The sequence below is a fragment of the Rhineura floridana genome, chromosome 4 (assembly GCF_030035675.1).
Source record: "Rhineura floridana isolate rRhiFlo1 chromosome 4, rRhiFlo1.hap2, whole genome shotgun sequence".
NCBI classification, from domain to species: Eukaryota; Metazoa; Chordata; class Lepidosauria; order Squamata; family Rhineuridae; genus Rhineura; species Rhineura floridana.
Window position 1 is genome coordinate 139627388 of NC_084483.1, and position 486659 is coordinate 140114046.

A 486659-nucleotide genomic window follows, 5' to 3' on the forward strand; every position below is an offset into this window, starting at 1 on the left:
AAGAAAAAGGGGGGCATGCGCACAAGTAGAAAACACCTGCATGGATGCAGAACAGTTGAAAGATTGACGACCACATTAAGGGAGGGGTGGCAATTATCAAGGAATGCACATTGGGATAATGCATAACCACTTGTTCCACCCACTGGTGTGTACTCAGATTCACTACAGTCCAACCAGAATAAAAGCAAATCAAATTGTAAAGGTTTGTTTCAAATTACAGACTCACAACTTTTCAAGCAACTAGTATGCATATACCCTTGGATGTAATGCTAAGTCAAACCATAGCTTAGCTCTGGGCAGTGCAGTAGAAGTGGGACTCAGAGAGGAGTGAAGTGGCTGCAATTTTTCACTTTGGGTACCCATACTGCTTCCATATTTGGCTTAGCATCATGTGCAAACCATGTCTTGTATATGACAACTTTAATGGACAACAAAATGGCAAAAGCATTTCAGTGTAAATGAGTGTTAAGTGATGTACTTTTGGGCAAAACATCTTAATTTCACATACACGCTCATAGGGTCTGAACTAGCAAGGACTGACCAGCAACGAGACCTTGGGGTCATACTGGATAGTTTGATAAAGATGTCAACACAGTGTGGCAGCTTTGAAAAAGGCAACTTCCATTCTAGGGATCATTAAGGAAGGAACAGAAATTGAAACTGCCACTATCATACTACTATTATATAAATCTATAGTGCAGCCATGTATGGAATACTGTGTATAGTTCTGGTCATCTCACTTCAAAAAATATATTGTAGAATTGGAAAAGATTTGGAAAAAGGCAACTAAAATGATCAAGGGGATGGAGCAACTCTTCTATGAGTAAAGGTTACAACATTGGGAGCTTTTTGGTTTAGCAAAAAGGTGTGTGAGAGGTATGATAGAATAAGAGATATGATAGAGGTATTATAGAAGTCTATAAAATTATAAAAAAATCCTTGTGCCTACTGGCCTGATCCAGTAGGCTCTTCTTATGTTCATAACTTTAAAATCTGTATACAACAACAGTACCAGGGAGGCTGCATTTTGGAGAATAGAAAGTAATTTCTGCTAACTTGAACTGGTTTGTTGTCAATGATACCATTTCTTAAAATCGAGCTTAGAATTAGCCCCAGCAATTAAAGAACTTTCATTTCATTGCCTTCCACAATGACTTCTTACACAGCTTCCTGTAAACATTTAAACAATTAAGTCTGACTAAATTTTAATGACTAGATAAAATACAGGTTGGAACTTGGCTCAAAGTCCCAGGCTGTTCAGTCTACCTTGTGCAAAGATAAATAGGAAAACTACTCATTCCAGTTCAACATATTTGCCCTTGAAATTACTTTGTTTTGATCAATGCAGTTCTGGTTTCTTGTAATTATAAAGGGAAGCTTGAGTAAATAAATACTGGGAGAGTTGCAGATGGGTAAGGCAGCTTGTTCCTTCTCAACTTTGATTTCTTGCGTTTTTCTAGTGTATAAAAATCTAAGTGGTTTACATAAAATCAATAAAAGTACAAACAACATTAAATAAAATTTCCTAAAAACTAAACAAAACAGAAAAAACTATATATAACAGATAAAACTGAGCAGTGTACAAAACAAAATAAAAATTAAGAATCGGAATCTAAGAAGCTTGGGTAAACATAAGTTTAAGAGGTATTTAAAGGTCATTGCTGGTTTTGCCACATGAATTACCTGAGGAAAGGCATTCCAGAGGGTAGGTGCTATCACTCAGAAGGCCCCCTGCCATGTTGTCATAAGCTGACAATTCATTGGTCATGGAATGACCAGCAGAGTCTCCTCAGAATGGCTTGGTCTGTACCAGGGAAAGTGGTATAGCAGGTGTCTGATCCTAAGTTGTTTAGGGCTTTGAATGTCAGTGACAAAACCTTGAACTTGACTTGGTAACTAATAGTGCAGATCTTTCAACACTAGTATAATATATGTAAGCTGGGTGTTCCACTAAGCACCCAGTAGCTGCATTTTGCACTAGCTGTGGCTTCCAAACCAGGTGAAAGGGTTACCCCACATACAGCCCCACATAATCACGAGGTCACCCATTCATGTACCACCATAGCATGGCTACTATACCTGTTCAGCTGCAGACATATTTGGTGCACTATCTGAAGTTGATAATTGGCACACCTAGGCCCCTAGTGACAGCCGTGGATTATGTAATAGGCTTTTGCTGTTCATGAGTTTGTGGGTATAGTACCATATAGCTCTCCAAGTGCGATGCCAGAGATAGTGTTACAGATGCTGTATAGTATAATCTAGAGTTCTCTGTAGTCTTGTAGTACATGGCAGCTGTATAAATCTTTCTGTCAAGTTCCCTTAAGGGCTTTTCTCTTCTGGACTGACTTATTGAGAGCATTTGTTAAAAAGAAGCCAGGTCTGAGCTACAAGTCTGTTTTCTACAGAAGCAGATATTCCAGCATATCTTTAGTCAGCCTTAACCAGTGGCCGTGAGTAGTCATTGAGCTTTGTGGGGTGGAGGACAGGGTAGCTAATAATAGGTGGAATTAGGCTGTGGGCTGAGAATTACAAGGCTGCAATCCTATGCACAGTCGCATGAGGATAAGCCCCACTGAAGACAGGGGGACTCTTTTCTGAGTTAAATGCATGAACTTTTAGTAATCACAGCTAAGTCATACTTCATCAGTATAATTTTTATAGCGGTTACACCACTTCTGTAGAAAAACCAGTTATTACCTTCAAGAACAAAGTTATTTTATCCACGTGGAGCCCAATCCAGTCTGTTTCATTGGAAGTAAGTGCATACTGAATTGCACTCTTAGATGCCTCCACTTTTTTTACTAGTTTCATTCTGGTGCCTTTAACAGCATCCTGGCATGCAGAAAGTAAACAGGTGAAGCTCTTCATGGCATGGCTGTATAAGTGGTGAGTAAAGCACCTTCCCTGAGCACCTGCATTTATTCTTAAAGTGGGCTTACTACTAAGTGCATAGGATTTGTTTGTTTTCAAATATGTTTTAAAAATGTTTTATACATGTTTTTAGTGTGTTATTGCCTGTTTGCCTCCCTGGGCTCCTTTTGGGAAAAAAGGTAGGGTATAAATTAGACAAATAAGTGCATAGCCTTCATCAGGGATTTTTTTTTTTTTTTGCATATAGGGCAGACGACTGCTGAACTCAGAGGAGTAGAGTCAGTATACAACAACAATAACAACAAAAACACTGTCAATTCTACTGCCATCATACAGTCTGCAAAGATGCCTCAGGTTGTACATTTGCAGGAAATAAGTAGGATTTCTACCATTTCTCCTCATGGGGTTCCTGTGCCTTTTCAAAGCTGCTAGCGATTCAACATATTTCCCAAGAATGGAGATTCCACATTTTTGGGGAAGTCTGTTCTAGTCATCAAAATGAAAATTAATCAAATTGTCATTGGTGACAAATAGTGGTGAAGCCCTATTTGGAGCAGGAAAGGGAGATGGACCCAGACACCAGCAACCAAGACATACAGCATATACAAAGTCAAGCCAAAATTAGTTGCAACCCCCCACTTCATTATTAAGACACAAAGACCTCATCCCCCACTCCCAAAGCAAGCAAAATTACAGCAATTGTGCCTGCATTAAGAACACCTGCAACATGGGAAGGTAAAACTCCCTTGCTGCTGTTGGCCTGGCTCTGAATGCTCTCCACAGGAGAGGTTACTGCTGCTTTCAATGACCTGCATTCTGAAAGTGACCTATGGGAATCTCGTTACCTGAAATTGATATGGTTGTGAGCAGGAATAACAAAACACTCTTTATGCAAATAACTGTTTCTTGATTGGCTAGATATTGCCAATCACAAAGAATGGAGGCTATATGGAGGGTTTGCAAGTCTTGTCACCCTCCCAGGAGGCTATTCTTCAGTGGGAATTGCTTGAATGGAATTTTTCTGCAGAGTTACAAAGCTGGGCCAGACCACAGTGATATAGATATAGCAGAAACCAGAGAGTGGGTGGTTAGTGAAGGGGAAGTGGAGAGGAAGAGTGGTTTAGGGTCTGAACTGGAGTAGCTCTGAGGTGCAGAGGCTGGGGCTCTGGGATGTTGCGTATGGTAGGGCACTGCCTTATTTGCTCTTAAGTGACAGTCTTGTCTGGTAACTGCTGTAAGTTAGTTCTGTACCTATCAAATATAAGAACTACAGTTTGATTGCAGTGAGGGAGTCTGGGTTTGGTCATGAGAGTGTGAAGGGGGACAGAAAGTGCCTTAAAGTTCCTTAATAATTAGTGGACAGGTGTGCCACTCACATCTTTTTGTTAAGGATTTACAGGTAAATGGCCAAAGAAATAGCTGGAAAATATCTGAAGACATGCCTAGAAGGCAAGAGACATTTTGGCAAAGGTGACTCCTTTCCCCTCAAGCTAAAGGGAGGGGGCAAGATGAAGTGTGTGTGAGTGTGTGTGAGTGAGAGACCAAGCACAAAAACAAACAGAAGAGAGAGTGCATTTCAGTTGTGCGATAACTGAGATGTACACTGAAAACATCTGGGAGTCCTGGGGATGCCTCTGGGCATCTGATGTGAAGCAGTGTGTTGCTGCTTGAAGGGTTGCCTTGCTGTTTGCCTTCATCTGTGACTAAATTGTACATTGTACATAAATCCTAATATTACAAAAGTGTCATAATCTCCTTCCAAGTAAGCCAAGCCCAGGTTGGTGCTGTCCTAGAACTCCTCACTGCTTAGTGGGGGTGTATATCATAGTACTCATGCAGCAGGCAACGACTCCTGAGGTTTTGACTGGACTGAGGTGGTGTTCCTATAGATTTTAGTAATTACATTTATAATCTTCTAATCAATATTATATTTTGAGGATATCTCTCATTGGTATACAATTTTAAAATGCCAGTAAAGTGTATTCTTGCTTTGAAATGGTATATCCACCAGTGGAATGACAATTAACAGTATAGCAGGGAAATGTGTTAGTGAAGGCAAAAATCCTACAATGATATGGAAGTGATTAAACTATCATGAAGGACATTAATATTTATACACTACAAAAGCACAAGTGCTTCACATAAGATAGAATTTGCTTTGCCCCCAGGGTCACAATCTAAAAAACAGTCTGCCTCTCCACCATGCATGTTACATGCATTAAATGCTTGTCTGTAAATTACACTTAACTAGCAATGCCTTGCCTGAGTAGTAAAGTGAGTCTTCCTGTTATACCAGCTAACCTTTTGTTACTACTTATTGGCAGTTCTGATGCTTTCAGTTAATAGAAGGTAGGTTTGGATTGAACGATTCTTCTATCTTTAAAAAAAGACTAATGAGTCAAATAGTATGAGTGAAAGGCTTTTGTTAAAACATCCTCATAATATAATAGGCTTAATTATGTGATGACATATACATCTACTTCAAAGCGTTCAGTCAGTCACTGTTTGTAAATTTCTAATTTTTTAAAAAGAACCCAAAATGAAATGTGTATTATGGCATAAAAAACATAAAACATATAAAAAGGGTAGATGACCTTTATGTCAAGGTGAAACACAAACTAGGAATCTCTGTGCTGAATGGTTATGTTCAATGAGGATGGCAAAATCAAAAAAGATGACAAAGGAAAGGCAGAAGTGCTCATTTTTTACTTTGGCTCAGTCTTCTCCCCAAAAAAAGATATGTGACCCTCCTGGTAAAAGTGAAGTACAAGTTGAAGGGGCAGGATTGCAGCTTGAGATTTACAGACAAATGGTCAAAGAACCTAATTACTTTGAATGAGTTCATATTCCCAGGGCCTGATGAACTGCATCCTAGAGTAATGAAGGAAATGGATGAAGAACTCTTGGAAACACTATCTGCAAAATCATGGAGGATGGGTGAAGGGCCAGATGACTGAAGGAGGGCTAATGTTGTCCCTATTTTCAAAAGGGAAAAAAGGAGGAACTGGGAACTACATCCCAATCAGTCTGACATCAATCCCTGGGAAAATTCTGGAGCATATTATAAAGCAGTCAGTCTGTAAGCATCTTGAAACCAATGCAGTGATTACAGAAACTAACATGAATTTGTCAAAAAACAAATCCTGCCAGACTAATCTTATCTCAGTTTTTGATCGGGTAACCTTCCTGGTATATTGTGGGAATTTATTTATTTATTTATTTATTTAATTACATTTCTAGACCGCCCTATAGCAGAAAGCTCTCAGGGCGGTGTACAACAAATGCTGTGGACATAATATATCTTGACTTCAGCAAAGCTTTTGACAAACTGCCCCATGATATTCTCATTAGCAAGCTAGTTAAATGTGGTCTGGGCGAAACAACTGTAGGTGGATCCACAGTTGGCTACAGAATCATATTCAAAGAGTTATCAATGATTCCTTCACAAACTCAGGGGAGGTAACCTACGGGATACTGCAGGGCTCAGTCCTCGGTCAAAGCTCTTCAACATTTTTTAATGACTTGGTTGAGGAGGTGCAGGGAATGCTTATCAAATTTGCAGATGATACAAAACTGGGAGGCATAGTTAAAACCCTGGAAGAAAGAAACAAATTCAAAGTAGTCTTGATAGGGTGGAGCATTGGGCTGAAAACAACAGAATGAGATTTAACAGCGATAAGTGCAATATTCTACACCTAGGAAAAGGAAACCAAATACATATTTATAGGATAGGGGATACTTGGCTCAGCAATACTACATGCAAGAAGGATCTTGGAATTGTTGTTGGTCACAATCTGTATATGAGCCAACAGTGTGATGTGACTGCAAAAAAGGCAAATGCTAAAGCCTGCATTAACAGAAGTATAGTTTCCAAAATGTGTGAAGTACTAATTTCTCTCTTTTCATCATTGGTTAAGCCTCATCTTGAATATTGTATCCAGTTCTGGACACTGTACTTTAAGAAGGATGCAGACAAATTGGAACAGGTTCAGAGAAGGGCAACAAGGACGATCACTGGACTAGAAACAAAGCCCTGTGAGGAGAGATTGAAAGGACTGGGCATGTTTAGCCTTGAGAAGAGGAGACTGAAGGGAGATATGATATTACATTTCAGGTACTTGAAAGGCTGTCACACAGGAGGATCAGGATCTCTTCTCGATCATCCCAGAGTGCAGAACGAGGAAGTTGCAGGAAGCCAGATTTTGACTGAACATCAGGAAAAACTTCTTAACATTAGAGCAGTATGGCAATGGAACCAATTACCTAAGGAGATGGTGAGCTCTCCAACACTGGAGGCATTCAAGAGGCAGCTGGGCAGCTACCCATTGAGTATGATTTAAGTTCAATTCCTGCATTGAGCAGGGGGTTGGACTCGCTGGCTTTATAGGCCCCTTCCAACTCTACTATTCCATGATTCTGTGGGCTCTGAGGGTAAAGAGAGTGTCTTTTCTCATTTCTCCTCTTTTTCCATAGGCAGAAGCTATGCAGCATGTGGGATTAACAACAGATCTTTATGGTACTTTTGAGTTTGGAAAAAGAAGTAGAAGTCTTGAACAGTCAGATTCTGTGAATGCTGAGTTGTATGAGTGGGCCTGATCATAGGTAGTCTGGTAGCATATAGCTGATTTGTGCTTGAGGATAGCAACTTATTAACAGGCTTGGCTCGGTTTTCTTTAGGAGATAGGAGTCACCTCTCCCAGGTGCTGGTCCTGCTGCCCAATAGGGTTCAAGAGCTGCCATCAGAGGAAATTGGTCTGTTAAAGAATGGTAGTAGGTAAGAGTAGCACTGGGTCCAGTAGAAGATAGAAAGGTGCCCCTGAGCTGGACCTATCCAGGATAGCATACTGGATTGGTCCAGCTCAGTGTCTCCTTTCTATCTTCTAGAGTCTAGACCTATCTAGGATAGCATACTGGATATGACTGCTCCTGGCTACTCAGTTTGTGCAGCAGCATTGTCGAAAGCATGATGGCAATAAATAAAGTAAAGAACAAAAATGTCCAGCAGGTGTATGGTCCATTAACTCTGGGTGAAAGCCTATTAATGAGACTTCTCTTTGCTTATGGTGATTAAAGTTTATGATGAACAGTCACATAGCGTACCAGGGTATTTGCTCAGAAAGAAAAGGTGTAAATTCTTAGAGTCTTATGACTATGGTTAAGCAGGTTACAGTATGTGGCTGTCTTCCACTTCTGTATTGCAGGAGCCCTACTATCTTGGGTGGAATTCAGAAAAGGTATAACCTTGGCAATGCTAGGAAGAAAATCAAGAGGGACAGAAAAGCAACTACACTTGGTATCTGTCTGGAGATCATGAACCCTATTTTCTACAGTTTGAAACTGAAATATTTTAAGGTAACTGACTTAAACAAAGGTTGAACTTGGCTGACTGGCTGGCACTGAAAATCTTTTGTTTTTAGGAAAACACCAGATGTGTTGGAAACAAAAGAGGCTAATCCTTTACTTTTTTCCATATCTTTTTTATCAAACAAACAGTGCTAAGATGGTTAGAAATTAGACATTAAAGAGTGTATAGAAAGTAGTGAATATTAATTTGATCAGTTGTATTTTAAAAATTGCTATAAAATGAGCCACTTCTGTGATATTCTGAAGTCGTTGGCTGGTTGGCTGTGGGGCATCTTAATTGGAGAAAAATGTGTGTTTTGTATATATTTATGAGTAGATGATTGTTGTTGTTATGTGCCTTCAAGTTGATTACGACTTATGGTGACCCTATGAATCAGTGACCTCCAGGAGCATCTGTCGTGAACCACCCTGTTCAGATCTTGTAAGTTCAGGTCTGTGGCTTCCTTTATGGAATCAATCCATCTCTTGTTTGGCCTTACTCTTTTTCTACTCCCTTCTGTTCTTCCAAGCATTATTGTCTTTTCTAGTGAATCATGTCTTCTCATGATGTGTCCAAAGTATGATAACCTCAGTTTCATCGTTTTAGCTTCTAGTGATAGTTCTGGTTTGATTTGTTCTAACACACAATTATTTGTCTTTTTCACAGTCCATAGTATGCACAAAGCTGTCCTCCAACACCACATGTCAAAGGAGTTGATTTTTCTCTTATCTGCTTTTTTCACTGTCCAACTTTCACATCCATACATAGAGATGGGGAATACCATGGTCTGAATGATCCTGACTTTAGTGTTCAGTGATACATCTTTGCATTTGAGGACCTTTTCTAGTTCTCTCATAGCTGCCCTCCCCAGTCATAGCCTTCTTCTGATTTCTTGACTATTGTCTCCATTTTGGTTAATGACTGTGCCAAGGTACTGATAATCCTTGACAAGTTCAATGTCCTCATTGTCAACTTTAAAGTTACATAAATCTTCTGTTGTCATTACTTTAGTCTTCTTGATGTTCAGCTATAGTCCTGCTTTTGTGCTTCCCTCTTTAACTTTTATCAGCCTTCATTTCAAATCATTGTTTTCTCATTATGTGTCCAAAGTATGATAGCCTCAGTTCCATCATTTTAATGACTCTGATATTGATATTGTGTATTGATAGTCCTTGACAAGTTCAATGTCCTCGTTGTGAACTTTAACATTACATAAATCTTCTGTTGTCATTACTTTAGTCTTCTTGACATTCAGCTGTAGTCCTGCTTTTGTGCTTTCCTCTTTAACTTTCATCAGCCATTAACTTGAAATCATTACTGGTTTCTGCTAAGAGTATGGTATTGTCTGCATATCTTAAATTATTGACATTTCTCCCTCCAATTTTCACACCTTCATCTTGGTCCAATCCCACTTTCTGTATAATATGCTCAACGCATAGATTAAACAAGGAAGGTGGTACGATACACCTGTGTCACACCCTTTCCGATTGAGAATCAATCAGTTTCTCCGTGTTCTGTCCTTACAGTAGCCTCTTGTGCAGCGTATAGGTTGCACATCAGGACAATCAGATGCTGTGGCACCCCCATTTCTTTTAAAGCATTCCATAGTTTTTCATGATCTACACAGTCAAAGGCTTTGCTGTAATCTGTAATATCTGGACCTATATCAGTCTGGGTTCAGACCTAGGTTTGGTCCTAAAATAGCTTTGGTCGCCCTGATGGATGATCTTTTTCAAGAGAGGGACAGAGGGAGTACAACTATGTTGATTTCCCTTGATTGCTCAGTGGCTTTTGATACTGCTGGACTACCTCTGTGTTTGGGAGTTGGCCCCTGTTGGCCCCATGGCATTTGCACTGCGGGACACCGCAGGATGTCATTTTGTCGCTCATGCTGTGAAACAAGTATATGCATTTTGTCGCTCATGCTGTGAAACAACTATATGCAGCAACATAAGAGAGGGCCTTTTCAGTGGCCACACCTCACTTGTGGAATACCCTTCTTGGTGAGATATGGCTGGTGCTGACTCTGATTAATTTTTGGTGCCAGCTGAAGATTCACTTGTGTTTGGAGGCTTTTGCTGGGCATTAACACCATGATCAAGTTTGATATGCTGGGTTTCTACAGGCTGTTAGTTCTATTTGTTAGTGTTTCTGCAGAATGATAATGTAGTTCAATGTTGTTATTTAATGTTTTATTGTATCCTGCCCTAGGATAGGGATGGGCGAGAAATTAGATCAAGTTCGCATTTAAAGCCAAATTTACCAAATCCGCACTTTCCGATACAACATCAGAACAGAAACACATCCATCCTTCAAAATTCACACTTATCCAAATTTTGTGATGCAAAAATGTGTATATTGGGGGAAAGAGTGCATAGAAATGAATATATTAGTGAAATAACATACAGAAATACATTACATTAGGAGAAAATGCTTGCAAAATGTGTACATTAGTCAGAACTGCATACAAAAATGTGTTTAGTAGGAGAAATTCTCACTAAAATACTGGAGAATTTCCATGAGGATTTTTTTTAAAACAATGTAGAAATATGGAGAACCAAAAATTTAAGATTGGAAAAATGAGAAACTGAGAGAACCAAAATGGATAGATCCTTCCGTCCCTCCCCTAGGATCACTTCTTTGATGAAGGGTGGGTTAAAAATATTTAAACAAATGTTGGCAACCATTAAATCCAGCTTCGTTATTAGGTTTCTAGGAAGAAACAAAGCATAAGGGAAAGCTTTTTATACTTTTAACAGTAATGTTCATTATCCCCTTTTCAGATGCTCATTCTGGGAAGAACAAATACATGGAGGAGGATGGTATTAAAGTAGCTAGATCCTCAATCTATGCATTGACATGAATATTGACATGAACATTTGAAGTGAGCATTTGCTCACAGTTTGTATATGGTTCCAAATTGCACAGAGAGCCAGGCAGGCCAGGTGTCCATGGCAAGACAGCAGAAATATCCATGACTGCTTTCTCTAGAAATATGTACTAATAGCTGATGATGTGAATATACTAACTGGGTTTGCTGTTTCTCCAGTAACACATTTTAAGAGAAAAAGGATAAAGGCTCCTTTCCAATCTAACTGCAGTACTAACTGCATTGTTATTGATTCTTCAGAAGAACTCCCTGCTATAAATGGAGGCATGAAAAGGAATCCAACATACATATTGTAGGAACGGAGTAGCAAGTCAGTGTGACTGAGTGAGAAGCATAGGAGGGCTGACAGAAGCCATCTCTAACTGCTTGAGATTTGCTCTAAAGGAAAATAAATCCTAGAATAATGGTTCTATACTTTCCATGTGTGTATCTATCCAGTCCTAAGCCTAGTGTGGAGACATATCCTGCATTACATCCACATCCCTTCATAGTTTCCCCCCCTCACATCCCAAACTCCGTACCTGCTACCATGCCACTACTGAGGTCTGGAATGGTAATTTATTTTTCTCCTTCTTTGCTTCAGAAACATTTCAGTAAAACCTTCTTTGAAGCACCTCATATTTTCTACACATGTTTATCACTGGCAACCTGCCCAGTCCAAACTAGTGACTTACCATTCCCTTGTCTCTCCCTTAGTGGCACCATTTGTTTCCTCAGATCCAAGAGAATAATGTTGTATTCCTTACCAGTCATAACTCTAAAGCAAAACTTTATATTGGCGATAATGAAATAAAATGTAACTTCCCAGATTTGATTTTCTTTTTCATACAGAAAGACAAGTGTTGTCAGCTGTTCAAAGAACTCATGGATCTCCAAAATAGCCATTTGACAGTTCTTTAACAATATGTAATTGGTTGTGGTTGAATTCATCAACTACTTGATTGGATCATTTGTAATCAAATTTTTCTATGCTAACTGAAACTTGATTCCTCACTTCCTATCTTATTGTTGATAACGGAACTTATAAAAGATCCTGGTGAAAATTAACTGTTAACACTATTAATAATTTTCCAATGTATTTTATTGAGCCAATATTTATTCCTCCCATTGGAGTAAGGAATTCATGATATCTATAGATTTAATATCTGTATTGCTTTAGTTTCTTGCATTTATCCTTTAGCAGTTCATTGTATATTATTATATTAGATGTAGTTTGTAAAAGCTATTCCTCTCAAGTAATATTTTGTTGTCCACATCATTGCATTTATACAGCTGTGCTGAATAGCCTTTCAGTATTTGCTTCAAAAGTAGCTATTTAATGCATCTAAATGGATTGCTGGGAAACAGATCTCTTCTCTCCAAATGTTGATGTGGTGTTTTTCCCCACTGCTGTTCAGCACACTTTTGTTCCCCTAGCTGCTGCTGCTTCTCAATATATTTTCCTCCTCGGCACCATTTGCTCAGTTTGCTGTTTAATCTTATTTGCTAAGGCAACTCATATGATCTTATCTGCAATTGTCCATGAGGTCTTCATGTCCAATCATGGGTTTATCATGTAGGCTGCCATAGCAAACAGAGGTAAATAGCAGCATGGACAAATGAGGCAGAAGAATGACTCTGAAGGTTAAGAATGACAATGGCATTGGGGGGGGGGGAAACAAGTGCTTTCTTGAGCATCTTGAGCTCAGATGCAGAAGTCTGTTTTGGTTGTGCTGATTCAAAGGTTGTTTTAAGGAGATTCGCTGTGTTGCAGTGGCTAGTGGCTAGTGTTAGATTTAGCTAACAAGGCAAGATTCAAATCCCTTGAAGCTCTTTGGCAAATCATTGTGTCTGAGCTTAATATTAAAGCTGATAATAACAAAAAAAAATTAAATATATTAGAAGCAAATAATTGGCTAGGGAAGTGGTTGAACCTTTGGACAAGGAAGTCAAAGATGTGGTAAAGAAGGAAAAAGAAATTGGAGAGAAACTGAATAAATTCTTTGCATCTGTCTTCACTGCAGAAAGTGTAGGACAAGCTTTTTCAAGAATTTCAAACTTTTTCAAGAATGGAGTTTGAGGGACTGAGACAGTGGCAAATTGAGAAAAAATTCTAGGCTTTACTGACAAATTAAAAACCAACAAATCATCAGGTTCACATGACGTTCACCTAGAGTTCTTAAAGAACTCAAATGTGACAATGCTTATGTACAAGTGTGCCTATTTCCAGTTGCTGCATATTGAGAACATGTTCACAAAACATAAATCAAACTTTTAATTTTTTTATTTTCAAGATTGCTTTTGCACAAAACATCTCTATTATAGTACAAAGTGAATCCGTAGGTAAAAATGAATTGGGAGTGAAGGGAAGTGGGAATGAAGGAATGTCTGCAGATTATAAATCAGTTTTTAAATTGTTTTTTATTTTTAAAACAGAACTTTGCGCAAGAGCAGTCTTCTGCAAATATTCTATATTTTTAAATATATATATATATATATATATAAATGGGAATCAACAGCTAACATGTAAACATGATTTGGGAATGAAAGGTGATGAGACTGTGGAGACAAGGAGGTGAAGGACTAACCTAAACCCATGGAGAGAAGGAAGAATCCAGGAAGTCTACAGCAATTTCTAAGCTAATTGAAATTGACTAGAATATTGTCCATTTCATTTTTGAATGGAGATGAGGTCTTTTTCTTTTCCTCTCCTCCTCCTCCTTCTTTTGCAGCTCTGTCTAAGGTTTTAAATATTTGCAAAACCCTTGAGTTACATCATGGGTTAGTTAGAATAACAGTTCCCAACCTTTTTGGTGTGGTGTCCTACAAGTCCAAATTTTGTCACATGCATTTTGGACCTTAGGTCTTTGGAGTTGGAATTTGATGAAATATTTATAGTGCTTACAATAGTCACAATTTTGTATATGGGAATATAAGACCAACCATCTGATTGCAGGATATTGCTTCATAAGCTATAAAATGTTATTCTAAAAACATATGGTTATACAAGCAGTGTTAGAAATTCACGAACTATAAATATTTTAATAGTTTTATTCATGATAAAGTCCATGTGGGATGGCTGAGCTTGCATTTTGCCAATGAGTAGGTCAATGTGGGATTTGATAGTTGTTAGACATAGTCTCATATCATTATTAATGCATAGGGTAAAGTTATTTCTTATTTCAACTAAGTACATGTCAAATCACCCTTGGCTTAACTATTAACTATTCCTAGTGGCAGATCCTGTGAGAGTTTACTACAAGCTGCTCATACAAGAAGTTGGTTCGAAGGACTATTACAGCTCGCCTTCAGTGCCTGTGCATCAGAAGTGAGCTGTAATAGGCACTCAAAAGACTCTTTGTCCAAGCACTTTGTGGCAAACTGTCACAGGATCTGCTGCCATCCACCAGAGCATAAGAGTGTAAGAGTCAAGCCTTTGGTCAAAGTGTTAACTCCACATTATAATATGCCAACAGAACAAAAAGTTGTAAGAGGTATTCATCATACCAGTTAAGGATGAGAAGCGATAGTCATACTTAAAATACTTTAAAAGCCCATGACCCATTTGCACAGGCTTTGTGACCCACTTGAAGGTTTTTGTTTGTTATTAAATTTATATCCAGCCCTTCCTCTCATCCTGTTATATTATGGGAAACACTGATTTAGAAAATCATTTTCTGCTGAAAATGGAGACCACACTAGGGAAAAGAGGGAAGAAAGCAGGCAGGCAGATTTTCTGGTCAACTTTCTAGTGACAGATCAAAGAGCAATTCTCTGCAGGAATCTGCTTCATTACAGAAAGAGACAAGTTGTATATTATATTTTTGTATGTATTCTTCCCTCCCGAAACATTTATTTTGCAACTCTTCATTTTGCCCATTGTGAAATACACTGGTAATGTTTGTTCTTGAGCAGTTCCTGGGAATATACACTAGTAAAGAAATACCTGCACACATGTCCACTTTGGAAAAAGTGATAATGGAGTGTAGGTATATAATAGAGGAAGAGGACCTGCACATACCATGCAGATACATCCCATCAAGGACCACCCATTAATATGGATGGGAAATATTGGTTTAGGAATTAGAGGCAGAAAATTTAAACTGCTCATCTGTGGACACGCACCAATGCACACATGAAGAAATCTGACCTCGGCTACCTGTTGTGTGAGATAACACCACTATATATGTGGACACAGCCCAAGCTGGATGGCATGAAAAGGGGTGTTGTAAAGGGAGAAGCAACATGATTTGGCAGTAACAGGCAAGAAAATCCTACTTGGCCCCTCTAAAGGCAACCAGATAAACCTGCACTGTGCTCAGGGAGGAAGGGTGCACACCACTGAAAGATGAAGAGGTTGGAAGGAGGGGTGTGACATGCTTAAATAGTGCATGTAGGGAACAAAGAAAAACAAAGTCAAGGCTATGTGCCTGTTCAGCAGGATGGATGGTGATATTGTCAATAGATTAAGAAAGTATACAAGGAGAGGAGGGCTTGGGTGGGAGCAGGGCTGGATTAAGCCGAGGAGGGCCCCTAGGCTGATTCTGAGCCTCCCGCCATCCCATCCCATCCCCTCCGCTTCACCTACCTTTCCGCTTTTTTTTGTGGCTGCTCGCACTGTGTGCGCAAGTTTGCCATCAATCAAGATGGCGGCCAAGGTTTCAGCCCCTTAGGGAAACCTCAGCTGCCATCTTGATTGATGGCAAAATGCAAAAAACAGCAGAGAAAAAGGTAAGTGAAGCAGGGGGATGGTGGGTGGTTCGAAAGCTCTTGTCCCATGATCCACGGCTCCTGCCCTGCTTCCACAGATCGTGGGTCCCCAAGAGCCCTGGGCCCCTAGGCTTCAGCCTACTAAGCCTAATGGATAATCCAGCCCTGGGTGGGAGAGGACATGACAATTCTGAGATTACAACAAAACATTCAAGCAAAAGTATCAGGGATGCAGTTGAATACGTGGGATTGGAGTGAGGGGTTGGGAGTCGGAGACAGAGGTGTTTTTGTATGTGGGTAGTGTGTGGCTTTTGTGTAACTGAAAGCTATGGGATTTGATGAGATCATATAGGAACAGTGTATAGAGACAGAGAGAGAGAAGAGCAGAATATAAACATCAAAATATTCCAGTTTGGGCTGGACTTTCCTGGAAAAGTTAATTGTTGAGGACGTCGGCAGGAGCCGCCTATACTTAATTTCCAATAATTGTGGTTATTACATTGTAACATTCCATAGATCTTACTAAATTTTAAGCTGTTTAAGTAAAGATCTTATCACAGTCTGTGACTCTATTGGAATTTCTTTTTAAGATGTTTTAAAGTTTTTTTAAAGATGTTTTTAATATGTTTTAAAGATGTTTTGTTTTAATATATTTTAAAGTCTGTTTTTAAGGCTTTTAAGTTTTTGTTTGCTGCCCTTGGCTTCTTCTGAGAGGAAGGGCAGGATATGAATAACAATAACAATAACAATAAATTTATGAGCCAAAACATTAAATGATCAACTGGCTTTCTTAAAACTATGTAGTGTTCCTCAATAGGATATCATCACAGTTTGTGGTTGAACACTCACAAGTTGCTTCCACACTGTTTTCCTTGGAATGGATATATGTTTCTTTGTTTCTTGCAGGAAGTCCAGATGATGTCTCAGTCCTCCCATCTTTCTTATAAAACAAAGCAAAAACACCCTAATTTGTGATGACCTCTTAAAAATACTTTGAATGTAATTGCAGCATAACCCTGTCTAGTGTGTACTAGTGAGACACTATTAATGAAACTGGTAGGAGGAATGGTATGTGAGTCATGTGTGACATGGTCATTGATACCCCACCATTAATTTCACTGCTATTATATGTTTTGCAGTGAAACCCTTTTCCCCATAACTTGCGAACAGCTGGAGTTTAGCATTCATTTATGTTTTGCTTGCAAGTTAAGTATTTTTTTTTCTATTTTCTGTTGGTGTGCTAACTGATTAATAATAATAAACCCTCAGTCCATTCCCCTGTTTTCAACTGCTGGCTTGCCATGTAATGAATTTTACCTCATGTGTGCTAAAGGGTTTAGAATGTTTAATTATACAGCCACTATAGCCAGCATGATTATTCACATTCTGCAATGTTAAATTGAAAATACCCCCATACCATTCTCATCCTTTCCATAAGCTCATTTAAAAAAAAAAACCTTACAAAACTTATAGTCCTGAACTCAGAAATGCTTGCTTAACAACCCTCTCAATTTTCATGGCGATACACAAAACAGAGAGAATAGAGAGTTCAAAGTCTAAAAGGGGAGGGGAAAAAATCCCAGAGCCCTTTTGGACTTTTTTCTGCCAAAGTTCTCATAATCTGTTGAAATTCATTAAAAATCAGCCATGTCCACAGAGGGCCTGTAATCCTATTACTGACCTTGCCCCATACTCTGACCTTCATCTTCTGCAGTTTAAAAGTTAAAAAAAATGCCTGGATGATTTTTAATTAATTAAATAAATTTTGCATTGAACTGAATGATAATGTTGGCCATGCTCAGTAAGAACCAACTGTCAGTGTTCTAAAAGCCAGACTCACTGCTGCTTGGCTTGGCTAATCAGAGGATCACACCCACACCCTCATGTGCTCAGAGGCACATGTTACCAAATTCTTCCAAGCTACACAGGAAGTGGATTGGACTGTGCAAGACCAACTCAAATTGTGTTTGCATTTTGACAAATTTGTGGGGCAGTACAATATCTGAGAGACGAGGTCAGGTCTCCTGCTCCCCTGGTGCATTCAAAATAGCTGTCCAATTTTCCTGCTTTTAAAAGTTTGATAGAAATATCTGTGGGCTATAGGTACATTCTTAAACCTCAAGGTTTTTTTGCCTGTTAGTGAATTGTTTTTTAAAATGTCTTGTTGTTACATTGGGGTTTTTGTACGTTTGCCACCCTGGGCTCCTTTGGGAAGAAGGATGGGGTATAAATTTAATATATTATCATCATCATAATCTAGGGATGCCAGGTCAGAAGCATCCCAAACCCTGACATTTCAGGGGTGGACGCTAGTGATGTCATTAAGCATGATACATAAAGCATCAACCACAGTTGCTTGGAGCATACCACTGAAACCAAAGAAATTCTGATTGGAAATTAAGATAACTATCTTAGCTAAATGAGGGTCCCAGGTCCAGTGGAAGTGATGGGATAATTTCTTCTCACCTGCTTAGGGAGCCTGGTAGCGAACATTTAGTCTAGCCTACTTGCTTCTGGCAAGAAAGGTTTAAGTGTCCTCAGACCAGGCCAGTCACCAGAAGGCCTCTGTAGGAAAAAGGGAGCCTAATGTTGTGGAGATGTTAGATGTGAGCACTCAAGAGTAAAGATGGATGCCTCTGAAGGCTGCAATTCTAAACACACTTACTAAGTGACTAAGCCCCATAGAACTCAACAGGACTTCGGAGTATATATTGTTACGATTGTGCTGTTGGTAAGGCTTGACTAGGGATCCTCTGCAAATATATCCATATCAAAGCAGGATTGGCAACCACCTGCCTGGAATGTCCTGCCTGCCTTTTAACATGATTGCTCCAAACGTCTTTTCAGACTTGACCCTTCACTGCAGAAAGAGGTTTGAGAAATAAGTAAGAGTTAAGAAGTTTCTCTACCCTTTTCTGCCTACTCCAGCCTTTCCCAACCAGTGTGCCTCCAGATGTTGTTGGACCACAACTCCCATCAGCCTCAGCCAGCATTGCCAGCACACCGGCTGGGAAAGGCTGGCCTACTCTGTGTGCTGCTGTAAACTCACATTGACAGCCATCCCAGTTCCAGTGAGTAATAATTGACAGAGAGAAAACACACATGGTTTGGTCTACCTTCATAGGCAGTAGCTTGGGAACAACAGCAATTGCAGCCACACTTCCCAGTTTGTGAATTCTTTTACTACTATTGGGCAAGAAACAAACCGTCATGCAACCAACAAAGGTTCATCATCAGTGGGTTTAAGGCGGTTGAGCTGAGCACAACCACTGTTGTGGTTATATCTATGGATATAAGGGAGTGAGGTCAGAGGTAAATGAAATGCAAATAGAAAAAGAAAAGACAGTAATGATTTCCTAAATGCAATACAATACTAACCACAGCAAGATTCCTATGAGTAAGGCAAACTTTAATTGGTTTTGTCAATAATTTCATTGTTTTGATTTCTTCTGTAAACTGCTTTGAGGTTTTTTATAATAAAGCAGTATATAAATGTTGTAAATAAAATACATAAATTAATTTCAGAGTCACTGTGTGCCTTCAGCCCCTTTCCTCTTTTAGAAACAAAAGAATCTGCCTTACTCAGGCCGTTTGGTACCATCTAGCTCAGTACTGATGACATGGGCTAGTATTGGTTCTCCAGGATTCCAGGCAATAATCTTTTCCAGGGATTGCATTTTGGACCATCGCATGCACAGTATATGCCCTACCAGTGAGATATAGCCCTCCCCCTGTTTAAAAATGTATCTTTTAACATTGTTCTTTTCATTTCACTAATGAATGCACAGCATACTAGGACAGGTCCACACCATTCATTTAAAGCACATTCAACACACATTTGAAGCACATGAATCCCACCAGAGAATCATGGGAACTGTAGTTTGTTTAAGGGTGGTGCAAACTGTAACTGTGAGGGGAAAACTACAGTTTCTACGATTTTTTTAGAGGAACTCATTCACTTTAAATGTATGCTGGATGTGCTTTAAATGTATTGCGTGGATCTACTTCGTAAACTTTGCCTGCATGTAAATCATTTTAATTAATTTTTTAAAATGGAAATAGATTCATAGGGTCACCATAAGTCGTAATCTACTTGAAGGCATATAACAACGGAGCAACAAAGTTTACTGGGTGACCACGGGCTATGCACCATCTGTCAGTCTAATCTGTCCCTCAGGATGAAAACAACAGAGGGGGACCATGACCAGCCCCAGTAAGAAGGGCACACTTAAAATTTAGAGGAAATAATAATGTACAACCATAGTGTGAAATCAGATACTTATCCGGACATAGTATGAAGAAATAGTTATACAAGCATGATGATCAAAGATGTTTATTATTTACACAACCTGTAAAGATATTTATAGTGCAATCCTATGCATGTTTACTCAGAAGCAAGTCCCAATGTATTCAATGGGGCTTACTCAAACAGGGAAGCATGTACAGGACTGCAACATCAAGTGATAAGGAACTTCACTCACCCAACCCAAAATTCAGGATCATGCCACTTTAAGCTGTTTTGCAACTGTTTCATACTTGTTTTATTGTCATTGGAGTTTAAATGGCTTTATTTCGTGTTGTGAGCTACCTCACAGCGTTGTTGGAAATATTCCTTATACACACACACTGATGTAAAAATACATATACCTCATATAATAGTTTATTGTCAAAACCAGCTGGTCATTGCAGAACATTTTTTAAAATAATAAAATCAGTATTAGTTTCCTATAAAATAAACGCAGTGACACCTAGGTAAACCCTGCCTAATTGCTTTAAAAATAGGATTGGAGGGGGAAAGATTTACAACACAAATACAATCATTTTCTATGTTTACTCAAAAGGCCCATTGATTTACAGCAAAACCCAACCAATGCCTACTTAAAAGTAAGTCCTATTGAATTCAATGGGGTTTACTCCCGATATGTTGGATTAGCATTGCAGCTTTACTCCTAGAAAAGCTAGTATAGGATTAAAGGTTTATATTGGGAAGGTTTTCACAAGAGGCTATGAATTAGACAAATAAGCTGCCCTCTTCAACAGCCCAAGAAAATTTAAACAAGTTCCATGTACTCTTCTTTTAAATTTCTATTCAAAAATTATTTGAAAGATAAAATATATAATATGCTATTTTTAAGTAATTTAAAGATCCTGCATATACACTTTTATTATAATCATGATTGAAATTGTAAACAATTGCCTTTCAAGATCCTCCTGTGAGTTTTTTGTTCTACATCCCCTGACCTGCACATACAGAGAAAGGCACTTTTACTACTACTGAAAGCTATAAACCAGGAAAGATAACAATTTTCTGACCTTGCAATTGGTTCTAGCTATTGCCTGGAGGTCAACAAGTATCTTGTCAATCACAACCCTGATTTCACTTATTGGCTACAAACCTGAAAGGGCAGGATTAGAGCAGCCAGCTATGAGCTCATTTAACAGAAATTGTGAGAGGGTGGCGGCTGACATTTGGGTGTATATTTCTTGAACAAGACCACCTATAAGCTTAATTTTTTAATTAAAGCTGAGAGTCCAGAGATTGGGGTGACTCACCTGGAGACCCAGTGAGGACCCAAAAAAACCAGAGTCCCCGGGCAAAAACCAGAGACATGGCAGCTCTATCATAATCATGTGAGAATCTGTATGAATAAAAGCTGGAATCAGAGGTGTTTCAGAATCAAGTTGATCATCTGCAGTATCCTCAGGCTCCTCCGGTTTGGAACAGACACTGTGCTAGAGACTTATCACACTGCAGCCAGAGCAGCCTCTCCTGCCTCTTTCCAGGGGGCACACCTGCATTAGCTAGCCTGTGCTAGTGTGCCGTACTGGTTAGAGTGTTGGACTAAGAGCTGGTAGACCAGGGTTCAGATTCTCATTTGACCATGAAGCTCACTGGGTGACCTTGAGCCAGTCATCAATTCTCAGCCTAATTTCCCTCATAGGCTTGTGAGGACAATATGGGGGGTGGGGGTGGAGGTCATGTATGCTACCTTTTTATTTATTATTAAATTTATACCCCATCCTTCCTCCCAAAAAAGAGCCTACCTTGAACTCCTTGGAGGAAAATTGGGATATCAATGCAGAAATAAATAAATCATGCTAAGAGTCCAGCCAGCAGTCTTCTAACTCCTTAGCAGTGGTCAGATCCATAACAGAGATGGTGCAAAAATTATTTCAAATACCCAAGTTCTTCCTCTTTTGAGTCCTACCATCAATAAAGAAGACACTAGATTGGCAGGAAAAAACCCACTCTCTTTTTGTATTTGTAGTATCTGTTTGTGGCTGTTTTTGGATATGAACAAGCTAAATGCCTTGCTAACCCTCCTATTTATTGCCCCTATGCATTTTTGTCCATATAAATTCTACCCACACAGCTTTAAGTCCCAGTACCCCACTCCTGTTCCTATGTTAAGATGGTGCCTCCCTCTACAGCAGTTGATCTACAGCCTATTGATCCTTATCCTGTTGGGAACTGGTGGAGGCACAGTTTCTCTCATCTTAGCTTAGATGACAGCCCATGAAGGATCATCATCATCATGTTCCATTCCTGTTGTGCAATGGGACAATTTTAATAAAAATAAAGTCAAAAATTAAGGAGTAATTAGAATACTTACAGAGCTGATTTTAATAATGCTGGTGGCCATAAAAAGCTATGAAAGTAAGAAAGTTGTATACTTTCCAGGAAGTAAGTCCCATTGCACTGAGTAGGACTTACTTGTGAGTAATGTAGGCAGTCACTTCAATGCTGCATCCTAAGTTATTAATGCCCACCCACTTTGTATATGCAGTGGTGAAATTGCTAGGGGCAATTCAGTGCACTATTAAGAACAGTATTTAAACACAGTTAAAATTGTGCTTTCATCTGATTCGAGAATAGTAATGCCTTAGCAGCACTAAAGGACTCTAATATGGAAACAATTATGGTTACAAAGTGGGGGGGAAATGAACCGAAGTGTTCTATTTTGTTATATGCTAGCATGATGGAGCATGAAGTTAATTCAAAGTGAAATTTGGAATTATATTCTAGAGGTTATCTGTGTCGGAAGTACAACAGTAGGAATCACTAAGAGTTAATTTGATAATTGATCTGGATGACAGAAGATTCTGATTGGCTGGAGATTCTAGTCAGTTGGAAGTTAGCTGCCAGTGAGAAAGACATTTAGGATTTGAACAGTGGTGAGTTGGAAGGAAAGTGTAGCTCTGGAGGAGTTTCCCCCCATGTAGGCCAGAACCTTGTAACTAAGATAAATATCTCTGTATGTTTCTCCTCAAGATATTATGTACTGTTCTTATTCAGTTTGTTATCAGTAAAGTATTATCAATTTTCTTTCACTCTCTGTTTCATTCCAGTCATTTTGCAACAACTTACAGGTACCCTTTAATATATTCTTGTTGTAGAACTGACTGTCACGAGAGGACGAGCTCACAGTGGCTAGAATCTCTCCAGCACTTCATGAAAACCCAGTTAGCCACACTCGAATGCAGACCTGGATAGACAGGAATTTCCCTCAGGGAACCACTGTAATTTTGCCAAACACTCACCCAAGGTTTGGAAGATTCCGAAAGTACATCGCAAGGTCTTTTGGATCAATGTGGTTATGAGACACATAGACAGGCTCAACCCACAGCAGTTGACCTCTGTATCTCAAAGTACCAAAAGCCACTTCAAAGCACAATAAGAAGTACCAGGAAGTGAGTCAACCTTTAGTTTAGCCCTCAGAGGTAAAACAGGATGCTAGCTCTATGCTGTAACTGCAAGGCAGAACTTGAAGTGACAATCGCTTAGCCACAATATTATAAGGCAGATGATGCATTTTAAAGAATAGAAATCATATAAGAAAATCCAAGTAGCTTTTGTAGCTCATGGTATAAGATATGCTCCTAAAATCCAATAATCGCTTGATACGAACCTATCCAGGATTGTTAGTATAAGACAGTAGTTATGGGGAAGTATATGTTTCGTTGAAAGGCAAGGCATACATTGCTTAATTTCACCACACAACCCGGAAGAGCTCTGATGGTTCAGCAGGCTAAACAGCTCATTCAGTGAGGCTTCTTCCTGAATGAGTTCAAAGGACCACTGAGTAAAGTAAAGTTTAGTGGTAACCCGGGATTCATTTTTAGTAAAATTATGCATTTTATCTATAGATGTATGACATCATAAAATAGATATAAATATAAGTTCCCTAGACCGTAAGGGTTGCTCGTGATCAAAACCTTGGCTGCGTCCAAGAGATCGAGTCCCAGGCTTGGTAAGACATACTCTTATATTGTAAGACCTGATCAATGCTCTTTTTATCATTCTTAGGGAGAGTATTTTCTGTATTAGGGACAGATAAATAAAATAGAGTTGTATTATTCATGGTTGTTCTTGCTGGCTCTTCTTCAAAATAAGTTGTCTCTCCTATAATACTAAGAAAGGTATTGGAGGCTCTTTTATAAGGCCTCACTTACTCACAAAGGGAACCATTGTTCTTAGGAACAGTAATACAATTTGGGGTACAAGTGCCTGAAGAAGAGGTTACCACAACATGATCTAATGCTCGGATGATTTCTCTGCCTATTTCACCCCCTACCAGAGACCATTTAGCCCTACTACAAATGCTTTGTCTCTGAAATTGTTTTCAAATAACTATCAGGTACTCTTCAGATATACTTAATGATTCCTTAATATGGCCTTTTGACGCCACCAAATTGCTGCACGCTACAATATGCTATATTTTGAAAATTGCACACCTCTTGGTGGCAAAGTGAATGTTTTAACCAAGCCCAAATATGTTTTGATAAGAAAAAAGAGATGGAGGCAAAGAAAACATGACGGCCTGCTCCTATTTGACTCCCCCTCCACCCAGGCCAACTGATACCAACTGCCCTTGGGGAAGGAAACTCTGATGCCATCATCTGCTCCAGTGGGGGTGGCTGTTCTGTGGTTTTTTGAGCATGTGGTTCTTAATGTATATGCTGTGTCTTATAAATGTTGTTAGCCATTTTGAGGGCTTAAAGTTCAAAAGTGGGATATAAATGTAATAAAGTGTTATGACCTATTCAGATTGTTGACTGATTATTTGTAAAGAAGCAGGGCCAGCTCCAGGTTTCTGGGGGCCTTTGGATACAGGGCATCAGTGGGGCTTTTAGCCACTCCCTTCGCTCCTCAAACCACATTCTCTTTCTTGGCCTCACCAATTATTACCAATTGGCTACTGTAAAAGAGGTGCCTACTGAACATACATTTAACCTCATTATCACTAACTGTATTCTTTAGAATCTCATTGCTGGTCAACTCCCAATTTTCTCCTTTACATACCTGGAAATTAGGTGTTCACATAGGCATGTATGGTGAAATTAGGAGTTCATCACAAGCAGGTGGTCTTGAGGCCATGAAAACTTCTGCCATAATAAATGTGTTAGTCTTTAATGTGCCATAGGACTTTTTGTTGTTTTTACTTGGAATTAAAAATTATGGACCCAAGATTTTTTTATTTAATTTTTAGTAGTAGGACTGAATTGAGTTCATAGTCCTTCCACATTAAAATCCACTCCAGGTTAGCGAAAGCTTTCTTCATTTCTTGGGAATATTTTGGAATAGAAAGTGTAAGGCTTCTCTCTCCCCCCAGGCTAAGGCTGCAATTCTAACCCCACTTACCTGTGAGTAAGTCCCAGTGAATTACTTCTGAATAGAAAGTAAAAATCCAAGCAAGGAAGCTTAACTAGTTTCCAGATCAAGCATTTGTTTCAATCCCATTTGAATCAAGTGAAGTGGATTAGGACCCACAAATTCTCTAAGAGTTCAAATCTGACTCACCTGTATAGAGCCAGCTTTCACCTGCAGATATTTATGTCCACAAAACCACAATGCTGGAGTCAATGAAATTATGCAATAGCTCATCAGATATTGATAAGCGCACATGCTTTTGCATTTGAGAGAGATCTTTACCAGAAGAAAAGCTACAGCATTCTTACAACAAGGATTAAGGTACAAATCAATATTTTAATTGCTTGGGGGGGGTAGGAGGATTCTTTAAAGCCCTGCAATGTATTGGTTGTTCACCAGAGTGTCAGCCAGTTTAACCAGAAATTAACCAACTTCAAAGGTGTTTTTAAAAAAACTAAAATCTTGATTCAAACATGTTTTCTTGATACTAGCACATTGTCCTGTTCAGAGCAGGATTCACGAGGCTGAGACGAGGGTGCAATCAATTCTTGTTTTATTAAAGTAATCAATACATCAAAGGCAGCACGCCTCATAGCAAACCCTATGCTAACTCACTACAATTCCCTAACTACACTCTAGACATGCTCTGCAACATGTGGAAGGAGTTGATTCAGCACCCAATTCTGAATGCGGCAGACTTAAATAGGGAAGGTCTTCGAGCGTAACCTCTCCTGCGCACACACGCCCTCTGCCGTGACCACTTCTCCAGACGTCGTATGCGCGGTGAAGGGGGGCGAACATCCAAAGCCTCATTGGACAGAACAGGTTCCTTATCGGCAGGCTGAGGAGCAGCAGGCGGGAAAGCATCGGGCGTCTCTAGGACCCTGCTTGTTGAAGGAGGAGTTACTGCTTTCTCAGGAGCATCCCTTAACGGTCCCGGGGGTGTGCTTGGAGGCTGAGGGCTGTCTCCTCGGAGGGCAGGGCTATCTGTGGGAACTGACGGGGCGGCAAGCTCACTCTCCTCCTCAAGGTCGGGATTAGCCTCAACAACTGGAACGTCCATGCTTTTTAACTGCTGTGGTACCTGAAACTCATGCCTTCCCCCTCCCCGCTCCTCATGAGAGGGCCTGGGCTCAACACACATGCAGAAGGTAGTTATTGAAACATTGAGGAATTAACAGACTGAATAGCTAATCTGTTTTTCTAAAGCCAGATTGTTAGGTTAGTCATGAAGCTTCTCTTCTTTAAAACAGGTTCATGCAACTTGTTTTGGAAACCTCTCTCTTATTTTGAATGCATAGGTGTAGGGGGAAAGATGCTAGCATACAAAGGGACAACAAAGTAGTAATACAGATAACCTAAGTATGGATTTTTAAAAACCACTGCCAATTACCTCTTCCCATCTGTTTTTTTCTTACTCCTCCCAGTCCTCTACACACACACTCCTTTTTGTCCCCATTTCAAAGCTGCCTGTCCCACTCAAGTTCAACCTTATAACAGAAGGATGCATCCACATGAAAAAGGAGTTGTTGTTTTTCAAAAAACCCTGCTTTGCTTACATAGATGGACAGATTAAGATGGTCCGCCCCCAGAGACTAATGAAATCCACAGGATTCCTGAATGCCCTGGCGGAGTTGGAGCAGGTGACCCTGTTGAAGCCCTTGTCATGCTGTGCAACAGCAAGGAGCGTCGGGCTTTTGACACGGTTGCCTCCGAGTGCCCTTTCCGGCATTGTGGAGCCCAGCTGGCACCTTGGTACACCAGTGAGCTAAGGGCAATGAAACAGGCTGGATGATGGCTAGAGCAAAAAATGGCAAAAGATGTGCTGTGAGGCTGATCGGGCATGAGTAAAACATAACTGTGCCTACTGTGTGGTGGTGAGGGCTGCGAAGAAGGCCCACTTCTCTGCCTCCATCGCATCCTCAAGTAGCCGTCCAGTGGAACTCTTCTGTATTGTCAAGGGTCTGTTGACATCAACTCCAGGAAATGGAATTTTAGACCCTTCGGAGGCCCACTGTGAATTGTTTGCAAGGCACTTTGAGAGTAAAGTTGCTCGCCTCCATAGCAGTCTTGATGCCCCATCCACGTCTAGTATAGTCCCCAAAGAGGTGTCCACTGCAACATCTGTTGTGACTTCTTGGGAACAGTTTCAGTTGATGCAGCCTGATGACGTAGACAAGGTGCTTGCGATGATGTGGCCAGCAACGTGTCCTCTCGACCCTTGCCTTTCTTGGCTTATTAAAGCTTGCCCAGGGAGTTTGACCAAGTGGATCCAGGGTGTAGTCAATGCATCACTGCAGGAGGGAGTGGTTCCAGCCTCCTTGAAAGAGGCTGTGATCTGACAGCTCCTGAAAAAGCCCACTCTGGACTCAGTGGTTTGTGACAACTACTGACCGGTTGCAAATACCCTCTTAGGGAAGGTGATCGAGAGAGTTGTGGCACAGCAATTGCAAGTGCTCTTGGATGAAACAGATTACCTTGACCCATTCCAGTCTGGGTTCAGGCCTAGTTATGGGACTGAATTGGCCTTGGTTGCCCTGATGGATGACCTTTATTGGGAGAAGGACAGGAGGAGTGAGACCCTACTATTCTTACTTGATCTCTCAGCAGCTTTTGATACCATTGACCATGGTGTCCTTCTGGGCCGACTTGGTGAGATGGGTATTGGAGGCACTGTTTTGGAGTGGTTCTGATCCTATCTCCAAGGTCGTTTTCAAAGAATAGCATTGGGTGACTGTATTTCGGCCCCCTGGTAGTTGTGCTGTGGGGTGCCGCAGGGTACCACCTTGTCCCCCATGCTGTTTAACATCAATATGAAGCCCTTGAGAGCAGGCATCAGGAGATTTGGGGCGAGGTGTCAGCAGTACGGTGACGATACCCAGCTGTTTCTCCATAACATCTGAATCAGGAGAGACCGTGCAAGCCCTGGACCGCTGCCTGAACTCGTTGGTGGGCTGGATGAGGGCCAATAAACTGAGTCTGAATCCTAGCAAGATGGAGGCGCTGTGGGTTGGATGGGGTCATACTCACTCTGAAAGAGCAGGTTCGTAGTCTGGGGGTGCTCCTGGATCCATCTTTGTCGCTAGAGGCCCAGGTGACCTCAGTGGGTAGGACAGTGGTAAGTCAGCTGCGGCTGTTTCTGGACCAGGGTAGCCTGACCACTGTTGTCCATGCACTGGTAACCTCCAGGCTGGATTACTGTAATGTGCTCTATGTGGGGCTGCCCTTGAGGTTGGTCCGGAAGTTGTAGTGGGTGCAAAATGCGACAGTGAGACTGTTCACTGGGGCAGGGTATCGTCAACATGTCACCCCACTGCTGAAAGAATTGCACTGCCTGCCTATTTGCTACCGGGCCAAGTTCAAGATTCTATTTTTGGTGTACAAAGCCCTATACAGCTTGAAAGACCATCTTATCCCTTATATACCCAGTCGATCACTCTGCAGGTGAGGGCCTCCTGCAGATACCATCTTATCAGGAGGTCCATTTTGCACAACATAGGAAACAGACCTTTACTGTGGCAACACCTACCTGTGGAATTCCCTCCCCTTAAATATTAGACAGGTGCCATCTCTGTTATCTTTTTTGTGCCTATTGAAGACTTTCCTCTTTCAACAAGCCTTTTAAGTTGAGACCTATCCCAGTCTGCATCTGTGTTGGAATTGCTTTTTAATATGTTCTTAAACCTTTTGTTAAAAAAATGTTTTTTAATCTTTTTTTAGAAGATGTTTTGAAAGCTTTTAAAAATGTTTTTAAAGGTGTTTTGTTTTAATGTATTTTAAAGTGTGTTTTTATGATGTTTTAAAGTGTTTTTAGTGCTTTTGTTTGCCATCCTAGGCTCCTGCTGGGAGGAAGGGTGGGATATAAATCAAATAATAAATAAATAGTAAAAATAGATAATTTGATCCATCCCAAGCTGCTGCTGCCGCCTTGTCTTCAGATCCCTGCTGTTTGCTCCTTTGTTTGTTTGTTCGGGCCTGCCTGGCGGAGAGAGAGATGTTCAGCAGACTTAATTAATATGCTGTGCCTGTGCTTTTGAACTGGAGTGATTGGGCACCTCTGCAGCAACTGCCCACCGTACAGTTACCCAACATGCAGTGCCCTGAGGGTCCATGGGATATTGGGTAATTTTACAATGGGTGGCTGCTGCATACAAGGGCTGAAATGCTCCAAATTGAAACTGTCACCTATCCACCTAGTGCATTAGGTTGAGGCTCCTGGTGGGGAGGAGGGCAGCAAGTGAGTGGGAGCTATACAGTGGGGCCAGGTTGGTGGGCCTTCAGAACTCATGGGCCCTGGGCCAGTGCCCCTGTGGGCCCCCTAGTGCCAGCCCTGCTGAGAAGGCTTCCAGTATTTTCTTTACCAAATCAGGGTCTTGGAATATACTTTGAAGTGCTACCAAGTGTACTTATGGCTTCAACCATAGTTCCAATGCAATGCTACACTTGTGAAAACTTGCTTGTACTTGACTAATATTATTTTGAAAAATAGCTGATTCCAAGACTGAAAGATGAAATTATAATAATAATTTTGTTCTTCTCTTTTGAGCCTCCCACAAGATGATGAATGACAATATACCCTCTTTGATTTATATTTGAATAATTACTTATGCCTTTTCTTCCCAGTTTTATGCCCTTCTGACAACTGAGGGTATTGGATACAAAAAGGCCAGATAGTCATGTTCTGAATTTATAGCATCAAGAGTTCAGAACATTTCGTTTTCTGTACTGTAATCTGCCTATTCTCCTGCCTATTTCATCCTCATTCTTTTGAGGGAGAGTAACTGGATTAAAAAAAAATGGCAGAACCTTTACTCATCATTAGAGCAAAGAAACGGTGAAGATGATTACTATAAAAATGAACAGTGTTGATACAAATAGTACTATTCATCACCTAATTGAATGTGAATATGCCATTTGTAGTAGCAGATCTAGCTTCACAGCTCATCAAAACGTTAGCCTATTTGAAGTAAACAAAAGACTAGATTTATTCCAGAGTTCATGCCTTCCTATTTTCTAGCACTTTGTTTGGTACTTTTAAAGTGCTCTCTTATACTCTACAGTGCTGTAATAGTATAAAACATTAATATTCCTTATTTACATGTAAGACAAAATGCTGCTTCACATGGTACAGAAATAAGCGGGTATGTGCCAGTATACAAGTAATGTTCTCTGTAGTGAGAAATCCATGCATGTCTGTTGCTCGCTGCTGTAGGAAATGGTTAAGAAAAGGATAAGGGTGGCTCTTGCACTTGACAGGAAACACTGTGGATACATATACTATACAGATACGTTCCCCCTGCTTCCTAAATGTGGTCATCCAGGGGGGATCCCGGAAATTACAGGCCAGTTAGCTTAACTTCTGTCCCTGGAAAACTGGTAGAAAGTATTATTAAAGCTAGATTAACTAAGCACATAGAAGAACAAGCCTTGCTGAAGCAGAGCCAGCATGGCTTCTGCAAGGGAAAGTCCTGTCTCAGTAACCTATTAGAATTCTTTGAGAGTGTCAACAAGCATATAGATAGAGGTGATCCAGTGGACATAGTGTACTTAGACTTTCAAAAAGCGTTTGACAAGGTACCTCACCAAAGGCTTCTGAGGAAGCTTAGCAGTCATGGAATAAGAGGAGAGGTCCTCTTGTGGATAAGAAATTGGTTAAGAAGCAGAAAGCAGAGAGTAGGAATAAACGGACAGTTCTCCCAATGGAGGGCTGTAGAAAGTGGAGTCCCTCAAGGATCGGTATTGGGACCTGTACTTTTCAACTTGTTCATTAATGACCTAGAATTAGGAGTGAGCAGTGAAGTGGCCAAGTTTGCTGACGACACTAAATTGTTCAGGGTTGTTAAAACAAAAAGGGATTGCGAAGAGCTCCAAAAAGACCTCTCCAAACTGAGTGAATGGGCGGAAAAATGGCAAATGCAATTCAATATAAACAAGGGTAAAATTATGCGTATTGGAGCAAAAAATCTTAATTTCACATATACGCTCATGGGGTCTGAACTGGCGGTGACCGACCAGGAGAGAGACCTCGGGGTTGTAGTGGACAGCACAATGAAAATGTCGACCCAGTGTGCGGCAGCTGTGAAAAAGGCAAATTCCATGCTAGCGATAATTAGGAAAGGTATTGAAAATAAAACAGCCGATATCATAATGCCATTGTATAAATCTATGGTGCGGCCGCATTTGGAATACTGTGTACAGTTCTGGTCGCCTCATCTCAAAAAGGATATTATAGAGTTGGAAAAGGTTCAGAAGAGGGCAACCAGAATGATCAAGGGGATGGAGCGACTCCCTTACGAGGAAAGGTTGCAGCATTTGGGGCTTTTTAGTTTAGAGAAAAGGCGGGTCAGAGGAGACATGATAGAAGTGTATAAAATTATGCATGGCATTGAGAAAGTGGATAGAGAAAAGTTCTTCTCCCTCTCTCATAATACTAGAACTCGTGGACATTCAAAGAAGCTGAATGTTGGAAGATTCAGGACAGACAAAAGGAAGTACTTCTTTACTCAGCGCATAGTTAAACTATGGAATTTGCTCCCACAAGATGCAGTAATGGCCACCAGCTTGGACGGCTTTAAAAGAAGATTAGACAAATTCATGGAGGACAGGGCTATCAATGGCTACTAGCCATGATGGCTGTGCTCTGCCACCCTAGTCAGAGGCAGCATGCTTCTGAAAACCAGTTGCCGGAAGCCTCAGGAGGGGAGAGTGTTCTTGCACTCGGGTCCTGCTTGCGGGCTTCCCCAGGCACCTGGTTGGCCACTGTGATAACAGGATGCTGGACTAGATGGGCCGCTGGCCTGATCCAGCAGGCTCTTCTTATGTTCTTATGGGACACAAACTCATTTTCTGTGAGCATTGTACACTTGATATGTTTCATTTATCTGTACAATTTATAAGCTTCTGCCCCCTTTTGACACAAATATCTTGTGGCCTGTTGTCCTGTGCCTATGATGCATCAGTTTAGTTGCCAAGTCATGGCTGGCAAGGCAGGATTGATACAAGGTAGGTCAGATCCAACCGTTGTGGTTAGCTTTGGTAACTAAGCCAAACATTGCTGTCATCTTGTCCCTTCACTGGCCTCTGATCTTACACCTCCATGTGAGGTCATGGATGATCCCCACCTCCACGTTTAAAGCTAGAAAATGGGGAAGGGGCTTTTCTGTTTAGCCCAGGGCTGCAGAGGTGTTCTGAAGGTAACCACAACCTTTCTCTCAGATCCAGAACAGAGAAGGGATGGGGACGGCAAATGCAGAAATGATTCTCGCATCTTTCTGTAGTTCTGAGTTGTGAGGAAGGCTGGGGCACGTTGAACTCACCAGTGGCACATTCATCATCATAAGTAAAATTACAAAATCCAGAGGCAGATATAATTGGAATGGTAAAAAGAGACTGACAAGTCATCAAAAGTTGCTGTGTCAGCTTGAGAGTTGACTTATTTCTGTTGCCTTTTTTAAAAAAAGTGTTGAATGTCTCTAGTTTGTTACTGTTCCGGTAGTGTCTTGTTGTGCTCCACTCTTTGGAAACTATGTATGTGACTAGTTCAGGAAGGGATGAGATTGTTTTGACCACTTTAAGCTACAGTGGGCAAGGGTCCTGGTCTATGAACTGTAATTGTCTTGTCTTGCTTGTTTTCCAGTTGAGCAGGGGTGGGGAACCTTTTTAGCCTAAGGGCTGCATTCCATTCTAGGCAGCCTACTGAAGGCCACATGCCAGTGTTGGGCAGGGCCAGAGACAAGAGTGGGCAGAGCAATGAATGTAAATTTTTACATTTGTACATTTGGCTAGTTTCTAGACACACACATCCATCACTATCCTCCATCCAGATAAGCAAGAGGCATCAGAGTTCAAGGACACATTCTAGTCAGACAAAAATACTCAAGCGTGCAAAGGAGTGCCAATGCGAGGTGTGGCCTGGGGAGAGTTCCGAGGGCCAGATAGGACTGCATGGCTGCATTGAGCTTCCACGCCCGAGATTCCTCACTGCTACAAGAGGGAGCAGAAAGAGCAGGGAAGCTTCTTTCCCTGTATTTTTAGAGGTTCTTCTCATCTCCAGTTCCTATTATCAGTCTAGGTTGATGGGAATCTCTTGCTGAGTAAAGATAGTGCACCCCTCCCCCCCAAAGATAAAATGTTACTTTGTCTTAAAAATCATGCAATAAAGAATTAGCATAGTACATACAGTACCGTTGTGGAATTTTAGAGCACATAATTTCTTCCTTAACCTGCCTAATATACTATTACATAGGCCTTCATTAAAATAAGGAACTATGAATTATCTCTGGAAAAGCTGATTATACTAATTAAGGTTAGGCAAGTCATTAGGTTAATAAATCATGTAAAATATTAGTTGCTGGGTTCCCTAACTATAAAACAACATTAGTAGGCAACGTTTGCAAGACATAACTATTCAGGGTAAATTCTGCCATGTGTAGATGTACAGGATTGTGAGTAGGTTGTTGCTTACCTTTCCCCTTTCTACTCTTGTCCTTTTTCTTTATCCTTGGCTTCCTGGAAGGTTCAGCATGGAGGTCCAAGAGGTAGCCTCAGACTGCTGGCTGATAAAGTATTGATTCTCTAAGCTCCATCTTGCTGTATTAAACGAATTACATAATTGAGTGCAAATACTTTTTAAATTATTTAGATATTTCTTTTCCTTTTTGTGTTGAACAACTTCATTTTCAGTGGAAGTTATCAATAATGGAGTTTAAAAGTGCCTAGAGTGACTCTGGCCCTGCCCACCACTGACATGTGGCCCCCGGTAGGTAGACCACAGTCACACTTTCCATAAAACAGTTTCTATAAATATTCCATAAATTTTCAGTACACATTCTGTACTGAAAGTGGAGACTTATTAGATAAGATGCTGAAGTCTTGAATTCTCATCCCATAAGAAATCACGTTTCTTTTCCCCTTAATATAAGAAAAAATAATCATTAGTAAAATGTTAATCAAAGAAATTTTAGATAGTGAATCATTTATTTTATTTATTATTTATTTATTAACTTTATATCCCTCCCTTCCAGTAGGAGCCCAGGGAGGTAAATCATGTTAATAGATTGAGTAAATCTACATAAATTTGTATGTGAATAAAATATATCTGAAGGAGAAAATACTTCTAGTTTTAGATTCTGTCTGCTTCGACCAGTGTTAATCTTAGAGAACTATATCCTTGCATGCAAGAGAGAGAAAGAGAAGGATGCCTCTTCTTTGATGCTTTGTGAACTATGATTGTTTTGATTTTAGTGTTACACTGGGCTTAATACTTGAATGTTTATTATTAATGGTAGTTTGTTGGTATTTTATTGTTAATTTTTATGGTGGTTTTTATGTTGGAAGCCACCTTGAGAGGATCTGATTTGAAAAGTTGGTCTATAAATATTTTAAATAAATAAATGTGGTGCCTTCAGATTTTGTAAGCTCTTCTAATAAAAATATAACTTTAAAAAATGTTGTCTCGTTGTAAGGGTATCCTTCTGGTTGATTAATTTTTTAACATATTAAACACTGCAGTCCTAAATTGCAAGGATTCATCCACTCACTTGAGTATTCACATCACAAATCTAAACTCTAATATGTAGAATCTGGAGGTTCAGTCCTTACCCCACTTACCTGGAAGTAAGACCCACTAAGTTAAATAGGGTTTAATTCTATGTGGGCAGTGTTAGGATTGCAGCCTAAGTGTTTGAGCTCACAAATTGTTGTAATTTTTCTTAAGTATCTGTATGATTAATATCTCAGTGTTCAATATAGGGTTGCCAGGTCAGAAGCATCCCAAACCCTGAGATTTTGGGGGCAGCCCCGAGTGATGTCCCAGGTTGGGTCCAAGTGATGTCATTAAGCATGATACACTAAGCATCAACCACAGTTGCTTGGCGCATACAGTTCATACAAAAACATTTATCTGATTGGAAATTAAGATAGAAATCTTAGCTAAAGGATGGAGTCTGGCTAGGGAACATTTAATCTAGCCAACTTGCCTCTGGCAAAAAGGGTTTAAGTGCCTCAGGCCAGGCCAGTCACCAGAAAGCCATTGTAGAAAGAAGGAGCCTAATGTTGTGGAGATATTAAATGGGAGCACTCAGGAGTAAAGATGGATGCCCCTGAAGAGCTGCAATACTAAACACACTTACTAAAGGATTAAGCCCCATAGAACTCAATAGGACTTACTTCTCAGTAGATATGGTTTGGATTGTCTTGTTGGTAAAGCTTGACCAGGGATCCTCTGCAAACATATCCATATCCAAGTAGGGTTGGCAACTCCCTGCCTGGAATGCCCTGCCCCTACTTTTTAACATCCAAATTTCTTTACAGATGTGACCCTTCGCTTCAGAAAGAGGTCTGAGAAATGAGTAAGAAGATTCTCTACCCTTTTCTGTCTCCCCTGTGGGCTGCTATAAACTCACTTCATCAGCCAATCCCACTCCAGTGAATATTTATTTATTTATTTATTATTTAATTTGTATCCTGCCCTTCCTCCCAGCAGGAGCCCAGGGCAGCAAACAAAGCGCTAAAACCACTTTAAAACATCATAAAAACAGATCTTAAAATACATTAAAAAAACAGCATTAAAACATTTCTTTTAAAAAAAACAACTTTAAAAAAGGGTTAAAAACATTATTAAAAAACATATTAAGCAATTCTAACACAGACGCAGACTGGGATAGGTCTCAACCTAAAAGGCTTGTTGAAAGAGGAAAGTCTTCAAAAGGCACTGAAAAGATAGCCTGCCTATAATATAATTGACAGAGAGAAAGCACACATGATTTGATCTACCTTCATAGGCAGCAGTTTGGGAACAACAATTGCAGCCACGCTGCCCAGTATGTGAATTCTCTTTTACCACTATTGGACAAGAAACTAATAACAAGGTGCATCATCAATGGATTTAAGAAGGTTGAGTGGAGTACATGGAACTATTGTTGTTGCTTCTATAGAAGAAAGGGAGTGAGGATAAAGGCAAATGAAATGCAAATAGAAAACGAAAAACAAAAGACAGTGATGATTTCTTAAATTCAATACCATACCAAGCACAACAAGATTCCTAACAAGATTCCTACGAGTAAGGCAGAAAATGAAGCATCCCAAAACCAGTCAGGATTCCTAACCAAAAAACCTAGACGAAAAAATTCCTGGCAGCTAGTCAGCCAAGGTCACAGAAATCTGTGGCTGTAATTAGTACAGAATGTTGTGGCATGACTGCTGACATGAATGAGATCCTATCAGCACATAATATGTCTGCTCTGAAATCTGAACTGGTTGCTGATTTGCTACCAGGCCAAGTTCAAGGTGTGCTTTCCATGTTATGGGTGCCACATAGTACTTGTTCTGCTCTTGTAAGAAACCGATCCTTTAGTGTGGCAGCACCTACTTTTTGGAACTCCCTGCCTATTGACATTAGCAGGTGCCTTCATTGTACTCTTTTTGGCACCTTCTAAAATATTTTTGTTTAGGCAAGCCTACCCAGGCATATAAAAGCTATTATTTTTTATCTCTTTTAACTCATTGTTGGTTTTATTATTTTGAATGTTTTCAAATACCTGTCTTTAACTGTTTTTGCCAAAAATATTTTTGTTTTAGTTCTTTCTGTAAACTGCTTTAAGATTTTTTTACAATAAAGTGGTATATAAATGTTGCAATTAAAATAGAGAAATACATTTTAGAGACACTGTGGCCCTTGGGTTTCCATTTTTAAGAACATAGGAATCTGCCTTATATCGCTGAGGCCATTTAGTGCCATCTATCTGAGTACTGATGACATGGACCAGCATTGGCTCTCCAGGATTCCAGGCTATAGTTTTTTCCACAAATTGAATTTTGGGCCTTTGCATGCAAAGCATATGCCCTACCACAGAGTTACAACCTTTCCCATTTTAAAAAACATCTTTTACAATTGTTCTTTTCAATTCACTAATGAACGCAGATCATACCTAGGGCAGATCCATACCATTCATTTAAAGCACATTCAACACATATTTGAAGCACATGAATCACACCACAGAATCATGGGAACTGTTATTTGTTAACGGTGGTGGGAACTATAAATGTGAGGGGGAAAACGACACTTCCCAGGATTCTTTAGGGGAAGTCATGTGCTTTAAACACAAGTTGGATATGCTTTAAACATATTGTGTGGATCTACCTAATCAGCTTTGCCTGCATGTGAATTGTTTTAATTAAATTTTTGAAATGGAAATGAGCTGTAAAGTTTACTGGGTGACCATGGGCTACTCAGCAACTCGCAGCTTAATCTGCCCCTCAGGATGAAAACAACAGAGGAGAACCATGAACACCCCAAGGAAGAAGGGCACACTTAAAATGTAGGGGCAGTATTGTAAACAATAGTGTGAAATCAGATACGTACCGGGACATATTATGAAGACATATTTATATAAGCATGACTATCAAATATGTTTATTATTTACACAACCTGTAAATATATTTATAGTGCAATCCTACGTTTATTTACTCAGAAGCAAGTCCCAATGTATTTAGTGGGGCTTACTCAAACAGGGACAAAACTGAAACCTCAAGTGATAAGCAACTTCATCCACGCAACCCAAAATGCAGAATCATGCCACTTTAAGCTGTTTTGCAACTGTTTATATTTGTTTTTATGGTTATTGGATTTTAAAGGGATTTATTTCTTATTGTGAGCTGCCTTGGTTTCCAGACTGCAACCCTACCTCACAGGGTTGCTGGAAAGATCCCCATACCCACACACACTGGAGATGTAAAAATACATACACCCCATATAATAGTTTATTGTCAAAACCAGTTGATCATTGCAGAACATTTTAAAAAAAATCAGTATTAGTTTCCTACATAATAAAAACAGTGATACCTAAGTAAGCCCTGTCTAACTGCTTTAAAACTAGGATTGGAGGGGGAGAGAGAGCTATACAACACAAACACAATTCTTTCCTATGTTCACTCAAAAGTACCATCAATTTATAGCGCAATCCTAACCATGTCTACTCAAAAGGAAATCCTATTGAATTCAATGGGGTTTACTTCATATGAGGAAGGTTTGCAAAACACTGCCCTCTTCAAAATTTAAACCTGTCTGCCTCCTACACACAAGAGAGAAAAAGACTGAAAGCTTACTATTCCAATTTGTGAGATTTTAAGAAAAGCAGGAAAAAGCAACTTTCTGAGTTGCAAGGAAAAAGCAAGTTTTGTGACTCCATCATTTTTTGGCTCTATAGTTACTGCCTTGACAAGCACACCCTGATTTCTTATTGACTGAAAACCTGAAAGGGTAGGGATTAGATCAGAACACGGGTGTGTGTGACGTTTTGGTGTATATCTCAGGCACTGGACCACCTAGAAACTTAATTTTTAAAAAAATGAAAGCTGAAAGTCTGGACATTAAGGCGAGTCACCCAGAGACATGGAGAGGACCCCCAAAAACTGCAGTTTCCGGTTGAAAAATGGACAATTGGTAACCCTAGTTCAATATCACTTGTAATGTGCCAAATCTTTGTAAGGTTCAAATTGTACTGCAAAAGGTACCACAAAAACAGGGAGGGCACCAGTAGCGGGCAAAAAGAGGAGAAAACTCCAGGTATTTGACCAAAAAGTCTTAATACAGACCCAACATGTTTCAGAATTATCATTCTTCAGGGACATTATAAATAAAATATATATACAGAAAACAAGTAACCTGATCTAGTTTTTCATTACATAATAAGAAATTAAGAGATCGTATTTTCTTCTAGTATCCCATCTCTTGTGCCCTCATTTTTTTATATATATATTTATTGCCCTCAAAAAAAGATTATTGGGAATTGTGTCTGGCCTGTATTAAATCTTTTTTTCCTGCTCCTTTTTTTTGTGGTGTGCTACAAAAGTTGCCATTTCCAACTGTGTGTGTGAAGATGACAGTGAAAAACTTCCCAACTTTCCACTGTTCTGTGTATTTGATCATGCCTGTTTGTAGCTATTGTTCCTTTGATTTCCTGCTGCCTGCGGTGGGAGGTAAAGAGAGCTCTCTCAAGTACTGAGACAACTTGGCCAATGCTCCCTTGCATTGAATGGACATCTAAGTATGAATTCCATTGAAGCTAATACAGACAGAAGAACAACATTTGGATGTGGATGTTCCTGTGTATCTCACTTTTGGGATTCAAACCTTAATTTATGCAGTGTCTTTTTTAAAAAACTGAACCATTAGCACACATGGCAATCACAAACCAAAGATTAAATTGTAGTTTAAAGATGGGGAAATGTCCTGAGATTGGACAGGTGCGTGCAACCACTTCTGTACTAGATCCTTGCCCCTCCTGGCTAATAAAAACTAGCAGGGATGGAACAGCTGGCTGGGCCAGGGAAGTGATAAACGCCTCTTTACGAGAGGGAGTGGTCCCTAGCTGTCTGAAAGAGGCAGTAGTGAAACCACTTCTGAAAAAACCTTCCTTGGACCCAGAAGACCTTAATAGCTACAGACCAGTAGCGAATGTTCCATTCCTGGGCAAGATCTTGGAACGAGTGGTTGCTGCCCAGCTCCAGGCGCTATTGGATGAATCCGATTATCTAGATCCATTTCAATCGGGTTTTAGGCCCGGTTTTAGCACCGAGACAGCCTTGGTCGCATCGACCATGGTATCCTTCTGGAGAGGCTCGTGGAGTTGGGAGTTGGGAGCACTGCTTGGCAGTGGTTCCGCTCCTACCTGGCGGGTCGTCTCCAGAAGGTAGTGCTTGGGGAACATTGCTCGACACCGTGGGCTCTCCAATGTGGAGTCCCGCAGGGGTCAGTTCTGTCCCCCATGCTTTTTAACATCTACATGAAGCCGCTGAGTGCGGTCATCAGGAGTTTTGGAGTGCGTTGCCACCAGTACGCTGATGACACGCAGCTCTATTTCTCCTTTTCATCTTCTTCAGGTGAGGCTGTCAATGTGCTGAACCGTTGCCTGGCTGCGATAATGGACTGGATGAGAGCTAATAAACTGAGGCTAAATCCAGACAAGACTGAGATGCTGTTGGTGGGTGATTTCTCTGATCAGATGGTGGATATGCACCCTGTTCTGGACGGGGTTACACTCTCCCTGAAGGAGCGGGTTCGTAGTCTGGGAGTACTCTTAGATCCTTCCCTGTCACTCGAGGCTCAAGTAGCCTCGGTGGCGTGGAATGCGTTCTACCAACTTCGGTTGGTAGCCCAGCTACGTCCCTATCTGGACAGGGAGGACCTCACCTCAGTTGTCCATGCTCTAGTAACCTCTCGATTGGATTACTGCAATGCACTCTACGTAGGGCTGCCTTTGAAGATGGTTCGGAAACTACAGCTTGTGCAAAACGCGGCGGCCAGGCTGATAACGAGGACCAGGCGGTCCGAACATATAACACCTGTTCTGGCCTGCTTGCACTGGCTACCTATATGTTTCCGGGCCAGATTCAAAGTGTTGGTTTTAACCTATAAAGCCTTATACGGTGCGGGACCACAATACCTCCTGGAACGCCTCTCCCGATATGAACCTGCCCGTACACTACGTTCAACATCGAAGGCCCTCCTCCGAGTTCCGACTCATAGAGAGGCTCGGAGGATGGTTACAAGAACCAGGGCCTTCTCAGTGGTGGCCCCTGAATTGTGGAATAGTCTTCCCGTTGAGGTGCGCTTGGCGCCGACATTGCTATCTTTTCGGCGCCAAGTTAAAACCTTTCTCTTTGCTCAGGCATTTTAGTTTAATGTGTTCAGTTTGGTTTTAGATTTGTGGATTTTTATATATATGTTTTTGTACCGATTTATGTGATTTTATTGTATATACTTTCTGTTGTACACCGCCCAGAGAACTATGCTAGTGGGGCAGTATAAAAATTTAACAAACAAACAAACAAACAAACAAACAAATAAACAAACAAATAAATAAATAAATAAATAAATAAATATGCTCCAAGGCTTCCAGAACATTTGTTTTTTAGAGTGTTTAGAGCATTGCTCATACAGTTTTCTGAAAGCATTATGGGTGCATGTAGCTCTCCCCTCCCCTTTTGATCTCCAACCCTAACAGGATATTCCATTCCTGTTGCTTCCAGCAGCTGCAGCTCACAAGTTGCTCAGTTTTTTCTTTCTTTCAAGCCTTCTGATTGCTCCCCTCCTCCTAGTTAGAAGCCTGAAAATGGAGGCTGGAAAAAATGAAGCTTGTGGTGAAGGGCAACTGCCAGGTGTGATAGGTTTTAAAAGCACAAGTGTCCCCAAATTTCAAGGTATGTGCCATGGAGCACGATAGGCCACTGTAATACATGTCCTAGTAACATCTCAGCTAAACAGCTCACCTAGTTAAGACTCTACTGAAAAGAACTTCCTCTGTGTGGGGTTGCCCTTGGAGGCAGTTGATAAAATAATAACTACTAGGGAACTTAGAAAGCCTTTTAAAAAATGAGTTGACCCTTTTTCCCAGACAGGTATTTTTATTTTTGTTTCATCATCATCTCTTTGGTTTAACATGCCCCTGTTATAATGTTTTGTCACTGTGGTGCTTTTATTGGTATTTTATTTTCACTTTAATTTGTAAACTGTTTTGACAATAATTGTTGAAAAACAGGTTATAAATGATCAAACAACTGGGCCAGCTCAAAACATTTTGCTGCCTGAGGCAAAATAGCAAATGATGTTCTCCCATCCCCAATGCGCAAAGTACCCACAGCTAACCAAGTTGTTTTGGCACCTGAGTCGGCAAAAAAAATCCACAATTGCATTTCCCTGAGAGTAAAAATACAGCAATAATAGATTAAATAACTAACAATTGGATACCCTTTCATGACACCTAAAATCAGCTCCCTGTGGTAGCAGTCTACCTCTCCTTAATGGCAGGGCCAGCCCTTAACAAATTCAGGGAGCTTTTGTGTAGGAGGAAAGAGTTAATTCTTCCCCAGCTGCACTCCATCATAATCAAACTTGACAAATTAAAGCATTAGTTGGTGGGAATTCTGCATTTTCCCAGTAAAACAGATGATCAAGTGACTGCTTGCAAAATGTTGCTAAGTCAGTTTTTTCCCACATTAGTTTTTTTGGAGAGAGAGAGAGAGAGAGAGAGAGAGTGTATGTGGGATAGGGATGGGAGAGAATATCCGCTAAATCGAATTTAGTACTGGATGGCACTGATTTCTTGCGATGGGCCGTGGCTGTAATTGGCACGGATTTTGTGGCCGCAGCTGCAATCAGCACAGATTTTTCCTCCTATTATACATAATTATCTTTGTAATTTCCTCAAAGTTGCTGCATTCTTAACAGTGTAGGTGTGATAATGATCACCATTTGTCCATTATACGAAAAAATTGTGTTATTATCACCATATAATGCAAAAAATAGTGGCTGCCTGCCCTGCCCTAGGCTATATATGTCGTCAATGTTAATTGTCAAATTATCCTGCAATTTCATGTTTTTCAAACAAGACAGCTCAGAGCATTCTGAATCTCCATCCTCTTGCATGGGAAACATGATGATGAGACTGTCTCATGTGACCCACCCCATCCCCGCCCCACTTTCATTGCTGCTGTCTTCAGCTCATAAGGGGCTGTCTCTCTGTCTCTCTCTGTGCTAAATTGTGTGTACGTACGTGCATGCATGCATGCATGCATGTGTGAATAAAAATCCAAGGTGGTACTAGTGGTGGTGGTGATGCTGCTGCAATGCTATTGACAAACTAATTCAAGAATAGCGAAAAACAAAAGGGAGGAGAAGCATTAAGCAGCACATCAGTTAGCCCAAGGCAAGAGACAGACTCAAAGGTGATTATCTGCCTTACTGATATGTAAATAGGAAAACAAAAGACGTGGAACACCATGATGATTTACATAAGCATTTACATTAAAAATTATGATTTTTTTGCCACCAAAAAGACGAACAGCCACGGATTGAATCACCAAAAAAGCCCCATAGTGGATTGAATTGGCAAGTGTCAAAGCAAGCGGGAACTGAAAAAGGGTGGACTGGGAACGAACGACAGACTATCGGAATACAAACGGATTGGAACTAGGCAGCGAACCCCTTCCTTAATGTGGGATATGTCTTCTTTCTCTACTCCCTCCCAACTAGTTACAACTGCACAAACTAGTCATCTGGAAAGGCACTGAGAGTTCCATGTTGAACAGAATGGTCCAACTCCCCCATCCTTGCATTTAGTTAACTTTATTACATAGCTGTCACTTTTCAACTAAGCTTATACTGTGTTAACTCCATCTGTATAATGCATCTGAAAATCCTAACCTTGATGGGCTTAGTTTATAATTTTAGTGTAATTATAGACAGTACTATCCTACTGTATCTATATTGGCAGAAGTCAAATTGGATTTGGGCTGCTGGCCCATTGCTGAAACTGATGTATGGTAAACAGCTGCCCAGCCACAATCTTGGAGCCTTTCTGGTGCAGAAGGGGACATTGCTCGTAATCCATTACTCTATAATTTCCTCTCCCTAATGTTTTAATCTGTAGACCTTAGATATTATGAAAATGATCTTAAGTGAACTAAATTTGCACAACAAGTATTTAAGACTGCAATCCTAAACTAGTTACTAGGGAGTCTGCCCCATTAAACACAGTGGGACTTCTGAATAAACATGGATAGTATTGCACTATAAAAGGGTGGGATTTAAATAGGAAAACTGTGATTTAAAATAGTTTATAAAAGTAATGTAGGAAATAATATTGAATCATTGTTAGTAGAATCCAAACACTGCAACTTGCTAAGTTCATATTGGAGTTTTACACAAGGGTTCTGTTTGTTATAACCGTTCGTTACCATAGAAGTACAAACTGAAAGGTAGCAATGATGAGTTAGTGCAATATATTACATTAAATAAACTTGTCCTGTTAGCAGTGCATGCAAGGCTTTGTTTATATTAGAGTAAGCTGTTTTTTGCTGTATTATAATTCTGCTGTACAAATAAATTAAGGGAGCTTGTGACAGCTTGATTTACTTTCTCCAGAAAAACTGAAAGGCATTTTTTATTCTTTTTTATTTTGCTCATAGGTGTGTGGATTTTCTTTTCTTTCATTCTTCTTAATTTATGGTGTGGGCATAATCAGTCCTATCATCTGAAAATGACAACAGATGAAAGGCTGTCTTATCTGCTTGTTGCTATACTGAAAGGAAGAACAAATATCAGGTATTATTTTTAGAATCCAAAGGTATAGCAAACAGTTCTGAATCGCCTTTCTAAAAAAGGGAGGATGTATTAATGGGAGGTATGGTTCCCTGCACAGAATGCCACTTTTGTGAAACGTACGCTTTCTTATGAAAACCCATAATCGGGAAGGGGGTGTGGTTGTAGAAGAATTTGCTTCAAGTTGAAGGGCTTTGGAATTAGATGAATTCACTGCCCTCTCAGACCTATAGCTGTTGAAGAAAGAAACAGATATTGTCCTTTTCTGTACCTTTTGCAGTTTGATGGTAACATGAACACATATGTGAAACTTCTTTTATACTGACTCAATTCACACTTAACATTAAGCCAAAACATGGCTTAGCACAAACGTGAGGGTTCCTGAAGAGGAGCTCATGGCTATTTTTCTCTTCCTCCAGTCCTGCTGCTGCCATAGTTTGGCTTCATTTGCCTTCTGAATAAGGCCTTGTGGTTTTTCTCCTCCAGACAAACCATACGCTGGAAAACAAGTACAAATCTCAGTACTTACAGCTTGTGGTTCATCTGAAGCAAGAAAAATTACAAGCCTGGATTCCAAGGACACACTTAGTCAAACAATGGCTTAGCTCACAGGAGTGCAGTATGACTGGTGGAGAAGCAGAGCAGCTGTGAGCTCCTCTCCTGGAACCTGCAAGTTTGTGTTAAACCATAGTTGGGCTTAGCATTATGTGTGAACTGGTAACTGAGGCAGAACACAACTGTATTGTGACTTTTTCTAGATTAACATATTTATTATGGTATACGCTTTTGTGAAGCAGAGTCCTCTTCATCAAGCTAGACATGATATTAACCATATCTTTTTTAAAAATATTGGGAAGTTAATAATTAGTGTAGCTATCTATAAACAAGGGAAAAAAGAGAATACATTAAATATAGTACAGGGCCATGGCCTTACAGATCACTTTTCTCATTTGATATCACTTTAGCTAGCATTGTGATGAATTTAGATACTCTCCCACACACATGCACACACATGCACAAACAACGAACAAACAACACACACACACACACACAATGATCTTGGGTTTTTAGTTTCAAAAATTAATTAGCCAGCACTATAAGCTAAAATGATGAAACTGAGGTTATCATACTTTGGGCACGTAATAAAAAGACATGATTCACTAGAAAACACAATAATGCTGAGAAAAACAGAAAAACAGTAGAAAAAGAGGAAGGCCAAACAACAGATGGATTGATTCCATAAAGGAAGCCACAGACCTGAACTTATAAGATCTGAACAGGTTAATACCCATTTTAAAAATGCATATTATATTAATAACCATCTCCTCTCTTGTTGCTTCTTGTTTGACTCTCCCACTCCACAGCAATTCAGGCGTGGTTATGCCTGATGGAAATAACTGATTTGTGTCTTCAGGTTTCCCTATCATGCTTCACTTGCTCATTATCTAATGGTCCACCGTCCACCCTGGTCTGTTACCTACTTCTGGTTGGTTTTAAGGGTGTCCTGGGCAAATGTGTCCTCTGATGTGCTCCTTCTTGTGTTCCAGGGCCAGCTGGGAGCTGCCATTCTAATTTCCCCCAGTGCCCCACAGCACTTGACCTAGTATGACTCTAAGCACTAAGGGAAATTAAGATAGCAGCTCTTAGACCCAGCCATCTGGCACTGGGAACCTGAGGCAGGTGTTGGTGCTAGTGGGCCCACTGGAGTCCTTGCATCTGATTAGTAATGCCAGGTGCTGTTGCCAGGACTGCTTCTGATATATTGCAAACAATGTATGTTTAATGGTTTTTTAGCAGCATGTTCAAACCTCTCTTTTTCTTTTCTTTTATCATTTGTTGGCATACGTCTTGCCTGCTAGGCAGGTCAGTTGGGTGACATGATGGGGTGCACTAACAGTTTTAACCAGATTCTTCTTCCTATTCAAAACAATAGTGGCATAACTTAAAAGTCATCTTAAAAAATCCTAGGTAGACTACATCAGTTTTCTAAGTGGAGCAACACAGCTTCTGGCCTCACCCTGGCTACAGCCCTGAGACCATCCTGGGTGCCACCTGGGAGTAGGTCCAGGGTTGCCTCCCCTTTAATAAGTTCCATGATTAGCTGTTTCATGGCAAGTCATTTATCATTTCTACAAACTGTCTCTTTGTTGCATCCCAAATGTTCATTTATCCAAATGCATGCTTTCCTCTTGCATAATAAGCCAAATATAAGTAAAGTATGCTGCCAGTTCTAGTTTGTTTGTTTTTTAATAGTCTGATTAATTTAATTCAATTCAACAAGACCTCAAAAATAGCTTAAAACAATATAAAACTGCTGTTTTTATTGATCCTGTCCTGCGTCTTATGGTTCCAGGCTGATTTTATGCTAAATTTTGTTCTGATGTGTCTTGATTTTAATTGATATTTTATTGATTTTAATCTATTATCTGCCCAGAAAGCATAAATGCATAAGCAGATAAAGACAATGTACAATAAAAGCACAGCAATCAGTTAATAACAAAGCTGAAAGAGAAGTTAATTTAATGTAGCTATTTTAAGCAATTTTAAAGAATTAAATAAATTAGCACAATATATATGTAAAAATTCACCCTTCTCATATATTCCAAGACTGAGTTACAAATACCAAAACTTGCAGTATGATGCTCATCAGGTTTTATTGGAAGTCCTATTCGTTTCAATGGAATTTACATCTGAGTGAGTGTGTTTACAATTGCAGCCTTAAAATAGATTATTGACACAAAAAAAGGTTTAATATCCTAAGAACATAAGAAAAGCCTGCTGGATCAGACCAGTGGCCCATCTAGTCCAGCATCCTTTTCAGACAGTGGCCAACCCGATGCTCATGGGAAGCCTGCAAGTAGGACCTGAGTGCAATAGCACTATCCCCTACTATGGCTCCTGCCAATTGGTTTTCAGAAGCATACTGCCTCTGACTATGGTGACACAGCACTCTAATCCTCTTTTAATTCATGACATTTTTGTATCCAGTGATGTTTCCCACAGATTCTCATTGTTCCTCTGGGTTTCTGAGGGAATAAACAACGTATTGGTCCTAGAGATTTGTGTGTTTTTTGTTCTTGGGTTTACACCTCATGGTTTGTCTGGAGGAGACAACATGCTAAGCCAAACAATGGTTTACCTCACTGCAGCCAGGCCCAGTGCCACTTGGTGGCCAGGTCAGGCACTGGCTGAGGGCCCCTGCAGACCAGAAGGGTCCCTGAGGAGCCTCTCCTTAGGCTCAGAGGGTGGCATTCGCACTCCATGATCCGCATCTGCCTCGGGTCATAGGGCCCAGTGACACCCTCCAGCAGTGTGGGCTTAAATAGGCCACCCCCTCCACCTAATCCCCGTGTCACCACATCAGCATACTAGCACACCATGCACATGTGCCCTGCAGCATGTCCCTAAGGGGTTGACACCCCCGCTGCCACCTTGGGTGATGGTAGGCACACACTGCAAGAGGTAGGTGGGGTGGGCAGGCCTATTTAAGCCTGCACCACTTGCATCGAGAGGGGTGTTGGGGACAACTCAAGAGCTCAGTCATGCCTGGTGCCAGCTCTGACTGCAGCACAGCAGGAGGAGGACCAGGGAAGGAGCATAGCCGCTGCAAACTACTCTCTGAGAATCATCATGCTCACATGTAAACCAGCTCTTAGAAAAGCATTGTTTCATAAAATTAATTAAAGATGTAATGAATAACACAGTACAAATTAAACTAAGCAACTGAAACATACAATATAGTCAAATCCTAAAGTAAAAGTTGTAATTAACTTTTTTTCAAATTACTATCCCTAGGAAGTACAATTTACGTGCACAACTCTTGAGGCATGTGAAAATTAGGATGTTAACAGTTTTGACTAACTTTCATATCTGCCGTTTAAAATATAAATGCTATAAGGTAAGTATATGCTATTAAGTTACCATATGTTAATATAAGTACAGGGAATTTGTGTCTGTCCAGATGTTATTAGACTCCAAGTTCCATTAGTTCGCTGCAGCATGATCAGTGATGCTGAGAGTTGTGGCTCTCCAGATGTTGCTGGACTACAAGTTCCCCATCTCTGCCTTTAAATATTCCAATAAAATAATTTCAAATTGAAGCTTTAAATGTGCTTGAATATAATACTGAAAACCACAGCAAGTCCATTTGAATTTACTCCTTCCCCCACCCCTACCCAAAAAACATTTCAGTTCAGCTACTTTGGGATATATCTTAGATATTTATTCAGCATGTAAATTTAATATGGCATACTTTTTCTACAAGATCCTCCGTGGCGCAGAGTGGTAAGCGGCGGTAATGCAGCCGAAGCTCTGCTCATGGCCGGAGTTCGATTCCAACAAAAGGAGGAAGTTGAATCTCCGGTAAAAGGGGTCGAGGTCCACTCAGCCTTCCATCCATCCGTGGTCGGTAAAATGAGTACCCGGCATATGCTGGGGGGTAAAGAAAGGCCGGGGAAGGAACTGGCAATCCCACCCCATATATACGGTCTGCCTAGTAAACGTCGCAAGACTTCACCCTAAGAGTCGGAAACGACTCGCACTATAAGTGCAGGGACACCTTTACCTTTTACTTTTTCTACAATTTTGCTGATGGGTAACTGAAAATTTAAAAACATACTAAATCATATCTTGATTGATTTGAGGTAAGAGCAGCAGAAAAAAAACCCAGAAAACCAACATAACTGATTAAGTCATGCTAGCTTGCTTGACCAAATAAGTTTGGGAATGGCCATTATAATGTTTATAATATAGGAAGCTAGTAGAGTTCTGTGTCCAGATGGCAAGAAGGAAACCCCTTTTACCTCAAGATGGAATAGGCGAATCAATTTTCCCTTCTTACTTAGAATGCAATACTTAGAATGCTGTGGATAAACTTTCAAGCCTGTGCCTTTGCTTTGATAGAGTGAAACTGACAAGCCTGTGTATTTGATTGCGTTAAAGAGATCTCTTGCTTTATCCCAGGACTGGGGAGGGTAGGATCCAATACGATTCGGAGGGTGTGTATGTTCTAGGGAGGCACCCTTTAAAGCCCCTGTTGAAGCTGCCCACACCATCTATGAGCGGGTATAGGAACCTATCCATGTTATTACTGCCTCTGGTACCAAAGTTTCTGTTAAAGAAGCAATGTCCAGGAATGGATCTACTTTATTAGTTGAGGTATTACTGTAATGCATTTTTGTATGTTATTTTCACTAATAAAGTATTTTATACACACTTTCCCCAAGAGCCAGTGTGGTGTAGTGGTTAAGGTGTTGGACTACCTTGGGAGACCAGGGTTTGAATCCCCACACAGCCATGAAGCTCACTGGGTGACCTTGGGCCAGTCACTGCCTCTCAGCCTCATGCCACTCAGCCTCAAGAAAACCCTATTCATAGGGTTGTCATAAGTTGGAATCGACTTGAAGGCAGTACTTTTCCATTTACACATTTTCCCCTAATATATGCAGTTTTGTAAACATTGTTTGGTTGAAGAACTGTATTGCAAAATTTGGAATAGTGTCAATTTTGAAGGATGGCTATATTTTGGTTCTCATATTGTTTCAGAAAGTGCGAGTTTCGGGGGTTCGACATTAAATATGAACTGAACTGAATTTCATCCTTATCCCTACTTGGAAATAACTTCTGTTCACTTCAGTGGGACTTACTTCTAAGTAAACATGACTGTTGTCAGGCTGCATTTAATCTAGTTTCTAATTCAGTATGGCACAGGCAGCATTTTGGGTGATGGTCTTTGTAGACAGAGTGAGAGAAGAGATGTCATCAAGGTCAACAGCCCGTCAACAGATCTAAGGGAAGTAATGCTCTTTTTGTGCTCCCTTAATAGTTAAAGTTTCCATGTGAAACCTGTCAATGAAGAAGGGGTATCTACAGAATTCAAAGAGGGATGCTTGTATTCTTGCAATTGGTAGATCTCCGTTCTGTTTGAACTACTCCTTTACTGCCTTTCTCTCATCCGGCCCCATCCTCAATCCTTACATTTTGGGGAAGGGGAGGTAGCAGAGACAGTGCAGGAAGGTGCTCCCAGTCACTGAGGGAGCATCTTTCCTTCTGGGAATGGACCTACTAGTTCCAGAATCCCTGGCAGAAAACCAATGGCACCACATGTATCATTAGTAGGAATGATGTGTGGTTCATCGGTTTCCTGTTGGGGATCCTTTGTTGTTGTTGTTGTTATGTGCCTTCAAGACAATTACAACTTATGGTGACCCTATGACCCTGTTATTGTCTTTTCTAGTGAATCATGTCTTCTCATTATGTGTCCAAAGTATGATAATCTCAGTTTCATCATTTTAGCTTCTAGTGATAGTTCTGGTTTCATTTGTTCTAACACCCAATTATTGGTCTTTTTCGCAGTCCATAGGATGCGCAAAGCTCTCCTCCAAAACCACGTTTCAAATGAGTTGATTTTTCTCTTCCTAGTGGTCATAATTCCAGTCTTGGTGGGCCCCAATATTGGCTAATTTATTCACTCTCATTAACAACTCGGGCTTAATCCCCCAAGCTTGGCGGGAAGCCATAATAATTCCTATTTATAAAAAAGGCCCTAGAGATGATCCTAATAACTACCATCCAATCAGTCTCCTTTCAGTAACAGGGAAATTATACACCAGTTATTTGAAAAATAATCTCTCCACCTGGATCAAGGACGAGAACATTTTAGGATGGGAACAATCAGGATTTAGGCGTGGTCGCTCTGTCATAGATCACTGTATTCTGTTATATCATTTAGCTGAAAAATATAGGAATCAGGTGGGTAGCGGACTATACACAGCCTTTGTAGATCTGAAAGCCGCCTTTGATTCTATCTCCAGAGATTTACTATGGACAAAATTGGCTAATACCACAATAGAGAAAAGACTGCTACTCCTCATTTATAATCTACACCAGAATACCTCCCTCCAAGTCCGATGTGGTCGCGAGGGGGACTTGACCAACCCCATTCTTACAACACAAGGGGTTAGGCAGGGCTGTGTGTTGGCCTCCCTACTCTTCAACCTATTCCTGAACGATCTCAATTCTAGCTGTCTCTCCCCAGATTTCCATTCACCCAAAATCAATAATCACAGATGTCCCGTTCTGCTTTACGCAGACGATGCAGCCCTCCTATCATATTCTAAAGTAGGCCTAAAATGCCTGATGAGAGCTTTCATGTCTTACTGCCAGGTAAATCACTTAAATATCAACTTTAACAAAACCAAAATTGTAGCCTTTTCAAAGCGCCACAAACTTTCTGAGTGGACAATCAATGGGCAATCAATAGCTCAAGTTTCCTCATATAAATATCTAGGTATCCTGTTTCACTCTACCATTTCTTGGGTTCCACATTTGGGCGGCGGTGAGGACTGCCCGTACTACGTCAATGAGTATCTTACGATACTTCTATACCAAAGGTGGGCAATATATCCCTGCAGTTTTATGAGTTTTCAAATCCAAAATTACACCTCAATTATTATATGGTGCTCCCCTGTGGGTCTCGGCCTATAAACCCTCTATAGAGGCGGTTCTTTCAATTTTTCTCAGACAAATTCTAGGGTTGCCAAGATGTGTCCCGAACGCTGCCCTCAGATTGGAAGTATGCGTATCATCAATTGAATGCCAAGCCTGGACATATGCATTTAACTATTAGTTAAAACTCTCTTACAACTGCCCTCCGGGGTACTTAACACTCCTCTGGAAAGATTCTTATTATTCCCAATGGCTGAAATCTTTCCATGCCAAACTTCCCCGTTTAGGTTTTTCCCTAGAACATCTAGCCTTACTAGACCTTAGGACGGCTAGTTATTCCATTAGAACCAGACTCAAAGACTTAGACCGACAAATCTCAATCGCAGCAGCTTCTAAATCTTGTTCGCCCCTATATCATAAACTGTCTCTAGACCCGTTCAACTATGCTACATATTTCGACTATTTAACAATCCCCAAATTTCGATTTGCTTTCACAAAAGCTAGATTTAACTGCTTGGCCTCGGCAATAATGGAAGGCAGATATCAGGGTATTTCTTATGAACAACGTTTCTGTCTATGCAAAACGAGGGCACTGGAAACACTTTCCCATCTCCTTTTTGACTGCCCAATATATCAACAGGAACGATTTAAATACATCACCCCATTTGTAATGAATTACCCTAATCTACCTTATGAATGCATGATACCCCGCCTCCTGAACGGTTCTAACAGATCTCAAACTGAGAGGGTTGCCAAATTTATCTATGTTGTTCAATATAAAATTTTAAAACTAGTCTGACATCTTCTGAGAGTTCTCCAATTTTTGTTCTATTCTTTTATGTTTTATAATTAAGCTTCCTTGAATTTTATCCATTTTATATTTTACCTATGTACAATGTATTGTAGTATCCAGTGCAATTTGCTGTATGGGTCTATGATCGTAACAATAAACTTGACTTGACTTGACTAATTCCAGTCCTTGGTAGATAAAGATATTCCACCAAGGACTGGGAATACCCTCTACCTGCTACTTGGTATATACTGGGGTTCTTTTAGAATGTTCAACTGGACTGTTTGAAAAGCCTCCACTCCTGGGACATTTGAAAAGCCTTAGCTCCTACCTGAGTGAATGGAAGGAAGGACAAATCACTCATCCTACAATGAAGACTTAGAATCATCATCCTCTTGCTGTGAGAATCATCTGGTAAACACCCTTGCACTGCACTGTATCCCATTATCTGCTTCATATACCAGGAATGTACAAGCTATGAGCCCTATAAACTAAGTTTAGAATACAAGCATCTAGATAATTCAGTATGCAATGGCTTGGGAGATGCAGTAATTGAGACTACAGATATTTCAGATACTAAAACACTTCTTAAAGCATGTTCTGGTTTTCCAAGTCTGGTATAGATTTCTCAAAACAATTATTACATCAATCCTAATGTGGAATAATCCATTCCTTTATAAGTTGGCTCAACACATTTCATAACAGGCTGATGGATTATGAAGTCATATTCTTTTCATGTTTTAAGAAAGCTGCTTATTACCAAAATAATACAGGATTACATATTTGCAACATTGATTTTCATTGTTGTTCAAAGAAGACTTGCTACTGAAAATCAATGATGCAATGTGGTATGTAAGCTCATTCTAAATGTGTGATGCCCAATACTCTTGCAATAGATTTTCAATGTTATCTTTAATCTTGAGATCTTTTGCAGATTCTTATTGTTTTCCACATCTCTATTGAAACTCCCATTAGCTGTTCTGATGGCAGAGAACACACACACACACACACACACACACACAGAATGCCATGTACAAATTATGGTTTTGCTTAGAGAAGCAGTGAAACTACACTTAGCAGTGTGGAATTCACCCTCTGCCACAAATGTTGCTGCTGGGTAATTGGTCCCTGAGCTGAAACATTTATCCCAGTCTTCTCTTGTGAATAGAAGTTTAAGAATGTCTTTTTTGCAGTGTATGCTGAGAAGGACAGCTGTTATATGTTCCAAAAGAGTTCTACTGAATTTCAGTAGTGTTTCAAAATTCTTAGGCAGTCCCTGCCTATGACAAAGTACAAAGCCAAACAACATGACACAGTCTGGTCTGCAGCAATTCAGAATGTATGCATTTGATGCGGTGACTTACAGCATCAGTGCAATTTTTATCCTTCCATTTCCCGTAAACCCAGATGAGGTAATGTGTTAAGGGAAATAAACAATTACATCCACAGTCGTAAACATACTGATCAGGAAGTAAATCCCATTGAACTCAGTAGAACTTATCTTGAGTTGACATGCATAGGATTGCCCTGTAAACTATAAATACAATGTGTCTGTTTTACATTGGCTTTTGAATGCCAGTTTAAAGAAGAGAGTCTTAAGCACTGTGTGCTTAAAATACTGTGGGCAACAGATGACACGTGGATCAATGCTTCTGGCCCACTTATTATATACAAGGTGCTTTTGAGCCCCACTATATCTGAACAAGTTATAATAGAAGTCAAAACTGATTCACTAGGAAGAACTTTTTATCTTGCCTTGGGTCACATTTATTTTGCTCAACCTGTGTCAAAAGAGTTGATCCAGGTATGGGCATAATATTTATTACTTTGTGAAATGCCTTTTAAGAAGCTATGGCTGCAAATCAAAAACTTTTCAAGAGCCAAAATTGAATACCTTGGGGGGGGAAGTCCACAGGCCCCATAGGGCTGAACTGGCTGAACATGTTTGAATATAAGACTAAGCCACAGGTTGTTTTAACCATGGTTTATTGAATAAGCCAGGATGTGGCTTGAAGACCAGTGGTAAAACTTTGTTTTACCAAGTATTGGTTTGTTTACCTTGCCTCTTCTGTGAATATCTGACTTCATTCCCAAGTGCTTTAGTTCTGATAGAGGACTAGCAGAATCTTACCATGTCACATTGGTCAGCTGCAGCAATGGGATAGAGAAAACTCACTCGTTTGCTTTCAGTCTGCCGCCAGCTGAACATAATCCTCCTTTGCCTCATTCCTAGACACTCCCCATGGAAGCTTACTGCCACTTTTAACCCCTTTTCCCCTAACCCTGCAAAACAAAGGAATATTTTGCTATAAGACTTCTATATGCAGTCCCATAGAGTGTTTATGTATCTTTATGCAGCCAAAAAAGTTGACTAATCACAGGCAAACGGATATGTGAATACTCCTCCGTTGAACACTCAGCCACCTAGCACTGGCTCCAAGGGAAATTTGCTCCCGTGCCATGGCTTTACTGATCACTTAGCAAACTCAGACAGTTCTGCCCCTGGAGAGAGCTCACTTGTAAACTGTCACCCAAATCCCCAGCTGTAAGTCATACAAATGAACTCTATCCAGGGATGTATTTGTGTCCACACACACCAACCTTTACATCACACCTGAATAAAACTGATGACAACACCCAACTTCTCAATGACAAGTCCCCAATTTTCAACCCTTTCTTCACTACCTATATCTGCTCATCCAATAAAGACATGTTTTGATTCATTCAGAAACTTTATTGGTTAGCAAGGAGAACAGATGAAAGCAATAGGTTTTAGTAGAGTATAACGGTGGCTTGAAGGTGCATGCCAGTTACGTAAAAATGAGTGGTTATTTTTAGCACTGGTGTACAAGAACAATCTTAGGGAGAACATCTTGCTACCAGATCGGCTTCATCTTACATGTATGTTCAGAACTAGTAATTTGGAGATCTTGACTGGAGATGATTGCACACTACAGATGCTATTGCATAGGGTCCAATTACCGCGTAAAATGAAATATTACTTGCCTTGTTTCTAGGTTAATTAACAGTGACCAATAGTTACCAATATCTTATATGGTTAGTTGAATTAGCAATAACTCCTCAATATGTTATAATTATGTTTATTCGAACAGAATGGCTGACAAGAAATAAACTGGTTATGCAGCTTGAAATATGAAAGAGGCAATGGTTAGTTACTACAGATTACAAAATTTACCCATCCCACATTGGCTGCTTTCACACATGGGGCTGATTGCGTTAGTTTAACGGATTAAAAAGGTAGTGCTTCTGTCCCGATTTCTAAAATCCCTTTCACACTGCAGTAGCTATTGCGTTAAGGAAGAGCAGCTTTTTCAGCCGATATACCAGCATTTTGTGCAACAGTCTTTCACATGGCTTGTTTTCATCCCTCACCCATGAACTCTGTTCCCCACTGTGTAGGAGTCTAAGATCTCGTCCCGTCACCATGCAAGCCCTCTCCCTTTAGGGTCTGACTTTTTAAATTGTTTTAGTTGTATCAAGACAGGGGTATGTGTGGGAAATGCTGCTGCTATCTGCCCTGATGCCAGAATACCGGTACAACATTCATCAGGCAAACCCCCCCTCCGCGATTAAAGGGCGGGAACGCATTGCATGCTGGGATGCCTGTCACATGAGTGGCTACAGCTAGCAATAAACTCCTGCAATCTTCCATGTTCCCAGCCTTGCTAACGGATTATTTCTGGTATCATTTATCACGGAAATTAGTGCTAAACTTCCACTACATTCCACTAGAATTCTGAAGCTAGCTTGTGCGTCATGTGAAAGATCAAATATAATGCTCAAATTACCAGGTAACAAATCGTCAGAATAACAGAATAAAGTGCAGTGTGAAAGCAGCCATTACCTGGGCCATATGCTTAAACAGTTTTTAATATAGAGATACAGATGGGTGGAGATATAACTTGCATGGACTTCTGGAGTGGGCATTTAAATAGAGCAGAACTGAAAGGAGACTGAATAAACCAGGATGAGGAACAGTTCATATGCAGATGTCTAGAAGTGAGTTTTCACAAGATCTGTGAAATAAGAAAGGAAGAAAGAAGTGAGGGGTTGGATTTTCACTGTAACGTTTTGAGACACCACAGATGGGTCAAGAGGATTTTATAGATGTCCACTGGTTCAATAGTTATTGTATAGAAAGGGAAGAGGACAACAAAAAAAGTGGAAGAGCCCTATTCCAAAAGATTGGAGAAATTAAAGGGAATAGAGTAGGGATGTTGAATAATCAACAAGGGGACACATTGACTGACAGATGAAATAAAAAGAAGATGGAAGCAATACACTGAAGAACTATATAGAAGAGATGCAAGGATGATAGATTCATTCATGGAGGAGCTATATAATGAAGAATCAGAAATTTTAGAATGTGAGGTGAAAGCTGCTCTTAAAATACAAATCACCAGGAACAGATGGCATACCAATAGAGTTGCCAAAAGTTACCGAGACTGAATCTGTCCAAATTTTGACAATAATTGTCAAGAAATATGGAAAACTAAACAATGACCCACAGACTGGAAGCATTCAATATACATCCCAATTCCAAAGAAAGGGGATCCCAGGGAATGCAGTAATTATTGAACTATTGCCTTAATATCCCATGCAAGTAAAGTAATGCTCAAGATTCTTCAGCAAAGGCTCTTACCATATATGCAGCAAGAAATGTCAGGTGTCTAAGCTGGATTTAGAAAGGGAAGAGGTACCGGAGATCATATTGCAAACATACATTGGATAATGGAACAGAACAAAGAATTTCAGAAGAAAATCACCCTGTGCTTTATGGATTACAGCAAAACCTTTGATTGTGTAGATCATGAAAAACTATAGAATGCTTTATAGGAAATAGGGGTGCCACAGCATCTGATTGTCCTGATGCACAGCCTATACTCTGGACAACAGGCTACTGTAAGGACAGAATATGGAGAAACCAATTGGTTCCCCACCAGAAAGGGTGTGATATATGGGTGTATTTTATCACCCTATTTGTTTAATCTATATGCAGAACATATCATACGGAAAGTGGGATTGGTCCAAGATGAAGGAGGTGTGAAAATTGAAGGGAGAAATATCAATAATTTAAGATATGCAGATGATACCATACTACTAGCAGAAACCAGTAATGTTTTGAAACGAATGCTGATAAACGTTAAAGAGGAAAGCACAAAAACAGGACTACAGCTGAACGTTAAGAAGACTAAAGTAATGACAACAGAAGATTTATGTAACTTTAAAATTGACAATGAGGACATTGAACTTGTCAAGGATTATCATACCTTAGCATAGTCATTCACAAAAATGGAGAAAATAGTCAAAAAATTAGAAGACGGCTAGGGCTGGGAAGGGCAGCTATAAGAGAACTAGAAAAGGTCCTCAAATGCAAAGATGTATCACTGAACACTAAAATCAGGATCATTCAGACCATGGTATTCCTGAACTCTGTGTATGGATGTGAAAGTTGGACAGTGAAAAAAGCAGATAAGAGAAAAATCAACATTTGAAATGTGGTGTTGGAGGAGAGATTTGCACATACTATGGACTACAAAAAGGGCACATAATTAGGTGTTAGAACAAATTAAAACAGAACTGTCACTAGAAGCTAAAATGATGAAACTGAGGTTATCATACTTTGGACACAAAATGAGAAGACATGATTCACTAGAAAAGACAATAATGCTGGGGAAAACAGAAGGGAGTAGAAAAAGAGGAAGACCAAACAAAAGATGGATTGATTCCATAAAGGAAGCCACAGACCTGAACTTACAAGCTATGAACAGAGTGGTTTATAACAGATGCTATTGGAGGTCACTGATTCATAGGGTTAACATAACTTGTTGTTACGTGCCTTCAAGTCGATTACAACAACTGGTTCCTTTCACTTGTCAAAATAGAGAACACAAAGGGGCAGCCAGCAAACTAATCCAGAGGCCAAACCTTATATTTCTTTTGGGTTCCTAAGGACCCTCCTTGTAGTGTCCACAAATAGGGGGGAAATATCTGTGTGGAAAAGCACAAGATTGTGTCTTCTGACTTGTTCTGAAGAAAATAACAAAGATAGATCAGAGGCAAGGGAATGGGCATGAGAAGCAAGGAAGGGAAACAGGCTAAAGTTAGAGAAGAAGGTAAACCAGCTCCCACAATAATCTGAGGGTCTGGAGCATCTTGAAAAGAGAAACGTGACACAACCTCTTGGATGTGTCCCAAAATCTGAACAACTTGGAGATGTGAGACTGGTCTAGTTATACAGAAGGGGCTTATCAAATGAGTGATGGCCTGACCTGAATTTGTAAAGGAGCTTTCATTGGTGTCCAGTGACTAGCATAGATGATAGATGACATTAAATATCAAGATACACAGATAGTGAGCCATCATGAGTCACAGCGACTTTTCTGCTACAGAGTTATAGTAGAGTTGCATGACATCTTAACTAATCAAATCATGTTCAAGACATGTGTCCATGCCCACAGTGAAGGATGAGTTTAGTTTTCTCATTCATTTAAAAAAGGTGCTTACTTGCAGTTAGGGCAGATTATGCTTACTGGAGGAAATACACCATTTGTAAGGGATAATTAATGGCTGAATTAGAGGTGTTTCCTATATTAAATGTGGCACTCACTTTGGAGGATTAATTAGGCTTGCACACACATGATTCATTATGAATATCACTTACTGCAGGAAAATTTCCCCTTTACAGCAGCCACTCTGGAGAGGAAGTTTGGTGAGAACAATTAAGGCTGAGCTTCATCTTCAAAAATTCTTATGCTTGGCTTGTGCTTCCTCTAATACTCAAAGTGGTGTTAAACATAGTACTAAGTCAGGTCCCGTCAGTGCAAGAATTACCACTAGCACAATGGGACTTCCCCCACATGCCCCCTAATTATATTCTAGGGGTTCCCCCAACCTCTGGATCAGATTTGGGGAGCACATGGGGCACAGACAGGGGGGAGGAGAGGGGGATGGTCCTATTGCACTAGTGGTAATCCTTGTGCTAATGGGACAAGTTATAGAATATTGCTGTGCTCTTTACTCAAAGCAAAGACAAAATTACATAGTCTTGGAGCATGTACAAAGTTATAGATGAACTGAGTTTCTTGGTAGCAGTCTCTGCCTCCGATCTCACAGATGTCATGAAAGATGCATCATAAATCATGATCATGTGAGGCAATTTGAAGTGAATTTTATATTCATATACATCTCTTGTAATGCTGAAAAAATGGTGACTTAATTCAGGCATCATGCTAAACCATAGTTTAACTTTATAAGCATTATCCTTCTCCCCCCTCCCTCTTCCTCCAGCATGGATATGGAAGCATCTGATTCCATTTTTAAACTAGCTGTAGCCCATTGTTTCCTTTAAACCAGGATCTGTAGTTTTTTTAACTATGTTTTGTCTGAACAAACTAGAATCAGAAACCATGGTTTGCTCTTGCTTGTTTAGACAAACCATAGCTTATGCTAACTGAAGTTTATTCCAGTTCTGATGAAGCAATAAGACATAGTTTAAAATGGAAGATGCTTTTGCTTTCACAGTTGCATTGATGTAGTGGGGCAGGGATTCTGATTCCTAAATTCACAAGGCCAAACGGCCATGTTGACAAGATAATCTGAGCTCATGATTTACAAAATCCAGCCCTATATTCCAATTATCCTTATAGATTCCAGTAATCACCCAAATCCAGAACTTGAACCCAGTTCCACATCAGTGCATCACTGAATCTTATTAAATATTATATCATTATCATTATATTATATTATAACTTTAATAGTGTCTTATTTTAATAGCCATGACAGTTGGACACCTACCATGACTACCAGACAAGACATAAACCCTAAGTAAAATTTATCCCCAAATTGCTCCCTTGCAATTGATGTAACAGACCACAATGGCAACCTCCCTCCTTTGGACCTGTACTCCTGCCAGGCGGACTTTGTAGCTTAACCATGACCACTGCACCTTTACTGCAATTTTCTCACGTCTTCAATTATTCTCCTAGAGAACTCTTGACCAGACACAGTACTCCATTCTACAGCTAGAAATAGCCTCCCAATTGCTTCCTGTCACCTTTCCAACTCCTGAAGTCTGCTATACAACTCCAAGGGGGAGGAAGGATCAAGCATGGTGGTGCCAATGATAAAGGGGATGAAGTAGATGTTAGAACTTGGTTTCCTTTCTCTGGTATAGCATCAGTTTGTGTAGAACTATCACAAGTTGATATTAAATCTCTCTGTATAGAACCAGATACAGATAAGATGGTCAGAAAATGCCATCATTCTTCATTTGGGGAAAATAACCACAGACCCAAAGATGACCCGATGACGATGGGGAATGCTCCATTGTGTTTTCAGAGAAACAGGACACAATTTTGCAAACCCATCTGATAAGAAAGAAAGGACTAAAGTACAGGTCATACTAGACAACTTAGAAAGAACATAAGCTCATGACTGAATTAATTGGGACTGAATTGAAAGCGAAATGGATATTCAGTAAAGTAAACATTCTGAATGAAAAGGGCCTAAAGAAATAGTTACCACTTTCCTTTTTTTTTTTTTTCAATAATTTTTATTCAGATTTTCATAAAACATACAAGACAAAATCATAAAACATTCAAAGACAAAAAACAAAATCAAAAATAGTTAAACAAAAAGAAAAAAAGAAAAGAAGAAAAAAAAAAAAAAAAAAAAACAAAAATAAAAAATAAAGAGTAAAATATTGACTTCCCATTTGTCAAAGATCAAATCAGTTATAAGTCTATAATATATAGCAATCCTGTCTCTTAAGTCATATTATAAAATCACTTTCCTCCAGTAGTTATCTTACTTAATCATCAAATCTCATAAACATTACTTTATTCTTTCCACAAAAAGTCAAAGAGGGGTTTCAATTCTTTAAGAAATATATCTATCAATTTTTTTTTCCAGATAAGCATATCGATTAATCCATCTCATTACTAATTATGATAATCTTATTGTCATAACCATAGTCAAAATAAACATTTCAATTAATCCATCACATCAGAATCTGTTAGGTTCAGTAATTTCAGTAGCCATTGTTCTATTATCTCTATTAGTTCCATTTTCCATCTTCCATCTTCAGTAGTCTTGTTAAGTCCAGTAATTTCAATATCCAATCTTCCATTATCAGTATTCCATAATAATCTTGCTGTCAAAGCCATAGTCATATAATAAGAGTCTGATGGGAATTACCTCTATCCCAAATATTTTCTTGCCATCCATTCTGAATAAGTTGCTGAAATACTGCTGTAAAATCATATCTCTGTTCTTTTTTTCAAAATACACTGGGTCATCTCTTAAAAGTTTTTCCATTGTCACATGGCTGCAGTTAATTCCATAGATTTTCTCTATATTGGGCTCCATCACATCATTCCAGTCCAGAAGATAATCCATGCCATTGATAACTTTATCTCTAGAGTCTTCATTAATTTCTTCAGAGATAACATTGAGTTCCAAACAATAGATTTTATTTCTAAAGTCCATAGACTCCAAATCTTGTTCCTGTTCCACGTTTGTTCCAATCTCCGGGATCTCCTCTCTCACAGGGACCCCTATTCCAGTCTCCAGGGTCTCCTCTCTCACAGGGACCCCTATTCCAATCTCCGGGGTCTCCTCTCTCACAGGGACCCCTTCCAGGGTCACCTCTCTCACAGGGACCCTTATATCTTTAATCTCCTGCTTCATTTTACTCAATTCAATTTTCGTTATCTCAATCTCATTCATTATTCTCTGAAACATAGTTATTTCCAGATTCTCAGCCACTTTCTTAATTGCCATTTTAAAAGAAAAATATAGGAAAACCACTTCTTATTTCAGCAACAATTGGGTTAATACTCCAAACTTGGTGACATCACAGTATAAACAGAGCAGACAGCCTTATCTCTCCAATAGTTAAGTAAACAAAATGCAGTTCCCAGGATCGAAGCAATTAATGGCAATCGTCAAGAAACAGATTCGTCAAAATAAAATAGACCAAAAAGAGAGTAGTCTCAAAACAGTATAATATTTTTCAAAATAAAAATCTGGAATAGAAATCCCTCTTCTGTGTGTATCTTTAGAATGCAAATCCAGGACAGCTTTTTGCAACAAAAACAGAGATAAGCTATTAATTAGTGCGTAGCAGAGAGAAGTTACGGCTCCCCAGTGAGATGTCAAAAACCGATCAATCTGGTAAATCTCTTTTAAACAGCAACAATTTAAGTCAAGTAAAAGAAAAATATAGAAAGAAGGGTGCTTGCCTGTTAGTGCGTTCTCTCTTAGAAGATAAGATGAACGTTCGCTTTAACAGATAGAGCTTGCTGTTGAAAATCCGTCCCACCTTCGTCGGCTGGACCTCGTCCCATAAATTAATGAGATCTGGTCGTCCCAACAAAAATAGGCTTTGAGGTTAATCTCTTCGTTTCTCCCTACCCGGGAGAAGTTTAATCAGTCAAAAAAAAAGAAAAAACTGACTGATATATCTGAATAAGCTTCTTTTGAGGCAGGAGCCCGTCTCAAAAGCAGGCACAGGCTAAGTCACCCTTCCCGGAAGTCCCACCACTTTCCTGAAAAGATTGCTCTTGACTGGGCAGATGAAAGAGGACATACTAAAAGATATTCAGATACCAAAAGAACAATTACACACAGATAGAAAGTCAGATCCAAAATCACACACTATTAAAAACCAAAGAGGATGGCTTAAGAGATATTCAAAACCATAAGTATCTAAAGTGAGATTATCTGAAGGGAGGAGAGCCCCAGACTTGGTGTTTCCTGCTCTAGAGGAAAGCTTTTCTTTCTTAACTTCCCTCAGCTGTTTCAAGAACCTCTGTTGTAACTTTATAAGACTTATTATTCGGGATTCATTAGATCTCTGTGCTTCCTACTCCCCCCAAACAAAGGAAACCATAGATTTCCTTGTTGGCCAGCCATGTATTCATGCCATAGGGGCCAAGAACTTTAACGGTTCCTTCACCATATTATGTACACAGAGAAGATGCAGGGGAGCCCTTCCTTAAGGCTCTTCTCATATATCTAGACATAACACTCTGCTGAAAGTGGCAGTAGAAAATAACCGTAAGAAGTAGATGGTATTTGTGGTCTTCCCCCCTTTTCATGTGGCACCCAGGGGTTGAATCACCCATGGTCTTTGTGGGGAAGCCTAATGTCCCACTGTGCTCACCAGCAGTGGCGGTTTATGCAAAATGTCCAAAGATACCGACCCATTCTGGGGATAAAGCCCTTGACTATTTATATAGGCAAACCACGTTGGTAAAGACTTGACAACTGCTGTTACATATTTTCTGTATGTACAAAACACTGGGGCACCTCCTTTTGATGTTTCTACAGTATTAGAATTTTGTTTCCCCATAACTCTTTTTCCAACTCAAGGAAACTATAGTTTCCTCTGTTGACTGGCCATACATCAATTTTGTCTCCTCCAGAGGTGCTGTAGACACTCTGGATCAAACGAACCCTCCAGAGGAAACTGTTGCTTCTGCTGGGGTTCACTGGTATGGGCATGCCAGAGGGGGGGGGAATCCACAGCTGCCATCCCATACTTCTCATACATTTTAAAGGCTTGGGTGCCTTTCTCAGGTGGCACCACAAGATTCAAACTTCCCACCCCCATTATAACATTGCAATCTGGTTGGTAGGGAGCCCAACAACAACTAGGTAAAATTGGACCCTCGACCACCCTGCAGCAACAGACCCTATGAAAGCCAAATACATTTCCCCAAAGAAAAACAAAATGAAAATGTCAGAAGACAGGCATAGCCCTCTCAAAACACCGACAACAAGGGTCTTGGAGAGTAAACACGAATGGAATGGTAGGAGGGCCGCAAAACTTTAGGGCAGAAACCCACCTTTCTAATTTTCTGGAGCACCAGGCACCTATGCACTGTGCCAAGCCAGAGGTCCCAATGTTTATCTAAAAAAAAAGAAGCTCTCCACCATCCTGCTTGAAGGTGCTTAGGCCGCCTTACCCCCTGGTTTTTCCTCTTCTGTGCCCACTCTGGAAACCATTGCCTATCCTGGTCTCCCTCTGGGACATACCCAGATACACTGCTCCTACTAGTCGTGGGAAGCAATTCACGTGTGAGGCGACTGAGTCTGACCCGTGTGGAACCACAGTTCCCTCTGGTCTCGGCACTCCTTCATGTGCCCACTCTGTTTTTCCCCTGAGAACTTCTGCTCATCCCTCACCCTGTACCCCATGGAGCCAATGATACCAGGCGCAGGATGACCTCAAACCTGGGTTTACCAAGGAGCTGCACACTCAGTCTTTTGAGAAAAGACAATCACCAGACAGGACTCTGTTGGCTTAACAGGGCTATACGGCCCTCCATGTCCCGCAGTCTCTTGGGGCTTAAAGCCCTAAGGTTACATGTCAGATGGGAGCCCAAAGGTCTCCTGCCCTGGAGATGCCTCCTCTCCCCCCAAGACAAACATCAGGAGAAAAGTAAAGGGATACACAACAAATCTCATTCATGCAGGGCCATTTGAGAGCTGAGGTCTCTAAACACATGCTCCAGCTCCACAGACCTACCATCATTGGCACCAAAGCAAACTTCCCTTTTAACCCAATGTAAGAATGTTCATACTCGCCCTGGGTGTGTCCACCCACAGGAGCTCTTGAGCTCGAACACTTTATTTATCACTAGAAATAACTGCTGGCCAGGAATCACAGAACAACAAACAGACAGACAGAAAACTAATCTGTCCCTCTAGAACTTTACCCCAGCAACACGGCTGGTTCAAGATGGAGCTGCCCCGTGGGAGTTTTCAACTGAGACCTCCAAACTCCTAGGGATGGTGCCCAGGGGTTCAGGAGAGTTCAATGGCTCCAAAGGCACTTACACCGGGCTGTCCATCTGAGTCACGACACGAAAATTGTGGAAGGAAAAACTCTAAAATTCAATTTGTTTTAAAATCAAACTGCCAGAAGGACAGAGTTTTATTAAGTAGGAAACATACACTGATGTACATCAGGAGAGAGAGTCAAAGAATCTCCTTCCCGAACCATGGACCCACAGGGTTATATAATTTTACATACATCGCATAGAACCTTCAAGATTTATCCCATACATTTCATGAGGAGTGGTTACTAATACACGTGATATATCTCCTCCTTAGAGTAGCGAGGAGGGGTTTGCAGAGCATGTGTCAAGTGCGTGTACTTATCACACTTCAGAGTGGTTCTTTACACGTGTCCGGTGTTACATACTCCTAACAGCTGTTTTAGCTGGAAGCAGACACAAACCTTTAACAGAAAGATTTCACATATCCCTGTCGCCCACAACTTCCATTGTTTCCTTGCTAGCTGGCATTACACAGAACTTCCTCATTTTCCTTTGTAAAGATGTACCTTAAAATGAGATAGAAAGCCTCCCAGCTCTTATAAGAAAATATAAGCATATTGATTATAGAATCCTCCTTATCAGAAAGGACAAGTTGTATTATTCTTTCACAACAGCAATGCCAGAGAGCAGCCCCTATGCAGAGCAAGATTGCTGCCCAACATTTTTTGCATCAAGGAGCGAAAAAAAAAAAAAGGAAAAAAGGGATGGATGGAGGGGTTAAGACAGGAAGCAAGGACCCTTGTAATGCTTCTCCCAGCACCTAAGTACAACTACTGCAGAGTGGCAATGATCAGTGTATTAGGACTGAGGGAAAGCTATTTACAGCTACAATGATCATGCACGTATCCTCCCTCAGTTTTAACCTATAACTTTTTCTTTCAAGGATAGGTATTTGTCTTGGAGTTTGACATTTGTGTCAGTCTGACAAGCTGGTTTACAGAGTTCACAGGTAGAGTGCACACAATCAAATAGTTATATGAAGTAGAACAGGACTAGCTAACCTTATATTGTTGGACTCTAATTCATATCAACCCCAGCCAGCATGGCCAGAGATCAGGAATGATGGGAGCAACATCCAGAGGTCACTACATTGACTGCCCCCAAAGTAAAGCATACCTATACTGACTTGCTTTATATATGCTCACTATGCATATGGGTTCAGAAGTAATGTGAAACAAATCTTTGTTCAGCCAAACAAGGAAAAAATGTCCTGTTGGGTACATAACATCAAAACATAGTTGAATATTACTTGCACAAACCTACTCCCCATTCTTCCTCTGGCATGGCCGTGGGAAGATCAGAAGCAACCACTTCTGTTTTAAACTATCTTCAGTTTGTTATTTCATCTGAACCAGGATAAACTGTGGTTAGTAAAACTGTGAGTTGTCCAAATAAGAGAAGATCAAATTGTCCATTCTGATCCTGACTGGATTGGACAAACCATAGTTGAAACTAACTGCAGTTCTTGGTTCAGATGAAATGAAAGTGGAGGCTCATGGCTGCCCCAGAGGAGGGCAGGAGAGAGGGAGTGAATGAGCCTGAAGTTCATTTACATAGTCCTAATTATTTTTGGTGCTATGTCCAAATGCTGCAAGTGGTTGTAGGAAGGTCCCCAGAATGACAAAACAAAAAGATAAAAAGTCACAATTTTATTCCGTTTTGCACCTCCCTCCAACCACTTGTTATATTGAATGGCATCCACCTTTTTCCACCCCCAAATGCTGCAAGTGCCTGACCCCAAGCCTGCCCACAAACCATGTTGTACAAACCAAGATTTGAAATGACATTTTGAAGGTGGTTTAACACCTCAGTGCTTACACACACACACCCATCCCCTTGGAAATGCACTGACCTTCAATATAGTAATAGAATTGCTTTGGGATTAGATGGAGATTTGCAAAACTGCCTTTGGGAAACAGTCTCAGAATCTGCTACTTGGATTTGTAATTGATTGATTGATTGATTGACTGATTTTTTATCCTGCCCATCCTCCCAAAAGCTCCCAGGGTAGCCATGCCTTTAAGTGCAAGGCTTTAATCTCTCTTTCTCTCTGCGCCAGGGGGCAGATTGGGACCCTAGCATAAAGGACGGAGGTAGTCTATGTTTTTTTTAAAAAACCTGCACTTAAAGACACAGCTATGTAGTTTAGATAATGTGTAATCTGAGCTAAATAGTTACACCATCATTATATAAGAACTTCCTAGGCTTTGTATAGTGCTGAGTGTTCAGACACATTTACATCTCAGCAACATTGTAAGATTGGCCAGTGTTCTCCTGAACAGTGGAAGGGTAGGGATGGACAAATTGGATAAAGTTCCCTCTTTCCATGATCTGTATGTGGACAGGACTATATCTGTTCCATCCTCTTTAAGGAAAAATCCTTTAAAAACCATGAAGAAACACAAAGATAAGCAAATAAAACCCCTTATGAGATAGTCTGAAGGTTTCAGTGCTGCCTATGTTCTTGTAAAATATATTTCTTGCCTTTAAAAACAGGTAATTCAGCATTCCACAGCCTGGAGTAGCTAGTACATGGAGGTCCTTGCCACCACATACTTTGAATGCAATCAGGGCCGGCGCCTGAGGGCGGCTAGGTTGGGGCCTGGCTGAGGGCCCCTGGGTCCCAAAGGGCCCCTAAAGGGCCCTTCCTCATGATGGGTGGGTTCCAAGGCACCCCCCACTGACGCACAGGCCCACAACAGCTGCCTCCAATATGTTCTGCCTACCTCTACCTTGACGTCACGTAAATGCTGGTTGCCAGGGCTGGAGCCAGGCATGCTGGGCCCGTCATGCTGCGGGTGCAAGATTCCATCAGCCTAGATGGGTGAGGTTTCCCTAAGGGCCTGATGCCTCTGCTGCCATCTTGGTTGATGGCAGGGATGCGCACACCCTTCCTCCAAGAAGGAGCCCAGGGCAGCAAACAAAAGCAGTAAAAACACTCTAAAAATCATAAAAACAGACTTTAAAATGGATTATATTCTTAAAAACATTAAAACAAAACATCTTTTGTCCGGAGATTTGGGGTTCGGTGCCACCAGTATGCAGATGACACCCGACTCTACTTCTCCTTTCCACCTAATTCCAAGGAAACTGTCTCGGTTCTAAACCAGTGTCTGACAGCAGTGGTGGACTGGATGAGGGTGAACAAGCTGAAGCTTAATCCAGACAAGACAGAGGTGCTCCTAGTCAGTCGAAAGGCGGATCAGGGAATAGGGGTTCAGCCTGTGCTAGATGGGGTTACACTCCCCCTGAAGACGCAGGTTCCCAGTTTGGGTGTGCTGGACTCAGCCTTAAACCTGGAGGCCCAGGTCTCTGCGGTGGCCAGGAATGCTTTTGCACAGTTAAGATTAGTGTGCCAACTGTGCCTGTTCCTGGAGTCGTCTGATCTGGCTATGGTGACACATGCCTTAGTTACATCCTGCTTAGACTACTGTAACGCGCTCTATGTGGGGCTGCCTTTGAAGACTGTTCGGAAACTTCAGCTGGTGCAACGAGCTGCAGCCAGAATGTTAACTGGGGCTGGTTACAGGGACCATACAACTCCCCTGCTGCAACAGCTCCACTGGCTGCCAGTCTGTTTCCAGACACAATTCAAAGTGCTGGTTATGACCTATAAAGCCCTATACGGCTTAGGTCCAGGCTATCTGTCAGACCGTATCTCCCTATATGAACCTGCCCGGGCCCTGAGATCTTCAGGAGAGACCCTTCTCACGATCCCAACACCTTCACAAGTGCGACTGGTGGGGACACGAGATAGGGCCTTTTTGGTGGCTGCCCCTAGGCTCTGGAACTCCCTCCCTAGGGAGGCAAGAATGGCCTCCTCTGTGCAGTCCTTCCGCCAACAGCTAAAGACTTTTTTCTTCCGGCAGGCCTTTGGAACTGAAGGTTTTAAGGGTAGTGACTGAAGAGGATGCTGTATGTTATTGTTTTGCCTGTATGCTCCTAAACTGGGTTGCAGTATTTTAAGAGTAATTGGTTTTAACATCTTAATAGTTTAATCCTGTTTTAATACTGATTTTATATGTTTATATGTTTTATATTTTTATAGGTTCTTAATGATGTGTACTTGTTTTTATCTGGAAGCCGCCTTGAGTTCCAGTTTGGAAAAAGGGCGGGGTATAAATAAAGATAATAATAATAATAATTAAAAAAAAAAAGCTTTACAAACATATTAAAAAGCAATTCCAACACAGATGCAGACTGGGATAAGGTCTCTACTTAAAAGGGTTGCTGAAAGATGAAGGTCTTCGGTAGGCGCCAAAAAGATAACAGAGATGATGCCGGTCTAATATTTAAGGTGAGGGAATTCCACAGGGTAGGTGCCGCCACACTAAAGGTCCATTTCCTGTGTTGTGCAGAACGGACCTCCTGAGAAGATGGTATCTGCAGGCGGCCGTCACCTACAGAGCTTAGTGATTGATTAGGTATATAAGGGGTAAGCCGGTCCTTCAGGTATCCTGGTCCCAATCTGTATAGGGCTTTGTACACCAAACCCAGGCCTTGATGATCTGTCTTGATGATCTGTCACTCTCAGATGGAATTATATGGGGGAAAACACGGCTGTGGATGCTGAAGTGGACCTGTGATCTAATTTGGGTCATCATGATTCACCAAGATGGAATCTGATTTTGGTGGATTCCTCCACCATCCCTAGGAATCTGTGAGGACAGAGTGAATTCATGGTTTCAATGAGATGTGAACTGAGGAATTTCCAGCTCAGAACTGTTAGCTGCTGCTCTGTGTCAACACATACACCTCTGCAAGTATAAATTTTATAGTAGTAGTAACTTGTTGTGCCTTACTTTTACTGAGGCCTGGCAATTGAGATGACATTGTAGAACAGGAGTTCTGAATTTTACATACAAGTCTGTTCACACACTGAGGATTATAAATGACCCAGTATCCCTCAATTCTGTTGCCATGCGGAAATGTGCCCTCTAACCATGAGGTGCAGGCTTGTCATGTCATGAAATAACAGATATTTAAAAAGAGAAATAACATTTTTGTAAGCTGGAACTAGGCAAATTGAGGATCCATACTAGAAATTGCACATTGCATATACTGATGCCCTATTGAAGAAGCCAGTAATACTCATCTGTCATCTCCTGATATATAGAACATTTATTTTGGCTCTTGATATTTTTCTGGATCCTTAAAAGTTTTACAAATTTTAAAACAAGATAAATAGCTGGTATGCTGTTCTTATTAAGGAAAAACATTGTACGTTTTGTTAAAGTTAGTGTCTCTGTGGGTCTCTAAACATAAACATAAGAATTGTCCTGCTGAATCAGACCAAGCTCCATGTAGTCTAGCCTTCTGTTTCCTATAGTGAACCAGCAGAGATACTTTGGGTGAAAAGAAGCAAAGTGTGAAAGTGATGGTGCTTCCCTGCTATTTAGAGAGCTTCCATTTAGCTATTACAGCTAATGGCCTTTAATTGGCCCATTTACCATGAATATGTCCAATCCTCTTTAAAATTCATCTGAGCTAATGGCTGAGTCCTGGAAATCAAGATCTAGATGTTATTTGTTTTCTAAAGAAGAAACTCTTAAACACTGGATTGATTAGGTATTTCCCCTTATTTACAAATCTTGTTTGATTTGTGTTAAGGAAGTGTTAGTATAGGAATTTATGTTACTACACTAACTTGTGTTAGTACAGGAATAGCACACAAAGAATGTTGCAATAAAAATGGTAAATCATGCAGCCTCTTTCATGTACAGTGACAACGTAAGACAGGGTTGGGAAACCTGTGGCCCTCCATATGTCCTTGAATTACAGCTTCCATTAGTCCCAGGCCCCCAGACAGAAATACCAATTGTCAGGGCTGATGGCAGTTGTGGTCCAACAACAACTGGAGAGCCATACATTCCCCACCCCGACTTAAGAAAGCACATGAAGAAACACTGGCAATATTTTCAAGGCAGGGGTGAGGGGGAGAGTTACTACTTCTATCAGTACTATCTAATCTAATTCCCTCACCCCCTTTTAAGGATACTCTGTGGTAGCAGATACATGCAAAGGAGCAATATGAGTTTAATTCAGATATTATTTTCAGGCTTAACTGGTTTTCCAACTTTTTGTGTTCATGTATCTTTTTTTAAAAAAACCACTATTACTTTCTACTCTTTATTTGTTTTCTAGACCAATAAAAATTTGCAAAAAAAATCCCAGATTGCTGACCTTTGGAAGAGGTCTGCTTTATTTGCAGGAACATTTACTAAATAAATTAATGCACATGTATATTTTGAAAACTTAAGTCAGGAGAAAGTGTTCCTGGGGGTAGAATGCGAGAACATGCAGCTGTTTTTTTCCTTTTGTGGAAATTGGATAGCTTCTCCCTGGCAAGGCCTGCCTGGTGCCAACATTACGATATTCTTGGCATCAAATTAATACTTTCCTCTACTTCCAGACATTTTTCAATATCTGATGGTGAGCTCAGCTCTTTTATTAACTATTTTATTTGTTTTTGGTTGTCTATTGTTATCCACTGGGATTTATTAATTTTTGTTGGGCAGTGTGGTCTTAGTATTATACAGATGCATTATTTTATTGCTTATGTTTTAAATTATGTACATTTCGATATTCTTGCAAGTTGCCTTGAATTTTCTTGAGAGGCATCAAAGAAATGTAGTAGTAGTAGCAGCAGCAGCAGCAGTAATAATAATAAGCAGCTAGGATGGATTCAGTATTTTTAAACTGAGATCATATTATACTGGGTCAGAAAAAAAATCCCAGAGACATGCTTATAAAATTATTTGACAAAGATTTAAGGATGTTAATACAACACACTGTGTATACAGTAAGAGAACAGTTACATCTGACACTTTAACATTGATTGCTTTGAATGCATACTTTTTTCTGTGCAATACGATGGATTTTTCCAATTTCTTGCAATATATGTGCTCAGAGTCTCAAGCCCAGCTTCAGCACTTGACATGGGGGGGACCTACTCTCTGCTGATGTCTGCCACACCTTTTCTAATTTTTTTTTAATAGTCCAGTTCAGCAGTGTAAAAGCAAAATATTTTTGTTTAAAAAATGTTTAGGCATTGTGAAAATGTCTAGAGACAGCCTCATCAGTTCTAAAGAAATCACTCCCTTTTCCTTTATTTGCTCTTGCTTGAGTAGTTTCATTACAATTGGCCCCTTTTACTGTGTAGACTCAGATGCACTTTATACTCAGCCCTTGTTTATGTTGTCTTTTCCACAGCAAAAGAAGTTTCCAAAAAGTAAAATGATGCAATTGTAAAACTACAGATTGTTAGGAGATGTGTCCCAAGGTTAATGTAGTACCTTTGTCAAAAGTCTGTTTTAATAGTATGTTGCATGTAAGCACTACAATAAGAAGCGCTAGATCTTTTAGTTAAATCTTAAAGGAATTTTGCACCATAGAATGAATTTTAAGAGGGCAATGTTTTGACTAACCTTTGATTAAGAGTAAAAAGTCAGGATGGTTTTAGAAGCGCAATCCTGAAGAAAACATAATACATGCATATGATAATACTTAAGTATTACATTTTCAGGCTTCGAGAATTAAGCACTTGTGCTTATGTTTGTGGTAGTGCTCTTCACAGAGCAGAGCTAAAGACACATCTTCTCTTTAGGTGTAGCAGTGTACAACTGGACTTTCCAAGCCAGTGGCCCGGTTTCCACATGATGGTAAGCCAAACTATGGCTTACAGGGACCATACATAGGGTTATCAGATCTCTGTTTTTCAGCCGGAGACTCAGGTTTTTGGGGGTCCCCTCCAGGTCTCCGGGTGAAGCACCTTAATCTCTGGACTTTCAGCTTTCATTTTTTAAAAAATTAAGTTTCTACGTGGTCTGGTTCTAGAGATATACACCAAAACGTCAGCCACCCCCCAACTTCTTAGTTGCTGTAAATTCTGCTCTAATCCCTGCCCTTTCAGGTTTTTAGCCAATAAGGTCAGGGTTGTGACTGACAAGGAATTATAGAGCCAAAAAACTATAGAGTCAAATTGAATTGTCTGCCTTCAAGTCAATTCTGATTTATGGCGACCCTATCAACAAGGGGCTTCATGGTAAGCGGTATTCAGAGGGGCTTTACCATTGCCTCCCTCTGAGGCTGAGAGGCAGTGACTGGCCCAAGGCTCAAAAAACGTGCTTTTTCCTGCTTTTCTGAAAATCTCACAGATTGAATAAGTAAGCTTTCAGCCTTTTTCTCTCTTGTGTGTAGGAGGCAGACAGGTTTAAATTTTGAAGAGGGCACTGTTTTGCAAACTTCCCAATATGAAGCTTTAATCCAGTACTTGCTTTTCCAGAGTAATACCCAGAGTAAACCCCATTGAATTCAATAGGACTTCCTTTTCAGTAGACATGGTTAAGATTGTGCTGTAAATTGATGGGACTTTTGAGTTAACATAGGAAAGAATTGTGTTTGTGTTGTATATCTTTCTCTCCCCCTCCAATCCTATTTTAAAGCAATTAGATAGGGCTTATTTAGGTACCATTGCTTTTATTATGTAGGAAACTAATACTGATATATTTTGTTAACATTCTGCAATGATCAACTGGTTTTGACAATAAACTATTATATGGGGTGTATGTATTTTTACATCTCCAGTGTCTGTGTGTATATGGAAATCTTTCCAACAACCCTGTGAGGTAGGGTTGCAGTCTGGAAACGAAGGCATATCACAATAAGAAATAAATCTATCTATCTATCTATCTATCTATCTATCTATCTATCTATCTATCTATCTATCTATCTATCTATCTATTGTTGACGTGTGTGCGTTGTTGCGTGAAACAGCATACATTACGTTGGAGTTAAGTTGAGTAAGAAACTTCTTCAGAGCATTAGAGCATGTTAAGAGTCTTTATTAAGACATTATGGCCAAAGGCTTAAGAGTAAATACATGTAGAGTTTCTTCACCCCCCCTTCTGGTACCTCTCTCTCCAAAGGTAAACACAGAAGACAACCTCTCAGTTCAGAGGCAATACACAGAAGACTCAGCTTAACACAGATAGCTGCTAGAACTTTTCCCAGTTTATCGCGATGGCTACCATAGCAACGGCCTTGGCAGTCCGTTCCCAGACTGGGCAAAGACATAACTCCCCCTAGTTACAGTTTTTCAGACTTGATGGAAAACAAACTCAGTGACAGTGCGGTTCAATGGTCAACAATCCCCCTTTTTTCCCCATCATGTCTGTAACTCATTACAACAATAACAACAATACATTTCTCCAATACATCTTGCAATACAGCTTACATTTCAGTACAGTTCAAAACATCTCTGTACATTTAGCTAGAACTTTATTCAATCAAATTTCAACTCATTCCAAGCCTTGTCACCAGTTTGCCAAATTTCTCCTCACACAAAGGCTTGGTCATTATGTCAGCCACCATGTTGTTAGTGTCACAAAATGTCAGGTTAACGAACCCCTGCTGCACACAATCCCTTACGTGAAAGTATCTGACACTAATATGTTTTGTTCTTTTGGTATGAGCTTCTGATGTGGCTATCTTGATGCAGGTCTGATTGTCTTCATATACAGTAATCGGAAATTGCATATCAATGCCTATCTCCTGCATGAGCATTGCGAACCATTGTAGCTCATTACAGGCCTGTGATAGAGCCACATACTCTGCTTCTGCACTTGAGGTGGCCACCACATTTTGTTTCTTGCTGCTCCAGTCAATGCATGACCCGTGCCACATCACAACTATGCCAGAGGTTGACTTACGACTGCTCAGTTCCCCTGCATGATCCGCATCCACAAAACATTCAAGACCTCCTGTCTTTGCTCCTGACAAAACCAGACTCTTTGTCTTCGTGCCTTTCAAATAACGCACTACCCTTTTAATTCCTTGCCAGTCAGCCTCTGAAGGATGTTCTACCTTCCGGCTTAAAATACTGACTGCATTACATATGTCTGGGCGAGACACCTTCACCAAATATTGCAATTTCCCTATTATGCGCCTGTACTTCTCAGGTTCTGTACAGGGCGTCTCCTGCACATTCTGTTGGAAAGCCACAACCATTGGAGTCTTCACAACATTACATTCTGTCATGTTGCATTCTTCTATGATCTGATTTATTTTACTTTCCTGACTCAATGTTATGCTTCCGTCTTCTGCACGCACAATATCCGTGCCTAAATAGTGTGTGACAGGCCCCAAATTCTTTGTGTCCACCTGCCTGCCCAGTTGCTCATTAAATTCTCGTTCCTCTTGCTGCTCATGATAAATATACATGATGTCATCAACGTAAACTGCACAGAACGTGGTTTTCATCCCGTCTCTTTATATACACACATGGATCTGCCTTGCATCTTTGGAATCCCATTCCATGCAACACTCTGTCCAATTTCTCATTCCAGCAGCGTGCACTTTGCCGCAGTCCATATATTGATTTATGCAGTTTACACACGAACCCTTCCTTTGACACAGAACCCGGAGGCAGTTCCATATATATCTCCTCTCTTAAATCACCATGTAGGAATGCCGTCCCTATATCGTAGTGATTTACACTCATGTTCTGCATCGCTGCCAGCTTCAGCAGCACACGAATGGACTCATGTTTCACAACCGGGGCAAAAACAGCATCATAATCTGTCCCATGTTGCTGGGTGAATCCCTTGGCAACCAAACGTGCCCTGTACCTCTGTACTTCCCCGGAACTTGCTTTCTTCTTCTTAAACACCCATCTGCAACCTATGGCCTTTTTCCCCATGGGTAAATTTACTAATGTCCACGTGCCATTCTGTTCCATGGCTTTCAATTCTTCCTGCATGGCCTGTTGCCACTTATTTTTCTCTGCCTCAGGCATCAGCCTAATTTCATTAAATGAGGTTGGCTCCGCACATTCCACGTGCTTCATTTGAATGGTTAATGCCGACGGTGTCACAACAGCAGTCTGTTTACAGCCCTGACTGTCATTCTCTTTCCGCCCCATTAAACTCAAGGCATCAGCACACTTCACACCCACGGTCATTCTAAACTGCCCCTGTGTCATGAATCCCTGGCAGACAACTTTGTCTCTTCTCTGCACAAAACATTTTCCTCTATCAAATGTTACACAATACCCAGAATTCACCAGTTTTTGAACTGATAAAATATTATGAGCCAATTCTGGAACAAACAAACATTCTGACATTATCCCAAGTTTATTAAATCTCACCAGTCCTCGGGCTTCCACCCGTTTCTGTGATCCATCCTCAAGTTGCACAAAATCCTGCACTTCTTCTGAAGCATAAAACAAACTTCTGTCTTTGATTAATATATGGCTTGCCCCGCTGTCAACAAGCCAGTCAATAGGTGCTAAAGTTTGTGGCTTCCGTTTACAAACAAAGTTCACACTTCCCTGCTTCAAGCCTCCGTCCCTGGAGTTTCGCTTGACTGCACAGTCTTTCTGGAGATGCCCACGAGCCCCACAGGCATAACAAGACTTCAGCCTTTGATGCTTGTAATCCTGTTTGCTTTCGGCTGCCTCCTCCGGTTCGGCACTTTTCTCCTCCTTGCTTCTGACAGCTTCCATCAGCTCGGCTCTCTGCACCTTCTGCCTCCGCTGCCATGCCTGGGACAAATCCTGCAACGCGTCCCACATCTGTTTAGCCGACGGCTCATCTCTCACACACATCAGTTGAGAATCCGATAGAGCCAAGATTATAAACGCCTGCGCCCTCTGGTCTCGACGCTTCCAGGCCGCGGTCAATACCGCCGGGGTTTTTCCATCAATAATGTCCCATAAATCCTCTGTTATCAGCAAAGCCCGCATTCTCGGCTTCCAGCTGCCATAATTCTTTTCCGTCAATCTTTCCATTGGCAAGCCAGACAGGTTTACAGCCATGTGGCTCACCTCCGTCTGGTACAATCAATCAAGCTGCCCTCTGGAACTCTGTCTGCCGTTCAGACCAGCAACATACTCCCGTGTAATGCGCTGTGGATCTGGGCCCATAACCCATGTTGACGTGTGTGTGTTGTTGCATGAAACAGCATACATTACGTTGGAGTTAAGTTGAGTAAGAAACTTCTTCAGAGCATTAGAGCATGTTAAGAGTCTTTATTAAGACATTATGGCCAAAGGCTTAAGAGTAAATACATGTAGAGTTTCTTCACTCCCCTTCTGGTACCTCTCTCTCCAAAGGTAAACACAGAAGACAACCTCTCAGTTCAGAGGCAATACACAGAAGACTCAGCTTAACACAGATAGCTGCTAGAACTTTTCCCAGTTTATCGCGATGGCTACCATAGCAACGGCCTTGGCAGTCCGTTCCCAGACTGGGCAAAGACATAACTCCCCCTAGTTACAGTTTTTCAGACTTGATGGAAAACAAACTCAGTGACAGTGTGGTTCAATGGTCAACATCTATCTATCATACTTGTATACCACCTTATAGCCGAAGCTCTCTGGGCGGTTAAAATCCAATAACCATAAAAACAAATATAAACAGCTTAAAGTGGCATGATTCTGAATTTTGGGTTGCGTGAATGAAGTTGCTTATCACTTGAGGTTGCAGTTCTGTCCCTGTTTGAGTAAGCCCCATTGAATACATTGGGACTTGCTTCTGAATAAATAAATGTAGGATTGCACTATAAATACCTTTACATGTTGTGTAAATAATAAACATATTTGATAGTCATCCTTATACAAATATTTCTTCATTTTTCATATTTTTGGTTTTTGGTTAGGAATCCTGATTGATTGTTGGATGCTTAGTTTTCTGTCTTACTCGTAGGAATCTTGTTGTGGTTGGTATGGTATTGCATTTAAGGAATCATCACTGTCTTTTATTTTTGTTTTTCTATTTGCATTTCATTTATCTTTATTCTCACTCCCTTTCTTCCATAGAAGCAACAACAGTGGTCCCATGTGCTCCGCTCAACCTTCTTAAACCCACTGATGATGCACCTTGTTGTTTGTTTCTTGTCCAATAGTGGTAAAAGAGAATTCACATACTGGGCAGCGTGGCTGCAATTGTTGTTCCCAAGCCGCTGCCTATGAAGGTAGACCAAATCATGTGTGCTTTCTCTCTGTCAATTATATTCACTGGAATTGGGTTAGCTGATGAAGTGAGTTTATAGCAGCCCACAGGGGAGACAGAATAGGGTTACTCATCTTACTCATTACTCAGACCTCTTCTTGAAGTGAAGGGTTAAATCTGTAAAGAAATTAGGATGTTAAAAGGTAGGGGCAGGGCATTCCAGGCAGGAGGTTGCCAACCCTACATGGATATGGATATATTTGCAGAGGATCCCTGGTCAAGCTTTACCAACAAGACAATCCAAACCATATCTACTGAGAAGTAAGTCCTATTGAGTTATATGGGGCTTAGTCCCTTAGTAAGTGTGTTTAGAATTGCTGTTCTTCAGGGGCATCCATCTTTACTCCTGCGTGCTCACATCTAACCTCTCTACAACACTAGGCTCCTTTGTTCCTACAATGGCCGTCTGGTGACTGGCCTGGCCTGAGAGCACTTGAACCCTTTTTGCCAGAAGCGAATTGGCTAGATCAAATGTTCCCTACCCAGGCTCCATCTTTTAGCTAAGATTTCTATCTTAATTTCCAATCAGATAAATGTTTTTGTATGAATTGTATGCACCAAGCAACTGTGGTTGATGCTTAATGTATCATGCTTAATGACATCACTTGGACCCGCCCCATGACATCACTTGGACCCACCCCATGACATCACTCAGGGCCGCCCCCAAAATCTCAGGGTTTGGGATGCTTCTAACCTGGCAACCTAACAATGCAAATGTACCGGCTCCAGCAAGAAGCTCACAGTTGTGTTGCTCCTCCTCTGTCACAGCACTGTGTGGTGTTACAGCTAAGCCGAAGTTTGGCTACTTAGAGTAGAGAGTAGAGAAAAGTATCACCATGGCAGCACACAAATGTCAATTGCTCTAATGTTTCTTCTTCATGGACAATAATTATTGAAGTAGATCCAGACAAGCTTTATGTCATTATTTTTTAAGAAGATACATTAGAGCAGCTGACATGTGCATGTTGCCATGATGTTACTTTTCTCTACTCTGAGTAGCTTAGCACTAGTCTCTTGCCTCCCAAATTAATTCTGGCTTTTAGTGATCAGAGAAATAGAGATGATTCCTCTGGGCAGGAGATATGGCCACAAGGATATGTGATGTGTTTTGCCCTGTCTTGGGACTTACATGATTGCACCTCTTAAATAATTAGAGAGAAACTTTAAAGACAGACTGAATACATTGGCATTAAGTTTATCTAGTTATATAATTACTATATTTGTTAGAGTTGTTATATAATGATTAGGTTGCATATATATATATAAGATCTGATTCATCTTAATGACTAAAACGCCTCTAGCACTTTTAAAGCTAAAAGAAGATTATCAGATATGTATAAAGATTTTATTTGGGATGAATTGTAAAGAACCATATTAAAATTTTATGTGGAGGTTTTGGTTAAAGCTTGAAAATAAACTAATTGAGAACTTAAGTTTCACCTGTATGAGTGCAAAGGTCATGATATGTACTCTTACACACTCTAGCCACTCATGTACATTTCTAAGCAACATATTATTTTGTTTTTCTGCCAGTGTAGTTGTAATCGTAAAGCAGTGCCTGTTGATTGTTTAATTTTTAGCTTTCTTCACTTTAGTGCAGGGGTGGGGAAGCTTTGGTGCCCCAGACATTGCTGAACTACAACTCCCATCAGCCCTAGCAAGGATGGCCAGTGGCCAGGGATGATGGGAGCTGTAGTTCAGCAATGTCTGGAGCGCCAAAGGTTTTCCACCCCTGCTTTAATGAGTTCAGATTTTGCTGTTAACATACCTTACTAATTTTTTTAATATTATGCTTGATTTTAGAATTAGAATGTCATTGTTTTTCTAACAGTTTAGACCTTAACATTTTACAATAAAATCAAATGTTTTAATACAATACAGTGCACAAAAGATAATAAAAATTCAAAATGATAAAATCTAAAACATTCTAGCCATGCAATAGTCAGAGGTGCTATGCATACTTCCTCATGTTCTGGCAAGCAACAGACACTATCTCATTCCAAGGATGCTACTAGGTGGGCAAAATTACTCGAGGGGATGGAGCAGGACAAGTGAGAGATGGGAACTGGGAAGAAGAGATGAGGCTGGAGTAGTAGCATTGCCCGATGGAGAATTTTTCTCCTATGGGATCTTTTGCTGGGGGTCCTTGAAGAAATTGGAAGACACAGGCTTGAAGTCAAAAGTTAGGTCTTTATGCTTTACAAGCATATGCAGGATCAGCCTCCCAGAAACATCCAGAAGAGATGGCACTGTGTGCAAGCTCTTTTAAGCAGTACAGTTACAGCATGTGACAGTAATTCACCAATCCCACAAGCTCCTTCCCACATAACATCACAGTTCCTCCTCTCTGCAATCATTCCAAATCAATCAGAAAGCATTAGGTAATATACTTCTTATTCCAATTTTCTGTCTGTCTTGCTAATATCACCATTATTCTGCTGTCCACATTGACTAATGCTCTTTCAGGCCAGTTGAAACCAGTTACTATTGTGAATGTGCCTTCAAGCAAACCCGGTACATCCATTGTTTCATTGTTCTTGATGAGCCAGGCTAACATGTTCCTTAATGATGCCAGGTTGGGTTTGGCTTAGCTTTAGGGTGCCTGAAAGTTTATGAGCACCACAGCTTTAATAGGGTTCTTATTTCGTATATTTTCTTTGAAATCCTATTCCTAACTATAAGAATACATAGCTATAGAGGAAAGGTTAGAATTAAGGTGCTGTATTGTGCTTGGAGACCATACATTTAAGACAAGGCACTGGGTAATTCTGAATCAGCCCTGTCTCTCAGCCTCTGAGGAATAGAAGAGACAGGCCACCTCAGAGTACCTTTTTCTTAATGAAAACACCCCTATAAAGTTGTATTACAATCTAACATACTGGGCTGTTTTAGAAATCTTTGTTAAATCTCATTAAAACTTCATTAAAACTTTGATTCTTATTACAAGATTTCCCCCCTAGTCAGTGTCCTTGCTCTATGCTAGAAACTATTTCCTAAGATCAAAACAACATAATTTATCAATCATACCTTCACAGGTTATATGCCCATTTGGTTTTACACAATTCACTAATTAATATATTCAGTTACGCACCAGCCGAATCTTGGCAAGAAAACAAGAGTTCAAACTAAGTTGAATTGCCTGCTTTCCAAGTTTTGCTCACAGGCCTGAATTTAATGCTAAGACTTTTAGGGTTCCCTGAATATATCCCCTAACCTATATAGCCTATATAACCTATAGGACTTGTATACATGTAAATAAAATGAAGTCAGGGAGCCAGGATTAAGAGGTTCAGGCTGAACTGGATAGAGAGGAATGGATGGCCACTTCAGCTTCTGGCCTGAGCTTCCCCACAGTTGCTTTAAAACATAAAAGAGGCCAGTGTGGTGGCTTGCTTGTGAGCAGTATAGACCAAACCAAGCATGCTTCACTTGGCTGCTTTTTTTGTGTGAGAAATATAGAAATTTATTTTCCTACAAATTATTTATTTACTTATTATATTTGTTAGTCACTTTTCTTCACAAAGGTAAATCCAAAACAACTTACAACCAATAAAAAGTTAAAGCCAGTGTAAAAACTTAAACAAAATTAAAAGTAAAAAAACAAACAACCACATAAATATAACAGCAGTGGAACAACTCATCCCCTAAAAGAAGCTACAACATCAAAAGCCCTCCAAAATAAGGAGCCAATTGCCTGTGACAAGAGAAATGTTTTTGCCTGGCACCTAAAAATAGATAATGATGGTGCCAGGCATGCCTCCCTTGGGAGAGCATTCTATAAGCGGGTGGCCACCTGTTGTGTCCAAGAAGCAAGGCAAGAGGTAGAAAATTAAAAAAACACTTTATTCTAAGTACAAAGCAAAACAAGCATAACAAGTATACCTAGGCCTAGACATAATTCACTATGCTTCCCACCTTTTTTTTAATGAGATACATCCCTTCAGCAGACCTTCAGCTGACCATTACTCTCAGCTGTCTCAAAGAGGTCTTAAAGTGAAACTGCATACCACCACTGAGAATGCCTGCTCTCATGTTGTCACACTCCACACACACCTGCCTCAGATGGAACACACAAAGAAAGGTCTCAGATGCCAAATGCAGGGTCCAGGTTGTTCATACCTTTTGAAATCACGGAGGATGAGCGAAGTGCTGGATGCCTAGAGGAAGACTAATGTTGTCCCCATCTTCAGAAAGGACAAATAGGAGAAAACTGGGAACTACGTCCCAGTCAGTCTGATATCAATCCCTGGGAAAATTCTGAAGAAGATTATAATGCAGTCAGTCTGTAAGCACCTTGAAAACAATGTGGTGATTACTAGAAACCAACATGAATTTGTCAAGAATAAATCCTGCCAGACTAATCCTATTGTTACGTCAGGACCTTGAACTTCCTCATGAGCATAGCTCACTAGAAATCCAAGTTCCCCAAAAGAGAGCAGCAGGATCTTTTGCTGGAGTTACCCGCACGTCACCCCCAGAGCATGTATAATTTTATTAAGAGAAGGAGCAAGGGAAAAAAATATTGCAGTATACAATTACAGTTAACAATGAGTAGCTTTCTAACTATGATTCATTCATTCAGCAACACTGGATAGACTAAAGCAAAGAGACTAACCCTATAAACACTTTCACATTAAGCTCACCCAAACAGAAAGAGAAAAAAAAAGGAAAGAAAAAGGCCCAGATAGTTGCATATACCTTTCCTGGAGAGTTGCTGCAAGACTAAAGCTGAGAGAGAGAGACTTTCGTATCTAGCCCAATGAGCAAAAGCTCCGCCCTTTGTAACCAGCGCCAGATTTGAAATTTCTCACCCAAATCCATAGCTCTGAAATTGTCCCAAAGATGCTAGCGTGCATTGGTAAGAAAAGCAGCGGTTGGAGCCCTCCAGAAGAGGAACTGCCCTCCCCTTCTCACTTCTCATGTTTTATACCTTTTCCTAACTAAACTGACCCCAAAGTAAACCCAATGTAAATGTCTCCAGGAGGATGTGGACGTGATAAATAAGAACAATGAAAGAATTTAGGATAATCCTGTCAGGTAATCTGTTGTTTTTCCAGAAACCATTCCCTAAGGGATTCCCAGATAATGACTGCAATCCTGTCTCCTCCAAAGGCTTAGATTATCATAAACATTTCATTTGTTTGAAAGGAGCGCCTATTCTTACTGGGTGACAAATCCCAAATTTCCATTAGTCGGGAAGTCTATACCTTCAGGGTTGCAAGATATGTACTCAGAGGTCACAGAGGGACTGTCTCCCAGGAATCCTTGCTGTTGCCAGCTTTCCAAACTCTAGTTCACTGAGATGAATCAAAGATTAAATATTCCCAATATTTGATTGCTCATAACACATATCTCATTTTTGATCAGGCGACCTTCCTGGTAGACTGTGGGAATTCCGTGGACATACTATATCTCGAGTTCAGCAAAGTTTTTGACAAAATGCACCATGATATTCTCATTAGCAAGCTAGCTAAATGTGGGCTGGGTGAAACAAGTATCAAATGGATCCACAGTTGGCTACAGAATCAGACTGCATATCAGTGGTTCCTTCTCAAACTGCATGGAGGTAATGAGCAGGGTACTGCAGGGCTACGTCCTAGGCCCAGTGCTGTTCAACATTTTTAAAAGAGCTTGGAAAAGTTACTTTTTTTGAACTACAACTCCCATCAGCCGTAGCCAGCATGGCCACTGGATTGGGCTGATGGGAGTTGTAGTTCAAAAAAGTAACTTTTCCAAGCTCTGATTTTTAGTAATGACCTGGATGAGGAGGTGCAGGGAATGCTTATAAATTTTTCACATGATACACAATTGAGAGGGATTGCTAATACCCTGGAGGACAGAAACAAATTTCAAAGTGATCTTGATAGGCTGGAGCATTGGGCTGAAAACAACAGAATGAAATTTAACAGGGATAAGTGCAAAGTTCTATATCTAGGAAAAGTAAACCAAATGCAGAGTTATAAGATGGGAGATACTTGGCTCAGCAATATTACATGCCAGAAGGATCTTGGTATTGTTGTTGATCACAAGTTGAATATGAGCCAACAGTGTGATGTGGCTGCACAAAAGGCAAATGCTATTTTAGGCTGCATTAATAGAAGTATAGTTTCCAAATCACATGAAGTATTGGTTCCCCTCTACTCGGCGTTGATTAGGCCTCATCTTGAGTACTGCATCCAGTTCTGGACACCACACTTTAAGAAGGATGCAGACAAACTGGAATAGGTTTAGAGGAGGGCAACAAGGATGATTAGAGGAGGGCAACAAGGATGATTAGAGGACTGGAAACAGAGAGGAGAGACTGAAAGAACTGGGCATGTTTAGCCTTGAGAAGAGAAGACTGAGGGGAGATATGATAGCACTTTTCAAGTACTTAAAATGTTGTCACACAGAGGAGGGCCAGGATCTCTTCTCAATCATCCCAGAGTGCAAGACACAGAACAATGGGCTCAAGTTACAGGAAGCCAGGGTTCAGCTGAACACCAGGAAAAACTTCCTAACTGTTAAAGTGCTCCAACAATGGAACCAATTACCTAAGGAGGTAGTGGGCTGTCCAACACTAGAGGCATTCAAGACACAGCTGGACAGGCACCTGTCGGGTATGTTTTAACTTGGATTCCTGGATTCAATGGTGTTACAGGCCCCTTCCAACTCTACTATTCTATGATTCAATTATTCATATGGGGAGAGGTGGCACTTGAGGTATTGGGGTTCTGAGCCATATAATGCTTTATTCATCAAAATCAGCACGTTAAATTGAGCCCAGAAACTAATTGGTAGCCAGTGCAGTTGTGCCAGAATTGGTGTTATGTGCTCAGACCATCTTGCCCCAGTGAGCAATCTGGTTGCTAAATTCTGCACCAGCTGCAGGTCTTTAAAGGCAGCCCCACATATAACACATTGAAGTAATCTAACACAGAGGTTACTAAGGTGTAGACAACAGAAATCAGGCTATCCCTGTCCAGATAGGATCATAGCCGGGCCATCAGCTGAAGTTAATGGAAGGCACTCCTCACCACCAAGGCCAGTTGGGCCTCAAGCAATGGAACAGGTAGCTGGGCCAAGGAAGTGATAAATGCCTCTTTACGAGAGGGAGTGGTCCCGGGCTGTCTGAAAGAGGCAGTGGTGAGACCACTCCTGAAAAAGCCTTCCTTGGACCCAGACAATTTTAACAGCTACAGGCCAGTGGCGAATGTTCCATTCCTGGGCAAGGTCTTGGAACGGGTGGTTGCTGGCCAGCTCCAGGCGCTATTGGATGAAACTGATTATCTAGATCCATTTCAATCGGGTTTTAGGCCCGGTTTTGGCACTGAGACAGCCTTGGTCGCCCTGTACGATGACCTATGTCGGGAAAGAGACAGAGGGAGTGTAACTCTGTTGATTCTCCTTGATCTCTCAGCGGCTTTTGATACCATCGACCATGGTATCCTTCTGGAGAGGCTCGCGGAGTTGGGAGTTGGAGGTACTGCTTGGCAGTGGTTCCGCTCCTACTTGGCGGGTCATCTCCAGAAGGTAGTGCTTGGGGAACATTGCTCGACACCGCGGGCTCTCCAATATGGGGTCCCGCAGGGGTCAGTTTTGTCCCCCCTGCTTTTTAATATCTACATGAAGCCGTTGGGAGAGGTCATCAGGAGTTTTGGAGTGCGTTGTCATCAGTATGCTGATGACACGCAGCTCTACTTCTCCTTTTCATCTTCTTCAGGTGAGGCTGTCGATTTGCTGAACCGTTGCCTGGCCTCGACAATGGACTGGATGAGAGTTAACAAACTGAAGCTCAATCCAGACAAGACTGAGATGCTGTTGGTGGACGGGTTCTCTGATCGGATGGTGGATATATACCCTGTCCTGGACGGGGTTACACTCCCCCTAAAGGACCGGGTTCGTAGTCTGGGAGTCTTTTTAGACTCTTCCCTCTCACTTGAGGCTCAAGTAGCCTCGGTGGTTAGGAATGCGTTTTACCAACTTCGGTTGGTAGCCCAGCTACGTCCCTATTTGAGTAAAGAGGACCTTACATCAGTGGTACATGCTCTGGTAACCTCACGTTTGGATTACTGTAATGCACTTTACGTAGGGCTACCTTTGAAGACAGTTCGGAAGCTACAACTAGTGCAAAATGCGGCGGCCAGATTGCTGACAAGGACCAAGCGGTCCGAGCATATAACACCTGTTCTGGCCAGCTTGCACTGGTTGCCAATATGTTTCCGGGCTAGATTCAAAGTGTTGGTATTAACCTATAAAGCCTTATACGGTGCGGGACCACGATACCTTGCGGAACGCCTCTTCCGATATGAACCGGCCCGTGCACTACGTTCTGCTACGAAGGCCCTCCTCCGGGTTCTAACTCACAGGGAGGCCCGGAGGGTGATGACAAGATCTAGGGCCTTCTCAGTGGTGGCCCCCAAACTATGGAACAGTCTCCCTGAGGAAGTACGCCTGGCCCCGACTCTGCTCTCCTTCCGGCGCCAGGTCAAAACCTTCCTATTCTCTGAAGCATTTTAAGTTACATTGATCTAATTTTAAAAATGTTTATTGTATTGTTGATTGTATTTTAATATTATTTTGTTATTCATTGTATTTTTATACTATTTTATGTTCACCGCCCAGAGAGCTATCGCTAGTCGGGCGGTATATAAATTTAATAAATAAATAAATAAATAAAGCAGCAGTAATAGATCAAGGAATACCCCCAAGCTAGGCACCTGCTCCTTCAGAGGGAGTGTAACCCCAAGTGAAGGCCATATCCCCTCCATGCAGTCTAGGGAACCACCCACTATCAGTGCCTCAGTCTTGTCTGAATTGAGCTCCAGGTTATTGGCTCTCATTTAGTTCATTACTGAGGCAAGACATCAGTCTAGCACATTTATTGCCACACTTGAAGATGTAAAGAAGAGAGAGTTATGTGTTGTCAGCATGTGGTTAGATTCTTATATTTACCTTTCTTTAAAATCCACATATTTTCTGTTATAAAATAACTTTTCTCCTGACAATTTGGCATGGATTTTATAGAAAAAGAACTATTTCTAGGATATAGAGATAATGTCTATGTAGCACAGCTAATTACACTTCCTTTCTTATTTTCTTGCCTGCCAGATTTTTCAAAGTAACTTCAAGATGTTTTATGATCCAAAGTAATTTTATTAGAAAACCAGGGTAATTATAAGGTTCTCATATTTTCAAAAGTTATGGTATCTGAAGGAGCAATAAGACTCAGTAGCAAACACTAACGTTCATAAAAGCAAAAATATCCTATTTGTTTTGCTCAATTATTCCCAAGTTCTCTGTGTGTAGAATCCAGTGCATGTAGGTGAAAATTCTGCAGTCACGTTACCAGATTCCCACCCACACCCCAGACATCAACTGCATTATTTTGGCATATGCACATTGGATTTTGTGCACATAGGCACATTTGGATGTGTCATCCCTGCATGGATAACACATGGTGGGTTAATATCATGACCCCCAAACCAGGATCCGTGCACTGCTCCAAGGAAGACTCATGAGGAAAGGATGCAAGTTGCCCCATTCAGAAAGGAACCTCCAGCACCTTTTCCCAGTCTAGGGACATGACCTTTCACCATCCCCAGACTCCAGGAATGAGTATTGAATGGGATCTCCATTTTCCCAGCTTCGTAAAAATCACAGTCATAGAACTGGACAAGAGTCCTTTAAAGAGTACATCCAGCTACTTTGAGGAGGTGGGGCCAACTGCAGAACAGGTGTTCACCCTTCATAAGTCTTTAGCTCTTTAATGAGGCAACAACCCTTCTATTACTAACAGTAAGGGGAGAACTACACCAGTAGACCTGTCTGGGATGTTTCTGTGGTCCTGATAAAACCTGTCTGAATCTGCATGTGTTTTGCCAAATCAAGACTGGAAAACCTTTAATTTATGTGATGTGACTCTGTTTACAGTGGCCTATACATGATGTAAACATATTAATTAAATCTACTGCCACTTCCTCTATGAACTCACAGCCTGAGCAAAACAGAATAGCATGATGGCAGGTATGCTCATACTCCCCTCCATGCAATGTACTATTTTGGGGGGAGGGAAGCACCATTCAAGACATCCCATTTTCATTGAAGGAACTGATTTATGCAAAATATAGTTCCTAACTGATCATATTCATACTCTGCTCATGGGTTTTCACACGTTGGTACCCTCCAGATGTTGTTGGACTACAGCTCCCTTCAGCCAGTATGGGCATTTGTCAGGGATGTCTATGTAACTCACAATTAAGTGAGATCTTACATGGTCAGGATAATGCAGGATAATCTTCCATCTCAGAAAAATATTCAGAGCTTTTTTTCCGCAACAGCTCAGCTAGATATGCTGGAGTACCAGTGCACACATTTGTGTGAATCTTTCTCTTATACATGTGCTTGTGCATAGCGCTAATTTGGGGGAATTAGCAATACTGCTCTTGGGATCCCTACTGGAGATTATGGAGTGCTGCAGATGGAATTATGTTGGCTACAAATATCTAACTTTGGGAGATTTAGCAATGCCAAATAAAAACCAATGTCAATACGATTGCGCTGGAAAGTTAGCAATTGCCATAATGGAGTGGCAATTGTAATTGTTATAAAAATAATAAAATGGTTTAAGAGTAAAAATAATGGCTTTTATAATTTGACATGCTCTTACAGAAATATACATAGTAAAAAGGGTTAACAGTACATTACACAGGCTACCCATGCCATGTTGCCTGGACCATACACTTACTTTTTATTTTAGAGATAGCGAAGGAGAAGGCTCAAGATGGAGAATTGCTTTGTTCAGAGAGGCAAGATCAGGAAAATAAGGAAGCTGGCCGAAGATGCTAATATTTGCATGTCCTGTAGTAATAGAACAGGGAGACAAAAAGATGGATTTTCACTATAATCTAGAGGAGCACCATTGTTAATGGATTGATCATTTGAGAGTCAGATGCAGTTCCTTTTGTATTGTTAAGAGAGGCCAGAGTATGGATTTCCTTACTTGAAGGAAACAATTGTCCACCTTCTCCAAAAACCAAGGGATCCCCTCATCCACCAAAACCCTGAAAAGGTTAGGGTATCCTCCCCTTTACTTTTTAATTTGGGTGTTGTTGAGCCCTCTTAGACTAATACAAAAACAGAAAAATCTTCCTTTTAGAAAGACCCTGACTGCAGTATCTCTACAGAGGACCCCTGATTAATTTTGATGAAGTAACAAGAAAGTAACAAAAACAGTTCAGAAGCAAGAGGAATGTATGTGAGGGTGTGGGAGAGGTAGCAATAATTTAGCTAAAGTTAAAAGGAAGACAGCTCTCACACCCAACCATGGGGGTAGAGTGTCTGAAAAACTGCACCCAGTTTTAATTTTTTCAGGAAACTTCATCTGGATCTGAAAAGAGCTGGGCTGAGCATGAGTGTCATTATATAGCATAATACATAGGTGATGAGTTTTCCTGGGTCAGCCCGAGACATATAAGTTAAATTTCCCACCACAGGACTTAAAGCACAGTCACAAGGTTGTTTCTGCCAGTCACATCTTATAGTGGGTTGACCTCATCCTGGCTGAAAGTAACTGACCTTGGACTCGTTTGAAAAACAGAATGTCTGGTAAAATCAAGACAGGGTATTAATTCACTCACAAGGAATGAAGGAAAAATTATAGATGTTGCTTGCATTAGATGTAGCATTGGATTAGATGTGGGTTACAGGCATCAATTGGCAGGTGTGACACTGCCCACTGGTGAGCATGCTGAGTCACCCAGTCTTCGTCCCAACTTTGTTGGTAAATGAATTCTGATCATCTGCTACTTTCTCAGCCCGTGACTATATTGCGAAGATACATGAAGGCTCAACTGACCCTTCCTGCTATTTGGGAAATCTTAGGCTGGTGTGGAGCATCAGTCACTCCTTCCTAAAGGTGCATGGGACGCGTTAAGGCACAGGTGCTCAATGGCACATGCTCCTATTCCTGTTTTCCCTGCAGAAAGATGTGGGAAACATTAGTCACTATTGGCTAATGGAGGTAAAGGAGCAAGGAGCACCTTCAGGCAGCATCAACCAGCATTGCTTCTGGCTTTTGTTTCCTTGGGAAATGTGAGGTAGAGGAACATGCACTGTTGGGCACTGCTACTTGAGGGTGCCTCGTGCTCCTTTACCTCCCAGCAGCATTTCCCTGAGATAACACAATGAATATTTTTGCCTCTATGAACCTTAGTGTTTCCTCCTCTCTTACTGCTCCTTGAATTACCATAACTTTTGAAAATATGAGAAACTTATAATTACCTTGGTTTTCTAATCAAATTACTTTGGACCATAAAACATCTTAAAGTTACTTTTAAAAATCTGTCAGGCAAGAGAATAAGAAAGTGTAATTAGCTGTGCTATGCAGAAATTACCTCCATATCCTGGAAATAGTTATTTCTCTATAAATCTATACTAAAGTGTCAAAAAAAGTTGATGGGTTTTTAAAATAAAATTTAACAGAAAGTATGTAGATATTAAAGAAAGCTAAATGAAATGCTCTAACCATATGCACATTTTATTTAGGTGCACATATTACTTATACAAATACACTTGTTTAAATAATAAAAACGAAACAGTGATTTTAGAGACCCTAAGAATTGTAAAAAGGGGAAAAGATACTTAAATTCCCACCTCCCAATACAGCACCAGATTATATTCCCAGATTCTGCAAAGAGACCATTTTCTCCGCCTTAGAGGTGTGTAAATGAGTCTCGTTCAGGTCACCAATCTGTTTTAGTGAGGGTGTCCCATACTTTTAACCTGATATCAAAAACCACATGAAGATCACTTAATCTAAAAATGGGCTAAAGAGACATAAAAATCTCTAAACTCTGTCACATTCCTGATGGTACAATGGGGCCTTAGAGTCCTTACTGACTCCAAAATTACTATTTTTATTTGTTTTAAAGATTAATTTTGAGCAGTCCAAAACTGAGGAGTATTTTATTTTTACGAAATGGGACAGACCCAATATCTACCAAAGGATTGCTTCTGAATTTGATGCCTGGGAGAAGTGTCTGCCCCATTTCCTAAAAACAAATAAAAAATCCCAAACATATTTCTATAAAACAGCCTTTCCAATCCCATGTCATCCAGATATTTTGGACAACAACTCCCATTAGCTCCCAACCACGTTTGATCAATGGTCAAGGGCTATTGGTGTTGAAGTACAAAACCCCTGAAGGACACCAGTTGGGGGAGGCTGCTGTAGAATAAGTGAACGGTAGCTAAATAAATGGACAGTATGTACCCTTTAAACATTATAAACTTGTCAATGTAACACTAGAATTTGATTCAATAGATAATCTGTGGCGGGATGGCTTACCTGACCATTGGCCATCATCCCTGACCATTGGCCAAGTTGGCTGGCTTTGATGGGAGTTCATTTGTTTATTTTAAATATTTCTATCCCACCCTTCTACCTCACAATGAGGCGCTCAGGACAGCTCACAATACAATCATAAACAGTAAATAAAAACACAAACAAACATTAAAATAGATAAAAATAAGTAAGATATAGTTAACAATTAAGGGGAGCGATATTAAAAGGAGGGACTAAAGAGGTAAAACTCAAAACAGGGAAAAATAAAATCAGTTTCAGGCTACACACTGAGTCCCTCTCAAACGCTCTACGGAACAAGATGGTTTTCAGAAGTCTCCAAAACACCATCAGGAAGGGAGCAGAGTGGGCTATTACATGCAAGGATTACAGCATGCTAGATTAAACTTTTACTACAATTTAACCATTGCTGAAACCTACACAGGCTACCTAAACTCCAACAGCCCACTAGTTAATGCTGCTTACATTTTCAGATGCCCTAACCATATTGCATGTTCATTTGCGAGTGAAGGGGCGAAATAAGACAAGGACACATCAGCTTGGGTTGAACAAGGGCCACTTTATTAAACTATACAAAAACACCTTTTAAAGTGACCTGCAGAGGGAAACCTAGGTGCAGAACTATCTATAAGCAAACATCTTGCCATACAGCTCATGGGCGACCAGCCCCTGCTTGGGACAAGGGCAAGCCCCATCTGCTTACCCCTTCTGCCAGCCACACCCAGTAGGTGAGTAGGGGGGCCTTCTCAGGTCACCACCCCCCGGGGCCGCACAACCCTCGGGTGGATGAGTTAAGTTGGCCCCAAAAGCAGCCCATATCCTGCCCTCAAGCCACAAAGCTCTGACAGACAGGCCTCTGGAACCGCCAATCACCTCCAAAGGTGCCTAAGGGGGCCACCGAGCTGTCCTTACCTATTTCCCTTCCCGCACCTTCCCGCCACAAAAAGGGGACAAATCTCTATTTAGTCTCCTTTTACCCACTGCCGAGAAGCACCTCTCGCAGACACCTCTGCAGGTCTGCCAAAAAGACGTTACCTGCGCCAGACAGGTGAACGCCATTGGCCCTGTACAGTTCACCCATCCAATGCTGAATGCAGGGTGTGAAATAGCCAACCTCCCCTGCCCCAGAATAGCCAACTGAATTGGCCGGTTGACCTTCTTCGCGCTTGGTCCATCCCTATCGGGCTCCAGACACCATGCCAAACCCTTCGCGGGAGTATGTCTGACCAAAGCAGATGTACCCAAGGCCGACATTGCCTTATTAACTGCATGCCATGCATGCTTGCCAAACTGAGGGCCATGCCCTTTCGTTGCAACTGAGGGCCATGCCCTTAAGTAACCGAGGTCATTGTTGCCTCCTGAACTGCATGTCTGCACATGCCTGCCAAACTGAGGGCCATGCCCTTAAGTAACCGAGGCCATCGTTGCCTCCTGAACTGCATGTCCGCACATGCCTGCCAAACTGAGGGCCATGCCCTTCCGTTGCCTCCTGAATTGCATGTCCACACATGCCTGCTAAACTGAGGGCCATGCCCTTCTGTTGCCTCACCAACTGCATGTCCGCACATGCCTGCCAAACTGAGGGCCATGCCCTTCCGTTGCCTCGCCAACTGCATGTCCGCACATGCCTGCCAAACTGAGGACCATGCCCTTAGGTAACCGAGGCCATCGTTGCGTCCCGAACTGCATGTCTGCACATGCCCGCCACCTGAGGGCCTTGCCTCAAATACTGAGGTCATTCCCAACTTGGGGAATGACCACCACATGCGGAGATGTCCGCACTGAACCAAGCTGGAACAAAGTGGGTAGGAGCCCGTCCCAAAGTATTCCTTGCCAGCCAAGCCACCACACTGCAGCCCATTGACTGAGGCCTAACTGTAAGCCCAGGATAGGGTGCGCAGCTGCTCCATTCCTGTCCAGCAACATTGCCGGTCCATCAATGTTATACAGGTACAACTCCCTTCCATGGAGACATCTGATTGCTGGAGGGCCCATCGAGACAAATCTTCCTTGGATCCGGCCACCACCTCACCTATCCTAAAAGCTCCAAACACCAGCATAAGGGCTGCCGCCTGGAATAGTCTGGCTTCATAGCTTGAGGAGCATACTGTTTTTCACTGGCCCACCATACTCAATAAAATGTCCCGTGAGAAAGGGCAACGGGGATCGAGGGTGGCAGGGTGTTCTCTCGCCCACCCAGCTAACATATGGCGGACTCTGAAGTCCCTGGAATAAGTGGGAAAATCATCTGCCTTTACCTCGAAGTGCTTGGACTGAGAGGCCCAGTCTCCAGCCATTCACTAGGCAATCCCAGCAGGTGACTCACTGAATAGTCCACTCTGGTGCATAGCCCTTGCCGGCCCAGAAGTCCTGGGAAAAACCCCTCCTGCATTCTGATAGCTGTTGAGCATGCTGGGGCAACAGACCGGCTTATGGCCATCTTTGACTCTGATCCCCAATCTCCACAGCTGAGTCTACCTTACCATGCCCCAAAAGAAAACATTAAAATCTGGGCGCTAGAGAACAAAGGAACAGACAAGGGCCATAACCCTACCTAAAATGGACGGGAGAGTTCCCAAGCCTCACTGCCTATAAGTCCAAGCCTGCAGCCAGCACAAAACCCCCGATGCATCCACGGACTTCCAGTTCTACCTCCCAGCCCTACCTAGAGATGCTATGGACCTTCAGCCTGCAGTTCAGATGCTCTAGCCCTGAGCTATGTCACGTAATTCTACAGCAAGTTAGTTAGTTCTTCCCCAGGAGTGTGGGAAAACTAGACCAAATGATTTGGGCAAGAATATAAAATGTAACCTGCAGTTTGGCTCTAATTTCTTGATCAATATTTGATCACAACAAGCATTAAATTATTATACAGCCACAAACCTGAACCTGTAGTAAGGCTGTGGAAGCCCTGCTACGACCTCATAAACCACCGGAAAAGACCTCTAATACCTGGAGGGCAGACAAGAAACACTTTCTTGGCCTAACTGGCATGAAACCCTTACTGACTGACCACATGAGTATGATTGGTGGTGAATTAGGTGGTATGCCCAGGAAGTTTAACACCGGGCAAGATGGTCCATTGACACAGCCATTAAGATGAACCAGTTACATAGCCATTCCATAATCTGTGACATCAGGTGTTAACATGCATCTATTTTTTTTTTTTTACCCTCTCATCCCAACAGCCCCTTCAAGGAAGGAGCTGAAGCGCTCCATGCGAGAATAGAGCAGCCCATATGTAATGCTCTACCTCATAGAATTGACTGAAAAGGCAAAAACCCAGCAGCTATAAATCCCCTTGTATCCCCACAGTAGATGAAAAAACAGATTAGATGTCATACTTTCCCATAGGCAGTGCATTAACTAACTGGTAGAAAGCCATTACTGATCGCCATTGTGTCTATGCCCAAGACAAATTTAAGAGTGCAGGCCCTTAAGGCAAGCCCCGAGACTACAATATGGGATCCAGAAACTGAAAGAAAACCCCATAACAAAACAAACCTCTCCAGGAACTGGGCAGTCTGCAAGCAAGGTCCCAGTACCTCGAGCTTAACAGGGGAGGGACGCTTTCCTTGAGCAGCTACTGCTGGGTGCTTCTCCTCACCGCTGTGACGGCCACTGGCCTCATATTTCCCTGTTTCACATAAAGAAAGGAAATCATTTATGAGTAAGCACACTTTCCCAGCCACCATTTTAGTGCAGCTAACCCAGTCCCCCAAAGCACAGATACTGGGGATATGGCGCTGCCACCCATATTTGGCCCACTGCAGCGGCCTCCTCCTTGTAGGCCTCCAAACACCTATCATAATAGATGTCCAAAATGCAAAATTAACATCCTATATCCCTTTCTAGTAAATGATATCATAAATCCAAGAGCAGCAGATGCTGAGGATGTGTTGCTGTCACCAATATGTGGCTGCACTATAGCAGGTTTTCCAACACATATCAAAATAGATGAGCCAATGCAACAGTTGCACGCTATATGTAATTCCAGGTAATGATATCAGAAGCCCTAACTAAAATGTAATTTCAGGTAATGATGTTTCGTTGTTGGTGCCACAATCCTCAGTAAAGGGGGGAAGAGTCTGCCTGGACCTTAAAAGGCAGCCCATGTCAATAAGAGTCTAAGATCCTGTAATATGAGGGATCTCTATTAGGCAAATCGGGCTTTCCTCTTTATTCCTATTCCCCAATCAATATGATTACCATCTGCTAAACTTTCCATTCCTAACTAGATTCAGGTAAATGCCTCTTCTGCCTCAGAGTGAACAAATAGCCTGAAATTAACACTTGGAATGCAAAAGGACCACTCACTTAAGATAGAGCGATTTAGACATTTTCTAGCAAACTGTTATCTCCGCCCTTATTATCATATAACTGTGAAAGGCCCAAAGGCTAAAAAGGCTCACTAGGCCCCACCAATATACTAGTATGTAGTATAATAATCATATAATTAAGTACTTCAAACCTCATACATGCCCGGGCCTAGCAAGACGTCGTACCTATGCATAGGCCTAGCAAGAAGTCATAAGCCTCATGAAAGGGCTCTGCCATCACATCATGCATCCACCCTGTAATAATATAATAAAGAACCAACCTGTGTATATCATCAGGGGGGGAAGCTGAACCTGTTGGGGGGAGAGTGCTCAGAGGGAACTTAAACTAGAAGGATTAGACACAATTTATTTTGTTCGTCCCTTTTATTCTGATTTATTTTTAATTTCCCTTTATGTGCATGAGTCTGTCTCTAACCAGTGTATTAGCATGACTATATTTAATTTTGTTTGTATATCCAGTATAGTCTCATTTATTTTTAAACTTCCTGTGTCTTTCTTTTAACCAGCAGCAGCACTAACGTGGCGCTGCTCAATAAAAAGCCTCAATCAACCCCTCCACAACTGCTAGGTGGGGGGGGTATCGGATGCGCCACTGCTAGGCCCTGCTACGAGGCCCACTGGTCAGGCCCCTTTACGAGGCCTGCCCCAGTCGCAGCCACGTTGCAACGCTACCACCCACAGCTGTTGGGGCTCCCAAAACCCCCTCTGGGGGTAACCAATTAGGCCTAATAGGCCCAACCAAGGGTGGGGGACCTATTAAATTGGTCCACCCCCGGAGACTAATGAATCCTGAAGGTTTTCAAAGGGCTCTGGGGGGTTTTCCGGCTGACAGGACTGGCGCTCCTGTTGAAGCTCTGGTTGATCTGTGGAATGCAGAGATGACCCGGGCTGTTGACACGATCGCTCCTATGCGCCCTCTCCTGTGCAGAGCTCATACAGCTCCTTGGTACACTCCAGAGCTGAGAGTGATGAAGCAAGATAGGAGGCGGCTTGAGCGGAGATGGAGGCGAACTCCCGACGGATGCAATTATGCACTGGTTAGTGCTTCTACCAAGCTATATGTAAGAGCGAGGGCGGCTAAAAAACAACATTTTGCTGCCACCATCAATTCATCTCTCTGCCGCCCAGCGGAGCTTTTCAGAGTTGTCCGCGGGCTACTTCAGTTACGCCCGCAGGACACGGTAGAACCATCGGTGGCTCGCTGTAATGAGTTTGCTGAGCACTTCCAGCATAAGATCTCATGCATCTGCCGGGACTTAGACTCTCAATTTATAGCAGCTGATCCTAACGAGGTGTCCAGAGCACAGTCTTGTCATGTTTTATTGGATGAGTTTCAGTTGGTTCAGCTCGAGGACGTGGACAAGGTGCTTGGACTGGTGCATGCAACCACTTCGATACTTGATCCGTGCCCCTCTTGGCTAATAAAAACTAGCAGGGAAGGAACAATTGGCTGGGCCAAGGAAGTGATAAATGCCTCTTTACGAGAGGGGGTGGTCCCTGACTGTCTGAAAGAGGCGGTGGTGAGACCACTCCTGAAAAAACCTTCCTTGGACCCAGAAAGTTTCAACAGCTACAGACCAGTAGCAAATGTTCCGTTCCTGGGCAAGATCTTGGAATGTGTGTTTGCCAGCCAGCTCCAGGCGCTATTGGATGAAACCGATTATCTAGATCCATTTCAATTGGGTTTTAGGCCTGGTTTTGGCACTGAGACAGCCTTGGTCGCCCTGTATGATGACCTATGTCGGGAGAGGGACAGAGGGAGTGTAACTCTGTTGATTCTCCTTGATCTCTCATCGGCTTTTGATACCATCGACCATGGTATCCTTCTGGGGAGGCTTGCGGAGTTGGGAGTTGGAGGTACTGCTTGGCTGTGGTTCCGCTCCCACTTGGCGGGTCGTCTCCAGAAGGTAGTGCTTGGGGAACATTGCTCGGCTCCGTGGGCTCTCAAATGTGGGGTTCCGCAGGGGTCGGTTCTGTCTCCCATGCTTTTTAACATCTACATGAAGCCGTTGGGTGCCGTCATCAGGAGTTTTGGAGTGCGTTGTCATCAGTACGCTGATGACACGCAGCTCTACTTCTCCTTTTCATCCTCCTCAGGTGAGGCTGTCGATGTGCTGAACCGTTGCCTGGCCGCGACAATGGACTGGATGAGAGCTAACAAACTGAGGCTCAATCCTGACAAGACTGAGATGCTGGTGGTGGATGGTTTCTCTGATCGGATGGTGGATATATACCCTATCCTGGATGGGGTTACACTCCCCCTAAAGGACCGGGTTCGGAGCTTGGGAGTCGTTCTAGACTCTTCCCTTTCACTTGAGGCTCAAGTAGCCTCTGTGGCACGGAATGCGTTCTACCAACTTCGGTTGGTAGCCCAGCTACGTCCCTATCTGAGTAAGGAGGACCTTACATCGGTGGTACATGCTCTGGTAACCTCGCGTTTGGACTACTGCAATGTGCTCTACATTGGGCTGCCTTTGAAGACAGTTCGGAAGCTGCAGCTAGTGCAAAATGCGGCTGCCAGATTGTTGACAAGGACCAAGCGGTCCGATCACATAACACCTGTTCTGGCACGCTTGTACTGGCTGCCAATATGCTTCCGGGCCAGATTCAAAGTGTTGGTATTAACCTATAAAGCCTTATACGGCATGGGACCACGATATCTGTTGGAACGCCTCTCCCAATATGAACCCGCCCGCTCACTGCGTTCTGCTTCGAAGGCCCTCCTCTGGGTTCCGACTCATAGAGAGGCCCGGAGGGTGGTGACAAGATCTAGGGCCTTCTCAGTGGTGGCCCCCGAACTGTGGAACAGTCTCCCCGAGGAGGTATGCTTGGCGCCGACATTGCTATCTTTTCGGCGCCAAGTTAAAACCTTCCTCTTTCCCAATGCATTTTAACTTAAGCTATTGATTTTTCATTTGTTGTAATTGATTTTAGACTGTTTTATTGTTATATGTTTTTATTGTATTATATTGTGTATCTTAGTATTTTTGTTGTTCACCGCCCAGAGAGCTTCTGCTAGTCGGGCGGTATAAAACTTTAATAAATAAATAAATAAATAAACAATGCCGACTGTCCTGCAGCTTTCTCTGCTATGTCCCTCATCATCCTCTCGTCGCTCGTTGAAAGAGGAGGTAGGAGGGGCGGCCTGGCCTTAAATAGGCCCATGGCCCCTCCCCTCCCTGCCGCACGTCACGCACACATAACGCTGCGACACACGACGTTGCCCTTAACGAAGATGGCCGCAGCAGCATCGCTCCCTCCTCGCAACTATGCCCCGCTTATCCATGCTGCGCAGGTAAGTGGGGCTTCATTTAGGAAAAGACGTAAGAGCCCTGTTAGATTAAACCAAAGGATCATCTGCTCCAGTATCCTGTACTCACAGTGGCCAACCAAAAGCTTATGGGAAGCCCTCAAGCAGGACCTCAGTGCAGTAGCACTCTTGTTATTCTCAGTAACTGGTATTCAGAAGTATATAGTCTACAACACTGGTGGTAGTACATCGTCACCATATCTAGTAGCCACTGATAGTCTTATCCTCCTTATTTTGTTTAATCCCTTTTTAAAGCCATCAAAATTGGTGGCCATCACTATATCCCATGGGAGCCAATTCCACAGCTTAATTAAAACCATAGCTACCACTCCAGAGGTGAAATCCAGGAAATGGACTCCTGTAGTCTTAGAGGCAGATCAGCAGAAGTCAGTCTGGTGCCCAGGAAAGAAGAGTCAGGAGCACTCAGATAAAAAATTAAAGAAAAACGTTGAGAATTAAATAGTGCCACATTCTTAATAACGGGGGGAGGGATTGAATAAACCAATCAATGAACTGGAAAAGGAAAACAATTGGATCATGCTGGGGAGCAGAGATGCTTTGCTACGTGTTTTAGGGTGAGGCTGAAGACTTCACTGTTTAGTGCCAGAAGTACTATTGTTTCTATGACCTTACTAAAAGTGGTATTTATTTACTTAGCATATTTCTAATCAGAGCTTGGAAGCAATTCGTTACAAGTAATGAATTACTTGTAAGTCATTATTTGTTTGAGAAACAAGTGGGCAATTCCTTTTCATTTTGATTGTAATAGAACTAGGAGTAATTTTATTACTTTTGTGGAGTAATTGTAATGTTTCCAGCATTACTTTTCGGCATTACTTGGAGGGTGGGAGCAGGGGAAATCTTCTGCTCCTCTGATTTGTGGATGAAAATCATGTGCCTCAAACTGGCCTTCTGTGCAGCATCACTCTTCCCTCGTGCTCTGTGGGTGGGTTGGAGGCGATGAGAGAGGAGGTGGAGAGTGAGATGGGGTGGAGTGGAGAAAACAATTGTTTAAAAAAATGGATGGTGGTGGTGAAGAATCGAGTGGAGGGAAAAAGGAGCCGGAGGGCAAGAACATAACATGGATAAAGGAGAAGGAGGCAGCAGCAGAATGGAGATAAAGAACTGTGGAGATGAAAGATGACAACGTGTGTGTGTGTGTGTGTGTGTGTGTGTGTGAATACTGTGTTTGCACTTGGTTCCACCACCCTCTCTGGCTACTGTGCTGCATTTGCAGGATTTTAACTTTTTTGCATCTCAGGGGAAAGTGTTTGCTTGAGTGAGTGTCCCTTAGTTGGTGGCAGGGCAGGGTCCGGGAGGTGGTTAAGTGAGAGAGATTATGTTTGCTGGCTGAGGGGGAGTGCACTAGGTTTGACGTGCAAAGATCTGAGTAGTGGCCTCAGCCTCCCTACCCACCACCCTTACCAGCGGAGAGACCACTATTGCTATCTTATGAATAAAACAAATTATTCTACTACCTCTGTATGCATGTGTTTATTTTTAATGTTGTTTCAGGCTACTTAGACATGCAGCAGCCAAGGCCAGTGACTTGTAGGCATTTTTTCAAAAAAGTAACTGAAATGTAATTGTCATGATTACTTTTCAGAAAAAGTAATCAGTTACTTTCAGAGCAATTGTAATTGTAACAGTAATTACTACTTTTTTGGGCCATGTAATTTGTTGTTGTTATGTGCCTTCAAGTCGATTATGACTTATGGCGATCCTATGAATCAGTGACCTCCAAGAGCATCTGTCATGAACCACCCTGTTTAGATCTTGTAAGTTTAGGTCTGTGGCTTCCTTTATGGAATCAGTCCATCTCTTGTTTGGCCTTCCTCTTTTTCTACTCCCTTCTGTTTTTCCCAGCATTATGGTCTTTTCTAGTGCATCATGTCTTCTCATTATGTGTCCAAAGTATGACACAAAGTTTCATCATTTTAGCTTCTGGTTTAATTTGTTCAAACACCCAATTATTTGTCTTTTTCGCAGTCCATGGTATGCACAAAGCTCTCCTCCAACACCACATTTCAAATGAGTTGATTTTTCTCTTATCCGTTTTTTTCCCTGTCCAATTTTCACATCCATACATAGAGATCAGGAATACCATGGTCTGGAGACTACCCGGAAGTGAGTGCTCAGCTGGTGACTGTCTCTGAGAGATCTCTGCCTCAGAGGAAGCTTTTTTCAGTTTAAAAGCCAGCCAAGAGGAAACTTTGACTGGCTTAAATGTTCTCCAAGGTATAGGAGAACCGATCAGATTTTCCACAGGACTTCGTTGAGCTGTCGGCTGCTGGAATTGATCAGGAAATCCCTGAGATAAGAAGGCATGCCGATCGGCTGAAGATGGAGTCAGGACTTCCAGCAAGCTGTACTGGAAAAAAGCGAAGCGTTTTTTTTTCTTCTTAAAAAAACATCCTTAACCAGCGAGCCTACTTCTGTCTAAATCTTATCATTTGGCTTAAATTACTACAATAAAAGGGATTTGTTTACGAATCAGCAACTGAGAAATCTGGGTGAGTCATACTTTTTCTCTTTTAAATATAATTAAGGAAGAAAGAAAATGTAAACAACTTATATATTTTTTTTACGACAAAAAGCTGGCCTGAATTTGGAGTTTTAAAGTTTAAAAACGGATGAGAGGTAATTATTATTTGATGGAAATATATTTTGGACTATTTTTCTCCTTGGACTATTTCTTTTTGGACGAATCTGCTGTTCGTAATTGTTACTAATCGCTTGGTGTTGTGAACCAGAATTGTTTTGCATTCCTGGACGTAGATAAGAACTGTGCTGTGCTGGCCGGACTATAATAACAGGCCTGGAATATTAACTCTTTTGTTGGTGGAGGAAAAAAGAAAGAAATAGACTGCCTCTAGGTTTTGGAACAGTGGTTAATATCAGAAATTAAAGGCTTCTTTCGAAAATGACAACTAAAAAAGCAACTAAGGCCCAGGAGCGAAGAGGTTCAATTGACCCACAGGAAGGGGCTATACCCCCAGATATGTTTCAAAAAATAATGGAAGGGATTAATGATATAAAACAGGAAATGAAAACTGAATTGATAGATATAAAAGACTATATTAAAACACAAGTGAATGAGATTAAAGGGACAATTGGGCAAATAAAGGAGGATGCAAAAAATACTAAAGAAAAGGTACAAATCTTGGAGAATAGAACAGATATATTAAATCTGGAATTAGAAAAAAACTTGGACTATATGGCTGTGACTGAAATGAGAAATAAAGAACATTGTTTGAGATTCCGTGCAATCCCTGAGGAAACAGGTGAAGACATCAGAGATAAAATTGTTAATGCTTTAGTAAAATTTCTGGATTTGAATGAAGATCGGATGAAATTTGAAATAGACAAAGTTTATAGAATTAATTCCAGATATGCAACAATGAAAAAAATTCCAAGAGATGTGCTTGTTCACTTTATAAAGAAGACGACCAGAGATATGGTATTACAGCAACACTTTAAAAATACCTTTAAAATTGATGGTAAGGAAATACTGGTGATGAAAGAAATTCCTATTAGACTTTTATGTAAGAGAAAAGAATATGCTTTCTTTACAGAAAAACTTAAGCAATGCAAAATTCAATTTAGATGGGATGTTCCAGAAGGAGTGATCTTTACATTCAGACAACAGAAATATAGATTGAATACTGTTCAAAAAGCAAGGGACTTCTTGAGAAAAGCTTCAAAAGACATGGAAGAAGATAAACTCAAAGATATGGATATAATTCCTGGGAAACAAAGTCAACAAGAACATGCAGAGGAGGGGAAGGAAGATGATGGATTAAAAGGAGCATCAGGCACATTTTAAAATACACGCTTAAAGATGGATTACAAATATCTAACTTGAAATATAAATGGAGCCAACACGGCGCAGAAGAGAAAGAAAGTGTTTCATTATTTGAAAAAATTAAAATTGGATATAATTTGTTTACAAGAAACTCATATTAAGAAGAAAGATTCCAAATATTTGATTTGTAAAAATTTGGGTGAAGAATTTATTTCGGCTGGACCAAAAAACAAAATGGAGTTGTTCTTTACATTAACCCACAATTGCTTCCTAAATTGGTATTACTGGATGATAGTGGTAGATTTGTGGGGGTTGAAATTACTTTACAGGGTACAAACATTTTGATAGTGGGTATTTATGCCCCCAATGAAGATAAAACAAGGTTTTACACAGGACTTATGGAAAAATTGTCAGAGTTTTCATATGATCATTGGTGCGTCATGGGTGATTGGAATGGGGTAATCTCACCAAAAATTGATAGACTTTCTGAAAAAAATATTAAAGAGACACAGGGTAAATTACCGAAGATTTGCTTTGAACTGATGGAACATTTAGAATTGGTGGATACCTGGAGATATATAAATGATAACGCAAAGGAATTTACTTATTTTTCAGAAAGACACAAAACATTCTCGAGGATTGATATGATTTGGATGTCTAAAATTCTAGCGAAGGATATTTTTAAAATGGATATATTACCAAAAACTTTTTCGGACCACAATCCTGTGATATTAACTTTAAAAAAAAAAAATCTTGGATTTAGATGGAGACTAAATGAATCTTTATTACAGAATGACAAAGTAGTACAAGAATGTAAGAAGAAATTAAAAGAGTTTTTTGAACATAATTTACATAAAGGAACAAATGAAAATATCGTTTGGGATACAAGTAAGGCATTTATGAGGGGATATTTTATTAAATGTAACTCTGAATTAAAAAAAAAGAAACAACAGAAAATGCAATTAATTTTGGAAGAAATAAAACAAAAAGAGGAAGAATTGAAAAAGAATCCAACTAAAGTTTCTATTGTAAATCAAATTAAAATGTTACAGAAGCAAGTATCAATGCTGACAGTTAGAGAAATTGAAAGGAAACTAAATTTTGCTAAACAAAGGACTTTTGAATTTGCAAATAAACCAGGGAAATGGTTAGCATATAAATTAAGAAAAGAACGTCAAAAAATATTATTTTAAAGATACAAGAAGGAGATGAGACGCTGACAGATAATGTAAAAATCAAAAAGATTTTTCATCAATATTATTCAACATTGTACAAGTGTCAGGAAATTCCATCTGAAAAAATAGAAGAGTATATATCTAAACAGAATTTGCCTAAAATTACAGACTTTCAGAGACAAGCTATTAATGGCCCTATTACGTCAAGAGAGATATCTGAAGCTATAAACAAAATTAAATTAGGAAAGGTGCCAGGACCAGATGGGTTATCTGCAATGTATTATAAATGTTTAGAGGAAGAACTCTTGCTACCTTTACAGTCTACAATGAATTTTATTCTGCAAGAGGGAAAGATACCGGATAGTTGGAAAAATGCTAATATAACATTAATACCTAAAGAGGAGCAAGATTTAACTAAAACAAAAAATTATCGGCCAATATCTCTATTGAATAATGACTATAAAATTTTTACAATGATCTTGGCAGAAAGATTGAAAATAATATTGCAACAATTTATCCAGGAAGATCAATCAGGGTTTTTACCTAAAAGACAATTACGTGACAACGTCAGGAATGTCTTGAATGTGTTGGAATATTTAGAACAACGAAATGATAAACAAGCAGCTTTGATTTTTTTAGATGCTGAAAAAGCATTTGATAATTTGAATTGGAAATTTATGTTTCAGGTTTTGGAGCAAATGGATTTTGGAGACAATTTTATAAAATGGATTAGATCGATTTATACATCTCAGAAGGCTCAGATAATTGTTAACGGAGATTTAACGGATTCATGTGAAATACAAAAAGGTACAAGACAGGGATGTCCATTATCTCCCCTTTTATTTATTCTGGTCTTAGAAGTGCTGCTTAGAGATATAAGGCAAGATAAAAGGATTTCGGGATTAAAGATAAAAAAAGAAGAATATAAATTGAGAGCATTTGCTGATGATTTGATAATTGTACTAGAAAACCCTTTGGAAGGAATTAATGTATTGATGGACAAATTAAAAGAATTTGGACCGTTAGCAGGATTTAAGATCAACAATCAAAAAACAAAGATGTTGGTGAAAAATTTAACTTTAAGGGAACAGAAAGAGTTAATGGACAAGACAGATTTTACAATAGAGAAAAAGTTGAAATATTTAGGTATCATTATGACAAATAAAAATTCAAAGTTGTTTCATAATAATTATGAAAAATTATGGACAGAGATTAAGAAAGATTTGCTAAGATGGGATAAACTACAATTGTCATTAATGGGTAGAATATCTGTGATAAAAATGAATGTATTACCGAGAATGATGTTTTTGTTTCAAACAATACCTGTAATATCCTCTGATTTACCTTTTAAACAATGGCAAAAAGATATCTCTAAATTTGTATGGCAAGGAAAAAAACCAAGAGTTAAATTTAAACTACTACAAGATGCCAAAGAAAGAGGAGGACTGGGATTACCAAATCTGAGACTTTATTTTGCTGCCTGCTGTCTAGTCTGGATAAAGGAATGGATCTTATTGAGGAATAAAAGACTATTGGATTTGGAGGGCCATAATTTGAAGTGGGGATGGCATGGATATCTATGGTATGACAAAGTAAAAGTAAATGTAGACTTTAACAATCATTTTATAAGACGTCCTCTGTTGAAAATATGGAATAGATATAAACCAAGGTTTTATTCGAAAATACCATTATGTGTCTCAAGTCAAGAAGCGTTTTACAGAAGAGAAATGGCTGGAAAAGAGAAATGGTTAACTTATCAAGAACTATTAGAAAATGTACATGGAGAATATATAATGAAAGAGAGAGAACAACTGACAAAGGAAGGATATAGTTTTCAATGGTTTGCCTATTTACAATTGTTTGAAAGATATAAAATGGACAAGAAAATGTATGGGTTTGAAATAAGTAAATCTGATTTTGAAAAAGGATTGTGTACAAATGATGAAAATATAATTGCGAAAATGTATAAACTCTTACTGAAAATGGATATGGAGGAAGAACAAGTAAAAGAGTGTATGGTAAAGTGGGCAAAAATTTTTGGTTATAACATACAAATGGATCAATGGGAAAATATGTGGAAAAAAGGCTTGAGATTTACACTATGCTATAATCTTAAAGAAAATTTCTATAAAATGATGTACCGTTGGTACATGACTCCAGAAAAGTTGTCAAAAATGTATAGTAATGTTTCTAATGTTTGTTGGAAATGTAAACAACAAGAAGGATCATTTTATCATATGTGGTGGCTGTGTAAAAAGGCAAAATCATTTTGGGCACAGATAGGTAGGAAGATGCAAAAAATTCTAAAGATAAATATTCAGTCAAAACCAGAATTTTTTTTATTGGGTTTTATGGATAAACAAATAGAAAAGAAATATGGAAGAATAATATTATATATGATTACGGCAGCAAGATTATTACATGCACAAAAGTGGAAAATGGAATCAACACCAACAACGGAAGAATGGCTATTGAAATTAATGGACTTAGTAGAAATGGATAAATTGACATGTCTACTTAGAGAAAAATCGACAGATACATTTCTTAAGGAATGGAAGCCTCTCTTAGACTTTTTGTTGAAAGATCAAAATAAAATGATGATATTGGGATTTGACGATTAACTAAGACAGCCTATGGAGAAAAGTGATCCTGTATGTATACATTAAGGGACAGGTTTGATGTATATTATATACTTATAGCTGATCTGCGACAAATTGGAAGTCAACTATTTTATTTTATTTTTTTTGTATTGTTATGTTTTTTGACTTTGTTTTGTTTGTCTTTTGAAAAATTTGAATAAAATTTTTTTTTAAAAAAGGAATACCATGGTCTGAATGATCCTGACTTTGGTGTTCAGTGATACATCCTTGCATTTGAGGACCTTTTCTAGTTCTCTCATAGCTGCCCTCCCCAGTAGCCTTCTTCTGATTTCTTGACTATTGTCTCCATTTGGGTTAATGACTGTGCCAAGGTATTGATAATCCTTGACAAGTTCCGTGTCATTGTCAACTTTAAAGTTACATAAATCTTCTGTTGTCATTACTGTCGTCTTTTTGACGTTCAGCTGTAGTCCTGCTTTTGTGCTTTCCTCTTTAACTTTCATCAGCATTCATTTCAAATCATTACTGGTTTCTGCTAGTAGTATGGTTGCATATCTTAAATTATTGATGTTTCTCCCTCCAATTTTCACACCGCCTTCATCTTGGTCCAGTCCCGCTTTCCGTATGATATGTTCTGCATATAGATTAAACAAATCTATATTTGTCATCTTTTTGGTTGCTCAAAACATGTGTTGGCAAGAAACAAATTATTGGCTTCACAGAATTCAATAAGTCTTTCTCCTGCTTCATTTCTATCTCCTAAGCCCCATTTCCCCACAATGCCTAGTTCTTCTTTGTTCCCTACTTTTGCATTCCAGTCCCCCATGATTATCATCATATCTTGTTTTGGTGTGTGATCAATTTCCTCCTGTACGTCTGCAAAAAATCTCTCCAATTCTTCTTCTTCTGTGTTTGACGTTGGAGCGTAGACTTCGTTGATGGTTATGTTAATAGGTTTCCCATTTAATCTTATTGATATCACTCTCTCAGACCTTGCGTTGTAGCTCCTAATTGCTTTTGCTACATCACTTCTCATTATTAAAGCAACCCCGTTTCTTCTTGATTTCTCATTTCCTGCATAAAATATTTTGTAGTTGCCTGATTGAAAATGTCCCATTCCTGTCCATTTTAATTCACTCACACCAAGTATTGTAATCTTGATACGTTCCGTTTCTTCCTCGACAATTTCTAACTTTCCCTGGTTCATGCTTCTCACATTCCATGTTCCTATTGTGTGCGTCGTACAACTCCGGACTCTCCTTTCACATCTGTGTGCATCAGTCTCTGGGCTTCCTTTCAGCTTTGACCCAGCTGTGTCATTAGTCACAGCGCTACTCGTACTTGTCCTTTGTTATTCCCCAGTAGCTCGGTGAGTGCCTTCTGACTTGGGGGTCTCATCTTCCAGCAGTATCTCATGTTGCATTTTGGATACTCTGTTCATAGGGTTTTCGTGGTAAGAGGTATTCAGAGGTGGTTTACCATTGCCTTCCTCTGAGTTTGGATGCATCTTAGTCTGGTGTCTCAGCTTTGACCATTCCGCCTTGGGTGCCTCTGCTAGGAGTCTAGCCTCTTTGTCTAGACTCCTGACGGCATTGCTCTCAGCTTCTTCAACACTCTCAAACTAGGCCCCTCACCACGTTAAGGTGTGCATCCTAAAGGGGGCCATGTAATTATAACTGTAATTTATTACTTTTTTAAAGTAATCTTCCAGCTCTGATCATTACTCAGATTTACACATTCTAAAATAGTTTCACTCATTCAGAAAATGATATTTGGTTTGCTAGAAGAGTCTGGTATTGAGGAGAAAATGTCTGGCCTTATGCATGTTGGGTGAAAAGTAATATGAAGAGAAAAGAATATGGGATATGGCTGCTGGATATTACACCAAGGAAATCTTTAGCATCCTCTGGAGAACTTTGCCCCAATCCTTTGCTGAGAAGGCTTCTCACTTTGCAATTAAGTGCCTGTATAAACATTTCAGAGAATTGCCACTCTGATGGATCAAATTATAGTTACCCCTGCCCCCAAGTAAAGATGTCTTAACTGACTGTTTAACAAGGAATGTTACAGCAGAAGATTACTTCCAAATATAAGATCAGATGGGGCAGGAGAACTTTGATTAGAATCAAATTAGATAACGTTTTGTTTTACCAATTTCCCCTAATAATTTCAATTACTACTGTGGACAGTAGCAATTGCCCAATACTGACATTTATTGCATTGTTGCGGATCTGAAATTCATAGCCTGAATTTCTGTTTCTTTTTTGTAGGCCTACCGACAGTGAAAATGATGTTTCAAAGAAAACAACCTCTTCTGCTACTTTGCTTATTCTGTTAATTCTGAACATTGTTTTGCACATTGGAAGGTCTCCTGCAAAAGTTATGCTTCCTTGATTTTCTTGGTGAAATTCTGCCATTTGTATGGATTCTTCAGCAAAAAAATGTTAATTCCACATTTATTTGGCCTTTTCATCTATGATGGTAAGTTGCTTTACTTAACTCAGGGGCATGGGGTTCTCCATTTTAATGTACAGATTCTGGGAATGTTGCCAGTGGACTCCAGATGATGCTCTCTTTTCTGTTCTGAGGATATGAAACACACATTTTTGTTGACACAGTTCTCTTTTAAGCACGTATGCTCAATTTACCCTAAATGACAAGTATAAAAGGATTTAAGACAGATTTCACTGACCTTTTTCCCAAGAAAATAAAGCCATAACATACTGTACAAATATAACTTACAAATTATTTAAATTCAGTCCTCATAGTTTCCATATTAAATCTGTTCATGCCGTCAGATAGATAATTGTCTCATCAGATAGTCAAAATGTTTATTGATAATAGTTATCTGGGTCAATTTTGATTCAGTGAGTTCCTACCTTTTTTAAAAAAAATCATAGTGGTTTTGCTCATTTATGCAGGATTACATAGTCAGGTGTCTTTTTCACATGCACGTTTTTCCATGCAAGTTTAATACTTAGCTGGAGTAGTATGTTGCCCAAGAGAATATAACCAGGAGTAAGAACTTTTGCCATTGCCATTGGGGGAGAGGATTATTTAACATCCACCCACAGCAGTCTCTCAGAATTCAAAATGTATCAACTGGTCCAAAAAGGTTAGCAGTCCCTGTTCTAGGGAGTACCTCATCTCAGGCAAACCCATCACAGCAAAGATGCATCCTGGTTGCTAGGAAAAATGGAAGGGCAAACTACAGATATTCCAAAGACTACTAGAAAATAAGACAAATGGGAAAAGTGCAGTGAAGGGAAGGGGGAAACAGAAGCTCTTTAGGACTCCAGGGATTCATATTGCCTGCTGTCCGACCTACTCAGTAATCAGTCATAGCTCTGACTTCACTTATTGACTAAAAACACTGAGAATTGGGAGCAGACATCATTTCACAGAAGTTGCTTAGGAGAGTGCCTGCACATTTTGCTTCATAACATTTTTTATAGGAGGGCCAGTGGTTTAGGTTTTGTTTACATGAAAGCTTAGAGTCTGGGGCCCCTTCCTGAGGGCACCAGTGAAAGCCTTTGAGGACAACATTACATCCGTGCACGCCAGGTTGATGACCCCTAGAAAACATGTTTAGCTATTGGTTCATTATCTGTGTTGCTGAAGGCTATTGAGATAGATATGCTTACTCACAAAATGAAGAATTGTTTTCTCTAGACCAGCCTTTCCCAGCTTTTGGGTCCCCATATGTTGCTGTACTACAGTTCCCATCATCCCTGACCATTGGCCATGTTGGCTGGGGCAGCTGGGATTTGCAGTAAAATATGTCTTTAGGTTAGATGCATAGCAAAGAAAGAGTTAACTTTCTCTAGAGGGTATTACACACCCTGGGGGAGCTAAACTGATTTAGTTACTGGAGTTAGTGTTGTGTGTGCTGGGTGAGGCCTAGCACAGAACAAGCTCAGATGTTATACGGTTTAAGAATTATTAAATAAAGAAGCTCTATTTCATCCTCTGTCTAATCCTGATCAATATAACATTGTGTCAGAAGTTAAGAATTCCTCATAGTGTGTCCAGAGCAGCAGAGCTCATGGGACAACTGGGGAAAAAACACACACAAAGGAAAGCAATTGCAAAATTTTCCCCACCAGAGGCCTTTGATTTCACCAGGCCTGCAGCATGGCCAGATTGGAAGCAGAGGTTTTCCAGATACCACATTGCTACAAAACTGAATGAAGAGAAAGAAGAAATTCAGGTATGCTCCTTGAGTTATGCCAAGGGCCAGCAAGCAGAGCAGATATTTAAATCATGTGAGTCTGCTGCTGCAGAGAACCAGAATTACTATCTCCTAGTCTTGGGGAAATTTGATGACTATTTTGTGCCAAAGAAAAATCTCATTCATGAGAGGGCATGCTTTCACCAGAGACATCGGAAAGCAGGGAAATCTGCAAAGGCCTACATAAGATGGCTGCATGAGAAAGCTGATGAATGTGCTCAGAGTGAAATGCTCAGAGACCGATTGGTAGTGGGAATTTGGATAAAGACATGTCCCAGAAGCTGCAGATGGAATCCAGTCTCACTTTGGAGAGTGCTGTGGAGATGCTAAGAGAGCTTATAAAAGGCCAGATCCAAGACTAGGGTGCTTTAAAAGGGCTGCAAGAAATAGCCAAGAAACCCCTGCAGAAATGGAAACCCCAAACTCCAAAATACCAGAAACAAATATACAGTTAAACACCTAATGCTCAAATAAAAGCCGCTATATGCACAAGATGTGGGAAAGGACATACACAAAGAGCAGTTCGTCCTGCAAAGGCTGCAGAATGCCACAAATGTAAGAAGATAGGTCATTTTGCCGCTGTGTGCTGCACTAGAATGGTAAGTGAAACTGTGGAGCAGCAGAAAAGTCAAGAACAATTTTTTCTGGGTCCAGTCACATGAGTGGAAAATTCCATAGATCCTTGGGAAGTATTACTACAGATCAGTGGGCCCTTGATAAAGTTTAAAATAGACACTGGTGCCGATGTCAGCATAATTTCTGAGTCTGTTTACAAGTCTTTTTCTAACCCACCTAGTCTCCAGCAAACAATAGCAGTTTTAACTGGTCATGGAGGACAGAATCTAAATTGCATGGGATACTTCATAGCAAGAGTTTGCTATAGAGACAGTGACTATGACTTTAAGGTCTATGTGATCTGTGCAAAGACTAATAACCTCCTAAGCCAAGATATTGCAACTATGATGGGGTTGGTGCAATGTTTAGATGAGCTTTCCACAGAAATTCCCAACACAGTTGGAACTTTGAAGACACCACCAGTACAGATAAGGGTCAAAGAAGGGGCTGTAACTTATTCTATTCACACTGCCAGAACAATATTGGTTCCACTGATACCCAACAAAAATGGCAGAACATGATGAAAGATTGGCCAAAGTCTTAGCAACAGTAAAGGCAGCAGGACTAAGACTCAACAACAGCAAATGCATCTTACTCCAGAAAGACCTTACATATCTTGGACGCTGCACAAATGAGCATGGTGTGAGTCCAGATCCTAAGAAGGTAGAAGCCATTTTTGCAATCAAACCTCCAGACTCCATCACAGCACTGAAAAGATTTTTGGGCATGGTACATTATTTAGGATGATTCTTGCCAAATTTGGCAGAGAAACTACACCCATTAAATACACTTTTGAAAGCAGACAGCACATGGTGCTGGGGTGCAAGCCAAGAAAAGGCTTTCTCAATAGTGAAAAAACTCTTAACAGAGGCTCCAGTACTCATTTACTATGAAGTTAACCAGCAGACTGTAGTGAGTGCTGATGCCAGCAGTTACGGCCTGGAAGGAGTATTACTCCAAAATCATGATGGAGAGTTGAAACCAGTGGCCTATTGCTCAAGAATGCTAACAGAAGCTGAGACCCAATATACTCAGATAGAAAATGAATGTCTAGCTGCTGCTTGGGCTTGTGAAAAATTATCAGATAATCTCTATGGGCTAGAATCATTTACAGTCTGTACAGACCATAAACCCTTGGTACCACTGATAAACTGCAAAGACCTGGATTGAGTACCAATACGATGTCAGCAACTCCTTTTACACATGATGAGGCACAATCCTCAGGCAGAATACAGACAAGGCAACACTCTTGTTGTAGCAGACACACTGTCAAGAAATCCACTGGAAACTCCAGACCCTAAAACAACCCAGTTAGTTGAGGAAATCAAAGTCTATGTAAATCTTCTGCAAACTTCTAAACCAATATCTACCACACTCCTTCAACGCATTCAAGCAGCTACCAGCACTGACCCAGACCTTTAAATGGTGCTGAAATTTGTCAGAACTGGATGGCCATTGTACATGTCTGAAGTGACAACTAACCTTAAACCTTTCTTCGCAGAAAAGGGAAGCCTTACAGAGTTGGAAGAAACAGTCCTATTTGGTGATAGAATTGTCATTCCTGCTACAGTGCGACAGGAAGTATTGGGAAAACTCTGTGAAGGTTGGGAAAACTCCGCAGAGAACATGCAAGAATGACTGTTTGGTGGCCACAAATAGGGCAAGACCTCAAGGCAATAATAGCAAACTGTGAGTTTTGTCAGACAAATAAACCTTCACAATGGAAGGAACCACTTATTTCAACTCCATTGCCAGATAGATGATGGAAGAGAGTGGGAGAAAACATCTGTGAGTTACAAGGACAAAAGTACTTAGTCTCAATAGACTTTCTCCAGATACACAGAGATTGCATACATGCCAGATTCAACAAGCGCTACTGTTATCAGTTGTCTGAAGAATATCTTTGCCAGATGGGGATGCCCAAATGAACAACTAACAGATAATGGTCCGCAATTTGCAGGTAAAGAGTTTACTTTGTTTGCAAAGAAATAAGACTTTTGTCACGTTACAGCCACTGCCCATTACCCACAAGCCAATGGGGAAACAGAGACAGCAGTACAAACAGCAAAGTGAATCTTATGACAGGAAGATCCCTTCCTAGCACTACTAAGCTACAGGACAACATCTATCAACATAACAAAGTGCAGTCCTGCACAACTGATAATGGGAAGACAATTAAGAACACCAATTCCAACCTTAGAAGCAAATTTGTATCCCGATTTGGGAAATGTCAATGTCACAGACAAGGCTAAAAGAAACTACAAATATTACAATGACAAACATTATGGAGTGAAGACACTTCCAAAATTACAACCTGGTTCACAAGTAAGATTGAAACTGCATGACCAGAAAGGATGGTCTGAATCAGCAACAGTCCAGAGCCAAAGTCAGACTCCAAGATCTTATGTTGTCACTACCAACAATGGAACATACCGGAGGAACAGGACACATCTACAGTTGGGTCCCAAACCACAACCAATTTCACAACAAAGTGAGAATTTAGAGGCAGAAATACCAGAAGAGCAGAATTTATTGCCAGAACAATCTCAAAAGACTGAGAACAAAGTACTGACAAATTCCTGTGAGCAAGCATCACCTGCCAAAGACAGCCTATCTCTTGAGAGTCCAAAGAGAGTGACATCCAGAGGAAGAGTAATTCGAAAACCAGAATGCTATAGAGACTAAATGTTATTCTACACAACGTTTGCCGATAGAAAAAAACACAAAATAAGTTAGAACTCAAAGAAAGGGAAATGTAGTGAAATGTGTCTTCAGGTTAGATGCACAGCAAAGAAAGAGTTAATTTCTATAGGGGGTATAACACACCCTGGGGGAGCTAGATTGATTTAGTTACTGGAGTTAGTTAGTCAGTGTTGTGTGTGTTGGGTGAGCCCTAGCACAGAACAAACTCAGATGTTTTACTATTTGAGAATTATTAAATAAAGAAGCTCTATTTCATCCTTGGTCTCATCCTGATCAATATAACAGGATTTGCAGTCTCAGTATCTGGAGGACACTGGATTAAGGAAGGCTGTTTACACCAGTGACACTGCTGTATATCTGAGTGGGAGGCTTGGAGGGTAGCAACTTGAAAACAGGCCTTTTCAGTGGTGCTCCCCAGCTGTAGAATGCTCTCCCCAGGGAGGCATGGCCTTCTCTATCCATCTTTAGACATCAGGCAAAGACCTTCCTTTTCACTGATACCTTTGGTATGCTATCTTAGCCCATTTTGTTTGGTGCTTTAAATTTGTTTTATATTGTATGTTTTTAAAATATGTTGTAAATTGCATAGAGACCACTGGGTATGAGGCGACTAACAAATTAAATAAATTAAAAATACAGGAAGTAGCTACTGCCATATGATTAGGGTTAAAAAACCTAGTGGTTGATCTTTAGAGTTTGGTTACCCTTTCTGCGTTGTATGAGAGGTATTCTGTTCAGATAAATGCTCTGTTGTAGACTCTGCACTGATGGTATGAGATAGTTTCATCTCTAAGGTCCAAGTTCAGTCTTCACACACAGCTACATGCATCTTTCCCTCAAGTTTTATTTTTATCCCAGAGCTATTTCAAAGGTGTGCAAGTTTGAATGCAAAAATGTGGGACTGGGAAAAAGGCTTCTTAATTGTGTCACTTCTTGCATAATGTAGTAGATTTTTGTTTGTTCAGCAAAGTGGGCTTCATACAAGTGGACTTTTGCTTTTTCCTTCTCCTTCAAATAAAACTATCTGGGGCAATTCCTATGTCTTGGAAATTGTTTTTAGGTTCATTTATTACCATGTTTAAAAATAACAGACTTTCATTTTACTATAAGATAGCATCTGTACTGCACGGTAACTATCCTGAATAATAAACACATGAAGGATGAAGTTCTAACTACACAAAGCATAAGGTTTCAACAGAATCATCTTTCTTTGTTGGTGCAGGATTTAGCAAATTACAGTTTTATGAAGGGATTTAAAACTGAGTTTTCAAGAAATGGAGAACGATGACCCATATGTTATAGAATTCTTAGACTGGGTCTTGAGGGGTATCTAGACCAAACTTTCCAAAACTGGTGCTCTCTAGATGTTCTAGATTATAATTCACATCATCTCTGACCACTGGCCGTGGTTTGCCCAAAAACATCTGGAGGGCAACAGCTTCAGGAATGATAATCTCCAAGAAAGATTGATTGATGGCAGTACTGTTGTGTTTCATTGCACTTACTTGGTGTTAAGTAGTGACTTTATGGAATATCCGTAATCCTCACTCAGACCCTTTTCCCCCCTGGATATTCTTGACAACGGAAAGTTGTCACTGGTTTTGATGTAAACTTGAAAAACACAAGTAAATGCTGTTATAATCGGCAAACTCATTTCATCTTGGAAAATACGTTTGTTCTAAACTGGGATTGGAATTTATGGAGATTATTGGCATTGTGAAAATGTGTCTTGACTTTAACAAAAATCATTTTTTGAATTCATGACCTTAGAATACTAAAGGTGCTCCAAAATATTGCAGCAAAGTTATTATATGTTTGGAATATTTTTTTGGCCAGCTGTCCTGTGCCAGCTAAGATGTTTTGTAAGGCTTGTTTTCACGTATCCATTTCCTTATGGGCTAGTAATAATAACTGTGTTCAAGATAAACATCCATCAAATCAAGTAGCCACATTCTGCTAAGGCAGTCTTACACTTAATTAATCTTGTTTGCATTGTGAGTTCCATTCCATATATAGTATACACTTTTTCACCGTTTAGAAACTTCTGTCATTTAACTGTCAAGTATTGAGGTTATAGCTTTTATGGGGTTTAACCCCTATTTTAATTGTTTTTATAATGTATTTATTCTCTTAATTATTACTGATTTTATAATTGCCTCTTGGCAGGACGTCCCACAGGATCAAATTTTATTCCTCTTAGTAGAGAAAATTACTTGCCATGAAGTAAGGCATTTCTAGAACACGAAACAATGAATAATGTAGCTTTGCTGCTGTTTAGCCTTGTAAATGTGGCAAAAAAACAAATAACCCACACCCAAACCTGAAAAGTAAACATTCATAGTGTTCAAAATGATATAGATGTGGAAGAGAACAATGTATTGCTAGACACCATTAAATGTTATGTGCAAAAGCTACCACAATCTGTGCAGCATTTGGGATTGCAGTGGAAGTGCTAGTGGCAAACTGGGAGCTGCATTTTCCCACAATGTGGTTTGAAAGCTGGAAAAATTAGATTTCCTGGGATGGGGGAAGGATATATTTGGGTCCTGAAATAATTAGCACATTAACTGTGGGAATACTGTTAGCAGCAACTGAGTACATGTGGTCAGAACATGAAGCTCACATAAAGGTGCTATCTCTCATCTTAACCTACCTTACAGGGTTGTTGTAAGGATAACATGGGGGAAGGGAATACCATGTATGCCAAGCTGAAATCCTTGGGTCAAGAATGGGATAAAATGTAATACATAAAATAATAAATAGTAGTTAATCAATGTATATTTCCTGTGCAGTAAATGTCTGGGAAAATACTGCAACAGTATATGTTCTTAAGAAAATGGATCATGTTTAAAAATTTGGATAAACCATTTTATTTAGTCCTGATTTTCATCCTAGTCCAGGGTGCTGCCTCCAATGCTTTTCTTCAAGGAGCTAAACAGGAATAAATTGCTGAGTTCCACAGCAAGTATTCTCTTTCGGTGTCCCAAACAACAATGGAGATAACTTACAAATGGGCCAGTTGGCTCCTTTTCCCAAGCACTTTGGACTTTCTCTCTTTCCTGTGTGTCATTAATTAGAAATCCCTAATTTCTTTTCCCAAACTATTTTTGTAACCAGGCAGCCCAACTACCTTAGTTTTCATGTGTTATTAATTTATGTGTTATTAATTTAAAACATTTATATACAACCTTCAATTAGTGTTTTCAAGGTGATTTAATAACACTATAAAAACAAGCAAGACAACAGTAAACACATTACAAAACTTCAAATTTGTAGAATTGCTACATTATCCTGTAAGTGGGATAGAACTCACTTTATTATTAAACTTGGATGTAAGAGGTAAAAATAAGAAGAAACTAGTTTGAGTCTTACTGATTTCCCCCCCCCCCCAGAAAATTTCCATCTCTTACTCAGCACACCTATTAGAATTTCTAATATGTTCAACTTACAGACTCGTTGCACATGGCCAATTGTTTTCTGGCCAAGAATTAACTGGTCTCTGGAAGTCCATTAGTACTGTTCATTAATCAGTTGGTTGACCAATTTAGTGGAATGAGGCACTCCAGTGCCCACAGGAAGAGATCATTCTGTACCACCTTTCTTTGCTGGCGAACAGAGCAGAGAATAAAGTCCAGGAAACACATTTCATTCCCCTGTTGGGCAGCAAGAGAATGAATAGCATGGAAGCTTGCTTTTCCAGAATCTATTTTGTGCTGCTCTTAATTGCATTATCGGATTTATATACCTGATATGTTTAAACCCAGCTTTCTCTTGTCGAGTGGGTTATACAATATTTTGAAAATAATGTTTTGAATAAAAGAAGTAAAGGTGCCCATTGACTCTGCCCTGCACAAACAATATAACTTGCAGGTAACTCAAGCTCTCTTTTTTATCCATTAAAATAAAACTATTTCAATCTTCTCTAATACCATCTTCTCTAATACAGCTTTAAATGCAGCTATTTACATGTTTTTGATATCTTCTATTTGCATAGCAGGTAACATTAATATGTAATGAAAAGAAAGTTTAGCTCATAAAAGTAGCCAAAAGTATCAGAACGGAAAGCATGATTTAATTTGAGTATTTTGGCAGAATGAGTTTGAAGACCAATGAGGAGATTGAGCCATTTAGAAGACATTGAATTATTTCTTTTCATTGAGGTGCAAAATATAGACTCTAGTTTACCTTTTATTGTGATAATTAAGCAAGTCACCCAAATATGTTCTAAGCTGCTACTTTTTCTTCCTCTTCCTCCTTTCAAGAATTCCAGTTTCTTTCCAGGTTCCCAACCAAAGTACACAGTGGACATTGGGTGCTTACATTTGGGTGTCCTACATAGCATAGAGGAGTAAAGGTGGCCAAAGCAAGAGTTTAAAAACAGAATCTGAATAATCTTTGAACTTTTACATCCAAAATGCTCATAGATGAATCTGACATGCATAAAAAAGAAGTTGCCATGAGGAACTTGGTCATTTGTGAATGATTTCTTCAGGACAGATTCTGTTCCAATATAATTTAGTGCCAAACTTAACAGTTCTGAATAATATGCTTTGGAAATTGATGTCCACAGTTACTTAATAGCAAACACTGTTAAGTTCTTATCATGCATGTAGAGATTTAGTAGTATCAGACTAGGAATGGGAATGTTCAAATCCCCACTTTATTGTTTATGCGTTGTTCTAATTAGCAACTTGTGCAAATCGTTGTACATGATTTGACTTTCCACATTATTTGCCCCTGATGAAGGCAGGAGTTTTTCCAGCGGAAACGCGTTGGGCATACCTTTTCAAAATAGTTTTACAATAAACCTCCAGACTTTGATTCACCCACATTTGCCTCTTGACATCCTGGTTTCTCTCCCCCTTTTTCCTGCAAATCCCCACTCAGCCATGAGGCTCACACAGTGACTTTGGTCAGTCACTTCTTCTTGGCCTAAATCTAACTCACAGACTTGCTTTGAGGATAAAAATGGAGGGGGTGGATGTATGGAATCATAGAATAGTAGAGTTGGAAGGGGCCTACAAGGCCATCAAATCCAACCCCTGCTCAATGCAGGAATCCATGTCACCTTGATCTCCTTGGATAACACAGTAAATAAAACAGACTTATGGTACTCTATTATTCTTGGATATGATCACCTGAAATCTATTGTTTTTACATTTTAGTTCTACAATAGTTATAAATTTTATAAATTTTAGGGAAAGTGATTGATAGGGTTGTGGTGCAGCAATTGCAAGTACTCTTGGATGAAACAGATTATCTTGATCCATTCCAATCTGGGTCCAGGCCTGGTTATGGGACTGAATCAACCATGGTCACCCTGATGGATGACCTTTATCGGGAGAAGGACAGGGGGAGTGTGATCCTGTTATTCTTACTTGATCTCTCATCAGCTTTTGATACCATTGATCATGGTATCCTTCTGAAGTTGACTTAGCGAGATGGATATCGGCAGCACTGTTTTACAGTGGTTCTGATCCTGATCCGATCTCCAGGGTCACTTTCAGAGAATAGGACTGGGTGATTGTCTTTGGTCCTGTGGGGTGCCACAGGGTACTGTCTTGTCCTCAATGCTGTCTGTCTATATGAAGCTATTGGGAGCAGTCTTCAAGAGATGTGGGGTGAGGTGTCAGCAGTACTACTGATAATACCCAGCTCTCTTTCTCTGTAACTTCTGAAGCGGGAGAGGCTGTGCAAGCACTGGACCAGTGCCTGGACTTGATGGTAGGCTGGATGAGGGCCAATAAACTGAGTCTGAATCCCAGCATGGCAGAGGCGCTGTGGTTGGTGGTTTCCATGTTTGGATAATTGGTCTATTGCCTGCTTTGGATGGGGTCATACCCCCTCTGAAAGAGCAGGTTTGTAATCTGGGGGTGCTCCTCAGTCCATGTTTGTCTATAGAGGCCCAGGTATCCTCAGTGGCTAGGAGTGCCTTTAATCAGCTTTGGCTGGTAAAACAGCTGTGGCCATTTCTGGGCTGGGATAGCCTGACCACTGTTGTCCATGCATTGGTAACCTCCAGGCTGGATTACTGTAATGCGCTCTGTGTGGAGCTGCCCTTGAGATTGGTCCGGAAGATGCAGCTGGTGCAAAATGCAGTGGCACAACTGCTTACTGGGGCAGGGTATTATCAACATGTCACCCTGCTGCTGAAAGAATTGCACTGGCTGTCCATTAGCTACTGGGCCAAGTTCCAGGTTCTGGCTTTGGTGTACAAAGCCCTGTACAGCTTGGCATCAGGATACCTGAAAGATCATCTTACCCCCTATATACACGGTTGATCACTGTGCTCTGCAGGTGAGGGCCTCCTGCAGATACCATTTATTAGGAGGTCCATTCTGCACACTATAGGAAGTGGACCTTCAGTGTTGTAGCACCAACACTTTGAAATTCCCTCCCATTAAATAGGTGCCATCTCTGTTATCTTTTCAGCACCTACTGAAGACCTTCATCTTTCAACAAATCTTTTAAGTAGAGACTGTATCCCAGGCTGCATCTGTGTTGGAATTGCTTTTTAAGATGTTTTTAAAGCTTTTTTAAAAAAGATGTTTTAAAGATGTTTTGTTTTAATATGTTTTAAAGTCTTTTTTTTTTTAGAGATGTTTTAGAGTGCTTTTACTGTTTTTGTTTGCCACCCTGGGTTCCTTCTAGGAGAAAGGGCAGGATATAAATTTAATAAATACCAAATAGCTTTTTGCATTGCTGATCTTTCCCTTTATACCCTTATCTTTTCTGAAGTCCGGGTAAGAGTTTGGTCGTGAAGGCGTTATTTAGACATCATAGATTAGACCTTGCCTGAGCCTCTAGATTAGGGGTGGGGAATCTTTTTCAGCCCAACAGCCACATTTCCTTCTGAGTAGTCTTCTAAGGGCCGCATTGTCCCATTTGGAGCCAAGGAACACCAGTACACGGTTCAGTAAGGTTTTCTCTTTTTATTAAAGTTACATCAATCTTAAAAGACTTTCGACTCATTCAACCAACTACAGTAGGGCCCCGCTTCTTGGTGCCCTGCTTTTCGGCGTTCCGCTAATACGGCACCAGCGGGGCAATCAGCTGGAAGGGGAGCTGGAGCTCCCCGCTCTCCAGCTGATCTCGCCGGAGGAGGGAAAGATCAGCTGTAGAGAGCTACAGCTGATCTCCTCCTCTTCTGGTGCAATCAGACTCTCACACTCGATCTGATCTTGCTGGAGGAAGATCAGCTGTAGCGCTCTACAGCTGATCTTCTCCTCCTCCGGCACGATCAGCTGGTTAGGTTCCAGACCCCTGTGCTACAGCTGATCTGCTTTTCGGCATTTTTTGGTTTTTGGCAGGGGTCTGGAACCTAACTTGCCGTAAGAGTGGGGCCCCCTACTGTACACTTTCTAGGAACTATTTCTCTGAGTGGCACTGACTAAGCTTCCCTCTGGTCACAGTCATCTCAGCACCCCCTCCTTGTCACCACCCACTTAAGTAGGTTTCTCTTTCGTACACATATGTTTGCTCCTTTGAACTGCCATCCATTGCTTGTTGCGCTTCTGGATTCTGTAAGAGCAGGGGGAGAGGGGTTGGACCTCGACTTCCCCCTCTGACTGAGGGGGGCTGGTAGCCTAGGCAGGAGTGGGCAGAGCTTGGAAAAGTTACTTTTTTGAACTACAACTCCCATCAGCCCCAGCCAGCATGGCCACTGGATTGGGCTGATGGGAGTTGTAGTTCAAAAAAGTAACTTTTCCAAGCTCTGGGAGTGGGAATCTGCTGGGTCCCTGGCTGGGAATCTACCAGTTGGTCAGGTGGTTCCTGCACCACTGGAGAAGGAGGCATGCTCTTGGCAGCAACCTCTGACAGCTCTCTCTGTGCTTCCAAGGGGAGAGTGGGAAGTTGGGGACGCTGCAAGCCCTCCTCCCTCAAACCCTCAGTCAAGTCCTCAAAGTCAGAGTCCTCCTTCATGCCCTGGGTCACAACACACATCCCAGTGGTGGGTGGAGCCAGATGTATAAGTGGACAGAACAATAGATGGGAATTTTACCTATGTACGGTACCTTAGTTTCTCTACACTCACACATCTCTCTGTAATCTCCATCCACGAGAGCAAGAGGCATTATCAGAGTTCAAGTACCCATTCCAACCAGGCAAAAACACTCAAGAAGGGGCAGGGGTTTGTGGCCTAGGGAAAGTCAGACAGAGAGAGACAGAGATGCCTAGAGGGATGCATTTGGTCCCCATCCATGAGATTTCCAATCTTTGCTGTAGATAGACTCTTCATTATTGCAGAAGCCTTAAGTCTGGTATAACATCAGGGATGGCTTTTTTTGTGGGTGAGCTGGGTGGTCGCCCAAGGTGCCAAGGTGAGCTGCTGTGTGGTTTTGAATGTACTTTCTACAGTGAGCAAGGCTGGCAAAAAGCAAGTGTCTGTAACCTTTTTTTCAAAGTTCTACTGGTTGCTTGGGTATTAACAGCAAAAATGATCTTCCTTCAATTAGCTTTAAAGTATTATTTGTTTTTCAATTTCCACTTTGATGTCATTTGCACTAGGTAACAATCCATGGAGTGAGTGAGTGATCACCACCTAAGATTTCTGGGCAAGGTGCCACACTGGAGAGTAATTTTCTGAGGCAGTGACCACAGGGAAAGGCATAGGAGTGGTGTTATGCCAGGCCTGAAAGGAGGAATCCTGAGTGAATGAGTAGTGGAGAAGGCTGGCAGCAGGCCACGGCTAGAAGACCTGTTAGACTGAGTTCCAGGAAGCAGAAAGAAGTTCTGCCAGAAGGGGTTTGGAATTTGGAGGAAGTACTCAGGAGAAGCACAACCTGATCCTATTCTCTTTTCACCATGTAAGAAAAAATGAAGCACATCTATCATTCTGCTTGATCCTAGGGCAAGGAGGAGATGCAAGTGAGAATTATTGCATGTAGTACGTGCATAGAGTAATTGTCACATGTGGCCCCCAGCTTTATACCCCCATGCAAGAGTCCTTGTAGGGAAAGGCAGCAGGGTCCCAAATGTCACTCCTGCACCAGATCCCATAAACCCTCTGGATGGCCTTGCAAAGCTGACCCACGGGGACTGGGGAAGACATTCCTTATCTAGGGTGCTTTTTATCCTAGGGCCAGCCCTGTATAACATATCTGTTCTCAGCCCCCACTCAGGACTGCTACATGGATTACAGGTAAGATAGGCTGAAATAAAATAAGGAGAGTTGAGTGCCCCTAAACTGACAATAGACATACACAGTTCCCTAGCTTAGGCCTCTGGGTGTTTAGAGAAATCTGTCTGCCTTTGACACTGTGTGTGTTTTGTGAGAAACTACAGCTGAACACTTGTGTAGCCAGGCTGCCTCATAAACTGTCAGAAGTGGCTGTCAGAAAGAGGTGGGTGTATAAGTCTCCGGTCTCCTCCTCCAAAGAGATGAGGGGTTTTGCAAAGGAAGGAACAATTAATTGTTTTAAAAGGAATTTAATAACCATTGTTATAAGTTAATATGGAATAAGTTAATATTATTTGTCAGTATGGTGATTTTTTCATATTAGTATTTTATTATTGGTAATAAAACAGCATAAAATATTTGGAAGTTGTGCTTCCTCTGCACATGTCTTTGTGGAAATCTATTTTGTCAAGTCAGTTCCATGGCATTTCACCTTCTTCATCTGTAAAGACTATGTGACAGATCTGTGAACCTGCAACTCTAGCTTTTATGATTAACCAGGCAACTGCAAATTTTAATGTGTCTTAATAGCCCACTATTATTTGTGGTAGTCATGAAGCCCTTCCTTCCCCAAGTCGTGTAGACCAGAAGACTTGTAGGAGAGACAGGATCTTATTTCCTTGCCTGAGGAGTTCTGAGAAGGCACAAAATGGAATGAGTATCTCCTGCCTCTCCCCCTTTCAATGGTGCATGTGGAAGCACTAGGGAAGGAGGGGGGATTGCAAGAGGGATTCACAACAACGCTTCTTAACCTCTCCAAAGTGCTGCAGGAGATGAAACAATACCTTGTTTGCCATAGATGGCTTGCATATTGCTTCTCCTTTCTGAAAAACCAATGTCCAGGGACCCATTTTCTGCCTCACATTCTCTGAAATTCACAGATAACTTGGAGGGGAGAGGGGAGTGCTTGCTACTGCTAAGACAGCAAGGGCATTTGTGAATCCCTCCCATCAACCTCTTTCATATTTTAGAAAAAAATCATCCTGATTGCATCGTATCTGATTGCATTGTAAGATTCAGTGCTCTGTAGGCAGCTATTAGGGTTTTGGTTCTTTTGCACAGTCTACATATTTGCACAGCATTTTTCTGGTTTTACTCTTGGTTTCCCTCTATTTCTGTCCTTTTTTTTCTATTCTCCTTTTCCGTTCCCTCTCAGAATAGTGAATGTAGGTATTTAAGGCAATTCATACTCAAATTCAAGTTAATAGCTATATGTTCTTAATAATCAAATGTGGATTATCAAGTTAATGGTTTTATCCATGAAGCAACCTTAAGAAGTCATTTCAGTCAGAATATTGCTGAGAGAGAATCTGCCACTAATCTTTTTCTCTGGCATTAAAAATAACGAACACAATTTTTATGTCTTTGCTTTAGACAGTTCTGGCACTTGAAGTTGTGTAGCTTTCATATTCTGGAATGGGAAAAATAATTATATAGCTATACAAAGCACTGATACTTAGATCTTTTTTTTATCATGAGCCCCCACTCTACCTTCTTGATCTTCTCTCAGACAGTACCAGGCAACTGTTTGTAGAGTGCAGAGAGAGCTATGTTTGCAAATATCTTCATACGTAACTGTGTTCATGTTGTTGCTGTTCTAGAGGAAAAGGGCAAAGAAGTGCTAAGGATTACTTGAGTATAAGTACTGTCCTTCACTTCACCACCATTAAGCTTATTTTTATATCTTGTGCCAGACATGTGCAAAGTTTTGGTCCTTCTGTATTCAGGAGTGGCTTGTATGGTGGGGTGGAGTTGCAGCAAAAATTTCCTGTCAGCTATCACTTACTGCAACGGAGGGGTAGGGGTGAGGTGGTAGCAAGGTTGGGGCTGTGCAGTGCATTGGTGGATTGGTCAACAGTTTGGTGTCTCTAGTTAATTGGAAGGTGTGCATAATATTGATCTGCAACAATGAGAATTTAGAGAATAATAATTTCTTATACTCTGCCTGTCCAAATTTGCAGTACTGCCATGATGGTAAAGCTTGTTTTTTCCCCAAGCTTTGCCCTGTTTTTTTCATTCCCTACCAACTGGGCATAGATAAATCTCTCAGTTTCAGTTTCTCGCTTTTTGAATCATAAGTTTGCTTCCTCTCATTTCCACATGCATTTGCAATTTTTTAAAAAAAGAGTTCACATGAAAATCCATAATTTTTGTTGCATTTTTGCAAGAAATTTTCACTTATTAGACTGCACCTGTTTTCACCAATATACACATTTTGCATGCACTGTCTCCAATATGCACCTTTATATATGCATTCTTTGCTTGGGGAACTCCATTGTAAAATTCAGAAAACTTGCAGATTTTGAAGGAAATCTGTATTTTGGTTTGTGTATTGCTTCTGAATTTGTAAGTTCACTCTAAAATGTGAACCAAATGAATTTCTCCTCCATTCCTACAACAACTTAATCACACATGGGTATGCACAGGCAGCATAAAAGGGTTTTGCAAGGAATGAAGTTTGTACATGCGCCTTTTATCCAAATCTACTCCTCCATGTAAATTACTTGTGCTCCAGAGTATGAGTTACATACATGGGAGAGAGAGAGAGACAGAGAGAGAGAGAGACAGAGAAAGGGATGGATGAGAATATGGGAAGTTTGCATAATGTCTCATTCCATGCAGTGCTCCCCTCATGCTGCCTGCCTGTGTGTTTGCACTAGAGTGGAGAACAGGAAAATAGGGCTGCTCTGCATTAGCACTCAATAAATTAAGCCTTTAAAGTGTAATTGATATATATCTGTAGCAGAAAGAAAAAATGAGTCACCCAGCAATGCTGCTATTTCTAATAATTGTATTTAAATATTTGTAGAGGTGTGCCATAGAATGGTAAACCACAAGAATAACCCCTGCAGTGAGACAGCTAATGGCTGATTACAAAAAAGAAGGGAAATGTGCTTCACCTTTTAACCTCCAATGTTGGGATTTTGACAAATGAGTGGGGGAACCCATCTGTCAGTCATGTGGTGTCCTAATGATTTCAAATGATTGACAGCTGGGTTGCCCCACCACCTGTCACAGTTGGCCTGTGGGTTGGCCAAAAATGTTCTGTACCCCTGTGCTGAGGGACACCTACCACAGAAACAGTACAAAGTAGGGGGGGAACAGTCAGCAAGGCAAATCAGCAGATAGGCAAAAAAAAGTCCTACTCAACCTCAAAAGGCGACTCAAAAGGGTGTCACAAACAGTTCAGAAAGCTGTTTTCATCCTCAGGCAGATTAGGCTGAGAGATGGTGAATAGCCCATGGCTACTTTATAGCACATTTCCATTTTAAAAAATTAATTAAAATGATTTACATGCAGGCAAAGTGTATGAAGTAGATCCACATAATATATTTAAAGCACATCCAACTCACATTGAAAGCACATGACTTCACCTAGAGAATCATGGGAAGTGTAGTTTTGCCCTCACAGTTATTGTTCCCACCACCCTTAACAAACTACAGTTCCGATGATTCTGTGGTGGGATTCATGTGCTTCAAATGTGTTGAATGTGCTTTAAATGAATGATGTGGATCTGCCCTAGGTATGCTGTGCATTCATTAGTGAATTGAAAAGAATTATTTTAAAAGATAGTTTTTTAAACAGGGGAAGGGCTGTAACTCAGTGGCAGGGCATATGCTTTGCATGCAAAGTTCCAAAATTCAATTTCTGGAAAAGACTTGCCTTGAATCCTGGAGAGCCAATGCTAGTCCATGTCATCAGTACTGAGCTAGATGGTATCAAATGGCCTGAGTCGGTATAAGACAGATTCTTTTGTTCCTAAAAGTAGAAAGAGACCCAAGGGCCACAGTGACTCCAAAATTTATTGATGTATTTTATTTACAACATTTATATACCGCTTTATTGTAAAAAATATCTCAAAGCGGTTTACAGATGGAATTAAAACAATACAGTTAACAAAAACAGTTAAAGACAGATATTTAAAAACATTCAAAATAACAAAGCCAACAATGAGTTAAAAACAGATAAAAAACACAATAGCTTCTACCTGCCTGGGTAGGCTTGCCTAAACAAGAATGCTTTTAGCAGGTGCCAAAATGAGTACAATGAAGCACCTGCCTAATGTAAATAGGTAGGGAGTTCGAAAGCGTAGGTACTGCCACACTTAAGGATTGATTTGTTACAAGAGTAGAACAAGTACTATGTAGCACCCGTAGCATGGAAAGCACATGTGCTGATAGGGTCTCACTCTTGTCAGCAATCGTGTGACAGCATTCTGCACTAACTGCAGTCCCCAAGTCAGGTTGTGCTGCATGGGGATTTCTGTGACCTTGGCTGACTAGCTGCTGGGATTTTTTTAGTTTTGGTTAGGAATCCTGACTGGTTGTGGAATGCTGAGTTTGCTGCCTTACTCATAGGAATTTTGTTGTTGTTGGAATGGTATTGCATTTAGGAAATCATCACTGTCTTTTGTTTTTTCTGTTTGCATTTCATTTACCCTTAACCTCACTCCCTTACATCCATAGAAGCAACAAGAGTGGTTCCATGCGCTCAGCTCAACCCCCTTAAACCCACTGATGATGCACCTTGTTGGTAGCATGTTGGTTTGTTTCTTGCCCAATAGTGGTAAAAGAGAATTCACATACTAGGAAGCGTGGCTGCAATTATTGTTGTTCCCAAACTGCTGCCTGTGAAGGTAGACCAAACCATGTGTGTTTTGTCTCTGTCAGTTATTATTAGTTGAAATTGGGTTGGCTGTCAAAGTGAGTTTATAGCAGCCCACAGAGTAGACAGAAAAAGGGTAATGCATCTTCTTACTTTTACTCATTAGTCAGACCTCTTTCAGAAGTGAAGTGCCAAATCTGTAAAGGAATTTGGAGCAGCCATGTTAAAAGGGGCAGGGCATTGCAGGCAGGGGGTGCCAACCCTGCTTGGATATAGATATCTTTGCAGAGGATCCCTAGTCAGGCTTTACCAACAACACAATCCAAACCATTTCTACTCAGAAGTAAATCCTATTGAGTTCTATTGGGCTCAGTAAGTGTGTTTAGAATTACAGCCTTTAGGGGCATCCATCTTTACTCCTGAGTGCTCCTATCTAACATCTCCACAACACTAGGCTCCTTTCTTCCTACAATTGCCTTCTGGTGACTAGGCTGGCCTGAGGGCACATAAATCCTTCTTGCCAGAATCAAGTAGGTTAGATTAAATGTTCCCTACCAAGCCTCTGTCTTTTAGCTAAGATTTCTATCTTAATTTCCAATCAGAGAAATGTTTTTGTTTGAATTGTATGCTCCAAGCAACTATGGTTGATGCTTAATATATCAGGCTTAATGTCATCACTAGCGCCCACCCCTGTGACATCACTAAGGTCCGCCCCGTGACATCACTAGGGCCCACCCCTGAATTCTCAGGCTTTGGGATGCTTGTGACCTGGCAACCCTAGACAAAACCCATATAAACAATATTATTATGAATGCAGTCCCTGAAGCATCTTGAAGGCAGACACAGCTTTAGGTAATGACATACTTGATTAGAATATTTAAATTAGTTCACTCTTTACGAGAATTACAAAAAAAGGATATAAAGAATATTTAGGGGATCACAACCCTACATCCTGATCTTTGCATAAAAATAGCAAGTAATACAAGAGATACTTAAGTTTTAGTTTAAAGAAAATAAGAACATATTTCTAAGAAATCTTAGTAATATTTTCAAATTCCTGTAACTCTGGGGAAAGGTAGGATGCATGTAGCTGTTTTACCAATCTTTGTGGTTGGTAAATCTCCTCAAATTTTCCAGCTGATAGAGGGCTTTTTAACCTCATTTTGAGCTTGGGGAGAGGGCTTACCTCTTGCTGCCCATAGACCCATGACCAAATGAGATTTCTTAGAATGCTTCTTCTTCTGATATGTAGTAGGTAATGCTAGGATATTTACAGACTCCCATTATAGTCATAGAATTGTAGAGTCCAAAGGGGCCTATAATGCCACCAACTCCAACCCCTTGCTCAGTGCAGGAATCTGTCCTGCTCAGAGTGCGAGACATGAGACTGGAATTAATTCTTGTTTTATTAGAGCAGTGGTTCTCAAACTTTTTTGGTTCGCGGCGCACTGTAAAACATATACAAATTTTCTGGCGCACTTTGTGTACAAAATTAAATATATATTTTGAATTTTAAAATTGTGTTTTAAATTGTTTTTAAAATATGTTTTTAAATTGTGTATTTGTTTTAATGTTTTTGATTGCTGTAAACCGCCCAGAGAGCTTCAGCTATGGGGCGGTATACAAGTACAATAATAAATAAATAAATAAATATTAATATATTTTAAACTATGAATAAAAATAAAAAATAGAAAACTATTACTTACCCTATACAAATGGGTTTCTTCTCATTTTTAAAATATACTTTCATAATATTTGAGGCAGACCTAGCCACCTCTTAGGGCGCACCAGTGTACCTGGGCGCACCATTTGAGAATCACTGTATTAGAGTAATGGTTACATCAAAGGCAGTGCGCTTCATAGACTTAGTTATGCTAACTCACTACTATCCCTAACTAAGCTACCTAGGCATACTCTGCAGTGTGTGAAGAAAGTTGACTCAGCACCCCAATCAGGGGGGTGCCACCTTAAGTAGGGAAGGTCTTTGCTGATAATATCTGACTCCTCCGAAGTTCCACCTTCTGGCCGACCCGCTTCTCATGGCATCTTGCACAGGGCGAGGGGGGGTGAGCCTCCGCCAGCTCATCTGATAGTACAGGCTTGATAGGTGGCGGCTTGGCTTCAGTAGGTGGGAAAGCATTTGAAGTGGGGTGGAGTTGGCGCACATGCCAGGTCATCCCCCAACAGCTCTATTGGGGGAACTGCAGGTGCAGTGAGGTCAGCTTTGGCAGGAGAACTGTCTGTGGGAACAGGCAGGCTGTCAACTACACCCCCTCCCTCATTGTCCTCGAAAGTCTCTACACCCTCTCCCCCATAGCCCTCGAAAACATCATCTGCCTCTGATTCCTCTTCCTGCTCTAACTGGGGAAGCTGGGGCTTGACCTAGTCCCCTCCCTGGTCCTCCTGGGAGAGCTGGGGCTCAACAGAATCCAACTTGAAGCATACCTGACAGGTGGCTGTCCAGGTTCCTCTTGAATGCCTCCAGTGTTGGGAGACCCCACCACCTCCCTAGGTAATTGATTCCATTGTTGTACTGCTCTAATGGCTAAGAAGCTTTGTCTGATGTTCAGCTGAAATCCATAAGAACAACAGAAGAGCCTTACTGCTGGATTAGGCCAAAGGCCTATCTAGTCCAACATTCTGTTCTTGGCAGCCAGCTGCATGCCTTTGGGAAACCCACAAGCAGGAAATGAGGACAACACCAGTCTTCCACTTGAGCTCCTGAGGAACTGGCATTTAGAGGCATACTGCTTCCAACAGTACAGGCAGACATAGCCTTGACAGAGAGATGAATTCTGACAGGGAAGTATGCTAAATATTTATTACTCTTATTATTAATTTGGTAATCAGGCACTCTTAAGCAATCTTGATGGTCTGTGGGATCAGTTTTGTAGGGGTTTACAACATATCCAATTTTATCTGGAAACAAAAATAAAACGGGAGAAATCCACAGGCCACAGGTAAAGGGAAACTGCTTCCAGAAAGCTAACATAACATCAGAAGATCCCTGCTGGATCAGATCAAAGGCCCATATAATCTGGTATTCTTTTCTCATAGTGGGTAACCAAGTGCCTATGGGAAACCCCTAAGCAGGACATGTGGGACAGGGAGAAGCTAAGCATTCACAGAGAAATTCAATCATAAAGAGCAGCGTTCCGGTTGCTTTTTAAGAACATTCCATTGACACGAAGGGAAATTTCTGGTATATTGTTAAGGAAATGGAGTTGAAGGAAAGGAGAGAGGAAGAGAGAATATGTGAAAACTACATTCCTAAGTAAATTCTTGATATAAAGAATATTTAGGGGATCGTAACTTTACATCCTGATCTTTGCATAAAAACAGCAAGTAATACAAGAGATGCTTAAATTTTAGTTTCAAGAAAATATTTCTGAGAAACACTATGTTACAGAGAAACAGCTGGGTATCATCAGTGTACTGCTGGCATCTCACCCCAAATCTCCTGATGACTGCTCCCAAGGGCCTCATATGGATGTTAAACAGCATGGGGGACAAGATGGTACCCTGCGGCACTCCACAGCACAACTGCCAGGGGCCCAAAAGACAATCACAAAATGCTATTCTCTGAAAACGACATTGGAGATAGGATTGGAACCACTCTAAAACAGTGCTGCCGATACCCATCTCACCAGGTCAGCTCAGGATACCATGGTCAATAGTATCAAAAGTTACTGAGAGATCAAGTAAGAATAACAGGGTCACACTCCCCCTGTCCTCCTGATAAAGGTCATCCATCAGGGTAACCAAAGCCAATTCAGTGCCTTAACCTGGCCTGATTGGAATGGGTGAAGATAATCTGTTTCATCAAGGAGTACTTGCAATTGTTGCACCACAACCCTCTCCATCACTTTCCCTAAAAAGTCAGTATTTGCCACCTGGCAATAGTGGGCTTTTTCAGGAGCAGTCGGATCACTGCCTCTTTTAGAGTGACTGGGACCACTCCCTCCAGCAAAGACGCATAGACCACACCCTGGATCCACTCAGTCATACCTCCTCAGCAAGCTTTAATAAGTCAAGAATGGCAAGAGAGGACACGTTGCTGGCTGCATCATTGTCCATGTCATCAGGCCGTATTAACTTGAACCGATCCAAAGAAGTTGCGGCAGATGTTACATTGGATACCTCACTGGGGAGTACAGTAGATGTAGATGGGGCATCAAGATTGCTACAGAGGCAAGCCACTTTACCCTTGAAGTGCCTGGCAAACTATTCACAGTGGGCTTCCGGAGGGTCTAAAACTCCATTTCCTGGAGTTGATGTTAACAGACCCCTGACAATACAAAAAACCCCACTGGATAGCTTCTTGAAGATGCCATGGTGGCAGAGAAGTGACCCTTCTTCCCCGCTCTCTCTGCTACACAGTAGGTGTGGTTATGTTTTACTTATGCCTGATCAGCCTCACAGCAAGTCTTTTGCCACTTGCATTCTAGCCGTTGTCCACCTGTCAGCATGGCTTGGCAGTGCACCTTACAGGAGCACCATTCCTATTGTTGCTACCACTGCCGGCAGTTCTACTGGCTGTTTGTGATCTCCAACCACTATGGAGCAATTAACTGGGAGTTAAGATACTGGGAGCTCTGCACCCACCTGGAAGCCAAACTGAAGAACTGGGGACACACAATGTCAAAGGTGTGTGTGGCTTGAAGCAGTGCAGCTACATTTAAACAGCAGTCAGTCCTTTTGCAGGGGGAAATGGAGAGTGAAGAAATTGGGAGGAAAGGAAAAAAGCAGAACCATGCCAGTAAGAAGGAGGGAAGAGAAAGCAGGACATACTGAAATTTTGAAAGTAAGTTCTGTAATGCTTAACACATAGTGTAAACAGAAGGCTTGGCATGGATAAGTATAGTTGTTATTATGTGCCTTCAAGTCAATTATGACTTATGGTGACCCTACAATATAAAAACACTTGTTTTTGTAATTGCAGGTAAGCAGAGATTAATCCTTGGTTACTGCTCTTATCAGAAGTTTATAGGAAGTGCATGGTGGTTGATAAGTGCTGTCATTTTATAGTCATGAATGAAGTTATTCTGGCATTTATTTTGATACACTGTGCCAGGGACAAAATGTTTCTATTATATAATTACTTGGCTTAAATGTCCTTTGTGTCTTTTTTGGGGGGGGGGTTGGTGCTTTTTTTTTTGCAACTGCTTTTGAAACTGCAATTGCTTTTGAACACTTGCATGTTCACTTGCAATTGAACGCTTGCAATTGCTTTTGAACACTTGCATGACTTGATATCAGATTTTGAGAACTAACTTGCATGGTCAATGACACAGTATTTTATATAAACATTAATTCAGTAGCCAACTGAGAATTACTTTAGCATGAAAGAGAAACAGGAAATTTCTGTTATAACAGAAATTTCTGCAAATTTCTTGCCTTCCTCCCAAGTTCTTTTTAAAGAAAGAGGTAGTCCATTGTTGGTTTTTACTAGTACATTAGACTTTTTGGGCAAATCCTGGGCAAAAACAAACTAATTTGCTTTTTTTATTTACAGAAAATTTTCAGTTTTCCTCTGTCAATAATTCCAGAGGAGAAGGGGGGAGCTCATGAGTCCAAGACTCATTTCCATAATAGTAAATTATAGTTTATTGTTATGTTCAAATGCAGTCATTGTCTGAACATGTAGCTATCATTATACAGCCACATATCCCCCCATACCATTCAGCTGCTTCCCATAAGCTCATTTCAAAACAAAACCTTACAAAACTCAGAGTCTTGAACTGAGGAATGCTTAACAACCCTCTAAGTTTTTATGGTGATATACAAAACACTCAAGAGACAATTGAGAGTTCCAAGTGTAAAACGAGAAAAAATCCAGACTCCTGTTGGACTTTTTTCTGTCAGTGGTCTCATAAATTGTTGAAATTAATTAACAATCAGCCATGTTCACAAAGTACCTGTAATCCTATTACTGACCTTGTCCCATACAATGTCCTTTATCTTCTGCAGTTTAAAAGTTTTTTTTTAAAATGCCTGGCTGATTTTTAATTAATTTAAGAAATGAAGTCTATTATAAAGTCAGGCATGCTTAGTAAAACTATCAGTGTTTTAAAAGCCAGAGTCACAGCTGTTTGGCTTGGCTAATCAGGTGGCCACACCCGGGCTAGACCTTTTTTTCACTTGAGACATTCATGGCTTCCCCCAAAGAATCCTGGGAAGTGTAGTTTGTGAAGGGTTCTGAGAGTTGTTAAGAGGCTCCTATTCTCCTGACAGAGCTCTGGTGGCCAGAATGGTTTAACAGTCAGCCCCTCTTCTGCAGATTGTACCTCTGTGAGGGGAATAGGGTCTCTCCTAGCAACTCTCAGTACCCTTCACTAACTACACTTCCCAGGATGCTTTGAGGGAAGCCATGACTGTCTGAAGTGAAATAAAGGTCTCATGTGGATGTCGCCAGGGGCAGCTTTGGTTCAAATTTGGGTGGGAGGCTACATGTGCCTGCTGTAGAATAAAAAGTTGGGGGAAACCCTGAAAACAATGATACTGTTTACAATGTTTTCCTTTTGGAAAGGAAAGGGACTTACCCTCTGCTCAGTGTCTGCCCGCCCAATCTCCCCTCCTCCTGCTCCCCTCCACCTTCCTCTCTACCCATACCCTTCCCCCTTTCTCTTCCCCTCCCCCCCTCACTGTTCCTCCCCAATGTCAGCTTCACCTATCCTAAGCATGATTGTACAGGAGCAAATCCCACTGAACTCTTTAAGCATACAAATGATAAAACCTGCCCTTCCGTCTTATCCCCTCCTTTTTGCCCCTTTGCTTCTTCCTTTGCCCCTCCCCCCTCCCTCCCTCTCCCCCTCCCTCTCCCCCTCCCCTTTCAATCCCCTCCCCCTCCTTCCCTCTCTTGTTCCCTCCTCCTCCTTTATAGTCAGTTTTACTTATTCTAAGCATAATTGCATAGGAGTAAATCCCATTGAACTCAATAACCATGCAAATGATCAGACCTGCCTTTCCCTTCCCCCTCCCAACTCTCCCTTACCCCTCTCCCTTACCCCTCCCCTTCCCCTCCCCTTCATCTCTTCTCTCCCTTCCTCCTTCTTCCCCTTCCCTCTTCCTTCTTCCTCCTCTCTTAACCACTTCAGCCCTTCCTCCCTCTTCTCCTCCTCCCCCCATGGTCAGTTTCATCTGTCCTGAGCATGATTACATGGGAGTAAATCCCACTGAACTCAACAAACATGCAAATGATCAACCCTACCCTCTTCCCCTCTCCCTCCCAACTGCTCTCATCCCCCTCCTTCTCGCCTCCCTCTTTCCCCCTACCCCTGCCTTTCCTTCTCCTCCCCTCCCCATTGCCCCATGGCCAGTTTCACTTATCCTAAGCATATTGCAGGGAAATAAATCCCATTGAGCTCAATAAGCATGCAAACCATCAATCCATTCTCAGCCAACTTGCACAGGATCCCATTTCTTATTTCCCAGATTAAAAAACAGAGAAATTCACTAATAGGCAAAAAAACACCCTCTTTCGGTTTCAGAATGTACCTATAGCCAACTTTAAAAAACAGGGAAATTGGGCAGCTTTAGTGAATGCACCAGGGGAGCAGGAGACCTCACCTCTTCTCTGAGATGTTGTACTGCCCTACAAATTTGTCAAAATGCAAACACAATTTGGGTTGGTCTTTCACAATCCAACAAAATTTGGTAACATGTGCCTCTGAGCATATGGTGAGTGGTGGCAACACCTGCAATCAGCCCAAATAATAGAAACAAGACATGTGCTGTGCTGATCTTGTTTTAGCAGGGAAGAAGCAACAATATTAAAACAGTTGATATAGTTCAGAAAGTCACTTTAAATACATTTGATTTACTTTGAAATTTTAGTGAACTTTCCACAGTGAATCATTTTATTTAGCGTCTGTTTCTGTGAATATGTGAAGTACAGAAACATTTTGCATAGTTTACACTAAAAAAACTCCAAAAACCATTGTGGAATAATGGCATTGATTTTGCAGAACAGTTTCAAATGGATATGAGGAGTGTCTCAGTTTGCACAAGATAAAACAGTGGGAGGTGAAATGTATTCTAGCAAAATTCTAGGTGTGCTCTATGTTTTTAATTGACCAAGCCCACCTTTCCTTAAGTGGAGTTGTTTAAGCATAGCAGGCTGAACACATGCATCTTGGGAAGGCCAAGTTTGTTTCTTCCAACAGCTAGAGTCATTCCTGAAGTAGCAACTGTTGGTATTCAGCGCCCTGTATTCAGCGCCTGAGGGCGCGGTATGAGTTCACGCATGAGAGCCGTCCGAAACAAAAGGAGAGTCCATACACAGGTATGCAAAACCCACTTTATAGGATACAGCCTGGCAAGTAGTCAACGCGTACACCTTTGCTTCCCCCCTTCCCCCACACAACCCGTCTTCCGTTCTTAGGCTTTATAGTACAGCAACCTAACAAGGCACAGCTGTGTGGTTTACACCACCAGTGCTGTCATTTAGTGTTAACCCTTTTCCAACTCGGGGAATGACTCAGCTTTCTAATGTCAACAGCCCCCATCTCATTTCTTGATGTTGGGAAAGTTGGTTGCCCGTGTCCTTTGGTGTTTACATCATACCCAGCATGTTTCTTAGTTTGGCGTGTTTGTTTGCATTCAAAGGTTTTGTGAGGATGTCAGCTATCATGTTTTCTGTCTCACAGTATTGTAGTTTAATCAAACCGGTTTGTACGCAATCTCTTACATGGTGGTACCTAACGCTGACATGTTTGGTTCTTTTTGTATTGTTTTCTGCTGTGGCCATCTGGATACAGGCTTGGTTATCCTCATACATGAGATACGGCGTACACACATTGAGGGAAATGTCTTGTAATAACTGTTTGTACCACACCAGTTTGTTGCATTTGGTTGATAAACTTATGTATTCAGCCTCGGTGCTTGATATGGCCACGACAGATTGCTTTCTACTGGTCCAGTCAATTAAAGACCCATGCAGCATTATCACTATCCCTGTTGTGGATTTTCTGCCTGAAGGATCAGACGCATGATCTGCATCGGTGTAACATTCCACGCCTTTTACATGGCTGGATGATAATGATAGTTGTACATCGCAAGTGCCTTTCAGATATGGTAGCACTCTTTTTACACCGTTCCAGTCATAGTCCGTGGGTTTTTCCACCATTCTACCGAGAATCCCAACTGCGTTACTTATGTCAGGTCGAGATACTTTTGCAATATATAGTAATTTCCCTACTATGCTTCTATATACACTGGCGTTTTCTAATGCTTGGCTTTTCTGTTGCCTTTGGTAACCTATCACCATAGGTGTACCTACTGGTTTACAGTCAGCCATATCACATTCTGTAAGCACTTGTTGTATTCTATTTGTTTGCTGCAGCAAAAAACTACCGTCGGCCTTTCTTTGTATTTCTGTTCCTAAGTAATGTTTTATTGGACCGAGACATTTAATGTCTACTTGTTTTTCTAGTAGTTTTCTGAATTCATTCTCTTCTTTGATAGTATTACACATGACTAGGATATCATCTACAAATACGAGGCAGAAGATGTTTGTTTCCCCATTATTTTTCATGTATAAACAGGGATCAGCTATACTGCGTTTAAATTCCATTTTGATCAATATGTCATTTAGTTTAGCATTCCAACATCTGGCACTTTGTTTAAGCCCATATATGGATTTCTGTAATCGGCAAACCAGCTCTGGGTTCCCAATTTGCCCCTTGGGTTGTTCCATATATATAGTTTCTTGCAAGTCCCCATATAGAAATGCTGTATTGACATCATAGTGATGTACCTGCATGCCTTTTGTGGCGGCAACTTTCAGCATTAGCCTGATCATTTCATGTTTGACTGCAGGGGCAAACACAGCATCATAGTCTTGTCCATAATGCTGATGGAACCCTTTCACTACTAAACGCGCCCTGTAACGTTCCACCTCCCCTTTATTGTTTCTTTTAATCTTAAATACCCATTTACAACCTATCGCTTGTCAGCCACAAGGTAGAACGTCTAATATCCATGTTCCGTTCTTTGACATTGCTTTTAGTTCCTCCTTTATGGCGTCATACCATTTATGCGCCTCTTTGTCAGGTAACCCACCAATATCCTCATAGGAGGTGGGTTCTTTTTGGTTTGTTACTATGGTGTTAACTGTAAACCTTTCTGGTGGTCTACCTAGATTGGAACGTTCAGATCTCCTTAATGTGGGTTCAGGTACTCTTATGGTTCCTTTTGCCTCTTTTAGAGCGCTATCCTGCCCTTTCTCTTCTATACAACCCGGATAGTCTACTTCTTCTTGTTTAAGCTCTCTTTCTGAGACTTGTTCCACATTGTCTTCCCTGATTCCTTGGGGTTTTAGGGCTGCTTCTCTCTTCTTTTCTATCTCAACGGGCTCGGTTTCTATAACGGTGTCTATGGGGTCTTTATTATCGTCCCAGGTTTGTTCTTGGGTGTTTACACTTCTGCTCACCGTTAGGCGTTTATCCTTTAACAGCCATACTCGATGGTAAGCTCCCTCAAAACCTAGGTAATTTCTCTTATTTGCTCTAGGACTTTGTTTTCCCTTTCTTTGCGCTTTTGGGATATGTACCCAACAGATAGCACCAAATTTCATGACATGCTTTAACCGTGGTTTTGACCCATATAGCATTTCATGTGGTGAACAGTCTACCGACTTCATATACATTCTATTCAGCAAATAGTTTGCATACAGTATACACTCTCTCCAAAACTCTTTTGAAAATGGAGAGTCTGCCAACATGGCCCTTACTGTTTCCTGCAAAAACCTATTGTGTCTCTCCGCCAACCCATTTTGGTACAGAGAGAACGGTGCCGTCAGCTCATGTTTTATGCCTTTGTTAAACAGAAATGTCTGAAGGTTTGTGGACAGAAACTCCCCTCCTCTATCTGTTCTGATTCCCGATATCCGGGTTTTAAATCTTGCTTCTACCCATGCTACAAAATGTTTTAGTTTCCCGGCTGCGTCTGACTTTTGTTTGAGCAAATACACGAACGAGTATCTTGTGTAATCATCTACTAGAACAAAATAGAAACGTGCTTGGCCTTTTGTTCATTCAAATGGGCCTGCTAGGTCCATATGAACAAGCTGGAATGGCCTTAGCGTACTCGTTCGTTTCTTTTTGTGGATTGGAGCTGCTGTAGCTTTCCACTCGCTACATATGTTGCAACTGATGTAAGTTTTACATGTTTTAAACGTTAAATCCTCACTATGTTTCTGTGTTTGCATAAGCGTATTAAAGCTCACATGTCCTAATCTTCTGTGATATAGGTGGATACATTGGTCATGTGGTGGCACGTTTTCCACTGTATTTACATGTTTTGGAGACCTATTGTTTACCATGAATAAGGCGTTTTTCACTTTTCCCTGTACACACACATTCCCTTCTTTTCTTATCTGGCATTCTCCCTTATCAAAGTATACTGCATAACCCATGTCATTCAATTTAGCCACTGACATTATGTTTCTGTCCACACGTGGGACATACAAAACATTTGTTACTAAAGTGTTTAAACATGTCAAATACATTGTTCTTACCCCCTCTATTTTACGACAACTTCCATCTGCAAAATAGATGCTTTGCTGTTTCGCTGGGGTGAGAGTTTCGAACTGACTAACGTCTTTTGCCAAAAAATGTGTCGCCCCTGAGCCAATCACCCATAGAGTACTGTCTTCATCTCCTGGGCTCTCACGATGTGTACTGCAAACGGATCCCTCTTGTTTTGTCGTCTTTTGTCCGTATCCCCGACTGGGAATTGTTTGCGTAGATGGGAACGGGACCCACATTTGAAGTTTTACTCTATATACTCTTGTTTTGCTCTCGTTCCTTGTCGTGTTTTCCTTTTTGCTCAGCCAGTCTTTCTCTCGTCGTCTTTCTGCCTCTTGGATCAGTTTGCCCGTTATGTACTCAACTGTGAGCTCAGCATCTGGCAATGATTTGAGCGCACTGACTACTCCGTCCCAGGAGGAGCTTAGGGTTGATAGAATGATATACAACTGCTGTTGCAGTGTATGTTGTACATCAAGATCTTGCAGATCAGCAAACAAACCTCGTAGCTTTTGTAGATGCTCTTGCATGGATCCACCCTCCTGATAACGTGTCTGATACAGTCTCCTTGCCAGTAGGACCTTGCTTCCTGCTGTATTTCTTACGTGCGCGTTTCGCAAAGCAGTCCATACATCCTTTGGGGTTGTTAATCCTCTTACGAGTATTAGTTGTGAGTTTTCCAGAGACAGAATTATCAGCGCTCTTGCCTTTTCTTCGGCTCTGATCCATTCTGGTGGTGGGGGTTCAGGAGGGCCGTCTTCTGACACCGTGTGCCATACGCCCTCTTTCACTAGAAGCATTTCTGTTTTCACCTTCCAATACGTATAATTAGTGCCTCCCAGCCGTTCCATGGGTATTGTTGAGCTACCGTATGTTGCCATCTCGCCTTTCTATGGCACTCCTTTAATTCGCTCTTGGATTTGCTGCACCGCCTTTTTTTTTTCTTTTCACCCTGTCTGGCTGCCTGGGATGGCTGGGCCCATAACCCTTTTTTGTTATTCAGCGCCCCGTCCCAGCAGGGCGCGGTATGAGTTCACGCAAGAGAGCCGTCCGAAACAAAAGGAGAGTCCATACACAGCTATGCAAAACCTACTTTATAGGATACAGCCTGGCAAGTAGTCAATGCGTACACCTTTGCTTCCCCCCTTCCCCCACACAACCCGTCTTCCGTTCTTAGGCTTGATAGTACGGCAACCTAACAAGGCACAGCTGTGTGGTTTACACCACCAATGCTGTCATTTAGTGTTAACCCTTTTCCAACTTGGGGAATGATTCAGCTTTCTAATGCCAACAGCAACATATTGTAATCAGTCTGATTTTACATCAAACTGCAGTTTCATATTCAACTGTTAATGCATCCAAAATAGAAATAGAACATAACCTCCAGTTTGAAGCACAAAAGGCTGTCTTCGTCATATGACATTGACCAATAAAAGGCTTTGAAATTAATAAAAATAAATTTGACACAGATTTCTAGGATGAATAATGAGAGAAATATAATTTTCTATGTTAGATTCTCTGTAGAAACAGTAGTAACACAGAAAAGAAGCAAAGTAAGAAGAACACCAACAAACATACAAAAATATAATTCTCCATCTTTGGAGGTGGCAGGTGTTGCCACCACTCACCATATGCTCAGAGGCACATGTTACCAAATTCTTCCAAGCTACACAGCAAGTGGATTGGACTGTGAAAGACCAACCCAAGTTGTGTTTGCATTTTTACAAATCTGTAGGGCAGTACAACATCTCAGAGAGGAGGTCAGGTCTCCTGCTCCCCTGGTGCATTCACTATAGCTGCCCAATTTCCCTGCTTTTTAAAGTTTGATAGAAATATCTATGGGCTATACGTACATTCTGAAACTGCAAGGGTGTTTTTTTTTGTTTTTTTGCCTATTAGTGAATATAATCATAGGTAGTAGTGTTGATATATTTCCCCCATGAATTTGTCTAATTTTAAGCCATTTAAATCAGTGACCACCATCACATATTGTGGCATTGAATTTCATAAGGTAATTATCCATAAACTTTAAATCTTAATGCAAAACTTGTAACTTTGATGAAGTTTGGCTTGCTGACATTTAGTGTGATAGTTGGTGGAATGTAATTGATGTATGAAGTTAGACTTTAGTGCTTAGAGAGGTTAAAAGAATATGATTTTCAAAAAGTTGTTTTGAATATAGTTTCTTTAAAGTTGCCAGGCTTAAAAGATTTTAATTTGGTGATTTGGCTTTGAGCCATAATTCAGATATGTAATGAGAAATAGGATTTGTACATAACCTTTAGCACACATTTAATCAGAGCTCGGAAAAGTTACTTTTTAAAACTACAACTCCCATCAGCCCCAGCCAGCATGGCCGCTGGATTGGGCTGATGGGAGTTGTAGTTTTAAAAAGTAACTTTTCCAAGCTCTGCATTTAATGTGGCATTAATGGAGGCTTCCCTCCCAATAGGGCAGGGGAAAGAAGGGTTAGACTTTCCCTTCCCAGGCCTCTGGGCTCTTTTGACTTCCAACATGGGTGCTATTTACATTTTTCTTAAAGTGTGTGTTAATTGCATTCACAATTTATGTGCTGTATCTAGGTCTAATATATAGATGCACACACAACAAAGAGTGCTTCCTTCTAAGGTTAGAAATAATTGTGGATGGTGAATTGGTAAAGATTGCAAATACAGCGAAGAATTCTCAAAGGTTTGGAAAGCCTTGGCAACGCACTATGGGGAGATGAAGTCTCTTTTAAAAAAGTTAGATACAACACACAATATGCACTCAAAAGGAGATATAGTACTATGCTTCATGCTGCATCTGTGATTATTGCACAGGGTAGCATGGGTGAACTGTACATTTGAAAACATACTATCCCACTTTGCAAACAAGCCTGTGGATGTTGCGTGGATGTTGCACTGCAGTACAGTGTAGGCAGGATGTGACTTCATTGACACAGTTTGGCCTTGGCTGAAGAATTCTCCAATGCTCATTTTGCAGAATAAAGCTTACTTCTTTAGCCAGTAGACCTCGGTGGATCTCAGTCTTGTATTATTCTTTGAATAAACAGCTCTCAAATTACAGAACTGGCTAAATTTTTATCTGGGGAATAAGGCTGTTAGTAGCTACTAGTTATAATGGCTATCTGCTATGTTCAGGTTCAGAGGCGCTGGCAGTATGCTCCAGAGTGGCTGAAGAAAAACAGCAGGAGCTGGCTGTTGCCTTCACATCCTGCATGTGGCCTTCCCAGCATCATATGGTTGGCTGCTGCGGGAAACAAGAAGCTGGACTAGACCAGCCTTTAGTCTGATCCAGCCGGGCTATTCTTATTTTTGAATGGTGGCATTCTTTTCAGGTGAAATAATAAGAAATAATAAGAAAAGAAATAATCAGCACAGTGATTGGTGTGCAGAAGTATTGGCACCACTGGATTATTATGTGCAGGCCTTCCTGTGTTCATTGAATTCTTGTTGTTCTTTTATTTTTATTTACTGCATTAGCAGGCTCCTCCAGAGCATTTCCCTCCTTTCCTTCCCCATTTCTCTTATCAGCAAATGTGTTGTGCATTTTGGAATCTTTTTTTTTACATGCTGAATGTACTGTGCCTTATCAAAAAGTAGAAAGCCATATGCCTGAAGACATTGGATGATTGGTAAAATATGCTTAAATGTAAAAAGGCTTGGCCTGGAAAGGTTCATATTGAAGGCTGTCAACTCATTAGAGGGCTTTTTATCAGCTTTAGCAGTCTTATGTTTTAAAACAATAATGGGGCTACAAAATATTGCAGTTGCTTAGTAAAGGTTATATTAAGGTAAACAATGTATCCTAATTATCTGGGTAAATTATTTATTCTTCAACATAATACCATAATTGTTTATCTGTTACAAGGCCTCCATGTTAAAACAACAATGCAACATCATATTTGCCTCACTGAAAATGTGATTGTTTCCAAGTTGTTTCTTAAATTTATAATGTATGTTTTCAAAATGTGTTTGCATACTTGAATCCTTTAGCCTTGGGATATATGTGTGTGTGCATTGAGTAAATGCAGACTATTCTGAATAAAAGTGCAAATACCATGGAAATGGCATGATTATGCATGGAAACCAGCAGTAGATGCAGTAGTTAGGTTACCTTTTCTACAGGACAGTATAGTATAAATTTCATTATGCATCTTATGTTTACAGACCTCCTTTTTACCCTAGACACCATCTTGTTCTCCTCCAACATGCGATTAGGGCAGGGAGAGAAGATTTTGCAAGCACAGTATCTGATGAACATCCCAGTGTGTTTAAGATTCTTCAGATGTTTTGTTCAAAAGGAATTCTTCTGCTCAATGGGACAGCTGTCTTATCACAATAAATGTTGAGACATACAGATCAAATCCTTAGAATTCTTTCTGAAAATATAGTAGCATTTCTTAGGGAATTAAAAAGGAGCCCTGATGCAGTATTATATTTTATGAAAGCTCAAATCTGCCCAGGTTCACAATTCTAGCACTATCAAAAATCTTAGCACAAGTCAAATGTTTTGACACAGCAAGTGACACTTTGAGAGAGACTGTGTGCGTGTGTGTGTGTGTGTGTGTGTGTGTGTGTGTGTGTGTGAGAGAGAGAGAGAGAGAGAGAGAGAGACTCCATACAGATCAGAAAGGAGAGGTAGACAAATCTACACCCCTTTGGGGTGTTTTAGATTCTTGATCGGATGCCCCTTTTGGAGATTATTTATATTTACATGCTGGATTGCTCCTACCTGACTTTGTCTGCACTTCATAGTTACTGCTTTTTGCTCTTTCATTCATCCACCTCAAAATGACTAGCCAATAGCTAGTTTCTCTTTATCCTCTTCTCACATGGAGAAAACAGAGAAGAAGGGGGAACCTGAGAGGGAAAAATAAAGCTTCCTGTGTGTGTACCCCCTAGGGTTACCAGGTCTCTGGTTTTTGCCCACAGACTCTGGATTTTTGGGATCCTCCATGGCCAGAGTGGTAAGCGGTGGTAACGCAGCCAAAGCTCTGCTCACGGCCGGAATTCGTTTCCAACGAAATGAGGAAGTCGAATCTCCGGTAAAAGGGGTCGAGGTCCACTCAGCCTTCCATCCATCCGTGGTTGGTAAAATGAGTACCCGGCATATGCTGGGGGGTAAAGAAAGGCCGGGGACGGAACTGGCAATCCCACCCCATATATATGGTCTGCCTAGTAAACGTCGCAAGACGTCACCCTAAGAGTTGGAAACGCCTCACACTACAAGTATGGGGACACCTTTACCTTTACCTTTTTACTCTGGGACTCTGAGTAAATTACTTTAATCTCTGTACTCTCAGCTTTCATTTTCTTTAAAAATTAAGTTTCTAGGTGTTCTGGTTCACAAGATAAACACCAGAACATAAGCTCCCCCTCCAACTTCTGTAAAATGAGTTTGTAGATGGCTGCTCTAACCCCGCCCTTTCACGTTTGTAGCCAATAAGTGAAGTCAGGGTTGGGATTGACAAGGGAGTACCTAAACCCCATCGCAAGATCAGAAAACTGTTTTTTTCTTCCTGCTTATCTGAAAATCTCATAAATTGAGTAAGTATATGGCTTTCAGTCTTTTTTCTCTTGTGTGCAGGAGACTCACTCATGGTTTGTCTCTTGCCCAATAGTGGTAAAAGAGAATTCACATACTAAGAAATGTGGCTGCAATTGTTGTTGTTCCCAAACTGCTGCCTGTGAAGGTAGACCAAACCATGTGTGTTTTCTCCCTGTCAATTATTATTAACTGAAATTGGGTTGGCTGTCATAGTGAGTTTATAGCAGCCCACAGAGGAGAAAGACAGAAAAAGGGTAAAGAATCTTCTTACTCTTACTCATTTCTCAGACCTCTTTCTGAAGTGAAAGGTCAAGTCTGTAAAGAAATTTGGAGCAGCCATGTTTAAAGGTAGGGGCAGGGCATTGCAGGCACGGGGTTGCCAACCCAGCTTGGATATAGATATCTTTGCAGAGGATCCCTAGTCAAGCTTTACCAACAGCACAATCTGAACCATATCTACTGAGTAGTAAGTCCTATTGAGTTCTATGGGGCTTAGTAAGTGTGTTTAGAACTGCAGCCTTCCTAGGCATCCATCTTTACTCCTGAGTGCTCCCATCTAACATCTCTACAACACTAGGCTCCTTTGTTCCTACAATGACCTTCTGGTGACTTGGCTGGCCCGAGGGCACTTAAACCCTTTTTGCCAGAAGCAAATTGGCTAAATTAAATGTTCCCTGCAAGGCTCCATGTTTTAGCTAAGATTTCTATTTTAATTTCCAATCAGAGAAATGTTTTTGTTTGAATTGTATGCTCCAAGTAACATGGTCGATGCTTAATGTATCATGCTTAATGACATCACTCGGGCCCACCCCATGACATCACTTGGGCCCACCCCCATGACATCACTAGAGCCTTCTCTGAAATCTCAGAGTTTGGGATGCTTCTGACCTGACAACCGTAGTACCCCCCCATCCCTGCTGTAAGGTAAGTGTTACATATAAACATTAACTAAAGTGCAATTATAAATAAAGAAGAGTATCAGTATGTTAATATGCTCCATATGACCTTCATTCAGTGTACCAGGAATTCTGAGGAGCTTTTGTGCCTCTTGACAACATCATGTGGTTGTTAAGTAGCCTTGGCAAAGAAACTGATAGATAGATGGATAGATCACATACAATATATTTAATCTCCTTGAGAACATATTTTAATTTAGAACTGCTTCTTAAGTAGTGAAATATTAAAGGTGTTAGCATCAATGAATCTAAGACCATAAGGAGCAGGTGACGCATGCTGTTCAGGAGATATTTATGGTAATTAAAAAGACAATATATAAAACAGTTTAAAGGTCAGGCAGTCTGTAAACAAGACAAATTGGTGAGACCATATGTTAAAATGAGAAGAGGCAAGAGTAAACAAGAGATCTTCATGGCTTAGATCAAAAACACCTTGACAACAAAGAGACCTGATACAGTTAGGTGAACATATTCTCTGAAAAACTCTTAACTGTTCCTGCTTCAGGGCAATGAGATAGGAAATAACATTGCCTGTTTACACAGCACTCATCTGCAGTCTGAGTGAGGTCTTTATCTCTCTCCTTTCCTTTTAGTTTAGTAGGTTTACATATATAGTACCTGATAATGGTTTTCATTGTAGACACATTTTTAAAAAGTCAAGCTGTACTTTTTGTTCTAATACAAGGTAGTTCACATCCCGCCAGCAAACACCTAGAGCATACTGATATTACCGTTCCAGTGACATGAAAATGGAAAGGGACGGCCTTCGAGTCAATTCTGACTTATGGCAACCCTATGAATAGGGTTTTCATGGTAAGTGGTATTTAGAGGTTGTTTACCATTTCCTCCCTCTGAGGCTGAGAGGCAGTGACTGGCCCAAGGTCACCCAGTGACCTTCATGGCTGTGTGGGGATTCAAACCCTGGTCTCCCAGGTCGTAGTCCAACACTCTAACCACTACACCACGCTGGCTCAGTGACATAGTAACACTTTAAATGGAGTTGTTGGAATTAAATAACTTACAAATAATTTTAATTGTGTTTTGTTCATTATTATAATTGTTTATATTTTGGAAGATTTTATTTTGAAAGGTGAGTCTAAATGAATAGATGAATAAAATATAGAGAATCAGAGATCTTTAAAAAAGAAAATCCTACCCTCCATTCTTTTTTGTATGCTAACTGTATTTCTAGAGTTGGACCTTATGGTGTGTGTTGGTGGGGGTTGCTTAGGCTTTGGTTTGCTTTGCTTTTGTCCTCCAGCAGCTAGATAATGACCTGCTTTGATGTGTTGGGATGGCAAAGAATCTTTATGAGTTGTGTTGTCATAGGAGGGATGAATGATACTTATTCTGTTTCACTACAGCTGCAGGACTTGCAAACATATGGAAGGCAATAGTAAGCCTAATGAAGCTCTTCAAATGTCTCATGTTTTGCCAGTGTTCTGCTATAGAACTTCTCTATGTGTCAACAAACTCCAGAAAGTCATTGAGTAGTGGAGATTTTCAAAGGCATTCTAAAAATCACATTTGTTATATCATTCAGATTTGTAGTTGAATTGAAAACTCAACGAAATCAGAAGTATTGTTATTAGGGGTTCGACAAGGGAGGGTTAATGTAATACTTCAGGAGTGCCACTGGAGATGCCTTAATAGTCCAAGTAGTTCCCAAGTACCTACATTTTAGACATATTATTGATCATCTCAGTAGCTGGATTTATGAATGCTTAGAAATTCCTGAAAGGACATGTCCTTCTTCCCTGCTCTTGGCTATTTTAATCTAGGTGTCTGTGAAGGCAAAATAGGACAGTGGTATGAGTTTGGGGAAGACTAAGACAGACAGAAAAGTGGAGCTGACAGCCTGGGCTTTTTAAACATCTTAAGGTGTTGGTTGCCTCCTTGGAGCTTTGATGTGGGAGCAGTGGGCTTCAGTTATCTTTGGAGTCTTTCAGCTGTGTTTCCCACTCATGTTCAGCCATATATTGTAAATCAGATTTGGGGGTACATGATAGAGGTGTATAAGATTATACATGGTGTGGAGGAAAGTGGATAATATTAGAACCTAGGGGTTTCCAGTGAAGCTGAATGTAGGCAAGTTCAGAACAGACAAAATAAAACAATCACAAGATACCCTCGTGAACTTCATCCTGACTGAAAACTTTCTACCACCTGAACCAAAAAGGCTAAATTGCTAAAGAAAACTTACTCTAAAAGTTTAACAGTAAACTAATCCTTCAACCAATAAGAGTAGTTTCAGATCCTTGGATATCAGTCTTAATAATTTGTTCCTCTTCTTCAGTGATCTCTTTTGCCTCAAGCGCCATAATGTTCCAGAATAACTGTGTGTTGCATATTAAGTAAGTCAACTCTAGTTTTGATAGTATAGAAACCAAGTGAAACAGTATAATAAATGGAGAGGATATAAAATCCTGCTCTATATCTCAAAGAGGGCTTGGAGTACAATAAATTTAAAACCTCAGGATGAACAAATTTAGTTACAGACTTGTCGCAGACAGAAATGCTGGTTGTATCCTACCCAAGTTAAATTCACCTGCTGCCAGACCCGTAGCCAGCCTGAATGTGTTTTTTTTTGGGGGGGGGAACCAAAAAAGGGGAGAGGGCAGAAAAAAACTGTAATAAATACATTTTTGTTAAATAAAATAGAGAGAGCAGAAAAATGGGGGGCAGGCCTCCCACAGACCCCCCCCCTGGCTACTGACCTGCCTGCTGCTGCTACATCTGGCAAAATAATACTGGAAAGACATGGAATCTGTACTTTAGCTCCTAGAAGCAGACAAACTTCTACAGTGGCAGTGAAGGTAAGGATCAATCATAAAAAGAATGTGAGAAAGTGTTAACACACACCAACTGTTGTATCACAGGAGAATTTGGAATCTGAGTCCCTTTTTAAAGTATTCTATTTAAACCTGTCATTGGGTGGTAAGTTAGGCTAAGGATTCTGGATGTAGAGACTGATCTGATCCTATAAGGTTTTTAAAGTGTGATAATGTGTTCATGCTCTTGTCTCAGTTGTTAATGGATGGTGTTATTGTTGGTACACTTGTATTGTGGATTCGGTGTATCTTTTTGTGGTAGTGTTTAGAAACACCATGGATTATAGCCATTGTCCTATGTACCCGCATGTCAAAATAAAAATAAAACGAGCAAGCATGTAGGTGTAGTGCAGCAGAATAACAAATAGATTCAGTGTGATAATAGGAAGTCGTTTGGAAGTTCTCTAACTATATACCTTGTAATCTTTTCCCACTTACAAAAGTGAAACTGGAAAGAATGGAGGAATAGAAACTGATCTTTTAAAAGCAGAAATTTGCTGTTTGCAAAATAAAAATAAAAATTGTTGAAGAAGAAACTTGAAAAGCACTGTAGAAAAGAAGGGGAGGCGAATGCCTGAATTAGACAGTATATTGTCATCACCTGCACAATGACCATTCCTTTTGTTAGCTAGATTGCTGGTTAATAGTCCAAAATAGTGGTTAATGGCCGTAAGAAATAATTTTTAGGTGATAGTCTTCATATACCTAGAGGTATTTTTTTAAGGACACAGCCATCAGGTGGCATACACCACACCAGGTATGGTACTTTGGCAGGTAGGGATATGTGTGTGAGAGAGTTAGTGTCTGTAAATGAAAAAGTAAAGAAAGAGGGTGATAACCACCTAAAGCCACATCAGCACAATACATTTAAAGTGGCATTGTACCACTTTAAACAGTCATAGCTTCCTCCCCAAAATTACAGGTAGAATTTTGTTAGGAGACCTCTATTCCCCTCATAGAGCTACAATTCCCAGAATGGTTCAAAGGCCATGCCCTCTTCCCAGGAAACTCTGGTAAGAACTGAGAGGTTCCAATGGCTGCCTTGTCAGATAGCGCTTGTCAGTGTGACCCACCACCACCAGAAGTATCCTTCCTTCCTACAATTAGGTTTGAAAGAAGCCATCTATTGGCTCCAATAGAAGGCTTTCTTCCAGCCTAATTTTGACAGGGAGGCACTTTCAACAGGGTAGGTAGGGTTGCCAGGTCTCCGGTTTCTGCCTGGAGACTGGATTTTTAGGGTGCTCTCTGGGTCTCCAGGTAACTTACCTTACTTTCTAGACTCTCAGTTTTCATTTCTTTAAAAAATTAACTTTCTAGGTGATCTGGTTCATGAGATATAACCGAAACGTCAACTGCTCGCCACAACTTATTATCCATTTATTTATTTATTGCATTTATATACTGCTCCATAGCTGAAGCTCTCTGGGTGGTTTACAACAATTAAAAACATTAAAAACAAGTATACGATTTTAAACCATTAAAACCCATAAAAACCGATAAGCAAGTTAAAAACACACAAAACTTCAGTTAAATGAGCTGGTAGCTGGCTGCTCTAATCCCACCCTTTCAGGGTTGTAGCCAATAAGTGAAGTCAGGGTAGTGATTGACAAGGCAGTAGCTACACCTCTTTGCAAGTCTTCTTGTTTTTTCTAGCCAATGCTAAGTCCATGTCATCAGCACTGAGCTAGATGGTACCAAATGGCCTGAGTTGGTATAAGGCAGATTCAGAGCTTGGAACAGTTACTTTTTTGAGCTACAATTGCCATCAGACCCAGCCAGCATGGCCACTGGATTGGGCTGATGGGAGCTGTAGATCAAAAAAGTAACTTTTCCAAGGTCTGGACAGATTCCTTTGTTCCTAAAAGTAGAAAGAGACCCAAGGGCCACAGTGACTCTAAAATGTTTGTATGTATTTTATTTACAACATTTATATACTGCTTTATTGTAAAAAATCTCAAAGTGGTTTACAGAAAGAATTGAAACAACATTGGCAAAAACAGTTAGACAGGTATTTAAAAACATTCAAAATAATGAAACCGACAATGAGTTAAAAACAGATAAAAAAACATAATAGTTCCTACATGCTATAAACTGCAGAAGATGAAGGTCAGAATATGGGGCAAGGTCAGTAATAGGATTACAGGTACGCTGTGAACTTGGCTGATTTTTATTGAATTTCAACAGATTATGAGAACTCCAACAGAAAAAAGTCCAACAGGAGTCTGTTTCCCCCCCCCTTTTTACACTTTGAACTCTCGATTCTCTCTGTTTTGTGTATCGCCATGAAAATTTAGAGGGTTCTTAAGCAAGCGTTTCTGAGTTCAGGACCATAAGTTTTGTAAGGTTTTGTTTTGAAATGAGGGGACGCATCAGAATGGCATAGGGGGTATTTTCAATTTAACATTGTAGAATGCGAAAAATCCATGCTGACTATAGTATACAGCCACTCTCGTGGCTGTATAATTTCAGAGAAGACAAGATAGGAGGAAAGCATATTGAGTTTTATCTGTCTTTTCAGTATAACTATTCCTATGAATTCTTTTCTTTACAATTTGCAAAATGTATAAAAATAATAATTGCCCTGAAGGTTTGAACTGCTCTAACACAATTTGTGTTGTGGGGGAGCAAAGGATGTTTAGAGGTTTATTTATGTATCAGCCAGCGACGTGACATCTGTGTCCAAGTTAAAGGTGACCTGAATGTAGGTGAAATATGGAAGAATCACGGTGACATCATCCACTTTATAACTGAGCGAATATGCCTGCCCTTCCAATTTTAATTATGTCCCTAACATATGTAGCAATTGGAGGGCAGAAGGAGCAGTGCCAGCTGAATTACTTTCAAAAGCAATTTTACATCTCGGCTAAGGAAGACAAAATCTATAATGTTAAAAGGTTTAATTAAGCATTTTGGAGGGAGAGGAATAGGATTTATAATTATGCTTTGCAACATTGTAATATCCATGTGAAGCTAAATACATAATATCTATTATATAGCAAATAGAAAAATGAGTGAATTTATTTGATGTAGATAAGACATGGTTTGTACCTTTACTGCTTTTATTAACAGTATCCAGATAGTGGGAAAGTGTTCATTTAGAGCCAAACTTACAAGTGACTGCTGCAAAATGCAGCTGAGGAGACTGCAATTAAAATGCATGTGTGTGAGTATGCATGTGTGCTCCTCCCCCAACTGCTTTTCTCATGGGGGGCGAAAGTGAAGTGTGAGCCCTTAAACGGAGAGAAGGTGGCCTCTTTTTATTAAATGTACCAGAAAATTGAGAGGGATATTCATTATATGGAGTTATGCAGATAAGAGATGTTTTCAGATTTGTACATTTTTCACATTTGTGTTCACTGGTGGACAAATAATGTTCATGTTTATCTTCTTTTATTTAAGATCGGTATACAATCTGCCTTGTCTTTGCTGTATTTCTCACAATCAAACAATTAATAATGTCAAAATTACAAATTTATAAAATTGTTCTACAAAATTACATAGTGGCAGCTATAGTAGTGATTTATAGAGAAATCTTTGTGATGTAGCTTGGGTTCGTATGAGTAGGATTAGAATATTGTAAAATAGTTTTACTTTATCATGCATTAAAAAATGACTTTGGTCTGTATCATAATGCTTACCCAGCATATTATAAAATGGGTTTGTATTAGGTCAGGATTTTGCATTTTGACTTATGAAGTAATTAATTATAAGCTAGCATTACTCTGAATTCTCCTCCAAATCACATTTCTGATCCAAACCATCTTTTTTAAAATTTTAAAATTTGTGTTAGATATATCCCACCCTTTAACCAAAAAGGCTCTCAGAGTTAGGGTTGCCAGGTTCATGGCCTGAGACTGTTCCTGTATCTTTAGGAGAAGAGAAAGTCAGCCAAGTGCAGGTGTTCTTGCAACACTGTAATGAGAAAAAACACAAGGTGGGATTCTCCCTTCCCCCTGCACACCTTTTAAAGATACAGAAGACCTCTTGGAGGCTGGGCCTGGCAACCAAGAGGTCTTTTGTATCTTTAAAAGTTGTGCATTGAGAAGGGACAATTCCACCTTGTGGTTTTTCTCATTACTGTGTTGCAAGAACATCTGCACTTGGCTGACTTTCTCTTCTCCTAAAGATACAGGATCAGTCTCAGGCCATGAACCTGGCAACTCTACTCAGAGTAGCTTACAAAAGCCATAGCTGAGGGTCAGCTTTGGTTTAAATTTGGATGGGAGACTACATGTATGTGCTGTAGAATAAAAAGGCAGGGAAACCCCTGAAAAATAATGATACTATCAACAGTATTTTCCTTTTGAAAAGGAAAGGGGCTTTCCCTCAGCCCAGTGCCCATCAATCCAATCCCCTTTGCCCTGCCCCTCCCTTCCCTTTCCTCTGCCCCTCCCTTTCCCTTCCTTTACTTCCTCCCACTGGTCAGTTTCACATATTCTAAGCATGATTGCACAGGAGTAAATCCAACTGAACTTAATAAGCATGCAAGCAAGCAGTTGACTTGGCTACAGTGACACATGCTTTGGTGACATCGAGGCTTGACTACTGTAACACTAAGTGGGGCTGCCTTTGAAAATGGTTCGGAAACTACAGTTGGTTCAAAATGCTGCAGCCAGAATGTTAACTGGAGCATGGCACAGGGAGCATATTACTCCTGTGCTTTACCGACTCCACTGGCTCCCAATTTGTTTCCAGGCACAATTCAAAGTGTTGGTTTTGACCTTTAGCCCTAAACAGCCTTGGACCAGTGTATCTGAGGGACCACTTGCATCCATATGCTTCTGCCCTCTGGTCTCCCCTGTGTGCCTGGAATTAAAGATGTCAGACTGAGAGGCACGTGCAAGATAGGCTTTTCAGTTGTGGCTCCTAGGCTTTGGAATTCACTGCCTCAAAAAGCCCATTCTGCTCCCTCCCTGATGGTTTTTTGGAACCTTGTAAAAACTATCCTGTTCCGGAGAGCCTTTGAGAGGGTCTGATGGGTCAGTCTGACACTGTCTCTTATGTTTTTTTGTTTTTTATTTTCTTTTTAAATTTTTATCTTGTGGTTTTTACTATTATCTCCCCATATTTGTACCCATATATATACATATAGGTTTCTCGGTTTGTTTATATGTATATATGCTGGGGGTAAAGAAAGGCCGGGGAAGGAACTGGCAATCCCACCCCATATATACGGTCTGCCTAATAAACATCGCAAGACGTCACCCTAAGAGTCGGAAACGACTCGCACTATAAGTGCGGGGACACCTTTACCTTTTTACTGTATTTTATTGTATTTTATGTATTTAAAATAATTGTATTTTATGTATTTTAACTTACTGTTTTGTCTTGTGTTTTTATTCTGTATAATTTTATTGTGTGTGTGTGTGATTTTATTGTAAGCCACCCTGAGTGCCCTGTGGGGAAGAAGGGTGGGATAGAAATATTTTAAATAAATAAATAAATAAGAAATAAATGATCAAAGCTGCCCTCACTCCTCCCCTCCCCTCTGTTCCTCCTCTCCCCTCCTCCTCCCCTCTCCCCTCCTCCTCCTCCCTTCCTCCTCTCCTACCTCTCCACATGCCCAGAATGTATCTCAGGTTTCTGGAACTCAGGGAGGGTGGGAACGTAGTAATTGAGGGGAGGGGCAACATATAGTGGGAATGCATCCCATCAAGCATTGCCCACTAGTGTGGAAGGGAAACATTGAGACAGAGTTCACTTGAAAGTGCTCATGTGTGGACAAAGGTCGAAAAGCTGGATCTGGCAACTCACATGAGCATTAACACTGTATGCAAAAAAAAATCCTGAAAGGAGAATGTTTGTGATGGTGTAAACAAGACAGGCTGCTAACTTTCTCCATAAAACTACAGTACTGTGGACAGTACACTGTATACTAAATAAAGATAGCTGCTTATTCTGGACTTACATACTGAGAAATCACCAGGACTTCTATTACAACATAGTGGGTAATATAAAATTGATTTGCAGGTGAAAATAAGTAAAAAAGAAAAGAAAGAGTATGCACTACTCATGAATAATTAATATTTTGTTTGGCTACTGTAAGTAGGAATCAAAGTGTAGAAGTGGGCAGAGTAGGAGAGGGCTCAAAGGAAATAGAGAGGAGTTGGGTAAACAAAAAAAATCACAGCCAAACCTGTACTATAGTAGTGGTAGCAGTATTGGAAGTGCTGATTTGTTGTTGTTATATGCCTTCAAGCTGATTACGACTTATGGCGACCCAATGAGTCTTTTTTAGGTATATTCATAGGGTTTTCATGGTAAGAGGTATTCAGAGGTGGTTTACCATAGCCTTCCTCTAAGCCTACGCAGAGCTTGGAAAAGTTACTTTTTTGAACTACGACTCCCATCAGCCCAATCCAGTGGCCATGCTGGCTGGGGCTGATGGGAGTTGTAGTTCAAAAAAGTAACTTTTCCAAGCTCTGAGCCTACGGCACCTGGTATTCCCGGGCGGTCTTCCATCCAAGTACTAACCAGGCCTGACCCTGCTTAGCTTCCAAGATCAGATGAGATCGGGCTTGTTCAGGGTAGTATGACTGTAGGCTGGAAGTGCTGATTAGGTGCCTGGAATTGTGTCTTGATGAACAGCATAATCCAGTGCTTGGAAAAGTAACTTTTTTGAACTACAACTCCCATCAGCCCAATCCAGTGGCAATGCTGGCTGGGGCTGATGGGAGTTGTAGTTGAAAAAAGTAAAAAAGTATCTAAGTAAATACTGTAATTACACAGAAACATTTTCCTCCTCTTTTTAGTCTTTTCCCCCTTTCATTCCAGAGTATTACAATCCTTGCTGCTCCAGCAGTGCCTTTATCAGTGACTGTTATAGCTGATAAAAAAGACAAACAGAAAATTCAATGAGCAGTGACAGACAAGTAATCTAGTGTCTGATAGTTTTTACAAGTGTTCCTGGTGAAATAATCTTCCTTGTTCATTTGACTGAGAGCAAAGTCAAGCTTTGTGAAGTAATGTATAATTAGAGAATTGTAGAAGATGAAAAGTGATATCAAGCAACAATAGGTAGTATAGCTCAGTTTTGATATACTGGCCAAAAGGAAGGGGCAGCAAGAACTGTGTTAGAACTATGGACTGGATCCAGACTTACTCATGCTTAGAGTAGAGCCAATGAAATCAATGGATCTTAAGTTAGTCATGGACTTGTTGTAAATATGACTAAGCATATATTCAACCCTATATTCATTGGCGATCTCTCATGGCTGAGTAAGATTGTCTTCCAAGATAAGGTCTTTGCTTGGAAGATGCCTGTGCATGAATTTGTTTTATGTGGGGAGATCGGCGCATGACGATCAACACACAATCTTGACAGAAAAAGGCTTTGATCCAATGGCATGGATCAGTCTAGTCCTGTGCTACATTTGAGTTGACAAGATCATCACTATGCCATTCCCATTTTCTGGCCACAATAAATACCTCAGTTCTTAGGTGCAGATGAATTGGACTGGAGTTGGATTGTTTGATAGCTATAAATGGATATGCATTAACTAAGACTTGACACAAATATTCAGGATCTGAAGTTTTCAAATTAGTTGAACCTGCCACACAGTGAGGACACTAACAAAAAGCAGAAAAGTTGATAGTGTAATTCTGTTTGCTAGTGAATACTGAATATGTAAAAAGTTTAAAGAATCCCATTGTGAGTTGATATTGCTTAGAGATTGGCAGTGTATACTGCTTCAAATGGGCAACAAGATGCAGCATTAAACTAGTGTGTATTTGTGCAAGTGCTTGTACATCTAGTTGTTGCTTTGTTTAGTGTGCGTGCATGAACACTATTCTGTGTCCACCACATCTGAAGTAACTGGGGTGGTACGGCCACTCAGAGAATGGAGGGGCTTTACAAGTGGCTTCAACATGCAGACACATGCTGTGCCAATGCTGGGGTGTGGGTAGGGCTGATGCAAGGACTGTTTAAACCTGTTCTGGCCCTCTTGGCATCTTCATACAGCGGGCTACCCATCCACCCACCCTGCAGACGGTGGCTGGTTGCCTTTGGGAGGGTTGAGTAGGATGATTTTTCTTGTCAGCTGTTTGACCTTGCTGGCATTTTTTTTCACCTACTCTACTGATGTGGTGATGGATTTATCCTTTCACAGTTTGTTGTAAACATGAGTGAGTTTTTGGGAAAATGACCCCGCCCACTAAGAGTCTTCAGTTGTATACTACTTGGAGGACTGCATCACATGCATTTCTACATGATTGAATCGTATTTTTGTGTAAGTGTGTTTGGTATTATGTGACCAAAGTTGCTGTCCCAGTGGTAGAGATGAGGGAGGAATTCAATCTAGTTCTCATTTAAAGGTGAACACTTTCTGAAACATGCAAACCAAAACACAGCCATCCTTTCGATTTCACACTTTTCCAGATTTTTCAGTGCAGTTCTCCAGTCAAGTAATGTGTAGAAAAATGCATATATTGGGGCAAGTATGGATAAATATACATAAATTAGTGAAAATAACATACAAAAATGCATTGTATCTAGAAAAATGCTTTGCACAAATTGTATATTAGGCAAAATTGCATATAAATGTGTATATTAGGAGAAATCCACACTAAAATGCTGATCATTTTTCATGAGGACTTCTTACAAATTAGCAAACATGCAGAAATGTGGAGAGCTGAATTTAAGATTGGATAAATGAGAAATTGAGAGAAACAAAAATTGATAGATTGGGTTTTGGGATCTTTCATATAAGGACACATCCACACAAAACCTACCCAAACTCCTGGATCCTTGTTATGTGAATCGTTCCCAAAGCAGGAAGTCAAATATATGGATTGCTGTAACTCAGAATTAGCCAAAATGGTGCCCTCTTGGTGTTGTTTAGACTTCAACTTTCACCAGCATGCCCATTGGTCAAAAATTGTGAGAGTTGTATTCCAACTTCTAGAGCAGTGGTTCCCAACCTGGGGGCCAGGACCCCCAGGGGGGCTGCGAACAGTAAAAAAATGAATTATTTTTTTTAAAAGAAAGTCTTCACTCCCTGGACACTGTCTGCTCTCCACTGCCACAGCAGATGACACTTCCCCCTTGCTCCAAACGAGAAGGGAAGACTTTTGCTGAAGTGCCAGAGTGTCTTTCAGGCACGCCAAGGGCAGGCATCTGCCTATAAAACACATGGCAGATGTCAAAGGAAGCTGAGGGTGGAGCTACCAGGAAGAAGAGGGGATTACTATCACTGACTCCTGTCTCCTTGCACTGCAACTGCTGATGACGCTCTTACTCCGAATGAGAGGAAAGGGCTTTTTGTGAAGCAAAAAGTAGCAAGGCTGCAAGGAAAGGCTGATTTCCCCCTTCCTTCCTTCCTTCCTTCCTTCCTTCCTGGCAGCCTTTATTGGCTCCTGATTCACTGCCATCTCCTTTTAAAAAAATATTCTTATTTGCGAGGCTGCCCAGACCTCGCCTTTGCCCCAGATGGAGCTAAGGAGCAATGTGGAAGCTCAGGACTTGCTTGTCCCCCATCTCTGAGGCTAAGTGTGTGTGCCAGCATCCTCTTTTTCTTCCACCAACATTCCGCCCCTCCAGTCTCTCTCTCCAAGATGCTGCAGCAGTTGAGGTTTCCCCCCCTCCCATGTGCCCAAATTCATGCATGCCTGCAAATGATTGCAGGAGGGGCAGGTGTGTTTGTGTGTGTGCATGCACTGGTGTGTCTTCTGCTCCACTCTCATTCCCCAAGTGCACACTAACCAAGTAATCAGTTCTGATGATCATCCTAAGGCCTAAAAGCACTAACCCCCCCCTCAATCTATCCACCCTTTTGTCTTCACAATCTAGCATTCCCACCACTATCACATTGCTGCTTTTATTATTGTTGTTGTTGTTATTAAAAGTTCAGCAGGTTAGCTGAGGCTGGAGTCCATATACTGCAGCTGAAATGTTTTTATTTATTTAATTATTAGTGTATTTATATCCCACCTTTCCTCCAAGTTGCTCAAGGTGGTGCACATAGTCTCCCCCCTTTTCATTTTATCCTTACATCAGCTCTGTGAGATAGGTAAGGCTGAGAGACTGTGTCTGGCCCAAGGTCACCCAGTGGGCTTCATGGCTGGGTTGGGATTTGAACCTGGATCTTAGTCCAACATTGTAACCTACTGTTGTTGGGAGACTGTACTGTACATCTGTGTGTGTGTGGGAAGTGGGATCCCAATTTGATTGGATCTTTGCATTAAGAAAAGAAAGCAACATCTCCCTGTCTCCAGGGAGCTTTTTATAGAAAGGGATATTTGGAGATGTGATTTTCCCACACACCATTTTTTCAATTAATGGAAGCTAAAATTACAATTAGCGTGGGGGGGAATCACAATTATTTTTGATCTTATAAGGGGGGTCCCATACTCACAAAGGTTGGGAACCACTGTTTTAGAGGACACCATGATAGCTACCATTGCTCTAACTGGGGTCACAACGGGGATGACTATGGCTGAATATACACAATGTTTTATTCTAGAATTAATGGAGATGGAGGGTGATATTCAGTGTTAGTCCTACTCAGAGTAGACTCATTGAAGTTAATAGACAAGCCTAACTTAGATTCGTTAATTTCAATATATCAAGGGGTGCTTGACTAAGTGAGTACTCCTGTTTGAATTTACAGCAAGCAGAAACACAAGTCACCATCTACCTTGATTTTGCTTACAGGTACCCTGCAAATCAATCTCCCTCCCTCAAGCATCTGACTTTGAAGAAGAGGGAATGTGTAGCAGACAGAGGAGGGCTCCAGACAGAAGAGGGATGTTGGGTCCAACCCCAGCCTTCCCACTGGAGGAGAACCCCATTTGTTCTCTCCTGTTGTCACTGCTGGAGCCCTCCACAATATGTTCCCAGGCCATTTCCCCATTATTTGCCTTATTTCTGTTCTTTGCTTACAAGGAACTTGCATGATCTGACTAGTGTTGGAGACAGAACCAAATAACTGCTAGATTTTATATATGGAGGAACAACCATTATTGTTTCATTTTCTTAGTAGACCTGTGTGCGTGCTAGGGATGTGCAACAATTCCATCCAATTTAGATTTGTTATAGAATATTCCATTAATTCACGTTTTCACTATTGTTGCAGATCAGTTTTTATGTAGTGATTTTCCACTGCTGTTTTCAGAAACAGGGTTTTTTTTAAAAAATGAGTCCAAAATATTGATACTAATATCGATATTTTTATTGCTATTTCCTTCAATTTATTGTTATTTCCTTTTCAAAATATTGTTATGGGGTTGAGGGCTGAGATAGATGATTTCTTTGGGTCCCCTTCAAGCCTGTGGTCTTGTATCTGAAGTTGGGATATGCAAGCAAGAAACCTGCTCTACTGATCAGACTAGTTTCCTTTGTTAAGCCAGCCTATGTTAATGGGTTAGTCAAGTGGCCACCATTAGCATATGTAAGAATATAGCACAAAGAGATCCTCTTGCTATTAGAACTCTTTTCAGAGAAGAGGCCCTCCTCCCCCTGTCCTGGAGCCAAGGAAAGGCTTGTGCTTTTAGTCTCGTGTTGAGGAGAAGCTGGGAACTAGGAAGACACAGAGAGGCTTGCTCTCTGCACCATTGCTTTGGGGTGCCTCCCTACAAATCTGATGGAGAGCAAGATCTGTTGTACCCCTCCATCTTAAGCTCAGGTTGTATGTGTAAATAAACCATATATTCTCAAAAGACACTATAGTCTCCTCTAACCTTCTTTTCATTCACTAGAAAAGACAATAATGCTGGGAAAAACAGAAGGGAGTAGAAAAAGAGGAAGGCCAAACAAGAGATGGATTGATTCCATAAAGGAAGCCTCAGACCTGAACTTACAAGATCTGAACAGGGTGGTTTGTGACAGATGCTCTTGGAGGTCACTGATTCATAGGGTCACCATAAGTTGTAATCAACTTGAAGGCACATAACAACAACCTTCTTTCCAAGGAAACTAAACCCTGGGTAAAGCACATGAGCCCCTGGAAGTCTCACACCACTCAGAGATTGGGGTTGCATGCAACAATGTTGATATTTCCTTTCAAGGTATCAATATTAATATAAATATTTTTTCCAAGGGAAAAAAACCCGGATCAGTAAAAGCAGTGGTTTGCAGACAAAGAATGAACTCAAATTGATACTAGTCTATTAGGTCAGTGGAATGCACTGGCCAACCGATCCCATCCCCAGTGTATGCTGACATTTGTCTGTAATCTAGTGAGGATAAACATATCTACATTAACTACTCCAGCAGACTATCTTAAGATTGTTGTAAAACTGAAAAATCTGGAGCAACATCATGGTCAGAGTCCCTTTCTCTTACTTGTTGTTCAACATCCAGACTAATGAAGAGTGCTGTAGAACTCAAGTTTGTTATCACTTTGTAATACTTTGGTTGGTGAAATGAAGTTGAACAGTTTGAGGGAAGATGCTTGTAAACATCTATTCAGAAAATTGTAAAGAAAATGCCATGCTTATTGAAAGTCTTGTTTGCTATCTTCTTTCTCAAATGTTTGTCCTTTTTAAAACGATGATTAAGATTGGTAAACATATGCTCCATTAAATAGGAAAAAAGTAATGGTCATTGTGTACACCACACTGACACAAATAGCCTTGCTGTTAAAACAGTAATCATAGAGTTCTCAGGTCATTATTTGTTCTAGCGTAATAAAACAATAGATTTTCTTCTGTTTCCCAAAGAACTTGGTTGAGCAAGCCATGAGTTACTGATTCCAGAAGGGACTCATGTTTATACTTCGCTTATTTCTGTGGCTTTTGTTTCTGTGCTGTATTACTTAGAAAGTACTGTTGAGTGTTCCTATTGTGATGTGTTAAAACATACTATGTTTCTGCTGTCAAATCCCAAGGAACATTTGGCTAAAGCATCTCATTGTTGTGTGAGGTCCCAGGAGAGCATAATAGAGTTAGGTCAAAGTTAGATACACATGTGAGTGACACCGCACCTTCAATCTTGTCCAGTAGCTTCAACAGTCAGCAAATAAGTTAAGTATAGCATAGGAATTTCCTATTGGGGATTCTTGACTAATAGTCGCAGTCCCATCCCCAGCAGGAAAACATGCTCCATCTGGAGAACAGCTGCCTCTGCCTCCTGCTGCACTGCCTCAAGGTCCCTTCAGGAGGGGCAAGAGAAAGATGTCAGTAACGAATGTTTTGCAAGTGCCTTCCAAATGTTTTGCAAGCATCCATATTGAACCCTTGCAAAAAGCTTCAGCCTTAGGTTGAACCTCAGAAAGGTTCAAGCAATTCTGTATTGAGCAATAGGGTGCTCATGCAGCCCTAGTCACTAGTGCAGCTTCATTCAAGACGAGTTGCTATGACTTTGAAAACATATTGCATTGAGAAGTGAGGATGGCACTGAGGCCATTGAGAAAAAGAACTGCTAGTTGTATGGATTTCCTTTCCTTTGTGAGAGATGGTAATGTCTGACCCTTATGTCTGCACATCCAAAAGCCACACAAGAGATTGTGACCAAGAAATGGAAACTCCAAAGCAAAGGAAATGCTAGACTGTATCCCAATTACTATGCACATACAAGCATTTGCTATACTATATCTTCTACAGTTAAGAGAAAATTACTTATTAATGTCTCTCAAAAGAACTTGTATATCTCAGGTTCAAAGATGGATCACTCCCACTGGGTCTATAACACTGCACACCAGCCTCTGTAGCATGATGACACTTGGCTTCAGTGGGGGTAGTGCAACATGAATGAGAAGCAGTGGTTTTAATCACCACCATACTGCACAGCTCAGGAAGGAGACTGTTCCCACAAGAACCCAAGAATAACCCTGCTGGTTAAGACTAAAGGTTTATCTTGTCCAACATCCTGTTTCTCACAGTGGTCATCCAGTGCTTCTTGGAAGCCCACTACCAGGGCATGAAGCTAATAGGCCTCCCCTTCTGTTGCTCCCCAGCAAATGGAATTCAGTGACATTTTGTGTTGGAATCTGAACCTTTGGTTCCTTGTCGTCATTACAGGAACAATGGAAGCTGTCTTATACCGAGTCAGACCATTGGTCTGTCTAGCTCAATATTGTCTACACTGACTGGCAACGGCTCTCCAGGATTCCAGATTGGGTACATTTTCAGCCCTACCTGGAGATGCTGGGGACTGAATCTGGGACCTGCATGCAAAGCAGATGCTCTTCCACTGAGCTATGGCTTTTCCATTCACAGATCCACCATCAATGAATTTGTCCAATCCCTTTTAGAAGGCATCTGACCTAATGGCTGGTACTATATCTTGGGGCAGAGAATATTTATATGTTCTGTGAAAAGATGCTTCCTCTGATCTGTCCTGAATTTACTGTCAATCAGTTTCATTGGATGACACCATGTCTTAGCACTACCACAACTTTCTCTTCCAAGAATTGCTTCGTAGACAAAATTAGGCTGCTGCCCCACATAAATCCTTGTGGGCTCCTAACACACATGTGTTCATTTAAATAATATTGTATGCCTTCCACAAATACAGAAGCATTGTTCTCTAGGAATATTCTTCTATCTCCCTTTCAGAAAGTTAGTTTTCATTGTTTGAAAAAGCAAAGCTGTGAAGAAAAGATGAGGTAATCTCAGGTGGAACCAAGTAATTACTAGATGCTGAAAAGGGCTGCTGTTCCCTGTGTGCAATGTGGGCTTTTGGTGGGAGCAGCTTAGCTCATATTAGTTGAGGACTCTGAAAATGTAACTGTAGCCAAAAGTGTATCTTGGCCACTATGCGCTGAGTATCTTCATCACTAATTAACCACAATTAACACCCATTTATCCAAGATTATGGAGGAAAGAGTTTCCAGTTTGATATATGAAGCTTCCACTCTGAATAGAGCCCTGGCACCTCTTATTTTAGACATTGACTTCTGGAGGCGAAATGAGGATCCTGCAAGCTAGGTGGAAAGGACCATGGATGAGAACTGGTTCACAGAAGGTGGGAGTTAGGAATTTTTAAAAAGCAAAGAATATAATGGGAGAAAGTTATGGCTATAAACAGGGCAGGCGCCAGGCATGACTGGGGCACCAGTCTGCCCTGGGCATGCGGTGCCATAGCCCAACCCTCCCCCCCCCATATAGGCAGTGCAGGGCTAATAAGCCTGCCCATGCATCCCACCTAACTCTCCCGTCTCTGTGAATGATGTGCATGTGTGCCATCAACCAAGATGGCAGTGGGGATTTCAGCCCCTTAGGGAGACCTCCGCTGCTATCTTAGTTGATGGCAAGCATACGTGCACAGTGCATACATCATTCACAGGGACAGGAGAGGTAGGTGGAGTATGTGTGCAGGCTTACTGATGCCCACACAGATTGTGTGGGGGGGTGCCCGGGAGCTCCCTCTCTATGATCTGCGGCAGGTTCGGAAACTGATGTGAAATAGGAATGCTACCTTCTAGGGTAAAGAGGAGCCCTTTAGGGGCATCTCTGGGCCACAGGGGCCCTCGACCAGGGCCCAACCTGGCCACCCTCTGGTGCCAAACCTGGCTAGAAATCTGGGTTTAGACTAGGGATGGAAAGATCTGTCAATTTTGGTTTTCTCTGTTTCTCATTTTTCCCTATCTTACATTCAGTTCTCCACATTTCTATAGCAATTTGCAATTTTTTTAAAAAAAGAATATCCTCATGAAAATTCTCAAGCATTTTAGTGTGAATTTCTCCTAATAAACCCATTTTTGTGAGGAGTTTTGACTAATGTACACATTTCTCATCATATAATACATTTTGCATGTTATTTTGACTCATGTATCCATTTTCATGCACGCTTATCCCTAACATATGCATTTTTGTGAACAACATTTGGTTAGGAAACTGCATTGCAAAATTTGAATAAGTGTGAATTGCAAAGGATGGCTGTGTTTCACTTCTCATATTGTTTCGGAAAGTGCAAATTTGACTAATTTGGCTTGAAACGCGAACTGAATAGAAATTCTCACCCATCCCTAGTTTAGACAGAGTGAGGAAAAGGTTTAGAGGAATGTGTTTATATGTATGCATGGTACTTCATGGAAAACAGGATTTTGTTTAAGGTGTGGGGGGGAGTTCAGGATAGGTGATTCAACTCTGACTGTGAGAGCTTCCAGGCTGCCACTATTTTCAGGTGTGATTCAACTACATACCAGTAAATACATGTTGTACAGTTGATTAGTACTCTCATGCAACAATCCTACTCCCTCATCCCCATCCCCCAAAATCAGTTTTTTTGTGTGATAAGTAAATGCACCGGAAAGTGTGGAATAACATTTGCCTGATACAACATCATTTAACCTCTCTAGAAGAATGCTCAGTAAATAGCCGATGTCATCTAATCTCCCAGATAACAAATCGGAATGAATGCTCAATAAAAAGGTCATCTGGAAGAAACCTGGGTTATAGCAACCTGGGGAAAGAGAGGAAGGTGAAGGAAGCTCTATACAGGAGGGAAACCCTCCCCATAACTAGCCCCCTTTCAAGTCAGCCCTGATTTAGTTTATGGGAGCTTTGCATGCATGCAGCATGAAAGAGGGTTTTGGCAAACACACACAACAAGGAAGAAAGGTGGGGTTAGTACATTTTATTTCCTACTACTTTGTCAGAGCAGCAGGCAGGGATTCAGTGACAGTTTCTGTGAGTGATAAGATCCTCCATTAATCATGTGTGCAAAAAGATTATAACCTTACCAACAGGCTTGTTTCATATCCTACCTGAATGGCTCTTCAAAAACGAGCCTGGATTCACTGCCCTGTGTTCAGCAGTATTCCATTTAATGAGTTTGGGGCTCTTACATTTTGTACCTATTCAAAACCTTTCAACTTGCAAGGGGAAATGGTTAGAACCCTTTAATGATGTGGTCCCTGCAGAAATGTTGCTGTGTTCTTAGTAGAACAAATGAATAAAGGCAGTTTGTGGTTGTATATGTTGCCTTTTAATTCTGAAATCACAAGATGCTTTCAGGTATTATGGCTCTTTAAGATGTCTTGTTCACCCTTCTGTTGATTCTCCCATCTTGACTTACTCGTAGTTGGTTCTTCATTCTGCCTTACGTACTGTTGCAGCTTTGTTTTTTTATTAGTATCTAGAATGTTGAAATATAAACAAATTGGCTGGTTGTCTCTAGTTAAGTGAGACATTATGTGTGATGTTTTCTACAAATACAAATAATTAGCTATCACCTTTTTCAAATATCCCCCCCCCAAAAAAAATCACAAGTGTAACCTGTTTGGCACTCTTTTATTTGGAGTGAATAAGTGAGAAATGCATTTATTTAATAGTCTAATAGCAGCACTAGAACAGTCTGTCCTCAAAGTGCACACAGCTCATGGGTTTTCCTGTTCAACTTCAATGAAGTGTGCCTTCCTGCATGAGCAAAGCAATGCAAAAGTGGTATTGGAGAGTTTTTAAAGCAACAGAAAAGTTAGAGTTAAGATAAATTAACCATTTCCTTGCCTCAGTTTCAGCAATCTTTGATAGAAATATGAATGTCACAGAGAATGTTTATCAGCTGATCTATATCCTTAAACGTAGCAGCGTCATACAATTGGTGGTGGTGGCACTGGTAAAAAAAGAAGGAAGTATTGATACTATTAATACAATTAAACACTGATTCATGAAAGGTCTTGCTGCAGGTACGCTATGCAATCCAGCTGGTTCAATTTCTGACACAGATATCATAGCTGCACTAGTACAACAATTTTCCTGAAGCCACTTTCTGTCCAATTTTACCAGGTTTACTTTCCATTGATGGGGACAAATCAGAAGCTAGAAACACAAGCTTTTGTACAAGCTAGCCAGAGGGGGCTGGCTATCCTTGCTGCAACTCATATTGGGTTGACTCAGAAAAAAACCCAGTAATTTCTGAAAACACTAGGAATAATTTCAAAGCCCAACAAATATGCCCCTCGCTGCCAGCCTCTCATCCCCCCACAAACATCCTTAAGGCCTTCCATAGCTGAGGGACGTTGGTGTGTAAGGGGAGACAGAAGGGAAGTATCCCTCCTCAGCATACTGATGCACATTGGACTGGCAGGTTTGGTGATCCATGAGAGAACTTCTCAGGAGAGCTACATCTCCCAGAGATCATCAAGCATAGTGTGTGGCAAAGCAACAGGCTGTGATGTAATAAAAACCTCCCTCTTTTCCTCTCCCCACATATGGTGCTGCTGTTCCTTCTTCTGCAGTTGTCAGGAGAACTTTGTTAGCATCCCTAAAGCCATATATTTTGGGATGGCCATATGCATTCATTCATTTGTTTGTTGCGTTCGTTCATTCATTCATTCGTTCATTTATTAGTATGCATACAATGGCATTAGATGTTGGCTCAGGATGGTAATTTTGAGTAGGGGAAATTAATGGGAGTTCTTGATATTTGGACAGAGACCCCACTTCTGTCTTGTACTTGGTTTGTGGTCTTGGACCAGAGGTGGCTGCAGGGGATGGCAAAGCTGGGCATTTGCCAGAACCCCAAGTCTCACCATCATTACATGGTCACCATTTCCACTTTTCAGTGTACACAAGAAGATCAGATGTAGCCAAAGAATTCTCTTCTTGCGTGTCCCACCTCTTCCAGGTCAGCCCCCCCCGACAGTGCCATGCCCGAAGCCCCCAAATTCTAAAGCCAGAATTATCTTGGCCAAATGACTGGTCTCCATCTAGTCGAGCATTCTGTCTCCAGCTGTGGCACCTAGGGAGCTTACAAGCAGAACACGAAGAACAGAAAGCGAGCTTTGGATGGATGGAGCTGAATGTGGTCAGTATGGCTTGGTAGTGGAATGAGACTTGCGACACCCCTGCTTTAGAGATACTAGGCATCTCTGTTATCAGAAAAATACCAAATGGAACACACATCTGAATAAATCCAGTTATTAAGGTGTTATTTTGTATATGTTGCTTTGAAATGGCTATAAACTTCAGTGTGTAAGCTGACAGTCAGTGGACAGGCATAAAGCTTACTTCTCATAATTTTAGAGTTCAAAATGTGATGTTTATACAGTGAAGCCAAGAAAACAATTATTGGCAAATTCTACCTCTGTTTTCAGTAATAATGTATTTTGTGTCACAGAATATATTTTTCAAGCAAGCATTGCAGGTGACTAAATTATAGGGGACATTATTGTAAGCAAATACACTTATTAGGCAAACTATATGTCAGTACCAAATGTAACAACTGAAACATACTAACCATTGCAAAAACTATCATTCAGAAAAGACAGCAGAATATCAATACTTACACAATGAAATCTTTACAAAGTAAAAACCACGAATCTGCAGGAACTGGCAACATGTTATACTTCATAATTGTAAGCTTTGTTTGAGTGATTCTGGTAAACATTTTAAAAATGATTCACTCAGTATGCTGATATGCAAAAGAAGATGGTTAACAAAACTCACACACGTTTACTGTCAAACAATACTATCAGAGGTAGGAAAGTTAGGCACTTTAACAGAATTTTTATACTGCTTAATTGTAAAAACCTGCACGTGGATTATATAATATATCTAAACAGTTTACAAAAAATATAGGTACTGAACATTTTATTAGACACTAACCTTCTGGGGTGGGGAGTGTTTCACAGTAAGCACAACAAGACTGTGCCTACCATTAAGCAAACTGAGACAGAAATGTGAGCAGGCAGGAAGCAGTGGCAAGGTGTTGGAGCACAGGGCTGTGTGTGCCCTAAATTAGGAGTATCTTCAGGTTTGTGAAGGACACTGCCCTGTTGCCAGCATTGAAGTAAAATTCAACAGCTAGCTTCTGTATGTGAAATGGGTATCGGGGGGTATCTTCTGTTTTGCCTCAAGCCATCCCTGAAGCACAATATGAAAATGTTTCTCTCCCCTAATAGAATGAAGGCTCCAGAGGTATGGTAGACAGAAGGGGAATTCGCTTGGTGCAATAGCTGCATCAGCTTGAAAACACTTAATTTTAACGCATATATCAATGTCAAGGAATCAATTCAAGTCACTGCAAAGCTCCTGCAGATCTCTTCATGTAAAGCCTCATAAAATCTAAAAAGGCCTAAAATTGAATTCACGTGTATAAAAGTTGTTTACTGTATCTTTGGGGTATTTGCATCAGTATGATTTGCAATGCTTGCAACATTCAAATTTAACCTTATTTGAATAGGTGAACATATATTATGACAATTCAAACATTTATTACTCCTAGAATTGTTAGAATGGGCCCGTATTTAAGATGTGTATAGGACTCCATCAAGGATGTGCAAATGTGCCTCCATCTGTTCCAACATTCATTTGCACTTTCATTTGATGTTTTCCTTCCATTGCAGTTTTTTTGCACAAGTCTTTCTTCTATTTCCTCTTCTACTGAAGCAGAAATACACATATATTTATGTATCTCATAGTGCACAATAAATATGCATTATCTTAGCCATCTGCAAATATTTACAAATTAATTGCTTTCCCTGTGTGCTCCCTTTCAATAATGAGCCACATTTAATCAGAAGTCCTGTTGAATTCAGTTGGTTATGATTGCGGCCTATCTTGCTAGCTTGATTTCACCGCTGAGTATAAACTTGTCATCCTATGTCTTTTCCCTCCCTTAGGCCTGTTGAAAAATGTTTGTTGTAGAGGACTGAGGCAAAAATCATTCATAGCAAGAGTCTATGCCATGATGGGGGTCCAATGGGTGGATGGAAGGAAATTTGCTTCATAGTCTGTTTTCAACAGATTACTCTGACATCCCTGCCCTTCATTTAGTTATTTGTTCAAGCACAAACTATATTTGGTCTAGGCTGGTCCTTGCATATCAAACTTTTCTACATGAAACATTTAATTGTTTCTGCATCACAAGGATCTTGCAAGTGTAAGATGAGATGTTTGATATATATTATGATCACAGCCATGAAATAACAAGGCATGACACAGGTGAGATTTGGGTGAAACATGTGCCATGTTTATTTTGGATTAAAGCCAATAGTCTGCAGTATGGATATGTGACAAACTGAATTCTAACAACTTTGGTGGGGACTATCCTGCCCAGTAAAAGGAGGGGTTATAAACCCTGCCCTGGGGCACACCATGCTTAAATAGTATTATCAGCTCTGAGAGAGCAAGGAATCAGGTGCTTTTATAATTTAACATGCCTTTTGATCTATGTACATCACATTATCTTTTTCTAAATTTAATACTCACAAATGTGCTAAAGTTTGGACTATAAGAACAGTTTAATTAGAAATATGTTGCACAGATGAACCAAACTATGTTAATCCTTTACAGATGAAATTTATAAGTGGTTTATACCAGTAGTGTAGTAACATAACTATATAGAACACAGCTATATGGATTTGCGCACACACACACCCCTCTCCCCCAACTTACTTTTTTCTCTCTTTCCCTTCCTAACTCCGGCTTTGGGCTGGAACAAAACCACACATTCCCCTATTTGGGGCTTTTTTAAAAAAAGAGAGAGAGAGTGTTTGCAATACATTTTCTCTCTCGCTTCTCCAAAAGAGTAAGGTACTCATCTGAGAAGGTTTCTAGTTACCGCTTTAAATTGGAGAGAGGGCGTGCGCGTGCGCACACACACACAACACACACACAACACACACACACACACACACAGAGAGAGAGAGAGAGAGAGAGAATCAGTCACATGGTATTTGTATTGTCAGAATTTTCTGATGATATTCCTACGGTTGTTATTGAGTTACACACTAATCTGGTAGTAAGCCCCACTGAACCCAATTCACCCTTTTTTGTTCCTGCTTGCCTTGGCGCTTGCCGATTCGATCTGCTGGGTTTTTTTGGTTGTGAAAAAATGCATAATTTTTAATGTAAATGCCTATGTAAATGATCACGGTTTTCCACGTGGTTTATTTTTTCCTATTTATGACATCTACACACTGTTATGAATGCATCAACTTAGATGAAATTATGAAGATAATTACATAATATTTGAAAAAAACATTTAAAAAAATCTGTGCTGATTACAGCTGCAGTCTGCCGCAAAAAATATGTACCAATTACAGCCGCAGCCCACTGCAAGAAATCAGTTTTGGTTGAAAAAGATAGCAGACTGTCAAATTCAGTCTGAATCCGGTACTAAGTTCATTTTGCGGATATTCTCCCCTATCCCTGCTTTTGAGTAAGCTTGCATAGGAATGTATAGGAAGCTTAAAATGCAGTGGGAGGCCTTTGCCCTCCTTTGGAAGCATCGTTGGACGCAATCATCAGACTCTCACCAGCCATGCCTTGAAAGCCAGATTACTTTGTTGGAATATCGAACTTTTGCTTTGTTAACTTACTTTGCCTTTTGAAAGAGAAACTGGTACGGCCACTGAGTCCCCTTGACCCTCTCCCTTGCTTATCTGCTATACAACCAAGCCCCTGCTTAGGCAGCTGCTGACTAATTGTTTTACAGCTCCATTAATCACCTCGGTGCAGCCGGCAGATACTGACAGCACCCTGCAGTCTGTGTAGTATTATCATTACCACCACCATCATGATCGACTTGTACAGAATAATTTGTGTTTAGGAATGGTGCATAGTTCTGCTCCAATGGGAATTTGGGACTGAGCCCCAGCTTCCTAATGGCATGGAAGCATTTTTGGAATTGACTCTGTATCAAATATTTTCTTTTCCAGAGGCAGCTAAGTATACAAGGTGGGAGCTTAGGCCTCCTCCAAGTCTACTTTTCACACATTCACTCATACTCAAAAAGAAGGAAAATATTGAACATTACATTGATGCATATTCCATTGTTCCACTTTTGATGTACAGGTAGTTACGTATTCAAAGAGCTTGTTCCTGCTATAAGAACCGGCTTATAGAAAAGCTCCTCACATCAAAAGTTTGTACCCAGTTGTATGTGTTTTGTACTAGGTTCCATACTCTGAATGCACAACTCAATAAACTAATGGGACTGCTTTTTTAAAAAAAAGTAATTTAGCCTAAATCTGATCCTTTGTTTCCATAAAGAAGACACATGTATGTATTGAATGATGTAAATATTTTAAAATTTTAATCTATTTAACAGAATTTATATACCATTTGATTGTTAAAATAAATCCTCTAAGTGGTTTACAAGAAACATTAACATTATTAGTAAAAACAGTTAAAAACAAGTAATTAAAACATTTTAAAAATTAAAACTGTTGTAAACTAAAGAGAGATTAAAAGACACCCATAGCAATGTAGGGTAGAATTTACAGATCACTACCAGGAGTATTAAGCATCAAAATTGAAAATTTATAGGTAACTTAATTTTATATACTCACCTTCTCCCCTTATTTACTCCATGTGGGGATGCATGACTAGACAGTACCGATTGATGTCAGATTATATTTTGATCTATCTTTTCCAATTCAGTTTGCATAAACCTTGCAGAGGAATACTGCTAACTGATGCATCCATTAGAACACCCACAATATAAACTGTGTTTGGATAACACAGTAAGTCATAAACAATGCCTTACCATGAACAAGAAGTGTGCTATGGCATGCTGCCAAATAGCTCTTCTGTACCCCTCCCCTAACACAAGCTGGACCAACAAACCATGTGTCTTGGCCTATTGTGAACTCAACACCAATCCTGTTTCTTTTCACACAAACTGTAGCCAGGAAGCCAATAACAACCATTGGTTTCAAATAATGGTTTGTTTGGAGATAAACAAACCACAAGCACTGGTTTGGACATCATGGTAAACCAGGGCTTGTGGCTTCTTCCTCCCACTAGAAGAGGAGCACAGTAGGAACAATTTGGCAGTACATCACTCATTTATGGTAAGTTTACTGTGTTCTCTGAACACTGCCATAGACTACCCAAGTAGTACAAGGCATATTATTCATAGGTAATTGGTTCCATTGTTGTACCACACTAACAGTTAGGACGTTTTTCCTGACGTTCAGTCGAAATCTGGCTTCCTGCAGCTTGAGCCCATTATTTTATTCTGTGTCCTGCACTCTGGGACAATCAAGAAGAAACACTGGCCTTCCTCCGCGTGGCAACCTTTCAAGTACTTGAAAAGTGCTATCATATCCTCTCAGTCTTCTCTTCTCAAGGCTAAACATGCCCAGTTCTTTCAGTCTTTCCTCATAAGGTTCTGTTTCCAGTCCCCTGATCATCCTTGTTGCCCTCCTCTGAACTCATTCCAATTATGATTATGATTAATAAATAATTATGATTATTTATAGCTGTCATAGACCAAAAAGGCTTTCTCTCTAGGTCTTCTATAAAAGTTTTAACAAATTAACAAAGTTCTTATTTTTTATTTATTTATTAAATTTATATCCTACCCTTCCTCCCAAAGGAGCTTAGGGGGGACCCCATAAGCCCTATGGCATGAGAAATAGTTGATTCTAAAGAAAAAGGAAGTTGGAATGACTCTTAAAGAGGGCATGCTAGAATCCTGCCTGCTCAGAGATAAACCCCATTGAATTAAATGGGGATTACTCTTATGTAAGTGGGGATTGGATTGCATTCTGTTTTTGGATGGGAATCCAAGTGAATGTGTTCTTTTGTAAGCAGCTGACACAACAGCCCTGTGAGGTTGATCTTGGTCACTCCCACTGATAGGCAATTAATCCTCTCCACCCACTTTTTAACCCCCTCCCCAGGGTTTGGACAGGAACACAGTGCATGCGTTGTTTTGCTACCAGCCCTGCACAGTTGGTCTGATAAGCAAAGAATTTTCTCTCCTTTTTCTTTGAATTCCACCTACCCCCTCTTTTTCTCTATAGTTAAACTATAGAATTATAAACTATAGAGAAGCTTCAGGGGGGAGAGTGCTCTTGTACTCAGCTCCTGCTTGCGGGCTTCCCATGGGCATCTGGTTGGCCACTGTGAGAACAGGATGCAGGACTAGATGGGTTTCCACACACACACACCACACTCTAATTTTGGATGGTGACCTAAGCACAAATATGACTGTTTATATTATTACTCAAGAGATTTTCCTTTGTTTGTTAGTTAGTATCCTACTGGGAATAGGCAGCTCTGAACATCGCATATTTGAAATTGTCTCCAGAAGAGACTTCAAAAATGTCTTCTTGCTTTTGGCTGTTCAAGCTTTTACTGAAGCCTTTTTAAAATGTCTGGTGCATATTTGTCATACTATTGGCACAAATGACAGCCAACTGTGCTTTGTGTATTAGCAGCGTGCCGCCTTGTTTACGTATGTTAATAGCACAATAAAACTTACTTTTATTGAGTATTTGAGGAAATCATATTCTAGAAAACAGTATGTTGTAGTTAATAACTTTGATATTCTACTTGGACAATAATGGAATAACTGAGTTTCATTTTTGATTGGGATCAGTCTTCCAGGGAGTGTAGAATGAATTTTATTTACTCAGCAGTCCTCATGATGTTCAGGAAGGTCAGAGGCAATCAAGTAAATAATTAGCTTGTTTGAGCTTTGTATACCTTTTATGGTTCTTGGCCACATGCATGTTTCATTTTAAAAAATTACTTTATGAACAAATTTACTACAAATTTTACTTACTTATTTCTATGTATTAATACTATTTACTCATTTTTCACATATTTTCCATTTTATTTGTATTTCATAGAAACATTGCAATTCTGTCCCCTTAAAACCAGGGTTTTTTCCCCCTAACCTATTGAATTAAGGGGACCCAATTTTTCAGAGTTTTTGTAATAAGATTTTTCAAAACATTACCAGTGTAATAATTTCTATCCAATCTTTTGTAATAATTTTCACGTTTCACCCTAAAAAACAGGGAAGACTTAGTGAAAAAATAGTGGGAATCTGAAGGGAAATTACCATGTAATGCTAGAATTGTTAATCTTATGGAAAACTAAAGATGAACATGATCTAACATGTGCCTTGAATTTCAGAGATATGATTTTAATAAGCTCAGAGAAATGCTAGGTAGAAGTTCTTCGGCTAGATCAGATCTTTTTGGCTCTGTGGGCCAGATTTTTATCTGGCCCTACTTCCACAGACCAACTTTGGTAGATGGGCAGGACCACAAGTCAAACACATGATGGCATTATGATATCACATGATTAACAGGAGGCTTATTTTGCCCACCTCTCAAAATATTTTGCTTGGAATCCCCAGGCAGCCAACAGACATCTGGTTGTTGGGTACTTGGGAACCTGCAGCACAAGGGGCACATGTCTTTGCTGTGCAACGGAGCAGTCTCTTTTAGAGCCTGCTGTATGCAGACATCAGCTCTGAGAGGGACTGCTCTATTACCCAGCAATGCAGGAAAATATTTTGTTTGCTTTCAAAGCATGCACCTGCTCCCTGGAAGAGGTGCACTGAAAGCTAGCAGATGTGATGGAGCAGTCCCTTTCAGAGTCAATGTCTGCATAAAGTAATCTTCTCTCTCAGGGCAGGAAGACACCTGCTTTATACAACAACAGAAAGTGGCTAGCATATAAAACCCAGGGAATATGAGGAAGGAAAACCAAAATGCTAGAAAAATAAATGTTTATTTGTAATCCAAGCCCAGGATTTTGGTTTTCCTTCCTCATATTCATCTGCTTTTTACAGACATCGGCTCTGAGACAGATTGCTCCGATGCGCAACAATGTAGGGAAAAAATGGTCCGCTTGGTTTTGCTGCATTTGCCTCTTCACTGCACATGCCACTAGATAAACTAATGGGGAATGGATCCCAGGATGAGCAGGAGTTCCTGAAGCAAGAGTTACTAAAGGCAAAACCAGAAATTATTCAATATCTGCAAAAGTCGGTGTGGCTGCACACTGTCATCTGGAGTATTGTATCTACTTCTGGACACTGCAGTTCAATCTGAAACAGTTTCAGAGGAGGGCAGCTAAGATGTCCAAATTGGCCCTATGAGGAAAGATGGAAAGAACTAGATATGCTTACCCTGAAGAAATGAAGACTGAATGAGGACATGATAGCACTCTTCAAATACCTAAAGGGCTGACACATAGGATAAAGACTTGTTCTCTGCTGCCCCAGAGAGCTGGACTAGATCTAATGGACTTCAGTTACAGGAGGGTAGATATTGCTTGAACATTAGGAGAAACATATTAATAGTAAGAGCAGTTTGACAACTGAACTAATTACATGGGGGATGGGGTCTACCCCACTGGAGGGCTTCAAGCAGAGGATGGGCAGCCATATATTGGGGACACTCTAGCTCTCAATTTCCTGCATTGAGTAGGGAGTTGGATTAGATGGCCTACAAGCCCCCCTCTAATTGTATAATTCTATAGTCTTTAGGAAATCAGTGAAACCCATTTTATACCCTCATGCCTATAGAAAGTAATTGTGGTCCAGGCCTTTTCTGATTTGTATTGGGGGGAAGTAAATGGCTACTATGGATTTTATCATCATAACAATGCTGCTTCTCTTTTTAATATATTGTACTTTATTCATTTGACTTACTGATTTTATGTTTTGTAAGTTTCCCTGAGGGCTTTTTAAATCTTTGTTTGGAGAGGGGCATACATTTCAAAAAGAAAGAAATCTAAAGCACGATGCCTCCATTTAATCTGTTTGCTTGTGAGAAATGCAGCCTGAGAACACCGTATTACAGTTAAACAGAGAGCCTTTGCTTTTCTAAAAACAGTGATATAAACTTATCTAAAACCAGGCTTATAAACTTCTGTGATAAGAAAGCAAAAAATAAGTCAATGCCATTTGAAAAGCAGTAAATGAAAGCTGAGATAACATTAAGACAAATATTCATCTGTGTCAAATTCAACATAAATCACTCAAAGCATGCTCATTTCTGTACTTTAGGCATGTATTCATTTCATAGACTTGGTTCCTGAGAACCATCAATGGAAGTAACTGAATTTCCTGTCCTCCCCGCTCTCCAAAGCCTGTCCAGAGGGTCAGGGGACTTTCTTGAATGGTATGGGTGCTGTGGGCTGCAGTGAGAAGGTATCATTCAAAAATGGGGGTGGGGGCTGTGCTCCCATATCACAGTGTTCAAGAGGGTTCACCCAGTTTCCTGAGCAGCATTATGGGGGCAGTGATTTCCTTCCATCCTGCATTTGTCACAATGAGCATTGTTTCCATTCTGCTACAGTTTGCCTTCCACTAAAACCTATGTTATTTGTCTTACCATCTGCTGTGCCCCAAAAATAATGTAATTAATTACATAATTCATTTGCATGCATTTCAGTGGAAGGGAAACGTCAAAAAATGCAAAAAAAACCCCCCACCCCAATGTAATTATTTATATAATTTTTATAGACTAAAAAGCCAATAGGGAATACTACTCGTATTCACTTGTGTGGTTTCCATTCCTGATCTTGGGTGAACATGTGAATTGTGGCAATTTCTGCTCCCATTTCCAATGGAATTCTCCAACATCCCTACAAGGAGGGCTGCAGGGGGAGCGTAGGAGGCAGGAAAGTTCACTTCTACAAGCTTACTTCTGTTCATGGTTCACAGGATCCAAACCTCAGTATTTACGTTGTTCCTGATGGCATAATGTGAGACAATGAGTTTAAAGATATTAATCAATGATAAAGATTAGAGTTGCCACCTCATTTTTCCTGAAGCATCCTACCCAGATAAATCATTTTGTAGGAATTTTAAGGTAGTTTCTATAAGTTTGGTGAATTTTTCAGTGGGGAGACTAGAAGGACTCTACTTATTCTAGGTGACCTTAAGCAGTGGTTATTATTGATTATATCACATATAATATTACTGCTTTTCTCATGCGTTTTCTATGTCTATGTCTTTTCCCTTAGAACAGGGAAAAAATAATCAAAGCAAAGTAAAAAGAGTGAATAGAATTTAAATCCTATTGTTAAGCTGTTCTTTGTTTTCCATGTATTCATATGGAAAAATATTGGTGAACATAAATGTCGCTAGTACCAAAATACTTTTTTCCTGTATATTTTGGTTCCGTTTAGTCAGCTATAATTGCTTTGATATTAATTTCCATTGTTTCTGAAATATGCAGATTAAAGTCTGTTTTATCCTTGTACTCATTAGTAATGTGTATATGCAATGTTTATTGTTCTTTTGATGATCTAAAGTTCATTTCATTTGAGAACCTATCCATCCAAAAAATAGGTTCTATAGAACACAGTGATATACTTTCAATCCATAATTTTAGAAAAACATCACAGCTCTTATAATTCATGAATCATTTTAGTTTAAATATGAAATTTAGGGGAGATGACCAGTTCTCACAAAGAGAATGATTTTTCTCCCTTAGCACCAAATTAGACATTTGCTGAATACATAGCATGCAGCTACATATCATAATAAATTACAGGTGAAGTATAATGGGAAGGCAGCATGTGGGGAGGGAAGGCTTCTCTCTTAACTCTTCGATGAAAATGGAGACCAACGTTGGATGGCACCAATGCAAACTTTTCCTTCTAAAGCTTCCATAATAAGCCTTATGGGTGTGTTTGATCTGATCACAGTGAGGGAATGAAAAAAAATAAGCCAGTAATAACCCCCCCTTGCCCCCCAATCTAATTTGGCCCTCAGACACATTAATTCATACCACCTAACTTTCTACCTTCCTTCTTGCAGTCTTGATGTTTTATGCTTATCAGTATCCAGTTACAGTACATGTCATTCGTGATCTTGAATACCTCATATTGTATGCTATGGGATTTCATTTCCAAAGGCTCAATGAGAATTGGAAACCAACTCTAAGATTAAATGTAAGTACTTCTCAGCTGTACGTTTTCAGAGTTTGAAAATATATGAAATATATTTAGAATTGGCTGATTTGCTTAAATTTGGGGGCTTGTAAAGTTCACTGATCATTCTGAGGAGGGTTTTACAAGCTCCCAAAGTTTGTTTCCAAGGCTGATCTCAGAGAATTTGGTTGGTATCTCTAATTAACAGTCAGGAGAGAATTCTTGGGGGAAAACACATGCAGCGAGAGATCTTTTCAATACTGAGCCAATTTGAGATTTAGAGTAAGGGGAACCCTTGAATTTGCATCCCAAACCTCAAACATCATTTCTTTTTTTAAAAAAAAGTTTATTCAGAGAAAACAGAACAAATTCTGGAATACTGAAGAAAATAAGTAAAATGCATTCCAATTAATATATGGTTCCAGCTTGGAAGATCAAGACCAACAAACAGATTGAGGTGTGTGATTGTATGGAAGGAGTGGGGTGCATTCTTATATGGAAAAGAGATTACTTGAGCCAAACACAGCCAGTCAAGAGCATTTCCTATCCATCAGGAGTTTATATTGACGTTTAGGTACACACAGAAGGAAGCCTAGCCTAACAGGGGTGGGGAAACTGTTCCTGGACTACAGATCCGGTCTTCCCTCAGCATTGGCTATGCTGGCTGGGGCTGATGGGAGCTTGACTCCAACAACATCTGGAGGGCCACAGGTTCCCCATACCAGATTAAATTCCTCTGTTCACTTCGTCTTACTCTGTAGCAAGAGGGACCGCTTACGCCCATATGTACCTGCCTAGGATTTAAGATCATCTGCCTCTGGTCTCCTCTGCGTGCCTGGAGTGAAAGATGTTAGATTGACAGGCATGCAAGAGAGAGCTTTTTCAGCTGTGGCCCCCAAGCTTTGGAATAGTGTACCCCAAGAAGTTCGCTCTGCGCCCTCCCTGTTGGTTTTCCAGAGACTTCTGAAAACGATCTTGTTCCGGAGAGCCTTTGGGAGGGATTGAAGGTAGAGCCTGACACTGATTTTATGCCTTCTGCATTAAATTTTACCTTTGTAGTCCTTTTAGTATGTGTGTGTGTGTGTTGTATTTTATGTATTTCAAATTTATTTTAACGTTTTTTGTGATTTTACTGTTTACAATTTTATTATGTACATGTTTGATTTTATTTTTGTAAGCCACCCTGAGTGCCCTATTATAGGGTAGAAGGGCAGGATAGAAATATTTTAAATAAATAAATAAATAGCAAGAGTGTTTAGGACTGTAGAACTGCAGCCTGTATCTCATTCTTAAATGGATTTGCATAAACATATTACTGAATGATTTGTGCTACACAGATCCTTTCAACAGATGTATAACTGACAAACACAATCATGATTCCTTTTTTGTTTAACACCATATCAAAATGAACTAATTTGATTATGAGAGGACCTGCTAGTGATGCATACCTGTGTGGTATCAAAATTTGGTCAGTCTGTGTATTCTGGAACCACCTCACTCTGGGGAGAAAAAGTTGGCTTTAATGTTCTATTGTTTATTTCCATTGTTCTTTTGTGTTGATTCCTCAAAGTGTAAAGTGGAAGTTATTGCTGTGACTAGGGAGATGAAGAGGGTTTTCCTTTTGGAAAGGCTGTGTTTTAAATGAAAATGGACATTTGGGAAAGTGAATCAAAAAAGCTAAAACAAAGTTTCAGAAGCAATATGGTGCTTTCTCAAAACACTTCCTGTTTTTAGCTGCATATCAAAATTGAGGCCCTGATGCTATCCCACAATGGCATTGCAATAAAGTGTATGATTGAGCAAGAATATATATATAACTCAGTAGCATATGCAAGAGCTTTGTAAGATGAAAAGGAACTGTGCTAATTTGCTCTCCTCTTCCTATGGGAGGACCATACCCATGAGAAGTCTTGCAGTTTGATATTTTTCTTTCATTCACAGTGTCTTTGAGAGAAGCAACTAGGTTCTGATTTTTATTTAGTCCTCTTTAGGTGTTACAGTTAAGAGTATAGTAAACATACAAGGATGGCCATGGAGATGAACACACTAGGGCTGCATTCAGACAGCAGTTTATTCTGTTTTTCCAATGTTTCCTTACCCGATAAGTTTTGCATTTTATTTTATCTTTCACACGATGTAAAAGCCACTTTTACAAATTGAGCAAAATATAGTGGAAGCTTAGCGTTCATTTTGTTATTAATTGCTTCCAGAAAAAAATCTGTTTGCAACCCCGTTAACCCAGAAAATCATGGGAGTTAAGTGATAGAATTTGGGGAGGTATGCTGGCATACAGTCCTTTCCCTCCATTTCCTGCCATGGTAGAATCATGGAGGAACGGAAGTGTGCATCTGCGGAAAGGGTGAGGGTGTAGCAACATGTCCAATGACTCACTGTTGTGTCACACCATGCCCACTGGTGTGAATGAAATTTAGCACAACTTGTTGGTGTATCAGTCAAAAAGCTACAGTTCCATATGTAACAGGTACTGCTACATGAAAAGAATGTTAGCCTACATTACAATCAATAAAACTAATGCAATAAAGCCCATGTCTGAATTCAGCTTAGCTCTTCCCCCTGTTGCCATTCCACTTGCTCCCCAACGTTAGAGGCCAACTGTCTGCAGCAAGGAGCTTTGTGTACTCATGGAGGCTCCCCACACATTTTTGAACCCTGGAAAATTGGGATTCTGAAGCAGAGTTCCTGAAAAGGGCAAATAACCTTTAATGAAAGCTCACCATGTTGAAACGTAATCTTTCACTGAGACCTGTTTGCAAGGACATGTAAAATTATATTCTACTCTTTAGTGAAAGAGTAGTGAAAAATCCTATGGATGCTACAATTCTGTGACACTAATTTCCCATATACATCTTACCTTTATTGAAATGGAAATGGCCTGCCTTCAAGTCGGTCCCGACTTATGGCGACTCTATGAATAGGGTTTTCATGGTAAGTGGTATTCAGAGGGGGTTTACCATTGCCTCCCTCTGAGGCTAGTCCTCCCCAGCTGGGGGGCAACTGGGCTCCTGGGGACTATGCAGCTTGCCCACGGCTGCACAGGTGGCAGGGCACATAACCCCTGAGCCACCCACTGTGGGGGTGATCTTTAGCTGGCCCTTTACACCCAGGAGACACAAGTAGGGATTTGAACTCACAGACTCTGGACTCCCAGCCCGGGCTCTCCTCCCCACTGTGCTTTACCAGCTCTCTTACCTTTATTATTGAAGGAAAATCCATGCATATGTGATTGCACTGTGTAGAATACATTATTTTCCAGCTGTACCCACCAGAGGGCACTCCTATAGCTCCCAGACCTCTGGATGGCCATCCAAATGGTACTCCTGTAATGCATCATTATTGGTTATCATTTACGTAGTGCTGCATGTTATATGTAGATTCTCTGAACAGAATGCTCCTGTGGAAAATGACAATGTTTCAAACAGCTTGTGAAAAAATTAAAACTTGTTCACATGGGCTTAGTGTGTCTTTTGTGTAGGAACCTAAAGGCATAGGTGTCTTCTGAGGTTCAAGGGCCTTTCTGCTGCTGAAATGTTCAAGGTCTACATTAATAACAGAAGCAGCAAGGGGAAAAAATCAGTCAGTTGCACATCGTGTCTTTATAGTATAAGCATTAGCTGTAGGACTTGGAGAAATATTTTATCTTAATATCTATTCCAGTACACACCCTTAATTTGAATGTGTTTGCAAAGTATGATATGACATTTTTAAGCAAGTTGTTTTGAGAGCTAAGGAAGGAGTGAGTGCTGAGTGAAAGCTGAGTGAAAATATTCAACTAATATTGTGATAGAAGAAAACAACTCGAAAGGAATGCAAGATGTGTTCACTAACTATTGTGGTATTGTCATTAAAGTAGCATCAGAGGCCATAAGGGAATAGATATTGTTGATGGATTGTCCATTTATTAACAAAAGATGATTACAGTACAAAGATTAAAGGTACTCCTAGAGTTGGCTTTGCTCCTGGAATAACAGGTGGCAGCTCTGGCTAGTAGTTATTATCATTTATGGCTTGTTTACAAGCTGCAACCTGTTTGTAAACAATAATGTCTGGCAGCCATCATTCATATTTTTGTATCTTCAAGCTCAGAATGCTGTAATGAACTTTGAGTGGGGGCTTCTATTGAAGACCATTCAGAAGATCTTGCCTATACAGAATTCTGTACCTTCTTCCGGAGAAGAACTATTCAGAGCATAAAGAACTATATTGGCAGCTCTATTAACTTTCCAGGCAGCCAATTCAAGATGTGGTTGCTTATCTGTGTAATAGACTTAAGTGGGTCTACTCTACATGCATCTACTCACACAGCTGCACAACCTCCTTTTAACCATACTCCACAGCAGACTCCAAGAAAACTGTAGAACGGTTGCTTTATTGAACAGAAAATAAACAGGACTAGCTCCGAGGCCAGCTTACACATAACTGCCTTGGTGGAAGGCCAAAACACATGCAACACCACACACTCAGTCATAGGAGGGGCAATGGTTGCAGTCAATTTCCTTTTAACCCTTTACATACCATATACCACAATCTTATAATGCCCCAAATGACCTGAACCAGCATATTTTAGAGACCACCTTTTCATATATGAACAGCTTCGTATACATTAAGACCTCAGGAGGTGTCCTGATCAGTAATTAGCATCTACCAGGCAAGTGAACTTACAAAGAATGGAGTAAAGGTGTCTTTATTGTAACATTTTCTCCTTAGGGAAGTTAGCCAGAATCTGGCTGCTTTCACACTGCACTTTATTCTGTTATTCTGATGATTTCTTACCTGGTAATTTGTGCATTATATTTGATCTTTCACACAATGCACAAGCTAGCTTCAGAATTCTAGTGGCATGTAGTGGAAGTTTAGCACTAATTTCCGTGATAAATGATACCAGAAATAATCCTTCAGCAACGCTGGGAACCTGGAAGATTGCAGGAGTTTATTGCTAGCTGTAGCCGCTCATGTGACAGGCATCCCAGCATGCAGTGCGTTCCTGCCCTTTAGTCGCATGGGCTTTTTTTCCCCCCCTGATGAATGTTGTACCGGTATTCCGGCATTGGCACAGATAGAAGCAGCATTTCCCCCACACATCCCACTCTTGATACAACTCAAACAATTTAAAAAGACAGAACCTAAAAGGAGAGGGCTTGCACAGCAATGGGATGAGACCTTAGACCTCCTGCACAGTGGGGAACAGAGTTCATGGGTGAGGGATGAAAACAAGCTGTGTGAAAGACAGTTGCGCAAAATGCCGGTATATCGGCTGAAAAAGCTGCTCTTCCTTAATGCAATAGCTACTGCAGTGTGAAAGGGATTTTAGAAATCGGGACAGAAGCACTACCTTTTTAATCCGTTGAACTAATGCAGTCAGCCCCATGTGCGAAATCAGCCTCTGTCTTCATCATTTGGAGGCAATGTAAATCCGTTCCAGTTTTCATAGTCTTACAGAAAATTAAAAAGGTAAAGGTGTCCCTGCACTTGTAGTGCGAGTCGTTTCCAACTCTTAGGGTGATGTCTTGCGATGTTTACTAGGCAGACCGTATATATGGGGTGGGATTGCCAGTTCCGTCTCCGGCCTTTCCTGACCCCCCAGCATATGCTGGGTGCTCATTTTACCGACCACGGATGGATGGAAGGCTGAGTGGACCTCGACCCCTTTTACTGGAGATTTGACTTCCTCCTTTCGTTGGAATCAAACTCTGGCCATAAGCAGAGCTTCGGCTGCGTTACCGCCGCTTACCACTTTGACACTGCCTTTATTTTGCTGTTATAGATGGATGTGGTTTGGAATTTCCAAATACAGAAGACTGGAATAAGTTAAATGTAGCCCTCTCCTAATTTATTGGACAAAGATGATAGAGAGTACTTTAAGGATCTCTGTCTCCTTCAGGGGCATAAAATGTGGGAGTGGAAAAAACCAACAACCTCAATGAGAAGGGAGCTGAGCAGGAGGGCTGTCTATAAATTATGGAGAGAGAAAGATGATGAGTTGATTGAAATTCCTTTCATTTGCTGACTCAGTCCTGCAGGGAGGGAGAAATCCTTATCTTGGGCTATTTCAGTTATGGCCACGAAAAGGTACAAGGCAGATTTGGAGTAGCGCTTTAATTTAGGTAGCAATTTTTAAATTTTGTTTTACCTAAGAAGGGATTTCTTGCTCTGAAATACTTGTCCTTTAACCCTATATGTGTTGGGACAAGCTGTACTTCTTCAGTCACAAATTCTACCTACCTAAATGACTGCAACACCTGAAATTTAGGTGAAATCCTCATTCAGAAGTAGCAATGAATAAAAATAAGCTTGTCAGGCATAGAGGTTCCAGAGATGTAATTGACATTTACAAGGTCTGAATCTGCACTGAAAAATTGTATTCAGAAATTTGCAGGGAGTACTCCTAGCCATTGCTGTTACAGTGACCATTTTATACCTGTGTTTTGTTAGTTGTACCCGCTCCATTTTGAAGGCCAATTTAAAGTGCTGGTTTTACCTTTTAGAGCCCTAAGTGCCTTAGGATGAGGTTACCTGAAAGGCCACCTACTCCCATATGTAGCTACCAAACTTTAGGATGCCCTACTCTGAGTGCCCCCATCAAATGAAGTGAGGCAGGAAACTGCCTGGGAGAGGGCCTTTTCAGAAATGGCACCCCAGTTATGGAACAGGTTACCCAGGAAGGTTCTCCTGGCACCATCCAAGTGCTCTTTTCAGTGGAAGGTGAAGAACTTGCTATTCATGCAGGCCTTTAATCTAGGTCTCTCCGTTTTTAAATTAAATTGTTGTTGCTGTATTTATATTGCTTTTGGTTTTATATCTTGTGTGTTTAAATTTTGTTTTGATACTTATTTTTCAAAAGCCACTCAGATAACTTTGATCAGGAGTGGCATATTCAAATACCACAAATAAATAATTATTAGTTTGAACATACTGGCATAGGAGAAGCTGTATAACCAAAAATTCTGAACTAGTCCTTTATACCTAACTTACTCCGCCTCTCTCGCTCTCTCGCTCGCTCTCGCTCTGCCAAAAGGCTTGCCAGCACTATCATTCATCTTCGTGTCTGGATTCAGCTTCAACTAGCAAACCCATATTAACTTCCCAACTATATTCAAACATTAGAAAAGTTCAGAATTGTATGTAGTCCACTCTGGAAACGTGTTAGTTGAAAAGTGGGTTTGGTAAACAAAGTAAGTAGAATTTCAAGGATTCAGAAATAACAGCTCTGAAATATAATAACTGGATGCTTTCAGTCTGCTGATCTCTGAACCTTTTCAGATGGACCTTTGATAGCAGATGTCTGTGTGTTCCTGCATGTTTTGGTTGCAGAACTGCAAAGTACTTCCCACACTATGGACACAATTTCAATTGGGGCGCAGGGAGCCTGAATTACTGAGAAATGTATTTCTGTCTAAGCCAGTCAAGACTTCTCAATTAGCATAATAAGGATAGAGTCAAACAATGTATTTCTGTTTACAAAAGTTCTGAACCAGATTTTCAGATGGTAAAGGAGCCAGAAATATGCATTCAAAGACTGAAAATAATCAGTTCCAATGAACTGTGGTACATGCACACTTAATTTATAATAGAATAAAGACAGTGCTGGGCTGGGAGCCAGACTTCCCATTTTCAAAGCTAGTGCTTGGCTGTTATGCTCAAGCAGCAGCACATTATTAGTCCAGTTCAACAGAGCCTCTGATGTTTTAACTAATGCCTTCTTAAAATGCTTGAACTTTTGCAGCATTATCTTGTGCAAAGTTAGACATGTATAAGCCCATTGAAATTAGTATGTTTTAACAGCACTAAAATTTCCAAAGGTTTGCATCTGCAGTTTGACTATGCTACACTAAGAAGCATATTCAAAATGAAAATCAGTTCTGCTGTTTCTGTATATGGGCATATGCTACTTAAAAATAGGAACTAAGGAAAGAGATGAAAGAGAAAAATTCTGAACCAGTTTCAACTGCCAATTTTTTTATTTTAATTTTAAAATCTATTAATGAAGCCAACATTTTAAAAAGACAGTCTGTTTTATTGCTGGTCCAGTATCATGCCATTTAATGTATTCATAGAAAGCATTACAGAATAGGGATATGCTCAAATTTTGCGCGACTAAAATTCAAATTTGACATTGGATTTCCTATTTATTCATGCTTTTTTGTCCTTGTGGATCAGGTTTATTTCTAGTGGTTTTCTGCAACTGAAGCAGATTTTTTAAAAATCATCTCAAAAATGCCAATATTAATACCAATATTTTCCTCAAAATATCCATATTGTCAAGGGGCCTAGAGTCCAATCTCCTAACCCCAGGACAACTGACCCTGGTCAGGGACACCCTGTGCCTGCCTTACAAGGGTTGAGTTAATCCCAACACCAGCCCTGTAAAGTAGGTAGACTACCACCACCCCTTAACCTGGTCTTCCACTCTGAGTCAAGGGGAACTCAGAGTATCAGTAGACTGGCAGAGATTCCCAAGAGCAAGAGTCAAACATTCCACTCACTGCTCTGGAGCCTCCAGCCAAATCCAATTCAGTAGTCAGTAGCTTTGTGGTCAAGGTTCTGGTTTCAGAGTCATAGCTCCCAAGTAACACATGTCACAAAATATGAGATAGTTTATTTGTTAAAATGTAAGTGCATATAAAAAGAGCAGCATCCAATTTCTTCAAGCCAAACACTCTTAAACAGAGTTAGGCATAGTTAGCATCCATATAAAAATACAGTGAGAAAGTTCCACACAAGCATAAAATAACAAAGCTTACTTAGCCTAAGCTTAAATACTCACAAACAGGAATGTATAAGAGATGCTCCCTCTGACTCCTTATGCCAACAGCCATCACAGAGATAGTCAAGATGGAATGGGGCAACTAGCTAAGGATAGCCCCTCTTTTATGGGAATTTGCCCAGCAACAGTGAGAGGACTAATTAGCCAATCATGATACCTCTTAATGATGGAATAATCCAGAAGTTCACTGCAAGGCCAGGTCTACCCATTTATGGCTACTCAGGCCTCCTGACCTTGGTGCCAGGCAGTACAGCTGCCTCCCTTTTAGACCAACAAACTGCAGCTGGACTGTATGAGACATCCTAATTTTTCCCAGCTTAAAGCATCCCAGAAACCTATACAAGATACCCCCCACAATTCCTTTAGGCTAAGCCATTTTAATTTTGCCAACTTTAGTTGTTCTTGACAGATATTAGCTTAGCAGTCATGGAATAAGAGGAGAGGTCCTCTTGTGATAAGGAATTGGTTGAGAAGCAGAAAGCAGAGAGTAGGAATAAACGGACAGTTCTCCCAATGGAGGGCTGTAGAAAGTGGAGTCCCTCAAGGATCGGTATTGGGACCTGTACTTTTCAACTTGTTCATTAATGACCTAGAATTAGGAGTGAGCAGTGAAGTGGCCAAGTTTGCTGACGACACTAAATTGTTCAGGGTTGTTAAAACAAAAAGGGATTGCGAAGAGCTCCGAAAAGACCTCTCCAAACTGAGTGAATGGGTGGAAAAATGGCAAATGCAATTCAATATAAACAAGTGTAAAATTATGCATATTGGAGCAAAAAATCTGAATTTCACATATACGCTCATGAGGTCTGAACTGGCGGTGACTGACCAGGAGAGAGACCTTGGGGTTGTAGTGGACAGCACGATGAAAATGTCGACCCAGTGTGCGGCAGCTGTGAAAAAGGCAAATTCCATGCTAGGGATAATTGGGAAAGGTATTGAAAATAAAACAGCCGATATCATAATGCCGTTGTATAAATCTATGGTGCGGCCGCATTTGGAATACTGTGTACAGTTCTGGTCACCTCATCTCAAAAAGGATATTAAAGAGTTGGAAAAGGTTCAGAAGAGGGCAACCAGAATGATCAAGGGGATGGAGCGACTCCCTTACGAGGAAAGGTTGCAGCATTTGGGGCTTTTTAGTTTAGAGAAAAGGCAGGTCAGAGGAGACATGATAGAAGTGTATAAAATTATGCATGGCATTGAGAAAGTGGATAGAGAAAAGTTCTTCTCCCTCTCTCATAATACTAGAACTCGTGGACATTCAAAGAAGCTGAATGTTGGAAGATTCTGGACAGACAAAAGGAAGTACTTCTTTACTCAGCACATAGTTAAACTATGGAATTTGCTCCCACAAGATGCAGTAATGGCCACCAGCTTGGATGGCTTTAAAAGAAGATTAGACAAATTCATGGAGGACAGGGCTATCAATGGCTACTAGCCGTGATGGCTGTGCTCTGCCACCCTAGTCAGAGGCACCATGCTTCTGAAAACCAGTTCCCGGAAGCCTGAGGAGGGGAGAGTGTTCTTGCACTTGGGTCCTGCTTCCGGGCTCCCCCCAGGCACCTGGTTGGCCACTGTGAGAACAGGATGCTGGACTAGATGGGCCACTGGCCTGATCCAGCAGGCTCTTCTTATGTTCTTATGATATTAATATTGATATTTCCCTCAAAATAGCACTATTGATATTTTAAGGATATTTTTAAAAAATCTATGAAAAAGCTGATATTTTTAAAAAATCTATATTAATATCAGTATTTTTGCAACAAACAAACAAATCCCAAATTGGCATTTATCACATTGATCCCTTACGAAGGAAGTTTGACTGAGTGAAAATCAAACCGGCATCAAAATACAAATCCCATCCCTGTTACAGAAGATGCTTCACCTTACCAAATGTTCTTAATTCTGGTTTCTCCAGCAAATGTCAGACTTGGGCTAGGTGATTTAATCAGCTATCCGGGTAGCTATGTTCATTTTATCACATTTAATGACAATGCTTTATATGAATATGTCTTATTCATACATATTTTTAATTTTTGAATATGAAAATAATGAGCAGTAAAGAGGGGTGAGCATTTGCAGCAAGGCATTTGAACATTCACAAGAGCCCCAGTAGATCAGACTAAGGTTCTATCTAGTTCAGCATTCACTTTTTTATAACCCAGCCAGCTGCTTCTGGGAATCTCACAAACAGGGCATAAATTAGTAGCCCTTCCCTCACTGATGATGAGGCAGATGGTATTCAGAGGAGACAGTTCCATTTAGTTACCATGGCCAGTTCATCGTCTATGAATTTGTTTAATATCCTTTTAAAGCCATCGTAACGAAAGGCCATCATCATAGTTTGTGGCAGTAACTTCCATAAATTAATTATGTGTTATGTGAAGAACTACTTTCTTTTGTTTGTCAGGAATCCTGTTGGCCTATTACCAATACATTCATTGAGTGGCTGCAAATTCTGAGAGAGAGAGAGAGATTATACTTATTTTCAAAGCATCTATCATCCTCCTCATTTAGACATTTTTATTCTAAACTATAAAAGCCTTTCCTGAGATGTAAGGCCCATTCACCCAGTTTGGAAATATCCGTTTGGACCTGTTCGACTAGCTAGAGGGAGCCCCCAGCTGACAAAAGTATCAAGTAAGTTAAGCACCATAGAGACAAGTAACACCTATTTGTTTGATTATTTAATTAAAACAGCTCAGACTAATAAGAGCACCATAAGGTCACTGTGTGCTAGCAGCCAAATCCTGAAATAAGTTATAATTTAAGAGCTGAATTCTAGCGGTAGGAAGCCTATAGAAACTTAGTTTACAAAACTACCCTAGCAGGGAAGCTTGAGGGAACACAGTAAACCAGATTAAACGCCAGTTTTGGAGAAGGAGTGAAAAGGAAACACTAGTGGGAGAGTCAGCTTAGTTTTAAAAGGGGTAGACTTAGCCTTCTTTAATCCCCCCCTCAAGCTCTGTTTTCCTAGGTTGAAAGGGTTAGGCTGTTGTAGATGAAAAAATATAAGGACTCAGGTGAAGGTTTCAGCCTTCTGTTTACATTAACAGTAAAAGCTGGTCTAGGTTGTGCAGGCTAGAGTGAAAGGCAAAACTAAAAACTACAGGGGAACTTGCACTGTTAAAAGTGTATTGTTGTCAGCAAATAAAATTTAAAAAAGTAAAAGCTACTTAGTTTTTCTTAGTATAATCAGTAAACATTTTTAAACAGGCCTCTCTCTCAGGAAGGCAGACGTAGTGAATCCCCAGCTGACAGCTGAGCCACCTGGCTCACAACATCAACTACCTTTGTTTACTCCCTATCAGGGCCGGCTCCAGGAATGCAGGGGCCCTTGGGCATTAGTCTGCCCTGGGCTCCTCTGCTTCCCTTCCGCGATCCCGTGGATCGCAAGATGAGCTTCCGAGCCGCCCGCCATACCCCACCATCTCCAGCGCTTCACCTACCTTTCTCTGCTGTTCGCGCAGGGCTACCATCAATAAAGATGGCAGCCGAGGTTTCCGTAAGGGACTGAAGCCTTTGCCGCCATCTTGGTTGATGGCATGCAGCGTGCACATTGCTGCCATCAACCAAGATGGCGGCAGAGGTTTCAGTCCCTTATGGAAACCTTGGCCGCCATCTTTATTGATGGCAACCCTGCGCGAACAGCAGAGAAAGGTAGGTGAAGCGCAGGGGATGGCAGGCAGCTCGGAAGCTCATCTTGCGATCTGTGGGATCATGGAAGGGGAGCGGAGGGCCCCTCAGGGCCCCCCCAGGGGCTCCTAGAGCTGCAGGGCCCTTGGGCCAGGGTCCAACCTGGCTGCCCTTTGGAACCAGACCTGCTCCCTATCTCCAGGCCATAAACTGACTGACAGCAGGAATTTAAGCCACACCTTCTGAACTCATTGGCTGGCAACAGCACCTTGGAAGAGCCAGCCACACATACACATTTTGAACAGTCTAGTTAGGGAGCCTTGTCCATGAGCTGGAGGGAATACCCAGCAAGTTAAGCAACAGCAAGTTCAACAGCAGATGGCAGAGGCCAGGGCACCCCACCTGTCCGACTGTTCCTTGACCTAAAGAAAACCCAAGCTTTCAATAATTCAACTCAATAAACTATTTACAAAATGCAGGTAGGAAGCCAGCAAGGGTGTGGGGGCTTTCCTATGTTTTGCACTGTCTGTAGCATTCATGTCTGTCTACCTATTGGACAGATGTCATGGTGTGCGCTCAGCACGTATGCATGCCATCAGTCAAGATGGCGGCAGAGGCTTCAGCCCCTTAGGGAAACCTCAGCCGCCCTGCCTCTTGGTGTAGACTCCTGACAGCTTTGCTCTCAGCTTCTTCAACACTTTCAAACCCCCTCACCACGTTAAGGTGTGCATCCTAAAGGGGGGTCTCAGCGGTAATCAGTCAGTTCTAAAATGGGACCAATGTCATCGTATGCAATGTAGTGTATGTATGCATATTACATGTATTTCACTTGTCTTTTAATCTGTGTCTCACCTCACAGCTTTTGTTATCTGAACTATCTCACTGTATTCCCTTATAGTTCAGGCTAAATTGTGGTCACCATATTAGTATTCACCAAGCCCCTAACCTGACCTACATATGCCCAGAAAAATCCCTATTTTAATCTATAATATGTGAGTAGGCACTTGATCAAAATCTATTCTTTTTGCCGAACTAGAGGGGAAAACCAAAAATTCTCTGATCGAAATATAAATGATAAAGAGCAGTAGAGCACATTCTGCTTTGAGGAAGGAAATGGGTATATTAATACATTCCACTGCTTAACTGACAATTACATGATGTTTTAAAAAGGCGGAGGTTTCCCAAGCGGACATTATTTCGTGATTCAGCCATATGTATGTATTAAAGAAAAGGTAAAGGTGTCCCCGCACTTATAGTGCAAGTCGTTTCCGACTCTTAGGGTGACGTCTTGCGACGTTTACAAGGCAGACCGTATATATGGGGTGGGATTGCCAGTTCCATCCCCGGCCTTTCTTTACCTCCCAGCATATGCCGGGTACTCATTTTACCAACCACGGATGGATGGAAGGCTGAGTGGACCTCGACCCCTTTTACCAGAGATTATAGAATAATCATAGAATAGATCATCATAGAATAGAATAGAATCATAGAATAGTGGAGTTGGAAGGGGTCTGTAAAGCCAATAAGTACAACCCTCTGCTCAATGCAGCAATCCAACTTATTGTCATAGTATTGTGCTCTGAAACGTTTTGGTTAATATCCAGAATTTGCATTTTTAGTATGTTCAAAAGGCTGACAGAAAAATTAAAAATAATGTCTGTGGATTAAAATTATTTTTTAAAAATGATCTAAGAGACAGCTACACTTTTCTTCTCACCGAGTGGACTTGCTAGTTTTTATAAAAAATGTAGGGCAGTTTCTTCATCTGTCCCTTCACTAATAGTGATTTTTTTTCCTTAGAAAAAAACTCCAAAGAGATTTGGCAAGGCATCAAATATTCATCTGGGGAAAATTAAACAATGAAGAGAAATTACAGCATAAACCAACAGATACCTATCAAAAGACTTTTAAAAGTTATACTTCCCATGCATTTTGCATGATGTTTAATTGTTGAATTAATTATCTTGCAATATGCAAAGGATGTTTTATTTTTTTCAAATTCTGTAGGAAAGGAAATGTAATTCAGATTGAAGCAATATTTAAATTTTGGACATGGGTAACCTTTTCTGAATGTCCTGGACTTGAAGAATTTTGATGCAACATTATACTATAGTGACATACCAATAGATAGAGGTTTTGGGTGCAAAATGCTATGTGCAGAGGCATACATGCATAGCACATTACTGCAATTACTCCATCAACATACCATCATATGTAAAGTAGACACTGTGAACAGGTGGTAACAAACTGGCGGTGTGGCTCTCTAAATGTGGAAGACGAATAAAGGAATGTGCAAAGTTGTCCTAAAGATAGGTCTTCAACTAACCATTAGATGTGTACAGCATCTCCCAGATAGGCTGTTTGCTGTGTATTGCCATGACTTTTTATCAGATCGTATTGCATCCTGCAAGACTCAATGCCTTGAGTTCAGAAATGGTCCCAACTTTTTTTTTAACAGGATTAGTGTTCTATGAGTGATGTGAGTATGCAATGCAATATAATAGATGTTTGGAATCTCTTGCTCAGCTGAGATTCTGATAGTAAATTAAAGATAGTGAAGAATGATTGTAAGTCACATTTCAAAATCCTCGTCCCCACATTTTTAGCCTGCTATAGTTATAGCAGCATTTCTGAAATTTTAGTCCTTTTATATTTAACTTGTGTTACCTGCCCTGAGCTCTTGAGAAAAGGTAGGAGAGAAATTGAGAAAGACAACTGGTAAGCAGAGAGCTAGGAAACTCTTTGGTTTCCTTCATCCTTGGCAAGTTCCAGGAGGATTGTTTAAATCTTTTATGAGTGACAACAGAAAATTCAGGATAATGGACATAATTTGCATTACTTAAGTGTTCTTGAAACTGTTGCCTTTTAGTGGTGGCACACCCTGAGAACTGCTGTGCATTCTTATTTACCAGGATGTTGTATCCTGTAAACGTGCCTTTACTGAAATAAATAGCCAACAGGCTCGGCAAAGATTGGTTCATTTGGCTAATTGAATTTGTTATATTTCTAGCTATCTTTAGATTACACTGTGTATCTTTGTCCTTGATGGACTTCTTCATAGGCTCCTTTACTGCATGTTTTCATGAAAGAATCTCAAAAACTTTGCAGGTTTTTTTAGATATATACATTTTTTTAAAATGAGGAAAAGGTGGCATAGAAATCCATTCAAAACAGTCTTCATACACATCAAAGAAAATGAGTTAGAGGTGGTTCATGGGTGGTAGAGTACCCTGGTCTAAATAGCTCATATATCAAAAATGTTGTCCCTCTGCTATTGGAGAGGTTATCAACACAAAGGTGCCTATTTCCAGTTGTGGTGGAATTGCATCAAAGGAACTACAGTTTGGAGTAGAATGATAATAAAGGAAATAACACTCCAAAACAAAACATGATACCTTCTTCAATTTTAGTAAAAAAAAAAGCCCTTCACACAGCATGCTAAACTGAAAGGTTTTTTGCTAATTGTATTTATTTTACAAATAGTTCTCACAATGGCAGAGAACCTTCATCTATTTAAAAAATGTGGAGTAAATAATTAAAGAGAACATAAATGTAAAGGACCAAAATAATGCATGGTCTGGAATATACATGGGATCCATTAACCTAACAAGCCGGTGTCTATTCGAGTTCATTCTTTGTCCACTAGCTGCTGCTTTTACCAATGTGTTTTTTTGCCTCACCAAAAATATTGATATTAATATCAGTAACTTTAAAGGAAATATTGATAAATGAAATATAAAAAATGTTCTTAATATCGATATTTTAGAGCCAGATTTTTATTTTTTTTAAAAAAACCTGCTTTCAAAAAATTGCTGCACAAAAATCCGATCCTCAGCTATAGAGAATAAGTGAATTAATGGAACCTTCTGTACCAAATCTGAATTGGGCAGAATTCTAGCACATCCCTGGTCTGGAATCACATTCTCATCTTTATATTAGATCAATATGCAACTGATATTTCCTCCAGTGTTTGAAGATACTTGAAATGAGAATACAATTATCTGTAAGGGGCAAAAAGGCAAGATTTAAGATTTTATTTAAATATTGTAAATTAAATGTTCTATTTAAGTTTTGTTTTGTTTTAAAAAAATATTTCAACCTGATCATAGACAACTCTGCATGACCAGGACATATAATAGTATTCGGAGAATCTTTGCCTCCTAGTTTTTATTATCCTAAATTTTAGAGTATGTGTGTGCCCTAGTTCCTTTAAGCACCAAACCCACATTGGGAAAGCCAGGTGGGGCCAGAGAGATGCCTGTGTTTCTAATTTGATAGAAAATAACAAGTACAAGGAATTCAAGATTTATTATAAGCAGCATAAACAATAGCAATAAGCAATTGCAAAGAAAACAAAACCACTGTTGCACTTGTTTTCGTTGAAGCTAGGAGGAGAAAAAACTGGCATTAAACAGAATTAGAGTGAGATTTTAGGTCCTAGTTCTGGCTGTAAAGGAAGAAGCCACAAGAGGAGCAGGGATGCCTACTGGTGCTGGTGTTCCCTCATCTCCCTGCCTGAACAAGTGAGCCTTTTTAAAAAAACCCTTGGTTTGGATTGCAACTTGATTAGCTCTACCCTTTTACCAGTTTCCATTTGGGAAGCTGCCAACTGCTGCCTTATAACTCTCATAAGTAGGGCAGTATTCCAAAGTGGGAGCAGCTGCTGTCTCCAGAGCTACAGTAAGTGGAGCTCCCACACTATCTTTTCTTGTTTAGCTCAGAGAATTTTTCCCATCATCCACAGCCAGTCTTCAGCCTAAACTAAAATGCCCCCCCCAACACCATCATTTTCTGTGATGGTGAGGGTGCATTTTGGTCAGTTGGGGTGATGCCAATCGTGAACTTATCACTGGTGGCACAGCACTCCTCTGAATTTTAGCAGCTTGCAGCCACCATCTCTCCCACCCAAGCATCCAATGGGGTGAGAGCAGGAAAAATGGTCTTCACTGATCGGCTTCATGATGGTGCTACGTCAACACATAATGTTTTGTCATGCAGTTGTTCAGAGTGAGGGCAATTGTTTCTGCACTCAGGAACCCCAGGTCTGGGGGCTTGATGCGACCCTCTATGCATCTATATCTGCCCATCAGGACTGTCCCCAGGTTACACTCCTCCTCAGGCAGGCCGTGTGTGCTGCCTGTTGGACTAGTTTGAAACTTGGGGCAAGGGAGGAGTTTCAAATGTTTTTAATGAAGCGCAGCAAGCAAAGTATTAAGTGAGAAATCACCCTTTGTACCTGATGAGGCTTTCTGGGCTGCAACATAGATAAGTGGGATCTAATGAAAATAAGAATTAAAAATAAACTATGCAAATAAATGTGTTTTCAATTCCTCATTGTTGTGGAGTGTGGAATTGAATGTTACCGTGCTATAACATTTTTAATTTTTAAATTACCAGATCCTGGACTCAGGTCAAAAATCATTGACCTCACTGACATATATACCAGCAAGTACACTATTGGCAACCTTTTCAGTAACAAATGGCTAGAGCTGAAATTCAGAAGCTTTGGCTCAACTGGATGTTCATCTGTGAATGACAACTAAGAAGAAATATTCACCATATTTGGCAATGGAGTGTAACTTAAAAGAAAGCTGTAGCATATAAAGATTGTAGTCTCTCTTTATGCTTCATGTCTCTATACCAACAAACTTATTACAAATGCTGGCATCAAGAGAGTAATAATTCCTTAAACCACATAAATGGACTTTTCCTGCAGAGTGAAATGACAAAAATAAAGTCTTGATTTGTGTTTCATCATGCTGATTAGTCATGCATTTTTGTTATACACTTCTTTCTAAAACCAGGGAGTTGGTTTTGACTTTTGTTCAACCAGAATTAATAGGCCATTTAAAGTGGTTAAAGAACATTAAAATAGGAAAGACAGAAGCTGAGACAGAAGCTTAATGTTCTTAATTTTGTTTATAGTAATAATTAATTTCTATCTTCCCAAATTGTTTACTTTCTAATAAGTAGGTGATTAATTTCATCTATTTGACTGGTTTCATTGGTCTATCTATGTTCAGAGTTGGCTGCAAAAAATTGTTAATATTTTAATTATCTATTAAGTCTGGAAGGATATTTCTACCACAGTGGTTCCCAAATTTTTCCTCCCATAGACTACTTGAAAATAGCCAAAGGTCTTGGTGGACCACATAATGATTTTCTGCCTGTTGTAGCAAATATGAATATTTAATGTGATACTGCCTGTTAGGTCAACAGAATGTTTTCAAAGCGGTAATGGCCAACAGATCACATCCCTAGCATGCCCTGAATCTTACAATATTCTGGTCTTTTGGATGACCCTGGATTCTAGTATTGGGAGGGGGGACTTCTCTTCCACTTTCTTCAGCGAAGAAAGTGGATCTCTATCATGCCCCTTTTTTTTCTAAACTAAAAAATCCCAAATGTTTTATCCTTTTCTGTTAAGGGAGTTGCTCCATCACCTTTTCAAATTCTACAGTATCATTTTTGGAGTCTGGTAACTAAAACTGTACATTGTGGCACTCTGGTAATCTTTTCAGAGCTCATACTTTCTCATTAGGAATCTGGTGAGGCAGGGAGTAAAGCATAACCAATGATAAAAGACTATAGACTCAAGATAGTAATGGAAACAAATATTTCAGTTTATTGGTGTATAATGTATTCAGAGCATACCATTACACTTGTAATGATGTTCTGAACTTTTATATTTATATTTGCTGAGTACTATATTGATATATGACATTGTTTCATGTTGATATGTTTTGAAGTTTTGAGTTTGTTTCCTACCCTAATTGAAGATTTGGACTCCTAATTTCCTCCTGCCCATCTAATTATAGAACATAATTTCTAAATTCCATAGCGTATCCTAATTTCTAAGTTTTCCAGCATATAGTACATAACATTTTTAAATAAAATTCATAGTTAACCAGCCAGCTGGGAAAGAGAATGTGAAGAACTGGACAGATAACAGCAAGGAAAGAAGACAAGAGGAAATGACTGTCTGAAGAACCTTTATATTGTTGCGCACCTCCCCCCAATCTCCGAGCGGTGAGATTCCGGCGGTCTCTGCGCCCATCCAGGGTTTGGTTTCCTTTGGGAAGAAGGTCAGCGGAGACTGCGGCGACTTTATGAAATATGGTTTATTTATTTACACACATTCCAACCTGAGCTTAGGATGGAGGGGTTCAAGGCATCAGCAGTCTAATATCCAGCTTTTCCATCTGGGTGCAGGGGCATCCTATTGCCACGATGCAGGGAGCCAGCCTCTCTCCATGCCTGCAGCCCCAGCCATCCTCTAGAACACACCTGAAACTACAAGCACACACCTCTGCTAGCTGCGAGGAGTGGGGGGAAGGCTCTCCTGTAGAGTTTAAAATGACAAAAGGATCTTCCTAGCCCCTTTCACCAGTTGCCGGGGCAACTAAATAGGCCCATTAACTACCTAGCCACTCTATTTGATTAACAAAGGAGATTCATCTGGCTAGCAGAGCCAGCCTCCCAGGCATAGGATTCCAAATCAGAGGCTGGAAAGGTGACCCACAGAAATCATCCATTCCAGCCCCCCCCATGCTCATAACACCATTGATAGAATTTCCCATCTTTTACATCAGTATAATTACTTACATAAGTGAACTGACATAAGATGTAGGCTGTGGGTATCCATTATCTATTTGAGACCTCTGCTTTTCCAGACGGTCTTTATTAAATTCATGGTCATTTTAACATATTTTCAGCACATTCCATTTTTAATAATGTTTCGATTTCACATTTGCTGAGGCACCAATGTTCTTTTTAGCATCTTATTGTTATGTTATGATGTTTCCTTACCATCATCCAAGATGCTAGGGTCTTGCATGACTATCACTGTGATTCATTGAAGAGTTCCAGACAGCCTGCATGAAGTGGCACAGAGATGAACTTTTCATCCATTTTGATCCATCATGACTGCTCTGCTGTTGCTGAAGAACATAAGAAAAGCCTGCTGGATCAGGGCAGTGGACCATGTAGGCCAGCATCTTGTTCTGAGAGTTGCCAACTGGCTGCATGTAGGCAACCCACAAGCAGGACCTTAGCACAACAGCACTCTCCCCTCCTGCAGTTTCCAGCTACCATGTAGGTGGAGCAAAGCCATTATGGGTAGTAACATTGATGGCCTCATCCTCCATGAAAATGTTAATCTTTTAAAGCCATCCAAGTTGGTGGCCATCACTGCTTCCTTGGGAATGAGTACCGTGTTGTGTGTTGCCTGCCCTGAATCTTCCAATATTCAGCATCATTGGATGTCCGTGAGTTCTAGTATTAAGAGACAGGAAGAAAAAACTTTTCTCTATCCACTTTCTCCATCCCATACATAATTTTATACATTTCTATAATGTCACCTCTTACCTTTTTGTTTTCCAAACAAAAGTCCCAATACTGCAACCTTTCCTCATGCAGAAGTCAGTCCATCCCCTTGATCATTTTGGTTGCCCTTTTCTGAACTTTTTCCAACTCTCCAATATCTTTTTTGAGTGAGACAACCAGAACTATATCCAGTATTCCAAATGCACTTGTGCTTTAAATTTGTAGAACGGCTTTATATAGAGGCAGTTTTATTTTCAATTACTTTCTAATGATCCCTAGCATGGAATTTGCCTTTTTTACAGCTGCCACACAAAGTGTTGACATCTTCATTGAGCTATCGACTATGACCCCAAGTTTCCGTTCCCAGTCAGTCACTGCCACTTCAGATCTCATGAGTGTGTGTGTGAAATTAAGATTTTTTTTTGCCAAATGCATAGCTTTACACTTGTTTACACCGAATTGCATTTGCCGTTTTACTCCCCATTCTTTCAGTTCTGAGAGGTTCTTTTGGAGCTCTTCACAATCTCTTTTTGTTTTAACAACCCTGAACAATATAGTATCGTCAGCAAACCTGGCTTCCTCACTGCTCACAACTAACTCTAGATTGTTCATAAACAATCTTCAGCCTCTTCCTCAAGCCTTTGTCCTGCTTCTTCGCCTATCGGATGTGGCGGGAGTGCGGAGGAGAGTGTGCCTTGAGCCTAGACTGGGAAGGTTCGCCAGAGAGATACGTTTCCCAGGACAGTGTTGACTCCACTACTGTTTCCCTCATCCGCCATTGCTGGGCCGGTTTCTTCTCTCTGTTCTTTCTATAGGGGCTTTTCTTACTTTGTGTCTGTCTCTGCTGGTTTGGAGATGGGTGTTTGCCTCCCATCTTTTCTCCTGGGCCCTTTTTAGAAGGCCAAGAAGAGAGATGAGTGAATTTTTGCTTTGTGATTTGTTAATATATGTTATTGGATATTTTAACTGCTGCTTTTTGTAAATTGTATTGTTTTTATTGATGTATTTTTATATTTGTGGGGTTTTTTTTGTAAGCTGCCTTGAAGGCCTTTTGGCCAAAAGGGGGGGGGGTAGAAATAAATAAATAAATAAATAAATAATGTGAAAAGGCACAGGTTCCAATACCAATCCTAGGTATTGGGCAAGCTTGCTGTAGCGGATGATTCTGCAGGTGTAGCATGATCCAGATTAACATATAGCATTCCAAATGCAATTTACTATAGATCTGTATTATATAGCCATGATCATAGCTGTATTTATGGCCCATACGGAATTTTGGCATTCTGCAATTTTAAATTGAAAGTACCTTCCTCCACCATTCGGTGCTTCTCATAATCACATTTGAAAACAAATCTTACAAACCTGAATGTGCTGCACTAAGAAACTCTTGTTTAACAACCCTGTATGTTTTCATGGTGATGCAAATACCCACACACACCAAGAATCCACAGGTTAAAATAAAAAACAGGACTAAAACATTCCAGAAGCCTACTGGCCTTTTTTCTGAGATGTCATATCTTATAGAAATTAATTAAAATTCAGATATGTTCCTAGAGTATTTGTACTTTATCACTGAGCTTGCCCTATAGTTTGTTCATCTTCCTGAGTTTAAAGGTAAAAAAAGTTGTTAATGTTTGTTTTATATAAATTAAAGTAAATAAGTAAAATGACATTGGACACTATAACTATGCACCACATAATCCCCTTCACATAGCCAGAGAAAAAGCTGAAGAGAAGAGAAATAATAGCAAGAAAGACAGATAGGATGAGAAGAGTGGCGATGGCAGCTGGAAAACAAACTTTGAGTGGAATAGCGTCTTGGAAGCATTTGGGATGAGAGGCATAATAACAATGACTGAACTGTGTGTGTGTGTGTGTGTGAGGGAGAGTAACAAAATGAGGAAATGGAAATGGACGGACAGATAACAGGCAATTCCCTCGCCAAGATGGAGGAGATTCTCAGACTAGGAGTGGAGGACATTTTCCCCAGATCCTATGGAAATTGATTAACTGTTAGTGAGCAACTTGTTGCTTTTCGATTCCAGAGTGAGGCTGTCACCACACAGGTTGCATAGGCATTTGATCTCTCTGTAGTTTATGGTTACTCTTTCTAGGTCTTCATCTGCCTTCCCTGCCTTTTAAAATGTGTGTGTGTTTTAGCATCTTCTTCTCTTTCTTCTTCCACATGCCTCACCTTCGGTTTGGGCTGCTTTATAAGCACATCAAAGGCAAGAGGCAATCCTGTTTTGTTTGTGTGTTTAAAATTTTTTTTTAAAAAAAGTATTAACGCAAATCACCCAATACTTCATTAGGGCTGAACACATTCCATTGGAACTTGCTAAGCAAGAAATAACATTCAGGGTCTGTGGAGGGAAGGTCACATTCCAAAAGTTTGGGGCATGAAAAGGCCCAGAAATGAAAGAATGCCTGGTGCCAAATTTTAAACATATATCTGAAGAGAAGCACATAAATGGGCAAGAGAGAGAGAGGGCTTTTTTGCCTATTAGTGATAATAGCATTATCAGGAGAGGCTCGCATGATGGGACAGTGCTGCTGTGCTACCCTCCTGACACCTGCATCAGTGTTAGTGGATGGGACATGGCAGGGGAACAGCAAGGTCAGGGCTGTGTGGGCACACTGGTGGAACCAGTTTGGCACTCCTGTGGCCCTGACCTTGATGCTGCCCAATTGTACCCCTGCACCACCCATGGAAGCTTCACTTGGTTACTTCACTGCTTATCTCCAACTCCAGATCATTTTCAAATAAGTTAAAAATCATCAGTATTTTCAAATAAGTTAAAAATCATCAGTCCTAATACTGATCTTTGGGGAAATCTCACATCCCTCCATTATGAGAACTGCTCCTCATTCCTATTCTGCTTCCCGTTCTTTAACCAATTACTGATCCATAAGAGAATCTATCTTATCCTTGACTGCTAAACTTACTCAAGAGTCTTTGGTGAGGAATTTTATCCAAAGCTTTTTGAAAGTCTTAAGTGCACAGTGCCAATGGGATCACTACTGCCTGTATCAATATTGATATTCTCAAAGAACTCTAAAAACCTAGAGAGGACTTACCTTTGCGGAAGCCGTGCTGATTCTTCTTCAGCGTGATTTGTTTTTTTGTATACTTCTGTATATTTGGTATTTTTATTTTTTAATAATGCTTTCCACCAGTTTTCCCAGACAGAACCAGTGTTAAGCTAGCCAGACTGTAATTTCTTGAATTTCTTTGTAAAAATTAATATTACATAGGCCACTTTCCAGTTATCAGGTATGCAGACCAATCTTAGGACAAGTTACATATTTTTGTTAGAAGATCAGCAGTGTCCTATCAGAGTTCTTTAAGACTTCTCAGGTGTATGCCATCTGGACCTGGTGATTTGTTCATTTTTATTTTTTTAGCAAGCCCTAGAACTTTGTCTGGTCAGCACTATTTGCCTCAATTTCTCAGATTCCTTTCATGAGACTGTTAGTTCATGTACAGGAACCTATCCTACATCTTCTGCTTTGAAGACAGATGCAAAGAATTAATTCAGCTTCTCTGCAATCTCCTTTATGACACCTTTGCCTCCCTTTTCATCAAAGGTCCAACTGCCTCCCTAGCCACTTTCCTATTTCTAAAATATTTAAAGATTTTTTTAGTGTTAGTGGTAATGTAAAATTAGTGATATGCTTGATTTTTATTTTTTTAAAATAATTATTGTCAGTTTGCATTACCTTTGTCAAAGTTTTTATTTTATTTTCATGTAGGCATGACTTCCATGTTCTGAAAAACACCTTCTTGTCTCTAACGGCTTACTTGACTCTCCTTGTTAACCATGCTGGCATCCTCTTTGCCAGGATAGTATGTGCGGTATAAACTTTAACTGAGCTTCTTTAATTATTAATAACCCCCAAGCCTTTTAGATAGATTTTACCCTCTTGACATTCCCTTCTAGCTTCCTTTTTACCAATCCTCTCATTTGTGGTAAGTTTCGTCTTTTGAAGTGAAGTGTTAGATTTTGTTGGCAATTGATGACTTACGTATACTGTATATTGAATTTGATAGCACTGTGGTCACTGTTCCCAATCAGATCAACAAAACTTACATCTTGCATTAGGTCCTGGGCACCACTTAAGATTAAGTCTACGGTTAATTGGTTCCATGACCAACTGTTCTAGAGCACAGTCATGTAGGGTTATTAACTTGCTGGAAACAGTCAATGAAACTTATTTTAGTAGCTGCTTTAATATTCCAATTTTCTATTTTGCTGCTGTTTTTGCAGTGGTGTTTTAAATGTTGATGTTGTTGTTAACCACATTTAGCACTCCTGGGAAATGGTGGGATATCTCCAGGCTGAGTTACTATAATGCGCTCTATGTGGAACTGCCCTTAAGGTTGGTCCAGAAGATATTTTAAAGATATTTAGTTTTAATGTTTTTAAAGATTTTTGTTTTAATATGTTTTAAAGTCTTTTGTTTTTAAGATGCTTTAGAGTGCTTTTAGTGTTTTAGTGCTAACCTGTGCTCTTTCCTGGAGTAGGGGTGAGATATAAATGTTGTTGTTTTAAATAAATGGTAGCCTAAATCTACCCTGATGGTTTCCTGAGCCTCTCCCTCAACTCACCTCAGAACTTCTTCAGATATCTGGAATCCCTTCTTCCAGACACTTATTGTTACTTTGGTTTGTCCAAAACATCTAAGGTCACAGTCAGTTTTCCACCTATATCCATTTATGCCTGGCACATACTTTTCAAACTGTTCACCACTGAAAATTGAAGGGAAAGAAGAATTAAGCCCTGTTTTGGCAGTTTTCCTCCTGAAGTTTCCACTGAAGAGGAATCTGTTTTGCCAGTGGAGATCATCTCACAGTCACAGAAGATGTTTTTAGACAGGCTTAAATCACAGCATAGTTACAATTTAGTAATGAGTATCATTAGTCATACTTAAGTTACCTATGAAAGATATTTATCTAGATTTACAACAGGAAGCAGCAGCATCTACTCCAATTTATTCAATATCCCTCTTCAGTCTATTCCTCATATAGAATGGGGAGAAAATCCATTTCTTCTTGCTGCTTGTGGGGTTACAATTAACATTGCAGCAAGGGTATAGTTTCATCATATCAGCAGACATCAATAGGATGCAGACCTGACAGCACAATTAGTGTTTGGTTTAAAATGAAATAGAAACAGTTTAGTAGTTCTGTTTCTTAGCAGAGTATATATTTTTGCAAAGTGGAATGAAAATTAACCAGCCCACCTTCCCCTCATACAGACTAGCTGAATAAAAGCAACAGAGACTCTTCTTTGGTAAAAAGTATTAAGAATGTTTACTTACAACCTTTCATATGTTCAGCAAACAGGCTCTAGCTTGGAGAGAACAGATAGAAATAGGTAGTAGGTTCATGATTGGGATGGTCTGGGAGAGAAACCTGTGGAGGCTTCTCTGTCCTGTGGTTTAATGGAGAATATGCAAAGAACAGGAAAAGGGAAATAACACATATCAATAGAAAGTTACATCACAGTAAACAAGCATAGAGGTGTCCCCAAATTCTGGCTAGAAGGGACATCTTCCTATTAAAAACATGCAAGCTTGCTTATCCCAGCAATTAGAAAGAGAGCAAGAGAGATCATTAAATGCAATTAATTGACTTTTTCTATCAGCATGGGTAAGAAAGTAAATGTAATACATTTGAAGGAGACCAAAAAACAAATGCTACCTGAAATAACAGGAGGTGTTGAGAATGTTGCATCTTCTCCAAGTAGGCTGGTGGTATCTTTAAAAACTGAGCTTAATTCTGAAGTAACATGCTAATCAACCTTGTTCTGTCCATCCCACAAAAGTATATGATATAGAACACATAGCTATTTGTCAGACCATATCTCCCTATATGTTCTGGAACTCCCTTCCTACAGGTTCTGGAACTCCCTTCCTAGGGAGGCACGAATGGCCCCCTCCTTGCCATCCTTCCGTCGGCAAGTAAACACTTTTTTATTCCGACAGGCTTTTGAGATAGAAGGTGTTTAGGATTGGGCTCTACAAGGTTTATTTATTGTTTTATGCTGTTATTTGTATTATTTTAAATTGTTTTTTTAGTATTTTAAGTGCCTGTTTCATGGTTTTAAGGTTGCATATGGTTTAATTGTATCTTAATTGTATATTTGTAGTTTTATTTGTAAGCCGCCCTGAGTTCCAGTTTGGAAAAAGGGCGGGGTAAAAATAAAATTTCATTCATTCATTCACATGGTTCTAATTCAGGAGTCTCCAACCAGCACCAATGCACCCACTAGTGTCTCCTATGGAGCCTATGACCTATGAAAAGTCCCAATAAATGTTCCCTCAAAAATCCACAGTGCAGAAGAGATTTCCAGTAGCTTGGTCTTTCCTACATTATACACCCCCATTAAACATGCCCCCATTTCATTGGATGTCAGGACTGGATACCCATTATGTTCTCAATGGAGGAGAGGTAAAGTGAACTTTCCTATGTGAACAAGCTTAGCAATGATCAATATAGGTGCCTTTTTAATATCAATTTGTTGAGGGAGGCATACTTGCTCCATTTTGTGGCCCTGTCCAGTGGCGTACCTAGCGTATTTGACACCCGGAGTGGATAATTTTTTAACACTCCCCTCTATACGACAAAATTATTTTCAGTAATAATCATGAAATGAAACAAATAATAATAATGGCTAGAAAAGAAACACAGACAGTGAAAAATTTCTTTTATTGAACTTCGTATATATAATTATGCCAGTAAAAAAAAATAAAAATAAAATAAAAAAAATTACAGTACAAAAAAGGAAAAAATTAAGGATTAATACTTTTTAATTTTATTTTTTGAAAAAAAGGGGGAAATTTATACCTACATATTGGTCTGTCGCACGAATGAATAATAACATTACAGTTTCTGTTTTCAAGCCTTAATCTCTGCAAATTTGTTGATGACTTCATCAAAATTGATCTTCTTTGCATATTCATGTTCAATTGACAGTATAAGCAGAGGGTGGCTAGCATCCAAAAGAGAAATCAAAAAAGGGGTCAAAGACCAAGATGCTAGAAAATAGGAACTTTTATTATAGATAAATTCCGTCATTTTGCAAGTGTATCTGCAGAAAACACAGTGACCACAGGGGTGGTGACCCCTAGGTGCAGTGGTCTAAGTACCATAGAACAACGCACTCTGAGAGAATTGTCACAGGATCCCTCTATAATTATAAAACCAGCTGACAAGGGGGGTTCCATAGTTATCCAGGACATCCAACAATACAAGCAAGAGATTCATCGGCAGTTGTCAGACACTACAGTGTACAAGTTATGTCCTGTCAACCCCACTGCCAGCGTCGTTCGTGAAATCGAAAACATTCTGGAAGAAGGTATCAGTTTAGGGTACATCGCAAAAGATGAACAAAAATTTTTGCCCCAAAAGAACCCGAGGATTCCGGTATTTTACACCTTACCCAAAATTCACAAAGGGATCAGGCCCCCTCCTGGCCGCCCCATTGTCTCGGGGTGTGGATCTGTTTTGGAACCCCTTTCACAATTTGTGGATTATTTTCTAAAACCTATTATACCCTCCATTCCCTCCTATATAAGGAATTCCACAGATTTCATAAATAAAACACAGTCTATTTGTATAGAATCTTCGGATGTCCTGGTCACGATGGACGTTAGGTCTCTGTATACCAACATACCACAAGAACAAGCCCTTGATATTATTCGCAGTACTTTAGATAAGCGTATTGTTAAACACCCTCCAACGCATTTTCTTTGTGATTTGGCTGATATAGCAATGTGTCAAAATTATTTCAGGTTCCATCACTTGTATTATTGGCAAATAAAAGGAGTTGCCATGGAGTGCCCCATGGCTCCAGAAATAGCTAATCTCTTCATGGAATCCTTTGAAGAGGAAATCAATGTGGCCTCTGGTGCTTTTGCAGAACAATTGTTGGGATGGTGGAGATATATAGATGATGTCTTTTGTATCTGGAGGGACTCGATTTAAGATTTAAAAATTTTTTTGGAATGGGTTAATAATAGGAGTTCGCACATCCAATTTGATTTCCAGCATAGCATGGACAAGATTAATTTTTTGGATTTATTGATTACAAAAGAAAATAATCATTTGCGTACCACAATATATAGAAAACCCACAGATAGGAATACCTATCTTAGATATGATAGTTTCCACCCAAAATCCCTCAGACAAAATCTACCTCATGGACAATTTATAAGAATAAAATGAAATTGTTCCTCAGAGAGAGATTTCTTGGAACAATCGCTTGTCCTAAAAAATCAATTGATTAAAAGGGGATATCCGTCCCATGTTATTGACAATAATTTTGAGAAAGTTGCTGATAGAGAACGCGTTGACATTTTACAGAAGACAGTACCAAAAAACTCTGTTCCTCTAAACTGCAACCTAACTTTTGACCATATCACCAGTAGGTTGCAGAGCAGCATAAAAAGACACTGGCACATTGTACGTCACATCCCTGGTTGTCAAGAGTCACCTCTGATCTCTTTTAAGAGAACCAGGAATTTGAAGGACATCTTAGTCAGAAGTGATTTCAAGGAAAATTTGTATCCAAGCACAAAGGTCCTTCCAGGTACCACTGCACCTAGGGGTCACCACCCCTGTGATCACTGTGTTTTCTGCAGATACACTTGCAAAATGATGGAATTTATCAATCCAGTGAATCACAAAAGACACACTCTGAATCACTTTTCAACTTGCAACACTTCAAGAGTCATTTACATGATACAGTGTGGCTGCTCAAAAATGTATGTGGGTCAGACTTCAAGAATGATTAAAAAACACATAGGAGAGCATCTTAGCAACTTAAGGAATAAAAGGATGGGAGCCCCTCTAGTGGACCACTATAGCCAATGCCCACATTCCACAGCCGATCTAAGATTTTGGGTTTTGGAGAAGGTGTACGGAGAGAATGAAGATATTCTATTAAGAAATGAGTTATCTTGGATTTTAACTTTAAAAACAATGACCCTTAGTGGTTTAAATGAAGATTTTGAGCTTCTTCCCCTATTGTAAATTTTGAAAATTTCCCATAGTCCCTCATTTGTTTCTTGCATCCAGGTGTTAGTTGTTCCTCTTGCTAAAGGGAACATCATTGCATTCACCTGTACTTCGCTTTGGACTGCTTGTGTATATATACAGACAATCCATTGCATTACTCATTGAGACATTTGATATTGACACAGTACAGAAAGCGATTTGCTGGTCTTATAATCTTATAAGCTATTATGTGAGTATCAGACTGTCCTAAAGACTTATATGTACTATGTATATGTGTATGATTTTATATGTGTGTATAGTTAACTTGTCCCTTTTGTTTGGTTTATCATAGCCCCTGATGAAGGCCTGCAGATAACAGGCTGAAACGCGTTGGGTTTTATCTATAATAAAAGTTCCTATTTTCCAGCATCTTGGTCTTTGACCCCTTTCAATAGACAGTATAGCCAGATTTGTCAATCTATCATCGCTCGTAGTTGATCGAAGAACACTTTTTATTAATTCTAATTTTGAAAAGATTATTTCACATGAAGCAACAGATATACAAATATTTAGGAAAAGTCTTAAACATAAGGATATGTTTGGCAGAGATTCATAAAAATCCCATTTCACACTGCTTCTCTTTTCCCCTGAAGGCTCTCTGAGCCGCCGCTCTCGCTGCTATCCACTCCTGCAGATGGATCTGCTCTATTTGCTTTTGCTTGTCCTCTGCAGCTCTCACTAGTGATTGTAGAGAACCAAAGGTTTTAAAGAGAAGGGATTCTCTGGGGCAGCTCCTCCACCTCTCTCTCTCTTTCTCCCCACTCTTTCCTCCCTGCCCGCAAGAATGCAAGCGCTTGCCTTCAATTCTCTACAGACAATGCACCCCCTTATTGCCTGCACCCAGGACAGACCACTCCCACCGCTCAGCCCTTGGTACGCCACTAGCCCTGTCTCTTTTTATGCTCTTTTTGATGTGGCAGCCATTTTGTGTCATGCCACGTCCCTACAGCAGCCATGTTGTGATTGGCAATTAGGGACTGAAGGCTCTGTCAGTTTTGATTCTCTTGGTTTCTCATTTTTTCAATCTTAAATTTGGTTCTCCACATTTCAGCAGCAATTTGCTAATTTTTTATTTTAAAAATCCTCATGAAAATTCTCCAGCACTTTAGTGAGAATTTCTCTGACTAAACATTTTTGTATGCAGTTTTGATGAATGTACACATTTTTGCAAGCAGTTTCTCCTAATGTAATGCATTCTCATGTTATTTTCACTAATATATTTCATATGCACACTTTCCCCTAAGATATGCATTTTTGCAAACATTGCTTAGTTTGAAAACTGCATCACAAAATTTGGTTAAGTAGAAATGAAACTTTTTCAGTAAGTATAGATTTTATAAATGTGACTTTAAATACGAACTGAATAGAATTTCTCCCTCATCCCTAATGACAATCACTGTGCTTTCTTAAAATTTCAAATGTGTCCACTGGCCCAAAAAGATTAGAGACCCCTGCTTAACAATGGAAAATATCCTGTTGTCAGTGCTGTTCTGTTTTTGCTGATAGAAGGATAATATTTATGGTTTGTTTCAGGCAGTATTATGAAATTCACAAATCAAAACAATCTGGGAATTCTAAGATCACTTCACTCACTAAGAAAACATGAGAGGTCTCGTAGAGGAAGGGCATTACAATGGGGACCTACAAGATGACAGATGTAGTTGAAGCACACAGGCAATGAAGGCACAAGGGTGGAAGATATGAGATGTAATTAGATCTAAGGTTGGTAGCCAGAGTTCTGTAGCATAGATCCAGCAATAGAATGGTGGTGGGCTTCCATACAAAAGGCACTAAATTTCTGAAGAAGTAAGGCAAACTTGGTTAAAAAATGAATATGGAAACCAGAACCCAAACTGTACCCCTACCATATCTGTATCTCCTCATGGTTACACCATGCCTGGTTAATGAGAATCTCTGAAAAGTTACATTACTTGTATAATTATGCCTGCCCCCAAACCATGCAGTTCCTTTCATAGATACACACAAGAGAGAGTAGTAGAGAGAGATATTGGTCCAGTTCAGTACTCTGTGGGTGAGTACTCAGTTGTGGCCAGTGGGGCAGCTTGGATGGGGCTCCATTGTTCTCCTGGCTTCCCAACATTGTGGGTCACTGCTGCAGACCAACAGAGGCAGGGGCAAGGCACGAGGAATTCAACACGATGCAGTGCACAGTGGCAAAGCCAGTCTGAAGCTCCCACTACCATGTGCTGAGCTCCCCCCATCTTGTCCCTTCTCTCAGTCAGTGGCAGTGACCTGCAATGATAGGAAGCTGGGAGAGCAGCAGAGCCCCACCCAAAAGCTGCTGCTGGGTGTGAAACTCCCACTCCCAATTTATCTTCAGTGATAAGGAATATGAATCCCCTACTCTCATAAATCTCCATGTTTGCGCTAGAATATGTGTGAGCAAACAATAGCCACTAGATCAAAGCAACTGGAAGAGTATTTAATGTTTGGGCAGTGCAGTTTATGAAGGCTCAATGGACCAGTGACATAGTTGAGCTAAGCCTCTCTCACCATCTTCAACTGATGGACAAGCTCTTCCTAGGTGACTGATAAAAGGATGCCTGAAAGGAAGCTGAAGTTTGCAGACTGCAATACCTTTTGAATGGTGCTACATGTTTTGTTTTCAAAATGTTGGCATCAGAAAAAATAATTTTATAAATGCAGACATTTTGTGGGAGTTCATGGGACTAGGGAACATTAAATGTTTGTTATCTGGGGCTCCCTGCTGAGAGGCAGAGGTACATGCTGAGTTCGAGCGGAGAAGAGGCCTTTCTTGGATAAGGGTCAACAAGATTAGTCAGTGCATGAACCACGGCTGACTTTCCGGAGAGTCAGGTGGGTGGGAATGGATGGTACTGAGGGAATTTGAAGCAGTGTTTTATGATTCTATAGCTAGTATGTTTATAATTAAAGGAAATTTATTGTATTTTGTTGATATTTCACTTTTTTGGTAATATTGGCTTAATTTTGTTACTTGCCTCAAGTATTTGGGAATAAAATGGGATAAAAAATCAAAATAAATTTGAAACCATGCCTTAGGATGTAATGTGGTCAAAGCCGTTGTTCCTGCTGATTTCAGTGTGACAAAGATAAACACTAAAATGCTTAATGTTGGCTGACCTATGTCCTGAATTGAGTATTTTTGTGTTTGGGGCAGAATAAGAAATGCTTGCCATTGCAAGGATTGCAAAAATGGCTTAAACATATATTAAACTTTGTTTGGCTTTAATAAAAATATGCAAATGTTCTTTGGCAATTCTTTATAGAATTCTTTTTAGAAAACATATGTTTATCTTAAAAATATGTTAAGTTGGCACTACAAGCCCAATTGCAAAGAGAATGGTCCCGTGGGCGCACAAAGCAATTTTATTAAGCACAACAGCTATCCCAATACATTTTGAGTGTTCATGTCTTTGTTAGAGTAATATACATTTTACAGTTTTTTTCATTTGCCCCCCAAAAGAACTGATAACACATTGGGCTGGTTGGCATGTCACAGTAAACCATGATTTATGGTTTACCATGAACAAGCAGGGTGCTAATGGACACTGCTGAGTCACTCATGTTTTTCTCTGCCCTGCTTAGAGCCAGAAGCAAGAAACCATGAGCCTTGGCTTATATTTGCATGCAAAACAGTGTGTGTCATTTATTTCTGCCAAACCATGAGCAATAAGCCAAGAACAAACCTTAGCTCACACTCATGGTTTTTTTGGAGAGAAATAAACCATGAGTACTGCTGTGACTGTAATGCTAAAATGCAAGGCTCATGGTTTGTTGTGCCTGGCTCCAGGCAGGGCAGAGTCAAACTGGAATGATTCAGCAGTATGGATAACATGCTTCTTGTTTGGGTTATGCCATGAAGATTGTTGCGCTTAACCACAACGGTGTCCTGCACTCACTGGAATCATTCTCCTCATATAGTAATAGGAAACATGCAGCAAATTTCAGAAGTTTACAAGTCCTGTGAAAATACATTTTATTTGCTATATTATAGGAAAAATAATACAGGTTTGGAATTATTAGGAAGAGATTAGTGGTTTCTCTTGCTCCACTGCTTTTGATTAGCTGACTTTATTTTTTCTTGTTTTGAAATTCAGTTTTATATTCTATCTATAGAGCTCAGAAAGCATGTGACTACCGCAGCCACCTGTGATTTCAAACTTGTTCTCTTTGCTGAGAAACAAGTTTTAAAATGCTTTTTTTAAAAAGGGTATTCCACTCCCTAGGTGCTGTCAGAATTTCTGTTTGTATCCCTCTTCTCTTTTTCAGTGCACCAGAGAGAACATTCAAAAAGACAAATACTAAACACTTCTCAGACATTTCCAGCCAGCACAGCTACATAGTTTTAATGTTTGCATATAAGGACATTGCTACACTTGTTGTCTGGGTTCATCCAGGGGACTGTTTAAGCTTTACATATACATTGTTTTACCAAGAACTTTCTTTTTACTTATAAGTATTTGATCTGTAATATGGATGGCTTCTTGAATCTACCTCACTTCACTTTTTGTTTTTAACCTTTGGATAAAACACTTTCAGAATCCAAAAGTACTAAGAAGTCCAGTGTTAAGACAAATTAAGATTTAAAAGATATACAAATTCCAAAAACATAGGCATATATTGTACAAGTAGCTTGACATGAACATATTCTATTCCTTATTGGCTCTGAATTTGCTCCTCTGCTTCTTCCAAGTTTCTGACATAGAAGGTGTTGGTTGACTCTTTTGCATCTTCACAGAAAAGTGAGTTAATGTGAGGAAATTGTGCTGCTGTTTTTTCTTCCTCTTATCTGCTGTCGTTGGAATGAGTGAAAGCCAATTCTGTGGTGAAAAAGAGAATAAAAATCATGAATGTGTAAGAGCTACCTGTGTTAACTGATGGGCCATGCACTCCACAGTCACTGGGCGTGGCTTGGCCTGCTTTATTAACTGTGTGCTAACAATCCATAAGTATAGAAGAGCTATTTTATCAACATGAAAGCACCAACTAGCTTGAAAATATTAAATGGGCTAATATAGCTGAGATGACCCAACAAGCCCTATGTCAAGAGAAGTGCTCCATCTTCCAGTGTGCTGCAGAATTCTACTGCCTGGTGATGGAAATAGACTGGAATGAAGTAGCACAATGTTTTCACTTCTGGTCAGGTTCAAATGCCTCCATTAAGGACGAGGAAAAATTCAAAGACCTGTGTTCAGATTAATCACTGACTCACTGAGTGGGCCCAAGAAAAGTGAGATAGAAGTTCTCTTCTTTTTTGGTGCAGGGTTATCTGGCATGAATATACAGGTGGATGATACAGGCCTGGCTCACAGAAACAGAAAAAGGTTGGCAGAAAGCTCATGTACTTTGCTTCTACAATAGTCAGAAAGGGCATTTTACTGTTGTTTCTCCAACAAAGAACCACAATACACCTAGGCCAGGAAGCTTTCAATACCAGCCACACTAGTTGAGAGTCTGGCTGGGCCAGCAAATCACACACCTCACCTCTTGTTGGGGCATGATGCTGCAGGTTTTACAGTGCAGAATCTACCCTGCTGGAGCCATGCTGTTGGTCTCTGCCATGGTTGATTCTGGAGCCTCTGACGGTTTTATGAATCCGCTTTCTTCAGGGCTAATGACCCAGGAAATCTTTCCTTCAGTGGTAATGACCCCAGGGATATTTTCCCTGGATTTTTTCACCATTTCTCTCCCTCCACATTTTTTGCAAGCATTCACAACTCTCCCATGGCAGAACAAAGCTGCTCATCATAATATGTTTGATGTGCTGCACAAAATTAGAAAGTAGGTACATTTAATCATGGAGAGAAGTGACATTTTCCTTAACTCACAGAAAGAACGATACCCTTGTTTTATCACTCAAGTATAATATGATGAAAGTTAGAGGTGTAATGTAAAAAGGTATGAACATTTTCAACACAAGAGAGGAGCTGGTGTTTTTTTCCTTCATTTTGTCAAAATGCATCAGTGAGTCTCTTGTGGAAGCTTGTTGTCCTATAAATTCAGTGATAGCTTTGCTATCTGCCCCCACACTGCAGCAATTTTAACAACAGCATGTTGCTTTGCCAGAGACATGAGAATAAGGCAACAAGCTAATGTGGAGGGCACATCTGTTTGATTAAAGTTGTACTTCTTTGAAAAGGTTGGGGCTACTGACAATCTGCACCAGCACCATTGTCTAGTGTAGGGAAAAATGATTACACTTCTTGTCATTTTATTTTAAACACACATTAGGAAATGGAAGATGACAGGCACTTGGTATTCCTTCTGTTGCTTCTCATTAACTACGCACTTTGTTTCTGTCAATTTTGTTCCATGGTTAGATAGCAGAATGTTTTATTTGCTTTTAACGTTAGAAGTACATGACTAAATGGAATTCCGTTCTATTACAAAAGTAAAATTATGCATCAGCACTCCTGTGTAAAATATGACCATTCTTATCTCAATTTCTTAACTGTTCAAGGTTGAGCATGAATTAGAGCAGCCTGCCCCACTTCTTTTGGACTGCAGCTGCCACCAGCCCCAGCTAGATGGCCAATGGTCAGGGATGATGGGAGTTGTAGTCCATAACATGGGGGCACTAAGGTTGAGGAAAGTTAATATAGAGGAGACAAGCTGACAAAAGAAACTAACATTTATTTTTATAATTTGTTCACTTCATTTTTTTCTACTCTGTTGAAACATTTTATTGATTCCAGATCAAAACACTGTGAGCTTGGTTCTTGGTTCTGAATTCTGAATTCTAAAGTAATTCTGAATAGTAATTTGGGAATTAAACACATGCCTGATCCTAAATATACTCACTAAAATTTCATACTCATAATCTGTTCACTTCTCTATCATTAAAATGGCAATGATCTTAAATCCTAGTGTGGTGAGAAAGAGTTGTGAGTATATATTTCACAAATGTCTTTAGAGGTAATTAATATTGCTCCATCTGTGTCTGCTTTAAAACAGTAAGTCTGTAGGAAACATTTTTGTTTTATTACAAAACTTCATCATATCTTGCTATTTTCTGAAGGATAATCATATCTTCTTTAAGCTAAATACATGCACATATCTCATGTACAAAAACCAGATTTGTCCTGAAATGAGGTTTGTCATAACCCAATGAGATAGGATGCATTCACACAGCACTTTATTCCATTTTCCCAACATTTCCTTACCTGTTAATTTTTCCATTTTATGTGATCTTTCACATGATGTAAAAGCCATCTCTGGAAATTTAGTGGAATCAAAGTTTAGCACTCATTTCCACGTTAACTGCTTCCAGAAAAAAATCCGTTTGCAACCCTGTTAACCTGGAAAATTGTGAGAGTTTGAGGTTTTATTTTTTTTTCTGTGGTTTTGTTGTGATGATGTCATCATTCCTTATGTATGAAATTTGGGGTGGTATTCTGGCATACAAAGTGTGTATGCACATAAAGGGTGGAGAGAGTGACATGTCTGATGTCCCTGTTGCTTTCACATCACACTCACTAGTATGAATGAAGTTTAGGGTGGCATGGTGGCATATTGATGAAAAAATCACAGTTCCATAATGACGCCAGTACTGTAGTATGAAGGGAAATGGGGGCAGAAGCATTAGCATTATATTTAGGAAAAATAATGCAATAAACCCCATGTTTGAATGCAAACTGAGTAAGTGTAAGAGTGAGTGTGTATGTATGTGGGCAGATAGGCACTCCATGATGCATGTCAGTATGTAGAAGGACTGGCTTAGGCATAGAATGTGTTCTTTGCATATATAATTCATCCCTGGTACCTCTAATTATGGTATGCTAGATATCTACGATATGGCCAGCAACGTGTCCTCTCAATCCTTGCCCTTCTTGGCTTATTAAAGCTTGCCGAAGGGGTTTGACCAAGTGGATCCAGGGTGTGGTCAACATGTCATTGCAGGAGAGAGTGGTTCTAGCCACCCTAAAAGAGGCAGAGATCTGACCGCTCCTGAAAAAATCCACCCTGAACCCATTGATTTGCGATAACTACTGCTCAGTAGCAAATACCCCCTTTGAGATTGAGAGGGTTGTGGCACAGCAATTGCAAGTACTCTTAGGGTGCTTTCACACTTTATTCCGTTATTCTGACGATTTATTTCCTGTTAATTTGCGCATTAAATTTGAGCTTTCACATGACATAACGGGTAGCTCCGGAATTCTGGTGGAATGTAGTGGAAGTTTAGTGCTAATTTCCGCAATAAATGATACCAGAAAAATTCCGATAGCAGGCTGGAAACCCGGAAGATTGTGGGAGTTTTGCGCTAGCTGCCGCTGCTCACGTGACAGCCCTCCCAGCATGCAGCCTTCTCTCAGCCTGTGCTGCTGCTGCTTGTGCTCAACCAGAGCCTCTGCTGCTGCGCTGCCGCGCCTCTCAGCTGATCACGATCACACCTCTTTCAACCCCCCCACGCACTGAAAGAACAGGCCTCAAACCAGCTCATCCGGTGTTGTGTGAGGCCAAATGAAGAGGGGGGGAAAACTGTGCTCTGTGCGTGAAAGACTGTTGCGCAAAATGCCGGTATAACAGGTACTGCAGCGTGAAAGGGATTTTTGAAAACCGGAACAAAGTGCTACCTTTTTAATCCGTTGAACCAGTGCTATTAGCCCCGTGTGTGAAACAGCCTTAGTTGAAACAGATTATCTTGACCCATTCCAGTCTGGGTTCAGGCCTGGTTATGGGTCACCCTCCCTCTGTCCTTCTCCCGATAAAGGTCATTCATCAGGGGGACCAAGACCAAGTCAGTTATTCTTACTTGATCTCTCACTGGCTTTTTATACCATTGACCATGGTATTGTTCTGGGCCAACTTGGTGAGATGGGTATTGGAGGCACAGTTTTACAGTGGTTCCGATCCTATCTCCGGGGTCATTTTCAGAGAATAGCATCAGGTGATTGTCTTTCAGTCCCCTGGCAGTTATGCTGTGGGGTGCCACAAGGTATCATCTTGTCACTTACGCTGCTTAACATCTGTATGAAGCCCTTGGGAGTAGTCATCAGGAGATTTGGGGTGAGGTGTCAGCAATACACTGACGATACCCAGCTCTATTTCTCTGTAACATCTGAACTGGGAGAGACCGTGCAAGCCCTGAACCGCTGCCTGGATTCAGTGGTGGGCTGGATGAGGGCCAATAAACTGAGTCAGAATCCTAGCAAGACGGAGGTGCTGTGGGCTGGTGGTTCCTGAGTTTGGATAATTGGTCAGTTGCCTGCTTTGGATGGGGTTGTACTCTCTCTGAAATAGTAGGTCCGTAGTCTGGGGGTGCTCCTGGATCCATCTTTGTTGCTAGAGGCTCAGGTGACCTCAATGAGTGTGTAAGTGAGTGTGAGTGTGTCAAAGGGAGTGCCTCTTACCAGCTTCAGCACTAAGACATCTGCGGCTATTTCTGGACTGGGATAGCTTGACCACTGTTGTCCATGTATTGGTAATAGGGTCCGGACCAGGCATGACTGGGCCCTTGGGCAACAGCTTGCCCTGGGCCCATGGTGCCCACCAACATGTGCTGCCTACCTCTCCTGCCTCAGTGAATGTTGGCTGACCTGCACGCATATGCATATACCAAGATGGCAACAGGGTCTTCCGTAAGGGGCTGATGACTCTGCCACCATCTTGGTTGATGGTATGCATACACCCTACTCCTGTGCACATGCCTGCCATCAACCAAGATGGCAGCAGGGGCATCAGCCTCTTAGGGAAGTCTCAGCTGCCATCTTGACTGATGGCAGGTATGTGTGTGCAACACACATAGCATTCACCACAACAGGAGAGGTAGGTGGGGCATGCAGACGGGCATTGTGGGCTTGTGCAGTTGTATAGGGGTGTGTCTGGGAGCTCCCTCTCTGCGATCCACAGCAGAGTCAGAAGCTGATGCTGCTGTGGATCACGTAAATGGAGAGCTACCCTCCCTCCCTAAGGAGGGTTACTTCAGGGGCCCTCAACTAAGGCTCAACCTGGCTGCCTTCTGGTGCAGATCCTGACTGGTAATCTTCAGGCTGGATTACTGTAATGTGTTCTATGTGGGGCTGCCCTTGAGGTTGGTCCAGAAGCTGCAGCTGGTGCAAAATGTGGCAGTGAGACAACTTGCTGGGGCAGGGTATCGCCAGCATGTCACCCCACTGCTGAAAGAATTGCACTGGCTATCTATTAGCTACAGGGGCTAAGTTCAAGGTGCTGGTTTTGGTGTACAAAGCCCTATACAGCTTGGGACCAGGATACCTGAAAGAACGTCTTATCCCCTATATACCCAGTTGATCACTGCGCTCTGCAGGTGAGGGCCTCCTGCAGATACCATCTTATCAGGAGGTCCACTCTACACAACATAGGAAGCAGACCTTTAGTGTAGTGGCACCTACCCTTTGGAATTTCCTCCCTTAAATATTAGACAGGCGCCATCTCTGTTATCTTTTCAGCGCCTATTGAAGACCTTCCTCTTTCAACAAGCCTTTTAAGTTGAGACCTTATCCCAGTGTGCGTCTGTGTTGGAACTGCTTCTTAATATGTTTTTAAAGCTTTTTTAAAAAAGATGTTTTTAAAGCTCTTTTTTAAAAAAAGATTTTTTAAAGATGTTTGTTTTAATATGTTTTTAAGTTTGTTTTGTTTTAATATATTTTAAAATCTGTTTTTATGATGTTTCAGAGTGTTTTTAGTGCTTTCGTTTGCCGCCCTGGGCTCCTGCTGGGAGGTAGGGTGGAATATAAATTTAATCAACATCATCAGCTACCTGAGATACTGGAGAATTTGTTGCTATATTTTATTGTTATATTAAAACACAAAATAATACAATATCATCTGAACTGGCAAGAAATAAACTACATAAACATATAATAGAAAGCTTATTAAGATTTCTTCAAATTAAAGCAAAATTATTAAATATTGGGCTGTATTGTCATATTACTGGAATGATCAATGAAACATAGTTTTCTCTATATTTTCTTCTTGCCTTGCTTCTTTCAGTCTAACATGGTATGTTAACTTTGCAATTAATACATAATCCCACAATTTATTTAACCAATCGGTCGCAGAAGGTGCTGTTTGTAAACGCCACTTTTGTGTACAAAACTCTAGCTACCGTTATCATACAGGACACTCTTTGTATAACTGATTAACAAAACCATCTCTACCATTTTGAAAATAAAAGGGGATCTAACATGATAGCATACCATAAGATTGTTTCCATAATTCTATTAATCTTTCCCCAATATTTATTTGCTATGGGACACTTCCACCAAAGGTGGTAAAAATCTCCAGTTTGTTTCTGGCACTTCTAGAACCCCTTAGGATCATTTTTGTCTCTTTCATTTATCATATTTGGCATTGTACACCATCTTGTTTTAACTGTTTTATGTAACTGCAGTATTTTTTTAAAAAATGCATGGTCTTACAACACAAAGATATTTCCACTTATGTTGGTTCCCATCTTATCGTGTAGTGATTAACCTGCTTTGATGTAGTTTTCATTTGCGAGTGAAGGGGCGAAATAAGACAAGGACACATCAGCTTGGGTTGAACAAGGGCCACTTTATTAAACTATACAAAAACACCTTTTAAAGTGACCTGCAGAGGGAAACCTAGGTGCGGAACTATCTATAAGCAAGCATCTTGCCATACAGCTCACGGGCGACCAGCCCCTGCTTGGGACAAGGGCAAGCCCCATCTGCTTACCCCTTCCGCCATCCGCACCCAGTAGGTGAGTAGGGGGGCCTTCTCAGGTCACCACCCCCCGCGGCCACACAACCCTCGGGTGGATGAATTAAGTTGGCCCCAAAAGCAGCCCATATCCTGCCCTCAAGCTGCAAAGCTCTGACAGACAGGCCTCTGGAACCGCCAATCACCTCCAAAGGTGCCTAAGGGGGCCACCGAGCTGTCCTTACCTATTTCCCTTTCCTCACCTTCCCACACCAGTGTCCCAATTATAAACTGCCCTCCTAGGGCAATTAAACTTTGACCATAACAAAATAGCCAAATTAGCCAAATTCACCTATTAATCACAACGCCCCCTAACCCGATTCCATCCCACTCTCACAGTGTGGAGTAGGCAAAAAACCTGCCCACCAAACAAGGGTGGGCAGGGTAAAAATTCCTACTCGGTCCCAAAGCGTCCATTGAATATGCTATAAGAGAGGGAGGGCGGGGTGGGCGTCGCTCGCTGAAAGAGGAGGTAGGAGGGGCGGCCTGCCCTTAAATAGGCCCATGGCCCCTCCCCTCCCTGCCGCACGTCACGCACACATAACGCTGTGACACACGACATTGCCCTTAACGAAGATGGCCATGGCAGCATCGCTCCCTCCTCGCAACTATGCCCCGCTTATCCATGCTGTGCAGGTAAGCAGGGCTTCATATTTCAACAGCAGTTTATAAAATTTTTGACAAGAATATTGCCATTGCTTTATGCACATCTTGAAAATCTAAAGGAATTTGGGGACTAACCATATATGTTCTGACCTTCTTAGCCATAAATGAGGGGTACATGACTTTTTCTTTTTGTTTTCAGCCTTCATGCAAATACAATACAATCTTTCCATGCAGGAGAGCTAATACCTGATGCAATTCAATTTGGTGTTTCCATTTGGACTATGTAACTAATATTTTACATATGCATACTGTTCCTATTTGAATGTCAAAGATGACTCTGGATAACCTTATCATGAACCTAGAGAGGCAAATGAGGTATCAAAGGAGAGGGGAAAACTGTAGTAAACATAGACTGCAGTCACAACATCAGATTATTGAAATGAATCTCTCACTCACACACACATACACACAAACATATACACTCATATACACACACAACCATTAGCTCAGCATTTGAGGTGTTACGAAATGTTCTTGAACATTTCACCTGTTAAATATTCCACCTGTTCAAAGTTTTTGAAAAAACGTCCTTGAGACAGGAGGCTGCAAAATCACAATAGCAGTGAAACTGTTTACTAAACTGTGTTAAGTGGATGTGGGAATGGCATGTAAATGTGTGTGTGTGTGCATGCTTGTATAATATGAAAATATTAATGCTTGAGAATTGCATGGAGGATGCCCCAAACACTATTACATACAAAACAAATCTGTGAGTGTATATGTCTTCACTTCTAAAATATATTTCTTGCTGTTTTGTTTAATAGCTTTTTATAGTACAGTGTACTATACATAGGAATAAGGAAGCTGTTTAATAATTTATTCTGATTATTATGCTGTGTATCTCAAAGTTTGGGATTATAGATGCCATCTATATAAGCAGAACCATAGCTTAAAAGTAATTACAGAAATGAATGACTTGTAATTCATTACTTTTTTGAGGAACGAGTGGGCAATTCCTTTACATTTTGATTGCAACAGACGAGGAGTAATTTTATTACTTTTGAGGAGTAATTGTAATGTTCCCGGCATTACTTTGGGGCATTACTTGGGGCGGGGGGAGCAGGGGAAGACTTCTGCTCCTCTGATTTGTGGATGAAAATCATGTGCCTCAAACTGGCCTTCTGTGCAGCATCACCCTTCCCTCGTGCTCTGTGGGTGTGTAGGAGGCGACGAGGGAGGAGGTGGAGAGTGAGACGGGGTGGACTGGAGAAAACAATTGTTTTAAAAAAATGGACGGTGGTGGAGATGAATGGAGTGGAGGGAGAAAGGAGCCAGAGGGCAAGAACATGGATAAAGGAGAAGGAGGCAGCAGCAGAATGGAGATAAAAGAACTGTGAAGGTGAAAGAAGACAACATGTGCGTGTGTGTGTGACTACTGTGTTTGCACTTGGCACACAAAGCAGCCTCCGCTTTGCTGCTTTTGCAGCATTTGCAGTGTTTTAACTTTTTTGTCTCTCAGGGGGAAATGTTTGCTTGGGTGAGTGTCCCTTAGTTTATTTATTTATTTATTTATATTATTTTATTTATATCCCGCCCTTCCTCCCAGCAGGAGCCCTAGTTGGTGGCACAGCAGAGTCCGGGAGGTGGTTAAGTGAGAGAGATTATGCTTGCTGGCTGAGAGTGTGTGGGGGGGAGGGTTGCACTTGGTTTGACGTGCAAAGATCTGAGTAGTGGCCTCTGGCTCCTTTCCCATCTCCCTTACCAGCAGAGAGACCACCACTGCTATCTTATGGATAAAAAGAATTATTCTACTACCTTTGTATGTTTGCGTTTATTTTTAATGTTGTTTTAGGCAACTTAGGTGTGCAGCAGCCAAGGCCAGCACCTTGTAGGCACTGTAGGTTTTTTTTAAGTGTAATTGTAATGATTACTTTTGAGAAACCATAAAGTAATCAATTCCTTTCAGAACAATTATAATTGTAATTGTAATTTATTCCTTTTAGGGCCATGTAACAGTAACTGTAATTTATTCCTTTTTAAAAGTAAACTTCCAAGCTCTGAATTTTCCCATGGCACCTAACATCCTTTGTAACTGGGTTTGCCAATTCCAAAATATATGTGTGTGAGAGAGTTCCTAGCACATTAAGGAACCGCTGTACAAGACAGGAGCAGAACCATTGCAAAGCAATCGCGCTTAGGTCAGTGGTAGGTAACTTGTGGCCTTCCAGATTTTGTTAGACTGCAACTCCCATCATCCATGACCATCCATGACTCTTAGCCATGCTGGCTGGGGATGATGGGAACTGGAGTTCAACAGCATGAGGAGGTCTGAAGATTAGCCAACCCATATTGGAGCATAACAACACAGGATGTTAAATGTATTAACATCAGATTTTTTTTAAAAAAAAATGCAGTCTTAGTCATGATCACAGTATGTGGGGAAAGAAAGAAAAGTTAACTCTTCCTTCCCTTTCTGCAATCCTGAAAAAACTCCCCATGCTATAAATAGCATTAGAAATATATTCCACTGGTGCCAAAGAGAGCTTTTTTTCTGTGGCTATTTGCTGCACAGGGGCTGATTTTTTCATAATTGAGCCTGTTCTGGAATTGGCTCCCCTACATTTCGTTTTAATTTTTTAAAAAAACACCTGACATTGTGGCAGTCAACACATTTAATGCCAGGTGTAGTTGGCCCTTACTCTCTGTCCAGGGAACAATTAATCCAGAAGGGTGTTATGGTCAGTAGTATCAAAAGTCACTGAAACTTTTGGGAGTATCAGTACAACTTTGACACTGCACAACAGAGCTTTCCAGCCAAAATGCTATGGGATTCTATAACTCTTTTTGTGACTAATATTTATATGCATGTGCCCCCATGTGGTGAAACTTGTACTTTCATGCACTGGAAATACCCAGTGGCTGAATGCAGAGATTCTGTACTTATTTTTTTTAAAAGTGGTGTGTTGGGAGTTGTTATGAAAGTGATTTAAGGTGGTCAGTTGAGTGTGTCTACTGCCTCTTACACAATGAATGGTAATACAGATAAAGGGTTGAAATTTTTTAATTTGAATAATCTGCACTTAGATTCTTCAGTATTGCTTGACTGATTGCATTGTGGAGACTTCTGGCCTACCACTCCTGACATTACCTTATGGGACAAGTATAATAACACAGAACAATTAAGAATCTAAGTGTGGTTGTGCAACTGTTTGTTTTTAATGTTGCTCTTAATGAGTAGGAGAACACTGGCAAAATCTTGTTGAGCAATGCTGCAAATTAATTAATTAAATAAATAAATACAATGTATTTTGAGATATTAGTAATGGGAAATATTTTAACAAAAATGTCAGCAAAACTTCACATGCAACACATTTTGTCAGCATATGAGCTAAACCATGCATTTTCAACATCAGTGTTAAGCTGCTCAAATGAATCCTGGAATGAGGTTTTACCCCGTTTCCACATACTGGAACTAGGACACAGAAGCTTGCACAGAGAAACACAGCTGGTGTCCCTAAATTACAGTTTTGATTTGCTAGCTAAAGTTGAATGACTTTCTGCTACACCACTGGGATAATTTTTCAATTCTAGTCTTAGTAGCAAAGCCATTGTCTGTGTTCTGAGCCCACACCTGCTACTTATATGTATATATGGTCCTCCTTAAACCATCTCTTCTCCTCCCCACAACCCCAGTTTAAAAGGCAAATCTTCTACAGTATGAGAATGTTCCCTATTTCTTCTTGCCATCTTGTGCTCCAGCTCTAGGCCCTGCATCCCCTCTCCCCAATTTCCTAACCATCTTCTGTGGCTTCACTCTCTGAGTCTGCATTGCTTTGGTGAGGAGAGGAGTAAATGCACCAAGACAAATTGGTGCCGGAAGGATGTTAAAGTGACTGTATCAAGAACAAGAACATTTTTCTTGATAAGGATGGAACAAAGCTGAAGGAGTGCTGATTCTTGAGCAGAACTATTTCAGTGGTAGATTCCATGTCCATGAATTCTGTGAGCCGCATGACTGACATAGCATTAAGAGTGGATGGCATGCACTCATCCCACCCCCACTATCTAATCTGCTGAAGGTCTCACCCCATGCTTTGCACGCATTCCTCTTCAGGAAAGTTCAGCATGTCCATATGCTATAACTGATGAAATCTGACTTACTTCAGGGTTTCAGCTGTGTGCATATGTCATGTTATCAATGAATTTTCACCCAGTTGGGACAGAGTTATGAAATGTAAATGGAAGAAGTCTAAAAGTCTGTGCTCTTTGTGATTTATTAAAGAACTTCATGTTTAATTCACTAATAGGCAAAAAACCTTGTGGTTTAAGAATGTACCTATAGCCAACAGATATTTCCATCAAACTTTAAAAAGCAGGGAAATTGGGCAGGTATAGCGAATACACCAGGGGAACAGGAGACCTGACCTCCTCTCTGAGATATTTGACTGCCCTACACATTTGTCAAAATGCAAACACAATTGGGTTGGTCTTTCACAGTCCAATCCACTTCCTGTGTAGCTTGGAAGAATTTGATAACATGTGCCTCTGAGCATATGATGAATGGTGGCAACACCTGCAACCAGCCCAAACAATAGAAACAAGACATGTGCTGTGCTGATCTTGTTTTAGCAGGGAGGAAGCAACATTATTAAGACAGCTGACATAGTTTAGATAGTCACTTTAAATATGTCTGATTTCCTTTGCAATTTTAGTGAAGTTTCCTATAGGAAATCATTTTCTTTTGCTTCTATTTCTGTGAATATGTGAAGTACAGCAACACTTTGCAAAATTTACACTAAAAAGCTCCAAAAATAATTGTGGAATAATGGCACTGACTATTCTGCAGAATAGTCTCCAGTGAACATGAGGGGTGTCTCAGTTTGCAGAAGATAAAACAGTGGGAGGTGAAATATATTCTAGCAAAATTCTAGGTGTGCTTATGTTTTTAATTGACCGTGCCCACCTTGCCTTAAATGAAGTGGTTGAAACATAGCAGGCTGAAAACATGCATCTTGGGCAGGCTAAGTTTGTTTTTCCCAACAGCTATAGTCATTCTTGAAGTAGCAACATATTGTAATCAGTCTGATTTTACATCAAACTGCAGTTTCAGATTCAACTGTGAATGCACCCAAAATAGAAATAGAACATAACCTCCAATTTCAAACACAAAAGGCTGTCTTCACCATCATATGACATTGACCAATAACAAGGCTTTGAAATTAATAAAAATAAATTTGACACAGGTTTCTAGGATGAATAATGAGAGAAATAATATTTTCTAGATTAGATTCTCTGTAGAAACAATAGTAACACAGGGATGAAGCAAAGTAAGAAGAACACCAACAAACATACACAAATGTAATCTTTGGAGATGGTAGGTATTGCTACCACTCACCATATGCTCAGAGGCACATGTTACTAAATTCTTCCAAGCTACACAGGAAGGGGATTGGACTGTGAAAGACCAACCCAAATTGTGTTTGCATTTTGACAACTTTGTAGGGCAGTACAATATCTCAGAGAGGAGGTCAGGTCTCCTGCTTCCCAGGTGCATTTACTATAGCTGCCCAATTTCCCTGCTTTTTAAAGTTGGATAGAAATATCTCTGGGCTATAGGTACATTCTTAAACCACAAGGTTTTTTGCCTATTAGTGAATTTCTCTGCTTTTTAATCCGGGAGGTAAGAAATGGGATCCTGTGCAAGCTTGCCGAGAATGGATTGATCATTTGCATGCTTGCTTGCTTGCTTGCTTGCTTATTTATTTATTTATTTAGTGTATTTGTATGCCACTTTTCATCACCAGGTGACCTCAAAGTGGTTTCCATAGCAAGAACAAACTAATATGATAAAAACAATTCAGAAATAATAAAAACTACACCAGTATCAATACATAATACCACAAAATATCATAAAACAGGCTGAAATATCAAATCAATCTAGTCTGCAAAATCTAGATATATATATATGGAGAGAGAGAGAGAGAGAGAGAGAGAGAGAGAGAGCAAATATAAAATAGATTCCCATCATTGCATAACACTCCATATCCTTCAAAGAAGGCTGTAAAAGATTCCTTGGTAGCAGTCTCTTCCCCCCGGTGTCCAGATAGGCTTGCTTCCAGCTCCACATCCTGTTCCTTTGCAACCAGAACATCACATGGAAATACAGCTGGTGTGTGGCTATTGTAGGTGCAGGGAGGGTTAAGCTCACACACATTATTGAGTTCAGTGGGATTTACTCCCCTGCAATCATGCTTATGATAGGTGAAACTGACCACAGGGGATGGGGAGTGGAGGAGGAGGGAGGGGAGGAGAAGGACAAGTCTGATCATTTGCATATTTATTGAGTTCAGTGGGATTTACTCCCCTACAATCATGCTTAGGATAGGTAAAACTGACCAGGGGGAGGGACGGAGGGACTGCTGGAGTGGGCAGGGAAGGAGGAAGAAGGAAGAGGGGAGGAGAGGAGGAAGGGAGAGGAGAGGGGAAGGAGGGGAAAGCCAGATCTGATGATTTGCATGCTTACTGATTTCAATGGGATTTATTCCTATGTAATCATGGTTAGGATAGGTAAAACTGACCGTGGGGGAGGAGCAGGGGGAGGAGAGGGGAGAGGAAGAAGGGGGAGGGAGAAGGAGGGGATTGGTGGGGGAGGGGCAAAGGAAGGGGCAGGGGAGAGCAGGTTTGATCATTTGCATGCTTATTGAGTTCAATGGTATTTACTCCCGTGCAATCATGCTTAAGATCAGAGCTTGGAAGATTACTTTTAAAAAGTAATAAATTACAGTTACAGTTACATGGCCCAAAAAGTAGTAATTACCATTACAATTACAATTGTTCTGAAAGTAACTGATTACTTTTTCTCAAAAGTAATCACTACAGTTACATTTCAGTTACTTTAAAAAAAAACGCCTACAAGGTGCTGGCCTTGGCTGCTGCACATCTAAGTAGCCTAAATGGATTGGAGGTGAACAGGAGGGAAGGGGCAAGAGGGAGGGGATAGGAAGGAGATGGGAGGGTGGGTTTGATCTGTTGCATACTTTTTGAGTTCAATGGGACTTATTTCTGTGCAATCATGTTTGAAAATGGAAATGGACTGCCTTCAAGTTGATCCCAACTTATGGCGACCCTTTGAATAGGGTTTTCATGGTAAACGGTATTCAGAGGTGGTTTTATCATTGCCTTCCTCTGAGGCTGAGAGGCAGTGACTGGCCCAAGGTCACCCAATGAGCTTCATGGCTGTGTGCAGTTTCGAACCCTGGTCTCCCAGGTCATAGTCCAACACTGACCTGGGGGAGGGGCAGGGAGGATAGGAGGAGGGGCAGGGGAGGAGATTGGATGGGTGGGCACTGGGCAGGGGGAAAGCCTCTTTCCTTTCCAAAAGGAAAACATTGTGAACAGTATCATTGCTTTTCAGCGTTTCCCCCACTTTTTTATTCTACAGCAGGCACATGTAGTCTCCCACCCAAATTTCAGTTATAAGTTTTGTAAGGTTTTGTTTTGAAATGAGCTTATGGAAAGCATCAGAATGGCATGGGGTAGTATTTTCAATTTAACATTGCGGAATGTTTAAAATCCACGCTGGCTAGTAGCCACTCTTGTGACTGTATAATTTATAGAAATAATGCTAAATGTCATCTTTGATTCCGGAACCAAGAGTGAAAAGTAGAACATAAAAAGTGTTAGAATGTAAAAAGTATAGTGCAGTTCTTGTACAATAACACGTGCATTCAAAACAAATGTAAGGATTATAGGAAATGTGATTCTAAATGCATTTATTTGGAAACATGTCCTACTAGTTTTAATGACATTTCTCCCAAATAATGACTGATTGTTGTATTAAGGTTTCCATCTAGCATCGGGGTAGCCAGTGTTGGGTCCGCCACATGTTCTTGGCCTATAGCTCCCATCAAACCTGATAAGTTGCCAAGCTGATGGAAGATACCATATTTGCTACCCCCGATCTAGGAGGCTTATGGAAGTGCTTTTATTTTGGAAGCTTCCACATAGAGCCATATTTGCACACCTCTTTTCACATAGATCTACTGCATAAAGAGTGCCCATGCCAGTGCTAGAGACACTTCTGGGAAAGTGTGGTTCTTATTGTCCTCAGTGTTGCAACTATAAATAAATTTCATTAAACACTGAACATATTTCATCATATGCCTAAAACCTTGTGTCAGCAGATTTTTTTTTTTAATTATATTTCTATACCGCCCCATAGCCGAAGCTCTCTGGGCGGTTCACAACATATAACATCCAATATACAATTTAAAAACATATATTAAACTTAAAAATTATACCAAAAATACCTAAACATAATTAAACATATAAACAACTACAAAACTCAGTACTAAAATATTAAATGTAAAATGCATTAAATTGATTGAATATTAAGATGTTAAGATGTAAATATTAAATTGCTAAAATATTTCAAATTATATATATTAAAATTCAGCTTGGTGGGCAGGCCTGTAGGAACAGAAAGGAGCTGTTAGGTAAAGATAACATCCAGTAGTCCTAGATATATGTTTTTTTAAAATATACTACTATGAAAATTAATATTTATTATATGTGCATATTGTTGAATTAATATTATATAAAAATATAAAAATAAATAATTATTATTACTTTGTTTTCAGCATTTGTACAATGTCCCTTAACATAAAGTTAGCTAGGCGGCTTATGATAAGTAAAAAACAATTTAAATACAAAATAAAACATAAAATCATAACATCACCAGCTGCATGAATATAAAAAAAAGTCAAAGCACAGGTCTTAACAAAATATAGTATGCTTCATTTCTTGCTCATGGTATATCATAAATTTGCCAGCTCATTAGCTTTCATTGCATTGGTTAACAGATAAGAAGAAATGTTTTGACATGTCAGTCCTTCAGCCGTACATTCTGGAGTGCCTGAAAATTTAAGAGCCATCCTTGAGTACCCACCCATGTGATATTTTTGTTAGTCTTTCTAAACAAACAAAGTTTATATAAATAGAAATATTTGTTAAGGAATTTTTATATATGAATTTATGGCCCAAAGCAAGCATAAAATAATTAGAAAATTAAACTGGATAGCATTTGCACATAGCACAGCTAGAAGTCAGATTTTTCTTGGAAGTGTATGAACAGTTTATATCAACTTATTTTAAAATATGTTTCATACCTTTATTTGTAAAGAAATTGCCTACAGGGAAAGGAGCTATCATTTTATTTTAATCTAAATCCAGAACAGTGAAGTTTGAAGGATGTATTCTTTAAAATATTTTAAAATACAAAATTGTTATTTACAACTTTTTAATTTGACCGTATGTATTTGTATTGCAATATGGTAAGTTCTTCAAAATTTTAAATGCTTAAAATATTGTCATGTTCAGTTTCGCTTTCTCCTGAGGCTGACCAGGCAGAATGGAATTCCATGTATTCCATTATATTTCAACTTTTATTACTAATCTTAATATTAACTAACATAAACTAACATAAGCTAACTAAAAATATATCTAGATTCTGGATTCAGGATTCTTAACAGGTTATACATAAAATAGGTGTAGTGTCAAGACAAAATTACCCAATGCAGAATGTTAATGGCAATGGTAAGAAGTAACTTAAATACGAAGTTTCATTTGTGCACATGTGTGAGCGCAAAAAGGTAATGTCACTGAAATTCATATATCTTAAATGAAATATGGTTCTTGTTAGCCTGTAACACTCACCTTAAATATGACTGAAGAGTGAGCAACCCTTCCATCTGCCTCCCTTCAAAATCACTCCCCCGTGTCCTTCCCTTCCCTGTTGTTCCAGTTGTAGTAGAATGGAAGAAAAGAGGGAGGTTTTCAGCTCCCTGTGTGATTGTTGTGAGGCAGGTGCCAGGAGGGCAGGGAAATGTGGTTTCTTTAACCATACCAGCCTGACAGGTGTCAGAGAGTGGAGTGGAGAAGTGACCTCCCTGCCTTCCTCCTTGCCACTGCTGCTACCGCCACAGCAGTAACTTAGGAAAGTGTGGGAAGGGTTTTGGAGCAAAGGAAGGGAATAGGGAGGGTGAAGGATGACAGGGCTTCTTCCTTGTTGCCTCACTGTTTCACACTGTTTAACAGAGGGAAGTGATAGCAGTGGAGAGGTGCCATCAGTGTTGGGATGATGCAGTGGAAGAGGGCACTTAGAAGTTACCCTGTCAATGGTTGTTACCTGACTGTTATTCCAGAGGATGACTCTGACATCAAGATCAAGAAGCAAATTCCCCAAAGATTTCTGCACCTAAAGGCCCTTCTAGCATCCTCCAATGGAAAATCATCTGAGATGGTTCACCAGAGGATTTATAGGGATTTTCAGTCTCAGTAACCTGATTCTTTTATCAATTAATGATCTGACAATGATAAAATTATTATCATTATTATTATCTTTATTTATACCCCGCCATTTTTCCAAAACTGGAACTCATGGCGGCTTCCAGATAAAAAATACAAATAATTAAAAACATACAAAGTCTACATTAAAATAAGATTAAACTATTTCCAATATTAAAACCATACACACATATAGCTAAAAAAGTTCAAACTAGTTTAAAAATGATATAATAGACATTAGCAATGCAGCACCCTTCACGCCCTATCCTTAGCCTTCAATTCCAAAGGCTTGTTGGAATAGGAAGGTCTTTGCTTGTCGGCGGAAGGACTGCAAGGAGAGGGTCATTCTTACCTCCCTAGGAAGGGAATTCCAAAGCCTAGGGGCAGCCACCGAGAAGGCCCTCTCACGCGTCCCCACTAGTCGTACTTGAGAAGATGTGGGTATTGAGAGAAGGGCCTCTCCTGAGGATCTCAGGGCCCGGGCAGGCTCATACAGGGAGATACGGTCTGATAAATAGCCTGGACCTAAGCCGTATAGGGCTTTATAGGTCAACACCAGCACTTTGAATTGTGTCCAGAAACAGACTGGCAACCAGTGGAGCTTTTTTAACAGGGGCATAGTACGGTCCCTGTAACCAGCCCCAGTTAGCATTCTGGCTGCAGCACGTTGTACCAACTGAAGTTTCCGAACAGTCTTCAGAGGCAGCCCCACATAGAGCACGTTACAGTAATCTAAATGGGATGTAACTAAGGCGTGTGTCACCATGGCCAGATCAGACAGCTCAAGGAACGGGCGCAGTTGGCGCACTAATCTTAATTGTGCAAAAGCACTCCTGGCCACTGCAGAAACCTGGGCCTCCAAATTTAATGCTGAGTCCAGGAGCACACCCAAACTGCGAACCTGTGTCTTCAGGGGGAGTGTAACCCCATCCAGCACAGGCTGTATCCCTATTCCCTGATTTGCCTTACAACTGACCAGGAGCACCTCTGTCTTGTCTGGATTAAGCTTCAATTTGTTCACCCTCATCCAGTCCACCACTGACGCTAGACACTGGTTTAAAACCGAGACAGCTTCCTGGAATTAGGTTGAAAGGAGACATAGAGTTGGGTGTCATCAGCATACTGATGGCACCGAACCCCAAACCCCCGGACAACCTCTCCCAGTGGTTTCATGTAGATGTTAAATAGCATAGGGGATAAAACTGAGCCCTGAGGGACCCCACAGGTCAATGGCCAAGGGGTCGAACAGGAATCCCCCAGCACCACTTTCTGGGTTCGTTCCTCCAGGAAGGAATGGAGCCACTGCAAAACAGTGCCCCTAAGTCCCATCCCAGCAAGGTGGCCCAGAAGAATACCATGGTCGATGGTATCAAAAGCCGCTGAGAGGTCCAGCAGAACCAACAGGGATACACTCCCCCTGTCCAGTTCTCTGCGTAGGTCATCCACCAAGGCGACCAAAGCCGTCTCCGTCCCATAACCAGGCCTGAAACCAGATTGAAATGGATCCAGATAATCTGTTTCATCCAAGAATCGCTGGAGCTGGGAGGCCACCACACGCTCTATTACCTTACCCAAAAATGGAATATTGGACACTGGCCGGTAATTATCCATTATGGAGGGGTCCAGGGAGGGCTTTTTTAACAAAGGCCTTACAACTGCCTCCTTTAGGCAACCTGGAGCTCTGCCTTGGTGTAAGGAGGCATTAACCACTCCCCTCACCCACTCAGCCAGTCCCTCTCTGGCACTTTTTATAAGCCAGGAAGGGCAAGGGTCTAGCAGACATGTGGTGGCTCTCACCTCTCTAAGGATCTTGTCCACATCCTCGGGCTGTACAAATTGAAAAGAATCCATCATTATTGGACAGACAGGAGCCAAAGTTACATCCCCTGAGACTGTATCAATTATAGTGTCTAAGTTGGAACGAATCTGAGCGACTTTATCTGCAAAGTGCTGTGCAAACTCTTGACAGCGGGCTGTTGAGTGATCTATATTACCCTCTCGGGGGCCAGAATGTAAAAGACCCCTGACCACTCGAAACAGCTCCACTGGACGGCTCCCTGCAGATGCAATGGTGGCAGAAAAGAATGATTTCTTTGCTGCCCGCACTGCCACGGAGTAGGCCTTCAAGGAGGCTCTACCCCGTGTTTGGTCAGACTCGCTCCGAGTCTTCCGCCAACGTTGCTCTAGTCTCCGTCTCATTCGTTTTATCACTGCCAGCTCCTTGGTAAACCAAGGGGCTGGTTTGGCTCCACTTCGTGAGAGGGGACGCTCAGGAGCGATCATGTCCACCGCCCTGGCCATTTCCCCATTCCAGAGGTCAACCAGAGCTTCGACAGAATCGCCTGCCGAGGTGGCAGGAAAATCCCCAAGAGCCATCAGGAAACCATCCAGATCCATCAGCCTCCTGGGGCGGACCATCCTAATCGGTTCCCCACCCCTGCAGAGGTTCCGAGTCCCAGTGAGTCTAAACCCCACCAGGTAGTGATCTGTCCATGACAAAGGAACTACAGAAAGTTCCTCCACACCAAGATCACCATCATCCCCCTCCACACAGAACACAAGGTCCAGGGTGTGGCCAGCAACATGAGTGGGGCCAGATACTACTTGCTTCCAGCCACTAGAACATCTCTTCCCAGTCCAGTGACAAATACTAAATGTAAACGATGCCCTGCTAAATGGTTTGAATCTCTTTCAAATGGGAAGTGTCTCATTGGCTGTGAGGGTAGCCCAGGAATTCTGAGCCAGAACTCCAGAAGTAGTATTAGCAGGTATGCTGAAGCTGCTTAGTACTAAAAGATGGAAAATATTAACACCATTCTAAAAACACTTGTGCATCCAGAGAGTTGACAGTGAGGTAACTGATGCACCAGGTACATCAGAACTATTCCATGCCATCTGACAGATAGTATCTATTATGTCTTTTGCTTTTCACTATTTGAAGATAAATTTCTTTTGCTAATTCAGTATTTGAAAGAAAAGTTCTGCCTTCTGCAGTTCCTTGGCTTTCATTGAAGGTTTCCCATTTGTGCACTAACTTAAACTAATTTTGTTAATTTTACATTGAAAGCCAGCCAGATGACACAGAAATGCCAGAACTGACTTAACTGCTTTTCAAAGACAATGTTTTAGGAAACTTCCCTAGAGGCAATTTCATTCATAATATAAATTACAAAATATGACAGTAGAGTAAACCTCCCAAGGGCAAAATACTTAACACTGAAATACAATTTCCAGTTATTAGAAACACATTTTGCCATTTTATCTAATTGTTTGCTTTTCACTGAGTATGCATAACTCAGCAATTAACTCAACTGCATTTTTGTCCACTAAAAATAATACCATTTGACTATGCCTATTCCTAACATATTACTCTAACCTACTTGCCCCTGGCGTTTTATGTTCCTCACATTTTTCAGGTGTAAAACAAAAGCATTAAAAGTATGAAGAAATTACCCCCTTTGCACTATTATCATAGAGATGAAGTGTAAGGTAATGTAAGGAAAGACAAGATTAATGTGAACAGAAATGGAAGACAATCAGGGAAAGTTACAATTGTCCATAGAGAAAGATGAACAGTACAACATTAGGTCAGAGAGAGAAACTGCTAGATGGTAAAAATAATGGCTCTGAATAGGATGCCATGAGCATTCAAATAGGGACACTCCCAAAAAAGAGCAATCCTACTTGAATCCTGGCAAGCAGGGTTGAGGAAAGCACAGCCCTGCTCACAAACTGCTGGGTGCAGGATTCTGCTCACTTTAATTGTTTGAGCTACCTCCACATTCCTCTGTCCAAGAAGTGATGGTTGATGCTTCCAGAGATCTTTTCATGGTTGGGAGAAGTTGAAAATGGTGCTCATATCACTATACTACTGAGTTTCCTGTCAGAGTTTCTAGGATTGGTAATCCTAGTCTCCAGCAGGAAGTGCCCACTGCCACCTCTGCTTCTTTCTCCTTTCCCAAAGATAAACTCTCCGTTTAGGAGAAGGAAGAAGTGGTGGCAGTGGGTGCCTTGTGAGCACATTCAAGCCTTTTGGAAATGAATTGCACAGTTGCAAAACTCTCATACTCTTGTGAGCATTCAATTGGAATGCTCAGAATGGAAATGAAAACTAGTAAATATGGAAGAAAAGAAGCAAATCCACTGAAAAAAGGAAATCCTTTTGGAAATAGAAAGACTTTTTGCACCAGACAGGTCAGAGGAGTAGACTTATGTCTCTTTTTCAGCTGGAGAAATCTTTTTCCTAAATACATCTCAAAGGTATGAAAAACAATTTGCAGGTAGCTTTGTAGTGGATGAGTTGAATGAGGTCTGTATTTGTATAAATATGAATTTAATTTTTCCCTAGAGAACAGACTTTTTGAACAGACTTTTATTAGAATTTTATTTTACTGGGCATTTTATTTGAGGTCTGATTGATACGACTAAATAGCTATTTAACGGCTGTTCTAAACCCTGTAGAGGGTGCTCTGCACACTGAGCACTTTCTGTGTACTATGGAGAAACTCAAATTGCATCCTGGTCAAAATAAAATAAAATTAATGGGTGATGTGTTAGTAAAAACTGGAGGTTCCGTATGAGGAGTTGCTACAGGTTTAAGTTTTCCAGGCAAAAAACTTCCACGCAAACAAGCTATGGTCTATGAACCGTCAGTGGTCTGAAGCTTCATTCAGATGGTACACGGCATATCTATGGATTTGTTGTGGGAGATGGGATATCCATCATATTAAATATTTATATTGATTTTAAATTGTATTTTTATTGCTTTTTTCTTATATATTGTATTACAATATGAGTTTACATATAAGTAATAAAAGAAGCAATAGAAGTGTTATTGAAATCATATAGCACATTACAATTTCTACAATAGGCAGAACTGGCAGAAAAATCATTAAGTAGTCTGCCAAGACCCTCAGCAATTTTCAAATGGTCTGCGGAGGAAAACAGTTTGGGAACTGCTAAACTACAACTGTTCATAAAAATAATTGCTACTGTAGAGTGAAAGTAATGTTTGAAATGGGGTACCATTGAGATTCTCATCAAAAATATACAACACTCCTTATGGGAAGCCAGAAACAGCCTTCCCACCAATTTCTCAGTCCTGGGTTCACCAGCAAATCCTTTGTATCATTTGCTACTCCATTCAGCTGCAATAGCAAAAACTGGTTTAGGGCAGAGGTTCCCAGACTGCAGTCTGTGTACCACCAGTGGTCCGCAAGCTTCATTCAAGTGGCCCTTGGCATGTCTCTGGATTCGTGGTTGAAGATGGGAGACAGTACATCCATCATATTAAATATTCATATACATATAGATCTTTCTTTTTAATGTTTCTTTTATTTTTTATAATGTAGCTCATTATATTCTATGGAATTCAAATTGTAACACAATAAAATATGATGCATAAGAAATAAAAGAAGCAATAGACATGCAATTAAAAATCATACAGCATCTAGCACAGTACATTACAATTGCTGCAAGAGGCAGAAAAATCATTATGTGGTTCACTAAGACCCTCAGCAATTTTCAAGTGGTCTGTGGGGAAAAATGTTTGGGAACTGCTGGTCTACATGGTTGGATTTACAGGCACCTTAATCTCTATGTGGTCGTAAAAATTGGTCCTTACAACTAGAAGGAAAATTATACCTTTACTTTTTAAACAACATATGTTTGAATACCTATTCTCATCAGATTAACAATGGTATTTAAGACGAACTCATTATATTAGCAACATGATGTTTTTGAAGATTAGCATGCAAGCATAATGATTTTGGAATTGTTTTTTCTGTGTGAAAATTGTTCTGAATTTGTGAAGAGTTGTCAGTCTGTCAGGATTTTTTTGTTAACATCTAGATGGGATGCTTCTAATGAACAATTAAATTAGGAGCCTTATGGATGTCTCTTGCAAATCTTTCTGAGAGAAATTACATGGTGAAAACACTAATAGTATATAACTATATTCAGAACCAATAAGATGTGTTAAAAAACACACAGATAAGATGCGTTTAAAAAAACAAAATTGCATTCTCACTACAGAATATTATGCATGGCCAAAGTAGCATTAGAAGTGCTTAAATATATTGTTTATTCATGGAAAAAGTATGAATTTTGAGAGCCATAAAAAGATATACTCATGGAAGTATAAGATTTAAAAATATTTTTTCAATGAATGATTCAAGGTGTTAATCAACTCCAAGAAATCTTTATATTGCTCAATTGCAGATAATAAAATACTTTTTCATATTACATCTTATATTTTCCTATTATTGTCTTTTTAAAAAAAGTCATTATGGCTGTTACAAGGTTAGCAAACTTCATATATTTAAATGTTGAGTAGGAAATATATTTTGGTCCCATGTTTTGAACCAAGCAAAACATATTTTGTTTCCATTCTTTAACAAAGGTCTTATCACAGACTCCTTCAGCAATGTTGGCATAGAACCTTCCCTTAGGGAGGTGTTAATCAAATGTGCCAACCAGCCAGCCAGTCCCAATCTTAAGATGGGCAAGGGTCAAGAGAGCATGTAGTGGCCCTCATTCTGTCCACATCCTCAGGCTTTACAAACTGAAAGCTATCCATAGAAAACTGACCAGAGGAGGCCTCGGGGACATCTGGCACAACTGTAATTAATGAGGAGTCCAAATCCAAATGCGAGAAATTTTATCTGCAAAGTGCCTTGCAAACATGTCACAATGAGCGACGGAGGGATCAGAGACTAATATGGGCCCAGAGCCCAAAAGACCCTGAACCACCCAGAAAAGCATCACCGGATGGCACTGAGCAGATGCAATGGAGGCAGAGAAGAAAGCTTTCTTTGCTGCCATCACTGCCACATGATAGGCTCAAAAATGAGCTCTAGCCAGTGTTTGGTCAAAAACAGATTGAGTTTTTCTCCAACAACACTCTAGCCATCGTCCCTGCTGTTTCATGAGGCCCAAGGTTCGAGTAAACCAAATTGAATTATGGGCCTTTCCTGGTGGGAGAGGGCACATTTGGGCAATAGTGTCCACTGCCTGAGACATCTCCATATTCCAGAGATTGACCAGGGCTTTGGCAGTATTGCCAGCCATGCTGGGAACATCCCCCAGAGCATTCAGGAAACCATCAGGATCCATAAGTCTCCAGGGGCGGACCATCTTAATTGGCCCTTCACCCCTGCATAGGATACCAGGGGCCCAAAGTCTAAATGTGATCAGGTGGTGATCTGTCCATGACAACGGGGTCACTAAGAACCCCTCCACCCTCAGATCACCATCTTCCTGTCCCAAACAAAACACCAGATCAAGCATGTGTCCTGCCACATACATTGGTCCAGATGATATTGGAGACAGCCTCATAGTTGTCATGGCAGCAATGAAGTCCTGAGCTGGACCTATGAGTCTGGCCTCGGCATGTATGTTGAAATCACCCAGAACAATTAGCCTGGGGAATCTCAACACTGAGACCAGCTCCACCAGCTCAGGAAGGGAAGCTGTTGGGCAGCGGGGTGGACGGTACACCAACAGAGTCCCCACTCTGTCTCCCAGACCCAACGCCAAGCACACACACTCAAAACCAGAGGTGTTAGGGACAGGGTACCTGACAGAGAAAATGGATTCACTTCAGTCAATTGCAACCCCACCTCCCCGCCCCCTGGATCTAGGCTGCTGGAATACCACAAAACCTGGTGGGCAGAGCTGGGAAAGTCCCATTCCGCTCTGGTCATTTAGCCAGGTTTCGGTAATACAATCAAGGTCATCTCACTCATCCAGGACAATGTTGTGAACTAATGTGGTTTTATTAGTCACTGACCTTGCATTCATCAGCAGAACAATAAGATCCAGGGAGTTCCTAGCATGACTACTAGTGTCCTGTAGGTTGGGAGGGAGAATGGAAGGGACACAAGCCAGAAGATGTCTTAAATCCCTTCCCCTGTAATGGCCAATCTGCCTCCCACCGCTATTGTGTCCCCTGCCCAATATTACCTCAGTGCCAGGATCCCAACTACTCCTGCCCCAACACAAGTTAAAAAGAGTCTGGCACTGAAAAATTAAGTCAGTACAGGCGGTATGATTATTAATAAAATCCCAGTAATGGGAGTCTGGAGCATTATTTGACCATTCAGCGATATTCCATGAGAAAGGAGTTAGTTGACAATTAGCTTGGATACATTTTTGTCATCCTGAATTAGTTGATGCCTTTCCTTGAATAAAGGTCCAAGGGATAGACAACTCCTTCATGCAAGGGGATGACTATATTACATTTGCAAATTCCTTATGAGATGAACCTTGTTGGATCAAATTAACTGAAGAAGAGCCCACATGACCTATTTGCTTATCATTATTTAATATACACTTCCTAGAATCATCTAGCTCTTCCTTTAAATAATGATATGCATTCACTCTATTCCTGTCCAGCAACCTGCCAAGGAAAAGAAACAAATTAGAGCTGCTCAACAATTGGGATCCCATGCCCAATTAAATGGCCTAACATAAAGCTTACCCATAGCACCTAGCCTCTCTTGAGAGAAACCCAGGCAGGCAGCAGTGGATGCAGTGTCTATCTAAATGAATGAGTATCAAAGTTGCAGGGATCAAAATCCAAGAGTGGACTTTTCTTCAGCCCAAAATTGGTAAGGGGAAGATCATTGTCATGAGTGAACAAGTTGCCAGGGCACCCCCTCAGATAGCTAGGAAGTACACCAAGGCAGAAACTAGGCAGATGTCACCCTGATGGTAAGAAGATAAAACAACTGTAGGTTGCTGATCAGTTTTGGACCAGCGCAGCCAGATGTGAGCACACTCTTTGACAAAATTAAGATTTGATATGAAGAGGACATGCAAGGACACATCAGGCTTAGATCCCAGAACCACCTCCCTAACCCTAAATGCCCCCCAAAATAGGGTGAGGGCAGAAGCCTGTTACAGCAGAACTGCAAAGGGGGGTGAACACAAAACCCTCCACTTACCAAGCAGTCCCAAAGGAGGTCAGGGGAGAAAGGGAAGTATGAGTCTAGAGCTTGGGGATTATCACAAGCCCAGCCTTCTGAAATGTGCCAGACATGGAAATCCTCTGAAGAGTCCTGAAAGCCATGAAATGTAGCTAAGAAAGAAAAGAGAGAGAGCTTACCTGTTATGATTCTAACAGAGAGGCCCTTCTTTCTGCCTTCTATGCAGAGCTCAAGCAGGTGGTCCCCCAGTATGGGCCAAGACTGAAATAGCCCCTGACCTCCCTGAATTCCTGTACTCCCTACCTGTTCTCTGATAACTGGCCATTGTGCTGGAGGCAATGGACAGGTCTATAATTCTCTACAACTCAAATCTTCAATTTCTCATAGCACAGGTGTCAACACGTCCAGCTGAGTCCTGGCAAATGGCACTAGCTGGCAAAAACTCTCCATCTGCTTCCATGATGGAGCATCAGCTATCTTGTCATTGCCAGGAACATGGAGCACCAAGAAAAGAATATTAAGACTGAGGCATTGCAAGACAAAAATGCATACCAGATGCATGAAATTGAGGTTCCTAGCTGATAAGGAGTTAATAACATGGATGCAGCAAGGTTGTCGCACTGGAAATGAATTGTGGTGTTGTGCAACCTGTCCTGGTGCTAATGGCCTACTGCAAAGCAGACCTGAAAAGAGAGTCCCCAGACGGGGAGGAAGCCAAGACCTGGGCACCACAAGTAGGCCTCAAAAGCCCAGGAAGAAGCTCTAAAGCACAATGTGGGCAGCCAGAAAAAAACCCTGTCATCTGCAGCCACACTAAAGGGGGCTATGAAAAAATCCCTGCAGCAAGCTGCCGCCAAAGGCCAGGCCACTAAGCTGAAGCCATGGCCTGGTTACAGGGGTCTGGCCCCAGAAGTTGGGCTGCTGAAGAAAAGGCCATCGCTGCTAAAAGTGGCCAGGTAAGGCTAAAGCGGCAAGGCAGAAGGCTGCAGCCAGCAAGACCCAAAACTTGATCAAAGAAAATGGGTGCCACCGAGGTCTTAAACCAGCTGGACCCAAAGTCAGGGTGAAGAAAATGGGTGCTGCCCAGGCCTCAAGCCAGCTGGGCCCAAAGTCAGGCCAAAGAAAATGGTGACTGCCTTAAGCCAGCCAGGCTCTAAGTTGAGCTGAAGGAAAATGGAAACCACTGCCACAGCCTAACACCATCAAGGGCCTGAAGTCAGGCTAAAGAAAATGGCCACTACCCAACTGTGACACTGAGCAGCAGTTAGGCAAAGCAGTGCTATCCCTTGCCAATTGCCAAAGATCCAAAGAGGGAAGGGTGCGAGGAGCATGGGCTTAAATAAGCTTAGCCACCCCGCACTCAGCATGGCTACATCAGCATGCAGGTGTGCTGCATACACATCCTCCAACAGGATGGCAATGGAGGCTTCAACCCCATACTGCAAAGCTCACTCCACAACCTGATTCAGGTATGGGTAGGGTTGCCATATTGCCCGGTTAGCCGGGTTTTACCCAGATTCTATGCATGCCACCAGGCGCCTGGCTAGTCACTTAGGTGGCCCGGATTCTCAGCTTTAATTTAAAAAAAAAATTAAGTTTCTAGGTGGTCCGGTTCTCGAGACATGCATAAAAACGTCAGCCCCCCCGACTGTTAAATCTTTCTTTAAACGGAGTACTACAGCACTTCCTAGCTTTAACCCCGCCCGTTCAGGATTGTAGCCAATCAGGGATTGTGTTTCAGTTTCATTGAACTGAGACAGTGTCTAGAAAACAAAATGGTGGTTTCACCCCCTGTTTATCTGAAAATCTCATAAATTGGGTAAGTATATACATTTCAGTTTTTTTTCCTCTTGTGTGCAGGAGTCAGATCTGTCGGTGTGTGCGTATAGAGATCATACAAAGAAGAAATTCTAGTGCCGCATAGATCAGTAAATGAGCCAGGCCAGGCAAGTTTCTTGTAAGAGTCTTTACTGACAAAATACTAAACACAGTTCTCTCTCTCCAAAACTACTTTTCCCCCACACCAGAGCTTCTGCAAGTTCCTGTTTATCTACTTGCCCACCAGCTGCTGACCTTGGCAAACCTGGCGCTCTGTTCTGCTCTGTTTAACCCGTTTATTGCAGGTTTCCTTCTCTCACTAAAAATCCCTGTCTGTGAGTCTCATAGCTTGCTTCACTGAACAACAGCCCCCACCTGAGACTCACAGATTACAAAACTACATGTTCATTGTTACATTTACACAATCTTAACTTGTCATTTCCATACATTTCAGTACAGGTTTCCTTACAGCATCTATTTACATTTCCATTTCAGTTTTTGTTCTTTATTCATACAAGTTTTACAGAGTTTTGGTCACTTTTATTTGATAACACTCATTTATATTTCATTCTTCAATACAGTATTTCCACATGAGATCCATTGTTTCTTTGTCTATTGGCCCTTCTTTTTCCCATTCTACAGGATATTCATCTGTCTCATCATTCTTTTGTGTAACGTTAAATGTGAATCTATGAGGTGGTTTTCCTTTCGTTTTTCTTTCTGACCGTCTAACAGTATCTATTTCCATTTCTTCCTCACTTTCAATTTTACTTGGTCCTGCACCTGTGTCTGCACTTGTTCCTGCACTAGTACCTGGCACCTCTTTATCTTGCATTGCCATGTCTTCACTCCTCAGTCTTTTCACAGTACGTTTGCCACTTTGAATTAAGTCAGTCAATGCGGTTCTTAATGGTATTTGATGCCCAAAAGGAACATCTGCTGCTTCCTGCTTGCTTGCATCATCAAGTATCACTGTTTGACTGTCTCTCCAAGGTTTATCTATTACCTTTATGCTTCTACTTAACACTACTTGTTGTTTCTCAGGCAACCAAATTCTATAATATGAATTCTGAAATCCCAAAATACGACCTGCCTGCGCTCTTGAAGCTAATTTACCATGTCTTTTCTGCTTTGACACATGCACCCAGCATTTTGCTCCAAAACGCTCTATGTGTTTTACCCTGGGTTTTCTTCCAGTCAATTTCTCATATGGAGACATGCCTATTACTCTGTGCACAAGGCGGTTCTGAATGTAAGCAGTGTACAGAATACATTCACCCCAATAGGTGTTATTCATATCTGCATCAGCCAGCATGGCTCTCATTGAATCCTGCAGTGACCGGTTCCTCCTCTCTGCAGTTCCGTTGGAGGATGGGCTGAAGGGAGCAGTGAGACTCTGTATTATTCCCTTCTTTTCCAAATATGTTTTAAATGAATTACTGGTAAATTCCCCACCTTGATCTGATTTCATATTTTTGATAACAACCCCATATTGTGTCTCTGTCCTCTGTATAAATGCCTTTAATTTATCTTCTGCTTCACTTTTCTTTTTCAATAAGAATACATGTGTAAATCTGGAAAAATCATCTACAATCACTAAATAGAATCTTGCCCCACCTTTTGAACACTGGAAAGGTCCAGCCAAATCCACATGTATGAGCTGATAGGGTTTAGTGGTAGTACTTTCACAGCTCTTATTTACAGGAGTCACAGTCATTTTTGTTTTATAGCATACCTCACATTCATCCACATGCTCACAATGCGTTAGTTCCAAATCTTGACTATGCTTTGGAGTATTTTTCACTTTCTCAAAATGTGCGTGCCCTAATTTTCTGTGCCATTCATGTATGCAGTTTTCGTGTTTGGTTTTATTTACTCTTATCCAGGCACACGTGGGTTTATCAAGCTTGCTCTCTACCATAAACATTTGGTTCTGTAATTTCCCTTGCATACAGATTTCACCATCTTTTCTCACAAAACATCTATCCCCTTCAAATGTAATTTTACAACCTATTTGAGCTAGTTTTCGTACCGATAGAATGTTATATTTTAAACCAGAAACTAATAACACATCTGTCAATATAGTTCCCAAATTACTTAACCTGAGCGTGCCTCTTGCAATTGCGTCCTGAGTCGATCCGTCAGCCAGATAAATCTTCTCCTGCACTGGCTTTGATGTGTAAAATAAACTAGAGTCTGTGATTAGGCAATTAGACGCTCTGCTGTCTAACAGCCATTTAGAGTTAATCAGTTTATTGTCCTCCTTAGTAGTAAAGTTCACGCTTGTTCTCTGACGTCCGAAGTCCCTGTTATTTCTCTTCTTACTTAAACAATGTCTCTGTATATGTCCCCGGGACCCACAAAAATAACATATTTTATTCTCTTGCCTGTTTCTTTGATATTGATGTTGTTGTACAGCCTCAGTCTCTTTTAATTCAGTCTTCTTACTCTCTTGTCTCCTATTCCATTCTTGTTGAAGTTTTTGTTCTACAAAGTCCAAATTTAAAGTTCCGTCGGGTAAAGTTTCTAAGCTCGAGACCATGACATCCCATTTTCGATCAAATGAAGATAACAGTATATAGACCATCTGAATGTCACTATGATGCACTCCTCTTTCTTGAAGTTCAGCAAATAATCTATGAAATTCAGCCAGATGCTCTGTCATAGTCACTTCATCTGTAAAACGCATCTGATAAAGCTTCCGTGCTAAACACAGCCAGCTCCCTGCGGTTTGCTGCACATGAGCTTCTCCCTTAGCTTCTCCCACATTTGATTAGCTGTCGGCTCATTACTCACCAGCAACAGTTGAGAATCAGACAGCCCCAGAGTAATAAAAGCCTTCGCTTTCTCATCTTTCTTCGTCCACGCTGCTGAAGGAGCTGCCGGAGGGGGGTTTTCTACATCATTCAAATCTTCTTTAATCAGAACTGCTCTCATTCTCCATTTCCAGCTGGAGTAGTTTACAGCATTCAGTCTCTCCATCGGCATCCCGGATGACAGGTTTACAGCCATGTTGTCCACTCTTACTTGCCTCTTTCTCGCACTTTCTTTTCTCTGCAGCAACAGCACTCGAACCCCTTACTTTGTATGATAAGCTGGGCCCATAACCCCTGTCGGTGTGTGCGTATAGAGATCATACAAAGAAGAAATTCTAGTGCCGCATAGATCAGTAAATGAGCCAGGCCAGGCAAGTTTCTTGTAAGAGTCTTTACTGACAAAATATTAAACACAGTTCTCTCTCTCCAAAACTACTTTTCCCCCACACCAGAGCTTCTGCAAGTTCCTGCTTATCTACTTGCCCACCAGCTGCTGACCTTGGCAAACCTGGCGCTCTGTTCTGATCTGTTTAACCCGTTTATTGCAGGTTTCCTTCTCTCACTAAAAATCCCTGTATGTGAGTCTCATAGCTTGCTTCACTGAACAACAAGATCTTGGGCAGTGTTTTGAAAACCTTCCCAATGCTTGCTTTTTGTAAAAGCAATGCTAATCCTATATGCCCAGAGTAAATCCCATTGAATTCAATAGGATTTACTTTTGAGTAGACATGGTTATGAATGTGCTCAAAATCAATGGGACTTCGGAGTGAATGTAAAAAAAAACTGTGTTTGTATTCTAACTCTTTCTGCCCCCTTCTCCAGTCCTATTTTAAAGCAAGTAGGCAGGGCTTACTTAGGTATTACAGTTTTTATTATGTAGGAAAGTAATACTGATTTTTTAAAAACTAATACTGATTTTTCTGCAATGACCAACTGGTTTGACAATAAACTATTATATGGGCTGTATGTATTTATACATCTGCAGTGTGTGCGTGTGTGTGTATGGAGTCTTTCCAACACCCCTGTGAGGTAGGGTTGGAAACCAAGGCAGCTCACAACAAGAAATAAAGCCATTTAAAATCCAATAACCATAAAAACAAGTATAAACAGTTGCAAAACAGCGTAAAGTGGCATGATTCGGAATTTTGGGTTGTGTGAATGAAGTTGCTTATCACTTGAGGTTTTTTTTTCCTATTTGCATTTCACTTATCTTTAACCTCACTCCGTTACAGCCATAGTAGCAACAGCAGCATATGCAAGATAATTAACTCCCATTAGTGATAAGAACAAGAATTTATAATTATTATTTCAATTAAAACAAGAGGCTTATCAATACTTTGAAGAGGACCAGATATTTATTTTCTTTCTGAGCCCAGGACTGGGTCTTTCATGATGCCGGAGGGGGGGAGCAGGAGAGTAGTCGATAAGACAGACATCCTAGCATTGATAATCTAATTAGCAAGGTATGTGTGGGGTTGTTGCACACTTCCAGGCCCAGGTTCATTTTGAGTATGGAGGTGGAACCTGTGTAGATGTGATTGCTCAAAGGGAGAAGAAATTTTGAGTTAAGCAAAGCTCTGCTTTTATAAAACCTAAGAAACATACAGATACTTTGAATGTCTGAGTGCCTGCACCAGTGGAATACTGGAGGAACTTGTAAAACTTGCTGCAACAGTATTTAGAACTGAGCATGTGGTGTGAAAGACTCCTTTTCCTAACATTTTGGCTTCTTGTTTTTCTCCACCCACCACATCTTTGAAATATATCGTATATGGTTAACTGTACTGCTGCCCTGACTTACTTTATGTTTGTTGCTATTTTGTGTTTTTATATTGATTGTGTATTTTTATTGTTTTTATTATATTTGTAAGCTGTGCTGAGCTCTGTTTTTAACAGCAGAAGGGCAGGATATAAATTCTCTTAATCAATCAATAAATACTCCATAGTGTTGGAAACTAGAGTCTAAGCATTTAAGGCTGAAAATGTTGCTTTTAAAAAAAAGATTTCTCACATATTTCCCCAGTTTTTGGTGGTAATTCCTAGGCACAAAAACAAAACAACTGGACAATCCAAACATTAACATGCAAATATTTGCATAATATCCAAATAATATGCAAATAATTTGCATAATATGCAAATACTTTACATAATATGCAAATTAACCTGCCCGGATTTGTGTAACTGGAATATGGCAACCCTAGGTATGGGGCACAGAGCTGAACAGGAATTGTCATGTTTAAAACAAGCCAACATTAAGCTATGTCTTCTGAAACTATCATGTTTAAACTAATGATAGTTAAATTTTAACCATTGTTTCAGGTGTGGATGACATGGTAAGCCCAGTTAACCAAAAGCAAAAGCTTCCAAATTCCTTCTCCTACCTGTGCTGGAGGAGATAATGGGAAGAGAGGAGAGTGCACAAGTCCAAAGAGTTGCTACAGGTTGTTCCTTGCATGTTATGCTATTACAAGGAAGAAATGTGGACAGTTAAAGGTGGCTGGTTTTAGAGTAATAAACTCATTAGAAAAATACACTCTGCAAATCACTATAGGTGTCCACTGTATATGTATTAATACATTTAACAGGCTCTGTACAGATGAGATTGTAAGGTTTGAATCACAGGTGGTCATTTGTTTTCTGCTACAATTGTATTGTACAGTACATGAGAGATTTTTCTAGGCTTGGCTTTATCCTGTTTGAGTGAATGTTCCAGGTTTGAGAAGGATAAAGTTTATCAATTGCTACTAGCCATGATGGCTGTACACTACCTCCAGTGTCAGAGGGGATATACTTTTGAGAACCAGTTGCTGGGGATCACAAGTAGGAAGGGTGCTGTTGCGCTTAGATCCTTCTTGCAAGCTTCCAATAGGTATCCATCTGGCCACTGTGAGAACAGGATGCTGGACTAGATGGGACTTTGGTGTGATTCAACAGGGCTCTTCTTGTATTCTTAATATGTGTAAATCTTTTAGATGTGTCTTGATCTGAAGAATGCTGATGTATTTTGGGGATTTTAGAAAACAAAAAGGCCTATGATGTGCTCTGGTGGTAGATCAGAACAGCAGTCAGCTGTCTTACAGCTATCATAATGAAAAATAACTCTTTTTTTGGTATGATAGCACAAAGGGCCAAATTAATGAAAATGTGGAAGTCATTGGAGGTTCTGGTTGAATTTCTTTACAGACTTTTCTGGGGAACCAATACAATGTAGACTCCAGTTGTAAAATACAAAACACAACAATGCTACAAACACACAACTGGGAAATCACCATTGATATATATGCTCTCAAAATGAGGAAAAGGGGGTGAAAAACCCAGCAAAATGTTGTGGTTACAAATCACTCAAGAGACAACTGGATTAAATAATGCCATATAAAACAAGGAGAAAGTACAACAAGGGAAGCAGAATACAGTTCATGAAGAAGATTACAGGACTCCAGTAAATTCCCGTTTTATAGTAAGCTGAAGATATGTTTTTCCCTGAGCAAACTGAAGTACCCAAGGCAACATAAAAGCCACATTTACAATTCATGTAGCAGTAAACTGCAGTAAATCCAACAGTTAGAACACACCCTATAGTCCAGGGGAAGATCAGTTATCATGGACAATTTGCATTTCATGGAAGCTTGTCCATATTAATCATTTCAGTGAAGAATTTTCACAAAAAGCTACTGAAGAACAAAAAGGGTCCCCATCTCTACCAGATCAATGGGGAAATGGAAAGAGTAGGTTGGCTAATGAGAATAGAGGGCAGGATTGATATAAAAATAGTAAACTAAGAATAATGCTGAAAATGGTAAAACGTGATTACTATTACATAGGTTTAGTTTAAAGGTGAGTCTTGTGCTTGAAAGGGTGCGTCATAAACAAGAGTGACCAAATAGTGGGGAATGGAAAAGTGCAACAAATTGGACCCTTCAATGTCATTTGTTTTTCATCATAAAAGAACAGCATCCTCTCCACCTTGCTCCACATAATGTAGCCAACCACAGCTAGGTCAAATGAAGGTTGCAATGAAGGGGAAAGGTGACACTCTTAACTCTTCAATCTTCAAATCAGACACATTCTAGCAAAAGTATCCAACAATCTATCTTCTTTCCATATGAAACATCCAATCACTGGCAGCTAGAGGAGGGATGTGGTAGAATATAAAAGGAGAGGCAGACGTGGTCCCTGTATCATGTGTTAGTTTGCTTCTTGGAGAAAAAAAACATTTGCAGATTTCTGTCCTTACCTTTGTGTGCAAAAAGTAGTTTATAATCCCTTTCAATTATACTTGCATTTGGTATTTAAAATCCAATTTGCTGCCTTTATCTATTTTCTCCCTCGTGCTTCAAAAGATTGTTAGGATTTTATTTTCTAGATTTACCTAGCCTGATATGATCTCTATTCTCTGTGTGTTTGATAGTTCCATTTAGCATTTGAAATTAGTGCTGGGTTGAAGCATTCCAAATGCCGTACATTTGGGGTGGGGATGGGGAATATGACCCCACGTCTAAAGATTGCATTAATCTTTAATGATGGGTGAATTTAAATATTTTTCAGAGGTCTTAATTTTTAAAAACATAGTGACTGAGTTCTACAAATACACACAATAAAACTAACTTTAACAAAAAAAAGCCTTCTCACCTCTTCAAGCAGCAGTTTGGCTGATCATAACTGCTCACGGAAGTCAGTTGTGTTTCTACGACTGAAAGCCCCTGGGACTGACATTGTTATCCCCCCACCTTGGCTAATCTAAATTCTAGAAGATGAATGCACGTCTATGTAAATTAAGGAGTGTATCTTGATTCTGGATTTAAAATACCCTATTTACTTATTTATTTATTAAATTTTTATCCTGCCCTTCCTCCCAGTGGGAGCCCAGGGCGGCAAACAAAAGCACTAAAAACACTCTGAAACATCATAAAAACAGACTTTAAAATATATTAAAACAAAACATCTTTGAAAATATATTAATACAAAACAGCTTTAAAAACATCTTTTTTAAAAAAAGTTTTAAAAACATCTTAAAAAGCAATTCTAACACAGATGCAGATTGGGATAAGGTCTCTACTTAAAAGGCTTGTTGGAAGAGGAAGGTCTTCAGGAGGCACCGAAAAGATAACAGACATGGTGCCTGTCTAATATTTAAGGGGAGCGAATTCTAAAGAGTAGGTGCCACAACACTAAAAGTCCACTTCCTATGCTGTGCGGAACGGATCTCCTGATAAGATGATATCTGCCGGAGGCCCTCACCTGCAGAGCACAGTGATCAACTGGGTATATAAGGGGTAAGACGATCTTTCAAGTATCCTGGTCCCAAGCTGTATAGGGCTTTGTACACCAAAATCAGAAACTTGAACTTAGCCTAGTAGCTAATGGGCATCCAGCGCAATTCTTTCAGCAGCGGGATGACATGCTGGTGATACCTTGCCCCAGTGAGCAATCACACCAATGTATTTTGCACCAGCTGCAGCTTCCGGACCAACCTCAAGGGCAGCCCCACATAGAGAGCATTACAGTAATCTAGCCTGGAGGTTACCAGTGCATGGAGAACAGTGGTCAGGCTATCCAGGTCCAGAAACGGTTGCAGCTGGTAAAAGCCACTCCTAGACGATGAGTTCACCTGGGCCTCTAGTGACAAAGATGGATCCTGGAGCAGAGAAGCGGGCCTTCCTTGCCTCCCTCACTGCCACGTAGTAGGCACGGTTATGATGTTTTACACGTTCCCAATTAGCCTCACAGCACATCTTTCCCCACTTGTGCTCTAACCATCGTCCAGCTTATTTCATTGCCCTTAGTTCACCGGTGTACCAAGGTGCAACCCAGGCTGCACAATGCTGGAGAGGGTGCTTGGGGGCAACCGTGTTACAAGACTGATGCATCTTGTTGTTCCACTGCGTGACATGGGCTTCAACAGGATCACCTGCTTTATCTACTGAGGACTCCCCCAGGGCATTCAGGAATCAAGTGGATTCCATTAGTCTCCGGGGGTGGATCATCTTAATCCGTCCACCATCCCTGCAGGGGAGGATCAAAGACCTATGTTTCAATTTCACCAGGAAGTGCTATTGCCATGACAATGGGGTGACATCCACCACCACCCACCTTCAGAACACCCCTTCCTCCATTTGGAGCAAAAACCAAGTCAAGGATGTGCCTGCCCTTTGCATTGAGCTGGTGACAACTAGAGACAGCCCCATGGTTGTCATGGAGGTCATGAAGTCCTGAGCCAGAACACTAGAGGCAGCTTCACCCAGGACTATCATTCTGGGCTCCTCCAGTACCACAGCCAAGACAACCTCTGCCAGTTCGGTCAAAGAAGTTTCTGGTCAGGAGGGTGGATGATACACCAGCAGCAACCCTAGTTTATTGTCTCCTTGGCCCAACACCAGGTGCAGGCCCTCACAGCCAGCTCCAAGACAGAGTGGTTTCCTTTTGACAGCATCTGTGACAAGCATGGGACCCTAGCATAAGCACTGAGTTCAACTCTCTAATCCAAACACCACTAGTAGAAGGTTAAATTAAGCAATGCTAGTAGATGACTGCAATGCTAAGCATCTGCAATGCTAAGCCATAGGGAGTTTAATTTACCACATCATGAGCTGCTACCCTTGAGACTGGATTACTGCAGTGCACTCTTTGTGGGGCTGTCTTTGAGACCAACCCGTAAACTGCAGCTAGTACAAAATGTGGTGGCTCGACTGCTAACTGGGGTGGAATATTACATGGCTGCTTAAACAATTGCATTGGCTGCCAGTTAGCTAGGTGCTGGTATTGGTGTACAGAACATAAGAAGAACCTGCTGGATCAGGCAAGTGGCGCATCTCATCCAGCATCCTGTTATCACAGTGGCCAATGATATGCACTGTTCCCTCTTGCAGTTTCCAGCAACTGGTATTCAGAAGCATACTGTCTCTGACTGTGGAGGTCAAGCATAGCAATCATGGCTATTAGCCTTTGATATCCTTATCCTCAATGAATTTATTTAATCCTCTTTCAAAGCCCTCCAAGTTGGTAGCCAGCGCTCCCTCCTCTGTGAGTGATTTCCATAGCTTAGCTGTGTGTTGTGTTAAGTACTTCCTTTTGTCTGCCCTGAAACTTCCAACATTCAGCTTCATTGGATGTCCAGGAGTTCTAGTGTTATGATATAATTTTTCTCTACCCACTCTCTCCATGCCATGCATAATTTTGTACACTTGTATCGTGTCTCCTCCTACTCACCTTTTCTCTAAACTAAAAAGCCCCAGATGCTGCAAGCTTTCCTCATAGAAGAGTCACTTGATCCCCTTGACCATTTTGGTTGCTCTTTTTTGAACCTTTTCCAGCTCTACAATCTCTCTTTTGAGGTGAGACAACCAGAACTATACACAGTATTTCAAAGGCGGTTGCATTATGATATCAACAGTTTTATTTTCAATACCTTTCCTACTGATCCCTAGCATGAAATTTGCCTTTTTCACAGCTGCCGCAAACTGGGTCGACATCTTTATCAAGCTATCCACTGCAACTACAACCTGGTCAGCCACTGCCAGTTCAGTCTCCATAAGCATATATGTGAAATTACATTTTTTTTCTCCTGACATGCATCACTTTACACTTGCTTACATTAAATTAAATTTGTCACTTTACATCCCATTCACTTTGTTTGGAGAGGTCCTTTTGTTTTAACCACTCTGAACATTTTAGTATCATCAGCAAACTTGGCCACCTCACTGCTCACTCCTAACTCTAGATAGTTTATGAACAAGTTAAAAAGCACAGGTCCCAATACTAACCCCGGGGGACTCTATTTGCTGCATCCCTCCATTGGGAGAACTGACAATTTATTCCTGCTCTCTGTTTCCTGCTGCTTTACTAGTTCCTGATCCACAAGAGGAACTCTCCTTTTATTCCATGACTGCTAACCTTACTCAGGAGTCTTTGGTGCTGTACCTTGTTGAAAGCTTTTTGAAAGTCCAAGTACACTATGTCAACCTGATCACATCTATTGATATGCTTGACACCCTCAAAGAACACAAATATATTGGTGAGATAAGACTTAACCTTGCAGAAGCTATGCTAGCTCTGTTTCAGCAAGGCTTTTTATTCTATATGCTTGGTCATTTTATCTTTAACAATACTTTCTATCAGTTTTCCTGGGACAGGAAAGCTAACATTAATTTCTGGGATCCTGACTGGATCTTGCTTTAAAGATTGGTGTTACATTGGCCACTTTCCAGTCCTCAGGTTTGGAGGCGGACCTGAGGGACAATTTATACATTTTTGTTAGAACATCATCTATCTCACATATGAGTTCTTTCAGAACTCTTGGATGGATGCCTCCAGACTCAGTGATTTGTCAGTTTTTATTTTGTCTATTAAGCCTAGGATTTCATCTCTTGTCACCACTATCTGCCTCAGTTCCTCAGATTCCCTTCCTGCAAAAGTTGTTCAGGCACAGGGATCTGCCTTATATCCTCCACTATGAAGACAGATGCAATGAATTCATTTAGTTTCTCTGCAATCTCCTTGTCTTGCTTTACACCTTTGACTCACTTGTTGTCCAAGGATCCAACTTCCTCCCTATATCGTCTCCTGCTTTGAATGTATTTAAGGAATTGTTTGTTGTTGGTTTTTATGTTTTTACCAATTTTCTCCTCAGATACTTTTTATGCATCCCTTATTGTCTGCTTACATTTCTTTTGCTAGAGTTTGTGTTCCATTTTATGTTCCTCATTCAGACAATCATATTTTGAAGGAAACCTTCTTGCCTCTAACAGCTTCTTTGACTTTGTTTTTTAACAACACTGGCATTCTCTTGCCCTGGTTGTATCTTTCCTGATCCATGGTATGCACTCCAGTTCAGCTTCTAATATTGTGCTTTTAAACAACTCCCAAGCATTTTGGAATGATCTAACCCTGTTGACTAAAGCACAGCCATTTCTTCAATTTCCTTTTTTACTAATCCCCTCATTTTTGGGAAGTTTCCTCTTTTGAAGTCAAATGTGACTGTGTTGGATTTTCCTGACGGCCATTTACATGTATATTTAATTTAATTTAATAGCACTATGGTCACTGCTCCCAATCAGTTCAACAACACTTACATCTTGCCCCTGGTCCTGGGTGCCACTTAAGATTAAGTCTAGGGTCGCCATCCCTCTGGTCAGTTCCATGACCAATTGTTGAAGAGCACAGCCTTGTAGGGTATTTAGTTTCAATGTCCTCTTTCACATATAGAGTGACATTACTTCCAATACATCCTTTCCTGTCCTTACAATATAGTTTATATCCAGAGATAGCCAGGTGACAGGTCCCACTGGCTTTCTCCATTCCACCAGGTTTCCATTATGATCACCATGTTCATGCTGTCCTGTAATACCAAGCATTCCCATTTTCCCATCTTGGCTGAGAGGCCAGAATCCTGTACAGCTTAGGACTCAGCTACCTACTATAAAAGATTGTCTCATCCTCTACATACCCAGCGGATCACTGTGTTCTGTAGGAGAGGGCATCCTGCAGATACCATCCTATCAGGGAGGCCTCATGGGTAGTGATTCCAAAATGAAATAATAGTAGATGGCAAGAGATACCAGCCAGTCAAGGGGAGTCAGCAAACAAATAACGCAGTTGAAAGCCAGCATGAATTCTTATAAAGCCTATCAGTGCTTATAAAATGCATATATACCAGGTATGACCTCAAGTTTCAAAAAATTCATTTCTGACTATATATGGGAATCTGCAATGCTAAGCCACAGTGAGTTTATTTTATCTCATGATGATGAAAATGTGCATTGGTGTTCTTAGCTTTTAAGTCTGTGCTTCCACAAAGTCTAGTACCCCAGACTTGTTGATTACATCTCAAAGCTATGAACTCTTATTTAAAAACCCCTAGTTATTGCTTTAAATGTTTTTTTCATCTACTGACTATACCCTTACAAATGCATTTCCCAGGAGCTGAAGGATTGCTAGCAAGGTATTTCCTGAAGAATGCAAACTATTTCTGATTTGATTTCATTCAGTACTTTAAGGTTTAAAACACTTGAGACAAAAATAATAGTGCAGCTTTCAGTTTCAGTAATATCAAACATCCATATACTGCATCCAGCTTTTGTTGAATTAGACTGGAGTGTATTGAATGCTATAACTTTGGATTATTTATCAGATGTTCACAGTTTTAAGATCACAATCCTCTGTTGGTTAACAAGCAACATTTTAAAAATAACTAGCATCCTGCATCCAAAGATTTGGCTAGTTCTGTGCAATATTTAGAATTCATCTTGCACAGGCTCCTGGCTGCCTCTTAGAGTTCCTTGACATGTGGTTTCACAGCTTCAAAACTTACCTAATGTGTCCTGACTGATTGTAACAGCACAGGACAACTACCATGCATTGATGCTCTAAGAGGGGTTTTTTCAGCCCCACTTTCTCACTGGCTGAAAAAACATAATTCAGACTTTCTTCTGAGCCATAGGGTTCCCTTAGGTCTGTATTGTGGGAGGACATGGGAGAAATCTTGGGGTACGAATGTTAAAAACTGAGAATTATTTACTGACAAGGAAGTAGGGACAACTGATAGCTCTTCCTCCTAACAGAGCAAAGCAAGGAGAGGAAACTGGTGGTGACTGGTTGCATTTGGCACGCGTTCATTCAGTGTTTGTTCTCACCTAATCTTTCCTGCCTCCTGTGATGGTAACATCAGCTCATTTGTCTTCCTTTAAAAGGCGGACAGAAGGGGGAGAGAGAGCCCAGGTGAGACAGGTGTGCACATGTGTGGCACTGTGGGAAGATATGCGTTCTGAAGTAAACATGTCAGCCTGATTAGAGATCTGAAGCAAGGGTCAGTGATTTGAGCCCAAGAAGGGTGAGCATGAGTGCGCGCGCACGCACGCGCACACACACACACACACACAGCGGGAATTCCAGTCAGCCTCTTTTTCTACTCATTTTTCCCTGCCAGGAGAGTGAAAGAAAAGATACATTCACCTCTGGTGCAGCAAGGTGTGAAGGACTGTATACATGTCAGATGGGTCTCACATCATGCACCCCTAATACAACCCTTAATTCTCTGACATGTACACAGTTAATGGCAAAGATTCAACTTCAATAAAGTGTGTGTGTGAAAGAGAGAGCACAAGCTTTCTTAATCATTTCTTTTGTACTTTCAATATGTGAAGTGCTTTAGAATCCTCCCCAAAATTCTGTAAAATATATCATTATTGAAAGGGCTAAGATAAGGTATCTAGGGACAGATTTTGTTGGGTTTCATCAAAACACTTTTTGATGAATATGAGATCCTTGCTTTACTTTCAAAACCTATTTAACCACAGATTCTGATCCTTTAGACAGATCCACAGTCTTTGATTACACAGATGTCTTTATTTACACAAACCTACAATGGCTGGTTTCCATAGTCTTTAATTCCTTTTGTGTCCTTTCAGTTTTCTTTTGGTGTCAAAATTTATATTTAGTTCCTAAATTTAGCAACTCAGAAGTAGATATTCAAAGTGCTGGTTTTGGCTTTTAAAGCTCTACATGGCTTTGGACCTTAGTGCCTAAATAAATGCCTCCTTCTATATGTACCTACCTACATGTAACTGAAGTAAATCTGCAGAAGCCCTTCTCTGTGTGCCCCCTCAATCTGAAATTTAAAGGATGACCATGAGAGAAAGTGTATTTTTGGTGATGGCCTCCAGCTATGGAATGCTGTCAGTCAGGGAAACTTGCCTGGCACCTACATTTAGGGTATTTAGGTCTCCAGTTTTTGCCCAGAGACTCTGTATTTTTGGGGTCCTCTCCAGGTTTCCAGGTGAGTCACCTTCATCTCCAGACTCTCAGCTTTCATTTTTTTTAAAAAATTAAGTTTCTAGATGGTCTGGTTCATGAGATATACACAATGTTGGCCACTCCCCACAATCTCTGTCAGATGAGCTCATACCTGGCTGCTCTAACCCTGCCCTTTCAGGTTTGTAGCCAATAAGTGAAGTCAGGGTTGTGATTGACAAGGGATTTGTTGACCTCTAGGCAGTACCTAGACCCCATTGCAAGACCAGAAAACTATTGTGTTTTTCTCCTTATCTGAAAATCTCATAAATTGAGTAAGTGTATAGCTTTCAGTCTTTTTCTCCCTTGTGTGCAGGAGTCAAACAAGTTTAAATTTTCCTGGTTGAAGAGGGCACTGTTTTGAAAACCTTCCCAATATGAAGCTTTCAGCCAATACCCATTTTTCTAGGCATAAAGCTGCAATGCTAATCCCACATACCTGGAGTAAACCCCATCAAATTCGGTAGGACTTACTTTTGAGTAGACATGGTTAAGATTGAGCTGTAAATTAATGGAACCTTTGAGTTAACATAGAAAAGAATTGTGTTTATGTCGTAAATCTTTCTCTCTCCCTCCAATCCTATTTTTAAAGCAATTAGTTAGGGCTTACTCAGGTGTCACAACACTTACTTAGGTGTTATGTAGGAAATTAATACTGATTTTTTTTTTTAATGTTCTGCAATGACCAACTGATTTTGACAATAAACTATTATATGGGGTCTATGTATTTTTACATCTCCAATGTGTGTGCATGTATGGAGTCTTTCCAACAACCCTGTGAGGTAGGGTTGCAGACTGGAAACCAAGGCAGCTCACAATAAGAAATAAATCCCTTTAAAATCCGATAACCATTAAAAAATGTCTAAACAGTTGCAAAACAGCTTAAAGTGGTATGATTCTGATTTGGGGTTGGGTGAGTCAAGTTCCTTATCACTTGAGCTTGCAATTCTGGGCATGCTTCCCTGTTTGAGTAAGTCCCATTGAATACATTGGGACTTGCTTCTGAATAAACAAAGGATTGCACTATAAATATCTTTACAGGTTGTGTAAATAATAAACGTCTTTGACAGTAATACATATAAATATTTCTTCATACCATGTCCCGATAAGTATCTGATTTCACACTATGGTTGTACATGATTATTTCCTCTATGTTTTAAGTGTGCCCTTCTTCCTTATGTGGTCATGGTTCCTCTCTGTTGTTTTCATTCTGAGGGGCAGATTAGGCTGAAAGATGGTGAGTAGATCATGGTCACCCAGTAAACTTTATAGCTCATTTCCATTTTAAAAAATTAATTAAAACAATTTATTTATTTATTTATTTATTTATTTATTAAACTTTTATACCGCCCGACTAGCCGAAGCTCTCTGGGCGGTGCACAACAAAAATACTAAAATACACAATATAATACAATAAAAATGTATAACAATAAAACAGTCTAAAAACAATACAACAAATGAACAATCAATAGCTTAAGTTAAAATGCATTGGGAAAGAGGAAGGTTTTAACTTGGCGCCGAAAAGATAGCAGCATCGGCGCCAAGCGTACCTCCTCGGGGAGACTGTTCCACAGTTCGGGGGCCACCACTGAGAAGGCCCTAGATCTTGTCACCACCCTCTGGGCCTCCCTATGAGTCGGAACCCGGAGGAGGGCCTTCGAAGCAGAACACAGTGAACGGGCGGGTTCATATCGGGAGAGGCGTTCCAACAGATATTGTGGTCCCATGCCGTATAAGGCTTTATAGGTTAGTACCAACACTTTGAATCTGGCCCGGAAGCATATTGGCAGCCAGTGCAAGCATGCCAGAACAAGTGTTATATGATCGGACCGCTTGGTCCCTGTTAGCAATCTGGCAGCCGCATTTTGCACTAGCTGCAGCTTCTGAACTGTCTTCAAAGGCAGCCCAATGTAGAGCGCATTGCAGTAGTCCAAACGCGAGGTTATCAGAGCATGTACCACCGATGTAAGGTCCTCCTTACTCAGATAGGGACGTAGCTGGGCTACCAACCGAAGTTGGTAGAACGCATTCCGGGCCACTGAGGCTACTTGAGCCTCAAGTGAAAGGGAAGAGTCTAGAATGACTCCCAAGCTCCGAACCCGGTCCTTTAGGGGGAGTGTAACCCCATCCAGGATAGGGTATGTATCCACCATCCGATCAGAGAAACCGTCCACCAGCAGCATCTCAGTCTTGTCAGGATTGAGCCTCAGTTTGTTAGCTCTCATCCAGTCCATTGTCGCGGCCAGGCAACGGTTCAGCACATCGACAGCCTCACCTGAGGAGGATGAAAAGGAGAAGTAGAGCTGCATGTCATCAGCATACTGATGACAACGCACTCCAAAACTCCTGATGACGGCACCCAACGGCTTCATGTAGATGTTAAAAAGCATGGGAGACAGAACCGACCCCTGCGGAACCCCACATTCGAGAGCCGACGGAGCCGAGCAGTGTTCCCCAAGCACTACCTTCTGGAGACGACCCGCCAAGTAGGAGCGGAACCACAGCCAAGCAGTACCTCCAACTCCCAACTCCGCGAGCCTCCCCAGAAGGATACCATGGTCGATGGTATCAAAAGCCGATGAGAGATCAAGGAGAATCAACAGAGTTACACTCCCTCTGTCCCTCTCCCGACATAGGTCATCATACAGGGCGACCAAGGCCGTCTCAGTGCCAAAACCAGGCCTAAAACCCAATTGAAATGGATCTAGATAATCGGTTTCATCCAATAGCGCCTGGAGCTGGCCGGCAACCACACGTTCCAAGATCTTGCCCAGGAACGGAACATTTGCTACTGGTCTGTAGCTGTTGAAACTTTCTGGGTCCAAGGAAGGTTTTTTCAGGAGTGGTCTCACCACCGCCTCTTTCAGACAGTCAGGGACCACTCCCTCTCGTAAAGAGGCATTTATGTGAAAAAGGCAAATTCCATGCTAGCGATAATTAGGAAAGGTATTGAAAATAAAACAGCCGATATCATAATGCAGTTGTATAAATCTATGGTGCGGCCGCATTTGGAATACTGTGTACAGTTCTGGTCGCCTCATCTCAAAAAGGATATTTTAGAGTTGGAAAAGGTTCAGAAGAGGGCAACCAGAATGATCAAGGGGATGGAGCGACTCCCTTACGAGGAAAGGTTGCAGCATTTGGGGCTTTTTAGTTTAGAGAAAAGGCTGGTCAGAGGAGACATGATAGAAGTGTATAAAATTATGCATGGCATTGAGAAAGTGGATAGAGAAAAGTTCTTCTCCCTCTCTCATAATACTAGAACTCATGGACATTCAAAGAAGCTGAATGTTGGAAGATTCAGGACAGACAAAAGGAAGTACTTCTTTACTCAGTGCATAGTTAAACTATGGAATTTGTTCCCACAAGATGCAGTAATGGCCACCAGCTTGGACGGCTTTAAAAGAAGATTAGACAAATTCATGGAGGACAGGGCTATCAATGGCTACTAGCCATGATGGCTGTGCTCTGCCACCCTAGTCAGAGGCAGCATGCTTCTGAAAACCAGTTGCCGGAAGCCTCAGGAGGGGAGAGTGTTCTTGCACTCGGGTCCTGCTTGCGGGCTTCCCCCAGGCACCTGGTTGGCCACTGTGAGAACAGGATGCTGGACTAGATGGGCCACTGGCCTGATCCAGCAGGCTCTTCTTATGTTCTTATGTTCTTATCAGTTCCTTGGCCCAGCCAATTGTTCCTTCCCTGCTAGTTTTTATTAGCCAAGAGGGGCACGGATCGAGTATCAAAGTGGTTGCACGCACCAGTCCAAGCACCTTGCCCATGTCCTCGAGATGAACCAACTGAAACTCATCCAATAAAACATGACAAGACTGTGTTCCGGACACCTCGCTAGGATCAGCTGCTATAAATTGAGAGTCTAAGTCCCGGCGGATGCATGAGATCTTATGCTGGAAGTGCTCAGCAAACTCATTACAGCGAGCCACCGATGGTTCTACCGTGTCCTGCGGGCGTAACTGAAGTAGCCCGTGGACAACTCTGAAAAGCTCCGCTGGGCGGCAGAGAGATGAATTGATGGTGGCAGCAAAATGTTGTTTTTTAGCCGCCCTCACCGCTCTTACATATAGCTTGGTAGAAGCACTAACCAGCGCATAATTGTATCCGTCGGGAGTTCGCCTCCATCTCCACTCAAGCCGCCTCCTATCTTGCTTCATCGCTCTCAGCTCTGGAGTGTACCAAGGAGCTGTATGAGCTCTGCACAGGAGAGGGCGCATAGGAGCGATCGTGTCAACAGCCCGGGTCATCTCTGCATTCCACAGATCAACCAGAGCTTCAACAGGAGTGCCAGTCCTGTCAGCCAGAAAAACCCCCAGAGCCCTTTGAAAACCTTCAGGATTCATTAGTCTCCGGGGGTGGACCAATTTAATAGATCCCCCACCCTTGCAGAGGGAAGAGGCTACTGAAAGTCTAAACTTCAGCAAGCAGTGATCTGTCTATGACAAAGGGAGAGATGTAAAACTCCCCACATCCAGATCACTATCCCCATGTCCAGTCGCAAAAATAAGGTCTAGAGTATGCCCCGACACATGTGTTGGACCACTAACATATTGAGACAGCCCCATGGTTGTCATGGATGCCATGAAGTCCTGAGCTGCCCCAGACAAAGTCGCCTTGGCATGGATGTTGACATCCCCCAGTACTAATAGTCTGGGGGATCTCAGCAATACCTCCGAGACCACTTCCGTCAGCTCAGTTAGGGAAGCCATTGGGCAGCAAGGTGGGCGGTACACCAAAAGGAGTCCCAGCCTGTCCCTCTGGCCCAACACAAGGTGCAAGCACTCCAGGCCAGTGACTGTATGGACATGGTGCTTGGTGAGTGAGATGGAACTCTTATAGACCACAGCAACCCCACCTCCCCGACCCTCAGATCTACCATGGTGCTGAACCAAGTACCCCGGTGGGCAGAGCTGGGAGAGACTAACTCCTCCCTGCTCACCCACCCAGGTCTCGGTTATGCATGCCAGATCGGCTGCCTCATCCACGATCAAATCGTGGACGAGGGCGGTTTTATTATATACCGATCTGGCATTTAAAAGCAGCAACTGGAGATCTGAGAGTTGGCTGAGAGGACAACCAACAACCCTGTGGGTGTGAGAGGGACCGGAACATGTCTAGGCCGCGTTCCCCTAACCTGGCCCATCCCTCTCACAATGCCATACCTCCCTCTGCCCGTCACTACGGTAATTGGGGCCCCCTCAATTCCCCCCGATTGATGAGAAGACCTCTTTCCCAAGCACATATTAAAAACTTACAAACGGACACACAACACACACACGTCAAACACAATCAAGCATGCACACCAACAGTCATTCAACAACACACACACAAACACAGTCCCTTTCAGATGTTCTGATCTTCCTTCTTGGACTACCGCTGCAGCCAGTAGAGGGCACACTGTACTGCACCACCTTCGACAGGGGCACCAAGCAGCCCAACAATGCAAAAAGAGAAAGCCAGGCCGCAACGGCGACAACAGGAGGCACAAGTCACAGCAACAGGCGAAGAGAGCAGCAACAAAAAAAGCACGAGCCGAAGAGGAACGTCTCTCACTCAACCTCAAAGCGCCAAGAGGGACATCTCTCACCCGACCTCACAGCACCTGGCTCAGCAGTCGATGGTAAGCTCACGCTTACATGCAGTTTATGAAGTAGATCTACACAATACATTTAAAGCACATCCAAAACATGACATCCTCTAAAGAATCCTGGGAAGTGCAGTTTCCCCCTCACAGTTGTAGTTCCCACCACCCTTAACAAACTACAGTTCCCATGCATTTGTGATTCATGTGCTTCAAATGTGTGCTGAATGTGCTTTAAATTCATGGTGTGGATCTGCCCTAGGTATGATGTGCATTCATTAGTGAATTAAAAAGAATAATTTTAAAAGATACTTTTTTAAACAGGGGAACGGGTATAGCTCAGTGGTAGAGCACATACTTTGCATTCAAAGGTCCAAAATCCAATCTCTGGAGAAGACTGTTGCCTGGAATCCTGGAGAGCCAATGCTAGTTCATGACGTCAGTACTGAGCTAGATACTACCATTTGGCCTGAGTTGGTATAAGGCAGATTCCTTTGTTCCTAAAAGTGGAAAGTCTCAAGGGCCACTGTGACTCCAAAATTTATTTGTGTGTTTTATTTACAACATTTATATACTGCTTTATTGTAAAAAACCTCAAAGCAGCTTATAGAAGGAATTAAAACAAAATTATTGCCAAAACAGTTAAAGACAGGTATTTAAAAAAAATCAAAAAATAAAATGAGTTAAAAACAGATAAAAAACCACAATCACTTCTGCATGCCTGGGTAGGCTTACCTAAACAAAAATGGTTTTATACTGAAAACAGTATAATGAAGGTGTCTGCCTAATGTAAATAGGCAGGGAGTTCCAAAGAGTAGGTGCTGCCATGCTAAATTACTGATTTCTTACAAGAGCAGAACAAGTACTATGTGGCACCCGTAGCATGGAAAGCACACCTTGAACTTGGCCTGGTAGCAAATCAGCAACCAGTGAAGATTTCAGAGCAAAGGTATTATGTGCTGATAGAGTCCCACTCATGCCAGCAATCATGCCACAGCATTCTGCATTAACTGCAGCCCTGGGTCAGGTTGTGCTGCATGGGGATTTCTGTGACCTTGGCTGACTTGCTGCCAGGATTTTGTTAGTTTTGGTTTTTGGTTAGGAATCCTGACTCATTGTGGGATGCTGAGTTTTCTGCCTTCCTCATAGGAATCTTGTGGTTGGTATGGTATTGCATTTAGGAAATCATCACAGTCTTTTGTTTTTGTTTTTCTGTTTGCATTTCATTTACCTTTAACCTCACTCCCTTACATCCAGAGAAGCAACAACAGTGGTTCCATGTGCTCAGCTCAATCCCGTTAAACCCACTAATGATGCACCTTGTTAGTGGCATGATGGTTTGTTTCTTGCCCAATAGTGATAAAAGAGAATTCAAATACTAGGCAGCATGGCTGCAATTGTTGTTGTTCCCAAGCTGCTGCCTGTGAAGGTAGACCAAACCATGTGTGTTTTCTCTCTGTCAATTATTACTCACTTGAACTGGGTTTGCTGTCAAAGTGAGTCTATAACAGCCCACAGGGTAGACAGAAAAGGAAAGAGAATCTTCTTACTCTTACTCATTTCTCAGACCTCTTTCTGAAGTGAAGGGTCAAATCTGTAAAGACATTTGGAGTAGCCACGTTTAAAGGTTAGGCGCAGGATATTCCAGGCAGCGGGTTGCCAACCCTGCTTGGATATGGATATCTTTGCAGAGGATCTGTAGTCAAGCCTTACCAACAGAACTATCCAAAGTATGACTACTGAGAAGTAAGTCTTATTGAGTTCTATGGGGGTTAGTCCTTTAATAAGTGTGTATAGAATTGCAGTCTTGAGGGGCATCCATCTTTACTCCTGGGTGCTCCCATCTAACATCCCCACAACACTAGAATCCTTTCTTCCTACGATGGCCTTCTGTTGATTGGGCTGGCTTAAGGGCATTTAAACCTTTCTTGTCAGAAGCAGACAGGCTAGATTAAACATTCCCTACTCAGGCTCCCACTTTTAGCTTAGATTTCTATCTTAATTTCCAATCAGATAAATGTTTTTGTTTGAGTGATATGTTCCAAACAACTGTGGTTGATGCTTAATGTATCATGCTTAATGACATCACCTGGGCCTGCCCCGTGATATCATTTGGGCCCATCCCTGTGACATCACTCAGGCTCACCCCCTGACATCACTAGGGCCCACCTCTGAAATCTCAGGATTTGGGATGCTTCTGACCTGGCAACCCTAGTTGTACATGATTATTTCCTCTACATTTTAAGCGTGTCCTTCTTCCTTGGGGTGGTCATGTTTCCCCTCTTGTTCTGCCTGAACTTGAAGAACTCAGCTGTGGTTTTTTCTTTAGTAAGAGACAGCTTCAATTCAGTACTCTTCATGAATCTACCTATGGTTTACTCAGTACTCACTTCTCTGTAGGACTAACTAGGCTCTACTTCATGGCACTAAAATGTTGACTCAGCAACTACTCCCCCCTCCCAACTCAGCTTAAGTAAGGCTGGGCAGGCACCCTGCTTGCATGTGCCAACTGTCACTGTTGGGAGTGCGCCCATAGGCGAAGACTCCACCTCAATGTGTCTGTTGATTCTCCCACCGCCTCCGACTCCTGGTGCGGGGTGAGAGCGGAGCCTCCGTCTCCATTCTGTCTTCTCCCTCTGAAGGAGGGGTTTGCTTGCTGGTGGTGTGGGCACTGAGAGAGGGGAAACATCTGGTGAGCCAACTGGCTGGTCAGATTGGCTCTCCACAGGGGTGTCTGGAGCTTCAAGGGTTGAGCTGTCAAAGTCCAGAGCCAGGGTGCCCCCTGAGTCCAATTCAATCTGCACATTCATGAAGTTATATCAAGGCAGTATACAACATATAAAAATAAAATCAGAAAAAAGCAACCATAAAACCATCAATAAATATAGATTGGTTAAAAAGAGTAAATTCAAATTGCAAAGGCCTACCTAAACAATAAAGTTTTCAAAAGATGTCTGAAGGAGAGAGATATGATTCCTGCCAAACCTCTACTGATAGGGAGATCCTTCGGGCAGGACCTGCCACACTAAAGGCTTCATCTCTAGTGAAGGCAAACTGAACCTCAGGGGCATAGGTATCACCAAAAGTGCCCCATCAGAGGATATCAGCAACCAAGGTGTAGCATAAGTATAATCAATGAACATGGGCTTTACCACAAAACATAAGCAAAAGATGATAGATTTCCATTCCCAAAGACATTGCAAGGTAGGGTTGCCAGGTCAGAAGCATCCCAAACCCTAAGATTTCAGGGGACATAGTGATGTCATGGAGGTGTTCTAGTGATGTCATGGGGGAGTGCCCTAGTTATGTCATTAACCATGATACATTCAGCATCAGCCACAGTTGCTTGGAGCATACCACTCAAACAAAAAAAATTCTGATGGGAATTTCCAGGTCCAGCTGAAGTGACGGGATCATTCGTTCTCACCTGCTTAGAGAGCCTGGGTGAAAATGGAAATGGACTGCCTCCAAGTCGATCCCGACTTATGGCTACCCTATGAATAAGGTTTTCATGGCAAGCGGTATTCAGAGGGGATTTACCATTGCCTCCCTCTGAGGCTAGTCCTCCCCAGCTGGCTGGGACTTGCTCTGCTTGCCACTGCTGCACAAGCCAGCCCCTTTCTTGTCCGCAACTGCCAGCTAGGGGGCAACTGGGCTCCTTGGGACTATGCAGCTTGCCCACGGCTGCACAGGTGGCAGGGCATGTAACCCCTCAGCCACTCACTGTGAGGGTGATTTTTAGCTGGCCCTTGACACCCAGGAGACATGAGTGGGGATTTGAACTCACAGACTCTGGACTCACAGCCAGGCTTTCCTCCCCACTGTGCTAAACCATCTGTAGAGAGCTTGGGTAAGGTAAGGAACATTTAATCTAGCCTACTTGCTTCTGGCAAGAAGGGTTTAAGTGTCCTCAGGCCAGGCCAGTTACCAGAAGGCCATTGTAGGAAGAAGGGAACCTAGTGTTGTGGAGATGTTAGATTGGAGCACTCCGGATAAAGATGGATGCCCCTGAAGGCTGCAATTCTAAACACAAGTACTAAGCTACTAAGCCCCATAGAACTCAACAGGACATGTCTGAGTAGATACTGTTAGGATTATGCTGTTGGTATGGCTTGACTAGGGATCCTCTGCAAAGATATCCATATCAAAGCAGGGTTGGGCAAGCCCTTGCCTGGAATGCCCTGCCTGCCTTTTAACATGGCTGCCCCAAACCTCTTTACATGCTTGACCCTTCAATGCAGAGACAGGTTTGAGTAAGAATTAAGAAGACTCTCTACTCTTTCCTGCCTACTCTGTGGACTGCTATAAACTCACTTTGACAGCCAACTCAACTCCAGTGAGTAATAATTGACAGAGAGCAAACACACATGGTTTCGTCTACCTTCACAGGCAGTAGACTGGGAACAACAGCAATTGATGCCACACTTGCCATTCTTTTTTACCACTATTGGGCAAGAAATAAACCTTCATTCAACTAACAAGGTGCATCATCAGTGGGTTTAACGGGGTTGAGCTGAGAACATGGAACCACTGTTGTTTCTTCTTTGGATGTAGGGAAATGATGTCAGAGGTAAATGAAATGCAAAAAGAAAAAGACAGTGATGATTTCTTAAATGCAATACCATACCAACCACAAGAAGATTCCTATGAGGAAGGCAGAAAACTCAGGATCCCACAACCAGTCAGGATTCTAACCAAAAAACAAAACTAAAAAATCCTGGCAGCCACTCTGCCAAGGTCACAGACAGGGCCGGCACATGCACACCCACAGCCCCCCATGCCCCCCACCTACCTGTCTCCTACCATTGCCCTTAATGAAGATGGCGGCCGTAGTTTCCTGCCATCTTCGTTAAGGGCAATGGTAAAAGACAGGAGACAGGTAGTTGTGGGGGGGAGCAGATTGCAGAAGGGGAGCAGAGGGGTGGATGTGGGGGCCCCTGTAGCTCCAGGGGCCCTCAGTCAAGTGCCCCACCTGGCCACCCTTTAGTACCGGCCCCACAGAAATCCCCATGCAGCACAACCTGACTCCAGGCCTGAAGTTAGCACAGAATGCTGCAACACAATTGCTGACATGAGTGAGTGAGACCCTATCAGTATATAATACCTCTGCTCTGAAATCTGCACTGGTTGCTGATTTACTATCAGGCCAAGCTCAAGGCGTGCTTTCCATGTTACTGGTTCCATGTGGTACTTGTTCTGCTCTTGTAAGAAATTGATCCTTTAGTGTGGCAGTACCTATGCTTTGGAACTCCCTGCCTACTTACATTAGGGGGCTCCTTCATTGTACTCATTTTGGCACCTGCTAAAAACATTTTGTTTAGGCAAGGCTACCCAGACATGTAGAAGTTATTGTGGTTTTTTATGTTTTTAACTCATTTTATTTTTTGAATGTTTTTAAATACCTGTCTTGTAACTGTTTTTGCCAATAATTTTATTGTTTTAATTCCTTCTATAAACTGCTTTGAGGTTTTGTACAATAAAGCAGTATATAAATGTTGTAAATAAAATACATAAATAAATTTCAAAGTCACTGTGGCCCTTGGGTCTCTTTTCTCTTTTATACTGAGACACGCTATTTGGTACCATCAAGCTCTGTACTGCTGACATGGATTAGCATTGGCTCCCCAGGTTTCCAAGCAATAGTCTCTTCCAGAGAGTGAATTTTGGACCTTTGCATGCAAAGCATGTGCCCTACCACTGAGCTATAGCCCTGTTTAAAAAAGTATATTTTAAAATTATTATTTTCAGTTCACTAATGAATGCACAGCATACTAGGGCAGATCCACACCATGCATTTAAAGCACATTCAGCATACATTTGAAGCACATGAATCCCACCATAGAGTCATGGGAACTGCAATTTGTTAAGGGTGGTGGGAACTATAACTATGAGGGGGAAACTACACTTCACAGGATTCTTTAAGGGAAATCATGCACTTTAAATGAGAGTTGCATATGCTTTATGTGGATCTGCATTACTTCTTAAACTTTGTCTGCATATAAATCATTTTAATTAAATTTTAAAATGGAAATAAGCTACAAAGTTTACTGGGTGACCATGGGCTACGCACCATCTCTCAGCCTAATCTGCCCCTCAGGATGAAAACAACAGAGGGGAACCATGAACACCCCATGGAAGAAGGGCACACTTAAAATGTAGAGGAAATAAAAATTTGTGAATAATTTACAATCACAGTGTGAAATCAGATACATATCAAGACATAGTATGAAGCAATATTCATATGAGCATGACTGTCAAAGATGTTTATTATTTACACAACCTGTAAAGATATTTATAGTGCAATCCTATGTATGTTTACCCAGAAGTAAGTCCCAATGTATTCAATGGGCCTTGGGGCAGGGATGCATGCATAGGACTGCAATTCAGTGAAAAGGAACTTCACTCACCCAATCCAAAATTCAGAATCATGCCACATTAAACTGTTTTGCAACTGTTTTATACTTGTTTTTTGGTTATTGGTTTTAAATGGCTTTATTTCTTCTTGTTAGCTGCCTTGGTTTCCAACCCTACCTCACAGGGTTGTTGGAAATATTCCATATACACACACACTGGAGATGTAAAAATACATACACCCCATATAATAGTTTATTGTCAAAACCAGTTGGCTATTGCAGAATTATTATTTTTTAAGTATTTGTTTCCTGTCAAACAAAAGCAGTGGCACCTAAGTAAGCCCTGCCTAACTGCTTTTTTTTTAAAGGATCGGACGGGGAGAGAAAGATTTACAACACAATCCTTTTCTGTGTTCACTCAAAAGTCCCATTGTTTTTCAGCAGAATCCTAACCATGTACAGTCAAAAGTGAGTCCTGCTGAATTCAATGGGGTTGACTCCCAGGTATGTGGAATTCACATTGCAGCTTTACTCCCAGAAAAGCTTCATATAGGGAAAGTTTTCAAAATAGGTTATGGATAAGACAAATAAACTGCCCTCTTCAACAGTCCAGTAAAATTCAAACTGGTTTGACTCCTTAATTAGAAAAGTATAACACTGCAGCATGTACACTTTTTAAAACTTCTGTTCAAAAATTATTTGAAAGATAAAATGTATATTATGCCATTTTTGCAAGTAACTGAAAAACCCTGCATGCACACTTTTATTATATAATTTTATAACTAACATTGTTTACTGTGTATTCCCACCAAGATCCTGCTGTGATGTTATGTTTTAATGCAATCCTGTGCATGTTTACTCAGAAAAAGGTCCCAATCCTGTACAGAGAAAGTACTCTTTATGCTGCTGAAAACTATATATTTACGGAATTCCTGATGTGAGATAAGCAGGAAAAGAAACTTGTTCTCAGAACTTGAAATGGGGTTTAGGTATTGCCTGACGGCTCAACAAATCTTGTCAATCACCACAACCCTGACTTCACTTATTGGCTAAAAACCTTAAAGGGCAGGGATTAGAGCAGCCAGTACTAACAGAAGTTGGGGGGGGTGGCTGACATTTTGGTTTATATCTTTTGAATCAGACCACCTAGAAACTTAATTTTTTTTTTAAAAAAATGAAAGCTAAGAGTCCAGAGATTATGATGACTCACCTGGAGACCCAGAGAGGACCTCCAAAAACCGGAGTCACTGGGCAAAAACTGGACACCTGGCAAACCTATTGCAAGGAGTAAAGGGTGGCAGGGGAGAAGAAGCAAGAGGCAGTTACACTCCAGCTTCTGTTAAGTTAGGTGAGGTCTGAGTGTTGCTCTGAATCGGAAGGGCTTACTGATATCTGTATGATAGGGATTGAAGTGCAAACCCTTGTGATTTAAAGTGTGTGTGCTACTACTAGAAGCCTACAGCCAAACACCTGACTAAATGGTTCAAATCAATATGCGCACAAGCCCCACTATCACCCTGCTCTCCCCATCCCACCTTTTTATTATTGTCAGTTCGCAATGCTGCCATGTTAATAACAGCCACAAGTTGCAGAATTCCCCTTCCATGCAGCTGTTCAAGATACAGTAACTTTGTTAGAGTCTAAATCTATTAAACCTATTCCTAATCTCATAACCCCACAGGCCTCCTAGGTGACCTTGCCTGACCACTTCTTGCTAGTAGTGCACAGCCTCTAGTTCTCTGGGCACTATGAGAGATTTTCGTCCAGTCCTATCTTCTCTTTGACCCATTCCTTGAACCTCACTAACTGCTTTGTTCTTTCTGTTTCTTGGCCAGCCTCCCTGGTACTCCTGCTTCCCCAATACCACCCATAAAATGTAGACCTTTGCAGTGACATATCTTTTCTCAGCCCTCTCTGTTATTGGTTACTTCTCCTTTGTTTTCTGTCTCTTTTCGTCGAATACTATTTTTTTTACTTAGACTTCCCTCAGGCTCATTTTCTTAAATCCATTGCTTGCGCTGAACTCTTTCTTCAGCTACCTTCCTATGGCTATCTGTCCTTAGCTTTCCGTATTTCTGCAACCTCTTGCCAGTCTTTAGCCTTACTTGCAATTAATCTACTTCTTAGCTTCTGTGAGATTTTAATCCTAGCCAAACTGATAACTCTGTTTTCCCTCACAGAAGCTGCTACCTATGCTTCCTGGTGAAACTGAATATTCATGAATATCCTTTGCCATCACATTGGATCAGGCTACCAGTGTCACAGGCTTCACAGATGCATATGTAATATCATATAAGATGTTTTAATGATTTTTTAAAAATATATTTATTTATTTATTTATTCTAATTGTGGACTCAATTCTCCAAGTATGGTCCCATATAGAACGAAACAGCACCGTCCATGCACAAAAGGGAAGTGTTAGCATGCTTGGGGAACCCCAAAGATTGCAGAAGTGCCGAGAAGCTTATGCAGACAAAATAAGGCTTGAACACAAAGCAACCCAATGGGGTCTGAGCATGATCAGTGACACTTGCCACAAAATTCTAGCTGACAGTTCAGTTGGGGTGGTAGGAGAATGGAAAACCAGGGGAGAAAGATAAGGGAATTTACTATCCTGGAAGAAGACATGTCTAGCTAAATCACGGAACAGGAGCACTCCACACTACAAGAAAAATTTGCAGGCCCCACTTGTAGAGAGATATAGTAATAGCCTGCACATAAAAAGAAGTGTCCATCTAGTTGTTTGCTCATTTTATACTCTTTCTTTGAGTCTCATCATACAGTAAGAATTCCATGGAGGGTGTTGTGTGGGTGTTCTCATTATTAGTCTTAGAAAACTTTATCAGTGTCCAATAGGGAGTCAATAGCTCCTTTGCGCTTATCTTTCATTATAGTTCTATAGATGTTTTTGTTTTTTCTTCATTTGTTCCCCCACCCCGTGTAGGAAAAACGTTGCTCCAATTGTTTCTATTTCTGTTTCCCCCTTTGTTACAAATGGACTTCAGTCAGAGGAAAAGTACTAGCCTAATGTACTTGACATGAAATTCAGGGATAGATATTTGGCAGCTGAGTTCTAATTGCATTTGTAAGTATACTTTAGAAGTATCTTTCTGAGTTCAACTCTGAACATTTAATTTCTAGAGCTGTCACAGAACAAAGCCTGTTTGACTGACTGAATAAGGAAATGTTTTTCTGAACATGCTTTTGGGGAATTTCTTATATGTAACAGTTTTTCACTAGGTATCAATAATTACAAATTACATTTAAATGAACTATAATGTTGCAATGCCAGTTATTCTTTTTATGGAAACTATAGCTGAGTACTACATGCTGATCTTCAAATGTTGATATTTTACTCCCACAACTCTAAAAGAGCTCAATCTAGTTGTTGCACCTGCTTTTCATCCTCTGTAAGTCAATTTCACAGCCCATTTGTGAAGCTTTAAGGTGAAATTGTGACTGTCTCTCTTTAAATTCATGGCATGAGATAAGACACTAAGCAATCTTATGATATCTGGTAGGAGTTTTGGGATGTTCTTTTTGGGAAAAAATTAAGAAGCTGGAGAAGGGTAAAAACAAAACCCATACATTGATATATGAAGCTTGATCTTAACAGTACTGGCAACTTGCCTTGTAATTATTTTTGTTATATGCCACAAAAAGTGATCTTGAGATATTCACTTAGGTCTTAAAGGAATATGTCATATGCACATCACAAATATGGCCAATTATTGTAACACAAGAGATCTCAAGAGATCTTTCTAAACACCAGAAAGCAGAGAGGGACCAAGCTTAGCATTAAAAAAGTCATATTTTCCTATGAAGATTAATTTGATTCAACTGTTACAACATTTTAATTATGAAATTATTTTAACTGGTAACTGAAGAGGGTGAAGTAATAACCTGAGAATTCAAATTATGTTTTGGAGAGAGAATACTCCAGGGTGATATCTGGCTCTTATAGGGTTATTGTGTGACAACTTTCAGCAAAGCTGATAAAACCTCAAACAAATATTGATTGCATTATCTGTCCTTTTGGAAAGTTTTCATAAAGGCCCAGCTTTTCTTATTTGTGCCACGGACTTTGTTTTCTAACCTTGAATGCTAGAATCTTATTTTACTTCTTGGGCATCTTCAATAAAAACATGAACAGATCCCCAAGAGTATGCCTTTCAGCTACAACTCCCCAACATCTTCAAAACTCAGAATATCAATAGATGCCCCATCCATTCTCAAGAGACATTTTATAATGTCCCTTCCCCACTAATTATTCTGATAAAACTTTTACAAGCTTCACTTACCCATCCCTAAAATGCATCCTTAACATACATGCCAACACTCAAATTAAAGGTATAGAAAAGGAGAGTAGATTCACAAAACTGCTTTGAGGTTTTATATCAATCAAGTAGCATATACATTTTGAGATATCTGCCAACTTAAATGGAAGTTAACATATTCAGTCAGATTTCAACATTTTCCTTCAGAACAGGTAAAAAAATCTAGCACAGTGCTAAAATGTCTGTGGTAGGTAGGATAAACCATAAATTAAGTGGGGAAAAGTTTGACGGCCAGCTTGCCAGTGAGAGTTTAAAAATCAGTAAAAAAAAATCTTTGTATATAATTTATTTCTCCTCTACAGTATTAAATCTCTATCTGAAAAAAAGAGAGAAAAGTTGCTTGTAATGAAGGAATGGAATTTACATACAGAAGCATGAATATTTTAAAACACAAACTTTAAAATCTTAACTTTTTAATATCATTTTCAATTTTACATTGCAAACTATCAGAAGTAATTCTAATTTCATGTAAGTAGATAGATAAATATGCCATGGATAATGTATAATGGTGAAAGTCTTGCCTCAAACTTTGGATATTTCCAATGCTACCCCAAAACCCACCTTGAAGCTGATGTGTGTCTTCTTGGCTATCTGCCCTCCAACCTTTTTCTCTGTAGCTGTTCCTATGGGGCCTTAAAAATGAACCCTAGGAGCTGCTCTTGTCTGTAGAAACACATAGTGCAGTGGGGAAACTGAACCCAGAGTCAAAGCCCATCCTTGCTCTTCCACTGCGCCACTCCTTCTAAGGCTAACCCCAGCCTGAGTAAGTCAGATGTCTGGACATGCTTCCACTCATTGCTAACCAGCTAGAGATAAGAGAAAGGAGTCAGTGAGGAGCTTGCCTCTGCCCCACCACACACTGCCAGCACTCTGCTGGCTTCTCTGCTATGCTGATTGCGCTCAAGGCAGTGAACAGGAAGACCCTGAACCCTGACTGTCTTTACACATGGTGAAATGCAGAAGATGCTAACCAGCCAGCACCACCTGCAAATTGTGCTGGTGGAGCAGACAGCATTATGGAGGCAGATGGCTTCTCCCTGTTTTATAAATTAAAATCAAAACAAGTAAATAGTGAGGTGTTGAGGTGTAGGAGGATGGGGGAGAGCCAGGGGAGCTAGATAAGGTGGCACCTACTGTCCCTCATGGTGGCAACTGTGCATGCCTAGCATATAAAAAGTACCATTTCAATTTTTCTCCGCTGAATAAAATGGGAACTGGAAAAAATCATAACTATTAAAAGTATACAACAGATTTTCAAAAACAAAATGACGGGCACATCTCAGTGGCATACTTGGTATTTTAAAAACGTCTACACTTCCAGAGAACTTGTAACCATCCTTCCTCCCATCATCAACAAAAAATGACTGGAAACACCAGGGTGGGGAAAAACTGAAGTGATAAGCTTATCTTCATTGCTGATACATTTGAATACATGGAAAAAGAACTTTCCATGGACAATGAAAAGAGGCAGACACTAGGATTTGGATTAAAACAAGGCACAACTTCATTGTTAATACAACCTGAAAATAACTGCAGAAACAACTAAAGGCCAGTAATGGAGACAAGTCCCTATCCCTGTGCCCCTGGAACCTGGCTTCTCTCCCACTGAATGATGCCCAAGGGCCAACTTAGTACTGAGGTGCCTGATGGCAAACTGCCATCCTCTGGAGGGGAGCTCCAGCTTTCCACCTGCCACCAGGCCATCACCCACCTCTGGCCTACTTCAGCTGTGGTTCTAACTTCCCGCCTACGCGATGCTGCTGATATCAACCCTCAGTTTGGAACAATCCAGCTTCACCACCACCACAGGCCATCTTCCAAAGGTGTGATGAAGAAGGAATTAGAACAAATTACATCCAATCACATTGTATTCTCACCCTGGTCCAAAGCACCCAGGAGGGTGTAAAAAAGTATCCTACCACGTCAATCAAAGGGTGCACCAAAAAATTCCTTCCTGGTCCCACTAGGCAGCCACAGGTCAGGACTTAAGATGCAACACAGGGTGGATGAGATCTGTTGTAGCATAATTGTCCCCAGCCTGTATGATCAAGGCAGGGCTGGATTAAATACTCCCACATTTTTTCAGACTGACCAACCCTTAACATGCCTATTCCCCACGTTCTCCCCGCCTCACAAAGTGTTCTCATCTGGCAACAGATGCTTGGGTAAAGTGCTTTTTTATTTTCTTGTGATGTTATTTATTTATTTAAAGACATTTATATGCCACTTAATCATTCACATTTCTAAGTGGTGTATATAAAATTGTTATACCATGAGCTGTGGCTATTTTACAAGCTTTAAAATATCCAGGCTCTAAGGGAAACATTATAGTTTGAAGCACCTTGCTAAAGTATTGATAAAGTACCATCACTGTGTCTTAAAATTGCTATGAGGGACCTTTTTGAACTAAAACACATACTGTCAAACAAAATAGCTTATTGAATTTTCTGTGGTATTTTTATAACCCACTATTGTGTAGAAAATGTTTCTTTACCCCAAGCTTGGATTTAATAACGGCAACCTAGTTCCAAGTTATTAATGGATTTATAAGATTACTTATTCCCAGGTGTTTAGAAAAAATATTTTTCTTGATTGCTTTTTAGAAACCTGATATTACATTTCCTTCTTTGATATTCCCCTCTTTTACCTCTTTTTTTTTTCAAAATAGGACTTTGTTGAAGAAAATTGATGTTTTTATGTCTTTTCCTATGAAAACTATCTACATTTACAAAGTACAAATAACAATATCATAAAAAGCAGAGCTGAAATATTCAGGACCTGAAATACTGCAAAACCTGAAATCTTCCAAAACATCACAAGGAGGACTTTGAATTATAAGCTACAGATTTTCGCAACTCACATGCCAAATTTGGTAGATGCTACTTTTAAAATGCCTTTGGAGCTCCAGGACAGTGAACAAAATTAGTATCTTGGACCTAGGGCATTGTAAGAGGAGGCAGCAGTGCTTTCCTGCCTTCTTGTTATTGCAGTCCTCGGTCCTTTGGGCCCTGAAAAAAACTCTGGAGGAAAAAATTCTTCTGGAGGACTGGGTTCTACAATGTGGCATGAGGTTTGATGGAAATTGAAGGTGTCTCTTCCCCTGAGGGACAGCACTACCTTTTGCTCATAAAGAGCCTCCCTGTATCCAAAGGTATATCTTCATTCCTTACTGGTCAGAGGATAGAATGAGATGACAGGTCCAATTCACTCATGTAAATACTGCCTTGGTTGATAGTCACCCAAACCACAGTTGCAAACTGTACATGTCATGGTAAACATCACTGTACCTGTATGTTAAGCCATTTGACATGAACTGTTTGTCACAGTGAACATTTGAAAGATTGTCTTACCCCTTATATACCCAGTTAATCACTACACTCTGCAGGTGATGGCCTCCTTCAGATACCATCTTATCAGGATGTCTGTTCCATACAATATAGGAAGTGGACATTTAGCGTTATTCCACCCACCATTTGGAATTCCCTCCCTGTAAATATTAGGAAGGTACCATCTTTTTGGTGCCTACTGAAGACCTTCTGCTTTCAACAAACTTTTTAAGTGGAAACTTTATCCCATTCTACATCTGTGTTGGGATTGCTTTTTAAGATGTTTTTAAAGCTTTAAAAATATTTTTAAAAGATGTTTTGTCTTAGTATGTTTGTAAGGTGTTTTGTTTTAATATATTTTAAAGTCTGTTTTTAAGATGTTTTATAGTGTTTTTAGTATTTTTGTTTACAGCCTTGGGCTCCTTCTGGGAGGAAGGGCAGGATACTAATTTAATAAATAAATAATTAAATATCTGTTATGTCATCATGTTCCAAGTGACTGCCTTGTTGCTGTTGCTGTGAATTGACCCCAATCCTTCTGAAGAAGGGGGCAGAAAAATGAGGGTTCAAATTCCTCACATTTTGCCTAAATGATGACACAATGTAGATTATGGAACCAATGCTTGAGTTTTCTGTTCGGACAATCTTTCTACATTGTAGCATAAGTGCATTTTGTATTATCTTGCAGAACATGATGTGCTTTGAGCAATCTAATCCTAAAGGCTATAGGTGTTTAGGGCTACAAGTTTATACACCTGTTTTCCCCTTCCTCTCCAGGACTATACTCCCATCCTTCCAGCACTGTTCTGTGCCCATCCCTCCTACACTTGAAACATGACTACACCTAGTGGGGTATTCAGCATCAATTAGGATAGCCAACAACCAGCTCCATTGTACCCTTTCAGCCATTGCTTTGGAGAGCTTGAAACACTTAAATCAGTGACCCAATATTGCTTTGGAACTCAAACTCTGTTAAGGAGTTATTCAAAGCTGGCCATTTGTGTTAGTAGTTGAAATCACATAACTGATTATCTTGCAAAAACATATTTTAAGGTTCTGCTGTGATTTATGAGTGAATTAAGCATCCCTTTACTTCCTAGAGTGTCTTTTTGTAATTAAGCTTTAATAATCCAAAGCAAAAAATTAGTCCTAGCATTTGGCATTTAAATTCTTACTCAAGCCATTCTTTTCTCTCTTTTTTTGGAGTATTTTTAATCCTTCAATCATTTGGTTCACCCTGGAAGCTTGACTTGCATGTATGAAATCTGTGGGAAAAAGAATTATCTCAATTTTTCATTGAATAAAGCTCTCGGTGCCAAATCAACATTTCACTGGCACCTTTCTTTAAAAGTAAGATTAATGTTTTAACGTGCCTACAGACGTTCAAGAGCACATTTTCTCTGGATTCTTGGCATAGATCATGGGCATATTTTTCCTTTATGTCTATCATTATTTTCCCCTCGTAAGTAACATATCAGTTGTTTACAAAAGAATAACTAAATTTGCAAAAATAATACTTTCTGTTTTTATCACAGTGGGGGTGGGAGTATGGTATGGAAGAGATGAAGGTCATGCGTTATACTCTATGTTTCTAGCTAGTTGTTTCAACTTGTAATCTTTGATTTTCTCCTGGACAGTGCCAGAGACTTAGGCTGCAATTCAGTACACACTTACCTGTGAGTAAGTCCAACTGAACCCAATGGAGCTTACTTCTGAGTAGACATCAGCCTGATTGTGTGATAGAATGATAGAGCTGACCTTGTAGGCCATGTATTTCAGTCCCCTACTCAGTTTAAGAAATCCAAATGTATGATATTATGCAGCCACAAGAGTGGCTGTATACTATAGCCAGTGTGGATTTTTCACATTCCGCAATGTTAAATTGAAAATACCCCCATGCCATTCTGATGCTTCCCATAAGCTCATTTACAAAAAAAAACCTTACAAAACTTATAGTCCTGAAGAAACGCTTGCTTAACAACCCTCTCGATTTTCATGGTGATACACAAAACAGTCAGAGAGAATAGAGAGTTCCAAGTCTAAAAAGAGACGAAAAAACCCCAGAGCCCTTTTGGACTTTTTTCTCTAAGAGTTCTCATAATCTGTTGAAATTCATTAAAAATCAGCCATGTTCACAGAAGACCTGTAATCCTAATACTGAGCTTGCCCAATACTCTTACCTTCATCTTCTGCAGTTTAAAAGTTAAAAAAAAATGCCTGGCTGATTTTTAATAAATTTAAGAAATTTTGGCTTGAACCCTATGATAACACGGGGCATGCTCAGTAAGAACCAACTGTCAGCGTTCTAAAAGCCTCACAGCTGCTGGGCTTGCCTAATCGGGGCCACACCCACACCAGACTTTGATTTCATGTGAGACAGTCATGGCTTCCCTCAGAGAATCCTGGGAAGTGTAGTTTGTAAGGGTGTTGAGAGGAGACTCCTGTTCCACTGAGAGGGCTTCAGTGGCCAGACTGGTTTAGCAGTCACCCACTCTGATTGAAGGTCTGTGAGGGGAACAGGGCATCACCTAGCAACTCTCAGCACCCTTCACTAACTACACTTCCCAGGATTCTTTGAGAGAAGCCATGACTCTCCAAAGTGAAATAAAGGTCTGGTGTGGATGTGGCCAGGGACAGCTTTGGTTTAAATTTGGGTGGGAGGCTACATGTGCCAGCTGTAGAATAAAAAGGTGGGGGAAATATTAAAAAGCAATGATACTGTTCACAATGCTTTCCTTTTGGAAAGGAAAGGGTTTTCCCCTCTGCCCAGTGCCCACCCACCCAATCTCCTCCACTCCACTCCCCCTCCCCACCCCTCCCCCAGGTCAGTGTTGGACTAGGACCTGGGAGACCAGGGTTCAAATCCCCACACAGCCATGAAGCTGACTGGGTGACCTTGGGCCAGTCACTGCCTGTCAGCCTCAAAGGAAGGCAATGGTAAAACCACCTCTGAATACCATTTCTCATGAAAACCCTATTCAAAGGGTCGCTATAAGTTTGGTCAACTTCAAGGCAGTCCATTTCGATTTTCAAACATGATTGCACAGAAATAAATCCCATTGAACTCAAAAAGTATGCAAATGATCAAACTACGGTTGCCAAGCCCAGCCTCCAAGAGGTCTTCTGTATCTTTAAAAGTTATGCAGGGGGAAGGGAGAATTTCACCTTGTGGTCTTTCCCATTACAGTGTAGCAAGAAAGCCTGCACTTGGCTGAACTTTCTCTTCTCTTAAAGATACAGAATTATTCTCAGGCCCTGAGCCTGGCAACCCTAGATTAAACCCACCCTCTCTTCTCCCTCCTATTCCCTCCTTCTTGCCCCTTCCCTCCCCCTTCCTTTGCTCCTCCCTCCCCATCCCCTTCCAATCCCCTCCTCCCCCTTCCTCCTCCTCCCCCTCCCTTTCCTCCTCCCCATGGTCAGTTTTACCTATCTTAAGCATGATTGCACGTAAATGAATACCTGTCGAGAACCAGGGGACCTAGGAGGGCCTGGATCCAGGGCTGGGGGAGCCCTAGGATCCCTTCCCAGCACAGAGTGACTCTGGGGGGGAGTGCACACCCCCAGCTCTGCAGATGGGAGAGATATCAGATGGGGAGCATGCTCCTGAAGATCTGGGGGGAGGAGACATGCCCAACCGCTCTCCAATTACCATGGGAATGTCGCCCGCTCACGCGGAGACCCCTCCTTTTCCGAGCATCCCAGGAGAGCCGTTGGAGCAAGACCTCGTGCATGTGGAACTCCACCCCCCCAGGAGTCCTTGGCTGGCCCTTTAAAGGCCTCCCCGCCAGAAACGTCTCCTCCCCCTTCAATGGAGCTGGCACCTGAGGAGTCTAGACTGTCTGATGAGCAGACATGTGCGTGCCCTCTGTCACCCCGTGCACGATGCCAAGTAAAGAGGCTTGGTCAGAAGGAGGCACTGTGCAGGAGTCAGAGGTTGCGAGTGAAAACCTTTCCTATATAAGCCCGCACCCCCCCGTTGTGCGTGCTGAGTCACCTTCCCTTACATGCTGCAGAGTAAGCCTGAGTAGTTAGTTAGGGATTACAGTGAGCTAGTTAGTGACCTCTATGAGACACCTTGCCTTTGATGTTACTTTAATAAAACAAGAATTGATTCCAGTCTCGCCTCCGTTTCATGCTTCTTACTCTGGGCAGGACAATACCATTGAACTCTATACGCATGCAAATGATCAAACTTCCCCTCCCCTCCCCCTTCCTTTGCCCCCCTCCAATATGCTCCCTCCCCCTCCTCCTCCCCCATGATCAGTTTTACCTATCCTAACCTTGATTGCAAAGGAGTAAATCCCATTGAACTCAATAAGCATACAAATGATCAAACCTGCTTTTGCCCTACTTCCCCTCTCCTCTCCCTTCCTCCTTCCCCTCTTCCTCCTTCCTCCTGCCCTGCCCACTCCAGCCCTCCCTCCAGTTTTACCTATCCTAAGCATGATTGCACAGGAGTAAATCGCAATGAACTCAGTAAACATGCAAATGATCAAACCTGTCCTCCTCCCCTCCCCCTCCTGCCTGCTCCCATCCCAGTCCTCCCCTCTGCCTTTCCTCCCCCCTCCCCATCCCCTGTGGTCAGTTTCACCTATCGTAAGCATGATTGTAGGGGAGTAAATCCCATTGAACTCAATAAGCATGCAAATGATCAATCTATTCTCAGCAAGCTTGCACAGGATCCCATTTCTTACCTCGCAGATTAAAAAGCAGGGAAATTCACTAATAAGCAAAAAACCTTGCAGTTTAAGAATGTACCTATAGCCCACAGAAATTTCTATCAAACTTTAAAAAGCAGGGAAATTTGGTAGCTACAGTGAATGCACCAGGGGAGCAGGAGACCTGACCTCCTCTCTGAGATATTGGACTGCCCTACAAAGTTTTCAAAATGCAAACACGATTTGGGTTGGTCTTTCACAGTCCAATCCACTTTCTCTGTAGCTTGGAAGAATTTGGTAACATTCTGTTTCATGCAGAGATTTCCATGACAGGAGAATCACATTTTGCCAGTTCTCAATTAGCAGTATATTCTCTCTGGGTGCATGCTAGGTAGCACATCCTGCCCAAACTGGCACATCAATTGCAGTGGCTAGTAAAGAAGAATATCACAGATCATGTTAGCAAATGCTTAATGTTATCCTGGAAAGACATCATTTCTATCTTTAAGAAGACCAGATATCATTATTATCAATGAGTATGAAATGCAGACTAATGCAAGTAGAGGATATAATTGATAATCTGGTGACGGATTTGTAATAAATAGAAAACTATTGTGAATTGGAGAATATTTATTTTAAAAGAAATGAGTCTGCAAATTCTGAAATGCTCCTGAAGTTGTTTAAATACTTCAAACTAGATTATATCATTAGACATGTTACCACTCCCTATAGCTTCTTTAATTTAGCATTGTACTGCAATTGTCCTCCCCCATTAAATAACAGTAATAGCATTAATAACTATTTCCTGTTTGTGGATGGTGGCTCAGAGCAATTCTTTCTGCTTCTTGTCCGGTGATATTTGCAGTTTGTGTCATGCAAAGCTATCTGCACACTGTTGCCAGATTAGATTTGAAGTAAACTGATTTTTATCAAGCCACTGGGTAATCCTGGCCATTTCATCTGACAATTTTAGTACTGTACCATGGCAGCTGACCTGTGTAAGTGAAGAATTACTGTAGCATCAGTATACTGAAAAATGTTTTTGGAAGCGTTATTTCAACATGTGTTCATTAAAGGTAAGAGAAATATCTATCCTCTTTGTGTTTTTTAGAGAAAAACTTACCAAGGTCTGTGGGCATTTTCAGTCTGGTTATGCTGAAACAAGGAGGCTATTAAAAGAAGTTGGTGTTACAGGACACTATTTCTGGTATAGCAAAGTTATTACTGCAATACCCTTCCCATTGACCATTAGGAAAAGTGTGAGGAAAAGCTTCCTTTGGGTAAACTAATAGCATTGCTATCCAAACATTAAATGTGTATGATAAAATATGTATGCTAAATGCTTTCAGTTTAGCTTGACAGACATTTTTCTTTTACTATCGTTGCTGAAATGGCACTGCATTTTCCTTAGGACAGTTAGTGTTGGATTAGGGGGTAGATAATCCTCCTTACAAATCAATAAGCCTGAGAGGGATTTCAGCAGATGGTTATTAACCCAAAATCTTTCTTTTTTTCTCTTGGGTTTCTCTTATTCACTTTTCCTAGTAGTAAATGATTTCACATTCCAATAAAGAGAGGCTGTGCTTTGCTTCAAATGGCGTTCTTATTGGACAACTAATTCTGTTTCTCTCGCATAGTAAAAGAGAGGAAATAGAAGCATCTGTTTCCATCATCCTCTGGCAGTATATTTTGAGGAGCAAAAGAGGGGATATCGGAGTATATTCATGTGTTCATAGAGAGCTGGTTTTGTACTTTATAAAAAAAACCTCTTGATTGCAATTTAATTTTTAAAAGCCTTGTTTTTCAGACTACCAGAAGTGAACATATTGTTGATGAATATAACGCTACATGTTGCAGTGAGTCCCTGTGGTAACTTTAAGTAATTTATTGGAGTACACAGAAATATAACTTCTGCATTTGTTTGGTTTCTATGTATCGATGGCAGAAGAAACGTTTTATACCACAGTTAATGTTACAGAATACACACTTGCTCTTAGCAAGTATTTCTCCATTTCGGGAAAAATAACGATTGAAGCATCCTAGATTAAATGCTCCCATTTTTCTTGTTATGAGTTTAAAAGTTCTGAAACTCAGAGGCTAATAACAAAAAGTTCAAATGTGTTATTCTATCAAAATTTATTTAGCATTTGATTTGTATTTTTAATGTTTTTATTTGTTTTTACAAATACAATAATTTTCAGTTCCATTTCATGATTGCTTAAGGGCTAACTTAAAGGTTTACAGGTTGTTTGGCATTCTTAACCAATAGGTTCAGCTGATATTCTTACTGATATAAAAAAATGTTTATTTAAGAGTTAAGTATTCATAGGTCAGTGGCATGCATGAATACTCACATGCATTTTCTGTAGCTGCATGAACAGCAAGGAAAAAATATATCTCCGCCTTTTGTGTAAGCTGACTTCATGGTTTAAAAATAAAAATATGCATATCCTCCCAAATGCGCAAATAACTATTATTTTAGTTTCTCAATGTTTTTGTTTTGTTTATTTTATTTTTTTTGTATACAACTCCTCTTTCCAAGATGCAAGCAATCAAGTCATATACTTCTTACTTTGTACATTGTTAAAAATGCAGTATTCGTCATAATGGAGAGAGATCTCACAGTTCAATAAAGCAAATGCAGTTTAATTAAGACAACATGCGTGTGGGATTGGATGTGATTAAAGTATCATTTTCATCCTGTGAAATTATTGTCTTTTTTGGAACATCCTCCCATAAACAAAGCCAGACTGAATATTACTGATCAAGATAGACCATATGGCTCTTAGCTGGCAGAATTCAAAAGCTGTTCCAGGGAATCCTTTGTTGTTTCAGGCTAACGTTGTGGCTAACTAGCTGGCTTCTCTACTACAGACATTGTCCTATTGCTGTTCCCCAGTGACAGCCCGGTAGCCAGGTGGGGCAAATGGGTGCACCGTACTCCCCAGAGCTGTGCTCCCCCTTGAATTTGGGGAGAAATTGTCTTTTTAATTTGTGACATGACACAGTGGCAGCCTACATTTAAAGAATGATTGCTTGTTTTAAGAACAGGAGTGATTTAAGAATAGGAGCCTCTGAAATATTCAGTGAATAAGGCAGGGCGAGTGCACAACAAAAGACTCATCTGGAAGAACCCCCCAAAGTCTGCTCACTCAAGACTTTCCCTGACTGAGGGTAGACTTCTCATTATTACCCTATAATTACTTAATTATTCCCATCACCCTATAATTATTTAAGTGATCCTGAAAAATAAATAGCCTGTAGAGTAACATGACCCTTGAAGAGTTAAATATTAGAGTTTTGTATTATGCACTAGAGTTAGGCTCCACCCCTTGGACATTACGTTGCTCTGCTTTTCATTTTCATTTTCAGTTGTGCTCTCTACCAAGCCAGCAATAAAGAAGCATGTTTATTAGCATGCAGTAAATAGTAAAAGTTTGTTTATTCTGCAGTTATTATGATGAGTAGAACTAGATTGTGTAGTTATTGCTAAAGGGTGAAATAAGGAGATAACTTAAAGTGATCTGAAAAAATATCTACCCTGAGTTATCTTTTACTCTTTTAAAGCACTCACAATACTCGCAATCTGTTGGGAGTTTCTTCTTCTTTTTGAGTACTAGATGATTCAAGTACTAGCCCTAGAGGAATAGAAACACTACTGTGCATACTACAATTAGTTGGCTGACTGGTCACCTATGCTGTAACTGAGGCCTAATTTCTGATTTTCCCTATGTGTACAGCTCAGCATGAGGCCTTACAGGGTTTCTGGGCAGAAAAAACAAGCCAGCCCTCACATCCTCTCACACAGTGTGTGTGTGTGGGGGAGAATTAGCTGGCACGGTGCACCTCCCTTCCAAATATGCTAAACCTAGAAATGTGACTGCTCTGCCTAACAGAGGGCTGCCTAGTTGTCTTGCTCATCAGCTTTGAATTATTCCCAGTGTTTATTCCATGCAAAGGTATTCCTCATTGATATCTTGATGGGTATCACATATTTGTGTGACTTGATGTGATTATATATATAAAGTATTGCCTGATATAGTATGATAATATGAATTTAAGATTTTGCCGTATATCTTGTTACCAACCCATTTAGGGAGAATCCTCATATTTATTGATGGTAAGGATGGAGCAGAAAGGTTTTGTATTACCCTATGTTCTGCAGTTCCACAAGCATGGGATTTGCTGATTAGAATTCAGCATCTTGAATATTTCAGGTTCATTTTGTAAATATAAAAGAAAACATGGCCATATTTTGGGTAAAGTTTGTGAAATATCAGAAGCCGCAGTGGTCAATGGGCATGTCTTCAGTACCCTGAACACTGTTTCTCACTTTTCAGTGATTAGCAAAGTTATGCATAATACATTATTATATGTATATTTGCTTAATTTGAAGAATTAGGTGGCAGAATTCTATTATTCCTAGCACAGTATCTGGGTAACTTATACTTTCTGCAAGAATGTAATTTTTTTTAAAAGCTCATTAAATTAATTTGTATTCCAATTAATTTTTAATATGTTAGAAATCCCCACTGCCCAGGCCAGTATGGTTCATCACTGTTATTCAAGTTTTACAGAGACAGTGTCACAGTGTTTTTGTCATAACCATCCACAGCAGCAGTTTTAATTGTGGTTTACTTAAACCTAAGCTATATAAGTTGTGGTGCACAGAAAGTATATTCATGCACCTACTTTTCCACACCAGGCCAGGACTTGGACATTCTAGGCACTCTTCAAGCCACAGAGCTCAAAAAATAGGCTTTCTGTAATTGGGTACACCTTCTTTAATATCCCTTTGGGGGCTCCATCTGGGAAGAAGGGCAGGATATAAATGTAATAACAAACAAATAACAGAATACTAGCATATTATTAGTACTTGTTATCTTAGAGCTTCCTTGTAGTTCTCACATTTTGTTGCTTGTAAGTATCAAGTTGGCCTTTAAAAATATGCTTCTGGGTAAATATTAGCAGTTTTTCTCCTCTCTGTTTTTCTTATGGAAATTTCATAGCCAATCCTTTTGAGAGGAAAGGGGTAGGGTCCAAGGAATCATACTTTCCCCTTTTTCCAATTACCTTTTGTTAAAGTATAGGCAATAGTCTCCAGCGGAAGCTGCCTAAGGATGGCTTTTAAATTATCAGCATTATGCAGTGCATTACATAATATCATTTGGACTGAAATGATTTAGTGAAATGGGTAAAAGAGATGGAAAGGGAAGTTACGTTGACTCTGAAATAACAGCTGAAGGGAACTCTCATTTTTCAAATTAGTAATTCTGGTGGTTCTATAAACTCAGATACATTATGATTTCAGTTTGTTCACATACTTTCTTTTTTAATTTGGCAATATGTGAATGTTTTGTTTCACTAGTAATTGGAACAATGTAAAAACCTTACTCATTTTATTGAATAATGAAGGATGTTCTTTTGGAGGCATTCCTAAATATCTGTCTTGTGGCCATCTAATTTATTTCAATAGGCACACATATTTGCCTGTTTTCATATTGCTAACAGTACTGTGTCCTGGTATATTTTGCAGGGCTGTCCTCGCTGCTTTACAATGGAAACCAGTTTCAATGTTCAATCTTCTTCGATGTGATATAACCTTTACATAAATATACTACGCCTGATTTCAAGTGGAGGGTAACTTGTTTGGACCAATTTCAGTGTGGCATAATCAAAGGACTGTACAATTTCCAAGAGCCAAATGTTTAAATCCTCATTAGGTTTGAGCAATTGAACTTTTAACACGTGGAGAAGGAAAAGCTGAATGATGTGTGGTGTCTTCTCTCTGACTTCCTTCCTATAGTTATACATGCATTAAACTGAACATGTGAAAGTCAGAAGCCATGTGTTATTTTATTCCCCTTCCACATAAACAGTGTAACATGTGGGGTGCTACTGTATTCAGACAATCTGCTAAGAAGCCTAAACCATGCTTTGGAGGATCAGGAATTAGTGGTGGCAAATCTCAGCTTGCACATTCCCTCCACCCCTTCCCCTTAATATTAGGAGTTTAGAAGCTTCTGCTTCTAGTTTGCCAGTGGCCTGGATCATATGTCATACTAAACTAAACCATTGCTTAGTGCATTAAGGTGCAAGCGTTCAGGCTCTGGGAGAAGAGACTATGTGGTTTGCTCATCCCTAATATTTTTGCTGCTTCACTGTACTGAGCTAAGTTTGGCTTAGCATGTTGTCTGAACCTCTGTTCATAGTTTAGCTCTCCTAGACAAATCATGAGCCATAAAACAAAGGGCAAACCTTGGTTACAGCTGTCAGAAGCTATGTTGCTGTGCTATGCTGTTCCTTTTTAAATATTTATATTCTGTCACGGAAGAATTTATCTCATATTAGCATCACAAAAAGACATCAGATTGAAGGGCTGCTAGGTGTAAGAAAATGTAACTGCAATACCTGTTTGCACTTGGTTATCATATATGAAATCTTCCAATCTTTTCAAGTCTGTGAGGTATCCAGAGCACAGCCTTATTCCAATTTCTTGGATGAGTTTCAGCTGGTACAGCTTGAGGACGTTGACAAGGTGCCTGGACAGGTTCATGCAACCACTTCTGTGCTGGATCCTTGCCCTTCTTGGCTAATAAAAGCTAGCAGGGATGGAACAGCCGGCTGGGCCAGGGAAGTGATTAATGCCTGTCTGCAAGAGGGGATGGTCCCTGGCTTCCTGAAAGAGGCAGTAGTGAGACCACTCCTGAAGAGACCCTCCCTGGACCCAGAAAATCTTAATAACTATAGGCCGGTGGCAAATGTTCCATTCCTGGGCAAGGTCCTTGAACGAGTGGTGGCAGGCCAGCTCCAGACACTCTTGGATTAGACCAAGTATCTGGATCGATTTCAATCAGGCTTCAGGCCTGGTTTTGGCACAGAAACATGATGACCTTTGTCAGGAGAGAGACAGGGAGTGTGACTCTGTTGATTCTTCTTGATCTCTCAGCTGCTTTCGATACCATCAACCATGGTATCTTCTTCAGGTGAGGCTGTCAATGTGCTGAACCAGTGCCTAGCTGCATCAATAGACTGGATGAGGGCTAATAAACTGAGGTTCAATCCAGACAAGACTGAGATGCTGCTAGTAGGTGGTTCTTCTGACCAGTTGGTGGATGTCCAACCTGTCCTAGATGGGGTTGCACTCCCCCTGAAGGAGCAGGTTCGTAGCTTGGGGGTTCTCCTAGAACCATCTCTGTCACTTGAGGCTCAGGTAGCCTCGGTGGCACGGAGTGCTTCCTACCAACTTCGGTTGGTGGCCCAGCTATGCCCCTATCTGGACAACCTCCAAGCTAGATTCCTGCAATGCGTTCTACGTGGGGCTGCCTTTGAAAACAGTTCAGAAACTGCAGCTTGTGCAAAATGCAGCAGCCAGATTGGCGGCAGGGACCAGATGGTCCGAACATATAAAACCAATTCTGGCCCGCTTGCATTGGCTGCCTGTATGTTTCCGAGCTCAATTCAAGGTGCTGGTTTTAACCTATAAAGCCTTACACGGCTTGGGACCACAATACCTGATGGAACGCCTCTCCCAACACAAACCCACCCGTAGACTACGCTCCACATCCAAGGCCCTCCTCCGGGTGCCTACTTGGAGAGAAGCTGGGAGTCTGTCAACAAGGGAGAGGGCCTTCTCAGTGGTGGCCCCCAAATTATGGAATGGTCTTCCTGACGAGGTGCGCCTGGCACCAACACTGTTATCTTTTCGGTGCCAGGTCAAGACTTTCCTCTTCTCCCAGGCATTTTAGCATGTGTTTTAATTGTTTTTAAAAGATGTGTTTTTAAATTTGTATATTTGTTTTTAATGTTTTTAGTTATTGTAAACTGCCCAGAGAGCTTGGGCTGTGGGACGGTATATAAATACAATAAATAAAAATAATTATTATTATCTACTGTGGATTGATTGGGCTGTTAGATGTGAAGGCTGTAAACAATCAGGCATTGTAACAGTTAATTACAGGGTTGGCCAGCATTAGACCCCCACACATGGCATAAGCCAATATACTTGTGATCCCACTGGTCAACCAATGGTGGTGGGTGTGAGCATGATGAGGTCTGTCCCCTCCCAAGCTGGGGGTGTGACCAATGCTTACCACACTAGACATTTTATGGAAATTCCCCTTATGTTTGATCCTAGACAGCGCATTTCTATCACAAGGAAAGAGAACAGAATTTCTCAGTGTGCCGCAACCCCACTCACATGCTGGAGCCAAAACACTAAGCTATTTGTGATGTTGCCAAGCCAGGCATCATTACCTGTTGCAGAGAGATGAACACCATCTGTGCAATGAAAGTCAGAACACCACACTTGATATGTATGTGACAAACCACCAGGCCACCTTTTGCATGGACTAGGTATACAATAGCCTTGTTGACACACCAACTGCCACCTATATTCTCTGGGGGTCCCTCCGCAGCCACCTCTGGAGCCACAATGACTATCCCAACATCATAGACAGGTGATCTTCAGCCACACAGGCAATATCAGTGTTTGCCACCAGCTCCAGGTCAATGCCTTTATGCATGCCAAGGTTACTCTCCCACAGATGTATGAGAATCAGGTGGGCCACAGTGCTGAATCTAGCAATCCATCATGGGGTGCAGCTGTTTCCAGCAAATACATGCCCATGTTGACAAATCAAGCTGACCAGACCATAGTGTGGACCTCGCATGATGTTTAGCCCAATGCACAACACTGTTCCCAACAATTCGCATTCTTTTTTAGCCTGAAACAAAATCAGAAGTTACTGGCAGAATGCAGTTTAGATTGTGGGTGGACATTCCATAGCTTAACTATGCGCTGCTTGAAGAAGTACTTTCTTTTATCTGTCCTGAATCTACCAGCATTCATCTTCATTGGATGTCCATGAGTTCTAGCGTTATGTGAAAGGGGAAAAAAACTTATCTCTATCTACTCACTGCATGCCATGCTTAATTTTATGTACTTCTATCATGTCACCTCTGACTCACCTTTTCTCTAAACAAAAAGCTTCAAATGCTGCAACCTTTCTTCATAGGGGAGTTGCTTCATCCACTTGATCATTTATAGGTAGAAATGAAACTTGGTGGAATGACTCCCATGTCTGGAATACAGCAATTGAGGGATATAACTTGTTCAAAAAGAACAAAGGGAATAGAAAGGGAGGCAGAGTCACACTATATGTTAAAAATATATATCCCTGTACAGAAATACAGGAGGATGACCTTGGTAGCCCCTCAAGAGTATCTGGATCAAGGTAAACGAGACGAGGAAGAAAAGGAACATGTGGTTGGAGTCTACTATCAACTACCCAATCAAGGAGGAGACAATGATGCAACTTTTGAAAAGCAAATTGCCAATGTTTCAAGGAGGCATGATGTAGTTTTTCTTAATGGAGGGCTTCAATTGTCCCAATATCTGTTGGGAGACAAAGTCTGCAAAACACAGCCCCTCCAAGAAATTCCTGACTTGTGTTGGAGATAACTTTCTCCTACAGAAAGTGGAGGAAGCAACTACAGGATCAGCTATCCTTGACTTCATTCTAAGCAATAGAGATGACTTGGCAGATGAAGTGTTGAGCCTCCGCTCCCCCACGAGGGCCAGGGAGGGGGAAGACATGAGTTTCAGGTTTCTCAGTTGTCAGAAGGTGCAGAGGACCAAGAAGCTGTTGAGTCTCAGCAAGACCTTGGGAGGGGGAGTGAGGTTGACTCCGGGCCAGTTCCCATGGATGGCGCCGAAGAGGAGAGTGTGCCGCCCCCAGACAGGATGGAGGAGCCGTTGGAAGATGTTTCAGAGGGGGCATTGACTCCCCCCTCACCAAGCGGCTCTCGGGATGCCTCAAGCGCGTCACCACCCCGTGACCTCGAGCCGGTTGCTAAGGAGATGGTTCTTGTGGACGAGCTGTTGGAAGCACAACCCCCGTCACCCTGCTCTCAATGCTGCGAGAAGCGGACAGGTCAGAGGCAGGACTTGCGAAGGAGCCAGAGATTACAATCTAAAGCCTTCCCTACTTAAGACTGCAGCTGTCTGGGTTGAGCTGCTGAGTCAACTTTCTTCACACATTGCAAAGCATGTCTAGAGTGCAGTTACGGAATTCTAGTGAGCTAGCTTAGAGGTTTCTATGAAGCGCACTGCTTTTGATGTATCCATTACTTTAATAAAACAAGATTTAATTGCACTTGCGTCTCACCCTCATGAATCCCGCTCTGAACAGGACAGGAAGTGGCAGTTATGGGAACTCTGAGGAAAAGTGACCACATTACACTTGAGTTCTTGATTTTAAGGAACCAAAAGCTGAGAGTAGCCATACTCTTACGCTGGACTTCAAAAAAGCTGATTTTAATAAACACAGAAAATGATAAGTAAGGTCCCATGGTAAGCGACCCTAATGATAAAAGGAGTGCAAGATGGGTGGGGAGTTTAAAAGGAAATTCTAAAGACACAATTGTAGGCAATTCCAATAAGGAAAAAAGGTGGAAAACAGCAGAAGAAGCCAGTGCGGTTTCACAAAAAGCTTAGAGATGGCCTGAAAACAAAGCAAAAAAGACACAAATAGAAAATGGAAGGAAGACCAGGCCACAATGGAAGAGTACAGACAGGTAGCACAGAATTGCAGAGATGATTTCAGGAAAGCTAAAGGGGGGAATGAGCTGAGGTTAGCAAGGGATGGTAAAGCCAACAAAAAAGCTTTCTTCAGGTATATGTATGGCAAAAGACAGAAAAAGAAATGGTGGTTCAGCTACTCAATGAGAATGGCAAAATGAACAGACAATAATGAAAAGGCAAAAGTGCTCAATTCCTACTTTGTTTCAGTATTGTCCCAAAAGAGGGTCTATGACCCTCCATTGAGGGATAGCTAATACCCTGGACGACAGGAACTAAATTCAAAGTGATCTTGATAGGCTGGAGTATTGGGCTGAAAACAACAAAATGAAATTTTACAGGGATAAGTGCAAAGTTCTACACCTAGGACAAAGAAACCAAATGCACAGTTATAAGATGGGGGATATTTTGCTCAGCAATACTACATGCGAGAAGGATCTTGGAATTGTTGATCACAAGCTGAATATGAGCCAACAGTGTAATGTGGCTGCAAAAAGGCAAATGCTATCTTAGGCTGCATTAACAGAAGGGTGGTTTCAAATTTGCAGCAAATGGCCCTGATCTGGATTGTGGGCAGATCCCAAGCTGCTGCTGAGGTGGTGGCCCTGATTCTAAAACAATGAGTTCCGAATTCCTTTGGGGGGGAAGCCCAGTTTGGCAAGGCAAAGCCTCAGGACCCTAGCAAACCGGTGCCTCATAAGGGGAGAGGTGTCTAGGTGAATGAAGAACTGCTCTGGTCCTTGTGACCTCTTGCGGAGATGAGGTTTTGTGTCACACACCAGGCAGGGACCCTTGGCAGGGGATGGTCTGAAGGAGAGGGAATATCCTTTGGCCTTCTGATCAATCTTTGTCCTACAAATGGCAAAAGGAGGCCAGATTTGAAGATGACCTCATCGCCCCGTTGAAGAGACACAAGCATCACCCTTGTTTGTCACTGTGAACGCACTGACATGAAGAGCGCCAAAGAATACTAAAGTGAATACTGACATGAAGAGAGCAGCTTCCTGCTTGGACCAGCAAACTGTGTGTGGCTGATGTAACAGGCATTTAACGATGTCATGGGTAATAGGGTGAATGATGTCCTTTCTGGGTGGGTCCCGCCATTTCCAGCCATCTTTGGCCTTGCATGCTCTGAACGAGTTGAAGGGGTCAGGGATCCCTTGGCACTGGAAAAGAAAGAGATGACAGCTAAGTGGGATGCTACCAGGCTCATCCCTGGCTTCACAGATTGGACAAATAACTCAAAACTAAGGCCTTGGACGCCAGTCAGGGCTTTGGGGATGCGTGAGCTTTGGCAAAGCCAGCATCTCAAGGGACTGGGCCTGATCCCGCCCCTCCTATAGCTCTCACAGGATCAAATGGGACTACATGTGGTCCCACAACAGCTGGAGCGTGGTCAGGAGGTTTATTTATTTATTATTTATTTATTTATTAAATTTTTATACCGCCCGACTAGCAATAGCTCTCTGGGCGGTGTACAACAGAAAATACAAAATACATCACATAAAAAGTGCATAATAAATATTACAAAAACATATAAAGTGCAACAAATCAGATTACATAATATTTTAAAATTTAAATTAAAACACCATAGAAAAGAGGCAGGTCTTAAGCTGGTGCCAAAAAGACAGCAGCGTCGGCGCCGTACGCACCTCAACGGGGAGACTATTCCAGAGTTCGGGGGCCACCACTGAGAAGGCCCTAGTTCTCGTCATCACCCTCCGATCCTCTCTATGAGTCGGGACTCGGAGGAGGGCCTTCGATGCAGAGCGCAGTGTCCGGGCAGGTTCATATCGGGAGAGGCGTTCCAACAGGTATTGTGGTCCCGCGCCGTATAGGGCTTTATAGGTTAAAACCAACACTTTGAATCTGGCCCAGAAGCATATTGACAGCCAATGTAAGCGAGCCAGAACAGGTGTTATGTGTTCCGACCACTTGGTCCTCGTTATTACTCTGGCCGCTGCATTTTGGACAAGCTGTAGCTTCCGAACTGTCTTCAAAGGCAGCCCAACGTAGAGCGCATTGCAGTAGTCTAATCGCAAGGTTACCAGAGCATGTACAACTGATGTAAGGTCCTCTCTGCTCAGGTAGGGACGTAGCTGGGCTACCATCCGAAGTTGGTAGAACGCGTTCCGAGCCACCGAGGCCACTTGAGCCTCAAGTGACAGGGAAGGATCTAAAAAAACTCCCAGACTACGAACCCACTCCTTTAGGGGGAGTGTAACCCCATCCAGGACAGGGTAGGTATCCACCACCTGGTCAGAGAAACCATCCACAAGCAGCATCTCAGTCTTGTCTGGATTGAGCCTCAGTTTGTTAGCTCCCATCCAATCCATTATTGCGGCCAGGCAACGGTTCAGCACATTGACAGCCTCACCTGAAGAGGATGAAAAGGAGAAGTAGAGCTGCGTGTCATCAGCGTACTGATGACAACGCACTCCAAAACTCCTGATGACGGCACCCAACGGCTTCATGTAGATGTTAAAAAGCATGGGAGACAGAACTGACCCCTGCGGGACTCCACATTGGAGATCCCACGGTGTCGAGCAATGTTCCCCAAGCACTACCTTCTGGAGACAACCTGCCAAGTAGGAGCGGAACCACTGCCAAGCAGTACCTCCAATTCCCAACTCTGCCAGCCTCTCCAGAAGGATACCATGGTCGATGGTATCAAAAGCTGCTGAGAGATCAAGGAGAATCAGCAGAGTTACACTCCCTCTGTCCCTCTCCTGACATAGGTCATCATACAGGGCGACCAAGGCTGTCTCAGTGACAAAACCGGGCCTGAAACCCAATTGAAATGGATCCTGATAATCAGTTTCATCCAATAGCGCCTGGAGTTGGCTAGCAACCACTCGTTCCAAGATCTTGCCCAGGAATGGAACATTCGCTACTGGTCTGTAGCTGTTGAAATTTTCTGGGTCCAAGGAAGGTTTTTTCAGGAGTGGTCTTACTGCTGCCTCCTTTAGACAACCAGGGACCACTCCCTCTCGTAAAGAGGCATTTATCACTTCCCTGGCCCAGCCAACTGTTGCATCCCTCTGTGCCTGTGCTGCCCCAAAGCAGCACCCCATGCTTATAAAGTGGGGCTAGAATTTATCACCCCAGTTAAGACCTGGACTGTTTGTCTCTCTCGTGGTATCCTGATGCACTTGACCAGAAAGAGAAACATATCAAAGTTCCAGGAGTGGGGAATAAATATGTACTGTAGTACGCATTAGAGTAGTGCCATTTCATACTTTAACTTGTCTTGTAACACAGTTGCCAAAAAGATAAGGCAGTACTTGTGTAAACCCCAGCCACTTGTCAAAAGAAGAGCTCTAACTTGTTTGGATCAAATCATCATTTTAACCATCAAAAGTGGTTTTATTGGATTCCATAAATATATTCTTTTGATCTGAAAAGAGTTCTGTCATGTCCTCAGTGAAATAATCCAAGATCTCCCCCATGATCACACTGATAGTATTTCACATTCTGAAAACATTTAATTAACTTCTTTGCCAAAATACGTAAACTATGAAAACATTCAATCATTTATTGTTACTGTTTGTTTTCCTTGGCTGCAATCACACTGTTGTTTAAGATGAAAGAAGAGGCAGAATTACATGCATATCTATGATTAACTAGTAGGTTCAAAATTACAAAATGAGAAGGCTGTTTATCTGTTCCGTGCTAAGTACTTGCAAATAAAGAAACACAATTAAATTAGGATGTATAAATCCAACACAGTCATTGAAAATATTTAGAAAGAGGACAGCTGATGTGAGCACAAGTGAAAAACAAAGCAATTAGTCGTAGGATCCTTTCTGTTTTGATGATCACATGCAGCACTTGCTTTTGCTTTTACTAGCAGAACAACATAGGGCAGGTCTTGGTGTTAATGTGCATTCAGTGCCCAATGTAGGCTCATTTTTGGGATGCTGTACATACGATGTTATCCCCATGTCATCCCTGTCCCACACTATGCATTGCTCTAAGGCGTTTTTGCTGAAACTGTGATAATCCGTTTTGTCATGAAAATGCACTTCTCAAGCGCTTTCTCCCTGAACGTGTACACCAAGAGTGCTTCCTCAGGTGACCTCCTTTTGGCCCAGACTTTCTGAGGTTGCAGGGCTGTGCCACTCCCCTTCATTTGCCTGGAAGGTACCTTTTCCCTTCTTTTTCCAGTAAAGCTGAGGGTGCTGCTTTTGCAATGGCGGACAATGGTATATCAGGAAATGGACAGGGAAGAGGCACTCCATGGAAAACACAATAAATCCCTGATCTTCTTGATATTTGGGAGGACGAAAAGATTCAAGAACAGCTTAGAAGCAGCTACCCCAATTTTGACTATTTGAGCATATGGCTCGAGAGATGGAAAAGCAGGGGACAAACTGTGTATCAGTATATCAATACCTGTTTCCAGCCCCTTTCTTTCCATACCCTGTCTTTTGAAAGACTTGCAAAAAATAAAATAAAAAGGTTGGTGAAACTGCACATGCACAGCTGCAGCAGGGCATTATGCCTTTTCTGGCAGCACTCTGGGTATGGAAACACTGAATGAGGGGAGGGGAGCAGAGAACACCAATGCCTTATAGTTGATAAACTGACCTACCGGTGTCTACAAATGCAGGATAGCAGCTTCTACTTTAGCAAATGTTATGGTGGGAAGGTGTGTACAATTGCAATGCCCTTTGTACAAAAGCACTCTAGGGAAAAACAACCCCCGTGTGTTTCAGAGACTATGTGTGTACATGTCCTTCATGCCACAGGTCATATCCAACCTCATCCTTAGCCTGCCAACCCACAGAACACACGTTTTCTTCCAACTATTTCCAAGAGGTGGGAGATTCATCTATTTTGATTTTGCAAGTGTTCTTGCAGTATGTTTGAGCCCCCCCCCCATCGCCAGAACAATTAGAAAAAAACCACAAATGTGTTTTGAGGTGAGTTGTGTTTTTTTTAGATGAGTTCTTCCCACTACTTTCATGTGTGAAAGTGGAAGAATTTGAAAATTTATTCTGGGTATCAGCTGACTTGTAGCTACCAAACAGTTGTTCTGTTTGCCGCTCACTTCCTTGAGCCATATGAAAGATGTCTCTTGTTCATTTTAAAAGATGGGGCAGGAAATTCTTTATAAGTAACTTAAAATCTTAGCAAAGAGAAATATTTCTCTCTCCTTTTTGCCCTGGTAGGAGGGGGCTGGTACAACATTCATCAACCTGAGGAATTGGCCTCTTCCCAGCCAAGCTGTGGGGGCAGAGGAGAGTGACAATGCTGCTAATGGTCTCCAGAACCTAGCTTGTCCCAGCAAGGCCTCCTACCCACCCCATGAAGAATTTGGCCATTGGTATTGTAGATACTTTTTTCTCCAGCCTACCTATGGTCCTTTCCAAAATCAAGTACATTTGGCTTCTCCAGCTACACATACAATGCTCTGTGATGTTGCTTAATAGTTGGATGTCTTGGCAGATGTTTACAGATCCATAGTGTGCTGATGTCTGTTGGTGGGAGGGGTCCACTAGCCAAAGAACTCTTGAATCATAGAATTATAGAATGGTAGAGTTAGAAGGGGCCTATAAGGCCATCAAGTCTAACCTCCTGCTCAATGCAGGAATTCCAGATAAAGCATACCCAACAGATGGCTGTCCAGCTGCCTCTTGAATGCCGCCAGTGTTAGAGAGCCCACCATCACCACTTGTGATTAAATCAGAATGATTCATTGTTGTAACTCCCCCCCTCCATTTCTTTTACCTTAACAGGCAAACTTGTACAATTTCAAAAGATAAGAAAGGGTTACTTATTCTTATTGATGTAACTGATTTTGACCCTTTTCTCTATAACATAATGCTTGTCCTTTGTAGTTTTGTAGTTTCCACCTGATATTCTAAGCACTTTAGCCTTCACTGATTAATTGCTCGAATGGTGCTCATATTTGATCGTTTCTTTTCTACATTAATGTAATAAAAATTGTCATTTTCCCCTTCTTATAGAAAGAAAGGACTTTATCAACTGTACAAAAGAAATTAAACAACTGTCATTAAGGTGTAATGCTGCATAAGCTAAAACTAATTTAAGTGAAAACAAATGTATTTCTCCATAACCTGGATCACATTGAAATTTCCACTGACATCTGTGGATATGGGAGGTTAATAGCATTTGGCTCATTTGTATGTCTGAAATAATGGACAAAGAACTTTATAACATCTTTACTTTAAGAAAAAAAATCAAGAACCCCATCCCCTACCAATTAAGATGTTGAAAACTGTGTACTCCTCTTGCCCTTTTTTGGCATCATGTAACTTTTAAAAAAAATAATTTCATTTTAAAGGGCTTTTGTGTTGCTTTTCTCACTAAACAAATAGGCTTTGAACTAGGCATAAGATGTACTGAAAGATTCATGCTTTTAAAATGAAATTAAGTTAATCTGTAGTTCCATCTCTATGTATCAGTGAGTGTCAAAACAACATGCACTGCCAACAATGAAAAGGCAAGCATTAGGCACTGGGATTGAAAAGGCCACCACTTTACTGAGGAACATTAAGGCTTCAAAACCAACATGGGCAGTGTGGAGGAGATTCAAGGTCATCTAGCTATTCCTTTAACTTCCCAGTCCAGGCTATCCAAGTGGGTCTTGTATGGACTAGCCAGCTGAATCACCCCTTCTGAAGCAAAACCTTCAAACAATGTTCCATTCCTTTAAAGGAGAGAGGGTCATCAGATACTTTTTTGTTTTTTATTTTATTTCTATCCCACCTTTCTTCCATGGTGCTCACGGCGGCATACATTTTCCCCTCCCCATTTTTCTCTCACAACACCCCTGTGAGGTAGGTTAGGCTGAGAAACAGTGACTGGCCCAAAGTCACCCAGTGAACTTCATGGCTGAGTGGGGATTTAAACTCTGGTCTCCCAGATTCTTTTCTGGCACTCAGCCACTACTCCACTACTGGCTGGTGTGAATCTATACACTGGTAGATTCCTATTGTGTCTAACCCTGATCATCCTCAGGCCTCATTACCGTGGATGGCAGGAAGCTTTGAGCATTGTAAGGTTCATGCCATGCCCCATTTCAATAGGAATCCCTCTTGGTGATTTTTCATGTCTGCACTGTTCCTACAGCCAAAGATAATGTGATAAATTATAGGAAAAAATAGCTAAGAATCAATATAAAGAATCTGCCAATAAAAACAGGCATCTTAAACCAATTTATGTGACAAAGAGGTGCTTCAAAAATGCAAAACATGCCAGCTACTAGCTAAATTCAAGCAGGTAAGAAAGCAGGTAAGAAAGATTCCTTCCTGGCCTCTATTAAGGTTGACCAGTTGAGTCCACACCTGTCACCAGAAAATGTCTAATGGGTGGATTGTGCTACCTGACTGTCCCCAGCAAAAGCTCCAAAAAGCAAGGGCAATCTTATAGAGGCCCAATCTCTGACTATTGAAATATGCAGGGCTACATTCTTGTGCAATCTTCAAGTGCCAAGTGCTGTGAAGCCTCATGAGACCTCAGAGCTATCTATCCCCACTTACTAGGCATCAGTGTGAAAGGCAGGGGGGGGGCTTTTATCTCTTATTGTACAAGTTGTGATCAACATGTTGAATCTGTGGTTAAAAGACAGACAGTCACAGAGCCCTAAAAACTGGCAAGTGTGTGAATGCAACCAGGATTGTTTCTCTACAAGTGCCTTTCCTATGTTGCTTGTATTGTTTTCATTTGCTGTTTTGTAGAATGATTTATTCACCCAAAACAAATGTCCTTCATGATGAAGGTCAGTCAGCCAACATTTTGTTCTGCGTTTCAATTTGATAGCGTGTTTAGATTGCAATGTGTTACAGCTTCTACTGGAGATTGTCTTAGTCTACAATTATTTCCAAGTAATAAAGAAAGTTGTTTAGCATTTAATATGCTGTTTTCTCAATGCTGCTTGAAAAATGAGTTTCATTGAGTGTTTGGATGCTTTATCCAAAAATATCAGTGATGAGATACTTGATAACAATCCTATTCCCCCCATTTACAGTAAACATTCTTAGGTTTCAGCAATATGCAAAGACTCACACTCAGATTATAAAAATAAATTTATGCTAGACACATCTAATTGCCTGCAGTGCTCACATTCCAATAATATATATATAATTCTGGTGAAACACTGTTCCTAAACACAGACCACTCTACTATACAAGCTAATTTTGTTTTATATAAGTGGCATAATATAGTATTAGTAGTTTTCTTGAGTAGTGGACTTATTAGTGGATTTTCATTTGAGAATTGCTAGATTTGGAGAGGAATGACACATTAGTGTCTACCATCTTCTAAGTAATGGGAGTGACACAATTTGGCCAGCACAGTCCTGAAGATCTTATGATGTCATAATTGTTTAAAAAGTGATTTAGATTGCAATGCTAAAGCTAGTCAAAGGCCTGCTGAAGGTTCTTAGGATATGGTGTAAGTGTCACTCAACTGGCAGTGAGGAGACCCATCACATGCCCCTAGAGCAGCTACCAGTAAACCTCCAGAAAGTTCAGCAGGAGTACATGTGCTGCCAGTGTTATGTCACCAGCACCAGGAAAAATAGGAAAATATAGACACACACCCCTCCAATTAAAAAGCTGACACTCCAATTATTCTCTGGCTGGATTGAACCAATAGGGTTCAGGAAGTGGTGGCTCTGCTGCCATGGGATCTCCTTCAGCACTATCTTAGAAGTGTTCAGTGTGAGAAAGGTGTTGTGAAGTCATCATAAGTATATCCTCTATACTCAGAATGGAGGCAGAAGCTATTGCATACAACTGGTTGGCAACCCCCCCCTACACTTATTAAGCAGTTTAGAGTGTATTGTTCAGAAACAGTAAAAAGTTTTGGAAAAGCCATTTTGTTAGTTCAGTAGCTGCAGAGAGTTCTGACTGTGATAGTGAGCCTCCCACCCCTCCTTAGCTACACAAATTATATTTATAACTGGTAATTGACACCTATATACCACAGTGCCCTCAATTAACTTAAGCAAATTGTGGCCAGTAAATTCTAGCCCTCTCTTAAGCATTATTAAATAACATTTTCTTCAAAGTAGTGTGAATAAAATAGTCACTGGAATGGGAGTGGGGGAAAGTATTCCATTTAATGGATCCAGTTTTATAGCCCAGGTCAAGTGCCTTGAATCTAGGGTTGCCATATTCCAGTTCCACAAATCCAGGCAGGCTAATTTGCATATTATGCAAATTATTTGCATATTAATATTTGGATTGTCCAGTTGTTTTGTTTTTGTGCCTAGGAATTACCACCAAAAATTGGGGAAAGATGTGAGAAATCTTTTTTTTTAAAGCAACATTTTCAGTCTTAAATGCCTAGACTCTAGTTTCCAACACTATGGAATATTTATTGATTAAGAGGATTTATATCCTGCCCTTCTGCTGTTAAAAACAGAGCTCAGCACAGCTTACAAATATAATAAAAACAATAAAAATACACAATCAATATAAAAACATAATAAAAACACAAAATAGCAACAAACATAAAGTAAGTCAGGGCAGCAGTACAGTTAACCATATATGATATATTTCAAAGATGTGGTGGGTGGAGAAAAACAAGAAGCCAAAATGTTAGGAAAAGGAGTCTTTCATACCACATGCTCAGTTCTAAATACTGTTGCAGCAAGTTTTACAAGTTCCTCCAGTATTCCACTGGTGTAGGCATGCAGACATTCAAAGTATCTGTATGTTTCTTAGGTTTTATAAAAGCAGAGCTTTGCTTAACTCAAAATTTCTTCTCCCTTTGATCAACCACATCTACACAGGTTCCACCTCCATACTCAAAATGAACCTGGGCCTGGAAGTGTGCAACAACCCCACACATACCTTGCTAATTAGATTACCAATGCCAGGATGTCTGTCTTATCAACTACTCTCCTGCTCCCCGCCCCGCCACCGGGCATCATGAAAGACCCAGTCCTGGGCTCAGAAAGAAAATAAATATCTGGTCCTCTTCAAAGTATTGATAAGCCTCTTGTTTTAATTAAAATAATAATTATAAATTCTTGCTCTTATCACTAATGGGAGTTTATTATCTTGCATATGCTGCTGTTGCTTCTATGGCTGTAATAATAATAATAATAATAAAATTTAATTTATGAGTCGCCTATCTGGCCAATGGCCACTCTAGGCGACGTACATATAGTAAAATACAGCAAAATACAATACAATAAAATACAATATAACAATATAAATTATAAATTATGATAACAACAATACAGGGTAGGAGGCATTTCGATCATAAGAACATTAAGCCTCCCCAGAAGTCCCAAAAGCCTGTTGAAAAAGCCAGGTCTTTAAGGCCTTGCGGAACATATTCAGGGAAGAGGCGTGCCGAAGATCTTGTGGGAGGGAGTTCCAGAGGGTGGGGGCCGCCACTGAAAAGGCCCTCTCTCTAGTTCCCGCCAACTTAGCTGATTTGGTTGGCGGGATTAAGAGAAGGCCTTGTGTGGCCGATCTTGTCAGGCGGCATAATTGGTGGCGTTGTAGGCGCTCCTTTAGATAAACTGGGCCGAGACCGTATAGGGATTTAAAGGTTAATACCAACACCTTGAATTGGGCCCGGAAAACAACTGGAAGCCAGTGTAGATCGAACAACACTGGCGTGATGTGGTCCCGGCGACGACTGTTTTTAAGTAGTCGAGCCGTCGCATAAGTTGTAGTTTCCGGACCGTTTTCAAGGGTAACCCCACGTAGAGCGCATTACAGTAATCTAATCGAGAGGTGACCAGGGCATGTACTACCAGTGGGAGCTGATGAACAGGAAGGTAGGGTTGCAGCCTACGTATAAGGTGTAGTTGATACCACGCTGCCCGGCTCACTGCCGAAATCTGAGCCTCCATGGACAGCTTAGAATCAAGTACAACCCTGAGGCTACGGACCTGGTCCTTCAGGGGTAGACTCACCCCATTGAACTTCAGGTCAACAGTTCCCAACCTTCTCTTGTCCCCCACGAGTAGTACCTCGGTCTTGTCGGGGTTCAGTTTCAGCCTATTCCTTCCCATCCATCCACTCACGGACTCCAGGCACAGAGCTTTTGCCAATAATTTTATTGTTTTAATTCTTTCTGTAAACCACTTTGAGATTTTTTTACAATAAAGTGGTACATAAATGTTGTAAATAAAAATAAATAAATGTTGGAGTCACTGTGGCCCCTGAGTCTCTTCCCACTTTTAGGAACCAAGGAATCTGCCTTATACTGATTCAGGCCATTTCGTACCATGATTTCTTAAATGCAATACCATACCAACCACAACAAGATTCCTATGAGTAAGGCAGAAAACTAAGCATCTCACAACCAGTCAGGATTCCTAACCAAAAATATGATAAATGAAGAAATATGTATATAAGCATGACTATCAAATATATTTATTATTTACACAAACTGTAAAGATATTTATAGTGCAATCCTAAGTTTATTTATTCAGAAGCAAGTCCCAGTGTATGCAGTGGGGCTTACTCAAACAGGGACAGAAATGCAACCTCAAGTGATAAGCAACTTCATTCACACAACCCAAAATTCTGAATCATAAGACTCCACACACACACACACACACACTGCAGATGTATAAATACATACAGCCCATATAACAGTTTATTGTCAAACCAGTTGGTCATTGCAGAAAAATCAGTATTAGTTTTTTTAAAAATCAGTATTAGTTTCCTACAGAATAAAAACTGTAATACCTAAGTAAGCCCTGCCTACTAGCTTTAAAATAGGACTGGAGAAGGGGACAGAAAGAGTTAGAACACAAACACAATTCTTTTTTACATTCACTCCAAAGTCCCATTGATTTTCAGCACATTCATAACCATGTCTACTCAAAAGTAAGTCCTATTGAATTCAATGGGATTTACTCTGGGCATATGGGATTAGCATTGCTTTTACAAAAGCAAGTATTGGGAAGGTTTTCAAAACACTGCCCAGGATCTGACTCCTGCACACAAGAGGAAAAAAAACTGAAATGTATATACTTACCCAATTTATGAGATTTTCAGATAAACGGGGGAAACCACCATTTTCTGGCCTTGCAATGAGGTTTTCTAGACACTGCCTCAGGTCAACCAAACTGAAACACAACCCTGGCTTCACTGATTGGCTGCAATCCTGAATGGGCGGGGTTAGAGCTACGAAGTGCTATACAGTACTGTTTAAAGAAAGATTTAACAGTCGGGGGGGTGGCTGATGTTTTTATGTATATCTTGAGAACCGGACCACCTAGAAACATTTTTTTAATTAAACCTGAGAATCTGGGCCACCTAAGGAGCTTAACGGGTGCCAGGTGGCATGCAAAGAATCCGGGTAAAACCTGGTTAACCGGGAAATATGGCAACCCTACTTGAATCTCAGTGGAAATAATGAAGAAATGAAATGGCTTTGACCTTCCCCAAGGTCTCTAAGCCCATGTGAGTGCCAATCAGTGGGTACTTGAAGGGGCTGGGGGGCCTATGAGCTTGCACATTTCCCCACATACATCAGCATTTTCATTCTTATTGTTACCAGCTGGACCCTTGTCTTGTGGGTGGCATCTTCTAACTTCCCAGTTTCTACACATTTTCTTTGAGCTTGGAGATCTTGAAAGGGCCCAAAACAAGAAATATCACAGGCAGCCAACAACATTATGGTATGCTTCTATCAACAAAATTGGGATCCAAAATGTCAAGAGTGATATCAGACTTATTAATGAAAATTATCTGGGCAAAAAGACAGATTAAATAATTCGGTTTTTAAATAACTCTCACTCTTCCACATGTACTCAGTGGTACTATTTCAAATTTCATTAAAGGGGAGAGGTTTGGGGGTTGCAGCAGTATTTGTTGTTGTTGTTGTTATGTGCCTTCAAGTTGATTACAACTTATGGCAGCCCTATGAATCAGCAACCTCCAATAGCATCTGTTATAAATCACCAGATCTTGTAAGTTCAGGTCTGTGGCTTCCTTTATGGAATCAATCCATCTCTTGTTTGGCCTTCTTCTTTTTCTACTCCCTTCTGTTTTCCCCAGCATTATTGCCTTTTCTAGTGAATCATGTCTTCTCATGATGTGTCCAAAGTATGATAACCTCAGTTTCATCATTTTAGCTTCTAGTGATAGTTCTGGTTTAATTTGTTCTAACACCCGATTATTGGTCTTTTTTGCGGTCCATGGTATCCGCAAAGCTCTCTAACACCACATTTCAAATGAGTTGATTTTAATTTAATTTTAGGGGTGGGGGGCCTGCCTGATCGGCAGACGGGGAGGGGAACATGTGTAAGTCGGAGGGGAATAGTGTGGGGAGCCACGGCATTATGAGGCTTGGTGGCAGATACTGGAAGGGCGCAGGTGGCAGGCCACGCCAGGTTAGGGGAACAAGGGATAGATGTATTGTACCCATCCCTTGTTCCGGGCCTGCCCAAAACCAGAAGATAACTGGGGGATGTAAGACTCCATCCAACCTTCAACTGCTGTTGTGTAACACCAGGTCTGTAGTTCAGAAAACATTGCTCATCCACGATCTTATCCTGGATGAGAACGCAGACCTGGTGTGCATCACGGAGACCTGGCTAGATGAGGCCTCGGCTCCTATACTTGAGGCCATGTGTCCAGCTGGTTTCCAATATGCACAGCAGCCGAGGATTGGTAGGCGGGGAGGGGGAGTGGCAATTATCTATCGGGAGTCCTTGGTTTTCGCCAGACCTCCTCTCCACGAGACCAAGTTTGTTGATTGTATGTACTGGAGGTTGGGACCAAAGGGCAGTTTAGGAATTCTGCTTGTGTACCGCCCACCCCGCTGCACAACAGTCTCCCTGACCGAGGTACTCGAGGTGGTCTCAGCTGTGCAGTTGTTTACCCCGAACTTATTGGTTTTGGGGGATTTCAACGTGCATGCCGAGGCCACTCTCACTGGAGCTCTCAGGATTTCATTGAAACCATGACTTCATGGGAACTGCACCCAAGTAATATGGGTCCCACCCATGTAGCCGGCCATACCATTGACCTTGTGTTTGTCTCGGGAGAGGAGGGAAGTGATCTGAAAATGGGGACTGTCTCTTCTAGCCCTGTGTCATGGTCAGACCACTACCTGGTGAAACTGGATCTCTCATTGCCGCATACCCTCTGCAGGGGACAAGGACCTATTAGGATGGTCCGCCCCAGACGCCTGATGGAGCCCAAAGGATTCCTGAATGCGCTGGGTGATTTGGAGCTAACTGAAGGACACCCGGTCGAAACCCTGGTGATGGAGTGGAACAGGGAGATCACTAGGGCAATAGACCGGGTGGCACCGAAACGTCCTCTCCCCCTTAATAGAACTCAGACTGCACCCTGGTATACACCACGGCTACGCAGTCTGAGACAGGAAGTGAGACGACTAGAGTGCCGATGGCAGAAGTCGTGCGCTGAAGGCGATCGAACACTGGTTAGAGCAGCAATAGCGGCCTACCAGCAGGCAACAAAGGCAGCAAAGAGGCAATTCTTTGCTGCCTCTATTGCGTTGGCGGAGTGTTGTCCCAGGAGGTTGTTCCAGGTGGTCCGAAGCCTGGTCGGTCCAGTTGCGCAGGAACCTATGGAACACTCAAAAGCCTCCTGTGACACATTTGTAAAACACTTTGCCGATAAAATCGAGCGCCTAAAGGGCAAGATTCCGTACGTCGTGGCTACAAGTAGTGGTCCAGAGGTGGCCAGTTGCAGGCCGGTTTGCTGGGGTCGGTTTCAGCCTCTTCTTTCTGATGAAGTGGACAAGGTGCTCTCTACTGTGAAACCAACCACTTGCTTACTTGATCCTTGCCCTTCATGGCTCGTTATGAGCTGTAAAGAGAGACTGGGCAAAGGGATTAAGGCAATGGTAAATGCGTTCTTGGAGGAGGGTGCAATGCCATTAGCCTTCAAGGAGGCAGTGATAAGACCTATTCTGAAAAAACCCTCCTTGGATCCCCAAGACTTAAACAACTTCCGCCCAGTCTCCAATTTACCATTCTTGGGCAAGGTGATTGAACGTGTGGTGGCTAAACAGCTACAGACACACTTGGAGGAAGCAGATTATTTAGATCCTTTCCAATCGGGCTTCAGGACTGGACACGGAACTGAAACAGCCTTGGTCGCTCTGGTGGATGATATGAGGAGGGCATTGGATAGGGGAGAACATACTTTCCTCGTCCTCCTGGACCTCTCAGCGGCTTTTGATACCGTCGACCACGGTATCTTGTTGAGTCGCCTGGAGGGACTGGGAATAGGAGGCACTGTTTTACGGTGGTTCCGTTCCTATCTCTCCAGTAGATATCAACGGGTAGCATTGGGGGATGAGGTTTCAGATCGTTGGCCCCTCAACTGTGGTGTGCCACAGGGTTCTATCCTCTCCCCCATGCTATTCAACATTTATATGAAACCGCTGGGAGCTATCATCAGGAGTTTTGGGCTGCAGTGTCACCAATATGCGGATGACACGCAGCTCTATCTCTCATTTAAATCCTCACCAGAGTTGGCTGTGGAAACCTTGTCCAATTGCCTGGAGTCCGTAAGTGGATGGATGGGAGAGAACAGGCTGAAGCTGAACCCCGACAAAACCGAGGTGTTGCTGGTGGGGGATAAGAGAAGGTTGGGAAATTTAGACCTGGTGCTTAATGGGGTGAGATTGCCCCTGAAGGACCAGGTCCGCAGTCTCGGGGTCATTTTGGACTCCCAGCTGTCTATGGAGGCGCAGATTTCTGCAGTGAGCCGGGCAGCCTGGTACCAACTTCATCTGGTACAGAGGCTGCGACCCTATCTTCCTATACATCTGCTCCCACGAGTAATACATGCCCTGGTCTCCTCTCAATTAGACTACTGTAATGCGCTCTACGTGGGGTTACCCTTGAAGACGGTCCGGAAACTGCAGCTGGTACAAAATGCGGCGGCACGCTTAATTCAGCAGACCCGTCGCCGGGACCATATCACCCCAGTGCTGATTCAGTTACACTGGCTGCCAGTTGTATACCGGGCCCAATTCAACCCTATACGGTTCTGGCCCAGTTTATCTGAAGGAACGCCTCCAGTATCACCAAATATGCCGCCAAACGAGATCAGCCTCACAAGACCTTCTCTCGGTCCCACCGGTGAAAACAGCTAGGCTGGTGCGGACCAGGGAGAGGGCTTTTTCGATCGTGGCCCCCACCCTCTGGAACTTACTTCCCTTTGACCTTCGGCATGCCCCCTCCCTGATGGTTTTTCGCCGCGCCTTAAAAACCTGGCTTTTCAGGCAGGCCTATGGGATCTCTGGGGTGGGTTAGGTTTTATCCTGTATCAGTGTAGGATGGTTTTTTAGATGATATGATATTAATACTGTGATTGTTATGAATATGTTGATATTGTATTTTATATTGTGTACGTCGCCCAGAGTGTCCGTTAAGTCGGACAGATGGGCGACTAATAAATAAAATTTTATTATTATTATTATTATTCTCTTATGCACTTTTTTCACTGTCCAACGTTCACATCCATATATAGAGATCGTGAATACCATGGTCTGAAAGATCTTGACTTTAGTGTTCAGTGATACATCTTTGCATTTGAGGACCTTTTCTAGTTCTCTTATAGCTGCCCTCCCCAGTCCTAGCCTTCTTCTGATTTCTTGACTGTTGTCTCCATTTTGGTTAATGACTGTGCAGAAGTATTGATAATCCTTGACAAGTTCAATGTCCTCATTGTCAACCTTAAAGTTACATACATCTTCTGTTGTCATTACTTTAGCCCTTTTGACATTCAGCTGTAGTCCTGCTTGTGTGCTTTCCTCTTTAATTTTCAACAGCATTCGTTTCAAATCATTACTGGTTTCTGCTAGTAGTATGGAATCGTCTGCATATCTTAAATTACTGATATTTCTGTCCTTACAGTAGCCTCTTGTCCAGAGTACAGGCTGCACATCAGGACAATCAGATGCTGTGGCACCCCCATTTCTTTGAAAGCATTCCATAGTTTCTCATGATCTACACAATCAAAGGCTTTGCTGTAATCTATAAAGCACAGAGTGGTTCTCTTCTGAAATTCCTTGGTCCATTCCATTATCCAACATATGTTTGTGATATGATCTCTGGCACCCCTTCCCTTTCTAAATCCAGCTTGGACATCTGGCGTTATCACTCCATATATGATAAGAGCCTTTGTTGTAGAATCTTGAGCGTTACTTTACTTACTTGGGATATTAAGGCAATCATTCAATAATTGCTGCATTCCCTGGGATCCCCTTTGTTTGGATTTGGGATATATATTGAACGCTTCCAGTCTGTGAACCATTGTTTAATTTTCCATATTTCTTGACAATTTTTATCAAAATTTGGACAGATTCAGTCTCAGTAGGTTGTAGCAACTCTATTGGTATGCCATCTGTTCCTCGTGATTTGTTTCTTTCAAGTATTTTCAGAGCAGCTTTCACCTCACATTCTAAAATTTCTGGTTCTTCATCTTACAGTTCCTCCGTGAATGAATCTGTCATCCTGTCATCTCTTTTATAGAGTTCTTCAGTGTATTGCTTCCACCTTCCTTTTATTTCATCTCGGTCAGTCAGTGTGTTCCCCTGTTGATTATTCAGCATCCCTACTCTTGGTTTGAATGTCCCTTTAATTTCTCTAATCTTTTGGAATAGGGCTCTTGTTCTTCCCTTTTTGTTGTCCTCTTCTACTTCCAAAGAATAACTATTGTAATAGTTATCTTCGTCCCTACGTACTAGTCGCTGTATTAACATAAGAACATAAGAACATAAGAAGAGCCTGCTGGATCAGGCCAGTGGCCCATCTAGTCCAGCATCCTGTTTTCACAGTGGCCTACCAGGTGCCTGGGGGAAGCCCGCAAGCAGGACCCGAGTGCAAGAACACTCTCCCCTCCTGAGGCTTCCGGCAACTGGTTTTCAGAAGCTTGATGCCTCTGACTAGGGTGGCAGAGCACAGCCATCATGGCTAGTAGCCATTGATAGCCCTGTCCTCCATGAATTTGTCTAATCTTCTTTTAAAACCATCCAAGCTGGTGGCCATTACTGCATCTTGTGGGAGCAAATTCCATAGTTTAACTATGCGCTGAGTAAAGAAGTACTTCCTTTTGTCTGTCCTGAATCTTCCAACATTCAGCTTCTTTGAATGTCCACGAGTTCTAGTATTATGAGAGAGGGAGAAGAACTTTTCTCTATCCACTTTCTCAATGCCATGCATAATTTTATACACTTCTATCATGTCTCCTCTGACCCGCCTTTTCTCTAAACTAAAAAGCCCCAAATGCTGCAACCTTTCCTCGTAAGGGAGTCGCTCCATCCCCTTGATCATTCTGGTTGCCCTCTTCTGAACCTTTTCCAACTCTATAATATCCTTTCTGAGATGAGGCGACCAGAACTGTACACAGTATTTCAAATGCGGCCGCACCATAGATTTATACAACGGCATTATGATATCGGCTGTTTTATTTTCAATACCTTTCCTAATTATCCCTAGCATGGAATTTGCCTTTTTCACAGCTGCCGCACACTGGGTCGACATTTTCATCGTGCTGTCCACCACAACCCCGAGGTCTCTCTCCTGGTCGGTCACCGCCAGTTCAGACCCCATGAGCGTATATGTGAAATTAAGATTTTTTGCTCCAATATGCATAATTTTACACTTGTTTATATTGAATTGCATTTGCCATTTTTCCGCCCATTCACTCAGTTTGGAGAGATCTTTTTGGAGCTCTTCGCAATCCCTTTTTGTTTTAACAACCCTGAACAATTTAGTGTCGTCAGCAAACTTGGCCACTTCACTGCTCACTCCTAATTCTAGGTCATTAATGAACAAGTTGAAAAGTACAGGTCCCAATACCGATCCTTGAGGGACTCCACTTTCTATAGCCCTCCATTGGGAGAACTGTCTGTTTATTCCTACTCTCTGCTTTCTGCTTCTTAACCAATTCCTTATCCACAAGAGGACCTCTCCTCTTATTCCATGATTGCTAAGCTTCCTCAGAAGCCTTTGGTGAGGTACCTTGTCAAACGCTTTTTGAAAGTCTAAGTACACTATGTCCACTGGATCACCTCTATCTATATGCTTGTTGACACTCTCAAAGAATTCTAATAGGTTACTGAGACAGGACTTTCCCTTGCAGAAGCCATGCTGGCTCTGCTTCAGCAAGGCTTGTTCTTCTATGTGTTTAGTTAATCTAGCTTTAATCATACTTTCTACCAGTTTTCCAGGGACAGAAGTTAAGCTAACTGGCCTGTAATTTCCGGGATCCCCTCTGGATCCCTTTTTGAAGATTGGCGTTACATTTGCCACTTTCCAGTCCTCAGGCACGGAGGAGGACCCGAGGGACAAGTTACATATTTTAGTTAGCAGATCAGCAATTTCACCTTTGAGTTCTTTGAGAACTCTCGGGTGGATGCCATCCGGGCCCGGTGATTTGTCAGTTTTTATATTGTCCATTAAGCTTAGAACTTCCTCTCTCGTTACCACTATTTGTCTTAGTTCCTCAGAATCCCTTCCTGCAAATGTTAGTTCAGGTTCAGGGATCTGCCCTATATCTTCCACTGTGAAGACAGATGCAAAGAATTCATTTAGCTTCTCTGCAATCTCCTTATCGTTCTTTAGTACACCTTTGACTCCCTTATCATCTTGCATTCTTGCATTTGAAATTCTGACCATGTTTCTATCTCCTTTTGCTTTTGCTTTCCTTCTTTTTTTAACCATTTTAAGGGTTTCATAAGTCATCCATTGGGGTCTTTCTTTCTTTTTAACTAGAGGTATTGTCTTTTTGCATTCTTCCCTGATAATGTCTCTGACTTCACTCCATAGTTCTTCTGGTTCTCTATCAACTAAGTTTAAAGCCTCAAACCTGTTCCTTATTTGATCTTTATATCCTTTTGGGATGTTATTTAAATTGTATTTTGGCACTATGATTGCTTTGTTGTTGTTCTTTAGCTTTATTTTGATTTTTGATATGACCAGTTCATGATCTGTACCACAGTCTGCTCCTGGTCTTGTTTTCACATAAAGTATGGAACTTCTCCATCTTCTGCTACCAATTATATAATCAATTTGATTCCTATATTGACCATTTGGTGATGTCCACATGTTAAATAGTAATAATGTACTGAGTGTTAGATCCATTTATTATGATTTCATGTCATTTTTATACCTCATAATAATGTTAACTAACTTACCAACTCAGGACTAGGTAGGCAGGTTTTATCCCTTTTTAAATAAAATATTTTTCTTTTTCTAAACCTATCTAGTTTATAGGTCTATCTTATTATTTAATTTTAATGTTAGCTTGTTAAACCTGTGCAAATTGCCCAGACAAAAAAGAGTGGGTAAAGCAAGCAAGCACTGAGAAAGTGCGGCTGGAATCGAAGTTTTTTCTCACAGTAACAGCTACAGCTGAATTGTTTGACATACAGAAAAGTAAACTGAACTAAATTTTTACTTCAAAATTATCTGCTGTCTGCTTCAGTAATATGGCCCTGTATTAGCAAAATAAACAACAGCTTTGCTGGTCCTGAGGCATACTTGCATGGTATGAAACACTGGGCAGGGGACTCCCACCTTCCACCTCAAATGGTGTCCCTGCTTGAATTCCTTTTGGTTTTATACATTTTGTTCTTCTACTTAGGAGAGAAATTTCTATTAGAGTATCTAAATCCGCATGGAAACAATCACTATCTGCCAATAGTAACATGAATATTCCGCAGTGATTTTTGTTGTGTGAGAAGTAGTGGTATTTTACTGAAAAATAACAAATATGTAAGCAGCTTTTTAAATATTTACTGATGAACTTGTAATTTCACTATAGTGTACCACTGGGATAACCGAAGTGGTGCCTATAGGACCAGTGGGTTTCCCCTGGTGCCCACAAAGCCTCTGAGCTCTTCTCTCTCTCTCTCTCTCTCTCTCTCTCTCTCTCTCTCTCTCTCTCTCTCTCTCACACACACACACACACACACACACACACACACAGAGCCCTCTTGTTCATGAGGTGATGAGGGTGGTTGTCTTTCCCCCCTTGAAAAGTATATAGAGATTAAGGAAGAAGTTAGAAGAACTCTTTTCTGTTTCCTTTTAGCTGTATGAGCTTTTCACAGCACCTGAGCAGCTGAAGAGACAGTAAAGCATCCCAGAGGATAGGAGGGAGAGGGAAGCAATCTGGGAGACTTGGAGGAGAAAAATAGGTACCAGGAGGAAAAAGTAGGGTGCCACAGTAGTCTGGAGAGAAGTGTAGTGGCAAAAAAGTTTTGTGGGAGCTGACACCCAGTAGAATTTTTTCCTCCCCCCCTCTTTGGAACAACAAACTCCAGTTTTATATCATTCCCCAGTTAACACGATTAAGAAACACAAACTTGCTTGCCCCCTTCTTGTGCATCAATCCAGTTGTGGGGGGGGATCCCAAACAAAAGGTATTCCTGTGTGTGTGTTAATGTAAATACAAGTAAACTCTGACATTATTTATTTATTTATTTATTTATTTCCCACCTTTTCTCCAAGGAGCTCAAGGTGGCATAAGTGGTTCTCCGCATACGTGGTTACATGATTTTGTAAGTGTTGTTCTGGAGAATATTGCTTACTTAAGTCCAGTCTTTGGGTTCAGAAGGACATCATCCCTCAGCTTTCCTTGCAGGAAGGCTCGTGCTCAGTGGAGCCATCTGAAGTTATCTTTCATTTTCTAAAGATGTTGTAATCAATCACTTAATCCTGAGAAAAGTGTAGAAGGCCCTACTCCCATCATAATCTCAACAAACAAACATTTCAGCAGTGTGGAATGGATAAACACTTGTCCAAGCACCTGTTCCTTTCTCACTTTAATTCTTCCTTACACCCAGGTCTCTCAATACTTTTGCTGTACCAAATTCACCAAGAGGTTATTAAATGTGCATCTTCCATTTGACTGCCCTTTTACTAGAAGCCTATTGTGGTGAAATGTTGTATCATGCATCTTGTAGTTTGATATACCTGCCACATCTAATATCACAGTACTGTGTGTTGCTGCTGGTGTGGAATAATAACTTAGCACACCTAGGTTCACATCCATGCTCAAGAAGATATCTCTCCAGATGGGAACATAATATAATATTAGTGATTATCCTACAACAGTTTTGAGAGAAATTTGCATAAAAACACTGTAGATTAAAATGTTATACATATGGTATGAAATCTTATTTCCAAGTAAAACACTAGGAAGAAACATTTTCAGAGCCTTGTGACCAAATCCACACAAGCTAGTTTTTACTGGAATGTATACAAAGATTTGTTGTCAGTTAGATCTAATTTCCTGGTAAATATTAGCATTCTGATCTCCATTGTTTTGGTGCCATAGTTATTCAAAATAAGATTTCATAAAAGTATATCATGTGAAAAAAATTACACTTCTTTCTTCCTAATGGCTACACAGGTAATATACTATTGGATGGTCTTTTATCTGCCATAACATTGCTGGAACATCCAGCAAAGATTAACAATGGCTGTGTTCGAGATTCTTACCAATGGCACTGTGGCATCCCTGTTCTTTTCTTTTAATGGCAATACCCTCCTGTTTTAACCAGGTCTTTACCTCAGCAAGCAACACTTTCCATCTCATACTGAGTAATGCTGCCACCAGGAACTTTACTTCAGGCCAAACACTTGTTTTCCTTAGGATATGAGGATGCAAGGACATATATTAATCTTATTTCTTCTATATTATTTTCTCTCTTGGTAGTAGGGTAGTAACTGAGCAATGGGCATGAGATAATGAATACAACAAAGATGTATAATTGAACACTAAAGTCATTCAGACCATGGTATTTCCGATCTCTATGTATGGATGTGAAAGTTGGACAGTGAAAAAAGTGGATAAGAGAAAAATCAACTCATTTGAAATGTGGTGTTGGAGGAGAGCTTTGCGAATACCATGGACTGCGAAAAAGAAAATTGGGTGTTAGAACATATTAAACCAGAAGTATCACTAGAAGCTAAAATGATAAAACTGAGGTTATCATACTTTGGACACATCATGAGAAGACATGATTCACTAGAAAAGGCAATAATGCTGGGGAAAACAGAAGGGAGTAGAAAAAGAGGAAGACCAAATAAGAGATGGATTGATTCCATAAAGGAAGTCACAGATCTGAATTTACATGATCTGAACAGGGTGGTTTATAACAAATGCTACTGGAGGTTGCTGACTCATAGGGTCGCCGTAAGTCGTAATCGACCTGAAGGCACATAACAACAACAACAATGAAGACAAGAGTATGTTTATTATTTCACATTTGAAAGATATAGTTGTTGGACTAACTCCCACAATCTCTGACTGTTGGCTGTGCTGATGGGAGTTGTAGTTCAACATCTGGGGGGCTCCCTAACCTGTCGGTTTTCTTTGATGTATTGAATTAGAGTGTTAGGAATGACTTGTCTGGTTTTAAGATCCTTTAAGAAAAGTTCTTGAAAAACTTATCTATAAATAATTTGAGTTAACAAAAAATGGATTGTGTTTTTTGAAGAACTGCCGTTATAAAAAAAAAGAGCAGTTGTTCCACCATCCTTAATGATGATAGTAATTAGATGTATTAAAACAGATACAATTCAAGTATTTCCAAACTTGGAGCATAGTAATTTGTTTTCCAGATATAAGCCTTTGTTGGGAAAAAGGCACTCAAAGTCTTAGGAGTGGAGAACAGGGAACTACAAAACCTATTGGCTGGAATAAAAAAAATTGATTAAAAGCTTCTTCAAAACAGTACAGTATTCATTTGGCAGGGGTTGCAATTGATTTTGAAAGATTAGTAAGTATGTGCATTATTACATTTGACTATTCCAGTTCAGAAGGTATCTGAAGACCACACTGTTGCTTCCCTCAATATCCAAGTGATTTTTACAGTTAAAGCTGGTTTGAACTTTTTTAACAAAATACAATATAAATAGCTTTTTCTCTTTTCTCTATTATTTTCATTCCTGAAAAAGCCCTTTTCTTTGTGTTCTTTTCTCTAGATCCTCCCCATGATCCATGGTGTGAAAGAAAATATCTGGGACCATCACCAGTTGCTCCAGTCTCCTTCCTCTTGCACTCTGCTGAACTCCTCTAAATTGGTGCCATGTTCTGTGGTGGATCTTTATGGTATACAATGTGTCATGAAGAGTTCATGACTTCAGTAAGTTGCCAGACTTCTCTCTCTGTCAAAGAGAAGTGCAAAGGCCTAAGGAGGATACAACAGGATTGACCAACTGAAAACAGCAACCTGAGCTTATTCACAAAGGTAGGATCAATGGAAATACATCTGTAAAATGTTACCACTTTAGTCAATATGAGATAGTGACATGATATCTATCATATTCCAAGGAGTTTACACCCATATGAACAAAGAGATAGACTATGAAATATAGAGATAAATATAGAAATATAGAGATGAATTGTTGTGAGATATAGGCATTTCTGGACCCTTACCTAAGAAAAAGTCTGTGTCTGTGTTAGAATTGCTTTTAATATGTTTTCTTTAATAGTATGTTTTTAACCCTTTTTTTAAAAAAAATGTGTTTTTTAAGCTTTTTTAAAAATGTTTTTAACGTCGTTTTGTTTTAATGTATTTTAAGGTCTTTTTATGATGTGTTTTTAGCGTTTTTGTTTGCCGCCCTGGGCTCCTGCTGGGAGAAAGGGCAGGATATAAATCAAATAATAAATAATAAATAAATAAATACAAATAATGAAGAATAGGTGGCATGGAAATTTGTATAAATGCATTTTAGGCAGGCATTTACGACAAAAGAAGAAGAAAAGAAGCAATGAAGATTTTTTTAGTAAACAACACATTTAATTCTCTAATTTGGATTAATCCACTTTTAACAGAATCAGGGATGATTCTTTAGTATTGTGTCAAAGCTAATGTATATTAAAATGCATATATTATGAAGCAAGTGAAGAGTCGCATTGGAAGGATTATGTAGGCAAACACAGAGTTTCCAGGGCTAAAAATGTAATGTTTTTCAAAAAAGGTTGAACATCTTGGGTCCTGCTGCTAAATTGTCTTTAAATTTATTTATTTATTATTTATTAGATGTATGTCTCGCCCTTCCTCCCAGTAGAAGCCCAGCGCATCAAACAAAAACACTAAAAACACTTTAAAACATCATAAAAACAGACTTTAAAATATATATATTTAAAAATCTTTAAAAACATTTTTAAAAAGCTTTAAAAATAGCTTTTAAAAAAAAAGTTTTTAAAACATTAAAACGCAATTCCAACAAATGTGCTTCCCTTAGATGCTCATCCCACACTAAACTTTGTCTTGCATTTAATTTAATTTAGACTAGCCAGATAACTATAGAACATTCTGAGACATTTATTTTTGATCACATGCAAACAATTCAGGGCCAGGCTATAAACCAGGCTTTAAACTTTGGATTCCCTTCAACTTGTTTCTGACTAGGGTTTTAATAGTAAGCGGTATTCAGAGGCGGTTTACCATTGCCTCCCTCTGAGGCTGAGAGGCAGTGATTGGCCCAAGGTCACCCAGTGAGCTTAATGGCTTTGTGGGGATTCGAACCCTGGACTCCCAGGTCGTAGTCCAACACCTTAACCACTACACCACACTGGCTCTCTTTAAACATGTTTTAGCAGTCAGTATTTTAGTTGCGTAGTGGTAAATATTTTCTTGCACATATTTCCATACATGAGAAATTGATAAGCAAATTTGGTCTGGTTATATGTCATTGTACATATCTTTTTAAGATTATGGAGCTTGGTGAGTGCTAGGATTTCTGTTTCTAGAAAAATTGGGTTGTATTGTGCATGTTGGATTTGTATTGCGCATGTTTTCTGCAGAGTACAATGAAAATCTCAATAGACTCTGAATGACCATAGATTAATATCATTAGTATAAGTCTACTAGAGTAAACATACAGATCTGGACTCTGATTGACAGAAACCATAATTCTTTAAGATGTTATGTTTTCAATTAAGTAATGTCTATGCAGTCATGAGTACTTGATTTCACTTGGCATGGAATACTTTGATGATTAGGCTGTGTCAAAAAGAATAACATTCATTGACATATTTTTTGAGCCATATGTCTTCTTTGGCAAAACAGTGATCGTCATAAAATATTCCTTGTTTGAATCTGGTTGGTATCAAATAATACTGAAGAAACTTCTAAAAAGTCAAGGATAGGTGTTGTTTACAAACTATTCTTCAGGGCACCTTTGACCGAGAAGTCTCTCCTCCCTGAACAAATGAAACAAAGTATCTTTAACCCACTGGTTGCTCTTTTCTCATCATTTGGAAAATGTCAAGTAGTTGAGTTTGTCAGAGAGCCTTAAACATCACTCTCAAACCTGGGCTGGCTTATTGTTCTGAAATCATATAATAGATCATCCCCTTAGGGCTAGAGATGCCTGCAAACCACACTGGGCTGAGGCCCAGATTCTGGGGTTTCAAAATGCTCACCTGAAAGAAAAAATAAGCATTAGAAGCCCTGGAGATCTATTCCAGTTTGGGTTAAAATCTGAGCTGGAGGTTTCCCAGCTAAAGAGCTAACTCTGGAAAAACTGGGAGCTAATGAACAGAAGCAAGAGCTAGGGGAATGGGATTTTGTCCTCTACTCTAGATTTCAAAAAAGATGAACTCTCCATTGCTCAGTGAGGGAGCTATGTTTAAGTGTTTGCCCCAGGGAAAGGGAGAAAAAAAACCCACCTCTGTTGGCTTATTAGAGTCCTCTGAGGAGGGGGTGCTTTTGCCTCCCACTTCTAGCTTCCCTGGGGACAGCTGTCAGTACACCCCCCTACCAAAACTATGAAGGAATATCTCTTTTGTTCTGCTGTAAGCTTTTTGAAGAGCTGACTGAATTGGTACATCATATACACGAGCTATTTACCAAATATTCTAAATTTGGCAAATAACAGGAAACAATACACAGACACAGACACCCATATCAGTATCAGTAGTGATCCAGTTTTGGTTTTTTTGCATCTCTTTTCTTGCATCACCTGTATATTTGATCCACTGAGAGCACTTTATTAAGCCTATCCTGTGGAATAGCATTATTTAGTTCCTTCTGATTTTGGTTATGACAAGCTATAATCCAGAGTTTGCAGGTTTACTTGATTTAATCATCTGAACCTACTAGCCTCTGCATTGAGACTGGCGAGGGAAGACCAGCTCATGGTTCCCCCAATGGGGGCAATAGAGGGGTTGTGGGACAGTGACACAAAGCAGAGACTTCTTGGTGGCAGCACCATGGTTGTGCAACTCTCTCCTGGTTGAGATCTGGTTCCCCCTCTTCAATACTGTTCTTATGAAGCCAACAACTTGAAATCTATTTGTTTGTTCAGGCCTTTGGTACATAGTTGGAGTGGAGTTTAACAGTCCAGGTATTGCTTTCTGCTGCATTGTATTTTTATTGTTGATGTTATTTTTTATTATTGTTTTATTCTGTTGGTATTCCTAAATTTGTTGTTAGCTGTGATGGGCTCCAGTGGGAGGAATGATAGGATATTAAAATAAGTCATCATGATCTCTTTCAAATATTGGGAAAAGTAAAACTGTGGACATAATGTCACAAGAATAAGAGATACTTTGAAAACGGGAGAATTAAGACAGCATCTGAACTTGCCAATCAAATAGAATTATTTAATTCAGTGTCCCAATTCTGCGATTTAAAAGCTTTGCAGAAAAGAATAGTTAAGAAGGGAAAATTATTAGTAATTCAACACCATTTGTAAGAGTAATTGCCAAAGAAGCAGCAATGGAAAAGTTAATAATTAATATATATCAGATATCCCGCTCCGCTCGCCCACACGAAGCCTGGGCGGGCGGAGCGTAATTGTGGCTAGAGGGCGAAGCCATAGCCACCATTTGAAGTAGGGGCAGCATCGCTCATCGCACATAATCAGCACATGCAACATGCTGCGTGGAGGGGCAGAGCGCCAGGGGGCTTATTTAAGCCTGTGCCGCACCCTCCTTCTTCCTCTTTGGCTTGCGACTCCTGCCCCACCCTCCCTCTTTTATGGTGTGATCTTGGTCGCTTTGGGGCCGAGTAGGAATTTTTATCCTGCCCACCCTGGTTGGCGGGCAGGTTTTTTGCCTATATGCTATAAGGATGGGAGGGAATTAGGTTAGGAGGTGTTGTGATTAATGGGTGGTTTTGGCTAATTTGGCTAATTTGGTCAGCTAAAATTGATGCCCTGAGTGGGGCAGGTTTGTGGTTACTGATGTGGTAAAGTGTGGGAAGGGAGGTAGGTAAGGACAGCTAGGTGGCCCCCTTAGGCACCTTTGGAGGTGACTGGTGGTTCCGGGGGCCTGTCTCTCAGGGTTTTACGGCCCGAGGGTAGGATATGGGCTGCTTTTCGGGCCAACTTACCCCATCCACCTGGGGTTGTATGTGGGAAGGGCCCCTAGTCACCTACAAGGTGTGGCTGGGGCAAGGGGTAAGCAAAAGGGGCTTTCCCTTTGCTCCAGCAGGGGCTGATCGCCTGAGAGCTGTAGGGCAAGCTGCTTGCCTATAGTTAGTTCCTGCACCTAGGTTTCCCCCTCTGCAGGTCACTTTAATGGGTTTGTTATAGTTTAATAAAGTGGCCCTTTGTTCAACCCATAACTGCTGTTGTCTGTGTCTTATTTCGCCCATCAGCCGCAAATTGTTATCCATGGAAGAAGGGAAAGGAAATTATTTTAATGTAAGATTGCAGAGGATGATAAAAAGTTGTTATGGAAGTGGTTTAGAAGAGTAATATCTGCATTACCAATTTAAAAATAATTTATATATCATATTTTATATCATGTATTATAAATTATAAAATAAAATTATTTTAAGATACTATATTGTCCGTATCTGACACTACACCAGTTAGCTAATATTTATCCTCCATGTAGTGATTAGTGGTAGAAATGTGGAAAGATTGGAGTGGATTTTATGCACATGTAGTAGAATTGTGAAATGGTTAAAAAAAATTGGGAGAAGATTATACTGATTATTGAGAGTATGACTGGTTATTCCCTGCCTAAAAATCCCTTCTTAGTTCTTCTAAGATATATGAAATCAGAAGTGCAAACAGACAATAGAATTCTAGTTAGAAATTTAACCATAGCTGCAAAATCATTATTGGCTGCAAAGTGACATACAGATAAGGTCTGCACAGAACAGAAATAGTGTACAGAACATGGTGTGTAGCATTTATGTCAACATTCACAGAAATGATGCAATTAACAGAAGGGCAACAAAAAAGAGAACAATTTGTAAAACTGGATGCCTTGTATAGCCAAAACAACTTTTTATAGCTGAAACAGAAGTTTAACCTAGAAATATTTGTTTCTGCTGCTGAAAAGATATAATTGCTTGAGAAGCATTATGCTAAGAATGGAATGTTAGTATTCTCAGGAAATAATGTGTTTATATGATACATTTCGTATTATAGTATTGAAGAAGAAGAAGAAGCTGTCTTGTTCTGAATCAGATCATTGGTCCATTTCTCTACAATCCTCCCAACTGGCAGCAGCTCTCCAAGACTTCAGGCAGACGTTCCTAGTCCCATACCCAAGATCCTTTTAATCTGGAGATCCAAGGGATTGAACATGGGTTTAACTGCATACAAAACATTTGCTCTGTCACTGAGGTTTGCCCCTCCCTAGCATCATTTAGATTATTGTTTATGTAGTATCATGTTTCAATGCAAGGTATTAGATTAGATTTATCTTCATTTCAGCATTGCATTTGACTGGATCTTGATGTCTCTCATTTATGTTTCCTTCATTTCATTTTTCTTAAGTTTAGTACTACGTAGATACACAATATGTAGGCATTCTCCAGCTAAACTAGCTGTTAAATGAATGATCGTGTGGTTCTATTTATGGATTTGGAAACAGCTGTTAACTGGCTAGTCAAAACAGTGGTTGTGAACTGAGACTTATTGGGTTAGGAAGTGGCCCAGGCTTCCAAGCTTATGACCTTAGTCATCCGGAAGGGTCAATAAATTCTGAAAAATATATAAATGTCATTGTCAATACTCAATCGTAACTGTGCACAGGATTTAAGCATTGTCTATTTGCCTGGCGACATAATCATTATTCTTTGGTGTGGATCATACCTGTTTCTGACTTTAGGTCAATCATCAATCATCTCTGCCATCTTCTTTAATTCCTTTCTGAATGTGTGAACTATTTCATTGGTTATGATTTTGCATTTTGCCTGTTCAATTCCAGCAGGCAGCATTTTCTGTATAGTCCAGTTGGCAGTCCTTCTGGTCTTCAAGATGACAAGCTTTGACAGGCAATGCCCTGCTGTTTACCCAATTTGTACACTGATAAATAAGATGTCTGTCCCTTAGGCTGAAATTGAATAGAAGCAACCATGTGCTTAACTCTGCCATTAATCAATGGTTTTTAAAATTGGTTAACTTTGACTGGATTGTACCCTTCAGCTGTAATTGTGTACATAAGATGTGAAATCCTCCAATATTTATGATTTGACTAAGGAGATTGTGTCACATGGTGGTTACAGAACTGAGATTTTGCTGGATGAAGCAATTCTCAAATATGCAAGTTCATTAATAGGACCTAGGCGCTAGTGTTAAGAAAATGGGAAGAGCCATAGCTTAGTGGTAAAGCACCAGTTTATACTTTCTTTTTTCCTCCCCTCCCTCTATCTCCCTTACAAAAGAAAAAATCATACGAAGTGCACAGGAAAATGTTCTTCTTTGCTCTAGATAGGTAGGATCCCAACTTGCAATTCACATCTAACTGAAAATAACACTATTCTATTCTGTCTACAAAATTGTATAAAGCTTTACAATTGTGTAAAACTGTGGTAATACCCAGTTATTGTGTGCCTTTCTTTGAGTCAGCATCTAAAGCATTTGCCTGTGCTTGCAACTCATGACTGTTTTGGCAAACCATTCCACTATGTCCACCCTATGAAATTTGCTCAGAATAAACCCCTTAGAAGGTAGAAGGGAAGAGAGAAGAACAAATAGGAACAAAACAGTCTGCTTTGCTATCTGGTCTGAATAATGCTGGATTGCTTTGCCTGAGGGGAATTTATTTTAATGTGTTTGGCCTCAAGTTCCTTGCAACTATGGTGGAAGGGAGATGAAAAAAATTCTGTCAGAATAATTTTCTATTACCCTAATGGTGAAAATATTAAATTGATTGTTATGGAACAGCTTTAGAATGAAAAATGTTGTGTGCTGAAAAGTTACGGACCTATATCCTTTCATTCCTGCCTGTGAATGTCATTAAGATGTCTAGTGAGGCAAACAGACTGGCAAATATGTCTTCAGTCACAGCAGACTGGCAGCTGTGGGAGAACAAGATTATGTAGGGTCACAGACATTGTTATACAGTAAACGTTAGTTTTAACTGATTACACCTTATGACAAATGTAAAATTTTTGTAGTGTTTGGCAGTCTTAAACTCTTAAGGATACTTATGAGACATGCTAATTGCTGTGTTAAGAGATCTCTTGCTGGCATCATTTAGTAGCTTTAGGTCATATTGTGTTGTCAATGAAAGGATTAGGGAAGCTTGAATGAGCACACTGAGATATTTTACAGTTACTTAAGGAAAAGTACTGGTGTGTATCTGAGCTATGTATTTTCCTTATGTAAACTACTCCTTTCAAAACATGCTCTTTGGATACATGGGAATGTCATGTTTTTGCTCATTCTGCACTATAGGCACTGTGTTTTGAAAATCTAAAAAGGTAGTTAAATAACCTATTGCAGTAATTCTTAGAGTATGCACCAATTTACACTAATAAACTCCAAAAGGGCTGAAATGCACTCTGAAAAATTAAGGCACTATACTGGATGCATTCATAGAGGAAGATCATAAGCAGCATTAATTCCCACTGCCTGCCTTTCTCCAAATGTTCTTTGCACAAAAAAGTTTCTAAATGTGTTTCCAGAAGATTAAAAGTATAAAAATACACATTGAAATAGATATTTTGAAATTATTCTTTTTGTTTAAAATATTGCAGTTTATTAGTGCAGTTTAGTACAAGGAACAGAACAAAATGAAATTGTGGGTTAAGACTCCTGAAAGTGACACAGACAAGAAATGGACAGTTTTGCCCATCCCTAATTATAAGGTTTGAAAGAGCTTCCATATTCCCCTCCATGCATTCATAAATATTTGAATACAGCTTTATGGTGTCCCTTACCGTAAACAGTGATGCAATGGGAAGAGTGTTGGGTTTGGATGCCTTAAGTACTGTGGTCAAGGAAATGCAAACTGATGTACAATAGTGAATGAAGACTTTAGAAAATAAGGGCGTGCATCTGACCTGAAGGCTGCTATTTTTTTAAGATGGATTCACCATTAAACTCTTTGTATATCAAGCCTTATATTTTGTGGAACGTATGACAGATGAGCTTATAAATTAGGGACATGTTGAAAATTCATCCATAAAGCAAATGTCAGTTCTTATGAAGGAAGAGGAGACATTCTTAAGATGGCGACGAGAGAGGATGTTTGATTGGGAGCTCTGCACCTCAGCTCCTAATTTCTTCCCTTTCTACCGCCTGGTATTTATCATCTTACCTTATCATCGATGTCTTTGCTTATGCTTATGCTTATGCCGGCGTTGGTACGATCTTGGACTGTGGCTGGACTTTACATCTTTGCCTGGACTCAGTTTTGCTGTTTTGGCCTTTGGTTCGGGGCAGAGCCGCGGCTCTTGGGTTGCTCTGACCCGTTGCGGAGTTCCATCTTTGGCGTGCTACGGCTGGAGTGTGTCGGGGGCCGCTGTTGCCGCGGCGTTGCTGCCCTGGCTGCTGTGGTTCTCGAGGAGTCGCTGCCCTCCGGGTGCTTCTCGAGTGCTTTTGGGCCGTTTGTTTTCTGGGCCCGTTGTTTGGTCTCCGGCGTGGCTCTGGCCGTTTCGGATTTACAACTGCTGCTGCCTTGGCTTTTGTTGTTGCTGCCACTGCTCTCCGGGTCTTCTGGACTGCCTGTTGGTCGGTGTTCGGCTTTGTCGTCAGTCGCCGGCTGCGACACGCCTGTGAGTCCTGAATCGATGCTGCTAGGTTCCGCTGCTTCTGCCTGCTGCTCTGTCGCTGGATCGATGCTGCTGGGTTCCGCTGCTTCTGCCTGCTGCTCTGTCGCTGTTTCATCGTGGCTTTCTGCCTGCTTGCCGCCACTCCATTCAAGTTCGCTGCTTGGGGCGTGTCTTGTCCTCTGGCTTGCTTACTTGCTGTTTACTGGGTCGCGGACAGATATTTTACAACTTTATTTGATGACATTACTTATGGATGAAGCTTGATGCGGAGGAGAATTTTAACGTCGGCTGCTATTGTTGCTGTTTGCTGTTTGGGTGCATTTTAATTGTCTGTTTGTTTTGTCTGTTGTGTGTATGAATGAGATTGTGTGGACGTGTTTGTGTATATTTATGTGTATTTTTATGCATTGTTGTGTGAATGTGTTTGTTTGTATTTAAATATTTTTAAAATGTGCCTGGGAGAGCATGCTTTGTATTTAACGGGGGGGCTTCCGGGGGCCCCAATTAGCATAGTTACGGGTAATGGGAGGTATGGCGTTAGGAGGAGAACGTGCCAGGTAAGGGGAACTCGCCCCAGACAAGTTGTGTCTGTGCCTTCTTCCGGTTCTCCTCAAGACCACAGAACTGCTGGTTGTTCTATCAGCCAGCCCTTAGATCTCCAGGTGCTGCTTTTGAATGCTAGGTCGGTATATAATAAAACCTCCCTTGTCCATGATTTAATTGTGGATGAGGGTGCCTACCTGGCGTGTATAACCGAGACCTGGGTGGGTGAGCAGGGAGGAGTTGCCCTCTCTCAGCTTTGCCCACCTGGGTATACGGTGCAGCACTATGGCAGATCTGAGGGCCGGGGAGGCGGGGTTGCTGTGGTCTATAGGAGTATTTTCTCTCTCACCAGGCATCCTGTCCAGATGACGACTGGTCTAGAGTGCCTCCACCTTGTACTGGGCCAAGGAGACAGACTGGGAATCTTGTTGGTGTACCGCCCACCTTGCTGCCCAACAGCTTCCCTAGCTGAGCTGACAGAGATAGTCTCGGAGGTGTTGTTGAGGTCCCCCAAACTTGTGGTGTTGGGGGATATCAACGTTCATGCCGAGACTGTCTTATCTGGAGCGGCTCAGGACTTCATGGCCTCCATGACAACCATGGGGCTGTCTCAATTTGTTACTGGCCCAACGCATGTGTCGGGTCACACTCTTGATTTGATCTTCACCACTGGTCATGGAGATGGTGATCTGGAGGTGGGGTATTTTTCATCTACTCCATTGTCATGGACAGATCACCGCCTGCTGAGTTTTAGACTTACGACGACTCTTTCCCTCTGCAAGGGTGGGGGACCTATTAAGTTGGTCCGCTCCCGGAGGCTTATGGATCCTATGGGTTTTCAGAGGGCTCTGGGAGATTTTTTCCAGCTGATAGTACTGGCGCTCCTGTCGACGCCTTGGTCGAACTGTGGAATACACAGATGGCCCGGGCTATCGACACGATCGCTCCCGCGCGCCCTCTTCGATGCAGAGCTCATACAGCTCCGTGGTATACCCCGGAGCTGAGAGTGATGAAGCAAGAGAGAAGGAGGCTGGAGTGCAGATGGAGACGAACTCCAGACGGATGCAATTATGCTTTGGTAAGTGCCTCTACTAAGTCGTACATAAAAGCGGTAAGGGCGGCGAAGAAGTCCTACTTCGCTGCCTCTATCAAGACATCTCTCTGCCGCCCAGCAGAGCTTTTTAGGGTTGTACGAGGACTCTTACATTCTGGTCCTCAAGATACCATTGAAACATCTGAAGCTCGCTGTAACGACATTGCAGGGCACTTCCAAAATAAAATTGCATGCATCCGTAGGGACCTAGACTCTGATGTTACGACAGATGAATCCATTGAAGTGTCCAGAACACGGTCTTGTCTTTCATTATTGGATGAGTTTCAGTTGGTGCAGCTTGAGGAAGTGGACAAGGTGCTTGGAATGGTGCGGGCGACCACGTCTGCTGTAGATCCTTGTCCATCTTGGCTGGTCAAGGCTAGCAGGACTGGTTCCACCGGCTGGGCCAAGGAAGTGATAAATGCCTCCTTGAGTGAGGGAGTAGTCCCTAGTAGCCTCAAGGAGGCAGTAGTGAGACCTCTTTTGAAGAAACCTTCCTTAGACCCAGATAACTTGAACAATTATAGACCGGTGGCAAATATCCCCTTTTTGGGCAAGGTTCTGGAGCGGGTGGTTGCCAATCAGCTCCAGGTGCTCTTGGATGAGACCGATTATCTGGATCCATTTCAATCTGGTTTTAGGCCTGGTTTTGGCACTGAAACAGCCTTGGTCGCCCTGTACAATGACCTCTGTCGGGAGAGGGACAGAGGGAGTGTGACTCTGTTTATTTTATTTATTTAATTTAATTTATATACCGCCCTAAGCCCGAAGGCTCTCTGGGCGGTGTACAAAAAGATAAAAAACAAGCAATATATAAATACAATAAATACAATAAATCAAGAAAACAAAACAAACAAACAATAAAAGAACCAAACAACATCCAAAAATACAAATAATGATGAAAATACCATTAAAACACACATTAAAATGCCTGGGAGTATAAAAAGGGTTTTACCTGGCGCCAAAAAGATAGTAGCGTTGGCGCCAGGTGCACCTCATCGGGAAGGCTGTTCCACAGTTCGGGGGCCACCACAGAAAAGGCCCTGGTTCTAGTCACCACCCTCCGAGCTTCTCGATGGGATGGCACTCGGAGGAGGGCCTTAGATGTTGAGCGCAGTGTCCGGGTAGGTTCATATTGGGAGAGGCGGTCCACCAGGTATTGCAGTCCCATGCCGTGTAGGGCTTTATAGGTCAAAACCAGCACTTTGAATCTAGCCCGGAAACAAACAGGAAGCCAGTGCAGACAGGCCAGAACAGGTGTTATATGAGCAGACCTTCTGGTCCGCGTCAGTAGTCTGGCCGCTGCATTCTGGACTAGCTGTAGTTTCCGAACAGTCTTCAAGGGCAGCCCAACGTAGAGCGCATTGCAGTAGTCCAGTCTAGAAGTTACCAGAGCATGAACAACTGAGGCGAGGTCGTCACTGTCCAGATAGGGACATAGCTGGGCTACCAGGCGAAGATGGTAGAAAGCATTCCGTGCCACCGAGGCCACCTGGGCCTCAAGTGACAAGGAAGGATCAAAAAGAACCCCCAAGCTACGCACCTGTTCCTTCAAGGGGAGTGTAACCCCATCAAGAACAGGATGAACATCCTCCATCTGGGCAGAGAAGGCACTCACCAACAGCGTCTCGGCCTTGTCTGGATTGAGCTTCAGTCTGTTAGCTCCCATCCAGTCCATTATCGTGGCCAGGCAGCGGTTTAGCACGTTAACAGCCTCACCTGAAGAGGATGAAAAGGAGAAATAGAGCTGCGTGTCATCAGCGTACTGATGGCAACACACCCCAAAACTCCTGATGACCGCACCCAGCGGCTTCATGTAGATGTTGAAAAGCATGGGGGACAGTACCGATCCCTGCGGGACTCCACAATGGAGAGTCCAGGGCATCGAGCAGTGTTCCCCAAGCACTACCTTCTGGTGGCGACCCACCAAGTAGGAGCGGAGCCACTGCCAAGCAGTACCCCCAACTCCCAACTCCATGAGTCTTCCCAGAAGGATACCATGGTCGATGGTATCAAAAGCAGCTGAGAGATCAAGGAGAATCAACAGAGTCACACTCCCCCTGTCCCTCTCCCGACAAAGGTCATCATACAGGGCGACCAAGGCTGTTTCGGTGCCAAAACCGGGCCTGAAACCAGATTGAAATGGATCAAGATAATCAGTGTCATCCAAGAGCCCCTGGAGCTGGCCTTGATCTCTCAGCGGCGTTTGATACCATCGACCATGGTATCCTTCTGGGGAGACTCGCGGAGTTGGGAGTTGGAGGCACTGCTTGGCAGTGGTTCCGCTCCTACTTGGCAGATAGTCGCCAGAAGGTAGTACTTGGGGAACATTGCTCGACACCTTGGACTCTCCATTGTGGAGTCCCTCAGGGGTCGATTTTGTCCCCCATGCTTTTTAACATCTACATGCAGCCTCTGGGTGCTGTCATCAGGAGTTTTGGAGTGCGTTGCCACCAATACGCTGATGACACGCAGCTCTATTTCTCCTTTTCATCTTCTACAGGTGAGTCTGTGGATGTGCTGAATCACTGCCTGACCGCGATAATGGACTGGATGAGAGCTAATAAACTGAGACTCAATCCAGACAAGACTGAGACACTGTTGGTGAGTGCCTCCCCTGCCCAGATGGTGGATGTTCACCCTGTTCTAGATGGGGTCACACTCCCCTTGAAGGAACAGGTTCGTAGTCTGGGAGTTCTTTTCTATCCTTCCTTGTCTCTTGAGGCGCAAGTGGCCTCGGTGGCAAGGAACGCGTTCTACCACCTTCGGTTGGTAGCCCAGCTACGCCCCTATCTGGACAGGGATGACCTCGCCTCAGTTGTTCATGCTCTGGTAACTTCTAGGCTGGATTACTGTAATGCGCTCTACGTAGGGCTGCCCTTGAAGACAGTTTGGAAGCTTCAGCTAGTGCAAAACGCAGCAGCCAGACTGCTGATGAGGACCAGCCGGTCAGCACATATAACACCTGTTCTGGCCCGTTTGCACTGGCTACCTATTTGTTTCCGAGCCAGATTCAAGGTGCTGGTTTTGACCTATAAAGCCTTACACGGCGTGGGACCGCAATATCTTGTGGAACACCTCTCCCGCTATGAACCTACCCGGTCACTTCGCTCAGCATCTAAGGTCCTCCTCCGGGTACCAACCCATCGAGAAGCCCGGAGGACAGTTACTCGATCTAGGGCCTTTTCTGTAGTGGCCCCCGAACTATGGAACAGCCTCCCCGAAGAAGTACGCCTGGCGCCTACACTTCTATCTTTTCGGCGCCAGGTTAAGACCTGGCTATGCTCCCAGGCATTTTAAGCGTTTATGTTATAATTTAAATTTTTTATTTTTTATTTTTTATTTTGTTGCTGCTTGTGTTTATTGTTTGTTGTCTGATTTTATTGTTGATATTTTGTATTTTAACCTTTTTGTACACCGCCCAGAGAGCCACTCGTTATGGGCGGTCTATAAATGAAACAAATAAAATAAATAAATAAAATAAAAAATTCAAAAAATAGACTGACCCCTCTATGGCAGAGGCTGGTTCACTTCACACTTAATGCTAAGCCAAACCAAAATGTGAACACACAGGTATGCAGGTTCCTGGAGAGGAAATTGTGGCTGTTTTTCTCCTCCTCCAGTCCCTCCTGCTGCTGTAAATTAAGCCGTGGCTTGACTTAGCTAAGTAATTGGCTTAGTGTGTCATCTGAACCTGGGTTTTTTGGTTGTTTCCTCCAGGCAAACCATGGCCTGTAAATTAAACCCTAGCATAACTCATAGTAACGGTAGTACTGGAGGGACAAACTAGCCACGGTCCCCTCTCAGGGAAGCCACATGCTCATGCATTTGTGCTAAGCCATGGTTTTGCATAGCATTACACGTGAACTAGGTCAATGAGTTACAGTCCACATATAAGCAGGATATATTATGAAATAAGATAGGATCTGTAGGACTTTTTCATGTTTGGATGCTATTATTATGCAGACCTCAAATAGTAAATAAGTTGGAAGGGTGTTGACAAAGGTTGGAGGCAACTGCCCTGCCAGTGGCCAAAGGGCTGTTCTGAGTGCTCGGAGAACTTCATATCTGAGAAAACCTCTCTGGAAAAAATTAATTAATTAAGCAATGTTCGTTGGAACTCTCGCCTCCATAGTTTTACCCTCATTCCCACACATGGGGTTGAACCCAACTAAGTTCTACTCAGAGCAGGCCATTGAAATTAATGGACCCAAGCTGGTTGCGTCCATTAATTTCGATAGGTCCACTCTTGAGTATAGGTGGTGTTGAACACAATCCTTTGTTTAGTGGGCAGATAGTGGCATTTTCCTTTATTGTTCTTTTTATTTCACATTTGCTCTCATAACTTTGGACGCTGTGTTGACAAAAGAAACATAATATTAGATTTGGTATCTGAATATCACTGTATTTTTGTATAAGCGTATGATGATTGTAATTACATCAATGGCTACAATTTACAAATCTCCAAAGTAATTTATAAATTACAGTAGAACCCTGATTAAATTACTTTGCAATCCAGTGGTTGGATACCAGTATTCCTTTCCTTTTCGTTTTTTACATTTACCTAGGAGTAATTCTAAAATCCTATCCCCATTTACCATAGTGGGACTTACTTCTGAGTAGACACATAGAGGATAGAACTGCTGTTTCCTTACTTTAGCTTAGGAGTAGGGCACCCTGGCTTTCAGGCCAGATGAAGCTCTTGGGGCCTCTCCATCTGGCCCACTTTCCCTCCCCCTCCCCACAAAGGCTTTTATGTTTAAAAACAACCTCTCATGGTCATCAGTGGAAGGTTTTTTCCTAGCATAATCACTGTGCACTCTGACCACCCTCCAGTGCCGCTTGTTGTACAACTAAGCTTGGAAAAAAACCCATCCTTTTGGCTCCAATAGGAGGCTTTAATCAACCTTAATTGATATGAGGAGCATTGGGGGGGAGTTGCAACTGAGGAGGGAAGGGGCAACCTTCCCCTTCTTATGTGCTGGGACACATCACCCAAATCACCTGAAGCCACAATTAGGCTTGTCTGTTTTCAACAGTGGATGGTTGTTTTCAGTCCTTATGGCGCATGGGGGTTAGGGGAGATATCTTCATGGAGATTGCAGGGAAGGGTTAACCCCTAGTAATCAGGCTTAACATGCTAAAATGACTGAGTCTGAATCCTAGCAAGACAGAGGTGCTGTGGGTTGGTGGTTCCCGAGTTCATATAATTGGTCAGTTGCTTGCTTTGGACTGAGATAGCCCGACCCCTGTTGCCCATGCACTGGTAACCTCCAGGCTGGATTACTATAATGCACTCTATGTGGGGCTGCCATTGAGGTTGGTCCAGAAGCTGCAGCTGGTGCAAAATGTAACAGTGCAACTGCTCATTGGGGCAGGGTATCGCAAATATGTCACCCCCCTGCTGAGAGAATTGCACTGGCTGCCCATTAGCTACCGGGCTAAGTTCAAGGTTCTGGTCTACAAAGCCCTGTAAAGCTTGGGACCAGGATACCTGAAAGATCATCTTACCCCTTATATACCCAGTTGATCACTGTGCTCTACAGTTGAGGGCTTCCTGCAGATACCATTTAATCAGGAGGTCCATTCCGTACAACATAGGTAGTGGACCTTTAGTGTAGTGGCACCTACCCTTTGGAATTCCTTCCCCTTAATTAGACAGGCACCATCTCTGTTATCTCTTCGGTGTTTACTGAAGACCTTCCTCTTTCAACAAGCCTTTTAAGTAAGGACCTTATCCCAGTCTGTGTCTGTGTTAGAATTGCTTGTTAAGATGTTTTTAAAGCTTTTTAAAAGATTTTTTAAAAGATGTTTTGTTTTAATATGTTTTTAAAGATGTTTTGTTTTAATATATTTTAATTTCTGTTTTTTTGTTTTTGTTTTATAGTGTTTTTAGTTTGCTGCCCTGGGCTCCTACTGGGAGGAAGGGTGGGATATAAATGTAATCAATAATAATAATAAATAATATGCATGTGTGTATGCATGTATGTGTTTGTCCATGTGATGTGATTTATGCATGTGAATGTGTGTGTGTGTGTGATGTGTTGAGAAGGCATGTTGGGTGGCCCACCTACTGCTTGCCTTTGAAAAAACCTTCCCTGAATCCTGCCATATTGGATAATTTTCAGCTGGTCTCCAATATTCCATTTCTGGATAAGGTGATGGAGTGTGTGGTAGCATCTCAGCTCCAGGAGTTTCTGGATGAGAGAGATTATCTAGATCCATTTCAATCTGGCTTCAGGATGGGTTATGGGATGGAGACAGCTTTGGTCACCTTGCTGGACAGTGGGAGTGTGTCTTTGTTGGTTCTTCTGGACTCTCAATGGCTTTTGATACCATCAACCATGGTATCCTTCTGGGCCACCTCAATGGGATGGGACATGGGGGCAGTGCCGGATTATCCATTAGGCTTAGTAGGATGAAGCCTAGGGTCCCGGAGCTCTTGGGGGCCCGTGGGGCACTGGCCCGAGGGCCCCTGGAGCTACAGGGAGCCCTCCACAATCTGCAGAAGCATCCGCGGACCGCCATCCCCCTGATTTACCTACCTTTCCGTTGTTTTTTGCAGCACACAGATTTGCCATCAATAAAGATGGCGACCAAGGTTTCCTTAAGGGGCTGAAGCCTCTGCTGCCATCTTGGCTGATCGCACGCATGCGTGCTACATGCGCTCGTTGCTGCCATCAACAAAGATGGCGGCAGAGGCTTCAGCTCCTTGGGGTTTGATTGATGGCAAACCTGCACACGCCACAAAAAACAACGGAAAGGTAGGTGAAGCGTGGGGATAGGGGGCCTCAAACACCAATCAGCTTAATCCGGCCCTGCCTGGGGGCACTGTTTTACAGTGACTCTGTTCCTTTCTGGAGTGGCAAGCCCAGGAGGTGGTCCTGGGGGATTCCTGTTTGACTCCTTGGTCATTGGCCTGTGTAGTTCCTCAGGGTTCTGTTCTGTCCCCCATGCTACTTAACATGTACGTGAAACTGCTGGGAGAGGTTGCCCGGAGCTGTGGGGTCCGGTGCACCAGTATGCTGATGACAGCCAACTCTATTTCTCCTTTCCACCTAAATCCAAGTAAGCTGTTTCGGTTCTAAACAGTTCAGTTCTAAGTGTCTGTTATCAGTAATGGACTGGATGAGGGAAACAAACTGAAGTTTAATCCAGACAAGACAGAGGTGCTCTTGGTTTGTCAGAAGGCAGATCTGGGAATCAGGATTCAACCTGTTTTGGATGGGTTACACTCTCCCTGAACACACAGGTTCACAGCTTGGATGTACCCCTGGATTCAGCCCTGAGCCTGGATACTCAGGTTTCAGCAGTGGCCAGGAGTGTATTTGCACAGTTAAAACTAGTGTGACAACTGCACCCATTCCTGGAGATGTCTGATCTGGCCACGATGACATATGGCTTAGTCACATCCTGTTTGAATTACTGTAACTTACTCTACGTGGGGTTGCCTTTGAAGAATGTTTGGAAACTTCAGCTAGTCCAAAGAGCCACAGGCAGATTTTTAAATGGGACTGGTTACAGGGAGCACTTGACTCTCTTATTACAATAGCTCCACAGGCTACCAGTCTGTTTCCGTGCACAATCCGAAGTGCTGGTTATGATCTATAAAGCCCAATATGGCTTGGGTCCAGGCTATCGTATCTTCCCATATGAGCCTGTCAAAGCCCTAAGATCACCAAGGGGGACCCTTCTTTCAGTTCTGCCACCCTCAAAGGCACTTCTGGTGAGAACACAGGAAAGAGCCTTCTTGGTGACTGTCCCCAGGCTCTGGAAGTCCCTTCCTAGGGAGGTTGGACTGGCTCCCTCCCTGCCGTCCTTCCATCGGCAGGTGAAGACTTTCCTGTTCCAATACGTTTTTGGAAACTGACTGCAAGGGCTAATAAACAGGGTGATGTTTTTATTTATTTGTATTTTGTGTGCTTTTAATGGATGTTTTAATTGGTTTTAATTTTAATTACATTTTAATTAGATTCTGTATGTTTTATATGTTTTTAACTGTATTTGTTTTAATTTTTTAAAACTGCCTTGAGACCCAGTTCTGGGGAAAAGACAGGTTATAAATGAATTAAGAAGAGGTTATAAATAAATGCAGAAGAAGAAGAAGAAGAAGATGATGAAGATGATGATGATGATGATGATTTTCAAGTTCTCTTTACAAAACCCATGCATGGGGCTAACTGATTTTCAGTGATTTTATTAATTCCATGAAACATCTGCTGTGAAAATTTCACTAAGCCATTTCTAGATTTTATCTTTGTGCAGTATAATTAATGGTTGCTTTGCAGCTTAAGTTCCCAGCTACTGCAGTAAGTTGGCAAAACTCCATCCACTTGTTTAACCAAAGAATTCCCTTTATTGGAAGTTAACATATTTTCATAACTGGAATAGCCACTACTGGGTGATTCCAATTATGGAAAAGAAGCTTCATGATATATATATTACTCTGCCTGGCAAAATACGATGGAAATTTGTACTCAAGTAGTAATTTTCCCTGTTTATTCCTACTGAATATTTTTCCCTTTCATGTTTTATATTGTACATTGGAGGAAGCAGGAGCTTCTCACTGAATCATGTAGCTTCTGTAGTTACTGTGTTTGATTAATTATCATGAAAGGTAAACCTCTTCTAAGTTGCTTAATGTAAAAATTCATCAGCGTTTAAAGATTCTTAATACTTAGAAGCGTAACTGTTCTATTTTACTCTCATTTGCATCTATTTAACTTTTGGCATTGTGTAAATCCTTGTCCAAAGTGGTGATTTCTCAAACTCAGAGCAGTTCAGTTTCACACTGATTGGTAATTCAGACTATTTCCTAAAAAACTTTGAGTTTCTGAAAACTGCCCTGTCAAGCAGGCATAGGATAGGCATTTTTGGGAAAGAGCTTGTGTGGTTATGCGTCCAGTTCATCACCACCCTATAATAATGCTAACAATGAATTGCAGATAATTAGGCTGTGAACACACTAGTTTCCTACAGCAAAGTGTTTCATTGGCCACACCTGGAGGAGGGAACGGATTGATCTGCTGATCACTTGCAAAATCTCTTTGAAGCAAATTTTAAAAAATACACACAAGCTGATCCAACCACGTTTTACAATAAAAAGGGAGTGGGGTTTGACTAGCATCATGTGCCCCAGTTTTCAGAAAAGAGAGTAGGAGACGCACTGGAATCGGCAGAACAGTAAGTGTGTCTCTAGTCTACCCTTACTGGGAGGGAAGGGAAGATGGGAGGGGAGAGAGACTATATAGTCCTAGAGTTTGTTTTCATAGTAATCTATTATGGAATATTTTATAAATTTACTCTGTACTCATCTACAGTTTAATCCGAATTCCTTAGTGACAGTGAGGCTCCTTACAACCTGCATTTCTGCCATCTTGGAACTATTTGGCACTAGCCAGTAAATATCAGGACTTCTAGCTGCAAGAGTGTGAAACTGAGGTCATTCTGGAAAATAGGCTGGAATGTTGATACTTGTTCCTACACTTCTTCCTTTTAAGCTATGAATCTGAGCAAACTATGAATCTGGCCCAAGCCATAAGTCTAGCCCTTTCAAATGATGAATCTGAGCAATGTAGCTTCCGTTATCTCTTGCTTTGCTCTGTCTTTCTATTGCAACCCAAACCTGGTGCCCTCCAGATGTTTTGGACTACAACTCCATCATCCCTGACCATTGGCCATGATGACTGGGGCTGATGGCAGGGCACCAGGGTGGGGAAGGCTGATCTCCTGCATTACCAGTGTGGTCATTGGTCTTATATTTTACCTGCAATTTTTGTCTTTCTTTGTAACAAAATGCCCTGGGCACTGTTGCCAGTTCCTGCTCTTTTCTGCCTGCCTCTGTCTGTCTGTCTGTTTTTTTTTATCCCATTCTTCCTACAATGAGTTCTTGATGGCATACATGGATCGCCACATGTGTGAGGTAAATTAGGCAGAGAGATAGGTCCCAAAACCACCCAGTGGGTATTTGAACCCAGTTTTCCCTGGTCTATCCATCAGTCTAACCACTACACTACCCTGGCTCTGCTTTACTTCCTGCCCCTACTTGACCTATGTTTTTTTTTTCTCACTCCATGTCCCTATTTTATCAGTTTCTTCTCCCCAGATATCCTAGTCCCCTTTCCCACTTGACTGGATTACTCTCACAGAACAAATGTCACATTGTCTGTCAAAATATAAATCTATTATTTGTTGTAAACTGCCCAGAGAGCTTCGGCTATGGGGCGGTATAGAAATTTAATTAAATAAATAAACAAAATAAATATCTACCCCTTCCTCTCTCAAGACCACACCCACTACCTGTTGGATGTTGTATCTGGCGCAAGCAGATGCCCAGGATGCAGAACAGTATAGTGACAGGCTAGATGCCAGTTGAAGCAATGAGCCGGACAAGCAATAAGTTTTAAGAGTCACTTCACTGACAATATATCACAAGCTCTCTCTGTACAAACTCCTCGACCCCCACACTCACAAGTGTCTGCTGGCCCTCTATATAGATAAGGCCAGCTGCCCGAGCCTAGGTTGCTTAGCAATGTGTCCTTGAAGATGGCTCGAGCTCTGCCAACTTTCGCTTCTAAGTCACGTAGCTCACTTGTGGAAATTTAACCTCTGCTTTCTCGGTTTAATAGCCAACAATTCCCCACCTTAAATTTCCACATTCAGCCAGTTACATTTCTCTTCCATTTACATGTGTTACATTTTACATGTCATTACATTTACATCATTTGGTTTTATTCTTCTGATACATTTCCTTTTATTTCAGTTCACATCACTTTCATTTGTAATACAGTTACTCCATTGCAATCTCAGCATCATTTTCATTATATTTCATTACTCTTCATGATTTCCATCATCCCACTTTTTCCAGTTACTGAAGTCTATATGTTTAATGGAATTTATTTTAAATCTAACAGGTGGAATACCTTTTGTTGTTCTCTCTGATCTGTGTGGTTGTATTTCTGCCTTAGTGTCTGTGTCTGTGTCAGGCGATTCCTCTGTTTCTCTCTCAGAGCTAGAAGTTGATTCACTACTGCTGTCTGTTTCTTCTTGTTTTATTGGTACTGTGTCTGCCTGTTCTTGTTCATTACTACCTTCAGTGTTTCCCAACTCCACATATGTTTTCTCTTCCCAATCCTGCTCTATTGCTTGCACGCTTCTGCTTAACACTACAGACCTTTGTTTTGGCAGCCATATTCTGTAATACGTGTTTTCAAATCCCAGCATGTACCCTTTGTCTGCTCTCCTTTGCAGCTTCCCTGTCCTTTTATTTTTGGGAACATGTACCCAGCATTCTGCTCCAAACCTAATCAAATGGTTTAATCTGGGTTTTCTGTCATACAATTTCTGATAAGGAGACATTCCAGTGGCCTTATGGAATATTCTGTTTTGAATGTAAGCTGAATACAGAACACACTCTCCCCAGAAACCTTGTGTTAAAGAGGAGTCACATAGCATTGATCTTATTGAGTCCTGAAGCAACCTGTTCCAGCGTTCAGCTAACCCGTTCTGATGAGGACTATAAGGGGCTGTTAACTCCTGTTTTATTCCTCTTTTATCCAAGTATTCAGTAAAAGAGTGTCCTAAGAACTCTCCTCCTTGATCTGATCTTATTCTCTGTATTTTGACACCAAACTGCACTTCAATTTTTGTAATAAATCTTTTCAGTTTCTCTGCAGCTTCACTTTTAGCTTTTAGTAAATAAACAGTGCAGAATTTTGAAAAATCATCAACTATTGTCAGAAAATATCTTGCACCCCCCTGAGTAGGTTGAAATGGCCCCACTAAGTCCACGTGTATTAATTGATAAGGTGCATTTGTACTGGGCATGGCTTCTTTGTTCTTTGCAGCCACAACTGCCCTAGTTTGTTTCCACACGTGGCAGTCTACATATTTTTCACAGTTTCTCAATGTCACATCATTACTGTTCTCTGTTGTTTTCACCACATTTTCATATCCTATATGGCCTAGTTTTCTGTGCCATAAATGAACACAATTATTATGGGGTTTCTTATTAGCACACATGAGTACATGATTTGTTTGTTTCACGTGTAAGAAGAACAATGAGTTCCTCACTATTCCTTTCATGAATATTTTTTCTCCTCTCATTACATGCACTGAACCCCTTTTGAACATTACTGTGAACCCCATTTCATTGAGTTTCGACACAGCCATAATGTTACATTCGATATCAGGAACAAACAGCACATCTGTCATAATGGTATTGAAACCTGCTAATTTCACTGTACCCCTACTTTTGATCTGTTTCTTAGATCCATCAGCCATTATTACATGATCCTCTACGTCACAAAATGTATGAAACATAGATTTATCTTTGATTATACTATTTGTTGCCCCACTGTCAATTGCCCATAAATCTTTACAGTTATTTCCCTGCTCATTGTTAATACATTGCTTATTCTTACTAGCATAGATCACCTGTACACATGGTTTTCTTCCTCTTTCTCTTCTTCTTGCTTCACAATTCCTTTGAAGATGTTGCCTGGAACCACAAAAATAACACGCCTTTTGTCCATACGGTCTCTCTTGTGCAGCTTTGTTGTTCTGTTTTTCCACGTTGTGTTTAGACTCAGTCTTTTCCTGCTTTGCCATTTCCTGCCTCCTTTGGAATTCTTGTAAAAGTTTGCCTTCTATATAATCCATATTGAGATTTGCATCGTCCATTGCTTCCAAAGAGCTCACCAGACTATCATAACTTGAATCTAGTGAAGCTAATGTGATATACACTTTTTGCGTTTGAGAATGTTCAATTTCACGTTCTGACAACTCAGTAAACAGTCTATTTCCAACAAATGCTCTGACATGGTTGTATCTCCAGATAAGCGCATCTGATACAATCTTCTGGCAAGATATATTTTAGAACTGGCAGTCTTTTTCACATGAATATTTCTTAAAGTTTCCCAGGTTTCCTTTGCCGTTGTTGCATCACCCACGTGCAGTAATTGAGAATCATCAATAGCAAGAACAATTAACGCCTTTGCCCTCTCATCCAGCCTTCTCCAATCTGCTGGAATAGGCACCCCGGCGGGTGGGTCTTCTGCGATAGCTTTCCACAGGTCTTCTTTCACTAGAAAAGCCTGCATTCTCTGTTTCCAAGTGCCATAATTTTTCCCTGTCAGCCTTTCCAAGGGAATCCCGGCCAATAACGTAACAGACACACTTTCACTTTTCACAGTTCACCGCCTTTGTAATTAGAGCTTCTCACCTCTGTCCTTCAGTCAGGTTTTTTTTTTCCCCACGGCTCTCTCACAGCTTTCAGCTCAGCTTTCGGTTTCTCCGTCTCTCTGCTGTTTTACTCGCTGGTCTGCAGTTCTGGCTTTTCTCTGCCGCTTTTCTGCAATCCTCAGCACCAGGTAACCATCAGCACCAGGTAACCATCCTCTGCTACCACTTGTTGGATGTTATATCTGGCGCAAGCAGATGCCCAGGATGCAGAACAGTATAGTGACAGGCTAGATGCCAGTTGAAGCAATGAGCTGGACAAGCAATAAGTTTTAAGAGTCACTTTACTGACAATATATCACAAGCTCTCTCTGTACAAACTCCTCGACCCCCACACTCACAAGTGTCTGCTGGCCCTCTATATAGATAAGGCCAGCTGCCCGAGCCTAGGTTGCTTAGCAACGTGTCCTTGAAGATGGCTCGAGCTCTGCCAACTTTCGCTTCTAAGTCACGTAGCTCACTTGTGGAAATTTAACCTCTGCTTTCTCGGTTTAATAGCCAACACTACCTGACCTCCAAAGGTATATCATAGAAGGACTGAAAGGTCCTGGAGGGAGGCACCAGGTTCAAACAAAATCTAACCATTGAAGGAAGTCCAGAGACAGATAGAGAATTTTTCAGAGGGCTGCATGAATCTCTCTTGCCCAATTGCACAGAGCACATATGAAGTCATAAAATGCAGTCTCTCTTCTTTGACAAGTCAAACTGTGAATAGAGAGCATCTGGAGCCAGTGAATGAACTCTATTGGAACTTATAGTTGCAGGTGCTTTTGATAATCCTATAAGGATCTTGATTGTGAAATCTTCTGTCTGGCCAATGGTCAGGGTGTTTTTTCTTCTGTCCTGGTATGCAAAGCATATCAGGCTGAATTGTTTGATATTAACCTATCAAAGTACTTAGACTTACTAGTGAAACAGGAAATCTAAAGCAACAATGCAGTTTTGACTCTCAAGGAATAAAACAATTTCATTTGGCCATAATTAATGCATGTCTATCTGCTGCCAGTTTTGTTTTCTCTTAAATTAGGTAAAGACTTTAGTTGTACATTAAAAAAACTTCTGTCTATTCTTCTGAAGGATTTACAAAAGCACAAAGAAAGAACGTTTGGACTATACAACTGATTTTGAATAGGTAGCACAATATTTATCTACATTTCAGCCACTTGTTTCAAACATTTTGAAAGTTAATGGGTTTGCCCATCTACATGCTTCAAAGATTACAGTCTTTTCCTATATACCTGTTCACTGATCCAAAATTCTTTGTGAGCTACCATTTGCCTTTTCCTCACTTATAGAGTCAGTGTCCAGAGCATTTCATAGTTCAAGAATTCTTGACCATTTTTGTTATATGTTCCTTTTGTATCATTTTGCCTCCATTCCCACTACTGATTGCCGTGTCTTACTACAATAAAATGTAGCATGTAAAATGATGTGTATGTATGGTCTTTACTCTCATAGAAGATGCACATAACCTGGCTACAAACCCATCATATAGTCAGAGAAAGAATGCTTTCATGATTGCAGTTATATTTTTCCAGGCACATATAGCAGTGCAGTGAACGACACGGCTATTCTGAGAGCTTGATTTTCCATTTGCTGTTTTGACAATGAGCCTAGTCATGGTTTCCTATGTTTGTATGGCCTTGTTCTTATTTATTCTTCAATATAATAATCACAAATTCCCTTGTAACCTTTTGTTTATCATTCTTTTGAGGTGTTATTTTTAAAGAAAACCAAATTGATGAAAAGTGTGTATGTAATATAGAAAATAGGCTCTTTACAATGCCTTCCAACTCTCCCTGAATTTGCTGATGTACAGTCATTCTTACTCTTTTGTCAATTTATCCTTTTGTTATTGAAATGAAGATGAATGTAGGGGAAAGTCCCAATAGCTGAATCCTGTCTAAAAAGGTCTGTTTGCAATGTTTTTAGCAGAATATTAGTTTTTTTGTGTTTTATTCAGTAGAAGACTGATCTAATTGTTCAGTGTATATCAGTAGTACTCCCTGCCAATATTTTTGTAATATTATTTGTTCATATAGATTTTCTAGTATTTTAATTAAGCCGCCAGGCTTGCCTATTTATACACCTTGAAAGATGGAATTATATATAAGGACTTAGAATGTGAATGATGTAGAAATAATGGGGAAAAGTAGGTAGCTAGAAGAGCAAGAGGTGACACTATAGTTACTAACATACATACATTGTACATGAAATGAAATGGACTGCCCTCAAGTCAATCCTGACTTTTGGCTACCCTATGAATAGGGTTTTCATGGTAAGCAGTATTCAGAGGGGGTTTACCATTGCCTCCCTCTGAGGCTAGTCCTCCCCAGCTGGCTAGGGCCTGCTCAGCTTGCTACAGCTGCACAAGCCAGCCCCATCCTTGTCTGCAACTGCCAGCTGGAGGGCAACTGGGCTCCTTGGGACTATGCAGCTTGCCCACGGCTGCATAGGTGGTAGAGCATATAACCCCACTCACTGTGGGGGTGATCTTTAGCTGGCCCTTTACACTCAGGAGACACAAGCGGGGATTTGAACTCACAGATTCTGGACTCCCAGCCAGACTCTCTTCCCCACTGTGCTATACCAGCTACTGTATATTGTACATAATGAAGTACAAACAAGAGTTTTTCTGGAGTTTTTATGTTGGAATTGCAACAAAATATATTGGACATTTTACAATAAAGCTGTGGCTCAAATCAGCTTTTCCCATTTCTCCTTCTTCATTATGTTTTGCCCTGTCTGTATCTAGTCATGGAAGACATGATCATATAAAGTTGTCCCAGAAGAATGCTGTTAAGAGTATCACTATTTCTCTAGTACTTCATAGCATTATTTAAGCTAAGGGTGTCAAATGTAAATGCGTTGGAGAGCCAAACTCCCTGGCAGATACCCAGGGGCCACACACATAATTTCTTACTGGGAGAAACAGTCAAAAATTGTTCATGTAATGGTCCCTGTCACCTCTTAAACATTTAGAGCATGTATATGATAACAAAAATGCTATTAGACACATGCATCTGACTTGTTGTGTCCTAGGAACAAAAGGTATGAATGTTCTTGCTTCCTTATTCTGGCTAATGAGAGGGCCAGCCTTGGGGTGAAATGACAGAAATATTTTAAACAGGCATTAGTTTGTACTACCAAAATGAAAATATCTATAAACCATGGAAGGTGAAGTTTTTCTGGGTCCTTTTCTTGTATGCATACTTTTGGACCACAGCTAAGTAATAGATATTATCTCTTTAGGTTAGAATAGAGGCATGGCAAATATGCTTATGTATGTTTCAACTTTACTTATATTACAGTTTTTTAAAATGTTTTAATTTTAAATTACGGACAAAAATACATTAGATCAGCTGATAGGAACAGATGAAGAATTTTTGAAGTGCTCTATATTGCAGTTTAGATACCACCTACCAGCGAGTTCTGAATAGCAATATTTTCAATTACAACATCTATTGGTGTCTATTTATGGGCCATCTCTTGTAAGTGCTTCAGTATCGCCTAAATTGTTGAAAGCAATAATTGGATCTTCAAAGAAAGCAAATGTTTATTAGCATCCTGTAAAGTAGAAGTTCAAGAAGGAAGAATGGAACAGGAAGTTAGAGTGTGCTATACAACCTAAAAAATGGAAAATTGCTTTTGAATGTTTCCATAGATTTAAAATTGAGATGGATTCAGTAAAAATTGATATTTCAAGTATTCTGGACTCCACAGCATCTCTATAGGAAGGCACTGTCAAATTCAAATAAATGCTGGAGGTGTAATGTGGAGATACCTCGCTGAGGCATAAAATGTGAGCATGCCCGGTGATATTTTCTTTTTGGTCTGAAGTTGTTGTCCATATCAGCTTTGTATTGTTGAAAGCCTAGATATTTGCAGATGTTCATGTACTTTTAAATTCTATTCCTGTGGTGTAGGGATTCATGGCAGGACAACAAAAATGGATTTTACAAGCCCTTATGGTCATTAGAGGCTTATACGTTGAGCCTAGAAGGACAAATACCCACCATCTATTACACAATGGCCTGAAGACCTTAACTCCCCTGCTACATCTGAACATATTTTTTATAAACACCAACTTTGCTTGGATGCCTATTTCCCCCCCTCTTTTAAAAGAAATTTAACTTTTTCTGACATTTGAATAGCATATATAGATCTGTATGTGTAAACTAAAATGGATGTATTGACGTTTGTTGTATTGTTAATGTGAGCTGTCAGTTGTTTTTCTTGTGTTTCCCCCGTTTTCCCTTTTTTCTTTAATAAATTTGCATTACAAATCAATAAAAAACTTAAAGAATGAAATTCTAATGAAAACACAATAACATTAATGTGCATATACTTGCAGTAGAGATTGCTGTTAACTGGTAAGCCAAAATTAATTTTACATTAATAAGGCTGTATGTTTTGTTGTTGTTATGTGCCTTCAAGTCGATTACGACTTATGGCGACCCTATGAATCAGCGACCTCCAGTAGCATCTGTCATGAACCACCCTGTTCAGATCTTGTAAGTTCAGGTCTGGGGCTTCCTTTATGGAATCAATCCATTTCTTGTTTGGTCTTCCTCTTTTTCTACTCCCTTCTGTTTTTCCCAGCATTATTGTCTTTTCTAGTGAATTATGTCTTCTCATTATGTGTCCAAAGTATGATAACTTTAGTTTCATCAGTTTAGCTTCTAGTGATAGGTCTGGTTTAATTTGTTCTAACACCTAGTTATTTGTCTTTTTCATGGCCCATGGTATGCGCAAAGCTCTCCTCCAACACCACATTTCATATGAGTGGATTTTTCTCTTATCCACTTTTTTCACTGTCCAACTTTCACATCCATACATAGAGATCGGGAATACCATGGTCTGAATGATCCTGACTTTAGTGTTCAGTGATACATCTTTGCATTCGAGGACCTTTTCTAGTTCTCTCATAGCTGCCCTCTGCAGTCCTACACTTCTTCTGATTTCTTAACTATTGTCTCCATTTTGGTTAATGACTGTGCCGACGTATTGATAATCCTTGACAAGTTCAATGTCCTCATTGTCAACTTTAAATCTACATAAATCTTCTGTTGTCGTTACTTTAGACTTTTTGACGTTCAGCTGTAGTCCTGCTTTTGTGCTTCCCTCTTTAACTTTCATCAGCATTCGTTTCAAATCATTACTGGTTTCTGCTAGTAGTATGGTATCGTCTGCATATCTTAAACTATTGATATTTCTCCCTCCAGTTTTCACACCTCCTTCATCTTGGTCCAATCCCACTTTCCATAGTATATGTTCTGTGTATAGATTAAACAAATGAAAAATGGAAATGGACTGCATTCAAGTCGACTCCGACTTATGGCGACCCTATGAATAGGGCTTTCATGGTAAGCGGTATTCAGAAGGGGTTTATCATTGCCTTCCTCTGAGGCTGAGAGGCAGTGACTGGCCCAAGGTCACCCAGTGCGCTTCATGGCTGTGTGGGGATTCGAACCCTGGTCTCCCAGGTCATAGTCCAACACCTTAACCACTACACCACACTGGATCTTTAGACTAAACAAATAGGGTGATAAAATACACCCCTGTCTCACACCCTTTCCAATGGGGAACCAGTCAGTTTTTCCATGTTCTGTCTTTACAATAGCCTCTTGTCCAGAGTATAGGTTGTGCATCAGGACAATCAGATGCTGTGGCACCCGCACTTCTTTTAAAGCATTCCATAGTTTTCCATGATCTACACAGTCAAAGGCTTTGCTGTAATCTATAAAGCACAGGGTGATTTTCTTCTAAAATTCCTTGGTCCGTTCTATTATCCAACGTATGTTTGCGATATGATCTCTGGTACCTCTTCCCTTTCTAAATCCAGCTTGGACATCTGGCATTTCTCGCTCCATATATGGTAACAGCCTTTGTTGTAGAAACTTGAGCATTACTTTACTTGCTTGGGATATTAAGGCAATAGTTCGATAATTACTGCATTCCCTGCGGTCCCATTTCTTTGGAATTGGGATGTATATTGAATGCTTCCAGTCTGTGAGCCATTGTCTAGTTTTCCATATTTCTTGACAACTTTTTGTCAAAATTTTGACAGATTCAGTCTCAGTAGCTTGTAGCAACTCTATTGGTATGCCATCTGTTCCTGGTGATTTGTTTCTTCCAAGTATTTTAAGAGCAGCTTTCACCTCACATTCTAAAATTTCTGGTTCTTCATCATATGGTTCCTCCATGAATGAATCTGTCATCCTGTCATCTCTTTTATAGAGTTCTTCAGTGTATTGCTTCCATCTTCCTTTTATTTCATCTCAGTCAGTCAATGTGTTCCCCTGTTGATTATTCAACATCCCTACTCATGGTTTAAATTTCCCTTTCGTTTCTCTAATCTTTTGGAATAGGGCTCTTGTTCTTCCCTTTTTGTTGTCCTCTTCTATTTCTATACAGTAACTACTGTAATAGTTCTCTTTGTCCCTACGTACTAGTCGCTGTATTGTTGCATTTAGTGTTCTGACTGTGTTTCTGTCTCCTTTTGCTTTTGCTTTCTTCCTCTCTTTAACCATTTTAAGGGTTTCATTAGTCATCCATTGAAGTCTTTCTCTCTTTTTAACTAGAGGTATTGTCTTTTTACATTCTTCCCTGATAATGTCTCTGACTTCAATCCATAGTTCTTCTGGTTCTCTGTCAACTAAGTTTAAAGCCTCAAATCTGTTCCTTATTTGATCTTTATATCCTTTTGGGATTGTTAGGTTTGGAAATAATATGGATTTAGGATAAAGAAGATGTCAGTTTATTTCCTGGTGACCTGTCCATAAACATTCCAGTGGCTGAGTGAATAAAAGCCTGATTAAACTGGATATGTGCCCTCCTCCTATTTCTATTTGCATATCTATATTTTTATGTTTCGTATAGTGTTTCTAGCTGTATCACAAAAGAATGCCTATACTTCATTTACACGGTTATAGACCTTGATATGCAGACCCTTACCATGTAGAAGATGAAACCTGAGCGTTATTCTTAGTTTAATGATCCCCCTTGTAACTGAACCTCCCCTGCTGCTATCTATCTTTCGTTCTCCTGACTCTGAGTGCTTATCTCAAGGTCGTAGAAACTATGCAAGCCTCTGTCTCAAAGAAGGCATGATGTTCCTGGCTTTTGTTATCCTTAGCGCCCCTCTCTCTATTTTAAATCTAAGATATTACTTTGTCTAGTAGTGTTTTTCTGTTACTTTGTGACGTCTGCTCCCCACTTTTGTAACTGTTGGGGAAACTATATAATCTGCTGCATTTCAATAAACGGGGTTCCCACTTCTGAAAGGCAACTTGCTTGCAGGTCTTGGGACCCCTTTGCAAAGGTAATAGTGTGTGTGCGTATGTTATTTCCTGGCCTCTGACAATAGGTGTTTGCTCTCAACTCCGCACCTTCCCGGGTGTATGTGAGCTGAGTAGACAGTGACAGCTTGCGTGTTGGGTTTGGACCCAACAGGATGTTATTTAAATTGTATTTTGGCATTATGATTGTTTTGTTCTTCTTCTTCAGCTTTACTCTGATTTTCAATACGACCAGTTCATGATCTGTACCGCAGTGTGCTCCTGGTCTTGTTTTTGCACAAAGTATGGAACTTCTCCATCTTCTGCTACCAATTATATAATCAATTTGATTCCACATTTGGTGATGTCCACATGTACAGTTGTCTTTTTGGTTGCTCAAAAAATGTGTTCTCAAGAAACATATTATTGGCTTCACAGAATTCAGTAAGTCTCCTGCTTCATTTCTGTCTTCTGAGCCCCATTTCCCCACAATTCCTAGTTCTTCTCTGTTCCCTGCTTTTGCATTCCAGTCCCCCATGATTATCAGTACATCTTGTTTTGGTGTGTAATCAATTTCTTCCTGTACTTCTGCATAAAATCTCTCCAATTCTTCTTCTTCTGCGTTTGACGTTGAAGCGTAGACTTGGATGATGGTTATACTTATGTTAATAGGTTTCCCGTTTAATCTCATTGATATCACTCACTCAGACCTTGCGCTGTAGCTCCTAATTGCTTTTACTACATCACTTCTCACTATTAAAGCAACCTCATTTCTTCTTCATCTCTCATTTCCTGCATAAAATATTTTGTAGTTGCCTGATTGAAAATTTCCCATTCCTGTCCATTTTAATTCACTCATGGCAAATATTGCAATGTTGATATGTTCCATTTCTTGCTTGACAATTTTTAACTTTCCCTGGTTCATGCTTCTCACGTTCCATGTTCCTATTGTGTGCGTCGTACAACTCTGGACTCTCCTTTCGCATCTGCGTGCATCAGCCTCTGGGCTTTCTTTCGGCTCTGACCCAGCTGCGTCATTAGTCACAGCGCTACTCGTACTTGTCCTTTGTTCTTCCCCAGTAGCTCGGTGAGTGCCTTCTGACCTCGGGGTCTCATCTTCCAGCACTATCTCGTATTGCATTTTGGATTCTCTGTTCATAGGGTTTTCGTGGTAAGAGGTATTCAGAGGTGGTTTACCATTGCCTTCCTCTGAGTTTGGATACATCTTAGTCTGGTGTCTCAGCTTTGACTATTCCGCCATGGGTGCCCCTGCTAGGAGTCTAGCCTCTTGGTCTAGCCTCCTGACGGCATTGCTCTCAGCTTCTTCAACACTCTCAAACCCCTCACCATGTTAAGGTGTGCATCCTAAAGGGGGATTAAAGCAGCATAATAATTAAAATAGTGAAAACAGCAATTCAAACAGGAGGTTCGAGTCAGGAGACCAGGCAAATGCTTGTTTAAACAGGTGTGTTTTCAAGAGCTGGTGGAATGCAAATACAAATGGAGCCTAGTTCAAGAATAATCTTCATCAGGCATCTCAACCAATAATGGTCTAAGGTGAAATGTAGGAAACTACTTCATACCAAGTGAGACTATATGTCTCTCTTATGGGGACTATATGGTCTCTTCTGACTGGCAGTGGCTCCCCAGGATGTTAGGCAATTGTTCAGTCCCATAATTGGAGATGTCAGGGATTGAACCTGAGATCTTCAGCATACAGAGCTTCTACTCTGCTACTGAGTTGGGATCCAAAGACTGCATTTGTAGGAAAGAGGGAGGGGAATCAAGGGAAGATATTTTCAAGTTGAGCATTATACTTCTATGCAATTCAAAAGCCTAACAGTTGGCAAAATTAAAGTTATTAAATGAAACGGGTTCAGAGGAGGGCAACAAGGATGATCAGGAGACTGGAATCAAAGCCCTGTGGGCAAAGACTGAAAGAACTGGACATGTTTAACCTTGAGAAGACTGAGGGGAGATATAATAGCACTATATTTCAAGTACTTGAAAAATTGCTACACAGAGGAGGGCCAGGATATCTTCTTGTTTGTCCCAGAGTGCAGGACATGGAATAATGGGCTCAAGTTACAGGAAGCCAGATTTCAGCTGAACATCAGGAAAAACTTCCTAACTGTTAGAGCGGTACGACAGTGGAACCAATTACCTAGGAAAGTGGTGGGCTCTCCAACACTGGAAGTATTCAAGAGGCAGCTGGACAGCCATTTGTCGGGTATGCTTTAATTTGGATTCCTGCATTGAACAGGGGGTGTTTTCAAGTCTATTTTAAATGTGTCTTATGAGTTAAAAATGCTTTCTTTGCATGACTATATTGAAGCTAGATTATTTATTTATTTATTTATTACATTTATATACCGCCCCATAGCCGAAGCTCTCTGGGCAGTTTATAGCTATTAAAAACATTAAAAACAAATATACAAATTTTAATACAAATATACAGATTAAAATTATAATGACTATGTTATCCCTTGTTGAAAGCAAAAAGTTTGATACAGCCAATGTTTTTTAGCACTGGATAAGAGTCCAAAACTACTTGTACATCATGTGCTTTAATGAGCACAGTTAATTCCATCTTTAGATCTACAATTAAAGGTGATGCCAGTAGCTATTAGCTTTAGTCTTTTTTGTCCAATTGCTCTTTCACCACAGTATAATCACCAGCTACTGCCATATAAGGTCTTAAACATATAAAAGTATTCATGAATTGGTTTATGGAACAAATAACTCAGGATTATATGTATACCACAGTATAAAATGAAACTACTATCAGATATTGGACTTATTCCTGTAACAGCTTGGGTAACTTGGATGAGGGCACTGAATATCATATTTATGCTTTTCTCTACCATTACTTCTCATTCAATGAGATGAATTCTTCAAAGTCACATGTGCACCTGGTGACTTACTTTAATAAATTTACCAATATATGAAGGTGGCATTTCCATTACATCATTTTAGGGATGCCATTGGTTTGTGTGCTAAATTAGCAGTAATTCCATGATACATTTGTCAACCCTATAAAACCCTTGAAGCCCTACTGATCATATCATTTGTTATTCTTGGCCATGCTTTGAGATCAAAAGAGAGCAAGGGGGACATGATCTACAGGGCCTTAAAATAAATACTGTCCACCTGATAAAATCATGCTGTTAAAACCCCAGTGTCTTCTTACCCAAGAGTTCCTAGTCAGTTAAAATACAAACAAATCCAAGTCTAAACTTAAAAACTGCATCAAATATAAGTGAACTTATTAATGTTACTTTAATGACAATATAATAGAATCTAATGTCACTTTACAGGTTTATTTTCACATGTTATAAATGATCTTTAGGGTCTTACCATTTAGAGCTATTTAAGGTCTTACCATATGCTTTTTTTCCTCTGTCATGAAAAAAAATACAGTCACACATATTGGGAATCTGATTACTAATATTAACTTATGAAATAATGTGCATTATTCTAAACAGTGAGAAGAAACTGAATCTTACAAATACAGTTCTAATTCATGAAGGGTTTTAAATCTTGGAGTCCTAATAGGAACCTATTTATTTATTTATTGAATTTATTAGTCGCCCATCTGGCTGGTTATCCTAGTGTTTCTTGTGCAAAATCTTGAACAAATATCTTGTACCATTGTTGGTGTGGAAAATATGAGTGCCTCAAGTAGCAACCCCAAATGGATCTAAACTATCCCTTTGTAGGCTTATGAGTGTTCTAAAATGCATCTCTCCTTAGCCTTTCCTTCAGGCTTGAGCTAAGTGTATGTTAATTCTTTATAAAGTACTGGCACTTAGAATCTGTTGAAATTGCCTTTGTGTATCTAGGACAAAGGCAAAGAATGTGTTCCCTGCAGAGACGCATTTAACCCTGAAAAGAACAAAACATGTTTGTTCTTTTCCAATGCACTAGTCATGAAGGGTTTGCTCCAAGGGGGTGATAAGTTTTAGATAGGATCTGTCAGAAGAACAGGAAGACAGGAAGGATGAAAACGCACCTTTTATTACCTCTGTTTACCACTTTGTTCATGACTGTCTTTCATCTGTTTACTGTTTACCATGCCCCGGGGTCTATAAAATGTTGGTGCTTCCTAAATAAACTTGTCCATCTGACCATTGCTGTCTCCCAGTTGGACTGAGAGCTGCTTTGTGTGGATGGAACCTTTGGCCAAAGCTCTATTGTTTGTAAATGTGTTTTCCTTCCTAAGCCTGGTTCATGGTCCAATCCAGCTCCATGCCTTACCTGGGGAAGGGGGCACAGTGAGATCAATATCAGGATCTCGCTAAACACCATCTTTTGGCTTGTGCCTACACAGAAGTTTTCCTCAAATTTCTTGTCTGAAGATGAATAGCATGCAACCAGTGGAGACTGGTGGATCCGATGTCAGTAGGTCAGTGAATCTGATCTAGGCTGTAATCCAAATTTTCAAGTTGCTGTCCAAGGTCCTGAACCTATTTTGGAAACAGGTTTCAGCACCTTGGACAGCTCCCCAAATAGTCGGACTAAACCCTGGAGTGGATTCACTGCCACACTTGAATCAGCGCCACCAGTCTCCTGTGTGCAACTTGAAAATGCAGAATTTATTTGATTGTTTCCCTTTCCTACAAACTCAGTTGGTCCAGTGACATACAACCTCTAAATTATCTGTTATAATATCTGTTATAACCTAGGTCTAGGCTTCAAACACATTTGAGCGTATGAGTTTCTGTGTCAGAGAGCAGAGATACTCTTGCGATTGTAGCGGCTTCGGTGCATCTCTAGCTCTGTTTTCTGAAGTCAGAGACACACACATTCTTTTATGCCAAAACTGGGGAAATGGTAGATCAACTTGTTGGTACTCAACTTGTTGCCATCAGACTTGTTGTCCATTGAAAATGGACAGAGACAGTAACTGGCCCAGTGCTTTGCTGTGGTTTGAGATCAGCAGCAGGGAAGCAACATGTCCAGCCATGGGCATTTAAAATGTCTTTTAAACCGAAGCCAGAGAAAATGGTCTGGCTGCTTTTGAAGCAACTAGTGTGTCTACAGCCTCAAACTCATGGCATTGTACTATTGCTGTATGTATCCCTTGATTAAGTGGTTGCTTCTACATTAATTTCACCCAAAACACATGTGCACTTATGGTGAGGTATTCCATTTAACAGCTTCAAAATATCATTTGAATCAAGACTTTAATATTTTCTTTAATCAGTTCATCAACTAATTAAATATGTTATTTAAAAAATCTAAAACTTGGAACTTGACAGCCTAATAAATTTTATTTGTTTGTTTGTTTCTTGCTTTTATATACCACCCCATAGCCGAAGCTCTCTGGGTGGTTTACAAATATACAAATTTAAAAACACATTTTTAAAAGCAATTTAAAAACACATCCTAAAATGCCTGGGAGAAGAGGAAAGTCTTGACCTGGTGCCGAAAAGATAACAGTGTTGGCACCAGACGCACGTCGTCAGAGAGATCATTCCATAATTTGGGGGCCACCACTGAAAAGGCCCTCTCCCTTGTTGCCAGACTCCCAGCTTCCCTCCGAGTAGGCACCCAGAGGAGGACCTTGGATGTGGAGCGTAGTCTATGGGTGGGTTCGTGTCGGGAGAGGCGCTCCATCAGGTATTGTGGTCCCAAGCCGTGTAAGGGTTTATAGGTTAAAACCAGCACCTTGAATCGAGCTCAGAAACATACAGGCAGCCAATGCAAGCAGGCCAGAATCGGTTTTATATGTTCGGACTGTCTGGTCCCTGTTGTCAATCTGGCCGCTGCATTTTGCACAAGCTGCAGTTTCCGAACCATCTTCAAAGGCAGCCCCACATAGAGCGCATTGCAGTAATCTAGCTTGGAGGTTACCATAGCATGGACAACTGAAGCCAGGCTATCCCTGTCCAGATAGGGGCGGGCTACCTGAGCCTCAAGTGAAGAGATGGTTCTAGGAGAACCTCCAAGCTACGAACCTGCTCCTTCAGGGAGAGTGCAACCCCATCCAGGACAGGTTGGACATCCACCATCCGGTCAGAAGAACCACCCACTAGCAGCATCTCAGTCTTGTCTGCATTGAGCCTCAGTTTATTAGCCCTCATCCAGTCCATTGTCGCAGCCAGGCACTGTTCAGCACATTGACAGCCTCACCTGAAGAAGATGAAAAAGAGAAATAGAGCTACGTGTCATCAGCATACTGATGGCAATGCACTCCAAAGCTCTGGATGACCACACCCATTGGTTTCATGTAGATGTTGAACAGCATGGGGGACAGAACTGACCCCTGTGGAACCCCATACTGGAGAGTCCTGGGTGCCGAGCAATGTTCCCCCAAGCACCACCTTCTGGAGCCGACCCGCCAAGTAGGAGTGGAACCACTCCCAACTCAGCCAGTCTTCCCAGAAGGATACCACAGTCGATGGTATTGAAAGCCTCTGAGAGATCAAGGAGAATCAACAGAGTCACACTCCCCCTGTTTCTCTCCCGACAGAGGTCATCATACAGGGCGACCAAGGCTGTTTCCATACCAAAACCAGGCCTGAAACCTGACTAAAATGGATCCAGGTAATAAGTCTCATCCAAGAGTGTCTGGAGCTGGCCTGCCACCATTAATAAATAACATTCATGTAAGATATAGCAAGTGTTTTGATATCACTACAAGCAGAATGCCAATTGATCTGAGTTGGAAATTATAATTTGATCTCAAATCTCAAATGGAGGTTGAATAAAGGCTTCAGATTGTTAAAGATGACACATAAATACACAATACTCTATCTTGTGTAAATTTACTTTCTATATCATTCAGCTGTGTAGTTATCCCATAAAGAAGTAATCCCAAAGCACTAGCTGCTTGCACATAAGTCCTATAGGATCAACTCTGAATCTTCATCTTCACCAGAATATAAAATGTGTTAAATAAATTGAACAACTGTTAAGCTGTTCATAATATAACAGCATAAGCAGAGCCTGCTGGATCAGGGCCCATCTAGTCCAGCAGCCTGTCTCACAGTGGCCAAGCAGATGGCCCTGGGATATGTGTGCAATGGCACTCTCCCCACCTGCAAGTCTCAGCAACTGGTGGTCTGAGGCAAATTGCCTCCAGCAGTGCTTTTGTAATAGGGGTGGATAAATCAATTTCATTGTCTCTCAGCTTCTCATTTTTCCCATCTTCAGTTCTCCACGTTTTCACATCTGTATGTGATTTTTTTTAAAAAGTCACCATGTCTGTACATACATGTTTGTATGTAATTTTGCCTAATACACACATTTTTGCAAAGCACTTTTTACTTCTACTATGTGCATTTTTATGGACACTTTTCCCCAGTATATGCATTTTTGTATACATTACCTGTGCAGCTGTGGGCAAGCTGCATAGTCCCAAGGAGCCCAGTTGCCCCCAGCTGGCAGTTGCGGACAAGGAAGGGGCTGGCTTTATGCAGCTGTGGCAAGCTGAGCAGGCCCTAGCCAGCTGGGGAGGACTAGCCTCAGAGGGAGGCAATGGTAAACCCCCTCTGAATGCCGCTTACCATGAAAACCCTATTCATAGGGTAGCCCTAAGTCGGGATCGACTTGAAGGCAGTCCATTTCCATTTCCATGGCTAGAGAACGGCACTGCAAAATTCAGAGAAGTATACATTTCAAATGATGGCTGTGTTTTGGTTCTCTTATTGTTTTGCAAAGTGTGAACTAGGTAGGTTTGCCTGTAAATGTGAACAGAAACAAATTTCTCCCCCTTCCCTACTTGGTAATGCTTGACCAGTATACACTTATAAAATACATAGAGGATGAAGCCTCAGAAACAGACACCAAGGACAGGGTCTTGTAGGGAGAGGAATTCCTCCTATGATTGGAATGGCTGCGACTTACCTTGCTGCTGGATTTTACTGTCTTGTCCTGCTTTAATGATTGTCTTGTCTTGTTTGTTCACTGCCACAGAGAAGGCACAGTAATAGACTGGACCCTATGGAAAGGGAATCTGTAACTAGAGCCTGCTTTGTTATGTCTTGTTTATTTTCCTGGGATTGACAAAACAGATTGCTCACTTGCTCTCAGCTGGTAAGATAACGGAAGGTGTATGCCTTAAGGGTTCTTCTTGGGATCACTATGACAGACCCATGCATAATTGTACACAGGAACCTGACAATAATAATAATAGCATAAACTGTGTATTGAATTTTCTTCCTAATAAACTGAACTTCAAATGCTACAGTCAGGGCATAATATTTGAAATTATAAAATACTTTTAGGTTGAAATCTTTTGTGCACTTACCTGGCAGTAATCTGTGCTGAACACAGTGAGACTTACTTCTTAGTAAATGTGTAGGATTGCACTGCTCACTATAAGGTAGTTTGCATGTAACACTAAGCCAAACTAAGGCTTAGTGTGAATGCATGGATTCCCAGAGAAGAGATTGCAACTGCTGCACTCCTCCCTTGGTCCTCCTGCTGTTGTGCTGCTGGGAGCTATGATTTGGTTTAGCGTGTCATCCGAACCCAGGCTCATGGTTTGACTCCTCCAGAACAAACCTTGCTTACACCTCATGGTTTGTCTGGGATGAGACAGATCATGAACCCATGTTCAAACATCACACTAAGTCAAACCATGCCTTACCAAATAGCACCACAGGAGAAGTAAAGCAACCATGATCTCATCTCCAGGGGTCCTCACACTTGCTCATACCAGCTATATATATTTGTCAGGCAAACTAGGATGTTGCCAGGCTACCCATTCCTTGTAAATGTTCTTTTGTTTGGATGCTTGACCATTGTTTTTTTTTAAAAAAATTAAAACATAATTATTAAATTAATGTTATTTTAATTGTTCAAATAACCCTCCAGTTTTAAATAATCACTTGCTGTTTTTTAACTTAAATGTGGCTTTGCTATGTAAAGAATTTCTTGCTCTTTCATCATAGAAATTATTACTTCACTGAAAGGTGACACAGTTATGCTAGGCATCTTTGCTATATTTAGCAGCATATTGTCCTAGTATCTGTATATAAAACCATCTTCAGATAAAGTATTTGAATGCATGTATTTGCTTTTCTAATCTTGTAATTAAGGGATTGTTTGTCAAGGGGAAAAAGGCCTTGGTATTTGAATTTTAATTAAGTGGATGCACTTTTTCTTTTTCATGTACCTTTTAAAAACTTAACCATGGACATCCCACTTCAGTTAGGCTAAAATAGGAAGCTATTTTCAAGGAGACTTGCATATTTAATCCTGCTGTAGCCAGCAGAAAAATAAGAAGCTGTAGGAGGGATTTGCAAAGGAGGGACAGGCAATAGAAAATGCCACAACAGCAGCAGCTTGAGGAATGGGTTGCGTTCTCCAGATGCTTTAAATTAATCAGATTGCCATGTAAGGTGCATTTCTCATATGAACTTGATGCAGATCTTTCTCTGTATCCACATTTTTCAAACATATGTTAGATTACACGGGTCTTTTTAAAAAATGGTGACATGCTTGCAAATACATATTTGTCTAACAAAACCGGGCTTGGATTGGTATTCTAGTTATCAGTTGTTCTACTCTTGGCCAGGTATATTTACAGTGCAATTGTGTACATATTTACTCAGACATAAGTCCTACTATTTTTCATTATTATTTATTATTAATTTTATATCCCACCTTTTCTACAAGGAGCTCAAGGTGGTATACAAATATGGTTCTCTCCCTCCCAATTTTATCCTCACAACAACCCTGTGAGGTAGGAAAAGCTGAGAGACAGTGACGAGCCCAAGGTCACCCATTGAGCTTCATAGCTAAGAAGGGATTTCAACCTTGGTCTCCCAGATCCCAGCCTGGCACTCTAACTATTGAACTATGTTCAATAGGATTTAGTTTTCAGGTGAGTGTGTATGGGATTGAAGCCTATATACACTTACCTGGGAATAAAGTACATTTAACTCAGTGGGACATATGTCTGACTTGACAATACATGCATAAAATTGTATTGTAAATCTTCAAAGAAGACCTCTGTAGGCAGTGGAGAGGTTTGGATTTAGATACCTAAATGTAAATGTACTGCCTTCAAGTCGATTCCGACTTATGGCGACCCTATGAATAGGGTTTTCATGAGGCTGAGAGGCAGTGACTGGCCCAAGGTCACCCAGTGAGCTTCACGGCTATGTGGGGATTCGAACCCTGGTCTCCCAGGTTGTAGTCCAACACCTTAACCACTACACCACACTGGCTCTTTTACCTAGGCTTATTAAAATAAAACAATAGAAATATCCCGGCTTCATAAGCTGAAGTATACATGAGCCTTGTGCCTGTGCAGTCTGCCTTGCACTGTCCCTTCCTTCCTCTCTTCTTGGTGCACGGCAATACACCAGGAAGTTCAATTAAATAATCATGGTTTCCTGTTGCATCTGGACCAGGAATCCATGGTCACTAGTTGTGGAATAAACCACTACAGCTTGAAGTTATTTTACCATCTTTGTTTGTTTCAAGCCTGATAACCATAGTTTTCTGGTTCTGATGTCACAGGAGACTATGGTTAATTAATGGAAGACTTCCAGGGTTATCTGCAGCATATTAAAAAGGGAAGAAGAAAACAGAAGAGCACACAGACACAAAGCTCCTAGATGCCCAGGTGGTTGCTGTGGCTAGGAATGCTTTGCCCAGCTTCACCTGGTGCTCCAGCTGCTTTACTTCCTGGAGAAGATGGATCCGGCCATAGTAATAAATGCCTTGGTCACCCCCAGCTACAATGTGCTCTTTGTGGGGACGCCCTTCAAGAATGTTCAGAAACTGCAGCTATTGTAAAATGCAGAAGCCCAATTGTTTTCTGGTGTATGTTTTTCAACCATGTTACACTGAATTTGTATCAACTGCACTGATTTCTGATTTGCTTGCCTATAAAACCCAAAATAGTTTAGGACCAGGATAACTGAAAGACTGCATTCTTTCATAGGAACTTCTTTCGTATGAACATTAAAATCTTCCAAGGTCCTGTCAAATGTCCCATCAACAGAAAAGTTTCAGTTGGTGGGAATATGGAACAGGGTCTGTTCAGTGTAGGCACCCCAGTTATGGAATTCCTTCACTAGGGAAGCTAGACTATAGTCCCATCCCTAATTATTTTTAGGCAAGGATATTTTTTTAAATTCTACCTGACTTTTTAAATTTAATCATGAAGATTCTAACTCTGTTCTTCATGGTTTTTAATGTTCTGTTACGGTTTAAAATGTTTTTTTGACTTTTTCTTCTTTTTTGTAAAGTGCCTTGGAGTGCTTATTACAACCAAAGACAGAATAAAAATGTTGACATAAACAAATTAAATGTATTGACTTATTAAGCCAAGATAAGTGTGTCAAAAGCAGGCCAGTATGTGCAAATAAGAATAAGGCTGTTTTGTTCATTAAAATGAACTTTGGTCTCATTCATTTCAATGACTGAAAAGGCAAATTTCTATTGAATTATGTACAAATCTAGGAAATCCCCTAATGTTTCACATAAATCAATTGTTCAAACCCATTTCTGTGGCTTCTGTCCTCAATAGTTTGGATAAACGGTACTTCTCCTGTTACTTCTGACATTTTAAATATTTCATCTCTCCCCCCATCCCAGTTCTAGATTAAGCATTACCCAGGTCCTTCAGCTTAATATAAGCACTACCCAATTTCTTCAAGTTTTTCTACGCATACCTTTCTTTCTACACCCTTGATATTATTTCCGCTTGCTCTATCCCTTCTAGTTTACAAGTTTGAATATTGGAATTAAATGAACATTTTTTGTCTTGTTTTATATATATATATGCAAGATACATGTGGCTTCATTCTACTGACCTCGTTCCTAATGGCCATTTATATACATTCTCAAATCAGCTACAATGCGCTCAGTAAAGCCAAGGATTAGCAGAGCAAGAGAGCTTAATTGTAAGGATGTGATGCTTGGCTACAATTATTTGGAGAAATCTGTATGGTGCCTTTTACAGTACGCTTGGCTCCAGCTAAAGCTTTTAATCTCCCATCAACACCAGACTCTCACACAGTGAAGAAATTCACATTTCCCTTGAAAATACTGTCACATTTCACTTGAAAGGTGAATGTAAACTATTTCAAATATGCTTATGTGAAATGTCTGTTAGAAGTTCGTCTTTCCTTGAAGAGCATGAGCCACTTGTGGAATAGACCTTGAAACGAAGGACATATGCAGCTATAAAAATGAATTATTATTTGATCAAAGTGTTTCAAAGAGCCAGTTCATACAATCCTTTCTTTTGTTGTTGTTGGCCTACATCGGTTGGGATGCAGATGGATAGACATGCTGCCAATATGTTAAAGAATAATTTTCTTGGATTATTTGCAGCTCCATCACTTACCTATCTGATCAGAAAATTGTGGCGACTGTTCCAGAAATCCACCATGCTTTTCATGAATCTGCTTATATGACATGAACAAGTATTATGAACTCTCACATCGGTATTTTCATTAAATCTCCACTTATTTTTGTCAAGCTATCTCTAACAGCAAAAGGCATGTGTCTGAGCCAGCCATCTGTGTTAATCATATTTCAGCCTTTTTTCACACCAAAGAGTTTTTCATTATTGTGTACACCAACAATGACGATTAAAGCCAGTGGGTGGTGAGCTTACAGTCTGTGGCCCAATTTCAAGTAGCCCTCTGGATACTGCAAACGCACTCTTGCTTTATGAACCATCTTTCTGGGAATCACTTCTGCTTTCATGTTGAGTGTGTGTGTATGTGGAGAGAGAGGGAGAGAGAATGAGTGTGTTGTGGCTAGGCATCTGCAGGAGTTCCGCCCAATTCAGATTTGGTACCAAATTTTCCATTAATTTGCATATTCTCAATTGCTGAGGATCAGATTTTAATGTAGTGAATTTCTGTGGCTATTTTTGCAAACAGACTTTATATATTAAAAATTCCGCCTCTAAAACATTGATTGTAAGAATGATAATTTATCGATATTGCCTTTTAAAATATCAATATTTCCTTCAAAATATTGATATTTTTAAGGAAATATCAATATTTCCTCTAAAACATGTGTATTAATATCAATACTTTTTCCAAGTGAAAAAATCCCACAGATTGGTAAAAGTAGCAGCTAGCAGATACAGAATGAACTTGAATCGATGCCAGCCTATTAAGTCGATGGAATGCTTTTGAACCAACAGATCCCGTCCCTAGTTGTGGCTGCTGAATAGCGAGTCCAGGAGAAATAAGTCTTGCAGTGAGCCATGGGTTGGGGCCTGAAGGGAAAGAAGGAGGGCAGGAGCAGGGAAAGGAAATAAACAGCCAAAATAGATGGGGTGATGTCTTAACCATTAACTAGCTCTTTCAATTAGAAAAACAACAGCTGTGATTTGCAGGTTCATGCTTATTACAAAACCAGCAGTTGAGTTTCCAAATATTGTACATGTTTTGTATTAAGTTACAGCTAACTACATACATTATTTCTAAACTTTGCAATACACGGTGAGGTGTCACATAGTCCTATGCCTGTCTGGTCTTTTGAAATAATGTCAATTTAAAATCACTTGGGACTAATGCTGTGGCTTATATTATTTATTTATTTATAAAAATATTTGTATACCACTATATCATTAAAGACATCATGGTTTACAACATGTTTAAAACAACAACCATAGAATTAAAAAAAAACATTAAAAATACAATAAAAGCAAAGGTCAATTATGAAAAAACATGTTCTTTTGCCTACATAAACCTGCTGAAACAGAAAGGTTTTCAGCAGGCACTTAAAAGCTAAAACAGAAGGCGCCTGCTGAATCTCTGTTTGCAGAGCATTCCAGAGAACTGGGCTGATAATACTGGCTCAATTTCATGTCGTTGTTAAATGAGCCTCGCAAACTTGGGGGATGGCCAAAGCCTCTTCTGCAGATGATCTCAGTGATCGAGCTGGGATATAAGTGTTCAGGCGGTCCCTAAGACACCCAGGACCTAAGTTGTTCAGGGCTTTGTAAATTAATACAAGGACCTTGAACCTGTCTCAGTAATGGATGGGCAGCCAATGCAGATGCTTTGAAATGCTGATGGCCATACACTCCCATTAGCAATCTGGCCATTGCATTTTGCACCAGCTGGATTGTCCAAACCAGGGCCAAGGGCAGCTTCACATAGAGAGTGCATTGTAGTAATCCAGCCTCAAGGTTACCAACGCATGGACTACACTGGTCAGGCTATCCCTATCCAGGAATGGCTGTAGCTGACAAACCAGACAAAGCTGGTAGAAGGCACTCCTAGCCACAGAGAATACTTGAACCTCTAGTGACAATCATAGCGAATGGCCAGTATATATCTGATATTTGTTATTCCCCTACAAGCTACCTTTAGCCTTCTTTATATTGTAATCTAATTCATGAGCATGTTTCATTTCAGATGCAAACAGAGCATCAGCTAAGAATCTATTTTTAAGCTTTTAAACACAGTTACACAAAGTGGTATATTCAGTTAGACTTCTATAATGTGAACAATGCCAGTCCCGCCACAATGGGGGCAGGGTTTGCTGTACCCCTCTACCTGCTAGATCAGCCTTTCCCAACTAGTGGGCCACCAGATGTTGTTGGACCACAACTCCCATCAGCCTCAGCCAGCATTGCCAATGGTCAGGAAAGATGGGAATTGTGGTCCAACAACATATGGTGGCCCACTAGTTGGGAAAGGCTGTGCTAGATTCTTATACATGTTTGTCTCCCTCAAGTGGTGGTGGGGTCATTGGGACCACATGGCAATAGTGCCCAATAGGAGGAGCAGTACCAGCTAGTTACTCAGGGCTGGATCACCACCTCCTCTCTCTCCCTCCTCTCCGTGTCAGCAGTCTATAATGTGGACAAATCTACTGTGATGCAGGTCACCTTCTACATTCACTAACATGGAAACAAGTAATTTTCCTACAAAATTCTCAGGGATGTCATGGAGAATTAACTTAAGGGGCAGGGCTTAAAGCAAGAGGAGTACATTTGAGACTGTGACATGGACTCATGAATTTCATCACACAGACCCTGACAGTTTTTATAGCATTCTGTGAAACTGCAGAATGCCTTTTCCCAAAAATCAGATCAAATCTTCTAGAAGATGGTTCCAATTGCATATAGTGTGGCATTATATCACAGTAATCAAAGGGTTGAAATGGAGGATTATTTAAGCTACAGGGTGAAAGGCAAGATGATAGTGTTAAAATCAAATCGTAACGGCTGAGCTACTTTCTGAATCTATTCCAGTCCCATTTAACCTTTGTCTGATGGAAGACAGACCATCTCTGAAAAGGAATAGATCTAAAAGAGGGAAGATCCTTTTGAAACTTCCTCTGTGGGTTTGCTTTGAAGCTAATGTTAAGTCAAAATATCAAATTCTCTTTGCCTGTGATTTTTAAATTTGAATAATTAGGGCTAAAACTATAGTGTAGTAATAACAGATTATTGAGTATAATGTAGTGGATTGTCTTTATTAAAAACTTTAGTGTTTCCATTTATCTGTAATGCCAAGCCTCCATTCTATTACTATAATAAGTCAGGAACGTTTAATGATTATTACCGAGGTATGGAGTAGGCTTTCCTAAACAGACTGTGAGCAATTCTTAGTAGGGATGTGCGAATCTCCTCTGGCTCACTTTGAAAATTATACAGCCACAAGAGTGGCTGTATACTATAGCCAGCATGGATTTTTTGCATTCTGCAATGTTAAATTGAAAATACCCCCCATGCCATTCTGATGCTTCCCATATAGGATTGCCAGGTTCAATCCCTGAGACTGATCCTGTATCTTTAGGAGAAAAGAAAGTCAACCAAGTGCAGGTATTCTTGAAACCCTATAATGGGGAAAAAACCCAGGTGGAATTCTCCCTTCTCCCTGCACAACTTTTAAAGATACAGAAGACCTCTTGGTTGCCAAGCCCAGTCTCCAAGAGGTCTTCTGTGTCTTTAAAAGTTGTGCAGAGGGAAGGGAGAATTCCACCTTGTGGTTTTTCCCATTACAGGGTTGCAAGAACAGCTGCACTTGCCTGACTTTCTCTTCTCCTAAAGATACAAGATCAGTCTCAGGGATTGAACCTAGCAACCCTATTCCCATAAGCTCATTTCAAAACAAAACCTTACAAAACTTGAACTCAGAAATGCTTGCTTAACAACCCTCTAAATTTTAATGGCGATACACAAAACAGTCAGAGAGAATTGAGAGTTCAAAGTATAAAGAGAGAGAGAGAGAGAAAACAGACCCCTTTTGGACTTTTTTCTCTGAGTTCTCATAATCTGTTGAAATTCATTAAAAAACCAGGTATGTTCACAGAGTACCTGTAATCATATTACTGACCTTTCCCCATACTCTGACCTTTATCTTCTGCAGTTAAAAAGTTTTAAAAAATGCCTAGCTGATTTTAATTAATTTAAGAAATTTGGCATTGAAGTAAATTATAAGCCTGGGCACGCTCATTAAGAACCAACTGTCAGTGTTTTAAAAGCCAGACTCACAGTTGCTTTACTTGACTAACCAGGGGGCCACACCCATGCCAGATGTTTATTTCACTTTAGATAGCCTTGGCTTCCCCCAAAGAATTCTGGGAAGTGTAGTTTGTGAAGGGTGCTGAGAGGAGACTCCTATTTCCCTGACAGAGCTCCTGTGGCCAGAGTGGTTTAACAGTTAGCCACTCTGATTGAAGCTCTGTGAGGGGAACAGGGCCTCTCCTAGCAACTCTCAGCACCCTTCACTAACTACATTTCTCAGGATTCTTTGGGAGAAGCCCTGACTGTCTAAAGTGAAATAAAGGCCTGGTGTGGATGTGGCCAGGGACAGCTTTGGTCTAAATTTGGGTTAGAGACTACATGTGCCTGCTGTAGAATAAAAAGGTGTGGGGAACACTGAAAAATGATACTGTTCACAGTGCTTTCCCTCTGCCCAGTGCCCACCCACCCAATCTCTTCCCCTCCCCTTCCCCTTCCCCTCCCTCCCTCCCCTCCTCCTCCTCCCCTCCCCGCCCCTCCCCAGGTCGGTTTCACCTATCCTAAGCATGATTGCACAGGCGTAAATCCTACTGAACTCAAAAAGCATGCAAATGATCAAAGCTACTCTCCCTCTCCTATCCCCTCCCTCTCACCCATTCGCCTTCCTTTGCCTCACTCTCACTCTTCCCCTCCCCTATCCCCTTCAAATCCCCTCCTTCCCCCTCCCTCTCCTCCTCCCCCATGGTCAGTTTTACCTATCTTAAGCATGATTGCATGGAGTAAATCCCATTAATAAACATGTAAATGATCAAATATGCCCTCCTCTCCTCCTCCCTCCCATTACCCTTTTGCCCCTTCCTTCTCCCTTCCTTTGCCCCTCTCCCCTTCCAATCCCCTCCTTCCCCCTCCCCCTCCCCTCTCCTCTTCCACCTTCCCTCTCCTCTCCCCTCCCCCTCCTCCTCCCCCATGGCCAGTTTTACCTGTTCTAACCATGATTGCATGGGAGTAAATCCCATTAAACTCAATAAGCATGCAAATGATGAGATCTGCCTTTCCCCTCATACCCCTCTGTTCTCCCTTCCTCCGCTCTTCTTCCCCTCTCCCTTCTTCCTCCTCCCCTGGCTACTCTAGCCCTCCCCCCCTCTTCTCCTACTCCCCCCCTCATGGTCTATCTATCCTAAGCATGATTGCATGGGAGTAAATCCCACTGTACTAAATAAACATGCAAATGATCAACCCTGTCCTCCTCCTCCCCTCCCCCTCCTGCCTGCTCCCATCCCTCTCCTCCCCTCTGCCCTTCCTCCTCCTCTGCTTCCCATCCCTCTGTGGTCAGTTTCACCTATTCTAAGCATGATTGCAGGGGTGTAAATGCCACTGAACTCAATAAGCATGCAAATGAATAATCCATTCTCAGCAAACTTGTACAGGATCCCATTTCTTACCTACCAGAATAAAAAGCGGAGACATTCACTAACAGGCAAAAAACCTTGCAGTTTAAGAACGTACCTGTAGCCAACAGACATTTCTATCAAACTTTAAAAAGCAGGTAAATTGGGCAGCTACAGTGAATGCACCAGGGGATCAGGAGACGTGACCTCCTCTCTGAGATATTGTACTGCGTTACAAATTCGTGTTTGCATTTTTATTTCCTAGATTGTTGTTTTTATTTATTTGATTCATTAATCACTTGCTATCCGGAGGTCTCCAAGGAACATACAACATAATTAAAAGCCAAAATAATATATCATAAATAAAACAAAACAAAAATAAATCAAAACAATAACCACAATAAGCAGTCAGTATTAATGTGCTTCCAGAGCAAATAAAAAAAATCTTCACCCACCCTCCAGCAGATAAAAAATAAAAATAAAACACAAACATAAGCATAAACACACACCATAGCCCAAGGTCAGATGTGTTATTCTGGGAAGTTTCCACCCCTCCCCACTCAAGGAATCTCAGCTTCAAAGCCAGCTGCTGCAAATCACTGGGGGAGTGGGTCATGATCCAGGGATGGCGACAGCTCGCCTCTCCTTTCAGAGGGGACAACAAAACCAAAACACAGCGCAGTAAAATAGGTGGCAAGAAGTTTGCTCTGCAGGTGTTCCAGCTATTGCAACTCTCCTGTTGCTGCTGGGGATCACAGGATGGACTGGCTGATGGATTTTTGCCTTCAGCACAATTGCAAGAAAAGCAAGGGGGCAAGGCTTTATTCCCCCCCACCTCCCACCATATGCCATATTTTATCTGTGTGTGATGTCTGAGACTTGTTCAATGCATTGGTCACATACCTCAGGGGTACAGAACCTTTTTCAGCCCAAGGACTACATTTCTTCATGGACAATTTTCCAGAGGCAACATGCCAGTGGTGGGCAGGACCAAATGCAGAAGTGGGTGGAGCAATGAATATGACCCCTACCTTTGTACAGTAGGCTACAGCCATGTAAAAAACCAGAGGTTTCTACACATAGAGACACTGTCCAAGCAAGCAAGAAGACTATCAAGGCCACATTTTACCTGGAAAAGCATTGGAGGCGGCTGTGGAGCAAGGCTGGTTGAAGGCTGCTAGGGTAGGGAGTATGACCTAGGAAGAGTCCTGAGGGCCAAATGGAGAGAAGCCCAGAGGGTTGCATTTCATCCCCAGGCCTGAGGTTCCCCACCTCTGACAAAAACTGCATGTTCCTGCTCCTTCCCTTTTCTCTGATATATATGATTGTAGGCCTAAGGTGAAAAAGTATGCGGACGGCCAAGAATAATTTTACCACCTAAGTTCAGGATAGCTTACTATATACACATTATGACTGGGCTCGGTGTATATGGAACCCAGGAATCAACTTTGCTATTTGAATTTTTATGATGTACTGTCATATTTCCAACTTCTTTTAACCTTTAGGCAGCATGATTAATCATTGTTACTCTCAAAAATGTCTGCAACTTTGTTATTGAGTTATAAAAGGATTGATGGCTCAAATTCCTTGACATTTCATTACAAATAATGCATTTCTAGCCACAGAATATTGTGTGCCTTGAAGGCTGGTTGTTTTAGGAAAAGCGCAACACTTTAGATGCTTCATGAAATGACAACTAAAGTGAAACAACACTATAGATAGTAACCATAATGTGTGAGATTCCAATGCACACAGCGAAGCTCCATTAAAAAAGGACTGCTTTAATATCACCAATATTGCAGAAATGCTCTATGGTGACATTTCTTTGAAAAGGATGCAAGTAACTCTTCTTCACCTAGAATTCCATCTGTGCATTAGAGCCCTTGCCTGTGCATCAGAGCAGTTGGATTAGGTGAGCATCTTGTTTCCACCACTGAGGGTGTGTCTGAATGCCTGTACTTTGTTTGCCACTTCCAGTAAGCAATTCCTTCCTGTTCTCTCTGCAGTACAACTGGCCAGTTGAGTAACAGTCTGATCACTAAGTGTAAGATATTTAGTTACAACGTATGCCATGTAAGCAACCCTTTTCAGTTACGTTGCATTGTTCAATGAGTTTGTGTGGCAAGTGTACACCGTGTTCCCCATTGGCTCCGGAAATAAATTGACAAGACAGTGGTTTGTATTGGTGAAATCAAGGCTACACCTTTATTGATTACAGCAAGCCAGCAGAGATGGCTTGGCAGCATGGCGAGGATCTTTCTCCTCTCAGCCCTGTGCTGAGGGGAACATTTCCCCACCCATCAAACAGCCAGGGGGGAAGCACCTGAGGGAGTTGGCCAGCAACTTTGGATTAGATATAAGGTACAGATTTCATCAAGCATGCAATGTTAATGCTACTTAGCTATATGGATCTCTCCAAGAAAATGATGGTTCTTGTCATGAAAGGTTAATCTCACAGGCTGCTTTTGGTATCTGCTTCGCGGAGCTTGGAAAAGTTACTTTTTTGAACTACAACTCCCATCAGCCCAATCTAGTGGCCATGCTGGCTGGGGCTGATGGGAGTTGTAGTTTTAAAAAGTAACTTTTCCAAGCTCTGCTGCTTCGTCAAACATTCTCCCTTCCCCCATATATGAAAAGGAAAACATTGTTTGTTTTCCTTGGCTCCTTACCTGAGGTTCTCACATCCTCCTTGCAATCTTGCAATTAGCTTCTGTGAGAACAGAGGGACTTGGAACATATAGATAAATTGAGACAGTTTGCTGACTCATCCTGGAAGCCAGACAGGACAAATCTTGTCAGTTCTGAATAAGAAATATTAAAAAGAGTGTTCCAGTCTCTTTGAGGCAAAGGAGAGAAAAAATTTGCATCATGGTAGATCTCCTGGTAAAACTCATGGTGGGGGGAGGGGGGCTCAGAGGGTTTTTATGCTTTTTTGGAAAGAAAGTTACTTGCAAAGGAAGACACCAAGGAAAAGAAATTTGTTAGCCTCAAGGTTGAAATTCTGCTTCTTTATGTCAGCATTTGCTATATTATTGACTATAAATTGTGTGGCTCTATTTGCAGGGATGTTGAAGGACTCATGAAAAGTCTGCAAAATTTCAGAATGACTGTCTCCAAAGATAGGGGATAAGGGTGAGGGAGGCACTTATGTCAAAACAGAATGACATGGAATCATAAAGAAATATATAATTGTATTTTACACTGACCTTACTAACATTAAGTGTCTTCGTGTGCTACAAGTGCCCATCCAAGTATGTATAGTATAGCATGGTATGGTATGGATTTTGCACAGATACATAAAACAGCTTGGGTTATATCCAATGGTGTCGCTCAGCTGATAAGGCTTTTATCAGCCGGATGGGGAGGGAAACAATTTTGTTGTGATTTTTCCTCCTCTCTACAGCCCCCCCACCTCTCCCAAATCTGTTCCAGATGGTTAGGGGACCCTCCAGAGCAGATTTAGGGGATGTGGGGGCTGCAGAAAAAGAAAGGAAAATAACATAAAATTGCTTCCCTCTCCATTCCACACATGGAAGCCTTACCATCAATTAAGTGACACTACTGGATATAATCCCCTGTAAAGAGCAGCCCCTGGGTATTCTAGGGGAAATATTTTCCAAGTAAAAGAGCTTTGATTGATTGGATATGGGCTGCTGAAAATTGCTTACCTCTGAACTTCAAAGAAGATAGACAGACAAAGAGACCATTTGTGTGCATTTTCCAGAGTAACAGAAGCAAGAGAGAGGTCTCCATGACCCAAAGAACTTAGAATCTAAATTTAGCTGGGGCAAAGAGGGGCAAGGCTATCAAGGGATGAATGACAGCAGGTATGCTTATATGCTCAGCTTAGTTACAAATTGGGATGAAGACTAAGGGCATAAGATATGCATATTGCATAAGGAATGACTGGGCCAAACTACATGTTTCATGGGCGATGCATGCTTAGATCTCCTCACTTTAAAAAAAAAACAGAAATGCTGCTATCAAGCAAAGATTGACAGGCTATCAGGAAGAGTGGGAAACATTTTTCAGCCTGAAGTCTACATTTTCTTATAGGAAACCTTTCAGGGGTCCCATGCCAGTGGTGAGCATTGCCAGAGGCAAAATTAGGTGGGGAGCAATGGATGAATGAATGAATGAATTTATTCTTACAGTCAGAGACCAATACAAAAGATCAGAAAACAATATTAATACAACAAAGGTTAAAACAGCAGGCACTTTCTGTGCAAAGACCGGGACTGCCCAAAAGACCTACGCTCAGGACTGTGCGGACAGTTGGACTAGCAATGCTCTGCGATGTGTAATTGCTGCGGCACAGAATCTCGCGACCCTGCTTGTAATTAGAGGGTTTTGGTCTGATAAAAGATATCTGAGATAAAATGTGGCATCCCTACCTGGAATTTTTTGAATAATCGGGGTAATAGTTAAAAGGCGGAAATCATGATAAAAAGCACAAGCTAAAAGTACATGGCCAACAGTTTCCACTACGCCCGCACCACAAGGGCATAGGCGCTCAGCAAGAGGAATTTTTGGTATCTGCCATCTAGGAGAGCTGACGGTAGTACGTTAAGCTTCGCCAGCGTGAATGCCTTTCTGAGCCTAGAGGTGGAAAGGGAAGTTAGATAATGCGCAGGAGCGAAGGCCCCGATAGTAAGAGTAGGGCCAGGGTTGGTCACTACCAGGGAAAGGTGGTTTTGGAGTTCAATGTCTAGGATTCATTGGTGGATAGCCTGCCTTGCTTTGGAGAGGCCTAACGGAAAGATGGCAGAGAGGGAGAAACCTAGACTTGAGAGTTTCCTAGTTAGTGTTTTTTTCCACCTTGATTGGTATACATCTGAGAGTACAAGGGGGGCCAGTCCTACAGGGGAAAACAGCAATTTTAGCCAAAACCTAGCCTTGAGCATCCATATATGGGCCTCTATTGTAAGTAGCCCTGCTCCAAGGTGCAAAGTGTTATTGGGGACGCATGATGGAATATCCAGGATGGATCTCAAGAATTTGGTTTGAACAGGTTCAAAGGAAGAGTGTTTGGAGTAGACCGTTGCCTGGGAGCCATACATCATTTGGGAGATGACTTTCGCCACAAAGACTTGCATAGCAGAGGGAACATATTGCCCTCCCTTAGTGGTCCTCTGAGCTTTGGTAATGGCGTTCTTGGCGTGAAGATGCCATGATCCAGAAGAGTGGAAGATCACTCCCAAGTACCGATACGAAGATACTTGTTCAATTGGGAGACCGTTTAGGTGCCAACGATGCTTCACCCTTTTCCTAGTGAACACTAGTACCTTTGCCTTATCCTGGTTGATAACTAACAGTTCCTTGGAGCAGTAGTCAGCGAGTGCTTTCAGTAGTCGTCGCAGGCCAGTGCTTGATAGCGGCATAAGAACTGCGTCGTCTGCATACAGAAGAATAAACAAGGGTTTGTTCGAGAGAGTAGGGGGATGGGATGGGACCTGCGCCAAGAATCCGACCAGGGAATTTATGTAAAAGTTGAACAGGGTGGGGGCTAGGACGCAACCCTGTTTAACGCCCTTGAAGGTGGCAATAGACCTGGTCAGGTGGCCAGCATTGTTGCACCTAATGCGTAATTTGGTGTTTTCATAGAGGCATCATATGGGTGCTAAAAGGCGCCTGTCGATATTGGTGGACTCAAGTTTTCCCCAGAGCTTGTCTCTGGGAATGAGATCGAAGGCTGACTTAAAATCTATGAAAGCCGTGTAGAGGCTCCCCCCCTTTTTAGATGAATATTTTTTCCACTAGGAGAACCAATACGTGATCCATGGTGGAATGCTCCACTCTAAAGCCAGCTTGTTCCTCCGCCAAGATGTTTTCCTGGTCCAGCCAGGTTTGTAATTTTTCAAGTAAATGAATGGCATATAATTTGCTGACAATGTTTAATAAGCTGATAGGTCTGTAGTTAGCTGGATCAGATCTGCTGCCTTTTTTGTAAATTGGGATAATAATAGCTAAGCCCCAATCTTTGGGAATACAGGCAGTACGATCGATACTCGTAAAAAGGGCTGCCAGGACCGAAGCCCACCACTCAATGTTCGATTTGAATAGTTCGGGGGGGGATGTTTTCGGGCCCTGGTGACTTGCCCGGCTTCAGTTTTGTAATTAGTGTGGAGACTCTCTCTTGACAGATACCGGAGGCCAGTCGGGAAAATCCCTTCGCGAGTTCTCAGCGCGATGGATTTGATTGTCCCCTTGAGTAGATGTTATAAAAGTTCAGTTCCCAAGATTGCACAGAGATGTAATAGTCCAGGCTGATGGACGGTTTGGGCCAGTCTCTGGCCACCAACCACCAGAAGGTGGCCGTGTCTTTAGCCCTTGAGGCCTGAATTAGGGATTGCCAGTGCTGGATCTGGGCCAGTCTTTTTTTTTGCCTTAATTAGTAGTCTGTATCTCTTCTTCAGTGCTAGGCATTCCATGCAGGGAGATCCTTATCTCTGTAGGCTCCATATTTCATGATTAGAAGTTTTTTCAAATCAAGGCATTTTCTGTCAAACCAGGGTTTGGAATTATGTGGACAGATACGTGGCCTAGTCGCGAACTTGGAGATTAAACATTTTTGAAGATCCGCGATCAGATCTTGGTACACCACGAGTAGAGTTTCCCCGGGAACCGCTGTCAGAATAGTCTCACGTTGGCGAATGCATCTAGCTGAGTGTAGTGTTCCTTTTAGATCCATTTCTATTTTAGTTGACCATGTGACACGTGCAGTTCTTACTGCGTAATCTGGTACCACAACTGGGAGCCAGTCAGCACGAGGGAACACATTGCCACAAGAGAGAGATAAAATCAGTGGGAGATGGTCGCTTTCCGTGTGGTTGCCTACTGTGCAGTTAGATACTGCACTTAAAAGGTCAGAAGATACAATAAAGAAGTCTATGGCAGATGCTCCAGATCCAGAGAGGTAGGTGAACTCACCACTACGATCACCATCCACTGAGCCGTTGCCCCTGACCAAATTCAAACTGTGTAACATTTGAAGCAGACAGTAACCGGCATAGTTGTATCCTGAGTCTTTAGATTGTCTGGCCGGTAAATTGAGCGCCTCATCAGCAGGTGGGGGAATTTCATGAAAAAAGGCATATAACGCCTTATCATTCAACCCTATTCTGGCGTTGAAATCATCAGTGATCATCACCACGGCTTAAGAAATAGCGAGGTCAGGTTGGTAATATAGCACTCTAATTTCTGACTGATGGCTTTTACCATAGTTTTCTGGCGAAGCGCAGGCAGATAAACGGTGAAGTGGAGGCAGATAAATGCAATGGATGCAACTCTTACCTTTGCATGGTAAACTCAATTCCAGCCACAGATGTCAGAGATTTCTATACACACCTGCCACCTCTCACCTCATCCTCACTGCCTCTTGTTTGCCTCCATGAGGAAAGAGATAGAACTACACCACAGTTTAAGGACACATTTCAGCCAGCTAGAAGCACTTAAGGAAGATATAGAGCTGGTCTGGTAAGGGTTGTGGCCTTAGGAGAGGAGGGGTGGCCTGAGGAGAGGTTATGACCTAGGGAAAGTCCTGAGACCCAGATAGAGAGGCCTGGAAGTCTGCATAACACATGGCTTGGCTTAAAGTCTGCTTGCATGTGCTAGGTTGGGATAAACATTTATTTATTTTATTTTAAGTACAAAATTACATCAATTGAGGTTCCAGCTTCTTACATTTCCCCTGCTAAATCCCTGCATAGCCATGAAGCTCACTGGGTGACCTTGGGCCAGTCACTGCCTCTCAGCTTCATGAAAACCCTATTCATAGGGTTGCCATAAGTTGGAATCAACTTGAAGGCAGTACGTTTACATTTTTGCGTTGTAGAGATATCTTCCACCCGGCATGATTTTTAAAAAAATGCTTCTTGTTTAATTTTGTAGCCCAGGCCAATCATAAGGACATAAACTATTTACCAAACAACACCTGCTTTGAATAATGACTTCTGTCCTCAGTTTGTCCTTTTGTTTGGGACAGGCAGGTATGGTGCCAGGCATAAGGTAATTCTAATTCAAAGGAAACTCTACTGCAATGGAATATGGCATTATGAAGAGAAAGCTGAAGGACTAAAAACAGATATTCTACTGCACTATAGGTGCAATGCTAATGAAATATATATAACTCTCTGTCCCCCTTTCCTTATATATATAGTATACACACACACACACACACACACACACACACACACACACACACAAATATTGTGTGTGGGCATGTTGTGTGCTTCAAAACAGTTTTATCTGGCTCATTTTACATGTGTAGTCATATAATAGATAAAGGCTAAAGCATCACATGAATCAAAGCTCTATGTCATTTCCACAAACTATGTAGCAAGTACTATTCTGATAACCTTTTTGTCTTTCATATGATTTCAGTCTTAAATTCAGATGCAAGTTACAGCTTAGGGTCAAGAGTTTTCTTATGATACATAGTTGAAAACAGTGGAGCTTTTTCAGAGTAAACATATATAAGATTGTTCTGTAAGGTAGAGATGTGAATTAGGAAGTCCCATGTTCAAATCATGCCTGTGCCAAAAAATCAGTAAGTGGCTGTAGGCAAGCTGATGTCTGGGCTTGGATATAACTTTAAGCCAGGGATGGGGACCTATGACTTCCAGATGTTCTTTAACTTAATTTCCCATCAGTTTCAGCCAACGTGCCCAATTATCAGGAATAATGGGAGCTGTAGTCGAGCAACATCTGGACTACAGACCACAATCTAAAATCATTGTTTGAAATTAGCTTGTGAATCTCAGTTTGCATTAACTGTGGTTTGTCATTATGTCCAAACTTGTATCCTGGCTGAATCCTAGCATGTTGTATTACTATATCCATATGCTCACCTGGGTACAGAGATATGGAGAAAGAGTGGCTAGAAAATGAAACAGCTTGTGCTGACACTCATTGAGACTTTTACAGATTTCTGTCTGCCCTTAACATGCATGGCAACAGGCTCCTCGCAATGCCCATCTCCTTGCTGACAACCTCTGTCTCCCCAGCCTGGCTGTCTAGCTCCACAGGAGCCTTGTGAGGAATTTTGGGGGGGTTATTTTTAAGGAATGAACAATTTTACTACTGAGGGATATATGTTTAAAGCACAGCTTTACTTTTAGCAAGCTACAACAATGATTCCACAGTTGATCTAGAAGATTCCCCAAGCACTACTACCACCATCCACTTACTTCCTGCTAAACTCTGTTTCTGCAACTATCCACCCATTTTCCATGCAAGTTATTGCTAACACCTGTTCATCTGTTTGCTCATCAGTAAAAGTTTTAGCGCTGAAAAACTTGAGTCTTTATTGAGTGGCCACAGCAGGAAGGAATTTTTTTCAAGAGGATTTGGAAGAAAGAGTTGACAAAGAAAGCTTTACAACAGTGTTTTATACAGGAGCTTGCCAAGTTAGATCAAAGAGCTCTGAGGAGGACAGCTTTTGTGTTCCTGGCCCAGTTTCTGCATCCAGCCAATCACAAGAAAACTGGTGCCAAAGTGACGCCTTGACAATTCTTGGCTGCCACAAACTGCTTCAGTACAGCAGTCAGATGCTTACAGAAACCAGCAACCATGATTTGTTTAATCATATGTGGGATCCTAGCTTCAACATACCATGGTTAAAGCAAAATGCACTTAGTGTAACATCTGAGCCACTATCTCACAGTCTCCCATCTGAAAGATGAGGATAATTACTCAGTTGTGGTAAGGATATCTGAGATAATGTACATGAAGTGCTTTGAACACTCTTGAACATGACATAAATTAGGGGTGTACAGTGGTTTCAATGAATCCCTAGCCAAAGTAGGGTGCTTTGGAGAGATTCTGAGTTTGTCTGAGTTTGTCTAAAGTGAAAAGGGATTGGTACAAGGTGCCCCAAGTCAAAGTGGAGACCCCACCCCAAAGCACCTCATGGGGCCTCAGCAACTCAGCTACTGGCAGGAAGGGCAGGATATAAATCCAATAAACAAACAAACTCAGACACCGAAAGCAAGAACCAAACACTACATACAAGTGTCTGCTAAAAGTGAAGCTAACGTCTCCAACCTTGTTGTTGTCATGTGCCTTCAAGTCGATTATGACTTATGGGGACCCTATGAATCAGCAACCTCCAACAGCATCTGTCATGAACCACCCTGTTCAGATCTTGTAAGTTCAAGTCTGTGGCTTCCTTTATGGAATCAATCCATCTCTTCTTTGGCCTTCCTCTTTTTCTACTCCCTTCTGTTTTTCCCAGCATTATTGTCTTTTCTAGTGAATCATGTCTTCTCATGATGTGTCCAAAGTATGATAACTTCAGTTTCGTCAGTTTAGCTTCTAGTGATAGGTCTGGTTTCATTTGTTCTAACACCCAATTATTTGTCTTTTTGGCAGTCTGTGGTATGCACAAAACTCCTCCAACACCATATTTCAAATGAGTTGTTTTTTCTCTTATCTGCTTTTTTCACTGTCCAACATTCACATCCATACATAGGGATCGGGAATACCATGGTCTGAATGATCCTGACTTTAGTGTTCAGTGATACATCTTTGCATTTGAGGACCTTTTCTAGTTCTTTCACAGCTACCCTCCCCAGTTGTAGCTTTCTTCTGATTTCTTGACTATTGTCTCCATTTTGGTTAATGAATGTGCCGAGGTATTGATAATCCTGGACAAGTTCAATATCCTCATTGTCAACTTTAAAGTTACATAAATCTTCTGTTGTCATTACTTTAGTCTTCTTGACGTCTCCAACCTTACCATATGGGAAAATGCTGGGGGGGGGAGAGGGACAGTTCTGTTGTGATTAATATGTCAAGGTTGTAATATAAGAAAATGATTTTTATGCAGACTTTGCCAATGCAGTGTTTTGGAGGGAGCAAAGTGAATCCCTTTTCATTCTCCCCCCACCAAAAAAAAAAAAGGGCGTTAAAAGTGCCTAGCACAAAACTGCTAGGTTGATTTGTCTGCAATTTGGCTGGTTTCCTACCCAGAAGCACTTCTCTCATGTTTGCTATTTTCAGACCAATTACCTACAAATCACTAGGGGAGATTTAGTGGTTCCTTTTTTGCCCAGTTCAAAACTGTGAAGACTGCTCTTATGGGAAAACTACTTCAGTTACCCTTCTGAAATTTGCAGAATTTATCCCCTCGGAGGTGGCAATTATGCCTGCATACTTCATCTAATTTTGCCCCAAAAAAGTTTAGACTGTTTCCTTTTAAAAAATAAAATAAAAAAGAATCATACTTATAGGTGCCAGCATAAAAACTCCCAGATCTATTTGCCTATATTTTAGCAGGCTTAATCCACTCTGGAGGGCTACAGCGCCTGCACATTTTGTCCACCTGTCAAAAAGAAAACTGTTACAACCAATTTTTTTAATTTCCCCAAAGTGAAGGGAGGGAGGAACAAAGCATTCTTTTTTCCAAAGCAGCATCTACCTCAGATCACAAACCAAATCATGCAGCCTCTGAAGCTCTTCAGATAAGCCAGGGTGTCTGAATCCCAATTGCTGAATTGGGGTCTGAACCTGATTCTTATGTTTGGTGAACACTCGTCATATAAATGCTGAGTGCCTCTTTATTTGTCACTTCTGGCATCCATATGTGAGGGAGATGTATCATTGGGCAAAGGGAGAAGAAAATGGCAACAGGTGTGGGAGCAGGAGGCAGTGGTGGATGGGGGAGGCAAGGTCATTTCTTTGTTCTCATATGAGCCAAACTGTTGTGTTTGCTCTCGCAGCATCTCATTTTATAGGTGTGTAATACCTTGACCAAGGCCACACCTCCATGTGTGGCTCTGATGGCATGGCACAGTTGTATCCAGCTGTCCCAAAACAAAGTCATAACTCTGTCCACAGTTATGTTGACTACATCCAGTTGATTAAAATGGGAAGTGGGCAATTGTAATTTGTCAAAGAAATTACTAAAATAAATGATGAAGAGTGGTAGTTATGAGGCACTATCCTTATAAAAATCACAAAAAAATGGAGGAGCCGTTCAGTTTCTCATCCAACTAGCTAATTTGCTCTGTTCTTTTCATGCAATTTCCTGTCAGGCTCCTGTTATCAATACATGTTTCATGCAGTAATTTCTTTTCCTAGGCCTCATACACATTTTTTAAAAGGCTCTTTGTCAGTTAGAACAATTATATTTGTCTGTGTGTACCAAAGACTGATGATGATTGATTTTTTTTTGTATTTTCTGCTAGAAGAATACAACTCACAGCACATTTCTTCAGAAGAGTAAAACTGCAATTGAAGAATTATATTGTTTTCAGATTATATATCTGAATCCCACAGATGCACTTTTGTAAAATCAATGTAGCCAAATGTCAAACTGAAGGATATTTTAATGCCATTACTGCCCCACAAAAATCAATATTGTCAGCATATAAAAAGCTTACTGTTGAGAATGGTATTTTATCTTTTCTTTCCTTTCTTCTCCCTTTCTGTTTCACAGGTCTCCTGTAGACCTCTTTTTAAAAAATTAGATATAATCAATTAGATTATAATCAGTCTGATGTAAATCCTTCACTCTGACAACTCTTGCCATACAAAAAAGGCTGCAAAAGTGAGAGACAGAGCTACATAAAATCCATAAACTCTTTATATCCTTACGTTCTTGACATTCATATGAGCTGTGACAGCCTTCTACAACATGATGGCCTTCAAATGTTTTGGACTATAACTCCCCCCCAACTATTGGCCTTGCATGTTGGGGTTGATGGTAGTTATAGTCAGAGCCGGTGCCAGACATGACTGGGCCCTTCCCACCATCCTGCCCCAGGCCTGCAGCACTGTAGCCCAACCCCCCCCATATAGACAGCACACAGCTAATAAGCCTGCCCATGCATCCCAGCTACCTCTCCCATCCCTATAAATGATGTGCACACTGTGCACGGATGCCTACCATCAACCAAGATGGCAGCAGCCCCTTCGAGAAGCCTCTGCTGTCAACTTGGTTGATGGCAGGCTTGCGCACACAGCACATATGTCATTCACAGGGATGGGTCAGGTAGGTAGGGCGTGCATGCAGGCTTATTGAAGCCTGCACTGACTGTATCAGGGTGGTGGTGCCTGGGAGCTCCGTCTCTCTGATCTGCAGCAGGGTTGGGAGCTAATGCTGCTGTGGATTGCGGAATGGGAGTGCTGCCCTCCCACCCTAAGGAGGGGCCCTTTAGGGGCCCCTCTGAGCTACAGGGCCCTCGGCCAGAGCCTGATCTAGCCACCCTCTGGCGCCAGGTAAGGAGGGAACTAGATTGGGGAAGGAAGCTACAGTAACTCCTAGGACCTTTGGGAAGTAAATATAATGTTATCTGGTTCCTTGTCAGCTATTGATACTGCAGCTGCTGCACCCTACTCCCTCCCTCACCTTCTTCAACCCTTGTTTTCTACCGATAACATTCCTGGTCTTCTTCATTTCAGTGGGGTTATGGATGAATGAATGGTGCCATCACCCTCACATCTGATATTATTCACTCAGCCTGTACTATAGGTGTCAGATTTTCAGCTTATTCTCAGCTTTATGTGACTCCAGGTAGTCAATACTATATTGCAGAGTTCCACATCTCATAGAAACATTCAGACACTCCCATTTGCAAGATTCAGGAAAGCCATTATTTTATTCATAGCTAGGAATGAGGGGGAGGATTCAATTCAGTTTTAAAGGTGAATTTACCTGATTCACACTTTGAATCCTTTGAAATGTGCACTTCTCAAAATTTTGCAATGCAGTTTTCCAGCTAAGCAATGAGCACAAAAATGCATGTGAAGTGTGCATATATTAGTGTAAATAGCATACACAAATGCATTAGATAGGGGAAATTGCTGCACAAAAATATATTTCATATTAGCAGGGATGATACATCTAGAAGCATAATTTCCATTGAGCCTCTGTAATTAATAAAGGATTGTGCAAAGATCCTTTTAGCCTTTTATGCAGTGTCTTTGGCCATGGCAACCCATATACTGTCAGGAAACTTAATGTTTTTCTGAAAATGTGTTAAAAAGACTTTGATCTGCAGATATCGGTAAAATGAATGACGGCATGCTACCTGCCACATATGTCTGGGTACTGAACAATATGATGACTTTTATACGGACTGCATTCTACCAATATCTATGTCAGCCCATATTTGAAAATTACCCAAAGTTGTGTTCAGTTAAAGTTAATATGACAGACCACACATAAGAGTTGAGCATGGAGGATTTAGAGATCTACTATGTTTATCCTAGATTTGTAATACTGCATTAAGAATTCATTGATATCTACAGGTATATTTTATGAGAAATCCATGGACAAAGGCATATTCCCCATAAACCACCACCCCGTTTTTGTGTGTGTGTGTATGTTTGTATCTGTGATATATATCACACATCTATGGATTTGTATTTTTAAATATGTTCTCAAAAAGTGGATTATAAATCCTTTAAATTTAGTGTAAGTATGAATTATTCTTGTTTGTTGTTTTATTGTTTTGTGCACTTGTAATTTTATTGATAAATTGGTTTATTGTTTAAACTTTGTAATGTCTCTGTGATTTTCAAATGAAGAACAAGATATAAATCATCATCATCATCCTTTCCATTACTCCAGTTAAGACAAATAATAATGTGGCTTTATAACATGTTAGGACTGGAATATCCCGTTTTTCCTTGCTTGCATTGTGTAAATCTTACACCAGGGATGGAAAACCTGTGGCCTTCCAGAGTTTGTTGGAGTCCAACTCCCATCATCCCCAGAAACATAGCTAGTGGTCAGGGATGATGGGAGTCATAGTCCAGCAACCTCTGAAGGGCCACAAGCTCCCCGCCACTGGCTTAAGGTGAAATTGGGTCTCCCAAGTCTAATCAGATATTCTCATTTTCCCTTCAGAATCAACTTTTCTATTATACTTTGCCATTTACAGAAGGTTACATAGCTCAGTAGCTAATGTTCCTGCAAGAGCCCAAATTTTGGAAGGTATTCATCTTAAATTAGTGTTCTTCAATTAAGCCACGAGACTCCCAATCTATCAACTACATGAAATCTCTGTTAAATAAAACTTATTGAACACAATCAAGATAACTGTTGGATACAATTACTGAAGTTCATGGGATCAAAGCCCTTCTTTTAATTTAGTTCCCATTGGTTTCAGTAATTTGATTCTACTAATTTTTGAGAGAGGTGTGCATTTCTGTTGAAAATTAATGGAGCTTACTTTCAAGTAGGGATGGGTGAGACTTCCACTGAATTAGGATTTAGCACCAGATTTTTCAATAGTCTGCATATTCTCCATCTTTGCAAAGTGATCCTGTTTGCTCTGGACTTCAGCGGCTTTCCCCCAATGCTGTTTTTTCCCCTTGATTATATTGTTCTTTTATTGATTTTACTCAAGCACAGCGCAGCAGTACATCTCTCCCTCTCTCTCTCCATCTCTGCTAGCCCCTTCCACCCAAATAATCCAAGCTCCAAGCAGGGAGGAACTAAGACAAGCCTATAATAGCACAGGAGGATGTGAAGCAGCATTCCTTTCAAAATATTGATAACTCTTTTCAAAATGTCAATAGTTCCTTTCAAAATATTAATATTGATATTTTTGGGAGGAAAGAATTGGACCAGTAAAAGCAATGGATAGTGGACAAGGAACAAACTTGAATTGTTACTGCCTGTTAGGTCGATGGAATGCTGTTGAAGCAGCCCGGGCCAATAGATCCCATCCCTACATGACCATTAAAAGTAGTAAATAATGAAAGGGGAGGATTAGTAACTGCAACATTTTATTATTTGTTCACTGAAGCTGTTCCAAATTTTGTAAGGGTAACTTCACATTTTACAGTGCTCATGTGATAATTGTTATTATTACCTGGCACACACAAAACTTCTGTCATGTATGATGCCATCATATGCTCCTTTTTGACTTAATGGTCTCCAGCGCGCCTAACAATAATTGAAAGAAAGTATTGGAAATAATTAAAAACTATTACAATCAACAATGATAATCAACAAGCATATACTATAACAAAAGAATGGGGTGAGTCATGTAGTAAGTTGGCATAGGTCATCAAGGCTTAGCATGTAAGGCAACCAGGATTCTGTGCTGGGTGCTGATAAACTATGATGGAGGTTTTCATCAATCATGTGATAGCCTACATATTCACTAAATGTGAACTCCTTTATTGCCCTAGGTTGTTTTTTTTTTTTATGCACAGCACTAACTGATGGCTTTTAATTTGTTTTTTACCCTAAGAAATTACGGTGCTATAGCAGGGAAACATGGCTATGGATGGATGAAATATTTTGAGCACATGCCCAAAGTACTTCTGGTCCATATAAAAGAACTAGTGAATACCACCCACTGCTCCTATTTTGTTTGAAATGAAGAAAACAATCTGTTTTTCTGTTTCTGTATTAGCAGATGAAGGACTCAGTTTGCAAATGCCAACATTCTGACGGATCAGTTCATTGCCAATGGCAAGGGAGAACGGGGCTGTATGTTATGAAGCCACCAATATTTTGTTTTTGTTTTTCTGTTTTCATTTATTAAATACACCCAAGCCTGGTTGAATTTGGCCTCTCAGAACACACTATTGCTAGAGGCATCAAAACTGACATTAGTATGCTACATAAAATGGATTGTTCTGTGTAGCTTTTCTATTTACTGGAAGACCATTACATAGATGTCTGGGCTGTCATATTCAATTTTGCACACAACCCTTATGTAAATGAAAAAAAAATCAATATTTTTACTATGATCAGGGATAGAATGCATAAGTTGAAGTAAGGCAAGAAATGTAATCTTTGAGAAAGCTGTATTGGAAGGGAAATGGGTCTTCCTTTTATTTTAGCATCAGCCTGTCATGCATGCTCCCACTGTAATTACTATTTGCCATAGCCATGTTCATTAGTTTGCCAAACCTGAAGGAAGCTGTCGTGCCTTTTTGAATAATAGATGGCAATAGAAGCATATCAATGCCCATACAAATTTCCAGAATTGGTTGGTGTTTTCCCCTCTTGTTTTAAGCAGTTGATGTTGTCCTCTAAGTGGCTGGAAAATAAAGACTTAAGGAAATATAACTGATGTTAATAGAATTTATTGACGCTTATTGTGCACATGGAAGAGGGTTCCTGTCCAGAGAATTGTGTTCACATTGTTATAACCGTAATTGTGTCTATAGTATATTCATTTACTGCAGATTTTACATCTTAAGATGTGCTAGTTGTATTCAACACTTGAACTTAAACCTGCTTCTTTACGCTTAATGGATTAGCCAACAATCGTATAAACCAACCTTCTTCAACCTTTCCCCCTCCCCCAGTGTTGGACTACAACTCCCATGATCCCTCACCATTGGCTAACCTGGCTGGGGATAATAGGAGTTGTAGTGCAACAACATGTGGAGACCCAAGGTTGAAAACCTCTGGTATAAATAAATGACACCAGACAGAGAGCTGTGCCTCTAAATCCTATCCACAGCCAGACCTAAAGAGGAGGGAATGAATGCACTGCTCTAAAAAGCAGACAACTGAGCAATGGCAACTGTCACACCCTCAGTATTCATAGCAGCATCATGGGCCATAGCAGCAGCAACACCTCAAGCTATGCAGACATGGAGGAAGCCAATGCAATGACACTGGGGATGTATTCCCTGCCCTGCATACAGCCTAAGACACACCATGACACCACTTTATGAGATCCTGTGACATGAGCAGCAATGATACTGCTGCTGCAGTCCCCAAGCATCCCTGCAAGCCCAAGTTCAAATCCCCTTACTGTACCATGTTTAATCACAGCACACAAAGGGAAGAAGGAAAAGCCACATAATATAGGACCCCAAAACCTCCCTTGGCAAGATGCCTACAAACAGGGCACACAGCCCTCCTTGAGACAAGCATTCAAAACCTACCGAGGGAGGAAGAGAGTCTGTTGACAAGCAAGGACAAGGAGGGGCCTTCATGGAACAAGTAGGCTGGCAATTCTCCAGGTGACCAGGTCCTGGTCATGGGGTGGAAACCTCTCATGGTTTTCATGGTAATTAATGGGTGTGGGGTAGGTTCTATACCTATTGGAAGTTGGCTGTGGAGAGCAGAAGAAGACAGAGTGCAATGAGCAATGATCAGCAGCTGGGATAAATGGTCCCTGAATCTGGGTGCATGGTGACTGAGACAATACTCACCTCTTTCCCTGTCAGGATGGTACTGGAAGCCATTGGAAGAGGGGAATCATGTTTGTTCTTATTCATGCATCTTCTCTGTGATCCTGCAAGACAAAAGTGTTTATTTATTTGTTTATTGCATTTATATTCCATTTTTCCTCCAAGGAGCTCAAGGTGGCATACAAACATGGTTCCCAATTTTATCCTCATAACAATCCTGTGAGGTAGGTTAGGCTGAGAGACAGTGACTGGCCCAAGGTCACCCAGTGAGCTTCATGGCTGAGTGGGGATTTGAACTCTTGTCTCCCAGGTCCCAGTCCAGCACTCTAAACACTATACTACAGCAATGGCAATGGCTGACGTGGAGTGCCTGGCCTTTGGCAACAGAGAACTTACATGCATGTGAGGGTGAGTGCTTACCCAGTGTAAGAGATGCTATTCCCCCTGTTGTGTGGAGAAAGTATTAACAGCAAAACAGTTCAAGCAACTCACAGTATTCATATATGGCAAAGTGGTGAGAGAGCCGCATGGGAGACACATAAATATTTCTTTGGATATAATGTTGAAACCATGTTAAGTACATTTAATTAAATGTTTTCCTAATCAAATACTTGTGGCTATTGGATCATAAAATTAACATGGGGTACTTTTTAAGTGTATCTATGAATCTAATCTAAATATGCTAAATCAGATCACACTCTACTTAGGGCATCAGACAATTTTCCTGAAAACCCACGTCACTGCTTAAATGACAGAGAGCACTGAAGAGCTTACTTTGTCCGAGGCACCCCAGAACCTCTCTCACTACTGCTAGGTCACTATCCTGTACTTTGTGAAATAAGAATAGTGCATAGTGAAGAATAGAAGAATAGTGAAGAATAAGAGTAGTGTTTGAGCATGTGAGAAGTGCCTTTAGTACACTGATTCTCAGTTACCAGATCACGGAGAGGAAACACATGGCCTTCTATAATAAAGTCTGGAATCTGATGGAGATTTCAGTGCTGACACCTCTTTTTTTTAAAAAAAGGAATGCAGTGAATTCTAGAGACTTGGCAACCTGCGCCAGGCAGCTGATAATGAGAAAGGGGAATGTACCTAACTCACCCAGCCTTTTTTACAGAGAGGTTTGCTTTTATATCTTGTATTTGTTCAGGAAAGGGAGCATTTGGTGGATTCAAATCCCTTTATTTCATCCTTCATGATGGCAGGCGGGCACTTTCATTGCATTCACCACTTAAGACACATACCCTGAGACACTGAGGCAATTGAGATGAAGGCTGCTTCTCCTTTCTGACCCAACCAGAAAGTGAACTTGAGTCTCTGGATAAGAAGCGAAGCTGCACGTCAAGTGAGCATGTACAGTTTTCTAAACTGCCTGGATGCTGCATCTGCGGCAGGCAGGCAGGCTAAAATTCTTGATTTTCCCAGGACATATGTGGTGTCCCTTATTGGCTAAGAACAATGGAAGGTGGGGGTAGGATAATTGTTGTAAACAGTCCAGAGAGCTTCAGCTATGAAGTGGTATATAAATGCAATAAATAAATAATTTCTCACACAATTATTGGGCAGAAAACTGCCCCCACATTTTGCCTTGCATCTTTGGATCTATAAGGGCTAGAGACTTGCTTTTTTAATGAAAGCTGGGAATCTGCGCCACCTAATGGGCTAAGTGGGCACCAGGTACTAGAATCTGAGTAAAACCCAGCTAACTGGGCAATATGGCAACCCTACCTTATATAACCCTATCCAATTCAAATTGTTGTAGTGGAGTGGGGATTGCTGTTGGGTGTTTGTAACTGGAATTCCAAGGTGAAGTTCTAGAAAAAGTGTTATCAACTTCCATTTGTGGCTGAAGCAGATAATAAAGAGGCAAGACAGAAATATGGATTGAACTAGGACTACATTTATCAGCAGAGAATAACTGGAAACTGCTTTGTGTGAGCTGTCCTGCCCAGGTTAGGAGGTCTGACAATGTCATAGTCTCTCTGCCTGAGCCACATCGTCCCAACCCCACTCTGAGGCCACACAGCTCTGGGTGGATGAGACCAGGCCCCCTCAAAGGCACTCCAAATCTAGACAAAAGCCTCTGGATATGCCCATTGCCCCCAAAGATGTCTATGATGCTCACCTAATAACTACACCTCCATTCCAACCCTGCACCTACCTGCCAAACATGATAAGATCGACCTTTGGATTTAAAAAAATCTTAGCCCTAAAGCAGCTAGCCAAAGCCTATACTGCAACCTAAAGTGAGCTGGGAGGATGCCATACAGCTTGCTGGCCCCACCTCCAGCATCATTTGACATGTGGATATAATGCCTCTTCCTTCTCCCAGTCACAAATGGTACTGCCACCAGCACCTTTGCACCATGAGCCACCTGTGGTGTGTATTCTGGAGACAAAGCAGGGATTTTGTGCAGTAACACAGGGCTCCATTTTTATGCCTCATGTGCCTGCAATTTATATTGTATCTTTATGTGGCCCTGTTGTGCCTTTGCAGGATCAGTACCTCTCATCAAGAGTTTAACTCTTTGAAGCATAGCCCCTTTGGAGGCAAAGCATCAGAAGAAGACAGTAGTACCTTTATAATCTCCACTAGGTGAGATAGCACCTCTGAGGTGTTTTTTTTTTTTGAGGGGCAGAGATGTTTAAGTCAGAATTTGTCCAAGAGAGCAGTCCAAGAAGTGTGGGTGTACATGCCAGGGTTAGGGAGTCAGTAAGCTAGGCTGGAGACAGGCAGGGTCAAATGAGAAAAGAACAATATTCTGAGTTTGGAAGCAAAAATAGAAAATGCATTACTGCAAAGATGATGACTGCAAGTAGAAATATGAAGTTACACAGAAGCATGAGAAGACAGTCACTAATCAGGCAGGAGGTGGGTGGAGCAAAGCAATGGTGCCTGGATACTCATGGTTTGCAAGGGTGTTTTCTAGCCTGCCACCTCCTCAAAAGACCCCTGGCTTGGGAAGTCATTACAGGTGGTTGTCCTGACATCCAAAGGCAAAATGTCAAATAAGAAGATGCCCTAAAGAGTGTGTTCACATTTGAGGCTTAGGTATGATGTTTCTCATACTTAGCCCATACAGATGAACATTTTACCACATATTCTACCACACATCTTGACTTGATGTGCAGTAAAATCCTTTAGATGGACTTAGAAGGCAACAGACTATATGGGATCTCTCTTTGTGCTATTTGATAATGTGGGACAGAATGTGGAAAGGAAATCACATGTGCATTGTAGCCAATATTGGTTTTACATTTGTGTTTCAGACTGTTTTAAGTAAGAGCAACCTTCTAAGCCTCACATATGAAAATGCTTTAACTCTGAGTTGTGCAAGTGAAAGAGGGCATGAAATGATGTTAAAAGAAGAAACAAAACCACCTCTCATTCAGGTTCACCTTCAAGTACTAAAAATCTAATCATTTTAGCGTTAGAGAATGTTTGGCAAGTATCACAAATGCTGAGGGTTTTGGTGCCTTAGCAACAGAACTCAGAATGAGCAGAGGGTACACTGCTGTTTCAAACAGTATGATTGCAGAACATTATAGCACAGTTACAACCCTGATATTTCATGTATTTCCCCCCTGGTTTTTTCTGGCTTTAAAGGACAGATCAAAGAACAGGAAAAATAATTGAAAACTAGTACATTTACTGCAGTGGAATTAAGTGTAACTACTGAGTTGAAGTATTTGTGACTAATCTTTGTGTGCACACTGCACACTTAGTAAATTAGACTAAGAACCCCACATTTTCTAAAATAAAATATATGATTGTCAAGGTTTAAAAGTAATAATATTCATGTTTTGATTAATTGTAGATAGACTTCAACCCTGAGAAAATGTCATAATGATGGTCTTTAAAAATTGTTTTCTGCATAAAATATCATAGCTAAAGACTATCAAAAATGCTGTGGTTCATGAAGCTTAGCAAGCGTCTTCACCTACTCTTCTACCACTTCCTATCCCAAGAACATCAGGGAATCAAAACATGCACTTTCATTATTTCTACCTCTCCACAACAAGGCAGGTGATGTGTCATTCTACCTTCTACCCCAAGACAGACTTCCAATACAATCCTATGCATGTCTACTCTGATGCAAGTCTCACTGAATCCAGTGGGGCTTATTCCCAGGTAAGTGTGCATATGACTGCAGCCTTTGGGCCAGTTGATACAATAAGCGTAATCAAATACGCAAATGAAATCCACCTTCTGTGATGATCTGAATGGGTGAAGGACTTGTATGTGCAGAGTTTCTCCCTAAGGTGTGTTGGATCCCAACCTCTTAGGTAATTAAAAGTCAGCAGCACAACTTTGAATTCATTATTATCATCATTATTACCATTATTTATTGTTGGAATTTTAAGGTTTTAATGTGAATTATGTGTTTTTATGTTGTACGTCGCCCAGAGTGGCTGGTAAACCATCCAGATGGGATACTAATAAATTTAATAAATAAATGATAATAATAATATTTAGTCATTTTCCTCACAAAAGCAACTGAAAGTGACTTATGCATGAAAGTTATTGTATTTCTATCAGGGTAGGCATTATATGTTCCCAGCATCGTACCACAATTAAGAGAAAGACGGCTACATTCTGCAATAGCTGTAGCTTCCAAACTTTGTTCAAAGCATAGATGAATCTATCTTGGATTGACCCAGAAATAAACCAAGTTATTTCTGAACAAGAGCCAAAAATCTCTGAGGCCCACCTCACTGTCAAAACGTCAGTGGTTGGAGACAGTTGATATCTACTTTTCTAATGAAATTAATCCTCTTTGGAAATTGCAGGAATCTTTGTTACAGTGATTTCCTTGTGACAAGGAGTTCTATAGTTTACCTTTCCTCAAGATCAGTACAGATATTGGCTTCCCTTGTAGGCAAAATTTGCTGGTCCAAAGGGTCTAAGCGGAGACTTCTTATTTTATATGTGCCCCTCCTCCCACATGCTACTCAAAGTGTTTTACTTACCTCCCATAATTGTTTTCTTCTTTTCACCTTTCATACAAAGTCACAATTGGACCCTAATCTTGCACTGTGCATTGCATCAAACATTTAAACAGGACAAGGGGAACAAAATGCAAACTAAATCAAATTTCTCCTACATCCCGGTATTGGGCATAATATTTGTATAGTGGCCTACACTTGTAGAGCTCCATATGCATGTAGACATCAGCTGTGTTACCTGTGTATATTCTTATACCAACAAGTTCTTAACTTTGTTTGAACTGTGCGCTATATATATATTCTAAGTTAAACTGAAAATAATCTGTGCATTGCTTTTGTTTGAAAATACTATTATATTGCTTTATTTTAATATTTGCCCTTTCATTCCCCACATGCTCATCTTAGTAGCGAATAGTCACTTTGTTGAAAACATTAAATATGGAGGTGGTCAACCTCACCTTCACTTTTTGTCTGTTTTTTCCTTTCAATTAGATGAATTGTGAGAGCTCATGCAGCTCAGGTCAATTTTCACTGTGTCTGACAGACATAATAATGGTGTGTGAAAACAGCGTTTTAGATCAGACTTGGTTCAAGTATTTTTATGATGACTGAACAATGCCTTTCATGAGAAAACTAAGTAATTCAAGGCTTCTAAAAATTAATTGCTTAAAGGTAAGAGTATAAAGGCAGATTTGTTAGAGTTAGTCTCTCACAAAGCTTTAGTTAAAGAAACCAGTCAATAGAAATGCTGCCAATTCTTGTTAAGTCTTCATGAGCTATTTAGGGCCTAAGATGTTTCTTTTTCCTTGCAAATACTTGTATGCAGGAAGTGTCACTTCACAGTAAGGAAAAAAAAATCTTTGAGGAGCAACTGACCTGATTTGTCTGTTTCCAGAATGCGAATTTCTCATACACTGAACACAATAGAGATTTTACCTTGGGAACAATCATGTTTCCTTTCACCTCCTAATTTTAGTTATGCATTTTAGAGACTACTGAACCAGAGGGTGGGGGCCTGCAAATGAGGCAGAAAAACAGAAGTCTCTTTCACAAGGGAAGAAAACATTTGAGAAACTACAGGACAGGTTTGGGCAAAGTACTATTGGGAAGTATGAGACAGGAATATGAGCCCCAAAGGGAGAAGGGGTATATATTGCCCCAATGCCAGCTTCACAGAGTATTTCCAGTAGCACACTGCATAGGGCATGGGAGTGGGTATCAGGAGATGGGAATTAAAGCCCCATCATGGAGGGAAGTGGCATTCCAGTGGAGAGAAATAGGATCACTTATGTTTTGCATGGCCAGGAGCAACTGTTATGCCGGATACAAAAGAAAGAGCACCTAGAACTGAAACCCACACTACAAACACCACAGAACAACTTCTACCCTTTCAGCCACAGCAATAGACATGAAAGAGAGACATCATTTCTCTCCCCCACCCTCTACACCTAATCATAGAAACCAGGACAACAGGAGTTGCAAAAGGAGCAGCTTACATTTTACTTGCAGAGAGGGCCCCAGGTTCAAATCCAGTGTATAACAACCTCACACTGGGAAAGAGGAAAGCCCTCACAGTCAGGCACACCTGAACCAATCATGTCATGATCTGCATGGACCAATAGCCAGGTTCCACATGGGTCAAATAGCTTTTTTAACCCACTCCTCCCTCTGGCAACCCATGTGAAAAGTCCACCCCTTACTACTCTGACTGATAAGCGGGCTCTATCAGGTAGCATTCCAGCAGAACTCATTTCCCCCTTTCCCTGCCCTCAACTGACTGCCCGCCCCATATATCCTGGCAGCAGACTCTGGGAAGCCTGCCCACTCACAACACAGGGTACCCGTTTGAGCTGAGAGAGGAGAGGGGGCAGCTAGTTCTTGAAATCTGAGGTCTCTTCAAAACTTCATAGCAAATTTCAATCCCTACAGAAGAAATCAGGACTTGACAAATTACCAGATGCTTTCAAGCCCCTTGATTTTATACATTCTTTCCATGATTAATTCTGCTACAATCCAAGGAAATTGTTTCTTTGATATAACCTTCTGATGTTTCAAACTACATTAATTTGGCACAGATTTTTCTTTATCAGTCAGTATTTTCAACTTCTTTGTCTTCCATTTTATAAATATTTTCCAGGAACAAAGATGTCAGGATCTGTATTTGCACACATTCAAAACATTGTGTTCCCTTTCTATATGGATCAGAACTTGTAACCCAGGAGTTTTGGATAGAAAGTGAAATTCATTTTATAATAGTAGTGTGCATATTAGATTCCAGCAGTGATGTTTTTATTTTGTCCTTTCCCCCCTCTTTATTTACATACCGTGGTCTGAGAATGGAGGACTTTGTGATTCATTTTATTGGAAAAGAAATTTCAGTCATTATAACATGAAGTTATTTAATTTATTCAAAGGTCCTGCAAATAGTGGAACCATTTTCTGTTATGGCAGTGCCTGATTAATTTAATGTAAGAATTTGTTAAAATAAAATAAAGACTGGTTGTGTTAGTTTTGTACAAAAGTATTATTTGAGATTTTCCTTCTCCACTAATAGGTCTATTTCAAAATAAATACTCACTTTGATCCTCTGTTCACATCTGGATATTTCTGACTGAATATTAGGGTGGGGAGAATAATGGGCAAATTTCTTTCTTATAAGCATACTCTAACCAAAAATGAAGCAATGTCCACTTGATAAGGACATGCTTAAATCTCGTGCACTGAAAACATCCGGCCATAACAGTGCTTGACTTTGTTTTTTGACTTGATAGCATGAAAGTGAATGTTTTTGATACATAAACATCTTAATTTTCAATTTAAAAAAGGACATATTTGTAAGGATAAAAGTAAAAAAACTGTCTCAATATTCTCAGTTCCTCTTTTTTTTGTGAAGTGGGTCCGATGGAAGGATCTTGACTAAGAGTTCTGTGTAGAAAATAATGTTTGGGGGATGTTGCTGGTGAGATCCTAGGTATCAGTAACAGAGATATAGAGATAATGGGAGGGATGAGTAGAAAACAGAAATACAAACAAGAGAAATGTATAAGCAAGTAAATTATGCTCCCATTAAGCAATGCTATGTTTTCCAGATTAAAATTTTGCCATGGGTTTTTAATAGTGATGAATATGAACTAGTGCTGTGCCAAAAACGTACCCTGCATTTTTTCAACATTCTCCATCTATGAAAAAAGAAATGACATTTGAAACCTATGAAATGGTGGAGAACATTTCATGGAGTACATGGTTTTTATTGTACTTATTTTACTTTCCAAGATGTCAAGGAGCGTTTGTGAATGTCCTTTCTTTCTACAGATCTGTCCAGTTCCCTGCACTCTGCAGCTTTCCTGGGTGCCCACATTTTCTGAAAACCCCATGACATCCCGGGCTGGGCTTTCCATGTAAGCACAAGAAAGGGTTTAGCCTGGCCACCTATTGTGCACCTGACAGATGTTTGTTTGTTTAACTAGTCTTTTACTTTTAATGAAACCAGTGTGGTGGGGAATTTAAAGTAAGGGAAGAACTTCCCTTAAAAACAAAGGGCTGTATCCAGCCAAGTTTTACTTGTGATACTGACTGTCATATCCATTAATTTCAATGGGTTTACTCTTTGTATGGCTGACATTGGATATAACCCAAGATCAGTTGCCACATCAGTTTCAGGCACTCGGTAGTCAGCCTCCCTGGCTTCCAGTGCTTCAAGTAAAGGTTAGGAGACAACATCATAAGGTAGCTTATCCATGAGGCTTTTTCAGATCCTAAAGTGCAGGTGGCTGAGAAAGCTGCAGAATGCTGGAGAAAAAAACACCACACATCATTTGTCCCATAGCTTCTGGTTCCTGGCTCACCTCAAACTGCTAACCATGGCCTAATAAATTAGGAAGTTCACCCATCAATATGCATGTGGCTTCTGGAAAGAAGAGGAAGACTTTTAAAATCTTGAAAAGCTTTTAATTTGGAACCTGGATATCTATGAAAAAATACTCAACAAAACCTTGTAACTATGGAACTGTGGATATATGTTCAGATGAACAGGGCCAGCAGTTTCATGAGGCAAACTGAAGTAGTTAGCAGCAGGGCCTGGAGGCAGAAAATTAGCACCAAAAACTCCTGCTTGCTTGTCTACTACTGCTGGTTGGCTACTGCTGCACCTGAAAGCCACGCATTCAGTGAGATGACTTCTTAGTATGGTGCTCTCCTGAGTGCACACTCCAGCTCCATGCCTTAGTCTGAGGAAAGGATGAAGTCTGCTTCATTAGAGTAAGGAATTCTGGGTAAAGTGGTGCAGAAGAGTGCATGTGCCACACCACTTTGTGACTCCAGCTTTATTTATTTTATTTTATTTTATACATTTATATCCCATCTTTCTTACATCAGGAACTCAAGGCAGCATACATGAGGTTCTCAGGCAGTCCGCATCCTGACACTGGTCACACTTAGACCTGCTTAGCTTCAGCAAGATGACTGATTCATGTGCCCTCAGGGCTGGTTGACAAAGGTTAGTAGCACTAGCCATCTCAGATAAAAGAAGAGGGTTTTTTGGAGGGGGGGATAGAATAAAACATCATTTCCAAAGTGCCTATCACTACTGGAGGCTAAGTGAAATTTTTAGAAATATATATTCCCCCATCAAGAAAGCAAGAGGATGCATGTGAGTTTAAGTACACACTTGAACACTCCTATTATTCCTCTTGATTAAATAAAAGGCAGAAAAAAACCAGTTGGGCAGGCGGAATGCATCCTTACAGATACTTAGGGTGAATTTAGGCGAGTCTTTACCCATTTTGTTAAGTCAGTTGCTCACTATGATTATCCTGCCTGTTCCATTTCACTATGACATGCTATTAATTATATTTGAGTCTGCATAAAAATAAATGTGACAAGAACAAATGATAGCTAATAATAGGAGCCATAAAAGGTGGTGTGCATGCTGTACTCATCTCATGCACATTGTCATAATGGTTCACAAAGACACAGAAGTTTTGTTGTTGTTTTTTCTTTTTACCTCCAGTTGACTTCTAAATTCTTCACAACTATAACTTTTCAAGGCCTATTGTGATTGGCAGATAGTCTTATGGGAACATACCCCTTGTAAAGAAAGGAACAATTATATCAGGATTGGGAACCTTTATTTCTTTAACATGCTGGCATGCTGCCCTACTTTCCCCCAAGGGCTCAGGACATCTTAAATGGGGGTTTACCCTATTTTATCCTCACAACAGCCCTGTGAGGTAAGCTAGACCAAGAGCTTGTGATGGGCCTATGGTTGCACAGTAAGATAGATATTTGCATCAGGTCTCCCTAATGTAACTTCAACACTATGCACTTAAACAACACTGGTTCTCACAGCCAATATGGATAAGGGCAGCCCTTTCTTTTTTCATACAATGTCCCTGGAAGTGGAAATGGATGGATCATCATACTCTGTCATTTGCCAGTGGCATATTCAAGGCTTCAATTTGTGCAGTGCAGCAGCAGGCCGCCAGCATAGCTGCCATATTGCCAATTTATTCAGTAAAATAAAGATGAAGAAATTCCCATCATTTGCCAGCCACTTCAGAACCCTCTTCCCTGAGCATCTAGTTTTCCAGAATTTTAATGGATGAACATGGAAAGAAGACACCATCCCAGGCATTGCTGGAAATGCCAATTAGTCCAGTATGAAAAAGGACACCTGGCCACCTAAAAGTGACATGGACCAAAACAGTACAGATTAGCCAGCCAGAAACTGTGCCTCCAGTCTGTCACTCTTGCTGACCCTACCACCATCTCTAGTCACAGCTTAGCTTTTCCAGGCACTTATTTTAAGACAGTAGAGAGAAGAAACCCTCCTCTACTAATTTTTTAATAATGAAGCCTATCATTGGGAATGAAGGGAAAGAGGCTGAGGAAGAGGAAATTGCTCAGGAATTCTTCCTCTTCTCCAGATAGATACGAGGTCAGCTTAGAGCAAGGTGAGGAACCTGCTGTTCTGCAGATGTTGTTGGGCTCCAGTACCCATCAGCCTGAGCCAGCTTGGCTAATGGTGAGGTCTTATAGGAGTTACAGTCCAGTGACATCTGGAGGGCTACAGATTAGCCATCTCTGTCTTGGAGCTTCCTACACTGAAGGAGACAGTTTCCCACCTGGTCCACCTGGTCAGTAGAAGGGATCCAGCAGCTGAATTGCTTGGGTGCTGGCCTCAGCCTGTTTCCATTTATGGAAAGTGTGTAAAATAAATTTTCCTTGCTAATATTTTCTCAAGGTTGAAAGGTGAAACTGTCTTCAGTGAAGAGTAATAATGTTAGTTATTGTGGATGAAAGGGGTTTCCACTGGACCAGTTCTGAACCTTTGAAGGCTGCACATGGAGAATGCAGAAGAGATTGCTGTAGCATGTGTACTGATAATCTAACAGAAGATTCACTCCTGCTTTGCAACAGCTAGTCTGAATGATGGACTGTCACAAGATATTTTGTAGTAACACAGACTTGAAAATCAATGAATAAGTTTTAAATATCCCCAGGCCACTTGGTGAGGTGTGTGTGCATAGTTCTTAAACTGATGCTGTCAGCAGCCAGGCCAGTGCTGACAACTGAGTCACCATAGTGGAAGCTATATAAAACTGTCCAAGGTTAGGCATGTTCCATAAGTCAGATGAATGAACATTGGCATGAAAGTCCAGGTTCATATACTCTCTTATCTATCGTAGATGTGTGAGCAAGACTGAACACTTGTACACTCCGACTACATCTGCAACATTACACATATCAACGCCATATATAAGCAAACTGTATTGCAGTGGTTCCATTCCTTCCTCTCTGATAGGCACCAAAGAGTAGCATTGGGGGATGAGGTTTCGGACCCTTGGCCTCTCACTTGTGGGGTGCCACAGAGTTCCATCCTCTCCCCGATGCTATTTAACATCTATATAAAGCCATTGGGGACTATCATCAGGAGATTTGGGCTGCAGTGTCACCAATATGCGGATGACACGCAGCTCTATCTCTCATTTAAATCTTCACCGAGGTTGGCTGTAGAAACCCTATCCAAGTGCCTGGAATCGGTGAGTGGCTGGATGGGAAGGAAAGGTCCCCCACGACCTTCTGATTAGCAAACTAGTCAAATGCAGACTACATGGAAATACTGTCAGGTGGATTCACAACTGGTTGGAAAACCATACTCAAAGAGTGGTCGTCGGTGGCTCTGCTTCAGACTGGAAGGAGGTCTCGAGTGGAGTGCCACAGGGTTCTGTCCTGGGGCCGATACTCTTCAACATTTTTATCAATGACTTAGATGATGGAGCGGAGGGAAGCCTTATGAAGTTTGCGGATGATACGAAACTGGGAGGGATAGCTAACACAATGGAAGACAGGAATAAAATCCAAAGGGACCTGGATAGACTGGAAAATTGGGCTGAAATTAATAAAATGACATTCAATAAAGACAAATGCAGGATTCAGCATTTAGGCCACAAAAAGAAAATGCATGGGTACAGGATGGGAAATACCCGGCTTAGCAGTAGTGCATGTCAGAAGGACCTTGGAATTGTAGTGGATCGCAAGTTGAACATGACCCAGCAGTGTGATGCTGTGGCAAAAAAGGCAAACACGGTTTTGGGATGCATAAACAGAGCTATAGTTTCCAGGTCGAGGGAAGTAATAGTCCCACTATATTCTGCATTAGTCAGGCCTCATCTGGAATACTGCGTTCAGTTCTGGGCGCCTCATTTTCAGAAAGATATAGACAAGTTAGAGCGGGTTCAGAAGAGGGCGACGAGGATGATAGCCGGTATGGAGAACAAGTCTTATGAGGAAAGGTTGAAGGAACTTGGCATGTTCAGTCTGGTGAAGAGAAGGCTGAGGGGTGACATGATTGCACTCTTTAAGTACCTGAAGGGCTGTCACATAGAGGAGGGTACAGATTTGTTCACTGCTGCCCCAGAGGGTAGGACTAGGTCTAATGGTTTTAAGTTGCAGGAGCGTAGATTCAGATTGGACATTGGAAGGAACTTCTTGACAGTAAGGGCAGTTTGGCAATGGAACCGACTGCCTAGGGAGGTGGTGGGATCCCCTTCGCTGGATGTCTTCAAGCAGAGGCTGGACAGCTATCTGCGGGAGATGCTCTAGCTGTGGATTTCCTGCTGTGAGCAGGGGGTTGGACTCGATGGCCTACAAGGCCCCTTCCAACTCTATTATTCTATGATTCTATGAATAAGCTGAAGCTGAACCCTGACAAAACCAAGGTACTGTTCGTGGGAGACAAGGGAAGGTTAGGGGATTTGGACCTGGTGCTCGATGGGGTACAATTGCCCCTGAAAGACCAGGTCCATAGCCTCGGGGTTATTCTTGACTCGCAACTGTCCATGGAAGCTCAGGTTTTGGCTGTGAGCCGGGCAGCACTGTATCAACTCCATCTGATATGGAGGCTGCGCCCCTACCTTCCCAACCATCTGCTCCCATCGGTGGTACATGCCCTGGTCTCCTCTCACCTAGACTACTGTAATGCGCACTACGTGGGGCTAACCTTGAAAACGGTCCGGAAGCCACAACTGGTACAGAATGCAGCGGAGCGCCTGATTAAAGGCAGCCACTGGCGAGATCATATCACTCCAGTGCTAAAAGAGTTGTACTGGTTACCAGTTGCTTACCGGGCCCAATTCAAGGTGTTGGTTTTGATCTTTAAATCCCTATACAGTTTCGGCCCAGTCTATCTAAAGGAGTGCCTCCAGCATCAACAGCTATGCCGCCCAACAAGATCAGCCTCAAAATACTTTCTTGCCATCCCATCAGTCAAAACAGCCAAACTGGTGAGGACTAGAGAGAGGGCTTTTTCAGTTGTGGCCCCCACCCTGTGGAACTCCCTCCCAAATGATCTCCACCATGCCCCTTCCATGATGAGTTTCCGCTGGGCCTGAAGACCTGGCTCTTCAGGCAGGCTTTTGGGGTGGGCTAGATTTTATCTTCATTGTTTTTAGATTTTTAATGTCTAGGTATTGTATGCCTATTTTGTACGTCGCCCAGAGTGGCTGGACAGCCAGCCAGATGGGCGACTAATAAATTCAATAAATAAAATAAACAATTGACACAATCCTTTCACCTCAAAAAGGGATTGTCTTCATCATCCATGCATATATGGCTGCATGGATATCACATTGTAGGTATGGTTGGAGCATTCTCATATGAGGGAGACCACTCTCTGAAAAGGTCGTTTAGCAGTGTGGTGTAGAAGGAAAACAGTGGCATGAACGCAGGGCAAGGAGAGAATAAAAGGAAAATTGGTCTGGGCAGTTATGACAGAAAAGTGTGGACCTGGAAAAACTAGCAAAGGCTTTTGAAAAGATTAGGCCAGGAGCTCCTCTGGGTGCTGCAGGCTTTTGAACCAGATGAAAAAGCTGAACATTGTTCAGTGTTGGTCTGACCTTCCAAACTAGCCAGCTGGCTAACATTGTAGTACATGGATCTGAAGGCACATCCCATATAGGCCAGTACTTGACATTTGTTCTCCTAGTCATTCACAAACATTAGAATGTCTCCTATGTTGAATGAACATGTGCTCTTGCATACCTCCTGTGTATTTTCAACAAGGCTTGTGCCCTTTGTCATACATCTTAAGTTCACTGAGTTAGAGCCCTTTTAGATTATCAAGAAAACTGATACTTAAGATGGTGTGAGGGTCTTGTGGCAGGTGTGTATATATGCAAAAGTGAGAGCCTGGACCTGATTTCGTATGGGCTTGAGGGAACATAAAATTGGATGTCTGATGCCACCACCCCCCATAATAAACTTGCTTCATCACTAGCTGTGAAATTTAGGTTTCTAAAAATGGATCATTTGGAAAGGACTTGAGAACCACAAATAGCTCATAGCTCACTTATACTTATTATGATGTGTTACCTGCCTCTGTTGCTCCAGATTTATCCACAGATATGAAGGAATGCTGAGCTTTACCGTATGATTATACACTATAGACAAACAGTAGCAACCCATGTAATTACAGGACCCACCAAAATGTCAAACTTTTCAGGGGCTGGCTATCAAATTCCATCCTATGAGTAACCTTGTGAAGATATCCTAGTGTTGTCTGTCAATATTGCAATGCAAAGGATGTTGGGAAAATGTCACTTAATTTTTAATTGAGGCAAGTAATTCCAAGGACTTCTGAGTAAAGTTTTTAAGAGAGTGAGTCACTCACTACAGAACTTAGCATTCTGGTCGATCTTCTTGTGGGGTTCTGGTGATATTTAGAAAGAGAGCAGTAGAAAGAACAGATGAGACATACCATTTACAACCAGGCACATTTTGTGTGTGTGTGTGTTTTTAAAAAAACTCTGGCAAAGTTCAACTAGACTAGAACCCTATGGTATAGTACTCATATTCAGAGTCATAACTGGTATGTGCCTTTATGGAATGCATACTGCCTTTCAATATGCCAACTATTTGAGATTATGCTTGGTTTTTATGGACTGAATCCAAATTTCCCACATTTGTTTAGGGAAAGGAAGTAAAAAAAGTCATATAATCTATCTATGTGCCTGCAGTTTATGTTTATCTTTTGCTAAATGTCACACCATGGTTATACAAGCTCCTAATGCAATGTAAAAGCCAAGACTGAAATCAGGCCATAAAACTATGACTCTTTGAATTAAGGATGGGTGAATCTGTAAATTTCAGTTTCTCATTTTTTTCCAGTCTAAAGTTTACCTCACAAAAAATCATCAGCGTTTTAGTGCATAGTTCTCCTAATCTACAAATGTATATGCTGTTTTCATCAATAAATGCATTTTATTCACATTTTCCCCTAATCTATGCATTTTTGGATTAAGAATTGCATTGCAAAATTTGGAGGTATGAATTTTTCAGGATCGCTGCATTTTGGTCCACATTGTTTTGGGAAGTGCAAATTAGGAAGGTTTAGATTAAACTGCATACTGAGTCAGGAGCAACTTGAGCCCTATTTTGGCATTCTTCTTGTCATGTGATGTAGATAAGAGACTTGCTAACTAGCTCTGCCCCCTCCATTACATCCCTGTTGCTAGCCCTGCCACATTCCATTGTCCACAAATGTCCACAGTAGGAAGCATGTTATAATTGTGGAGGCTCCCTGTACAATTTGCAACCCTGCAAAAGCAGGGTTCAAAATCAAGAGGGGAGCATCCTTCAGTCCAGACATTTGCCCTGCAGTGCTGAAGGGTACCAGGGATGTGGTGGAAGAGGCAGAGGTAGTTAGTGCAGTTCTCCTGTCCACTCAAGTAAATCTAGTAATGTGAAGAAAACACTTGCATAGGGCATGGGTAGCACTGCTAAAAAAGTATGAACTGACACCTGTGCCGTACAGGTGGTCATATAAGCCCAGCAATAGCTAACCCAGATTTCTGAGCAGCTGTGCATCAGACCCCACTGTATGAGGCATTTGGTGAAAGTACTAGTGGCCACAGCTTGATACACTTACTGTGCAAACATGGCATCAAAAACATCAAGTAACTGAATTAAGAGCTCTGGTTAATCCAGTTTGTGCATGGGTCAGCCATAGCCACACACTTCCCAGTTTATCCTGAAAAAAAACATAAAATAAAATAAAAACGTAAGAAGAGCCTGCTGGATGAAAGATGAAAAGGGGGAAAAGGAAGATCATATACTCAGAATACTCAGTTTTCTTTTTTTTTTTTTACAATAATTTTTATTCAAATTTTCATAAAACAAACAAAACAAAGTCATAAAACATTCCAAGACAAAAAACAAAACAAAACAAAAATGATTAAACAAAAAAATAAAATGTTGACTTCCCATTTGTCGCAGATCAGTTATAGGTCTACAATATATAACAATCCTGTCTCTTAAATTATATTATAAAATCACTTTCCTCCAGTAGTTATCTTAATTAATCATCAAATCTCATAAACATTAGTTTATTCTTTCCACAAAAAGTCAAAGAGAGGTTTCAATTCTTTAAGAAATATATCTATCAATTTTTCTCCAAATAAACATGTCGATTAATCCATCTCGTTAATAATAATAACAATCTTGTTGTCATAACCATAGTCCAAATAAACGTATCGATTAACCCATCTCATCAAATCTGTTAGGTCCAATAATTTCAATAGCCATTATTCCATTATCAATATTAATTCCATCTTCCATCTTCAATAATCCTGTTAAATCCAGTAATTTCAGTGTCCAATCTTCCATTATCAGTATTCCATAATAATCTTGCTGTCATTGCCATAGTCATATAATAAGAGTCTGATGGGAATTTCCTCTATCCCAAATATTTTCTTGCCATCGATTCTAAATAAGTTGCTGAAATATTGTTGTAAAGTCATATCTCTGTTCTTCTTTTTTACAAAATGCACTGGCTCATCTCTTGAGAGTTTTTCCATTGTCACATGGCTGCAGTTAATTCCATAGATTTTCTCTATATCAAGCTCCATCACGTCATTCTAGTCCAGAAAATTATCCAAGCCATTGATAACTTTATCTCTAATATCTTCATTAATTTCTTCAGAGACAACGTTAAATTCCAAACAGTAGATTTTATTTCTAATATCCATAAACTCCAGATCCTTTTCCAATTCCACATTTGTTCCAATCTCCAGGGCTTGTATCTTCCCTTTATTTTTTCTTTTCTCATCTCTGATCTCATTCTCCTTGCTCACAGGATCCCCTATTTCTTTAAGCTCCTGCGTCATTTTGCTCAGTTCAATTTTCAGCTCCTTACTGCCCTGTCGCAGGGTTTGTTTCATTATCTCAATCTCATCCATTATTTTCTGAAACATAATTACTTCCAGATTCTCAGCCACTTTCTTGATTGCCATTTTTAAAACCACGAAAACAAAACAAAACAAGAAGAAGAACCACTTCTTATTTCAGCAACAATTGGGTTAATACTCCAGGCTTGATGACATCACAGTATAAACAGAGCAGCCTGCCTTATCTCTCTATGTTCAAGAATACAAAACAAATTTAGTTCCCAGCATCAAAACAGTTAGTGGCGTCGTGAAGAAGCAGATTCGTCAAAATAAAATAGACCAAAAAGAGAATAGTCCCAGACAATATAATGTTCCAAAGTTCATATTTTTTATTTTTTTCTCCTCGGAATAGAAATCCCTCTTCTGTTTATATCTTTAGAATGCACTTCCAGGACAGCTTTTTGCAATAGAAACAGAGATAAGCTATTAATTTCGTGAATAACAGAGAAGAGTTATAGCTCACCCAGAAGTTCTTTAAAGCTGATTCATTTGACAAATCTCTTTTTGCTGCAACAATTTAAACCAAGTAAAAAAAAATAGAAAGAAGGGTGCTTGCCTGTTAGTACGTTTTCTCTTTGGAGAAAAGATAAACGTGTCGCATTATCAGATAGAGCTTGTTCGGAAGTCCGTCCGGCATTGCTGGCTGAACCTTCTCTCATAAATTAATGAAATCCAGTCCTCCCAACAAAAACAGGCTTTTGAGGTTGATCTCTACGTTTCTCCCTGCCCGGGATAAATTGTATCAGTCAAAAAGAATGTTCTGACTGATTTATATCTGAATAAGCTTCTTGTGAGGCGGGAGCCCGTCTCAAAAGCAGGCACAAGCGAAGTCACCCTTCCTGGAAGTCCCCAGAATACTCAGTTTTCTTGAAGGCTTTGTGCCTATTCACTTTGGAAGCAAAACAGGGCAACTCCAAAATAAGTTAATGGTATTCACATAGATGAGATACCCTAGTATGCATAACTTTGGCTGGAATCCTAAGTCCCCCACGCCAGCTTGGTGGGCTTTATGTAGCAGTGGGGCCACCACTGCATCTGCAGCCCTGCACGTATGGCGGCTGGGGTGGGAGGGGAGGGCAGCCTGAAAGGTGGGGAAAGCCTGGAGCTGGTGAAGTGATTGGGCCTAGATCAGGCTCAAAGATGTTACACAATAGCAGTGGGGCAGGATTGGAATTCAAAAGATCCTGGGCTAATTCAGCCCTGCCCCTAGAAAGCTCCATTTGGGGGCTTTTGCTTACTGTTGCCAGCAAGGATCCCACTGAGGGCACTTGGACCCAGATGCCTGTGGGGAGCTCCATGAGAGCAGAATTATCCTGGTGACAGTTCATAGGTGGTGGCCACCTGGCCTGTGTGAAGGGACACCTCCACCCAATCCAACCCCAGCCCGATGCAAAGGGAGCAGGATTGCTCTTTTTGTAAACTGAAACTTCCTGAAAAGAACCTGAGCTTCCAGGAAGTACAGGATGCTGATGGCAGTCCAACGGAGACCAGGGGGTGGGGACTAAAGAAGCCAGAAATCAGGCAGAATGTGTATCAGTTAAGTCTCTGGTTGAGAGCTGATGAAGCACAGAATCATAGAGTATCAGTTGGGGTGGGGGGAGGAGGCAGGATTGTCATATTCCAACCCTGGATCACTTATAATAAGTATGGGGATGTTAGGTCTGGGATGATGCAAATCATGAGGCCAAAACACTCCCTCCTGCAACACATAATTACTTTTCAGAAGGAAGGAGAGGACGCCTTGCCCCCCTTCCCAGTCTCCAGAACAGGGTGCCCCCCATATGACTAAAACAATGCTAGTCCTGTAGTGCTTATATAGATTAGAATGTAGGGATGGGGAGTATCCATCCCTTCCCCACTGCTGCCCCCTCCCCAGATGAGCAGTCTGAACAATGGTGCAAGACTCCTGTTCTAGGCTGCCTACATCCCTAGAGAACTTCTATTAAGTATGGGGATACAATGCAACATTATGCTGCAGATGTTATTTGTACCTACAGATAATAAACCACGACTATAAGAATTGTATATAAACATCAACACTATGATGTTGAGTATCCCTAGAAGAAACATTCTGCAGATGTGAAATATTAAAGCTCAAACAGTTTGAGGAGGATCCTTTTGATTATTCTTATACATTCCCGTCCTTTACCTGTCCTTTGTCATGTATTTACGCCCAGGAGGTAGCATCTTTCACTGCCAAGGTGGAGGTAAATTGCATCAGACAGAAAGAACAAAAAAAGCTTCATTAATGAAACAGAGGAAACAACTTTGCCAATGGGAAGCATCAGCAGAAACCATCAGGTAGAGTTTCAGACTTCAGTGACCTTGTGAGAACAGAGCAGGTAGAAATGGAATATTAAAAGTTATGGCTACCCTTTATTGAGAATCACCACTGCATTGAGAGAAACGGGTGAATGCATTTCTCCTTGAAACTCACTTCTTACCAATAACCCTCTTTTCATTTCATGGAGAGTGTAATCACTCTTTCAGATAATACAATGAGAAATGTTACAAACTGAATACAAACCATAATTGTTAAGCAGAGGATATTCCTATAACAGCTTCATATACAAAGGTCTGCTTGTTCTTCCATAGATTCTCTGAGGATTCATTTGTTGCTTTACCCCTTCAGAGATGCAGGCTTCAAAACACACTTACAGCATCAGTCAAGCTCTTGGGAACTCCAACATGCACAGAAATCTCTGACCTTGTAATGGCTTTCTCATTCTCTTCAGTGTCTGACCTTCTGCAATGCAGAACTCTGGAAATGTGGATGCCCTTGTGTGCACTCCAATGGAGACAGGACACTGTTCAACAGCAACCACAAGAAAACGTCATTTCAGTGAAATGGAGATCATGATTTTGTACAGCTTCCATTAATGTTAACATTGTTCAGAAAGTAAGACATCTCTGAGGATCACACTTACTACAGAGTGCAAGAATTGTTTTCCAGATCAAGTCCCGAATTGCCATGACTGGAGGATAATTAAATATTCTGCTTACAAGAACACGTTTCTTGTTTTGGGTGGGGGGGAGTTCATTTGGCTGCTAAAGTAATAGCATACAGACACCCAAACAAAGTTACACCTCTGTCTGCTTAATATTTCCAGGAAAAAAAACACAAGTAAAGATTTTATTTAGACACTGCATAGTTCTTATCCACAATGTAGGTGTTCTGACCCCCAACATCTCTTCGTCCTCAGCTGCCCCCTTACTCCTCTCAAAGCGGCAGCTTCAAAGGAACCACCTCTTGGCCACCTCTGCACTGGGGCCAACACTGCAGTGAAGCGTGTCCACCGTTCCACGCATAACTCAAACATCCTTTTCTTCCCTTTTTGTCCCATGGCGTCTGGCAGGGGTTCCTCAACTGCTGCTTATCCTGCAAGCTGGCAGCAAAAGTCTCTGTCCAGAGCAACCGAGAGAAATCTCTCGTGCCGCCTGTTGCCTGAATCAGAGAGGGGGCACTGCCAGCAGGAGGGGCGCACAGGAGATCCCGGACGAGCCCCCAAATTGTTAGGTCAAATTTTAGTTTTGACCTAACAGCTGTCTATTCTAATTGCTGCAGAATATTTACGGAGACAGCATATTTATAAAGACTTTGGGCTGGATGCAAAGGTGTCCTGTGAATGAAAAGGAATGGGAGGGGTATGGATCCAGCAGAGGCTTCAATGCATGGAAGTGGAGGGCAAAGGCAATTTTTGGCAATTCCAACTTCAGTTCCCCTCACCATCTCCTGTGCCATACTGGAGTATCTCTGAACCCTGCAGAGCAAATTAGGGGGCAAAGAGAAGTGAGAGCTGACTCAAGATGCCTCCTTTTAGGAAAAAAACTCTGCTCACAGCACGCGGGATCCAACCCAAGATTAATAGCAATGCCATAAATAAGAATAGATATTTTGTATCAATAGCTCATGCCTAATGGCATATAATGGAAAATATAAAGCCTTTACATTAGACATTGTTTTGCAACTGTGTAAATTTGAAGCTTTAAGTTAAGAAGGAATTAAATGATGCAGTAAGTTCTTCTGTTAACTTTTCTACCGATGCATATTGCTTTTTTATTTGGGGGGGGGGGTGAATTGACTTTAGAGAGCTCACATATAGTGAAAATATATCACAATTGGACTCTCGCTGAGAATTGAAATCAACTCAGGAAATACACAGGACCATTTTATTGTGGAAAGTGGTTAAAAATGTTTCTCACTCATGGGCCCCTCTAGCATGTTTATTGTCAATGTTTTCTCAGATCAGAATCCTCGAGCAGAGCCCACAGCAGATTCTTATCTGTAGAAACAGCTTCTCAACTACTACAGTTCTGCACCTGTCAGAGAAAATCAATGGCATTCATTGACCTTTTCCCTCCTTTCACTGAAATAGCAGTGCAAAGATCAAGAGCTGCTACTCAGCCAACAAGAAATTGAGAAATTGCAGTTGATGGTATAATGCTGGCTGGTCAAATTTAACTGAAACAATCTTGCCTCCAGAGTCCGTTCTAGTTATGACCAAGAAGAGTACGAAAAATGATTCAGTATTATAACAGAGTGGGTCATTTAATGCTTTATCATAAGAGAAAATGATGATTGCTACATTCAATTCTAGAACAGGTACTTGAATTGACTGTTGTCTCATGGGAGATCCCCTGCAAAACACATCTAGTATTTTAGATTCCTTACATGAGCTGTGGCATTAGTCTCTTGGCCCTCTTCCAGGCCAGCTGCGATTAATCTATTATCACCAGAGTGACACATCATTCAGGTAAAAGAGTTTGCCAACACCTGTCATTCTTGAAGAGGGCAAAGGAAACCTCCTTAAAATCGCATCAGACAGTTTGATTTAAAAACAACAGCACACCTCCTTCTTTGCCACACCCCCACCATCATTATTTTGACATGCTATTTGAAATCAGTCCTGGTGCCAGTGTGCCAGCTTGGAGAGCAATTGCGTGGAAAAAACCCCCCTATATATTAGTCAAAACTTCATACAAAACAGTATTTAGTTGGAGAAATTCTCGCTATAATGCTGAAGAATTTTCATGAGGACTTTTTTTTAAAAAAATCACAAATTGCTGCAGAAATGTGGAGAATCAAATTTAAGACTGGAAAAATGAGAGACTGAGACAACCGAAATTGATAGATCTTTCCATCCCAAGCTATGACTAACAGCCAGGACAATGATTCTACACTACTGCAACAATGCAGGGTGAGTAATAATTATGTTAGTAAACTACAAACTACTCTGTGAAGAAGGCCTAATGACTGGATGTTTCCCCAACATGTATTTATCCATCTTCCCTGTGAAGAGTTCCCTGTAGCTCTGAACATGATAGCTGATCCCCATCCCACAAAAGAGGAAGAGATGCTTCCAACTATAGGAAATATAGAATATTTGACAGCATCAGCTGTGCTGAATACTGTCTGCGCAGCAAAATATTTCAGAGCCAGGCAAGGACAAAGGGGAAGAAGCAAGTATGTGCATGAGTGACTGCTTGCAGAGGAGAAAATCTGGATTATACAGCTGAAAGTGGTTTATACAACCAGATATATGTGACCTCCAGAATATGCAACTGTGCATGAAAAATCACACTGATTTCTATGGGATCTTTAGGTGCATCTGTGTGCAAAAACTAAACCAAGAAAATAATCTTCAGGTGTGAACATTTTGAAATATACTTATTTAGAAAGCAAGCAATTCAACTATTTAACCAGAGCAATAAATCAATGTCTAACTGTTATGGAACTTTCATTATTAAAATGATGGATTTAGTCATTTGAATCCAATGAAATTGAATCTGAAACCAAACATTTTTCTTTACTCATACCTCCATACCATGCATGCCAAGTTCAGGTAGCTCTAAAAAGGCAAGCAATTTAAAATGCAGAGGTCTTACCCAAATAAAGACTATAAACATGTGCACAAACTATGGCAAAACAAATGCAAGTTGACAATAAGGTGAAGAATAATTAATTAATGAAAATTGAGGAACAGATTGCTGGAATTCATTAAAACAAATAATACTACTTCTGAGACTGAATCCTGTATCCCCAGAATGGTTGACCAATGAAGCTAAGATGGCATCAGGGGTACACATGACAGGTCAAATCTCCCCAAGGATCTTGCCCACATCCTCAGCTGATGGGCATCCATAGAACATTGACTAGATGTCACTCTTGTGCTCACCAGGTCTGACTTTAAAATAACTACAGTGTCAAAGTTACTATAGTGACTTTATCTGCAAAACATCATTCAGATAGGTGACAGTAGACCTCTGAGGAGTCTTAACCATCCTCTGCCTGGCTTGATGTGAAAGGTCATTGCACCACACAAAGTTCTGTTGCAGCACACTGTGCAGGCCTAATGGTAGCAGATAAAATTTCTTTTTCACTATGATCACAGAGATACTCTTACCTGTGCTTGATCATAATTTTCCCAAAGCTTTGCCATTTGCACTCTAGTTATTGTCGTGCTCATTTCATCACTCCCAACTCCTACAACAACCAAGGAGAGGGCCTGAACTCTGTGAGGCAGGAGAAGGCATCTGAATGTGATCACGCTGACAGCTCAGGAAATCTCTGTATTCCTGAGGTCAACCATACATCATCATCATCATCATCATCATCATTATTTTACTTCCTTCCTCCCAGCAGGAGCCCAGGGAGGCAATAATATGTCAAAAATCACCCAGAGACATTAAACAACCATCCAGATCTATAATCCCCCAGGCATGGAACATCCTGATAGATCTCCAACCCCTCTAGAGAGCTGAGGCTGTCTCTATTATAAACATAAACAGACTACTCTCTCCTAGCCCAGAACAAAAAAAAAATCAAAAGTATAACCTGCCACATGCATTGGGAAAAAAACAATCCAAGAGAAACATTATTGTCATGGTGCCCATGAAATTCTGATCTGCCCTCAACAAGATGGTCTTGATATCATAGAATAGTAGAGTTGGAAGGGGCCTATAAGGCCATCAAGTCCAGCCCCCTGTTCAATGCAGGAATCCAACTTAAAATATACCCAACAGGTGGCTGTACATCTGCCTCTTGAACCCCCCCAGTGTTGGAGAGCCCACCACCTCCCCAGGTGATTGGTTCCATTGTCATACCTCTCTAACAATTAAGAAGTTTTTTCTGATGTTCAGCTGAAATCTGGCTGCCTATAACTTGAGCCCATTATTCTGTGTCCTGCACGCTTGGATGATCAAGAAGAGATCCTGGCTCTCCTCTGTGCAGCAACCTTTCAAGTACTTGAAGAATGCTAACATATCTCCACTTAGTCTTCTCAAGGTTAAACATGCACAGTTTGTTCAGTCTCTCCATATTGGGATTAGTTTCCAGTCCCCTGATCATCCTTGTTGCCCTCCTCTGAACCTGTTCCAGTTTGTCTGCATCTTTTTAAACTGTGGTGTTCAGAACTGGACACAGTACTCAGAACTGGACATAGTACTTTGGCCTAACTAGTGCCATAGAGGGGGGAACTAGTACTTAACATGACCTGGAAATGCAGCCTAAAATAGCATTTGCCATTTTTGCATTGACATCACACTGTTCAGATTGTGATCCACAACAATCCAAAGATCCTTCTTGCCAGGGCCAGATTAAGCTGAGGAGGGCTCCTAGGCTGATTGGTGTTTGGGGCCCTCTTCTCCCTACCTTTCCGCTTTTTTTTGTGCAGGTTTGCCATCAGTCAAGATGGCGGCCGAGGTTTCCCTAAGGGGCTGAAGCCTCTGCCACCATCTTGGTTGATGGCAGCAATGCGCGCGTGTAGCACACATGAGTGCCATCAACCAAGATGGCAGCAGAGGCTTCAGCCCCTTAGGGAAACCTTGGCCACCATCTTGATTGCTGGCAAACCGCAAAAAACAGCGGAGAAAAAGGTAAGTGAAGCAGGGGGGTGGCGTGCGGTTCAGAAGCTCTTGTCCCGCGATAGATTTTTTTAGCTTATACACGAGCCCCCAAGAGCTCCAGGCCCCTAGGCTTCAGCCTACTAAGCCTAATGGATAATCTGGCCCTGCTTCTTGCATGTAGTATTGCTGAGCCAAGTATCTCCCATTTTATAACTGCATTTGTTTTCTTTTTCCTAGGTGTAGAACTTTGCACTTATCACCATTCAATTTCATTCTATTGTTTTCAGACCAGTGCTCCAGCCTAGCATGATGCTTTTGAATTTTGATTCTGTCTTCCAGGGTGTTAATTTTCCCTCCCAATTTTGTGTAATCTGCAAATTTAATAAGCATTCCCTGCACTTCCTCATCCAACCCATTAATAAAAATATTCGAGAGCACTGGGCCCAGGACTGAGCCCTGCAGTACCCCCTAATTACCTCCCCCCAGTTTGAGAAAGGGGTACATATAATAACTCAGTACAATTCTGTAGCCAACTGTGGATCTGCCTGATAGTTGTTCCATCCAGCCCACATTTAGCTAGCTTGCTAATCAGAATATCATGGGACACTTTGCCAAAAGCTTTGTTGAAGTCGAGGGCTGATATTTACCGGCCAGACAGTGTTCATATATCTGACTGGGGTAATGATCTGTTTCTTATCTCAGCTGCAGAGTGCCCTGCATGAAATAATTTGTTGCAGGTGGGGGAAGAGGGACTAAGCTCTTCTGTGGCGAATATGTGTGGTAATTTCACAAGGTAGGGTTTGGTGACCACCCTTAGGCATCTTTAATGTTATCGGTGGGTTCTGAAGCCTGCCTTCCAGATTGTGTGGCCTGTTGGCAGGATAAGGCTCACCTTTGGGGCTACCCTGTAACACCCACTCAGAGCTGTGTGGCCCTGAGGGGGGGTAGAGCAGGAAGGCCTCCCTAACCACCCTGCAGGGATGGGGCCCAGAAGAGGGGATTGGGCTTGGACCACCCCCTTCCCCATGGCAGGGTGTCCTCTCCCTATTGGGTATGAGTTATGTCCCGCACTTGTCTCTGCAGATCATTTATTATGAAATCAAGCACTTAATTGGCTTTATTTCAATAAATGTGGCCCTTGATTTACCCACACTTCATCTTGTCTTGCCTCTTCGTTTCCTGGCTATGTGCTGCAATATTCCCACTGTCTACTAGGGAGGTTACCCGATCAAAAAGTGAAAAAAAGATAGTCCAGCAGGATTTGTTCTTGACAGATCTATGTTGGCTTCTAGTAATCATTGCATTGTTTTCAAGGTGCTTACAGACTGACCGCTTTATAATCTGCACCAGAATATTCCCAGGGGTTAATGTCAGACTGACTGGCCTGTAGTTCCCAGGTTCCTCCTTTTTGCCTTTTTTAAAGATAGGGACAACATTAGGCCTCCTCCAGTCATCTGGCACTTCACCCATCCTCCATGATGTCACAAAAATAATAGACAGCATTTGCGGCAGATGGACGAAATAAAACACAGACAAAAGCAGCTTGGGTTGAACAAAAGGGCCACTTTATTAAACTATAACAAACCTATCAAAGCGACCTGCAGAGGTGAAACCTAGGTGCAGGAACTAACTATAGGCAAGCAGCTTGCCCTACAGCTCTCGGGTGACCAGCCCCTGCTGGAGGAAAGGGCAAGCCCCTTTTGCTTACCCCTTGCCCCGGCCACACCTTGTATTTATTTATTTATCTATTTGATTTGTATCCCGCCCTTCCTCCCAGCAGGAGCCCAGGGTGGCAAACAAGGCACTAAAAACACTTTAAAACTTCATAAAAACAAATCTTAAAATACTTTAAGACACAACAGCTTTAAAAACATTTTAAAAAACTTTTTAAAAAGGCTAAAAACATTATTAAAAACATATTAAGCAAATCTGACACAGAGACAGACTGGGATAGCTCTCAACTTAAAAGGCTTGTTGAAAAAGAAAAGTCTTCAAAAGGCGCCGAAAAGATAGCAGAGATGGTGCCTGCCTAATATTCAAAGGGAGGGAGTTCCACAGGGTAGGTGCTGTCACACTAAAGGTCCGTTTCCTATATTGTACAGAACAAACCTCCTGATAAGATGGTATCTGCAGGAGGCCCTCACCTTCAGAGCGCAGTGATGGACTGGGTATGTAAGGGATAAGACTGTCTTTCAGGTAACCTGGTCCTGAGCTGAATAGGGCTTTGTACACCAAAACTAGAACCTTGAACTTGGCCCGGTAGCAAATGGGCAGCCAGTGCAATTCTTTCAGCAGTGGGGTGACATGTTGGCAATACCCTACTCCAGTGAGCAGTCTTGCCGCCGCATTTTGCACCAGCTGCAGCTTCCGGACCAACCTCAAGAGCAACCTGTAGGTGAGCAGGGGGACCTTCCCATGTCACCACCCCCTGGGGCATACAACTTCGGGTGGATGAGATAAGTTGGCCCCAAGAGCAGCCCACATCCTGCACTCGGGCCATAAAGCTCTGAGAGACAGGCCTCCGGAACCACCAATCACCTCCAAAGGTGCCTAAAGGGACCACCTAGCTGTCCTTACCTACTTCCCTTCCCTCACCTTACCGAATCCATCTCCTACCAACCTGCCCCTCTGGGGACATAAACTTTTCAAGCTTGCCAAATTAGCCAAATTAGCCAAATTAGCCAAAACCACCTATTAATCACAACACCCCCTAACCCAGTTCCCTCCCACCCTCACAGTGTGGAGCAGACAAAAAAACTGCCCACTAACCAGGGTGAGCAGGTATGGCAGCACCTACCCTGTGCAATTCCCTTCCCTCCAATATTAGACAGGCGCCATCTTCAGTTATCTTTTAGGCACCTATTGAAGATGTTCCTCTTTCAACAAGCCTTTTAAGTTCAGACCCATCCCAGTCTGCGTCTGTGTTAGAATTGCTTTTTAATATGTTCTTAAACCTTCTTTTTTTAAAAAATGTTTTTAATCTTAGAAGGTGTTTTGAAAGCTTTTTTAAGAAACATTTTTAAAGATGTTTTGTTTTAATGTGTTTTAAAGTTTGTTTTTGTGATGTTTTAAAGTTTTTAGTGCTTTTGTTTGCTGCCCTGGGCTCCTGCCGGGAGGAAGGGCAGGATATAAATCAAATAATAAATAAATAAATCATGTCTTCTTGAAACATTGGCAATTTGCTTTGCAAAAGTCTCATCTTTGTCTTCTCCTTGATTGGGTGGTCGGTAGTAGACTCCAACCACCATGTTCCTTTTATTCCTCATGGATATAGACGTTGCTCCTAATAATAAGCCTCATGGTGGGGTTCAAATCCCCACATAGCCATGAAGCTCACTGGGTGACCTTGGGCCAGTCACTGCCTCTCAGCCTCATGAAAACCCTATTCATAGGGTCACCATAAATCGGAATCGACTTGAAGGCAGTACGTTTACATTTTCCCCCTAACATCACCACTATCAGCTCAGGCAGGGAAACTGCTAAATAATTATGTGGGACATACACCAACAGAATGAGGAGCTGTGTGTAATACTTGAAATTGGACACATAGGGTGCATTCACACTGCACTTTATTCCATCTCCCTGATGATTTCTTACCTCATAATTTCTGCATTTTATTTGGTCTTGTACATGGCGTTAAAGCCAGTTCTGGAAATCTAGCAGAATATAGTGGAAGTTTAATGCTCATTTCCAGGATAAATGATTCCAGAAATAATCTGTTTGCAAGCTTTGAAACCCAGAAAATCACAGGAATTTTGTGTTAGCATGCAATGCATTCGTGCCCTTTAGGCTTGTGTCAATTCCCTTGACAAAACTTGTGCCGGTGTTTCAGCATACAGGGAACTGAAATTAGCATATGCATAATGGGTGGGTGGGCAACAAGTCTATTGTTCGTTGTAGTGTGAATGAAATTTAGCATGACATGGAACTATATTATTCTAAAAGCCACAATTCTTTAATGCTATAGGCACTGCAGTGAGAAAGGAATGTTAGAAATTGGGACAGAAGCGCTACCATTATAATTGGTTAAATTAACACAATAAACGCCATGTCTGAATGCAGCCATAGTATCCTGAAAAAGCAGTGTAATCCCTGCCCCACTCCTTGCCTGCCCATAGAATCTATGCTGCTGCATTGATAAATCTGGTGGGCAAAGTTGGGAGAGATTTACCCCTTCCCTTTCTTCCAAGTAAGTTACAGTGATACATCAGAGAGTCAATCTAGTATGTAAATCCTGAATTATGTTTACCATTTACTGACCTGGCATTCAACAGCAGCACAAGAAAATCTGCAAAGTTTCTGATATGATCACCAGAGTCCCCAACTCCGGAGGAGGGATTGGGGGAGGAAACGGAACATAGATGTCTGATTCACCTTCCTGCTCAACAGCTGTTACAATTGTTTTTACACTGTGCCGTCCTTTTTAGATATTGCTTCAAATCTCAAAATATTTCCTTTGTGTATGTTTAATTGATGTGAGATCTTATTCACATTTAGTATTTTCCATATCTTGTCATACTATCCTTGGAAAGATCATTTATTTTTCCATTTTTCTGCAGTTTGAAATTTGCAGTTTGGAACTTTGCTGTTCAGAGAAGGTACTTGGCTCCGTTCTAATGATGGGACTCAACAAGACTGTCTAGGATGGAAGTATAAGCTTTTTAATGTGTGCAAATATCCTTGTTTTTATTTTTTTAATCTCAGGACATTCTCAACAACTGTGAATATGCTTCAGGAATTGCTTACTCATCAGTAAGCTTTTATAGCACGTTAAATACCATCTTGATACCAATTTAAAAACAACCTCCCTTATTCGAGAACATGGATTTGAGATGTTCAAATGTTTGCAACCATAGCCATGAAATAATGAGGCATGACACAGGCGAGGTTTGGGTGAAACATGGGCCATGTTTATTTTGGATTAAAGCCAATTATATGCAGTGTGGATATGCAGGAAAATGGATCCTAACCACATGGACAAGGACCACCCTGCCCAGTAAAAAGGGGGATTGTAAACCCTACCCCCTTTCCCCAGCCCCAGCCCCTAAGGAGTGATCTGGGAGGCATTCCAGCTCCACCCCCTCCTGGGGCTTCACAACTCCAACTGGGTGTCACAGACAAGCCCCAAAGGTGAGCCATATCCTACCAACAGGCTACCCCCCCCCAAGAACGCAGGTCTCAGGTCTCACCAATCATCTTAAATGCTGGTCACCAAAACCCTAACCTGACCAATTTCTGCATATTCGGGATGGAATCCATGTTTCCTGGGAGGGTCACAGATCCTTTTTGGGGAGAAGACTGAGCCAAAGTAGGAATTGAGCACTTCTGTCTTTTCTTTGTCATCTGTTATCATTTTGCCATCCTCATTGAGTAGCTGTGCCACCGTTTCTTTTCTCTGTCTTTTACTATGGACGTACCTGAAGAAAGCTTTTTTTGTTGCTTTTAGCATCTCTCGCTAACCTCAGCTCATGCTCAGCTTTAGCCTTCCTGACACCATCCCGGCAATTCCGTGATACCTGCCTGTACTCTTCCTTTGTGGCCTGGCCTTTTTTCCACTTCCTGCATGTGTCCTTTTTTGTTTTCAGATCCTCTCTAAGCTTTTGTGAAGCCACATTGGCTTCTTCTGTTGTTTCCCCCCTTTTTTCCTTGTTGGAATTGCTTGCCATTGCACTTTTAGAATTTCCTTTTTTAGAAACTCCCACCCATCTTGGACTCCTTTTCTCATTAGGGTGGCTTGCCATGGAACCGTACTTACAATTGTTCTGAGTTAAAATCAGCTTTCCTGAAGTCCAAGGTGCATGTATGGCTACTCTCAGCTTTTGCTTCTGTTAAAATCAAGAATTCAAGTATGGTGTGGTCACTTTCCCCCAGAGTTCCCGAAACTGCCACTTCATCCACCAAATTATCTCTATTGGTTAGAATCAAGTCCAGGATAGCTGATCCTCTGGTTGCTTCCTCCACTTTCTGTAGGAGAAAGTGATCTCCAACACAAGTCAGAAATTTCTTGGAGGGGCCGTGTTTGTCTCCCAACAGTTATCGGGATAATTGAAATCCCCCATTACTACATCATGACTCCTCGAAACATTGGCAATTTGCTTTTCAAAAGTTATATTCTCGTCTTCCCCTTGATTGGGTGGTCATTAATAGACTCCAAGCACCACATTCCTTTTATTACTTGCCCCATTAATTTTAATCCAGATACTCTCGGTGGTACTACTAAGCTCATCTTCCTGTATTTCTGTGCAGGGATATATATTTTTAACATATAGTGTGACTCCACCTCCCTTTTTATTCCTTCTGTTCTTTTTGAACAAGTTATATCCTTCAATTGCTGTATTCCAGTCATGGGAGTCATCCCACCAAGTTTCAGTTATACCTATCAAGTCGTAATTGCCCTCCTGTATTGAGTTCAAGTTCATCCTGCTTGTTTCCCATGCTCTGCGCATTAGTATACAGGCATCGAAGACCATGTGATTTATGGCTTGGCTTCCTTACTACATTTTTCTGAAGACAGTTACTGGTCCCTATTACAGCCGATCTCTCTGTTCCCGTTACTGTGCACAAGCCTTCATCAGTCGTTACCATCAAGTTTACGTCTCCCTCCACCTTAGGATTCAGTTTAAAGCCCTCCTGATGAACTTCTCCATGCTGTGGCCAAACACATTCTTCCCAGTCCTTGTGAGATGCAACCCATCACTTGCCAGCAATCCATCTTTCAGGAAGCATAGCCCGTGGTCCCAGAATCCAAATCTCTCATGTTGGCACCACTGTCATAGCCATTCATTCACATGGAGCATTTTCCTTTCCCTTTCCACTCCTCTTCTAAGTACTGGAAGGATGGTTGAAAAAACTATCTGGGCCCCAAAGTCCTTGAGTTTCCTTCCCAGAGCTTCAAAGTCTGATGTGATTTCTTCATAGCTCCTTTTGGCAGTATCATTTGTTCCTACATGGATGAGGATACCTGTTGGTGGGCTTGATGAGTGATGGCAACCCGTTCTCCTGGTAGACAGCATACCTGGCGAGTCCACAGATCTTCTCGGCATACTTGGGTTTCGATCCCATGCAGTAGGGAGTCTCCCACTACTAGTACTCTTCTCTTCTTGGAGAGTTGCTACCTCAAAATTCTCTCCGTGAAGATAGAGATCAGAAATAATAATTAAGATGGCAAATGTGATTATTGCAGAAACAGAATCCATTGCTACTGCATATATCTAAAAAAGGGGGACAACCTATTTAACAGCCAGATTAGCCACATAAAACCAAATTGGGAGAAAGCACTACAGAATAGGCAAAACAACCGACTGGCTAAAATGCAGATTGGCAAGAAAATCCTACTTGGTCCCTCTAAAGGCAACCAGATAAACCTGCACTGTGCGCAGGGAGGAAGGGTGCACACCACTGAAAGCTGAAGAGGTTGGAAGGAGGGGTGTGACATGCTTAAATAGTGCATGGCGAGCCCTGCCCCTCTGATGCCTGCATTGTATGCACTCACACGCAGCATGACCGCGGTCACGCCTCTTTTCAAGTCATGGCTGCAAAGGCTCACTGCTGCCATAGCCCATTGCTCCCAGCGGGGAGAGGGAAATTCCATGCCTCTTTTTTCACATGATCTGTAGATCTCTGTTCCATTATTATAGACAATAATGGAATGTAGGAATCCTCCATTTAATGTAGCTGATCTTCTTCAATAGTACTTGACTCATTACAGATACATACTTGTTACTGAATTGTTTTTTACGTTTCCAAACAAACCTTTATTTCTTTTACTGTTCCTGATTATTATGTCTTTCCTTCATGTATGTTTGCTAATTTGTATACACTGTTATTCTAAATTATGCCCCACATGAAAAGGAATACGTTATTTCATTAAATATGCAACAAAAACTAAAAATAAAATAAGAAGTATTTTAAAAAGTTTGTGAGATTTCATGGTGGGGGTCCAGTCCACACATCCCTATATCAGAGAAAGTCATTATGCCATTAAACAGCAGACAACTCAGGAGTCTTCTAACCCCCTCCAATTATGGCAGCTGGGCATATCCTTAAATGTGTTACTTTGTATTTTACACAAGAACGGAAGAAGCTTAAAAAAAAAGTTCTGTAATGGAAATTGAGTTGCACATATTTCAAATTTGAATGCCACCACTTCGCACCTCTCTCACCACGAACCACCCAGACTAGTATTGTTCCTTTTCCAACAGAAATTCCATTACAACATGAAATAGAAAGTTTCATGCCTGAGTGATGGGGAAATTTAAGGAAAGAGAAAGAGAGAAATAACAAACAGGTTCCCAGAAAAATGGGTTTTATTTTTCACTCTGTACATAATGATTTTCTGGCTTGTAATGGTTTTTTATCTAAGTTGTAATTATTATACAGATCTTAAAAATGACAATATTTCCATTAAAAAATAGGAATGTTTGGATAGTTAATGTCTTCTTATAGACAAAAGATTTTTACTCTTTCTTTGCTCAGTTTCAGGCACTATACCTTTTTTTTAAAAAAACATACTTTTCCATGCATGTATATGCAACAATATTGTTATTATGATGTGCTTATCCTGTCACTTCTACCTACCAGGAATAGTTAGCGATGTCCTTGTTCTGCAGTGGCTGTGAGCCAAAAGGAAAAAAACTACAGTTACTATTACTTTAAGCTAATGGAAATTCTCCGTTAGCTGAGTGGTATTGCTGCTGCTTTTACATCCAAGAGGCCTTATTTGGTCCCAGCAGAGAGAGATTCCTTACATATTCTCCCTCCTTTCAGTGCTGAATGTTCAGATAGCTGGAAAGAGCTATCAGATGGCCTTCTCATCTCCCCCACCCCCCGTTTTGTTTTGTTTTTTAAACCAAGCTGTTTCTCTTTAGGCCTTTTAACTTTACACAGGTCATTTCTTCCAGTGAATTCTTTATCGTAATCCCCTTTATCTACTTTCTTTTTTCTCCCACCAGATTCTGTATGAAGATACTTTTCAAACTATATTTAAGTTTCCAAAAAGTTTTGAAATAATTTTGCCTTGTCATATTGATGTTTATTTCAGGGCTGATTACTTTCTGTCATATTGACAAGGAGTTGTACTCACACTCCCTGTGTGCTGCAATAGTATTGACAATGGTGGTTGCGGCCTATTGCCGAAATAAAACACAAACACCATTCATTGGGTTAAATCATGGGCCACTTTATTAAACGGAATCAATTGGAATAATGAACCTGCAGAGGGGAAATCAAGTGCGGGAGCATTCTGATGATCCAGGCAAAGCCTGCTTGCAGCCATAGGGCGATCAAACCTTGCCTGAGCCCGGGGCTGCCCTGTGCCAGACCCCCAGCTCAGGCCACACCCAGAAGATGTGTAGGGGGTCCAACCCGCATCACCGCCCCCCGGAGCCGTGAAACTCCGAGCGGATGAGGCACGTTGGCCCCAAAGGCGGCCCGTGTTCTGCCCCCCGGGCCGTATAGCCCTGAGCTGCAGGCCCCCGGACCGCCAATCGCCCCCAAAGGTGCCTAAAGGTGTCACCTAGCTGCCCTTTCCCTTTAAACCTTTTCCCGCACTTCTTTGCCACAAGTGACCGTTGACATATTGAAGCTAAAAACACACCAATCAGCCTATTAACCCCAAAGGCACCCGTGCTAACCCTTGACCCGTCCCCCCAACCACAGTGTGGAGTAGGCAAAAGAAACCTGCCAGCAAAGCGAGGCAGGCAGGCCAAAAATTCCTAGTCGGCCCCGTAGCGACCAAATGAATCACACTGCAGTAGAGGGAGGGTCGGGCGGGCGCCGCCAAAATTCAAAGGAGGGCGGGAGGCTGGTGGAGTGGCCTTAAATGGCCTTCAGCTGCCCCGCCTCCTTACTGTGCGTCACGACGGCGCGCTGGCGCGCCACGTGCGCACGGACACACCCTTGATGGCGGCCTGGCTTCGGCAGCAGCCGCAAACACGCCCCTTTGCCCGGCAGGTACCGGGCACGGAACGGGATTGCGGCCTATTGCCGAAATAAAACACAAACACCATTCATTGGGTTAAATCATGGGCCACTTTATTAAACGGAATCAATTGGAATAATGAACCTGCAGAGGGGAAATCAAGTGCGGGAGCATTCTGATGATCCAGGCAAAGCCTGCTTGCAGCCATAGGGCGATCAAACCTTGCCTGAGCCCGGGGCTGCCCTGTGCCAGACCCCCAGCTCAGGCCACACCCAGAAGATGTGTAGGGGGTCCAACCCGCATCACCGCCCCCCGGAGCCGTGAAACTCCGAGCGGATGAGGCACGTTGGCCCCAAAGGCGGCCCGTGTTCTGCCCCCCGGGCCGTATAGCTGAGCTGCAGGCCCCCGGACCGCCAATCGCCCCCAAAGGTGCCTAAAGGTGTCACCTAGCTGCCCTTTCCCTTTAAACCTTTTCCCGCACTTCTTTGCCACAAAAGGGGGACAAGCCTCTGCTTAGTCTCCCTTTACCCCACACCCGATAAGAATCTCATGCAGACCCCTCTGCAGGTCCCTCAGGAGGATGGCATCGTTGCCTCCCGAACTGCATGTCCAAGCATGTCTGCCACTGAGTGCCTTGCCCTCCATGTCCGACCACAGCAGACAACCCAAGGCTACCGAGGCCTCGACTGCATGTCCTCACATGCCTGCCACTGAGGGCCTTGCCCTCCATGTCTGACCACAGCAGACGACCCAAGGCTACCGTGGCCTCAACTGCATGTCCTCACATGCCTGCCACTGAGGGCCTTGCCCTCCATGTCTGACCACAGCAGACGACCCGAGGCTACCAAGGCCTCAGCTGCATGTCCTCACATGCCTGCCACTGAGGGCCTTGCCCTTCCTGTCTGACCATAGCAGACGACCAGAGGCTATTGTGGCCTCAACTGCATGTTCTCACATGTCTTGCCCTTCAGTAACCTTCTGCCCAGAACCTGCTGGAACGACATGGGTAGGAGACCATTCCAGCGCATACTCTGTCGACCCAGTCACCAAACCATGGCCCACCATCAGAGGCCCAGCTGTGAACCAATGTGCGTTTGCGGCCCCAAGGCCAGCCTATGAGCTCATGCCATGGCTGCAGAGTAGACTGCGCGTCTGCTCCATCCCCGTCCAGCAACCTGCCAAAAACAGAAACAATCGTGAACAGTTGGGTCCCAGACCTTCAGACTCGCCCCTGGGGTGAATGTATTCCATGCGCCCCCTACTTCCACCTCCTAACGGCCTGCACCTGCATATACAAAACCAAATAGACCGTCCCAGGTAGGCAATTCCACTGCCAGGTAGGCAACCCCAATTCCGGAGGGGCATGGCCCTCAAACCCCCATGGGTCCGCTCCCAGGCATCGCGACACTAGACCGAAACTTTATGAGGGAAGATCGCTCCCCCTGAATATCAGGCAACCAGGCCTATAGCTTCCGGCCAAAAACACTATGTCGCCGTCATGGGGAAGTGTCCAGTCCAGGGGAGGGTAAAATAATGTGGAATGACTCTTGTACCCCTGGTCTGCCTGGAAACAAACCTTGGACCCCAGGATGGCTCGAAGGGAAGTCTGACCTGGCCCCAAACACCCCCACCCCCCATCCGGAAGGCTCCAAAATTAAGTGTGAGGGGTGCTACATGTAACCGCTGAGCTTTGAAGCATGATGGTCACAGGGCACCTCCCTGATCAACAATCCCTGGCGGGTCAGGTGAACATGGAGGGTGAGGATAAGGGGTATGGGGGTGTGCATGGGCCAGCTGGCCAGCACATGACATATCCCAAGACATGTGAATGGTCCTAAAGGCCCCCTGCAAGCCTACCTTGCGACACACTGGCAGACAAGCTTTACTCCTACCATCTGTGATGAATTCCAGGACGTGATTCCTAGGAATAGGCCACACTTTGCATAGCCCCTGCCATCCCCCAACTCCCAGGAATCCCCTCCTGCCCTGACCATCTCTGACTCCCCTCCTCCATCTCCCAGTATGCGGTATGGGACTAGCAGAGTCGGTCCTTCCTCTAACTGAAACACCATTGACGCACTGCAGGAACGGAGGGGGCCACACCGCAGGTTGGCGCATAAGGCAGCCAAAACCCTGAACCTGTGGTAAGGCTGTGAAATCCCTGTTATGGCACTATAAACCCCACCGCAGAAGGCCCCCAATACCTGAAGGGCAGAAAGCAAACACTTTCCCAGCCCCTGAAAACTTCAGGATCTTGATCTGCAACAATTCAAGCTTTTCCCAGGCAGCCTACAGCCCTGGGTCCAAAAGTCGATTTTAATACCCTGGAAGGTGAACACTGGGGCAGGATCCTCCACTTCCCCAGCTGCCAAAAGAACTCCCCAGTTCATAGCTACGCTATAAACTGTGCCATCAAGCGCTAACATGCACCCAAAGTCTGCCCTACCCGAGAACTGGACATCATGAAAATAGTGCCCCACCGCTTCTGGGGCCTCTCGTCTCCTGGCTGTCCCTTCCAAGAAGGGGCTGAAGTGCTCCATGCAAGAATACAGCAGCCCATAGGTAATGCTCTGCTGCATAGTTGACCTAAAAAGCAAAACTCAGCAGCTCAAAATCCACCATGTGTAACAGCTGGCAACGCAGGCAGATTAGCTGCCACACTTGCCCATAAGGCATCTCTGCCACAGGTGCGCACTATATTGAATGAAGTGTAGTGCACTGTGCATAGACTATCTGGTATGAAGCCATCACTGACTGACCCCACTTGTATGACGGATGGTGAATCAGGTAGACTTTGCCCACTGCCACTTTGGGCACTATACGGGGGGGGCACTGAGAGAGCAGAGGTAGGGGATGATGGGAAGGGGCCAATAACCCTGCCCAACTGTATGTCTTCATCAATTGTCCCCTGGACCAGTGCGTCCATAGGATCCGGAAAACCGCATAATAAAGAAAAACCACATCATAAAATGAGTCTCCCCATAACTGGGCAGTCTGCAAGCAAGGTCCATAGCCCTCGAGCGTAGCTGGGAAGGGACACTTTTCTCAAGCAGCCTCTGCTGGGGGCTGCTTCCCACTCCTTTGGGGGGCCCTGGCCCCACATATCCTTCTGGCTTGTTGTTGTGCCTTTAATAGCAGGTTCGTATTCAGCAGTTATTAGATGGCATGGAGTTAAGCAATGTCATCTTCTAATGTCTGCAGATCAAATGACTCTTAAAAGCACAGGACTAGAGGCCTGTAAAAAAGGTGGGCACCTTATCTACAGACCAGTTTGTAAACTAGCTAAAGAGAAGATGCAAGCAAATGTGCAGCCTGCACGTGATTAATTCCATTATGTTTAAATAATTTACTCAGAGAAATATGAATTGGACCAATTCTATGCATACTTACTTATGAGAAAATCCCCGAGTGTATCGTTACTTCTTCCCCCGGAAGGGGGCATGTGATTGCACACATACAGCAGAATCCTATGTGTGTTTACTCAGAATACCACAGATTAAATGGGTCTTAGGACAGAGGTTTATGGGACTTAACTGATGGAAAGGTTCATATATTTTTACCTGGGTTTTGAAGAACGTATTTGGGGGGGGGAGAAGCTTGACAGTGAAAAAAAAAAGGGGGGGATGAGTTCCCTTTGCATTTGGAGTTGAAGTAGTTTTGGAGGTGAGGTTGCAGCACTAACTGGGGGTCCCTACTGGCTCCTGCAGCCTCCTTTCTGTCTCCAGCTGCCCCCCACCCTCATCAAAAAGCCTCTGCTCTTTGTAATTACATTGCATTGCTCCAATCCAAATGGCCGCTACGTTATGACAGAGCATCTTTCTAGGTTATTCTGCAAAAGAAGTGGCGGCCACAGGCAGCAGGAGGGTGTGGGAGTGCAGGCAATTTTTTGGGGGGCCCTCTCATCTCAAGTTCTCCCTAATTGACTAACCCCTTCTCTGAACTTTCCTGGTTTGCAAAACAGTGAGGAAGTGGGATGGCCTTCTCAGTACATCCCTTAATAAAAGCATCCCCTCTCCAGCTGCCCCTGGAATGCCCCCAGTGTCAGATAGCCCACTACCTCTCTAGGTAATTGGTAACTGAAAAGTAACATTTAGTTTAAACTAAAAATACACTTCAGTATCAAGAAAAGGAGTCTATTCCTATTTTGCTTTCTGTAATGGGAAGGGGACCCCAATAGAAGTATCTCCTGGCCCTAACTGGAGGTTTGCCACCCATTACAGCATTGTGAGAGACATGTAGTGAGCAAGCGGCAATGTCAATTGCCACATAAAGTGTGGAACTGGACCTAAATACATAGAAGAGTAGAGAGACAGCTCTTCGTCTATGCATCATCCCTTTACCTGCTGCATTACTATGCTTAGAGAAACAGACAGGAGCTCTCCATGAATACTTGCCTCTATGTTCTGCACAGAAGCCTGCCTGCATAAATATTTTGTTTAGTTTAAATAGAAAATCCTTAAAATAACCTTTTCCCCTACTGTTCTTTTCAAATTATATTTAATCCATAAAAATGCTGACTGTGATTCACCTTCAGCTAAAGTAAACATTTCTCTCTGCATACTTAAAACACAGACACACATGCCCTGGGTTGCAAGACATATTTGGCCTTTTCAATCTCTCTTTTACTATCAGCATAGAATTAAATTTTAAACATTGTCTCTCCCCCTACTCCACATATTCCAGGTTTATGATAGAAAGTCTAGGGTACTATTTAACTAGAAGTAGGTTGTTGTGTTTCCCTTAATCCCAAACATTATTTCTATGATAAATGATGGAATCAGAAGGTGATAGTTTGAAGGAAAGAAACAGGAGAGAGCAGAAGAGCATCAAAGGTGGCCCCATAGCAGTGCAGTTTGTTTAGGCCTGACATGTTCTGAATTAAAGATTCTTCCTCAGGGGTAACTGAAACTGAAACTGTAACTGGAAAGCCACCCGTGCCCCGCTGCGGCTGAAAGTCCTCACGCGTCTCGTCGCAGCCGCAAGGCCGGCCCATCAGAGGCCTCACCGCGGCTGACAGTCCTCCCGTGCCTCGCCGCCGCTGGAAGTCCCCATGTGCCTCGTCGCAGCCGCGAGGCCGGCCCATCAAAGGCCTCGCCGTGGCCGGAAGGCCTCCCGAGCCTCGCCGCGGCCCGAAGGCCCCTCGCGTCCCGCTGCCGCCGCTGCCCCCGCTAGGCCAGCGCACCAAAGGGCCCGCCGCGGCCGGAAGGCTCCCTGCGGCGCGCAGCAGCCGCCGCCACAAGGCCTCCGCCGCCAAAATTCAAAGGAGGGCGGGAGGCTGGTGGAGTGGCCTTAAATGGCCTTCAGCTGCCCCGCCTCCTTACTGTGCGTCACGACGGCGCGCTGGCGCGCCACGTGCGCACGGACACACCCTTGATGGCGGCCTGGCTTCGGCAGCAGCCGCAAACACGCCCCTTTGCCCGGCAGGTACCGGGCACGGAACGGGATTGTATTGGGACTGGCTAGTCTGAGAATTAAATGAGCGGAATGCATGCTTCTAATGGGCAGTGTCACCACTCTGCCATCAGGGGGTAACAAGGAGGAAGAGAGAACATGCTTGATCAGAAGTCACATCCTAGGTGTTGGTCAGAGGGGCTACAAAAGAAGTATAAAGTCTTCTGAGTTTCAGGAGAAAGGCACTATAGTCCTAAGCCCCACTCTTCTGAAACACCACAATGGGAGCTTGTCATATGGGTTGATTGTCTGAAATGATGTTTCAGAAATTAAACACTTCATTGTCTCTGATATTAAATCAATCAATCCAGAAAGCAAATTAGGAAGTGGTTGTCTGGGACTCCATGGCTTGAACCAAGAACATGATGACCTGATGCCAGGGTCTAGCATAGGGAGCTCCCTATGATTGTGTGTGGTCAGATTTCAGTGCTGTCTTAAGGTACAGAAAGGAATAGTGGTATGTAACATCAGCCCCTGCAGTTAGGAGGCCATATAATCCTCTCAAGTGGCCAGCTATCTGGTAAATACTAGAAATACTCAATCCCTGGCTTCTCCAAGTAGGGCTGGGAGACACTGCTGCCTGAAACCCTGGAAAGCCAGGGCCAGCCTGTGTAGACGATACTGACTAGATGAACCAATGGTCTTACTCAAAATAAAGCAATTTCCTATGTTCCTAAGCCTCGACGTCTGCCTGGTAAACAGTGCCAAAGCCTGCCTAGTATTATCTTCATGCTGCACTTCCAGCTCAGAGGCCCCAGTTCCAGCAACTAACTTCAGGAACCTTAGATTGGACGGCACATACGTCAGGTCTTACGGATGCTTACTTGAGCTTGTTTGCAAGCTTGCACTGGTGCTTTAGTGCACTATTACTCTAACCTTTTTTAAATTTCTGAACTTCTTGTTCATACCATAGTATATGTGCACTTGGCCACAGTTTTCAGTTACTGGTTACTTGATGCACATTGATTAAACCAGCATACCAATAAATATATATCTGTGCAATCATGCAATTGTGCTGTGATTTAATCAGTGCCTGTTGCACTTGGGCGCACTGATTAAGCCATTAAGAACACTTGAACCGAAAGCTGCATGCACCAATACCAACATTATTTTTAGTAATTCTCTTAATTTTCCCAGAAGGCCAATCAGAGCAATAATGGAGTGAAAGAACCTGGTCATCCTTAGCCTGGGCTGAGGATGATCATTGCCAGCCTGACCCTGCACTAGCTAAGGCTTGCTTCATTCTTCAGTTTGATGTATATCAAAAGAGTTGTTTTTAATTTACTGCTTAAGCTGATTAATATAGAGGGCAGTAGCAGTCAGCGAGGTGGCAAGACTCACGTGACCTCCAGTCACCCATGTAGCTGCTGCTCACTGGGGGTGGAGGACAATATGGTGCAAAAGTACTGGTGGGATCTCCAGATTGGCTCTGTGGTGTGTTTGCACCATGACAACTTTGCCACCGCCTCACCCTTCCCTGTCCTGGTAAGCAGCAGTAGCAATGTGGGCACAGGAGGTTAGGCGAGCAGTGCCGCTGCCTCACTGGCTGCTGATGCTAGAGGGAAATCTTACACCTCACCCTCCCACAATGTGGCAAGGGACTCTTGCATTGCCTAATTTCACTTTTCACCCCCCCCAAAAAAAGTGGCCATCCATTCAGGTTTTCAGAAGAGGGAAAAAAAATAGATTTCACCCACAAGCAGTGAATCCCCTAAGAATAACTAATAGCAAACAGCAGCATGTAGTGGAAAAAATCCTTAAGATGTATACTCTACCCGTGTAAAGAAATTCCAAACATGTGACAATCATTATACATGAAAAGCCTTTAGTTATCCCTGGTTGTGAAACAAGCCTTAACGAACTCTTGACGGAAAAGGAGGCTTTCACCACATTTCCCATCACAAGCTATAAATCAAAAGTGCATTTTCATTCATCACCTTCAGCAAGGTCACTCTGATAGCACTTTGCTACAGTGTGGTACCTCACCACATATACTACTTTGGCATAAAAAAAAAAGATTAAAAAAAAAAATGGTGGTTGATCCCCATTGGGTCTGGTGGGTCTGAGAGAGCAGGGCTGCTAACAGCAGGTGGAGTCAGGGCAAGAGGGGGGGTAGGGCAGATGGGAAGGTCTGAAATCTGAGAAGATACAGTTCACCCCCCCCCACTGAGTGTCCCATTAGAGGTACAGCAGCAGCTCTCTCACCAGCATCCATAGCATCAGAGCCAGGCCACATCGCAATTCTATTAGCAAGCTAGGGCCACAGGGAGGGAGGCACAAGCACTTTGATCTGAGTGGCTGAGCTGAGATTGAATTGAGGGGTGAGCTTGGAGTGAAAGGTATAGCAAACCCCTGGCTCCTTCTCAGGTTATCATGTGCTGGCGCTAAATTGTGAACTTGCATGTAAGCTTACGGTTCATTTATGATTTCATCAGCAACTAGTATACAAAAATCAATCTGGAGGAAGAAGATCAGTACAAAATATCCATATATCTGCTACCTCACAAATGAGCACTGGATTGCAAGGATTTCTTATCATTTGGAAAACTATATTTTGAGTCTATGTACATTAACCATAACATTGTATCAGACTTGAGTTAACTTTTAAAAGCACCCTTTAAAAAACCCCTCAATATTTTATATTTGTTCTCCGTATACAAATATTTTGCATTACTTTATATTACAGAATATCACTTAATTAGCTTGCCTGTTTACATGTATGATATTAGAGGTTCAGTATTGCCTGTAAGCTTTAGGAGGGAATGCTGATGGATGGGGGGGGCATCTGCTATTTGTATGCTATTGCAGTGGTTCTCAACCTTTATGAGTATGGGACCCCCTTTGTAAGTTCAAAAAATTTCGTGACCCCCCCCGCCCCATGCTAATTGTAATTTTAGTCTCTGTTAATTGAAAAAATGTGTGGCAAAATCACATCTCCAAATATTCCTTTCCATTAAAAGCTCCCTGCAGACAGGGAGGTGTTGCTTTCTTTTCTTAATGCAAAGGTCGAATCAAATTGGGATCCCTCCCACACACACACACAGTCTGGAGATGTATAGTCCTGTCTCCCAACACTAGTGGGTTACAGTGTTGGACTAAGGTCCAGGTTCAAATCCCCACCCAGCCATGAAGTCCACTGGGTGACCTTAGAACAGACACAGTCTCTCAGCCTGACCTATCTGACAGGGTTGTTTTGGGAGAAAATGGAAAGTGGGGAGACCATGTGAACCACCTTGAGCAACTTGCAGGAAAGGTAGGATATAAATGCAATAATACATAAAGACATACAGACAGACATTTCTGCTGAACTTTTTCTTTCTTTTCTTTTTTGAAATAATAATCAAGAAGCAGCAATATGTTGGTGATGGGGATGCTAGATTTTGTACTGCAGAGAACAAAGTGCACAGATTGAGGAGGTGTTTAGTGCTTTTAGGCCTTGGGATGATCATCAGAACTGATGACTTGATTAGCGGGCACTTGGAGAATGAAAGAGAAGCAGAAGACAGATTAGCGTGCACACACAAACCTGCCCCTCCTGCAAGCATCTGCATGCATGCTTGCAGTCGGGCACATAGGTGGGGGAAGCCCGCAACTGCTGCACTGTCTTGGAGAGAGAGATTGCGGGTGGCAGAGTGTAGGTAGAAGACAGGAGGGACGCTGGCACAAACAGTCTCAGAAATGGAGAGTGAGCAAGTCCTGTACTTCCTCACTGCTTCTTGGCTCTGTTTAGGCTGAAGGCGAGATCTGGGTGGCCTCACAAATAAGAATAATTTTTAAAAGGAGGTGGCAGCGAAGCAGGAGCCAAAAAAGGCAGCCTTTCCTTGCAGCCTTGCTTATTTTTGTTTCATGAAAAGCCCTCTCCTCTAATTCTGAGCAAGGCCGTCATCAGCAGTGACAGTGCGAGGAGACGGGAGTCAGCAATAGTAATCCCTTCTTCCTGGTAGCTCCGCCCTCAGCCTCCTTCAGCATCTGCCATGTGTTTTATAGGCAGATAACTGCTCTCGGTGTGCCTGAAAGACACTCTGCCTCTTCAGCAAAAGTCCTCCCCTCTGGTTTGGAGCAAGGGAGAGGTGCAGTCTGCAGCAGCAGTGGGGAGCAGACAGCATCCCGGGTGGGAAGACTTTTTTTTTTTTTAAAACATTTCTGTACTGTTCATCGCCCTACCAGATTACTTTGCTGCCCCCTGGGGGTCATGCCCCCCCCCAGGTTGGAAACCACTGTGCTATTGCATGTTTACTGCACCACCTAGTGGATACTGCATACCATTAATGTAAGCTTACATTAATATATACCTCAGTGCTTATATTTATAGCTATATATCTAGGCTTCTGCTCATGATTAGGAATCAATGTGGCTAGCTGGTCATAGAGCAAATTAATATAAGCAAGCAGATGGATAACCTCCTTCATTGGCAGCATGTATCTTTGAGAGCCATCAGATTGATTGGCAACCATTAAGTAACAATCAGCTGTTGATTCTGAAACAATCAAAGAATTCCTGCAGTAGCATAACACAAATAGTATCATAGAGAAAGTAGATACAGCCTGTGGTCCAAATATTGTACAAAGGTTAATTATATGTAACTGAAGTATATTTATTAACCATGGCTATCATGCTTCTGATAATTTGCTCTATGTGAGCTGTGAGGCTGCCCATGTTGCCCATTATTTGGTGGAATGACATAATCACAATTTATATGAGATGTTCATGGTGTCCTCTAGAGTATTAGGTAATGGAGTAAATGTATAATACAGAACCACAAGCACAGTAGAAGAGTGGGCTCCTGAAACTGCACACCCAGCTTCAGAGGTGACTTGCCAGAGTGGTGTTATTATTTATTTATTATTTGATTTATATCCTACCCTTCCTCCTAGCAGGAGCCCAGGGTGTTGCTGCTAGAGAGTGGCGTCAGGCAGGATGGAGCAGAGGAGGGGCTGGATTTTGCGTCTGAACCCTTCCCCTTCTAGCATTAATAGATATAGGAACATCAGTTGCTAGATAGTTCTAATAGTTAATCTAATAGTTTACTGTATTTATTTATTTAACCATTTATATGAAAACAATAAGAATACTATAACCAACACTCAATGATATTTCCTAAAACGAGAGAAAAACAAAATGCAACTGTATATCTCAGTTAAAACAGAATAATGCACAAAACACAAAAATTAAAAAGGAGAAGTCAAGAGTCCGGTAAAGCCTAGGTAAACATACACATTTTTAAGAGGTATATAAAGGGCATTCTTGGCTCCATCTCATGAATTACTCAAGGGAGGTTATTCCAGACGGTGGGTGTTACCACCAAGAAGGCTTGCTTCTACATTTTCACCAAATCCAGAGCAGCTTGTCTGGAAAGAATTGGGAAGGATACAAAGAATGGCTGATTGGGCCCCATCCACATTGTACTCATGATTTGCTAAAATAAAAGGGGAACCTGGCATATTTTCTAGAATATGCAATAAATTGTCCTTTGTATAGCACCCAAATTCATTTTAGGACAAATGAGGCAAAAAACAATGTGACATATCTAAATTCATTTCTGGAAGGACTCACTGCAATGTGTTCCAATCATTTAGGAGTGGCTGGAAAGCAGCTCAAAAAAATTAAGAGACAAATGAGTCACAGAACTCCTGGAATATAAAATATGATGTGCTACTCCTGTTTGGTACAGGAGGTGCCAATATTTTTTAATCCATGTACTTAACTTGATGATGGTTTATGGCTTAGATTGATTAACATAACATGTTTCAAAGACGTGTGGTGGTATCATATACTTCATACATTTTGATTAATATTGATAAAACAATGCCAAAGAATGAATGAACAATCATGTTTGATTGCTGAATTATAAGCAATAATGTTTGAGGCTGTGTTTGCCTATAAAATTAAAATAAGATGTTACTTTTAAAAATCAGTATACCATCAGATGTACCTTAATTAAGCATTGAATCTAAACATAAAAATTGGTTTGAGTCCATTTTTATTTGCTCTTTACAGTATTGATTTGGGGCAGTGGTGTTATTTGCACTGCAGCAACAGAAATCAGAGACTTGGATCCTAAGTTTTCACTCCAAGAATGGAAGGAACTTCTGCTCATGAAAGGAGAGCTCTAGTCATGGAAGGATTTATACTTTATTGAGAACTCTTCTTCCATGAATTGAAGCTCTTTCTGTTCATAGACCATAAATAAAGTCTCAGACCTTTTAGGTAGATTATAGAATAATAGAGTTAGAAGGGGCCTAAAAGGCCATTCAGTTAGTTTTTATTATTCAATGTGTGTACAACTTTTTGACAAAAAAAATAATCTGTGATGTAAACTATGGATGCATACTTCAAAAGATTTTTTGTCACTTGTGACAGCCCCATTCTTTTTATTTTCCATTCATTGTTGTCTCATTCGTTTCTCTTTGTTAACATTTCATTCATTTTTCATTTGCTTTTTTGTTTGTGTGTTGATGATAGTGCATCACAGTGGAGATCCACACTATCTACTCTTATCTATAACTTTGGTGTTTTCCATCTAGATAGCATAAACGTTTCAGGTATTACACTACTCTCCTAAGGCATTAGAGCTACCAAGGTTCAGACAGATTGAACAAAGCGCCCCCCCCCATTTAAATGCAATTTAAAAGGAGTGACATCATCTAAGCTTCCCATAATGTTATGCTACAGACTGGACAGTTTTCATAACCCTCTTCAGGAATTTAAAGTGAGTGTGTGAAGAGAGCAACAGGATGGTATTCACAAGCCCTGTCCCCAACACTATAGGAGGCTCTAAATGAGACTTCTAACCACATTCAGCTGAACACTGTTAGAAACCTTTGTACAATCAAAACCACTGCATTATCCGGCTTGCTAGTTGTGCAGAGGCTTCTAATGATGTCAACTCAAAAGTAGTTTAAAGCCCCTGATTTCCCACTCAATACAGGAAGTTTTAGGTTACCTTATAGGATGGAAATGTTGAGTATAGGGTGGTGCACATGCCCCTGCACCCTCTACAAATATCCTCCACCTTTTGCTTGAACACCTAGTAGGTCTCCAGACTTGTAACTTTCAGTGCACTCCAAGATTGCTCTTCCTACTGATTGTTCCAATTTGTTTCCACTTTGCTAAGCAATGCAATAAAATGCCTTTTGTTGTTGTATTCAGGTATGCCTTCTGTGAAAAACAAAGGAAAATAATAGAAATGAAAGGGAGAAATAAAACAAATGGATTCTCATTTGTTTGCCTTTTTTGTTACTATGTTTTCATTGGTTTCTCAGATAAACTAATACGGATATATTCATGTCAGTTTTAACATAAGTACAGCCTGCTGGATTAGGTCAATGGCCCATCTACTCCAGTGTCCTCTTCTCACAGTCATCAACCAGATGCATGTGGAACATTGCAATCAGAACCTGAGTGCAACAGCACTCTCCTCTCCTGCTGTTTTCAGCACCTGGCATTCAGAAGCATACTGCCTCCTACTGTGGAAGTAGAACTTATCCATCAGGATAGCCTTCTCCACCATTAATTTGCCTAATCCTCCTTTAAAGCCATCCAAATTGCCATCACTGCCTCTTGTGGAAGCAAATTCCATACTATGTGCTGTGTGTAGAAGTACTTTCTTTTGTCCGCCCTGAATCTTCCACATTCCTCTTCATTGAATATCCATGAATTCTAGTGTTCTGAGAGAGGCAGAAAAACTTTTCTCTATCTACTTTCTCCATGCCATGCATAAATTTATACACTGCTATCATGCCACCTCTTACTTGCCTTTTATGTAAATTGAAAACCCCCTAATGTTGTAACCTTGCCTCATAGGAGAATTGCTCTATCCCCTTGATCATTTTGGTTGTCCTTTTCTGAACCTTTTCCAAATCTACATTGTCCTTTTTGAGGTGACCCTTTTCAAAAATGAAATGACTGCGCATCCCTAACATTGACCTAGTCAATTTTTAGTGGGATTGTTAGTACTAGTAGTTGCAATGTAGCTATGCCTGTAATAGTGTCTAGCTTCACCTGATGGAAGCAAGAAACAGTCTTAAAACGTCTTGGAGCACCTTTGAGTTTTCCCCTGCCCTTGGGGAAAAGAAGTTCAAAATAGGATTGCTAAGCTTTGAAAGAGATAATTTGGGTATCTGGTCATAGCTCAAGGAAGAAGCCCAGGCAGGTCAAGAGATGGAATACAAGTGAGTCAGAGGATAGCACTTGGGAGTTTAGGGGATCGAGCCAGTCAAGGGACAGAGCCACATGCTCAGGCCCAGTGGTAAAAAGGTGCTTCTCTTTCTCTTGCAGTCAGCTGTTCACTGCAAACTTAGATACTGCTGCCAGCTGCTCACCTCCTTCGATTGCCAGCTGGCCTAACTTTGAGTCTTTCTCTGCTGTTGCTGTCATCCCCAGCCCCAGGGGGGCAAGCAAGCACTGTGTGTATTTATTTATTAAGTATTTATATACCGCCCTCTCACAAAACATGGGAGGTGCACAGGAACATGAAAAACATTTTAAAGCAATACAACAAATAATTTATAATGACTGGCTACTCAAGAGACATTTTAAACAATTGCATAGGCCTGTTGACATAAAAAAAAGCCTTCCAGAAACACCTGAAAGTCAAAAATGAAGATGCCTGTCAAATCGCTACTGGAAGAGTATTCCACACCCTGGGACCAGCAACACTTAATGGCTTCTGGAGCATTTGGCGTAAAGAGCTTGAGGAAGGTTCAACTGGGTGACCAAACTGCAGGGCTGCCCTTGGAAACTATGGGGCTGGCAGTGGTGAGTGGTTAAAGCCAGACAGTATGGTTTCTCATTGCCACCTTCACTGCCTATCCACTGCTGCCACAGTAACCAGGAGCAATGAGGCACCCCAGCCAGGAGTCTCTTGATTCCTGCTTGCAATGGAAAGGCTCTTGAGACAAAATGGCCAGGAGTAGCAATTTGAATTTCCCATGCAGAACCTGTCCAGCACCGCACACACAACACTTTTAGCCTTTTTATTTGTTTGTACTAATATGCACTTGCCACTGTATTTTGATTTTATATTCACTAATAGATAGTTTAAGAATGTACCTATAGCCAATAGATATTTCTATCAAACTTTTAAAAGCAGGGAGATTGGGCATCTATAGTGAATGCACAAGGGGAGCTGGAGACCTGACCTCCTCTCTGAGATATTGTACTGCCCTACGTATTTGTAAAAATGCAAACACCATTTGAGTTGGTCTTTCACAGTCCAATCCACTTCCTGTGTAGCTTGGAAGAATTTGGTAACATGTGCCTCTGACCATATGGGGAGTGGTAGCAACACCTGCAATCAGCCCAGATAACAGAAACAAGACATGTATTGTGCTGATCTTGTTTTAGCAAGGAAAGGGAAGGAAAAGGCAGGTCTGATCATTTGGATACTTGTTGAGTTCAATGGGATTTACACCCATGAAATCATGATTAGGATAGGAGGGGGAGGGGAAGAGATTGGATGGGCAGGTACTGGGCAGAGGGAAAGTCCCTTTCCTTTCCAAAAGAAAGACACTGAACTGTATCATTGTTTTTCAGGGTTTCCCCCACCTTTTAATTCTACAGCAGGCACATATCATTTCCCACCCAAATTTAAATCAAAGCTGTCCCTGGCTACATCCACACTAGAGCTTTATTCCACTTTAAACAGTCATGGCATCCCCTAAAGAATTCTGGGAAGTATAGTTAGTGAAGAGTGCTGAGAGTTGCAAGGAGATGCCTTATTCCCCTCACAGATCTTCAGAAGAGGAGCTGATTGTTAAACCACTCTGGCCACTGAAGCTCTGTGAGGGGAATAGGAGTCTCCTAACAACTCTCAGCACCCTTCACAAATTATACTTCCCAGGATTCTTTGGGGGAAGCCATGACTGTCTAAAGTGAAATAAAGGTGTGGCATGGGTGTGACCCCCTGATTAGCCAAACCAAACAGCGGTGAGTCTGGCTGACAGTTGGTTCTCACTGAGCATGTCCGTGCTTATCATTGACTCCAATGTTAAATTTCTTAAATGAATTAAAAATCAGCCAGGCATTGTTTTAAACTTTTAAACTGCAGAAGATGAAGGTCAGAGTATGGGGCAAGGTCAGTAATAGGATTACATGCACTCTGTGAACATGGCTGGTTTTTAATTAATTTCAACAAATTAGGAGACCACTGACAGAAAAAAGTCCAATAGGGGTCTGGATTTTTTCTCTCTTGTTTTACACTTTGAATTCTCAATTCTCTTTGAGTGTTTTGTGTATTGCCATGAAAACTTAAAGGGTTGTTAAGCAAGTGTTCAGGACTATAAGTTTTGTAATGTTTTGTTTGGAAATGAGCTTATGGGAAGCCGCAGAATGGCATGAGGGTATTTTCAATTTAACATTGCGGAATGCAAAATATCCATGCTGGCTATAGTATACAGCCACTCTTGTGGCTGAATAATATTTCCAAGTTTGCCAATCCTTGTGTGTGCACACACATGCGTGCTTGTGTGTGTTCAAGGCAGAAAGAGAGAGGAAGTGGGGAAGGAGAGGGTGTAATTGTCAGTTGAGAAGTGATAAGTTTCAATATGGTTTTAATATAAGGCAATAATTTATTTCTGTTTTTGTAAACCTAACTTGGTATAATATACTTTTTTAAAAGTGTTGTTCCTCTCTTCTATGTCCTTCATCTCTTTTAAAAATGGTTGTAGCTTTTATAGTAAGGGCTTCTGATCTGTTAAAAAAGGGGGGGACTTGCATCACTAAATTGTTCATACACTAGCTCTTGTGCATGAGCCTGGTGCCCATCTCTCTGTAGCAGATGTGCTCCAACTTTGAACATTTTGCTGTACTCTCAGGTTGGTTTCCCTTCATCCCATTAATATTAAAATTGCCTGTGTGTCTTAATGCAAAGTTCGAGGATTACCTACTGCAGCTATTGCATACACAAACAAAAAAACTCCAGATACATAAAGGACAGCTATATGCTCCAGTCATTCTTAATCAGTGTAGAGCAGGAAGGGTTCGAATCATAAGAGGTAAACATGATAATGATGTATTCTAAACATGATAATGATGTATTTCTAAATGGGGCTAATATGTAACTAGAATAATGAATGACCATTTTTCTTCAATTCTAGAGTCATGTCTTGCTATAGAGCGAAAATCAGAAAATATTATCTTGCCAGAGTTTTAACACAACATGCATGTTATCAATGCAATTTATAATATTTTCCCTAGCTCACCATTTTAAATTCTGCAGTGTTTCACCTACTTCATCTAGATAACAGCAGAGACAAAACAGAAATATAAGCTTGTCAATTATTTCACCTTTACAGCGAGATCAGATCTTGAATACTAAGTCTGCAGTTACCAATTTTGTGCTTTGTTTGGGCAAGTGTCCAAGACTGTCTGTACAATTGACTCCAACTTTATGGGAAAGGAGCACTGAGCATTTTGAGAGCAGGGGGGGAAAAGGTGTGGAGGTTTAAAGGAGAAGGAAGGGCTGTGGGTTTACAAAGCCCCACACAGTATGAAAACAAAAGAAATGACAATAATATTCCACATATATGTAAAGTTGATTTAAGGGAGCTTCCTACACACACACACACACACACACACACACATACACACACACAGAAAGAGAGAGACAGAGAGGGAGGGAGGGAGGGAGGGAGGCAATTACTTCAAGCTTTGCCAGAAATGGGTAATGAGGCGTTTGCTGCAGCAGGTACCACCACTTTCCCAGATACAAGCTGTGTGTTTTCTTTTCTTTCTTTCTTTCTTTCTTTCTTTCTTTCCTTTCTTTCTTTCTTTCTTTCTTTCTTCAACTTTTTTGGGGGATTCATGTTTGATTCTCCTTTAGTATATCTTTCTTCCCTTTGCTTTTATTGGAATTTGGGAGAGAGAGTGAGAGAGCAGTGATATGCAGAAATGAATAGTTTGGTAAGACTGGTGGTTGAAAGAATAAAGAAACTTAAGGTTTATTACTCCTAGGAAATAGCCATTCAGACTTCAGTCATACATGTGGGCCATTATGGAATCACGAAGTTAACACTAACCCTAACTGAAAAGGAGGAAGGAAAATAAAATGCACATCAACAAGCAGTTACTAAAGAAGGAACCGGCAAGGGAAGCATAGGTTCCCTTTCTTTCGATTGATCCCCCACTGGTTCGTGTTGCTTGTTACAAGCATTGGTGCTTTACTCCTAACACCTTTTACTTTTTTAAAACAAACAAACAAGCAAGTGTTTTAATTTACATTTACCACAGCATGGTGGGAGTAATTCATTTTAACTCTTTGTCATAGTGTCAGATTTGATAAATTCCTCTTCATTTTCCTTGCAGTATTTGCAATATCCCATTTTAAAAGGCCTTCCTGTGCCCTTCTCCCTCTCTATGTGATCATATTTTAGATCATTTTCTCTGTTCTTTCACATATCTTCATATGCTTCTTTGCCAATTTACCCCATCTCTTGATCTCTATGACTGGACTGATCTCAGGAGAGCTTTAAACTAAATCCTAAGGAGGAGAGACATATAAACTTGGCGGTAATGATTAACAAAGGCTTGTGCACAGTAAGAGGAACTGAGGGAACACCTCAAACGGGCCCCAGCAATGGTCTTCATAAAAGTATAGGGAGGAAGCCAGACCATAAATCACATGGTCTTCAATGTCTATGTACTAATGCCCAGAGTATGGGAAACAAACAGGACAAATTTGAACTCAACACAGGAGAGTAAATACGACTTGACAGGCATAACTGAAACTTGATGGGATGACGCCTGTGACTGGAATACAGCAACTGAAGGTTATAACATGAACAGGAGGAATAGAAAGGGAGGTGGAGTTGCACTATATGTTAAAAATATATATCCCTGCACAGAAATACAGGAGGATGAGCTTTGTAGCTCCACCGAGAGTATCTGGATTAAAATTAATGGGGCAAGGAATAAAAGAAACATGGCAGTTGGAGTCTACTACTGATCACCCAATCAAGGAGGAGACGAGGATGCAACTTTTGCAAAGCAAATTGCCAGTGTTTCAAGGAGGCATGATGTAGCAGTAAAGGGGGACTTCAGTTACTCCGATATCTGCTGGGAGACAAATTCTGCCAAACACGGCCCCTCCAAGAAACTCCTGACTTGTGTTGGAGATAAGAAAGTGGAGGAAGTAACTAGAGGATCAGGTATCCTTGACTTCATTCTAACTGATAGAGATGACTTGGTGGATGAAGTGGCAGTTATGGGAACTCTGGGGGGAAATGACCATGCTATACTTGAGTTCTTTATTTTAAAGGAAGCAAAACCTGAGAGTAGCCATACACGTACTTCAGGAAAGCTGATTTGAATAAACTCAGAACATTGGTAAGTTAGGTTCCATGGCAAGCGACCCTAATGAAAAAAGGAGTCCAAGATGAATGGGAGTTTGTAAAGAGGAAGTTCTAAAGGCAAAATGGCAAACAATTCTGTCAAGGAAAAAGGGGGAAGATAGCAGAAGAAGCCAATATGTCTTCAAAGAACCTTAGAGATGACCTGAAAACAAAAAGGACACATACAGGAAGTACAAGGAAGGCCAGACCACAAAGGAAAAATACAGACAGTTAGCACGGAATTGCAGAGATGGCGTCTGGAAGGATAAAGCTGAGAATAAGAGGAGGTTAGCAAGAGATGCCAAAAGCAACAAAAAGTTTTCTTCAGGTACATCCATAGTAAAAAACATAGTGAAAAAAGAAATGGTGGTACAGCTACTCAGTGAGGATGGCAAAATGATAACAGATGACAAAAGGCAGAAGTGCTCAATTCTATGACCCTCCTGGGAAATGTGAAGTTGAAAGGGCAGGATTGCAGATTGAGATTGATAGACAAATGGTCAAGGAATACCTAATCACTTTGAACAAGTTCAAATCTCCAGGGCCCGATGAACTGCATCCTAGAGTATTGAAGGAACTGGCAGAAGAACTCTCAGAACCATTGTCTATTATCTGTACAAAATCGTGGCAGATGGGTGAAGTTCCAGATGACTGGAGGAGGGCAAAAAGGAGGAACCTAGGAACTGCAGACCAGTCAGCCTGACATCGATCCCCGGGAACATTCTGGAGCAGATTATAAAGCAGTCATTCTGTAAGCACCTTGAAAACAATGCAGTGATTAGTAAAAGCCAACATGGTTTTATCAAGAACAAATCCTGCCAGACTAATCTTATCTCCTTTTTTTGATTGAGTAATCTCCCTGGTAGATGGTGGGAATGCTGTGAACATAATATATCTCGACTTTAGCAAAGCTTTCCACAACGTGCCCCTTGATATTCTGATCTGTCAGCTAGCTAATTGTGGGCTGGATCAGGTGGATCCACAGTTAGCTACATAATCTCAGTCAAAGAGTGCTTATCAATGGTTCCTTCTCAAATTAGGGGAGATAACGAGTGGAGTACTGCAGGGCTTGGTCCTGGGCCCAGTGTTCTTCAACATATTTTATTAATGACTTGGATGGGGAGGTGAAGGGAATGCTTATCAAATTTTCAGATGATACAAAATTGGAGGGATAGCTAATACCTTGGAAGACAGAAACAAAATTCAAAGGGATCTTGATAGGCTGGAGCATTGGGCTGAAAACAACAGAATGAAAGTTAACAGGGATAAGTGCAAAGTTCTACAACTAGGAAAAAGTAAACATATGCACAGTTATAAGATGGGGGATACTTGGCTCAGCAATACTACATGCGAGAAGGATCTTGGGATTGTTGTTGATCGTAAGCTAAATATGAGCCAACAGTGTGATGTGGCTGCACAAAAGGCAAATGCTATTTTAGGCTGCATTAACAGAAGTATAATTTCCAAATTGTGTGAAGTATTGGTTCCCCTCTATATGGCACTGGTTAGGCCTCATCATCAGTACTGCATCCCGTTCTGGACACCACTTTAAGAAGGATGCAGAGACAAACTGGAACAGGTTCAGAGGAGGGCAACGAGGATGATCAGGAGACTAGAAACAAAGCCCTATGAGGAGAGACTGAAACAATTGGGCATGTTTAGCCTTGAGAAGAGAAGACTGAGGGGAGATATACTAGCACTCTTCAAATACTTGAAAGGTTGCCACACAGAGGAGGGCCAGGATCTCTTATTGATCGTCCCAGAGTGCAGGACACAGAATAATGGGCTCAAGTTACAGATTTCAATTAAACATCAGGAAAAACATCCTAATTGTTAGAGCAGTATGAAAATGGAACCAATTACCTAGGGAGGTGGTGGACTGTCCCGCACTGGATGCCGTCAAGAGGCAGCTGGACAGCCACCTGTCGGGAATGCTTTGATTTGGATTCCTGCATTGAGGAAGGGGTTGGACTCGATGGCCTTTTAGGCCCCTTCCAATTCTACAATCCTTTGACTCTATGATTTTAAGATTCCATCTGTTGAAATGTACCATGTTTGAAGTAGTGATATCAGGGCTTTTTTGGGAGGAAGGGTGAGATACAAATTAATAAAATAAATAAATAAAATATAAATGCTCTGTGGTATTTGATCTGGGAAGGCTGTTTCCTGTGCAGGTCATTGGGATATTGTAGGCATCATTATGATCATGCAGTCTCTCTCCTTGGTAATTGCTCATCAAATTATAATTCCAACATATTTGTGAACTCTTTTTCCTGTTTCTGTACCAGTATAGAGATACTTATTTTCTCCATGTATTGGTGCCACTTCTTCCCTTCATTTTACTGCTGCAATCCCAGTTGACCTTTCTGTCTTCACTCAGACAATTATCCTCACATTAGAATTTCTGTATTTATGTTTATTAAATTATTTGTATTTTAGGGTAGATACCCTCACAGGGTTGTTTCCATAATAAAATGAAGTACAATAATCAATCAAATAACAAATCCAGACCATTACAAAAATATTAAAACACACATAAATATACTAACCACATTATTTCCTTCAATAATATTTGTCTATTATTAAGTTTATATCCCTTGTTATATATAAATAATACTAGTTTCTTTCAATTTGCTACAGATGAAACTGGATAGATTTCCACGCATTGGTTTTAACCTTTTTACCTTTATATATACCTTTCTACCTGAAATGTATTTTGGAGCACTAAATTCTGGCAGAGTATTTTCAAGATCCTGTGGGATGGACCAGTACTGTCATTCCACTGGCAGAATCCAAATATATCGTAATTAAAAGGCTGTTGCAAGGACTGAACTTGAAATATTTGAGTCTGACCTGGGGATGGAATCTGAAAGTGTGTGAGGTGGGAATTGGTGTTAAATCTAAAATAATCTTTGAAGAACGATCTTTTAGTCTGAAAAATGGAAATGGACTGCCTTCAAGTCAATTCCGACTTATGGCGACCCTATGAATAGGGTTTTTATGGTAAGCGGTATTCAAAGGTGGTTTAACATTCCTTCCTCTGAGGGTGAGAGGCAGTGACTGGCCCAAGGTCACCCAGTGAGCTTCATGGCTGTGTGGGGATTCGAACCCTGGACTCCCAGGTTGTAGTTCAGTACTCTTAACAACTACGCCACACTTTCTGTTTTAGTCTAGATGAACAGAAACGATGTTCATGTCTTATTTTCAGGAAAATAGTGCAATATGTGTGAAAGGGATTATCATAGACTGCGCATATGTGTCAATATTTTAAACAGTGTTTTGGTATAGTATACCACCTAATCATTATATAATAATTTTCCTTTCAGTTACCAACTAATGAATTGTTGCCATGTCCATATATTTTCCTAAGTCTTGAAATATCCCAAATCTTGTGTCCAATGAGCCATGAAATGTTTTACCTCTTCAGAGTCACAATGATATTCTAACAGCAGTTTTACATTTTTAGGCAGCAAGTAGTTTTTGTTATTTGTTGTTATTTTCCCAAATTGTGTTAAGTCTCTCAGCTGAAAATGTTGCTCCTGCAACCATGACACACATTTTGATATCTGCAGATACTCATCTAATAGTAATTGGTATGGTGGTGTAAGCAGAAAAGTAACAAATCTTATTTATTTTTCTCTTCTCTTTCTCCTCCACCTCCCCTTGTAGAATATGTCAGAACGTCACAATGGTCCCATCTAGCAACAGTACAGTCTCCTCCTTGGTTTCAAATGTGAGCTCCTCCTGGATTCAAGACTCCCAAAGAATAGGGCTTCCCAGTGATGCATCATCATTCACTAGCAGCCATGGTCCCTCCCAAACAAACGAGAGCTTCTCCTTCACCACTGTGGATATGACCAATGGATCACAAATTCCTCCTGATCCTCTGGGTGGACACACTGTCTGGCAAGTTGTCTTGATTGCTCTCCTCACTGGCATAATTGCCCTGGTGACCATCATAGGAAACATCCTAGTGATTGTGGCATTTAAAGTCAATAAACAGCTGAAAACTGTTAACAATTATTTCTTGCTAAGTCTTGCTTGTGCAGATTTGATAATTGGCATTATTTCCATGAACCTTTTCACCACATATATAATCATGGACCGCTGGGCTTTGGGAAACTTGGCCTGTGACTTGTGGCTCTCCATTGACTATGTAGCTAGCAATGCCTCAGTCATGAATCTGCTGGTCATAAGTTTTGACAGATACTTTTCCATCACTAGGCCACTTACCTACAGAGCAAAACGAACAACCAGAAGGGCTAGGGTGATGATTGGCTTAGCTTGGGTCATCTCATTTATCCTTTGGGCCCCTGCTATTCTGTTCTGGCAGTATTTTGTTGGGGAAAGAACTGTTGGTGTAAACGAATGTCACATCCAGTTCCTAACCGAACCTGTAATCACTTTTGGCACTGCCATAGCTGCCTTTTATTTGCCAGTCACCATTATGAGTATTTTGTACTGGAGAATATACAAGGAGACAGAGAAGCGTACCAGAGAATTAGCAGGACTCCAGGCCTCTGGCAGTGATGCTGAGGCAGCACACTTTGTCAATCAAACAGGCAGCTCTAGAAGCTGCAGCAGCTATGAGCTGCAACAGCAGAACACAAAACGCTCCAACAGAAGAAAATACAGAGGCTGTCACTTCTGGATGACATCAAAGAGCTGGAAACCAAGCCCAGATCAGGTTGATCAGGAGCACAGCAGCAGTGACAGTTGGAACAACAATGATGGCAATGTGTCTCTTGAGAACTCTGCCTCGTCTGATGAAGATGACATTGCCTCTGAGACCAGGGCCATCTATTCCATTGTACTGAAGCTTCCAGGGCATAGCACTATTCTAAACTCTACAAAACTACCCTCATCAGAAGACCTGCACGGGTCAGAAGATGAACTGCAGAAGTTGGACACAGAGTCCAAGGACAGGAAGCCTAAAAACCTGCATCCACAAAAGAGTATGGAAGATGGAAACTTACAGAAGAGCTTTCCTAAGCTTCCAGTTCAACCAGGATCAGCAATACATATGGGAAAGGCTTCTGATGACATTTCAACAGGATCTAAAGCAACTGCTGCCTTGCCTTTGTCATTCAAGGAAGCCACCCTGGCCAAGAAGTTTGCCTCAAAGACAAGAAGTCAGATCACCAAGAGAAAACGAATGTCACTCATCAAAGAAAAGAAAGCTGCACAGACACTCAGTGCCATTTTGTTTGCCTTCATTATCACCTGGACCCCATACAACATCATGGTCTTGGTAAATGCCTTTTGTAATAAATGTATACCCAAAACATTTTGGAACCTGGGGTACTGGCTTTGCTACATCAATAGCACAGTGAACCCTATGTGCTATGCATTATGTAATAAAACATTCAGAACGACTTTCAAGATGTTACTGCTGTGTCAGTGTGACAAACGTAAACGGCGTAAACAACAGTACCAGCAGAGGCAGTCTGTCATTTTTCATAAGAGGATTCCCCAGGAAGCTTCATAGAATAGTATTTTTTAACAATGGAAATAAATATTAAAGGGATTGCAGGAATGGAAGGGAGGGTGGTTGCCAGAGCCAACTACAAATATTTCATCTTCAATATGAGAAAGGAGTCGCCTGGTGTATGTATCTATCTTTTTAATACTTCCTGTTTAATGAAACTATTTAAGCCGTATTAAGCAAAAACAAACTACTTGCAAAGGTTTTTACTAAGGAACAATCAGACCTCTGAAGGTTTCCCTATAAAAGTCCAAGAAGTTGCAGTGCAATTATGAAAGCAGTTAGTGATCTAGCCTACTCTCCAAATATAAATCCATTCTGGGATCTCAGGTTAGCATATGTAGCTAGCTGAAGTCACAAATTGGATGGATCAATCAAAACAAAATGTGTGTGTGCATTCTAAACAATATATAGGTTGCCCCAAGATTCCCATCCTTGCCTCTTTTGGATGTAATGTCAATTATTGTGGCTCAAGTTATTAAGGAACCTGTGCAAGAACATTCCAGGCACTCAGAACCTGCCGTCTGTTTACCAGGAAATAACATGCCTGTCATTCTAGGCACAACCTAACATGATTGTCGAATGTAAGTAACACAAGGGGCCTTGAAAATCATTTTTCAGCTTGTGTTTATTTTTTATTCATTTTGGAATTTTGGCTTCTCCTTGAAGCGGCAAACCCCACATAATAAATATGTACAATAATGTAGAACATCAGAAGGGCCCTGTTTTATGATTGACACAGTTTTACCTATTGTGCCCCATCCTGGAATTGCTTTGTGATGAAGGGCAGGTTAGAAATATTTTTAAATAAATAAGGGCACGAACTATATCCACGCATTTCTACAATGGAATTTTCATGTATATTTTTCATATAGAGAGATGTATTTTGAAGAGCTCACAATCTATTAACTGGAGAGGTGAAGCAATATGCAGGTGATAGGATCCTTATTAATATTTAATTTAACAGAGAATATGGAATACTGGGAACTACAGTCTTCACAGGCTGTACTTCTGCATCAAATGTGAATGTCAGATGGACCTTCAGCCTGGTTCTCAGACTTGGATTGTGCTAGTACACCCAGTGTAGCTCTGGGAGCGTCCAGGCTGTTTAGAAGTTCAACATGGCTTCTTTGCAGATTAGGGAGTCCCACCCATTCTGCTGCTTTGGTGGTGGAAAAGAGGGGCCAAGGGGGAGGTTTGTGGGTAGCACCAAGCAGAAGACATGTGTTTATTCTGAGGTATTTGTTCAAGGGTCTAGAGAAGACAAAAAGTCTATGTAATAAAGATATCACTTCTCTCCAGCTGGCTATGTCAGGCAGGCTCCTAGTCAGGCTGCACCAGGAGACCTCAGAACCAGTGTCTGTCTCTGTTTTCTGCACATTTATAAAGTGTTTTTAGAAATGGGGAAAAATAATTATGTATTTAAAGAAACAGACTTGGCACTTTCCAAAATGCTTGTCAATTTTGAAAGTTTCTGTTGTTATTATTGTTGTTGTTATTGTTGTTACAACCAGTAGTGGAAACTTCACGTTTGTGCAGTACAATGTCCCAAATTAATGTAAGTAGTCTGCTATTTTAAATAGCTAAGCACCTTCTGAGAAAGGCAAAAAAGGGCTTTAATATATAGAGATGAGATGTGAGCAGTGATGATTCCTGGTATTTATAACATGGTCAGTACCAGAGATCTTGGACGCAACCCACAGTGCTCTGATGCAACTCCCATTCACTCAGTGATGCTTGCACAGGAGATGTTCCAAGTGGCTTGTGCCTGTGCTGTTCTTTGTAAAAGTCAAGACTTCCCTGAGGAAAGGACTATAATTTAATGCATAGTTTAAGATCAGATTTATTTACATTTTGAAAGGTAATTTTGTATATGATGCTTTTTGTGGAGGTTCCCCCCTTTCCCCCCCCTTTTTGACCTGATACTCAGATTTAACAAGATTAAAAATACACCTTCCTTTATGAAAAGGGGAATCAGTGTTGTGAACACAGAACTGGTATAAAAGCTGCTTTTGTATTCAGTGTGAGATGGTGTTTACAGACGATTTTGACAACAGTGGAAGTATATTAAATAGTGTCTGTGTATTTGAGCTATTTAATTTTGTGTTATGTTTATATGAAGAAATATTTATACATAAATGCCACCAAAATGTTTTATTTAAATGTTGATAAATATTGCTCTTTAGTCTTCAACTGTAATGTCCTTTAAAAACAAATCATAAAGGTGTTCTTGAGAAATGAACAGCTTTCAGGTCTATGCATCACTGATTGTAGTAGCTTGCATTTGTGTGCATTGAAAAAAATTACCTTTTATTGCACTCCACAAACATAGACTAATCTCATTACTAAGGTGACTTGAGAGAAAGAGACTATGCCTTCACACGCTCACAAGTCACCACACTAGGCAAGACAGATGTAGCTGCCATGCACTTCAGAAGATGACTGAGGGGAAACAGATTAGGATTTTTGCATCAGTAGAGCTCCTGGGAGCTGTATGACAATGTATATTCAATCGGATTAGCATTTTCCACCATAGAAAACATTGTTGGGAAAGAGAGCAGCTACTTCCAGGAAAAAAAGGTTGGAACTCTAAAAAAGAGGGGGATTTTGTTTGTCACTTTTAAGGAACCAAGTGCTTAGGTCTACTGGCACGTATGGGGTCGGGGGGGGGGGAATGGCACATTGCTTTAGAGGCCAGGCCCACAAGCTAGTTAATTAGGACAGCTTAGATACCATTGTGTAGAAAAGAGGCTTATAAATTTAAATAACAAATAAATAAAATACAAAATGGGACATGTCTCAGTGATCTTCAGAGAATTTCAAAATTGTACTTCAGACTGAATAGCAGATCTGCTTTGTTTGTTTTTTAAACCACATGCTACCAAAGACACTTTGGTACCAAAGACATATAAAATGTTCATACTGTTTACACCTAAAAAGCCAAGTACATATTATACACAAACAAACCTCTTTTTTTAAAAAAAGGTGGAATTTGGAGCAGAGAAGCATCATGGGGACAGGAGGTTACAAATTGCCCCCTAAGCAATCCCTCCCTTGCAGGATTCCAAATTTGTCTGTATCTTGACCAAAGGCAAGTCATGGATTTTGATCCACATAGGCCAGTGGTATGGTTCAAAGGTTGAAAACAGAAAAAGAGAATGCAACAGAAGATGGCAGAAAATGCCACACTGACCATAAGAACTATTTTTAACAGGCAGATGTGTATATAGCCACTGACTGAGAGGACATTTTGCCTCCTGTCTCTGATAGTGCAAAACGTCAATGGGCACAGATATATGTGAGCAAACAAAATGTGCTTCCTCCTGTATGTTCTTGCGGCTCTTTAGGAAGACAAGATTTTTACATTATGAACCAGAAATCTTGATGTATTTCTTAAGAACTGAAAGGTATTTCATTGCTCAAGTTGACCTTTCGACTATTGTTTGAACATTTATATGCATACATACATACATACATACATATATATATATATAGCCATATTATTATCTTTTGCTATTTGATAAATACAATTTCCTCTAGCAGATTTGAGGAATCCAGAATACAACAAGGAGGCTATCTTGCATACTGTTGATTTCTTGATGAGATATTTTTTTAAAATCAAAATTTAGCATTTTTGCCAAAACAGCTTGTCGCCACTGTTTACACAAAAGGAGCAAACATGTGAGGATTGTTTTCAGATAAAAATAAATAAATCTGATGTTTGATGTGTGAAAATGTCTGCAAATATCATTTATTATTGTAGTGTAATTATACAATGTTAAACGGCTTCTTGATGGAACAGTGGCATTCTAAGGAAAAAACTGTGCTGTATTTTTATTGTATGAGTATGCCCGTGTGTCTGTTTCTGTTGGTAGGAAGCTGACAGCCTAGTCCATCATGGTACAGGTATGCTCAGTTTCACTAGTACTCTCTTATTCAGGAAGGACTCAGTATTCACAATCCCGTCAGGAATACAGTTCCAAGAGTGCCCTAGCATTAGAGTCTGGCTCCAGAAAAAAGTTGCTATATCTCTGAGCAACTTATGAGCTGTAGCCTAATGCTAATACAGATTGGAAATATTCTTTTGAGAAATTTATAGTATAAAAGAAGCATCCCATGATAGCTAAATTTTATTTCCTTCCCACTTGGCCTTTCTCACACTCTGTTAGCTATAGAAGTGATAGTGCCAATGTAATATGACTTTTTAATAAGAATTGCTGGCACAAAACCTACACTGATACCTTGATGACTTCTCTCACCAGGCAAGAGCAACCCAAGGAGCCTTCGGGTGGCTGATATTGGCATAGTGAATCAGGCTGACAAGGAGCATATACATATCGAAATTTATAGCACATTTAGTTCTGTCTGCATGTATAAGCACAACCCCCTGTATGCATGCATCAAATTGGGGTTCAAAGAGTAGCAGCCCCTATGGGATGGCAGTTGAAGCACAAACACTCTGTAATTGCTACAACTGTGTAGTAGGGCTGTGCTCTGTCTTCGGCTGAGATCCAAGGCAAATCAGGTCTCTTCAGAGGCATTTGAGCCTTGGCTGAGTTGGGTTCAGTCAGCCATGGATCATTATGGGTGAGTTTGGATGTCCCAGAGCAATCCGTGGCTGTCGAGGGATGGGACATAGGGCAGGAAGAAGAGGCAGGGACAGCAAGAAAACAAGGCCAAGTCCTACCTCAGATCCCCAGCTGGTCTTCCTGCAGAAGGTACCCCTTGCTTCCGACCTGCCTGCCACCTCCCCCCTCCACCCCCAACAGGATGAATCCCTTGGCAATTCTGCATGGTAAAGGGGATTCTGTGCATGTGGCTTTCCTAAAGGAAAGTCACTTGCTCAGCATCACCGGTGCAGAATTGCCTCCAGAAGGGTTGCTAGATCTCCAGTTTTGCCCAAAGACTCCGGTTTTGGGGGATCCTATCTAGGTCTCTGGGTGAGTCACCTTAATCTCCAGATGCCTAGCTTTCATTTTTTAAAAAATTAAGTTTATAGGTGGTCTGGTTCAAAAGATATAAACTAGAATGTTAGCCGCCATCTCTATCCCACAAATTCTGTTAGTACCGGCTGCTCTAATCCCTGATATTTCAGGTTTTTAGCCAATAAGTTAAGTCAGGGTTGTGATTTACAAGATTTTTTGACCGCAGGCAATAGCTAAACCCACAGTTTCCTTTTCCTGCTTGTCTCACATCAGGAATTCAGTATATATATATTGCTTTCAGCAGCATAAAGAGTACTTTCTCTGTACAGGATTAAGACTTGCTTCTGAGTAAACATGCATCGGATTGCACTACAACAGAAGATCACAGCAGGATCTTGGTAGGCATAAAAGTATACATGCAGGGTTTTTTTAATTATTTGAAAAAAATGGCATATACATTTTACATTTCAAATATTTTTTGAACAGAAGTTTTAAAAAGTGTACATGCTACAGTGATATACTTTTCTAATTAAGGAGTCAAACAAGTTTAAATTTTACTGGACTGTTGAAGATGGCAGTTTTTGTCTTATTCATAACCTGTTTTGAAAACCTTCCCAATATGAAGCTTTTCTGGGGGTAAAGCTACAACACTAATTCCGCATACCTGGGAGCTAACCCCACTGAATTCAGTAGGACTTCCTTTTGAGCAGACATGGTTAGGATTGTGCTGAAAATCAATGGGACTTTTGAGTGAACATAGAAAAGGATTGTGTTGTAAATCTTTCTCCTTTTTTTTTAAGAAGCTAGGCAGGGGTTACTTAGGAGTCACTGCTTTTATTTGGCAGGAAACTAATACTTTTTTTAAAAAAATGTTCTGCAATGGCCAACTGGTTTTAATAAACTATTATATGGGGTGAATGTATTTTTACATCTCCAGTGTGTGTGTATATGGAATACTTCCAACAACCCTGTAAGGTAGGGTTGGAAACCAAGGCAGCTCACAACAAGAAATAAAGCCATTTAAAGTCCAATAACCATAAAACAAGCATAAAACAGTTGCAAAACAGCTTAAAGTGGCATGATTCCAAATTTTGGATTGGATGAGTGAAGTTCCTTATCCCTGAATTGCAGTCCTGTGTGTGCTTCCCTGTCTGGCTAAGGCCCCTTGAATACATTGGGACTTGCTTCTGCGTATACATGTATAGGATTGCACTATAAATATCTTTACAGGTTGTTTAACTAATAAACATTTTTGACATTCATGCTTATATAAATATTTCTTCGTACTATGTCTTGATACACATCTGATTTCACACTATGGTTGTAAATTATTATTTACAATTTTTTATTTTAAGTGTGCCCTTCTTCCTTGGGGTGATCACGGTCCCACTCTGTTGTTTTCACCCTGAGGGGCAGATTAGGCTGAGAGATGTTGCATAGCCCATGGTCACACAATACACTTTGTAGCTTATTTCCATTTAAAAAATTAATTAAAATTATTTATATGCAGGCAAAATGTATGAAGTAATGCCTATCCACATTATTTATTTATTTATATCCCGCTCTTCCTCCCAGCAGGAGCCCTTTAAATAATAGAATTAAAGCACATCCAACTCGCATTTAAAGTGCATGACTTCCCCCAAAGAATCCTGGGAAGTGTAGTTTCCCCCTCACAGTTATAATTCCCACCACCCTTAACAAACTACAGTTCCCAAGATTCTGTGGTGGGATTCATGTGCTTCAAATGTATGTTGAATGTGATTTAAATGCATGCTGTGGTTCTGCCCTAGTATGCTGTGCATTAATTAGTGAATTGATTTTTTTAAAAAAATATGCTTTTTTAAACAGGGCTGTAGCTCAGTGGTAAGGCACAGGCTTTGCATGCAAAGGTCCAAAATTCACTCTCTGGAAGAGACTGTTGCCTGGAATCCTGGAGAGCCAATGCTAATCCATGTCATTAGTACTAAGCTAGATGGTGCCAATTGGCCTGACTCAATATAAAAGAGGAAAGAGATCGAAGGCCAGTTACTCCAAAATTTATGTATCTTATTTACAACATTTATATACTGCTTTATTGTGAAAAATCTCAAAGCGGTTTATAGAAGGAATTAAAACAATAAAATCATTGCCAAAAACAATTAAAAACAGGTATTTAAACACATTTTAAAAATAAAATGAATTAAAAAAAAACAATAGCTTATACATGCCTGGGTAGGCTTGCCTAAACAAAAATGTTTTTAGCAGGTGCCAAAATGATTACAATGAAGCACCTGTCTAAAGCTAGGTACTGCCACACTAAAGGATCGATTTCTAACAAGAGCAGAACAAGTACTATGAGGCACCCATAACATGGAAAGCACACCTTGGACTTGCCCTGGTAGCAAATCAGCAACCAATGCAGATTTCAGAGCAGAGGTATTATGTGCTGATAGGGCCTCACTCATATCAGCAATTGTGTTGCAGCATTCTGCATTAACTGCAGTCCCCAGGTCAGGTTGTGCTACATGGGGATTTCTGTGACCTTGGCTGACTGGCTGCCAGGATCTTTTTTAGTTTTGGTTAGGAACAATGACTGTTTGTGGGATGCTGAGTTTTCTGCCTTCCTCATAGGAATCTTGTGCTTGGTATGGTACTGCATTTAAGAAATCATCACTGTATTTTTCTTTTTCTACTTGCATTTCATTTACCTCTGACCTTACTCCCTTACAGCTATAGAAGCAACTACAGTGGCTCCACATGGTCAGCTCAACCCACTTATGATGCACCTGTTATTTCAGCCACATTAAAAGGCAGGCAGGGTGTTGCCAGCCCTTCTTTGATATGGACATCATTGCAGAGGACCCCTAGTCAAGCCTTATCAACAGCACAATCCTAACAATATCTACTCAGAAGTATGTCCAGTTAAGTTCTATGAGGCTTAGTCCCTTAGTAAGTGAGTTTAGAACAGCAGCCTTCAGGAGCATCCATCTTTACTCCCCAAAGCTCCCATCTAACATCTCCACAACACTAGGCTTTCTTCCTACAATGGACTTCTGGTGACTGGACAGGCCTGTGGGTACTTAAACCCTTCTTGCCAGAAGCAAGTAGGCTAGATTAAATGTTTCTTATCCAGGCTGTCTAAGCAAGTGAGAAGGAATGATCCCATCACTTCAGCTGGACCTGGAAACACCCTCATTTAGCTAAGATTTGTATCTTACTTTCCAATCAGAGACATAGATGCTTAATGTATCATGCTTAATAACATCACTAGGGCTGTCCCCTGTGGCATCACTAAGGCCTGCCCCATGACATCACTAGGGTCTGCCCATGAAATCTCAGGGTTTGTGATGATTCTGACCTGGCAACCCTACCCCCCTCTGATCATCTGTTCAGTGGAGGGGTGGATTCTGCCTGGTGCTGGTGATGCTCTTCAAACAAGTTTCCTTTAGGAAAGCCGTTTGCGGAGCATTGCTATCACAAGATCATCCCCTCCGCCACTCAGCTGTTCAGCGGAGGGGGTGATTCTGCATGGTGCTGCAAATGCCTCCTCCCCAATTAATTATCATCATCATCATCATCATCATATCCCACCCTTCCTCCCAGTAGGAGCCAGGGGAGCAAACAAAAACACTTAAAACACTCTAAAACATCTAAAATCAGACTTTAAAATATATTAATGCTGAGGCATTGGTCATGGGCGGAGGCATTGCAGCACCCTGCAGAATTGACTCCATTTCAGTTGTGGGGAGAAGGAGGAGATGCAAGTTCTCCTTTATCCTTTGCTCTCCCTGCTACATATTTAATTAGGATTTTAAAACCCCAATTAAACAGTAGCCCTGCCCCCAAACATATTTGGGACCAAATCCAAGGTGGGGCAGGGGATGGTCCCAAGGAATACCCAGGGTGGGTTTTTATTTATTTATTTATTAAATGTATTAGTCGCCCATCTGGCAGGTTATCCAGCCACTCTGGGCGACACACAACATAAAAACATATAGTTCACATTAGAGCCTCAAAATTCCAACAATAACACTAAAATCTAACCCACCCCAAAGGCCTGCCTGAAGAGCCAGGTTTTCAGGGTCCGGCGGAAGCTCATCATGGAGGGGGCATGGCGGATGTCATTTGGGAGGAAATTCGATAGAGTGGGTGCCACAACTGAAAAAGCCCTCTCCCTAGTTCTCACCAGTCTAGCTGTTTTAACTGGTGGGACGAAGAGAAGGTCTTTTGAGACTGATCTTGTTGGGCGGCAAAACTGATGATGCTGGAGGTGCTCTTTCAGATAGACTGGGCCGAAACCGTACAGGGTCTTAAAGGTCAAGACCAACACCTTGAATTGGGCTCGGAAAGCAACTGGTAACCAGTGCAACTCCTTCAGCATTGGAGTAATGTGGTCTCACCGGCGGCTACCCTTAATCAGGTGGGCCACCGCATTCTGTACCAGTTGCAGCTTCCAGACCGTTTTCAAGGGTAACCCCACGTAGAACGCATTACAGTAGTCTAGGCGAGAGAAGACCAGGGCATGTACCACCAATGGGAGCAGATGGTTTGTAAGGTAGGGGCACAACCTTCGTATCAAATGGCTCACAGCCTAGACCTGAGCCTCCATGGACAGCTGGGAGTCAAGAATGACCCCCAGGCTGAGGACTTGGTCTTTCAGGGGCAGTTGTACCCCATCAAGCACCAAGTTAACATCCCCCAACCTTCTCTTGTCTCCCATGAACAGTACCTCAGTTTTGTCAGGGTTCAGCTTCAGCTTATTCCTTCCCATCCAGCCAGTCATCGACTCCAGGCACTTGGACAGGGTTTCCACAGCCAACCCCAATGAAGACTCGAATGAGAGATAGAGCTGCGTGTCATCCGCATACTGATGACATTGCAGCCCACATCTCCTGATGATAGCTCCCAGTGGCTTTATATAGGTGTTAAACCACATAGGGGAGTGGATAGAACCCTGTGGTACCCCACAAGTGAGAGGCCATGGGTCCGAGACCTCATCCACCAGTGCCACCCTCTGGTACCTATCAGAGAGGAAGGAACGGAACCACTGCATTACAGTCCCCCCTATGCCCAGCCTCTCCAGGTGGTCAAGGAGGACACCGTGGTCAACAGTATCAAAAGCCACTGAGAGATTCAGGAGGACGAGGAAGGTGCATTTGCCCCTATCCAATGCCCTCCTCATAACATCCAACAAGGTGACCAAGGCCATTTTAGTCCCATGTCCAGGCCTGAAGCCAGATTGAAATGGATCAAGGTAATCTGCTTCCTCCAAGTGTGCTTGCAACTGCTTTGCCACCACCTGCTCCACCACCTTGCTCAGAAATGGTAAATTCGAGACTGGGCGAAAGTTGTTCAAATCTTGGGGATCCAAGGAGGGCTTCTTTAGAATTGGTTTTATTATTGCCTCGAGGGCTGATGGCATTGTTCCCTCTTCCAGGGACGTATTTACCACCGCCTTGATCCCCTCGCTCAGTCTATCTTTACAGCTCACAATGAGCCATGACGGGCAAGGGTCAAGTAAGCAGGTGGTAGGCTTTAAGGTTGCAAGCACTTTGTCCACATCCTCGGATAGAAGAAGCTGGAACTGGTCCCAGCTCGCCGAGATGCCCCTGGCCGACTCTGGCTCACTCACTGTATCCACAGCACATGGAATAGCACTCTGTATATGATCGATTTTATCCGCAAAGTGCCTTGCCAATTTATCACAGGAGGTCTTAGACTGTTCCATCGGATCCGGAGCAACTGGACCGACCAGGCTCCAGACTACTTGGAACAACCTCCTGGCACATCACTTTGCAGATGCAATAGAGGAAGCATAAAAATCCTTTTTTGCTGCCCCTATCGCCACATGGTAGGCTGCCGCCACCGCTCTAATCTGTGTTCGATCGTCGTCAGAGTGAGATTTCCGCCACCGGCGCTCTAGCCGTCTCACCTACCGCCTCAGAGTTCGCAGACGTGGAGTGTACCATGGCACCATCTGAGCTCTATTCAGGGGGAGAGGGTGTTTCGGAGCCACCCGGTCTATTGCCCCGGTGATTGCAGTGTTCCAACTCTCCACCAGAGTCTCAACTGAGTGCTCATGTGCATGCTCCAAGGACTCCCCAAGTGCATTCATGAATCCATCTGGATTCATCAGATGCCTGGGGCGGACCATCCTAATGGGTCCTCTACTCCCACGGAGGGCTTGTGGCATCGAGAGGTCCCCTCTTATCAAGTAATGATCTGACCATGACAAGGGGGTGACAGATGTACCCCCCACTTTCAGATCATTCCCCTCCTCTCCTGAGACGTAAACAAGGTTGAGTGCCTGACCGGCTACATGGGTGGGCCCAGTTGGGATAAGGTACAGCTTCCAGGAAGCCATGGCTTCCAAGAAGTCCTCAGGCGCCCCTGTGAGAGTGGCCTCCGAATGTACATGGAAGTCTCCCAGCACCACCAGATTTGGGGACTGCACACGTACATCGGAGACCATCTCCAGCACCTCGGCCAGGGAGTCTGTAACGCAGCGGGGTGGACGGTACATGAGCAGAATCCCTAGGCTGCCCTTCGGGCCCAACCTCCAGTACATGCAGTCGATGATCTTGGTCTCCCGGAGAGGGGGTCTGGCCAGAATCAGGGACCCTTGGAAGATGACTGCCACTCCCCCTCCCTGACCACCAGCCCTTGGCTGCTGTGCATACAAATACCCAGCCAGACACATGTCCTCAAGAAGTGGAACCAAGGCCTCATCCAGCCAGGTTTCTGTAATGCATGCCAGGTCTGCGCCCTCATCCACTATCATGTCATGGATGAGAGAGGTTTTTGGGGCAACCGACCTGGCATTGCACAGCAGCAGTCAAAGGCCGGAGTATGGAGCCATGCACCCCCCAGCTATCTTTCAGCTCTGGACAGGCCCGGAGCAAGGGACAGATATTATGCATCTCTCCCTAGTTCCTATTACCCGACGTGGCCTGCCCCTAGCACCCCACCAGCATCTGCCTCCCAGCCTCGTTATATATTGGCCCCTCTCCCGTTCCCCAACACTCCCCTCTGATTGGCACATACCCCCCACACTGGCGACCACAACTCAGGGAGGCCACCCCTCTTAAAACCATCAAAACAACCCAACCACCCACAGCCGCCCCCAAGTAGACTACCCCACAGTCTTGGTTTTGTCTGCCAATCCTTCCACTATTACAGTTGGAAGAGGTAGCACTTGCTTGGCAGAATCTGCTAAGTCATAGCTGATGAGGCCTAAATCTGCGATGGTGTAGGGCACTCATTGGAGTCTCACAAGTGGGATCGACCCAGCATAAATGGTAACAGCAGCTGGATGGCACATTTATCAGACGTCATCTCTCCTACAAGGATGTTCTAGGATAAAAATGTCCTTGGATGAAATTCCTCTTCCTATAGCGTATACTCAAGTGTCCGCAGCTCTCACAGGGGAACTTGCTTTGGTCCGGCAGCCCCTTAGCTACTCCTCCTTTGCTACAGCTGGGAGAGATAGTAGATGTTGACAAAGCTATTAAGTCACAGCTGATGGGCTGACGGGGTCTGAGTCTGCAAGGAGGTACACCTCTCAGAACGCCACAGTGGTAACATCAGCTTGACAAAAGCAGCAACAACAATTAGGCAAAACACTTATCTTGTATAGCTGTTGCCGAAGTTTTATCTTGTCCTCCTGTAGTATTTCGGTCTCTGAGCTGGGAATGGTTGGGGAGCAACTGCTCCCGACTGAATCTCTCCAGACCATTACAGACCACTACAGCACAGCTCCATATGGCATAGCCGGAGCAGATAAGTGAAAACAAATAAGAGAATGTAAACCAAGATAAGGCAGCTATAATTCTTCTCCAGTGGAAGGTCAAGGGGAGTGCAGGCAATAAAACAATAAAATAACTTGCAGAGCACTTGGTAACACGTCAGCTACTCCGACAGTGAGTAGCCCTATGCATTGACCTGAAGACCCCCTGAACTGGAGCCATGGGTCGGGGGGAAGCTGTGCGCAGCCCTACCATGTAGACTGGGGTGGCTAACCTTTTTTGGGATGAGGAACACATTGGCCTGTGATTAACCCTACAAGGGCTATATGTCACAATGAGTGTGGCAAAAGTGTGCATGTGGCCATGGTCAATTTTTTTTTTAAACGGGTGGGGTCTGGTCACCAAGAAAAGTGACATCATAGTATCATAGTGGAGTACCTCTGGGAGCAATCAGTTTAAAATATTACAATATTTTACAAATTTAATTAGATTAGATTTAAAAAAAAGAAATTGAAAAATTTAGGGAAGCCTGGGAGTGGACTACCCCCTGCAAAAAAAATTTTAGCATCATGGTATTGCCATGGGGAGCCCATAAGATCAGTCAAATTATTTTAGCTAATTTTTATTTTTTTTTAATGACAAATTTTGGGAGGTCTTGGGGTCTACAAAAATGTCGGGGGGGCAGATCCAGCCTATGGGCCACAAATAAGCCACCTCTGGTGTAAACTAAAGAGATATTGTTTAGGTTATTTATAATCTTTTCTGCACTCTTTGATTACACAGGGATTTCTGCTCTCTTCCAAGCGCCCCCCCTCATTCGGCCTCACACAACACCGGATGAGCTGGTTTGAGGCTGGTTCTTTCGGTGCATGGGGGGTTGAAAGAGGCGTGATCGCGAATGCGATCAGCTGAGAGGCGCGGGAGCGCAGCAGCAGCAGAGTCTCTGCAGCACAGGCTCCTCTCTCAGGAGCAGCTGGGATTGGCTGGGAGGCGCGGTGAGGGCTGTTGGTAAGGGTGGGAATGCACTGCATGCTGGGAGGGCTGTTGGTAAGGGTGGGAACACACTGCATGCTGGGATGGCTGTTACGTGAGCAGCGGCAGCTAGCGCAAAACTCCCGCAATCTTCCGTGTCCCGGCCTTGCTATCAGAAGATTTGAGGTATCATTTATTGCAGAATTTAGCACTAAACTTCCACTACATTCCACCAGAATTCTGAAGCTACCCATTATGTTATGTGAAAGCTCAAATTTTATGCGCAAATTAATAGGAAATAAATTGTCAGAATAATGGAATAAAGTGCAGTGTGAAAGCACCCACTGTTCTATCCTTTCAGTCCAAGAAACAACATTGAATATTATTCCTGTGCTGTTTACTGTATTCGTTCTAAACAACAAGAAGCAGAGGGGGAAATCTATAACCAGCAAATTATGGCTGGTTTTATGGGATTATTGGCATTTGGTGTTGTTTGGCTGTTTTAAGAAGCACTCCCTGCAGGAGAAGATTCAGTTGTCCTGTAGTGAGTGCTTCCTAAAACAGTTTGGGGAGGGCAGTGGTGGTAGTGGGAGCTTATTTCAAAACATTGCAACTTTATTGCTGTTGCTAACTTGGAATGAGTGCAAAAGTGGTGAAGCAGTTGTCTAGTGTGCACCCAGATCCCTTTTTAAAAAAAGACATTTAAGATTTCTTGAACACCTCTCGGTAAGCAATCCTTTACATCCAGGGCTTGGACAAAAATAATAAACATTTCAAGGAGCTGTTGAAAAAACAAACAAAAAAAGCATTATTCAGCATCAATGCAAAACAAAACAGAACAGATAATTTCAGCTCAGCTTCATACATTTAGATTTTAGATGGCACGTTTTAGCTTTCTCAAACTGCAATTATTGGGCCCAGCCTAAATAGCATGCAAAGTTGTTGTTCATTCTAGGCTCAGTGCTGTCCCTCTGAATGGCAGTCAAATCATAGGGGTATCAGCAAGATAGGTTTATATAATTCTTCCCTCACATTTTAGCACTGCTGTGTGATTTTGAATCTTGATTCTGTAGGTAGGATGCATGTGAAGTGTTCAGCCAATAAAATTATTCCAGGATATACAATCTCAGTATTTCCCCCACCATAACACTTAGTTGTTATTTTCCCAGTGGTCCTTACTCTTTGTAAATCTAGCACTCCACGATTACTAGTTAGAGAAAGACTAAAGAAAGGTCCTCAATACTGAATGTAACATTAAAATTATGGATTCTAAATGCCAAATAGTGCCTAACTGAAGAACATGGTTCTCCAAACAAGGTTTCTCTTGCCAGTTTACCTTTTTTTTTCTTAACAGGTGGGTTTCTTTTTTTAAAAAATCCCACCCTGAAATCTGATTAGACCGCACCTTCCCTATTGTTGGAATTTACTGGCACAAATTCTATTGTAATTTACAAACTGCCTTTCCCTGTAGATAACCTTGATGACAGCTACATGAATGGAAGGTGAGAATTTCATTTTTCCCTTAGTTGCTGCTCATAGTTCTGCTTGCTTGATAAGATAAAAATAATACTGATCTAATATAAAAATCCTATCTGATTGTACTAGACAATGTGTACCAAGAGCTGATGATGTAACGTTTACATAATTGCAATGTGTTGCCTGAATGTTTCAAATGTGTTTCCGGATTCTCTCTTTACTTCTGTAAACCTGAGGTCAGTGGAAGAAAACAAACTCTGTAATAAAAAGAAAAGGGTAGCTTTTAACGGAGTGTGCAAGATTTAGAAAACTGATGTGGAAGTTTATATGCACCAGCTGGCAATGCTGATACAAAGGAATCCCTATGCTCCAGCCTTGGGAAAGCAGTCATTCAAAGAATCATTGCACTGATCCCTCTTATTTTATCACCCGCTACCCTTCCTTCTTCTGATAACAAGCTGGAGGGTGCTTAAAAGTTACTGTAGCTTAACTCTCCAACTACTCATAACTCTCTCTTTCAAGATCCATTGTAATGCCTCAGAGCTGACTGGAGAGTAACACCAGCAAAAACAGTGGCTTGTCTAAAACTATGGTTACTGAGAACAAGACTTTATCAAACCTTTTCAGATCCTGACTTACACTTAAACCATAGTTTAAACAAACCACAGTTCTCTAGTTTGGACTTCAAAAAGAACTGTGGCTAGCATTAAATCATTTTTTTTCTTCATGGGTGCAAAAACAGGGGGAGAAGGAACAGTGTGGTATGCAAACCCAAGACTCGCTGTGTCTTAGGGCTCGTTCACACAGCAATTTAATGTGAGATCAAGGCTGGCTGCATTCCCTTTTAATTTGCAGCGATTGCATGATGGTTTTTGAAAAGGGAAGGCAAGCCGCTGCTTTTCCCTTTAAATGCAAATCAAAACAATCTGCTGAAAATCCGAATAGTAAGGGAAAAAATGCCTCTGCTTGGCTGCATTCTGCTCATGTAGTCGCCTTATTCCAATGTTTCCTACTGGGGGTGGTGGATCGTAACTTGCACATACTCCCCTTTCTCCACCCACTAAACTCCCCATCAACTCCATTTCATTTCCGTCTGCTTAGCCGGCCACTTCCGCCATTCTAGCCTTCCTTTCCGCCCCTTCACTCCCCCCCCGTAACATTAATGCAGGTTTGTGGGTGTGCAAAAGGACAATGTTAATGCCCCCCCAAGTGCAAGCAAACTAAAAGACTGGGTTGTTTCAGGCTGGGAGGAAAAGAACACAACTTATAGTGTGTGTGCTTACACACACACACACACACACACACACACACACAGATTGAGAGAGAGAGAGAGATCTGTCTGCCTGGAGGGAGAGAACCTGATTTCTCCTTCCTTATGTTCCCTCATTTTTAGCTCCCCCTCCCATCCCCATCAGCTGTTGGGCAGGAAAAGAGAGGCTTTTCAGCCGAAGGAAGCTCAGTTAAAAACCTCCTCTAAACTTTGTGTAATATCGCAAAATTTCCATTGTGGAAATATTATTCATTTAACATTTGATTTTATGTTTGTTTGCAAAATAGTAGATTACAAAAATGTGAGAGGAATACCCCAATTCACTATCAGAAGCAGGAATGAAAGAAGGCTCCCTGTCCCTCTGCCGCCTGCAAAGCTGCCCTACTTTGCTTTCACTCACTCCCCGCACCTTTCATGTCAATCCCCCCCCCCCCAGGCTTTGGAGAGGCACGTAATTGACAAGAAACAATGACACTTACAAAAAAAAACCCTTCCCCTCTTCAACAGCAAAATCAATACTCGGGAGGAGGTAAACATGTAAGAGATCTCTCTGTAGAAGTAGCAACGTGAGAGAGAGGGTGAAAAGGGTAGTAATGACTTCGGGGGAGCCCAGAGTGGATAACAACTAACAACTTTGACTGTCTATCTGTCAGGAGGAACCTCTCTATGGTTATCAGTGATGAGCCCTGAGCGGAAGGTAAGCACTGTTGAGGCTTACTTCTGAGTAAATAAGGACCGGGTAGTCACTTGAGGTGGCAGAAGGCACGCACGCATGTGCACACACACGCTTCTACTAAAAATTGCATTTCATAAATACTTTGAAAAGGGGTGGTTCCCCCCACGCGCTTCCCGCTTCAGTGTGCAATTGACAATGAAAAAAACCCCCTCCCCTTCTCCATTGGCAATACTCCAGAGGGAGTAAACATGCAGATTTGGGGGCGGGGCCACAAGGAAACAGCAATACTACCCTTTCCAGAGGAATGCCATGTGAATTGAAAGTAAAAATAAATGTAGTGGAAGCTGAGGAGTGTAAACCTTCCAAAGCTATCGCGATGGCAAAAGGTGCGTATTTACTATGAAGTTAAGCTCCTATGTGAACCAGCCCTTATTCTCATAGTGAAAAAACAGGGTTGCCGGTTCTGAACTGAGCCACTGTCCTAAATCTCCTAAACAATATCTAATAGTCTGATTTGGTAATATTCACAACAAAAGTGCATACTTGCCAACATACCTGTTAATTGAAATTTCGATAGTTACCCAATTCATTTCTGCAGCAGTAACACAAAGTGCAAATTCATATAGTTCATCCATTGGCTTAAAGATACAGGAATGTAAGCCCTCCCTTTCAGATATTTTTTTTAAAAAAACTTGGATGTTCCCAACTTTCTATAAAATATGTGGAGCTAGTTTGTTGAGTGAAGTATAAGCCAAAAATTCAGTATCCCCCCCCCAAAAATGTCTGAGCATTCCCACTGTTGCCTCTACTTCAAATGTCCAAAGCCACAATCCCGCATGAGAGCAGAATAGTCCCTATAGTCTATTCTAAGTCTCCTTTTCTTTGTTAACCGCTGCCATGCTGGGTGTGCCTAACACAGCCAGGCAATTCATATTGTGTGCCGTCCCATGCGCTTTCTAGGTGTATCTAGCATCTTGGTCTTCCAACACCAACCCCGCTCACACAGACACATAGTTCTACTCTTGCTTGTCCCAAGAGTAGCCTGAGGGCTAGAGGACTGGGGAAGACCTAGCTATTGAATGTGACTAGATACCTGCAGGACAGGGGCGTCACTACCGGTGTGTGGATGGTGCGGCCCGCACCCGGGTGTCACCATGAAGGGGGTGACACCCAGAGCCGCCCCGCCCCGCGCTGTTGCCTGGCAAGTCTGCTCCAACTCCTCCTCGGAGGTGGGCGGGCAGGCGAGACCGGGAGTAGCATTGGCGGGGCGAGGGAGGTGCGCCGGCGTTCCCAGGCCTTCTCCAGCTGGGTGCCCCTCCGGCGCGTGCCCTCTCAGGGGCATGGATGGGGTGGCTGGCCTTGAGTGCATGCGCACGCAAGCCCAGCCACCTCATCCATGCCCCTGGGAGGGCACGCACCGGAGGTCAGCACCCCCCTGCACTCCCGCTAGTGACGCCGTTGCAGGAGGGCTTTTCATCAATGTGAATTGCATAGCCGCATTCCTGCCCAAAACAGCATCTGCCTGTGCAGCAGCTTGTTAACAGAGGAGGGTTAAAACAGATGCTCATGGTAGCTCCTTCACATTGTGCTCTGTACATATACAGGATGCAGGACTGCAGCCAAAACATGCATACAGAAAAATCTGGATGTACTGAATGTACTGAATCCAGTTCCATGTTGATTGTTTTTTCCAACTAATTTTAGCTGAGGCTTTAACACTACAGTCCTAACACAGCTGCTCTGAAGTAAGTCTTATTGAAGTCACTGGTGCTTACTCCAGGTAAGTGGGGTTAGAACTGCAGCCTAAGTTATTCAAGGGTTTGTTTGAATCTTTTTCTTTTAAAATTTACTTCCTTACAGACTGGCTGTAATTTCTATCTTCGGGGATCTGTCAAACAATATAAATTAGCATTCTCCCTTTGAAGCTCAGTTAGAGTTTTTGGTTAGTGAGCAATCGGATACATTGAGCATTTTTAGTTGGCACCCTCAGTCTTACAGCCACTTTTGTTACACTCTGCTGCCCTCTTGGGCTATTTTAGACATCACACAGCAACAGACGCAGTTTGCCTGTGTGTGTAGATACTACAAGAACTGCAGCCAAAATCCAGTTCTCTGATGAAAGTGCTTGCCTTCATACACATTCTTCACATTTTACATGGTTAGGAGCACACTAAAACATGATGGGTGGTATTCAACTAAAATGTCCTGTCAGCACAAGAATTTCCACTTGCACAACAGGACTGCACCCTCTCTCCTCCCCCTCTCCCCATGTGTGCTCCACATCCTCCCCAAATCTGCTCTGGAAAGTTGGGGGAACCCCTAGAACAGATTAAGTGCTGATGGAACCATGACATTGGATACAACCACTATATGAAGAGGCATTTGGTCTGGCTGCTGGGGGACATCAACACCGTGAAGCAACACTGAAGAGAGACTACAGAAAGAATGAAGGTGAGGCTGGAAGGGCACACAGCAGGTGAGAGAGGAGGCCAGCCTCCCCTTTTGCAAATATGAATGGTGATAAGAGCATTTCAAGGTTTGCTTCACACATCATGGGCTGACTAGTATTGAAGTGTTAAGAATCCTTCCAACCGATAGGAGCACAACTGGAACTATATTGTCTTTCTTAGTATAAAATATTTTCAAGTATGCATTTTGCATACATACATACATGACCAACCAATTTCTGCAGAAATGGTACTAAACAATGCAAACCAATTGATAGGCTAATTTATGCAAACCCCATCTACCGTTCCATCCTCAAACCTCCAAATGAGGTAAGGCTGGTAAGATCTGTTGAATTAGGCTGCACTTACATAATGTGAATAAATATCACTTTAAAAACTCAACACGTTTCATGAAATGTTACCTCTTGTATCCTGTTATGTGCCCTCAGGGATCCCCATTTAGTTTAACAGACTAAACTTCAGCCATACTGTTTAAAATATCTGGATGTATCAGATTAACAACACACCCATTGTGTGACTGCATGAAATTGTACGTATATTGTTTCAAATCTTCAGGATAGTTGACATTTTAACTTATTTGTGATTTTCAGTTGCAGGCTCTTCATACTTTGAAATTTTGTATACTTTGTAAACTTAAATACTGTGTCACTTGTAAATTATTTTTGTTGCCATATACTGACACATGCTCATTTCTATATGAAGTGTATCATTTATTAATTGCTTTTGAGGCAGCAATAAAAACATTAAATTGTTCTCATGTACCTGTTTACATCTATGTATGGGGGAGAGTGATATTTCCTAACAAAAATATTTCCTGATCGCCCGTTTTAGCTGCATTGGGGGAAAGCGAAGCTCGTTCTCATTTAATATAACAGAGTTGTTGCTGCTGACTGTGGACCACTTAAGGTTTTGCTCAAATTCAGGAAATCCCTCTTGAAGCTCTTCTATGCAAGACGGAACTAACTGGCCCACATTCTAATGCAGGAGCTCCATGTGGGCTCCAAAGCACAAATTGTGCTCTGGAATGGAAATGTTTTCTGGAGTGAAAAACACACCAGTCTTTGGATATAGGGGTTGTTGATACAGCTGTGTGGCTACACCCTGGAAGAGAGCCCATGCCGACAGCCTGGATGACATGAGTGTTCACACCACCTAATTATCATAATATCCGACAACAATCCAGGGTTATTTCCCATACTGGTTAGCAATCTATGTGCAGAGTTTTTTACACCAGTTTTAGCTAGGATTGTATTCTATCTATTAAAAATAGTCAGGGAGCTCTTCAGAAGTGTGCTTCCAAATGTTTGTCTTGCTTGCTAGATTGGGGTTTCTTTTTATTTTTCTAAGCTTGCAGAACTGCTGACTACTACACAATCTCACAGTGACATTCCCATTTAGAATATTGTGCAAAACAAGCAAAGTTATTGGTATCTGTGTTCACAATTAGCATTATGTTAAACACTAGCCCCAAAGCAGTTCTAAAGCATAGCCTGGTTAATGCAAGTGGAAGTGAACAGGAGAGCAAATTTATAGAACATGCTCAAAATGCTGTATGATTATATTTAGAAACAAGTAGTAAGAGAAAAAATCCCAAATGCTAGGAGTTGCAACAAAGGAAAGAAATACCAGTGAAGCTACATCCATATATTACCTTGTTTCACTGTTCATTGAATACTTTGCAACCTAGACCAAGCTGAATCGTTCTGAGATTCACACCAAGGAACATTTTATTTTATTTAAGAAAATGTGTATACCGCTTAACTGTATGCACCCACACTCCATAGTGCTTTCTTGAAAAGGAAGAAGAAGCAACCTCTGAACCTTACCTACACTTTTCTGGTTCTACATTACCAAGGGAAGGTTTGTATATTGCAAATGTTGTAGACTGATGCAGAAGCATGTCTGGAATCCAGTTATCCAGTGAAATAAAGGCTGTAATGGTTACCACAAAGATTAAAAACTGTACATATCAGAACAGAACTCAGAGTTAAGAGAAGCTAAACCTGCATAGTTTATGTGAAAGATCCCCTCCACCCCTGGCCAGAAAAATAAAGGAGGAAATTAAAGACAATGCAGTCAAGAGTAAAAGTACTTTAAAAGCCCACTGAAATTTGCAATACCCCAAAACAACTGTTGTTCAGTTGTAAGAGATAAAGGGGTGAAAAAAATTCAAATGCAAAACATAAGCACATCTTAGGCATGTCAATGTAAAAGTGTAATGAGATGAGGCCCCACCCAATACAGAAAGAGTGATCAGATACCTAGGAATCTGACTAGTTTCCCTTTAAGAAACAGCTTCATGGAAGTGTATAAGAACAGCAACATTTTTCCTTCTTTACATGCTTTTCAAACTTTTTCAGTGTTCCATTTGGGGGGTGGGGGAAGCTGCATGTCCATGTTTCAAAAACATAAGAAAACCTTGCTGGATCAGGCCAGTGGCCCAACTAGTCCAGCATCATGTTCTCACAGTGGCCAACCAGTTGCCCATGGAAAACCCACAGGCAGGAGCTGTGTCCAGAGCACTCTCTCCTCCTGCAACTACCGGCAACTGGCTTTCAGAAGCATACTGCCTCTGATTATGGTGGCAGAGCACAGCCATCATGGTTGGTAGCCACTGATAGCCTTTATGCTTCATATCCTTAATCATCATGGCTGTGTGAAATTCTGATTCAGAGCTTATGCAAATTAAAAACAGCCTTTATTATCTGGTCATAACAGAAGAGTAAGTAACATACGCAACACAGTATCATTTACTGTTTTTAAATCTGAACAGCACTGCTTGAAGGCAAAAGCTTCATAGATTATATTGCAAGTGGTACCAACTTGCCATATCGAACAAGCCCAATTTCCAAGGAGAGCAGGTTCTGTGGGGCATTTTAAGAGAAACAATGTAAGAAATGTAAAACACAATCCTATAAAGACGTCCCAGAATTTTCAACTGGGCTGATTTCCAGGAAAATGAGAATAGAATTGGAGCTTAAATAGCTACCATCTCTAGAAATTCAGAGTCTAGAGTCACAAAAATCAATCAGCCTCCCAATATAATCTCATTTTTTTAAAAAGTGAATCCAATAGATTTCAATGAAGTTTACATTTTATTTAATTATGTTATTTATTATTTGATTAATATCCCACCCTTCCTCTGAGCAGGAGCCTACGTTGAAATGTGTGTTTGGGATTAGTCCTTAATATCTCAGAAGTCATCAAAGTCAACAGGACGTGATTCCTAGTGTGTACATAGCCCAAATCTACTGTATTTAAGTTTACTAGGGATGGGTGAATCTGTCAATTTTGGTTTAGGTCACTTTCTCATTTTTCCAATCTTAAACTCACATTTCTCCACATTTCCACACCAATGTTTAATTATTTTTTAAAATCATCATGAAAATTAAGCAGCATTTTAAAGTGAATTTCTCCCAGTATACACATTATGTATGCAATTTAAAATAATTTTCCTAATAAAATGCATTTTGTATGTTGTTTTTACTAATATATTTATTAATACAAACTTTCCTCTAGTATGTGCATTTTTGTAAATGTTAGTTGACTGGAGAACTTCACTGCAAGATCTGGAGAGGTGCAAATGTTGAATGGCTGGGTTTCGGTGTGCATATTGTTTCAGAAAGTGCGAATTAGGTAAGTTCACCTTTAAATGTGGAGTGAATCAAATTTCTCCCCCATAGCCAATGTTTACTCAGAGGAATTTACTTGCAAAAAAACATGTACAGGATCAGGCCATTAGACTGCAAACAATACCTTGAATCAGTGAGGCTGATTCAATATCTTGAATCAGTGAGGTTGGCTTCTGAATAAATATGGTTAGCAATTAAAACAGGCTACTATCCTAAGCAGATTTTCTGGATACAAAGATAAGGAACTGACCATTTGTATGAGGTTTTGAACAACAAAATGGGGTAGACAGCGGATCCTCATCTTGCAGCTCTAATATTATTGTTGGCTTGTTTCCTTTCCATAGTGTTATGGAAAATATATCTTCCAACCCTTTCCTACAGCATTATTTGAATATTGACAGCCTTTCAAAAGGTGGAGAATGGATTAGGCAATAAAAAAACAGGCCATCCAAAAATCTCAATGAAAACTGATAATTAATAATGAGCAAATTCCCCTCAACTCAATCTAGAACGGGACAAAAACAAAATGCTACATTGGAAAATAGGTTGACCCATTTCCCAACAAGCTATTTCTGAGCCAAACTTAATTTGATTCCCTAACTTCACTACCAACACACATTCGACCTTAAAGCTGTGGTTCATTTATTTAAACATTCACACCCTGATTTTCTTTATAAAATAAATTCAAAGCAGCCTATAAAAAAACTCACAAAATACAGGATTTGTAGCCAGATATTGTGCCGGGTTCTTTTATTTATTCCAACACCTATATGTTGGAATTTACTGACAAAAACAGCTCCAGGCATCTAGTCTGTTCTGCTCGTATTCTTATTTGGAGAGTATATTTGGTACTCATGCTTTACAATAGTAGACTATGGGCACTAGATGGCAGCATGAGAACATCAGATATTTTGCAATGCACGTTCCTTGGAATTAAATCACACCTTCATTCACAAAGATGGAAAATCAATGGATTATGCAGTCAACACACAGGGTAGTATTCAACTATGTCCTACCCAGGGTAGATCATTGAAATTATGATGCTAAGTTGGTCGTGTCTATTAATTTCAATGGGGCCTACTCTGACTATGACTAGCATTAAATACCACCCATATGTTTTAATTCAGCCACTAGATGGAGGCAGCTGAGGGTAGTGATTACTTTTACTTTCTTCCCACTGAAACTTACAAGACGAAGACAATGCAAAACATAGCTCCACAGACAAGGGCAATGAGAATAAAGAGATTCGGCCCCCTCCTGACATTTCCTTGCCTTCTCTAATGATGGAAATTATTTTTCCCCTGGAACAAAAGGGCAACTGCACAATAGATGGAATTCCCCATGTGTTTCGAGTGCTTCATGCTTCTTGATGAAAAGCATTGGGACAGTTCACTGTAACAGAAAAAGAAAAAAAGTTGTCCCAAACAACTTTTACCAACAAGAGTTTCCTTGAAATATACTGGGAACCATATTTATTATACCACACTCTCTCTCTCTTCGATTTCTCGATAGCAGTTCTCTGTGAAATTAGATTCCTTCCCCCCCTAAATGATTTTCTGTCTCAGATTGATTTTAAACTTTTATTAAGCACATTTTTCTTATAAGTGTTCTTATTTATATTTTTCCATTTTTAAAATATTCTAAATGGTTCCTTTTTTTAGTTTTATTGGGCATTTGTATACATATTAGCAGCTTGCAGCCAAATATCAAACTGGAACATGAACTTCTCACTTCTAGTCTGCACTTTCAAGTCAGACGCACCTCTTTTGCCTGCCTGCTCCTGTTCCCAGTTTTCTTTCACCTCTCTGGCAGTGGTAGATGGTGCCCACTGGGACTGGTAGGGCAGAAGGCAGGAAAGCCAACAGTAGACAGTCACCCTCTGACTGGTTGTAAGTAAGATGGCAGGCTGAGGGCAGGCAAAGGTTAGTGGGGTAGTGCCCCATTTGCCTGAATGGACAAGGCTCCCCTGCCATCAGGCTGGCTCTTATGCCTTCATTATTCTCTTTGAGCACTTCAAGTTCCAGTCTTGTATCCTCAAGCCCTGCCTTTTTTAAAATCCCAGAGTATACCCGCCACTTAAGTTTAGAATTAGAACAGCTCAGCCAAAAGTCCTATCAGTATTAAATATATGCAGGCTGAGTACGCTTATCCCAGAATATCTGCACCAGTTCCACCCAGGAGTGAATCATCTGCCATTTGCAAAAGCTGACATAAGCAGCTGGCAGAATAACTGACCGATGTTGTTACATTGGTTTTATTCAAATGGAAGACTGGTTGCATTGCCAATGCAGGCGGGAGGGGGAATCCTTTCCTCTTTGGTTTCACAGAACTTCTTCATACATAATTGTAATTTCACTGCATGCTATGCACAAACAATGTGCACAATAAATGTGGATAATCAGGGCAAACATTACAAAATACACTTGTGTGTATGTTAAATGTGATGTTATACATGTGTTTAGCACTAGCTCCCAATGTGAGAGACATATCCTAATAGATATCCACAGCAAAATGGTGTAGTGATTCCAACAGTGCCTCCAGATGGGGGCAAAAAAGTCATTGACACCTGGTGTTTTTTATTATTATTGGATTTTCTGTGGAAAGGGTCAATCCAGCCTAAAGCAGAGGCATTTTGATGCAAATGATGTGTGTGCATTGCAAAATACTTACATGGACAAGGAGTACCAATCCCACAATAAATACTCATTTGCAAGCACCCTAGTCACAAAAAAGATGTCTCAAGATTCTGATGAGCTTCCAGAAACATAATATGGAATCTGCTTGGGATTCCAAATTCTTGATTCTACTTCAGTAACATTGTAGTCTGTGTAGTATATGCTCATAGGCATCCTGTGTGAATATGAAAGGATAATTCCATTGTGACACATCAGCACTAGAGACTTCTGTATAGGCATAGCATGTAGCATCGCTGAAAAATTCCAAACTGTGACAGACCCAGCTGGATCCCATCAATTCCAAATCTACCACTACATACCACATAAAACAGAATTCGATGATATATCTAGGTATAACAATTGTAACAAAGTTAATACCCAGTTTGCATTCCACTGTAATATCTGAACAAATTGAGATGAATGAAGTATTCCTACCCATCCTCCCACCCACCCAACTGATGCAATACTATTAGAGCCGTGGACTTAATAAAATTTCTGATGATTCATAGAAGGAAAAGAATCCATTTCAGCTCTCAGTTTTGAGTACCTATTTAAATAACCATGAACAAAGTAAACATATAAATAAAATACATTAAACATATAATTTATATATTATGAATTAAATTTGTAAAGTTCAAAAGAGGAATCTAATTTTCTTGTTTTCATAGTCCATTCATAATCAACAAAACTTATCTTTAATGTTTAATGGGATGCCCTCTCTGTTCTATTTCTCCTTCAACTATAAGTATGGTTCTTACCAATTTTATACCATTTGTTTATTATTTATAGTATTTATATACCCCTTTCAGGCAGATCTCACAAAGTTGCCTTCTTAAGATTATATTTCAACAATAAGCTCCTGAGATGTGGAGTACTCCCTAGAATAGGGTGGAAGGTGGCATATGTAGCTGCAGGGATCATAAGCAAAAATGGCCTTTAGTCATTAATGTATTCAGTTAACTACATACATAAAAATGCAGTAAAACAAACTAGACAAAAATGTGGAAATCCATGATTTGAACTCTTGGCATCTTTTTCTTTTCTTAAAAACACACAAAGAGAAGCTGCTCTTAGCCACAGAGTGTGGAAGAGAATAGGTTCAAAACCCATTTTGGGCTCATCTACACAGTGGATTACTGTGTGTTTGGTGCTACACATCTTACCAGCAAAGAAAAGCTATCATGCAGTTTCCCCCCTGTAAATCCATACTAACCCAATCCATACTAACCCAATCAGCTGATAATATGAAAAGGGGAGAAAAGTCTCCACTCCGTTTCTCTAGTGGTTGCAGATGCTTTGCTCCTATGCTTTTAGGTGGGTGTGTCAATTGTTTCCCTCTCCACACCCACTATTTCCTCCTCCCTTCTTTCATTTTGTTTCCTATGGGCTGACAAGCAACTTCAGGTTGTTCTCCGTTCTGCTTGCCTTTTTCATGTTGCTGCAAATGGTGCCTTTATTTTCTTTTCCCCCCTAACATGTGCACAAACGTTTTAACACTGCTCAAACCAAGATTTGTATTTCAGTTGAATCCTACCAACCATAGGCAGGGAAAACACAGGTAGTTGCACTTCCAGGTGTTTTTTTTAAAGGAACCTACTGCAGCTGGAAGAACTGAGAATGCTTGGTCACCTAGCAACCAGAGGGAGTGGGAAAGTATAATTAGAGGGCAGGGCCACAAGACAACAGTGAGACTAATCATTCCCAAAAGAATGCTTACTTGTGCGAATGGGTAAAAGTGGTTGACGGCTACTATTGAGCAGGAACTGCAGATGGTGCAAATTAATAGCGAAGTTAAAAGCAGTGTATTTACTATGAAGAAATGCTCCCATGTAGGTAAGCCCTTTTTCCCTTTGTGTCTAATGAGAATTGATACACCAGAAAGGAAACACACAGCCTGATCCAAATTGTGCTCCACACCCACTGTTGCATTCAACCAAAGAAAAAGACATTGGCAGTAGGGAGGTTCTCAGTCTGTTTTGACATCATTCACACTGTTATATGCACCCCAATCTCTAAGTGGCAAGAGACTACCAGCACTACCAGCCCTTACCAGAGTTCGGTTTCCTTCAAATGAAAGTCACTGGAGACTATGATGTCTGTTGGACTGTTAATGGACTGTCCAAAATCTGTTGGACTGTTAATGCTGTGAGCCATTCCATCTTGTGCTCAGGTATATACTGCATTACACATGCAGTATATACCTGAGCACAAGATGGAATGGCTCACAGCATTAACAGTCCAACAGATTTTGCTTCCCTGGAAACTTTGGGGTTTCCAGGGAGGCCCACCAAAGTCTTGGCTTTGGTTTCAGCACAGAGAGTAGGCCAAGCCTCTAGGTAGAGGCACACTCACTGTTCTGCCAGTTCCAATGTGTCTCTCACCTCTCTTTTCTGAAAATGGGGACACACAATGCTAGTCAAACCCCACCCCTTTTTTTTGTAAAACCTGGTAAGATCAGCTTGAGTGCATATTTTCACTTCAAATTTCGCTTCAAAGAGATGTTGCAACTGATTGGCAGATCAATCTGTTCTCCCTCCAGGTGTGGCCAGTGGAAACACTTTGCTGTAGACTGGTATGCTCACAGCCTCAGTGTCTTTTCAGATCCAGATGAGACTAGACAAAGGCTAGTCCCTGGCCTATTGTTCTCCTGCTTCTATTTTTGAGTTCCTTACCAAAGACTCCTGAATAAGCTTAGAAGTCATAAGTTATGAGGACAGGTCTTCTTATGCATCAGTAACTGGTTTAGGAATAAATGAATGTAAGAAATAGGCTCCCCAAGTTTTGGAACCTGCGCTTTTTAATTTGTTCATAAGTGGCCTGGTGTTAGGAGAGAGCAGTGAAGTAGCCATGTTTGCTTAAAACACCCAGTTGTTCAGGATGGTAAAAACAAAACATTGAGTAAATGGGCTATAAAATGGCAAATACAATTCAATGTAAGCCAGTATAAAGTGATGCACACCGGATGGTGGGGGTGGTGAATGGTAACTTCACATATCTACTAATGAGGTCTGAATTAGCAGTGACTGACCAGAAATGAGATCTTGGGGTCATAGTGGATAGCTTGATGAAAACGTAATGCCGACATGTGGCAGCTGAAAAAAAGGCAAATTCCATGACTGTCAATATTATTATGGTAATAATCTCATCTCATCTCAAAAAGGGTATTATAGAGTTGGAAAAGGTTCAGAAGAGGGCAACCAGAATGATCAAGGGGATGGAGCGACTCCCTTACGAGGAAAGGTTGCAGCATTTGGGGCTTTTTAGTTTAGAGAAAAGGCGGGTCAGAGGAGACATGATAGAAGTGTATAAAATTATGCATGGCATTGACAAAGTGGATAGAGAAAAGTTCTTCTCCCTCTCTCATAATACTAGAACTCGTGGACATTCAAAGAAGCTGAATGTTGGAAGATTCAGGACAGACAAAAGGAAGTACTTCTTTACTCAGCGCATAGTTAAACTATGGAATTTGCTCCCACAAGATGCAGTAATGGCCACCAGCTTGGATGGCTTTAAAAGAAGATTAGACAAATTCATGGAGGACAGGGCTATCAATGGCTACTAGCTGTGACGGCTGTGCTCTGCCACCCTAGTCAGAGGCACCATGCTTCTGAAAACCAGTTGCTGGAAGCCTCAGGAGGGGAGAGTGTTCTTGCACTCGGGTCCTGCTTGCGGGCTTCCCCCAGGCACCTGGTTGGCCACTGTGAGAACAGGATGCTGGACTAGATGGGCCACTGGCCTGATCCAGCAGGCTCTTCTTATGTTCTTATGTTTTGGGACTACAGCTCCCACCAACTCCAGCCAGCATGGAGGGCACCAGGTTGGCAAAGGGTGTCACAGTATCTCTCACTATATGGAGCAAATGGAGCCCCATTCAAAGTGGATTCTTTTCCAAATGACAGTTAGTGACAATGTTCAGTGGCTGAGCAATGAGGTAATGCACTCTGGATGTGCTCAGAGGCAGTCTTTTGGAAGGTGCTAGGGCTGAAATGAGACTATGAAACACAATATTGGATCTAAGGCTGACCTGAAAGCAAGTTAACTACACCTTTCTCTCCCCCACCCCCATCATCAGCACTCACTCCCACATGCTCCCTTTCTCTAGGATTTTCTTAGAGAATCTGTTCTTTAAATCTTCCAGTCACCATCAGAAGCAAGTAGAAGGCACTCAAACTTTAAAGTTAGGTAAGAACCTGACGAAGGTTGTGAGATCAAAAACAAAGAAGGTGCCAAGGGAGCACAGAACAAAAAGCGTCTCAAGGCCCCATCTCCTTCAGACCTCCAAATCCCTACTGGTTGTTAATGACATCAGTCCTTCTAGTTGGAACATGCTTCCTCTGGAAGTTTCTGGTTGGTACGGAGAGATGAGGTGGAGACATAGTCAAGTAATTGGTCAGAGGTCTGCAAGGAGCGTCCCACCTCTTTGCTCCTGCCTCTCTCCGTTTTTCTCTCCTGCCACTCTCCTTTCTTGCCTGTCTCCTTCTCTGGTTCCCTTTTCCACTCAAGCTTCCCAATGTTTCCCTCATCATGCTGTGGTTTGTAGCACCACCTGTTGGCAGCCATGCAAACTGCCAATCTTACAATTTTATGTATATAGGAAGAAATATAGTTGGAGAAGTTTCAATATCAGTTTTAAAAGGGTGGTAAAATAGTGCCTACCTCAAAGGTTATAGTGAATGTGTGATCTGCGATAGGCTCACCTGCTCAAAATGTCAGTGTCTACATCATTTACTACACCTGCCTCTGGGTGATGACATTTTGACTTGCTGTTTTCCTTGTACTAGTACTTGTACAGCACTTATTTAGCAAAGAGCGCCATTACACATGTGCAGAGTGGCATTGTCTGCTCACTGAAAAACATCAAACATTCTCTGTGCAGCTATAGACAGGGGAAGAGCTTCCATATAAGTTTTTTTCCTCCCTAGATATATGAAGAAAGTTGATTTATGAAGTTAATGAATGGTAAGACCATACCAAGCTAATTAATTAAAGCAGAGTTAGCATGCTTATCTTCATAGAATATGGATAATATGGACATTGTTCATAGTAAAATGTTGCTATTTAAATAATCCATGATTTAGAATACAAAATATAGAAAGACATTATCTACTGAAACCATTTTAGCAATCAGGAATTGTCTCATAGAAAAAAACGGCTATCAAACAATCCATCAAAGCTAGATTTTTGTTTGCAAAATAGCGAAGATTAAATATCTTGATGAGGGAGAAATTACCCATGTGGAGAGGTGATTGACATCCTTTTAGATACCAGAATATTGCCTAAATGGGGCATTAATTCTCAAAGGCCCAGGGGTTAGTGTACCATCTCTGTGTTTGCATATTGTACTTTTTTGCACAGATGGTCTAGCCCTCCCCAGAGGCCCTGTACAGATGCGACACCCCAATCTCCTAACCATTTCAGAGCTAAACATATGGCTCCCTCTGGCTTGGGTAAGGAAAAACTCCACTTCATAGTGACAAATATATCCAGTGCCACTGTGAGCACACACTAATGGGGGGGAATATTTTCCCTGGGCTCACCACAGTCCCATAAGGATGTCAGCAGGAACACTAGAAAGTTGGGAATAGTTTGAACATTACATTGCTTCCAGCATCTTGATGCTCATAATCAAGAGACCAGTAAATACTCTGGGTTGTATTCAACATAGTCCTAAGTAACTAGTTCTGTCAATGCAAGGATTTCCGTCTGCACAATCGAACTTTGCCCCCTCTTTCATCCCCTGTGCACTCCCTAAACCTGTTCTGGGGGTTCCCCCAACCCTCCAGAGCATATAGGGGAGGGTTCAAGGTGCAGGGCATAGGCAGGAAGTCCCCATTGCACTAGCAGTGATCCTTATACTGACCAAAGGGGTTAGTTGAATACCACCCTTTGTATATTATTCTAATTTGTGGTAAGTCAGTTTGGAGACCATTTAATCAAAAGTTGGGGTACATGCATCTGGTGCTCTTTGGGACCAATAACACATAGAGTCTGAATGTGGCTTGAAAGATGGCCACAACTTTATTGACAGTATAAGGGCTTGCATGGCATAAGGGAAGATCCCAACTTTGGCCAGCCTGCCTGCTTGGTCCCACCCTTAAGGAAATGATCAGCACTTAGGCCCACCATGGTATGGGGCTGCTTCCCATGGGCCCCACCATCACCCTGTGGTTGTGGTGGCCCAGCCCCCTGGACCTTGCTCTGGGGGAAAGCGAAAAGCCATCACGGCCCATTGCAATGTGGGCAAAATCCCTCCAGCCCCTTAACTGGCAAATGACTGATGTCCAAAGCAAGGCAAAATTATTCATAGGACAGCCAGCAGTAGCAAGGTGAATGCCAAGGCTGTGGTCTGTGCCTAGCTTTATAAGCCAGGCACATACAAAAGGGAGGATGTTCTCCTGCCAGTCTGCCTGGCTGGCCCCACCACTGGAAACAAACTGGATGCTGACTAGCTTCCACAATATAGGGGTTGAAGCAGGCCACAGCAGTAGCTTCCCTTCATCAATGCCATGCAAATAGTATACAACACCTTCCCTGCTTAATGGGACATCTTTAAATACACAAACAAAATAAACAAACATAGTGCAGCAGTAGTCCAGTTTATGCTAACCAGAGTTTGCAACCTGTTAGAAATAGGTTTGCAAACTTTGCCTTAAGCTAAATATGGCTTGCACTAACATTGGTGCACTGCAGAAATAGCTGCATCACGATTAGCCCTGAAAAGAAAAAGGAAGGGAGGGTTTGCTTGTGTGAGGGGTGGGCAGAAGAGAATAGGGTTGTCAGGTCAGAAGCATCCCAAACTTTGAAATTTAAGGGGTGGTCCCTAGAGATATTATGGGGCAGGCATCATTAAGCATCAACCACAGTTGCTTGGAGCATACCACTTAAACAAAAAAATTACTCTGATTGGAAAGTAAGATAGAAATCTATCTATGAGGGTGTTTCCAGGTCCAGCTGAAGTGACGAGATCATTCCTTCTCACCTGCTTAGAGACCCTGAGTAAGGAACATTTGACCTAACTTACTTGCTTCTGGCAAAAAGGGTTTAAGTGCCCTCAGGCCTGTCCAGTTACCAGAAGTCCATTGTAAGAAGAAAGCCTAGTGTTGTGGAGATGTTAGATGGGAGCACTCAGAAGTAGAGATGGATGCCCTTGAAGGCTGCAATTCTAAGCACACTTACTGAGGGACTAAGCCCTACAGAACTCAATAGGACATATTTCTGAGCAGATATTGTTAGGATTGGGCTGTTGGCAATGCTTGACTAGGGATCCTCTGTAATGCTATCCACATAAAAGCAGGGTTGGCAATTCTCTGCCAGGAAACCCACTGATGATGCACCTTGCTATTTGCATGATGGTTTGTTTCCTGCCCAATAGTGGTAGTAGATAATTCACATACTAGGAAGTGGCTTCAGTTGTTGTTCCCAATCTACTGCCTATGAAGGTACATACAATTCTATCAGACCTAATTAATGAGCATTTAATACTTTTTGTGACGTAATATTCTGATGGACTTGGCTGCAACAGAAAACAGTGCTAAAAGCCTACTTTTTAAATGTCACATAAATCAATACTTTGCCAAAATGGCAATGTTCCCTTTCTAATTTCCTAATGTATATTGGCCTGTGGTGTTTTAAAAACCAAACGTGCTCTAAGAGATGCTTATAACCTTGTGCCATGATGTAAACACCATGCAAATTATGCATAGAGCTGTTCAAGTCATACATCTCCCTCTAGCCGTAAGAGATTATATTCATATTCCTTCCTTGGAAAAGGTTCAGAGGAGGGCAACCAGAATGATCAAGGGGATGGAGCGACTCCCTTACGAGGAAAGGTTGCAGCATTTGGGGCTTTTTAGTTTAGAGGAAAGGCAGGTCAGAGGAGACATGATAGAAGTGTATAAAATTATGCATGGCATTGAGAAAGTGTATAGAGAAAAGTTTTTCTCCCTCTCTCATAATACAAGAACTCGGGGACATTCAAAGAAGCTGAATGTTGGAAGATTCAGGACAGACAAAAGGAAGTACTTCTTTACTCAGCGCATTGTTAAACTATGGAATTTGCTCCCACAAGATGCAGTAATGGCCACCAGCTTGGATGGCTTTAAAAGAAGATTAGACAAATTCATGGAGGACAGGGCTATCAATGGCTACTAGCCATGATGGCTGTGCTCTGCCACCATCGTCAGAGGCGCAATGCTTCTGAAAACCAGTTGCCGGAAGCCTCAGGAGGGGAGAGCGTTCTTGCACTCAGGTCCTGCTTGCGGGCTTCCCCCAGGCACCTGGTTGGCCACTGTGAGAACAGGATGCTGGACTAGATGGGCCACTGGCCTGATCCAGCAGGCTCTTCTTATGTTCTTATGTTCTTTCATTGAAAATGGAAATGGACTGCCTTCAAGTTGATCCCGATTTACCGCAACCCTATGAATAGGGTTTTCATGGTAAGGTATTCAAAGGTGGTTTACCGTCTCTGAGGGTGAGAGACAGACTGGCCCAAAGTCACCCATTGAGCTTCATGGCTGTGTGGGGATTCGAACCCTGGTCTCCCAGGTCATAGCCCAACACCCTAACCACTACACCACACCACATAAGCGCAGGAAAAGAGTTAGACAATGTCATTACCTTAGATTCCCACTAGGGCTCTAACAAACCTACTAGCTTGATCGGATACAGTATGGGGAGAAGCATCTTACTTCCATTATAGGCCCTCAGCAATCTTTGATGCTTGTCTCCTTTTTCTGTCTCCTTACAGGTAAGCCAGGCAAGAGCTACTGAACCATGGTCATCTTCTTCCCAAACACCAGGGGCACCTAACCCATGGCCTGCAGACCAGATCCAGCTCCCAAAAGTATATGTTATGGCATGCCAAACCCCCCCCAACAATTTGGTGGCAGCAGTTGGGGGGTATGTGTAAAGCCTTGTAGTATGCAGCCCTTCTTCCTGTCATCTTGTGGGAGGGGCTTTTGTTCAGAGAAAAACAACAAAAAGAGGTGCAGATTTGCTTGCAGCACAGACTCCAGGTGCCACTTTTAGGAAACTCTTCACTGAGCACCACTGCAAGCTACTGCAGAAAAGACTGCTCCTCTACTGTGAAACAAAATGCTGAAAATATTGCTGAAAACAGTGGAGCCCTCCAGAAACCGGAAGGAAGGAACACTCTGACCTGTTCTAGTGTTTCTCAAGTGCTGGCAATGGAGGAAACTTCATAGCCGACTGGGACACTTCTTCTTATTTCCAGAGGACTGCAAATGTTTCAGCAAAGTTTTCAGCAATGCTGTGCTTCTTTCCTTAATGGTTCCGCAGGGGCAGTCCCAACAGGAAAGGGCTTTTAACCCTAACCACTGCTGAAAGAGCAGCAAGGGAAGCTGGAGGGAACGAGAGTCTTGGAACAAGCACGCAAGCAGTACTTTTAAATTGGTAATGCTGCCAGTGCAAACACTCCCCAGTTCTCACTTGTGTGTGTGTGTGTGTGTGTGTGTGTGATGTGTTTGTGGTCTGCATGTCTATGTTGCCCCTCTGTGTGAGGTTTGTGTGCCACATGTGCATGCATGAAGGAGTGTGGCCTGGCCACACCCACTCCTGCTTTAGCTCACCTCTGGCATGCAGAGGTTGGCCAATATGGAATGAGGCCCTCAAACTGACAAAGGTTATCCACCCCTAACATACACCTAAGAGTGCAAACACTTTTAGCTGAGCAAACCCATGTGTAGAAGACAGCACTTAACATCCTGACAGCCTCAGACGTTTTGTGGATGGTGAAGTGCAACAGATTCTATTAAGTATTACTTACCATCCTGAAAACGTGTTCCTGAATTTTAGTCTGCTCCTCACAAGCGTTTTATTCATTGTTGAGATGGAGACTGAATTTGAGGCCAATGAAACAACTTGAAAGTTCACATCCAGCACAATGTTGGGTCCAGCTTTGTTGTTTCACTTGTCCGGTGGGACCAAATGGTAAAAGTGAAAATGTAACGTGTTTTCCCAAAGAAGGGGTTATCCTATAGCTTTTCCACAAAAACACACACAAGCATGGCACATCATCTGAACTGTACCACATCTACAAGAAGGGAACAAAAAATAAGCACACTCTTAAAGCACTAGGTCCTAATGGTAGTCAGATTTTCTGCTGCTGTTAAAGTAGCTGTTCAGAATGTCCATTCTGCATTCCAAGCTCAGGCCCAAATGAAATATCAAGCTAAAGGCTTCTTTAGGAGCCACACACTTCCCCCTCTCCTTCTTAATAGAGGTGGTGTTTTTCATTTTTCATCAGGACTGCAGAATACATGGGAGGAAAGTTTAATTCTTTCTTTCCCTGCTGTGGTCCCAATGGAAACACACACAAAGTTGCTATTAGTCCCAGGAAAGAAAGCTCCCACTGGCACAATGGCACAGGAAAAAAGCTACAAATGGGTGGTGTCCCTCCACCTCACCTCACAGCTAATAGCAACATGCAGGGCAATTTTTGTAAAGCCTAAGCTGAAAAAGTGAGATGGGCAGCAAAAGGAATAAGCCCCTTCCCCACACACTGCACTCCTGATAAAAACACAGACTTGCTGTTAAGAAAAAATTAATGGTTCCTAATGATGTGCTGGTGTCATGTCTAGCTTGGCCCTCAGTAACAGCAATATTCTTATCCACATTCTACCTTTTTTGGGTGCCTCCAGACTGTCACTATTTTGTGGGAGGAATTCGAGCACATACCAGAAATTTAGGTTTGTGCAATTAAAGCCGTTTAAAGCACTCTTTTCCCTCTAGTGCAAAAAATCCACTTTGAAAAGAGACTTTTTGCAGTTAGGAAATTAGCAGGGAAATCCACTGAAAAGTGTGGGATTAATGAACGATCATCATGAAGACATGTAAACACTCCAAAAGCAAACCAGGATGACTGCTAATTGTTGTATACCCATCCCATAAACAAAGCAGAACAAATGCTTGATACAGAGTGGAAACAGGGTAGAAACACACTCACTGTTCTGCCAGTTCCAATGCATCTTCACCTCTCTTTTCTGAAAATGGGGGCACATGACGCTAGTTACACACCACTCCTTTTTACTGTAAAAACTACTGGGATCAGCTCAAGTGCATTTTAAAAAAATTCAGCTTCAAACGGATTTCGCATCTGATTGGTAGATCAACCCGTTGCCCTTCCAGGTGTGGCCAATGGAAACGCTTTGCTGTAGCTGACTAGAGTGCTCACAGCCATCAATTAACCACTGCATAAACTTTCTGCAAGCGTATCGGGATGAATGCTGAAAAAACAAGTTTCCTGGGCCTGCTAAAATATTAACAGAACTTGCCCAGAGCCTGATAGATTATTCAGAAGTTATTGGCTCTGATATGAGTAAATAAACCATTTTATGGGAATGGTCTACTTGTATGAGCAGTGTGAGTCAGAGAAGCTTACTGACAGAATGAGGGGAGCACCTTCCATGAGCAAAGATTTCTGTTTCTTCAGTGTGCTTTCCATAGTACATTTCTCTGATTTTATATTGTTCATGTGAGTAGGCCACAATATATTTGATATTATGAAATACTTTGTGACAGAATAGTTAGTATTCTCACTAAAAGGAGATATGCAAATAGTATGAGTGAGCGAGTGACAGGGAGCCCAGAAATAGAGGGACAGAATCATCAGTGGACTAAGGAAAGCAGAAGCAAGGAAGGAAGGACAGGGAATTGAAGAAAGGAAGAAGAGTGTAGAAGGACTCAAGGAGCAAAAGCTCTACATCCTTGCAAGTATCCAAAGAAACATTTCAATGGAGGCAAAGTCTACGAATTGTTACTAAAGGTCATGGGCAACCCACTCCACCCACCATTACATTTAGAATTCTGAGAGGCAATGCCCCCCTGGCAGATACCCTTCCATCCTTGGCAGAAAGTCAAGGGGAAAGGCAAGCCAGACACAAGGGTGTTAAGCTGTGAAGATAATGGCTGGGACTGGGGCCTAGGAGAGCTGAAGAAAACACAGTCATGACAAGGTAGCAGGAAGAAAATGAAGATCTGACCCAGGATTGCCAACTGGCTGGTGCAGGAGGGGGGCAAGCAGCTTTCACACTTGCTCCTGTACCTTATTTAAAGAAATCAGCAACAGCTAATAGTTTTCATGTCATGGAATTTACATTCTCAACTACCAGCTGCTCGCAGATCAACAGGACATTTCCAATGGTTGGTTCAATATTTGACAACACTAACTTCAGAACACTGATGAAGGCATAAAATACAAGAAGGGACAAGGTGATGGTAGGTCTAGGGGGATACAAACATAATGAATGGCTAAGGCTGCTTTTTCCACTTCCGGCAGGGCTTCCTTTTAAAAAACAAACTATAAAAAACAACTGTCCCAGAGTACATGCAGCATATTGTCGCAAGACCAATTCTGACACAGCTCCACACACTTACAGTGGTGGTGGTGGTGGTGGTGGAGTTAGATTCAGAACAGATGGCATGACTTCAGTGAAGAACTGCAGGCCATCACCTCTGGTTTGTTTGTTTTTACTTATTTAACAAAATTTGTATATCATTCACTGTATGAAAACCTCTACGTAGTTTACCAAGAATATGAAGTAGATGTTAAAACTGTCAATAAAAACAAATTTATAAAAAAAGCAAAATGAATAAAATCAACAGTTAAAAGTACATTGTAAGCTAACATTACAAATTAAAATACACATCCACTTTACATGTCTGTTAAGCACAGTTCTCATCCGTATTGTGTGGTACAAATTAGGCATGTCTCTTCCAGGGCTTGCAGGAAAGGTTGCTGCCTGAGGCAAAGGACAAGAGAATGACACCCTCGCTCTAGTTCCACATGCAGAAGCTGAACAGACTAGCAGTCCTATCATACTTTAACACTGGAGGCGAGACAATAGTCATATCCACACCGTGCCTTAGCTCAGGGGTAGAGCATCCAATTTGAATGCAGAAGATCCCAGATCCAATTTTAAACTGTTGTAACTAGGGTTGCCAGGTTGCTGGCCTGAGACTGATCCTGTATCTTTAGGAGAAGAGAAAGTCAGCCAAGTGCAGGTGTTCTTGTAACACTGTAATGAGAAAAACCACAAGGTGGAATTCTCCCTTCCCCCTGCACAGACCTGGCCTCCAAGAGGTCTTCTGTATCTTTAAAAGTTGTGCAGGGGGAAGGGAGAATTCCACTTTGTGGCTTTTCTCATTACAATGTTGCAAGAACACCTGCACTTGGCTGACTTTCTCTTCTCCTAAAGATACAGGATCAGTCTCAGGCCAGCAACCTGGCAACCTTAGTTGTAAGGCACCCTGGGACCTGCTGGTGGAGGGTGGTAATAAATTTAAACTCATCATCTCTATGTAGGGCCAGGAGAGCACCCTGCCTGAAACCCTGGATTGCTGCTGCCAGTCAGTGTAGACAATACTGAGCTAGAAAGACCAATGGTCTGACTCGGTATAAGGCTGCTTCCTACGTTCCTATGAAACCTATAATGAGGAGGAGTCAATCCAAGACAGAGAGCATGGCTCCCATACAGGCCTAAGTTTCCACCTGCCCTTCAAGGAGTCAGCTGGGGCCCACACATTGTCTGCCACAGAAAATCCCTCCCTCCCCCCCATTCCTTTAACAACTCTCTACCGTCACAGCTTTGTCCCCCCCCCTCCATTTTTTTTTATTACCTGGGAGGTCTGCACAAAGCAGACGTTTGAAGAGAAAGAGCCTCAACAGGTCATTCAGCGATCCCAGAGACAGAGCGGAGGAGGGGCCTTTAATGCCGTGTGCTCTGCAAGGGGCCAGTTTGATGTCTTCCATTCAGGAGCTTTACTCTGCAAACCCAATCCAAGAGCTGAACTAGTGGAGAGGAGCACAGCCCTGGCTGTTCCCTTTGCTTGTGCTCATCCACATTGTAGGATTCCTTCACCCCTTGCTTCGAGAAGCCCCTTTAAAGGGAACTCAGCACAAAGAAATGAAGCAGGTGAAGCTTTTCCTGGCAGAGAAAGGAAGGGGGGGCAGAAATAGAGAACGCATTCCCTGCTTAGCTCCTTAGTGGAATCTCCTAATAAAAGGCAGAGCAGCAGGACCAGGAAAAAGGGTGGCAACCCTACAAGAAAAGGAGCTTTGGAAGCCAGAGGGTCAAAGACCCACACCTGACTGATCCTCTCAGCATCATACCCTGGAGCTCTCTCAGGGCATACTCCCGCCCTGGGCTCTGCCTCCTTTATTCAACAATAAAAGGAATTGGTGAGGTCTTTCTCCTTTCCCATCCCAATCCCAGTTTGTTGACTGCTAGAAGTGGAGAAATCTGGACAGCATGATGCCATAGCATACAGGAATACCTTAATTAAGGAATCCTCCAGGAACAAAGCTCCTTTTAACTATAGCTTTTCTAAAAAAGGCAAAACTGGCCAGCTTTGCTTTGCCATGGATATACTTTCAAGCCTGTGCCTTTGCTTTAAGGTAAAACTGACTAGCATGTGTCTTTGCTATCAATAAACTGAGAAGCCAGTGCCTTTGCTTTAAGGTGAAACTGATAAGTCTGTGTGTTTGTTTTGCATTAAAGAGATCTTTCTTTCTTTCTCCCAGGGCTAGGGAGGGAAGGATCCCATAGGATTCAGAGGGGTTAGATGCTGCATAGACACCCTTTACAACCCCTGTCATCTATGAGCGGGGTTAGGAACCTATCCCTATTCTTTCCATGTTATTCCTACCTCTGGTAGGAACGTTTCTGTACAATACAGCTGAAATGCAAATCTTTGTTCGAGCAGAGTTATGCTTTTGCACACAACTTAGGGGGCAAAGAAAAAAAAGGCACTGTTTGCAGCAACATAAAGCCAGCAGAATGGTAGAAAGCAGCTGGAAGTTGCAGCCCTCAGAAAATGAAATAAACAAAGGGAGGCGGAGGAGGCGGGAGTGGGTACAGAGAGGGGAATGATTGACACACCCATCTAAAAGCATCAGAGCAAAGCATCTGCAAGCATGAGAGATATGCAGTGAAGATGTTTTTTCCTTCCCTTTTCATATTATCAGAGGATTGGGTAAGTACGGATTTACAGGGGGAAAGCTGCATGATAGCTTCTGTTTGCTGGTAACATCATGTGAACCATGCATATTTAAAGGAGATGTAACACCAAACACACAGTAAGCCACCATGTGGATGAGCCCCAAGTAGGGTTGCCAGGCTGAGGGCCTGAGAATGATTCTGTATCTTTAAGAGAAGAGAAAATTCACCCAAGTGCAGGTTTTCTTGCAACACTGTAATGGGAAAAACCACAAGGTGAAATTCTCCCTTCCCCCTGCACAACTTTTAAAGATACAGAAGACCTCTTGGAGGCTGGGCCTGGCAACCAAGAGGTCTTCTGTATCTTTAAAAGTTGTGCATTGAGAAGGGAGAATTTCACCTTGTGGTTTTTCACATTATGGTGTTCCAAAAAAACCTGCACTTGGCTGAATTTTCTCTTCTCTTAAAGATACAGAATCATTCTCTGGCCCTCAGCCTGGCAACCCTAGCCCCAAGATACCTTTCCAATTGTTAGCCTCTACAACTTCAACTTATTAACAGGTAAACTAGCTCTGAACCTGGAGGTTCCATACAGCAATTGATGGGCATCTTTCCTTCTCCATATTCAGAGGTAATCTACCTCTAATTATGCTCAGGGAGGACAGACAAACAACAGCAAATGCTTATGGGCTTCCTGATGCATCTGGCTGCCATTGTGGGAAGCAGGATACTAGACTACATGCACCTTTGGTTTCATCCAGTCTGGCTGCTCTCACATTCAGAGAGGCTCCCCCTCCCACCATCACATTTTTTAAAAAATGTTTCTGGTTTGTTGAGTCTTTTTTTTTTTACTAATCTATGAATTTATTGCTTCAAGAACCCAAGCAAGAACCCACTTTTTGGCAGGCTTTGCTTTTAGGTGGGGGTCTGGAACATAACCTGCCATATGAGTGGGGCTCTACTGTACATAGTATTCTCTGACAATTGCTGTTGGGCCTGAGAAAACTACTACAAACTAGGGAAAAACTGATTTCTGTATCCTGGTGTTGAAACAATTGATGTTAATCACAGCTCTGACTTCACTCCTTGACTAAAAACACTGAGAGACAGGAAAAGGAAGGATGGCTCAGCTGTCTGCACATTTTGCTTCATAACATTGTTAATGTAAGGCCAATTTACTTACTTTTCTTTTAAAAAAAAAGGAAACTCACAATCTGGGCCCTCTCGCAGGCAGTGCTCTGGCATCACTGCTCCAGGTGCACCATGAACACAGTAATCCAAAGTAGTGTAATGGCAATTTCAGAAGGGCAGGGTAGTCACAGCCTTGCCCCCTTATAAGATGATAGAACCTTCTAAAATAGAATACAGTAATACCTCAGTTAACAAATCTTCCAGGAAGGAAGATCCTTCTAAGGAAGGCTTTTTTTAAAAGGTGAAACTGACAAGATTTGCTTTGCTGTGGATAAACTTTCAAGCATGTGCCTTTGCTTTAAGGTGAAACTAACCAGCCTGTGTCTTTGCTTTGCTATCAATAAAATGACAAGCCTATGGCTTTGCTTTAAGGTGAAACTGACCAGCCTGTTTTTGCTTTACTATCAATAAACTGATAAGCCTGTGCCTTTGCTTTGCTAGGGTGAAAGTGACAAACCTATGTGTTTGCATTAAAGAGATTTCTTGCTTTCTCCCAGGGCTGATGAGGGAAGGATCCTATCGGATGGGGATGGGTCAGGTAGGCACCCCTTAAAGCCCCTGATGAAGCTGCCCCCATCATCTATGAGTTGGGGTAGGAACCTATCCCTATTATTTCCATGTTATTCCTACCTCTGGTACCAAAGTTTCTGTTAAAGTAGTAGTATCCAGGAATACATCTACTTTACTGAGATTTTATTGTAATTTGCCCAGGTTTGAATACTGTTTTCTGCTTCTCCGCCACTATCACCATTTAACTGTACTTTGACATTCACTGGGGCCTGCATAACCGCTGGGTGCTGTCATCAGGAGTTTTGGAGTGCGTTCTCATCAGTACGCTGATGATACGCAGCTCTACTTCTCCTTTTCATCTTCTTCATGTGAGGCTGTCAAGGTCCTAAACCGATGCTTGGCCGCGATAATGGACTGGATGAGAGCGAACAAATTGAAGCTCAATCCAGACAAGACTGAGATGCTGTTAGTAAATGGATCCCCTGACCAGTTGGATGTTCGACCTGTTCTGGATGAGGTTACACTCTCCCTGAAGGAGCAGGTGCGCAGCTTGGGAGTCCTTCTGGACCCGTCCTTGTCACTTGAGGCGCAGGTGGCCTCGGTGGCACGGAGTGCTTTTTACCAACTTAGGCTGGTAGCCCAGCTACGCCCGTATCTGGACAGGGACATCTTGCTTCAGTTGTCCATGCTCTGGTAACCTCAAGATTGGACTACTGCAATGCACTATACGTGGGGCTGCCCTTGAAGACGGTTCGGAAACTGCAGCTTGTGCAGAATGTAGCGGCCAGATTAATAACCGGGACCAAGCGGTCGGAACATGTGACACCGATTCTGGCCGGCTTGCACTGGCTGCCTATATGGTTCTGGGCCCGATTCAAGGTGCTGGTTTTAACCTATAAAGCCTTACACGGCACGGGCCCACAATACCTGATGGAAAGTCTCTCCTGATATGAACCTACCCATACACTGCGCTCAACATCGAAGGCCCTCCTCCGGATGCCTACTCAGAAAGACGCCCGGAAGGCGACTACAAGAAAGAGGGCCTTCTTGGTAGCGGCCCCCGAACTATGGAACACCCTTCCTGACGAGATACGCCTGGCGCCTACTTTATTATCTTTTCGGCGCCAGGTGAAAACCTTCCTCTTTGCCCAGGCATTTTAATATTTTTAGTATTTTAGTATTTGTATCTAATGTTTGTAAAGATAGTTATATGTTTCATCTTTTTTCTCTAATTATTTTTGATTTGTATTTAATACGGGTTTATTATGTTAATCTCACGTTTGTTGTATGTTTAAATTGTTGATTTGATGATCAGGTGGTTTTTAAATTGAATGTAAATATATCTTTTTATCCAATGTACACCGCCCAGAGAGCCTTGCTATGGGCGGTATAAAAATTGAATTAAATAAATAAATAAATAAATAATTTTGCATAGGAATTTGCCACTTTCAAGAATGTAGGAATGGATTTTTCTACACCCTTCTATCTCCCTGTGTCACCCCCTCCTCCTTCCACACATACTTAGAATGTTACAAAAAGAGAGGTTTCAGCCCATTCAGGCATTTTATTATCATCATAATCATGCTGTAAGGAACTTCCCTTACTAAGTTTCCCTTCTTGTCTGCCATATTAAGAATAATTTTGCATCAACTGCATCAACTGCATTTTGGCAGAGTTTGTGAATTTTAGAGGGTAACTTAAGCATGGAAATCCCTGAGCCTAATCTCTGGTGTTGCCTGCACCACACATACATTCTTCAGCATATTCATTTGCATTTCACCTTATCATGCACAATACACACACATATATAACATTATTAAAAGCTAAGTTGCTAAGAGTTTCTCTCTCTCCTCCCCCACATTTTTTCTCTTTTCCTCCTGCTTTACTTCTGGCTTTGGGCTGGAACAAAATCATACATCTTTC

At 41.4% G+C, this 486659-nt stretch overlaps 1 protein-coding gene, 1 long non-coding RNA gene and 1 other non-coding gene across 7 annotated transcripts; 1 reads left to right on the top strand and 2 right to left on the bottom strand.

Annotated features, from left to right (window-relative positions):
- Positions 1–25683: 25683 nt before the first annotated feature.
- CHRM3 (cholinergic receptor muscarinic 3) lies at positions 25684–444350 on the top strand. 4 transcript variants are annotated; one of them, XM_061626389.1, is made up of 4 exons: positions 25684–25770; positions 109506–109716; positions 315515–315780; positions 440448–444350. In XM_061626389.1, exon 4 carries the CDS (start codon positions 440467–440469, stop codon positions 442264–442266), a length of 1800 nt encoding a protein of 599 aa, XP_061482373.1. In that variant the 5' UTR covers positions 25684–25770; positions 109506–109716; positions 315515–315780; positions 440448–440466; the 3' UTR covers positions 442267–444350. The 4 variants fall into 4 exon arrangements, 3 of the variants coding, with proteins under 3 accessions (XP_061482373.1, XP_061482374.1, XP_061482376.1); XR_009762570.1 differs by lacking the exons at positions 315515–315780; positions 440448–444350 and adding an exon at positions 196771–197033; XM_061626390.1 differs by lacking the exons at positions 25684–25770; positions 109506–109716 and adding an exon at positions 133303–133371.
- LOC133384735 (5S ribosomal RNA) lies at positions 155861–155979 on the bottom strand. The gene has a single exon (XR_009762667.1). It is a non-coding gene; the product is annotated as a 5S ribosomal RNA (ribosomal RNA).
- A 21728-nt stretch (positions 444351–466078) lies between the features above and the next one.
- Positions 466079–482378, bottom strand: LOC133383603 (uncharacterized). 2 transcript variants are annotated; one of them, XR_009762346.1, is made up of 5 exons: positions 481717–482378; positions 480475–480651; positions 477866–478132; positions 468077–468256; positions 466079–466798 (listed from the first exon to the last, which is right to left on the bottom strand). It is a non-coding gene; the product is annotated as an uncharacterized LOC133383603 (long non-coding RNA). The 2 variants fall into 2 exon arrangements; XR_009762347.1 differs by lacking the exon at positions 480475–480651 and having other exon boundaries at positions 466081–466798.
- Between the last annotated feature and the right edge of the window lie 4281 nt (positions 482379–486659).

What these genes read in the sequence shown, in the direction of transcription:
- CHRM3 (XM_061626389.1), top strand. Translation starts at nt 440,467, where the DNA reads ATGGTCCCATCTAGCAACAGTACAGTCTCCTCCTTGGTTTCAAATGTG.